Source organism: Schistocerca cancellata, chromosome 2, assembly GCF_023864275.1.
Source record: "Schistocerca cancellata isolate TAMUIC-IGC-003103 chromosome 2, iqSchCanc2.1, whole genome shotgun sequence".
NCBI lineage: Eukaryota > Metazoa > Arthropoda > Insecta > Orthoptera > Acrididae > Schistocerca > Schistocerca cancellata.
In genome coordinates this window covers 758743309-759320024 of record NC_064627.1, presented here as the reverse complement: position 1 = coordinate 759320024, position 576716 = coordinate 758743309, and the positions used below count along the sequence as shown (strand labels likewise).

At 42.7% G+C, this 576716-nt stretch overlaps 1 protein-coding gene across 4 annotated transcripts; it reads right to left on the bottom strand.

The window, feature by feature from the left end:
- Window positions 1–94691: 94691 nt before the first annotated feature.
- Window positions 94692–375429, bottom strand: LOC126162585 (probable multidrug resistance-associated protein lethal(2)03659). Of its 4 annotated transcripts, XM_049919181.1 has the most exons (28): window positions 375297–375429; window positions 296800–296863; window positions 202297–202393; window positions 201547–201657; window positions 201333–201467; window positions 185459–185536; window positions 184446–184650; window positions 151524–151746; window positions 151269–151425; window positions 151040–151178; window positions 145979–146089; window positions 145499–145837; window positions 143517–143803; window positions 142992–143175; window positions 139938–140090; window positions 139442–139641; window positions 130399–130670; window positions 130241–130320; window positions 127911–128061; window positions 126644–126750; window positions 126431–126554; window positions 126096–126266; window positions 122245–122372; window positions 119111–119356; window positions 116816–116988; window positions 110799–110928; window positions 109629–109739; window positions 94692–95109 (listed from the first exon to the last, which is right to left on the bottom strand). In XM_049919181.1, exons 3-28 carry the CDS (start codon window positions 202371–202373, stop codon window positions 95083–95085), a joined length of 4119 nt encoding a protein of 1372 aa, XP_049775138.1. In that variant the 5' UTR covers window positions 202374–202393; window positions 296800–296863; window positions 375297–375429; the 3' UTR covers window positions 94692–95082. The 4 variants fall into 4 exon arrangements, with proteins under 4 accessions (XP_049775138.1, XP_049775140.1, XP_049775141.1 ...); XM_049919183.1 differs by lacking the exon at window positions 185459–185536; XM_049919184.1 differs by lacking the exons at window positions 185459–185536; window positions 201547–201657; window positions 202297–202393; window positions 296800–296863; window positions 375297–375429 and having other exon boundaries at window positions 184446–184627; window positions 201333–201453.
- Between the last annotated feature and the right edge of the window lie 201287 nt (window positions 375430–576716).

Here is a 576716-nt window from a genome sequence, read left to right as displayed (position 1 = left end):
AGAGATCAAAAAATGGTTCAAATGGCTCTGAGCACTATGGGACTTAACTTATGAGGTCATCAGTCCCCTAAAACTTAGAACTACTTAAACCTAACTAACCTAAGGACATCACACACATCCATGCCCGAGGCAGGATTCGAACCTGCGACCGTAGCCGTCACGCGGTTCCAGACTGTAGCGCCTAGAACCGTTCGGCCACCAACGCCAGCGAGAGATCCAATTTACAGACCTTAATTTTGGACGGTGAGGTTTAAACGCTCCAGTTACTTGCAGCAGACCTTGTTCGTTGTAGGACTTCCTATCCAAGGTTAGTGAAGTGTCGAGTATCACTTGTTTCACAGGTCTCTATTTGACAGGTACACCGCCACATCTAAACAAGCATCTCTTATTTTGCCGTTTCGTGGTAAGTTGCGTGTAACTTCTTCGAGTAACTAGAAGCTGTAGTTTCAAACTTTCGTAACATTATATTCTTTTAGTAAATGAGGTTATGACTATTCCGCTGCCATTAGCCCGATATCTTCCACTTTAACAACTTACGACGAATAGGTAGCCGTTTTCGAGAGGCTAAGTGGGAAGTACCAGTAGAGCACACAACGCGAAGATAAAGGCTGTTGGCAATAGGAGTAGATGGAGTGACTCAATGGGGGCAGGAAACCACCAGAGCTGTATGAAACTTCGGACCGAACGGTACCTGATGCTCTAGTCTACATCACAGGCTGACACAGGCGAGCTGCGGCAGGACTCCGTCCTCTCCGAAACGAATCACAGCCTCTGGAAGACTGACGTAGATGAAACAGTCAACGTTTACTACGTTACGTCACGGCTTATGGTACCAATGCTGTTCAAGAATTTCGTCAGGGCTGTTATTTACATTCCAACAAATTAAAAACATCTACTCAAAAAACTTTGCAAATGTTCCGTAAGGAAGTAAAGCAAAAGAAAGATTAGCGTCAACGTCCCGAAGTCGCTTGAAACATTGCACCAGTGCGTATTGGGGAACTATAAAGAGGAAAATCAACCTGTCTTTTTCGAAGGGAACAATTTCGATTCCGCGTTAAACGATTTATGGACACTAGGAAAGATCTAAATCTATATGTGGAACGCGAATTTGAACTATGTCCTTTAGAATGCGAGCTTAGTATCTTACCAATGGGCTGCCTCTCTCGGTATTTTGCTTAAAGTTAGAATCTCTTTAATCGGCTGCAAGACACTCTAATCAAAATAAATATTTTCTGCACTTGTCGAGTGATGTAGCTTAATGAGAATTTTTTTCTACGCACATAATTCCAGTCTTGCAACTGCGATCAAAATGAGGTAAATGTCTACCTGTGCCAACCTTGTCGATAACAAAAATACCGCTGCTCGCTTTGTAATTATAGTGTCCTATCCAGTGCGACAGCTAGCTTTGAAGCGTATAAACCAGCATATCGGATGGAACTTAACAGCAGTAGTACCTCACTGGGGCAGCCACAGCGAGGTATGCCCTGGAGTCTCACTGGGGCTTCTAGGACATCACTGGCAGAAATATTGCTGCAGATTTTTTACTATACCTGGTCGACGTGATTGTAATTTGTATAAATGCGTCGTGCTGGGTCTAATAATCAGAAGTTCCGTAATCAAAGATAGAAACTCTAGACACTGAAAAATGAGCACGTGGCAACGTTAGTGGAATAATTTAAATGGGACAAGGAGATTGTATAGTATATTTCTAGGTAGAAGGGAAACTACAAATTCAATATGTCAGTCCGAGTAAGGACTTGGTTCACCTAATCGGAGGCCATACGCATCCTCGATATTTCTAGAAAATTAGGAAACTGCGCTCGACTGTGTCAGCTCGAGACTCTTGAATGCGTAGGCTACTGGTATGTCCATTGGCTGGAGATATTTGGCTGCGTTTGAAGAGATTAATATGACCTTGTAAGGAATCAGAAACTGCTGCTCTCTTTGAATAAGAAGGTTCACACAGAAGCTAGAAAACAGAGCTTCGTAAATTCATTGTATGACTACTTGCTTTGAGCCTGTAATTTCTATAACAAATACCCCACCTGGCAAAGAAAGAGCAGCACCCAAAATACATGGTCGGATGTCGATGTAACTTCGTACACGTACACACCATCGGTGTGCATGTAATTGACTGATGTGCGTATCACACTATGTACTGAGAACTATGAAGGACAACAGCTGTAGAACTATGAAGGGCAACAGCTGGAGTCCATGAGCATATGGGTTAAGTTCATGGTGGCTAGAAGACTTCTTAAGTAATAGAATGTCCTCGACGGCGAATGTTTATCAGGGACAAGGATATTGTCAGGAGTGCCCCAAGGAAGTGTGATAGGACCGCTGTATTTCTCTATATACACAATGGATTTGGCGGACAGAGTGAGCAGCACTCTGCTATTTTTTGGTGATGATGCTGTGGTGCAAGGCAAGGTATCGAAGTTGAGTGACTGTAGGAAGATACGACTAGTTCGAAATGTGAAAAACTGTAAGTTAACGCGGATGAGTAGGAAGAACAAACCTGTTATGTTCGGTTAGAATATTACATGTCCTGCTTGAAGCAGTCAAGTTGTTTAAATACCTGGACTTAACATTGCAAAGCTATATGTAATGGAACAGGCAAGTGAGGATGGTGGCAGGGAAGACGAGTTGCCGACTTCGGTTTATTGAGAAAATTTTAAGGGAAAAGTGGTTCACTTGTAAAGGAGAGCGCTTATAGGACACTGGTGTGATCTGCTCCTGAGTACTGCTCGAGTGTTTGGGATCCGCACCAAGTCGGACTGAAGGAAGACATCGCAACAATTCAGGGGCAGGCTGCTAGATTTGTTACCTGTAGGTCCGAACGAAACGTAAGAGTTACGGAGATGGTTTGGGAATCCTTGAAAGGAAGGTGACGCTCTTTTCGGGAAACACTATCGAGAACATTTAAAGAAGTGGCATTTGAAGCTGACTGCAGAACGATTCTACTGCCGCCAACATACGTTGCGCGTAAGAACCACAAAGATAAGATTCGAGAAATTAGGGTTCATACGGAGGCATATAGACTGTCGTTTTTCCCTCGCTCTATTTGCGAGTGGAACAGGAAAGGAAACGACTAGTAGTGGTACAGTGTACCCTCAGCCACGCACCGAACGGTGACTTGCGGAGTACGTAGGTAGATGTGGAACAGTCACCAGAGTGCATTAGTTTTGTTCGTGTTTAATGTTGTCATGAGGTGTCAGATGTTGAGTGGCCACTTTGAAGAAATGGATATGCCGTGTACTCATGTAAGACAGCTTTATCAGCTTCTGACTGGAAAGGGGCTCCTCATTGTGGGTCTCGATTTTCTGGCTGCTCGAATTGTGCAATATCCAGATTTGTGGGACATTCAGATGTGAGGGTGGCTCCATGTTGGACAGTAAGAGACCGTGAGGGCATGCATACTCATCGTCAAGGTTCATGCTGACTACGCCCGGCCACCACTGGAGGGATTTTCCCACTGTGCACCAACCCCTTCAGGTCAGCAGCTTTCATCCGAAACAAGCCTACGCATGGGGCAGTAATTCCCTCGTCCGGCTACCGTTAGTTTTCGACCAATAGTGCGGGATGACACAGAATGTTGTTGGGTAGTAAAATTCTGAACGCCGTTATATCCAAAACGACAGGTGTTGAAATATGAGTCCTAAAGCACAAGGTTTCGTGTCATCTGTGCTCCGACTGCTTTGATGCTGCCTGCAACTATTCCCTCTCCTATGCCTATCACTTTATCTCAGAGCAGCACTTAAACGCAACTTCCTAAAATACTTGTTATATGTATTCCAGTCCCCCTCTTCATCTACAGCTTTTGCACCTCCACCTGCTTAACGTAATTATGAGCTATTTTTAGAAAAGCGCAAGTACAGAGATTTTACGATGAACAGCTTGCCAATATTTCGGTTCATAAATTTTGGTTCTTAAATCACCACTGCTGAACGTCAGCCAGTTTGGGCTAGCATCTATTCTTAAGGTACGCCCACTGCGTCATATATACTTATCCGCACAAGTTGATGAGGAGCAGAGTACGTTACGAGCATCTGAAATGCTCTGTTGTCATTGCAGCACTCTTGTTTGCTTCGCTATCTGGGGATTTGTGCTGCGGCGCCGTCACCTTGCGACACTTGTGATTCGTCACACTCGTACTTCAGCATGATGCAAGAGTGCGCACTTTGGTAGAATAAAGAGCCGTACTAAAATTACTAGAAAATGTTTGCAATATATTCCCAGTAACGTTACTTTTCCAAATAAGTTTACATTGACGTGATGGAAGTCCTTCGATAGCGATACGCACATATTCAAATGACGGTAGTATCGCATATACAAGGTATAAAAGGCCAGTGCATTGGCGGAGCTGTCATTTGTACTCAGCTGATTCAGGTCAAAAGGTGACGACGGGAATTAACAGACTTTCAACGCGGAATAGTAGTTAATCTAGACGCATAGGACATTATGTTTTGGAAATCGTTAAGGAAATCAATATTCTGAGATCCAACGCGCCAAGAGTGGGCCGGGAATAACAAATGGCTCTGAGCACTATGGGACTTAACTGCTGTGGTCATCAGTCCCCTAGAACTTAGAACTACTTAAACCTAACTAACCTAAGGACATCACAAACACCCATGCCCGAGGCAGGATTCGAACCTGCGACCGCAGAGGCCGCGCGGCTCCAGACTGTAGCGCCTAGAACCGCTCGGCCATTCCGGCCGGCCCGGGAATAACAAATTTCGGGCAGTACCTCTCACCACGAACAACGCAGTAGCCAACGGACTCCACTTAACAACCAAGAGCAGCAGCATTTGCGTAGACATGTCAGTGCTAACAGACAAGCAACCATGCGTAAAATAACCGTAGAAATCAATGTGGGACGTACGATTATCGTACCCATTAGGACAAAGTGGCGAAATTTCGCATTAATGGGCTATGGCAGCAGGCGACCAACGCGACGCGTTTCCTGGGCTGGTGATCATATCGGTTGGCCGCTGGAAGACTGGAACAGCGTGGCCTGGTCAGATGACGGACGATTTCAGTTGGTAAGAGTGTAAGTAGGCTGTTTAGGTTCTTATATTGGTAACGCCGCCGCCACGTAGCGCTCTCTGTATGAAAATCACTGGCTGTGCTGTGTGCAGTCTGTGGCTAGTTTGCATTGTTGTCTGCCATTGTAGAGGGGCAGCTGGATGTTAACAGCGCGTAGCGTTGCGCAGTTGGAGGTGAGCCGCCAGCAGTGGTGGATGTGGGGAGAGAGATGGCGGAGTTTTGATAATTTGTAATACTGGATGTCAATTATGACTATTAAGGTAAATACATTGTTTGTTCTCTATTAATATCTTTCATTTGCTAACTATCCCTATCAGTAGTTAGTGCCTTCCGTAGTTTGAATCTTTTATTTAGCTGGCAGTAGTGGCGGTCGCTGTATTGCAGTAGTTCGAGTAATGAAGATTTTTGTGAGGTAAGTTATTTGTGAAAGGTATAGTTTAATGTTACTCAGGGCCATTCTTTTGTAGGGATCTTTGATAGTCAGATTGCGTTGCGCTAAATAATATTGTGTGTCAGGTTAAGCACAGTCTTGTATAAATTGTTCTAAGGGGACGTTACATAAGAGCTGATGGTAGGGTTCGAATAAGGCGCATACCCACGAAGCCATGGACCCAAGTTGTCAACAAGGGACTGTTCAATTTGGTGGTTGCTCCATAATGATGTGGGCTGTGTTTACGTGGAGTGGACTGGGAACCGATCATTGATTGAAAATGTTTATGTTCGGCTACTTGGAGATCACTTTCAGCCGTTCATAGACTCCATGTTCCCAAACGACGATGCGCCGTGTCACCGAGCCACAACTGTTCACGATTAGTTTCAAGAACATTCTTGACAATTCATGCGAATGACTTGGCCACCCATACTGCCCGACATGAATCCTATCGAGCATATATGAGATGTAATCGAGAGGTCAGTTCGTGCAAAAAATCATGCACCGGCAACACATTCGATATTAGACGCGGTGGATGGAGAGGGGAGGGGGGGGGGGGAGGTGGAAGGATGGCTCAATATTTTTGCAGGAACTTCCAACGACATATTCAGTCTACGCCACCTCGAACTGCTGCACTACTCCCGGCAACGGGAGGTCCGACATGATACTAGGAGGTATCACAAGACTTTCGTCTCATCAGGGTATTCTTAAGGAACGCCCAGGGTGTCACATGTGCCTATCTGCACAAATGGATGAGGAGTAGATTACATAGCGAGCATCTGAAATACTCTGTTGTCACTGCAACATTAATATTTGCTTCCATATCTGGGGATTTGTGCTGCGGCACCGTTAGCATACGACACTGTAATTCGTCACACTGCTGCTTCGGGATGATGCAAGGGTGCGCACTTTGGTGAGAATAACGAGCCGTACAAAAACTTATAGAAAAGATATATAAAAGGCATGTTTGGCCATGTAGTCGCTACATGTAGTAATTTGTAACTTTGAACAGTATCCGTGAAGATGGTCCATGACTGAAAAAGGTTGATATTTGGGTTTAAAATACACTGAAGCGCCAAAGAAACTGGTATAGGCATGCGTATTCAAATACAGAGATACGTAAACAGGTAGAACACGACGCTGCTGTAGGTAACCCCTATGTAAGACAACAAGGGTCTGTCGCAGTTATTAGATCCATTACTGCTGCTACAATGGAAGGTTATCAAGAATTAAGTAAGTTTGAACGTGGTGTTATAGTCAGCGCACGAGCGATGGGATACAGCATCACCGAGATAGCGATAGTGTGAGGATTTTCCCGTACCACCATTTCACGAGTGTTCCGTGAATATCAGGATTCTGATAAAACGTCATATCTCCAACATCGCTGCGGCCAGAAAATGATCCTGCAAGAACGAGATCAACGACAACTGAAGAGAATCGTTCACCGTGACAGAAGCGCAACCCTTCCACAAATTGCTGCATATTTCAATTCTGGGCCATCAACAAGTGACAGCGTGCAAACCAATCAACAAAACATCATCGATAAGGGCTTTCGGAGCCGAAGGCCCACTCGTGTAACCTTGATGACAGCACGACACAAAGTTTTACGCCTCGCCTGGGTCCATCAACGCCGATACTGGATTGTTGATGACTGAAAACATGTTGCCCGGTCGGATGAGTCTAGTTTCAAATTGTATCCGCCGGCCACTGTGACCGAGCGGTTCTAGGCGCTTCAGTCCGGAACCGCGCTGCTGCTATGGTCGCAGATTCGAATCCTGCCTTGTGATGTTCTTAGGTTACTTAAGTTTAAGTAGTTCCAAGTCTAGGGGACTGATGACCTCAGATGTTCAGTCCCATAGTGCTTAGAGCCATTTGAACCATTTTTGAAATTGTATCCAGTGGATGGACGTATACGGGTATGGAGACAACCTCCTTAATCCATGGACTCTGCATGTCAGCAGGAGGTTTTCAAGCTGGTAGAGGCTCTGTAAAGGTGTGGGGCGTGTTCATTGTTGTTCATTTTTGGAACACAACCTGCGACAAGTAGAGACAGCAGTGATGACACTTTCTGCAGGACCTGACCATAATTTTGCAGGACAATGCTCAAGAACGTACAGTGTAAGCTGTTATTGATTTGTTTGACTGATGGGGTTGCTAAGTGCTATACCACCTACTGCACTCCCCTGACTTAAGCCCCCGTGAGTTCAACTCGATTTCTAAACTGAAGGAAACACTTCACGGCATTCGCTTCAGAACTGCTACAAAAACGTCGGTCAATAGACCGCGTCGCTCGCACTGTCAACACAACTGGTACTGCTAAGAGTATCCTACGACTTCCACATCGTTGGCAACGGGTTATACACAATGTTGGTGACTGCTTTGAAGGTCGGTAAAACTCTGAAACACGTATCTATTTTGTACTAGCTGTAAATAAATAGTTACCACTATTTAAGTTCCTACGCTCATATATTCCAAACAAGCCAAGAAAATACGGTATAAAAATACTTGCAATCAGTGATACAAAACTCATTATTTTATGGGTGGATACATTTATGCTGGCAAACGAAGTGATAGTAATACTTTGTCAGAAGAAGAGAAAAAACTGTCAAAACCAACGCAGGCTGTCCTTAGGTTGACAAAATCAGTCCAAGGAACCAACCGCAATATCATAGCTCACAATTGGTTGTCATCCATTTCAGTTGTGAAGGAGTTGAGGAAAAGGGGCCTTATTTATGATGGGACTTTGAAGAAAAATAAAAAAGACATCCCAAAGGAATTTCTTCTCTCAAAATCAAAGAAATCAGGAACATCAGTTTTTGGCTTTGGGGAAAATATGACTTTAGTATCCCATGTCCCCAAACCAAGTACGGCAGTGGTTTTAGTTTCCTCGATTCATCACAGTGCTACTGTTAATGACGAAACTGGAAAGCCTGAAATAATATATTATTATAATGCCACACTCGAACGCTAACTCGGTTCTACTGTGGATCCTGAGAGCTGTCCGCGACGCATGCACGTTCACAGACATACAGAAAACAGAGCAGACTATCTGCAAATGTGGAATATGTGGGGTGGAGGCGACTGGATACAATCGAATACAGTGCTATACTATGCTTCCCGATCAGTGAATTTGCGCTGGGTGTTGGCAGCTGTACTACATTTACAAGCAATTTTAGAACACGGAACGAGACGTTATGTCATGATTGCGTAGGTAAAACTGAAATAAAAAAATAGGAAGAATTGCAGAAAATACGTGTAAATTGAGGGAATATACACCGAAGTGCTGGGAAATCGAGGAAGTACTTGCGTGTCTTCTGGTTGGCGCAGAACAATTTGTACATGGGAACAAGTATGTGACAGGAAGAGGAATCCGAGAAAACGTGGACATGGAGGCGAAGGAAACCAGGGAAAGAGTCACTTTTTTCCGTTGAGGCGGCATTCTATTGTATGTCTATTGAGGTAACAGTGATACACGCGAGTTGACTACTGTATTTGACGCTTTTCAGGAAGACAGAGAACCATCTGCCTCTAAAATTACTTCCATCTGCGTTAAAGGATGACGTAGAGCGGATGGAGTGGTCGGTTGAGATGGAGCTGTAACGAGGTAGGATTTAATGGTAGACTGATGATGCATTCTAGAGAGAGAGAGAGAGAGAGGGAGAAGTTGCTGCAGGTCATTTGACTATTTTTTCCTGATGTTCTGTCAGGATGCATCAGTTGTGTGACATAGCCTGTATTCGACTCGTATACAACAGCGTGTTCTGTGTGGGTCTTAGAACAGTGTCTACTTGCGGTCGTTAACAGTAAAGTTCTGAGTCATCAGAGGACTTCCATCTCATGTGTGATGAACCGTGACTCATTCCTCTAAAAGAACGAAGATTTATGTGCTGTACTCCATTTCCTGTCGCATCTTGGCTGAAAAATCGATACTTCAGTTTCATAACTAAGATAGCGATAGGTGTTTGTGAGACACTGCAATCCCCATGTATACATCTGCTTGACAAATGTGCTGCTTACGAAGCTAGTGGCGGCATGACTCGTAATTTCACATGTCGGACGCCGCTGTTATGCGTTTATTTGTTTCCTTGTAAGAGATATTCTTCGTTACTAAAGCTCATTTTATATAGGACTGATGTGGACATAGTATAATTTCTGAGCCATGATCGGTTGTGAACAGTGGACGCCATACATCTCTGGAAAGCTATATTGTGCATGTATCACACAGAGCCACTGTTTTAGGGAAGTAGTTTTTTTCGGTTTACAGTTTGTTACCACAGTTTATCGCAGAGAAACCTGCAAGAAAGATGTATGTCATGCGCTGGAAATATATTTCTTACATTTGAATATTAACAGCGCTGCATTCCACACGACTGATAGGTCGGAAACTCAAGCGATCTCACATTATAGGCTGCTTTAAGTGCAGAACCGTGTAGCCTTAGGAGTGCATGTGTTTATGTTCTGTTCTACCAATACCCTACTGGTACTGATACCAGACACTAGAACAATACTTTAAACTTGATAGCGTAGTTGATTTACATTAAATGCTTAGATTCCATCCGTCTGGAGCTTCATCATACATAAAAATCACCTGTTTCTTGTTCTTCTTAACCATCTGCTATAACATCACAACACTTTCAAATCTGTTCCTACACATCGATAAGGAGTGCTAACCTCCTCGATATGGGCGGTCATCTGGAGAAATCTTGTGCAGTTGGATGGGCGAGGACTCAACAAACTCCATTCGTTCACGATATGCGGAATGTAGCGGTCTACTCCTGGTCGGCTGCAGATTAAATTAGTAATGGTGCTGTAGGGCGGTTTGGCCAAAGACAGTGCGAGGGGGTCTTTCAGTCTCTAATTTTATCCTAAGACTGCAAGAATGCCATACTTCGATTTATAAAGCCAGTATAGCTTTTAACATGGATACTTGTGTGCACCTGCAGAACCAAGACCGATTGTGATAGTAATATGGTCGTTGCGATCGTGTTTTTTTAACATATGGTGGTTTGTAAGATGATTACGCCTCTCTTTCTAAGACACAGTGGTACCACTTGCAAGAAAAACTTACGAGACATGTCCACCCGACACTGATTTTCGGTCAGTATTATTTCATATCGCCAGCAGTCAGTTACTGGCCAAGTATTAAACTTAGTAGTACGGGACGCGTGCTAGGTTCGCCTTGAGCATCAGGCTTTTAAAGTATGTGTGTGTGTTCCGACATGTGCAAAGGAAATGACTATGTCCTGTTGTAAGGAAGGTATGGATTTGACATGGAATACTGTGACAGCAAAGAGAAGAATATGTCAAGTCATAATAATGGTACAGATATTTCTATTTCCAGAGCCACAGCCAACAGCAGGGCGTATTTCCGATACTTTGCTCGCTGTCGAATGTCGTCCAATTGAGACCGTGATCGTAATATTTAATTGTAAGTACAGTGATAAAATATATATGTGACCGGTTTCCTAGAATGATTCTCTGACTGGAGGTGTGTGATGCGAAGCGCCGGTGGCCTGTGGCGGGAATGATTCGCGTTTCTGGCTAACGGTAGGAGCTGTCCGATTGGAGAGACCTGTTTGGATGCAGTAATGTCGCTGACTTAACTGTGTCATCCTCTAAATGGCCGAATAGCGAACTAATACTTAGTATGTGTTGGACAGCTATCGTGATCGCGTGGAAGTTTGAGAAGATTCAGTATGGACGTGTGGTTGCACATTTCGCGCCTTTATTTAGTTGAGAGAATATCGGTTGTAGTGTGCGCATGTAGCAGGTGAAAGATGGGTGGAAGACACTTTTGCTGGTTCTCTAGACACCTTAGTTGACTTTGTAAATTATAGGCAGGATTTGAAATCTGTTACATCACCGACATCGGTATTCGCGAGTGGAGATATCAATTTCCCTTTTTTTCTGAGCTTTCACGGAAAGGTCTTCGCAGACGGGATAAGTTTCTAGTTACTCAGTGGTCTACAGCACATTCCACCTCGCTAAAGTTTTGGGTTTCGAGAGAAATAAGCTCCAGTCTGTATCTTCGGAATTATGTTGCGTGAGTGATACTGCTATGCAAGCGATATTGCTATAAGCTTAATATCGAGAATTAATTCTTAGTATGTGTTGGACAGCTTTTGTGATCATGTGGAAATTTGAGAAGTATTGACATGTGTTTGTGCTGGACCATTATTCCCTCCTATGTAAATTATCCAATTGACTGCTTCTTCACATTTCCCGTCTTTATTTAGTTGAGAGAACATCGATTGTGGTGTGCACATCTAGCAGGTGAAAAACAGGTGAAAGGCACGTTTGCTGGCTCTTTAGACATGAGAAACACATTAGTTGATTTTGTAAATTATAGGAATGATTTGGAACCTGTTACATCACCAACATCGATATTAGCGAGTGGAGATAGCAGTTTCCTCTATTTTTTTCGAGTTTTCACGTGAAGGTCTTCGCCGACGGGATACGTTTCTAGTTACTCAGAGGTTTACAGCACACTACACCTAATTAAAGTCTTGGGTTTCAAGAGAACTAATTTCCAGGCTATATCTTTGGAATTATGTTGTGTGAGCGATAATGCTATGCAAACGATATTGCCATGTGCTTTATATCGAGATATATGGCGTAAATGGTATAATGTGCTGGCAAACCATGTGAAAATACATGTGTTCTTGTAATCCCAGGCCGCCCGGGGTGGCCTAGCGGTTAAAGGCGCTACAGTCTGGAACCGCGTGACCACTACGGTCGCAGGTTCGAATCCTGCCTCAGGCATGGATGTGTGTGATGTCCTTAGGTTAGTTAGGTTTAAGTAGTTCTAAGTTCTAGGGGACTGATGACCTTAGAAGTTAAGTCCCATAGTGCTCAGAGCCATTTGAACCATTTGTAATCCCAGAGTCTATAGATTGGTGCAGAAACGAGCCCGCCATTGTACAAGAGTTCGGAGAGTGACTTCAGTCCACCTAGGATGCCCTGGTCATGCGTTGAAGTGGGTGACTTGTGACCATCAGCTGTGGGAAAATATCTAATGCTGTGACAAGTATATACAGTGCTGTCTGTCTTTGCAGTATATGTACGAGTGTCTGGCGGTCAATAGCTCTATGAATTAAGCAAAAGGGGCGATTCAGTATGGCGCAGGATACAAATTGTATGTTTACTACATCGAAATGGTACATGGTGATATATTGTCGGGTTGGGGATCAGTTTCACGCTCTAATATTCAAGTTTCTGTCCTCAGTGGCAAGGCAGTGTAATTGAGTAAGAGTCTTTCCGTATTTGGCGATCTGTATGCCATTTTTCCAAAGTTTAACTGTCAGTGCAATATGGCGATCTGTACAAAATAGTTCTGCCACTGAAAGTCTCGTCTGCAGAAAAAAATGGCTTACAGTGCTCCCACACTGGCAGCAGCAGCAGTTTGATGGGTAAATTCAGTGATGAACGGGCTGTCCCATTAGGCTTGCTAGGAAGAATGCAACCTTGTTATTCTGGGAAGTATTGCAACCAATTTCTATAGCACATCCATTGAACATTGAGAACATTTTGGCTGCTATGCAAATGAACCATGGACCTTGCCGTTGGTGGGGAGGCTTGCATGCCTCAGCAATACAGATAGCCGTACTGTAGGTACAACCACAACGGAGGGGTATCTGTTGAGAGGCCAGACAAACGTGTGGTTCCTGAAGAGGGGCAGCAGCCTTTTCAGTAGTTGCAAGGGCAACAGTCTGGATGATTGACTGATCTGGCCTTGTAACAATAACCAAAACGGCCTTGCTGTGCTGGTACTGCGAACGGCTGAAAGCAAGGGGAAACTACGGCCGTAATTTTTCCCGAGGGCATGCAGCTTTACTGTATGGTTAAATGATGATGGCGTCCTCTTGGGTAAAATATTCCGGAGGTAAAATAGTCCCCCATTCGGATCTCCGGGCGGGGACTACTCGAGAGGATGTCGTTATCAGGAGAAAGAAAACTGGCGTTCTACGGATCGGAGTGTGGAATGTCAGATCCCTTAATCGGGCAGGTAGGTTAGAAAATTTAAAAAGGGAAATGGATAGGTTAAAGTTAGATATAGTGGGAATTAGTGAAGTTCGGTGGCAGGAGGAACAAGACTTCTGGTCAGGCGAATACAGGGTTATAAATACAAAGTCAAATAGGGGTAATGCAGGAGTAGGTTTAATAATGAATAGGAAAATAGGAATGCGGGTAAGCTACTACAAACAGCATAGTGCACGCATTATTGTGGCTAAGATAGATACGAAGCCCACGCCTACTTCAGTAGTACAAGTTTATATGCCAACTAGCTCTGCAGATGACGAAGAAATTGAAGAAATGTATGATGAAATAAAAGAAATTATTCAGATAGTGAAGGGAGACGAAAATTTAATAGTCATGGGTGACTGGAATTAGAGTGTAGGAAAAGGGGGAGAAGGAAACGTAGTACGTGAATATGGATTGGGGCTAAGAAATGAAAGAGGAAGCCGCCTGATAGAATTTTGCACAGAGCACAACTTAATCATAGCTAACACTTGGTTTAAGAATCATGATAGAAGGTTGTATACATGGAAGAACCCTGGAGATACTAAAAGGTATCAGATAGATTATATAATGGTAAGACAGAGATTTAGGAACCAGGTTTTAAATTGTAAGACATTTCCAGGGGCATATGTGGACTCTGACCACAATCTATTGGTTATGACCTGTAGATTAAAACTGAAGAAACTGCAAAAAGGTGGGAATTTAAGGAGATGGGACCTGGATAAACTGAAAGAACCAGAGGTTGTACAGAGTTTCAGGGAGAGCATAAGGGAACAATTGACAGGAATGGGGGAAAGAAATACTGTAGAAGAAGAATGGGTAGCTTTGAGGGATGAAGTAGTGAAGGCATCAGAGGATCAAGTAGGTAAAAAGATGAGGGCTAGTAGAAATCCTTGGGTAACAGAAGAAATGTTGAATTTAATTGATGAAAGGAGAAAATATAAAAATGCAGTAAATGAAGTAGGCAAAAAGGAATACAAACGTCTCAAAAATGAGATCGACAGGAAGTGCAAAATGGCTAAGCAGGGATGTCTAGAGGACAAATGTAAGGATGTAGAGGCTTATCTCACTAGGGGTAAGATAGATACTGCCTACAGGAAAATTAAAGAGACCTTTGGAGATAAGAGAACCACTTGTATGAACATCAAGAGCTCAGATGGGATCCCCGTTCTAAGCAAAGAAGGGAAAGCAGAAAGGTGGAAGGAGTATATAGAGGGCCTACACAAGGGCGATGTACTTGAGGACAATATTATGGAAATGGAAGAGGGTGTAGATGAAGATGAAATGGGAGATACGATACTGCGTGAAGAGTTTGACAGAGCACTGAAAGACCTGAGTCGAAACAAGGCCCCTGGAGTAGACAACGTTCCATTGGAACTACTGACGGCCTTGGGAGAGCCAGTCCTAACAAAACTCTACCATCTGGTGAGCAAAATGTATGAAACAGGCGAAATACCCTCAGACTTCAAGAAGAATATAATAATTCCAATCCCAAAGAAATCAGGTGTTGACAGATGTGAAAATTACCGAACAATCAGTTTAATAAGCCACAGCTGCAAAATACTAACACGAATCCTTTACAGACGAATGGAAAAACGAGTAGAAGCCAACCTCGGGGAAGATCAGTTTGGATTCCGTAGAAATACTGGAACACGTGAGGCAATACTGACCTTACGACTTATCTTAGAAGAAAGATTAAGGAAAGGCAAACCTACGTTTCTAGCATTTGTAGACTTAGAGAAAGCTTTTGACAATGTTGACTGGAATACTCTCTTTCAAATTCTAAAGGTGGCAGGGGTAAAATACAGGGAGCGAAAGGCTATTTACAATTTGTACAGAAACCAGATGGCAGTTACAAGAGTCGAGGGACATGAAAGGGAAGCAGTGGTTGGGAAGGGAGTAAGACAGGGTTGTAGCCTCTCCCCGATGTTATTCAATCTGTATATTGAGCAAGCAGTAAAGGAAACAAAAGAAAAATTTGGAGTAGGTATTAAAATCCATGGAGAAGAAATAAAAACTTTGAGGTTCGCCGATGACATTGTAATTCTGTCAGAGACAGCAAAGGACTTGGAAGAGCAGTTGAACGGAATGGATGGTGTCTTGAAGGGAGGATATAAGATGAACATCAACAAAAGCAAAACGCGGATAATGGAATGTAGTCGAATTAAGTCAGGTGATGCTGAGGGTATTAGATTAGGAAATGAGACACTTAAAGTAGTAAAGGAGTTTTGCTATTTGGGGAGCAAAATAACTGATGATGGTCGAAGTAGAGAGGATATAAAATGTAGACTGGCAATGGCAAGGAAAGCGTTTCTGAAGAAGAGAAATTTGTTAACATCGAGTATAGATTTAAGTGTCAGGAAGTCATTTCTGAAAGTATTTGTATGGAGTGTAGCCATGTATGGAAGTGAAACATGGACGGTAAATAGTTTGGACAAGAAGAGAATAGAAGCTTTCGAAATGTGGTGCTACAGAAGAATGCTGAAGATTAGATGGGTAGATCACATAACTAATGAGGAAGTATTGAATAGGATTGGGGAGAAGAGAAGTTTGTGGCACAACTTGACCAGAAGAAGGGATCGATTAGTAGGACATGTTCTGAGGCATCAAGGGATCACCAATTTAGTATTGGAGGGCAGCGTGGAGGGTAAAAATCGTAGGGGGAGACCAAGAGATGAATACACTAAGCAGATTCAGAAGGATGTAGGTTGCAGTAGGTACTGGGAGATGAAGAAGCTTGCACAGGATAGAGTAGCATCGAGAGCTGCATCAAACCAGTCTCAGGACTGAAGACCACAACAACAACATGCAAACATTTCTCTCGGTGCTGGACCTGCACCACAACTATGTGTCATTGTGCCAGTATTGGTGGCTAGGTGGACATGTATTTCGACAGGAATTTCTCAGGTGTCAAGTATGAAAGAGATGCTGCCACCTCATGCTTGCTGTACCCGAACGGACACCTGTGCATGGCTCAGCAGCTGATGGCCTCACCCTGACTCCTGTGGGTGTTTGCGGAGTCGGCAGCGTCGGCATTGGGTGTCGGGCGGCGGGGTGTGTTTTTTATTAGAGATCCTTTGTTTAAACTACACTCCTGGAAATGGAAAAAAGAACACATTGACACCGGTGTGTCAGACCCACCATACTTGCTGCGAGAGAGCTGTACAAGCAATGATCACACGCACGACACAGCGGACACACCAGGAACCGCGGTGTTGGCCGTCGAATGGCGCTAGCTGCGCAGCATTTGTGCACCGCCGCCGTCAGTGTCAGCCAGTTTGCCGTGGCATACGGAGCTCCATCGCAGTCTTTAACACTGGTAGCATGCCGCGACAGTGTGGACGTGAACCGTATGTGCAGTTGACGGACTTTGAACGAGGGCGTATAGTGGGCATGCGGGAGGCCAGGTGGACGTACCGCCGAATTGCTCAACACGTGGGGCGTGAGGTCTCCACAGTACATCGATGTTGTCGCCAGTGGTCGGCAGAAGGTGCACGTGCCCGTCGACCTGGGACCGGACCGCAGCGACGCACGGATGCACGCCAAGACCGTAGGATCCTACGCAGTGCCGTAGGGGACCGCACCGCCACTTCCCAGCAAATTAGGGACACTGTTGCTCCTGGGGTATCGGCGAGGACCATTCGCAACCGTCTCCATGAAGCTGGGCTACGGTCCCGCACACCGTTAGGCCGCCTTCCGCTCACGCCCCAACATCGTGCAGCCCGCCTCCAGTGGTGTCGCGACAGGTGTGAATGGAGGGACGAATGGAGACGTGTCGTCTTCAGCGATGAGAGTCGCTTCTGCCTTGGTGCCAATGATGGTCGTATGCGTGTTTGGCGCCGTGCAGGTGAGCGCCACAATCAGGACTGCATACGACCGAGGCACACAGGGCCAACACCCGGCATCATGGTGTGGGGAGCGATCTCCTACACTGGCCGTACACCACTGGTGATCGTCGAGGGGACACTGAATAGTGCACGGTACATCCAAACCGTCATCGAACCCATCGTTCTACCATTCCTAGACCGGCAAGGGAACTTTCTGTTCCAACAGGACAATGCACGTCCGCATGTATCCCGTGCCACCCAACGTGCTCTAGAAGGTGTAAGTCAACTACCCTGGCCAGCAAGATCTCCGGATCTGTCCCCCATTGAGCATGTTTGGGACTGGATGAAGCGTCGTCTCACGCGGTCTGCACGTCCAGCACGAACGCTGGTCCAACTGAGGCGCCAGGTGGAAATGGCATGGCAAGCCGTTCCACAGGACTACATCCAGCATCTCTACGATCGTCTCCATGGGAGAATAGCAGCCTGCATTACTGCAAAAGGTGGATATACACTGTACTAGTGCCGACATTGTGCATGCTCTGTTGCCTATGTCTATGTGCCTGTGGTTCTGTCAGTGTGATCATGTGATGTATCTGACCCCAGGAATGTGTCAATAAAGTTTCCCCTTCCTGGGACAATGAATTCACGGTGTTCTTATTTCAATTTCCAGGAGTGTATATTCCATTGATTTCATCAACAAATAGGGTGCTACGAATTTAAAAAAAAAACTACCCCAGACATGTGAAGAATATCGATTTAATTAATTTGCATAATTTTTATATCAACATGGTGTTAGTGGTACAGTATTTAAGGGGAGGGTATGTGTGAGTGGGGTGACATGGAGCACAACAGCAGGTAATGTGCAGATCACTAGGTTAATATGCACAATTTTTATGTAAAATGCAGTACAATAGTTTAAGCGGGTGGATGAAAAAGAAGACTGCACCAGAAGTGGCGTTCAAAAGCATGTGAAATTTGAAAAGTGAACCAGAAAATGGTGTGAGGACATAACTAACTGCTTAATTTGGTATCAAAGGCGGTACAATAGTTTAAGGAAATGGGGGTGATGTGGAAAACCACTTAACAGAACAATAGGTTAAGTGCTGACAAAGGGCTGAACAGTAGGTTAAGATACCCAGAATACAGTGCTGAACATTAGTTTATGCAACATGTGTGCTCCACATATTTACTTCTTACAAGACCTATATGTTTCCAAAAAGCAGAGAATGATGAGCAAGAGAAATCCAACTCCCACAAACTGATTTTTTTATTAATAAATAATTTCCCTTGAATTTGCTGTTATAAGATCCTTCCTCTCCACCAAAGAGCCACCAATTTCCATATATACCATACAATGCCTTGAATCCCCTAAATTGTTTAAATAAACCATATTCCACACATTGTCTAAATTCTGTAAATAATATTCCATACGAAGCATCTGTCTTCCGGACAAATTCTTTAACTTAATAAATAAGCTATTTTCCATATACTGCCATAAATAATTCAATAATATTCTATTCATTGTCTAAAGTGTTTAAACTATATTCCACACATTGTAACCGAATTCCCTCCAAATCACCATCAACTGAGTCTTTTTCCTGACAATTTCTGGGAATGAGGGTGTGAGGGGAGGGTGTTTACCAGTTGGGGAGAGGTTAATTAATTGATCAATTTAATTATGTAGTCAATCAAATTGGTAAGAGTGATGGGGGCTATTCCAATAACTCAGACCTGAAATGTACCTGTAGCAGCGAGGGAGGGAGGTTTCTTAAGGGATGGGAGGGGGGTGGGAGAGGGAGGGGTCAGGGGAACAATAGGTTAAGGACCTGTCAATCAAAAGGAAGGATCCTTGTAGCAGAACAATAGGTTAAGTATCTGTCAATCAAAGGATACCAATAGGTTAAGTACCTGTCAATCAAAGGAGAACAATAAGTTTGCTCCTGAGTACATACCTGCCTCTGATGTAGGCAACCTGCACTAACAAAATGTGCTCGTACAAAGTTTGTCCCACTACTGACTCCACCTTATTGATTATGGAACAACTTACAGACCATACCAGTTATGGGTTAAAAAAGCAGAACTGTTGTTTTCTTTCCGAAATTAATTAGGCAAAATGGAAATTTTCATGAACTGTTCAGTGCATCTGTCGCTTTTAGTCTTTCATCCCCCACCAACTGTAAGGTGTCTGTTGTCAGCAACCTTTCATGCCACGTACTCACGCGCGCATCGATAGACAGTTGTCTGCCTCAAAGAATGTATAGTCACCTCTCTGTGTGCTGGAGTAATACGAGAGTAAACTGAAAAGTAACGCACACTTGCTTGTAGAACGTGGTAAATAACCATGAGAAACACGTTATTTGCCATGTGGAAGGTAACTTCCCCCCTGTATACGAATCCGCATTTGGAATCCGTTGCGCTGATCTAGTGTATTTTGAGTAGCAAAAGTATGGAGTGCTATGAAACCCGAGTTTAGCAGCGTGCTGTTATCGAATTTTTAACTGCTGAAAAAGTGGCTTCTAGTGGCATTCACCGTCGTTTAAAGGTTGTTTATCGTGACAAGGCTGTTGATAGGTGTACTGTAAATCGTTGGGTAATAAAATTTCGTGGTTGCAAGCGTAAAAATGCCATAATGGTTGATGAAAAACGCAGCGGACTTCCGTTCACTGCCACAGATGATAACATTGAAAACTCGACGACGACTTGATGCAAAATGACAGGCGAACCACTCAAAAGCGTATCACAAACAATATTGGAATATCGAAAGAACCTGTTGGCTTCATTGTCGAACAATTAGGATACCGTGGGTATCACGCCATCTCACAGACTGGAACAAACAACGTCGGTTGAGTTGCTGCGAGCAACTTTTGCAGCGAAACCATGTCAAACGAGACGACTTCCTTTTGAATATTGTGACGGGGGACGAGCCATGGGTCCATCATTTCGATATAGAAAAGACAGAGAGCTGAATATCGACATCCGTCTTCTCCTCAGGCGAAAATGTTAAAAACAGAACCATCCGAATAAAAGTTATTTCGACTGTGTTTTGGAGTGCTCACCAATTCATGTTATCGATTGTCTGGTACGAGGGGCAACGACACGTTCTTCTCAGTTCATGGAGACTATTACACATCTCCGACGTCTAGGTTGTCGTATTAGAAACAGCCGGGCGCCAATAATCTTGCAACGTGACAACGTTCGTCTACACACCTCGGGCGCAACTGAAGAAGTTGTGCGAAACCTGAAGTTGGAGCCGGTTCCACACCTCCTTACTTTCCGGATCTTGCGCCTTGCGATTTTTTTTTTTTTTTTTTTTTACCTGTGCTCAAGAGAGACCTCAAGGGTAATCCTTACACCTCGGACGATGTGGTGAAGGGAGCAGTCATGTCATGGATTCGAGGAAAGTCGGAAGAATTTTTCTGTGACGAAATGGAAATTTGGAAATTTGTGGTAAGGTCTTATGGGACCAAACTGCTGAGGTCGTCGGTCCCTAAGTTTATACACTATTTAATCTAACTTAAACTAACTTATGCTAAGGACGACACGCCCACCCATGCACGAGGGATGACTAGAGCCTCCGACGGGGATAGCCACGCGGACCGTGACAAGACGCCTGAGACCGCGCGGCTGCCCCGCGTGGCAGTGACGAAATGAAAAAAACTTGTTACGCATTAGGAGAAATGTGTTAGTCTTACGGTAACTGTGCTGAAAATTAAATACACGGTGTCCATAATTAACGTTCCAGTTACAAAAAGCTGCAGAAAGAGAACCAGTGCACAGAATGACGTTAAATTTGAATAGCATATAATTGGCGCAGGTGGAAACGTCATAGAACAAAAACAACTAACGAAAATTTTGCCAGTAGATGGCGCTGTAAGCGTCTTAACGTAAAGAGGTCGGCTACAAATGACGAATAAATCGCAATACGACGGCAATAGTTTGAGCTGCACATCATACCATCTGTACTATTCAATGTGTGTGATTGTACAAGTTCATCAGTCAACAGTTGTGGCACTGTTAGTTAATGTAAGCCTATGCACCAAGGCAAGGTCGTACCGCATCGTGTGGGAAAAATCGGTTTTTGACTGTCCTGAGGCCGAAAACAGCGTAAACGGCAAAATGACATAGGTTTTTAATTGTCATGAGACTGACACAAGACATATTCAGCATGCTCTTCAACATTCTTAGCCACAAGTTGAAATCTAGAAACAGCATGTTTCACAACAGACCGCAAACAATATGCGTTGTGCAATGCGTGCCTTCATTTCAGCTACGTCCGTATCTGGAGCACTGAAAGCAACATATTTCAGATAACCCCACAGCTAGGAGTCAGTCCGATTAAGATCAGATGATCCGGGGGGGGGGGGGGGGCAGGCTGTAGGGAAATGACACCTGATAATTCTAGCATTTCCGAAATGCCTCTGCAGCAGCTGTTTCACTGGCAGTGCAATTTGCGGAGGAGCGCCATCTTGCATAAAAATGATCCTACCCACACATTTCCGCTGTTGAAGGGTGGGAATGTAGTTGGTGTGAAAAAGGCTCTCATAACGTTCGCCAGTGACTGTACAGGTAATAGGAGCCGCAGAACTCATCTCCTCAAATCAAAAAAATATGGCCCTGCGATAAAGGATGCCGTCAACCAGCACCACACAATCACCTATTCAGAATGAAGTGGTACCGGTTTATGAGCGTGCGGATTTTCCGTTGCGCATATTCTGTAATTCTGCGTATTGGTATGCACTTGGAGACGTAAATGGGCTTCATCTGTCCACAGAATGTCCCATGGCCGTTCATTGTCCACTTTCACACGAGCAAGTAATTCCAGAGCGAACGTTTGTCTTGCTGACAGATAAGCAGCAAGCAACCCCTGAAAATGGGTGATATTGTACGGATAGCAAAGCAGGATGTTACGTAGGATTTTATGCACCGTGCTCGCAGGCATGTTCAACGTTCGGGCAATTCCCCGTGCGCAGCATATTTGCACACCACCGCTCGACCCCTCCTGTAATGCTGTGGCCTCATCGACAGACGTCACATCAAATGCTTTCGATAAGAATTTTGTAATCATCTTCTCCCTTAGCAAACATCAGATCAATGCCTTTTTTCATGGGAAACATTAGGTCTTTAGCACTTTTATTCAGTCATCCGAGCTATGAATATGCTTATCTCATTGCTCTTTCACTCATCAAATGATATTTCAGGCGTTAATGTTAATATGCGGTGAATTTCTTTATCTTTTTCATGTGGATTTCTATGTAAAAACACGTGGTCGGTTAAATGGGATTTATGTATAAAACTTTAGATTTTGAATTCAATTATTGAACAATATCTTAAGTGTGAAATAATTTGATATTCTTGAGAACTGACTTTCATTCCTCTTGTTTAAGTCAACCCTTCACGTGTTCCAATCGTCCCCATGTGTTCCCTTAAGAGCTACGTTCTCGAATAGGGAATAATCTGCCTTCAGCAGTGATCACATATTACTTAAATAAAATTTCCAGTTATGCAGGTTTTTCATATTGCTGTTGAACTTCAAGATGCGTGCTTGCAGAGACGGAGACTTCGAGATAAATTTATGCCAACGCACTAGCTCAGGTTTTTCACTTTACTATTTGTTGTGGGATACAGGCAGAAAAAAATTTCCATAGGTACTAGCTGTATGAGATCTATTGTAAGGATTGTAGTGTTGTTTTGACATATCACTTATTAAAGCCCTTCTTAATTATTTCGTTGCGCTTTGGGAAAGTTCTTAACATTGCGAAACATATAAACAAAGGTAGACAGATTTATTCACATATGGGTCAGCTTTTATGTAAAAGTGTAATGTGTCGCCGCATCTAAAGCTGGGTCATAGTCTCTTGTCAATTCACAGGTAAAAAGTAGTGCTTTCAAAATGTGGAATACGAATAGCATTCAGTATTTCGCGCACCTTGTCATGATATCGAAGTCAGTGTGAACGAAAAGAAAGGAGCGTTTTTAATAGCAAATGGATCAAACCAACTAAAGAACTGATATTTCCTGATCGAGAAAATACAGAATTTTTCTTTTTCATTACATTTCATCTTACATCGCAACTACATCCCCTAGAAAGCTAAATTGAAAGCTAAATTGAAGAGAAACTGTTAGGCGAGTAACACGTGCTGAGACCTCCTTGGATGACCTCTATAGAAGGTCTGCCTATCAAACAACTCTTACTTCGTTGAGTGCTCATCATCGGCCACACAGAGGGATAAAGGACTTCCAGAATTCCTCATACCTTCTGGTATTCAACGACATGAAACCTCGTTGCTCCTGCTTGCCATCGTCCCATATTCCTTAGGACGTCTCTTATATGTAGGAATCCCCATGAAGTTAATAATATACGGAAAGTTCTGGTTGAAAACTACGAATTATTTAGGAATAAAGGAGACGACTCAGCGAAAGGCAAAAGCGTTGCGCCGTCGATAGGCACACAAACAAACGGTACGGAGCTTGACTAGCTTTCGGAATGCAATTCCTTATTGTAACTATACTGCAGAAGACTTCTTTAGTCCTTCGACCATCCACTGCGCCTCAATACATGTGCTGTAACCCTCCATTTTCATTACAATCATCATTATGTCTTCCACTCTACAATGTTCCCTGCTCCATTTATTTATATTTCTGCGTTCCTAGTAATTCCAGAATCATAACTTTCTATTGCCCTGTGAGTAAACCGATTTTACTTACTTAGTCCAGTCTCACTGTCATAAGTCAGGATTCGTAAAATAACTTCCATAATTTCCATTTCCGACTCATCGGGAACTTGGAATGACAAAAATGCTGCCAGGGGGCAAAATTTCAGTACCGTTCTACAAGAAACAGAAGAACTGGAAAACCCCCTCTGGCCTGGATGCACGCGCTGGTTCGACTGTACCCTCCCCAGAGGAAAGCTGGCCTACAGTTGTTGTAAGCTATTTTGGAAATTTGTGGTAAGGTCTTACGGGACCAAACTGCTGAGGTCTTCGGTCCCTAAGCCTACACACTACTTAATCTAACTTAACCAACCCAACAACACACACACCCATGTCCGAGAGGGGGGGGGGGTGGCGGGGGGAGCCGCACAGACCGTGGCAAAGCGCTGCTGTAAGTGGTCTTTTATACCTTGTGTACTAGCACTAGGGCTGAGTTGATGTCCGAGCTTGAACCACATATTTTTTATCGGGGACAGGTCTAGTGATCTTACTGGTCACGAGAGTATCTATCTCAACATCCCGCAGACAGTTCATAGACATAAGTGCCATGTGTTGAAAATGCCACCACGATACTATTGCGTGAGAAGTAAAACGTGAAGACATGCCGTTGAGCCGTCAGAGTTCCTCAATTACTACCAGCCGTAATCATATCCGATGGTTCCCCAAACAATGAAGCCAGCAATGACACCACTGAGTCTCTCCAAAACACTGGTAGACTGGGATCTCTCCCCAGTCAGCTGCCGTATGTGCCAACGACGGTCATCCGGAGCAGTGCAGAACCGCGATTCGTCACTGAACACACTTTGACGCACTTGGTCAACAATACATGCCTCCCGGTGACGGAAACTCAGCCGTTTGTGTTATTGAGTTAACGGCTTCCTACGCATGGGAGTGTATCTCCCTAGTACAGCTGCTGCCAATATGGCGGGATGAAACAGAATGTGGCAGGGAGTCCATTACTCGGCGGGCGCAGATGAGAAGGGGTTATGATGCACTGCGACAGTGGTGTTCAACCCTAAGGGGTAAAATGAAATTTTCTGAGGGATAAAAACCAAACCATTCGATTCTGTTTTAGTCATGAAACCAAATTATTTTCAAAATATCATTACTGTTATCACAATTTTGTAAGGCTCTAATACTGATTACATAAGTAATCAACAATTACTTTTTCTTAGTTAGCAAAATTAATGTGGTGGAGGTTACAGATTCCACACATAGTCCACCCATTATACACATTTATTGCGCTTTGTCCCGTACATCGCTGTCGATTAAAGTAAGACATATAAGTTATAAATGCTAAGCATCTCAAGAAAATGTCTTCTCCAAGTTGTAGATAGTAGCTGCAGTAGTCCAGGAACTGCTTCGTTACTCGCTTCGAAACAGATAAATGAATTAATTGACAGCACAACATAGCAGTAACTACATAAGGGCTGCTATAGTGCTGTAGACAGTGCTATTATTATTATCATTATCATTATCAATATCAGAGTGGTTAGAGAGCATTAACAGCTTGAAGTCGTCCAATTTCTGACAGTTCAGAAGTAAGTAGTGCAGCAATCAAGTGATTTACAAACAATACGTATACCGCACACATCTGAATATGTTAGATTTTAAATGGGGTTTCAGTGTGCAGGTCAAGCAGGTGCCGCAATAGAGAGGAATAATGCAGGGGAAGTATGTTCTGTAACAAGTGTCTACCCTCTCTGTGGATAGCTAGCTTTCTTACCCACTCTGTCGATAGTTAGCTTTCTTATCTTAGAATGAGCTGTGGGTAGCACTTACTATAGGAGTTGCGGGTAGCACTTGCGATGCACTGGAAATTCCTTCATCATTCATTCTAAAACACAAACACACACACACATATACACACGCACACACGCACAAACTAATTATCATTCATCTTTCATCATTTTAAAAACTAAAAGTGTTCCAAGGAAAGTCTTTCATTTCACAGTTTAGTTAGGTACTAAAGTTCCTGATAATTTGGGGTAGCGGGGTTGGATAGGGGTACTAGCTAATGTCTGATTGCACTCAAAAAGGTTGGGAACCACTGTGCTAGGAGCACAATACGAGGATTCTCCCTTGTGATCAGATGTGGTCGGCCGAAACCTTGGCGTCACCTGCCCTCACATTCGGGCCACTGTCACATCCAGATCCACCACAAGTCCGAATGTTGCACCATTCGACCATCTGGCCAAATGAAGGACCCACGATGAGGCCCTTTCAAAATTCAGTGGGTGCTGATAACGCTGTCTCATACGAGTACGCGGTATCTCCGTATCCTTCACAGTGATCATTCAACATCTCGCGCTGTTCAAGCCCCTTTTATACCCTACCAGACCTGGTAAGAACAATGGATAAGACAAAACTAATCCACTCTGCTAGCTGTCCTACATGTCACAGTGAACTACAACTCTGATCTTTCACGTATTGGACGTTTATGAAGTTAAATTGACATCTCAACAAGCTCCCTTGGTTCTTGACCTTTTTTTATGAGACAGTGCATATTATCTCCTGTTCAAAAAATTTTTCCAGTATATGTTAGTAAGCATTTTTTAAGCAAACACACAGGAGGACTGTGCTCCAGCTGCGCAGGTAATACAAGCTTTTGTATTATCTGGCTTATCAACAGCATGCGAGGTGGGCTCAACTGCGTATTCCGTTAATTCCTGTTGCTCTTCGCTCCCCTGCTATCTGCTTTTTCAACCATTGCCCATTCTTCTCTTTCACAATCGAAATGAGAACGATGGACACGGTAAGCATTCCGTTTCTCAGTCCTCCCCAAAAGTCGTGCTCTCGAGTGTCAGAGGTGAAGCAACGCTGTGGCGGCGTCTCCTTGACGCCTTATCACTTATCACTCCAAAGCTCAGCATAACTAACAGTTTCCTAGACGACGTGAAACATTCTCGAGGACAAATGTGAGCACGTGACGCGACACCACAGTATTTGTGTGCGCCGCACTATCTCAGCGTGGGGGGGACCTCTGCAAATCTTGACACGGGGCAGGACTTTCTGTTGGATTTATTTGTGCGTCGTGCAGGCTCGTCTGATGAAATAAAACCACACACAGAGCTAAATCTACTATACTGCTATTAATAGACAAGGTTAGCACGTCTTCTTGGTTTTGAAATGGTGTGCTGAAACGTCCATTGAAACCAAACTCGCCTTGTGTGTGGTTTGCCGTTTGGTAATGTGTTGGTAAAGAGCTGTGGCAGATTTCTTGTTGCCTGCTCTTGAAATCATTGAAAGTCGCCGAGTTTATTTGCATATTCGTTCGCCAATCTCCCCGGAGTCTCTCCAAAATCACGTTGACCCAGTCTAGCTGAAACTTTGTATAGTAATTAAAATGACTAGAAAGAATAACATTTTTCTTCGAATCTCACTTAATTATTTCTTCCTTGAACACAACTTTTACTATCGATATGTAAGATGTAATATTCACAATTGTAAGTTCCCTTTGTCTTTATCAAAGCAAGAGCAAAATCGGAGTCACTAACATTCAACAAAAGAGATAATAAAAATCAGGGATAACGCAGTGATAATGTTCGCTTTTCTTATGCAAGCAGTAACGTCTTTCGTTCTTACACACAGCACAGTGTCTGACACAGTTATTTCCGTAATGAAATGTGATATTACACCACCTCGGCTGGTTTATAGACAATCGTTACTTCACGCCGCGACCAGTGTCAAATCCACGTTAATTACCAAGAGACAAAATACTTAATTTATGCAAATTACAATCCAAGATGGCTAACTGCTCAGTGTAAAAGTTGATATAAGCCGATACGATATAAATGATATGTATTTTAAAAGTGTACATGATAGTGCAGTACAAATATTTTAATTCACATGAAAAAAATGCGCTGACAGTTTGGGAGAACTTTGTTATTCATGTCAGTATCAAATAAAAAGAATAACACGGGATTGATTATATATAGATCTAAGTTGTTCACCTATTCCAAAACAATGTGCAGGCCATAGACAAAAGTCTATCGAATACAAAACAGTGGGGTACGACGTGTAGACAATTTCTTAGACGGTATACCCCAGGCAACGCGGCAAAGCGGCGAAAAGTCTACACAGCTACTACTAATCCCTTCCTGTCCACACGCAGGCAAACGGAGCAGGCAAGCGACTCTAACGAAGAGACTGAATGTATGTCATTTCAGCATAGAAGCCTATGAGAGGACGAAGGCTGAAATCCCAGAAAAGGAGTGAGCGTCATATTTCCACAAGAAACTCATCTGACTGAAGAAACTATCAATCGACTCAAAATACTAGCATTTACTAATGTGGGTTACGTTGGTCATGGCAAGCACAGTATGACCACCCTATTGAAGAACGAACTCCTAAAAAATTTAAACACAATAGTGATACCAGCAGAACATGCAATAGGTCTAAAACTGGGAGAGCTGACCTCCATCACAGAAATGGCCCAAGGATGGTTCACCCAAGGTTAACCACCCAGCAGTTTACGTCGGTGATTTTGACTCCCTGCACACCACAAGGGGCCATCGGTGATCCAGAGCTGAAGGCATCGGATTAAATGAGTAGACAGACAACCGGAACCTACAACTTCTGTTCCGCTCCAAGAATACAGCTACCTTCAAATCAAAGACATGCGTCACAACGTCGACATGTGATTTGACCTTAATCACGCGGAGCAATAGGCACACTTGTGCAAGCTACAGCAATGGTCCTCGAGACGTTACCACGGAGCTAGGACTACATAGTAATTGCAGAGATTAGAATATCAGTCTCAGTAATAAGAAGTCGCCCAATCCCACAATGGAAACTGAGGAAAGCTGAATGGATTCAGTAACGTCCTACAACGAAAACACAATAAAACAGATGTCGGGGAAATCTGAGAACTACAAAATATTCACAAACCTGGCGCACAAAGCGGCCCTAAATACTATTCCTCGCGGTGTCACGAAGGAATACACTCCTGTCTGCACGAAAGAATGTGAACCACTAATGAAGAAATTTAAGAAGAGCCGGGACGAAAAGACCGCGGAAAAACTGGTCAATACTATGAACGAGGAGCGCAGGAGCAGACGGAAGGAAGCAGTGGAAAATCTAGATTTTACCCATTGCAACAGGAAGGGCTGGGGTCTGCTGCGAAAATTAGGTGGTGCCATAGTGTCTCTCAGGCCGCCTCTTGGTTGTAGTCCATTTGAGACTGCGACTGTCCTGAAAGAGACCTGCAAAATCCAACTAAAGACAATGGAAAAGAGACTTTCAGAAATCTGAAAAATATATTACTTAATAATCCAGTCAACGTGGACCTTGCGAAAGAAGTGGAATCAGGAGATATTACCCAATCCTTGGGACTAATGAACACAAGAATAGCGGCTGGACATGACGAGAACCTGCCAGAGTTCTTGAAGGAACTAGGAATTTTGGTAAGAAGGACGTTGGCTAAACTCTGCACAAGATGCATCAGAACGTGCACACTCCCTAACATCTGGAAAGAAGCATAAGTCATCACTGTGCTGAAACCCGAAAAGTCTGGAGCTTACACAGTTCATTTCGGGCCAGTATCCCTGATATGTACCTCTTACAAACTATTCGAGGGAATATTACTGACTACATTAACTCCATACACTGAAGCTAACCTTCCTACACACCAAGCGGGTTTTCTAGCTGGTGGGAACTGTTTCGGTCAAGTGGTGTCCTTCTCAAACTATAATGAGGAAGGCTTCCAAAACAAGATGAGAACTGGGCTGGTTCACATAGACCTTAAAACAGCGTGGATTGATGAGCTACTGCTTAGGCTAACTAGAGTCATCAAATGCAAACGGCTTACACCTTACCCAAAACCATGTTAACAGACAGGAAAATGAGAGCTTCTCTTCATGGCATGAGCAACAAGAGCACGGCTCTGAATAATGACCTGCCGCTGGTTTCGGCACTAGCACCCATTCTTTTCAATCTATATTTTGCTGACATATCAGACACAAAATCACGTTAATTTGCATACTTGGACTACCTGGCCATCGCATACAAAAGTTTTAACAACCTCAACAAAGTGCTGAACGCAGGCCTGGAGGTACTGAACACCTATTACTCTAAGTGGCATCTGTATCAAACTCTGACAAAACTACCGCACCATAATGCACCTTAAAAATAGGGATACCAATAGAAAACTACAATACTCTGTGAATGGCTTACGCAACAGGCACGAGGTTAAGCTAAAGACTCGGAAGTGAAATTAGATCGCACTATAATGTATAACTCCCATCTAGAAGATACGAAACAGAAACTAAAATCCCGTAATGCTTTCCTGTTGAATCTATCCGTAACGAGGGGTTGTGGAGCAAGAACGCTGAAGACTTCAGAACTACCACTTGTCTACAGCGAAGCTGCATACTGTTCATCAGTCTGGATGAGAAGTGCACAAGTAGCTGAAGTGGACATCCAACTGAAGGAGACAATGCGGAAAATCTCTGGAACACACAGGGCCACACCATATGCCTTGCCCCTCCTCCTAATAAACATAGAGCCTCCTGAAATTAGCCTATCACAGTTAACCAAAAAAGTCTTGGAAAACTCAGATCTCCCTATACACCTAACACCTACAAACAGACTTAAATCACGTAACCTTTATGGAAAATCGACGAAGAACTGCAAGACTTCGACTCGCAGACAGCGTGGAAAGAACGAAAGGGTCTGGCTGGTCACAAGAACCGAAACGAGGTTCACGACTCCAGGAAGAAGATCGATGGATTCAACCTCCTGAGGAAATTTTCGACAACTCTGAACCGTGCCAGGAGGAATGTTGGTAGATGCAGGCAACTAATAAACAAATAGTGCCTATCAGAAAGTCATGACCGTGAGTGCGGGGACACCCAATCATTGGACCACTGTGAGGGTGATCTGAACAACATACAGAGACTCCGCAACTAAGCCATAGAGTAGCTCAAGATTGTTTGTTATGTTGTATAGTATTATAAGAATATACACTACTGGCCATTAAAATTGCTACACCAAGAATAATTGAAGATCATAAACGGGTATTCATTGGACAAATATATTATACTAGAACTGACATGTAATTACATTTTCACGCAATTTGGGTGCATAGATCCTGAGAAATCAGTAGCCAGAACAACTACCTCTCGCCGTAATAACGGCCTTCATACGCCTGGGCATTGAGTCAAACAGAGCTTGGATGGCGTGTACAAGTACAGCTGCCCTTGCAGCTTCCACACGATACCACAGTTCGTCAAGAGTAGTGACTGGCGTATTGTGGCGAACCAGTTGCTCGGCCACCATTGACCAGACGTTTTCAATTAGTGAGAGATCTGGAGAATGTGCTGGCCAGGGCAGCAGTCGAACATTTTCTGTATCCAGAAACACCCGTACAGGACCTGCAACGTGCGGTCACGCATTATCCTTCTGAAATGTAGGGTTTCGCTGGGATCGAATGAAGGGTAGAGCCACAGGTCGTAAAACATCTGAAATGTAACGTCCACTGTTCAAAGTGCCGTCAATGCGAACAAGAGGTGACCGAGACGTGTAACCAATCGCACCCCATACCATCATGCCGGGTGATACGCCAGTATGGCGATGACGAATACACGCTTCCAATGTGCGTTCACCGCGATGTCGCCAAACATGGATGCGACCATCATGATGCTGTAAGCAAAACCTGCACTCATCCGAAAAAATGACGTTTTTTCATTCGTGCACCCAGGTTCGTCGTTCAGTACACCATCGCAGGCGCTCCTGTCTGTGATGCATCGTCGAGGGTAACCGCAGCCATGGTCTCCGAGCTGATAGTCCATACTGCTGCAAACGTCGTCGAACTGTTAGTGCAGATGGTTATTGTCTTGCAAACGTCTCCATCTGTTGACTCAGGGATCGAGACGTGGCTGCACGATCCGTTACAGCTATGCGGATAAGATGCCTGTCATCTCGACTGCTAGTGATACGAGGCCGTTGGGATCCAGCACGGCGTTCCGTATTACCCTCCTGAACCCACCGATTCCATATTCTGCTAACAGTCATTGTATCTCGACCAACACGAGCAACAATGTCGCGATACGATAAGCCGCAATCGCGATAGGCTACAATCCGACCTTTATCAAAGTCGGAAACGTGATGATACGCATTTCTCCTCCTTACACGAGGCATCACAACAACATGTTACCAGGCAACGCCGGTCAACTGCTGTATGTGTATGAGAAATCGGTTGGAAACTTTCCTCATGTCAGCACGTTGTAGGTGTCGCCACCGGCGCCAACCTTGTGTGAATGCTCTGTAAAGCTAATCATTTGCATATCACAGCATCTTCTTCCTGTCGGTTAAATTTCGCGTCTATAGCACGTCATCTTCGTGGTGTAGCAATTTTAATGGCCAGTAGTGTATATAAAGTATGTAAAGAATATTGCAGCTCAGTGTAAAGCAATAGCAATATTTTGGTTCATACACTATGCCTTTGTAAATACCGAACGAGTATTATACGGGATGTATCTGGAATTAATGTAGAAAATGAGGGAGCTGGTAGAGTCGGTCGTAACAAGCATATTTCACATAGCAACCCATGTCCACATCCCTTAGCGTACGTGCTAGGCGTCGTTGAATAGCGTCGCGCGCCGCCAAGAGGGTAGGCACACAACATGACATCCGAGCCGTCATGATAGCAGGGCTGCAGGGAAACGTTTCCAATGTAATTGTGGCATCAAGGCAAATGAGGAATCGGTGTGAAATTTTATAACCTTTATTAGAAAACAGTTCAAATTACGCCTCCTGCTTGAATGCACGCCGTGCAACGACGCCGGAGTGACTGTCTCACTCGCAAACTTTCCTGGCAAACAGGAAATTGCGTCGGAGGCTGCCACAACGCGCGGTGTCGGCTCTTCATCAGTCTCATTGGGGCTTTCATAGAAATCACATTTCAGCTGCCCCGAGAAGAAAAAATCAATTGGCGTCAAGTCGGGGGAACGTGCAGCCACTTGCACATCGCGCCCTATCCAGTTCTCACCAAAAGTTTCATCCAAATCCATTTCCACAGTATGTCTGAAGTGCGCAAGTGCACTATCGTATTGGTACCAAATTTGCTGTCGCACGTTCGTGGAACATGTTCCAACTATTCTGGCAGAGTTTCTCGTAAAAAGATTAAGTATCTGGCTGCGTTCAGTACCTGGAGGACACGTATGGTGCGACCAGATTATCGCTTACCAAGCCAAGTAAAATGTTGACAGCGAAGCGACGAACAAAGGCAGCGTGCGGATATTCCCGTGCCCACACGTGCTGATTCTGGCTGTTGAACGTACCCTCTCGTGTTAAGTATGCCTCATCCGTAAAAATTACACGTTTCGGAAAGTCCGGTTGAATGGCACACCTTTGCAAAAGCTGCTGCTTCGAGGGCTTGAACCTTCCAAAGGCGGTAGCGGTGCAATTCATCTTCAAGCCACACACGCCAAATTGCTGAATAAGTTACATCCGTTTCCCGTACAACACACCGCGAGCTTGTTGAGGGTGTGCTTCTCGGTAGTGCTGACACTTCCTTTTCAAGCCCTGGTGTACGCACTGTGCGTTGACGACCGCATCCGTCAGCCCTTCGCACCTGTAACACAAAATGAATACAACTGGTTTTGAAGTAGGTCATAAATGCACATGTGACATTACGAGAACGAGCCAGTGGAAAACCTCAGGTGAACCTGTCTCTCGTAGGGACTTGTGGATGGCAGTAAATGTGCATGGATCTGACACTCGACGATCTTCGAGCAGCGTGGCCATTTCCATCCGCTGCCCCGTAAGCACAGTGTATGTTTGTCCTTTCCTCCCAAGAATAGCGCTCCATTTCCTGTTCTATCCATACAGTTACAGCGACAAAAGTGTCCTCGTTTGATGACAAACTGACGCAGGGCGAACCAGACTTCGTAGTGTGCACTGGTGGTGCCCTCTGTGCAAGACCTATCGAACAGGCACTAAGCACAGCCAAAAGCACCGCGTTCACGTCCCAGTGGGAGGTGGAAAACCCATAGTGCTGTCCTGCCTGGAATATCCGCAAATTGTCGACTACAGCGTTTGTAACGAAAGGTTATAAAACGCCTCTTTTACCTTGATGTGTTGCTTGGCGGATTTAAGATGTGAATCTTTATGTGCCGATATGCGCAGTGGCCTTTTGCGAGGTACCTGATTCCAAGCGTCCATTTCATGTACTTTCGTTCGCGATGTTCGCTCAGCAAGTGGTTGATAAGGACCTGAATTCGGCAGTTCCTGACGACTATGACCGACAGACTCATCTTTTGGCAAACAGCAACTATATTTATATTTAAGATAATTTTCATTTATTGTTCCATCTCATTAGCACATTTTTAATTAAATTACATGTTTCGATCACTCAGGATCATCTTCAGAACTACACCGAAGAGCCAAAGATTCTGGTACACGTGCCTAATGTCGTCTAGGGCCCCCGCGAGCACGCGGAAGTGCCGAAACACGACGTAGCATGGACTCCATAACGTTTGAAGTAGTGCTGGAGGGAATTGACACCATAAATCCTGCAGGGCTGTCCATAAATCCGTAAGAGTACGATGGGGTGGAGATCTCTTCTGAACAGCACGTTGCAAGGCATCCCACATATGCTCAATAATGTTCATGTCTGGCGAGTTTTGTGGCCAGCAGAAGTGTTTAAACGCAGAAGAGTGTTCCTGGAGCCACTCTGTAGCAATTCTGGACGTGTGGGGTGTCGCATTGTTCTGCTGGAATTGCCCAAGTGCGTCGGAATGCACAGTGGACATGAATGGATGCAACTGATACGACAGGATGCTTACGTACGTCTCACCTGTCAGAGTTGTATCTAAACGTATCAACGGTCCCATATCACTCCAGCTGCACACGCACCTCACCATTACAGAGCCTCCATCAGCTTGAGCACCTAACAGGCAGTGTCCATGGATTCATGAGGTTGTCTCCATACCCGTACACGTCCATCCGCTCGATACAAATAGAAACGAGACTCGTCCGACCAGGCAACATGTTTCCAGTCATCAACGATCCAATGTCGGTGCTAAGGGCCCAGGTGAGGCGTAAATCTTTGTGTCGTGCAGTCATCAAGGGTACATGAGTGGGCCTTCGGCTCCGAAAGCTCATACCGACAATGTTTCGTTGAATGGTTCGCACGTCGACACTTGTTGATGGTCCTGCATTGCAATCTGCAGCAATTTGCGGAAGGGTTGCACTTCTGTCACGCTGAACGATTCTCTTCAGTCGTAGCTAGTCCCGTTCTTGCAGGACCTCTTTTCGGTCGCAGCGATGTCGGAGATTTGATGTTTTACCGGATTCCTGATATTCACGGTACACTCTGGTCGTGCGGGAAAATCCCTACTTCATCGCTACCTCGGAGATGCTCTGTCCCATCGTTCGTGCGCCAAGTGTAACACCACGTTCAAACTCATTTAAATCTTGATAACCTGCCATTGTAGCAACAGCAACCGATCTAACATCTGCGCCAGACAGTTGTTGTCTTACACGTATATAGGCGTTGCCGACCGCAGCGCCGTATTCTGCCTGTTTACATATCTCTGTATTTGAATGCGCATGCCTATGCCAGTTTCTTTGGTGCTTCAGTGTAAGTAGTAGCGTTAGCGGTCCGTCTTCTCCACTCGATGATTGAGGGTCGAATGGCTCTGAGCACTATGGGACTCAACATCTTAGGTCATAAGCCCCCTAGAACTTAGAACTACTTAAACCTAACTAACCTAAGGACATCACACACACCCACGCCCGAGGCAGGATTCGAACCTGCGACCGTAGCAGTCCCGCGGTTCCGGACTGCAGCGCCAGAACCGCTAGACCACCGCGGCCGGCTGATTGAGGGTCGTACTTGCGTAGCTGCGTCAGCAACCCGTCTTGTCTACTAAGAACCACTTACCAGAGTGCACTCTGATATGTGATTCTGAGCGGACAAGACGGATTGCTAACGCAACTACTTAGACCTGGAGATGATCCTGAGTGATCGAAACATGTAATGTAAGCAAAAATCTGAAATGAGGAGGAACAATAAATGAGAACTATCTCAAATTCCTGATGAGTTTTAAACCATGTTTGTTTGACAAGCTGTGACGCTCTTCCCCGGTCCCTGTCAATTAGTATCTTTTTACTATCACTGTTCTTATGCCGTGTCAATATGACTATGAGTAGTGCACAACTCCTTGTAGACACGATGGACATTCCGTGATGATGCATCAACAAATGGGACAACTTCATTCGCGATGTGGTCATTAGCTAGTCAAATACGACATCTCCTTTCTGCTACTCTATCGCGTCGACACATCTTATTGCATACAATTAAGTGATACATACACACCAGGCATATCAGCACTGTAGTTCCGTACCATCCACAGCACTCTTTCAAATGAGTGCTGGGGGCTAAGGTTTCGTCTGAAGGGCTTATAGCACTACAAACGTTTGTACATATCGTACTAGTCCATTGACATTTTGCTTATCATAGTGTATGATCTTTTTTCCTGCGCATCACTGTAGTAAAATTCATAACTGAAAAATTTATAAAAGCCATAGGAGCTCGTATCTGCTTGTATTTTTCCGCTTGACATGTTTAAAGTATGGGCACTCGTACTGGAGTGTGCTGTTGTTTTGCATCATTCAGTTATCAAATGGTTCAAATGGCTCTGAGCACTATGGGACTTAACATCTGAGGTCATCAGTCCCCTAGAACTTAGAACTCCTTAAACCTAACTAACCTAAGGACATCACACACATCCATGCCCGAGGCAGGATTCGAACCTGCGACCGTGGAGGTCGTGCGGTTTCAGACTGAAGCGCCTAGAACCGCTCGGCCACAACGGCCGGCCATTGAGTTATCTTTGACCACCTTTTCTCAGTAGGTTTTGTATTCCGTTCGTTGACAGCTCGGACATGTAATATATCGAAGTGCTTTGCAAGTGTTTTCCTGATCATCTATATCGATTCTAATTTGCTTCAGTATTGTAAACATTCTGTCTTCTGCCGTGGACGGCCTTTTACCATATGAGACACAGCTTCTTGTGGCCACTGCCAAATATGACGTTTAGATCATTAATGACAGATGATATTGACAGATTGGATCTACTTATTTTTCATAGCTGATGTATGCTGTTCTTTTTCGTGTAAGTTAAAATGTTTGTAAGGAACTATTATGCCCAGTGCGTGTTCCTCTTGTTGTTTATATCTCATGCATTGTTTTACTTGTTGTTTGTGGAGCAATAACATATATTATTTTAATTTACTAGGAAACTTATTACTTGGTAATGAAACCAATCGTGAAGCGAAATAAAAACCATCTCTATACCAGCCGAGATTATTTTCACCATATGCGGTTTCTGTTCGACACGACTGTTTACCTGAAACTGAGAAATCGTAGAAGAGATCTGTACCATCATACCGGCTGCAACAGTACTTCTGGGATATATGGTGATATGTGTTCCATTAAATGAAGATTAGTCGTTCGTGCGGGCCGCTTTTGCCTTGCCCTCACCGAGCTGCCCTACTACCACACTGATGCAGGCTAATTCTAAAGAATGGAGGACATCTTCCTTACCTTTCGCTCGCCATACTATTGCCGATATTCACTGCATAGTAAATTTTGACTAGGAGTGAGATCTTTCCACGTGGTTTCTCCTGATGATGCGGCTTTAAGCAGCGAAACCGGTTGTGTTTTAATAAACAACAATTTTACCAGCTGTAAGCGAAGCTCTTCCTAACATTATGCCTTTCAACAGCCGTGGTTGCCCGAAATACAAAATAGATTGTCACTCGTACTTTAATTACTTGGGCTATGCACAGAACTGTTCAAAAAGAATAGCTCTATGCAGTCATAAGATCGAACCGCGCACGTCTGCTTTCATGCTCCGCAGCTAATTCGCTGCAAATAATAATCTGTAGCTGTTTTTGTGCAGACAGATGGTTTATGCAGTGGCTATAATTGCGAGTTAACACCCAGAAATACGACTTAAAAGTTAAATGAATAGTTTATTAACAAGTATTCTATTCTAAGGTCTGTAAATGATGTAGACTGCAGATAATTACGTTGAACGATGTTTATTCAAGAAAGGACATCTCAAATAAACGTGAAGAGGTCCTATGACGTTCAGTTAGAATACAGACAGAAAACACCCTTATCAAATGCAGTAAATTTATATTGAGAACATAACGAGAATGATAGCAAAATCTCCATAGTAAATTGTAATCAAAGATACGCGAACACTAAGCCAATTTCATAACCACAATACGGAAAATATTCACCAGCTGAAAACAGTTCAGAATTCAACATGATGATTTACAAATTGCACAAAGGATAGTAACTCGTACACTGTCTGCCCTCAGTCCTGTAATACAAGTAGAAAATGTCGAGTCTTCCTACGGGGCACATTCAGACCTCTCTAAATATGAAGTCCCTTCATAAGTTAAAGTATGGTAGCCATTCACCATCCTGAATGAAACACTTCCACGATAGAATACCATTAATTACCACAGACCGGTCTGCCTCCTTCCAGAACCCACTCTCCCTTGAGCTCCTCATTCGAAAAGTCCGAGTCTCCTCTTCACTTCCGTAGTGTTTCGTTGCTGTACGCTTTTGCATTGGCTGAAGGCCGTCCACCAAAAATACATCGTTCTTAAGTTCTACAGACTGGACCTGACTCAAGTTGATCACTTCCCAGACTAAACTAATATATTACAGCAATATCCAAACAAAGAAATGTTATACATATTCAGTCACACTCAGATCATTCACAATAATTACAAATGAAGTTTTGTTCATAAATAAAGAAGCTAGAATTTTTTTGCAAGTGCACTCACATTAAATAATAATGAATTGTCGTTAAATATTGTTTAAACATGTTCTTATCCCTTCTTGACAGAAGTATCTTTTGGTTTCTTTTCAGATGGAGTGTGCACTAACACATGTGACTGACCGCTTTTAAATTAGCACAGTTTCTTTAATATCACTTATTATAAACATTTAAATAAGGTTAGTGGCAAAGTAGTAAACCGTTCATTAAATAACTGCACAAGTATGTCAATATATAAGACATTCATGCGGCATTCATTTGCTAGTGTTTCATGCTGCATTCATTTGTTGTGTGTTTGTGGAGGATACGATGTCCTGACAAACATTCGCGTAATAAAATAGATATAAAAATGGAATAAATCCAGAAATCAAGTATATGCAGACACATGGTTTTCAGGGGTGATAGCTATACTACAATGCTATGATCTGAGATACTGTACGTTGACATTACATGAAGCTTAAATATTTTCAACATTTCGCGGCCCTGTCAGCAACTCTATAAATATTAATTTTAATAACCAACTGAGGCTGTTGGATATTAAAATTTAAATTACATGAAACATTTAAAAGTTTTCAGTTCAGAGGTAACTGAGAAAATTTTTATTCGCTATGAAATACTAACTTCGGTTGTTTTAAAAGTATTGAAAATATTGTTGTGTCATTGTATGAGCCTCATTTTTATGAGCTCGCTGATGCATTCAGATTTGCATCAATACTTGACTGTGAATTATAATAGATTATCGAAGTACTGTAAGAAACCGTCTTTCAGCTTGTCTGATACTCCGCCATTTCTTCGAGCGCTGTCTGTTCTCTTAAGCGGCAAAATTCCCTGTAGTGGGATTTTCCCCACATCCGGCCCTTTGCTGAGGCCCTTGCTCTTGACGCGTCTGTACCGGTTGCTGCAGCGTGCCCAGCAGCGACGCTTTGGCTGTGGCACCACCGCACACCCTGAGCCCCTGGCTCCCACAACCAAACTCACCTCACCTCCTACCAACTCAAGGCGGCCAAATTCCTCGCCTACACAGCCTAATGTTAAATCAGTTACGTGAGGAGCTTTCTGTAATTCAACAAAGTCGTAACATAATTGTAGAGCATACAATACAAGCATTTACTCTCAAATTTTCCAATTATGCTATATACGAGGGCTGTTCAGAAAGTAAGCTCCGATTGATCGCGAAATGGGAACCACAGTGAAAATTAGAAATGTTTTATTTTTAACAGTTAGCTACACCATCCAGCTACTTCTCTACGTAGTTGCCGTTCTGACTAAGACATTTGTCGTAGCGTTGTACCAACTTTCCAATACCCTCATCATAAAAGACAGCCGCCAGTGCTTTCCGCCAATTCTCTACGCTGGCCTACAGCTCGTTTTCTGTGCCAAAATGTTGTATTCATAGCCAGCGGTTCATGTGAGCAGAAATGAAACGCAGGGGGAGTCAATTACGGGCTGTATTGTGGGTAGTCAAACATTTCCAATTGAAAACGATGCAGGAGCATCTTCATTGCCCCTTCAGAATGCGGCTGAGAATATTGCCTTGTAGAAGAAACTGCACGACAGTTATGTAATGTTGGCTGTATAGCTTCAGGCGAAATTTCTCACTAGGTCCTCGTACTTGGCGGGAGACACTATTCTCTAGACAACTTTACGCGATCACTGTGAGCTCAGAAATGAGAGGAGTGACGTGATGCTATCTAGGGTCATACTAGAGACACTGCCCAACACATCTGTGCAAAGCTTTATCGGATTATCATAGTCGTTTCCATTTCGCGATCAATCGGAGCTTACTTTCTGAACAGCCCTCGTATAAAACGGGATAATTTCCAAGAATGTGTGCCTATCGAATCCGCGGGTTCCAAACAGTAGATAATGAACGTGCGGTTATAAATTGATCACGCGACTGTGGTGGCGAGCGTTATGAGCACGTTTATAGTGGTCACCACAGCAACGACAAAAGAAGAGCGTCACTAAAATAGTTGTAATTACAAAGTAAACGACTTACCTCACTCGTCGTCGACGTTGTCGTCATGAGGAAGTCCATTTGATGTTTATGCTATAGGAAGCATTCCCTTTTCGCAGTAACCTGGGTAGACTGCCAATGTCACGCAAAAGTGTCACATTTCTGACAAAAATTCAAGCTATTTTCTACATTGCATAAGCATGGAATTAGATTTTTCCACGTGAGGCAATCGACCGAAGAAACGTCTACAATACCTGATATCCCACTCACTACCGTCGTAAATCGTTTGGGTTTTCTAGTATCTCACAAATAATTTATCATAACGCCCGCCATCACACTCGCGAGATCGATTTAGAATATCACATTCGATATCTATCGCTTGAGCCCGCGGCATCAATAGGCAAACATTCTTGGAAATTACCGAAAACGGTGGCAAACTTAAATCTTAGGTACAACAAAAATCAATATCAAATGCAAATAGTACACAAGCTTTCTCGTGTTGGTATAAGAGGTATGAGGCAACGTACATTCATAGTAAATACTAGACTGCTAAATTCCAGATGTGGAAACGGTCCTTCCGTAAGCCATGAGGAACACAGGAGGAAGACAACTGTGGGTGATGTCTCATCTCAGTACCAAAGATGTATGTCGCTTTGGAATGGAAGAGATCCTCTCTGGTTTTGGGCAGCTAGCAGAAGTGGTAACGACTGCCAGTCTTGCTTGTGAGACGAAAGTGGAGCTCAGCATCTGTAGTATCGTCGACGGAACCGAACGTGGTCTTTTGGTGAAAAGCCGAGTGGAGGGACTGAATCAGAGACTCAGAGGGTTCTGCGATCGTGTGACCGTATAGGCTTCCGATTACTCGACTTGTGCCGTCGGGTGGCGGGTGTCCGGGTTCCGCTCAGTAGGTCAGAGGTCCATTACCCACAGGAAATGGCTACAAGGGTAATGGGAGCTCTGTGGACGGGACTGGGCGGATTTTTAGGTTAGAGGGTGTAATGTGACACCCTTTTCTAACACAACGTTTTTTTTCCCAGAAGTAGCCACTACCAGGATTAATCCCAAATCTGGCAGAGGTGAACATTCTTGGCTGTTTCATTGAAAAAAATTCATTTGATTTTGAATACGATGTATTAAATTTCAGACTAAAATGTATAAAAAGAAATTAATTTGTTACACTCTGTATGTTAAAATCAATCTTCTTTCAGAAATATTTGAAATTACGTAATTTCTGGCAGTCTTAAAATTCCTGTTATTAATTGCAGTCTAACGTTAATTATTAAATTAATTTCTGGATTCATTTATAAAATATTGTTATATCTTGGCGATGATTCTGCTTTTGTCAAGAAAGTTTGTAAACTCTTATCTTTGTAATCTCTTTGGAATAGTGTGAGTACCGCAGAATGTAAGTCGAAGCTTTCAAAACTTGTGCAGACACAAAGAATTTTAATGGAGATGTGTGGGAGGGTAAAATTACAAGAGTCTCGGGCCGGCCCGTGTGGCCGAGCCGTTCTAGGCACTTCAGTCTGGAACCGCGCAACTGCTACGGTCGCAGGTTCGAATCCTGCCTCAGACATGGATGTGTGTGATGTTCTTAGGTTAGTTAGTGTTAAGTAGTTCTAAGTCTAGGGGACTGATGACCTCAGATGTTTAGTCCCATAGTGCTCAGAGCCATTTGAACCATTTGAACAAGAGTCTCGGGAAACTACAGAAAGGGCGTCAGTACAAATGGGTGCAAGGCTAACACCGGAAGGTAGACCTAGCAACAATCGGTATTGTAGTTGTAAATTGTTGTATCTGTGTTGGGAAAGAACCAGAGCTCCAAGTGCTAATAGAATGCACTGAAGCACAAATCGTTATAGGTACTGAAAGCGGGCTAAAGCTGGAGATGAGCGCAGCCGAAATGTTTACAAAGGGCACAAGTGTGTTCAGGAACGATACATTAAATACAGTTGGTGGTGGTCTGTTTAATGCTGTCAGAAGGAGTTTACCTTGTAGTAAAATTGAAGTAGACACTTCCCGTGAGTTAGTATAGGTAGAAGTTATTCTTGACAAAAGGAATAAATTAGTAAGTGGTTTCTTTTACCGATCTCCCGACTCAGGTGATACAGTTGCCGAACAGTTCCAAAAAACGGATAAATCGACCATCGATATCTTGGCGAAACTACATGTTTAAAGTCAGTGGTAAGCATAAAACATCGTCCAAAATCGTACTAAATGGTTTCTCTGAAAATCACTTTGAACAATTAACTGTTCCGAAAACATACTCGGCCTCTTATCAACATTCGGAGCAAACATGGAGCACCATACGGATACATAGACTAGTGACCACAAGGTCGTTGTAGTAAGACTAAATACCTTAACATCCAAATGCACCAAAAATAAACGCAAAATTAACAAAGTAGATAAAAATTTGCTGTTCTAGGAGACAGCTTCCACTCCTTCTGATCTAACTGTGGAAGTGTAGACCAGATGCGGTTTAAATTCAAAGAAATAGTATCGACAGCGGTGAAGAGATTTACACCAAATAAATTAATAAAAAGTGGAACTGACCCCCTCCCGCCCCCCCTCCCCGCGAAACACGAAAGCAAATGGTCCAAATGGCTCGAAGCACTATGGGAAAACATCTGAAGTCATCAGTCCCCTAGACTTAGAACTACTTGAACCTAACTAACGTAAGGGCATCACACACATCCATGCCCGAGGCAGGATTCGAACCTGCGAACGCAGCAGCAGCTCGCTTCCGGACTGAAGCGCCTAGAACCGCTCGGGCACAACAGCCGGCAGCACGAAACATATCAGAAGCAAAACAGAGCAGAAGCAAAAGCATTCCAAATTTAAAAGAACTTAAAATTTCCAAGATTGGCGAGTTTTACAGCAGCTCGAAATTTAGTGCGAACTTCAACTCGAGACGCATTTAATAGTTTCCACGACGGAACTCAGACTCGTAATTCAGAGAGATTCTGGTCGTACGTGAAGTACACCAGCGGTAAGACACACTCAACGCCTTCATTGTGCGATAGCGATGACAGTACCATTAAAGCGGCGTTACTTAATACGGTTTTCCGAAATTCTTCCACAAAAGAAGACAAAGTAAATATTCCAGAATTAAAATCAAGAACTGCTGCCAATACGAAAAACTTAGAGCTAGATGTCCTCGGTGCACTGAAGCAGCTCAAATCACTTAATAGAGGCAAGTATTCCGGTTCAGATCGTATACCAATTAGACTGCCTGCAGGAAGTATGTTCGTATAATAGCTCCATATCTACGAGGTGCATTCAAGTTCTAAGGCCTCCGATTTTTTTTCTCCAGACTGGAAAGAGATAGAAACATGTGCATTGTTTTAAAATGTGGCCGCGTTCATTGTCAATACGTCCCAGAGATGGCAGCACCGTATGGCAGATGGAATTTTACTGCCAGCGGCGAGAATGAGAACTGTTTTAAATACTTAAAATGGCGACGTTTTCCTTTCTTGAACAGCGTGCAATCATTCGTTTTCTGAATTTGCTGGGTGTGAAACCAATTGAACTTCACCGACAGTTGAAGGAGACATGTGGTGATGGAGTTATGGATGTGTCGAAAGTGCGTTCATGGGTGCGACAGTTTAATGAAGGCAGAACATCGTGTGACAACAAACCGAAACAACCTCGGGCTTGCACAAGCCGGTCTGACGACATGATCGAGAAAGTGGAGAGAATTGTTTTGGGGATCGCCAAATGACTGTTGAACAGATCGCCTCCAGAGTTGGCATTTCTGTGGGTTCTGTGCACACAATCCTGCATGACGGCCTGAAAATGCGAAAAGTGTCATCCAGGTGGGTGCCACGAATGCCACATGGCTGCCCTTGTGGCATGTTGCCAAGCAATGTTGACGCGCAACGACAGCATGAATGGGACTTTCTTTTCATCGGTTGTGACAATGGATGAGACGTGGATGCCATTTTTCAATCCAGAAACAAAGCGCCAGTCAGCTCAATGGAAGCACACAGATTCACCGCCACCAAAAAAAATTCGTGTAACCGCCAGTGCTGAAAAAATGATGGTGTCCATGTTCTGGGACAGCGAGGGTGTAATCCTTACCCATTACGTTCCAAAGGGCACTACGGTAACAGGTGCATCCTACGAAAATGTTTTGAAGAACAAATTCCTTCCTGCACTGCAACAAAAACGTCCAGGAAGGGCTGCGCGTGTGCAGTTTCACCAAGACAATGCACCCGCACATCGAGCTAACGTTACGCAACAGTTTCTTCATGATAACAACTTTGAAGTGATTCCTCATGCTCCCTACTCACCTGACCTGGCTCCTAGTGACTTTTGGCTTTTTCCAACAATGAAAGACACTCTCCGTGGCCGCACATTCACCAGCCGTGCTGCTATTGCCTCAGCGATTTTCCAGTGGTCAAAACAGACTCCTAAAGAAGCCTTCGCCGCTGCCATGGAATCATGGCGTCAGCGTTGTGAAAAATGTGTACGTCTGCAGGGCGATTACGTCGAGAAGTAACGCCAGTTTCATCGATTTCGGGTGAATAGTTAATTAGAAAAAAAATCGGAGGCCTTAGAATTTGAATGCACCTCATAACAAACACATTCATGCGCTCGCTCGACGAAAGATCAGTACCCAAAGACTGGAAAGTTGTACAGGCCACACCAATAATCAAGAAAGGCAATTGCAGTAATCCCCTAAATTACAGGCTCATATAATTTAACGTCGATATGCAGCAAGATTTTTGAACATATAGTACGTGGAATATTGTCTCATTGGTGCGACTGGATTCTTGCTTTCCGGCCGACAAGGTCGCCATTCGTAGTAACTGATGCAAAGTCAGGGAGTAAAACAAAAGTGGTATCTGTTCCCCAAAGAAGTGTTACGAGCTCTCTGCTGTTCCTAATATATGAAAACGGTTTAGGAGACAATCTGTGCAGTTCTCTTAGATTGTCTGTGGATGATACTATCATTTACCGTCTAGTAAAGCTTTTTATAAAACCAAAACCAACTGCAAACTGATTTAGACATCTGTGTGCTGCAAAAAGGGAGCAATAATCAAAAGCGTAACGGAATCCACAGAAGAACTAAAGGAAATCCGCTAAATTTCGGTTACACGATACGTCACACAAACCTAAAGACTGAAATCAAGCGAATTCTTCAGGGTTAAAATTAAAAAAGAGTTAAATTGAAAAGATGACATAGAAATATTGTGTAGAAGGTGGGACAAAGACTGCATCTTATTGGCAGAATACTCAGAAGGTATAACGGATCTACTAAATAGACTGCCTATGCTACTCTTGTCTGTTGTATGTTAGAGCACTGCTGTGCAGTATGTGCGCCTTACCAGACAAGACTGGCGGAAGACATCGAAGAAGTTCAAAGAAAGGCAAGTCGTTTCGTATAATCTCGAAATAGGGGAGAAAGTGTCACAGATATGATACTCAAATTGTGGTGACAGTCATTAAAACAAAAGCGCTTTTCGTTACGGCGAGACCTTTTGAAGAAATTTCAAACCTTCCTCTCAGAGTACGAAAATATTTTGTTGGCACCCACCTACATAAGGATAAATTGTCATTGTAATAAAATAACAGAAATCAGAGCTCACATGGAAAAGTTTAAACGTTCGTTTAAGTGCTACAGTGGAGAAATAGGGTGAAAGTGAAACTTTCCTGGCAGATCGGGATTTTTTCGAGTTCGAGTCTCGGTCCGGCACACAGTTTTAATCTGCCAGGAAGTTTCATATCAGCGCACGCTCCGCTGCAGAGTGAAAATCTCATTCAGGGTGAAAGTGTTTCGATGAACCCTCTGGCACGCACTTAAGGGTGAATACTGCAAAGTAGTCATGTAGATGTAAATGAATAGTGTTGTATCATGTATTGACACCACCCCAGTGGCATCGTTAGGTTTGCAAGGTGGCGTACTATCAGGGCCTTGCACCGCAAGTGCAAGGTTCACATTATCCGCCCATTTGCATTTTTATTACTGAATGGAGGGTTGCCGTGACAACCAGCATAATGCGGATATCAAGTTAAGAGTTCCGCACATGTAGTTATAACTGTCACAGGTCTATTAAAACGCACAATCAACACGAGCTGCGTTGCAGTAAAAATCACGTACGAGGTGCATTCAAGTTCTAAGGCCTCCGATTTTTTTTTCTAATTAACTACTCACCCGAAATCGATGAAACTGGCGTTACCTCTCGACGTAATCGCCCTGCAGACGTACACATTTTTCACAACGCTGACGCCATGATTCCATGGCAGCGGCGAAGGCTTCTTTAGGAGTCTGTTTTGACCACTGGAAAATCGCTGAGGCAATAGCAGCACGGCTGGTGAATGTGCGGCCACGGAGAGTGTCTTTCATTGTTGGAAAAAGCCAAAAGTCATTAGGAGCCAGGTCAGGTGAGTAGGGAGCATGAGGAATCACTTCAAAGTTGTTATCACGAAGAAACTGTTGCGTAACGTTAGCTCTATGTGCGGGTGCGTTGTCTTGGTGAAACAGCACACGCGCAGCCCTTCCCGGACGTTTTTGTTCCAGTGCAGGAAGGAATTTGTTCTTCAAAACATTTTCGTAGGATGCACCTGTTACCGTAGTGCCCTTTGGAACGCAATGGGTAAGGATTACGCCCTCGCTGTCCCAGAAAATTGACACCATCATTTTTTCAGCACCGGCGGTTACCCGAAATTTTTTTGGTGGCGGTGAATCTGTGCGCTTCCATTGAGTTGACTGGCGCTTTGTTTCTGGATTGAAAAATGGCATCCACGTCTCATCCATTGTCACAACCGACGAAAAGAGAGTCCCATTCATGCTGTCGTTGCGCGTCAACATTGCTTGGCAACATGCCACACGGGCAGCCATGTGGTCGTCCGTCAGCATTCGTGGCACCCACCTGGATGACACTTTCTGCATTTTCAGGTCGTCATGCAGGATTGTGTGCACAGAACCCACAGAAATGCCAACTCTGGAGGCGATCTGTTCAACAGTCATTCGGTGATCCCCCAAAACAATTCTCTCCACTTTCTCGATCATGTCGTCAGACCGGCTTGTGCGAGCCCAGCGTTATTTCGGTTTGTTGTCACACGATGTTCTGCCTTCATTAAACTGTCGCACCCACGAACCACGGCTACCCGGCAATGGCAGCGGCATTGTCTGGTATGGGCATCTGGTCTGGGGTAAGATCAAAGGGTCGCTTCTTCTCAAAACGCCGACTTGGGAGGCCCTCTCCGTGGGTGTTATAAGATCTCCGCCCGTCTGCTCATCACCAAGCCGACTTACGGTAGTTTCTGGCAGAGAACCCTGCCACGGAAAATTCTTCATAACACGAGGCGCATTCAAGCTCTAAGGCCTCCTATTTTTTTCTCTGGACTGGAAAGAGATAGAAACATGCGCATTGTTTTAAAATGAGGCCGCGTTCATTGTCAATACGTCCCAGAGATGGCAGCACCGTACGGCACATGGAATTTTACCGCCAGTGGCGGGAATGAGAACTGTTTTTTTTTCTCCAGACTGGAAAGAGATAGAAACATGTGCATTGTTTTAAAATGTGGCCGCGTTCATTGTCAATACGTCCCAGAGATGGCAGCACTGTACGGCAGATGGAATTTTACTGCCAGCGGCGAGAATGAGAACTGTTTTAAATACTTAAAATGGCGACGTTTTCCTTACTTGAACAGTGTGCAATCATTCGTTTTCTGAATTTGCGTGGTGTGAAACCAATTTAAATTCACCGACAGTTGAAGGAGACATGTGGTGATGGAGTTATGGATGTGTCGAAAGTGCGTTCGTGGGTGCGACAATTTAATGAAGGCAGAACATCGTGTGACAACAAACCGAAACAACGCCGGGCTCGCACAAGCCGGTCTGACGAAATGATCGAGAAAGTGGAGAGAATTGTTTTGGGGGATCACTGAATGACTGTTGAACAGATCGCCTCCAGAGTTGGCATTTCTGTGGGTTCTGTGCACACAATCCTGCATGACGACCTGAAAATGCAGAAAGTGTCATCCAGGTGGGTGCCACGAATGCTGACGGACGACCACATGGCTGCCCGTGTGGCATGTTGCCGAGCAATGTTGACGCGCAACGACAGCATGAATGGGACTTTCTTTTCGTCGGTTGTGACAATGGATGAGACGTGGATGCCATTTTTCAATCCAGAAACAAAGCGCCAGTCAGCTCAATGGAAGCACACAGATTCACCGCCACCAAAAAAATTTCAGGTAACCGCCGGTGCTGAAAAAATGATGGTGTCCATTTTCTGGGACAGCGAGGGCGTAATCCTTACCCATTGCGTTCCAGAGGGCACTACGGTAACGGGTGCATCCTACGAAAATGTTTTGAAGAACAAATTCCTTCCTGCACTGGAACAAAAACGTCCGGGAAGGGCTGCGCGTGTGCTGTTTCACCAAGACAACGCACCTGCACATCGAGCTAACGTTACGCAACAGTTTCTTCGTGATAACAACTTTGAAGTGATTCTTCATGCTCCCTACTCACCTGACCTGGCTCCTAGTGACTTTTGGCTTTTTCCAACAATGAAAGACACTCTCCGTGGCCGCACATTCACCAGCCGTGCTGCTATTGCCTCAGCGATTTTCCAGTGGTCAAAACAGACTCCTAAAGAAGCCTTCGCCGCTGCCATGGAATCATGGCGTCAGCGTTGTGAAAAATGTGTACGTCTGCAGGGCCATTACGTCGAGAAGTAACGCCAGTTTCATCGATTTCGGGTGAGTAGTTAATTAGAAAATAAATCGGTAGCCTTAGAACTTGAATGCACAATCGTTTTATTATACACTCCTGGAAATTGAAATAAGAACACCGTGAATTCATTGTCCCAGGAAGGGGAAACTTTATTGACACATTCCTGGGGTCAGATACATCACATGATCACACTGACAGAACCACAGGCACATAGACACAGCCAACAGAGCATGCACAATGTCGGCACTAGTACAGTGTATATCCACCTTTCGCAGCAATGCAGGCTGCTATTCTCCCATGGAGACGATCGTAGAGATGCTGGATGTAGTCCTGTGGAACGGCTTGCCATGCCATTTCCACCTGGCGCCTCAGTTGGACCAGCGTTCGTGCTGGACGTGCAGACCGCGTGAGACGACGCTTCATCCAGTCCCAAACATGCTCAATGGGGGACAGATCCGGAGATCTTGCTGGCCAGGGTAGTTGACTTACACCTTCTAGAGCACGTTGGGTGGCACGGGATACATGCGGACGTGCATTGTCCTGTTGGAACAGCAAGTTCCCTTGCCGGTCTAGGAATGGTAGAACGATGGGTTCGATGACGGTTTGGATGTACCGTGCACTATTCAGTGTCCCCTCGACGATCACCAGTGGTGTATGGCCAGTGTAGGAGATCGCTCCCCACACCATGATGCCGGGTGTTGGCCCTGTGTACCTCGGTCGTATGCAGTCCTGATTGTGGCGCTCACATGCACGGCGCCAAACACGCATACGACCATCATTGGCACCAAGGCAGAAGCGACTCTCATCGCTGAAGACGACACGTCTCCATTCGTCCCTCCATTCACGCCTGTCGCGACACCACTGGAGGCGGGCTGCACGATATTGGGGCGTGAGCGGAAGACGGCCTAACGGTGTGCGGGACCATAGCCCAGCTTCATGGAGACGGTTGCGAATGGTCCTCGCCGATACCCCAGGAGCAACAGTGTCCCTAATTTGCTGGGAAGTGGCGGTGCGGTCCCCTACGGCACTGCGTAGGATCCTACGGTCTTGGCGTGCATCCGTGCGTCGCTGCGGTCCGGTCCCAGGTCGACGGGCACGTGCACCTTCCGCCGACCACTGGCGACAACATCGATGTACTGTGGAGACCTCACGCCCCACGTGTTGAGCAATTCGGCGGTACGTCCACCCGGCCTCCCGCGTGCCCACTATACGTCCTTGCTCAAAGACCGTCAACTGCACATACGGTTCAAGTCCACGCTGTCGCGGCATGCTACCAGTGTTGAGGACTGCGATGGAGCTCCGTATGCCACGGCAAACTGGCTGACACTGACGGCGGCGGTGCACAAATGCTGCGCAGCTAGCGCCATTCGACGGCCAACACCGCAGTTCCTGGTGTGTCCGCTGTGCCGTGCGTGTGATCATTGCTTGTACAGCCCTCTCGCAGTGTCCGGAGCAAGTATGGTGGGTCTGACACACCGGTGTCAATGTGTTCTTTTTTCCATTTCCAGGAGTGTATGTTAATATCAAGTATTAAAAATGGGAGTATATAAAAGCTTAAGCGATAAGTCGTTATTGTAATGGATAATAATATAGGCGTGGAGCATTGTAATTTTTTTAATAATGAACTATAAAAAGGAGAATATACACATTGCCAATCAGACATATGTTAGCTAAACTTCATTGTTTACTAGTAGTGAACGGTGGGCAAGGGAGACTAGAGTTACATTTGCAAAATTCTGTACTGTCGTCATACTAAAGTAACAGTGGCGTAATTTACTTAGACAGCTTAGTTCCTAACACCACGAAACATTGGTAAGGGACCGAAAAAATGGTGTGAAATCCAAGTGATACAAGGTAGTCAATAGTGTAAAAAACATACAAATCAATTTTAAAAATTCATTGTAATGAATAGTTTTTGGTTTGATTAGTATGTATTTTACACTATTGACTACCTTGTATCAACTGGATTTCACACCATTTTTTCGGTCCCTTACCATTGCTTCGTGGTGTTAGGAACTAAGCTGTCTAAGTAAATTACGCCACTGTTACTTTAGTATGACGACAGTACAGAATTTTGCAAATGTAACTCTAGTCTACCTTGCCCACCGTTCACTACTAGTAAACAATGAAGTTTAGCTAACATATGTCTGATTGGCAATGCGTATATTCTCCTTTTTATAGTTCATTATTAAAAAACTTACAATACTCCACGCCTATACTATTATCCATTATAATAACGACTTATCGCTTAAGCTTTTATATACTCCCATTTTTTAATACCTGATATTAGGCCTAACCTATAATAAAACGATTATGCATATACAGCTTCATTTGTATTAAGTATACTACATAAATGACTAATGTCCACAGTGATGGCATTTTAACGGAAATGCCCAAAAATATAATTAGTTTCATTAAAATTATCCATTATATAACATGGTTACAATAGAATTGTTTTGCATAATAACTCATAAATTACTGTTGTTGCATTGGTTGTTTATGTATGGTATGTTGTATTTAGGGGACTGATGACCATAGATGTTAAGTCCCATAGTGCTCAGAGCCATTTTGTTGTATTTAGGGCCTGAAGATGATGTTGTAACAACATCGAAACTAGTTGTAAATAAAACCAACACCTTAATACAGCTGGAGGAATTTCATCATTTTTTAACATGTATTATACTGGCTGACGTCCCAAGTCGTCCGTTTCAATTATGGATATACGAAGATTAATATGAAGCTATCCTGAAGATACTGACGATAAAAGCACAGATCTGTAAATACGGAAGTTCCCCAAAGAATACAATGTGGAGTTAATGGCGAAAACACAAAATACACAATTTAATATGTACGAAGCGTCAAGCTTTGATGTCCGAATCATCAAAGAAAAAACCTCCGAAATAGCTGGAACAAATTTGTCAGTTACGGAGTTTGGAAAGCGGTAAGGCTGCTGCAGAGAGAAATGAGAATTTCCACTTGCGAAAACAGGCGCAGCGTGATCTGCAGTTTCAGCTCCAGCGATAATGCTGCTAACTGTCAGTATCTTAATTCCTTAATGCGTCTTGAACTCTGTTAAGAAGATCCTTGAATTGTTCTGACGTCGTTCTAAGTTGGTTATAGTAGCTTCCAGAGTCTTTCTCAATAGCCTCTTTCAACAAGGTTACTGAGCAACACGGTTGGAGTCTTCTCTTTATCCAGTCACGAATCCAAATGTGTTTTCCAATAAACCAGGCCATGGAATATGACAGTGACACGCGGTTTCTTTCTTCCGGTCAAACTTTCCGGTCGCTTCGACTCATCGACACAGTGCAGCAAAGAGATGGTGGAACGGTTGGTAGCAATGCCAAGCCGAGAATAGCGGCGGCCGGCGGCGATTCAATCAGTGCGGCGTCACTTGTCGACTCTAATTGCTTTCTCCCCGTGCAGACGCTGCTGTTTACATAAACTTCCACGAGGGCGCGCCACGGTCTCTGCACGTGTTACCGGAATTAGACTGGCCTTGTCTTATGAGCCTTCTCTCACTCTCCAATAGCAATTTACCGGAGCAGACAGGAAGAAGGATTAACATTTGTTATCTATAACTGTTTCACAGTTAGGGTGACCAGATACAATTGTTTAAAAAGGAGGACAAACAGTTTCAAAAAGAAGGACAAAGGAAGAAAAAAGAGGACACATCAAACGGGTCAACTGCAGATGAGGATACCACCTGTCAGCTTTGGACAAGTCACGTGACTGCCGGGAATTACCGGTAAAACCAGTAGTTAATTGTTACTGGTGGTCAGGTGGTGATTCCCAGAGCAATATTTTCTTTATTTTAAATTAGAAACATTGATTATGGTGACAGCGTGGCATCAATTGTTTTTATATTTACGCATAGTTTTAAGATTTAACAAAGACGGCTGCCTAAACGCCACTCCTGATTGGCTACTTTCATTTGACTTGTCCAAAGCTGACGGGTGGTATCCTCATCTGTAGTATTCCCCATCAAACATACGCTCAATTTTAATAAATGAGTTTATTATTTATAGACATTACATACATTCCTTAACAATTATTGATACTTCTCGGAGGAAACAATTCTTTGCAGAAGTTTAGGCTTACTTAAAAGATAATTGTAAAATGACACACATGAAAATTCTTATCAATTATATTGGACCATGAACAGGCCTTTCACTGATTCAAGGTTTGATCTACACTCTTGGAAATTGAAATAAGAACACCGTGAATTCATTGTCCCAGGAAGGGGAAACTTTATTGACACATTCCTGGGGTCAGATACATCACATGATCACACTGACAGAACCACAGGCACATAGACACAGCCAACAGAGCATGCACAATGTCGGCACTAGTACAGTGTATATCCACCTTTCGCAGCAATGCAGGCTGCTATTCTCCCATGGAGACGATCGTAGAGATGCTGGATGTAGTCCTGTGGAACGGCTTGCCATGCCATTTCCACCTGGCGCCTCAGTTGGACCAGCGTTCGTGCTGGACGTGCAGACCGCGTGAGACGACGCTTCATCCAGTCCCAAACATGCTCAATGGGGGACAGATCCGGAGATCTTGCTGGCCAGGGTAGTTGACTTACACCTTCTAGAGCACGTTGGGTGGCACGGGATACATGCGGACGTGCATTGTCCTGTTGGAACAGCAAGTTCCCTTGCCGGTCTAGGAATGGTAGAACGATGGGTTCGATGACGGTTTGGATGTACCGTGCACTATTCAGTGTCCCCTCGACGATCACCAGTGGTGTACGGCCAGTGTAGGAGATCGCTCCCCACACCATGATGCCGGGTGTTGGCCCTGTGTGCTTCGGGCGTATGCAGTCCTGATTGTGGCGCTCACCTGCACGGCGCCAAACACGCATACGACCATCATTGGCACCAAGGCAGAAGCGACTCTCATCGCTGAAGACGACACGTCTCCATTCGTCCCTCCATTCACGCCTGTCGCGACACCACTGGAGGCGGGCTGCACGATGTTGGGGCGTGAGCGGAAGACGGCCTAACGGTGTGCGGGACCGTAGCCCAGCTTCATGGAGACGGTTGCGAATGGTCCTCGCCGATACCCCAGGAGCAACAATGTCCCTAATTTGCTGGCAAGTGGCGGTGCGGTCCCCTACGGAACTGCGTAGGATCCTACGGTCTTGGCGTGCATCCGTGCGTCGCTGCGGTCCGGTCCCAGGTCGACCACTGGCGACAACATCGATGTACTGTGGAGACCTCACGCCCCACGTGTTGAGCAATTCGGCGGTACGTCCACCCGGCCTCCCGCATGCCCACTATACGCCCTCGCTCAAAGACCGTCAACTGCACATACGGTTCACGTCCACGCTGTCGCGGCATGCTACCAGTGTTAAAGACTGCGATGGAGCTCCGTATGCCACGGCAAACTGGCTGACACTGACGGCGGCGGTGCACAAATGCTGCGCAGCTAGCGCCATTCGACGGCCAACACCGCGGTTCCTGGTGTGTCCGCTGTGCCGTGCGTGTGATCATTGCTTGTACAGCCCACTCGCAGTGTCCGGAGCAAGTATGGTGGGTCTGACACACCGGTGTCAATGTGTTCTTTTTTCCATTTCCAGGAGTGTATTACTCTCATCAGTCCACTGTGTGGTAATTAGAGAAAATATTCTCGATCCTGGTGCCCACGAAGGCTGTGCCAATAGTTAATTTAAGAAAAGAGCAATAGAACGGGACGAACTGTAAATTTAACTGTATTGCGCTCAACTCTGCGAAAAAACCGGACACTGTAAAAATCCGTCCAGACCCCGGACAAAGAGCTAAGAAGGAGGGCACGTCCGGATTAATCCGGACGTCTGGTCACCCTATTCATAGTCCCTTTCCATCTCCTCCTCATCATTTTCATGTTTTTTAGGCTCGAAATTTTTGTACCGTGCCTTCTGCACGTCGCTTCGCGAGGTCATTGCCCCTCTCCCTTCTCCCCCCCCTCTCTCTCTCTCTCTTTCTCTGTGTGTGTGTGTGTGTGTGTGTCGTATTAGGCAGATAATTCTTTTTACAATTTTAGTGTGGCTTCTATTGCAGGCGCTGATTTATGTCATTTTTTTCTGTACACCTATTACACGGTCCAGTGATCACCGCCCATGTCCGTCGTCAATGTACAATAACTAGTCACAGACGACAGGTGGCGGTACTACCATTGGAGGGTATGTAAAGTTTGTAGGGGGAAGAAGAAAACAATGCAGTCGTTGTCGTAATGCGGAAATGGAGCATTTATCTAACGTTCGAATAGCTGATCATTGGCTTTCGAGTCAAGGGTCGAACCATTTCCAAAACGGTTAAGTTTGTAAACTGTTCGCGTGCCGCCGAGGTTGCAGTACACCGTGCGTGGCAAAATGGGGCTATCCTAAACAGGCACCGAGGCAACTGCGATGCACCACGGGCCATGGACCACAGGGGTGAACGGCAACTGCGGAGTTGCGTACGGGCTAATAGACGTGCAACTGTTGAGCAGCTGGCCGCCCGGATGAATCAAGACGCTATCAACAGTGTCTTCTCAACGACCGTGAGAGGCATCCACATGCCTTGCTCATACCGTGGCATCAAGCAGTCAGGCCTGCAAGATGAGTGGTCTGCCAAGCGAGTGGATTTATTCTTATTTATCGAGTAACCTCAGTGACTGATTATGAGCTCTAGTACCCACAATAAAGCTACAAATTATTCTCCTGTCTGAATATTAGGCAACGGAAACTGATAACGCACATCTGACTATTAGTAACTCTGATTGTTCACTACGCTCTGGCAATACCACATTTTCTTTCTCACCCAACGGCTTTGATCAACACGTGGCCATCGCACTGAATATGAATAGCGCACACATTATAAATTCCGGATGTCATGACAACATACTATTCGAAGAACAAGGCCACCAATCTTTTTCTTTTCACTATCTTTTTTATTTGAGATAAATTCTATAACATAAACACACATTACATTTTATATAACAATTACACACGAGAAACTCCGCCCAGTGGGCATGGCTTTACATTGGTGATTCTCTATCTTATAGTCTCGTAACTATCTAACACTACAGTGCACTTTCTGGATAGGATAGTGGATCTTTTGCTGTATCTCACACTTCGATTCTCACACCCATCATCACGAAAATTTCCTCCAGACCGAGCGGTACAAAAAGGAACATGCGTAACCCACTGCCTCTGAACCTATCTTGCTGCTCTCCCATGCAAACCACACATACTTAAATTACATGAAATACATCACACTGGCAACATAGAATACAACACAAACAATAGTCACAACGTTAGAATCACATCACTTTCAGCTTTCCCACTTCAATTAGTATTCATCCCAGTTTCAGACGACACTGCCCCACTTCGTAACTTTTCTTTCCTACTACGGACTCTGGAGGATATATGCACGTCTTCCTGTGCAATGCAAGCCAAGTGGCGTTGCTGGGTAGACGGCTGACTCACCTTGCTTCTGTCTCAGAGTATTAGAGTTTGAATCAAGCGTCACACGGAAACATAACACGCAAAGTAATATTAAGATCATATTCGTCACACACGCAAGTCCTCAGCTGATACCTTGGGCGAGTACTTCTCTTTATCCTTTGTCTCATACACAGATTGAGACTCACACAGTACTCACCACGTGAAAGTGCTCGTCTCTAATTTCAAGTCCTGCACACGCCATTTCTTAAATATTTCCAACTTATAGTACACACGCCAGTAATTCAGCTTAACGTTAGCACTCGCAAGTATTTCAACATATTGCTACACGTGGTTTCATTGTGACCGTTGGTCACTTCCGAAGATTACTACGATCCCCTTAATATTACTTGCCTGTCATTTAATTCTCCCCCCAAAAGTTCCTGAAATAGAGAAATTATTATTCCAAGCTACTCTTAAGTATTTCACATGCATACCATGTCTCCACTCTTTTGTCTTTACGGAGCACGCCTAAGACAGGTCTTATCAACACAAGATCCAGCGCCAGAGTGCTGAAACATGGCCGTTCTTCAGGTCATCTCGCACCTCCGTCGAGGTGGGGGACCACCATGCTACCGTATTGGTCAGCCACATTTCAGGTGCTCAAAGCTCAGGTAAATTTCATCTCTTTGGTTCCACCAAAGGTGACCAAAGGACCGTCTCAAAGATGATCATATATTGCACATTCACTATCTGCAGTTTAGCAGATGACCATACAGTCATTCGTTTCACAGATCTCACCAAATTGGATGTAGGGATTTATTTTGTGGGAGTGCACTTGTGATCAATTAAATAAATAAATTGTCATTCTTTTCTACACTGGTATCCGGCTTCGGTGTATTAAGTGAACAAAGTAAGAGCATATGGACTATCAGACCAATTGTGTGATTGGATTGAGGAGTTCCTAGATAACAGAACGCAGCATGTCATTCTCAATGGAGAGAAGTCTTCCGAAGTAAGAGTGATTTCAGGTGTGCCGCAGGGGAGTGTCATAGGACCGTTGCTATTCACAATATACATAAATGACCTGGTGGATGACATCGGAAGTTCACTGAGGCTTTTTACAGACGATGCTGTGGTGTATCGAGAGGTTGTAAGAATGGAAAATTGTACTGAAATGCAGGAGGATCTGCAGCGAATTGACGCATGGTGCAGGGAAAGGCAATTGAATCTCAATGTAGACAAGTGTAATGTGCTGCGAATACATAGAAAGATAGATCCCTTATCATTTAGCTACAAAATAGCAGGTCAGCAACTGGAAGCAGTTAATTCCATAAATTATCTGGGAGTACGCATTACGAGTGATTTAAAATGGAATGATCATATAAAGTTGATCGTCGGTAAAGCAGATGCCAGACTGAGAGCCATTGGAAGAATCCTAAGGAAATGCAATCCGAAAACAAAGGAAGTAGATTACAGTACGCTTGTTCGCCCACTGCTTGAATACTGCTCAGCAGTGTGGGATCCGTACCAGATAGGGTTGATAGAAAAGATAGAGAAGATCCAACGGAGAGCAGCGCGCTTTGTTACAGGATCATTTAGTAATCGCGAAAGCGTTACGGAGATGATAGATAAACTCCAGTGGAAGACTCTGCAGGAGAGACGCTCAGTAGCTCGGTACTTGCTTTTGTCAAAGTTTCGAGAACATACCTTCACCGAAGATTCAAGCAGTATATTGCTCCCTCCTACGTATATCTCGCGAAGAGACCATGAGGATAAAATCAAATAGATTAGAGCCCACACAGAAGCATACTGACAATCCTTCTTTCCATGAACAATACGAGACTGAAATAGAAGGGAGAACCGATAGAGGTACTCATGGTACCCTCCGCCACACACCGTCATGTGGCTTGCGGAGTATGGACGTAGATGTAGATGTAGAAATTGAGTTATTATTACAAAAAATATGTCGTTCTGACAAGAATAACGAAGAATGTTGCACCTATTTTCAATGTCGGGCGGGACTGTACCCTTTCAACCGTTCAGCAAACTTTGCTGTGTGTGGGCCTCCACAGCAGTCTCCTGGTTCCAGCTCCCACGCTGACTGCTGTTAATCGGCGACGAAAGCTGGGCTTTGCCCACCAACGCGGCAACTGCACGTCCACTGAGTGGTGCCAGGTGGCCATTTCAGATGAGTCTCGTTTTATGCTCCGTCGGAGAGATGGCCGTTGGCGTGTACGGCATGACACGTCTGGAAGCAAACACTCTACAACAGTCGTCGAAATGGCCCAGGCCGAAGGCATTGCCTGGGTGACATCGTCATTCTGGAAGGCATACTGGATCGACACAAGTATGTATCTATCCTTGGGGATCATGTCCATCCGTACATGCAGTGCAACATGTCACACAGCTTGCAGTGCACGAGTATGGTTAATGGGCACAAGGATGAATTTACCGTACTCCCCTGGCCACCAAACTCCCCGGATTTAAACCCAATCTTGAACCTATGGGACCACCTTGATCGGGCTGTTAGCGCCATCGATCCTCAACGGAGAAACCTAGAGCAGCTGTCACAGCACTGGAGTCGGCATGGCTCAACATTCCTGTCGATATCTTCCAGAAACTAACTGACTCTCTTCCAGCACGTCTCGCACTGCAATTGGTAGTTATTCAAGGCTTTTGACAGGCAGTCACAGTAATGAGACTGGACAGTGTAGTTAACAGCTAATTTTGCAGATTGTATTTTTATGTGAGCCGCGCGGGATTAGCCGAGCGGTCTCGGGCGCTGCAGTCATGGACTGTGCGGCTGGTCCCGGCGGAGGTTCGAGTCCTCCCTCGGCCATGGGTGTGTGTGTTTGTCCTTAGGATAATTTAGGTTAAGTAGTGTGTAAGTTTAGGAACTGATGACCTCAGCAGTTAAGTCCCATAAGATTTCGCACATATTTGAACATTTTATTTTTACGTTCTGTGCACTATCCAATTTCACACACCTTGTATCAGCAGTATGCATGCATTTCTAAAAATTTTCACAGCATTCCAGTTACCACTGTAGCCCCTACCCTTTGGCAGAACACTGCTATGTTGTGGTCTTCAGTAAGTCAGATTTGATGCAGCTTTTCACGCTAGTGTGTTCAGTGTGAGCCCCATCGTCTGTGCGTAACTAGTGCAACCTACTTCCCTCTCAACATCTCCTTCTACAATTTTAACACCCCCCCTCCCCCCCCCACACACACACACACATGCGCGCGTACATACTTTCCTCCACTAACAAATCAACGATTCCTTAAGGCTTCAAGATATGTCCTATCAACCGATTCCGTTTTTTAATCAAGTTGCGGCATAAATTTCTTTTCTTCCCTGTTCGATTCAGTATCATCTCAATAGTTATTCGATCTACTCATCTAAACTCCAGCATTCTTATGTATTATTACATTTCTATTATTACATTTCAAAAGGTTTCAAAAGCTTCTGGTAGAAACTGGTTACCGTCCGCATTCCAATTTCGTACATGGCTACCTTCCTGACAAATACTCTCAGAAAAGATTTACTAACACATTTATAATCCATGCTAAAATACTCTTCTTCTTCAAATGGTTCAAATGGCTCTAAGCACTATGCGACTTAACATCTGAGGTCATCAGCCCCCTAGACTTAGGACTACTTAAACCTAACTAACCTAAGGACATCACACATATCCATGCCCGAGGCAAGATTAGAACCTGCGACCGTAGCAGCAGCGCGGTTCCGGACTGAAGCGCCTAGGATCGTTCGGCCACAACGGCCGGCTCTTCAGGAACGCCTTTTTTATTTTTTTATTTTTTTATTTTTATTTTTATTTATTTTTTTTATTTTATTTTTTTTTTATTTTTTTTTTTTTTGCTATTGTCAGTCTACATTTTATATCCCCTCCACATCGCCCATCGTATACAATATCATTCTACAAAAATGATAGTATATTTTTCTTATTTTTCCCCTTACTGCACTGTATTTATTTGTGAATGTTCTCTTTGCTTTCTGATTCTCTTCTTCACATGATTCGTTTCCCTTTTTTTACGACAAGCTCTACACCTCTACAGATGTTAATATCCCATAACTTCAGTGTTTCCATAGCATGCATTTCTGTTGCCCTCTTCTCACTATTGTCGTGGCTGTTTGTTCCCCTGTATCCAAATGCAGGCAAACAGGAAGTTTTATGAAAACTTACACAACGCTGTCTCTTATTCCAGCAGTCTGCAGTGACTTGATGACGATGGGATGTTAAACCGTGATCTTCCGCCTATCCTTTCCTGTCGTGAGTATTCGCTGAACACTTTTGCTTCGCCCTCCCTAAATAATTTATAAAAGATCGCATTAGTTTTCAATGATGCCTTGCATAATCTTGTTTGTTACTATCTTCTCTATGAACATTTAATGTGTCTAATATCTTATGTTTAGCCTAGTTTGACCCTGGATTTGAGGACAAAAGTGGTGACGATTTGAGGACAGCAGTGGTGACTACAAATAATTTGTATGACCTAGCGTAATCGTGTATCTGAAATGAGTGACTGTATGTATTGTGTTGCAAATTAATTGAGACCATTTGTCAACCATAAATCGCTAAAGACGAAAACCACGGTCAAGTTTATTACACAGGTTGTCGTGAAGTAAACATACAAAGTCTGAAACACATTTTTTAACCGTTTTATTGGAAAGTTACTTCCGTCCACGCCTAGGAGCTTCCGTGGCGTCGCCGGGTGACGCCCTCGTGGCCGCGGTCTAAATAAAAGCATCATTGTCGACGTGTGGGGCGGGAGACAAATTACGCGATGCACTGCTCCACGGGTTTAATCTGGAACGTTTACTGGCGGACCTGGATTAATTCTCTGCTGTGCTACACTATCAAGTCAGTCCAGACGCACTGACGGAAAAAATATTGCAACACCATCAAGGAGTTACGCGACATAAACGATAAATGGAAGGCGTCTTTCTACACCTGAAAGACGTTATCTATCCAAATTTCGCTCCAGCCGCATAAGAGTGGCGCTATTAGCTATGAGGATGCAAAACAGGTTTGCTTTAAATACACGCTGTAGCAGTCGTGAGCGTTAGTTACATTAGCCAATGGACGTGGTGACACTATCCATTCTGTTCAACTACTCTTCTAAGTACTTATAGCATCTCTAACAAAATTACAATGTCGACAGCATAATTCAATATTAGCACTATAATGTTCTGGCGCAGTCTAAAGTGTTGTATAGGTCCGCCAATTTTTCTGCATAAAAATGATGGGAAAAGCCGACGGCGTCATCTACATCTACATTTATACTCCGCAAGCCACCCAACGGTGTGTGGCGGAGGGCACTTTACGTGCCACTGTCATTACCTCCCTTTCCTGTTCCAGTCGCGTATGGTTCGCGGGAAGAACGACTGCCTGAAAACCTCCGTGCGCGCTCTAATCTCTCTAATTTTACATTCGTGATCTCCTCGGGAGGTATAAGTAGGGGGAAGCAATACATTCGATACCTCATCCAGAAACGCACCCTCTCGAAACCTGGCGAGCAAGCTACACCGCGATGCAGAGCGCCTCTCTTGTAGAGTCTGCCACTTGAGTTTGTTAAACATTTCCTTAACGCTATCACGGTTACCAAATAACCCTGTGACGAAACGCGCCGCTCTTCTTTGGATCTTCTCTATCTCCTCCGTCAACCCGATCTGGTACCAGTCCGGAACCGCGCGACTGCTACAGTCGCAGGTTCGAATCCTGCCTCGGGCATGGATGTGTGTGATGTCCTTAGGTTAGTTAGGTTTAAGTAGTTCTAAGTTCTAGGGGACTGATGACCACAGCTGTTAAGTCCCATAGTGCTCAGAGCCATTTGAACCGATCTGGTACGGATCCCACACTGATGAGCAATACTCAAGTATAGGTCGAACGAGTGTTTTGTAAGCCACCTCCTTTGTTGATGGACTGCATTTTCTAAGGACTCTCCCAATGAATCTCAACCTGGTATCCGCCTTACCAACAATTAATTTTATATGATCATTCCACTTCAAATCGTTCCGCACGCATACTCCCAGACATTTTACAGAAGTAACTGCTACCAGTGTTTGTTCCGCTATCATATAATCATACAATAAAGGATCCTTCTTTCTATGTATTCGCAATACATTACATTTGTCTATGTTAAGGGTCAGTTGCCACTCCCTGCACCAAGTGCCTATCCGCTGCAGATCTTCCTGCATTTCGCTACAATTTTCTAATGCTGCAACTTCTCTGTATACTACAGCATCATCCGCGAAAAGCCGCATGGAACTTCCGACACTATCTACTAGGTCGTTTATATATATTGTGAAAAACAATGGTCCCATAACACTCCCCTGTGGCACGCCAGAGGTTCCTTTAACGTCTGTAGACGTCTCTCCATTGATAACAACATGCTGTGTTCTGTTTGCTAAAAACTCTTCAATCCAGCCACACAGCTGGTCTGATATTCCGTAGGCTCTTACTTTGTTTATCAGGCGACAGTGCGGAATTGTATCGAACGCCTTCCGGAAGTCAAGAAAAATAGCATCTACCTGGGAGCCTGTATCTAATATTTTCTGGGTCTCATGAACAAATAAAGCGAGTTGGGTCTCACACGATCGCTGTTTCCGGAATCCATGTTGATTCCTACATAGTAGATTCCGGGTTTCCAAAAACGACATGATACTCAAGCAAAAAACATGTTCTAAAATTCTACAACAGATTGACGTCAGAGATATAGGTCTATAGTTTTGCGCATCTGCTCGACGACCCTTCTTGAAGACTGGGACTACCTGTGCTCTTTTCCAATCATTTGGAACCTTCCGTTCCTCTAGAGACTTGCGGTACACGGCTGTTAGAAGGGGGGCAAGTTCTTTCGCGTACTCTGTGTAGAATCGAATTGGTATCCCGTCAGGTCCAGTGGACTTTTCTCTGTTGAGTGATTCCAGTTGCTTTTCTATTCCTTGGACACTTATTTCGATGTCAGCCATTTTTTCGTTTGTGCGAGGATTTAGAGAAGGAACTGCAGTGCGGTCTTCCTCTGTGAAACAGCTTTGGAAAAAGGTGTTTAGTATTTCAGCTTTACGCGTGTCATCCTCTGTTTCAATGCGTTCATCATCCCGGAGTGTCTAGATATGCTGTTTCGAGCCACTTACTGATTTAACGTAAGACCAGAACTTCCTAGGATTTTCTGTCAAGTCGGTACATAGAATTTTACTTTCGAATTCACTGAACGCTTCAGGCATAGCCCTCCTTACGCTAACTTTGACATCGTTTAGCTTCTGTTTGTCTGAGAGGTTTTGGCTGTGTTTAAACTTGGAGTGAAGCTCTCTTTGCTTTCGCAGTAGTTTCCTAACTTTGTTGTTGTACCACGGTGGGTTTTTCCCGTCCCTCATAGTTTTACTCGGCACGTACCTCTCTAAAACGCATTTTACGATTGCCTTGAACTTTTTCCATAAACACTCAACATTGTAAGTGTCGGAACAGAAATTTTCGTTTTGATCTGTTAGGTTGTCTGAAATCTGCCTTCTATTACTCTTGCCAAACAGATAAACCTTCCTCCCTTTTTTTATATTCCTATTAACTTCCATATTCAGGGATGCTGCAACTGCCTTATGATCACTGATTCCCTGTTCTGCACATACAGAGTCGAAAAGTTCGGGTCTGTTTGTTATCAGTAGGTCCAAGATGTTATCTCCACGAGTCAGTTCTCTGTTTAATTGCTCGAGGTAATTTTCGGATGTGTACTCAGTATAATGTCACTCGATGCTCTGTCCCTACCACCCGTCCTAAACATCTGAGTGTCCCAGTCTATATCTGGTAAATTGAAATCTCCACCTAAGACTATAACATGCTGAGAATGTATTCCAAATTTTCTCTCAGTTTTTCTGCCACTAATGCTGCTGAGTCGGGAGGTCGGTAAAAGGAGCCAATTATTAACCTAGCTCGGTTGTTGAGTGTAACCTCCACCCATAATAATTCACAGGAACTATCCACTTCTACTTCACTACAGGATAAACTACTACTAACAGCGACGGACACTCCACCACCGGTTGCATGCAATCTATCCTTTCTAATCACCGTCTGTGCCTTTGTAAAAATTTCGGCAGAATTTATCTCTGGCTTGAGCCAGCTTTCTGTACCTATAACGATTTCAGCTTCGGTGCTTTCTATCAGCTCTTGAAGTTCTGGTACTTTACCAACGCAGCTTCGACAGTTTACAATTACAATACCGATTGCTGCTTGGTCCCCGCAGAACCGTCTCAGCCTCTGATTCAGACCCTCCACTCGGCTCTGTACCAAAGGTCCGCAGTCAGTCCTGTCGACGATTTTCGGAAACTAAGGTCCTATCGATAGCAGAATGAAAACCACGCTGAAAATCCGATGAAGTCTTTCCATAACTGTGTTGGCCAGTGTCTCTAACATGCTCGTCGATCGCGTCACGTCAGTCTTTTCAGTTCTGAGTGCACAGTGAGCACATAAAGGTACCTAGAAAACAGCGTCCACCGCCAAATAGGAGTGACTGCGAGAGATTTCGCCTGATTTCATGTAGCCCACACAACGTAACTGCCATGCCTTTCCTTTTTCATGACAATTCTCGGCCACACACTGCAGTGACAATGAGGACACTTCTGCAGCGTTTTCGATGGGAAGTGTTTGATCACCCATAATACAGCCCGGAATTGGCTCCCTCTAATTTTCATCTCTGCTCACATGAACTGCTGGTTATGAAGACTACAATTTGACACAGACAATACACTGCAGATCAGCGTAGAGAAGTGGCAGAAAGCGCAGCGGCTACCTTCTATGACAAGAGTACTGGAAAGTTGGTACAGTGCTACGATAAATATCTCAGTCAGAGCAGCGACTATGTAGAGAAGTAGTCGGAAGGTGTAGCAAACTGTTGCAAATAAACATCTTTCATTTTCACTGTGATTTCCGTTAGCAATCGAACGGATTTGACTTTCTGAATAGCCCTCGTATATGGCAGAGTTGAGGTAGAAAGAAAGAAAACAAGTGGCTAGAGTTTAACACAGAAGATTTATTTGTAATATGTTATTTCCTGAAAATAGGTTTTTACATTTTGGATAATTTTTTTCCAGAATATGTATGCTCCATAAGTTTGACCAATTCATACGCTTTACATTTCAAAACCTATGTCCCACAAGCTGGACTAGTTCACATAGGGGAGGAGGGGGTGATGCAGGAAACAGGTGGACAGAGAAAGGGGGGAGCAGGAGATGGAGAGACAGAGAGGGGGAAGTAGATGATCGGCAGAGAGGGGAGAGAGGAGGAAACAGACAGAGAGAGGGGGGGGGGAGAGAGAGAGAGAGAGAGAGGGAGAGAGCGGGGGGGGGGCGTGAGACCGACAGATAGAGGGAGAGGATGAGATGCACCAAGACTGTGGGAAGGAAGAGACTGACAGAGGGAGAGAGCAGGAGGCATGTTCTGTGGCTAGTATCAGCATGCTTTACTGGGGATACACGTGCAGATGGACACAGCTGAGCATAGAGAGAGAGAAGTGGAGGACATGGACAGGGAGAGAGAAGAATGAGGCGATGGACAGTGAAAGAAAGGGAGGAGGAGTAGACAGACAGTGAGGGGAAGAATATATGGCACAGCGAATGGTGAGGAGAGAAGGACAGAGAGATGGGGGAGAGGAGATGGGCAGAGAGATTGTGAAGGAGAGAGGGACAGAGAGAGTGGGGTGAGGGAAAGATGGACAGAGAGGAGGGAGGAGGAGATGGACAGAGATAGAGGGAGGAAGAGATGTGTAACACGCACACACAGGTGAAGCTTCAGGAATAAAGCAACTGTGTGTGTTTGTGTAAAATTAGGCGCTCAGTCATGATGTTCTAATTTCTAAATACACACACATTTTTTCGCTATAGATACAACTGATGCACATTTTCACTCCGTCATTCATCTGAATAGAGAGTGTACATTACAGTTCCAGTCCTGTCAGCACAGATGACCTTTTTATCATTATGCGGTGACAGGCCAATTCTTAGTTGTGGTACAGTATGTATCTCATGTTTTTGCAATTGAATATGTACTTGGCACACGGTATAAGAGGAAGAGGAGATAGAGTACCACTAACACTACCTGCAGGCACTTCAAATGATCATCAACTGCGAGAGCCATTGAGGCTGCATGCCATACATCCTAGCCTGTCTCTGAGGGCACCAGCCTCTGTATGGTATGCATACATTTTCGAGCAGAGGCCACAGACTCTACAATTTGCAACCAGTTCGTCTCAACTTCTATCAAGCCAAAAATCTTTTTGTTAGCTGGCTTTATGCAATAAGGATTAACAGGTTCATAAACACACGAGTTGAAGGCATTGTTATTATTTTATTACTTTATTAATTTATACATGGCGCAACCCTTCATACAGCAGATAAAGCTGTCCATATACATAAAATGTATCACTGCATCAGCAAAATGAGTTTTTGCAACATTGTAATTGAACTAGTACATGTGGGGTTTAGATAGGTATAATATACACACAGTGACATAAACAGGTTTTGTGAACTACTCTTCACCATCCCCACAGCGACGAATTCTTTGTTGACTGTGGTTCATTTAAAATTTTAAATGGTGATTTAATCTCTTGCATCATAACTTCCGTCCCGATGATCGACTAAGTGAATTTCGCAGTGGTTTCTAACAATTTCCATAGTTTTGCCGGAAATTGCATTGTTAATAAATTTATAAAAATATTCTCAAAATCACATGCCACAGAATCCCTTTCATCAATATTTACACTAACGTATTCCTTCAGAGCGGCGTGACGCAGTGGTTAGCACAATGGGCTTGAATTCGGAAGGACGATGGTTCAAGCACACTTCTGGCCATCCAGATTTAGATTTCACGTGACTTCCCTAAACCACAGGCAAGAGCCGGGATGGTTCCTTTGAAAGGGCACGTCCGATTTCCTTCCCCACCCTTGACACAATCCGAGCTTGTGCTCCATCTCTAATGACCTCGATGTGTATGGGACATTAAACCCAAACTTCCTCCTTCCTTCCTTCCTTCCTTCCTTCCTTCCTCCTATTCGTTCAACCAGGGATGCTGCTTGAAGGAAATAACCCCAGAGACTCTTTCTGGTTTCAAGCCAACTTGAGTCATTGCTGGAGGTTTTGATAACTTATAATTTACCTTGTTTTTCCCTCCAACGTTGTGAACAAATCAAAGTCTGAAGTGTTTCATAGAACTCAGTGCTCTGGACTTAGCTGCAAATTGCTGTACACATCATGCAAACTATAGGAACATGTTTAAGTGTACTTCCACAACATATCCTACATCATGATCTGCCAACATAGGTCATAAATTACCCAATCCGACGATTTCTTCGCTAGACAGCCATCAAAACCCTTCAACAGGTAGAGATTGTTGTATGCATATCCATATATATTGTTTACATCCAAATACATGATTTAACTTAACTCATCAGATGTTCTATTGAGGTGTTCAGCCACTCATGAATTATTTGACTTGGTATGCCTATGCACCCATTGACAAACCTTCTTCCCTGCCCCCTTATAAATGGCTCAAATGGCTCTGAGCACTATGGGACTTAACAGCTGTCGTCATCAGTCCCCTAGAACTTAGAACTACTTAAACCTAACTAACCTAAGGACATCACACACATCCATGCCCGAGGCAGGATTCGAACCTGCGACCGTAGCAGTCGCGCGGTTCCGGACTGCGCGCCTAGAACCGCGAGACCACCGTGGCCGGCCCCCCTTATGAATACTTCGCTCAAAAAACAGCAGCATGTCAACATTGGTTTGAGGTTCGATGCTGACATGGGTGAGTCTCAGTACGTCCCATGGAAGCCCAAGCACAATGTATAGAATGTAGGGCCCAGAGACGATGTTTCCATGCATACACTCCGCAATCATTCGAAAATGTCTGCAAGTAAGTATATATCTCTGTCCATATATGAACTTGCATACTCCCCCTAATGAGAGATGTTAAACTCCTGCCAAACACTCACTGCATGCACATATTCCCTGTCCATTCTGGAAGTGCCTCTGGAGTTTGTTGCAGAATGTGTTTATGTCGGGAAATATTGCTTCATTGAGTTTCTCCATCGACTCTAGATATTTGTATGGCAATATCCCTTTCTTAGTTACAAGCTGGAAATTAGCATCATTGGGATGTGGAGCCTGAGTGAGATGCAAATAGTCCTGATGCATGATTTCAGCAAGATTCTGATATGGTGCCTGCATAAATCTTAGCAAGTCCGGGAAGCACATCGTAATGTTCTTGGTAATCCTCTCTTAAAACGAAATATATTTCTCCTAGCTGTCAGAAATAATGCTAACTTGACCTTTGCACAGACCGAAATCAACCAAGTGCTCAATGAATAAATGGCCATTATATCTGCTTAAATTGGGAATGGGAACGAGTATGTGTCATGAGAGTTACAAAAAAAACTCAACTTGCGTGTCGTGTGCAGCACCACAGAATTTGCCAATTAGGTGTTACTGATTCCTGCCCCGTGTTTCAGGTTTATTAGCTTTTGGTTGCCCACAAGTACAGCAATCTAGTGCATTCTCATAGTGACGGATCTCCTGCATGTTTATCACAGGGAAGTTGGTGTGATAAACCATATCAGCTTTCCTTACAAGGCCTTCAAGCTCAGAGAACAACCATCTCACAGGATTTTATCTGGTGTATGGTCCAAAATGATTGTGAGTCGACTCATACACACATATAACTTGATACACTTCTGCAAAACGCATGCATTGTTCTTTGAGAGTAGTATGTGGCGCAGTGAGTAGCCCTCACAGCCGTCACAAGAGCGAGAGGGCACTCAAGTCGCCATATGCAGCAAAGGATACACGCCTCCTGTGATTTTGGGAGTCGATAGGATACTCGAAGTAGACTCTGGGGGCTCAAGGGTCTGAATAAACTTATTCATTTCCTTCAGACTGTCTACTACACTACAGGCTAAATCTAAATACTAGAAAAACAAAGGAAGCGACTGGTTGCACAGCAGAAGTCAGTGTCTGAGTCCCTAGGGTAAGATCTAGTAGAAGTAGCAATCACTAGCAGCATTGTAAAGTACAAATATTGGGAGCAGCACTCCAAATGAGAGAAACAGACATGTGAAAGCTTACAAGAGGCTGGCGACGAGCTGCACAGAACAGGTGTGTCAATTATCTGACTGAGAACTCTCTAAACATCAAAATCTTGGGTTTTTAAAGGATTGTGGCGGCGCTCTATTTCTCCCTATCTTCAGTCGGCCGCCAATCCACTGGCACTTTACAGGCATTGGCCAGTCTGACGTAGGGCTCTCCACCTCCTGGGCGCCTCTGCCCAACCACATTCAGATTCCTCCTCCTCTCCTACGCTGTAGATGGGGATGTTCCCCACTTTTACATAAAAAAAGCTCCATCTCCAGTAGGAACAGCGTCCAGCTGAAAGCTAAACGTCACTGCCCTCCCTATTACGATTAGCAACTAGTGTTTTAAGTCACTTGGCCGACCACTGAGCGCTCTTGTGAGAGGAGACCGCTATTCCCGCTCGGTATTACACATTTCCCATCTCACTTTAACCTGTGCAAATCCACTGACACTTCAGTTATCAGGACCTTGTTTCAAGCTGGTTGACAATGCTAATACATGACTGTTTGAGACCATCTTCTGCTGTGACACCTTACAACAGCATCTAGGCAGAGAATGCTGTTTGTTACCAGTCAATTCCATGAAGTGAAACTCCTATCCTGGGACAACTGCCCAGAGCATCTGCGAGTTCGCAGGCTTCTACTGTTACTGTTTATCTCTGGTAACATAAATGGAACTTTTGCCTACTCTCTGCGTTCTAAACCGGGCGAGGTGGCGCAATGGCTAGCACACTGGACTCGCATTCGGGAGGACTACGGTTCAATCCCGCGTCCGGCCATCCTGATTTAGGTTTTCCGTGATTTTCCTTAATCGCTCCGGGCAAATGCCGGGATGGTTCCTTAGAAAGGGCACGGCCGACTTCCTTCCCCGTCCTTCACTAATCCGATGAGACTGATGACCTCGCTGTCTGGTCTCCTTCCCCAAACAACCCCAACCCTCTCTGCGTTCTGTCTTATTTTCAATCTTGGAGCCCCTCATTGGCTTCCAGAGGTCTTACACTAAATGATGCACAAGTCAATAAGTCGTCAATACATGACAAACAAACTGACGGCTATCACGGCACAGAATGGCATATATTGCAACAACTATTTGTTCCCAGACTTACAGATGTATTGGACTTTTTTCTAGTTTTTACCAATATTATTTTCTATGAGATTATTGAGACTTTACAGTCCAATCATTAGCTTGGGTCAAAGTATATTCTTTACATACAGATTTACATCTATTACAGTGTATTGTTGTATTTATTATTCTTTCATAACATACATAAGTGACTTATAAACAAAATCACATTAATCACATAGTTCTGTTACACATAAGAACTGCCATTATTTATATACTATCAGATATGTTTAGAAAGTATTAATACATACAACAAAAAAAGTTTTGCATCACCTCGGTACCGAGAGTTCCGGAACCTCTACAGAAAATTGGAATAGAGATCATCATAAACATCATTTCCGCCCTTTTTATTGCTCATGAAAACCACACGTTGCATGTTGTACCACCATACAGCGATATCTTCAGAGGTGGTGGTCCAGGTTGCTGTACACACCAGTACCTCTAATAACCAGTAGCACGTCCTCTTGCATTGATGCATGCCTGTATTCGGCGTGGCATACTATCAACAAGTTTATCAAGGCACTGTCAGTCCAGATTGTCCCACTCCTTAACGGCGATTCGGCGTAGATCCCTCAGAGTGGATGGTGGGTCACGTCGTCCATAAACACCCCTTTTCAATGACGATGATGTTTGGTTTGTGGGGGCACTCAACTGTGTGGTTATCAGCGCCCGTACAAATACCCAACCTTTTGCTCAGTCCAATCGCTCCACTTCCATAAATGATGACGAAATCATGAGGACAACACAAACATCTAGTCATCTCGAGGCAGGTGAAAATCCCTGACCCCACCGGGAATCGAAACCGGGACCCCATACTCGGAAAGCGAGAATGTGACTGCGAGAACACGAGCTGCGGACATCCTTTTCAATCTAACCCAGGCATGCTCAATACGGTTCATATCTGGAGAACATGTTAGTCACTCTAGTCGAGCGATGTCGTTATACCGAAGGAAGTCATTCACAAGATGCGCACGATGGGGGCGCGAATTGTCGTCCATGAAGACGAATGCCTCGCCAATATGCTGCGAATAAGGTTGCACAGTTAGTCTGAAGATGGCATTCACGTATCGTACAGCCGTTACAGCGCCTTCAATGATCACCAACGGCGTATGTCGGCCCCACATAATGCCTCCCCAAGACAGCAGGGAACCTCCAACTTGCTGCACTCGCTGGACAGTGTGCCTAAGGCGTTCAGCCTGACCGGGTTGCCTCCCAACACATCTCTGACAATTGTCTGGTTGAATGCATATGTGACACTCATCGGTGAAGAGAATATGATGCCAATCCTGGGCGGTCCATTCGGCATGTTATCGGGCCCATCTGCACCGCGCTGCATTGTGTCGTGGTTGCAAAGATGGACGTCAGGAGTGAAGTTGCACATCACGCAGACTATTGCGCACAGTTTGGGTCGTAACACGACGCCCTGTGGCGTCACATCCACTCCTCAGCCTATGCTGCTGCAAATCCCGTTACACCAAATGACGCACATTGATTTTAGTCTTGGATAAAGGAAGTAAATGATTCACCTCTCTTTAACCTTGAATTATACAAAACAATTTTTATTTCAATACAAGGAAAGATTTCACTTTACTGACAAACTGATTTTACAACTGTTCTGTGTAGTATCAAATATAACAGTAAAAAATGTGTGCACTAAATATATTCAGTCACTTCATGTGCAGTTTCTCTTGCAATCACATACAGTTTCATAATGAGTTAAGGATGTAACTGAATCTTCTACAGGGTGTTACAAAAAGATACGGCCAAACCTTCAGGAAACATTCCCCACACACAAATAAAGAAAAGATGTTATGTGGACATGTGTCCAGAAACGCTTAATTTCCATGTTAGAGCTCATTTTAGTTTCGTTCTTCCACCTACGCTCAATGGAGCACGTTATCATGTTTTCATACGGGATACTCTACCTGTGCTGCTAGAATATGTGCCTTTACAAGTACGACACAACATGTGGTTCATGCACGATGGAGCTCCTGCACATTTCAGTCGAAGTGTTCGTACGCTTCTCAACAACAGATTCAGTGACCGATTGATTGGTAGAGGCGGACAAATTCCATGGCCTCCACGCTCTCCTGACCTCAACCCTCTTGACTTTCATTTGAAAACTCTTGTCTACGCAACCCAGGTACCAAATGTAGAGACTCTTCGTGCTCGTATTGTGGACGACTGTGATACAATACGTCATTCTCCAGGGCTGCATCAGCGCATCAGGGATTCCATGCGACAGAGGGTGGATGCATGTATCCTCGCTAACGGAGGACATTTTGAACATTTCCTGTAACAAAGTGTTTGAAGTCACGCTGGTACGTTCTGTTGCTGTGTGTTTCCATTCCATGATTAATGTGATTTGAAGAGAAGTAATAAAATTAGCTCTAACATGGAAAGTAAGTGTTTCCGGACACATGTCCACATAACATATTTTCTTTCTTTGTGTGTGAGGAATGTTTCCTGAAAGTTTGGCCGTACATTTTTGTAACACCCTGTATATACTCACACTAAAAAAAGTTTTGCATCACCCCAGTTCCCTGACTCCTGAAGATAGACGTTGACTGTCGATATTGTATCACAGACACAGTCCCTTTGACTGTTCAGAGATGCCACTAAACCCGCCCAAAGATGTAAACAACCATGCATGAGAAGTGTGCATTAGAGGGAATGGGTCAGACAGCCGATCAGTTCCAGTCAATCCACCAGGAAGGAGGTGCACGGCTCGTATTGTCTGTAGTTCAACCATGCCTAGACGGTCAGTACCGCGGTTCGATCGCGGCCGCATTGTTACTTTGTGCAAGGAAGGGCTCTCAACAGGGGAAGTGTCCAGGCGTCTCGGAGTGAACCAAAGCGATGTTATTCGGGCATGGAGGAGATACAGAGAGACAGGAACTGTCGATGTCATGCCTCGCTCAGGCCGACCAAGGACTACTACTGCAGTGTATGACCGCTACCTACGGATTATGGCTCGGAGGAACCCTGACAGCTACGTCACCACGTTGAATAATACTTTTCGTGCAGCCACAGGAAGTCGTGTTCCTACTCAGACTGTGCAACTTCACTCCCGACGTCCGTGGCGAGGTCCATCTCTGCAACCACGACACAATGCAGTGCGGTACAGATGGGCTCAACAACATGCCGAAAGGACCGCTCAGGATTGGCATCACATTCTCTTCAAAATGGCTAAATGGCTCTGAGAACCATGGGACTTAACATCTTAGGTCATCAGTCCCCTAGAACTTAGAACTACTTAAACCTAACTAACCTAAGGACATCACACACATCCATGCCCGAGGCAGGATTCGAACCTGCGACCATAACAGTCGCGCGGTTCCGGACTGCAGCGCCTAGAAACGACATTCTCTTCACCGATGAGTATCGCATATGCCTTCAACCAGACACTCGTCGGAGACGTGTTTCGAGTCAACCTGGTCAGGCTGAACGCCTTAGACACGCTGTCCAGCGATTGCAGCAAGGTGGAGGTTCCCTGCTGTTTTGGCTGGCATTATGTGGGGCCGACGTACGCCGCTGGTGGTCATGGAAGGCGCCGTAACAGCTGTACGATACGTGAATGCCATCCTCTGACTGACAGTGCAACCTTATTCGTAGTATATTGGCGAGGCATTCGTCTTCATGGACGACAATTCGCGCCCCCATAGTGCACATCTTGTGAATGACTTCCTTCCGTATAACGACATCACTCGATTAGAGTGGACAACATGTCCTCCAGACATGAACCCTATCAAACATGCCTGGGATAGATTGAAAAGGGCTGTTTATGGACGTCGTGAGCCACAAACCACTGAGAGATCTACGCCGAATCACCGTTGAAGAGTGGGATAATCTGAACCAACAGTACCTTGATGAACTTGTGGATAGTTTGCCATGACGAATAGAGGCATGTATCAATGCAACAGGACGTATTACTGGGTATCGGAGGTACCGGTGTGTACAGCAATCTGGACCACCACCTCTGAAGATCTCGCTGTATGGTGGTACAACATGCAATGTGTGGTTTTCATGAGCAATAAAAAGGGCGGAAATGATGTTTTGTTGATCTCTATTCCAATTTTCTGTACAGTTTCCAGAACTCTCGGAACCGAGGTGATGAAAAACTTTTTTTGATGTGTGTAATTTACACTTACCCTACAATTATAGAAAGTGTCTGGTGTATGGTATTATATATTCTGGTGGACACGGTCACTCTGAGGAACGTCTGCAATGTATAGTAAACGAACAAAACTTAACATGCCAAGATTGCTAAATAGTCATTTTATTGGTTGACTGGTTTCGACAGAGCTATCCTGTCATCATTGGATCTTCTGCTTTGATGGTACCTGAAGAAAACTTCAAAAGCCAAGATCGTTAATAAAGCATTATACTGCATCACCAGCTTCGATAGAAACAAAGCATAAGGTCCAATGATAACGGCACAGCTCTGCCGAAATCGGTCATCTAATAAAATGCTTTTTAACAATCTTGGCTTGAGACGTTTTCTTCAGTTACCAGCTATGCTATTGTCTGCAAACTTTGTTTTCTGCTATCAGATTACTCTGATGCACGCGTAGCTGTACGACTGCACTTTACCTGTGTCTTTTACAAAGCTGTGCATTCTTTTCTGGGGATGAGGTTGATGAAAATGGTTCAAATGGCTCTGAGCACTATGGGACTTAACATCTGAGGTCATCAGTCCCCTAGAACGTCTACTTAAACCTAACTAACCTAAGGACGTCACACACATCCATGCCCGAGGCAGGATTCGAACCTGCGACCATAACAGTCGCGCAATTCCGGACTGAAGCGCCTAGAACCGCTCAGTCACAGCTGCCGCCGAAGATATAAGAAGAAGAGCTAAGTAGACATCAGGCGAAGGTCCTCTCTAGGTCACCGCCCATCCCTCTGTGGCAACTGCATGCTTTTGTATCCGAAGTTAGGAAGTAACCCGATACCTGTCACGTGTTACGTTTGGGTATTTGGAGCTCGCACTTCTTTTAGTTTAATTTTTGGCCAAGCCCTGCATACACCATAAGTCTTGACGAAATCGGTAGTGGAGAGTAGGTGCAGTCCCCCCCTTGTATGAGGTGGTCATCCTCCCCCTCCCGATCCCCTCGCCAGTCTCTCTCAAGACCAATAGGAAGACATGATTGAAGTGCACCCCTCTCCCCTTTATTACTATTCCAAGTTCGGGAGTTTCATTATTCGAGGTCTGCATGCTGCAGTGGAAGGATCATCAGCAGCAGAATAATCCTACTTAAAAATGGTGGTCATTATTACCATAATTTATGAGGTACAACACTTCGACTTTGCAGTTTGTGATTAAGGCGTGGTTGAATTACTATAATTTAATGATTTTACGGAATATACTGCAAAATAGCAGGATATGTTAACATAATTTACGACGGAAGGTACAATGATGATGATGATGATGATGATGATTGGTTTGTGGGGCGCTCAACTGCACGGTTATCAGCGCCCGTACAAAGTCCGAGCCTTTGCTCAGCCCAGTCTCGCCACTTTCATGATGATGATGAAATGATGAAGACAACACAAACACCCATCTCGAGGCAGGTGAAAAGCCCTGATCCCGCCGGGACGGAAGATACATTGACATCTTAGTATGTAACTGGGGTACTACTGAATCACTATGTGTAAGCACTCCAGCCTATGAGCAACTCCCATTCCTATTTGCAATTCGTTACAATTTTACCAATTTTTCTCCCAGTATTCAAAAATAATCACGTTTGCATTTCAAAATATATCTAAATACATGATTTTAAATTTTTAACAATTACAATACTGAGACTTTTAACAAATTCACCGATATCCAATGTTCAACAATTAGCCCATTACACAAATACGTACTAAGTTTACGAGGAACTCTTCCCTGCATTATTAGTGTGTTAAAAAAATAGTGACATCACTATACGGGTGCATGAGAGGAGTAGGGCAGTTAGGGTTATAGCAGACTCGTAAATAATGACGGAAAAATTCGAATATATACAACTCACAACACAACTCTAAATTTCTGTTGTGAACGCCTACCACCACCACTGGCATTAGATAGGAATGGTATGCACTTTACTTTGCTTGATGGATACACACATCTCAACACGTCTGGGTTTGATCGCTTGCTCTCCACCTCAGTGCCTTGCAAAGATGATGTGACTTACCAAATGAAAGCGCTGGCACGTCGATAGACACACAAAAAAACGCAAACATACACACAAAATTCGAGCTTTCGAAACCCACGTCTGCTTCATCAGGAAAGAGGGAAGGAGAGGGAAAGATGAAAGGATGTGGGTTTTAAGGGAGAGGGTAAGGAGTCATTCCAATCCCGGGAGCGGAAAGACTTACCTTAGGGAATGGAATGACTCCTTATACCCTCTCCCTTAAAACCCACATCATTTCATCTTTCCCTCTCCTTCCCTCTTTCCTGATGAAGCAACCGTGGGTTGCGAAAGCTCGAATTTTGTGTGTATGTTTGCATTTGTTCGTGTGTCTATCGATGTGCCAGAGCTTTCGTTTGGTAAGTCACACCATCTTTGTTTTTAGATATATTTTTCCCACGTGGAATGTTTCCCTCTATTTTATATATATATATATATATATATATATATATATATATATATATATATATATATATATATATATATATATATATAAACAAAGATGATGTGACTTACCAAACGAAAGCGCTGGCACGTCGATAGACACAAACAAACACAAACATACACACAAAATTCTAGCTTTCGCAACCAGTGGTTGCTTCATCAGGAAAGAGGGAAGGACGAAAGGATGTGGGTTTTAAGGGAGAGGGTAAGGAGTCATTCCAATCCCAGGAGCGGAAAGACTTACCTTAGGGGGGAAAAAAGGACGGGTATACACTCGCGCGCGCGCGAAGCATCAAATATGTCTGCTTGTGTCTGTATATGTGTGGATGGATATGTGTGTGTGTGCGCGAGTGTATACCCGTCCTTTTTTCCCCCTGAGGTAAGTCTTTCCGCTCCCGGGACTGGAATGACTCCTTACCCTCTCCCTTAAAACCCACATCCTTTCGTCTTTCCCTCTCCTTCCCTCTTTCCTGATGAGGCAACAGTTTGTTGCGAAAGCTTGAATTTTGTGTGTATGTTTCTGTTCGTTTGTGTGTCTGTCGACCTGCCAGCATTTTCATTGGTAAGTCACATCATCTTTGTTTTTAGGTGTATATATATATATATATATATATATATATATATATATATATATATATATGCAGGTAACTGGTATATTTTGTGATATGTCAAAGGCATTTGACTGTGTAAATCACAATATCCTTGTAAGTACAGTAAATTAGAATATTATGGTGTAAGCAGTTGCAGGTGTAGACAGGGCACAACAAACTTTCAGCAGCAAATTGAAAAGTAAGAATGTAGGGAAATCAGAAAAGAGAAAGAAAGTGTTGTTGTTAGGTAGTTCCCATGGAAGAGGTGTTGGCCAACTCTTGCAGGATGAACTAGGATCAGAATACCAGGTCACCAATTTTTTTAAACCTAGTGCTGGTCTGGAGCAGGTGACAGAGGATTTAGGATCACTTTGCAAAGATTTCACTAAGGAAGACACCGTGGTTATAGAGGGTGGGGCAGGTAACAGTATTGACAGAGATCCTGGGTACAGTATAGAGTGTGACCTGGCAAAGATTGCATCAGCATCGAGGCATACTAGTGTTGAGTTTGTATCTGTTCTTGGGCGCCATGACCGACCTCATTTGAACTCTTCTGTCAGGAGAGTTAATTTGGAGCTGGAACGGCTGCTCATGTCGGATGCGGGGTCACACATTGGTGTGGTTCATGTTGATTCTCTCAGTAGGTGGGATTATACTAGGCATGGCCTTCACCTCAACAGGAAGGGGAAGGGTAAATTGGCTGGGGAAATAGCAGGAAAGTTAAAGGGGGGAGGCACTGTCATGAGTGGTAAAATACCAGTGGTTATAGGATTCAGAAAAGACCCTTTTTTAGGGTAGGGAGGACAGAAAGAAAGCAAATTTTAAGAGAGGTTAGAACTGAAACAAACCTTCAGTTTGAGAAAGAAATCAAAAAACATAATTCCAGTTTATTACATCAGCATAAACAGCCATTGGTTAAGAATTTTCAACTGTCAGCAGATATTTTAACTCCACCCAATTTTAACTCGGTCAATGTGAAATGTCAGCTATCTTTATTGCATCAAAATATTCGAGGACTGAGAAATAAAATTAATGAATTAACTATCTGCATAGATGAATTAGAGTCTTCAAACCCAGCTGACATAATCTGCCTCTCTGAACATCATGTGACCACTGGTATAGAACTTTTAAGTGTTACAGGGTTTAGGTTAGCATCTCACTTTTGTAGATCAGAAATGGAGAAAGGAGGAGTTGCCACTTTCATCAGGAACTGTCATAAATTTAAGAACATTGACATTCATAAATTTTGCCTAGAACAGCATATGGAAGCATGTGCAACAGAATTAGATTTTCACAAAAAATCTTTCATAATATTAAGTGTATATCGAGCACCTGCAGGTAACTTTAATCTGTTTGTAAACCACCTTGAAGCTGTACTGGCCCATTTAACAACCAAAAACAAAGAAATAGTGGTTGCTGGTGATTTCAATGTAGATTTCCTTAAAGACTCTCCCAATAAGAACTTATTTGAGTTAGTAACACTATCATTCAACTTAATTCCCACAGTAAAGTTCCCCACTAGGATAGCCACTTGCTCACAAACAGCCATTGATAATATCTTTATAGAAAAGTCCAATGAACAAAATTATATTACAAAACCAATAGTCAATGGCCTCTCAGACCATGACATGCAGTTCCTTCTGTTAAATGTTAATACTGAACAGGATATAAAATCTGTTAAATCTGAGCTCAAGAGGGTAATCAGTAAGCCAAAAATTGATTATTTTAGGACACTCCTCAGAGACATTCACTGGACTGATGTTTACAGTGCTCATGGCATGAATGAAAAATATAACATTTTTGCTAATAAAGTGCTTACCTTATTTGAACACTGCTTTCCCCCAAAACTTACCAAGGTTAGAGCAAAGTCTACAAAGAAGCCATGGATTACTCGAGGAATAGGGGTATCTTGTAAAACAAAAAGAAAACTCTATCTGTCAATCCGAAACATTTCCAATGTTGATGCTATAGCAAATTATAAGAAATACTGCAAAATATTAAAGACTGTAATACGGATGTCAAAGCAAATATATTACAAGGAAAAGATAGTCATATCAGATAACAAAATAAAGACAATATGGGATATAGTGAAGGAGGAGACCGGTAGAACCAGACATGAAGAGGAACAAATAGCATTAAGAGTAAATGATACATTGGTGACAGATGTGTATAGTGTTGCAGAACTTTTTAACAAACATTTTATAACTGTTACTGAAAAGATGGGGTTGTCAGGTTCGGTAGATGCTGCTATGGATTACCTTAGACCAGACATTTCAAGTAACTTCCATAATATGAATTTGACCCTCACTACCCCAACAGAAATAATGTCCATCATAAAATCTTTAAAATCAAAAACATCTAGTGGGTATGATGAAATATCAACAAAGTTAATTAAAGAATGTGATTCTGAGCTAAGTAACATATTAAGCTATCTGTGTAACCAATCGTTTATCAGTGGAATATTTCCTGAATGGCTGAAATATGCTGAAGTTAAGCCACTGTTTAAGAAGGGAGATAAAGAAATAGCATCAAATTTCCGTCCAATTTCACTGTTACCAGCATTCTCAAAAATTTTCGAAAAAGTAATGTACAGTCGTCTTTACAACCATCTTGTCTCAAATAACATACTGTCAAAGTCACAGTTTGGATTTCTAAAAGGTTCTGATATTGAGAAGGCTATCTTCACTTACAGTGAAAATGTGCTTAATTCATTAGACAAAAAATTGCAGGCAACTGGTATATTTTGTGATCTGTCAAAGGCATTTGACTGTGTAAATCACAATATCCTTTTAAGTAAACTAGAATATTATAGTGTAACAGGATATGCTGCAAAATGGTTCAAATCTTATATCTCTGGCAGGAAACAAAGGGTGTTATTAGGAAAGAGACATGTATCAAGCTATCAGGCATCATCCAACTGGGAACTAACTACTTGTGGGGTCCCACAAGGTTCCATTTTGGGGCCCTTACTTTTTCTTGTGTATATCAATGACCTTTCATCAGTAACATTACAAGATGCCAAGTTTGTTTTGTTTGCTGATGATACAAACATTGCAATAAATAGCAAATCAAGTGTAGTCTTAGAAAGATCAGCCAATAAAATATTTGTGGACATTAATCACTGGTTCCTAGCCAATTCTTTGTCACTAAACTTTGAAAAAACACACTACATGCAGTTCAGAACTTGTAAGGGGTGTCCCAAGAGTATATGTCTAACATACGATGACAAGAAGATAGAAGAAGTGGACAGTGTTAAATTCTTGGGATTACAGCTTGATAATAAATTCAACTGGAAGGAGCACACCACAGAACTGCTGAAGCGTCTTAACAAATCTCTGTTTGCAATGCGAATTTTGTCAGACATAGGGGATATAAAAATGAAAAAGCTGGCATACTATGCTTACTTTCATTCCATAATGTCATATGGGATTATTTTTTGGGGTAATTCATCAAGCCAAGCTAAAGTTTTCTGGGCACAAAAACGTGCAGTAAGAATTATATGTGGTGTGAACTCAAGAACATCCTGCAGAAGCCTGTTTAGGGAACTAGGGATACTAACAACTGCTTCCCAATATATTTATTCCTTAATGAAATTTGTCATTAAAAATATATCACTTTTTCAAACCAACAGCTCAATTCATGGAATCAATACTAGAAATAAGAATAATCTTCACAAGGATTTAAAGTCACTTAGTCTTGTACAAAAAGGTGTGCATTATTCAGGAACACACATTTTCAATAACTTGCCAGCAGCCATAAAAAGCTTAACAGCCAATGAAATTCAGTTTAAGAGAAGCCTAAAGGATTTATTGCTGGCCAACTCCTCCTACTCCATTGATGAATTTCTTAGTAAAACCAACTGATTTGTATATAAATACAACATAACTTCTGCACCATTTCAGCGCAGTAATGTGTTCATTGTAAATAAGTATTACAGTAGTTGTATTACATGTTTATTACCTTATAAATAAATAAAAACTTTTTTATTTTAAATTCAGTGCATTAGTATTTGTAAAATGACTCTTAGTGTTCATTAAAAAATGACGATCATTCCACTTGGGACCTGTGGAATGGTACATTAGCTTATTTGTTTTAGTTGTAAATATTTGTCATGTATTGTTGTTTTCCTGACATGTTCCACATCCTGGAGGACCTCCTCACTACGGATCAATTGGAATGAAAGTAAATCTAATCTAATCTAATCTAATCTAATCTAATCTAACAGGAAATGCTGCAAAATAGTTCAAATCTTATATCTTTGGCAGGAAACAAAGGGTGTTTTTAGGAAAGAGACATGTATTAAGCTATCAGGCATCATCCAACTGGGAACTAATTACATGTGGGGGTCCCACAAGGTTCCATTTTAGAGCCCTACTTTTTCTTGTGTATATCAGTGACCTTTCATCAGCAACATTATCAGATGCCAAGTTTGCTTTGTTTGCCAAAGATACAAACATTGCAATGAATAGTAAATCAAGTGTAGTCTTAGAAAGATCGGCTAACAAAATACTTGTGGACATTAATAATTGGTTCCTAGCCAATTCTTTGTCACTAAACTCTGAAAAAACACACTATATGTAGTTCAGAACTTGTAAGGGGTGTCCCACACGTATATGCCTAACATACAATGACAAGCAGATAGACGAAGTGGACAGTGTTAAATTCTTGGGATTACAGCTTGATAATAAATTCAACTGGGAGGAGCATACCTCAGAACTGCTGAAGCATATAACAAATCTTTATTTGCAATGCGAATTGTGTCAGACATAGGGGATATAAAAATGAAAAAGCTTGCATACCATGCTTACTTTCGTTCCATAATGTCATATGGGATTATTTTTTGGGATAATTCATCAAGCCAAGCTAAAGTTTTCCAGGCACAAAACCCAGTAAGAGTTATATGTGGTCTGAATTCAAGAATATCCTGCAGAAGCCTGTTTAGGGAACTAGGGATACTAACAACTGCTTCCCAATAAATTTATTCCTTAATGAAATTTGTCATTAAAAATATATCACTTTTTCAAACCAACAGCTCAATTCCTGGAATCAATACAAGAAATAAGAATAATCTTCACAAGGATTGAGTCACTTACTCTAGTACAAAAAGGTGTGCATTATTCAGGAACATACATTTTCAATAACTTGCCAGCAGGCACAAAAAGCTCAACAACCATTGAAATTCAGTTTAAGAGTAGCCTAAAGGATTTATTGGTGGCCAACTCCTACTCCATTGATGAATTTCTCCACCATTTCAGTGCAGTAATGAGTTCATTGTAAATGAGTATTGTATTAGTTCTACTACATGTTTATTACCTAAAAAACCCTTTTTTTATTTTTTAAATTCAGTGCATTAGTGTTTCTAAAATGATTCTTTCATACAGTGTTCATTAAAAAAAAAGACGAGCATTCCACTTGGGACCTGTGGAAGGTACATTAGCTTATTTGTTCAGTTGTAAATATTTGTCATGTATTATTGTTTTCTGACATGTTCCACATCCTGGAGGACCTCCTCACTATGGATCAACTGGAATGAAAGTAAATCTAATCTAATCTCATCTATTAAAATAATTACATCGCAGGAGGACAATCATCGATCAGTGTGCTGTTCCTTCGATATTTTCCTAAACCTCATTCCACAACTGTGAAATGGGCGAGTTCCTACAACTTCTGCACGACATCGAAGAACCACAAACAACCGTGATGTAATCATTAAATTTTCATTTGCATGCATATGCATCTACATCTACATCTACATGATTACTCCGCAATTCATATTTAAGTGCTTGGCAGAGGGTGCATCGAGCTACAATCATACTATCTCTCTACCATTCCACTACTGAACAGTGCGCCGGAAAAACGAACACCTAAACCTTTCTGTTCGAGCTCTGATTTCTCTTATTTTATTTTGATGATCATTCCTACCTATGCAGTGGTAAACTGTGATCGATGTGTCCAACGAGTTGTCTTGTGACAATGCCACTGATCGTATTTCACGTCACTGTACAAGACACAGCCACACATTTGTTTCTGCAAGGTATTGTCAAATATTGTTACATACGATAGTTCTTTATGAAGAAAAATGAAGGCTGGAATAAATAATAAATTTTTGTAGTCCTCCCTTAATGAACAAAATAACTTTAAAGCGGAGATTTATGCTGTCATGCGACAGTGGTCCCAGATTAGTCTAGTTAAAAAATCTAAGAATACCCAGCCACCAAACATAACAATCCGCTGATCTATCTGTCAGCTTCCCAGTTGGATCCTCTTTATACAGCACCCGCATACACGTATCCCTTATTTATATTCTTAGCATTTCTTAGTATAACGTCTCACAATGCTATTAGTTTGCATCTAGGCACCTACTAGTGGACATAAATATTTGGTGTCTCTTCCTAGCGTCTGTCTGTCACTGTACAAGGCGCATCCACACATTTGTTCCTACAGGGTGTTGTCAAATGATGTTACATACCATAGTTCTCTAAGAAGAAAAATGAAGGCTACCAGAAATAATACATTTTTGTAGTCCTCTCTTTATGAACAAAAGTGGTTTTCACATACGCATATGCAATCCCTGGATTGATTTCTCATCTACACAATAAAATAGATTTTATGGGAGAGTGATAACATAGTTCTTACGAAAAACTGCTCAGTAATTTTTGGCGTTTGAGGTAGCCTGCCCGATAGTTCTACCCCACCCATCGTACATCTCGCATAGAGGCCATGGGAATAAGATAAGAGAGATAGACAGGGCAAAAAGTAGATTTAATCATTCGAGATCTGCCTCACTTGATAACTTTATACACAGATCAGTGACATATGTAAAGATTTAACGTGTTGTTCTTTTTTCCCCACATGCTAATTGAGAATGGAATGGCCTCGATATTGAATTTAGGTTGGATTAGCAAATATCTCTTCTGCCTGCTGCAGTAAGCTCGAAGTAATTTCTTTAATGGGGACCTGTCCATGTGTGTTCGATACATCACCACATTTTTCTTAAGACCTATGGAATAACAAGATGCACATTTAGATACAATGTAACTATCCTCTTTAAGCATATCCAAATAAGTGCTTCATAATATTATTGTCAGTAAATCTATACCAACTACCCTCTGTCCTGTTGAACATATGCCAAATTGTGATGTAACAATTACAGAAATAGAATTCCTGGCAACAGTAAGGCAACAGCATTTCAGAATCAGGAACAAAATATTTGCTGTACACCTACATGAATACATTGTAATTCACACTAAAGTGTCTGGCAGAGAGTTCATCGAACGTCTTTCACACTACAGAGAGAGAGAGAGAGAGAGAGAGAGAGAGAGAGAGAGAGAGAGAGAGAGAGAGAGAGAGAGAGAGAGAGAGAGACAGAGAGAGAGAGGGGGGGGGGGGGGGAAGAGTTGTGCAAAACATTCACAAACTGATGTTCATAGAGGTAAGTTTAAGCTTTGGTGGCCCATGAATGAACGTGTGATCTTGCAGAGCAATTTCACCACGCATCTGGCAAGGATAGTAAACAGGGGAAACGTCGATACCAGTGCATAAAGTCTTTACGAATTTCATTCTGTGAACTCAGTTGTATAGTAACTGTGCCTCACAGACAAGTGCATGTACAATATTTGCAGATGTCAACAACCGAGAGAGGACGTGTAGTTGGGTTCAAAGTAGACAGTTTGAGTAGTCGGCGAATCCCTCGACATTTGAATAGGAGCGATGCCACTGTTCGATAACGTTGGCAGGAATGCGTAAACCATGGCAGTTCCCAGCATGAAGAAGAATGCACGCGACCTAGAGAAACGACAGACCATGAGGACCGTGGAGTCGTCAGAGAGGCACACACAACCTCAGATTCATCATTATCATAGTTCCGATGTGCAACTGGTGCTTCAGTGACCACAAGGTCCATTGATAGGCAGCTCACAAAAAGGGAGCTGAGCCCCTTGCGCCGACTGCTATTGACCTCTCAACCAACAAGCCCGTTGCAGTGGTGTCAGGCACATTCAGCCTGGAATCTCCTTGACTGGAGCAGAATTGTTTTCAGTGATGAGTCCCGCTTCGGATCGACACCGATGACCAGTGAAGACATATCTGGAGACGCCCCAGACAGCAGTGGGCCACTAGTCTGACAGTCACCAACCATATTGCCCGACAACAATAAGTTATGGTCTGGGAAGCAAATACATTTTGTAGCAGGACCCCTTTGGTTGTCATCCGTGACGTTCTTACAGCACAGTGGTACCTCGACGATATTCTATGCCCCATTTTGGTGCCCTTCGTGGTAAGCTATCCTGAGCTCACATTTTAGCAAGAGAACACTAGGGTGGACACGGACAGAGTTTCTGCTGCTTGTCTTGTACTTGCCAAACACTGCCTTGGCCAGCAAGCTCGCCAGATCTCTCCCCAATTGAGAACGTTTGGCTAATTATGGGCAGGGCTCTCCAACCAGCTGGGGATTTTGCCGCTCTAACCAGTTGGACAGAATTAGGCATGACACCATTCAGAAGAGGGTTCAACCACTTTATCAATCATTCCGAATAATAAATTTTAATCATTTGTTTGTCTTTTGACGTACATCACATCTGCCGAATTTCTTCCCACTCACATAACTTCTTCGTGGTGAATCATATTTTTATTTTGTAATACAAGGAACCCCTTGAGTGCAAGGTTGTAAAAGATCAGTGATTATGGCATTTGACACTCCACATATTGTCTACTATGCAACAACATTGGCTGCTAATGGCAACAGGGGCGAGACTGGAGGTGTCCAATGGGGAGCACCGCATGAGGCTAGGGAGCGTAGTTTAACTGCTTAGTCGACGAGTAACTCACCACAGTGCGTTTGTTGTTTATACAAAGCAGAGCAATGGCAATGATAAACAAGGTGAACAATGCATTACGGAGAATGGGGCTCCATGGTGATTGCATTTTTTGCGAAGTATTCACGCACAGACAGTGATGAATGTGCAGCTGCGTTATCGCAATACAATAGCCATAGCCATAAATTGTCTAGCCACATTTCGGCCATTTCCGTCTCACATTTTCTCGCAGGCTGAGTGATTGACTGTGTACAGCACACACAGCTCTGAAGGGCACTGAGAGAGTCGAAGCAAATGACACAATTCAAAAGCCTGTGTCGCCGGATGTACTGTATGGCCTAATACATGGCGAAGAGCTCCGCTATAAATACTGAGCATTGTTCTGGGAGCTGATACCGAAAATCATAGGTGCCAATAATGAAGGCACACCCGACACTGCGGTCAGTCCAAGAGCCATCAGTGTACACAAAGGTACTATCACAAAGTTCTGCGCAAAGGTTGAGAAACTTAACAGTGATACAGCAAGTCTGGAGTAGTGTCCTTAGGAAGTGAATGAAGCCCAAGGGTGAACACGGCCACTACACAAAGTCAAGGTGGTGAAGGGTGCACACCCATTGGGAAAGTGGCAGGTAGAGTGAAGTTAGGCTGCCGGAACAATAGCCAGAAGTGGACTCGAGAAGGTATCAGAGAGGGACTACACTGGTAGTGACTTGATGCTAAACATACACTTAGGAAAAACAGCTTTATTCAGAGGGATTAATCTGAATTTGTGGTAGAAGCTGTAAGACTTTATTGTAACCACTAGATATATGGGAGTGACAACTCCACATATATGTGCTTCCATGTGAAAAGGCGAGACAGACACATGGTATCAACATGAACCTGTCATTTCCCAACACGTGGACCATACTGCAGCAGAAATAAAAATGCATGTTCTAATGGATCAAGCTGGACTATTGCATGGGCTTCGTGTAGACAGTTGTAATCTTATGGATGTGGATATATAATGCAAGACTTTTCTAGGACTTTTTTTTTTTAATAAAATGGAGATACGTGACTACGTAACGTCATACCATAAATTCTGTATGCAAGTGGAAGACTGCCAGAGAGAGAGAGTGGCAAATTTAATTTAATTTTGCAGAAGTAGGAATGCTATGCATTCTTTATTGTTTTAACACTGAAGCATGATTTTAGTGAGCAAAGTAAGTAGTGGGTCTTGCTCAATTTTGTATTAAGGTATTCTATATGGTCACTCAATTTTGTAGCCTTTTGCAGCCATAGTCCCAAGGTTTTGGTTCCTATACTGTTACAAACTAGTTTATTTACAAAAAAAAAATGGGAAGGTCATATCCTTGGTTGGAGCATTGCAAAATTTTAATCTGAAATTTTTTTACTACTTGTTACTAGGTCATTCAATTACAGAAAAATATCATGAAAATGCTGGGAATCCTGAACCAGTTGCTGGAAAATAAGTTCCTATTGTCCCCAATAGCTTACTTACAATGTTTCAAGAATCCGTAGTAAGTAATGAATTCAGAATTCTGTAGTGTCCATGAAGACAAGATTAGACTAAATTACAGTGCACACAGAGGCATCTGAGAAGCCTCTTTCTCTGTGTGTTGTGCACAGCTGAAATGGGAAGAAACTAACATGCAGTACAATGTTAAATACCCTCTATCATGCACTTCACAGAGGTTTGCACAGTGTATATGTACATGCAAATTGCTAGCCTAGGTGTTATATGTCAGGATTATCAGTTACATACCAGTGTGTGCCCCCCGTGAACCATGGACCTTGCATGCCTCAGCAGTACAGATACCGTAGCAGGGTGTATACAGGGACAAGGAAAAAAAATTCCCGGATTATTCCCGGATTTCTCTCGGATATCCAGTTTAAAAAATATGCTTTTTCCCGGGCGACCTACTGTCACTTAGCACAGAAAAAGTTCCCTCGGAACTGTAAGACTTATCAATCCTTTGAATGGTTAACGTTTTATATAATCGCGTAGAACTTCCCGGAAAAAAAAGAAAAGCCGGAGCAGAGAAGTTTTGGAAAGACCTTTGATTTGCAGCAACATATACGCTGCATATTTTCGTATTACGAAAGTATAAATTCGAATTGCACCAAACACAGCTTGTTAGTTTCCGGAGCGTTGCAACCGAGGTTGTGATGTCCTTTTGTAAGCGAGTCATATCTCAAGCCACGAGATCTCGCCAGCCGATGACAGCAGCTATTCAGAGCGTAGGGCACGTGTTATAGTCAGCCACTAGCAAGATTACTGGTTACATAGCGCGAACACACAAGAGGAAAAGTTAACGGTTTACATTAATGTACACAGTACCGTATATCTACAAGAAAAGCTAAGCTTTCACGTGTAATATTGGTCTTTTTTTGGTGTGATATACTTTAAGATACATCACACAAATGTGCCAGTAAATTTAAAATTGTGACATAAATGCCTCGGCTCGAAATTCTTGAAGTGGCTGGTCCTCAAACTGTTCAGTTTCGAACGCTCTGTGATTTAGATATCCATCCCACTTTCACACACGTAACGTAATTCATCTTGCGTAAAAAGAAATTTACTTTGAAAGTAACGCTTTCCTAACCACCGTTCGCAATACTGTTAGTTATAGGTTCGATTTACCAGTTGCCAGAGAGCGCCAAAAACGAATTATTGTGCGTGTGCAACTGCAGTGGTGTAGGAAGCCCGCATGTTCGTGTGTATAAAGCACTAAGAGAGCTTACACTACACCATAAAAGAAACAGGGCATCAGAGGATACTCCAAAAGACATCAAAATTTCGTGGATCCTACTAAAATGCATAATTCGGCTTGAAGTGCACATTGGTTTTTTCCAGATTCACAATGAAGTAGGTCCCATCTGATATTAAGCTTTTCAGTGTGGTTTTTAGGATGTAAATTTTCTTGGAGTACCAGTACTCTACGATCTAATGTTTGGTTCTTTATTATGGCATAATGCAGAAGATGATAACGTGCACTTGAAATTCACCGAACAGTTGGAAGTACCCAAAATTGTTAAATGAAACACTTCGTTTCAAATAAAATGATTGCCTCAGCGGAATTTCTTTAGCAAACTTGCAAAAATAACTTCATTCTTCTGCAAGGCGATTAATGCTTGACTGCTACTAACTTGGAAAGAAAATAAAATCAGAAACTGAAATTAATAATATATTTTTGCCCTCTGTAATTATGTGAATGCATTTTAATTCACTTGATAGCTCCCGGCCACAGAAATCCGTTTTGTTTTCATTTGACGTGGGAGCTGTACACGAAGAGAAGCAGCGAAATCACTTTAACGTAAACACGGGTCAGGTGGAGACTAACCCCCTCCCCACTACAACTCAGACAACTCTGTGCAAGCGCGAATCTGGCAGCTAGGGCACGCGAGAAAAATATTTCTCGTTTGCATCTGGCTGCTTGCTGCTACTACCGATGCAGCTAACAGCCAACAAGAAGCGGGAAGCGAGAGAAGGTTCTGCTTATACGCGAGTCAAATGCGCATGCGCAACAGACCGCTGGCAACTGGTCAAACGAACCTAATGTGAACAGTTGTGACGTCATGCTCATAGCAAGCAGTTTATTGTTACGAAGAATTACAGTCTGCGCCCTACGGCCTTTAACATATTTTTGCTATCTGTAGACGCTTGTGCGTGCACGGTGTTTTGTTGTAAAATGCACATTTCCTTTGCCACTACAGTTTTATTTTTTTCCCTCTCGTTTATATTTTATTGCTGCAGTATCATTCTCCAGTAGCAGGATACAATAACATTCTTTGCTAGAGAATCAATTCTGCAGTCAAAACTACAAAAATGTAACTGAAAGCTAAAACAATGAAAAATTCCCGGGTTTTTCACGGTTTTCTCCCGGATGAAAAAATTCCCGGGTTTTTCCCGGAATTCCCGGTTGTCCCGGGTCGTATACACCCTGCGTAGGTGCAACCACAATGAAGGGGTATCTGTTGAGAGGCCAGACAAACATGTGGTTCCTGAAGAGGGGCAGCAGCCTTTTCAGTAGTTGCAGGGGCAACAGTCTGGATGATTGACTGATCTGGCCTTGTAACACTAACCAAAACGGCCTTCTTGTGCTGGTACTGCGAACGGCTGAAAGCAAGGGGAAACTACAGCCGTAATCTTTCCCTGAGGGCATACAGCTTTACTGTATGGTTAAATGATGATGGTGTCCTCTTCTGTAAAATATCCTGTAGGTAAAACAGTCCCCCATTTGGATCTCCTGGTGGGGACTACTTGGGAGATCGTCGTCGCCACTAGAAAGAAAACGCGTTCTACGGATCATGGCGTGGAATGTCACATCCCTTAATCATGCAGGTAGGTTAGAAAATTTAAAAAGGGAAATGGATACGTTAAAGTTAGATATAGCAGCAATTAGTGAAGCTCAGTGGCAGGAGGAACAAGACTTCTGGTCAGCTGAATACAGGATTATGAATAAAAAATCAAATAGGGGTAATGCAGGAGTAGGTTTAATGATGAATAAAAGAAATGTGGGTAAGCTACTACAAACAGCATAGTGAATGCATTATTGCATTATTGTGGTCAAGATAGATATGAAGCCCACACCTACCACAGTAGTAGAAGTTTATATGCCAACTAGCTCTGCAGATGAAGAGATTGATGAAATGTATTACAAGATGAAAAAAATTATTCAGGTAGTGAAGGGAGACGAAAATGTAATAGTCATGAGGTGACAAATTCGATAGTCAGAAAAGGAAGAGAAGGCAGTCAGAAAAGGAAGAGAAGGCAACGTAGTAGGTGAATACGGAATGGGGGTAAGGAATGAAAGAGGAAGCCGCCTGGTAGAGTTTTGCACAGAGCATAACTTAATCATAGCTAACACTTTGTTTAAGAATCATGAAAGAAGGTTGTATACATGAAAGAGGCCTGGAGATACTGGAAGGTTTCAGATAGATTATGTAATGGTAAGACAGATTTATGAACCAGGTTTTGAATTTTAAGACATTTCCAGGGGCTGATATGGACTCTGACCATAATCTATTGGTTATGAACTGTAGATTAAAACTGAAGAGACTGCAAAAAGGTGGGAATTTAAGGAGATGGGTCCTGGATAAACTAAAAGAACCAGAGGGTGTACAGAGTTCCAGAGAGAGCATTAGGGAATGATTGACAGGAACAGGGAAAGAAATACAGTAGGAGAAGAATGGTTAGCTTTGCGAGATGAAATAGTGAAGGCAGCAGACGATCAAGTAAGTAAAAAGATGAGGGCTAGTAGAAATCCTTGGGTAACAGAAGAGCTACTGAATTTGATTGATGAAAGGAGAAAATATAAAAATGCAGTAAATGAAGCAGGCAAAAAGGAATACAAACATCTCAAAAATGAGATTGACAGGAAGTACAAAATGGCTAAGCAGGGATGGCTAGAGGACTAACGTAAGGATGTAGAGGCATATATCACTAGGGGGGTAAGATAGTTACTGCTTACAAGAAAATCAGGGAGACCTTTGGAGAAAAGAGAACCACTTGTATGAATATCAAGAGCTCAGGTGGAAACCCAGTTCTAAGCAAAGAAGGGAAAGCAAAATCGTGGAAGGAATATATAGAGGGTCTATACAAGGGTGATGTACTTGAGGATAATATTACGGAAATGGGAGAGGATGTAGATGAAGATGAAATGGGAGATTGATACTGTGTGAAATATCTGACAGAGCACTGAAAGACCTACGTTGAAACAAGGCCCCGGGGGTAGACAACATTCCATTAGAACTACTGATAGCCTTGCGAGAGCTAGCCCTGACAAAACGCTACCTTCTGTGAGTAAAGTGTATGAGACAGGTGAAATACCCTCAGACTTCAAGAAAAATATAATAATTCCAATCCCAAAGAAAGCAGGTGTTGACAGATGTGAAAATTATCTAACTATCAGTTTAATAAGTCACTGCTGCAAAACACTAACATGAATTCTTTACAAAAGAATGGAAAAGATGGTAGAAGCCGACCTCGGGGAAGATCAGTTTGGATTCCGTAGAAATGTTGGAACACGTGAGGCAATACTGACCACCCTAGAACCCAGATTAAGGAAAGGCAAACCTACGTTTCTAGCACTTAGTGAAAGCTTTTGACAGTGTTGACTGGAATACTCTGTTTCAACTTCTGTAGGTGGTAGGGGTAAAATACAGGGAGCAAAAGGCTATTTAAATTTGTACAGAAACCAGATGGCAGTTATAAGAGTTGAGGGGTATGAAAGGGAAGCAGTGGTTAGGAAGGGAGTGAGACAGGGTTGTAGCCTATCCCCGATGTTATTCAATCTGTAAACTGAGCAAGCAGTAAAGGAAAAAAAAAAAAATTCTGTGAAGGAATTAAAATCCAAGGAGAAGAAAGAAAAACTTGGAGGTTTGCCAATGACATTGTAATTCTGTCAGTGACAGCAAAGGACTTGGAAGAGCAATTGAACAGAATGGACAGTGTCTTGAAAGGAGGCTATAGGAAATGAGACACTTAAAGTAGTAAATGAGTTCTGCTATTTGGAGAGCAAAATAACTGATAATGGTTGAAGTAGAGAGGATATAAAATATAGACTGGTAATGGCAAAGAAAGAGTTTCTGAAGAAGAGAAATTTGTTAACATCGAGTATAAGTGTCAGGAAGTCATTTCTGAAAGTATTTGTATGGAGTGTAGCTATGTATGGAAGTGAAACGTGGATGATAAATAGTTTAGACAAGAAGAGAATGGAAGCTTTTGAAATGTTGTGCTAAGAAGAATGCTGAAGATTAGATGGGTAGATCATGTAATGAATGAGGAGGAATTGAGTAGAATTGGGGAGAAGAGAAATTTGTGGCACAACTTTACTAGAAGGAATCGGTTGGTAGGACAAGTTCCGAGGCATCAAGTGATCACCAATTTAGTACTGGAGGGCAGTGTGGAGGGTAAAAATCATAGAGGGAGACCAAGAGATGAATACACTAAGCAGAGTCAGAAGGAAGAAGCTTGCACAGGATAGAGTAGCATGGAGAGCTACATCAAACCAGTCTCTGGACTGAAGACCACGACCACAACAACAACAACAACAACAACAACAACCAGTGTGTGATAAAGATTGACAAATTTACATCAAGTTTCAGTAGAATTAATTTCCGATTATGGTTTCTACTTCTACCTTAATGCTGGTTAATTTTACTATTTGTGCAATACTATACAATAGGGCTCCACCTGCCTACCTTTCATGTTTCCTCTCTGTAGCACACAGTTTTATGTTATTTTTTTTACAATGGGCGCAAGATATGATACAAACTAGTGATCATGGAACTATGTTTTCATGATGTGTGAACTGTTAATGCATTATGCAATGCGGAACGTGTTGTACAATGAATTACACAACAAAGGAAGATTGTACTGCCATAGTTCTGTAGTACCATACAAGATAATAGACTTCTGGGACTTAAAAGTGTTATTGGCTTTTAACTTACAGAATCAGAATTACAAGCATTAGGCCTTAAATACCACATGGTTAGGGAGAAGAAAAAGTCAATGAAGTATCAAAAAGTTGTTTATTTTGTGCAAGGTACTTTAAGTACAAGAGAGCATGACCACTCTTTATAAACATAATACATATTTACATACAATGAATCACACTTCACATATTCACATTATAAAATGTTTTTATAATTTATACATTACACATACAAAACATATACTGAGTTTTTCAGTTCTTATAAATACTGAAAATCCCTGAGATCTGTGGGACACGTAAGTAAACTGTCATAGTAAATTCACTTTGTTTTCCTTTCTATATGTATCTTGACTAGGAAGATTTCGACAGAACTTTGCTGGTTCTGTATTAAGTAAGGCCAATCAAACACGGCTTCAGATCACAACTGACGGAATGTAACAGCATCTATTCCATTATTAATACCAGTTAATATATTCAGCTTTTTCCTTGTGATCTGTAGCTCTGAAAAAAAAAACAACACATTTTTGTTAGGAACTTTCAGAAAAACCCCTATTCACCAGAATAGGGTGGGTCACCCCCCCCCCCCCCACACACACACACACACACACACACACACACACACACACTCACTCACTAACGAAGCAAGAATTTTTTCTTTGAAAAACTAACATATTTGTCTGCATTCTGTACCCTAAGTCACACTTATAGTTAAGATTACCAGTTTTAATTTCTGTGGCTGCTTTTGTGAAAGACACTAATTTCTCCTTTCTTCATTCTCAAATGATTTATCACAGCAAGGTATGCATGTTTTTGTTCGAAGACATTACCACAAAAAATACTGCAACAATGTCCTCTTTCTCAATATGTTGGCAGTGGAGGTCCACATTTGGCATTAAATAGATGTAACCCACCAAACATTGGATACTCCAAGAACAAAGAATATCTGCAGTCTGAAAAATGCTGTCCAAGTTCGTTTACAGTTTACAATTTTTTTATTGTGTCTTGACTCTTTACTAATAAGCAAACAAAATTTTTCGTATCAACCTTTGGTCAGATTCTGGTGCTATTGCTGTACTAAAACTTAAACAGAAAATGGTGCTGAAAAAGAAAGATATGAATCATGCCTGAAAATGTCTTCTGAAATAGTCACTGAAAAATCAATTATAAGTAATAATTACACACTGTAAGTGCAAAAACCAATCCACATGATTTGTCAGACACAGGAAGCTACAGTAAACAGTTCATATCTGCTATAGTTTTATACTGAATTCTGTTAGTAGTCAATAGAACAAGTGACAAGTCACAGGGGCACTTTTAATGAACAACTGTTTACTAAAAGTTAGTCTCAATAATTTATAAAAACAACGGAAACTCCTGGAAATACCATTACGTAAAATAAAGTAAATGAACTAACTCATCTTTAGCACATTGATGTGTGGTGCACAGACATATGTAACAGAGCACAGGGTTAACTGGTTTTTGAGCTCCGACTAACATAAGTATGATCATTCAAACATAACCCCACACACAACCTAACACATACTACCACAAGGACACTTACTATTAAGAACAGGAGTAGGATAAAGATCGGTTGTAATATCATCTGTATTTTACTGCAAATCTGGATTTCAGCTAACAGTGCAGCTATCATCAGTACATTATGGATAATAACGTAGACTCAGCACAGTTATAACACTTCTTACAATATAAATTTGCCACGCACAAACACCCATCAGGATTGATGATGACTGCCTTTGTATCGTAGGTTACATCATATTCAGGGGGCACCATAATTCCCATGGAAGGACATACCCGGTGTGAGAGACAAAAAGAGAATGTCTGCATGGGGGGAGTGGGAGGGGTAGGGGAAAGAAAGATTGGCATGCGAAGGCTGTACATTATCAAGCTTAACTCAGTGAATTGCTGTTTCAAATACTTCAAGTAGATAAATTTTCTTTCCTTTCTTAGCTACTTGTATCACCTCTAAATCCTTTGAGGGGGAAGGGGGGGGGGGATGGGCTATAGGATCAAGCATATTGGGTACAATAGCGGATATTTTTAATAACAATGTGGAAGAGAATGTTAGAAAATGTGAGCATTAATGGAAAGGGTAGCGACGTAAACACTATTTAGACAACATATTGTTGCTCATACATGGAACTCATAGGATGTAATAAAATAGTTGCTGCACACCAATTTATAAAGGAAGGCATTCTAATGAATGAAGGCATTAGTGTATCAATGAGTCCAGCAGATAGGTTAAATTAATTACTCTTTATAAAACAGATAGTAATAAATAACAACTACGATGTGAGTCAAACAAAGGAAAATACAGGATGGAATGTAACAATATTATGAAAAGGAAAGTTGCCACTCACCATATAGCAGAGATGCTGACTAGCATATGGCACAAAACAAAGACTGTCACAAATAAAGCTTTTGGTGCGCGTGCCATAAATGAACAACACGACGACATAAAACGTTCCGGAGATCGGCGACGGGAATCGATTGAATAGCTGGCCAAAGAAGAGAGACTGCAGCCTTGGCTGCAATATTGGCCGCCTCATTTCCACAGATACCAACGTGTCCCGGGAGCCAGAGGAACGCCACCAAGACGCGCCCCAGGTGGAGCAAGCGCAGACAGTCCTGAATCCGGTGGACCAGAGGGTGCACAGGGTAAAGAGCTTGGAGACTGAGGAGAGAGCTGAGAGAATCGGAGCAGATAACGTACTGTATCCGCTGATGGCGGCGGATGTAGTGGACAGCCCGGAGAACAGCGTAAAGCTCCGCAGTATAGACCGAACACTGGTCGGGAAGCCGAAAGTGATTTGGGGTGTCGCCAACAACATAGGCACTCCCTACACCTAATGATGTTTTCGAGCCATCGGTGTAAATAAATGTGGCTTCCGTCATTTGTGTACATAGAGCAGCAAATGCCCGACGATAAACAAGTGAAGGGGTACCATCCTTGGGAAATCGACAAAGGTCACGGAGCAGGCAGATCCGTGGACGGAGCCAAGGCGGTGCTGTACCCCAAGTTGTCAAGAAGGTTGTAGGAAAGCGGAAGGAAAGAGAATGGAGTAGTCGACGGAAGCAGACTCCCGGTGGTAGTAGGGAGGAGGGGCGGCCTGCATACCCTACATCAAAGGAGACGTCGAAAAATATGTCATGGGCTGGATTAGCAGGCATGGAAGACAGATGGCTGGCATAACGGCTCAGAAGGACTGTTCGCCAATTTGACAGCGGAGGTTCAGCAGTCTCAGCATAAAGGCTTTCCACAGGGCTGGTGTAAAAAGCTCCAGACACTAAACGTAATCCACGGTGGTGGATAGAGTCGAGACGCCGAAGAATAGACGGCCGAGCAGAGGAGTAGACTATGCTTCCATAGTCCAATTTCGAGCGCACTAAGGCGTGATAGAGGTGGAGAAGGACCACTCGGTCCGCTCCCCAGGAGGTACCATTCAGGACACGGAGGGTGTTGAGGGATCGCAGACAGTGAGCCGAAAGATACGAAATGTGGGAGGACCAGCATAGTTTTCTGTCAAACATAAGACCCAAGAATTTAGCGACGTCTGAAAACGGAAGGTTGACAGGTCCTAGATGTAAGGAGGGTGGAAGAAACTCCTTACGTCGCCAAAAATTAACACAAACGGTCTTACTGGGAGAAAAACGGAAGCCGGTTTCGATGCTCCAAGAGTGGAGGCGATCGAGACATCCTTGAAGACGTCGTTCAAGAAGGCTGGTCCGTTGAGAGCTGTAGTAGATTGCAAAATCGTCCACAAAGAGGGAGCCCGAGACATCAGGAAGGAGACAATCCATAATTGGATTGATGGCAATGGCAAACAGTACAACACTCGGCATGGAGCTCTGGGGTACCCCGTTTTCTTGGGAGAAAGTACGGGAGAGAGTAGTGTTCACCCGCACTCTAAATGTGCGCTCCGCCATAAATTCGCGAAGAAAAAGGGGCAGCCGACCTCGAAAGCCCCAAGAGAACAGTGTGTGGAGGATGTCTGTCCTTCAACAGGTATCGTGTGCTCTCTCCAGATCAAAAAATATTGCTACTGTTTGGCGTTTCCGGAGAAAATTTTTCATGATATAAGTGGAGAGAGCGACAAGATGGTCAACGGCAGAACGATGCTTTCGGAATCCGCATTGGACAGGTGTTAAAAGACTGCGGGACTCCAGCCACCACGCTAGACGGTAATTCACCATACGCTCCAAAACCTTACAGACACTACTCGTGAGAGAAATGGGGCAATAGCTAGAGGGGAGATGTTTGTCCTTTCCAGGTTTCGGAACGGGAACGACGATAGCTTCCCGCCATCGTCTGGGAAAAGTACTGTCGGTCCAAATTCGATTATAAAGGTGAAGGAGGTAATGCAGACTATGGGTTGATGAATGCAGCAACATTTGGACGTGGATACCATCCGGTCCTGGGGCAGAGGAGCGAGAAGAAGAGAGTGCATGTTGGAGTTCCCACATGGAGAAAACAGTATTATAGCTTTCGCGATTTTGAGAGGAGAAAGCTAGAGGTCGCACTTCCGCTGCACGTTTCTTCGGGAGAAACGCTGGCGGGTAATTGGAAGAGCTCGAAATCTCAGCAAAGTGCTGACCCAACGAGTTAGAAATTGCGATAGGGTCCACGAATGTATCATGCGCGACAGTGAGCCCAGAGACCGAGTCGTGGGTGTGAGTTGTGTTTGCGTGAACACACGTACGTGTGAGTGTGAGTGTGTTTTGCGCATTTCTGACCAAGCTTTATGTGAGACAGTTTTTTTGTTGTGCCTATATGTGAATCAGCATCTCTGCTCTAAGAAGAGTGGCAACTACTTTCCTTTTCATAATACAGGTATGATATAAGGATTGATGGCTATATTGATGGGTTTAAAGGGCCCACACTAAAAAGTCATCAGTCCCTTAATCCTTTGTGTGTTAAGCTGGGAATAGTCCCCAGAGAGGAGGGTCACAGAAGACATATCAATAATGGATCTGACTGTAACTGAGGAACAAGAAAGCCGAGAGAGAGAGAGAGAGAGAGAGAGAGAGAGAGAGAGAGAGAGAAAGAGAGAAAGAGAGAGAGAGAGGAGCAAACAGAAGTGAGAGAGAGAAGCAAACAGACAGAAGTGAGATAGGGGTAGAATGGTAAAATGGTAGAGTTGCTCAGTCCAGAAAGCAGCTGGAGACCCCTGGGACACATTACACACCTGAAGACACACCCTCTGCATCCGAGCAGTGCTTCCACACCCTCCATTATCATAAGAGAACTAGCTGACAATGAGTTCGTTTACCAACAACACATATAATTGAATACGACTGATGAGGCTAATGTGCCCTACATCACAGAGGAGTAAAAACCATTTAGATGGGTAAAACGTAAAACCAAAGCTGCTGATTTTGCACTGTCTGCCAGCAACAGAGGTGTCTTGTCAGCAATTTTAAAGTTTTGCTGGCCAAGTTCGGGTTGTCCAGAAGGATGTGGGCCACCATGAGATGGTCACCACACCAGTAGAGGGATGCTGTAGAGGAGAGGGTAGAGAAGACATGATTGTCAACTTTGTTATTTTAAGTGAAATGACATGTTGTATTATCTACTTTTTCGTAATACATTGGAAAATGCATGAAATTCTTTAAATACTGTTAGGTTCTCCTGTGAGACGTCAGATTATAATGTTAAAATGCCACAATATTTTGTCAATGCAACTAACTGATGTCTTCAGGTGCAGAGAACACACATCACAGGCTGTCACAGAAGCCTTCTATTTATCGCAGTAACTGAAGAACGTCACAGGCCTGAGAGAGCCAAATTTTTGTGCTCAATGGTGCAGATATGCAGATTGTTAGTGAGAGTGACAGCTGTGCCACCTTTCGGACAATGAACACCACCGCAGAGGCTGTCAGTCATACTTTGTGCTGCTGTCGGTTACCCCAGCACCCTCTGTCGGGAGCCACCTGCCAAAATGTGTGTCCGTGATAGTGTGAGCCTGTCATCATCACTGTCAACTGAATTTCTATGTCATCACTGCAGCATCCTCCCTTGTATGACCAACTGTTCTCCTTTGTGTTTGCTATGATTTTAACATGGCCAGCACTGTCTCCCATTCTGTTCCGAGTTGGAACCCTGTGTATCTGTGGAGCTAACTAGTCAAGTTGCTAGTTTCCACTGCTTCTTCAATAACACTGTCCCAGTACAAAGATGTTGACTATAGAATTTTGGTGTTTTTATATTCCATACAATGTCTTATACACTGAGGCAATGCTCTGCCACTGCAGATTTCTCTTGCTGATCCGGATGTGTGTTGTTGTTGTTGTTGTTGTTGTTGTGCAACACACGACATCTTGCAGCTACAGGGAATCTTACAGACACTAGGCCCTCTTAAACCACAAACATCTTTCACTGAGCCTGAAAGAGTTATGCATTTCATTCGCAGGCAATAGATGCATTTAACTTACTTTCTCCAATAATCTTCCTATTTTCAAGGAAACATGAGCAACATATAGCAAGACGACAATTCCTCTTTGTGTTTCACTTTCTTCCAGCTCCTCACTTTGCCTATCATACACCAGGCTGAAGGCATGGTGAATCTCCTGTTAAGAATATCCTTTCCTTAAAAATACAGTATGGAGGTGGCACAGTTCATCAGATAAGCTGTCTGCATTCAATATGGCTTATGCTCTGTGGACCAACATCGTAAGCACCCCACCTCTTTGTGCAGGACGGTGACAGCTTGTGGCCTGTAAGTGTACGTCTGTGTGCGTAGGTTTTTGGTGCACAGCATGATGGAGCCATCCTCTTTTCTCTGCACCATCACATCGAGGAACTGTAGTTCACCTTTTTTCTTCATCTCCATCATAAACTTTATGTCAGAATGAAAATAATTTAGTTGTTGCAAAAATGGATCAAGTGATGCAGTGCCATGAGGTCAGCTTACAAAGGTGTCATCCACATTTCTCCAAAAGCACTTCACTGACTAAACTGTTCTTTCCTCAAAATCTTCCCTAAAAAGATCTGCTACAATAGGTGACAAGGGACTACTCATTGTGACACTGTCAGTCTGTTAAAAGTATCGGTCATTGAATAAAAAGTAAGTCCAGGAGAGCATGTGCTTAAACAAATTAAGAAATTACCCTTCCACATTCTCACTAATGATCAACATTGATTCTGCAATGGCACTCCAGTGGAAAGTGAGACCACATCGAAAATAATGAGAATATCTGATGGTGCAAGTCACAAGTTCTTTGCCGATGGACTAAATCTTTTTAGTTGTGAATGTGATGCACACATTTTCCCACTAAAGTGCTCAACTGTGCTGCTAAATATTTAGCCAGATTGTATGTTGGCATCCCAATATTGCTAACTATTGATCACAAAGGCACAGTATCCTTGTGAATCTTAGGAGATCCATATAGTTGGGTGGGAAGGGTAGAGCGGGCGATCAGGTGTCCAAGTACAGAGCCTCTTAGTCATAACATCAACATCAAAGGCTGTGCTCTAGCTCTAAAGTTCTTAATTCTATTTTGGTTGTGAGGTCCTTGTTTACAAGACAATATGCATGGTTGTACAGTAACTGGTTCATTTTGCTTAAGTACATCTGTTTTGGAAGGATAACAGCTGCATTTTCTTTACCCACTGGTAACACTACAATGTTAGGAAACTCTCAAAGAGATTGAAACAATGACCTCTCTGCAGCCAAGATTATTTTTGGGCTATGGTGCCCATTTCAGGGCATGGCTCCAAGTTAACTGCCTAACTTCCTCAGCAGCTTTATTGGGCAGTTTAAAGATTCACTGTTCAACAGAGCTAATAATATTCAGAACTGGTTTGTCCTCTGAGTGGGCACAAAGCTCATCCCCTTCTCTACAACCAAAACCACCATGTCAGGTGGAGATTTGTCCATAGAACTGTACATGATCCACCTACAATCTTTGTCTGGTTTGGTTTTGGTTAGTGTACAAACTTTGTCATTTAACCTTTCTTTTTGCTGAAAATGGTCTCTAAAGAAATGAAAATTACCAATCTGACATGCGGTGTTGTGTTGTCAGTTCAAGTCCTAGAATGCTCACATGGTGCTCTCAACCCACCCACAAAAATCTTCTGAAAGTTTTGATGAAATATTCAGATGAAGGGCCAGTAGATCTCTGGATATGTAGTACAGTCCAACTAAGTTTGATGAACCCTCTCTCTCTTAACAGTATGTAGTTGGCTTTATTTTTTATTCTGTTGGGGGCTGCAGAGTCAAAGTGCATCACCTTCACGAAAGTTGGAATAATTTGAAAATTTCTTCAAAAGAACGTAAATGCACACATCAGTCTGATTTTCTTATTTCTAAGTTTATGAAACTTACTTCTTTCACCATCTCCTCCCCATAGAGGTATAGAATGTTTTGCTTGTGGTTTTCCCACTGGACTGGTAGTAAATATGGTTCACAGGTGAGATGCCTGATGATGTCGCGGAAATTCTAATGATGTTTCATGCCGCAAATACATTGCTCAGGCTGTGGCCAAAGTCTCCTATTTATGACAGTCAGAGAAGAAACTGCGCATGCGTGGATGCACGAAGTTTCAGTAACCAGTAACACAGATATGCAGATCAGTAGCAAGAGCAACAGCTACACCACCTGTCAGACGGCTGTCAATCATACTGTGTGCTGCCATCAGCCACCCCAGCACCCTCTGTTGGAAGGTGGTGGTTCTTGTTCGTTGTGATTTTAACATTGCCGACACTGAATCCCATGCCATGTTGAGTTGGTATCCTGTGTCACTTTCATGCAAATTAGTTTAGCTACAAATTTCTGCCACTTCCTTAATAACGCTTTCCCAGTACAGAGATGTCAACAATAGAATTTTGGTGCTTTCATACGCCATACAATGTCCTGAGGTAATGCTTGGCCACTGCAGATTTCTCTGGCAGTTCAGAAGTATGTGTCATAGATGTTCGACATATCTATCCACATCGGTGGGGCAAATTTGTCCATTGTATAACATCCAGCAGCTACAGTGAATATTATAGATGATTCTTAAACCAAGATCAAATTTCACTGTGCATAAAGGAGCTCCGAGTTTTGTTGGTAGGCAAACTATGCATTTAACTTTACATTTATCCAATAATCTTCTCATTTTCAAAGAAACACCACCAATGTGTGGCAAGACAACCATCCATCTTTGTTCTTAACTTTCTTTCAGCTCCTCACTTTGTCTAACATGGGCCAGGCATCGTAAGTCAGGACCAATCTCCTGTTCAGAATATCCATCCTCTGAGAGTATGGTAGAGACATGGCATAACTCATCAGATAAGCTATCTGCATCCCAAATGGCTCATGCTCCGAGGACAAATGTCCTAAGCACCCCACTTCATTGGGCAGGATGGTGGTAGCCTGCGGCCTGTAGGAATTTGGTTACGAATGGCAAGGACAGCACGGATATGTATTTCGGCAGGCGGCTAAAGGCAGAGTGTGCTGATGTGGCTGATGGCAGTGCTCAGTGTAACTGACAGCCTCTGCACAGATGTTCATTATCCGACAGGTGGCATAGCTGTCACTCTTGCTACTGGTCTGCACTATGGATTGCCGAAATTTGGCGTGTTCATGTCTGTGCAGTTTCTTCTCTGACTGTTATATAAGAGGCAGTGTGTTTGCTGCACCTGAAGATGTTTGTCAGTTGCACCAATGAAATGTTGTGGAATTTTCATGACATCTGAGGCCTCACCTGAGAACCACATTTACAACTAGTCCATTGAGAATGCTTCAAGGAACACATCCCGTACTTTCACAGGGAGAGATGGTGAAAAAAAGTGAGCCCGTTTGATAAACTTCGAAATGTGATGAGTAGGCTGCTGTAAGCACTTATGTCTTATTAAAATGTCAGTATCTTTGAATCATTGAGACTTTCGCAAAGGTTACTCATGCCTACTCATCATCACCAAATTCGTCCTAATTCACGGTACATGTAGGGCGTGGTGAGACATGAAAGCGCACCAAGTGGGAACTTCCGATGGCCAAGCGTTTAGGAAATAAAAGGAGTTTTGATACAGATCTATCACCATGTGAACCATATCAATTGTCCCTGTGACAGTGTATTTAGGAAGTGATGTTTGGCTCAAGGGTAAGAGATCGGATTCGCATGGAAAGGGTCGCAGGGTCGACTGCCCGGTGGCAAATATTTTTGTGCTCCTGAGCAATGCGTACACTACTGACATTACATTTACCTGCAACATCATAAATGTTATTTTATTAATTTATATATGCACAAAAAGTATAGGCATAGGAGGTAATCGATACTTCCATTCTTTTGCACTTTATCAATTACATGTACTGGGGTGATATTCATCAAAGAAACAGGGGAAGCAATAATTTTGACCACATCTTGTCCAAATAGATGTTTCATAAAATGGTTGACACAATGACTCTTGTTGATGGCCAAACTTTTAAATCTGCAATAATTTGCAGAAGGGTTGCACTTCTGTCACATTGAATGATTCTCTTCAGTCGTAATTGGTCCCGTTCTTGCAGGATCTTTTTCTGGGCAGCAGTGATGTCTGATATTTGATGTTTTACCGGGTTCCTGATATTCGCAGTACACTCATGAAATGGTCTTGTGGGGAAAATCCTCATTTCATCGCTACCTCTGAGATGCTGTGTCCCACCACTCATGCACAGACTGTAAAAGCACATTCAAACTCGCTTAAATCTTGGTAACCTACCATTGTAGCAGGACTAACCGATCTAACAACTGCACCAGACACTTGTTGTCATATATAGGTGCTGCCGATTTTGCAGGTTTACATATTTCTGTATTTGAATCTGTATGCCTGTACCAGTTTGTTTGGCACTTCAGTATAGATGTATGCATGGAGCCATCTGAGAGCTGGAGATCAAAGCCTAGAAAGGTGACTGGTTGTTGGGTTGTGAATTACCAGGTGTTGTCTGTTTGGGAGTAGGTGTTTACGTTATGGAGTAAAGAAAAAAGGCTATCCTTGCCAAAAGGATCATGAAAATGTCCTCAATGGATTGGAATCTCACCAACAGTTTTGAATGTTGACTGGATAAACACTATTCCCCCAGATCGCCCGTAAATAAGATAGCATAGAATAGTGCCATGCAAATACCCATTGCAGTACCATGGATTTGTTCATATATTTGGACTTCAAATGTAATTTAATTGTGGGTCATGATGTTTTTCGCCAGGAATATTAGGAAAGTGGTGGTGGATTTATCAGGATGACACTGGGAACAGGTATCGTTTTGTTCAATGGCTGCAAGGCCATCACCTTAGGGGTGTTGGTCTACGAGGACATCACTTTCAAAGTTACCAACCAAGACCCTACTGATAAAGTAAGACGCTTTGGAAAGATGGTGAAGGAACTGAACAGTGTCTTGGATGTGGAATGGCATGTAATGGATTCAGTCTACATAAGCAGCCACAATGGAATGATCAGTAGGTAGACCTGAGGTGGTTGGGTTTGTGCAATTTGGGAGTGGGTGAAAGGTAGGTTGCTGGTGTGAGGGGGAAGAATATTTCAGGTATCAGGTTTTGGAAGGGACCTAACACCTTGAGGAGATGCTGAAGGTCATATTGGACTTACGAGATCATGGTCCTAACGTTTGTAAGCAGATGTGTCAAAGTTGGCAGGGACCCTAAGCCAACATGACAATGATTCATGATCATAGTGTTGGAGCCTTTGACTATTTCCCATCATGCTCTGATAAGAGAAATATCCTACCCAAACCACCCAAAGAAACATTCCAACACATACCCAAACTACAGGATATCCTTGTCTATCTATTCCAGTCCTGCACACAATGAGTCATTCCCTTGAGGACTACCCAGGGGCAATAGAAGTCTCATAAATCCACTCACGAACTCATGCTGTGGTCAAGTCACAGGCATTTCTTACCAAATAAAAGGCAGGGACACATGTAAAAGTGGCCATATTATACATCAGCTATGCTGCAATTACTGTCCAGCAATCTATGTAGGTCTCTCCCCCACTCCCCACACAACTGTTTTAATCTTTCTGTGTAGCCTCCACGCCATCTGCCTTCGCAAGCCTGTGTTGCACTATCCTGCTACCTTCTCCGAGCCTCACACATCCTCCTCTATCCTCTCCCCTTTGATGTGGTGGTGTTGACCTATCTCCTCAAACGACCTGGAATAGGATCCACAGCTTTCTGGAGAAAGTTGTCTGGGATGTTGTTGAGAATTCCCAAATCCATGCTTCCAGTTCGTCCAATGTACAGGTTTTCACCCAGTACATCTCCTCTGTGAGCCCCATAAAAAAAGTGTCACAGGATGACAGGTCGGGCTTCTTGCAGGCCATTCAGGAGGTCCACGTCTCCACAGCCAACATCCTGGAAACTTCTCACCCAACCAGTTCCGCACGACACTTGCAAAATGAGGCAGTGCACCGTCTTGCTTGAAGATAATGTTGTTGGTATTTTCCCATCCAGATACCATGAGCCAAACATAATCCTGAAGCAGTTGAAGGCAGTGTTCCCCATTCATTGTGTAATTTAGCAGCTATGGACCGATGACATTTGAAGCAGTTGTTGCGGGAGTAGTTGTATTTACTTGATTGCAACATAAAAACACACCGTAACTCGTACAACTCCTTTACTAGAAAATTAAACAACAGAACAGCAAAAAACAAATGAGGAAACATAAGTAAGAGATGGTGCCAGAGATAATAATTACAAATGGCAATCACTCGCACACAGCATTACACTGCACATAACATTGCACTTCAGCACTTCCCCCTTAGTGTCAACAGTACTTTCTGTTGAAACGGACATGTCGTCCAGACCAGGTTACAACGGGTCATGCACAGGCTTCTGAGGGTGCTTTGAAGGTAGCCTCCGACATCCGTTGAGGCTGACCTGTGACGTGCAGTGGAGTGGCTGGAGCATAGGTCACGTTATTAGTGCAAGTAGATGTGTCCGTACCAGTGTAGCGAGAGCAGAAAGCTTGTTTGAGTCTGTCGACGGAGACTGTGATGGGTGTACCCATTACATCAACATTGACTGTCTTGTCCTCCCTACTGATGACACTATACGGTCTATCATAGAGTGGCTGCAGTGACTTGCATACTGCGTCATGCCATAAGAAGACATAATGGCATTCCCACAGCTCGTCAAACATAAATGAGCGACAGGTCTGCTGATACCTTGCTGTAGTTGCCAGATATGTGTATGCAGCTTTTGCACAAAATCTGAAGTGTCAATGCTGTTGTCTGGCACATTAGCAAAGAACTCGCCGAGAAGTCGTATCGGCTGGCCATAAACAAGTTCTGCAGTCGTGGCATTCACATCATCTTTCAGCGACACGCGGTGACCCAGGAGGATACTGAACAACGTCTCTGTCCTCCACTACAAGTCATGACACTGAAGCAACACTTTCAGTTGGCCGTGCATGCGTTCAAATAAACCATTTGCTGATGAGTGGTAAGCTGTAGTTCTAATGCGTCTTGTACCCAGTAGTATGAAGAGTGCTTTGAACAAATACGACTCAAACTGTCTTCCTTGGTCTGTTGTGGTTCGTAACGGCACTCTGAAGAATGCAGTCGCGACAGTTTCGGCGGTGACGTTGGCGATCGGGAACACCTCGGGCTAGCATGTAAAACAATTCCAATGGTGGAAGAGGTCCAACTAGGTCTAGATGGACATGATCAAATCTCTCAAAACAGTATTGCTTGCAATCTTTGTCCATGTGTAGCCAGACGAAAGCTCACTTCACCAAGTTGGTAGTGGCTCGTATACCATTGTGAGTTAGGGCGAAATGGAACATGGGAGATGCGCAACGCGGCTGATGCGGATGTTCATATTTAATGCGACACGTCACGATACAGAGCATCAGTGATGGTCGAATTTCACGTTAGTTACCGTCTGACATCACATCGGGGTCACCAATTTTGCAGGACTAGTTGTATTTACTTAAATGCAACATAAAAACACACCACAACTCATACGACTCCTTTCTAGAAAATTAAACAACAGAAAATCATAAAAACAAATGAGGAAACGTAAGTCAGAAGCTGTGCCGGAGATGATAATTACAAATGGCAATCACTCGCACACAGCATTACACTACACGTAACACTGCACTTCACAATTAACCACCTCCACAGTCACTTTTGGATGAGAATGCATCTTCTCCAGTGTAATTCCAGGATTCTGTGCTGTCCAGTAAAGGCAACTGTCCCAATTGACAAAACCTCCCATATGGAATATGGCCTAATCACTACAGAGGATGTTGTGAAGCAATTGAGGCCAATCTTTATGCCAACCCATCAACTTCCACATAGTCCATTCTTCAATCACAGTCTTCCGGTGTCAGTTGCTCCACTAAGTGAGATTTCCATGTTCGAAAGTTTAATTCTTTGTGCAACAGCATGCCGTGCGAGTTCACCCTCATGAGCTGCCAGATGTGTTTATTTCCCTGGGCTATGACTGAACATTTTTCTGCACAATTGTCACATTCTTAGGACAGCAAGATGCAGATGGACAACCTATTTTTACTGCATCCTTTACCAAACCTGTGGTCATTAGCTTCGTGAGACATTTCTTTGCTGGATGAATTGTGTCATTCCTCCCCTTCACCATATACCACTTTCCCTGTACAAGAACGTACTAATTTAGCACCCCATAGCATGAAGCAGCCTCTGCTCATTCTCAACTGTAAGGCAATCTGCCATCTTTGTTGTTGTTGTCGTCGAGTGAACAGTCTCTTGCCGCCACAATCTGCACTACGCAGGATGAAAAGTCACTTCACTATCATATTTAACGTTCTGTATGTTTGCACTATTTCCAATGTTATTCCATCAACATTGGAAACTGAACAGCCATTTAAAGCTCAAAAGCTGGTTAATGCTGCATTATGTTACATATGTCCATATGCACACAGTCTGCTGAAGGAGAGTGATTTCGTTTCCTCTCCTTTGTTTTTGTGTATGAGTCTCAGTGGTTTGGTATTTAAGGTTACTACAAAAATAGTAACATAAATGGTGATTAAGCTGCATGGCTATTTCTTACCTCTTCAGCAACTTTAATTAAGCTTTCCATCATGGACTTTCCAGTCTGTTCCACCATTTTATACAAATATCCATTCTTGTTTTGTAGTAACCTGTGTGGGTGATCATATTCCTGAAAAATAAGTATAAATCAAATTTAGTTGTTATTTGCAGCAAATAAAATTTTAAACAGTAGTTATTGCAAACTAAAATAATACCCTTTTTTCTATGTAACACAGAAGATAGTGCTCCTAGAAGTATTAAAGGAGAGTTACGATCATGTCAGACTTTTTTCTGCTTTAATTAGCAAAATTAATGACTGGTTTTTGTGTGTGTGAGAGTGGAGAGGAGTGGAGAGTGTTACTAAACATTTCCTTCAGTTTGTGGTGGAAAGATTTGCTAGTGTGCAGTAGACAGTGAAAGAGAGTGACTGTCTGGTTCAGCCAACAGTAACACTGGGCAAAACATCTAGGCAGTCAGTAAATTGATTAAATAAATTCTCTCTTCCCCCTCCCCTCCATCACCACCAGGCACTCCCTCTCATTCAATCCTATTCAAAAAGAAGGGTACCCAGAACAGTAAGAGATTGAAAACTCATGCTGGGCAATGTAATGAACCAAATGGATCACATTTTGAATAAATGGATAGTCAGTACTCAAACATTTGAAATTTTTTGTTGTTGTTGTTGTTTTTGACCAGGAACTTACAGACTGCATTGCATCTATTTCCGACACTATGACTTAACTGTTGTCACTCCTATAATGCTCTTCTGGTGAGATCCAGTTTTAACCTTATGCAAGCATAAAGTAAATAGGGAAAATCTTGACTGACAGTTTATCTCATTCCTAGAACTATTCAGAGGTCTAGCAGAGTCATTGGCACCATCTGGCATGCTGTGGTATTATTAAAAGGTTTGATCCAGTATTTGTGTCCAACAAACATTTGTTATCACTCAGCCTTAGCAGCACAAAAAGAAGTATTCAGCCTCAAATAATCTCTAACCACTTATCACATGAAACAAAAACAAAACTGAAGGGATCTTAATATTAATGTAAAGTCTTATACAGGATCAGCATGTTGCTATTTTATTACAGTACTTCATGAAGAAATTAAATGAGACAATTCAAAAACCAACTGTGTGTAAATTATCTTCACTTATAACAAAAAATTAAGGTTTAAAGATTTTTCTTACCACTACAATCCCTGCATCCATCACCAACACTTTGTCACTGTCCATTACTGTATGTAGCCTATGGGCAATTGTCAATACTGTGCAATCATTAAACTTCTGCCTTATGGTTTTCTGGATCAGAGTGTCGGTCCTACATAGTGTGTAAGAAAAAAGGAAACAAAATTAAAGACATACTGCTACTTTTTTTGTCAGATTATGTCAAAACCAAACATAAAATCTTAATAAATGTAAAAAAAACTAAGATTTCACTCAAGAAATAAATTACACATCAGATTAAGAAGAAACAGAGAGCTTTACTTAGAAAATAATTTTTCTTCATAATTTTTTTTAAAATTATGAACTTCATTTTGTGTGTCTCTTTATAGATACACAGATGAATGAAACTGCTTAGCACAAACTGATGGACAAGGAAACAAAATTTGACAGATCACTGAAAGGCTTACTGCAAATCTGACAGGCAAAATGCCATTTAAAGTAATATTTCATAAAAAGTACATTCTAAAATTTAATTCATGCCATAAATATAGCAGGAACTATATATTTAGAAGGTAAAGGAACTTCAGGGCTATCACCCTTCCTCTTTCTACCATCTAAAATCAATAGTTTTACTTCCCGGTACCTGAAGATACAGAGCTAATTCAGAAATGATCTGAGCTATCTATTTCAAGTACAGTATATCTTACACATGCAGAATGCACTAATTATATATGAAGCCACACCTTAAATTCCTACACTTATGGTTATCCCATGCACGTGACAAGAACAATGCACACATTACGTAACAGTGAGAAGAATTAGATGCCATCTTTAGTCGAATAGTTTTTTCGTACCTTGTCAATTCCTCGTTAAGTTCAACTGAAACATGTAGCAACAATTCTAGTTACAGAAGACCTACACAGTGAAAAAACTAGGAAGTCAATTTTCCTTTTCTAACTTATAAGAAGTTTTGAGGGGCGGGGGGGGGGGGGGGGGAGAGGGGGGGAGAGGGAGAGAGAGAGGGAGAGAGGGAGAGGGAGAGAGAGAGAGAGAGAGAGAGAGAGAGAGAGAGAGAGAGAGAGAGAGAGAGAGAGAGAGAGAGAGAGAGAGAGGTGGGGGGGGAGAGAGAGGGAGGGAGAGGGAGAGGGGAGAGAGAGAGAGAGAGAGAGAGGGAGAGAGAGAGAGAGAGAGAGAGGGAGAGAGAGAGAGGGAGAGGGAGAGAGAGAGAGAGAGAGGGAGAGAGAGGGAGAGAGAGAGAGGGAGAGAGAGAGGGGGGGGGAGGGAGAGGGAGAGGGAGAGAGAGAGGGAGAGGGAGAGAGAGAGGGAGAGGGAGAGAGGGAGGGAGAGAGAGGGGGGGAGAGGGGGAGGAGAGAGGGAGAGAGGGAGGGGGGAGAGAGAGGGGGGGGGAAGGAGGGGAGGGAGAGAGAGAGAGAGAGAGAGAGAGAGAGAGAGAGAGAGAGAGAGAGAGAGAGAGAGAGAGAACGAACTTAGTCTGTGCACATAACTCAGCATCACAATATAAAAAAGTTCATTTTAACGTATTTATGCTGGATTTTCAACAGAGGCTGAGTGAGAAAAATACGGACCCAAAATAAGGAGGAATTGTGTTCCACATGCAAGAAACTGTACACCTACTTTTGCTACCATATTCAACTGCATAAAAGCAGTGATTCTTAAGCTTCTACCGGCATTTGCCAACCACATGGGCAAAAGAGTAGACTTGTTCCTCTGAGCTTCTGCTACAGAATGGTCGCTACTGGTACTGTTTGTAGTAACAACCACAATATTTCAGAATGACAGGGTATAGTGAATCAATGAAGGATCCAATGTATGTCAACCAATCAAGTACTCATACTTTCCATCACATGACTGTGTGACTAAATGAGGGGGAAGGAGAGAGCCATGGTGGGGGTGGGGAGGCGGGTGTTTACAACTAGTAACACCATATGAATGGTTCTAATACAAATGGATGTCAGGAAAAAAATCCTGGAAAATCCAGGATAAAATATAACGATATAAAGAAAGGATAGCTGCTACTCTCTGTTTAGTGCAGATGCTGAGTCACAGAAAGGCGCAACAAGGAGACTATCAGAGTGTTAGCTTTTGGACAGTCTTTTTGTTGTGTCTTTCTGTGACTCTACACCAAAATCTGTTGTAGGAGACAAATTGGGTATGTGGCAGTCGGTTCCTGATTGCTCAGTACAGATGGTTTAGTATCTAAGACTGGGAAACAGTACACCATTTCATGTTCACATTTTTGTTGATGCATTTTAAATAATTACCACTCTAATGGGATACAACAATATGAGGTATGACAACAGCAGATTTTCACCTGTCTTTGGTAAGAGAACTTTTAGAAACTTATGCATCAGAATGAAGAGCTGGAATAGCAAGGTACACTCTTGCTGAGAATCCTCCACTAAATGCCAGTGTACAGTTTAAGAACTCTAAATTCGGTGAACTTCTAGGAAACCACAGTTGTTACTGAAAAGAGTACTGAGAGACAAAATACAAACACAAAATATGTATTGTGCCATTTTGTGTGGTACCTGTTCAACCTGTTCAGAGACTTATCTCACAAACAGTTGCTTACCAACAGGGACTGCACAGGAAAGATTAAATTAAACTGGCAATTCTTCTAGTACTCATTTGAAAATGTGTATAAAAATGAAAGAAACTTAGAATAAATTTTGAAATTGTCAGTATTGGGTTGCAGATCGAAGAAGAGAATGTGAAATTCATCCCCTCATTACCAGATTAGGTGTAAATAATTCAGTGATCAGTGTGTCATACAGTAAGTACACTAGTATAAGTAAGAGTGTTTGATAAAGAGAAGTTGGCTTTTTGTGAAAAATACAGTTGTCCTAAATGTTTTACCTTCCAGTGTTTACAAACAATGGAAAAATGTATTCAGAACTGTGATTATGGTTAGACTGCAGATGCACAATTTATAAGTGATGAATAAACCTGGATTTCCCACTTTACGAGAATGGTCGCCTTAACCTCTTTGGCTATCTGAGTGTGCTTCCAGGGCTGACACAAACTTCCACATGTCCCCAAATGTTCACATGTTGTTTTCCCACAGTTGATGTGCTTCCTGCACATGTAGAGACTTTATTATCATTATTGTTACACCCTGCTTAGGCTTGTAATAGTATTTTGCAATGCGTCATGCATGCAAGTCTGAAGGACACGGTGTAGAACATTGTAAAACACAGAAAATCCAAATAGTATTACATGCCTAGACAGGCCACAAAAATAATGACAAAGTCTCTCCCTGTGCGAGAATCACAACAACTGTGCAGGTGCAGGATGTGAACACTCAGTGACACGTGGACATTTGGATCAGTCCTGGAGGTGTGCGTGGCTAGCTGAAATGGTTACACCAACCATTGATGTCAAGCGGGAAATCCAGGTTTGGCACAAATTTTCATTTGTCACTTATAAACTCTGCAGCTACAGTCTGAACTTATTCACAATTCTGAATATATTTCTTTCATTTCATATAGCTGTAGAGTGTAGCAGTGTCCTGGTCCTTCAGACAGAATGCACTTTTAATTTAATTTTTTTCCTCTTGCTAAAAATGCAAAATCTTGAGCAACAGACATTGAACAACATCATAATAATGTAACAAAGATTTTTTAAACAGAGTAGCTATCTTATTGTGTACACTTCTTTTACCTGGTTAGTGACCTAGACTACTTGTAGAGTGCTTAAAATGTAAGATCATTGCAAAAATCTGGAATTGGCTCTTTTGAATTATCTTTCAGCAGAGATGGGACTTACCATGATTTACATATGTCAATTATATCAAGGATTTAATCAACTGAGCTTAATGATTTAGAGATGGGTTTTGAATTTAATAAAACTGCTACGTTTCTTATTAACAGGAAAAATCTTACCTCTTCCCCAGAATATTCTGACCACAAAAGCCACTATACCCATTTTCAAATACATGAAACATTTTAGATTGTTTTACATTCATATGTACAGTAATTCTTATTATGGTGGAAACGAGAGAGAGAGAGAGAGAGAGAGAGAGAGAGAGAGATAGTGTGTGGTTTTTTTTTTTTTTTTTTTAAGGATTGCTCTGAACACTAGCAAGTTTTCTTTCTTTTTGTGTGTGCTTATCGATAACTCAACACTTTCACTTACAGTTTCAGCTAGGAAGCACATGATAACACCCAATCATCTTGACCATGAATAGGGATTCCATTCTGGGTGATAGTCTGACAACTGAAGGAAATACTAGTTCATTTGTTTTTATTGTTGAATTTAACTGTTGATCAGAGTTGACAAACATAAAATCAAAAATAACTGACTACTTTGTCTCATATCTTAAGACTTCATTTTAACACCTGACTTCATATGATAAATGGAAATGTAGGTTTAATTTTGTTAGCTGCTGGTAAAGGCAGCATGTGTGACAAATAATATGATGGTCAAGCTTGGACTTGTTTCCTATGTAGCGTAAAATAGATTTATGCCTAATCTTAATTTTTGTGCTAGCAGAGGAACTGCATGGATGTAACAGCATGCTATTAACTTGACCTGAAACACTGTGTAATGTTCCTTTAGATATTCGGAAATACTGAGGTATGGTACAATTACTTTTTTCTCTGTACTATAAGGAGCAGTTGAATGAAAATGAGGCAAATCAAACAAAAAGAAGTAAACTGATTATTATTTCTCAAGTAATCATCATGAGTGTTAATACATTCATACCATCGTGATACAAGCAATCACAGCCTTCATGGAAAAATGTCATTGGTTGCCTACAGAAACCTGACTGTACCTAAGTGTGCACCTCTTCATTCAAAGCAAATCTACAGCAACAAATGTCTTTTTTGGGGGCTCCAAAAATATAAAACATGCATGAAGAGAGGTCAGGATTGTATGGGGGACATGCAAGGATTTCACAGTGAAACTTCAGCAGTGTAGTCTAAACAACCTTGAAAACATGTGGGTGGGCATTTTGTTGGCAGCGTGTTTCAATTACAGTGCAGAAGTTTCGCTGGAAAGATCTTACACATCCTCCACAAAGTTCCTGTCTCTCTCTCTCCTTGCAATTTCCATATTTTTGGAGCCTGGAAGAAAGATATTCATGGCTACTGATTTGCTTCAGATGATGAGGTGCATGACCTGTTATGGCACAATACTGATTCCATTGGCAACTGCAAACATTTTCCCAGGAAGGCATTGAAGGTCTTTTCTCGCAAAGGAATACACACTTTAACAGTTATGTCAATTACTTTTGAAATAATAAACAGTTTTTTTTTTCTTCATTTGTATCAGTTTCATTTGACTGTCCCCCTTATACATGTAAACAATAACTGCTTATTCTGTGTAATATTGTGTTTTTGTTACATGTGATTCTGGAAATGAAAGTAAGGGTGAACATGAATGCCAGCATGGAGACTATTACTGCCAAATAACTCAAAGAGAAGTTCAACAAGGTAAATGAATTGTCATCAACAATGCCTCATTCTCTCACTTTACAAAATATTGTGGAAATGTCAGGGATTTAATTCAGGGCATTGATATCTAGTCTGGTGTACAGGAGGGGTATGTCATCACCTGGTGTCCCTTTACCAAAGCAAACACAGGTAACTAAAAATGTCTTCCAACATCCTGACTCAACCAGCATGTAGGTCAAATGCAACTGCACTTTTGGGTAAAGCAAGCTCTGTCAAAAAAATTCATGCTACACTGATAACCTTAAATATTTATCTTGCATTTACTCTGCCATATCATTATTTTTTTTAATATGAGCAATCATGTAATCCAATAAGGTTTGTGCCCATGTAACATTGTGTCCTGAACTTTGCTACACTAGATTTGTTTAAGCTCCTGTCATATAGAATAGCCATTGGGGAAAATATTTTAAGTGATCTGTATACAACTGTATGTTATGTTGCTTTCACATCTGATCATTATGTTAAATGGGTTTACCATAATAATGGTAATGACATTCTGAATTGTAATTAACAGCAGAAACTTTAATATGATTCGCAGTTTGTGCACCAAGATTATGTACATACTTTGGGTCCACATTGGCCGTTGCTTCATCCATCACAAGGATTTTGTTCTTTCTTATAATGGCTCTTGCCAAACACACCAATTGTCGTTGTCCCACACTGAAATTTGTGCCCCCCTCGGACATTTTTGAATTTAAGCCAGCTGTCAAGTCCTCAACAGCTTCTTTCAGTTCCACCTGCAGAAAGTTTTAACTTGAGTTAAAATATAAATAATGCCATAAATAATAATTAAATGCAAAAATGTAACCCAACAGATTTGAAAATTTTTGCAAAAGAAAAAGTAGTAGTCCTGTGAAATTTAAAACTCTTCTGATACATACATTTCTCCATAAAATTTTGGTTGAATTGTCAGATGTTGATAATTTGTCACAATACTTGAATGTATAGTGTTCTAGCTGTCTTTAGGTGTTCACTGGCCAAAGTACACTTTGCTCTCCTATTTATGACCCTTCTAGTGCATGTATGGTGCACATAATTGTCACTGTTCATGTACTAATTGATCGCATGCTAAACGTCTGTGCGCTGCACTGCTATAAACGTCTGTGCACTGCTCCGAGCATCCTCCATGGGGAAAGCTTGGCTCATCAATTTTTGATCAACTCTCTTCACATGAAAAAACTGCATAATGATGCTGGCTGCACAGTATGCAAAGTTTTTCTGTGACAAGGTTCCATGCAGTATCTAACAGGAAACACCCAACCCGATTGATAAAGGCCCCATACAGTCTTATTTGCAATATTGATGACATTTGATTTATTTTAAATGATTCATGATACAGTCATTCCAAAAGTTTAGTAAGGGCCACGATTTCTGTTTCACTGTACTTCAATGAATGACTAGTAAAAATGCAGTGTTTAGCAACAGCAGATTTCCTGACCTGGAGGAAGCAAGCATGCTGCTGGTGTTCCATAATGCATTGCTGAACGTCTCACACTGTGTGCTCTTTATGAGATTTGCCACACTTGCGCAGAATCCTATAAACAACTGCCTTTTGCAGCTCCAAGTCAACTTTTATTGATGCCAGAAGCACAAAGGTTTTTGTTGGGAGATGAAAGATCACTTTAACCTTATGATTTCATAGTACTCTCTATTTTCACAGTTCCAATATATGGCATGTAAGCTATTATCTTGAAGGCCTCATCCTCTTCCTTGGCCACTGTTTATATATCTGGAGTACTCCGTATATGTTGAGATGAATATCCACTTTCCAGAAAAACAGTCTGGGGGCGTTCAAACTGTTCCTACTGGCTATTGACATTTGAGATGGTTTGGATTCACAGAATCTAGGTCTTCTGGACACCCATTGTGCCAGATGGTGATGACTAGTAGCTTGCAAATAAAGGTCTGTATGTTTTAGAACTTCATCATAATAAAACATTGGAAATTTATCAATTGATATGTCAGTTTCCAATTATGTACTGCATGAAAACCTGTAATAATAGAACTTCGTGATTTAGACATCTGACAGCTTCAGGGTTTTATCAAGTGAAAACAAGCAATCCAATATCAACGTCTTGAGATTACACCTCAGAGGTATTTGGAGCAATACACAAACCTTCAGCAGAAGTGCATGAGCTTAAACACACCACATGCACAGTGGCAACAGTGAGCATCACACTTGCACCAAGGGGGTCTGAAATAAGGAAGTTAGAGTACTTTCACCAATATAGACAAATCTGGCCACAAGAGTCTGCTCTGAAATATCATTGCAGTATGTTACTGACATCTGATTGTTTGATCTATTTTTCATCTTCAGAGTGAAGTATTCACTCTGCAGAAGACTGTGCACTGATATGAAACTTCCTGTCAGAAAACTGTATGCCAGACCAGTCTCATTTTGTGGGCAATGCTCTCTGAACTGATCTACCCAAGCACGACTCACAATCTGTCTCACAGCTTTACTTGGCAGAGCACTTGCCCATGAAAGGCAAAGGACCCGACTGAGTATGGTCTGCTGTGCAGTTTTAATATGCCAGGAAGTTTCATATTTTCCACCTAACTGATACAAGTAACAAGTAATTCTAATGATTAACAAAGTCACCAAAGTTATCAGAAGTAGTAATATGCTTGAGTGACATCAGAGGAGATAGTTAAGCCAGCACGACTTTTTGAACAGAAACAGTGTATGCCAATATATCAATTTTCAGTTTCACATCTTATAGAAACAAATATTTCTTGCTGCCCCCCTACACATCATGTTAATTATAATTCAAAAACACATTTCCGAAATATTTCATTTTCTGTCTGAGCACCTATCTAAAGCTTATAGATATCCTATCTACACAGCACTTCATTTACCTCTTCAAGAGCTTTCCACAATACATGATCAGGATGTTCATCAAATGGGTCCAAGTTTTTACGCATTGTTCCCGAGAAGAGAACTGGTTCTTGAGGAATAATAGAAACTTTGCTACGCAAATCATGCAATCCAATTGTAGCAGTGTCGATCTTATCTATAATAATAGATCCCTCAATATCAGCCAGCCTAAACAGTGATGCTATTAAAGACGACTTTCCTGCTCCAGTGCGGCCCACAATGCCCACCTGAAAACATACACAAAATTTGTCAGAAACTTAAATCATCAGTTTTCTATTTCAAAACAACTACAGAATATAAAAAACACAGCTGAAAACTCAGTTGAGAAACTTCAGGCTATAAAAGTCATTCAATCTATTTCTGTCATTTTTTAAAAAAGTATGTATTATATCCCTCTGGCAGGTGCATCTTAAATACTAAACTTATTATTTACGAGGCTACCATTCCTGGTACAATATTAAGAAAAGGATTTCATCTTTGCAGAATGGTCTGCCACATTTTATGAATACAGAAAGTAGTTCTTTTTAAATACATCAAAAAAAATTTTTTGCTTAAAATTTCTAACGGATGTTTTTTTTTTTTTAATTTTTTTTTTATTGTAACTTTCATCCCAAGCTCATCAGCAACTTCACTATCAAGTTACAAGATGATTGGTGAAAAAGTGTCTCCAAAACCGTTCACAGCTGGGAAAAAAATAGACAATATCGTGGCCAATGTGGCAGCAAGTAATTTCAACAACAGCCTTAGCAGGTATTATCGAAATTATGAATGTGCTCAAACTTGAGTTCCAACCAGCCTGTTACAACCTGTGTGCTTTAGCAGACAGAAAGTGCACCGATCAAACAAAGCAGTGGATGACAGAAGTAGCCAAACAGACCCACAGGGCCACCATGGCCACAAAGAAGATGGTGGAGGGCCTCCTTTTTGATCTGAAAGGATTGTTTTATAGTCCATGGATCATTAATTAAAGGTAGGTTTAAGGTAACTACAAAAAACTCTGTCCGAACAGGCCTTCGAAAGCCCAACAGTACTGACCGACAGCTGTCTCATCCTCTGCCAATAGGCGTCACTAGATACGGATACGGAGCAACATGTCATCAGCACACCACTCTCCTGACCGTTGTCAGTTTTCATGACCAGAGCCACTACTTCTCATTCAAGTAGCTCCTCAATTTGCCTCACAAAGGCTGAGTGTATCTCATTTGCCAGCAGTGCTCAGCAGATCAGATGGTCACCCATCCAAGTTCTTGCCAAGCATGACAGCACTTAACTTCGGTGATCTTATGGGAACTGGTATTACCATTGCGGCAAGGCTGTTGGGAACTACAAAAAATAAAACTCAAAACTTTGAACATGTTTTTCAGAAAATCATTTTTAAAATTGGCAGCAAAATAACTTCAGAGCACTACATACAATTTGGATTGTAATTTGATGCCAACATTCTAAATTGAATTCTCTGTCAGCATACACAGCCATTTTGCACATCTTCAAAATTCTATTTTCAGTTTGGTATTTTATCTATCCTCAGCAACTCTAACATACATAACAAAGTAATAAGCAACTACTTCCTTAGTGCTCTTCTCCAGAAGAGAGAGATATAACCTTCTGAAGAAGGGCACTAAGTGCATGAAACCAGTAAAGAAATTAAATTTCTTTGATGCAATCTTTTTTGGTGCACACTTTTGTGTATTTTTTTCTTTTTTTGGGGGGGGGGGGGGGGGGGCAAAAAATTTATGTTTTGTTCAACACATCACCATTCTGTTAGAGCTTAATATTTTTCAATCATTGCATGTTTGCTATAGAAGATATATTGAAAATGACATATAAAGTTATTTTGTTACAGGTCCAATAGGGGGGCTTCAGGAATTCCAGTTTTAAGTGGTCCTTCCACTTTGTGCTGAAGTTAAAGGGAGCACCCGATATTATTTTCCTTGAAAAAACATAATGAAAACCACTTTTTTTCATGTACTGAAAGAGGATTACTCCCCCCCCCCCCCCCAAATGATTAATATAGAATGTTTAAGGATGCTAATCATTATAATATTATTTCACACTACATAGAAAATGAAAGTAAAGGGGAAAAATGGTTGAAGTGACTGCTTAGAGTCTTTTTACTAACTATAGCACATATGACAGCTAGTTTGTTATTTGCATGTTCCACGAGTCATAACTGTGACAAAGTTCCTAGCATATTAAAACTGTAAGGCAGACTGGGACTTGAACCTGGGAACATTGCCTTTTGCTTGCAAGTGCTCTACTGACTGAGCTGTCCAAGCATGACTCACAACCCATTCTCACAGTGATCAACAATGTAAGCTTTCATGGTTGGTAGTGACATCACCTTAAATTCTGGGCTATTAAGCCATAGTTGATGTATTAAACTTTCTCCTAAGATTTCCTCTCAAACTGCATGAGACATCTTCAGAGGTTCACTATTTTACCTCAGAACGTGTCCCCCGCACATGGAGAGGAAATGTTAGGAGAAAGTTTTATACATCGACCATGGCCTAATAGCCCAAAAGTTTTAAATGGTGCCAACCTCACAGCTTTACTTCCCCCCAATACCCCATATATCCTACATTGCAGACTTCACAGAAGTTGTCTTGCATATTTTGCCAGGCTACCACTCCTGGAAGAAAGGATACTGTGGACACACACAACCACAGCCTAGTGGATTGTTTCCAGAATGAATTTTCACTCTGAATTTTGGAAGGTAGGAGATAAGAGGCTGGCAGAAATAAATTTGTGAGGATGGGTCTTCAGTTGTGCTTCGATACCTCAGTAAAGCACATTTCTACAAAAGGCAAAGTTCCCTGGTTCAAGTCCTGGTCACAGTACACAGTTTAAGTCCGCCAAGAAGTCTCAAATCAGTGCACAATCTGCTGATAATTTTGGATAATTATAACCTCCAACTATGATGAACAACAATCTGTTTAAAAAAAGTTTAGTACTATTTCTCAGCAAAAAAATTTGGAATATTTGTTACACAACTGTCGCAAGGATTGTTTCCCTTTTTTAAATTTATGCACATGAAAAAAAGAGGAGATCTGCTGTTCATTCAACACACAGTCCTGGAAAGAATGTCAGTTCCTTCTGCTTAGTTATTATTTTGTACCTTGTCTTTTGCTTGGACGACAAAGTTCAAATTCTTCAGCACTGGAGGCTCATCCTTAGCATACCTCAAATACATGTTCTTGAACACAATCTCTCCATTCTTTGGCCAGTTGGCAGGTGGCTTTTTACCTGAAAACAGATAAGAATCTATAATACTGATTTCTTCAAATAATTACACAATGATTTTCTGGATAACCCAGCACCACATGAACACAGAAATACGACAGTTATCAGAAATAATATGCACTGTTACCTCTAGGAGCATTACAGAATTTAATAGTAGGTAGTACATGGATAAATGCTTGAGTAGGGAACACGTTCATCTGTTCACAGTAAATGTATCAGCTACATCCGTGAAATGTTACTGCTGTTTTTATTGCATGTGCACTAACATCTTCCTCACTTATTGTCATAATCCTCTTTAGTAGTCTCGTATGTGATCTTCCTCTCCTCAAGCTACTCCTTTTTCCAAATAAATCAATTGGCAAATGACTCCCTCAGACAGATTAAAAATGTAAAGAATGAAGAAGAACAAAAAAAAATAACCAATGAGGAAAATGTAGTGTAATGTGTCACTTTGATGAAGTGTTGTGTTGCGCAATGTATACTGGACTGATGAATTGATGAATGATTGTCATCACAATGAGAGTCCTTGTTATTACTTTGTTATTCTAGAATAGCATACTGTTTAGAAGTTTATAATTGTTTGGATGGACACAAAGTATCTGCAAGTAAGTAGCAGCTTTTCTACACTTCATTATAGTTGCTGGCTTGGCAGTTTATCCCATGCCGCAGTGCCCTAGCTTGGAGATGTGATGTGCACCATGGAACAAAGTCTTCTGTGACAATGAGAGAGGCACTTTGGAAGAAAATAAGACGGACTATCTGTCAGATCAGAACTGATCTATTACAGATGGTTGTTATACAGCACACATGTAATGTCAGTACTCATCTATGAATTCACAGTCTTATTAAGTGTTCTCACTGTATTTGAAGCAGCAACATAATCATGTTTAATACAAGGTGCTTTGTATTAATTAGTAGAAAGTTAAAAATGGATGAGTTAAGATTCCCAGTGCAGATACAACTGCAGGGAAGAAGTAGTCCAAGACAGAAAGAATTGCCACAGTTATTCTGAACATTAAATAAAGAAGTAGCAGATCAGAATGGAAAACAATTTAAACACAGACTCATAGAAGGTAACACACTTCAAATACTTATTTTAATATAATTATATCTATCCAAAGTCTTAATCACTAATACTCCTGAATGTGGAAACTGCTCATACATTGAAATTCCAGCACAGGCCGAGATACGCAGGATGACCTCAATGTACAGTGCTCATCTGATGAAACAGTGATAAATGCATATAACATCTTTAACAGTAGGGCACATACATAGTTACAATGCTTTGGGGCTTCTTAAGTGATGATTGTGCCATGTTTGGAAGAAATGCTTTTAAGGTACGAGATATTTTACACTTTACGACACATGTGGGCAACTGGCTGTTTTCAGTCCAACCTGTGAAAGAAATTCATGGGAGAGAGAATGAAGTGCTCACATGTTGCTCTGCATGGGACGAGTTTCGGATATTTCTGCCAATGCTCAGTTTGCCTCAGTTTTGCAGCTCATGACACAGCTATAGTTAAACATTGTAAGTAAAGAAACAATGTTCACAATGCTTATGTAACATGACATGAACATAAAATAAATGTACTCCAAAAAATGCACATTTTGAGGCATAATTTGTTGGCTTGGCATAGCACGAAAGGGGTGCCACTGATATTGGTATATAACCCCATAAACATCATCATCGTAGATGCTGTAGTTTCCACTTTATGTGTGAGAAGTACTGCTGTCACAGCACGTAACGGAGTCAGCCCGTGAGTTTAAATAAGTTGGTGGATCAGGCCCACACGTCACCAAAGGCTGCCCTTTCCTGCTTTCAGGCAAAGAAGAGTAAGAAAGAAATATTTCATTTTTAACAGGCTGATTTATTTTTGTTTTTAACCTTTAACAGTCATGAAGAGGTAGAGCATATAATCCTCGACACACACAATATGAGAAAGAAAAATTGGTAAGTGGTTGCCCATAGTTGTCACAAGGACTCTTTAACAGTTTTTATAGTTCAGGTAAATTCTTTATACATGCAGCTATGAAGCAATGCTCTTTTACACCACCTGAAATGCTGCATTAATTATTGGACGATTATCAGGCTTATCCTTACAAGATTTTAGGCATAGCTCCATGGGATTTCACAGGTTCCCTCACAGAAATCAAGATGAAAACGAGGTAGCTTTTGAATAAAAACTTTGTTTTTGGCTTGGGATAAATTAATATTCTTAACCTCCAGACGAAACAAAGGGTTAATTTGACAACTTGTTTTGAAGGATGCAAAAGTAGTGTTTTCCATGAAAATTGATGTTGCAAAACTTTCTATGAATTTTTTTTTACACAGTTTCAAATGTGGTACCGCTTTCATGCATTTTGTGAATGTATGTGAATACTGTATCCAAAATTTCCGGATAAAAATATTTGTTACCATCAAAAATTAAATGTTAACAGAATAAATAAATAAAATTATCGAACTGATAGCACTGATTAGTGTATTATTATTCTCTTCAACACTATGGTTGGCATGCAACATGATGGTCTATCAGTAGCCTTCCTTGTAATGTCACAAACATTCCCATCTAGTGGTATGGTTCTCCTTCCTTTACAGCATTCATAGATTGGTCTCAGGGTCTTCATCTCTTTCTTTTTCGTTCAACTTCTCTTCAATAATATTGGGACACAACTGGAGTGCCACAGAACTTTAGAGCTGACTGTATGTCTCCTTTTATTTATTTTTCGTGCAAAGCTTTTCTCTCTATTCTTTCCGAAAGTTCTTGGTCATTGTTGGTCAGTGATATTCTCAGTGCTTGCCATCAGCACTATATTTCCAAAGTTTACAATTTAGTTATTTCCTTTTCCTCATGAACCATGCCTGTGAACAGTAGCTTGCTGCACTACTCAGAGACTTTTCTGAATCACTTCTTTATAAACACAGATGCCAAGTTTTAGTCAAGATAAAAGGGATGTTCCTTGGTGTTGAAAACATACTCCAACAGTTTTCACTTGCAGCACATGTCACATGTATATACATGCATCAGATGTGACAGATGCTGCAACTGAAAACAATTATGTAATTCACAGTAATGAATGTTTTTCATGTAGTTCGAAACTGATGAAAAAAAGAACCAAACACATTATAATAGTTGTTGGTTGTTCCATGATGATATACTTTATTTTGAAACGGTAGAACTCTGTTTATAGAAAATATTGTACAAATACTGCAATAAGTAGTACCTCACTATCAGCTTAAATATGTCAAAGTGCTGAAGACTGCAACATGCTTTCAAATCTGATTTAAATTTCATCTTTAAGTTATTCTTCAGTTTCACATGTCACAAATGAAAGATGTCTGTTATACGGCAGCCCTTCATTATCAATTACCACAGTGCTCTAAATCACACTATACATGTTATTATTACAAATGAACTGCACGCTTTAACTTCCTGATCAGTTCATGATAAAGTAGAAAAAAGGCATGATCAGGTTGTTGTTATTTTGTAAAAATGGATAGTGAGGTGCAGTCTTGTCTATAGTAATCCACAAAAATTCAGATTCACTAGTTTTTATACAATTTTTGAAATACATTTCATGTCCACCTTTTCCTTGCATACTTGGAAAATTTACATTAAATTTGTAATAGTACTTCTTTAAACAAAATCACAACTTTTTCAGTGATCACTCACCAGCAACAATGGACCAAGTATGTTACGGTGAGATTCTACTGAATGTAACACGCACCTTGTTCCGACTCCAGTGAAGGTTCCTTTTCCAGAGTAGTGTATTCCAAAACACGTTCCACTGAAGTCATTTGGTTTTCTAGTTCAGCTGACTGCCTCATGCCCCACTGAAACATTCCAGTCAGCCCAATTGATTGTGTGATGGCAAGGCCAACATTTCCTCCAAACCGTTCTGTTAATGAAATGACAAAGAAAACAGAATCAAAGATCTGAAGTTCTGTTCAATAACTCTTATGAAGTGAAAACTGGCCAAGATGGCAGAGCTCATGCAGGATCAAGAGTTATTTTCCAAATTATAGAAAGCAAATAAAAATACTAGAAACAATGCTTTGTCACCTCCTCCAATTACCAGGAAACTGAGTGTGACCAGTGCTATGTATACCAAACACACTACATCCAGCCAAAACCCAAATGCTCGACTTGAAGCAATGAAAATGAACCACGCTGAGGAATGTAAATCCTGAAAGGAAAACATTCAAATAAGAAAATATGTTTCATAATGTTTTCATTTACAGTAAATCACACTAATTTTGAGAAGTTTATTTTCACCTGATGGTTGTCAAATTCCTTCTCCAGCACTTCTTGGGCTCCAAAGGCTCTTATTGTTGTCAGACCCTGAAGTGAGGCATTCAAGTGAGCAAAAACTGGACTTCTAGCTGGAAAAGGGCAAAGATACACATAAATTTTCTTTTTTAGCACTAGAATGAGTCGTGAGTTAAACATTGACAAAGAAATTATTGTTGCTGGATGGTTAAGCAGACATTATTCAGCTCAAAAACCTTGCCCTTCAGTGTTAGAGGACTTACTTGTAATATGCGATTCATAACAGCATAGAATTATTTATTCAAACAATGCAGGAATTGTTGTGAAACTTTAAACAACACTGTGTATTTACATGCTTAGCTGGTATCTTTTCTTTTCCCCACTTTTTTTCCCTGCCATATACCATCCTATGTAGGATGTCACATGGTTAGTTCAAGTCTTTGGCAGCATCATTTCATGAACTGAATGTGAATTTTGCAGTTATACTTAAGGTAGTGTAGTAAAAGGATGTCACTGATGTGAGCTCATGTTGTGCAATTTTGCATACAGGAGATGCACAGCATGAGAATAGTCAGTATTACATAGAGATTTGTTTTCCAGTGGAGAATTACTTTTACCCTGATGAGATCTGTTGAAAGTGTGAAGTATCTTGAGTAATTTTGGAAAGGTGAGTCTTATTAAATTTATTTAAAATGTCATTGACACACTTTCATACAGTGGTAACAAACTTTATTTTTGAGCATGATTTTGAAAACTTACAAAAGAACTTTGTGGCTGCAAAAAAAATGTATGGTACCAAACTTTGTTTTAGTTCATCTGAATGAACTGCTAAATTCATAGCTCTAGTAATGAATCAATTTGTGTGAAAATTGACATTGTGATTTCCAAACGAAGTGTATATACCTTTCACATTTTTGAAAGTAGTAACTTCCAAAATTTCTCATTTTAAATCTTCCAATAATGAAGTACTTTCCTTGGGATTTAACCATGATAACATTTGTTTATGGCACAAGTAACACTGTTAGAAGTAATTCTAATGAAGTTATTAATTTGTTATTATTTTGACAGTTACTTGTGCAATTCGTAATTTGACAAACCCTAGTAGCCATTTGCCAGCGGAATTACAAACTGAGAATGACTACTCATACTAGAACCAACATTTTTTCTTCTGATACTAACATAGACAGAAATAAGAATAAGCCATTTATAGCCCCAAGTCCAGAAACATATCAATGGAGTATTTACTTTAAAAATGAGACATTTCATTACTCACTTATCCCTTCCAGTCTTTTGACACTCCGAGATGTGGACAGATAGAACAGGCGAAGTATATAGAATACAATCCCAATAACAGCAGTAGGTATCAGAAGTGAAACGTTAACAACTGCCACAACCACAATGATACCAAGAAGTGCTAGGCCAATCTGAAATAAAATTATAAAAATGAAACAGTGGTACACATTTCTTTTCCACAGCAATAGGAGGAACAGCAGCACTCTTATCAAAACAGCACAAACAAAAAAGGTTGAAACTGGTTACTTACTATAGAATGAAACAATGAAAAAGAGGTATGGTAATAAGATTTGTCAGTCATTTTCTGATGCCCTGCTCTAACAATCATAGTCAACAATGTTTTTATCATAAATACATTTTTTGGTGAGCTATACAGAGGAATGGAGCATCTGATTCAATGAGGGTGAGAAAATTTCAGAAAGTTAATTTTTCTGGGATGAAGGCACTATTCATGCTACAAAAACCTTTTTCATGTATCACGTGTCAGTGCATTATCCATGCAATCTCTAATTCACAACTGCAATGAACCAGGAGCTCTTTATTTCTAACTGAAGCACGACACTAAATTTTTGCTTATCAATGGAGTCATGTATACATTAAATTCAGTGTCGGTTTCCACAATTTCCTCCTTTTGCTACCCCTTACTCCCAAGTGTGTTCTGACTTGCCTGTGCATCTGGTTTCTAAGTATATTTTGAGATACACAAGAGACAGGTTGCTCAGTATCTGATTTTATAAAATCAAATTGTGTGATGGTTGCTGTATCTCCAGCAAGCTATGTCTTGATTTGTTGTATTTGGTTTATTCCCCTGCTTTCAGGGATTCATCAGCAATGCAAGTAATCTGATACTTTGGTCTGAAGCCACTCCAGCTCCATTTCTCAGAGCAGCCAAATTTGAAACTGTTCTTCATACCATATCTTTGTCCTTCAACTGAAAATTACACAATAATATCATGCTCAAGATATTTGTCAGCACATTTCACATAACCCTGGATTTAATATACAGTTCTAAATAAAAATCTATCAGACAAGCTTTTTCTTCCTAGCATATTGCCATTACACTGAACAAAACTGTTGTCTTCAAAGGCAGTAATAAATTTTCATATGGCCTTCCTAGTATTCTAGGGACCAAAACATAAGGTATTTGTACATTAAATTCACACATATAAATTTTAGACAAGTTTTCATCTTTAATCAGTCATGTTATCATCCTTATTATCAACAAATTTTCAGTGCTAGATTTATAAAAATCAACTGGTTTTTGAACCAAATATAAAATGCAGTAAATGAAGCAGGCATAGGGGAATACGAACAACTAAAATATTATGAATATCATAGAGGGAAACATTCCACGTGGGAAAAATATATTTAAAAAGAAAGATGATGAGACTTACCAAACAAAAGCGCTGGCAGGTCGATAGACACACAAACAAACACAAACATACACACAAAATTCAAGCTTTCGCAACAAACTGTTGCCTCATCAGGAAAGAGGGAAGGAGAGGGAAAGACGAAAGGATATAGGTTTTAAGGGAGAGGGTAAGGAGTCATTCCAATCCCGGGAGCGGAAAGACTTACCTTAGGGGGAAAAAAGGACAGGTATACACTCGCACACACACACATATCCATCCACACATACACAGACACAAGCAGACATTTGTAAAGGCCTGGATGGATATGTGTGTGTGTGCGCGCGCGAGTGTATACCTGTCCTTTTTTCCCCCTAAGGTAAGTCTTTCCGCTCCCGGGATTGGAATGACTCCTTACCCTCTCCCTTAAAACCTATATCCTTTCATCTTTCCCTCTCCTTCCCTCTTTCCTGATGAGGCAACAGTTTGTTGCGAAAGCTTGAATTTTGTGTGTATGTTTGTGTTTGTTTGTGTGTCTATCGACCTGCCAGCGCTTTTGTTTGGTAAGTCTCATCATCTTTCTTTTTAAATATATTTTTTCCAACTAAAATATTATATTGATGTGAAGAGCAAAATGGCAAAGCAGGAACGGCTAGATGAGAAATGAACAGCTGTAGTAACAGGAAGATGAGACACCTCCTTTAGAAAAACTAATGAGACCTTTGCAGAAAGGGGAAGTACTTGTATGGATCTTAATAGCTCTGATGAAAAGCCCATACAAAGTAAATAATGGAAGGCTGAAAAGTGGAATATCATCAAAACGATCTATAGATGGGAAACAAACCTGAACACAACATTATTGGAGGAGGAGAGGAAGCAAACTAAAGTTAGTAGGGGGGGTTGTAAATGACCAAATTCAAAACAAGTCTCCTATAATACACAAAAACATAAAATACTGCACCTGTAGTGTATCAATCATTGCTTGTGGCAGCATTTCATCAATACAGCCCATGTCCTTTGAAAATCTGTTCAATATTCGACCTGCAATAAAAGAACATCTAGAAAATTTTGTGGAATCTCATAATTTTATAATCATAAAGCAATGGAACAATGTCTTACCAGATGTATTTGTGTTGAAGAAGTACATTCTTGCTCTGGTAATGCATTCGAACATACGGTCATGCAAATTCATAGATGCTCGCATGCATACCATAAAGAAAAGAAATGAACGTGTCAAGGATACAATTATCACTGCAACAGATACAGCAGTAAAAACATAGATGCACATCTCCCTGCTCATAAGGGTACTGTCAGCAGGTATTTCCATGCTATCTTCACTGACAGAAGAATTAGTAATGTTGTTCTGCATACGAAGCTCCTCAACATTTGTCCTACAAAAACAGAAAAGTTACCAATAATATTAAAAAAACTTCATATATCTAATTCTGCTGCTGCTGCTTACTTGTTAAAGCTTTTATAAGATTAAATGCATTTCAGAACATTGATGGAAACTGATTTTGTGGTAATAAATGGCTATTTATGTCAAGTCTGATCCAGTAACTAATGAGAACCAACTACATGTATAAAAGGTAAGAAAGAAAGAAAAAGGCAAAAGTTTTCTTATGTATAAAATAAGAGGAGGAGGAGGAGGAAGTTAGTTTTTAACCAGGATATATACACAGACAAGGAGAAAAGAAATAGCCAAGCTTTCCTAGTTAAAAATACACTTTTTTCCAGGTGACAAGACACTTTTCACTTGTTAAGTGACAGTATACTTTCCCTCACAGCTGTAAAACTTATCAGTCCTCTGAATGATAATGGTTTTATACACCAGCACAGATCTTCAAGGAAAAAAGAAAAAAAATGTGTTTTGGAAAGATCTTTGATGCATAACAGCATGCACACTACATATTTTCTTATTATAAAAGTATAAATATGTATTCCACCAAATATAGAACATTAGTTTCTGAAGCACTGAAATCGATACTACGACGCACTTTTGTCAGCCAATCATAGCTCATGTCACACGATCTCGCCAGCCAACGTCAGCAGATATTCAGAGCATAGGACACGTGATGTATTCAGCCAATAGCAACATCACTGTTAAGTAGTTCAATACACAGACAGGAAAAGTTAATGGTTTAAATTAATATACATATAGTATGGTGACAAGCAAAGACAAGTTTTCACATGTAACATTGGTCCTTTTTGGGATATGTTACCCTTCAACTTATATCAAACTCAAATGTGCCAGTAAAATTTTAAATAATGTCAAACATGGCTTCTCTTCTGGGCCCAAAATTTGTCGAGGTGGTTGGTTCTCGAAGTGTTAAGTTGTAAATGAGAGTCAGATGATCTGTGATTTCAGAAATTCATCATCATACTTTCACAAATGTAACATAATTCCTCTTGCCTAAAAGGAAATTTTTCCAAGTAACCCTTCTCAAACCACCATTTGCAGTATTTTCCCGTGATCTGTTAGAAACAGGTTCATTTGTGCAGTTTGCAAAAAGCATACAAAACAGGCTTTACTGCATATGTGGAGCTTCGATGACAAAGGGAGCCCTTGCTCCCGCTCATATGTCTTTCCTCTCATTTCTGTTTGTAACTTCATGCACAAAGGGGCATCACGTGACCATGTGCAGCACTGCAGCATGTTGTTCAGGGAGGACATACGGAGTCACTGTACTTAGGTGAATTGTTTTATCATATCCTAAGCAGATAAGGAATGCAAAACAACAAAGCAGTCCTTGGCATAACAGTCATTTCAAAACTAGACACCACAATACACAGAACCCTTGTATTCTGCTTCATTCTCTCAAATACTGTTACCTAGCATTTCCAATCAGGATTTCATCCACAAGTTTCTCATGACTTTTCAAATGGTACAAAAAAATTAACGAGGTTATCTGTGAAGTCAAGAAACTGTATAACTAGCAGATTATTCTACTCCAGGAGCAAACACAAAGCCTTGTGAGAAACTACAATGGTAAAACACAGAATGCTTCCAATCTATGATTTATCAAAGAGCGGTATTCTGTAAATTTAAGATGTAAACAACACAAATTAAGAAACATCATCAAGCCTAGAGGAGGTACCAGGCAAGTGCTGAAACATGACTTGTGATTGAAATACACTGGGTTTAATGGAAGGCAGATTTGTAAAATTCTGCTAAAGCTGTCAATATATTTGAAACAAAACATTTTATTCAATACTATTGGCCACATATGCCAGTTTAATCATCTTCAAGTGAACATTTACCATATTTACTCGAATCTAAGCCGCACTTTTTTTCCGGTTTTTGTAATTCAAAAAACCGGCTGCGGCTTAGAATCGAGTGCAAAGCAAGCGGAAATTCTGAAAAATATTAGTAGGTGGCACAACAACTAACTTCTGCATCAAATATATGTAGCGCTACACAGGCACGCTTTGCAGGCACAAATCTCTGCGTCAGAAAAAAAATTTAAAAAAATAAAAAAACTGTGGAAGACGAGCTTTTTTTCTCCGCCCTGAGTTTCGACCACTGCATTTTCATACATTATCAAACAAAATAAATACAAATTCCATATTGTTCATCTTCGAATGTAGCAGCATTTCAATGTACTACGAAAATCCGGCTGGCAAGACTGTTTGGGATGTTTGTCAATATGGTCAACGCTACGTTCTGAATTTTTTCCTACCTGTGAGAAGAGATGTTTGCTAATAGGAACTTCAGTGAATTGTGAATCACATGCAGTATTCTCTTCACCATAAGAATAATACAAATATAAACATTTGGCCACATTTTCTTTTGAGTTTGCTGCTATCTCATTTAAATCCTGTCTGTCTAATAAACTACGAAACTAGAGTGAGACAACAGCAAACGCGAAAGAATATACATATCATGTCATGTCATGAAACTCATATTATTCTTATGCCTAATAGTGATACAGTCAGAAATGAAGCACGGCAATTGACTAGATTTTAAATCTAAGATGACTAATTTCTGTGCAGAATGTAATGTACTAAAGAGGCGTCTGCAAAGATTTTCAAACGGACAAAAATTTCCGCTAAGCTCTTGTTCAAAACATCTTCTATCATACGCAGTCTATTATTTGGTTCTTGTTGATCATTATCACAGAAGGCAGCAGTGTAAGTAATAACAAACAGCAGTCTCTTGCCATTGTTTCCCTAATGAGACAATTCCTCTCTCTCTCTCTCTCTCTCTCTCTCTCTCTCTCTCTCTCTCTCTCTCTCTCTCTCTCTCTTTTTATTGTAAGCGGCTGTAGCGTGCGCAAAAACAAGCCATGCCGCAAGCGGCGACAGGCCGTAAACACTCATTATCAGAATGCGACAAACAATGCATGACACAGTACAGTAATGCATTTTCAGCTTAAAGTGACGTAAACACCTATAACAAAGAGAACGGCACTTATCAGATCAAAGAAAAATAAGCAATCAATTCGAACCAGACGAAACACGTGAAAAGGAAGGATACCCGTATAAATACGGACGGAGTGCCTGACGCAAAGCAATGGATACCTGGTAAAGCTTAACTGCTAAGCTTACGACTCGAACCAAACTACTATAGCTGTATCGTCATTCATTCGACCTAATTTGTCTCTCATATTACAATGGACCAACTGTTTCGATTTGGAGGTGCGGCCTAAAACTTTTCTCTCCCCTTGAATTTCAAGTCTCAAATTTCAGGTGCGGCTTGGATTCGGGAAAACTTTTTTTCCTTTATTTCAAGTCTCATTTTTCAGGTGCGGCTTAGATTTGAGTAAATACGGTACATATATTCGTATGTATTAACAGCTCTTTTCTTATGTCATAAAAGAAACAGGACATCAGAATACTCCAAGAGAATCAAAATTTCGTAAACTATCCTAACATGCATAATTTGGCTTTAAGTGCACATTCGTATGTCCAGATTCACATTGAAGTAGGCCGCTATCTTGTGTTAAGCTTTTCAGTAAGCTTTTCGAGATGTCAATTTTCTTCAAGCACCAATACTGTATTGTCTCATGTTTGGTTCTTTATTGTGTCATTATGTCATACAGGCCAGAAGATGAAAATGTGCACTTTAAATTCAATGAATAGTTGAAACTAGTCAATAGTGCAGAATGAAACACTTCATTCCAAATAAATTGGTAGCCTCTGCAGAAAAATTAAAGGCCAAATTTCTTTAGCAAACCAACAAAAATAACTTCATTGTTCTGGAAGGCAGTTAATGCTTCATTGCCAGTAATGTGGAAATAAAATCATAAGACTGAAACTAACAACACATTTTAGTCTTCGCCCTTTTTCTGCTTTTTAGGTGCTGAAACAGGCAACTTCAAAAGACAAGTATCATCATTATTGGTCAACCATAAAAGATAAAGATCTGCTTTTCGTAACTTGTCTTTAGATCTCTGAGTTCTACAATCTGGTACTACGTAACCTGGTGTAGCTCTTATGCATTATGTAGCATATATCAGGAGAGAGAACTGATGGAAAACATTTTTACTTACTTTGGCAGAGGAAATTTAAATGGCTGAACTGACTTACATGGAACATAGCTAAGAACCACCCTGACTAAACAAGCTTTCAAATAAACAAAACTGTCTTAAAATTGGACCTACTGTTTGTGAGTGAGCCATGGTGGCTTTAATTTTGGCAGCATGGCACTCCCCTGGCGCCACTAACTACATGGGTTGCCGATATCGGTCTGATCGTGTGTCTGGAGCTACGGTCTGTTGAGGGTGTGTGTGTGTGTGGGGGGGGGGGGGGGGGGGGGGGGCGGGAGGGGGGGGGGGGTTGGCGGATCCTGATATGGACATTTCAGTGGAGGTCACATGGCTGAGAAGTTGTTGCTTTTGGGGACTCCACCAGTCTGGTACAGGTCTCAAGAAGCCACAAGTGATTAAATCAGTCAGAGGCAAGCCTCGCCAGCTCACTTCAGGATTGACAGTAACAAGTTGTGGGACGTCACATGCAATCTGGTCAGCAAGTTCCCAGCCTACTCTGCAAGCTTAAATTTTACAGCACCTCTAAGACTGCCTGTACAGATTGGAGGCAATAAAACCACAGCTTGGAATCCTGGAAGTCATGGCTCCTCCTCCCCTGATGCAGTTAAGCGCCTTTTTTTTTGTACTTGTTACTGTAAGGCCACAGACAGTACAGAACTAAGATTAACAGCATGGAACAAACCAAGGAATAAACAACATGTAGAAATCAGCAGCACATATAGAAAACACAGTGCATCTGGTAGCTGATGTGAAAGCTTGACATCTGCAATCATTTGATACTATTCACGTGTGACACTACCATGCCAGAAACACAAACATCACTTGTTGACACAAATCTTGATTGATGACTGCAATGTGCATAGTAGACACTACGTATTCAACCTGTGTTAGTTGTGAGTACAGTTACTGAAGCCTGCGATGCCTGAAAAAAGAAGTATCTGGAGGCGTTTACCAAGTAGTGAATTTCAGATAGTTGCTGCTGTTGATGATGATTATGATGAAGTATGTTTCCTTCCTTATGTACATTGTTTACATTTATTGTACTAATTCTGAGGAATGAATTATTACTTGGAGGAAAAGTACGTATTGTTAGCAAAAAAATTTTATCAGAAAATAAATATACTCTGCATCAGTAGCCAGCACACCCAATTTTAACAGGTTTCTACAATATACTCTGAACTTCATATTACAGCCTCTTCAACTCAAACATTTGGCCTGGTTTGAGGACTACCCCCCCCCCAAAAATGATCTAACATAATAGAGCAAAGCAGCATATCCTACTTATTCTTATTCTGTAGAACTCTCAATGCCAATATTATTTTCACTCTCCTTTACTGATCTCTTTGGATTCATGGTGCATATACAATAGTGACACAAAATAACTAATTTATTATATGACCTGTACCTTCTGATCATTATTTGTAGTACAGTTAACTGTTGATGTAACAGTATATTTTGTTTATATGGAAACATTTTATTTAAATAAATATTAAAAATTTATAATACCTGTAACTCATGAGCATGTCTAAATTCAACCTCTCTAAAAATTGTTTTGAGAGTGACAAAGTCTCTGTTTCCTTTGCCAAACAAATGTTTATTTTGACCAAAAACTTATTTCAAAAGTTTTTCATATTTATACTTTTGTATTGTAAAATATTACTATCTTATGATTTAATTCTTTCCAAAATCTGGAGCTGTTATTTTGTAGCCCCGTTTCTCTTTTTTTTCTGTTTGAAACATTTACACTTTTACTTAGCCAATGGGTTAGTTTGTTAATTACTCAAATTATGAAATGTAATTTTCTGGATTATTCTTAGTGAACTATGGGAAACCGCCAAGCATATTGAAACTTCCCTCTAATGAAATTATTTTTTGCCATTTTTTAAGCATACAATTTTTGGTTTAACAAAATTTATGTCCCTGTGTTTTGTCTTTGTATTTTGCACCTTTGTACCTTTTATGTCAATATCTAAAATGTAAAAGTGTCACATTTCAGCGTTTTGTAATTTCCATAATAAGTATTTCAATGGATAGGCACCACACACAAAACCCTCAGTCAGTTCACACAAAGTTGTCAACACATAAAGAACTAGGAGTAAATATATTTAGTTCTATTCAATACAGCGTGTTTAATTATGAAGGCATGTGTTAATGTTCACTAGGCTAATAAAAGCCTATCTATCTTATCTATTGAAGTAGTTCATGACAAACAAGATGATCCTCTGAAGTGTTTATGAACCATTATTATGAAGGAAGTGAAAGTTACTCTCATATGGGTTGTGTGCAATTGCTTTACAAAGTTCCTCCTCATAATCAAGAAGGGAGAGCAAAAAAATCAGAGAGAGAGAGAGAGAGAGAGAGAGAGAGAGAGAGAGAGAGAGAGAGAGAGAGAGCAGGTCGGTAAGTTACAACCATATGATGACATTAAAAATTATTCTATTATGCCAGTAATTTTATGAAAATAATTTTTGACATAATTTATCACTACAAACAACACTTCTGTTTGTCAGTAGAACCAGGAAGAGGCCACTGTAACTGTGGCCGAAATGCTTGTTTCCCCAGCACAGTATTTTTACGTTATGACATGGTAAAATACCCAGAACACTTTTATGTCAACAGACTCTGGCCACAGAAGCCTGCTAAACTGTAAATTTATTTAGGAGCTTCAGAAGTTTTGCAGTATACTACTCCAAATTTATTACCATACGTTATTGAATGAAGTCGATTTTGACAGACTCTAGATTGTGTAAGTACTCCTTTTATGCAAATTATGACAGGAAACCACCTCCAAGTTTTGAACTGCATATAGTGAATCCTTTGAAATCACAATGCAATTCATTTGCAACAAACCCATTTAATGATCCCCATGAAAATTTCATTAGTAGCCCTTTTTAAATCACATTTGACGTTTTGTTTATCGTAATATTTGTACCATCTGGAAAATTCTGGTACTTTTCTAAAAATTATAAAAAGGCTCATCAAAAATAAAATATCTTATACAATCATTATTCTGTTTCAGCAAATTTACAGGCAGCCTTTTTCTCACAAGAAGTCTCCAATAATATTCACTCAGCCCTGTGTTAAAATAAGTCTACTAGACCTATATCAGGAAGTTGCTCCATTGTTCACATACCAAATGGTAGTGATGCTTCTTAGCAATTTTCTGCAAATTGTATCATCAGGAAATTAAAGACAACTTTTAAGACTTAATACAAAAGTTGCAAATGAGGCTTGTCCAAAAGACTTTTCACCAATCTGGCGTCCTAGGCAATTAAAATAAATTGTCCTGAAGAACCAAGTACTATACATCCACAGTGCAAACTTGAGCAGAAGGCTCTATAACACAATAACTGCAACGAAACGTCTGCTATAATTAGTTATCTCAATTCTGTGGAAGTTCCATCACGAATAAAACACGTAACTGCCTCTTAATAAAAGAAAGTTATGATGTAGGAAAGAACTGACAATTTAAGAAGCAAATTTCTAGTTATTTTTCTCTTAAAATCTATAATTTGTTGTAATATGTTTCCCCCACAATTACTCCAAACACTACAGCACTAAAACAATTTATCACAGTAGACATCTTTGCTCAGTTTCATATTCACTCCTGTATCGAATTCCTTCTTATCTTTCTGCTTTGCCCAAGCTCATGGTGGATGCATCAAGTAAATTTACATATGATCAATTTTCTTCTTGTGAATCCACAAATGAAAAAACCAACTGCTCACTTGTACTGTTGTGCTGAGGGGAAAACACAATACATAAAGCTTAGTGTACAATGTTGATTAAATTGTGAAAGCTACACATTCACCAAAGACTTCAGAGAAGATAACAAAGAAACAATATCTCCCTACAGATTACACACTCAATGAATTTGTGCATATGGCAACATTTAGCCAAAATAATTCAATAATACGGTTTCTGTAACTTCATAAATGACTTTTCCTTCCTTTTACATAACACAAAATTAAATAATGATAATATTATGAAAAGTAAAGATTGCTACTCACCTTGTAGAGGATATGTTGAATCATGGGCAGGCACACTAAAAAGACTGCCAAACATGTGGCTTTCAAACAAAATGCCTTGTTCTAAACTGGTGATGGGGGTCAAACTGTGAGCATCTGCAGTTGATGTGGGTAAGGAGGAGGCTTCCCACCCCCACCTCCTTCCTTACCCCTCACTACCCAGATTGCTTCTCCCATCATGCAGAGCTACTCACAGCCTGGCCCCTGTAGCCAAAGACAGTGGTCCCTTGCATGCGTGATGTTTTTGTCTACTTCAGAAGAAGGCATTTTTGGCCAAAAGCTCACATCTTTAGCAGTCTTTTCAGTGAGCCTGTCTGCGACTCAACATATACTCTTTTATGGAGAGTAGAAATCTGTCATTTTTCGTAATCTTGTCATTTTTCTTTCCATTATCATTTTGCAAATAATTTTAATAATATTTTTGTATTAAAATTTCAGTTGACTTTCATTGCTTGTATAATGTTGTTCCCATGTAAAGGCACTTACATAGCTACTACAACAAAAGCCCTTTGTTGTGTTCATGGGTCATTTCTATTACATTACATATTTCAAATGAAACCAGAAAACAACAGATACTTCTCAGTTACATCCTCCAATATACATAAAGTACCACAGTAAATGGAAAATAGCAAGTGAAATCTTTACCAGTATGTAAGCCAATAATCTGCACCACTGGCTGCAAATTGTGCCAAGAAGAACATGAAAAACATTGTGAAGATGACACAGCAGTTGCCACCAGCACTGAAATATCCTTTGTAAACATGGCCTCCAACACGACCTGAAGTTCTCATTTCTGCCACTTCTACTGGCTCCTGTTGCTTAGTTTCATCAACTGAGTTCACACTCTGAAGGAGAAAAGAATCTTTGTTTCAGAAAATTAGGTTAACTGTGATAATTTGTACCTGTGAATATATATGAATGACTTTCAAGATGTAAAAATAAATTTGAATGAAACAGTGAACCTTTTTACTTAAATCTTCAAAAATCACCTACTCTCTGATAAAAGATATTTTCAGTAACTTATCTGGTTTGACTAAGACATCTGTCTTGAGCCTTTGTAAAGTTCAGAGTATCTTCGGACAAGTTTTTAGACAATTGACATTAATTTTAAAATCTAGATTCAACAACAACCCATACAAACCCCAAGAGATAGACGAGCAATACTCTTGAGAGATGAAATGTCATCAGATAACTGGTCTTCTTCAGGTTCATTCTCTGTTTCTTTCAGCAGAGAAGCAAAATCTAGGCCACTGGCTTGAAGTTCACTGTATGTACCCATTGCCTCTATTTGACCCTGTAATTCAAATGAAGTCATTATGTACAGTGTAGGATTCAGGAAAAGGGAGGGGGGGAGCGGGGGGTAAAAGAGGAAACAAGTACACACTTATTTACGTCATAAAAGTATACACAATGAAATTGTAAGCAGTAAACATAACATCTGGCATAACTATTTTCCTAACTCTACTGTTTGGTTAGAAGTTCACTAGTAACTGTCATCATATAGCAAGTATAATGATTAAATTCATCTCTGCTGACAGCACATTACACCATGTCATTCCTAAAAGCATGCACCAGGAAGGTCTAGTCAGAAAATTTAGTTGAAACTAATTTACAATCAAATTTAAGGTTTTTACTTGTAAGAGGAGGAGTACACTAAAACATACAAGTAAGAAGTTTTACTACTTTGTAGAACATGAGAGGCGACTTCATTAGGCACAAAGAAAGTTAAATGCTGAAGGCAAGTTCATATGATTTTAGTGACTTTGTAAGTCTTTAAAGGTGAAACACATCCAGGTGAATTATGTAATGCCCAGCTGGATATGACAGATGGATATTAACAGTAGACTGCCAGGAATAGATAATATTAACGGATAAACATAGCACAGATGTCAGGCGACAAGTCATAAACCAAGGATGGAGACTGAAAACATCCTAGAAGGGGAAGAACCAAAAAGGAGAGAAGAGACACATTATTAATAATGAGAACAGAGATAAAAAGGGAAATGTTCTAAAAGAGAGGATGGATAAGAATAAGCAGAGAATCAAAAGTTCAACAAAATGAGCCTACAATCTGGAGGGAGGGAGGGAGAGAGAGAGAGAGAGAGAGAGAGAGAGAGAGAGAGATTTTAGTGGTAAACAATTTTTAGTGGTAAGTAGCCTAAGTTTCATGTTCAGAGTGCTAAAGGGTTCTCACTGACAAAAAAATAGTCATTGAGAGTCAAATGGTAGAAAGAGATGGAATTCCTAGGGAAGAAATGCAATCCTTTAAGGTTCACTGAAATGCTTATTGGAATGCTAGAAAGTAACTAAGGGCTTGGTCAAAACTCAAATCTTAACAAACTGATTTCTGTGCGTGTTAGAAATTTACACAAAAAAGATCATGTACGATTTCTGAAGGGAAACAAATGGTTTAAACTTTTCAATATGTTGCAAATAATATTTTGCTAATTATTAATGTAAAAGTAACACACACTGATGAGTTAACAGAAGGTTTAGCTTGCAGTTCTTTAAATCATCATCAAAAATTTTGGAAAAAATTTTCCTTGAGGGTGGACTGTTGCTTTCAGTCATGTCTTCACAAAAATTTAAATGTTAAAAAGCAAAAAGTTACCTTTTTAAATTCCAGTTAATGGTGGTCAGTGTGAAAAAATACACTGACAGAAACAAAATTGCAACACCAAGGAGGAGTTTTGTGACAGATGAAAGTTTGTAGACATGTTTCTACATCTTGAAAATGTACATTCAAGTTTCATGCCAATCACATAACAGTAGTGCTAGTAGCACCTTAAGAATGCAAATCAGGTTTGCTTTAATACATGCTGTAATTGAGATTAGATGCGAGTTGATGTTGGTGAAGAATGCCTTTAAGGAGACGAAGATGCCATTATCAGTACCTCACTCAGTTTGGATGGGGTTGTGAATAGGGCTATGATAAGCTACATGTTCCTTCTGTGATACTGCAAAAAGACTTGACAGGAACTTAGCCGCTGCATATGATTGCTGGAAGCAATGGTCATGAGAATGTATGGTGCAGTACAACTTGGCTCTGGACGACCACATGGCACTACAGACAGGGTAGCGTGTGACTGTCACATTGTGCAGCACGCAACACAATTAACTGTTACAAATTGGTTACTCCAAGGACAGATCAGACCAGGCCCCTATAGCATGTATTCTACTGACCCTAAACCACCTCCATCTGTGACTTCAGTGATGTCAAGTGAGAGCTCACTGGAGGGCAGGGTAGAGCCTGTTGTGTTAACTGAAGAAAGCTGGTTCAGCCTCAGTGCCAGTGACGGTTGGGTGTTCATCATGAGGTGGCCAGCTGAGGACCTGCAACCAACCTGTCTGCATGCATGCTAGACACACTGGACCTACACCTGGAGTCTAGCGTGCGATTTCGTATGACAGCAGGAGTTCTCGTGGTCATCCCATGCACCCTGACTGCAAATTTGTGTCTCAATCTGTTGATTTGACCTGCTGTGCTGCCATTCATGAATAATCCCAGGGAGTATTTTCCAAAAGGATAACACTTGCCCACATACTGCTGTCATAACCCAACACACACTATAGAGTATTGACATGTTGCCTTGGCCAGCTAGATCACTGCGTGTGTCTCCAATTAAGCATATATGGGACACCATTGGACAACAACTACAGTGTCATCTACAAACAGTATTAACCATCCCCGTATTGACTGACCAAGTGCGACAAGCATGGAACTCCTTCCCACAATCTGACATCCGGCACCTGTGCTACACAAAGCTTGCATGTTTGCATGCATGTATTCAACATTCTGGCGGTTACACCGGTTATTAATGTACCAGCATGTCACATTTGCAATGGCTTATCTCACACTTATATTATACTGTGATCTTGCAGTGTTGATCACTTAAATATGTTACCTAGACAAATGTATTCTGGAAATTTTATTATTCTACAGTAAGTATTTTTTGGTGTTGCAATTTGTTTCCTGTCAGTGTGTTATTCTTTCTTACATATGGCACCTAGTTTTTGGCAGTCATTTTGCACTTTTAAGATGGCTATAAGAGGGTCATAGCATCTGCAAAGAAATTCAACAGAATGCCAGCATAAATAGTTTAAGGAACACAGATTATTTTTCACTGCACAAATAAACCATTAAAATAAAAATATCTAAAAATCATATTTTTGAGCAGCAACTACTGATAATTACATTATTCAGGATGACAATTTTATCAACATGTTTCAGGTACTGTAGCTGATGTGTTACAAGAATCCTGGCTTTGTCTTTGAGATGTTCTGTTATGCAATCTTCAAACAAATGTTTCCCAACGTGTGTGTCGACAGCTGATAAGGGATCATCTAGAAGATAAATGTCTGCATTTTTGTAAATGGCTCTGGAAAATAAAGAGATGCAAAATTATAAATTGCATTAATATCATGGCCATTTTACATTATCAACTACAAAACTAAGACTATAGCATGATCTTTCCCACAGACAACTAAAGGGTATTTCAGAGCAGTAGGAAGAACACTGTCAACCTAAATCAAATTTTGATTAACTTTAATGTTAATTTTCATGTTGTAATGGGTACACAATATGAAAGCGTACAAATAAAAATACGTCAAAACTCAAATTATTCTGCCTTCGTTCAGAACACAATTTATACTGCATAATGATACTAACTGCAGGCCACAATTCATTCATCAAGAATATTAATTTAATAACTAAACTTACCTTGCAAGATTGACACGTGCTCTCTGTCCACCACTGAGGGAAACTCCTCTTTCACCAACTATAGTTTTGTCCCCATAAGGAAGGAGCTGGAAATCACGCTTCAGTGCACAAACATTCACAACATGGTTGTATCTTTCACGAACATATGGCTGGCCAAAAAGAATATTTTGTCTCACAGAACCTGCAAACATCCAGGGTTCCTGTGATGCATAGGAAACACTCCCACTGACTTTAAGTGTACCACTTGACAGTTCCAGCTCTCTAAGAATTACGTGTAATAGTGAAGTCTGCAAGAGATGCAAATTGACAACAATTTAAATATGTTTTTAAAAAGTGAGGTAACTGAGTAATTTAAGTATTTGAGACAGACAATTTACATTAACTATACTGAGACGATGGCTAAAAGCAATCCTAAAGACTAAGTTAAGTTTTGTATTTTATTTGATTATGTATCACCTCTTCAGAGAATCTCGACAGCAATACAATATACTATAAATTCAGGAGCTCTGATACTACAAGAGAGAACGTAAGTTTTCCACTAGCATAGTAACCAACTGTTAACTGAATACAGTGTCTTGGCTTGCAGTCCATGACATTCAGCACAATTACAAAGAATGAAACTCTTATGTCTCAGTGCAGGGTGCAGACTTCTCAACAAGATCCAAATTTGTGAAGTACTGTACCGGGAGACATTTTTACACAGCTTGGGTTGACACGATATCACCATATATCAGATGTAAGATCAAGAGAAGCCGTATTAATCCAGTGACAAATCGTATAAATCATGACAGTAAATAGAAAGTGAAGCCGCTATCTCTGATAAATTCTGCTGTTACTAGGGATGCTGATTTTTACATTGTGTGTCAAGTAAACTATGGAACTGTGCAAGACTCAGTATTTGTTACACATTTCCAGGACCTATTTACTACTTAGTAGATACGCACACATGTATATTTATTTGCTTGATATGCCCGTAGCGCTAAATGTGCTGTATGTATGATGCTACAATGAATACTATCAGTTTAGTATTCTGAACAAAAACAGTAACTGGCAAAAGTGACAGCAGAGCAACACTGAAAACATTTTGTCATACAACCAGTCCCAACTGACTAGAGGAGGAGTCTTCAGAACAACTAAGTTAAAGAATTCCACAGTAAAGGAAACAGGAAATAACCAAAAATATTTGGTGGTGATTAAATAAAGCTATGTTATAAAAATGAGTACTATCTTTTTATTCATATCTTTTACATTTGAAAAGATGAACTACTGCAAATCTGCTAAGCCATGTGGACACAGAAGGTAAAAACCTGACTCTCAGGTTTTTTTGTTACTCTAAACAGCATAGAGTAGAATAGTAAAATACGATTGCCACCAAAGTAAAGGTCAGACCATAATTTAATTTTCTTAATTTACCTGAGTGTAAATACACTTATCAGCTCACTCAAGCTCGAACTACAATTTGGTTATGCTATAAAACTGTAGTTCAGACAATAAAAACACCCATCCATAAAATTTGGAGTGCTACAGAACCTCATGAAGCCAACATTTGGCACTTCTGGAACATATTAGTTAAAGAGAGCAGAGCTTGAAATCAAATTATCTCTAAGAATATACCTCTTTTGAATCCACTAAATTGATATAAATTCAGGTCACTAATATTTATGGGTTCCATAAAGTTTTATTAACTTGTCCTGTAATAATTCTTCCTTGACTCCCCCCCTCCAACCAACTACATTTTTTTCCAAACATTACAACAACACTCATATCAACCCTTTCCTCAGCTCTGTTGCCATTTTTCCATGATCTGTTGCAAGAAGAACCTTTATCTTCTATAAAATGGTATTAGGTTCCAGTAATTTAGAACAAAGAAGGAGGGTAAGAAAGCTACCCACTAGCAGTCGCCATCAAAAAGATGGTTCACGAGAAATGTTAAACAGTTTTAACTTAATAGAAAGTGGAAGCATATAGATGAGATAACTTACCTTTCCAGCCCCTACAGGACCTATTATCGCAATCAACTGGCCTGGATGCAGTGACAAAGATATGTCTGTCAATGTATTCTCATTAGCAGCTGAGGTCCACTTAGCTGTAGCTTTTTCCAGAATTATTCCACCAGATGGAGCAGAATTTACTTTTTCACAAGATTTGTCATTCATCTCATTCTGAGACTTAATACAGTCTAAAGCCACACCATTGCCTTCAACACCATCTGCTACCTGTTTTGTTTTAACTGGCAGAGTATCTTTATTATTTTCATCAGTTTTGACAGACATCCTCATCTTTGGCTGATGAATTGTTGTTTCCTCATACAGAAGAAATTTCTGTGAATAGAGGAAAGAATTTCACATAGAAATTTAATTCAGAGAGAGAAGGGAGGGTAAGGATCATTGCAGGGCAGAAAGCAACCTTACTTTAGAAACTAAATGTAAGAAAAAATATGCTGTGCTGAAGAAATACCATACCTGTAACCTTTTTATTGACACCATGCCTTCAGCCACTTGGGAGATTCCTTGTGGAAAGAAAACTGTCATTGTCTGTCTCAGGATGTTATAATATGATGTCATAACAAAAACCTGCAATATAAAATGTTTACTTTCACTGCACATACTTATCACAATCTGAGAAAATTACAAAACTGAAAATGTATGTTGTTTCCAAAAATGATGATAAATAATGTCTATTGCATCAGTTACCCTCCAATTTTTCCACTTCACATAAGTATGTCTTGTACATAATTGTTTCATTATGAACATATTTAGTGTTAACTTGCCCGATCAATGAAAAGACTAATTTTTTGAACTGTTCTGAGGTATTCAGCTGGATGGCATCATCCACCAGATGGTCTTGACAGTACCACTCGGCTGAATAGCTGAGAAGAGTTCAAAATAATCATACAGGGAAAATGAAAAATCAGTATTCTAGGTACTGAAGAGAGCTGAAATATAAGTGAAGTAGAATAATATATCTACCTACATTATGTTTATGGCATTGGAGAAGCCTAGTGATTATCTTTAAATAAATGATAAATTTTAAACTGAGTACTAAAATAGTGAACCACAAAGAAAACAACTCATGAAGAAGCAGGAAAAACACATACATGTTAACACTTATGAACTTATGTTTATTTTGTACAAAATAATCGCAGGTTTATAATACGTAAGTAACCAATTTCCTTCACTGGAATGTCATTTTTTCCAAAAAATGTGAATGCTTTCCACTTCATTAGATAAAGCTTAATGCTTCAATTACAAGGTCCTATGGTTCACTAAATAGCTCTGGAAAGGCTAACCATGACTGTCAGATCTATACCTTCCAAAATTTCAGAATACTAACAACAATTTTTGAGTCTATACAACTATGTATGTCAGAAATATTCTGAAAAACGCAGAGTTCTGAGTTGTTTTAGGGGAAGTATATGTTAAATCTGTTTAGATGTATCAGTAATTATGCAGATATTGTTTTTAATATGTAATGACCACAACTCACCCAAAAAAAATTCGAAGCATTAACTGTATACCCCCCTATGAACTAATCTGTTGTTTTTCATTGTGCATGAAGTAAAAATTTGAAGATGCAATTATTTTGTTGTGGAAATGATGTGTTTTCCACAATCTGTGAAAGCACACAACCAATTGTGAAACACACATTCTCTTCCCCAACTTGCAAACCCAGATGCTTCAGATAAAATGCGTATTCACATTACTGGAAATGTCTATTATGGATCAGTTCCTGAGGACAGGAACTTCTACTTCTTGACACATACACTTCACAAAAAGGAACCTCATTTCAACAGAACATTATTTATATTGTTTCAGTGTAAACTTTGTGACCTTCAAGGAAAGAACATACATTCACATTTCTGTTACTCATTGTCTTTCATATAAAACAATGGAAAGTCCAGGATGGAACAACAATAATATTGTGAAATGTAACAGGTAATTTTCCCTATTCCTAGCAATAACCCAGTCTCAAATACTGTTCTTGTGTTGTTGGCTCCCTCCTTCCAAATGCCAAGACCATGAAAATTACCTGTCTCCAGCTGCAACCCCTTCTTCCAGTCTGTCCGTCAGTCTGTCTGTTCATATTCTGTCAGCCCACAGCTGTCACCAAATTAGTCCTACAAAACCATATAAATTATGCCTTCATCTGCTTGTAATGCCTCCTCACCATCCATAAAATTCTCCTGCTCTGCAATTTCTGCATCTCATTTCCCAGACAAACTATTGTTCTCCAGGAACTAAAACAGTGTGCAAAGAGCCACATCAAAAAACTCCAACCTGTTCACCACCTACTCCTGCCTTGGACTATAACTACCCACAACTTCAGCAAGAGCCTCCATCAAACCTCCCCTAAGGTCACTCACAGCCAGAACTCCTTGCCTCACAGACTTAATACATTTACCGCACCCTAAGACACTCACTTCCACCATCAAACAGAATGCAGAACCTAAACAGACCTGAGGCACAGTCATGAGCCTGCTTCTAAGAACCTCAGTCCACAGAAATATCAGTCCTTTCCAAAGGCCCTACCTTTTTGCCCAGACCCAAATTACATCATGTTGTTGTTGTTGTTGTTGTTGTTGTTGTTGTTGTGGTCTTCAGTCCTGAGACTGGTTTGATGCAGCTCTCCATGATACTCTATCCTGTGCAAGCTTCTTCATCTCCCAGTACCTACTGCAACCTACATCCTTCTGAATCTGCTTCGTGTATTCATCTCTTGGTCTCCCTCTACGATTTTTACCCTCCATGCTGCCCTCCAATACTAAATTGGTGATCCCTTGATGCCTCAGAACATGTCCTACCAACCGATCCCTTCTTCTGGTCAAGTTGTGCCACAAACTTCTCTTCTCCCCAATCCTATTCAATACCTCCTCATTAGTTATGTGATCTACCCATCTAATCTTCAGCATTCTTCTGTAGCACCACATTTCGAAAGCTTCTATTCTCTTCTTGTCTAAACTATTTATCGTCCATGTTTCACTTCCATACATGGCTACACTCCATACAAATACTTTCAGAAACGACTTCCTGACACTTAAATCTATACTCGATGTTAACATCGTGTTGAACTTATTAAAAACTTTTGCGCTTTCTCACAGTCCTTACAGTGGAAAAACTTTCTTGTCACCAGCCCTACCAATCAGACTCAAGATTAAACCAATAGTGTACTCAACCCCCCACCCTCAAATCACCCCGTTAACTTTCCAGAATGTCCTAATCTCAAACCTTTCCTCAACACCATTCCACAAATACCTCAACATGTAAAACAACCTTAGATCCACAAAGAGAACTGAAATCCATGACCTAAAAATTGGTCCCAATCTTATAATCCCACTTACCAACAAAGGCTCCCAATACTTCCACATACAAACCCCACCACAGTGGCCCTTAGTCCCACGTCTGCACTCATCCCCACCACTCCCTGCACTACTACTTCTAAATGCTTACTAAAGTCCATACTACTCAACATGCACTATGCCTCAGTGTGGCCAATTACTGTGTCTCCACTGAGAGAATATCTACTCTCGTGAACCAGTACCTTCTCCCTAGTACCAATACCCTACCTTCCAATAAGAAAGCAATCAACCTTTCTCCACCAGTAACTTTCCACAGTTTCTGTTCCTTTACTACCCCATGCCCTGCTCATCACTGTTGATGCCACCTCATTCAGCACATCGCCCATGCCTCGGCACTACTGAACACTACCTTTCCCAATGCCTGACTGACCTTAAACATACAACCGTCTTCCTGGTCACTGTGACCAACTAAATCCCCACCCACACTTACTCATGGACTTCTAACTAACCACTTCTCTGGAGGCATCACCTACAAACAAATCTGTGGTGCAGCAGTGGACACCCACATGACACCATATTATGCCAACCTATTCATGTGCCACACAGAGGATCCTTCTTAACAAACCAGAATCCCAAACCCCTCACCTGGTTCAAACTCACTGATCACATCTTCATGTTCTGTAACAAGGATGAAGACACCCTATCCACAATCCTTCAGAACCTCAACACCTTCTCCCCAATTTGTTTCACCCAGGGGTCCTCAATATCCAACTGAAGGATAGTGACATCACTACATGGTTTCATCCACGTAACATCTACCAACCACTAACAATATTTCCACTGTGCCACCTGCCACCAATTCCATGCCAAGAAGCCGTTTCAACACAGTCAAGCCACCTGGGGTCACTGGATCTCTAGTGATGAGTAGTCCCTCTCCAAATATACCAAGGGCCTCACTGAGGCCTTCACAGATCGAAATTAGCCTCCAGTCTCGTTCAGGAAGAAATCTCCTATGCCTTGTCTTCCTAGTCACCTACCTACCATGTCCCACATACCCACTCTGGCCACAGAGGAGCACTCCGATTATGACTCGGTACCACCCAGGACTGGAGGAAGTGAACCACATTCTCTGCAAGGTTTTAAAATGACTCAACGTGTCCTGAAACGAGGAATATCCTACCCACTATCCTTCCCATCCCTCCCTCAATGGTATTTTGCCACAAAACAGATGTACGCAGTATCCTTGCCCAACCCTGCTCCCAACTCCTTGCCTTGTGGTTCATATCCCTGCAACAGGCCTAGATGCAAGATCTCTCCTGTATTATCATCATCCCACTACCGACTACTCCAGTCCTGTTACAGGTACTCCTATCCCATCAAAGAAAGGGCCCCTGTGAAAGCAGCCATGTGATCAACACACTAAGCTGCAACCATTGAGCTGCTTTCTACAAGGCCATGACAACTAACAATGTGTGTGTCTGCATGAATGGCCGCTACCAAGTTGTGTCCAAGAGACAGCTGAACCACCTAGTTGCCGAACATGTCACCCAACACTTTCGTGAATACTTCACAGCTAGCACAATCTGTATTCTTCTGACAAACACCAGCTTCTCTGTGTAGGTTGGAACTCTCCCTTGAACATATTCTTCGTTCCTGTTACCCCATTGGCCTCAACTTTTGCTAGTCCCTGTCCTTTGCCTACCTATCGCCTTCCCTGATCTCACTCTAGCACTACACACACCTATTCCATCAATGCATCTATAGTCTTCTCCCCTTTTCTCCTCTCCCCTTTCTTCTCTCCACCTGACTTCATTTTTTTTTCCAGCAGTCTTTTCACTGTGCTTGTTTGCAGCTCAACGCCTGCTATATGTGGTGAACGGAAGTCTACCAATTTCATTATATTATTGTTATTTTCATATGAGCTCAATAATCTAGATCAAACAGCTACACCCAACTTTTGACAAGCATTCTGGACTGAAGCTCTGGAAGCCTGATAAACTTTTAATCACATCTATCTGATTTATTCTTCTTCATAAGTATAAATTTTTATTGATTAACTCCTCAGATCTTTAAGATGCTGATACATCTATTACCAATACATAAAGTTACCGCATTCACATTTTTAATAAGCAAACTTCAATTAGATTTTTGCCATTTTGATGATAAATCATAAAAATAAATTTCATCAGACATAAGTATGTTTGCAATACACACACTCTTTTCTTACCTTTTCTGCTGTTATCTCATATCCTAACAAAACATATGCTAAGATAGTCAGAAATATTGATATTCTGGTGGTAAACATGATGAACGAAAGCAGTATACCACGAATGTACGATGTGACCCTTATGGATTTAATTTCATGCCTGAAAAGAAAACATGGGTTATAAAACACTTGTTTTCTACTTATTAAATAAAATTGGGAATAGTTGACAGTAAGGAACATGACAACCTACCTCCTGGCTTGAGACACAAGCTTTGAAAATGGTTTTTCCCATGTATACATCTTTATAACTTGAATTCCACTAATTATTTCATTCATTAGTCTGACACGTTCATCTGTCCTTATGGCTGTTTTTAATCTGTAGGTAGATGTTTTTTTCCCCAGGTATCCTACAAATAGGTCAATAATTTATACTTCAGTCATTAAAGCCCCATCTCGTATTCAAATATAGAAAAGTTTGGTTTAATCACTTATCATTAATTTTTACCTTGCAGTGGTATGAAGAGCAGCAGTGATGCCACACCTATTAGTGCTGATACTCCTACTATATTCCACAGAAAATATGCCACAATTACTGTTTCTACAGGTCCCAACCACAGATAATGGACAAATATTACAGCAACATCAAAACGATTAACATCATTTGAAAGTAGGTTCACAATTTGGCCTGCTGTTGTTTCACCTAGTGCTGTCTTGCTCAGTTTCAGTGCCTGAAAAACAACAACATCATTATCATCATCATCATCATCATCATCATCATCATCATCATCATTTCTCTTTCCTGTCTCAGACATTATGTCTGGCTGAAAATGGAAAGTGACGCAGACCTTGATCAAGCGTGACTTCCTTTTAACTGTACGGTATATGTTACATTGCATTTAGGAACTTTCTGGTAATTGAACATGTATCAATAATTACAGATGTCTGTAGTTGTATATATACGTTTGGATGTTGATGTACTGGTGGATATTGTGTGGTATGACTCCTGTAGTTGATAGTATAATTGATATAATGTCAACTTTATCCTGATGCCACATGTCCTTGACTTCCTCAGCCAGTTGGATGTATTTTTCAATTTTTTTCTCATTTTCTTCTGTATATTTGTTGTATTGGGTATGGATATTCCGATTAGTTGTGTTAATTTCTTCTTTTTATTGGTGAGTATGATGTCAGGTTTGTTATGTGGTGGTGTTTTATCTGTTATAATGGTTCTGTTCCAGTATAATTTGTATTCATCATTTTCCAGTACATTTTGTGGTGCATACTTGTATGTGGGAACGTGTTGTTTTATTAGTTTATGTTGTATGGCAAGTTGTTGATGTATTATTTTTGCTACATTGCCATGTCTTCTGGGATATTCTGTATTTGCTAGTATTGTACATCTGCTTGTGATGTGATCTACTGTTTCTATTTGTTGTTTGCAAAATCTGCATTTATCTGTTGTGGTATTGGGGTCTTTAATAATATGTTTGCTGTAATATCTGGTGTTTATTGTTTGATCCTGTATCGCAATCATGAATCCTTCCGTCTCACTGTATATATTGCCTTTTCTTAGCCATGTGTTGGATGTGTCTTGATCGATGTGTGGCTGTGTTAGATGATACGGGTGCTTGCCATGTAGTGTTTTCTTTTTCCAATTTACTTTCTTCGTATCTGTTGATGTTATGTGATCTAAAGGGTTGTAGAAGTGGTTATGAAATTGCAATGGTGTAGCAGATGTACTTATATGAGTGATTGCTTTGTGTATTTTGCTAGTTTCTGCTTGTTCTATAAAGAATTTTCTTGAATTGTCTACCTGTCCATAATGTAGGTTTCTTCTGTCAATAAATCCCCTTCCTCTTTCCTTTCTGCTTAATGTGAATCTTTCTGTTGCTGAATGTATGTGATGTATTCTATATTTGTGGCATTGTGATCGTGTAAGTGTATTGAGTGCTTCTAGGTCTGTGTTTCTCCATTTCACTACTCCAAATGAGTAGGTCAATATTGGTATAGCATAAAAATTTATAGCTTTTGTCTTGTTTCTTGCTGTCAATTCTGTTTTCAGTATTTTTGTTAGTCTTTGTCTATATTTTTCTTTTAATTGTTCTTTAATATTTGTATTATCTATTCCTATTTTTTGTCTGTATCCTAGATATTTACAGGCATCTGTTTTTTCCATCGCTTCTATGCAGTCACTGTGGTTATCCAATATGTAATCTTGTTTAGTGTGTTTTCCCTTGACTATGCTGTTTTTTACATTTGTCTGTTCCAAAAGCCATATTTATATCATTGCTGAATACTTCTGTTATCTTTAGTAATTGGTTGAGTTGTTGATTTGTTGCTGCCAGTAGTTTTAGATCATCCATGTATAGCAAATGTGTGATTTTGTGTTGGTATGTCCCAGTAATATTATATCCATAATTTAAATGATTAATGGAAAATCTCATATAGAGATGTGAAACAAATACTAACGAAGAGATAGAGGGGCTAACCAGTACTTACCTCAGCTCAGTACAGCCGATAGATACACACAAAACAAAACCGAAAATTTAAAATTTATGTTCCTAGCTTTCGGAACATAAATTTTAAATTTTCGGTTTTGTTTTGTGTGTATCTATCGGCTGTACTGAGCTGAGGTAAGTACTGGCCAGCCCCTCTATCTCTTTGTTAGTATTTATATCCATAATTTGTATTATTTAGCATGTTGGATAGTAGGTTCAGAGCAAGGCAGAACCAGAAAGGACTTAATGAGTCTCCTTGGTATATTCCACGCTTAATCAGTATTGGCTGTGATGTGATATTATTTGAATTTGTTTGGATATTAAGTGTGGTTTTCCAATTTTTCATTACTATGTTTAGGAACTGTATCAATTTAGGATCTACTTTGTATATTTCCAATATCTGTAGCAACCATGAGTGGGGTACACTATCAAAAGCTTTTTGGTAATCAATGTATGCGTAGTGTAGCGACCTTTGTTTAGTTTTAGCTTGATATGTCACCTCTGTATCTATTATCAGTTGCTCTTTACATCCTCGTGCTCCTTTGCAACAGCCTTTTTGTTCTTCATTTATAATTTTGTTCTGTGTTGTATGTGTCATTAATTTCTGTGTAATGACTGAAGTTAATATTTTGTATATTGTTGGTAGGCATGTTATGGGGCGATATTTTGCTGGGTTTGCTGTGTCTGCTTGATCTTTAGGTTTCAGATAAGTTACTCCTTGTGTAAGTGTATCAGGGACTGTGTATGGGTCTGCAATGTAATTGTTAAATAATTTAGTTAAATGTGAATGTGTTGAGGTGAACTACTTTAGCCATAAATTTGCTATTTTATCATTTCCAGGGGCTTTCCAATTGTGAGTAGAATTAATTGCTCGGGTGACTTCATGTTGCAAAATTATCACTTCAGGCATTTGTGGTATCATCTTGTATGCGTCTGTTTCTGCTTGTATCCACCGTGCATGCCTGTTATGCTGTACCGGGTTTGACCCTATGTTGCTCCACAAGTGTTCCATGTCTTATGTTTGGTGGGTTGTCTATTTTAATGTGTGTGTTATCCATTGTTTGGTAAAATCTCTTTTGGTTTGTGTTGAATGTTTGGTTTTGTTTCCTTCGATTTTCACTTTTTTTGTATCTTCTAAGTCATTTGGCCAATGTTTGCAATTTCTGCTTCTTTTCATCTAATTGCTCTATCGCTTCTTGTTGTGAGATTTTACCTAACCTTTTTTGTTTTTTGTCTGATATTTCATTTCTTATAAATTGTGTTAGCTGTCCAATGTCTTTTCTCAGTTTTTCTATTCTGATCTGTAGCCTGTGTTGCCATGCTGGTTTTGTGGGTTTCTTCTGTGTGTTGGTTGGTTCTGATCTCTGCCTAGTGCGTATATTTAGTGTAATGAGTGCTCCTATATAAACCAGTAGTTGTAACTCTTCCATAGATGTATTTTCATTTATTTTGTTGTGTATAATTGTGTTGATAGTAGTTGTTGTTGTTTCAACTTATGGGTTATTTGGTGGTCTATGGAAGAATGGTCTAATGTCTGTATTTGTGTCTTCGTATTCTATATATGTTAGCTGAAACTTTTCTTCTATATCTAACATGTGTGTCACTTCATGTTCTATTTGTGCTTGTTCTGGTGGCCATCTTAAGATTTCGTTTTCCTCTGATTGTTTCATTGATGCGTGTTGTTCTTTGTTTGTTTGCTCTGGGACATTTGAGTCAATTACTGTATTTTCTTCTTCTGATTGCACATTATTTTGTTCCAGTATTTGTTGTACTTGTTGTTTGATGTTTTCTAATTCTGACTGGGGTATCCTGTTATTTTTGATTATTACACGGATCTCATCAGCTAGTCGTTGTTCTGTTAAAAATTTTAATTCTGGGTATCTGGTAATAAATGTTGTGTATACTTGTGATCTGTATCCAGTTGTGTTGGTTCCTAGGTTTGTTGCTTGGTAATAACAGAACATGAGGTGTCGATTAACTTCATCTGACCATCTCATCCTCTGCCTTTGTTTTCCTTCTAGAGTGGTTGCAGAAAGCATATCCTGCAAAACACCTCTATTTGGATTTAAATCATTTGCTGTGTGGCTAGCAGTGTCGTTACATTGTGGACAGGCATAGGGTTCAAGCGTCGTCCCTGACCATGACAGCACTTTTCCGAGGCTTCATTAGATCTGTCCTGAACCAACTAATCGCACTAAAAGGTGGTTAGCCCTATTAGTGGTTTGCTCTTTTCGTCGCCTTTTACAACTGGCATAACATACCAGAGGCCTATTCTTTTCCCGGGCCTCCACGGGGTTTATTATTATTATTATTATTATTATTATTATTATTATTATTATTGTCGTCGTCGTCATCTCATCATGAATAGCAGCAGCAGCAATGTATTTTAGAGTTACTCATCTGTTCTATGAGTATCCAAGAGGCATTGATCTGAGTGGCAACACAAGGATTTTCAAATATAATAATAGAAGTGGCTCACATTATGGGACAGGCACAAAAGCTGGTATTGTGATGGAGGTGGTGGTGTTGGTGGTAGCAGTAGTCATTGTCAGTGTATTATTATATTAACACAACACTGAAAAGGCATATTCTGTCATCTCTCTCTCTCTCTCTCTCTCTCTCTCTCTCTCTCTCTCTCTCTCTCTCTCTCTCTCTCTCTCTCTCTCTCTCTGTGTGTGTGTGTGTGTGTGTGTGTGTGTGTGTGTGTGTGTGTGTGCCCTCTCTCTCTCTCTCTCTCTCTCTCTCTCTCTCTCTCTCTCTCTCTCTCTCTCTCTGTGTGTGTGTGTGTGTGTGTGTGTGTGTGTGTGTGTGTGTGTGTGTCCACCCGTGCATGCACTATGGGCAATGACTGTGCTGCCAGATGCTCCTGTAATTAAAGGCTGAACTAAATCTCAGTACCGCGTTGCTTCAAGTGATGAATCTGAAGTTCTTCTTTTCCCTGTTTTGATTTAATGGCAGCCAGTGCTGGATACCAGGATGCTCTTACTTGAAAACCTGCATCCCTGTTGATAAGATTGTATGCCGTATAAAATATGTATGGCCTCCTCAACAACCCAGACCCAGAAAGATGATGATGGGGATAAAACTTTCGTCTGTTCGTAAAGCATACCATGTCCCATATCCAGGCAATGCTCCACTACTGCCGAATTATCAGGTTGCCCCAGGCGTGTCATTGCCCCTACCACACGCATGGATGGCCTTTCCACAGCTCCCATCAGGGGGCACCAGGAGAGTCGCTTTCCTCCAGCTAAGCGCATCTTCCCGCACACACGAACTGCCTGCTCACAGCATGATAAATTTCGACATCGCCACGTGATTATCATTAGTCGCGCCTTGCAGCAGTGACAGCAGCAGCTAGGAGGAGATGGCCAATGACGTGAGTGAGTTTGACAAGTTACGTAATAAGAGAGGTAGACTGCTGCACACTATGGCGTTTTTATTGAGACGCCATGACAAGCAAACTGTCCCAACATTTGCTACATTTAACCACCATATTAAATCTGCGGCTGCTGTTACAAGTAAACGACGGACGAGTGCAGCCCTAGTGAGAGATAAGGCACACTACATAAGACGAGAACTGTACATGGTGTCCACAAAATTGCTATTGCTGTATCTGAAGGTCTCTGCAAAACTCTCAGCATTATCCTGGGATTGGGTAGACAGTGCTACCTGGGTGCTAGCTGACTGGTGAAAACAACAAGCCAAGGTCCACCAAATTTCAAAGTATTCTCGTCTCTAGGTCCAACAACAAGAAGGGAATGCACCATGTCAACGCGCCGTGTTTAATCTCGCAGATGGAGTTCTGGACAACGCAGCTGTTGCAGTGCTCGAGAAAGTTTTGAACTATGCACCAACACCACAGATAGTTCCAATCTGAGATGTCACAGCTGACATAGAACAGGCAATTTGGAGCTTCCCAGTGACGTTGCAGTAGAGATTAGGAGGGACACCTGCCGAATTTTAACATGAGCCCCACCGAGCAATTCAACATCAGCTCCGCAGAAAGGAAGGCTCTGCGAGACTTGAGAACGGACAAAGAACTCGTCATTTTACCTGCCAACAAGGGGAATGCCACTGTCCTCCTCTCACAAGTTGACTACAAGAGCAAGATGGAGGCACTGCTCGACGATCCTGCCTATCTCAAGCTAAGAGAGGATCCAACTGACAAAATGCACAGAAAAACATTATATCTTTCCAAGAATAGTTCCATTCCTTCTAAACTGACTAAAAGCCTATGCCAACAGGCTGCAGTTCCTCTAAGACTGTAAGGCCTACCTACGATACATAAGGATGAGACTCCTCTTCGCCCAATAGTGAGCAACATTGGAGCTCCTACTTACTTTCGGACCAAACATCTCACTACACTGTTGGGATCTCTCGTAGGCAAGTGTGATCACCATATCTAGAATTCAGAGGACTTCATAGGACACCTGAAGGCACTTCAGCTACAAGCATCGTATATTTTGGTTAGTTTTGATGTTATATCTTTGTGGCATTATCTAAACATGTGCTTACCTCAACTTATATCTGATTTGTGACCAGTATTTTGAACAAGTGGATGGTGTTGCCATGGTGGCCAACTATTATACAGAAGACTGAGGAAAAAGCACTGCAGTCGGCAAGCTTCAAACTTTCCTGTTTCTGGTGGTATTAGACAGTACTTTTGTGGTGTGGCCCCATGGAATAGAGACATTGCCTGTGTTTCTCTGCCATCTGAACTCACTCCATCCCAATATGCAGGTCACAATGGACATGGAAAAGGAGGGCGTCTTACCATTTCTGGATGTCATAGTCAGAAGAAAAGCTGACAGTACACTGGGACACAGTGTGTATTGCAAATCAACTCACACAGAGCTATATTTGCAGTCCACAAGTTGTCGTCATCCTGAGCAACACGGTAGTGTCCTATGCTCTTTGGTGCATACAGCACATGTACTCTAAGATGCCGACAGTCTACCTAGTGAGCTACAACACCTGAGAATGGTATTCCAACAGAATGCCTATTCTGACTGGCAGATAGGCCATGCATTCCATTCTAAGCAAACCCAAAGCATAGATGTAAATGAAGAAGCAGAGGCACCCACTGCAACAGCAGTCTTGCCCTATTTTGGCCGCATGTGCCCTATTTTGGCCGCATGTCTTCAAGAATAGAAAGGATCCACAAAAAGCACAACATCAAGTGTGTTTTTCAGACACCATAAAAATTGAGGAATTTATTGTGCTCGGTCAAAGATGACCTTGGTCTTAGGAAACGTGGCTTGTACAAAATCCCATGCCAATGTGGAAAATTTTGTATTGGACAGACATGCCAAACCATGCAAGAAGGTTGCATCTAGCACCGTCATCATACACACCTGGGGCAACCTGATATATCAGCGGTAGCGGAGCATTGCCTGGACACGGGACATTGTACGCTTTACGAGCAGTTGGAAATTTTATCCTCAGCGTCACCTTTCTGGGACTGTGTTGTTAAGGAGGCCATACACATCTGTGCGGTGGACAATCTTATCAACAGGGATGCAGGTTTTCAACTAAGCGCTGCCTGGAATCCAGCACTGGCTGCCATTAAATCAAAACGGGGGAAACAAAACCTTCAGATTCATCATGTGACGCAACGCGCTACTGAGATTTACTTCAGCCTTTAACTGCAGGATCATCTGGCACAGTGCATGCACCAATGGCATTTCCACAGCTCCCAGCAGGGGGCACCAGGAGTGCCACTTTCCTCCAACTACGAGCGTCTTCCCACGCACGTGTATTGCCTGCTACTGGTAAGATAAATTTCAACACCGCCATGCGATTATCATCAGTCACAACTTGCAACAGTGACAGCAGCAGCTACCACCACCTGATTATGTCTAGCAGTTGCATTAATTGAAATATTGTGAAAGTTACACAATGTGATCCAGTGGCAAACCTGAGAAGCTATCTGCAACAGATCCATCAGGAAAGCATGAAAAGTCACATATACTACACTCCTCCATCCCTTTATAGCTGCTTTTTGTTATGCAAACAACAGAACACCAGAAGCTATGGGGTGCATTAAAGAACTATGGTAATTGAAGAGAACTGTCTATAAACTGCATGAAAGTAAAAAGTGTGAACAAACAGTTTCATCAACACAGGGTGGAATAAGATATTACTTTTGACCAATAGCAAAAAAAGTGGTCCTGGAAGATCAGAGGAGGGCAGAACAAACAGTTAACAGAACAGGGCTTGCACACATAAAGGCGGGTCCAGACTGAGCGCGCAGCACCGCACCGTGCTGCTGCACCCCGTGCACAGCTGTAACAGAGAGGAGTGTGCCGTCCGCGCTCCGCCGCGCCGCTCCGAGGCGCGCACTGTGTTCCAGTTGGAGCGCGCGCACCGTCTGAACATGGAGCGAGCGAAGTCCCGTCTAAACTGAGCGCGCGCAAACGCGCCACTTCCTTTGATGTACCGGCAACAGCCGGAAAACTGCGTGGCGCGGCACGATGCGGCGCAGCGCGGTTAGCCGTCCACACTGAGCGCGCAGAGCCGCGCAAGGCCATTTTGCGCTGCGCAGCGCGGCGCGCTCAGTGTGGACCTGCCTTATCAAACTTCTTATCAAACTTCACTCAAGAATCACCGATCCCTTATCTAGTTGCCCAATGTGTGTGCGCATTTATCCTTGCTGGTAAACTGAGATGTTGAGTGGCCAGCAACCCACTGACAAGCACACAAAACAAAACATATGACACCCCACTCCCTCACCCTGACACTCAGTATGGGTTATATCTTTTAGAGCTACCAAATTGTGGTGATGTTGACTTTATGTTTCACCTGCAGAGTCACACAGCCTCAAACATGAGCAGCAGGATTAAAGCTGGGTGATTTAGCATGCCAGTCAAGGCATGATCTGGTTCTTGAGCATCCATCAAACCAGGAAAGCAAGCATGGAGCCCTCTAAACATGGCTGCTAAGGTCCTGGAAAGTAGCAGTGTCCACAGTAATATCATCATGAAGGAGAAGAAGAAGAAGAAGAAGAAGAAGAAGAAGAAGAAACCACACCTGGGCACCAACAATACTGAAAATAATCATGGTTGGCATTCACACTAAACGGAATGACTGGGCTCAAATTACAGTATGAAAAACATCACAGAACCACAACTGAACTAAACTACATCCTCCACACAACGCAGGCTAAATACCTTATTGGCTCAGCAGGCCACAAAAGACCTTGCATCATTAGAAAAAGAGGCAAAATCGCTGTTCATCAAACTACATTACATGCCTCCAGTCAGCTACTGCCTAGTACCTGTGTTCCTTGACCCACTCAAGACGTACAGCACTGTATGCCACTGTGATCAATGGCCTTTGGGAAGTACTCAACTCTAGAGGTCCATTTCATACAGTTTTCTTCATATTATCCTCAGAGAAACTGGTCAAGATGGCCCTGCATTTAGTGAGGGCAGAAATCCTTGTCAGGTTGATAGACACGTTGGACACTCTGGGTTGATACATTGATACATTAGGCAACTTCATATATTCTATTGTCATGGTAAGACAAAACACAATAGCTCTTCTGCTGCTCTATTGAGCCGACCTATCATACTGATTTTATGTGTCTGCCATGACCTATCTCAGTAAGAGAGGATTACAAGACTCATTGATACATTCCGTGTCATCTACAATGCTCCAAAGCGACCAGTGTGCTCTTTTAATGGGTGGCTAATAATCTATATGGTGAGCTTACATTTATGATGTCATCAAGGACAATTCCATCTGTCATTACAATGAGAGAAGGGGGCTCTCACCAGTCGTGTGAAGTTAGCACCCTTTTTTTCAGAAATATATATTTTTTTCAGAGTTCTTGATAGATATGAAATAGTTCTAGAGTTCTTTGTACAAAATTTCAATAGTTCTGCAGAATTTAGCGAAGAAAACAACAATACTCGAAAAAATTTTCGTACCCAAATCATTCTTTGTCAATTACCGCAAAATATAAATAAGTATGACAGTACTGAGCACAGTTCTGAATAGAGCTCCAAGAGTTCTATCGAAAATCCCAGTAACATTTTTTTGTGCAGCTAATAGTTTACGAGATAATTGCAATTAAGGAGAAAATCTTTTCACTTACTGTGAAGTTGGCACCCTTTTTTTCAGAAATTTATATTTTTTTCAGAGTTCTTGACAGATATGCCATAGTTCTAGAGTTCTTTGTACAAAATTTCAATAGTTCTGTAGAATTTAGCGAAGAAAACAACAATATTCGAAAACATTTTCGTATCGAAAACATTCATTGTCAATTTTCGCAAAAATTAAACTCGTACAACAGTTCTGAGGACGGTTCTGAACAGAATCCCAAAAGCTCTATCGAAAATGCCAATAACATTTTTCTATGGCTATAATAGTTTATGAGATAAATTGATTTAATGTGGGACACACTTTCTCTACAGAAAATATAAATATATTCGTACAACAGTTCTGATGACAGTTCTGGACACCACGTGAAGAGTTCTATCGAAAATCCTGGTAGTATTTTTTTGTGCAGGTAATAGTTTAAGAGGAAATTGCAACATAATTAAGAACTCTATAAGAGCTCCCACTGTGAAGCTGGCACCCTTTTTTACAGAAATATATATTTTTTTCAGAGTTCTTGATAGATAATCCATAGTTCTAGAGTTCTTTGTACAAAATTTCAATAGTTCTGCAGAATTTAGCGAAGAAAACAACAGTACTCCTAAATATTGTGGTATCGAAACGATTTTTTGTCGATTTTTGCAAAAAGTAAATTCGTACAACAGTTCTGAGGACAGTTCTCAACAGAGCCCCAATAGTTCTATCGAAAATACAAATAACATTTTTTTGTGCAGCTAATAGTTTGCGAGATAATTGCAATTTAAGGAGAAAGTCTTTTCACTTACTGTGAAGTTGGCACCCTTTTTTTCAAAAATGTACATTTTTTTCAGAGTTCTTGATAGAAATGCCATAGTTCTAGAGTTCTTTGTACAAAATTTGAATAGTCCTGCAGAATTTTGCGAAGAAAACAACAAAATTCGAATAAATTTTCGTATCGAAAACATTCTTTGTCAATTTTCGAAAAAAATAAATTCGTACAACAGTTCTGAACAGAACACTAAGAGCTCTATCGAAAATCCTAATAACATCTCTTTGTGGCGGTGATAGTTTATACGGTAACTGTTTTGATGGAAGACCTACTGTATCCACAGAAAAAAATTAAATCTTGCAACAGTTTTGATGAACAGTTCTGGATAACACCCCAAGACTTCTATCGATAATCATAATAACATTTTTTGTGGTCATAATAGTTTGTAAGATAATTGATTAATTGTGGGGCTCACTTACTCTAAAAAAAATTATGTCTATTCGTATGTTCTGATGACAGCTCTGGATAGCAATGTAAGAGTTCTATCAAAAATACTGGTAACATATTCTGTGCAAGTGTATTGATTACATAGTGTATTGTTTAGTGTATCCTGAAGAAGAGTTGTTGACGGACCTGTACATCACAGCCTGTAGTTTTTACTGGTACTTTGAAATTTAATAATGCAAGACTGTCAATAGATTCAGGAATGAAACTTTTATCAAAGAATTGGTATATTGTGAGCTCCAGGTGAAAAAAATTGTAAATCTCTGGAATACACTGTGCAGTGAATATTGATGTTTTCTTACATACTGAATTACACGTAAATGTTATTTTAGGTTCAATGTACTTAACGCTATTCCAAATAAAAGATAAAAAACAAATTTTATTCTTTGAATTATTACATTGTTGAAACAGCAAACCAGTAATATTTACGTTTCATGTTTTGATTATTTTTTAAAAAAATGTATTTTAAGAGTAAATTTTTTCTCCTAATGATTTAAGAACATAATATGAGATACTGCAGCTTAAAATACTTAATACATTGTTGAATAATGTGATTCAGTGTGTATGCAAGCACTATATTATTATTCATCCATAGCTTTGTTTATGTAGCTTTAATAGTGGATGAGATATCGGTAACAGTATCTCGGTATGCAAACACGTTGATTACAGAAAACTGAAACTAAAGATTTGTATCTTTTGTATCTTTGCCCTATCTGCTTATCACTAGGCCGCTAATTTAGTCTAGTACTGAGTGATAAAGGAGCTCAGAGTGTTTAAATGACATTGTTTCTCAAGTATTGTACATTAATATAGCGGTGTATTGGTGTCCATCAAGTAAGTTGCATAGTAACCACGCCAACCGCACTCCACCAGAGCTCATTGTACCTCTGGTGCGCTTCTCGACAGGTGTGACACCACCTGGTTAGTGGCGTGTGTGAATGTATCTGCCCTCTCAGCCATCTGTTTTGCACTGACGAGCCTTCTCTCTTTGAATCATCTAAGCGTGCACATCCCACGCTTCCACCTACAGTTACTACAATCAGTCTTAAGAAGGCGTACCGGCATTTGTACAGTGCTGAACATTTAGACTTTTTGTATTTAGTAGAATATATATCCGGATTTTCGGTTATCCGGATTACTTCCGGTCCCACATAGTCCGGATAAAAGAGCTTCTTGTGTACCGCACTGCACAAAGTAACATTGTTTATGTCTCACATAATTCCAAAATAAAGGTGAGAATTTACGATCCGTCCTCATAGCTGTACTTCTAGCAGTACCTCATCTCCTGCTTTCCCAATTTCGCAGAAGCTGTCCTACGAAAATTGCAGAAGTAGCACTCCTGGTAGAAAGGATATTGTGACGATGTTCCTTCGTCACAGCCTGGGGTTAGAGACCCGGCCCAGTACACAGTTTTTATCTGCCAGTAAGTTTTACATTGGCGCACACCCACTGCAGAGTGAACACACAATCTATTTCATAATCTATTGGCACCATAAAAATGTTATTAGGATTTTTAAAAGAACTCTTTCGGTGCTATCCAAAAAGGGTTGTGCCAATTTATTATAATGTAGACCAAGTGGATCTCTCGTAAATGATATTATCTCATTAATTGTTATCCCCACAAAAAATGTTATTACAGTTTTCGGTAGAACTCTTAGGGTCCTATTAAGAAATGCCATCAGACCTTTTTTACGAATTTATTACTTTTACATGACAAAAGTGAGTCTCACATTAATTATCTCATATAATGTCATCGTCACGAAAAATGTTGTTATAGTTTTTGGTAGAACTCTGTAGGTGCTATTTAGAACTGTCATCAGAACTATTCTACGAATTTTGTTTTCATAGAGAAAGTATGAGATTAAAACAATTATCGCCACAAAATTGTTTTTATCAGTTTCAATACAACTCTTCTGGTGCTATCGAGAAATGCCAATAGAACTGTTATACAAATTTATTTTTTCCAAACTGACAAATAATTTTTTACTATACCAAAATTTTGCCCAGTTATTGTTTTCTACCCGAAATTCTGCAGAACTTTTCGTGTTTTGAGCAGGGAAATCTAGAGCTATTGCATACATATAAAGAACTATTAAAAAATGTATATTTCTCGTAAAAGGGGTGCCAACTTCACGGGAAATGCTCATAAGCATTCCTTATTAAATGCAGTTACTACGTAAACAATACACTTGCACAGAATATGTTACCAGTATTTTCGATAGAACTCTTACATTGCTATCCAGAGCTGTCATCAAAACATACGAATAGACATAATTTTTTTTAGAGTAAGTGAGCCCCACAATTAATCAATTATCTTACAAACTATTATAACCACAAAAAATGTTATTATGATTATCGATAGATGTCTTGGGGTGTTACCCAGAACTGTTCATCAAAACTGTTGCAAGATTTAATTTTTTTCTGTGGATACAGTAGGTCTTCCATCAAAACAGTTACCGTATAAACTATCACCGCCACAAAGAGAATTTATTAGGATTTTCGATAGAGCTCTTAGTGTTCTGTTCAGAACTGTTGTACGAATTTATTTTTTTCGAAAATTGACAAAGAATGTTTTCGATACGAAAATTTATTCGAATTTTGTTGTTTTCTTCGCAAAATTCTGCAGGACTATTCAAATTTTGTACAGAGAACTCTAGAACTATGGCATTTCTATCAAGAACTCTGAAAAAAATGTACATTTCTGAAAAAAAGGGTGCCAACTTCACAGTAAGTGAAAAGACTTTCTCCTTAAATTGCAATTATCTCGCAAACTATTAGCTGCACAAAAAAATGTTATTTGTATTTTCGATAGAACTATTGGGGCTCTGTTGAGAACTGTCCTCAGAACTGTTGTACGAATTTACTTTTTGCAAAAATCGACAAAAAATCGTTTCGATACCACAATATTTAGGAGTACTGTTGTTTTCTTCGCTAAATTCTGCAGAACTATTGAAATTTTGTACAAAGAACTCTAGAACTATGGATTATCTATCAGGAACTCTGAAAAAAATATATATTTCTGTAAAAAAGGGTGCCAGCTTCACAGTGGGAGCTCTTATAGAGTTCTTAATTATGTTGCAATTTCCTCTTAAACTATTACCTGCACAAAAAAATACTACCAGGATTTTCGATAGAACTCTTCACGTGGTGTCCAGAACTGTCATCAGAACTGTTGTACGAATATATTTATATTTTCTGTAGAGAAAGTGTGTCCCACATTAAATCAATTTATCTCATAAACTATTATAGCCATAGAAAAATGTTATTGGCATTTTCGATAGAGCTTTTGGGATTCTGTTCAGAACCGTCCTCAGAATTGTTGTACGAGTTTAATTTTTGCGAAAATTGACAATGAATGTTTTCGATACGAAAATGTTTTCGAATATTGTTGTTTTCTTCGCTAAATTCTACAGAACTATTGAAATTTTGTACAAAGAACTCTAGAACTATGGCATATCTGTCAAGAACTCTGAAAAAAATATAAATTTCTGAAAAAAAGGGTGCCAACTTCACAGTAAGTGAAAAGATTTTCTCCTTAAATTGCAATTATCTCGTAAACTATTAGCTGCACAAAAAAATGTTACTGGGATTTTCGATAGAACTCTTGGAGCTCTATTCAGAACTGTGCTCAGAACTGTCGTACTTATTTACATTTTGCGGAAATTGACAAAAAATGATTTCGAAGCGAAAATTTTTTCGAGTATTGTTGTTTTCTTCGCTAAATTCTGCAGAACTATTGAAATTTTGTACAAAGAACTCTAGAACTATTTCATATCTATCAAGAACTCTGAAAAAAATATACATTTCTGAAAAAAAGGGTGCTAACTTCACACGACTGCTCTCACCTACTACCATGGTTGACAAATCACTTCTGGCATAACAAGTGTACCATCTACATCAACACATGCTACTGCGAGTAGATGCCAACATAAAACAATCAAAGTACATCTTCCACTCAGGTCAAGGTGTACCAATTCAAATACCAAAACTTTCCCTTAAACAACAGCACCATTTAATTAGTAATAATTAAAGGAAGGTAATCATGTAATTTAAATTTTCATATGCTAATTACTTTAGATTAATAAAAATTTTATGGGCAAATTTTTCATATTTAATTTCACTGGATTGAGCAAGGAGAGCTACCAATACCATCTCCATGAACAGAAGTCACTGTATTCAAAGTTTCAGTCTGATAGCATCATTCATTTATTCATTCATTTAATTAACATTCCCAAGATGGTGACTAATGAGAAGCTTCCACTGCTTGTTTGAACCCAGCTACTTCCTTGCAGCTTCCCTCCACAAGTACAGTGGGTGGCAACCACATTCTGTTCTAACAGTCCCTTCCAGAGTCGGCAGGTGGCAGTAGTTGCTGGCACCATTGGCGCTTAGTGGTTGGTGGTGTGCAGACCCCAGTCTCCTATGTTTTGGAATCCTTGATAATAAAACTGAGTACACCTCACCTCCTCCTCACTCTGTGCCCCCACTTTGTTCATATTATGTCTTTTTGGAGGTGAGTTGTCCTGTGTAGGACACAGGTGATCATTAACACAACAGCCTATAGCTACGGTGTCCATTTTGGTCTGGTTTTTTATGCAGACTGATACTCATGTTTAGCCACTGATGGCAAGCAGAGGAAATTGAGGATTCTTCTGCACATGATGTTATGTTTTAAGGAGCATCAATTTAACCAACCATGTTGTAATAATTTTAGTAACTCATCACCACTGTAGCTGCTGTGACACCAGATGCTACTGCCTTCTCACCAGACTTTGCAGCAAAGCCAGGTAAAAACCCAATTTCAGGATTTCAGTGCTCCATACCAGTTCTCATTCTTCCTATGTCTAGCCTTACTCTTTCCAACTCTTATCAATACTTTGGACTTGGGTACAGTCTTGCAGTGTATTCAAGTGTGTTCTCCATGTCAATGACAGGCTAATGTTAATTGCATTGATTGTTGTGCTAACTACCTTGCTTGTGATGTGGGCAGACCCTTTTTTCAATTTATAATTAAATTTCTGTTAACAATTCCCATCACTCTAAGATGCAGTACCTGTTTGTACAGTACACAGCACTCAACTTTCTCAGTGTTATCCTTTCTGCATAAATCTAATTGTTTGAAGAACAACCACCATGGAATTTTCCACAAGCCTGACTTCTTATTATGTTAGTTTGTTGTACCTGCTAATCCTGGCACTTTCTTATTTTCTGCTGTGTATTTATCCCAATCACGGTCATATTCTGGAATAAAACTCCCCTGCCTTTAAGTAATGGATCCAACTTCAATTGCTAGCAGTTTTAGCAAATAACCACAGTCACTGGTTATACTAGCACATATGTAATAATAGCATCATTCATCCAAACAAATGGTAACTCAACAACCTGTTGACAGTGACAGGACCTAAATTTGTTCCATTATCCACAGGAAATGCTTAGATGTTCCCAACATATTTTTTATTTGTTGCTACAACACATTTGCTTTTCAAAGAATGTGTGCTTTACTGTAAAACACGTAAAAGAACACACCAGACATCTTCCCTCACATTCAAGGAAAAAATATCACTAACAAGAAACTAAAACTTTACGGTGTTGGTTTTTTTCCACAAGCTACAGTGAACTGCAACCTATCTAACTCTCAAATACAAAGTAAGTTGATGACGGAGACTGAATCATTGGCAGTTCTTGCAAACATCCTGATTGAGAATAGAGAAGGAACAGCATGTGCAGAGGTTGCTGGTAATGCCACCTTGAACATCAGTGCTTCGTTCATCACATCACACGGAACACTGATAGCTGACAACATGCTGCCATGCATGGTGTCTACACTTGTGAGCAACGACAGGAGACCCCCCCACCTGCATCACCACCATCGACATCCACCTCTCCACCTCTCCAAGTTCAGCAAATCCAGAACAGGGAATTAACTTCAAATGCTTTACCTCTTTTTCCCTTCCAGCTGACAGACAGATTTCAGTTAATGTCACAATTATTAGAGAACCATATTTCTGCCATTAGGGCTGACCTAAGTAGTCCAAGTCAGTCAGACAATATAGCACGTAAGGCAGAACTGAGTCAGAGCAGAGCAGATAATTTTTTCCTTAAGGCTTATTTCTGCAGCAAATTTGAAGCTTCTAAATAACAAGATTTCAGTATCAAGAGTAAGCTCCATGGTCAGTTAGAAGTTAATGAGCTGAATTTAAAAGACTTGGGTAAGGATTTGATCAACACGAATGAAGGAGCAGATAAGGTTAGTGATAAGATAGGTAAAACAGGAGATTGTTCTCTCATCTCCAAGCATTCAGCTGGATGAAGTAGAAGGGCATGTAATCTCAGCTAAGACACAGCTTACAACTTCAGTAATTGAGAAGGGGAAATGGACCAACAAACTGCACAGTAAGGACTTTCAATGTAAAATCAATATAAGACTTGTGTGTGTGTACCACAGGAGAAAAGATTAATTCTCATTGCATTGGTGAGGTGAGCATGTGAGTTTGTGCACTTGGTGCTGACCCATCACAAGTGAGTGATCCCATTTCATATGCTGAAAGAGAGTCTGAAAGTTCCAGCAGAATTGAGCACTCCTCCCTAAAATTAGTATTGCAGATTTCTCAACAAAAGCATGAGGAGCAATCATGGATCAAGTACACCTTGTCAGTTTTAGACAGTGAGTGAGCAGCTGACCAGAGTAATTAGGGCATCTGCAGCTAAGCACAAGAATCAGCAAGAAGCAGAAATTTCCCCTCAGTGGGTTACCTGAGGTGTGGCAGACATCTGTTGTCAGTCTCTCACTGACTTGGACAAAGTAGGAGGTTCCAGGACCAATCCACTAGATTTTGTATGCAGTTTCAAAGAATGCTACAAAATTGTCCCTTTAACATAGAGATGGTGAATCAGTTGTTTAAGAGAAGATCTATTCTCTGATGATAAGCTCTGGTGGAACAAATGCTCTGAAATTTAGATTTCTGAAAGCACTAAAAATTTTAAAATGTCTTAGGGGTAAGAACTGGGGTAGGGGGGCAAGGATGGAGACAGACTGGTCCAGTACGCTCACATCCTACAAAACATTTATCCACATGCAACTTCATTAAGGCAGTTTAGTCAATGGATCAGCTAGACCTTCCTATTTAAAGATGTAGTGTTAGGAATGAGACTGGTACGGTAGGCTCCTGAATAGTGGACAGTTTCCAAGTGAGCCGCCTCTTATCATCCAATGAGAACTCATGGTGTGACGTGTACGGAGTGAGGTCCATTTCTGAACGTCCTATTGTCAGTATTGGGGCTGAACAAATGATAGAGTTAGGATTTCGTGACTGCTGGGCAACTAAGCCCTTTTTGTGTCCTTGTTAAGCAATATCTCTAGCAACTTAATGTCACAGATATACCAGCTTTTTAAGAAAGAGGGATCAAGCAAATACTCTCCCCGGATGATTTCCAGCCTCATACTTAACTTTAAAATGATGGCATCGAAAAAGAGCAACAATGCCCTTACAGGAATTGAAAAAGGTTTTTAAAGGCATTTTACCGGAGTATCATGAGCACAAAATGGTTTTCACCAACGTATCTAAGCAAGGGGACAATATTCTGTTGTTTTCACTCACTGTGCCATTCAAATCCAGCTACCGTACCACTTCTCAGAGTACCACACAGAGCTGTTAGCCATCAAGAAGGCAGATGTTTGTCTGTATGGACTCTTGGTACTCTGCACGCTATTCAGCAAATGTACCCAGCAGATAGGGTAGTTTAAAAGGTCTAGGATACTTCACAACTCCTGCAAAGGTAGAAGAAAGCTGGGTACCTACATCAACATCTATATTCAACAAATCATTTCTGATTTATGGCGGAGGGTATACATTGTATACCAAAGTCACTTCTCCCCCTTTCCGGTTCCAGTAAGAAATGGTTCACGGGAAGAACTGTTGGTGATAAGCTTCCTTGTGGGCTCAAATATCTCTAATTTTTCCCTGGTGGTCTTTTTTGCACGCTATATGTATGAGGAAATAATATATTTGTTGACTCTTCTAGGAACATATGTTCTGAGTACTAACAGTAAGCCACTCTGTGATGCACGACACTTTTCTTTCAACGTCTGCCACTGGAGACAGTTTATCATCTCCACGATGCTTTTGGGCTTACTACATGAACCTGTAATGAAACGTGCTCCTCTTCTTTGGATCTTCTTTATTTCCTCTATTAATCCTATACGACACACAATATTGAAGTATTGGCTGAACAAGGGTTTTGTAAGCTAACTCCTTTGTTGACCAACTATATTTTCTGACTATTCTTCCAATGAATCCGTCTCTCATCTGCCTTCCCTGTGATTAGTTTTATGTGGTCGTGCAACACTTTCATGCATTTTGTATGCATACTCTTAGATATTTTATGAGAGTAACTACTTCCAGTGATTGTTCTGCAATTGTGTAATCATAAAGTAATGGGTCTTTTGGTCTATGTACACACAGTATGTTACTTTGTTTATGTTTAAGGTCTGTTTCCACCCCCCTGCAATTAAGTGTTGATTTGCTGTAAAATTGAGGGGAATGAGGAAGCTGACAGAGCAATTAAAGTAGCAGGGAAACACCACAGTTCAGCATAACATGACCCCCACACATGCCACTGTGTCATAAATAATCAAGAGTGTGATGGCTGAGTGGGAGAGAGAGAATGGCTGGAAGTGACCACCGAAATATAGGGTGATTATAATTAAATTTTCGAACTGCTCTAGAAATAACACCACTGGTCAGAATAACGTCAAACTGCAAAGGAATATTATCAGAGAAGGGGGAAAACATGGCAGAAGAAAAATAAATAGTTACAGAATATAGCAATAGATGGTGCTGTAAGCACCATAATTTAATAGTGGTTGACTAAAAATGACAAATGAATCTTAAAACAATGCCTAAGGTGTACATTTGACATTAAACAACCTGTACTACTTAGTATGCATGGGTGTACAGGTGTGATACTGTTAGTTGCGTAAGCCCACCCACCATGGCAAGGTCATATCGCATTGGATGGGAAAAATCTGCTTTTAATTGTCCTGAGGCCAAATCTGCATAAAAAGCATCACTCACATCAGTTTTTAATTGTACTGAGGCCAAAAACTGCATAAAAAGTATCAATAAAAATCAATTTGGATTATTAATTTCTGTGTGACTGGCGCAAAATATGTTCAATATGCTGTTCACAGTTTTCTGCAACAAGTTGAAATCAAGAAACAGCATGTTCCACAACTGATTGAAGTGTTTCCGGGGTCACGTGCAGAATGTGTTCCGCAATGTGTGCCTTCAATGCAGTTAAGTTTGCAGTCTGAATGTTGAACACATCTTTCAGATAGCCCCAAAGCCAGAAGTCACATGGATTAAGATCAGATGATCGGGACGGCCATGTTGTAGGGAAACAGTGGCATAATTCTAGCATTTTCCGAAATGGCACTTCACTAGCTGCTTAAATGGATTTGCAATGTGCGGAGGTATGCTATCGTGCATTAAAGTGATCCCATCCACACATCCATACTGTTGGAGAGCTGGAATGACATGGTTGCGCAAAAGACACTCTTAGTGCTTACCAGTGACTGTACAGGTAACAGGAGCAGAAGCACCTGTCTCTTCACAAAAATATGACCCTATGGTAAATGATGCCTTAAACCCGCACCACACAGTGACCTTTTCAGGATGAAATGGTACTAGTTGTTTTGCATGCAGATTTTCCATAGCCCATATTCTGCAATTCTATGTACGAGGTGTGGCTAGAAAAAAACCGGACTAGTACTGGTGAAACAATAAAACGAATGCAATAAGGCTGAAAGTCGCATGGCCTGTCACATGACTCTCGCTCCGCCTACTGCTAGAGTTTCATCTGCCTCCTGCACTCAGTCTGCCCGTGGCGTCTGTTTTAAGTAGTTGACGTTTTCTCTGTGCGTCGGAAAATGTTGAGTGTACAGAAAGAACAGCGTGTTAACATCAAATTTTGTTTCAAACTAGGAAAATCTGCAAGTGAAACATTTGTAATGTCACAACAAGTGTACGGCGATGATTGTTTATCGTGAACACAAGTGTTTGAGTGGTTTAAACGATTTAAAGATGGCCGCGAAGACACCAGTGATGACACTCGCACTGGCAGACCTTTGTCAGCAAAAACTGATGCAAACATTGAAAAAATCGGTAAACTTGTTCAACAAGATCGCCGTTTAACAATCAGAGCAGTGTCTGAGTTAACAGGAGTTGACAAGGAAAGTGTTAGGCAGATTCTTCATGAAAGTTTCAACATGAACAAAGTGTGTTCAAAAATGGTTCCAAAGTGTCTCACAATTGAACAGAAGGAACGCCGAAGAATGATTTGTTCCGACATCCCGGAAAACAATGAAAGTGACCCCACCTTCTTACAAAATGTTACTACTTGCGATGAATCGTGGTTTTTTTACTTACGATCCCGAAACTAAACGCCAATCGATGCATTGGAAAACTCCTGGTTCTCCACGACAAAAAAAAGCATGAATGTCAAAATCGAAATTCAAGGCAATGATGATTGATGTAAAAAAAAAAAAAAAAAAAAACAAACAAAGGGATTGTGCACATTGATTGGGTACCAGAGGGACAAACAGTGAATCAGCATTACTACATTAGCGTCCTGGCTACCCTACGTGAGCGAGTATGGAGAAAACTGAACGATTTGTGGAGAAAAAAGTCATGGATCCTTCACCAAGACAATGCCCCAGCTCACAGTGCGTTGTCAGTGAAAACGTTTTTGGCAAAATACAACATTCCCATCTCAGATCATCCACCCTACTCACCTGATTTGGCCCCTTGTGACTTTTTTCTTTTCCCCAAAGTCAAGTCAGCTTTGAAAGGAACTAGATTTGAGACTGTTGAAGCAGTAAAAGAAAAAGTGACGGAAGTAATGTACGGACTTACCGAAAATGATCTGCAGCATTGCTATGAACACTGGAAAATTCGTATGGAGCGGTGTAGAGACCGAGGAGGAGAGTACATTGAAGGAGATAACATGAAATTGTAAATAATTGTAAATAAATGTTTTTTCCAGCGTCAGTCCGGTTTTTTTCTAGCCGCACCTCGTATTGACATATCCTGTCAGATGGAAGCGGGCTTTGCCTGTCCGCAAAATCTTCCACAGCCAATCATTGTCCACTTCCATACAAGCAAAAAATTCTAAAGCAAAGTTCTCTCTTGCTGGCAGGTCAACAGGAAGCAACTCGTGCACATGGGTTATTTTGAATGGATAGTGAAGAAGGATGTTTCTTAGGATTTTATGCACGGTAGTCACATGTGTCCAATGTGCAGGCAATTCTCCGTGCACTACACATTTGCACACCACCACTCATCTCCTCCTGCAATGCTGTATCCACAGCTTCCACTGATGCTGAATCAATTTGTTTCCTCCCTCTACCAGGTTGCACACCAAGAGAACCCGTCTTATTGAATTTTCGACCCACAGCAGTCATCAGACCAACACCTTTCTTCAAAACCTTCAGTGTCCGCAACTTCTGCAGAGTGACGTGTGCAGAGTCATCATTCTTGTAATATAGCTTTACAAGCAGAGCACGATCCTGCATCGCGACAGTCATGGTGAACATTGCAGATGCGAAAGGAGGAAAAGCCATGTACCCAGCATGTTTATACTAACTTCAATGGGTTATGCGCATGACAGGTGTTTTCATTTATGTATTCTGACACATGCAGTGCCAACTATTTATCAATTTTCACTTCTTTTTCTTCTGCCATACGTTTTCCCCCTTCTGCGATAACATTCAGTTGAAATTTGACGTCATTCTGGCCAGTGGTGTTTTTTCTACAGCATTTTGAAAGTTTATAATTAAAGTTAATCAACCTGTATACCATTCTATGCTTAATAGTATATTCAGTCACTGGCTGATCAGTCTTTCGTTTGGCAACACTTCCACAGATACCATTTGCCATTCATTCAGGTAGATAGCTAGTTCGTGTACAGGCTTATACAAAAATGCTGTGTAGTAGTTGCACTAAAGTTGGTATGAAAGCAATAGGCCAAAAACTTCTTTTGAACGAAGCATTTTCATGTTAATGCACACTTTTGAGTATGGCCTGACTGCCTAGTGGTAAAGCATGGGACATAAAATTATGGCTGTTGTGGGAATGTGATATCGCAGTTGGCTGCAGTCCACAAAAAGTTTGCAGCTCCTTTACAAACTTTCAACCGGCTTCATACGATGACTGAATTGCACTGATGGTGGGGTGGCAGTGCATTCTCCCGTGTTCACACTCACAGCGGAGCTCACCAGTTTGTACTAACGCCAACACTGCCTGCAAAAACTGACGGATACAAAAGGGATAAGGTGATAACAATTGGTGTGTTATGCCCAACCACACTATTCAACAAACACATTTGAGATGTAGCTTCTCACTGATTAGTCTTAGAGCCAGTGGACTTTTCTTCCCCTACTTGAGTAGTGTGTCCTTTGTCAAAGTCTGGACAACCACACAGGAGAAAGATGGGCGATGGTCGGAGGCAGCTCAAATGTAAATGCTTGAACGCGAAACAGTGTCACATAAAAGGAAAGAATGCATGTGTACTCTGTCTGTATTATAGGAGGAAACTGTCCTGTAGGAAAAGTAAGGGTGCAGGCACATAAATAGCTTAAGAACTACACTTCACATTCCTGTCATCTATCTATGAGAAGGCACTGTTCCTCTGATTATAAATGCTTGGTGATGTCAGTGTCATTTCGTCCTAGCAGCATCATAAAGGTGTGACTACTACCAAGCAAATATTGTAATATCCATGACTATATTTTATTCAGAACAATACTCATGAATTTGAGTGAACTTTCTCATGATAGTAGTAAAAAAGGACTGCATCGATACCAAAATAACAATTATTATTTTCAGCGACAATTTAATTTTCTGTGAAAGTCATATCTTAGACAATACTCATGGAAGAAGATAATTAAAACCTCCACCTTTTGTTATCTATGACTATTCTAGAATAATTTTTTTTCTCATTCAAACTGTTGTAATGATCGGACGTCATTGATGTCTCTTAACACAGAGATCTGTAAAAAACTGTATTATGTTGTTAATTAATATTTGAAAAACAGAGTTTCTGTGTTTCAAATGAATCTTCTTTGTTTAAACCTTAATTTTATTGAAATTCTCATCCTATATAAATGTTACCGTAAGTTTTCTGCTCAGCTACAAAGGAGTGCAGCCATCAGCACTATTGATCTACAGCACGGTTTATTGTTAAATGCTGAATAATAAGTGATTAACATTGAGAAATATTTTCAAATGTTAATACATATAGTGACGGTACAAAAAGATTTAATATATATTATTTGTTGGTAGTAAAACAGGGCCCGAAGCAGAATCAATAAGTGATTGTCTTATGTTAGCCACCATTTTAGTGAAATATTGCAAAGGCAGTTTTAAATTTATTTTCTATACGGACATAAATGCTGTTGGTCATAATTGCAATAATAATTGTGTATTGGTGGACCAGAATCCAATTTGAGGAAATAAATTTGACTTAGATTGTAAATAATCTTTAAATATAGTGCAAATAGCATCTTACGTAATATAAATTCTTTTCTACTGATTTATGAAGCCTGTTTATTTCATAACAACTTTTATGAAATATTTTGACAAGAAAAATACAATACTGTCGCACGTGTGTGTGTGTGTGTGTGTGTGTGTGTGTGTGTGTGTATAGTTGTAGTGTGTAGTAGTAGTAGTAGTAGTAGTAGTAGTAGTAGTATTGTGTGGCAAAAACTGTTCATTTTGCTTAAAGAACACCTCTAATTAAGTAGCATAAAATTCAATAATGATCTGCAACTTAGTGCCATTTAAACTGCTTGACAGACAAAATTGCTACATGTTCCCAGGTGGAGATTTCTTTAACAAAATAACTATTAGCTGGGAAAAGCATTGTTTAAATAAAACCTCGTGTAACTAGTTTTATTGTAATCTTGCTGAAATTGTACAACACGCAATCAAACCGCAATACTTCACACGTCACAATGTCTCATATGGTTTATATGTTAACATTGCACACCTGTCACCTACACAGCTCATTCCTGCTCAACAGCTGAATTTCTTTCTGGTACTTTTCTATGGTATTGTAGGATCTGAAAGGACAACGAGTGGGTGCTGAAGCAAATATGTTATTTCATAAGGCTTCCAATTCTTGCCAATATCTGACAGCTGATGATATATCAGGAGCTAATAAAATCTGTATCATTATAAATTATACTGAAACCATTGTACAGCAGTTGCCATAACTAATAAGATACAGAATTTGTTTTAGTTTCAGCTTTTTTAGAATGTTCATACAATACGTGATTTATTTACTACAATCATACATTAATTTTTTTGCATGCAATATTTGTTTTCAGTTAATACTGTTCATTTAAGTAATTTTTTTCAGTAATGTTCATTTTTATTACAATTACATGTGGAATTACAAAATTTACTAAATGTTTATTTGCAACATTGTTCCTAGATAAAGATCTGGTCTGAAATAAGTAAAGGATCTGAACTAGAGACTTCATGAATTTTGTGACAGGCTCAACTGACAGAAGTTTGGAGACTTTCAGAGGTGTTTTTTTTTTTTTTATTGCTCAAACACACCACACACTTTGGAAGCAGCTACTCAGGTGGCATGGGAAGAGTGAGAAACTTTTTTGACAAAGGAAAATGTCAATGTCTTTAGATGAAAATTATTAATTTGATTGGACAACACATACAGAACATGGACCAAAATCCGGGAATCAATAATGGCAATATTATGAAAAGGATAGATTGCTATGTACCATATACCAGAGAAAATATTTGGAGACATGCACACCAAAAATATTTCTACTCATTTGAGATTTTTGCCAAATATCTGCTGTCACCTTAGAGACTGTAACTTGTTGAAAATTTTACTATGGTACTTTCGACTTTATTTCATAACATGCACGGAATGAACACCAAACATACGCAAAACTACTCAGGAGGTAGAGTGTTTGCAGCGCAAAGAAATGGCAATAAGTCAAGTGAGGTCCAAACAATGACTGAATGCATTTGAATAATGATAACTGGCAGCAGTGGATTTAGTAATAGCCAGCCAAATTTGGTAGGTTAAATATACCATGGTCAAATGGTGGTGGTAGATCAGCTGTTATTTGCCCCATATCAACTGGAAAAGTTGTTGCAAACAGTCTCTATTACAACTTATAGAATCTTAAAGGTAATTGGTGCATCCATAAGAATGCTGTGCATGTAGCCCACCCTAATTTAGACAACAAAGTTCTAAAAAAACATTTGGAATTTCTTGCTCTATTTGAAGACAATTTATTCAAACCTTTACTATCATCTCTCAAATTAGCCTAAATTGAAACTGAAGTCAATAAATAGAAAATCAAAAAATTACATTCGGCATTTAAAAATATATGAGCCTACTACCAAAGAATGGATAAACAATTAATAGACTCGGAGAAAACTAAACACCAGACACTGACTGAATTCTTATTAGATTTTATTTCAAAAATGCACCGAGATAAACTCTCTTCTAGCACACATTTATAAAGAATCTCTCGACTAAAGTGAATAACATTACATGACTGGAAATGAGAATCTCTCAGTTGTTTATTAAAAGGGTAAAATAATAGTCATACAGTCTCAGTATCATAGAACATACTCCAATCCAGTGTTTGTCAAACTGACCCACAAGACACATGTGGCCGAAATCTAGCTTTATGTGGCCACAGTTCCTGCCATAATTTATAATAATATGAATCTAGCAACTAATGGCAAAATCCAAACCATCGAGCAACCTTGAGAGTTTCTTACGAGTGTAGTTTTCCTGTTCAGTGACAAACAAAAATAACTACAGGTACATTAATATTTTAAGGTGTGTGTAATTTTAATTGACATTGGTGTATTTGGCCACGAGATAAGTAAAGTTTGCTATTTAGCTCTGAGGCAGAATGGTAAGTAGTGCGGCCACTGTAGAATCTGGGTATGTGTTTGGGGGAATGTTTTATTGGTTTTCAGTACTGACAACCCACCGATGTGCACGACTTGTACCAGTCGGCTGTCATGGTATAAATATCAGGCATAAGCAAGATGGATTCATGAATGTGTATTATTGAGGTGTTCATCTTCAAATGCAGTACATATTTGTAGCAAATAATACGAGATTAAACTGTGACTGTTGCAATACAACACTAAGTGTAGAAGAAAAATGACATTCAAAACACTCAGTAACATTTATGATGGTGTCTCATATTGCATCATGCAAGTACGGTAGTTGTTATCGATCAGTTAACCATCCACTCACACAGACAATACAACAAGCCTTCATTAAGGACATTACGGTGTCACAACTTTGAGGTCACTGAGGAGGACAGCAATCTAGAGAATTGTTGACACAAACCATTCCAAATGATGCAGACTTTTGGGGATCAGTACTTGCTGGGACTGGCAGCCAATTTATCACACCCTTACAAAGTCTGTCGGGGCTCATGTGGACTAGTTGCCACCCAACAATGTCAGTATTGGCTCTTGAGCAAAACAGTTTGACGATAACTGCTCTAATCTCGGACAGAGTACTTATATCCTTAGATACAATCTTACAGAATATCTCCACAGATTTGGGACTGGCTAGCAGCATTTTTGTCTGACAGAACCCTATAAGCTAAACTATTAAGAAAATGATTGACTGATATAAGAGGTACAATAAGTGTGAGCCACTGAACCATTTTGTTGCATCCTAAGACTGCAACTATTCTTGGAATACAAAAATAGTTTTTGAGACAGCAGTATTGAAATTGTTTGTTGATATTACGGTCATCCACAGCAAATCATTCTTGTTGGATAATCCTAAGAAAATTCAGACTAACTGAGATGATGTGTCTGCTCAGAGAACTGGATGGAATCTCTTTAAATTTATGTGAATTCAAGGTAATAGGCACAGCAAACGGGAAGAAAATGATGCTATCTGATTACAGTGTTCAGTCACATTAATGTGACCACCTGTCAGAAGCCTGAATAAGCATATTTTGCTGTGAAGACTGCTGCAAGACATGTAGGAAAAGAGTCAATGAGGTTCTAGAAGGTACCGTCAGCGATGTGGAGCCATGCTAACTCCAGTGCCATGGCCAGTTACACTGAGTTTCTTGGTTGAGCATCAATGGCGCGAACAGCCTGAGTGAGGTGGTTCCACAGATTCTTGATTGGGTTTAAATACAGTGAGTTTTGTGGCCAGACGAGTATGGTAAATTCATCCTGGTGCTCTTCAAACCATGCGCATACTCATCGAGCTGTGTGACACTCCTGCTGGTAGATGCCATTGTGCTGAGGAAAATCAAACTGCAGGTAGGGGTGAATATGGTCACCAAGGCTGGATGCATACTTATGTTGACCCATTGTGCCTTCCATAATGATGACATCAACCACGGAATGCTGTGAAAACATTCCCCTGACTAATGTGCCTTTCTCCAGGTGGACAAAAGTAGTAATGTTCAATTAACAGTCTTTGAGGAGAGACTTTAGAGCCTCCTGGATGATCTGGCCAGTCAGTTGCTCAACAGTTGCATATCTATTCGTCCATATACATTTCTGCAGCAGTCAATCACCCCGTCATCTATGGCCCATGGGGCATCAGAGTTGCCTCAGCACCGGGTTTGGAATGTGCCATTTTGCCATGCACAGTGTACTTTAACCACAGTGGCACATGACAGTTCACAAACTTAGCCATTTTGGATATGCTTCTACCTTTGGCCTGAAAGACAATGGTCAAGCCCTTTTATACATAAAATAAATGGTTCTGTTTCTGCATTACAACAACAACTGCATTGTTTTCTGCATACCCTGACACTTTATGTAACCTCCACTGCTAGTTTCTGCCACCTGCTGTCTATGAATGTTTATTGCACAGTGCCATCTAGCACAGGCAGGGGTCACATTAATGTGTATGAAGTTCTGAATTTAGCTTCTGGAACATGATTTGTTCAAAGAGTTCTGCAAGAAAGCTGTGCAGCTGGCAAGAAAAATGCTTGCCAAAGAAATTGGTATAGGCATGTGTATCCAGTTACAGAGATAGGTAAACAGGCAGAATACGGGGCTGCAGTCCACAATGCCTAAACAAGGCAACAAGTGTCTGGTGCAGTTGTCTAATTGATTACTGCTGCTACAATGGCAGATTATCAAGTTCCGAGTTTGAACCTGGTGTTGCAGTCAGGACACTAGTGATGGGACACAGCATCTCTGAGGTAGCAATGAAGAAGTGATTTTCCCATACGGCCATTTCAAGTGTGTACCATGACTGTCAACCGATATGGGCTTCCAAGAGCTGAAGACCCACTCATGTACCCACGCTGACTGCACAACACAAAGCTTTATGCCTCGCCTGGGACCATCAACACTGGCACTGGAATGTTATTGACTGGAAACATGTTGCCTGGTCGGACGAGTCTTGTTTCAAATTGTATCGAGCAGATGGACGTGTACAGATACGGTTGGTTGGTTTAAAAGAGGGGGAAAGGGACCAAACTATGAGGTCTTTGGTCCGTTGTTCCTAATAAAACAATACCACAAGTGTGAGAATAAAATAGATTGACACATAACACAAAACAGAGAGAAAGGAAAGAACACAAGAATGAAGGAAAGGCAACAAACACTAAAAGGAACAACAGAGAGATGCAAGAAACAGAAGAGAGTAAAACAAGGAAGCAGATTACAGTGGCTAACCGACCATGAAACTAAAAAGGAAAAGCCAGCCACCCTGCAACACATTAAAACCTTCACCCTAAAAGCACTAGGGTGGAGGAATGACAAAGGACAGGTACCAAAACTCAGATTGAATGATAAAATCCACCCTCACGGAAAAACATAAAACCAAATCAGCCAATGAGGCGTTGTCTGCTAAAATCAATGATAACGAGTCTGACATCCGAAGATGAAGTTGCAGGGCGGCCAAAGAAGGACAAACGAGAATAATGTGGGCCACTGTCAACCGGGCGCCGCACCGACACTGAGGTGTGTCTTCACAATGCAGGAGGTAGCGGTGGGTTGCCCATGCATGGCCAATGCGGAGCCTGCAGAGAACCACAGAATCCCTGTGAGGCACCCTCATCGAGGACTTCCACACATTCGTGGTCCCCTTAATGGCTCGCCGCAGTATGTTGTGCATACTGAGATTGTGCCATTCCGTCTCCCAAAGCTGAAAAATCTTGTGGCGCAATAACGAACGCAGATCAGTTTCGGGAATACCCATCTCCAGAAGTGGTTTCCATACCCAAAATTTATCAGATTTCTTTTAGTACCCACGTGGATGACCTCGCACTTTTCTTTATTTAGTGAAAATTGCCACTTTTTGCACCATACAGAAATTCTCTCTAGATCATTTTGTAATTGAAAGTGATCGTCTGATGATTTTACTAGATAATAAATTACAGCGCCCTCTTCAAAGAATCTAAGGGGGCTGCTGAAATTATCACCTAGATTATGTATGTAAATCAAGAACAGCAGAGGGCCTATGACACTACCTTGTGGAATGCCAGATATCACTTCTGTTCCACTCGATGATTTACCGTCTATCACTACAAACTGTGACCTCTCTGAGATGAAATCATGAATCCAATCACACAACTGAGATGATACTCCAATGCACACAATTTCATTAATAGTCGCTTATGAGGAACGGTCTCAAAAGCCTTCTGGAAATATGGTATCGATCTGAGATCCCTTGTCCTGCAGCACTCATTACTTCATGGGAACAAAGAGCTATCTGTGTTGCGCAAGAACGATAGTTGCTCAAGCCGTGTTGGTTATGTATCAATAAGTCATTTTATTCAAGGTGATGCATAACGTTAGAGTACAGTATATGCTCCAAAATCCTACTGCAAATTCAAGTCAGTGATGTGGGTCTGTAATTCAATGGGTTATGCCTATTTCCTTTCTTGGATATTGGTGTGACCTGTGCTACTTTCCAGTCTTTAGGAACAGACCTTTCGTCAAGTGAATGGTTTTATATGATTAGTAAGTCCGCTTTAGTGGCACCATCATCGGTAACATTTCTATCGCTATCACGCAGTGACAGTATTGACTTTTTTTTGCCACTGGTGTACTTTACATATGACCAGAATCTCTTTGGGTTTTCTACCATATTTTGAGACAATGTTTCATTGTGGAAACTATTAAAAGCATCTCGCTTTGACGTCTCCACTAAATTTCGAGCTATTAAAAGCATCTCCGCATTGATGTCCGCACTAAATTTCGAGCTTCCGTGACACTTAGCCAGTCTTGGGGATTTTGTGTTGTTCTGAATTTGGCATGCTTTCTTTCATTGCTTCTGCAACAGTGTTCTGACGTATTGTGTGTACCATGGTGGATCAGTCCCGTCTCTTATTAACTTATGCAGTATGAATCTATCTATTGCTGTCAATACTCTATCTTTGAATTTGAGCCATATCTCGTCTACATTTACATAATTAGCTTGGAAGGAATGGAGACACACTTAGGAAGGCATCAAGCGAATTTTTATCTGCTGTTTTAAATAGATATATTTTGCGTTTATTTTTAGTGGTTTTGGTTGATATGGTTTTGAGCCTCACTACAATTACTTTGTGTTAACTCAGCCCTGTATCAATCATGACACTCTATTAGATCAGGCTTATTCATGGCTAAGAAGTCAAGTGTGTTTTCGCAACCATTTACAATTTGTGTGGGCTCGTAAACTAATTCTTCAAAGTAATTCTCAGAGGAAGCATTCAGTACAATTTCAGAAGATTTTTTCTGTCTACCATTGGCTTTGAACATGTATTTTCGCCAACAAATCGAGGGTAGATTGAAGTCTGTAGATTGAAGTCTCCACCAATTATAACTGTATGAGTGGGGTACTTATTTGTAATGAGATTCAAGTTTCTTTGAACCGTTCGGCTATTATATGATCTGAGTCAGGGGTCGGCAGAATAATAAAGCAGTACCCACAAGACAACTGTTGCCCAATGTTTAATCTGAAAGAAGTCTTTACAATGAAAGGCGGCTACTACAGACTGTTCAGTGGTTAACAATCTGGATATTGAACTTGATAAAAGGCTTATTAAATATGTTCTTTTCATTTTTATATCCTGCGTGGTATGAGTGCTTTCATCAGCAACAGGAGCATAACACTGCATATGAAATTTGAGCAGGAAGAGATAAAAACACAATAAAATGAAATATACATAATTACACAAGGCGAATTTAACTGCCATATCCAGCGTTGGTTTAAGCCCCCAAGCGACATAAGCTGCTGCTTGGGGTAGCGAGCTGAGAGGGGAATCAGAGACACCATGGTTAAGATTTCAATGCAGGACATATCATATTTAGTAGTGGCTACTTGGAATGGCATGCTGAGAGAAGCACCCAAGTGAAATATCTGTCTACAGTGTGTATCACACTTAGCAGTGAAAGCAAGACTGACAAGGGTGAGTGGGAACAGAAAAATGGGGAGAGGATGGGGGCAGTGGCAAATCTAAAGTCACTTGTGTGGAAAAATGTACTCAAACCGGACCAGGCTAAATCATTAAGAAACATCTGGAACTTCATATTTTACTTACCTTCCTGTATATAAGTGAACAGCATGCTACCCTTATTTTCATGCCCATATGGAGAATAGCCATCATATATGGATGAATAACAAATATGTTGAATGCTGAACATAAAATAACAGCAGCTGCATATCCATATGCCTCTTCTTCGGTAATGTCACTTCCAGGATTGAAAAAACGTATCAGTCGACCTAAGAACAAAGGTTGTGTAAGCCTGTGAAAAGAAGATGTAAATATTTTAAATCTTACATTTTCCTCACTGTGAAGTTGGCTCAAAGAGTCACTGGATTTCAATAATTCGACTCATACCAAGAGATTTGGGAATAAGAACAACTAACTTTCCCAGAGAAAACATTAAGTAATTCAGTTTTGCAAAATTAAGAGAGATTCTTTTCCAGAAGCTGAAAAGTGGAAAAAGTGATGTACTTGCAGTATTAAAAGTCTATCAATGAAAAGTATTTTGTCAGTTACTATGAATAAAATTATATAAAAATGATATTGGCTTCAATATATATGCACCAATGGGAAAGTGCAGACCAAAGCAGATTACTTCAATATTCGCTGCACTGTACTTCTGAAGTCAGTTTTATTTCAGTTAGACAGCCCATACAGGTGAAACATTTCTCACTATCACACTATAATGTTACACATACACAAAGAATCTGAACACATTAATATTCATGCTGCCCAGATCCAACTAAGTTACAAAAAATTAAGGAGAGCATAACTAAAGGGTATTTTTGAAGCATAATACTTTCATTTGCAATGTGTGCTTTGGAAAAAAAAGGAAAGGTCAACAACATAAAATTTAGTTACATTCTTCACTAGGGGTTTAAAGTTAAGCTCTAGAAACAGCCATCATGCAATTAAACTGGCTACATCTGAGTAAATTAGTACCTGTGAGGTTCAAAAATTTCTCAGTACTACATTCTTCTTTTCATTGTCATGTACATGATTTGATTTATTAGAATTCTCTCAAAGAGTGTCAATGTACAAACCAAACAAACATCAATACTATTTACTTTTCCTGCAGAATTTCCTTCTGGCTGTGTGAAGTGAAGTATCTTATCAGATAACCCAGGAAGACAGGTTGTTGGAGTCTGCACAGGAAACAGGATTGAGGTTGAAAACGCAGTACCAACTGATACTAAAATTAACACCACACACACACACACACACACACACACACACACACACACACACACACACAGTGACAATATTTGTTACTAATCCTTCTTTAAACATTGTGTTGCAACAGAAGTAACTGCTGTATTTCTTTCCAAAATTATACAGCATAACTGTTGTTAGCTCTGGGTTATTATTTATCATTTCTGTAATCGTTCCTTAGCACTCTTCATGCAATTTTGTAAACAGTGAGCCTCTATCTATAGTACTCTAAAAGCATGGCAGATTACATATGTAGTGTACCTTAATTATCAATCCCCCTCTCCCCCCACACCCCCATTGCTACTCCATCTCTGGATGGTGTATACAAATAAATATTGTCAGTTTGCCGTACAAGTATGGCTGCAATTCTTTTGTTGTGTATCTCACTCCACACTGATCAAACTCACAATGAATTGTGGAAATTGTCTTCAATCTTCTCAATTTCTTCCACCTCTATCTACATATAAACTCCACAGGGCACAGTATGGTGCATGGAGGATAGTACCTGGCAGCACTGTTAGTCATTTCCTTTCCTTTTTTCGTTCTCACAGAGCGAGGAAAAAATAACTGTTTGTATGCCTTCAAATAAGCTCTAATTTCTTGTATCTGATCTTCGTGGTCCTTACGCGAACTGTATGTTGGTAGTAGTAGAATCTATCTGCAGTCAGCTTCAAATGCCATTTCTCTACAACATCTCCACAGTGTTCCTTGGGCGAATCATCATCTTCCCTTCAGGAATTCTCATTTGAGTTCCCAAAGCATCTCCATAATACTTGCTTGTTGTTCAAACCTACCAGTGACAAATCTAGCAGCCCGCCTCTGAACTGCTTCAATGTCTTCCCTTAATTCCAGCTGGTGATAATCCCAAACACTCAAGCAATACTCAAGAATGGGTAGTACTAGCGTTCTAAACATGATCTCCTTTACGGATAACTCACACCTTCCTAAAATTCTCCCAATGAACCAAAGTTTACCATTTGCCTTCCCTGCCTATGCCTTACATGCTCATTTCATTTCATAGATCTTTGCCATGTTACATGTATATATTTAATTGATCAGACTGTGTCAACAGCACATTACTAATACTTTTAGGTGTCACTGATCACACCAACTAGAAATTTCGTCTGTCATCTTGTATCCTACACAGTCACTCAACTTCAACATTTTCCCACACACCACAGCATCAGCAGCAAATAACCTTAAACTGTCTGTCAGATTTATGTAAATAGAAAAATAATAACAGCAGTCCTATCACAGTTCCCTGGGGAACTCCTGACAATATCCTTGTGTATGTTTACTGCTCACTGTCAACACTGAGTTCTATTACTTAAGAAGTCTTCGAGCCAATAACATTTCTGGAAACTTACTCCGTACACTCATACCTTCATTAACAGTCTCCAGTGGAACACTGTCACACACTTTTCAGAAATTAGGAATACACGAGCGATGCCAATTCGTGGACAAAAGATTGTACACCTGAGGAAATTATTATATTCAAACTGAGAAGATGTTCAATAATTCTGCAGCAAACCAATGTTAAGGATATTGACCCGTAATTTTGCAAGTATGCTCTTTTACCCTTTTTATACACAGGAGTTACCTACACTTTTTTCCAAGTCCTTCTGACTTTGTGCTGGGTGATTCACAATTAATGCAACACATTTAAGAACCCAATGCCACAGAGTACTCGTGGACAAAAAAACTAAATCGGGATGCCACCTGGACTTAGTGACTGATCTGTCCTCAACTTTTTCAGTTGCTTCTCCATGACAGAGATGCTTATTACAGTGTTGTCCACACAGGTATATGTGCAATGGTGGAACAATAGTATGTTTTTGTGATATTCCTGTGTGAACAATTTCTTAACTGTGAAATCTGAAACTTTGGTTTTCCTCTTGCTATGTTTTATTGGTGCAGCAAATTGCTAAATCGGTATCTGAACAAAAGCCTTTGACCCACTCAGTGATTTTACTTAGAATTTTCTCCGATTCCATAAAAGTTTCTAAGTGATGGCTCCACACCAAAAAATGTCAAATTAGAGGAGTGACCTGCGCAACCTTCTATTATTCAGATACATCTTTTAGAAGAATATGCCTTCAATATGATGCACTTAGTGTGATCCTTCCACCTAAAATTCCTGCAAAGATATATTTGTAAGTGGTTAATGATTTTTACACATAATTTACAGCATAGCCAAAAGATATACAATCTTTTCATCCATTGACAGACTTATAGGGTGTTTCACAAATGGCGCAGGCACTGTCTCTGGCACTGCACTAGAAACATAGCTCCAAAGGTAGGTCCTTATTACAACATGATGATCCAGCCTGTTGCTCTTTCAGTATTGTTATTTCATGAAGGACAATTCAATAGTATTTGCCCCCAGCCTGTCTATGAAAACATTATGGGGTGTTTTCATTGATAGTATAGTCCTTATCACATAAGCCTGAAATGCCATATGGCACAATTTGCTTCGACTTCTGTCCAAAAATAACTTTGTTGGACTTCTGCTTAAGGCTGCTCTTAACTCTTAGTGTCTTTTTGATTAAAGCTAATATTCCACCAACTTCACCACCTGAGCAATGAGTCATGCAGTGATTGGTACCTGCCAATGGGGTATATACTCCCAAAAATCACCAGAGACATCAATTAGATACAACATGAAATGCTCTACATCACAGTATACACTGATGGAAAAGGAAAGCGCTACACCATGAATACTTTGGCCAAACAGTAATAAACATACCCCATAATTCACACGCCTGCGACATATGCTGAGTAAATTGTCACCCTTATGCAACCTTATTTGCAATACAGCAAGAAGCTGTTTTTACAGATGATGACTGATATGAGTACACAGTGTCTACTGAGTGCGAGTTATGTTACTGTAACTTTTGAAACTTTTCAAATAAGGATCCAACACACTATGGACAGAGGATGTACATGTGCAGCTTATTGCCATCTTCCAGACTTTGTGAGAGTTGTTTAACTATCAGCATAAGGGACATATGAGCATTACACAGACAGATCACAGAGAGAGTTGGCTGCAGTGCAATGACTGAAAAATGAGTGATAATGAGATAGATCCAGGACAACAGTGGCCAAGAAGAGTAGGCATGAGTTCTTCCAATAAAACTCACCACATGAGGATTGGAGGATACTCTGACTGACTCTGCCTTATAGACAGATGGCAACACTTGAAATCCAAGCAGACCTTACAGAGAGGGTACCACCATGAACTGTCAATAACAGATTATTGGAAACCAATTTGAGATCTAGAGTACTGTTTACTGCTGGCACCAAACCACAAACACTAAAGACTTGCATAGGGTAGAACCAGAGTCAGCTGGGATTGAGTAAAATTTTGTGGGGCTCAGGAATAAGTGTAACTTCCATCTGTGCTAGTCATATTGCCACAGATGTATCCACAGAGGATCTGATGAAAGGTCACAGGAAGCAGCGATTCTTGAGAACTACAGCTCTCGAATTCCTGGAGTCACAGCGTGGGGTGCAATAACATACAACAGGACTGATCTGGTAATTGCTGAAAGGAGTCTGAATACTTACCAGTATTTAGTAAGAAGTAAACCTGGTTTTCATATCCTTCACGATCAGCGTAGTAAATGACGTATTAAAACAATGCAAGATTCCATACTATAGTTTACACCACAAACGCCTCTGAGAATGTACAGAACCCTTCACTGGCCTGGTCAATCCCCAGATTTGTCACCAATGTAGTATTTAACAGTGGTCTAGGGTCAAGGAGAAGTTGTAAAGAGAGAAAGTGTATGAGGGTACTGAATGGGTGATCCAAAAATGTTAAGGTACAAGAAAATTACAAGAAAATCCTATGATTTTTGTGTGTGTGTGTGTGTGTGTGTGTGTGTGTGTGTGTGTGTGTGTGTGTGTGTGTGTGGATGGGGGGGGGGGGGTAGTTGGAACAGGGTTGTGGGAAAACAATAGAAAAAAGGATTACAAGTAAAAATGGGTTTGGTAGTACGAATGAGTGAAGAAAAAATAGACTGAGTTCTGCAATAAGGAATACCCCATTCAAAAATCACAAGAGGATGAGATATACATAGAAAAGATCTGGAGACAAAGGAAGATTCCAGCTGGATCACGTTATGGTCAAACAGAGATTTCAAAATCAGACAGTGGATTGTAATGTGTGCCCAGAATCAGACAGACTTACATCACAATTCAGTAGTGATGAAGAGTAGACTGAAGTTTGAGAGAATCAACTGGAAGAATCAGTTTGGAAGGAAATGGAGTACGTAAGTACTGAGGAGTGATGTGACACATTTGAAGTTTGCTAAGTTGAATTGAATTGAATTTTATTTGATCTTGTAAGATTACAGTTTGTACAGTAAATGTACGTGTAATATAGGACATGTCAAAGTATTAAAACATTCATCATCACTTATTTTTCTACACCTTTAGCTTACATTTTTACATCACTGATAATGAATAACAATATATACAAATTTAATGGCATAAGTATTCTTCAACACTGTAAAACTCTGTACTTCACAATGACTTTCCAAAGAAACTTAGACTATCTTGGAGGTTTTTGGGCAGACTTCTTAGTAGTCTGATACCAGAGTACTGGGTCCTTTTTCTAGCATTGCCAGTCTGTGGGGTATGCTCTGTACTTCATTCTTCCTTCTTGTATTGTGGGTGTGTACACCAGCATTTGTAATCCAGTCCTCACTACCTTTTGTGATGTACATTATTGTTTTGTATAAATACAACGATGAAAAAGTTAAAATACCTAAATTCTTGAAACCGTTTCTGCACGTTTCAGAGGTCTTTCTTCTTAAAATGGTCCTAATTGCTTTTTTTTGTGATGTGAACACTCGTTTTGTCTCTTGTTTGAGTTTCCCCACACAGTCACTCCATACTGTAAGTATGGTTTGAAAAGTCCATGATACACTGTACACAGAAGATTCTTGTCTGAATACTGTGATAGCTGCATCATTAAGAATATGACAGAGCTCAGTTTCTTACAGACATTATTAATATGTTTTTTCCATTTCAGTTCATTATCCACAAGAATACCTAAGAATCTAGCAGATTCTACTTCTTCCAGCCTTGTTCCATGAACATCTAAATCCATGTCTACAGCCTTTTCCTTGTTTTTAAACACTGGATACATTTTTTTAGATTTATAACCAGTTCATTTTCCAACAGCCATTGAGCTGTGACATTTGCAGATATGTATGCTCTTCTCTCAGGCTGTTCCATATTTTGGTCACTATTTAGTATTGTCATGTCATCAGCATACAATATTTTCTTTTCTTCCTCCTCAACACCCATATCATTAACAAACACATTTTAATAACAATGGCCCCATTACCGAACCCTGCAGCACTCCATATTTGATGGAGTTTGGTTTCTGATTGGTAAGAGTTTCCTAATGATACATACTGCTTACAGTTGCACAAGTATGATTTTATCCATTGACCTGGTTGCCCCTGAATGCCATAGTTGCTTAATTTTTATATCAGCATTTCATGGTCAATAGTGTCGAATGCCTTTGAAAGATCCAGAAACATTGCAGAGACAACCTTTTTCTCATCTAAGGACTGTAAAATGTACTCTGTTAGACTGGTAGTTGCTGATTCTGTAGATTTACCCTTTCTGAAACCATGTTGTGAGGGTATGAGAATGTTATGTTTGTCCAAATAGTTAACTAATCTGGTATACATAAGCATTTCTAGGATTTTTGAGAAACCTGACGTCAGTGAAACTGGTCTGTAGTTGTTGGGATCATCCTTATACCCTTTCTTGTACACTAGCACTACCGTCTAAATGGCTGCAAGAAAAGTGTGAAAAAAAATCAAAAAAAGAAATTATTATTGGATGGACTGATTCGGCATATAGAAAAGTCAAAACAACCTTCAGTGAAATTGGAAGCAAATTGGTAATACTAACAGTGCAATGGGAATCCACTATTAAACACAAAAGGGAGAATGGATAGGTGGAAAAGGTACATGAAAGGCCTTTATGAGGGTGAGAATTTGTCACAAATTTTGATAGAAGAAGAAACTGGAGTTGATATGGAAGATATCAGAGACAGAATCTGGAAGATCTGAGATCCAATTGGGTAGAAGCTATAGATGACATGCCACCATCAATTCCTAAAATCAGTGGAGCAAGTGGCAACCTATCAACTGTTCAAGTTGGTGTGCAGAATATTCAAGACAGGTGATGTACAATCATCCTTTCGGAAAAATACCAACCACACAATTTGGAAGATCCAAAGGACTGGTAAGTGTGAGAACTGTCTCACAATCGGCTTAACAGTTCATGCATCCAAGCTGTTGATGAGAGTAATACACAGAACAATGGAAAGGAAAATTTCGGATTTGTAAGGAGATGGTCAGTAAGCTTTAGGACAGGTATAGGCCCAGAGAGGCACTTAGGACATTGCACACAGGATCTATCAAAGCCAGAAAAACATTTGACAAAATAATATTGTTCAAGATGTTTGAAATTCTGAGAAAAAAAAGGAGTAAGCTATAAGGAAAGACAGGTAATATACAGTATGTACAAGAACCGAGAGGGAACAATGCAAGTGAATGACCAAGAACGAAGTGCTCAGATTAAAAGGGTTAAAGATGGGACGCAGTCTTGCATCCCTACTGTTCAGTCTATACCATGAAGAAACAATGACAGAAATAAAAAGAAATGTTCGAGTAGGAATAAAATTGAGACTGAAAAGATACCAATGATAGGATTCACTGATGATCTTGCTATACTCAGTGAAAGTTAAGAATAACTGCACAATCCTTTGAATCAAATGAATAGCCTGAGCACCAAATATGGACTGCGAGTAAAGTGGAAAGAGACTGAAGTAGTGAGATGCAACAAAATGAGAACAGCAAGAAACTTATCAAAACTGGTGATCATAATGTAGACATAGTTAAAGAATTCTGCTACCCTGGACACAAAGTAAACCATGATGGATGGTGAAGGACATAAAATGCAGAGTAGCACTGGCAAAAAAAGGGCATTCCTAGCCAAGAGAAGTTTACTGTTAGCAAATGTAGGATGTACATTTGGAGCACAACATTGTATGGGAGTGAAACATGAACTGTGGGCAAGACAGCACAGAAGAGAATTGAAGCTTTTGCAAGTGGTGCTACAGATGAATGTTGAAAATTAGGTGGATTTGTAAGGTAAAGAATGAGGAGGTTCTCCGCAGAATGGTGAGGAAAGAAATGTATGGAAAACACAGACAAAAAGTAGGGACAGGATGTAGTAGGGGAACACAGAGTCTGGAATACATTCAGCAAATAACTGAGTACTTAGGCTGCAAGTGCTACTCTGAGGTGAAGAGGATGGTGTAGGAGAAGAATTTGTGGTGGCTAGCAACCTTCAATACCTTATGCAGCGTGTATATCAGATGTGCAAAAATTCCTAAAAGTAACATCTGGATGTTGTTTGTTGCCATGCCACAAGAAATAAAAGATTTTATTCATCTGTGTTGGGGTAACACCTCATACAGATAATAATGGATATATAAGTTCCAAATGGAATGAAAGTTTTATCATTAATATCCCTTATATAATTAGTATCTTCACTACATTTGATGAATATCACTAGTTTTTCAAGCTATAACACTTTATATTCTGCCAATCTACAGTATTTGTTTGTATTGAGTGTCAGCTGGTAGTCTTTGCATGAATCACTGATCTATTAGTCTCCCTCCATTTCATAACAAATTTCAAATGATGAGCTCCACATAAATCTATAGAAGTGCATCATGTGCAAACGTCAAACAGCTTCACAAAGCTAAAAATGTTATTCACTATGTCATTAAAATATAGCATGAACATTTCTGTGAGGTATGCCTGACGCTACTTTCACTCCTTATGTGTCATTTTGTTTTATAAGGATGTGGCACATTCTGTTTAGTATGAAGTTACTTCAATAAAACATCTTATGTTGGGTAAGCATGTAGTTTTATTACTAGGTGACTGAAAAACCATATCAAACTCTTTCTGTTACAAAGAAATTGCCCTCCAAGCAGTTTAATAATGTCATTCCTATGAAATTATCACAAAGCCATGTTTCCTATTGATGAAACAAACTGAAAGTAATAAAATTAATTTGTCTCAAAGAAAGATAAGAACATCTGAAAGTTTACAGATCGTTGTACAATACCACCAACCATACGGAATTATAAATTACACCCTTCTAGCACTATGTACATCATGTACAAGTCAGTACATTTGACTCATTAGTAATGTCTCCTACTTCATTCTCCAAATCACATTTTTAAGAATGTAAGATGCCCTTAACCATCTGTAAATCCAAAGCATACATCTACTGAAGTTTCCTGTGTTCATATTCATTTTTCACTTAACTCCAAGACCTGATGCTGTGATTATTTTCAATTACTCTCCAAAAATATTCATTGCAGAAAAATTTCCTGAATGGCACTGTTTCCATACCAAATAAAATTTCTTCAAATCATGCTGCACAGATTTTATAAGTGCCATTTTGATGTAAAACCACACCAAGTTACTAAAAATTTTTATTGTTTCAGCAGTAAATCCACATAGGGCAGATTTTTAAAAAATATGTCATATCACATGTCTACAATTTTTAAGTATACAAATTAAAATTAAATGTTTAAACTATTTGCAGCATAATAAAAGTTTCTAGCAGCTTGTGGTGGTTTTACATCAAAGTATCTTAAGTGACACTCACCTAGTTCAATGGACATCTGCTTCTTCTTTTTTTTTTTTTTTTTTTTTTTTTTGTGGTTTTAGGGCGCAAAACTTCTATGGTCATTAGCGCCCAGCCCGTGACTTAAGACAGTAAAAAACCGAAATTGAAAACCAGCAGCAATGGGAACAAAGTCAGAAAATTGGAGAAACTAAAAATGGAAGAATGCTTAAAAATCTGCTACAGAAAGGGGGTGGTTGTCCCCAAAAAAAGCTTCAAATGACTGACGTCATTTCACTGTCACTAATAAACTGGAGAACGCGGTCGGCTGAGCGCGTGTCATCTGCCAAAATCGACGATAAATCAGGCGATAGCTGTAGACGGGAGCGTAACGGATTAAAATAGGGGCATTCAATTAAAAGGTGTCTTACCGTCCACAGCTGAGAGCAGTGGGGACAGAGTGGGGGAGGATCGCCGCTTAAAAGATGTCGATGGCTAAAACGACAGTGCCCTATCCGGAGTCTAGCTAAAATTACCTCCTCCCGACGACGCGTTCGGGAGGAAGAGGTCCAAGCGCAAGGAAGGGCTTTCACTTCCCGCAATTTATTACGGGGAAGTGCCGACCAATGCGCATGCCATAAATGAGCAACTTGGCGACATAAACCGCTCCGTATATCGGTGAAGGGAAGCGACTGAATAGCTGGCCGAGGAAGAGAGACTGCAGCCTTGGCCGCTATATCGGCCGCCTCATACCCACAGATACCAGCGTGTCCCGGGAGCCAGAGGAACGCCACCGAGACGCCCCTCAGGTGGAGCAAGCGCAGACAGTCCTGAATCCGGTGGACCAGAGGGTGCACAGGGTAAAGAGCTTGGAGACTGAGGAGAGAGCTGAGAGAATCTGAGCAGATAACGTACTGTATCCGCTGATGGCGGCGGATGTAGTGGACAGCCTGGAGAACAGCGTAAAGCTCCGCAGTATAAACCGAACATTGGTCGGGAAGCCGAAAGCGATTTGGGGTGTCGCCAACAATATAGGCACTCCCTACACCTAACGATGTTTTCGAGCCGTCGGTGTAAATAAATGTGGCGTCCGTCATTTGTGCACATAGAGCAGCAAATGCCCGACGATAAATAAGTGTAGGGGTACCATCCTTGGGAAATTGACAAAGGTCACGGAGCAGGCAGATCCGGGGACGGAGCCAAGGCGGTGCTGTACCCCAAGTTGTCAAGAAGGTTTTAGGAAAGCGGAAGGAAAGAGAATGGAGCAGTTGACGGAAGCGGACTCCCGGGGGTAGTAGGGAGGAGGAGCGGCCTGCATACCCTACATCAAAGGAGGCGTCGAAAAAAAGGTCGTGGGCTGGATTAGCAGGCATGGAAGACAGATGGCTAGCATAACGACTCAGGAGGACTGCTCGCCGATTGGACAGCGGAGGTTCAGCAGTCTCAGCATAAAGGCTTTCCACAGGGCTAGTGTAAAAAGCTCCAGACACTAAACGTAATCCACAGTGGTGGATAGAATCGAGACGCCGAAGAATAGACGGCCGAGCAGAGGAGTAGACTATGCTTCCGTAATCCAATTTTGAGCGCACTAAGGCGCGATAGAGGCGGAGAAGGACCACTCGGTCCGCTCCCCAGGAGGTACCATTCAGGACACGGAGGGTGTTAAGCGATCGCAGACAGCGAGCCGAAAGATAGGAAACGTGGGAGGACCAGCACAGTTTTCTGTCAAACATAAGACCCAAGAATTTAGCGACGTCTGAAAACGGAAGGTTGACAGGACCTAGATGTAAGGAGGGCGGAAGAAACTCCTTTCGTCGCCAAAAATTGACACAAACGGTCTTACTGGGTGAGAAACGGAAGCCAGTTTCGATGCTCCACGAGTGGAGGCGATCGAGACATCCTTGAAGACGACGTTCAAGAAGGCTGGTCCGTTGAGCGCTGTAGTAGATCGCAAAATCGTCCACAAAGAGGGAGCCCGAAACATCATGAGGGAGACAATCCATAATTGGATTTATGGCGATGGCAAACAGTACAACACTCAGCACGGAACCCTGGGGTACCCCGTTTTCTTGGGAGAAAGTACGGGAGAGAGTAGTGTTCACCCGCACCGTAAATGTGCGCTCTGCCATAAATTCGTGAAGAAAAAGGGGCAGCCGGCCTCGAAAGCCCCAAGAGAACAGTGTGCGGAGGATGCCTGTCCTCCAACAGGTATCGTATGCTCTCTCCAGATCAAAAAATATTGCTACCGTGTGGCGTTTCCGGAGAAAATTGTTCATGATGTAAGTGGAGAGAGCAACAAGATGGTCAACTGCAGAACGATGCTTCCGAAATCCGCATTGGGCAGGTGTTAAAAGACTGCGAGATTCCAGCCACCAAGCTAAACGGTAATTCACCATACGCTCCAAAACCTTACAGACACTACTCGTGAGAGAAATGGGACGATAGCTAGAGGGGAGATGTTTGTCCTTTCCAGGTTTCGGAACGGGAACGACAATAGCTTCCCGCCACCGTCTGGGGAAGGTACTGTCGGTCCAAATTCGATTATAAAGGCGAAGGAGGTAACGCAGACTATGGGTTGATAAATGCAGCAACATCTGGACATGGATTCCATCTGGTCCTGGGGCGGAGGAGCGAGAAGAAGAGAGGGCATGTTGGAGTTCCCGCATGGAGAAAACAGTATTGTAGCTTTCGTGATTTGGAGAGGAGAAAGCAAGATGTCGCACTTCTGCTGCACGTTTCTTCGGGAGAAACGCTGGCGGGTAATTTGAAGAGCTCGAAATCTCAGCAAAGTGCTGACCCAACGAGTTAGAAATTGCGACGGGGTCCACTAAGGTATCATGCGCGACAGTGAGCCCAGAGACCGGGGAGAAACTAGGCGCGCCTGAGAACCGTCGAAGCCGACTCCAAACTTCCGAGGAGGGAGTGAAGGTGTTAAATGAGCTAATAAAGAATTTCCAGCTTGCCTTCTTGCTATCGCGGATGACGCGACGGCATCGCGCACGGAGCTGCTTATAGCGGATACAGTTGGCCAAAGTAGGATGGTGACGGAAATTGCGTAGAGCACGTTGCCGCTCACGTAGTGCGTCACGGCATGCCTCGTTCCACCAAGGAACTGGGGGGCGCCGGGGCAATTCGGAGGTGCGTGGTATTGAACGTTCCGCAGCTGTAAGAATAACGTCGGTAATATGTGTGACCTCATCGTCGACGCTGGGAAAGCGACGGTCATCGAATGTCGCGAGAGACGAAAAAAGTGTCCAATCGGCTTGGGCAAATTTCCAGCGTCGCGAGCGCATATATGGCAGTGGAGACTGCAGTCTAAGGACACATGGAAAGTGGTCACTCGAGTGTGTATCATCAAGGGCGAACCATTCGAAGTGCCGAGCTAGCGGAACAGTACCGACCACAAGGTCCAAATGAGATAAATTTGTCGTGGAGGCAGACAAAAATGTGGGGACCCCAGTGTTGAGGCAAACTAGATCCGCTTGGTGGAAGACGTCTAGCAATAGAGAGCCACGTGGACAAGGATGAGGAGATCCCCAAAGCGGGTGGTGGGCATTGAAGTCCCCAACCAGCAAATAGGGGGGTGGAAGCTGACCAAGAAGATGAAGGAGATCAGCTCGTGCCATTGGTGTGGATGATGGAATGTATACAGTACAAAGAGAGAATGTGTATCCAGAAAGGGAAAGACGGACGGCGACAGCTTGGAAGGAACTGTTTAAGGGGATTGGGTGATAATGGAGAGTATCATGGAGAAGAATCATGAGTCCTCCATGGACTGGAGTGCCTTCAACAGAGGGGAGGTCATATCGGACGGACTGAAAGTGAGGGAGAACAAAGCGGTCATGGGGACGCAGCTTTGTTTCCTGAAGAGAGAAGATGACCGGCGAGTAGGAGCATAAGAGGACCGACAATTCATCCCGATTGGCTCGAATGCCGCGGATATTCCAGTGGATAATGGACATGGGGTGAAAAGAAAATGGAGGAATGTGACCAAAGTTGCTGTCAACTCAAAGACTGCTCGGAGCTAGCAACCGACAGCATGGAATGGCATTCAGCCGAAGGCAGAAGATCCTGATCCATAGGTTGGTCAGGAGCAGTCCCTGCCACCAGCGATCGGCCGGTTGACCGGCCACCAGCAGTGCGCCTCGGCGACACAGAAGATGGCCGAGGGCGATTTCCGCCAGGTGGTGCTGTAGAGGGGGCACGCCTTGGCGGAGAAGGAGAGGAACTGGGTTTCTTTGTAGCCTTCTTGGAAGAATGTTGTTTAGATGAAGGAGGAACCGATGGTTGTGAAGTTGCGGTACGTAAAAACTCTTCACGAGTATGCTCTTTTTTCGAAGACTTGGCGTCCGACTTTTGGGCTCGAGATGTAGCAGAACCCGACGAAGGGTGAGCCATAGAGTGGGCAGGCGAAAGTGGTGAGGTTGAACGAGCGATCTTTGCGCTGGCCGATCTGACGACCGTGGTGCTAAAGGTGAGGTCGCAAGTCTGCGTGGCCGCCTCCTTTGTTGGCCGAGGAGAAGCAAGGACAGTGCTGTATTTTCCTGTCTGAGGCACGGTGGGCTTGCGACTGGCGAATAATTTTCGAGCAGCAAAGGTCAACACCTTTTCCTTCACCCTTATTTCCTGGATGAGCTTCTCGTCCTTAAAAACGGGGCAATCTCGAGAGGAAGCTGCGTGGTCACCCATACAGTTGATGCAGCGAGGGGATGGAGGTGGACAAGCACCCTCATGGGCATCCTTGCCACACGTAACACATTTGGCTGGATTGGAACAGGACTGGCTGGTGTGATTGAACCGCTGACATCGATAGCAACGCGTAGGGTTTGGGACGTAAGGGCGAACGGAAATTATCTCATAGCCTGCTTTGATTTTCGATGGGAGTTGAACTGTGTCAAATGTCAAGAAGACAGTGCGGGTTGGAATGATGTTCGTGTCAACCCGTTTCATTACTCTATGAACTGCCGTTACACCCTGGTCAGACAGATAGTGCTGAATTTCTTCGTCAGACAATCCATCGAGGGAGCGTGTATAAACGACTCCACGCGAGGAATTTAAGGTACGGTGCGGTTCCACCCGGACAGGGAAGGTGTGGAGCAGAGAAGTACGCAGCAATTTTTGTGCCTGGAGGGCACTGTGTGTTTCTAACAACAGGGTGCCATTCCGTAATCTGGAACAAGACTTTACAGGACCTGCTATTGCGTCGACACCTTTCTGAATAATGAAAGGGTTGACCGTGGAGAAGTCGTGACCTTCATCAGACCGAGAAACAACAAGGAACTGTGGCAACGATGGAAGAATCGTCTGTGGCTGAGACTCAGTATACTTACGTTTGTGAGCAGACTTAGTGGAAGGTGAGGAAACCATTGTGGAAGAATCCCCCATGATTACCCGCGTCTCCGATGGCGCGCTCCTCCCTTGTGGGGGCCCTCTCTGAGGGCACTCCCGCCTTAGGTGATTGTTCACACCTCAGGTCACACCTCCCGACAAACGGACAGAGGGACCAATCGGCATTTTCGGAAGGTATCAGCTCGGGTAATCACCCCTCCCTGGGCCTGGCCGTTACCAGGGGGTACGTACGTGTCCTACCTGTCTACCCGGGGCGGGGAATTACGCGTTACCCCGTCACCGGCTACGCACGAAGGGCGTGGGTCGGCCTTCAGACACGCACAGGGAGGAAGAAAGAGAAAGGGAAAGGAAGGAAGAGAGGTCTCAAACGCCGCAGCGGAGAAAAGGGAAAGAGAAGAGGTAAGGAAAAGAGAAGGACAAAGGAAGGAAGAAGACAGAGAAGGACAAAGGAAGGAAGAAGACATAAAAGCAAGGAAGGCAAAGAATGCAGTACATTTACGAGCGTCCGTCTCCGGACGTAGGCACAAACCATACTCCCAGATGGGGAGAAAGGGAAGGAAAGAGCCAGAGGTGAGGGGAGGAGGGGCGAAGATAGGGATGGGGAAGGATGCGGAATGGGAAGGTATGCAGCCCGGAAAGGAAGGAAGGCCACATTAGCTCGGGGTCCCGTGCTCGCTACGCACGTATACACAAAAGAGTTGTGGACCCCCTGGGGGGGGGACATCTGCTTCGTTATCTGCTTTACATTTTAATATCACAATGTACTCAAAAATGTATCGAGTACCTGTACCTGAGAGACTACTTTTACTTTTCTTCCACTTCATTAGGTATGAAACCCCACACACACACACACACACACACACACACACACACACACACACACACACACACACACACTAAAATCACATGCTAACGTTATAACGTCACAGCGTTAACATTTTAGAAATCTGTTGTTCTACATATATGACAATATCACACGAATATTTCCCAATGGAGTAACCAGTTACAACCAGCCAGTGACATCTTCACACTGTCAATAAATAAAAAGAGGTGACAAGAAATTATAGAATCCATACAATGTATGAAGTAATTATCTACGTCATGACAAAAAACAATAAGCCAGCCTTTTGCAATCCATTTCTCCATGAACTGAGCTATCCAGGCACAACTCGTGACCTGCCTTCACTCACAGATTTACTCCTACCTTCCAAATTTCACAGAAGTGATAGTCCCACAATGCATACAGGAGAATTTCTGCAAAATTTAATAGCTAAAACTGTTATGTGAGAAAATTTTCTGTAGCTCTCTCTGTACGAGTGAGGAGGAGGATGTGCGTGGCATTTGATCTAGTATCCAGTACGGTCAGAAAAAGAGACAACACATAATATGAATAACATGTTGGGACCATCTTATAGATTAAAATTGCATACTAATTTATCTGATGATAAAACATAAATTGAAAGAAAGTATATAAAAGCTAGTAAAGTAATCCTATGAAATACTAAAGAGACTTTCTTGTTGTGCTTGAATTTACATGCCCGTAGCTACAAGAAACCTATCTACAGTAGAATGTCTTTTGATGTGCTGTTCTTCAGCAGTATCAGCTTCTCACACTAACGTATTAACTCTCCTTCCTCTCCCCCCCCCCCCCCAATTTGTTTTTAATATCTTGTTTATTTATAGAGATTTTTCCAAATACTTTACCTTAAAAATAATTCAGTTGCTGCAAGGACCAAGCCGTAAGCCATTATCTTCAGACCAAAGCATCTACAAAGCACACGTGTTAAACTTGGACATCTATTTGCTTGTTTGGCTCTTTTCAGCTCATCCTCCCATATCCTGGAAGTTAAGATTAAGATTTATACTGATATAAATTTGAGAGTATTTGGTTCATGATGGGTCACATTCGACTGTATACCTTTCAATCCTATCTCCAAGGAGATCAGATCTGTGCTCCTTAAGAGGAACAAATAAATCTTCTATTTCCAGATCTCTTTTGTAGCCTTTCTTGAATGTATCAAGTATCCACCTGCAAAGAAAGTGATTCATAATATAATGCCATTAGCATGAAGTTGAAAACAGTAGGCCTATTTAGTTCCGAAAGTTGTCTACATCTGTGGGTAACTATTGATATTGTGTGTTTTAAATTATTAACCGTATCTTGATATCCATCTGACAACAACTGAAAATTTTGAAAATATGAGTACAAAGTGTCAGTCTCAATGTTGTCACCTATATGCTGAATAGAAAGAAAATTACCCATCAAGGCTGATGTACCCAACCATTTGTTTTATTCCTGTGACCAAAGAACCTTTGTACATAAGTGCTCCATACACAGGAGTAAATTAAGTGACACAGAGATTTGGATTGGGTCAGATGGCATGCCTGGATGACCTAATGATAAGGCAACTATTTGCTACATGTAGCAAATTCTTATTCCCTGGCAGAAACTTTCAGCTATCACTTTATATGTACATCAATGCAGTTACTATGTTATGTAATGATTCTCATGTAAATTTCTGAGTCTGTGTTTTATATAATTATGCTGCCTTCTTTTCCCAGTTTTAAATGTTTGCATCAGAATTGTGCAAAACAACAACAGACTTGTTCATGCACCTTAAAGCTGTACACGGTAAAAGTGGCTGATGTAGCTGGCTACAATACTTACCAGTATGTTAAGGCTGAAAGTGGATTAGCTGATGCTCGTGGGTTAGGAGGCTTCTCATGTTTCTTACCGGCATCCATTATATTACTTCAGCTGCATTCTGGAACAAGAGAAGTGATCTTTATAGAAGGAAGTACCAAGTCCCACTGAACATCACACGAAGTTGTGCGTCAGTTTACAATAAATACAAATTACAGAAATTAATCAGTTTTTGCTCTGCAAAATTTCCGGAATTTCATTACACAATAACGACTCAATAAAATAGTTGCAACCTAATGTTCTTCACGAGTATGAAAACTCAAGTAGATAGTATTCCAGAGAAAATTACTGAAGTATGTTTGAACAATGCAGTTAGCATTAACAGCTGCAATGAACAGGCGCACCTTTGTGAAAAGTAAAAATATTATTGAATGCAAGATAGAGAAACTTACACTTACCACAGAGCAACAAAGATGGTTGTGGAAACATGCACCTTCAGAACCACAGGTTCTGTTATTTGCCACCACGGATCAGGAGAAGAGTGAAATGAGTGAGTGAGGTGAGTGAGTGAGTGAGTGAGTGTGTTATCTAAAATAAATGATTTGAACTTTTAAGACGGTTAAAATGTTTGCTGTGATGGACACATATAACAATAACTCTCCATTTCAAATTCAAATTGTGTAATGCATGTCCACTTAATTAGGCAACTGATGCATAATTTCGAATCCCCATATCCATATCCCTTGCCTTAACAGCTGTGACTTACACCATTTTTCCATAAGCCACTAAAAATCTTAGAGCGACATTACAGACCACCCAACTACTACTCCTTGAAGAATAGAACGAACCACAATACATCATTAAACAAAATAGTGGTTATTTATATCCAAAAAGTTGATATTCGAGCATTGTTCTCCATCCTTAATGCAACATATTCGGCTCCAAACACGATTTAAGTTAACTGCTTCATGCTCGTCTGATAGCTGTATTATATCAAGTATTCAGCTGATCCTCACACTGAATAAGGGGAAGGGTGCCAGCTGTGTCCTGTATGGTATGCAAAGCTTCTCTTCTTGTGAACTTTGTTTCAGGTGCCGCTGCAGGGATCGTAGTAACTTGTAAGCAACCAGTTGGTCACCAGCTTCATGCAAAGAAAAATACGACAGTCTGAAGTGCCTGCTAATTTATCCCACACAGCACATTGTAAGCAACTGAACTCAGCAGTTCTAATCTCCGTCTGACCTTGGGTTTCCTGAAATTACCCAAGTTAAATGTCAGAATATTTCTATGAAAATGGCATACCCAATTTCCTTAATGATATAACCAATTTCCTTCCTCATCCTTCCACAACATTAAATGTTTTCTATTCCTTCCACAGTATGCATTGCTTGCTTCATTGGGTCTTTCTTCCCATGACCATTATTTGGCTACTTCAAGCTATTTGAATCGTAAGATGCACTTCCGAAAATCAATTTTGGCTGTGTTGGTATAGGTTAAAGGAACAATTTATTTGTACCACTAAATGCTGCTATTCGGTGCCAGTGTGGAAAGAGTGTCAATCAGAACCAACACTGTCTTGGATAGTTCCATAGTTGCTTTACAACTGAGAGCCCATACCTTGTTGTGGTCTTCAGTCCAGAGACTGGTTGGATGTAGCTCTCCATGCTACTCCACCCTGTGCAAGCCTCTTCATCCCTGAGTAACACAATAACATATTCCCTCATTACTGCTTCAGTTAACCCAATGCTAAGTTGTCCTGTCACACATCCAAGTGAGCAGCAGTAGCATAAAATAACATGCGTGCTAGGAGAGAAAAAAATGTTCAATCAGTGCAAGAAAATAACCCAGATTTCTAGTTAGCTACAGAATTCCACAATGAGGCAGTTGTAGACAAGATAAATAGCAATTTAATAAGTAGTTGGCTGTGATACGATGCAAATGCACTTTTTAATGCTTCGACTGTGTCACTGTGAAGAAGGACTTGCATGCGGCATGAGAGTGCAATAATGAAACTTTATTTTATTATTTATTTTTTAAATAAACAGTGATTTAGCTAGTATAATTAAATCTATTTTATCATTGTTTAATTAAAACTAAGATTAAACTGCGATTTCGCTCATTCTTGTTTACCTTGGAAATATGAAGACAGTTATTCTTTAAATGTGTACAAAGTGCGCCGCGCGGCCGGTCATGTTACAAAAATCAGAGCGATCGTTTTAAGGGTATACAACAAAGACAGAAGTGAAAAGGAGAATGGAAAAAAAATAAGGCCTATCTGAGCCCTTCCCACGACACGATGGAAGTTGAAGTGGTAATACACAAGATGAATCAGAACTCTACAGACAAACTTTCTGATGATAGTGAGGATCGAAACAAAAAGAAATTTTTTTTGTAAACGTGAGCTCTAAAATGCATGCCTACTAGCTATGGGCACTTTTTTATCTTCGCTATTGCAAAAAACATTTATACTGAACAAGTTCACGTAGCTCATTAAGGTATGCATTTTCAAGGCAACGTTTACCGAACCTTTTTCTTGTTTCGGTTCATACTATCTCCTCTCAAAATGGAAAAAACAGAGCTTGCAGAAGAAGACACTAGTTTCATTCAAAGATGAAAAAGTGCACATAGCTCTTACGGCACGCATTTTAAAGCCCATGTTTACTGGACTTTTTTTTCTTGTTTAGGTCCGTATTACCATCTCTAAAAGTTTGTTGGTGGAGTTCCGGTGCACCCTCTATTTTACTGACGTTACTTTTTTGCCACAGTGTTCGCGGCTAATTCTGGCCTACCGATGCTCGCAACATGCTGCGAACACACACAAAAGAAGAGACCTATTGCTGTGTCGGTACAGAGCAAAGAAACAGTTTCTTTGTATGTTGCGTTGCATTTCGAAAAACGGAGTGGACCAAAAAAGAAAGTATTGGAACTTATCGTACTCTGAAATGTACGTTGCGTCCGTTATAAAATACTAAAAAAGAAGGACTCCACAGAAAATCGCTGCCGTGCTGGGTGATGTTCAGGAACCAAACTAAATAAGGAACACAATCGATGAAGAAAAACAAGATTATGCTTTCTTGCATTTATTTGTATTATGTGCTGTAATGTACTGTATAGCACTGTTTAACTGTAATTATTTTACCGTGCTGCAACTCCTGATTGGCTTACTAAGTAATTTGCAAAATCATCACAAATTTCTTGGTGTTTGAAGTTGTCTATCATCTTTTGCATATTGGAAGAACGATGTAATAGGAAAATCGATATTGTAAACACTACAATCCTATTCAAGAGGAAAGCCTAACACTACAATGCTATTCACTTTCTACTCCATTTCGAAGCGTGGTGGATGAGGCATATTGTCTGAGCAAAGCAGACAGTTTCGTGTTGCAGCTGAATATCCATTTATTAGATTACATCGACAAGAAATGTCGCGCACAAATGTGAAATAGCAAAGAAAAAGAATAGATTTTTATTTCCAGCGAAACTATTCACTTGCTCACACATTTTCAAGTTCTGTAGGCAAATCTGACAAATTGTAGATACTAAGAATGTGTCCATCCCTCAAACTTCAAGAAATTCCTCTCGCCAGACGAAAGTATAGGTACAGGGTGGCACAGGGGAACGGGATTTTGAACTTTACAGTTGGCAGCACTGTAGCGCCGGCAGGTGTTCGAAACTTTGCACAATTGATGTGAACGCATTGCCATTTAGGCATTTAGTAATCATGGAGAATTGGACTGGTGCGGAACGTTCGGTAGCTGTGAGAGCGTTTTACAAAAATGGTGATAGTGCGACTGCCGCGCAGAGAACATTTCGACAGCATTACCAGCTTGGACGTCACGGACGTCCCATCTGCGTATGCGATTACAACGTGGGTGCGTAATTTTGAAGAAACAGGATCTGCCTTGAAAAAGAAACCTCCAGGTGGTATTCCAACGGTACTTACCCCAGAGAACATCGCAGCTGCTAGAGCTGCAACCGAGAGAAGTCCTCGCCGCTCCGTTCGACAGCATGCATCTTCGTTATGGATTAAGCGACGAAGCTTACAAAGAATACTGCACGAATTAGACGTCCATCCCTATAAGTTGCAGATTGTGCAACACTTATATGAACGAGACCCAGCGTCACGTATGGAGTTTAGTAGCCAGATATTGGCTAAAATCAAGGAGGACGCGAATTTCCTTGGTATCTTATGGAGATCAGACTACACCCATTTCTACCTGAACGCATTCATGAACAAACAGAAATTTCGTTATTGGACACAGGACAATCCTTGTGAGTTTCACCAGCGGCCACTACCCAGCGCCAAGGTCACGATATCGTGTGCTGTATCATGTCATGGTGTTATCGGCCCTTATTTTTTTGAACGTGAGGATGGTAGTGCAGTGACAGTAGCATCCGCTCGATATGTTGAAATGCTTCAAACATTCTTTACACCGAGACTGTACGAGCTTAATCTTAACGTCGAAAACATGTGATTTCAGCAGGACGGAGCCACGTCACACACTGCTCGACAATCAATGGCAGCAGTTCGTCAATTGTTTGGAAGACGCATTATTTCACGTAACGGTGACATTGCATGGCCTGCGAGATCCCCTGATCTTTGCATCTTCTTCCTGTGGGGATATCTTAAAGGCGAGGTGTACCGTACACGTCCTGCAACAATCCATGAACTGAATGAGAACACTGAAAACGAAATCACTGCCATTCCCCAAGATTTGCTACAATGCGCATTCCAGAGTTTTCATAACAGGGTGTTAAGAGTGTGAACGCCGAATGGGAGCACATTTTTCCGATGTCATCTTTAAAATGTAAAGACACACTTTTGGACATTTTGATTGTAAGACATACTGAATAATGGCATACTGAATACATTCACTTTCGTTAATAAATTACTAGTTTTATGAATTTATTCATGGAAATGACGTTATTTCGAAATTTACTGTTTCCCTGCACCACCCTGTATAATAACAAGTTCACTGTTAAAAGGAAATACCAATTTATGAAACTCTGCTCAGAAATTTTGTAACCTTTATGAGCCTTTTAAAAAGGTCATTACATAACAAGCCAACAAGATACGCATTTCATGAAAAGGCCTATACCAGTGTTTATTATTCGCGCAAGGTTGGCACTCAACACGCTGGCTGATGGTGGGAGCGACTGTTAAATCGTAAATGCCTTTATAGTCGCTCCCATCAGTCACCGCGTCGAGTGTCAACTTTGCGCGTATAAGAGATGGCAACAAATGTTTAAAATGTGCACAGAGAGAGAGAGCGTGGGGGGGGGGGGGGGGGGGGGGGGAGACGCCCCGGTACATTGTTGGGACCATTACAAACCTTGTCTGGACATGACCCTACGTTGTTCCCATTTTGCAAAATGCTGTTACGAGCTCGGCTCAAGTAAGACTATCTGTTCATGCAACATATAAATGCAGCCTCCATTTCATCATGTCACCAAGTCGTTGATAATAAGGTCGTCTCACAATGGCGTTGCATGTTGCGTATCCTATATGGAAGATGCAAGCACCTCCTAAATCTAGCGTCATCATTCGAGAAAATACCAGACTTCTCCAGTAGTACGGTGAACTATTTACGCAGCGCAATGAAGAAGAATCGGGCAGTTCCCATGCAAAAAGTGATCTGGTAAGACGATTCTTTTGTAAACTTAATACGGACAATGAGTGGAAGTTAGTAATACCAGAAGTATTTACTGCAAATATATATCTCACACACACACCACAAAAGATGGCTGTCGTTAATGCCCACAGTTGACAGAATTCTTAAGCTTTGGATTTCATTAAATTAATTTTTTGACGCCGACAACAGGCCACCTAGAATAATTTCCGATTTTTTTTCAGCTGCCCGACCGGTGAAATTTACTTCAAGTTTCTGCAGTCAAATCTGGCAGCTACGTCATAACACCCCTTGTATCTCCCCAACCGTAACAGATACAAAGATGCCGTTTGAACAGTGAATTGCAGGGACAAGGGCTACTTGAATACATCAAATTTCATGTCTGTGCTTTTTTTTATTACAGAGATATGAGGCCATCTTTGGTTTTTTTTAAATGGAACCTTGTGTTAATATTAGTGTAACATGATGGGCTTAAAAACACGGTTTCAAATATGTGCATATCATAATATTTAGGCGAATAGTTTTTGAGACACAGATATGTTCTCGTATCGATTTCATCCGAAGTGGAGTTGTCCAATACGACCTTTCCTGTTGTGTAAAGTACATGGTAAATGTCGCGAGTCTGTCCTTACAAAAACACGCCCATTTACCTGACAATAGTAATACATACTGCGATATTTTGCGCAAAAATTAACTGATGATGCAGTGCGAATATTATTCAGTTATTTGACAACTGTGATACCAAAATAGTAGATAACATACAGTATTAAAATACTACAAGATGTTAATACATTTTAAGTAACAGAAATACAAATGTAAATGAGGAGGCCCCTATTGGTCACAATTATTTCGTACGTACTTTTTCTATTTGAAAATATTTACTATTGATCACAATATGAAGCAAATACACACAACGACGCAAAATACATACTGCAAATGAAACAAAACTTAAGCATGTGCTCAAAATGTTTCCCCTCTGCTGCAATGCATATCTGTAGTCGCCGTTCGAATGATTTCTGAATGGCTGCGGGGGTTTGATGTGAGATATCGGCGCACGCTTCGATGATACGTTGCTTCATATCGTCTGGCGTAGTTGGTATTTGGGTATACATTTTATGTCTGATTGTTCCCCACAGAAAAAAAATAAAAAGGGGTCAAATCAGGAGTCCGGGCTGGTCACTTCAGCACGTCGTCCTATCCGACAATTCGGGAACTTTTCATTTAACAGCTCTGTAGCCACACGGGAAGAGTGAGCAGGACAGCCGTCACTTTGGAACCACATGCACTGACGCGTAGTTAATGGTACCTCTTCCAGCAAAATTGGCAGAACGTTTCGCAGCAAGTGTGCATAGTTATTGCCATTCAGTATACCCGGAATGACGTACGGCCCCACAATGACATTCCCGACTATGCCGCACCACACGTTAACGCTCCACGGTTGCCGATGCAGTACCTGTTGAAACCAATGAGGGTACTCTATTGACCAGTAATGCATATTATGCAAATTCACATTACCGTGGTTGGTGAAAGTCGCTTCATCAGTAAAAAGCACCCGTTGAAAAAACGTTGGATCATCTTGTAGGCACTGCAGTGCGAACCGGCAAAATTCCTGGGGCCGTTCGAAAGCCACATTGGAGAGTGCCTGATGTAACGAGAGGTGAAACGGGTGAAATCTATGCCGGTGCGATGTGCGTAGAACACTTCTCCGACTTGTACCACATTGCGAGGCGATACGTCACGACGAAACAGTAGGGTCGTTATGCGCCAACGCTAGAACGCCCTTTTCATGTACCTCGCCAGTTGCAGTTGCCTTGTCTGTATGGCGTTCTATGATCCCGATTCAAGTAGTTTCTTGCAAATATGTGCAAAAAGCTGGCGCATAGGATGCTCACTATCAGGATACAGCTCTCCATATAGCTTTATTCTCCAACAGCACTTCTGCTTTCACCATTCACTAGAAGCGTATCTAACTTTTCTTCGTTGGTGTACAGGTCTGTCCTAGAAACTGACGGAAACGCCATCTCTCATTACCCTAGCGGCACATTTATACCTTTCTCTCCAGCTACCTCGTGCGTCACCTTGCGGCAATATCGAGAAGCAGGAAAACAACGCCTTCCCTGTTAAGTTCCTCAGTGTTCAGCAGGAAAGGTCGCATTGGACAACGCGTCGAAGGCGAACACGATATGAGAACATATCTGTGTCTCAAAAACTATTCGCCTAAATATTATGATATAGACATATTTGAAACAGTCTTTTTAAGCCAATCATGTTACGCTAAAATTTAACATCGGGTTCCATTTAAAAAACCAAAGATGCCCTCATATCTCTGTAATAAAAAATAGCACAAACATGAAATGTGATGTATTCAAGTAGCCTCTGTCCCAGCAATTCACTGTCCAAACGGCATCTTTGTATCTATTACGCTTGGGGAGATACAAGGGGTGTTATGACTTAGCTGCCTCACACTGTATACAGGGTGGTCCATTGATAGTGACCGGGCCAAATATCTCACGAAATAAGCATCAAACGAAGAAACTACAAACAACGAAACTCGTCTAGCTTGAAGGGGAAGACCAGATGGTGCTATGGTTGGCCCGCTAGATGGCACTGCCATTGGTCAAACCGATATGAACTGCGTGTTTTTAATAGGAACCCCCATTTTTATTACATATTCTTGTAGTACGAAAAGAAATATGAATGTTTAAGTTGGACCACTTTTTTCGCTTTGTGATAGATGGCGCTATAATAGTCACAAACGTGTAAGTACATGGTATCATGTAACATTCCGCCAGTGTGGACGGTATTTGCTTCGTGATACAATACCCGTGTTAAAATGGACCGTTTACCAATTGCGGAAAAGGTCGACATCGTGTTGATGTATGGCTATTGTGATCAAAATGCCCAACGGGCGAGTGCTATGTATGCTGCTCGGTATCCTGGACGACATCATGAAAGCGTCCGGACCGTTCGCCGGATAGTTACGTTATTTAAGGAAACAGGAAGTGTTCAGCCACATGTGAAACGTCAACCACGACCTACAACAAATGATGCCCAAGTAGGTGTTTTAGCAGCTGTCGCAGCTAATCCGCACATCAGTAGCAGACCAACTGCGCGAGAATCGGGAATCTCAAAAACCTCGGGTTCGAGAATGCTACATGAAAATCGATTGCACCCGTACCATATTTCTATGCACTAGGGATTGCATGGCGACGACTTTGAACGTGGTGTACAGTTCTGCCACTGGGCACAAGAAAAATTACGGGACGATGACATTTTTTGCACGCGTTCTATTTAGCGACGAAGCGTCATTCACTAACAGCGGTAACGTAAACCGGCATAATATGCGCTATTGGGCAACGGAAAATCCACGATGGCTGCGGCAAGTGGAACATCAGCGACCTTGGTGGGTTAATGTATGGTGCGCGGCATTACGGGAGGAAGGATAATTGGCCCCCCATTTTATCAATGGCAATCTAAATGGTGCAATGTATGCTGATTTCCTACGTAATGTTCTACCGATGTTACTAAAAGATGTTTCACTGCATGACAGAATGGCGATGTACTTCCAACATGATGGATGTCCGGCACATGGCTCGCGTTAGGTTGAAGCGGTATTTAAGAGCATATTTCATGACAGGTGGATTGATCGTCGAAGCGCCATACCATGGCCCGCAAGTTCACCGGATATGACGTCCCTGGATTTCTTTCTGTGGGGAAAGTTGAAGGATATTTGCTATCGTGATCCACCGACAACGCCTGACAACATGTGTCAGCGCATTATCAATGCATGTGCTAACATTACGGAAGGCGAACTACTCACTGTTGAGAGGGATGTCGTTACACGCATTGCCAAATGCATTGAGGTTGACGGACATTTTGAGCATTTATTGCATTAATGTGGTATTTACAGGTAATCACGGTGTAACAGAATGCGTTCTCAGAAATGATAAGTTCACTAAGGTACATGTATCACATTGGAACAACCGAAATAAAATGTTCAAACGTACCTACGTTCTGTATTTTAATTTAAAAAACATACCTGTTACCAACTGTTCATCTAAAATTGTGAGCCATATATTTGTTACAGCGCTATCTATCACAAAGCGAAAAAAATGGTCTAACTAAAACATTCATATTTCTTTACGTACTACACGAATATGTAATAAAAATGGGGGTTCCTATTTTTTTTAAAAAAACGCAGTCGATATCCGTTTCACCTATGGCAGCGCCATCTAGCGGCCAACCATACCTCCATCTGATTTCCCCCTTCAAGCTAGACAAGTTTCGTTCTTTGTAGTTTTTTCGTTTGACGCTTATTTCGTGAGATATTTGGCCCGGTCACGATCAGTGGACCACCCTGTATAGATAAACCGTGAAGAAGAATAAAGTCTCGATAACTGAAATAAGAAATATATTAATCGACACTCCGAGACGTCTGAATGAAAGACGTGGAAACCAAGATGAATTTAAACAAGTTTAAGAGTGAGAACCCTAACCAAGAAATAATTTGATTTCGAGAAAGAGACTGGCTTTCTATACCATAACATTTGATTACTTAGAGAAATAGGCTATTTCTTTTACCAAATATCAAGTATTTGATTGGATGACGTATCTGTAACCTCAGATTGGGTGATGATTGAAACACTATCATACACCTGACTAAAAATGGTGTGAAGGTTTCTGGCGACAACTGTTTTTCAGGAATACGTATATGCACCTGGAGAGCTTCTAAGAAACTAAGTGTGACCCGGAAGAACGGAAGTCTAAACACTCGTGGAAGAAAGGTGGATTCACTTTAAGGAAACTGGAAATCCTGATCGCAAGTGCCAAAAGCTAAAATTATGTGTGTGTTTCCCATTCTCACACAGAAGGCCACTGTGGAAAGAGTATTTTCGCTGACGTCGGTCCGGTGGACTAATGAGACACATTGACTGCTCCCAGGGACTCTGGCACCAATCTTACAGTGTCAGTTGAACTACACCCTGACTTGCATGGAGTTTCATAAATATGTAAAAGAGACGAAAGACTTGCTGAAAAAGGTGAAATCTTCCGAAAAAAAGTGTACCAACTGCTGCTACTGCAACAAGTTCCATGCAACTGTGTTCTACATAAAAAGTAATTGTTTTAAATAAATATTTTACTTCATTTCTACATCATCTCTCAGTGTTCCGACGTGGACCCAACTAAATACGGCAACCTTCCTTACAGCGCCAAACGCCTGTTGACTGTTCAGAACTGTTTTCAGATGGCCTTCATATGGCCTTTATATGGCAGTGGACTCTAAGACTTCAGTTTGTACTTTCTGTTTGGCTTATTTGATGTCAACATTCAACTAGCTACTTAAATACTTTTCCGCTAAAAAATAAATTGGACTTAAGAAGATGGATAAATTGGTCTCATATAAAATCGCTAACTTGTACATATGCTTCTCGCTGATTTCGCATCACGAAAAAGTCGATAACTGACGTAAAATGAATTCGTCGGACTAACAGTGATATGAAGTACACAAATCGGTAGACACGCTTTCTTAACCTTCATGGATCTTTGCACAGTTCACATCGCCTAGTTCTGAACGCTTTGGTGATCCTGGAAGCAGAAGTATAGCGAGTGCTACTGTCGCAGATAACTGCCAACACGTCACGGCTGTGAGTTTTAATCGAATTTTCCTCCAAACTCCGCCTTAGAAGAATTAATATCTGCTGGTATCAGGTTTTTGTCGATATCTCCAGTAAAAATGGGGCAATACGCTGCGAGGCATTTGGGCTGATAACTATTAATTAGCTACACGTCCGTCACAACTGCCCGTCAAATGTCTAGCTGCCGTCCGACGTAGGATGTTCGCTCTACAGCCAACTAAGTATGAACCCTCGTTACAGGCACTACGTTACGGCCCGAGATGGAGCTTGGGTACCAGAAGGCAGGTCTTACGGGCAGTTTGCAGAAAATCTCTTTGGTGTGGTCATTTAAAACGTGGATGGCAGAGAAAAAATGACCACGCCTAGTATGCATTGTGGGATTCGACCTCTGGCTTACTGACTTCGGGTGTTTATCCACTACATGACTGTGTACACACGATCATCTGTAACAGAAGTGTCGTCTTCGACGCAACATCGTTAACCCTTGTCATTTAAAGAAAGAAAAAATGCAAGCAAAGGAATCATATTCTATTATGCCATCAGTACACTTAGCTGCATGTTAGCAGACATTCCACGGTTTGAGAACGATAGTTTTTCCTATGATAGCTTTGCTGTTTGTCACTTACGTTTTGATGGCACATGTCAAGTAGTATTCACAAAAGTTAAACATGCAAAAAATATAAACTAAAGTATCTGGACAAATAATGATGTCATCGAAGCAAGAGGGAAAATAATATTTTCCTGTACGAAGTTAAATGTGACAAAACTCTCAAGCTGAAAGAAGCCCTCAGAACTATCATGAGTACTATAAAGATTTATTAACACAGGAAAGGGACAACTGTGTTTCAAGGAAACTCAAAGCTTCACAGAACGTTCCTGGTTGTATCTGGGCAGTAATAAACATTTTTACAACATGCAAAGACAAATACTGAATGGACTATTATTAGCCATGAACATGAAGGACCAAATTTAAAATACAATTCAATGAGAAACCCACATATAATTTTAAAGGAAATCCGTCTGAGCATAGCATATATCTAGTCTCCCAAATTGCAAGGGAATTATGATCATCATTAGCCCTTTAAAATCCTCCACTTCTGCTGAGCATGATGGCCTCACGTACTGAAAGTTTGTATACAAAATGTCTCCTTACTTCTGCCTGTAGCAGCAAACAATGTCACAATTAGGCACCTTCCCAAAGAGATTAAAAGTAGCACAGGTAGCACCGATCTTTAAAAAAGGTGACATACAAAACTGAAAATTACAGACCAGTTTTAACACTTGCTGTCTTCTCCAAAATACACTCCTGGAAATTGAAATAAGAACACCGTGAATTCATTGTCCCAGGAAGGGGAAACTCTATTGACACATTCCTGGGGTCAGATACATCACATGATCACACTGACAGAACCACAGGCACATAGACACAGGCAACAGAGCATGCACAATGTCGGCACTAGTACAGTGTATATCCACCTTTCGCAGCAATGCAGGCTGCTATTCTCCCATGGAGACGATCGTAGAGATGCTGGATGTAGTCCTGTGGAACGGCTTGCCATGCCATTTCCACCTGGCGCCTCAGTTGGACCAGCGTTCGTGCTGGACGTGCAGACCGCGTGAGACGACGCTTCATCCAGTCCCAAACATGCTCAATGGGGGACAGATCCGGAGATGTTGCTGGCCAGGGTAGTTGACTTACACCTTCTAGAGCACGTTGGGTGTCACGGGATACATGCGGACGTGCATTGTCCTGTTGGAACAGCAAGTTCCCTTGCCGGTCTAGGAATGGTAGAACGATGGGTTCGATGACGGTTTGGATGTACCGTGCACTATTCAGTGTCCCCTCGACGATCACCAGTGGTGTACGGCCAGTGTAGGAGATCGCTCCCCACACCATGATGCCGGGTGTTGGATCTGTGTGCCTCGGTCGTATGCAGTCCTGATTGTGGCGCTCACCTGCACGGCGCCAAACACGCATACGACCATCATTGGCACCAAGGCAGAAGCGACTCTCATCGCTGAAGACGACACGTCTCCATTCCTCCCTCCATTCACGCCTGTCGCGACACTACTGGAGGCGGGCTGCACGATGTTGGGGCGTGAGCGGAAGACGGCCTAACGGTGTGCGGGACCGTAGCCCAGCTTCATGGAGACGGTTGCGAATGGTCCTCGCCGATACCCCAGGAGCAACAGTGTCCCTAATTTGCTGGGAAGTGGCGGTGCGGTCCCCTACGGCACTGCGTAGGATCCTACGGTCTTGGCGTGCATCCGTGCGTCGCTGCGGTCCGGTCCCAGGTCGACGGGCACGTGCACCTTCCGCCGACCACTGGCGACAACATCGATGTACTGTGGAGACCTCACGCCCCACGTGTTGAGCAATTCGGCGGTACGTCCACCCGGCCTCCCGCATGCCCACTATACGCCCTCGCTCAAAGTCCGTCAACTGCACATACGGTTCACGTCCACGCTGTCGCGGCATGCTACCAGTGTTAAAGACTGCGATGGAGCTCCGTATGCCACGGCAAACTGGCTGACACTGACGGCGGCGGTGCACAAATGCTGCGCAGCTAGCGCCATTCGACGGCCAACACCGCGGTTCCTGGTGTGTCCGCTGTGCCGTGCGTGTGATCATTGCTTGTACAGCCCTCTCGCAGTGTCCGGAGCAAGTATGGTGGGTCTGACACACCGGTGTCAATGTGTTCTTTTTTTCCATTTCCAGGAGTGTAGTTGAAAAGTCATCTATAACAGAATTATAACGATTCCCAAGCAACACAGTTTAATGTATTAAAGTCAAAATGTATTACGTAACTGTAAATCAACTGGCATAGCAGTTGCTCAGTTAATTGACGAGGTGGTAAGTGGTATCAAGAACGAGGAACATGTTGCAGGTATCTACTCAGAAATGGCTCTGAGCACTATGGGACTTAACAGCTGAGGTCATCAGTCCTCTAGAACTTAGAACTACTTAAACCTAACTAACCTAAGGACATCACACACATCCATGCCCGAGGCAGGATTCGTACCTGCGACCGTAGCGGTCGCGCGGTTCCAGACTGCAGCGACTAGAACCGGCTATCTACTCAGATCTTGAGAAAGCTTCTTATTATGAGAACATTATTGTCCTATTAAACAAGCTATGGAACTTCAGCAGAAGAGGCACTGCTTATAAATATCAATTCCTACTTGAGTAACCAAAATCAGTTTGTACTACATGTGGTGTTCACGAATCTAAAATTCCTAATGAAAAACCATTGTGAGCCACAGGCCTCAGTCCTGAGACGTCCTGTGTTTTTCCTATATTCAATACTGCTCTCCAAGGTTCACAGTAGTTCTGTATGCAGATGATGCATTCATCAATTACAAAAAGGAATCATTTAATGAACTAGTGATCCAGTCCAATAATGTGGCAAACGAAATTGTTAAGCACTGAAATGAAGAACACCTAAAGATCAGCACCAGTTTCATGGAGGCTTACAACAGTAGACAGAATGGATGAAATTAAACTGTACATAGGAAGCAGTCTGAAATGGTATGTGCAAGTTGACATTTTAACATATAATTTATGTAAGTACGTATTTGCAATCAACACGATTAGCAAAGATACTGCTGTCGTAAAGAGTGCATACAATGCTTCGTTTTCCACACATCTGAACTACCGAACAGAATCTCGGGGAGCAACAACCGAAGAAAATATCTAAAATCTCAAATCATCAGAACAGGTATAAAAGATTCATTTCAGGAGCTAAGTACACTAAGAAAAAATACACAATGCACCACAAAGGAATTCACCGATTGAGTCGGAAATCGGTAGATGCGATGTGGACATGTACAGACAAACAAATAGTTACAAACCCATAAAAATTAGATGAGCCTCGCAAACTGAAGAAGTGTATAAGGCGTTGGTCCACCTTTGGCACTTATGCAAGCAGTTATTACGTTTGGCACTGACTGACAGTTGTTTGGTGTCCTCCTGAGGGTTATCGCGCCACATTCTGTCCGACTGGCGAGTTGGATAAAATCCCAAGCTGGTTGGAGGGCCCTGTCCATGATGCTCCATACATTCTCAGTTGCTGAGAGATTCGGCTACCTTGTGATTCCGTAGATTTTCCCGGCGTCTTACGGGGTGCTATCCAAAATTTTCGGGACTGGTGCTGACATCTGTTTAAAGCCTTACCTTTGGACTAATGGTCACCATCACCCTCGAAGTAGTTCCCATCCGCACGTACACACCAGTCCCAGTGCTTCTGCCACTGGTGAAAAGTTTTCTGAATGCCCTGTTCTTAGAGGGTGTTTATCACCGCCGGCGATGCTTCTTGAATCCTCTCTACAGTGTCGAACTGACGGCCTTTCAACTTGAGTTTCAGTTTTGGGAACAGTGCGAAGTCGCAAAGTGACAAATCTGGCGAGTACGGTGGGTGGGATACAACCGCCATGTTTTTTGCCAAAATGGTCCTGGTGAGCAAGAACGTAACAGGGCGAGTTATGGTGATGCAGCAGCCAGGTCCCTTGACGGCAAAGTTCCGCCCATCGTCGCCGCTCGTTTTCACGGAGCCGTCGCAAAACGTCCAAGTATTAGGGGGAATTCACTGTTTGGTTGGGTGGGACGAATTCTTTGTGCACAATTCCTTTGATATCTAAGAAAACGATGGTCATGCTCTTTTTTTGGGTCTTTGAGAGCCAGGGCTCTTCCACTGGGACGATTGTTGCATTGTCTCTGGTTCATAACCGTAAATCCAGTTCTCGTCACCGGTGATAATCCGTGACAAGAAGGTTGGATCATCAGACGCGGTCTGACGAAGGTCCATGCACACTTCACCACGCTGTGCCTTCTGATCCGCAGTCAAGATTCTTGGCGCAAATTTAGCGGCGACACGATGCATGCCCAATTCATCAGTCAACATTTGTTGACATGTTCCATAACCAATTTCCACTTCATCCGCAAGGTCTTGAATGGTTCGAAGCCGATCCGCACGAACCAATTGTTGAAGTTTCGCGACAATGTCTGGCGTTGTGCGGCTGAGGGGCCTTCCAGTGTGAGCATCATCTTCGACGTCCGTACGTCCGGCCCTGAACCGAGCATGCCACTCAAACACACGCGTACGGCTCATGCTCTGTCCCCCAAACACTTGTTTAATCATTTCAAGGGTCTTCGTAGCACTTTTCCCGAGATTCGCACAGAATATGATACACACGCGCTGTTCTGTTCCCGTACCCATCGTAAAATCGCCACACACCAGACTCAGAGTATTACGGAAATCACTGTGGACACGCAACACGTCCTCCCAGCTGAATGCCGCTCTGCACAGTGACTCAGCAGATATGCAGCTCTCGCCACCTAGCGGTGCCAAGATCTACTACTCCTACTTTCCAAATGGAAGCACCAGTCCCGAAAATTTTGGATGCTCTTCACGCGTATGCTGCCGGAACAATTCCGGTGTGATTGTGTACTCAGCGATCGCACCTGAAGATGGCGGCCAGATGAATCCCCGAAATATCATGTAGTGAAGACTATCATATCCGGCAGCATACTAGTGAAGAGCATAAACACTGATCTACCTTGATGGCCAAGGTAGGGTTTGGCAAACACAAGGACGAGCAGTAAAACTCGGCGTGAGTGGGCGGGCATTATCCTGCTGAAATGTAAGCCCAGAATGGCTTGCCATGAAACTCAACAAAACAGGGTGTAGAATATTGTTGACATACTAAGATGCTTTAAGGCGTTTTGCTATGGAAAGAGGAACCTCAGAACATAATTTCTGGTTTCGGGCCATATGGCGGGCGTTCGTCAGGCTGGTACCCCACTGCTGTCCACAGCATCTCCAATGGCCGTCTGTGGTGCCATTTCATTTCATTGGTTGTCATCCGCGGCACCCTTGCAGCACAGCGGCAGGTCGACGATATTCTACGTCCTGTTTCGTTGCCCTTCGTGGCAGGCCATCTGGGACTTACATATCAGCAAGATATTGCCCGTCTGCACACGGTGAGAGTTTCTACTGCTTGTCTTCATGCTTGCGAAACCCTACCTTGGCCAGCAAGGTAGCAGGATCTCTACCAAACAGAGAACGTTAGGAGCATTATGGGCAGGGCCCTCCAGCCATCTCGGGATTCTGATGACCTTAAGCGCCAGTTGGGCAGAATTTGCCACTATATCCCCTCACGAGGACATCCGACAACCCTTACAAGCAATGTGAAGCCGAGTAACTGCTTTTATTAGGTCCAGAGGTGGACCAGCACGTTATTGGCATGCTCAGCTTGTGAAGCCCTTTCTCTGGAATAAATCATACCATTTTTCTGATATTATCATCATTTGTTTGTCTGTATATATACATGTACATCACATCTACCCATTTCCATCCCATTCGGATAATTTCTTCATGACGCAACTTTTGTCTTAGAGTGCGTAAAGAATAAAGCTATGGACTGTTCCCAAATATTGATGTGCTGACCATAGACTTGTGTAATAATAGCTATGTTGATTGTCAGAAGACAGCATCCCAACATATTCTTATTTACATTAGTGCAATATTAAAAATAAATTTAAAAAATTCAATCAGTATGCACAGAATAGCACTACGAAAAGGGCCTGCAATATGTGGATTTGAAATCAGGAACTGCACTACCCATATAGTTATGAGTCTTCTCATAGTAAAGCTGAAGTTTGAGATTAATAAATTTTTCTGTATAGCCCTTTCCACACATTAAAGTGTATCATGGTTGCATTCAGAAAAAAGCGTTTTTGGGAAAAAAGTAAGTAGCAGCTTTGGCTGATGGGGTTAAGGTTGTGAACAGCAGGATCATCAGTCCCTCACTCAAGAGATATTTCATCTGGAATCAATGATGTGAGCAAGAAATTTGATCTAATTGTGACAGCATATAGGAGTGGTAAAATCTAGGCATTAGAATTAATATTGCTATCAGACCTAAGACATAATTTAATGAGAAGTCAAAGCGTATGGGTTGGGATAATGTGTAGGTCAGAGAGCAGACGAGGGGTTTCCCTGTGCTTAGCTGTGGCGAGAAAAACCCCATCCGCATCCGACCCTTAACAACCCTGTTAAGTGCGAAGACAGTTATATCTAACTCTCAATCATCTACTCGGCAGCCACCTTACGATGTATGGCGGAGGATATTTCGTGTGCCAGTATGACCTCCCTTTTTTGTCCTGTCACGAATAGTTCCAGGGAAGAACGATTGTTATGAAGCCTCTGTACGAGATCGAACCAGGAAATTAAACTTTCTAGTCTTTCCTCAAGATATACATAGGAGGAATCAATATATTTGTTGACTCTTCGAGAAACGTATGCTCTCTGGTCTTTAATACTAAACCACACACTGACACAAAAAGTGTGTCTGCAGCGTCTGCCACTAGAATTGGCTGAGTATCCACGTGACGCTCTCACGCTTACTAAATGAACCTGTAGCGAAACTTGCTGCTCTTCTTTGGGTCTCTACCAGTCCTGCCTGGTACGGATCCCATATTGACGAGCAATATTCAAGTAATGGTCGAACGAGGGTTTTGTAAGCCACCTATATTGCTGACGGACTACATTTCCTAAAGTTTCTCCCTATGAACTTCTGTCTAGCATCTGCCTTCCCTGCTATTAGTTTCATGTAGTCGTTCCACTGCAAATGCCTTCGTACACATACTCTTAGACATCACTCCAATTTTGTATTGTACGATAAAGGGTCGTTATGTATTCGCATTAAGTTGCGTTTGTTTATGGTGAGGGTAAGTCGCCATTCCCTTCACCAAGCGTCGATCCTCTACTAGGTCATTTATATGCATTGTGGAAAGTAATGATCCTATGAAACACCCTTGGTGTACGGGTGCAGTTACTTTTATATCTGAAGAATTCTCTCCCTTGAGAATTACATGCTGAGTTCTGCCTGCTTCACAAAGCTGATATGATATTCCGTAAGATGATATTTGATCGAGGAACAGTGCGGAGAAGTACATTCGCCTACTAGCCGAGGAGTTTGCAGTAATTAAAGTAAGAAGGGTATAAACATAATGAACATCAGATGGGCCGACAATAATCAAAACAAAACGAGAGAAATAATCAGGTCAACAGGCGGGTGTGGTCCGGTGAGCGTCCGCTGGTGCTCTGCTGCGGTGGGAGCCGTATAAAGGCCGGTTCCCACTAGAGCGCGGCAGCGCGGCGTGCGGCAGCGGCAGCGGTAAGCGTTTTCCGCGTTGACGCGGCGGCTCGCGGAATTGGCGTTCCCATCTGGAAGCGGCAGGCGTTAGCGGTAGCCAATGACGGACAGCCACTGAGGTACGGGGCAGGACCCACTGAAACGCGCGCTGCATTTGATTAACTATATCTTACACCTACATGAAGGAAAGACGAAGTTGGGTGAAGACATACCAATTTTTCATTTTCTGTACAATGTACTCTTTCACATATTTCATTATTCATGTTTTCTCATTTCACCATGAACAGATTTCATGAATACCGTTCACGATTGTTCACTATCTCCTAACACATTGAAACAATGTACGACAAAAGAAATCATTCAGATAGTTAAGCGAGACAAAAATTTAAAATGTGATACGGTAGCAGGTACACGAAACAGTAAGAACACAAAGGCTAGGTGGAAGGGATGAAAGTGGAAGCCACTTGATAGAACTTCGCACAGAGCATCATTTAATCATCGCCAGCACCTTGCTTAAGAATCACGAAAGAATAATATATATTTGGAACAGTTTTCGAAACCAGATTTTAAATTGTAAGGCATTTCCTGGTGCAGACGCAAACCTGACTGAAGACTGTCAATAGCAAGAAAAGCGTGCTGAAAAAGAAAATTTGTTCACGCCGAATATAAATTCTAATGGTTGGATACTATTTTACAAAGGTATTTGTGTGGAGTGCAGCCTTGTATGTAAGTGAAACGTGGATGATGAACAGTTCTGTCAAAAAGACAATAGACGCTTTCAAAACGTGGTGATTCATAAGAATGCTGAACATTAGATACGAGGATCGTGTGACTAAAGAAGAGGTACGGAATTAAATAGAGGAGGAAGAGGAAATTACAGCACAACTTTGACAACAATAGGGGTTAGTTGACAGGACATATTATGGGGCGTCAAAGAGTGAGGACAAAGGGGTTGGGTGATACTATTCTGATAATAATCATCTGTTGAAATACTATTCTACTATTTTATCTATTAATGTAAGTAGTGAATTTACTCTTCCATGCACTCCTCCACAAAACATTTAAACCAAAACTGAAATCAGCTGAACACCAAATCTTTCAACCACTGTCTGACAACTACTGGATTCACTTTCAACTTTCTATAACTATCACCGGCTAGCCACACACACATACAGATATAAGGAGAACGAAAATAAACAAACATTAGTTTTCAGCATATAATTCTGCAGTTTGGCAACATGTACATAAACAAACCAGACAGGAAGGGACATGAGGTGAACACACTGTAGTTACGACGTCAAATCAGAGTTTTCAGTAAAACGTCTACTGCTAGTGACAGAAGAAAAAAGAGCGATCATGAAAATGTGCTTATGTTCCATAATCTAAGTTTTAGTTCAACCTCCAGCACGTGACCAGGTGAGGGGAAACGTGTATGTCCGCCAAAAACTCGATTCACTGTAAGTAATCAGCTATGCATTTAAAACAAAACTGAATCATTCTAGATTCCACCGAAAATGCCTTAAAGTAAAAGGCGAAACGCGTCTTGAACCAATAAAGTACACTCGATAAAGAAAAAAAACGTTTGTTACTTACCAAAGGAAATAATCAATAGCTGTAGATACTTAGCAAATTACATCTTATGACATACCAGCAAATTAGTTTCTGTTTAACTTCTCATTCCACACGCTATTAAATGCTGTTTAAAAAAAATCATCTATCCCTTCTGAAAAACTGTAGTTTCTTTCATATCTCGGTAGATAAACAGATTTAGGATATTTATCATGCGACGAAATACATGACTTTTCACAAGTTATCGTTTGCAAAGAAACACGTTTCGATTTCTTGAAACGTTTACGAAATTTGCGGTTGATACAACCACATGGTTTACGACGAGCTGGACGAAGTATCGGTCGCGTCGCGAGCGAGCCGCGGTCGGTCACGGCACAGCCCGTCCGCCGACATATCATCCAATATCTCGAGAACGGTGATAGCTATCGATCTGCTCTCAGCTTTAAAAACAATTTCGATATGTTGACTAAATTTCATACGCAATAATGTATAACCTAAAATGAACTGTACGCAAAGTCCACGCAATGCGTTTTCACCTCTGCACACTCATTAAAATTTCGTGTAAAGGTTTACGTAAATGCGATACAGCAAGTAACTACGGCGAATAACGAAAAGAAATTCGGTCCTGTATCGAGAGAAGATATCAGGCTATAACATGCCCAAGAATCAAATTTTTCTACCGAATAGTTTCCTTGGAATCGGATGATATGTTTTTCATAGCTGCCGCCGCGTCCGCGCCAGCGCTTCGGCGGAAGTTCTAGTGGCCCGGGGTGCCGTACCTGACGTCACGCTCAGCGCGTTCTGTGATTGGCGGCGCGCACCTGGAGCGCGTCACGCGGCAGCGGAAGCGGTTCGACATGGGCAAACCGCGACGCAGAGCCCGCCGCGCCGTGCCGCTGACGCCGTTTCCATGGCAACCACGCCGCTGACGCGCGGTTTTGACGCGCGGCAGCCCTAGTGGGAACCGGCCTTAACTGTCACAGCAGTCCCAGCCGCCATCCGTTATACTGGAACTGCTGAGGAGGGGAGCAGCACCCACTATTCATCGGAGCGAGTGGAAGAGGGACGAACAAGACATCTGGCAAATGAGATGGGGTCTAGGGTGCTCCTGACCCAGCACGCAGCGCAAGACTGCCTAATCCCAACCCCGAAAGTAGTTTAAAACGTTGCAGGTGGAAATAAAACCCACTTTCACGGAGAAATAAAGGCCAAGGATTCGGAACCTCAACATCGAAAGCAAGAGGCTCGTTAAATAAAGCAGTTTATAGGTTAATATGGTAGCATCGATGCGGAGGCGACATTGGGCAGTGGGTTCCTTCCGGGATGAACGGGAAAAGGTGTGCCATGTGTGTCTTTGACAGTGCGAAGTTTCTTAGAGGGTGCAGTAAACCTCTCAGATCCTTCATCTGCAGGCCGTCGAAGTGAATGTTGGGCAAGCAATGGCTTCTCTAGCCAAACGGGCAACCAGTTGCGTATTGCTACCCCATTATTTTTGTCGCCTCAGTGTATAGAACCTTGGCATTACTTATTTATGCTTTAAAAAAACTAGTCAGTATTGTTACAATATTCTGACCTCACTCCCGTTAGACGCTTCGAGCGCGATATGAAGAACTGAGCAGCCACGAAGATTCAGCCTGTTGTGAATGGCACCACGGGACGGCGGGTAGAGTGCAGTGGTGAGGCCTCCGGCTGGGCCGGGCTGTCCGTGTCCACAGTCACACAGGATGGGTCTGTGCAGGGCGCCGCCCAGGCGCGTCTGCCTGCCATACGTACAAATCAATAGACAGCGCTGGCGACGCCCCTTCCGACACACACACACACACACACACACACACACACACACACACACACACACACGAGTCGTAGGCGGTGCCCTAATCTCATAGTGTGCACAATGGTCGACAACGAGGTAATCAGGAAACAATACCTACCACTACATCTATACTCTGCTGCAAACTACAGTGAAGTGCGTGGCTTAGGGTAGTTCCCCAACAATGTACCAGTTATTTGAATTTTTTTCCAGTGTTATTCACACATGGAACATGATTGTTTAAACACCTCTGTGCGCTCTCTAGTTTAAACTTGTCTTGGTGATCTCTGTGTGGGAGCAGTACGTAGGGGGTTTGTAATATATACCTATATGCGGCATTTAAAGTTGGTTCTAGAAACTTTGGAAGTAGGTTTTCACGAGGTAGTTCGCGTCTACACTGTCCTGTCACATTAATGCAACCGCCTGTCAAAAGCCTGAACAGCTATCTTTCGCAGCACGAAACATGCAGAGAGTAAGTTAATGAGGTTTCCCGGTTGAGGATCCACAGCGCGAACAGCCCCGTCATGGTGGCCACACAGATTCTCGAATGAACTTACATCCGGGGTGTACGGTAAACTAATCCTGGTGCTCTCAACACGCACAAGCTGTGAGACACTGCATTGACCTGTTGGTAGATGCCACCGACCCGAGGAGAAAAAAAAAAAAACTACGTATTGGAGAGGACTGATTCCCAAAGATTTTTTTGTTATGGTTTTAGGGCGCAAGACTGCTACGGTCATTAGCGCCCGGTCTGTGGCTTAGGGAAAGGTAAAAACTGGAAATCAGCAAAGGGAGCGAAACTCAAAAGTGGGGAAACTAAGAAACAGAAGGAAACTTAGAAAACCACTATAGAAGGAGGGGTTGTTTTCCCCAAAAAGAGCTTCAAATTACCGACGTCATCTCACTGACACCAATACTCGAGAACGCGATCGGCTGAGCGCGTGTCATCTGCTAAAATGGAAGATATATCAGGCGACAGCTGTAGACGGGCGCGTAACGGAGTAAAATAGAGGCACTCAAAGTAACACGTGACTCACCGTCCACAGTTGAGAGCAATCCGGACAAAGCGGGAGAGGATCGCCACTTCAAAGATGTCGATGGCTAAAAAGACAGTGCCCTATCCGGAGTCTAGTTAAAATTACCTCCCGACGACGAGTTCGGGAGGAAGAGATCCAAGCATAGGGAACAGCTTTCAGGTCCCGCAATTTATTATTGGGAAGTGTAGAGCAATGTGCGTGCCATAAAAGAGCAACACGACGACATAAAACACACTGTAGATCGGCGAAGGGCACCATGCGAACAGCAGGCTGAAGAAGAGAGACTGCAGCCTTGGCCGCTATATCGGCCGCCTCGTTTCCGCTGATACCAACGTGTCCTGGGATCCAGAGGAGCGCCACAGAGACCCCCCCCCCCCCCCCCAAGCGGAGCAAGTGGAGGCAGTCCTGAATACAGTGGACCAGAGGGTGGACAGGGTAAAGAGCTTGGAGACTGAGGAAAGAGCTGAGCGAATCTGAGCATGTAATGTACTGTACCCGCTGATGGCGACGGATGTATTGGACAACCTGGAGAACAGCGTAAAGCTCCGCAGTAAAAACCGAACACTGGTCGGGAAGCCGAAATCGATTAGGGGTGTCGCCAGCAATTAGGCACTGCCAACACCAAAAGTTTTTGAGTCGTCAGTATAAATAAATGTGGCATCCTTCATTTGCGCGCATAGAGCAGAAAATGCCCGACGATAAACGAGGGAAGGGGGAACCATCCTTGGGAAGCTGACAAAGATCACGGAGCAGGTAGGTCCGAGGGCGGAGCCAAGGCGGTGCTGTACCCCCAGTTGTCAAGAAATTTTTAGGAAAATTGAAGGAAAGAGAACGTAGCAGTTGACGGAAGCGGACTCCCAGTGGTATTAGAGAAGGGCGGCCTGCATACCCTAAACCCAAGGAGGCGTCGAAAAAAGGTCATGGGCCGGATTAGCAGGCATGGAAGATCCCCAAAGATGGCAGCATACTTTCGTTGATCCATTGAGCCTTCCATAATGAGCAGATCACCCAGGGAATGCCATGGAAACATTGCCCGGACCATAACTATCCCTCCTGGCTACAGGGCGTTTGCTTTCAGACCTTTCACGTTATACACGCCATCTCTCCGATGGAGCATAAAACGAGACTCGTCTGAAATGGCCACCTGTGGACGACCAGTTGCGGTACTGGTGTGCAAATTCCACCTTTCGTCGTCAGTGACCAGCTTGCTATGGAGGTCTGCATGCAGCAACGTCAGCTGAAAGGTTGTGGAAGAAACACTGTTTATAGCACCTTGGTTTATCTTGGCGGTCAGTTGCTCAACAGTTGGACATTATTCACCCGTACAGATCTCCGCAGCGTCGTTCATCCCTCTCGTGTATGGCCGAAGGTACACCACAGCTGCCTCAGCGCCAATTTTGGACAGCGCCATGTTGCCATGCGTGGTATACTTTAATCACTGCGGCACACGAACAGTTTCCAAACTACAGTTTCGGAAGTGCCTCCACTCTTGGCCGGAAAACGAATAATCATGCTCTTTTGGATGTCAGACAGATCGTTCCTTTTCTGCATTACAACGACTGCACTGTGTTTCTTGTCCCCCAAACACGCTTTGTATAACCTCCATTGCTACTTCGTGCTGCCTTTCTCTGTATCAGTTCAATATACGCCGTCAGTTCGATTTGGTACGGATCCCGCACATGGGCAATACTCTAGGATGGGCCATAGGAGTGATTTGTAGGCAGTTTGTTGACTGATTGCATTTCCCCAGTATTCTAGCAATGACTCGCAGTTTTTCACCTGCATTACTTACGACGGAGCCTAAGTGATCGTTACATTACATACTCTTACACCTCGTTGATATTGTAGGCATGGGATGTACGATTTTTCGTTTTGCGAAATGCACAGTTTTACGTTTCTTCATACTTTAAGTCAATTTGCAACGTTTGCACCACTTTGAAGTTGCATTACGACCTCACAATAATTGCGTAGCTCTTTATGAGCGAGTACTTCAACGAATATAACAGGTCCCATACTCCGCGGAGCGTAGGGGACGATGCGGGAGACTCGCACCCCTGTATTAGGCAAGGTCCTAGTGGAGGTGGTTTGCCATTGCCTTCCTCCGACAGTAATGGGGATGAATGATGATGACAACACCCAGTCATCTCGAGGCAGGAAAAATCCCTGACCCCGCCGGAAATCGAACCCGGGACCCCGTGCGCGGAAAGCGAGAACGCTACCGCAAGACCACGAGCTGCGGACACATCAATGAAGACAACAGCAAAATTTGTGAGAAGAGTGAGGTTACTATTTATATTAGCAGCGAGGTCATTAATATACAACATGAACAGCAAGGGTCCAAACACACTTCTCTCGTGCTTGCCTTACGTTACTTCTGTAAAGGCTACGCCAGCATCGGACGCGCTTCACTTGGCGCACACACACACACACACACACACACACACACACACACACACACACACACACACACTAAATTTGTTCCACTTGTCTACATTCAAAGTTCACCAACCTTTGGACCACAAGCGAAAAAACAAAATAAAAGAATTTGAAATACTGGGGCGAGACATACGCAGAAACTAAAATGATGATCTTTTACTCTTTTAGTGTTTGTTACCATATATGGCTCAAAATCCAACTTTGCAAAATCTAATACTGCGAAGCATGACTGAAAATTTTATTGCTGCGGAAGTTCAATAGGTTGGACATGTCATTTCCCTTTCGAAAACTGCCGTTATTACTGCTGTCATTCATAGCAGAGAAGAAACTAATAAAATTACGTAATCAGCAGCGTTAATCACTTAGTATAATCTTCGAAGCCACTTGGCGACAAGCCAGAAATAACCACGAGAGCCATTCTTCTAGCGACTAGCTCAGTCACGTAGGCGCCAAGCGAGACGCGTCCAGTGTGTCCGTAGCCTAAGTGACTCTGCATCACAAGGTAATGTGCCGTGTTTTCCCTACCAACAACTTCTCAATCGTGTCACATATATCGCATGATACCCCATATGATCGTACTTTCGACGACAAGCGTACTTGTGGTACAGAGCCAAATGTCTTTTGGAAATCAAGGAACAATGGTCTACCTGGCTGCCTTGATTCCTGCCTTTGAAAAAGTCGTGCGAGAAAAGCCCGGAATGGAAATTCACATGATCACTATTTCCAGCATCCATGCTCGCTGGCGTGGACGTGGTCATTCTGTTCGCGATACCTCATTACATTTGAGTTCAGAATATGTTGTAAGATTCTACAACAAATGGATGGCAAGGATACTAGACGATAGTTTTGTGGATGACTCCTGCTGCCATTCTCACGCGGACCTGTGCTTGCTTCCAACTACTAGGCACCGCTTCCTTTGTTAGAGGGATTTTCCGTGTATTATGGTTCAAGGAGGGGCAAACTCAGCCGAAAATTCGGTATAGAATTTGAAAAGGATTCCACCAGGCTCTGCAACTTAGTTCAGTTTTATCAATTGCAACTGCATTTTCTCTAAATTGCTTCAGGAAAATACTGTGATGGTTTCTTTGAAAGGCCACGTGCGATTTCCTTTTCCATCCTTCCCTAATCCGAGTTCGTGCTCCGTATCTAATGATGTAGTTATCGACCGGACGCTAAACATTTATGTCCTACCTCCACCTCAACTGTAATACACTACACGTAAGTGTTGTTTCATATTGGCCGAGACAGTGAAGTGAGCCAGGCACGGAATTTGGAAGTGAGAGTTTCACAATCCTACCACATCATCCAGATTCAGACTTTCAAGAATACTTTGTGGTAAATTAGGGCACAGCTCCTTAACCAAGACCATGGTCCGGCTGGTTCCCCATTCTCGCCCTATTAGATCTAGCAATCTGATGACTTTTTTGACTGACGCTGACTACACACGGCCTACACGTAGGTAGCGTACAGTGCTCCAAGACACCGTATATACAGGAAAGCAACCAGCCCAGGGCTCCGTTTATGGGCTTCTCCGAAAGCGCCATGTATTAACTGCACTTCGCTTACATTCCTGGCTTTATATTACTGAACGCAACATATATAAATATAGGATTATTTGTTGAAGTATTTAAGACCGTAAATATCGCTGAGGTCCTCTATCGCTTGTCTGTCTTGCGACTCAATGAGGATGGCTGGGCGATACGCGGCAGAAATATCAGTGGGAGAAATTTTATTTGCGCGGCCGAAATTTAATGGACTATTCGTTACAAAATGCACAAAACAATATTGTCTGTAGATTTTTGTGCACACTTAACCCAACAGACTCGCACAAATGAACAAAAAAAATGTACTCTCTGCATTACTTTCGAAACATAACGATTCACTTCTGCTTACGTTTCGGCAACTTCTCTCTTTCCCAGTGAACTTTGGGCGAGTCGACACAGTCATTCTCGCATTCCGTTTCCTACCTCTAAATCTATCTTCAGATGAACTCTGTCCGTTCTAGAACGGCACTTTTAAACTCCACTTATAATCACACTAATTTCATTCAGTCAAATCTTCAATGTCAGAACCGGAAGAAACTTCAGTCAACTATCAGTGCCACTGTGACTGTCCATGAGCGAACCGATAAATCGCCTGAATATCTTTAAACAATTTTTTCATGTTTTTCTTCCATCACATTTCTAATGAAAGTCGTGAGCTTATTGCAGTAACTTACTAGAAAAAGCAACTTTCCTTCAAGCTACAGTTGTGCTCTTCTTAGGGTATTCGGAACTGTAACTGGTTATATTCGTGGTAAACCCTATGACGACTACATTAAACACGTAGCGTATTACACGAGCGTAGTAGTTAGCAATAAACCTTGTCAATATATATTTTAACATCGCAGGGGAATTGCAACAACCTTGTCTCAGTTCCTCGTTAACCCGTACACTCTTCTAGCAAATAGTTGCTTTATTCGAGTTCTTTTATTATCCTTATAAAAGTGTTTCACTGCAAAGTGAGAAGAAAAATTTTCTCCAAGTGATACCATTATTGTTTCTCTCTGGTTTTTAACAGGCACGTTGTCGTAAGCCGCCTTCTAAACAATAGCACCTCCCTTTTAAACGCCATTATCCCATATCACGTAAGACAAGTGATCAATGCAAAGAGACAATATAGCTTATATTCATTAATAGCGTTCTTCTTAACGGCATTCACAAATTAATGAAACAATAGTACAGTAATGCACATTTGTACTTAGGGAAGTTAATACGAAATTCTGCAATGAGGTGAGTGGCGGCAGGCAGAAGAAGTTACTGAGAGAGTGAATGAATAGCACTAAATTCGTCAGCCTATGCTTGTCACGTTTGTCATATTCGTTTCGGTGACTAAGCGGTTAAATGCCAGACTACAAATACAAAGGTCCAAGTTTCGATTCCCACTCTGTCCAAGGAGTTTATGTCACTTATTGCTACGATCAGCCTAACTAAATTTTTTATGCTTAAAAAGCTAACTTACACCATGGTTCAGAGTCCACGTTAAACAGTAGCTCCACGGTAACTGGCAGAGTTCAAAAGTCGTGAAATGGCAATGGCACACCGCCTCCGCAAGACCACGCCTATAACAAAGTCGATCCCTGACAGCAGCTGTAGGCGCGGCGTGGCTTCTTCGCGAGTCTGCCTCAACCAATTAGGTAACGCGATTGTGTGTACGTCTCCAGCTTCTCAGACGACTATTGCTTTCGCCCAGCCGTTTGCACTTCGCAGTTGGCAACAGTGCTGCCAGGGAGCTTCCTTTACTTACAACACTAAAGAAATGCGGTGTTCACACTAGCAATCCAGTTGACGACAGCTTCAAAATTTTCTTTGTCAACTTGGTTTGGAATTTCCTTCGGAATCTCAGCCAGTTTTCAATCGATAACTAACGAGAAACTGAAGTGCCATAATCTTTGCAAAAAAGTATAAAAAGTTGGTTTTCACTCTTCTTCTTGAAACTGAAGTAATTGCACCCGTTCATGATTTTTTTTTTAACCGATACCAGGGAGGTGGAGAAGACTTTCCCACGCCACTGTTGACACAGACTTAGTTTCCAGCGTCGCTGTGAAGTCTGAAGAAGAAATTTAGCAGTGGAGTCAAATTCTCGTAAGCTGAACTACTCAGATACAATCTGCACAGAAAATCAAAGGTCAGATATGGGCGGATGTCACGTATCCGACAGCATCGCGTGGTCATCTGCTTGTGTCAAACACAGGCCTGCGTTGTGTCAAATACAGACGTGCCATTCAGCATAGACTGTGTAGTGAGGTGTAACCTGAAACTGTGCGTGTTCCTGTTACTACGCGTCTATACATGTTTTACTGCCACTCTTCCTACGATCAGTACTTCAGATGAGAATTTTCGAATGCGTTGCTCGCACGCTTGATTTCGCACTATCGTCTATCTACTTTACCTACATGTCACGAAATGAGTCGCTTCTTCAAATTCTGTTGAACCATATCGAAAATTTTGATTTCTGGTTTGACTGAAATTCCATAGTATATTATTAATCCGTATATTTTGTGACCGTTTCGAGGCAATCTGCATTCACCTTTGAAATACGTCTCAGTTATACCTCCGCAAAACCACATTTCTTTAATGACGCCATGAGGCTTTCTCGATGGCAATTTGTTAGTCATATCTGTCGTAATTTTTATTCCCATCGACTGTCCCTTCAATAGTAAATTCACGGTTGACGGCAACGGTAGGAAATGACCTACATGCCTACTGTGCCGGATAGTAACGCGCTTGTACTTACCCGTTCACTTAATTACCAAAACGACATCACGGAACTATCAACAGCCGCTTCAATGTGTATTGCACATTGGAACTTTATAGCACCGTTTACAGAAAATTATTTGTCCATCAGAGTGACAGGTTAAAGTAGTGTTTATAAGCGAGTGAGTAGTAAGCGGATGATTAAGAAGAAGGCTTCAAATCTCATTTGCCTGTGGTCCCACGAGTAGACAAAGATGTGTAAATGTTGAAGTACTATAACCTGGCTTCTATCCAGTGAAGCATGCAGAGCCGAAACTAAGATTAGCAAAGTACCGCAGATTATTATAAAATTAGTAACGCTTTTATTACCACTATGCTTATAATTTCTAGCTATGTCCTGGGTCATATCCTTCCTTAGTGGATACAAAGTACGACACACAGTTAACGAACATTGTTTGAGTATGTGGGGAAATTAATACTTCCTCTAAGGCCATTCTCAAAAAGGTTTACCGTAGGGAGCTAATAGACGGATACAGAAATTCCTAACTGTGATACTTGGAACCACTGGTGGTGTGCCAAAAGGCTATTTTAACTTTCAGTAACACCAGGAACGTAACAGAAACCCTATTTGCGAAAACTTAACATTTGAAGCATACGGAGACGATTTAAGGCTGTGCTCAATGGAGTGGTTCCATGTGCCACTTTGAAGGTCTCTGTCACTACCCGCTGAAGTACTTGTGCAAACACGGTAGCCGCTAAGAAGCATTTAGAATGGCGCCTTCGGAATGCTAGCACACACTGGCTAATCACAAAGCTACATAATAACTGTGTGCATCGACGCCAAATCTGGATGGTAAATAAAGGCCCCTAACTGTTTGCCTCTTGCTATGGTATCACCACTAGGTTAAGCGTCGAAAAGACGGAAAACTGGAGGTCGCTTCAGGGATACCATTCTGCTACGTCATGGTCTCCGTGTCCTGCTGCTTAATGTCTCTCTCTCTCTCTCTCTCTCTCTCTCTCTCTCTCTCTCTCTCTCTCTCTGTTAACTTTTTAATTGCATGTCAGTGCCATATAGCAAACACGTGATTACACAGGCCCCCTGTTTAATGGCCACGTGACACAGCAATATCTCGAAAGTCTCAGTTTAACTCCATGTAAATCAAACAATTCTGACGGAACGTATTGGTGTATCAAATCAGTTAATCCGACAGCACCTTAAGACACCTGGTACAGTAGACACTCGCTAATCCGGTACCATCGGGACCTCGTCTGTGCCAGACGATCGAAAATGCCGGATTACCGACCGTCATATAGAAACAACAGTGTACACGGTATTATGACACGCAAGGTTAACGACGGACGACTGGCCTTGGATCGTTTATTTTATAATACAGTACACACAGCAGTTCTATATCTTATTAACTAGAAATAAGACCAAAAGTTCTTTTGCTTTTGTGTCAGATTTTTTCTTAAAAAACTCATTACGTATAGTATGCAAATTTACAAGTTTCGCAGTGTTGCAGGATTTTCTACTTTCAGCAAATCTTATATAAATGGATCAACAGCGACAGCTGTTTCATTCCAGCCAGGTGGAGGTGTTGAGTTTGTTGCGTCAGTCCCTTCAGCATCGGTTGCGATATCTGGCGGTTCAAGTAATTGTTGTGGTCCTATCACGCTTTCTACTGCCAGTATGTCTGAAATTTCTTCGGCTACAGGTTCTTTATTGCCAACGTCTATCCAGTCGAAAACTTCATTTCGCAGCAAATTTCTTATTTTATTACGAGCAACATCTAACAGTTCAACAATAGCATCATTTTCGATTGGAACAGTGGTGTCAGTTTCTTCTTCGTACGCTTTTGGCCTGAATTTTCGCGTAAACTTCCGAAGAGCAGCAGGTTTATCTATATTCCAGGCCAAAGCAGTTCCAAAAATAGAATCTTTAATTTTTTAAATATTCACCCCTAAACAGTCTGAATGAATAAGCTTTTTAAGAAAAGATGCTCTCTAAAAACACTTGGAATTTTTAATTACTCCTTGGTCCATTAGCTGAATCAGGAAAGTAACGTTTGCTGGAAGATCAAAGGCGTTTATACTCCCTGAATTCAATTCAGACGCCGTAGGGTGAGTGTACAGTTTATATAGCAACATACAACCGTGCTCTGTTCAGGAAAACCAGGTGGTGTTAAACTGTCCATGACGAAATAACCAGTCCTTAAACAATCATGTAATCATCTATGCATTGAAATGAGCTCCATAAATTTCAGCAAAATTTAAAACGCCTGTAAAAGTTTGCCGTGAATCAGTGTCTTACTACAATTGTCTGTAAGGCAAACTTTTGAAGTTTAACCTAATTTTTTATATACCGTAGACTGCCGAAAAATAAAGTTTAAATTCGTCCATAATCTACTCTCACCTTTCTCAATCCGACAGATGACGTCTAGCTTTTTTTCTAGCTCAAGCATAACATGTATATGTTTCAATTCCACTTTGTTCTGAGAGGTGCTCGATTGTGAAAATATTCGAACGACGCGCAGGTGTAGGGGAAACGCGCAAGGTGAGGTTCGTGTATTGGCTAGAGTGTATTGGCTAGAGTGTATCGCTGGGTGTTTTTCCTATAACCTCTTCTATACAACAATAAATATTTGACCACTACCGACCGTAATCCCACGTACGTCAAGCTTCCGAATTCCATAGTCTACGTGGCAAACCAAACGCGTCCGAAATATTCAGTGTGTATGAAGTGATGCCTACGACTTACTTTAGAAAATGGATTAAGGAAAGGCAAACCTATGTTTCTAACGTGTGTAGACTTGGGGAAAACTGGAGAAAACTTTTGACAATATTGACAGGAATATTCTCTTTCAAATTCTGAATGTGGCAGGGCTAAAATAAGGGGAGCGAAAGGCTATTTACAAATTGTACAGAAACCAGATGGCTGTTACAAGAGTCGAGTTGCATCGAGGGGCATGAAAGTGAAGCAGTGGTTGAAAAGGGAGTGAGACAGGGTTGTAGCCTAACTCTGATGATATTCAATCTGTATATTAAGTAGGCAGTAAAAGAAACAAAAATATTTGGAGTAGGAATTAAAATCCATGGAGAAGAAATAAAAACTTTGAGGTTTGCTGATGACGTTGTAATTCTGTCAGACAGCAAAGACCTGGAAGAGCAGTTGAACAGAATGGACAGTCTTGAAAGGAGGATGTAAGATGAACATCAACAACAGAAAACGACGATAATGGAATATAGTCTAATTAAATCAGTTGATGCTGAGGGAATTATGTTATAAATGAGACGAAGTAGTAGATGAGTTTTGCTATATGGGGAGCGAAATAATTGATGACGGTCGAAGTAGAGAGGATAGAAAATTTAGATTGGTAAGGGCAAAGAAAGCGCTTCTGAAGAAGAGACATTTGTTAACATCGAGTATAGATTTAAGTGTCAGGAAGTCTTTTCTGGAAGTATTTGTATTGAGTGCAGCCATGTATAGAAGTGAAACAGACAATGAACAGTCCAGACAAGAAAAGAACAGAAGCTTTCGAAATGTGGTGCTTACTGAATAATGCTGAAGATCAGTTGGGTAGATCACGTAACTAATGAGAAGGTATTGAACAGAATTGGGGAGAAGTGGAATTTGTGGCACAACTTGACTAGAAGAAGGGATCGGTTGGTAGGACACGTTCTGAGGCAACAAGGGACCATCAATTTATTATTGGAGGGAAGCGCAGAGGGTGAAAATTGAAGAGGGAGACCAAGAGATGAATATACTAAACAGATTCACAAGGATGTAGGTTGCAGTAGTTACTTGGAGATGAAGCTTGCACAGGAAAAATTAGCACGGAGAGATGCATCAAACCAGTATCTGGACTGATGACCACAACAACATGAACCGATGCCGCATTACTGAACGTGCCGGACTGACTTGTTTTATTATATTCAGTTTGGTCTGGTTGATAATATGGTAAGTCTAACTGATACGATAATCACATATGATGTGGCCCTTTATACGTAATCGTTACCTTATGGTAATGGTTGATTAACGTGACTAGGGTATAAATGAATGGTGACTGACAATTTGTACCTATTTTAAGAATTTTTTTAACCACTTTTATGTTATGAACACCATGTATACTACGTTTATATTGTGAATGATGTTGGTTGTTACACACCTCATGGATTATCGGGCAGTAATTATGCTACTGTTGAGCATCCAGATATTGCAGAGATATGTGCCTTCTTGTTGTAGGACAGGTGTTTTTCTATATTTGTAATGGAAACTTCGTTTTTCATTTTGTTTACATGAGAAACTATGAAAGAAGTTCGCCTAAAATAACCTAGTTTCTGGCTGTCAGCAGTTAACTCATGATCGATATATTTTGTATCATATGATGGAAAGGTTTACTGAAGGTCTTTGAGCAACTATTCAGTGTTTGTACCATGACAGTAACTTTTTTTCTATAGCCTTCTCATTGGTGTATATGCTGTCTTTGTAACTAATGCCAATACCGAGTGCACTCTAGATCTGCAATTTATTACATATCAGAACACCTGGGATGTATCCAGTGTCCCTGACATGAGAGACGTATTTACTTCAACTGTTTTTAATCACAGAAGTATTTACGTTCGTTTTGTACCGCTTTACAATTTATTAACATTAACATTTCTGGGCACCATATTTATCTGTGTTTGTACCTTTGGATAGATATCCACAATGGTAGTCTAACAAGTAAGACCGAAACGTTGATGCTTGAGGTTTTCAATAAAACAGCTGATTGCCAAAATGGCTCAAATGGCTCTGAGCACTATGGGACTTAACATCTGAGGTCATAAGTTCCCTAGAACTTAGAACTACTTAAACCTAACTAACTTAAGGACATCACACAAATCCATGCCCGAAGCGGTCGCGCGGTTCCAGACTGAAGCGCCTAGAACTGCTCGGCCACACCGGCCGGCAGCTGATTGCCAAATATGCACGAGTTTCACAAAACGTTTTTTAAACACTGTGACTAGTTTTCATTTGGCAGCTGTACACGTTGTCGATGTAAACGTTATTCTTTGTCAGTGTTCAATGAGCCAAGTACGGGTAGGAAGCCAAAGACGAAGATAGCTCAGGTTGGCCACGGATGAGGAACTGGCCGTGGCCTCGTTTCAGGAGTCACGCTGCTGTCCGCTTTAACCAACTTCAGGCTTCGTTGGAACAAAGCAGGCAAACTGAAGGTCGCACCATCATCAACAAAATACACTATCAATCCTACATTCCGTCTTGCTGACAAGTACCTGTGCTTACACACATGTGTCTTTCACCAACCAAACATAACCAACGTTAGCTTACAGTTACCTTTTTACAATGATGCAAAGCATATAAAATGGAATTTAACAACTTTGAGATTCGTTCGTCCGCGCCACCGTGATTAAAACAGTTAATTTACTTGTGATGGAATAACTGTCTTACGTTACAAAATAAAACTACTGTGAGGAGTATTTCAATGGTTATGTCGCTTCCTTTCGGAAGAAGTAAAACTGCTTGAGAAATCCAGAGCTGTAACTTCGGACAGAACTAAAGGGCTATATGAATGTTCTGCTATAAAGGAAGTTCCTGCTGGAGAGTGATTCTAGAAGTATCTTCAGGAGGAGATGAGTGGCTTATAGCAAGATGGGGAGGTGGCAACCTTACGGAGTGGCGGTTCACCGCGCAATGTTAAGCGCTTGCATATTCTGTTACGAACCTAAAAACAACATTACTCCGACGCCAAGATTCACGAACAACAATTTCCTTCATAAACAGGACCGTAATTACTTTTTATCTGGAGTCAAATATTCTGAGTAATACAGTAACTACACAAAGTGTGATGAAATATTACCAATAGGGGGATGAGTTGTTTGTTAGTATGTTATTGCCAGAATACGTACAGTATCCGTCGACAGGTGTTGTATTCTAAAGCTGCTCCTCTTGGTTATTTACGTAGATTTGCTATCAGGTGTAAACTGAAAGGAACGCGGATCGTTCGTTAAACACCTTCGGGATCCATCTGAACTTCACAATGACATTATACAAAATCACTAAAATATCTAATTATTGTGGTAATATTTTTTTATATTAACAAATGAAATTTTACTTCTGTGAAAACTGCCCAGCAATAGTATCGATAGTTAACCATTTTATTTTTTTCACCTTTTCTCCACATCTGGGTTATCTGGCAGCTGTAAAATTCAGTTTCTCTTAACACGAGTCGAGCTGAAATCCCGACTGTAATACTGTTCCAGAACCAATGTTTTAGTTCAACAAACTCCCACTAACTCACTGCTGTCCTCTGGTAAGTCCGTGGGACTGGTTGCTGGTTCATAATAGCCAGCATACTCGAGTTGCACTCAACGTACAGATATAATAATGACATATGTTGCTTGAATGGTAGTCGCGTCTTAAGCTCACTAAGAGCTGCTGCGAGGGGTACAGAGCTGCATTGCACTACACGACGTACAAACCACTGTCTCGACCCTAGAACAGTCATGTTCGTGCACTGAATGTGGAGATACCATATTTTGCACCATTCCTCGTGGTGAGAAGGAAGCAGGCATTTCTGCCAGCATGAGGGATTAAATTTGCTCTGCAACCCAGAATCGGGTTGATCAATTTGGGTGGCACCCGCCTGTAATACGAAGTTCTAGCCAGGAGTTTGACTTTTCGCATACACGCATGAGCGCTGCGATGCCCACTGCCCGACGTAACACTGAATGCCGCCAAGTGGGGTAGCTGGCATGTCATGCAGGAAGGAAAGTACGTCCGTGTTCAGGTCCCGGGCCGGCAAAAATTTTCAACTTCCGCCATTACATTACCACAATTCGCTGTGCGGCTGGAAGTCACGAATTCCTATCCATCCCTTCACTCTAATTTCCCATCCCCTATCTACACTCTGTGATCAAAAGTATTTGGACACCTGGCTGAAAATGACTTAAAAGTTCGTGGCGCCCTCCATTGGTAATGCTGGAATTCACTATGGTGTTGGCCCACCCTTAGCCTTGATGACAGCTAGCGCACTCGCAGGCATACGTTCAATGACGTGCTGAAAGGTTTCTTGGGGAATGGCAGCCCATTCTTCACGGAGTGCTGCACTGAGGAGAGGTATCGAAGTCGATCGGCGAGTCTTGGCACGAAGACAGCGTTCCAAGACATCCGAAAGGAGTTCTATAGGATTGAGGTCAGGACTCTATGCAGATTAGTCCATTACAGGGATGTTATTGTCGTGTAACCACTCCGTCACAGGCCGTGCATTATGAACAGGTGCTATATCGTATTGAAAGATGCAATCTCCATCTCCGAATTGATCTTCAACAGTGGGAAGCAAGAAGACGCTTAAAACATCAATGTAGTCCTGTGCTGTGATAGTGCCACGCAAAACAACAAGGGCTGCAAGCCCCCCCTCCATGAAAAATACGACCACACCGTAACACCACCGCCTCCGAATTTTACTGTTGACACTACACACGCAGGCGGATGACGTTCACCGGGCATTCCCCATACCCACACCCTGTCATCGGATCGCCACATTGTGTACCGTGATTCGTCACTCCACACAAAATTTTTCCACTGTTCAGTCGTCCAAAGTTTACGCTCCTTGCACGAAGCGAAGCATCGTTTGGCATTTACAGGCGTGATGTGTGGGGTATCAGCAGCCGCTCGACCATGAAATCCAAGTTTTCTCACCTCCCGTCTAACTGTCATAGCACTTGCAGTGGATCCTGATGCAGTTTGGAATTCCTGTATGGTGTCTGCCTATTACACACTGCGAACCTCTTAACTGTCTGCGGTCTCTTGTCAGTCAACAGACGAGGTCGGCCTGTACGCTTTTGTGCTCTACGTGTCCCTTCACGTTTACACTTCACTATCACATCGGTAACAGTGGGCCTAGGGATGTTTAGAAGTGTGGAAATGTCGCAGACAGACGTGTGACAAGTGATTACGTTCGAAGTCTGCGAGTTCCGCGGATCGCCCCATTCTGCTCTCTCACGATGTCTAACGAGTACTGAGGTCGCTGATATCAGTACGTGGCAGTAGATGACAGCACAATGCCCATAATACGAAAAACTTATGTTTTTGGGGGTGTCCGGATACTTTTGATCACGTAGGGTATATAAATAAAAATCAGTGGCTGATGTATGAAAGATCATTAGTTGCGAACGTCTCGACCGAATTGGCTAAATCTTTTGTTGTTGTTGTGTTCGTAACTGCCTAGAGAAGGTTTGCATGAAAGAAAATTTTTTGAAAATCCACCAAAACGTCAGAATTCTGGATGGTATTTTTGTATGAAGATACCAATGAAAAATATGTGACATTCATTTTGACAGTTCTGGTACAGCACGTTTTCATAACAAGAACTTCTCTATTGAATATTGACATTTGCGAAAAATGATACAGTTAAAAGCGATATTTCAGAGTGTTCTCGATGGAGATTGTATCTTCGGTGTGTCGCAAAGACTGATTTGATGTCAGTTCATGGTAATTTGGTGTGCTGGATACGTTCAGTTGGTTTCAGTTAGTGGTTTTTCTTTGGAAAAAACGCCACCAGTGAGGGGCCGAAATATCGGTCTACGTATACCACCTACATAATTATCGAGCCAATACGACTGACAAAGAGCGTAGACAGCTTTTGGAGGCAAATCGAATAAGAATTATACAATAAACACTTACTGTTAAACAGCCTGTGAGAAAGAGCATTCTACGCTGCACTGCGAAAATCTGCGGTTTCGCTTTCCTTTCCGCAAATATTTTGAACGAGAAAGTTGTGTTCTTCGGCAACTTTATAATCCTGCCTGCTCGTAGATTAAAACCATGTCTAATACTGTCAGTAGGCAGTTACGAACACAACAACAACAACAACAAAAGATTTAGCCAACTCGGTCGAGCCGTTCGCAACTAATGATCTTTCATACATCAGCCACTGATTTTTATTTATATACCCTACGTGATCAAAAGTATCCGGACACCCCCAAAAACATAAGTTTTTCGTATTAGGGGCATTGTGCTGTCATCTACTGCCAGGTACTGACATCAGCGACCTATAGATACAGCAGCTGGAAAGGTCTCTCTCATACGTCGTGTACTAATAATGATTTCAACCGATTTACCCATTCGTTTTGCTTTCTATTCCCAACCAAGGTTCCTTTCTGGATAACAACCAATAAGGTCAGAGAGAGAGAGGGGGGGGGGGAAGAGATGGGCAGAGGAGATGGATGGAGAGTGTGTGGGATAAGAGCTGTACAGAGTGGTGGGAAGGTGATGGACAGAGATAGGGGTGGGGAGGAGGGATGGAGGGATAGAGGGACAGAGAGGGGGGGAGAAGAGGAGGAGAGGGACAGAGAGGGGGGAGAAGAGGAGGAGAGGGACAGAGAGGGGGGAGAAGAGGAGGAGAGGGACAGAGAGGGGGGGAGAAGAGGAGGAGAGGGACAGAGAGGGGGGAGAAGAGGAGGAGAGGGACAGAGAGGGGGGAGAAGAGGAGGAGAAGTTCTAGCCAGGAGTTTGACTTTTCGCATACACGCATGAGCGCTGCGATGCCCACTGCCCGACGTAACACTGAATGCCGCCAAGTGGGGTAGCTGGCATGTCATGCAGGAAGGAAAGTACGTCCGTGTTCAGGTCCCGGGCCGGCAAAAATTTTCAACTTCCGCCATTACATTACCACAATTCGCTGTGCGGCTGGAAGTCACGAATTCCTATCCATCCCTTCACTCTAATTTCCCATCCCCTATCTACACTCTGTGATCAAAAGTATTTGGACACCTGGCTGAAAATGACTTAAAAGTTCGTGGCGCCCTCCATTGGTAATGCTGGAATTCACTATGGTGTTGGCCCACCCTTAGCCTTGATGACAGCTAGCGCACTCGCAGGCATACGTTCAATGACGTGCTGAAAGGTTTCTTGGGGAATGGCAGCCCATTCTTCACGGAGTGCTGCACTGAGGAGAGGTATCGAAGTCGATCGGCGAGTCTTGGCACGAAGACGGCGTTCCAAGACATCCGAAAGGAGTTCTATAGGATTGAGGTCAGGACTCTATGCAGATTAGTCCATTACAGGGATGTTATTGTCGTGTAACCACTCCGTCACAGGCCGTGCATTATGAACAGGTGCTATATCGTATTGAAAGATGCAATCTCCATCTCCGAATTGATCTTCAACAGTGGGAAGCAAGAAGACGCTTAAAACATCAATGTAGTCCTGTGCTGTGATAGTGCCACGCAAAACAACAAGGGCTGCAAGCCCCCCCTCCATGAAAAATACGACCACACCGTAACACCACCGCCTCCGAATTTTACTGTTGACACTACACACGCAGGCGGATGACGTTCACCGGGCATTCCCCATACCCACACCCTGTCATCGGATCGCCACATTGTGTACCGTGATTCGTCACTCCACACAAAATTTTTCCACTGTTCAGTCGTCCAAAGTTTACGCTCCTTGCACGAAGCGAAGCATCGTTTGGCATTTACAGGCGTGATGTGTGGGGTATCAGCAGCCGCTCGACCATGAAATCCAAGTTTTCTCACCTCCCGTCTAACTGTCATAGCACTTGCAGTGGATCCTGATGCAGTTTGGAATTCCTGTATGGTGTCTGCCTATTACACACTGCGAACCTCTTAACTGTCTGCGGTCTCTTGTCAGTCAACAGACGAGGTCGGCCTGTACGCTTTTGTGCTCTACGTGTCCCTTCACGTTTACACTTCACTATCACATCGGTAACAGTGGGCCTAGGGATGTTTAGAAGTGTGGAAATGTCGCAGACAGACGTGTGACAAGTGATTACGTTCGAAGTCTGCGAGTTCCGCGGATCGCCCCATTCTGCTCTCTCACGATGTCTAACGAGTACTGAGGTCGCTGATATCAGTACGTGGCAGTAGATGACAGCACAATGCCCATAATACGAAAAACTTATGTTTTTGGGGGTGTCCGGATACTTTTGATCACGTAGGGTATATAAATAAAAATCAGTGGCTGATGTATGAAAGATCATTAGTTGCGAACGTCTCGACCGAATTGGCTAAATCTTTTGTTGTTGTTGTGTTCGTAACTGCCTAGAGAAGGTTTGCATGAAAGAAAATTTTTTGAAAATCCACCAAAACGTCAGAATTCTGGATGGTATTTTTGTATGAAGATACCAATGAAAAATATGTGACATTCATTTTGACAGTTCTGGTACAGCACGTTTTCATAACAAGAACTTCTCTATTGAATATTGACATTTGCGAAAAATGATACAGTTAAAAGCGATATTTCAGAGTGTTCTCGATGGAGATTGTATCTTCGGTGTGTCGCAAAGACTGATTTGATGTCAGTTCATGGTAATTTGGTGTGCTGGATACGTTCAGTTGGTTTCAGTTAGTGGTTTTTCTTTGGAAAAAACGCCACCAGTGAGGGGCCGAAATATCGGTCTACGTATACCACCTACATAATTATCGAGCCAATACGACTGACAAAGAGCGTAGACAGCTTTTGGAGGCAAATCGAATAAGAATTATACAATAAACACTTACTGTTAAACAGCCTGTGAGAAAGAGCATTCTACGCTGCACTGCGAAAATCTGCGGTTTCGCTTTCCTTTCCGCAAATATTTTGAACGAGAAAGTTGTGTTCTTCGGCAACTTTATAATCCTGCCTGCTCGTAGATTAAAACCATGTCTAATACTGTCAGTAGGCAGTTACGAACACAACAACAACAACAACAAAAGATTTAGCCAACTCGGTCGAGCCGTTCGCAACTAATGATCTTTCATACATCAGCCACTGATTTTTATTTATATACCCTACGTGATCAAAAGTATCCGGACACCCCCAAAAACATAAGTTTTTCGTATTAGGGGCATTGTGCTGTCATCTACTGCCAGGTACTGACATCAGCGACCTATAGATACAGCAGCTGGAAAGGTCTCTCTCATACGTCGTGTACTAATAATGATTTCAACCGATTTACCCATTCGTTTTGCTTTCTATTCCCAACCAAGGTTCCTTTCTGGATAACAACCAATAAGGTCAGAGAGAGAGAGGGGGGGGGGGGGGAAGAGATGGGCAGAGGAGATGGATGGAGAGTGTGTGGGATAAGAGCTGTACAGAGTGGTGGGAAGGTGATGGACAGAGATAGGGGTGGGGAGGAGGGATGGAGGGATAGAGGGACAGAGAGGGGGGAGAAGAGGAGGAGAGGGACAGAGAGGGGGGAGAAGAGGAGGAGAGGGACAGAGAGGGGGGAGAAGAGGAGGAGAGGGACAGAGAGGGGGCAGAAGAGGAGGAGAGGGACAGAGAGGGGGCAGAAGAGGAGGAGAGGGACAGAGAGGGGGCAGAAGAGGAGGAGAGGGACAGAGAGGGGGCAGAAGAGGAGGAGAGGGACAGAGAGGGGGCAGAAGAGGAGGAGAGGGACAGAGAGGGGGCAGAAGAGGAGGAGAGGGACAGAGAGGGGGCAGAAGAGGAGGAGAGGGACAGAGAGGGGGCAGAAGAGGAGGAGAGGGACAGAGAGGGGGCAGAAGAGGAGGAGAGGGACAGAGAGGGGGCAGAAGAGGAGGAGAGGGACAGAGAGGGGGGAGAAGAGGAGGAGAGGGACAGAGGGGGGGGAGAAGAGGAGGAGAGGGACAGAGAGTGGGGAGAAGAGGAGGAGAGGGGCAGAGAGGGGGGAGAAGAGGAGGAGAGGGACAGAGAGGGGGCAGAAGAGGAGGAGAGGGACAGAGAGGGGGCAGAAGAGGAGGAGAGGGACAGAGAGGGGGGAGAAGAGGAGGAGAGGGACAGAGAGGGGGGAGAAGAGGAGGAGAGGGACAGAGAGGGGGGAGAAGAGGAGGAGAGGGACAGAGAGTGGGGAGAAGAGGAGGAGAGGGACAGAGAGTGGGGAGAAGAGGAGGAGAGGGACAGAGAGTGGGGAGAAGAGGAGGAGAGGGACAGAGAGTGGGGAGAAGAGGAGGAGAGGGACAGAGAGTGGGGAGAAGAGGAGGAGAGGGACAGAGAGGGGGGCGAAGAGGAGGAGAGGGACAGAGAGGGGGGAGAAGAGGAGGAGAGGGACAGAGAGGGGGCAGAAGAGGAGGAGAGGGACAGAGAGGGGGCAGAAGAGGAGGAGAGGGACAGAGAGGGGGCAGAAGAGGAGTAGAGGGACAGAGAGGGGGCAGAAGAGGAGGAGAGGGACAGAGAGGGGGCAGAGGAGGAGAGGGACAGAGAGGGGGGCAGAAGAGGAGGAGAGGGACAGAGAGGGGGGAGAAGAGGAGGAGAGGGACAGAGGGGGGGGAGAACAGGAGGAGAGGGACAGAGAGGGGGGAGAAGAGGAGGAGAGGGGCAGAGAGGGGGGAGAAGAGGAGGAGAGGGGGGGAGAAGAGAAGGAGAGGGGCAGAGAGGGGGGAGGAGAGGGGCAGAGAGGGGGGAGAAGAGGAGGAGAGGGGCAGAGAGGGGGGAGAAGAGGAGGAGAGGGACAGAGAGGGGGGAGAAGAGGAGGAGAGGGACAGAGAGGGGGAGAAGAGGAGGAGAGGGACAGAGAGGGGGGAGAAGAGGAGGAGAGGGACAGAGAGGGGGGAGAAGAGGAGGAGAGGGACAGAGAGTGGGGAGAAGAGGAGGAGAGGGACAGAGAGTGGGGAGAAGAGGAGGAGAGGGACAGAGAGTGGGGAGAAGAGGAGGAGAGGGACAGATAGTGGGGAGAAGAGGAGGAGAGGGACAGAGAGTGGGGAGAAGAGGAGGAGAGGGACAGAGAGGGGGGCGAAGAGGAGGAGAGGGACAGAGAGGGGGGAGAAGAGGAGGAGAGGGACAGAGAGGGGGGAGAAGAGGAGGAGAGGGACAGAGAGGGGGGAGAAGAGGAGGAGAGGGACAGAGAGGGGGGAGAAGAGGAGGAGAGGGACAGAGAGTGGGGAGAAGAGGAGGAGAGGGACAGAGAGTGGGGAGAAGAGGAGGAGAGGGACAGAGAGTGGGGAGAAGAGGAGGAGAGGGACAGAGAGTGGGGAGAAGAGGAGGAGAGGGACAGAGAGGGGGGAGAAGAGGAGGAGAGGGACAGAGAGTGGGGAGAAGAGGAGGAGAGGGACAGAGAGTGGGGAGAAGAGGAGGAGAGGGACAGAGAGTGGGGAGAAGAGGAGGAGAGGGACAGAGAGTGGGGAGAAGAGGAGGAGAGGGACAGAGAGTGGGGAGAAGAGGAGGAGAGGGACAGAGAGGGGGGAGAAGAGGAGGAGAGGGACAGAGAGGGGGGAGAAGAGGAGGAGAGGGACAGAGAGTGGGGAGAAGAGGAGGAGAGGGACAGAGAGTGGGGAGAAGAGGAGGAGAGGGACAGAGAGGGGGGAGAAGAGGAGGAGAGGGACAGAGAGGGGGGAGAAGAGGAGGAGAGGGACAGAGAGGGGGGAGAAGAGGAGGAGAGGGACAGAGAGGGGGGAGAAGAGGAGGAGAGGGACAGAGAGGGGGGAGAAGAGGAGGAGAGGGACAGAGAGGGGGGAGAAGAGGAGGAGAGGGACAGAGAGGGGGGAATTGGGTATAAGCCCTATATTTAGCAACTGCAAAAAATTGACGGGTTCACTAGTTTCGTATAAATATACAGGGTGATTCAGCTGCCACTTCCGATGTTTTACACAAACCGTATTACGTGTATACCAGGAACGGTATCCAAGTTGTTGTTGTGTTGTCTTCAGTCCTGAGACTGGTTTGATGCAGCTCTCCATGCTACTCTATGCTGTGCAAGCTTCTTTATCTCCCAGTACTTACTGCAACCCACATCCTTCTGAATCTGCTTAGTATATTCATCTCTTGGTCTCCCTCTACGATTTTTACCCTCCACACTGTCCTCCAATGCTAAATTTGTGATCCCTTGATGCCTCAGAACATGTCCTACCAACTGGTCCCTTCTTGTCAAGTTGGGCCACAAACTCCTCTTCTCCCCTATTCTATTCCATACCTCCTCATTAGTTATGTGATCAACCCATCTAATCTTCAGCATTCTTCTGTAGCACCACATTTCGAAAGCTTCTATTCTCTTCTTGTCCAAACTATTTGTCAACGTTTCACTTCATACATGGCTACACTCCATACAAATACTTTCAGAAACGACTTCCTGACACTTAAATCTATACTCGATGTTAACAAATTTCTCTTCTTCAGAAACGCTTTCCTTGCCATTGCCAGTCTACATTTTATATCCTCTCTACTTCGACCATCATCAGTTATTTTGCTCCACAAATAGCAAAACTCCTTTACTACTTTAAGTGTCTCATTTCCTAATCTAATTCCCTCAGCATCACCCGACTTAATTCGACTACATTCCATTATCCTCGTTTTGCTTTTGTTGATGTTCATCTTATATCCTCCTTTCAAGACACTGTCCATTCCAGGCGACATTTTCTCTCCGAGCTTTGGGCGACTGATAAACGGAATCATACTGTAAAAAATACAAGTAAGGATTGCCATGAGTTACAAGGTATTTTTGAATCAAAATTTATCTTACTTCTGCCATAATTATCCAAGTGTCTTATCTTTCTTTGTGTAATTAGTGGTTTAGTCTTACAGGTTTTGGAAGTCTAAGTTTATTCCGCTTATAGCATTTAATCTTTCGTAAATGGTTTAACACATTGCTTTGTATCCCGCCTGGAAGGCGGCGCGTAGGTCTGCTCTGGTAAACTTAAAGGTTGGCCGAATGAAGGAAGTGAGTAGGAGCAGGAAAAGGTAAAACACGTCGGTACTGCTAGTCAAATTATATATGTTTACTATAGGCAAAAACAAGTTGATAAACGTTTACATAAGTTTGCAATGAGGTGCGAAGTGTCCCGGCCGTAATGCGCAGAATCTGGAGCGGAGCTCGTAGAGCTCTCCCGCTCCGGCTTGAGCGCGCTGTCGTCGATGTATGTCGTAGTGCCAACTTCAGAACTTTTATTTGCGCCGTGGCATCGTAGCTAGCGATACCACACATTGCCTTATACAGTACGTTTCATCATCAAAACCACGAAATTTACACTAGACAACATGAGAAGCGTGTAAATCACAACTCTCCCGAATACAACTCAATGAAAATATTATTAAATGGCTTCTCGTGTTAATTTGCTAAAGTAGTTTCATAAACAAAATTTTTACAATAGGTCTAAGATGTCTTCGTATACTTTACCACATATTCTGCAACATTTTGACAATATGCTTCATATTTCCAGAGTGAAGTGGGATACAGCTGCAAAAACGACGTCGTTACGAGCAGCTGAACCGCCCTGTATAAACTGTGCGGGGACAAAGACGCAATCATTCTTCCGGCGATGATACTTGGCGCAAATCGAGGAGTCAAATGATATAAGCAACTTGGACAAATTGCAGATTCTTTTGCCTCACCGCCTGTTAACTAGCATTTCAGAAACGGCTGTTGACGTGCTACTGTCGTGAGCTTCTACTGCGATGGGAGAACGATGTAAAGAAATGCTGGTACAGGTACACTAGTTTACGAACGCACCGACGAGCGCCCATTGTTGCTGTGCAGCGGACGATGTCTGCGCGTTTATAGATTGACTCAACGATATCGTCAGGTAAGATTGCAGTCGGTACGTGATGGTCAAGACTGGACCTTGGGAACATGTCGCCTTGTTGGTTGAATCACATTTCTTGTTACACCCGGTGGAATGTGGTGTCAGCATAAGCCGTCATCCAGCTGAACGATTGCTCTAAATATGCACCGCTCCACGGACGTGGCCGGTGGCAGCAGTATTAAGGCACGGGCGACATTCAACTAGGCTTCACCTGGACTGGGTGGTGGTCAAAGGGTACCATGAGAGCGGTGAACTATGAACGTTACTGCGTACCATTCGCATCCCTTCACGTTTAATGTCTTCCCGTCTTCCACCTCGGCGGTGGCATATTCCACACATTCCAGAAGGCCAGCATTGTGCTACAGTGCTTTGAGGGGCAGTGAACTCTTGTTGAAATTCGCCTAATCTGAACACAGCTGGCACGCTACCGGCCGCCAGCTCCGCGCCCAGTAACCATCGGTCCATAATTTGTAAGAATTGCGAGACACGTGCTTTGGTATCAGGTGCCCTATATCCTGGTAGTCAGACAAGTACTCGTCGAACCATGCCACGCAGAATCACTACTGTACGGAGCTACGAAGGTGTACCAAAGGAGATGGTGATACTGCTTTGGCTCACTGTGATTCTTGCCATGCATGTCTTTACACCAAAGTACGAGACACGTAATGTCACCAAGCTACAGCCCTGTCTCACAGCCACCTACATGTTTAATGACACGAAGACTTCCGTCTAATGCACAAACGTGTCTGGGTGCCCACACCACAAACAATAGTGGGATACAGGTGCAAAAACGACGTCGTTACGAGCAACTGAACCGTCCTGTATAAACCGTGCGGGGACAAAGACGCAATCATTCTTCCGGCGATGATACGTGGCGCAAATCGAGGAGTCATGTGTAGTTCTAGTTATGTGTAAAGCAAAGAAGTCGTCGACCCACAGTTTCTCTCACATACATTCATTTATGTTTCTTTCCCCAGCAATTCTACAGGTAATGCTACCATGTACTAGGTCGTTTATGTACTGTATGGATGTACTGTTTGTACTATATGTACTGTAACTACAGAACCATAGTTTTGGTATAGTGCAATCAACCACAACTCAAATGAGACATGCTTGAAACTTGCCCTCGCTGGAACTACATGGGGCACGGAAGTGCGGTAGGTGAACGACTGTCATAGACGTATTGTGTCTGCTAAAAAGCCGAAAGATTTTTTCTAGCAAGGAGAAACTAAACAGAATGAGATTTTCACGCTGCAGCGGAGTGGCGCTGATATGAAACTTCCTGGCAGATTATAACTGTGTGCCAGACTGAAACTGTGTGTCTTTCGCGCGCAAAAGCTCCACCGGAAGTTTCATATCAGCATACACTTCGCTGCAGAGTGAAAATCCCATTCTCGAAACATCCCCCAGACTTTGGCTAAGCCAGGTCTCCGCAACAGCCTTTCTTCCAGGATTGCTAGTTCTGCGGTTTCGCAGGAGAGCTTCTGTCAAGTATGGAAGGTGGGAGACGAGATACTGGCAGAAGTACAGCTGTGAGGACGGGGCGTGAGTCGTGCTTGTGTAGCTCAGACGGTAAAGCACTTGCCGGCGAAAGACCAAGGTCCGAGTTCGAATGTCGGTCTGAAACACAGTTTTAATATGCCAGGAAGTTTCAGAAACTGAACAGTTTCATAATCTTACAAGTACTCAAAGACAACCTCCATGAACGAAATGTTCACATCAGTGTGCACAAATTAATTTACCAGCCCCCTGTACTTGGAAGCAGTTGTGTACACGTTTCAATGTCAAGGCCAGTACACAAGTGCTGCGCAAATGACAACTGGCGTGCAGTGATAGTGTAATCGCCTGGTTTCCTATTCTCTTCCTGAACTCGTCCCTGCTGCGCATAAATTGCGATCTACCTACCAGCGAGTGCAGCAGCAAGGCCATCTCACACTTACCAGGCACGTGAGCGGCGCGCCTGGGGCCTATAGCTGCCAGCTCACGCCCACGAGTAGCCGCCAAAGATAGATGCAGTATGCATCGATGCAGAATCCAGCAGACCAACCAACAGACTCACGGCCGCCTGCGGCAACGATGGTGGAACATTCCAAGCCTCCTGCCACCGGCAATAAATTGTCACTAATTTGTCACTCAGCAATCGCTGCCATAATTCAGGGTCTCCTGAATAACACGTACAAAAACGTGAGGTAATACTTTGGGAAAAAATGAGACAGAAAATATTGTGTAATACGTTCAGTCATCAGCGCTTTCAGGTTGTTCACTGATGTTCTAGTGAAGTATCGGTGCTGAATGATTGTAATAACATACAGAACGACTTACTGTTTTCACAGCGTTCAGTAAATGGCAGCTCTTATAATTTAGATAGGTCCAACAAAATGCCCATAATTGAAATAAATAATGTTTAATAGCCCCTTCGAAATGCTTTGTTAGTGTCGAGAATGATTTCGAGCGCGAAGGTGTGCCAATCAACCGAAACGATCCCACTTTGAGCGACGTAAGCCTGCACGCTGTAGTTTAACACCCCAATCAAGTTAGATTTGCTATTAGTGTAATGCGGCAGCATTATCCATCTCAGCTTTACATGACAGTTCTTTCCGAGTCCTCATTTGATTGGACATCTTAGCCTAAGGTTTTTTAGGCGGTGCACTACCCATACAGGTGAATGAAGTGAAACACCGCCGTACATGGAACCATTACGAATCCCTTATCATTTAGCTACAATATAGCAGGTCAGCAACTGGAAGCAGTTAATTCCATAAATTATCTGGGAGTAGGCATTACGAGTGATTTAAAATGGAATGATCATATAAAGTTGATCGTCGGTAAAGCAGATGCCAGACAGATTCATTGGAAGAATCCTAAGGAAATGCAATCCGAAAACAAAGGAAGTAGGTTACAGTACGTTTGTTCGCCCACTGCTTGAATACTGCTCAGCAGTGTGGTATCCGTAGCAGATGGGTTGATAGAAGAGAGAGAGAAGATCCAACAGAGAGCAGCGCGCTTCGTTACAGGATCATTTAGTAATCGCGAAAGCATTACGGAGATGATAGATGAACTCCAGTGGAAGACTCTGCAGGAGAGACGCTCAGTAGCTCGGTACGAGCTTTTGTTGAAGTTTCGAGAACATACCTTCACCGAGGAGTCAAGCAGTCTATTGCTCCCTCCTACGTATATCTCGCGAAGAGATCATGAGGATAAAATCAGAGAGATTAGAGCCCACACAGAGGCATACCGACAATCTTTCTTTCCACGAACAATACGAGACTAGAATAGAAGGGAGCACCGATAGAGGTACTCAAGGTAACCTCCGCCACACACCGTCAGGTGGCTTGCGGGGTATGGATGTAGATGTAGATGTTAGCTGTCCAGTACCTAACCGGCAAATTTAATCAGCGTGTCTGCACATGGGTACGTTGCTGGAAACAACCAGTTGCACCCTTACTGACCACATTCGTTCTTTCATCTCGAAAATGCCCTCACTTAAAACCATTTCAGGTGTGTATTATCAACGATGGCTACTGACAACACTTTCCACCTTGAGAGAAAACTTTTGAAACCTTTATCTGAATGGTACCAATTTCCATACATTACGACCTGTAGAATAAGGTAAAAATACTGAAAAACTTCTCATGCTGACAGTTTGTTCAAAAGGCCATTAGAATGATCTTGTTAGTCGAAATAAAAACGACACATAAGATCCAACTGGCACTTCATGTTGCAGTCCAGACTAATGCAAGAAAGTTGTGTAGTTGGGTCACAGTCAAGGTGAAGAGAGATGATACTGTGTCACTTACACAGTCCAGTTTTTTAATCCCAATTTAGTATATGGTTTTATCTCTCAGAGCCTTGGTGTTTGTAGCTGTACTTCAAGAATACCCTGCACGAATTACTGGACAAAGGACTCCGTAGGTGATAGAACGAACGTAAAAATACACACTGTGAAATATTCATTACAACTGAGGAGTCTGTGATGACCTTTACACCACAGATTTGATACACACACGGATGGTAACAAACTTCCTGATAGATTGAAAGTGTGTGACAGACTAGGCCTCGAACGCGGGACCTTTGGCCTTCGCGGAAAAGTGCTAGACTAACTGAGCCAACCACGCACGACTCACGATCCGTCCTTTCTTTTAAGAGCGCTAGTCCTGCACGTTTCCGAGAGTAACTTCTGTGTAGTTTGGAAGGTAGTGGATTAGATACCGTTATGAGGTAAGTTGTGAGGACGGTTCGCGAGTCGTGCTTGGTTAGTTCCGTTTGTTAGTGCACTTTAACGCAAAAGGAAAATATTCTGTGTTCGAGTCCCAGTCCAACGCTTAGTTTTAATCTGTCAGGAAGTTTCATATCAGAGCACGATCCGTTGGAGAGAGAAAAATTCTGTCACAGATAGTGCTTGTTGTGGTCTACAGTCCGAAGACTGGTCTTGATTCAAATCTCCACGCTCGTCAATCCTGTATAAGCTTATACCTCTTTTCTACGTAACTATTGCAACCTACAACCATCTGAACCTGCTTACGTGGTAGAGCCTTTGAGTTCTTTCGTAATTTTCACCTAGCCCCTCCCTACGCCACACTCATTTCCCTCCTGATAGTTCTTTTATGTCTAATGTCTATCAACCGATTCCTTCTTGTAATCAAGTGTTACCATAACCTCTTTGGTTTTAAGAATGCAGTTCTTTTGGACATGTCCGAAAGAAGAGACACCACGCATTCTTATAACTGCTTAGCAACGACGAGCAATGAATCCAGCGCCTTCATTGCGGATGCACAATTACGTTCACCATCCTGCTGGATCTCCAAGTAGTGAGCAAGGAGGGCATGGATGAGCAGTCACGGTTATCACTGTGCCCGGATGGCAGAATGGTAAACTCAAGCAGATCATCCTGGGTTCGAGTCTCAGTCCGGCACACGTGAAACGTCGCCGCTGATTACGCATAAAGGTCCGGATGCGGCTGACATCAATAGTCCCTTCCCCTTCCCCACCTTCAATTTACATGATATTCTATTGTTATCCGATCTACCCACCTTACCTTCAGAATTCTCCTGTAGCACCACATTTCGAAAGCTATTCTCTTCTTGTGTGCACTGTTTATTGCCCGTGTTTCGCTTCCATACGTGGTTACACTCCAGACAAAGTAAAGAGTTTGTAATACAAAGTTATATTCGAAGTTTACAAATTTCTCTTCTTCACAAATGTTTTCTTGCTGTTGCCTGTCTGCATCTTATATGCTCCCTGAACATTAATCCCAATTTAAAATTTATCTTTGGTTTCCTTTACTGCTTGGATATGGTCCAGGGGACTCTTGCTTCACGCAGTTTGTTAGAGTCCACGAAACAACAAATTTTGCTACAGGACCATGACAAGGTGCCAACTAACCGTTTTCTGCTTAAGATGTGAAGTGCGATGCAAACGCATAGGCCAGAGAAAGAATGGTACTGGAGATTCATCGAAGAAGGCTTTTACATTCCTCAATAGAAATAACTCTGCATTATCCTACTGAAAAATGGGATATGGATTACATCTTGCAGCCATTGGTACCACAAAGCACCACTTTCTCTAACAATATCCTTAGTAATGTAGGCAGCCATAACTGCCGTTACCAGGGTATGGTCCAACACGTATATGGGCATCACTATAGAACAGGTTACTATGCGACTCTTGCAAAGAAACCTATGTTCTGTCACTCAACACGCCAACATCGTATGTTCTGTCACTCAACACGCCAACATCGTATGTTCTGTCACTCAACACGCCAACATCGTATGTTCTGTCACTCAACACGCCAACATCGTATGTTCTGTCACTCAACACGCCAACATCGTATGTTCTGTCACTCAACACGCCAACATCGTATGTTCTGTCACTCAACACGCCAACATCGTATGTTCTGTCACTCAACACGCCAACATCGTATGTTCTGTCACTCAACACGCCAACATCGTATGTTCTGTCACTCAACACGCCAACATCGTATGTTCTGTCACTCAACACGCCAACATCGGCACAGAAGGGCGAATTGCATTATGACGCGTTTCTCGTCTCTGAGCAATGATATCCGCTGTGAATGCGGTATACATGGATCAGACAGCTACTTTTTTTATAGGACAGCTATCGTAGCAGTAACCAATAGCAGTAACCAATCAGAGAATACGGTTGGTCGTGTATTCTGTTCTGTTCACAGCTGTCACATCGCCCTGCTACCTCAGGAGCCCGTTACCAGTCTGCTGCAGATGTCGCTCACGGGCCGAATTTAAACAGTCTTGCCCAGGAGTATCAAAGCAGTTATTACGGCCAGAGGTGGTTGTTCTGGGTATTGGTTTCTCAGGATCTATGCAGCCAAATTGCGTGAAAATGTAATCACATGTCAGTTCTAGTATAATATATTTGTCCAATGAATACCCGTTTATCATCTGCATTTCTTCTTGGTGTAGCAATTTTGAAGGCCAGTAGTGTACTTTGATCGAGGTACTGATAACCTATGTAGCCGGCAGCCGTTAGCTTTGAGCTGTTGACGTACGCAAGACTACGACATCCCAGCATGATACCAACACACTGGGTATTACAGTGTGGCCAGTTATGCTAATACCGGTAGTAGACTTACATCCCAAGGAGTTGTCACACAGCGTAGCAGGGCCCTGCTTAGTGGCGACGTATTCAATGTTGGACACGCTTCCTGCACTATTCCGCTCAAGCACTCCAGTTCTAATGCCGAGTACCACTGCCCCAGTCGGCCAGTGGCCTGGACACCGTCGTATGGAGGAGTACACATACCTTTGAATTGGCAGGTAAAGCACCATGATCAGTGTTTACTGCGACCAGCACCTCATTTACCACTTCCCATTCCTTGAAGAGTATGAAGTGGCAACAAAACTACAGCATCTGCAGGTTAATTGGCCTCCATCCAGAACCTCTGCAGATTAATTGGCCTCCGTCCAGAACTGTCTGCGCCGGCCGGTGTGGCCGAGCGGTTCTAGGCGCTTCAGTCTGGAACCGCGTGACCGCTACGGTCGCAGGTTCGAATCCTGCCTCGGGCATGGATGTGTGTGATGTTCTTAGGTTAGTTAGGTTTAAGTAGTTCTAAGTTATAGGGGACTCATGACCTCAGATGTTAAGTCCCATAGTGCTCAGAGCCATTTGAACCAGAACTGTCTGCCAAATAAGGTTTTTTCGGCGTCTCCGTGGCGGACTCCCGTGGGTCAAACAAACCTGTGAACATTCGTGCTCCCGTTCTTTGTATCTGTTCAATATGTGCCGTCAGTTCTATTTTTTACGGGTCCCACAGGCTTCAGCAATATTCTACGATGAGTCGCAAGAGTGTTTCGTATGCAGTATCCTTTGTAGAGAGATTGCATTTCCCTAGTATTCTACCAATAAACTGAAGTCTGCTATCTGCTTTACCTACGACTAAGCCAACAGGATTGTTCCATTTCATATCCCGACAAATTCATACACACACTTATTTGTATGAGCTGACCGATTCGAACTGATATTGTAGTCGTAGGATACTAAATTTTTGTTTTGTGCGGTGCATATATTTACATTACGTAATACAGGCTGTCACGGTTAAACATATAATACAAAATGTAATAAGTTGCGATGTATTTGAGATAATTGTTGGTGATTTGCTTCTAAAAGTATAGTAATTCAAAATGTCTTGTGTTTGATTGTTGCACTTGAAACCGCGTGGGCATGCGCAGAACTGTTTCGTTTACATACATGCCTCACTAGCAATGGGGACTCCAAAGCAGTTGTGTGCGCTTTCTCTCGCGGAGAGAGCCACAACTTCCTTCGCGACATGCTCTTTCAATACGATGGCGCACCATGCCATTTTGCGAACACTGTGTGAGATTTCTTGGATGATGAGTTCCCATATTGCTGAATTTTGAGGGAGGGAGGGAGGGAGGGAGGGAGTCACATTGCTTGCCCCCACCCCTGCTATGGGTTCATCAAGGATCCAGTACACCAGACACCAGTTCGTGATCTGAAAGATGTACGCCATCGCATTCGTGCAACTATCGCAAATGTTACGCCTGTAATGCTACAAAACACTTGGAGAGAAGTGGAACACAGATTCGATGACTGTAGTACCAATAGAAGTGCTCATATGGAGGAGTATCAAACATTTTAAGTTAGCGTACTTGTAGAAACTTACCATCATTAAAAATCCCAATTACTTCTCCAGTTATAATATTTTACATTATGTGTTTGACCTGAACGCCCTATATTTAAAGCAAGTTGCTAATCTTTGCACCATTTTGAAGTCTTATCAAGATGTGATTGAATTTTTGTTCTGTTTTTTTTTTTTTTCAGATACATCTACATTACAGATAATAGCATCACCTGAAAAAAAAATGAAAAAGTCTTGAGGTCACTATTAAAATTGTCAGCAGGGTCATTAATATACAGCATGAATAGCAATGGCGTAAAACCCTTTCCTGGAGCACGCCTGAAGTGCTAGTTCTATATCTGACGATGATTCATCCTACAACATGCTGCGCCCTCCCTTTCACGGAATCCTGTCACAAATTTCGTTTGGTATCCCTTATGATCACAGTTTCGTTAATAAGCGTTGGTGTTTAAGAGCCTCAGAGTTTCTATCCACTCAGCCCATTCTTCCAAGGATCTAAAGTGTTAAATACACATATTTTGTCAACCAGAACTTCACGAAACAACAGCTGTGCAGTGAGTGTTATATCTGTACTGCATTAGTGAAAAGGTGTATCAAATTTTGAGTTCAGTTTCTACTTCTTTTTCAGGCATTATTCAGGTGTAGTGATAGGTTTCAGCGCAACTTCAATGCCTCTGTCTTGTGTGTTACAACTGAAGTTGAGTTTCGTGACACAGACTCATCAGTCATCAAGTTTACATTTTTAGCCAATAACCTTACTTCCTAAAACCAAAATTGTCGGCTGTCATGGCACAAAAGTGCGACTGCTCACCGCCATCCTATCAGGCACCTGCGCTTTGCCGGACGGGCCAGATGAACATCCAAAGTGAATGGAGAGTTTATAGTGAGACAAGAATCAACTGCGGTCTCCGAATACAAAGATACTGAAACATTTTGTTGGTTAGGGTCTCCAGTGTGATCGATTCAAGTTTATTCAGTTTACTCAGCTGATGTTTCATTGAGAAACAACCAAGTTTCAGAAATTTCGTTAGGGGTATAAGTAAGTAAATTTCGAATTCGTGGTGGCCGTTGACCGAAATAATGTGGGCAGCAATCACGGTGAAAGGCAAATCTTTCACCTTCGCAAACCATTTTATATTCCAGGAAACCGCAACTGTTGAAAGTCGTGATTATTGGAAGGACTCCGCTTACAGCTGGTAAAATTGTTTATTGAAACACAATCGGTTCGCGGCCTTTAAGCTGCATCATCAAGTGCAGCCTGCATGGTAAAAAGCAAAGTACATTGTCACCACATTTTGTGGATATTAACACTAATAAAGGAATGTCTAAAATATAGTCACAAAGTTAAACGATCATAGGCATACCGATGGCTGCTAGTCCAAGTTTACTATTCAGAGAGTATCGTCAGTACTACGGCGGACGAATGGTGAAGAAAACTTACTCCATTCTTTACAATTTTCCTGTATCTAAAAAGAAGAAAAATATTTCATTGTGTTCGGACTCTGGAAGTTTTTAAGAAGTGGCCGGACTGGCGATAAAAAACTGTGGCTGCTAACATGATTATTGGCGATACTGTGCATATTACTTTGTGGAATGTATCAGGTTTCATTGTCTTAGCGGTGTGACAGCAGGTCAGCTCTGAGCAGAGTTAGGCGAAAGCGGCCCGCACGAACGACAAAGAGATACTAGCTGGTTGGCGGATCGGAAGCTATCTACGTGGATAGTGTGACGTCATATACTCATGACTAGGACCGCTGGATCCCTGCATGCACAAGCGAGAATCGTACGTACTTTTACTACGTACGGACACCTAATCTTACAAATAATCAAAATTAGCCAGAATGTGCTTTAATACAAGTCAGTTGTTATTCAATGCGAACTGTGCGTCTCGTTTTTGTGTCTAAAAATTTCCACTTCCCTGATGTATTCAAAACATGCCTTTCTCCTTTTTATGAAGTATTTTTAAATTTTCTGATGGACTTGTGATGCTGTGCCTCTCTTTTCGCGTAAGTGCGCAGTGAATGCAGATTTCGGGCTATTTAAATTAAGGTCTTCCTGAACTCTTATTCGAAATGACCCACCGGTTTGTCCTATATAATTCTTAGGGCGATCATTACATGCAATGCAGTATACATCCGCTTCATTATATTTATTCATCACAGCTTTTTCCTTCAGTCCGAGTTTTCTGCCTACATCTGAAAATGTAAAACACACGGGAATAAATTTTTTTAGACCTCATACGCCTGCCAATTTTTTTCGAATATTGCACACTGATATGGTATTCTACAAGAAACAGAGCGTTCCTTTGTCTGCTCGGCTGGTCTAAGCGTTACAAAATCTATCTCTGATCCGCTATGGGAAGGAAGATTTTTCTTTCTCCGTCTGCTTCTGTTAAATGCGTGAACAAATTCTGGATCTTAACAGTTTTGATAAAAGTGAAATTATAACGCAGAAACATTTTGGCTAATCTTGATTGTTTGTACAATTAAGTTTTCGTAGGTAATAAAATTCTGTATTATTCTCGCTTGTGAAGGTAAATACCCAGCGCTCCTACTCATGAGTATACGACTCTCACTATCCACATGCATAGCTTCCTTTCCACCAGCCACTTCCGGTTTGTCCTGCTCAGAGCTGGCCTGCTGTCACACCGGTAATACACTGTCACCTGGTACTTTCCACACAGTAATTTGCGTAGTGCCGCCACTAATCATGTTAGCAGTGACAATTCTCTATCGCCAGTACGGCCCTTTTTAAAAACTTTTTAGCGTTCTCTCACTATAAAATATTTTATTTTTTTCTTTAGATGTAGGAAAATTTTTAAGAATGGAACACATCTTCTTTACCTTCCACTGGCCGTGGGTATGCCTATGATCTTTTAACACTGTGAGAACAATTTAGATATTCTTTTGTTAATGTTAATATCAACAAAATGTGGTGACACTGTACTTCGCTTTTTACCGTGTAAGTTGCACATGGTGATGAGGCTTTGAGGCCGGTTGTGTTCATACAAACAACATTTTTACCAGCTGTATGCAGATTTCTTCCTTACATCATGCCTTTCACTCCCGGTTTGTAACATGTAACGACAGTGGTGCTGTAAGCAGTCCACCATCTGATTCTAAACAAACGCAAGCTATAGGTATTATTCAAAATGTCTCTCGTCAGAGGAGGCAGTACAATCAGTCAGGTGAAAGCGCTTTTGCCTACATGGAATATCGCTGCTGGATATAAATTAGTAAATCCATAGGCTTGGACTTATTTCCACTTCGTGTCGTGTATTACAGCGATAATTTTGTTAAAGACAGGGTAACGAGCATAAGCGGAAAGATGAGTATTTATTTCCGATTGCAGCACTAGTGATAAATCCTCGACCCCGATTTAACAGACGATGAGATGAAGTGGACGCGAACACACTTCAATTAACTGGCAGATATTTTGGGAAGACGTTGCGTGTCTTGAAACGACAGACGGAAAGGAGGGGGGGGGGGGGGGGAGGGGCAGTACAAGGCACAAACAACTCACATCGCAAACACTATTCTTAAGCGCAGCTGAAGTGTTTCAGGTCTTCATCAATCAAGCAGATGGAAGCTCTCTAAGTATAGTCACAAGTGCTGCTAAAACTGCGGGTCTACACGACAATGCTCAGATAACATCGACATGAATCGTCTGAGCAAAGGCGACGTTATTCCTTCGAAATGCTCTAGGACGAATTTAGGTAGCTAATGTTTCAGATAAATTGTAAGGCAGTAGTGAGAATTTAATATTTATGCGGGACTGGAATTCTATAGTAGGAACTGGAAGATAAGAGAAAGTAATAGGTGAATATGGAATGGGGTAAGGAATGAAAGAGGAAGCCACCTGGTAGAATTTTGCACAAGAGCATAACTTAATAGTTTGGTATAAGAATTAGTTTGGTATAAGAATCATGGAAGAAGGTTGTATACGTGGAAGAGGCCTAGAGACACGGGAAGGTTCAAATGGCTCTGAGCACTATGGGACTCAACTGCTGTGGTCATCAGTCCCCTAGAACTTAGAATTACTTAAACCTAACTAACCTAAGGACATCACATACACCCATGCCCGAGGCAGGATTCGAACCTGCGACCGTAGCAACAGCGCGGCTCCGGACTGGAGCGCCTAGAACCGCACGGCCACCGAGGCCGGCAACACGGGAAGGTTTCAGATAAATTATATAATGGTAAGACACATATTTAGGAACCAGGTTTTAAATTTTATGACATTTCTAAGAGCAGATGCGGACTCTGACCACAATCTGTTGGTATGAACTGTAGATTAAAACTGAAGAAACTGCGAAAAAGTGGGAATTTAAGGACATGGGACCTGGATAAATTGAAAGAACCAGAGGCTGTAGAGTGTTTCAGAGAGCATTAGGGAACGATTGAGAAGAGTGGGGGACACAAATATAGTAGAAGAAGAATGGGTAGCTTTGAGAGGAATTAGTGAAGGCAGCAGAGGATGAAGTAGGTAAATAGACGAGGGCTAGTGGAAATCCTTGGGTGACAAATGTGATATTGAATTAAACTTATGAAAAGAGAAAAATATAAAATGCAGTAAATACAACAAGAAGAAAGGAGTCTAAAAAATGAGTGACAGAAGTGCAAAATAGCTAAGCGGGGACGGCTGGATGAAAAAATTGAAGGATTTAGAGGAATATAGCACTAGGGTAAAATAGATACTGCCTACAGGAAAATGAGACCTTTGGAGAAACGGGAACCGCTTGTATGAATATCAAGAGCTCAGATGGAAAACCAGTTCTAAACGAAGGGAAGGTATAAAGGTGGAAGGAGTATATGGACGGTCTATAAAAGGGCAAAATACGAACACTAATTCTTGACAGGCGAATGGAAAAACTGATACAACCCGACCTCAGGGAAGACTAGTTTGGATTCCGTAGAAATGTTGGAACACGTGAGGCAATACTGACCACCCTAGAACCCAGATTGAGAAAAGGCAAACCTACGTTTCAAGCACTTAGAGAAAGCTTCTGACAATGTTGACTGGAATACTCTTTGAAATTCTGAAGGTGGCAGGGGTAAAAAATACAGGGAGCGAAAGGCTATCTACAAATTTACAGAAACCAGATGGCAGTTATAAAAGTTATGGGCCATGAAAGGGAAGCAGTGGTTGAGAAAGGAGTGAGACAGGGTTGTAGCCTATCCCTGATGGCCGGCCAGAGTGTCCGAGCGGTTCTAGGCGCTTCGGTTTGGAACCACCAGACCGCTACGGTCGCAGGTTCGAATCCTGCCTCGGGTATGGATGTGTGTGATGTCCGTAGGTTAGTTAGGTTTAAGTAGTTCTAAGTTCTATGGGATTGATGACCTCAGAACTTAAGTCCCATAGTGCTCAGAGCCATTTGAACCATTTTTTATCCCTGATGTTATTCAATCTGTATACTGAGCAAGCAGTGAAGGAAACAAAAACTTGGAGTAGGAAATAAAATCCATGGGGAAGAAATAAAAACTTTGAGGCTTGCTGATGACATTGTAATTCTGTCAGAGACAGCAAAGGACTATAAAGAGCAGTTGAACGGAATGGACGGCATCTTGAAAGGAGGCTATAAGATGAACATCAACAAAAGCAAATCGAGGATAATGGAATGTAGTTGAATTAAATCAGGCGATGCTGTAGGAATTAGATTAGGAAATGGGACGCTTAAAGTAGTAAATGACTATTGGTATTTGGGGAACAAAATAACTGATGATGGTCGAAGTAGAGGGGATATGAAATGTAGACTGGCCATGGTAAGGAAAGCGTTTTTTGGATAAGAGAAATTTGTTAACATCGGGAATATATTTTAGTGTTAAGAAGTCTTTTCTGAAAATGTTTGTATGGAGTGTAGCCATGTATGGAAGTGAAACATGGACGATAAATAGTTTAGACAAGAAGAGAATGGAAGCTTTCGAAATGTGGTGCTACAGAAGAATGCTGAAGATTAGATGGGTAGATCACATAACTAATGAGGAAGTATTGAATAGGATTGGGGAGAAGAGGAATATGTAGCAGAAGTTCACTAGAAGATGGGATCGGTTGGTAGGACACGTCCCGAGGCTTCAAGGCCTCACCAATTTGGTATTGGAGGGAAGCGTGGAGGATAAAAATCGTAGAGGGAGACCAAGAGATGAATAGAATAAGCAGATTCAGAAGGATGTTGGCTGCTTTAGTTCCTTGGATATGAAGAATCTTGCGCAGGATAGAGTAGCATGGAGAGCTGCATCCAACCAGTCTCTGGAATGAAGACCACAACAACAAGAACAACATCTTATATTAAATTACTTGCCTCAGAGTGATCTACTTAGCTTTCGTCTTTTTTTAACTTTTTAAGGATTAACCTGTATTATCACAGCCCTAATGATGATAGCGAACACAGTAAAATCTTGAAAAATTATGTATGAAGTCTTAGCAAATTCTGGAAACCAATAATGCACCTCTGTTGCGATGTATGCATCCATTAATATTAAGGACTGACTAATAGGAAGCATCACAACTTAATGCGAGTAAGTAGGATAGGCAGGTGACTGCTTTTCAACGACAGCATCGTTGAAGATGCAACCACCGATTTATTTTACTTAACGGTGTTATGTTTAATTGTTTCCAGTTGGTCGTTCTATACGGATGCAAACATTGCAACACAGGTGCATTTCTGGTTTCAGTCACTAGCATTATAGGGGGCTATGATATGTAAGTTACCAGATAGTGCTGTCTTTGGTAGTTTACAATTATGCGTTGTGAGAGTATTTGCGCCAAAATGAGATGTTCTGGGGAGTGTTTTATGTTTTATAATGCATGTTTGAGAGGTGGCATGAGCCCCCTCTCATATTTCTATCTTACTCTGAGTAATTCGATTTTCCTGTCTAACTGCATGCGGTGAAAAGTTGCTATTCCTTCACACACGGACTTCCCACGCCAGCGTCTCTCGTCACCCGGTTGGTCCGGTGACAGGCGGGTTCTGCTGATCTTGAAAGGGTTAAGCCGACTGCTGTGAGGGAGTCGAGTGGATGCTTTCCAGACGCCGACATTGTCATAAGAGCGGGGGCGACACGCCCACAGGGGTCTGACGGAGCAGCTGGGCTAGAGATTCCGTTACTTCGCAGAAACTTAGTGAAAATACTTTCTGGCAGGCTACCAGAGAGGCGTGGGAATGACTTGTGTTCCCAGGCAGTCTTGGCGGGCAAATTTCCGCGTTTTTTGCAAAATCATAACTGTGATTGGCTTGCTCAGTGGATAGCTCTGTGACGTAGCAAAATCGGCGCAGAAATTGGCGCCAAGTATCTCCATTGGTGGAACAGTAGTGCGTCAGCAATAGAGTGGAATTTTCCGCCGGTTTTCGAGTTTCTAATTGGAACGTTTAACCACGACCACTGTCGTGGTGGCGGGAATGTTCTGTGTTCGGCTTGTACGGGTGCTCTTGAGGGGTCGGCTCTCGTCTTTCGGTCGGAGTAGGTTACAAGACTGAGCTCTCGCTGCTCTGGACAGCCTGCCGTCCGTTGGATGTCTAATATACTTTCATTTAATTGTAACTGTTTGACGAAGTTGCTGAAGTTTCGACTTCAATGTAACTTTGCGAATACAGTTGGCAATTGAGCGTTCTGCGTACAAGCGGCCTATGTTGTCCGTCTTGAGCAGTTTTGGCTAAAGTTGACTGTATCGGAGTTACTGTGTGACTTTGCTTGTTAAAATCAATCACTGTACCGTGTTAGTGATTGTGTGGCGAGCCTTATCATCTCCCTCAGAGGCGCATTTGTATTGCTAGGAAATCTTTAGTCTGGAACAACCAGACTAGGATAATTTGTTTCGGGCTATACTCGCGACATTATCATCACCACGACTGGACGTCTAAGCAACCAGCCATCGCTTCTGGTATGCCAGATCCTGTCCTTGCAGTTAAGAAGACAGCTTGGTAATATATGTCCGCAGCACCGGCAGATTACGGAATTTTGCTTTGTGATAATCAGAGCTCAGCAGAGCGTGATGATGATGATTGGTTTGTGGGGCGCTCAACTGCGTGGTTATCAGCGCCCGTACAATTTCCCAACCTTTGCTCAGTCCAATTTCGCCACTTTCCTGGATGATGATGAAATTATGAGGACAACACAAACACCCAGTCATCTCGAGGCAGGTGAAAATCCCTGACCCCGCCGGGAATCAAACCCGGGACCCCGTGCTCGGGAAGCGAGAACGCTACCGCGAGACCACGAGCGGCGGACTCAGCAGAGCGTGCCTGTTCCCGTCTTTTCTTACGTGGTTGTCTTGGGTGTCCATTGAGTTCTCACTACTGTAACAGCAATTAATGTTGGGTTGTCTGGGTGTTTCTCTTAAGATTTGAGTTGCAAGGAATTGGCTCCAAATACCACTTGGTCATAAACGTCACAAGCTAGTTTACGGACAACTTCACCTTCACAGCATTTATTTGAGTATCCAATTTGACGTATTGTAAATGTTTCACGTGTTTTGTTTATTATTTTGAGTATAGTTATAATAAATCAAATTGTTATTTTGGACAGAACTTTCCTTCTGTACATCGGTAGAGCAACTCTCATTTCTCACCACGTTAATGAAACTTATTTATCTAATTAATTTCTATCAAATTATTGCAGGTGCCAAACTCTTTCCTACTCCACTTGCAGGGTCGATTAGAGTCAGTTCACGTTTCTTCTTAATCCATGTGCAGCAGCAGCAAAAGTCGGAGTTAGAAAGGGGGGGGGGGGGGGGGCTTAGAGCATCATTTCCATATGAAGATTCTAAAAGAATTTAGTGTTAAATACACTGCTAGCCCAGGCACCTCACGTTTGCTGCTGGCTTTTTTACTTTCGACGGTACCTAACAGCACAGCAGTTTTAGGTACATTGTAACACTGGAAGCCAACGGCTTTACCGCAGCGACAACAGCGGTTCCCGTCATATCACCGAAGTTAAGCGCTGTATGGCCTGGCTAGCACTTTAATGGGCCACTGTCCGGGTCTACCGAGCGCTGTTGGCAAGCAGGATGCACTCAGCCCTTGTGAGGCCAACTGAGGAGCTACGTGACTGTGAAAGAGGCGGCACCGGTCTCGAAAACTGATAATGGCTGGGAGAGCAGTGTGCTGACCACATGACCCTCCGTATCCGCAGCTGGTGACACGTAAGGGCTGAGGATGTCACGGCGACCGATCGGTACCGTTGGGCCTTCGAAGCCTGTTCAGACGGTGTGGTGTTTTTTTAATAACACAGTAAAATTCGGATGTTGACATGGTTGTCAGTAAGTGTTTTTTGTTGATTTGTCTTTCCCAAACAGGCTGCAGTAAATGTATCACAAATTTGACAACTGGTGCGTAACAATCTCATTATTGTTTCTAAAGACAGTAGTTGTATGATGGCTTCACAACGGACGAACTGTGAGGCAGTTGCAGTGCCTGCCTACAATGATGTAGTACAGAAGTTATGATTGTGCGAAGGTACGCATGACGGCATTTTTCGTTAGCTCCATGCCTGAATGGCACAAAAACAAGAAGAGGCATGTACAGCATGAAAGAAACACTTCGTACTATCGCTCAGATAAATTGAACCTGGCTGTCTATTTGTGACTTCCTAATAGGACTTAGAAACTTTTATAACCATAATCACAATGCATGCCTTCTGATACTCCTTTATTTTTGTTGGCTTTTAACATCTTTTCGACAACGAGGTCGTTATAAATGGATAACTAGCTCAGTTGGACAAGGACAGGGAAGGACAATGCCGTCCGCCTTAAATCATCCATGGAAACCGCAAGGCTCTATCAGTCGGATTACTGGCTGTGAAATAGATGATTGAAGTTTCATCTAGGTCAGGAATCAAATTTGTTTGCGCGACGCAGTCTTAAAGTGGTGGAGGAGAAGTAATCAGCAACAAAATTCCGACTATAAAGTATCTACGCTACGATGGAAATCGCAACACAGTAAAACGCCCCAGATGATCTACTGACAAGCTCGTGAGTAACCGTGGAAAACCCTGCATACAGAAATACCTACGTCAAATTCTAAATCTGTGCTTCGTAGGGCGATATATAGCCATCAGAATGCAACGCAGGTACATGCTTACGATTGTTTGCTCAATAGTGTAGCTTTGTGTTTATCAACTGTCTGGACAGTGCGAGAATTTTCCTCCATGTACCCTTCGGATTTTGTCTAACAATGAGTTTGTATAATAGTTTCAGCATCTGCAAAAATTTATGATTGTTCCGCGATTGATTTCTGCGTCCAAATGCAAGCCACCTGTATTGAGCCATGTGGGTATGAAGGGAGAAAATTTCACTTTATTTCCAATTAAAAAAAAACTATGTAGCAAACCGCTGTAGTATAAAAATCAATTCTGCAGAGGGTAATTCTTTTTACTTTTATTATAGAAGAAAAATAAACTTGCGGAAGGTGAATGTCTAGAAGGTGTGCATGGTTCACGGTAATTCAGACTCCGACGCCGTAAGTTTGCATCACTTAACTCACAAAACAATTGCATCAGTTATTCTGAGTATAGTACATTGCAAATTGCCAGTCTATTTAGGTCGATACAAGCCTAATGTGTATATCAAGTAGTAATGTATCTCTGTGCCAATCGCAAACAGCTGTTTGTTCCACGAATATGAATTCTTCATATATCGAGGGTAGTATATGGCACTCAGGTAGGAAAACAATTTGGCCACCTTGCTCCTGAAGGACTGGTTTAGGAATTATTTTTTTTATGCTAGTTATATAAACAGCTGTGCGGACGACGGTTCAAAGCTCTCTGAGTTAATCACATAAAGGTAGAGGCTTCTCTCGTTTGCGCCAGTATCTGTCACCATGTGGAACTTGAGTGTTCCCCAATTTTGGTGACGAGCCACTAGCAGGTATTTTCGATTTTCCTGTACGTTCCAGTTAATACAATCGTCTTACTTTTTGTAGGCATTCCAGCTCTATACACTTTTCGCGATCACGTTATAATCACGATCCGCACATGACGAGACATCGAATTTGCTATCTTACAGAAATCAATAATTAACGTGAACATACATGATAATACTGGAAAAATTCGCTTTCGCCTTCCTCCGATTGGCGAAGACGTTGACTCATCTAGTAATGTGAGAACGGTATGGTCTACTGTTAAAGTTCCGAGAGCGTATGTTCCAAGAAGAGTCAATCTGTATACTGCTTCCTCCGACGTATGTCTCACAAGACCACCATGCGGGCAAGATTAGAGATTAGAGCTCGCACAGAGGATTGCCAACAATCGCTCTTCCCGCGAACTATACGCAACTCTAGCACCGAAAGAGGGAAGTGACAGTAGCCACAAATTACCGTCCACCACATACCGTAACGTGGCTTGCGGATTATAGATGTAGAATTTATCTGCAGTATTTAAGAGCTTAAAGAGATCTAACAATGTCCACGGACTGTGGAAACTGTGGATTCTTCCTCAAGCCTAAGGGATTACGACTCTGCCGATGAATCAGCATAAAAACAACTTTCTGTCAAGCACTTTGAATCCTGGGGCGGTTATGACATGTAAAGATTAAAGTAATACTGAGGCAGCACCATTTTCAAGTGCACAAAAGTCATTGCAATTTTAAGCAAATTGCAGGAAGGGTACAGAAACTTGCTTGAGTCTAACAATCAACTAGTGATATATTCGAGTTGATCCAATAATCGCTAGGCGCATTTCTGGTATCAGCTTCGCAGATTTCCCTGTTGCGTTTTAATTATTCTGATGAAATACGAGCAAGGTGCTCATAATGGAAGACAAACATTTTCGTAAGCGTATGTTTATGTCTAAATCTTCGGGGGGAGAGAGAGAGAGAGAGAGAGAGAGAGAGAGAGAGAGAGAGAGAGAACCACAAATTACGGTATGCAGGCGCGAACGCTACGTTTAAAACTGAGTGAAAACTGGAATAAAGAGGAGAATGACAATTCTCCGTCAAATAGATACGCTGTGGAGTGCATTTTACTGAATGTATCTAAGAAACTTTACCAGTCAGTCTTAATAACTATCCCCAAGAGTGTACTGAACACTTCGCTAACCGTAGTTTGCCCTGACAATGAACTCATGCAATCTACTGTTCACACACTCCAAAATCGTATTTTATACCGCTTGTAAATACTAACAACTGGAATGTCGAGGTGAGGTCAGTTCATTTACCAATAGCCAATCAAAAAAAGTAAGCAACTTTCATTGAGCAATTTTTAACAGGTCCTTTATATTTTCCGACATTCAGTATTTTGCCTTTGCACAGACCGCGAGTTTAACTGAATTTGGACAAAACTTGTTAGACGCTCTCTCTTAACAATTTTTGAGAAAAATATGTCCATAAATGGCCGGCAACTTTTTGCTATGCGGCAAGTCATTTCAGAACTAATTTCTGTTGAAGTTTCTGAGTCTACCAGGTCTCCTGAACACTGCTTCTTGACATGTCAATTTTCGTTTCAAGGAAAACATTTTCTGTTTACCTAGCTGTTCAGGCAATTCAGAAAATGCTGAATGCAGACTTTCGTGTATTCCTTTGGGACGGCTACAATACTTTTGCAAATGAGTCAAATGAAATTACTCAGCGAATATCCGAAATATATTTTTTGGTGCAGATGTCCTGAAACTATCTCTTCTCTTCCTGTAAGCTGGCCTTCCTACTTGGTCCTGCTTAGTCCATTTTAGGATTAATTTCTGACATTTTCCAAGTGGGAACAGTGAATCTTCACAAACAACGTCTACAACAAAAACAAAAATGTCCGTACGAAAAAAATGACTACTACTTAAAATTTTCCTGTATTATTATTATTATTATTATTATTATTATTATTATTATTATTATTGACCGAATACCATGAAGTAAATGCTTACAGATTCACAGAAATGTTAAACTGTTGCTTACCTTCGTCTCAAAAATTTCACGCCTTAGAAATGAGGCTGATGAAGCTCACTGGCGCATGGTGAGCATAAACCACTGACCACCAAACAATGACATCCCCTGTACGCCCACGTGCAACTCTTGTTGCCGCTATTGCATTGTTGCGCAAGTGCGCAAATTCAAAAATAATTTACCGTGAAACACGTTATACTTACGAATTGGGATCCCCCTGCCCTAATGCCAGCTGGCGTTGCTCGAAAAAAAATAAAGTGCTACAAGAACCCACCTCTCCTTTCCGGGAAGGAATGGTAGACGAGTAAATAAATTGCAAACACTAATAGTGAGATGCGGGTCGCCATCACATCAGTGGGCCGCGGTCCCTCTCGCTGAAAGATTACTGTGTACGCAGATGGTTATTCAAAGGCGACCACCATCTATGAATGCGGCATACGGACGAGTGTGCCAGCATCCCCACAGAAATACTGAATTCCTTTTACGTTATATGACTGATATGGTAGACAAATGCTGAGATTCGTGCTAAGCGTATTACCTGACTGTCAAAATATCTCGGGGCCTTTTTTAGATGGCTACAAATATCCTTTGGTATTAATGCTGGTGTGGGGGAGGGCGACCAGAAAGTATGTAGAGCGATTTCACGTCTTTGTAGCCAGTGAGCCCAAGAAACTTTGAATAAGCTGTTTCCTTCACAGCAAGTAACTAGCCCAAATATTCGCCCGTTTTCGTCCCGTTTTGTTATTTATGTCACGAACGTTAGGACCCTGCTTTGCATTCGGCCGTAGCAGCAGCTCTAAAGATAAAACAAGACGTCATACGATACTACATGGTACACACGGCCGTTTCGGAAAGTCATCTAATATGCGGACACACTGAAAATTTGGGATTTCAAGCTTTGCGTGTAAATAACTAATTTTCCCATTTCGCTGAAACCATACGTCGACAATCACAGAAATGAAAGCAGAAGCAGTAACGTAGATAGGGGTGCAGACAGCTTAACCCTTCTATGGTCCTCTATGAGATTCTCCTCGAAGAACAGAGAGCAACGGCATTTCAGAATTTAATCGGAACAGAATCGCAGCAATACTAAAAAAAGGAGAAAAATTCAGGGAGTAAAATCCTAAGCTACTAAAATATTGCAAAACTTTCAACTGAAAATAATCCTACAAAGAAGGTAGAACCAGAGTGAAATGCAAATAACGGATGAAATAAATAGAAGAAAATTCAGAGCAAAAATAAGAAGTTTCAGGGGCTTCCAGGAATAAACAATGAAAACGATACGTGCGCTGTGGACAGAAAGAAAGAAGATAAAAACATGCGGAAAGAATGAAAAACTGCTGGAAGGAAATGAGAAAAGGAAGGAGATGTATTTTGTGTCATGCGGTCCTCAGTAAGCCAAACCAAAAAAAAAAAAAAAAAAAAAAAAAAATTCAGCACTTCGGGCAATACGGCCACACAAATGAATAATCTTACAAGTAGCTTCATTATCTCTTAAAATCTGTAATCCCGGGGTCATATTACTGTAACAAGTGCTTATTTGACCCTATTTCTAGTGAAATGAAGTCCAGAAGAGACCACTGGCTACATCCAGAAACAAAAATGTAATGTAACCCGCTGACCCATATGAAGATTTTGGTGTAGCCCTCGAGACACGTATCGTTACAAAATATAAGTGATGGACATATTTGTTTGAATTCATCCCCTATGTCAAACTGTCGCAATTGATCACAGACAGACTAATGGGGCCGTCATACAGGATGAACCAGAACACCGACATTCTATCAGAGATGGTAGAAAGGACCAAAGAAAACAAATGTCCAGTAAACATGAGCTCTAAATTTCGTATCTTAGGAGCTATGAACACTTGCTCGTCTTCGCTACTTTGAAACATCTCTTCTGCTGCTTATGTCCTCGTAGCTCTTAGGGTATGCATTTTTCAGCCCATGGTTAGATTTTTTTTCTTGTTCTGATTCGTGCTAGCACCTCAAAGTCTGCCCATTGAGTTCTGGTTCACCCTGTACATTAATGATCACGTGGACAGCGTTGGAGGCATCGTTAAGCTATTCGCCGACGATGCTGTTGCGTGTAGGAAGGTTGCAGCCCCAGTGTAGTATTAGTTCCTCCCAGAGAGCATAAACATAAGTAATAATAATAAACAGAACGTAATAAACATTAGTTAGTAGAAGTTCAGAGAAATTAGAACTCATACGGAGGTTCACCGCCACGTATATTTCGCGAATGAAACGGGCGGGGGGGGGGGGGGGAGGGGCGGCGAGGGGTAAGGGAAACAGTGATGCTATGGGGCTGCACCACACACTCGTCTTCTCGGGAAGCAATCTTGTCTCAAGAAGTGTCTTTTTTCACTACTCCGCTGAATTTGTGATTAGGTACAGTCGGCGAAGATTGTTAGCTGTTTTCGAGACGGCAGACGTTCATTTACAGTCGTTCGCAAGCAGACCGAGGTGGGACGAATCCATTCGTCGACGAGATCTTGCTCGTGAGACTGTGGGACGTGATGCCTGGTTCAGCACTCGGCAGCCGCCCGCCCACTCTCCGTATAAGCTGTGTTAAATTTGTAATTTAATATTATACGTCTTAATGAGTAGATTATGACACTATTTAAATTTTTGAATTCGGTTAGTAGTTATATGAATTATTAGGTTGTCCCCACAATACGTTGGATAAACTATCTGCGACGGGGACTGTATTCCCGCAAGCGGGTTTCAACGCATAGTAACAGATTTGCTTTGGTTGTAAATGAAGTGTTCTCAGACGCCAAGGTACTTTTTATACCAATTATGAATGAACGGCAGAGGATGCAGTTTATGTAAAACATTATAAAAAAGATAGAAACTGTGATTTAAACACAGGTGACAAATGTAGTACGACGACTGTGCGCGGGGCTCATGCTCGCGTATAGAGTGTCTTCGTAGCTATGACACTGTGGACAACAAGCCAAGTCTATCAAGATGGCGTAGACGTTACGGCATTATTCAAATTCCTGTGCAGTCTTCTGTATTTTGCGTGTCAAGATTTTTCTAAATCCATGAAAGCGAATTGTAGGGCTGTTCCTTCGTGAAGGGCGAGGTCGATTTACTTCATTCGCGTTTGTCCAATTCTATCTTTTGCCTAGTCTCTGATGAGCTCTTAATCGTGGAAGTGTTAAATTGTAATCCTCTCCTCTAACGCTCCCCTTCCATCCCCTCCCCCTTCCGTCGCAAAAATTACATAATAAGTGAGTACGTCATTAAAAAACAGTTCTCGGCTATTTTCTCCCCTCTTCTGTTCACGATTAATACATATAGTAAAACTTGATCAAAGCGGAACGCGGGTAATTCGGAAATCTGCCTAAATCGTACAAGTATTTCAGTCCCGAAGCATTCATTACACGCTAATATGTATAATGCGGAACGTGCCTACCGTGTAAACGGAATGTAAATTTTAAGACTAACTAATAATTCGTTGCATAATGCGTAAAAGAACTTATACAGCACTACTGTATTGGAGTATACATTTGCCATTCACGACTCTTAAAGGATGCTACTTTTAACACAAAGACTGTACAGGCGTGACAATGCTGTTGAACAGTGCAAAACCAAGGAAAGTGTTTTCGGCGCTGTGCGGCGTTGTGGTTGTGGGCAGCGAACCGTGCCGCTCTGTGCAACAACAAACTAGTTTTGAGCAGTGTCGGAACACCAAAGGAAATGGTTCGCTCGTTTGACGGATTTTCTCGTTTTCCATTATTACTGATGCGCGCTGGAGCACACCGTAACGTTGTTGCGCACTTAACGAACCGCAGTAGTATGCGCAGTGAAAACGTGGGTGGTGTTCGGTTAAACAATAGTTTTACCCAGCACGGTCAACCATCGCAAATACAGGGTGTTTCAAAAATGACCGGTATATCTGAAACGGCAATAAAAACTAAACGAGCAGCGATAGAAATACACCGTTTGTTGCAATATGCTTGGGACAACAGTACATTTTCAGGCAGACAAACTTTCGAAATTACAGTAGTTACAATTTTCAACAACAGATGGCGCTGCGGTCTGGGAAACTCTATAGTACGATATTTTCCACATATCCACCATGCGTAGCAATAATATGGCGTAGTCTCTGAATGAAATTACCCGAAACCTTTGACAACGTGTCTGGCGGAATGGCTTCACATGCAGATGAGATGTACTGCTTCAGCTGTTCAATTGTTTCTGGATTCTGGCGGTACACCTGGTCTTTCACGTGTCCCCACAGAAAGAAGTCACAGGGGTTCATGTCTAGCGAATAGGGAGGCCAATCCACGCCGCCTCCTGTATGTTTAGGATAGCCCAAAGCAATCACACGATCATCGAAATATTCATTCAGGAAATTAAAGACGTCGGCCGTGCGATGTGGCCGGGCACCATCTTGCATAAACCACGAGGCGTTCGCAGTGTCGTCTAAGGCAGTTTGTACCGCCACAAATTCACGAAGAATGTCCAGATAGCGTGATGCAGTAATCGTTTCGGATCTGAAAAATGGGCCAATGATTCCTTTGGAAGAAATGGCGGCCCAGACCAGTACTTTTTGAGGATGCAGGGACGATGGGACTGCAACATGGGGCTTTTCGGTTTCCCATATGCGCCAGTTCTGTTTATTGACGAAGCCGTCCAGGTAAAAATAAGCTTCGTCAGTAAACCAAATGCTGCCCACATGCATATCGCCGTCATCAATCCTGTGCACTATATCGTTAGCGAATGTCTCTCGTGCAGCAATGGTAGCAGCGCTGAGGGGTTGCCGCGTTTGAATTTTGTATGGATAGAGGTGTAAACTCTGGCGCATGAGACGATACGTGGACGTTGGCGTCATTTGGACCGCAGCTGCAACACGGCGAACGGAAACCTGAGGCCGCTGTTGGATCACCCTGCTGCACTAGCTGCGCGTTGCCCTCTGTGGTTGCCGTACGCGGTCACCCTACCTTTCCAGCACGTTCATCTGTCACGTTCCCAGTCCGTTGAAATTTTTCAAACAGATCCTTTATTGTATCGCTTTTCGGTCCTTTGCTTACATTAAACCTCCGTTGAAAACTTCGTCTTGTTGCAATAACACTGTGTTCTAGGCGGTGGAATTCCAACACCAGAAAAATCCTCTTTTCTAAGGAATAAACCATGTTGTCTACAGCACACTTGCACGTTGTGAACAGCACACGCTTACAGCAGAAAGACGACGTACAGAATGGCGCACCCACAGACTGCGTTGTCTTCTATATCTTTCACATCACTTGCAGCGCCATCTGTTGTTGAAAATTGTAACTACTGTAATTTCGAAAGTTTGTCCGCCTGAAAATGTACTGTTGTCCCAAGCATATTGCAACAAACGGTGTATTTCTATCGCTGCTCGTTTAGTTTTTATTGCCGTTTCAAATATACCAGTCATTTTTTAAACACCCTGTAAATGCACTGTGTGCATTATCATCTGTCAGTTTCAGTTCACTAGAAACACTTTAGATACTGGTAACATGATGTCGAACAAATAGTACGTCTCGGTAACATTTAACGAAAAGATGGTAATCGAGGAGTGTTAGTAAGAAACTTACTCTGTGCGCAATGATGGAACGTTTGGAATACGGTAAAACACAAATTTATGATACCTTAAGAAACAGGGTTAGGAGGTTCTGCAAGTCTCTAAAGAGCTTGGAAATAGGGGATATGACATCCACAAGACGGCTTCACAGTTTCACAGTTAATCACCAAATCGTGTGACATGAAGTGTGTGAGGAAGTTAAGAACGTGCTGGAAAGAGAAGTAACACAATGGAAGACAATACTGTACAACCTAGTAACGAATTAAGTAAATGGCGAAACATTCCATGTAGAAAGGAAGAGGAGCAAAATGATGTTCCTAGAAAAATTCACGCGCCTGAAGAAGGTATCTAACGATGTTGTGCAATTTGCAGCACACACAAATCCTGCCAAGCTGTTGGAACCATTGTATAATGCAAAAATTACATAGAACAAACGTATTTGAACAGGAAGAAAGTGCAAAAAAAAGTGAAATGTAAGGCAAATAAACTCGAGGATAATGTTACGTACATATAACAATAAACGAATTTAAAGTTAGTGAAACAATACAGAAATGCCGTGTTATTTATCAATTTCGGTAAAGTCTAGTGTTGTGTTGTACAATATACAGTAGCTACACATCTACTATGCTGGGATGAAGGTATTTAAATACGTGCATAATTACAAATTTATACTTTTGTTCATGACAGTTGCTAACTGTTATGTAACTTAATGAGTTTTGTGTAATCCGGAATTTGTCCAATTCGGAAAAGTGTTTCAGTCCAATGCGTTTCCATTTTGAACAAGTTTTACTGTACAACATCGGAGTCTCCCAGGCAATGTAACTCCAACAATATGAGCTTGTTAATGTTGGCGTTTCATTCGTCTGACTTCCTTTCGTATTTCCATACACATTCTAACACTGCGAAGTTCTCTGCATGACACAGCAGCTAACAGAGTTCCCGTGGTTACAGCTACATAAGAAACAGGGAATTGCATGACATGTGTCGTAGGAGAAGGGTGCCATTACAGAGAGTGTCCTGTGAGAACTTCTGTGACGTAGATTTACTTATATAAGCGTTTGGTGAGAAATCATAACTAACAGCGCTTAGGCTCTATCACACTAACTTCCTCTTTCAGATCTCGCCTCTGAGGCATCCAACAGAAAACGTAGGAATTTCCATGTGTCTATTAGAAATCAAGAAACCTCTAGTTCTTATAAATGCGTGAATAATATGCATGAGAATGAAACCGTAGGAGTGCTAACAAAGATGCTAAACTGTATCCAGAGAAGATACCTGTGGAATTGATAGCTTTGGTTAATTCTTGTCTTTTTGGTTTATTGTAAGAAGACAGTACTGCCCACTATATGTAAAATGCTACTTTTAACAAAAGGAAAGCTTTCTGTAACACCGACACCTCTTCTACATAAGAAACAGGGAATTGTATGACATGTGTCGTGGGAGAAGGGTGCCATTACAAAGAGTGTCCTGTGAGAACTTCTGTGACGTAGATTTACTTATATAAACAGGGTTAGTGTGGATGAAAGTGAACGGGCAAATGGAAGAAGACAGGAAATAAAGAATTTAACGAAATAGTGTGGGACTGGTTCGTAAGCGCGCGAGCAAGTGCCCACCGGAATTTACGGGGCAGCAGTCAGCTGACAACGTGCACATTTGCTGCGACGAGTTATTGGCTGATTTTAATTTTAAATTGAATTTTTGGATCTGAAAATCGTCTATACTGCGTGCAACAAGTCATCGGAAATAGATAAAATTGTGATGTCGATTGTGTTATTAGATAAGTGTTCAAGAACACTTGTGTCCCCGCGATAGCATAATGGTTTTAGTAAACTGCATTGTAGTTAATTACTAGGGAAGTAACTCTCTGCTTTCCGGTTACTTCCGCCTAACTGAACAACTGGCGTAATCAGCCCTTAATCTCTTCGCACTAACGAGCTCTGCAGGTTCGCTCCTCCCACTCACCACAGTCTGTTAACACCGACTACTGAGAGAAACAGTAGCTGCCCACGTCCCTGCTTTGTACTACTGCCTCACAATGAAGCCTGCCTCTATATTACCAGTTTTGGAGTCGAGCTAGCAACATTTACAGGGAAGAGGACTCATTCGACCGTTTTCCGCTAATGAAAGCCCAAATACCCATTTTTCTCCCAACGGAAACGAGGGAAAACTGTGACGCCAAAGTTAGAACGGGCGTGCTCAGATACGCTGGGCATCGGATATTTTGCTGTGCTCTGACTCATACAAGTCATTTCAGTGTCCATTATGTATGTGCTTTATGAAATTTTAACGTACTATACACAACAGCTTCACATTAACGATGAAAACTACATAACTTAGCTTAACACTTTACTCTGAAGCCAAACCAGTCCCACAAATTCAAAAAAATATTCAGTAAATTGATTTATGTAAACGTTGTCGGAGTTTGTTATTTAGAGACAACACTGCCCATTTTAAAGAAGTATCTGTACTTTATTTTGGTAGTGGCTGTTCAAACCACGACATCTACCATTCTATTGCCACGTACGAATTCCTTGTTCGCAGATTGGTATAATTTTGAAAACAGTATCGACTCAAAAAATAAATGGCCGTTTTCATTTTCTGTCCACATAAGTTTTTTTTTAACATATGTGCTCATCCAATATATTTCTGAGCTTTTCCATTCTTGTATCCAGTATGCTTCTCCACATACAGATCATCTTGAGCTATACTGCATGTATACGGGAGCGGAACAAACTATGAAGAAACAGTCTTTTGCTGACAGTCTCGATTTGAAGCGCTTACAGAGTTGATATAAAGTTCTTGGTAAACCTGCACCACCACCCCTCCACCACCAGTTTGACATCCAACAGGAGGTCGCCTCCAGACTTCCCCACGCATCACTGTGTGAGGCAAAAGAGCCCTTGGAGCTGCTGCATGTTCTCTAATGCTGAGTATGGACCCTGTATCACGACTTTGTGTCTTTTCTTTAAAAAAATCCCTTTTTCGTACTGTTCACGTTATATTAATCTCACAATAGGTACTAATCCTGTGCACGTACGTTTTCCTAGTGTATTGCACTATCGTCATGCCGTAGTGCTTTATTGTAGTCAATAACACCACCAGAACACGGCTCTACAGACATTTACATTCACTAACCATGAGGGCGACCGGGAGGTAGCGAGCTGCAATGTAGGTGATAGAAGAAATAATCATCAATTATATTTTATGGCAATTGAAGGACGTATAGTTCCTGTTAATCTAACTGTCTGTGAATTCTGAAGATACGCGAATTGAATAAATAAATCAGCGGCCATTACTTACGATTTCCCCGTTGGCAGGTGAAAGAATTCCTACCTACAGATCCTCTACATAGGACTCGTTTTTGTATTGCAGCTATTTCTGTTACGGAATAAATGTTGATTAAAAGGGATAGAGGAGAAGCTACAAGTAACAGTCAAGTTGTTAAGGAAATCAATGTAATTAACCTTTAAGGACAGACTAAATGAGAGGCAGCCTTGTGACACTATGAAACGACATCGGACAACAACTTTGGCTTACTCGTCGCCAAGACGCTCTTACGCTCTTCTGTAGGAAAACTTAACAACATCTGAAACTACTAATGAACTCTCAAATTGCGATTATTGTTCTGCATCAGCTGTCAAATATTGCAGAACAAATGAAAATCTGTGCCAGACCGTGATTTGAACCCGTATGTCGCGAACGGTCGCCTTAATCGTTCGGCTGGCCGAGCTCACTTCTAGGCGCAACCCAAATCTCAAAATGGCTCTGAACACTATGCAACTTAACTTCTGAGGTCATCAGTCGCCTAGAACTTATTAAACCTAACGAACCTCAGGACGTGGGTTGCAGTAAGTACTGGGAGATGAAGAAGCTTGCACAGGATAGGGTAGCATGGAGAGCTGCATCAAACCAGTCTCAGGACTGAAGACCACAACAACAATAACATCAACAACAACCTAAGGACATCACACACATCCATGCCCGAGGCAGGATTCGAACCTGCGACCGTATCGGTCGCTCGGCTCCAGACTGTAGCGCCTAGAACCGCACGGCCACTCCGGCCCGCCCCCAAATCTCAGTTAGGCATAAGAAAAGCTATAGAACAATGGATAATGGATGGTGAAGTCCCTAGAGTGTTTTATTCAGTTCTACAAAATGATTGGGAGTAACTAACGACAATGATCGAGTTTCGCCATAAGAAGTACAGGATACGGACATAGAGGACATGTGCGATAGTTCCTGCCACATCAGCAAAGACTAATGCGTGATACCGGCGGCTCACGACCCAAACCGCGTACTCGCGTAATAAAGGCGGGCGATCTAGGAACGAATATAGTATCGCAGCGCGACTTTGGAAATTTGTGGTAAGTTCCTATGGGACTAAACTACTAAGATCATCGGTCCCTAGGCTTACACACTACTTTAACTTAATCTAACTTACGGTAAGGACAACACACACAGCCATGCCCAAGGGAGTACTCTAACCTCCGACGCGGGGAGTCCTGTAGCGCGACTTAGCTGCCATTGATCTGAATTTACTCAAGACTTGTTCCAAGGTGATGGTAGCAAAGTTTATCTCACGTAAATATGATGGCAACTTAAGATCTGCAACGAAGTGACACCGTCTCAGGTCTGCAATGGAATAGGCTCGGAGAGCGTGTCTCTGTGGGTTTTATGGCACAGTACTGTGCCTGCTCCGAATGAATCTAATTCCTATAGCAAACTTAACAGAGGGAGGTGAGAGGGGGGCGGGGGGCAGGTGGTTGTAAGGGATTCACCACCCTGCCGGAGCAAATGTAATCTCTCTGTATTGCTCACTTCCTAGAAAGAAAATTCACAGGCGCTGCCTGAGACACATTATATCTTTGCCCCTGTCAAAAGAGAGCTGCAATAGAGTCGCAGGTCAGAGCAGTCTGCCGCAGTTATAATCGCTCGCTGCTACAGTGTAGTTTTAGTCTGTCGCTGGTACAGCGCAGTTTATAAAAGTCACAGTGCAGAACAAACTGTAAAATTTTATTATATGGAACTGAACAATAATTGTGATCAGTCGCAGAGCTAAATGATACCATGAAATGAGATGATGAACAAATGAATAATTGTTAATATAATGAAAAATCAACAGTGTAATTAAGTTAATCATCTACTGTAAGGTAAATTTTATTATTTTTTGGCATGTGCGTAGTTAAGTCACTTGTCTGAGATGTTGGTATAAATTTGTTTCAATCTTTTATGTTGTGATTCGTCAGCACCGGTTGACCCAGATTTGTAATATATTCAATTTTCCCGTTTAATGAATTGTAGATCTTTATCAATAACGTAAAAAATTTTAAGAATATAATTTTTTTATACCAGTCAACTATAAAAGTATAATTCCCCCGTAAGTCATTGCCAGTCCCGATCATTTATCTAAATTAAAAGAATCCAGATTTTTTGTCAGATCATAGTCATGAGCTCTTTAGTAATCGGACGACCAGCTGTGCAGCTGTATCACTAAGTTAAGTCAGTTTTTCTAGTAATTCAGATCTCAGACAAATGTTATCCAGTATTAGTAGATTAAGCCAGCATTGCACTAAGCTGTGCCATTTACGAGCAGATATATTGACAACGTTATCCGGCGACACCATCACGAGGCAAGAATTTTTCAGTTTATTTCTCACGGACAGATTCAGATTGATTTCACAGGGCCATGGCGTAGCGCTGCTTACGTCAAAATTGATCAGTTTTTCATGAGGTAAGATTTATCAGTTTTCATACATCAGAATTTAATTATCCAAATTTATTTTTATTTTCTGTTCGGGAAGGTTACACATAATTATTCTGTATTTTCTTATTTATACGGGAAGGTTACATGGTGGCTGTGGACATTGGTCAGGAGCTGTTCCGTCTAGTGGTGCACGTGTTTCTGCACAGTCCAGTCACATAAATGTGACCAACGCGATAGTCCATATCAATGTGCAATAACCACTCACAGGCGCCAGGTGGCAGCACTAGCAGAGGAGGGTGTATAAAGGGTGTCGACCGGGTCCCCTCGTGACGGGACGTATCCGCACCACGAAAAATCCGTATCCCTTCACCCCCCCCAGACAGGCCAAAGCCACCCCTTCCTCAGCAGCCCTACGGCCCAGTTAGGCATAATTCGGCCCTACGTGCTCTGGTCTCGAGGAAGGATTTGAATCATCAATAAACACCCCGTCTTCACGCCCTCCGACTGGGAACACATCTTTGTGGTCTCACCCGGGGAATGGTCAGTGGGGGCGTTCCTCTCGGGTCGGTGCGAAACTCCTCCGCCCGACCCACCCCAAATCCCCTGGTTCAGACCTACTCAACGAGGGTAGGTGTGTATTCCTCCGTCAGTCACCTATCTTAAAAGACCTAGACGAATTGCGTCTATCAGGACATTCCTATCAGTAAGGTTCCCCCACTATCAGTCAGAACTATCAGGCAAAGCACAATAAATGCTAATACGGCACCCACACGTGCCTGAGCATGGCACTTCATGTTAGCGACAGCGGGGGAGGAATGCGGAAACTGAGCGATTTATCCAGCGTCCTAAGGCGCATGATTATTGACTTTGTGGAAGTATTGAAGTTTGTAACCCGTCCACATGCCGCCGCGGTTGAAGTATACCACGCACGTCGAAACGGCGCTATCCAGAACTGGCGCCGAGGCAACCGCGGTGCACCACGCGCCATAGGTGACTGGGGCAAACGACAGCTGCGGAGATGTGTACGGGAGAAATTGACGCGCAACTGCTACAACTGACCATCCAAATGAACCAATGGGCTACCAGCAGTGCCTCCTCAACAATCATTCAGCGAACGTTGCTGCGTGTGGGCCTACGCGGCAGGTGCCTGGTTCATGCACCAATGCTGACTGCTGTTCATCGGCGCCGAAGACTGGAATCTACTCGCCAGTACCGCAACTGGACGCCCACTGAGTGGCGACACGAGGCCTTTTCGGATGAATCACGTTTTATGCTCCATCGGGCAGATGGCCGTTGACGTGCATAGCGTTAAACGTCTGAAAGCATCCACTCTGCAACCAGGTGGGGGTGTTATGGTCTGGGGAATGTTTTCGTGGCATTGTGCAGGTGATATTCTGGAAGGGATCAACAGAAGTACGCATCCATCCCTACTTGCTGTTTTTCGTTGGTACGATGGCATCTACCAGCAGGACAATGCAACGTGTCACACAGCTCGCAGTGTACGTGCGTGTTTCGAAGAGCCCCAGGATGAGTTTACCGTACTCCCCTTATCACCACAGTTCCCAGATTTAAGCCCAATCGAGAATGTGTCATAGGCCACAGCGATTGGGCTGTTTGCGCTATGGTTCCTCATCCAAGAAACCTAGTGCAGCTGGGCACGCCACTGGAATCGGCATTATAAGAACCTAATTGAAACTTCCTGCACGTCCGCGCTGCAAAAGTTGTTTGTTCAGGCTCCTGACAGGTGATCAGTGACGGCAACTTCAGCATCGATGAAGGTGAGATGAAGTGATTATATCCCACAAACACTCAGTCCCCGAGCGAATAAGATCTCCTACCCGGCCGGGAATTGAACCCGCGACCGTACGATTTAAAGACAGCGATGCTAACCTCTTAAGACCACAAGTTTTCTACGGTGGTGGCAGTGAAGACGTTTACTACGGATTTTGGTTCGCAAGGCGTTGAGACCTCCCGCGTTAAGGTTTGGCAAGCTGTCGCAGCGCCAGGAGAATGACCACGAGGAAGTAGCGTCTACATTCGCGGTGGCTATCCTGAAGCCCAAGTTTGAGGGTAACGCGTCTCCCCTTACGAATTTACGCCATATTGTAGCTTTCTTAATTTCACTCTTCGGCAGATATTATAAAAATGATCCGCCCGGCCATCCGATGGTCTTTTACCTAAATTAAGATTATTTAGAGTCATTTCCTCTCCTGCTGCAGCGCTTGTGATAAAACTCGTCAGTGAGCAACTAACACTACGGTGTCCTGACAGCATAATTTATCCGACTTACGTTTTGCATTATAGTGTGTGAGATACCTCACAGAAAAGTCCCATATTTACACAGTGCTATGGCTATATTCTCAAAACGTTTAGAGTAACCCGTCGGTCGGATGGAAATCATACTCCGTGGCAGCTTCGGTGAGAAATATGCCTGTATTGTGACCAGGATTGCTTGAAATTCCACGCCTATGAAAATAAGTAAAACTAGAAATCACACATCACGCTGTCTAATTGTTCATTACAGTCTCTCTCACTGTACAGGTACACATTTCACAACGAGTCAGATGAAGGAAACGGTCAAATACCTTTCACTACCGTTAGAAATCGGAAAGTAAGCAGAAGTTCAAGGCGCTGAAGCACTAAGGACCAAGTATGGGACTGACAAACATCTCGATGAAATCCCAGCAGCATACAGTACTAAAATCCAGCATTGCTCAAGTATTCATTTTGACGATTTTCTGCACGTATTGGAAATGAAAACAAGAAATGTGGGTTTTTAGTGTATATAAAAAAATTAAGTTTCCACGTATTAGTGAAAACACGTTTGGAATTATGAAACACGCGGACAAATATCCTGGACAGTTTCTGTACGCTAGGCGCAGCTGCTTCGCGTGTCTAAAAGGCTATTTTGTAGACATGGCTAAAGCAACGCGTATCCAAAGGTCTACAGACGGCTCTTCTGTCAAAAGCGCTGCCACGTGTCGGGGATTTCCTTAAGTGGACTCGACTGTACTGATGTCTTAGTAGTAAAGAATGATTATATTAAAACTTCATCCATTATATGGCACCTTTTTACGCATATGAGTTTATGACATCTCTCTTGAACTGTGTGTCGTACATTCAGCGGTATATGTGGATACTGTTTACGAAATATGTTGCGAATACAGCTAGTAGCAAAGAATTAACAAATTTAAACGCTATGAATGATACGTCAGTTTTTCACGCGTCTCAGCTTTTAATGACGTCACAACTTCTGATCCAATGCCCACAGGAAAGACAGGCCATGGCGGATACTTCATAGCACGTGACACTGCAGGTTTTACAAGACCCAGCAGCAGTGTCCGGCGGAGAGCGAGAAACTATTTCATACGAGTTTAATAATTCTTGACTGAGCGATTAAACGAATGCAAGCTCTCGATCGCACACGACAAAATTAAGACCTTTAGTGGGCACCTTTTCAATAACATACTTATTTCCTGTGGGTCCTGCAAGGAGCCGAGGGTTCGCAAAGTGTGGAGGAAGCGGACTAGTGTAACGTCACAAGCTCGTCGCGGACCCTGTATTTCTCGTGGGCACTGTCCTCATCCATGTGTCATATAATGATATAATTTCGGGTACATTCAGCGGCATTTGTGGATGCAGTCTGCGAAATTTATTGCAACGCGTGTTAGTAGCACAGAACTAATAAATCTGTTCGTCATGCATGATGCGGTAGTTTTTCGGGCATTCTTTTTTTTCTGACGTATCCCGCGGGCAACGAGAAAAAGTGGACGCGCCATGTACTCTGACAGATAGGTAATTCTTACTCCCTCGCCGATTTTTTACTGACAGTAAGTGACGTGTGTACCAAGTTTCGTTGAAAACGGTCCAGTAGTTTGGAGGAGATGTGGAAAAAACACACATTTTTATAGTACGTGTGCGTTTGCTTGGCGGGGGAAAGTAGCGATATGGAAAAGGAGTGGGCTGAAGTAGCGTGAAATTGTAGCATTCAAGGAAGAAGTAAGGAGAAAATTTAATGGTCAACGAGGAAGTGAAACTTCACGCGTTCATTCACACTGCAGAATCCAGTGTCACGTACGGTGGCGGAGTGTTAGGAGCAGCGAAATTTCTCAGAGACTGCAGCCAGCCTTGGCTTTCAGATCTCCTTCACTCCCATGACCCCTAGTCGCAGCTCTTTCCCAGGACCCGTGAGAGCAGACTAGGCGCCGAAGGCTAGCGGTTGGACAACGGCATTCGCCCATCTTATCGCGTTTACCATCAACGCTACCATGGTGCAGTGCAGTGCAGTGCAGTGCAGTGCAGGTCAGGTCAGGTCAGCGAGCCTTTATTCGGCACGTCAGCCTCACAGGCGGAAAGTTTCTAGGCCGATATCACGAAGACATCTAGCTCACGACGTCTTAGAAAATCTGGTATGTTTCCTGCTTGCGGAAAATATAGTTGCCGTCACCTAGGACTAAACTCAGCCATGTTGATTTCACATTCTGTTAATTCGTGAACCAAAGAAGTCTGTTGTAAAAAAAATAAAGAAGACATTGTATTTGAAGCGTAGGCAAATAGCAGTTTATTGCTAACAGAACGGATTCAAAGAAGAACTAAATCGAATTTATCCACATTTTGCTACCCCAGAATACGGAAGGTATTTGGATATACAGTTCGGAGGCAGAGCGGAAACAATAAAAAAACACCAAAAATCTGTATACGCTTGGAAGCTAAAGACCACACACCGCATTATAGAAGTCATAGAAGTTGGTCAGAACAAATTGAGGGGAAAAAATAGTGAACACTAATACAACTGCTTCGAGATGTTGAAGAGCTCTTTATTGGAAGTAATTTTGTAATGAATTTTGATGACGAGTTAAAACATTAAAGGGAAAAAACCATTCAGGACACTAAACAGTGATTGCATCTCGCAGGTGCGTGTGCGTGTGCGTGTGCGTGTGTGTGTGTGTGTGTGTGTGTGGTGAAAAGCACAGTAATTGCAGAAAATAATTACAGTGCCTGCAGCTATTTGTTAACGGGAACACGCAATTAGAGAATAGCTTAGTCACACCGTCTCCTTTGTGTTATATCGCTCTGCTACTTGAAGTAGCTGTTACCACTCAGTAGCGGCCAACTGTGGTAGGTAACGTCACTGCTGATTAGTTGCCATTGTGTGCTTCGTGTCTTTGTAAGGTGTGTGTATTGACACCGAAGAATATCAAGACATAGCAGCGAAAATGCACAGGAAAGTTACACGGCAGTATTCGCCAAAGGGTATTCAGTAGCGTACGTTTACGGCCAACGTATGAAATGCTTGATGTAGGATTGCGTAGTAATTGCTGCTACAACTACAAAGCAGGTGCAGGTAAATGCGAATCGACAGATGACGTCCCCTTCAAGGCTCAAGTGGTTTCGACAGTCACTCAGTTGTCCTGATTCAAGCATAACTCTGAATCCCGGATCTTTTTATTTAAGGTTTGCGCTTACACATGGGGTAAGAGCGGATGGAATGAATTCACTTTGCTCTTCGTTAAGTCACTTGCTACTTCTTGTTCCACTGCTGCGCTGCGCAATGGCTGTCTTCACTCCGTTGCCTCGCTTCGGATAAGTGTTTGGAGACTTACTCGACAGAGTAAGTCGAAGTGACTGACGTACATACTTTCACTTACTAGTCGTGATGGGAGGTAGTTTTATGCCCGTTTAGACCATACGAGGCAATACGGCGGAACTGTTGTTACGTCGTCACTACCTTCATTACGCTCTCGAGCCACATTAGTAAATGAACCCTCAACGCGCTGCTGTTCTTTGGTTCGTTTCCAGCTCTATTGATCTTCCTCATTAGGACCCCAGTACTCAAATCGGTCGCCGATCTGTTTAGCAAGCTATTTCTTTCGTAAAATAAATAGCTTTTCCTCAGGATGCTGCCAATGAGTCTCGGATTGGTATCATTTTTTTTAGTAAGTTTTACTTTGTCATTCCACATTGGTCGTTCCAGACGGTTGCTCCCAGATATTTAACACTCGTTACTCTTTTCAACGGTTTGTTAATAATATGATCCCATGGTAATCTTTCTTTCCGACTATTTGCAATATGTTACATTTATTTACGACAGTGGTCAACTTCCTACCCCTGAAGCTTCAATCTTCCGCAGGTCAGGAATTTCACAGTATCTTGTATGATCCAGATGTCTCCCTGATGAGGAATTTCGGTTTTTGCATTCTCGGTCACATATTTCAATATCTGCAATTTCGGTGTCCTTCAAACGATTGAATAAAGTAACTATTACAATCTTCCGCAGTAAAACCATTTCGGGAGGCCAACTACATTATCTCGGCGTTGTGGTTCCAGTCCCAGTACAATTGTTCAGCTATTGAAACACGTTTTTAGTCAGTTTACTGTCTACATGTGACTGAATCTTATTAGGATTTTCTGTAAGGTCGATCGGTAAATTTTACTTTCTACTTCAATGAACGGTTAATCTCCTTTAACTGGTTTTGGCTCTGTCCAGCTTTTGTTTATTCTTTGTCACATCCAGAAGACAAAACGAAATATTACAGGACTGTATATGCCTTTCGAGACCGGGACTCCAACCTGTCATTCTAGTTAGACCATTCTCCATACGAAGTCCTCCGCGCTCGAGATATATTCCCTACGCGCCTCTTACAATCGTTCTTGTATCATTTCTTTAACAGGATACATGACCTTTTTAACAAGTCATGTCTTGTATCTCATTTCGGCAGAGAAGTCGTCTGCTAATGACTTCCCCAAACCTAGAAAAACTGGTGGGAAGCTTTCCCAGTGTAAGAGCGAAACAAGATGCTCCGTAATGGAATACATGTTGAAGCTCCGCACTTGCCACGAAAGTGGGGAATTTCGTGTGAACAGACGAGATAGTGTTCTGAAAGCACGATGTCTATATTATTTCCGGGTACATTAATGAGTTGGCCACTACGAAAATGTGAACACAATATTGCAGTTCACACGACATTAACTATCCGCGTAATGTAACAAGTCCGACCGTCAGCTACTTCCAGTCAAATCTTAACAGCAATAAAAGCAGTGACTGGAACAAGGCACAGAGGCAAACGCGCGGAGTTGCGGATCGTTCCAGCTACCACACGAGATAATACAGAATTCTCTACATACAGCATAATGCGGGACAGCGCATACCATAGAAACTCATCCAGTACCTAGTCAGCATGCCTTAACGCCTCGCCGCTTCGATTGATGCCCATTTCTGGACAACAGTTCTCTGCAATTGTGGCAGCGGACAGAACTGGCAGATTACGGAGCATGTACATACAACACCAAGTCCATAGGTCAGAATCTTCTTCCGGCTGTAACTCAGTTCGACTGTCTGTCATCATACTACCAACGTCTGATGATCACACTGATCATAATGAGTACTTCGGGGAAGGGCCTTTTGTATCCTCTCCCCCCCCCCTCAAAGGTGATTTAAGACCTCCCCCATTTAAATGTGACGCCTTTTGGGCAATTCTCTGTCACCTAAGGCCACTGTCTATGTGACAGTTTCCTTTCCTCTCTGCCCGTTACATGTTAGCTCTGATTCAACTACGCGCTTCTTACCTGCTGGGAATAAACTAAAGCTAGCCACCCGATTGTCACTGAGTCGAAAAAAATTCATATGCGTTAATGTTCTACGTTACACACATTAATACCCGGCTATTTATGCAGATACGTCAACTTGACGAAAAGTTTTCGACACTTATTAGTGGACATTAATGCAGCGTGTGTTTACCCTTCATCTCTATGAGGACTTTATTTGTGCTGGGGACACTTTCAATGAGGTGTCTGAATGTCTGTGGTGGAATGGCAGCCCATTCTTTCTAGACAGCCGAAACCAGAAACGGTAGTTGTGTTTGACGCTAGTGTCTGGAGCGAAGTCTATGCCCGCACACCCACCATCGTTGCCGCGACTGCACAGATATCGCTTCGCCGTCTCCCCCGGCAGCGGAGCTGTTCTCAAAAGTGTGTGTGTGTATATATTGTCCCGGCTAATTAAGAACCATTATCTACCGAGTGGGTAGGTAATCACGATGTCAATCTAATTGTGTGAACTAGCAGTTGAAAATTGATCTTGTTTTCTATTTCCAGAGATATTTCATTCACTTTCAACCACGACAGATGCAAAGACAGTGATTTTATTACTCGGGAATAACATAGCAATCGGGTTCCAGTCTATTTTTCTAATTTTTGTTTCCCAAATAATTTGATTTATTTACCTTCGTAGTCGATATGCCTTCGTTAAATCTTATTACCTGTTTGTGACAGGTTCATAAGCTTTTCACAATAACCCTTGAATAATCACAGATGTAGTTGTCTATCTACTAACTGATTTTTGAGATTTAGAAAACACGGAGAAAGTCTCGTATGTATTCTGATTTATTGACACAATTCACTTTTTAAATTAATGAGAGATGGCACAGGGGAATTAATGAAGGAGTTGATCCTGGTGTGTATCGTTCCGGTATAGTAAGTCAGTCCGTACCACATTCCTTCGCATTCCTGTCACCAAAGATATGATTTCCCATGAAACTTTCCTTTGCCATTAATATCTGATAAATCAAATGTCTCTGGCTTTACAATATCTAAGCTTCTTAATTCTCACGACACGATATTAATTATAAATTCGAGTTCTTTCAATGTCTGTTCAGCATAAATTTAGCCTTTTCACGAGCACTATATATCTCACGTCTCTTATTAGCAGAATCGCCTTGACAGTGATCGGCAAAGCTATTAGTATGATAAGGTCCAACTATTTTCTGTCCAAATATCTCAAAATAATCTATTATCCACCACTCCAATGTCTAACCCAATTATCAGAATGATATTTAATTAGGCTTATAATCCCTAAATTCCGATTACCACGGAAGACTGCGAACATACACCACTGAAAACAGACTCAACAGAGCTGACAATGCTGCGCATTGGTTTATGTATTATATTCAAAACAAAACGCAGCTCTGTTATGTCTTCCTTGGGTTCCCCTTTTTGTACTACTTTGCGTTACTCTATTTCAAATATTTAACCTTTGTAAAATTTTAACCATTACTTTGAAGTACAACTACCGTTTTTTTGGCTCTTGGGTCATTTCGTATTATTACACATTCCAGCTGTTCAATTGGGTTCAGGTCCGGGACTCTTGGCAGGGCAGTCCATTTCAACGTTATTGCCCAGAAACCATTGCCTCACAGACATTTCTTTATGGAAAGGTGCATTGTAATGGTCTCCGAATTGCTCCCCTACTGTACGCATACGCAATGCTGTAAAATGTATTCATATCCTTCAGTATTTAGTGTTTTTCTTAAGCGCAACAAGAATACTTTGGAACTTCAAACCTCTGCACCCAGAGAGAGGGAACACCAAGGAGTACAGAGCTAAAATGAACACCGCAGTAACACAAAATAGAGGACACTTAAAAGGAACAGAGTAAATAGTTGACTAGAGTAAAACAGACTACAGTGGTTGACGGATCAGGTAAAAGGTCAACTACAAACGAATAACCTCCACCTGGAAAGCGTTGATAGAGGTACCAACACAACTTGTTACCATAAAAGACACTATTTTGGTATCCACCTCACAATTAAGAGTCGCTGGAGTGGGTGTAGCCTGAGAAATCATGCGAGAGCGCTCACATTAGAATGAGTGATTAAACACAGCTGCACGGATAGAACATGAAACGGAGTCAGCTATAGAGGCATCGTCACCTAGAATTAAAGGAAGTGCAGCTGGTAAATTAAAGGACTGCCGCAAGGGGGCTAAAAGGGGGCAGTCCATCAGCAGATGGACCACTGTCAGCCCGGCATCACAGCGACACGGGCGGGTTCTCACGACGAAGGAGATAGCTGTGGGTCAACCGCGTTTGTCCAATTCGGAGACGGCAGACAACAACTGAGTCCCTACGCGTGCCCCTCACGGATGAGTTTCATACCGCCGTGGACGACGTGACCATGCGCAGCTTATTTGGCGTGTTCAAGACAGACATTTAGGGAACAACTTCCTATTAACATAGTCGGATGTCCGGATACTTTTAATGAGATCCACACCACCTCCTAAACTACTGGAACGATTTTAACCAAACGTGTAACTTACTGTCAAGTAACAACCGCTGTGAGGATGGGAACCATCTATCTATCAAACGGATGGCGTTGGAGGAGAAATAGAAGCATAGCCCGCGACACGTAAATTCCTGATCTTTATTCACACAGTATTTGAGAATGGAAGAACTTAAGCGACTTGCAACGAGCTATACAAATAATTTCAAACCTTTACGAAACTTTTCCTCGCTGATAACTCCTACAAAATAAAAGGAAGAAAGTTTATCACTTATTACTTTTCCGCTGTCATGCTATAAGATTACTGCATGAAGTATGACGTTAGAATTTATTTCTTCTTTACTACTAACTGTATTAGCAATACATTAGGCAGACGGTATGTAACTGTAGGCAAGTGTAGCAGTAAATGTAACTGCAGAATTATACCGTTGTAGGATACCTGGTTCAGGAAATATCATAAACATGAAGCACAAGGCTATACGCTGCGTGGTACGGGTGTGGAAGCACACCTGCAGGGTGTACAGAAATTCCAGTCACAAACTTCTAGACCTCGTAGAGGGGAGTGATTACACAATATTTGTAATGGGAAACCATGTCCGAAAACTTACCGTTTCTGCGCTACAGCAGTTTGTAAACATGTTTGCTAGGTAAGTTCGCAAGAGGGTAGTCATTTGGGGGGGGGGGCTGCTTACATCGGATTGGCTAAAGTTATTTGACATCTATCCTACCTCTGTCTCAACTGGCGTGGTTAGAGCCTCATTCACGTGTATGAGTTGGAAGAGGTGTGGAGAGTTAAGAGGCGGTATGGATGTAATAGTTTGTCATCCACAACATACCAGACGGTGCTGGGAGCAACATCCATTGCACGCGCAATAGCTCGTGTTCTCGTTGACGGGATCTCTTCAACATGATGCAGTACGGTCTCTTCTAATTCGGGTGTACGGCGTCTCCTTGGAGTACCACAGTGACGCCTGCTGACGGTAGAGGTGTCCCTCCTCGAACCCGTACGTTAATTGTTGCGAAAAGGTTATGCGTTGGAGTCTGACGTTGTGCATAACGGTCTTGATAAAGGCGACGAGCAGTTCTGCCGCTACCGTGAGCTTAGCCGTACAGAAGGAGCATTCAGTATATTCTGCGGAAGTGTTCTCTAATATGTTGCTGTAACACACACAGACAGGTCCATGTCAGAGAGGTTGGACCGACGTCAAACGACTGTCAGCCAGTCTGACGTAAGAGACCCATGACTGCCCTGTTGCAAAACCTACCTAGCAAATATGTTTTCAAACGGCTGTAGCACAGAAACGGTACATTTCCGGACATGGTTTCGTATTCAGGATATTATGTACGTGTCCCCTCGACAAGTCCTAGACGTTTGTAGCGGGAATTTCCGAAAACCTTGTGTAAATAAAACTACTGGGAGGGACCGCACGTGTTGCGCTAGGCACTGTGGAGCGTGCCCAGCGTTTGGTTGTAGGGCTCCGGACTGAGCGGGCGCGTCCGCCTGGTGACCTCGGCGGCAGCGCTGGGGGCGCCGTTTTTGCGGGCCGCTCCTCTCTTCTCTTCTCTTCTCTTCTCCTTTCCTTCTTTTGTGTCTCGCGTGCCTTGAGCCGAGCTCACACAAGTCGCCGCCTCACACGCCGGTCGCCGCCACAAGCACAATTTACAAACGCTGTCACTCCAACAGTGGCCACCTCAACAGTTGTCTCAGCGAAACCAGTCCTTTCTGGTGAACCTGACAAGCTCAACAGAAGAGTCTTCTTAGGATGTGCACGTGACATCCAACACGAATGTACATATATACAATTCTACGCATTTACAGCTGGATCAGAAAAAAGTGACTAACAGCCGGTTCTGTACAGGACATCCACCACCGTAGCAACAACCAATCAGAGCACGAATTTGGTCACACGTGGTGTCACGTACACTATTATCATATCGCTTTGTTATCTCGGCTGCCGGCCTATAACATAATTATTGTAATTTGTTCTTATGTGCAATGCCCCGTTTACGGAGTGACAAACTACGAAACTGCTTAGGAAAGTGTGCTGACTTTAGGCGTCGCATGCAATAGGTAAGGGGGCACTTAATCCCTCTAAGAGTTTGAAACTATAGACTAAATTATACTAAAAAATTTTCGCCCATTTCTAGCACCGATAATCTGAGATCCTATTAAATTGCAGATACAGCACTGCCAAGCGCTATAAGAAATACTGTGGTTCTCTAGTTTAATTCCGGTTCTCCAGTATGAACCATGCGCCTGCTGGGAAGACCCGTACGCAGCAACGTTCCGTAGTAGGTCTGTCGATACATCGGTATCTTTTCCTAGAATTATCGTTATTTATCGGCGATTTTCTTTTCCATGATATATCGGTATCTAAATGGTTATATCGAGAACTAGTATTTTTATTTTTATTATATTTTTCCGCAGTTTTCGGTAAATGTTTGAAATTCTTCCTTTGAAATAGAAGAGCAAAATTGTGACGAAACCGAACGTCGTTTAGTAAAGCGGTTATCATTGTTAGTAAAGCGGTTGTCATTGTTAGCAAAGCGGTTGTCGCTAAGTGTGAACATACATCGTTGTCCTTTCAGTTCTTGCTCCAAGGGGGATAGATAGGCTGCTAGTTTGTTGATGTAAAGAATAATTAATAAATCAGTACTTGAACATACAACTCTTAAACCAGCTGATATTTTTATAGGCCGGAGTGTCGATACATTTTCTAACCGTTTATCAATACTTCTCGATATATCGAGAGCTGGCAATGACAACTATCGACACATCGGAATCCAAAATTTTTATAGATATCAACAGCTGCCGGCCGGAGTGGCCGAACAGTTCTAGGCGCTACAGTCTGGAACAGTGCGAACGCTATGGTCGCAGGTTCGAACCCTGCTTTGGGAATGGATGTGTGTGATATCCTTAGGTTAGTTAGGTTTAAGTAGTTCTAAGTTCTAGGGGACTGATGACCTCAGAAGTTAAGTCCCATAGTGCTCAAAGCCAATTGAACCATTTTTTTGATCAACAGCTCTAGTAGGTAGCCACTTAATTCATCTGGGCCGGTAGTTGCCCAACAGTTGCACGTCTGTTCCCCCATAAACAGCTCAGTCGGTGATTTTCGCCGCTCGGGGACTGGACTGGATGCTGTGCTAGCTGTCATCATCGTTTCATCCTCATCATCGTTTCATCCTCATCATCATTTCATCCTCATCATCATTTCATCCTCATCATCATTTCATCCTCATCATCATTTCATCCTCATCATCATTTCATCCTCATCATCATTTCATCCTCATCATCATTTCATCCTCATCATCATTTCATCCTCATCATCATTTCATCCTCATCATCATTTCATCCTCATCATCATTTCATCCTCATCATCATTTCATCCTCATCATCATTTCATCCTCATCATCATTTCATCCTCATCATCATTTCATCCTCATCATCATTTCATCCTCATCATCATTTCATCCTCATCATCATTTCATCCTCATCATCATTTCATCCTCATCATCATTTCATCCTCATCATCATTTCATCCTCATCATCATTTCATCCTCATCATCATTTCATCCTCATCATCATTTCATCCTCATCATCATTTCATCCTCATCATCATTTCATCCTCATCATCATTTCATCCTCATCATCATTTCATCCTCATCATCATTTCATCCTCATCATCATTTCATCCTCATCATCATTTCATCCTCATCATCATTTCATCCTCATCATCATTTCATCCTCATCATCATTTCATCCTCATTGACGAGCAACTTGTCGACGTGCCATCAACTAAAAAGACTTTCACCAGGCGGACGGGGGATCGGGCGGGTGGGGCGCAGCCTCGAACATCATCATTGTCTACTACGGCAGCATCCGAACAGCTTACAAACTTAGACGTTTCGTAAATGCTTTTCCACTCTCGGCACGAAAGCCAATGAACATACCTGTTTGGATGCGAGATAAATGGCTCCGCTTCCGCATTGCGACAAAGACTGCACTGTTGTCCGCGTCCCCCGATATGCTTTGCATACTCTTCACTGCCAGTGCAGCCGCCTGCCGTCTGTTGAGTGGTTACTGCACATTTACGTCGAGCGTAGATGTGGTCACATCAGTATGACTGCTCTGAGTATTATACGGCAATGTTACAGCTGCTATTTGCAGTCTGTGGAAAACGTAACAAAAAATTATCCAGAAGAGGAATGGAAGTTGGGGTTGATGCTTGGACTGGGTGCGCAGCTGTATTATCGAATTTTTTAGAGGAAAATTAATCACTGAACAATTACATTTTTTGCTCAACTTCAATCGCAGAGAGATTCTGAAATTTATATTTCCTTTATCAATACTGTATGATGCGTCAGGATGACTGTCACGTAGAAGAACCATTGCTGTTATTTCCTGATGAAATCTGCTCCGTGCTGTGGTCTGTGCTCACCCATGAAGTGAATGCAATGTAGCACAGTTTAAATGACACATATTCGCTATCGGCTATTCTACTAATTATAATTTCCAGATTGCAATTTCAACCTAAGTCAATCTCAAAGCTTAACCTGCCATAAACTAAAAGACGTTCTAGTGACACAAAGCAAATGCTTGCTCATTTCACAGTACATCTACGAATAATGTAGATTGAAAATTACTCATGTTGAAAATACTGCAGTTGTCAACATTAACACTAGAAATAATAAGTAAAATGGATGCGAGACAATTCTGCGGTTAACCGCGGGGAGGGGGTGTAAGCGAGAGCGATATGACATACGATATAAAATCTACATGCATGTTTTGGCTTTAAATTTCCAGATTGACTAATTTAAACAATAGAAAAAACTATGCCTGTACTTCAGGTACGTTTATAACGCCTAAACGAAGATGTTCAGGTGACCGAAAGTTCACCAACATTCTTCGTAACTAATTCTCACAAAGTTGCTGAAATGTCCCGGTGGCGTGAGTGAAAAATGTCTGGTCATATATTGTGAGAACTGATTAACACAGTTGGTGAACTTGTCAGCTGACGATATTCAAGAACGAAACCGGTTGTTGCATAATGTACCTGAAATTCAGCTGTGATGGTTTTTATTAACATTTACAATGCTCAACTGTGGAACACGAAATGGTCAAGATTATTTTCAAAGGAACTACCCCCCCCCTCCCCCCGCACATCCTCTCTGCGCACACTAGTACACATATTCAAATTTTGCGTACTTACCACTGCTGTGTACTTTGACTCCTTGCCACCAAGACTTTCGATCGTGTTCACTGTGGTCTGGTTCCTGAAAAGAACAAAGAGAAAAGCTTGGTATAACATACAACAGTACATTAAGATGCAACCTTCATATATGCAGAATGAGACGACAATTTCTAAGCACAAGCGGTAATTTTCTTGCTATCGTGCGCTCTACAAGATCCGGTTTGTTGCGTAAGTCAAAGCTTATGTAACATGGGATGATCACGAAAACGGAAACCGCTTCGCAACGGATTCTCCTCAAGCATATATGGAGTGCCAGCGGCGCGCTGGCTGCCGTAATAAACTGCGGACAAAATTGCGTTAACAAGTCTACAAGCACAGACAGTTTTCAACAGTCTGCTACGCAGCTAAGCTTCAAAACTTATGACGCGCAATTTGGACGTACTGCCACACTCCGAAGATACTAAAGCGATGGTTGTCTACTTATTATTTAACCGACTAATAACTGAAATGCTTAATAGTGGAGGGAACAGTTTTTAATAAGAATAGCTGAATGCAAGGAGCTTAACATCTTCGCATTTCCCTAACAAAAATCGTCACTCATGTTTACAAGGAATTGTTGCGTGCAGCATTGATGATTAAATTTTCCTCCATATCCTTCCGTTGATGTTCTCTGCAGCGTACATAACCCTCCTCTACATGAACTCCTCTTCATACGCTGTTGGTACCACATTTTCCTCCTCTGCTACATCGACGTCATACTGGCCGGCAAATGAACAGAAGCGATAGAAATGCTAAATTATCCCCCCCCCCCCTTCCCAAAGTGAAGTCGTAAGGCTGCTAACTGTTCTCAATTCACACAATTTACCGGATACGGTCGGCTGCACACACAGGTTGTTCACCGTCGATGCTTTTTCTATTTTACAGAAAATATCTGTGCTTGATACAGGGTAAGAAAGAAAACTAGTTAAAAATTCCTCTTCCTGTAATGAATGACGATAAATACGAGGCAGTGCCATAGGCGGAAATCTGCTGAAAGGATTCGACTATAAGTAGTAAGCCCTACTTCTTTATAGATTTAACTCCCTGTATAAGAAAGTTTTAAACATTACAAAATAGTGTGATAAGTTCTTGACGTTAAGCATGTAAGTTTAGAAAAGCTTTATGCTTGAAGTTCGTTAGAAGTTAAGCCCTCTCATTATGAAGCACTGGGTGAATATAGTCCGGGTGATTTTCGCTCCATTTTAAGCAAAACCAAGTGTTTATTACGCCATATCCTCAGAAATGTCATATAATGATAGAATTTTGCAGCAAAAATTAGGTGAGCGATAAACTTTTTTTCTTTTCATCATTTTGTAGCGTAGCGTTAAAAAGTGCAGGTGTTGCTATTTGAGAACTAAATCAAAGATAGCCATTTAACAGTCACAATGACAAATCGGTTTTGTCAGAGTTTCGTAGCAATAGAAACTGATCATTTTTACATTTATTTTTCAGTGGGCCTAATATAAGTTTATAAAATCATTTCTGTTACAGTTACTATGCAAACTAACCATTAGTATGACAAAATAGACACCATATATAAATGCGATTCTGTGTGCAGGAATATCATTTGAGATGAGAGAAAGCAGTACCAGGCGTAAGACTAGCGTTGTAACTATAGAACCACTTATCTGATGTCTTTTTTTATACTTTGTAAACGAAATTAAATTAAACCCGTTGGAACTCTGTCGTTATGCGAAGACTGGCATTTAGGAGGGCCATGAAACTTTTTATAGTGTTTAGATTTAGACATGAGCAATGGGGGTAACACATACAAATTTGATTAAAGAAAACCAAAAAAATCTGAGCGTACAATCTATGGGAGCTAAGCAAGTTATGTATAAAAATTGTTGGAAGTAACTTAAGTGCTCTCATTCCCAAGTACTGGATAAATAAAGTCAGAGTATTAGCGCGCCGTCAGTTACGCTTCCTAAAGACAAACACGTTTGTAAACTTAATACTTGTCTTTAACTTCTAACGTACTACCGCACCTCTTAATGAGTCGATTATGACAGCTTTAAAAGTTTTTAATTCGGTCAATTACGCGAAATATTTAAAATCAAATTTTTGTTGCCCCTAGCAGCCGCGAAATAGGCAACCTGGAACTTTTTTTGGTTCTGTGTTACTCGCTTAGTAACAGATTGTTAACTTTCCGAGATTGTCATAAGGTTTCGGTATTTATGGGTATTTGAGGTGTGACATCACGTAAGAGGCATGCGACTATTTTATAGATATAGAGCTTTTTTATGTACTGCTGTTATGGCTGCTGTAGAAAAATTTAATTGATTTCCAGCGCGACCAACTCAGGTGAACTGCTCCAGTACTTTGATTCTTTACCGAAGAGAGAAGAACTCTTTACTTCCGAGACGCAGCTGGAGTGACAGAGACACGATATCCAGCAAAGGCGACGACCTCACGAAAAGCTATTAGGTAAATTTACAGAATCAGTATTTGAGGAGCGCCTCTCAACAATTCTGATGCATGCATCAAAAAAAAGTCAAGAGTAATTTTATTTCGTTTGATTTCTTTCACCCATTTGCTTTTGTGTAAGTATTGCACTGAAAGTAACTGCGCAACAGTGCAAATTTGTTTTACTTGGCCTTCAGAGTTTGTACTCTATTTAGCCACAGAGAACACGTTACATAGTGTACATAACTGTAAGAAGAAAAAAATGCATATTTACAGAACTGAAAGCGCAAGCCATCAACCTATACCACAACATATGTTCAACAAACAGAATGATAAACTAGGCACGTTTATGTAATCAATTCAAGCTAGTACTTAATAAGTGATACATATAAATGAAAATGAGTCCGAGATTTTTCCCTATTAATAAAACTGGCAATCACTTTGTGCAGACAAGTTTCTTTAGAAACCAACATTCAAGCCAACGTGACACGCGAGTAGAATGACAGCCTAAAAGAGGACGTAACTGACAGTTCCACATTATTGTATGAACGTCCTGTGCTTTGTACCCAAGTTGGGAGAGAACACCTAAAGCGTTAAAACCACTATCTTAGTTTATTTGCATTTTTTATTAATCCAGTCACGGAGTTCTTGGTCTGATGTTGCGCTGCGTGTTTACAACCTAGTAAGAGTATTGACTGAGACTAAATTCTCCCGGCGTAAAGCCTGTTCCATAAAATTTCAGAACTGCAGGATGTCAAACTTGCAGCCACGATATTTCGACGCAGAGTCTTCTGGTCATCCACAGATGAATACTGACAGGAAAGGCCCTGAGCTCCCGTATTTGACACCCCGTATTTGACACCCCGTATTTATGACCGTGCGAACGCAGCAAATCTTACATGGAACAAACGACGCAGACAGTGCAGGAACAAGTCGTGTAGAATCAGCGTCATACCAGTCTCCTCCAAGCCAACAAGTCGTACCTAACTTCTGGAAAACGAATAGTGTTAAATCCGTACCTGGGGGAATTGGCTGAAAGATATTCAGATTTGTTAATTATTGAGAACTTGAAGGAATGAGACAGCTGCAGGGCATGCGAGTAGCGATAAGCTTATTCCGTCTAGATATTTGTATACTTTTTTTGTAGCATTAGAGTACGCTTTCGAAGATACGGCGAGCTGTACAGCAGGCTGTCCTGGCATTTATATACACTGAAGCGCCGAAGGAACTGGTGTAGGCATGCGTATTCAAATACAGAGATATGTAAACAGGCAGAATACGGTGCTGCGGTCGACAACGCCTATATAAGACAACAAGTGTCTGGCGCAGTTGTTCGATCGGTTACTGCTGCTACAATGGCTTCCTATATAGATTTGAGCGAGTCTGAACGTGGTGTTATAGTCAGCGCACGAGCGATGGGAGGCAGCATCCCTGAGGTAGCGATGAGGGAGGCAGCATCCCTGAGGTAGCGATGAAGTGGGGATTTTCCCGTACAACCATTTGACGAGTGTACCCTGAATATCAGGAATCCGGTAGAACATGGAATCTCTGACGTCACTGCAACTTAGAAAAAATACTGCAAGAACGGCACCAACGAAGACTGAAGAGAATCGTTCAACGTGACAGAAGTGCAACCCTTCTGCAAATTGCTGCAGATTTCAGTATGGGCAATCAATACGTGTCAGCGTGCGAAACATTCAACGAAACATCGAGATGGGCTTTTGAAGCCGAAGACCCACTCGTGTACCCTGATGACTGCACGACACAAAGCTTTACGCCTCGCCTGGGCCAATCAACACCGACATTGGACTACTGATGACTGGAAACGTGCTGCCTTGTCGGACGAGTCCCGTTTCAAATTTTATCGAGCGGATGGACGACGTGTACGGGCATTGAGACAACCTGCATGGCAGCAGGGGACTGTTCACTCTGGTGGAGGCTCTGTAATGGTTTGGGGCGTGTGCAACTGGAGTCATATGAGACCTCTGATACGTCTAGATACGACTCTGACCGGTGACTCTTAAGCAACCTGTCTGATCACCTGCATCCATTCATGTCCATTGTGCATTTTGACCGACTATCTAAATTCCAGCAGGACAATGAGACACCCAACACGTCCAGAATTGCTACAAAGTAGCTCCAGGAACACTCTTCTCAGTTTAAAACTTCCACTGACCACCAAGCTCCCCTGACATGAACGTTATTGAGCATATCTGGGATGCCTTGCAACGAACTGTTCAGAAGGTATCTCCACCCCCTCTAACTTTTGCGGATTTATGGACTGTCCTGCATGGTTCATGGTGTCAGTTCCCTCCAGCACTACTTCAGACATTAGTCGAGTCCATGCCACGTGGAGTTGCGGCACTTCTGTGTGCTCGAGGGGCCCCTACACGATATTAGGTAGGTGTACCAGTTTCTTTGGCTCTTCAGTGTAGCACGGAAAGCTTTACTAGACAGGAGTGACACGCAGAAAATCCGCTGTCTCATTGGTTGGTACTAGCCCATTCGCCAGTGCCATCTCTCCATCTTCCGGAATGATAGTGTCGGTGGTGTACGATGGCGGACTTACTAGTTCCTTATAAAACTGATACCCTCCGTACTTAATCGCTTGTGTCACAGTGACAAGGAGAGTGGCGCTAGATGTGTTAACCTTCGATTGCACGAGCACTAGAGTTCCTCCAACTGTGCATGCGCTGAAAGCAGAGTGACAACCCAGATGCGTACAAGGAAAACTTTTTTTGCTGTGTCTCACAGAAACCCTGAGGAGTCTAGCACTGGCAGGGAGCAGCGCAAGCGAAGGTCCGTAACTGTGCAGGCTAGCTGGTCCGCTTGCAGCACGCCAGCCGGCATTTCCCACCGACGTGGCGGAGGAGGTAGTCTGGGAATCGTGACTTGCAGAATTGCTTCCACTCCGTCCAGGGAACTCGAGACAAGCGTCGGGCGACAGGCAGACGAGATCCGCGAGCGAGGGGGCGGGTATAGCTCGCGCCTCCGACCGACGTGAAAGCTGCTTTGCATGCTGAGCAGCCCCATGCAGAAAGTACAAGCGTCGACGCTGGCTTGTGCTAACGGTTTTCACTCAATGTTGTCGATGTACTGATACAGCAGCATGGTTTTTTCATATATCATAAAACGCTATCGCTCAAAACCACTGACGGAGCCGGCCGATGTGGCCGAGTGGTTCTAGGCGCTTCAGTCTGGAACCGCGCGACCGCTATGGTCGCAGGTTCGAATACTGCCTCGGGCATGGATGTGTGTGATGTCCTTAGGTTAGTTAGGTTTAAGTAGTTCTAAGTCTAGGGGACTGATGACCTCAGTCCCCTAGCGCTCAAAGCCATTTGGACCATTTTGGACCACTAACGGAAATAGAAAGTGTTACACTATTAACAACTTGACCGAATGGAGCCAAATTGGTATGCAATGTCGAACGCAGCCTGACTGGTATACCATTGCCTATTGTTGCCAGGTGTCCCGAGTTTCGCGGGATGTTTGATTTTCAGGGGTCTGTTGACACGTCCTGATTCACCCTCGATCGGGACGCCGAATATCCCGATTTTGGGTCAATCGATAATTTCTAAGTTCCAAAGCTAAATCAATGGTGCAATGCGAACGTTTCACTGTCTCATTATTTTACAGCCATTGTCGTGCACGCGCTGTGCTCCGTTCCACATTTCACTTACTCAAACAGGCACTAAGTTGTGTTCGTTTTGTACGCCTTCCAGTTTTTTATTCAGAAAAAGTTGTACCCATGCAGCACGTTTATATATCTTTGAGGAGTTGTATTGTTGCCGTCAATATACCTTCAAAAGCTCTGTTATGCTTTTACTTTTACATTTAATGTTGTCCATTGCAAGCAGAACACCCAATTTTATGAAAAAAAGGGAAGGAAAAGCATACACGGGACACTCCTGTAATTGTGTATGGTGTTGAGGACAACTGACTGAGGGTGCCGGTTGAGGTGAAATAAATAAATAAATAAATTAATTAATTTATGAATATGTATGTTGTGATTCGATGCGATGTCTTGAAAAACATACTAGTTAGTTGTTAGTTGTGGTCTTCAGTCCTGAGACTGGTTTGATGCAACTCTCCATGCTACTCTATCCTGTGCAAGCTTCTTGATCTCCCAGTACTTACTGCAACCCACATCCTTCTGAATCTGCTTAGTATATTCATATCTTAGTCTCCCTCAACGATTTTTACCCTCCACACTTCCCTCCAATGCTAAACTGGTGATCCCTTGATGCCTCAGAACATGTCCTACCAACCGGTTCCTTCTTCTAGTCAAGTTGTGCCACAAACTCCTTTTCTCCCCAATTCTGTTCAATACCTCCTCATTAGTTACGTGATCTACCCATCTAATCTTCAGAATTCTTCTGTAGCATCACATTTCGAAAGCTTCTATTCTCTTCTTGTCCAAACTATTTATCGTTCACGTTTCACTTACATACATGGCTACGCTCCATACAAATACTTTCAGAAACGACTTCCTGACACTTAAATCTATACTCGATGTTAACAAATTTCTCTTCAGAAACGCTTTCCTTGCCATTGCCAGTCTACATTTTATTTCCTCTCTACTTCGACCATCATCAGTTATTTTGCTCCCCAAATAGCAAAACTCCTTTACTACTTTAAATGTCTCATTTCCTAATCTAATTCCCTCAGTTTTTTTTTTTTTTTTTTTTTTTTTTTTTTTTTTTGCAAAAACAGACAATGTCTTATGGGATAACAGCAATCAGTGATTTTATAAAGTTACTTAAAATCCGTCTTGATTGCAATTTTTTTTTATATATTCATATGACCAGTTTCGGTTCATTCAGAACTATCTTCAGATCTGATATTTCAGTTACAGGAGTAACCCGTCCAAATCCAGCAACTTTCACATGCTACGTCATGACCGAAACCGGTCATATAAAAAAAAATAAATAAATAAATAAAAAAAATGCAATGAAGACGGATTTTAAGTAACTTTACTAATTCCCTCAGCATCACTCGACTTAATTCGACTACATTCCATTATTCTCGTTTTGCTTTTGTTGATGTTCATCTTATATCCTCCTTTCAAGACACTATGCATTCAGTTCAACTGCTTTTCCAAGTCCTTTGCTGTCTCTGACAGAATTACAATGTCATCGGCGAACCTCAAAGTTTTTATTTATTCTCCATGGATTTTAATACCTACTCCGAATTTTCCTTTTGTTTCCTTTACTGCTTGCTCGATATACAGATTGAATAACATCGGGGAGAGGCTACAACCCTGTCTCACTCCTTTCCCAACCACTGCTTCCCTTTCACGTCCCTCGACTCTTATAATTGCCATCTGGGTCCTGTACAACTTTTAAATAGCTTTTCGCTCCCTGTATTTTACCCCTGCCACCTTCAGAATTTGAAAGAGTATTCCAATCAACATTGTCAAAAGCTTTCTCTAAGTCTACAAATGCTAGAAACGTAGGTTTGCCCTTCCTTAATCTAGCTTCTAAGATAAGTCGTAGGGTCAGTATTGCCTCACGTGTTCCAATATTTCTACGGAATCCAAACTGATCTTCCCCGAGGTCGGCTTCTACTAGTTTTTCCATTCGTCTGTAAAGAGTTCGAGTTAGTATTTTACAGCTGTGACTTATTGAAATGATAGTTCGGTAATTTTCACGTCTGTCAACACCTGCTTTCTTTGGGATTGGAATTATTATATTCTTGTTGAAGTCTGAGGGTATTTCGCCTGTCTCATACATCTTGCTCACCAGATGGTAGAGTTTTGTCAGGACTGGCTATCCCAAGGCTATCAGTAATTCTAATGGAATGTTGTCTACTCCCGGAGCTTTGTTGCGACTCAGGTCTTTCAGTGCTCTGTCAAACTCTTCACGTAGTATCATATCTCCCATTTAAAATTATATCTACATCCTCTTCCATTTCCATAATGTTGTCCTCAAGAACATCGCCCTTGTATCGACCCGATATGTACTCCTTCCACCTTCCTGCTTTCCCTTCTTTGCTTAGAACTGGGTTTCCATCTGAGCTCTTGATATTCATACAAGTGGTTCTGTTTTCTCCAAAGGTCTCTTTAACTTTCCTGTAGGCAGTATCTATCTTACCCCTAGTGAGATAAGCCTCTACATCCTTACATTTGTAATCTAGCCATCCCTGCTTAGCCATTTTGCACTTCCTGTCGATCTCATTTTTGAGACGTTTGTATTCCTTTTTGCCTGCTTCATTTACTGCATTTTTATATTTTCTCCTTTCATCAATTAAATTCAATATTTCTTCTGTTACCCAAGGATTTCTACTAGCCCTCGTCTTTTTACCTACTTGATCCTCTGCTGCCTTCACCACTTCATCCCTTAAAGCTACCCATTCTTCTTCTACTGTATTTCTTTCCCCCATTCTTGCCAATTGTTCCCTTATGCTCTCCCTGAAACTCTGTACAACCTCTGGTTTAGTCAGCTTATCAAGGCCCCATCTCCTTAAATTCCCACCCTTTTGCGGTTCCTTCAGTTTTAATCTACAGTTCATAACCAATAGATTGTGGTCAGAGTCCACGTCTGCCCCTGGAAATGTCTTACAATTTAAAACCTGGTTCCTAAATCTCTGTCTTACCATTATATAATCTATCTGATACCTTTTAGTGTCTCCAGGGTTATTCCATGTATACAATCTTCTTTTATGATTCTTGTACCAAGTGTTAGCTATATTAAAAACGTACTAGGCCTATAGAAAAATTGTGTTGACTTTGTTATGTTTGATAACTCCTTTTCTTGAAAGTGTATTTGTGAAAATATTTTAAATTATTTATAGCACTGTCATTTTTTCCGTTTTCTTACGTCCGATTTGAAAAGGTGTTTTATTTAAAAAATGATTAGCTTTCAATGGGATCACCCCAATATCAGGAACATTGGCAAACATATTCTTCAACCACATAGGAAATAATCTTCAATCAAACCATCACAGGGAATAGATACAAAATTGTTTATTGGTAGAGGTATGTGGATGACACCTGTATGGTAGTTGAACCAAGAAATAAAGTAGTTTATCTTCATACAGGCTAACAATATACATACAAATATTTCTATTCATCAGGGAAAAAAAAACACAAAAGCAACTAAATTTCTTGGATATAACAAAGAGAGACCGTAATAAGCACACATGACACCTTCAGAAAGCCAACAGCCATAGTTACAATGAGACATGCTTCATCCAAACACCCACAAAATAAAAAATTAGCAGCCCTTTGATAGAGTTACACAGACTAAATAACATCGCAGTCAGCTAGGAAAACTACGAAAAAGAATTAAAAGCAGTACAGCTCAAAGCCACATATACTACAAAGACTCAACCAAAAAATCAAAATAAAACTGAAGAAGAATGAAAATAAGCAGAGAACACAAACAACAATTAACCACTAAGCACATATGGAAACACAAAACAGTAACCTCATGACATGACTAACAGAAAGAAATGGTGCACTTTAACATACATACAAAAATCAACACACATGATAGCAAATATATTAAAAAAACAGGGATTACACATTGCTTACAGAACACTAAGCAGACTCCAGTCGCATCTACGCACAAACCAAATAAATACCAAGGAGCAGGTATAGGCCAATTAGAATGCCAAAAATGTGACTTAGTACACGTGACGATGACAGGCAGGAATTTCAAAAGTAGGTATGAAGAACGTAAGAAGGTGGAAGTATGGAAATAGTCATTCTACTTTTGCTGTACACCTGAAAAAACAAGGACATGAACCATCCAAGATGGAGCAAGAGAAGAAAATTATTAGAGTGAACAATCACAATAAAAAAAACTCCTGGCATTACAAGAAAACTTTCACATACAAAGAGTCCTTGCAATGAGAAAGAAATTTTGACCAAATCAATATATCCAGTAACTCACTGATCATGTTAGTCACTAAAACAATAAACAGAAATCATAACGAGAGTAAATAAGTAATGAATCTCCCCTGCCTCTAACCCCCCCACCACCACACACAAAACAAACAAAAGACGAAAGATAAACAGCAACAGTTCGCAACATTCCATATTGTAACACACATATGTTTGTCACAAAGTGATAAATCCAAGTGATGTGTGTGACAAATGTGGGTGAAGAAACGCCGGAAATCTGCAACTTGGAGCATGGGAACCGAATGAACACATCTCCAGAACCACACATATGGATTAACAACAATGGAAATCTTAAGTAACACCAAACAATAATTTAACCTCACGAAATTTGTGCTACAAAAGTTTTTTTAAATCTGAAAAACAAGAGAAAAACTATGACAAGATGTAACATAGTAACATATTGTAATTTTTACACAGTAAGTTTGTTACACGTATAAAAATAAATTGTATATTACAGGCCACTGAAGATGCTTCATAAATAAAAGAGGCGGAACGCGTATGGCAAAAAAACCGAACTTCCTTCCATTTAGTTGCATAGACGGAATATATCTATATATCTCTCCATGAATTAGTCGTAGCAATTTAATAGTTAGCAGTTTTTGTGCTGAGTAAAGTATGTCGGCGTTCATTACAAAATAAATAGTATCTGTTTTACTACCGTAACTTAATTGTCACTGATTAATGACAAAAAAATATTCGTTTATAAAAACTTGTTTTAATTGTCCCGATTTGAGAAGCAGAATCACGATTTTTGTAACCCATTATCCCAATAATTAATATACTGGACCTGGCAACACTCACCATGCCTGTAGGATATAGTCATCCTTAAAGGAGCTTACTCTCAGTATTTTTTTGTTGCAGAAAAAAAGCAAGTCCTGAAGATTAAGAATGGTGTGAGCTAATGGGTGTGCAACATTACTGGATCTTTTCAGACGGAGTTCGCAAGAAAGCATGTCCAGGGGACGACCACGTGAAGCTTACTGGCATCTTTCGGACTTTGAGAAAGGTCGAATCATTGGCACGAGGGACATGTAAGCATTAACAGGCAGATCGCCCAGACAGATGGTTCTAGTGCAATGACTAGTGAACGGATGGTTGGTGACAGAGGCTCACGGCAATAGTGTGGCAAGTAGAGTAGGCAAGGGTCCTTCCAGAAGGACTGTACCACGAGACGACCTTAGTACTGTTCGTCTGGTTCTGCCGAACAGGTCGGTGACAATAGAGGAAATCCGGACAGAGAAAAGAAGTAAATGTCACAGTGCACAATCGGGAACAGATTACTCGAAACAGCCTTGAGATTTCGAGCTGTGATGAGTCGTTTACTCCTGACGCCGTACCACATACAACGGAGGCTGGCACGATGATAAAAGAGCCTGTCAACGACACAGTTTTGTCAAGACAGTAACGTACACTTAAAATCACTTATGAGAGACATAAACACAGCACAATTCTTATTTGCGAGTTTATTAATTTCGTTTCACAATCCGATCTGAAATATTTCAAAGTCTGCGCCACTGTTCTGTAAATCGTCACCAAGAACGCCGTCTGTTAGCAGTGTAAGGATTGCGTAAATATTGTCATTTCTGTTATATCCGCGGATTATATTATTTGTGTACTCAGATATTTCAAAAGTTAAACTATACTGAGAAGTAGAATATATGTTAGAAAGAAAGTATGTAAAAAATTTATTGTCCCTGTACGCGAAACTTCAGTAATTAGGCAGATACTTTCCTATTGTAACAACTTTGAGAGTAGCAGTCTGTGGCAGTTTGTTCGTGTGGCAAAGGTTTAAGCTCTGTGTGCAACCGCGAGAGTTCTCTAATGATCGATGAAATACATATGGAGGAATATTTATAACGTAGGTTTGTATGGAGGTACTACATGAATAGATGTGCCAGTATTTAATATCTACTTACTTGTAACGTGCAGTTATTCACTAACAGTTTGTGTGCACATTCTAAACTAAAGAATTAAACACAGTGTAAATAACTGATTTTATTTATCACTACTTACACTAGTTATTTTGGCACTCAGATGTAATGCTTTATTACGAGTGAGCTGTCTCGGCCGTTGAGTAACCTATTCAGTTTAGTAGCCTCACTATTTTGGATCTGTATGAGTAGCTATTCTGACCAGTCAATGATTATTAATATTTACTATTAAAAACAGTCTTGATCACTGTTTATTTACTACGGTGACCGGTTTCGACCACTACTGTGGTCATCTTCAGACCAATGAGTAAAAACCACCACCTGCTAGAGAATAGTAGTGATTCTCTAGCAGAAGGAGATTTTACTCATTGGTCTGAAGATGACCACAGTAGTGGTCGAAACCGGTCACCGAACTAAATAAACTGAATTTGTAACATATTGATCACTGTCACTCCCGTAATGTATTCAAAAGCAATGATTATTACTTTAATGTTAATACGTAATACAGTAAATCATAGTAGTAATTACGTTACGAGATTATTACGTAATTCAGTGATGTTACCTACTCGATTTCAACTTCCCATTCGCCCCTGCACATAAAAGTAAGGTTACCGTGCGTACTGAAATTTAGTTTCAGCTCTGCGTCGCGTAGTCCGATGTCTTCACGGTCAGATGTCTCGATGGGTCCACAGCTCGTGGTCTAGTGGCTAGCGTTGCTGCCTCTGGATCACGGGATCCTGGACTCTATTCCCGGCCGGGTTGGGGCATATTCTCTGCCCGGGGTGTGTGTCCATCATCATCATCATCATCATCATCATCATCATCATCCGTGATTGGAGTGAAAATTGGGCTGCGTAAAAATTGGGACACTGTAGAGGTGCTGAAGACCGTGCAGTTGAGTGTCCCACAAACCAAACATCGTCGACATCGTCGTCGTCGTCTTTTCTCGACCTCCTCGTTATATGCGAGAGCCAACTAGGGCATTCTATTGCGTTCAGTGGTGAGTCGTCTCCTGTTTGTGACGGTCCGATCGACGCCAACGTGTCCGTAGACATTCTGGCGAAATGCTGTAAGGAGCAGCGGATGGAGACGCGCAGCTTTGACTCCTGGTGTGGAGAGCTATTATGCATGACGCAGAACTCATTTGGTAATATAACTGAAGTGAGACTGAATGTTGGCCAGTAAGTGGCAAGAATGGAAACGCTGCCTCCATAGCCCTAATGACGAAGGTACCGAGAGAGACCTTTCAACAGAATAGCAGAAGCCTCACACTGCAGTTCACAGCACAACGAATGTACAGAATCTTGACTGTCCTTCTTTGTGGCCCTACCTGTGACCCGTGGAGCACGAATGCACTACAATAGGAAAACATTCTTTTATACTAACCCACAACCAGCATTCTTCATCAAATGACACAGCCTGTGTTTCAAAAAAATGGTTCAAATGGCTCTGAGCACTATGGGACTTAACATCTGAGGTCATCAGTCCCCTAGAACTTAGAACTACTTAAACCTAGCTAACCTAAGGACATCACACACATCCATGCCCGAGGCAAGATTCGAACCTGCGACCGTAGCGGTCGCGCTGTTCCAGACTGAAGCGCCTAGAACCGCTCGGCCACCAGCGGCCGGCGCCTGTGTTTCAGGCACGGCAAAAAATTCTTCAAGATGACATACATGCACGTCAGCAATAATTTTCAGTGTGTGCAGTTAATCGTCGGTTGTATCTAACCAGGACAAAGATGCATGTCTGATACTTAAAATGGAGACTCAGAGATTCGATTTTCATTGTTTTCTAGGTACTCCACCACAGGTGTATGGAGCTACTTTTAACGGTTCGAAAAGGAAGTTGCTCTATTTAAATTAAACAAATTGTAAAATATAATGAATAGGTTCTTGACGTTTGCTATTAAACAGTTAAGATAAACGTGAGAGATTCACTCAGTCTTTACCTCCTGATGTATGTACCACACACTCCGCCGCAAAAATTCATTCTGGAAATAATTCTCCAGCCCAGCTATCGGCAAGTGGCAGACCGCGGCCCATGTCCGGATCAAAAACCGGTCCGACAAAAATATTTTGAAAATATAAATTACGCACTCAGATTCTTAAAAAAATATTTTTCTGGAGATAACAGTTCGTTAGAGCGTCATACTTATAAATTTTTCTAGTAGTGTACAATTAACTGCTGAATAATTAGAATTCTTTATGGTTAGTTACAGGCAGATTAAATACACAGTTGCTCTGAAGAGCAGGGGGCGGGAAGCGCGAGCTTGCCGGCCGGCGCAGCTTGTTGTGTGTATCTACATAGAAGCTCTGTACACACGAACGCAACACAAAAAATTTATTTTATGAACACGGAAATTCATTTTTTTGAGCTTAGCTTAGAAACTTGGGGCGAGTTCACTTAGCGTCGGCGATCTTTGACAACGAAGCGCCTCCTTTGCGGCGCGGCTCCTTTGATGTGCTGCAGCATACACTTTGACAGGGAAGTGTCCCCTCTGCGGTGCGGCGGCAAGTGCTTTGTGTCAGGCTCCGGTATTTTTATACAGAACGAATCATGATGTACACAAATTTTATCCCTACTTCGTCAGTAGTCGTTGCGATCTTGTACGAAGAGTTCGTTATTATCGACACTTATAACGTTTCTTTTGCACTGATATGTACGTTAAAAAGCTAACAGAGATCGAATGGACCAAACAATATTGTTTTCGCTGCGTGTTACGCCTGGAGCTCTTCCAGTTTGCCTCATATGCAACAGAATTGTCGCTCTTGTGAAAAGCGCCAATTTAATGTGGCGCTACGAAACAACTCCTCAGCAGTTCCATAAAAATTTTCCTCTGGGTAGTGCAGCTTTTAAAGAAAAACTCCAGGCATATTTAGCTTCTTACAGAACAGCACGGCCTCCCTAGTTCGCTCTATGAACGAGCAAGAAAAATCTGCAGAAGCAGCGATGCGTGGGAGTTGTACGCTTAAGAAACATGGAAAGTCTTTCAGGCTCTGAGGTAGTAAAAAAAATCGTGTTGGTATTGGCCGTCTTACTTTTTGAAGAGTAAAAGGGTGTTCTTGCAGCAGTGTAAGGTATTCCATTGTCGACAAGAAGTAATACAAGGAGAACCGAAGTTTTGACTGCTGACAGTAGTCTGCTCGAACTTCTGCAGAGGGCGCCTTTTTACGCCATTGCTCCAGAACAGACGTCCATTTTCGTGCGATTTTTTTATATTGAAAGTGAAGAATGTAGGGAAGAATTGCCAGCAATACTGCCGTTGAAAGGAATGACCTGCAGAGAAGATTTATAGAAGTCTTAATAGATGCATGACTAAAACATTAGTTATAATAAAATGGCGTCTCTTTTAACTGACAGGGGACCAGCGATGATCGGCAAAGAGAAAGGAATAATAAAGAGAACCAGAGACTAGAATGCTGGGCTACTATATTATCAGTGCATAACTCACCAACAGCCTTTCGTGGACAATTAAGCGTGGCTCTGAAACAAGTAATGGACAGGTTGATCAAGTTGACTTATTTGATGACGTCTCACCTGCTCTTCAGAACAAATAGTTCAAAGAATTACTTTCTCAGTGTGATTCGGCGCATTCTGACTTACTTTAGTACAACAATGTTCGTTGGCTAATTAAAGGTCAAGTGATTGGACTGTTTGACAAATAAAAGAAGTGCTAATCCGTCTCAGAAACTTTTATTCATAAGAATAAAAAAAACCAGAGTTGCAAGTCAATTTTTTCAACAATTTTTTAATACAAAAACGATTCTGAAATGGACGGTTCACCATTCACAAATGTGATGTCAGATCTTAAGAAGGAATTTGCAGGAAGATTCCCAGAATTTTCAGAGAGAGAAGCTGTCGCTACTATTAAAGTGGCCTTTTGAAGTTTTTCCACCAGCAGAAACGACGGATTTTGTTGCGAAGTTGTTCTGCCTTTCAAAGCTTTTACTCTAAATGGAAGCAGACTTTTCCTTGCAAACGTATAAAACTGCATCCGCTGAAGAATTTTGGAGTAAACATTTCCCAGAAAAAAATAATCTGCAAAAATTTAGGCATATACCTGGCTACTATGTTTGGCTACACGTATTTGCGAAACTTCCGTTTCAAAAATGAATTTTTTTAAGAACACGTATCGCTCAAGATTAACGGCCGCCCATCTTGAACACACTATTCACATAAGCTGCTACCCACGTAAACCTAACTTCAAGAAACTGACTCAAGATCGCAAATACCATTTCTCCCACTGATTTTTTAATAGAAACATACCTATCTATTGTATTTTATATTTTGCGAGTGAAAATTAAAATAAAAAATAGTACTGAATATACTTTTTTCTGGATTTTTCAATATAAAAATGCCTGTCTATTGTATTAAACAGTAGTTTGAAAATGAAAATTAAAAGATCATTAACGAATATGAATTTTTGCTGGATTTTTAAATACAAATATGCCTGTCTACTCATAATTTAGTGAAACTCAAAATAAAAAATTAATAAGGAATAGGTTTTTCTTTCGGACCTCGATAAAAACTTTCAGAATCTAAAATTACTTGTCGACCCCTGCCCTTAACAGTGTCTAAGCTAGTTTCCCGCAATATCCTTTCTTCCAGAAGCGATAGTCCCACAATATGTGCAAGAGAACTTCTGTCGAGTGTGAATGGTGGAAGTAAAGTGGAGGGCCGGTCGTTAATTGTGCTTGGATAACTTGTTACAGCACTTGCCCGCAGAAGGCAAAGGTCCTAGGTTCGAGTCTCGAGTGACACACACTTTTATTCCGCCAGGGAGTTTCGGATCGGCGCACACGCCGCTGTAGAGTCAAAATTCATTCAGGTAGATAATTTTCTATGTCTGGGTAGTTTCCTGTCGAAGCATATATACCTTGAAAAGACGTGATGGAGATGATTTTTTACAGCCTGTGGAAAACTGATGTGTCGAGTCTTCAGCAGTAAACATACGGCTGCATACACAAAACTCTTGACGAATGAGGATATTGTCATTTCATTGACATTATACAACTGTGAAATTTGAACACACTACAGACGAAACATCAAAAAGCTTGAGCTCTTCTGTCAGCAGAAACTTCAGATTCACTGTGAAGATCAGTTGTGAGGAGAATGTTACCAGCCCTGGACAGTGTATACATCAACAATACTTAAGCCACTGTTACTGGATATCAGTTGATATGGTTCGGACATGTCTGGCTGATTTGCCCCGAATTGTGCAGAGGTTAGGAGCTTATGAAGCTCCTATGACAAATTTCATGGGTCAGATTAAACACACAATAAAAATGGCAATATCAAACCGCACACACGAGAAGAACTACAAAATTGTAATCAATGGTGAGAAGTAGTGTTCATAACACTGCTCGTAATTTTTCAAAGAAACTCCATACACGAGATTAACATGGGAGCTCGACCTAAATCCTCCCCCCTTGCCCCGTCCTCGGCGCACCACTGAGTGCGCTGAACGTCGCCCCCTAGTTTCAAGCCATCATCCCAATTCATCACCATGCAAGACATGCACACAATCCAAATTATTGGAAGGGTATGAAACGTGCATATGTGGTATCTTACGTTTGTGATCAAATAACAGCACTGTCCTACCGAGGGCTTCTGTCATTCTCATGCGAAGTTGAAAACTAGGCTCAAGGTAAGTTTGTGACTCGGCAGAAAATTTTCTAGAGCTCCGCGTGTAAATTCGCTAAGATTGTCTGCATTCTTCACTAAGTGTTTATTATCGTGCTAGTGGACTATTTTAATGGCTGCTTTGTAAACGCATTATTCATTATGGCAATGACGAGGAATACAACAAACAGAAAAAGGGTAAGTGAAGGCGACAGCGTTCCGGGTGTTGTTCAGCATAGGATCCCATGCAGAAACTTAACTGTCTCACATGTACGTAGAATGCACAAAGCATTGTCATGAATGTCTAACATCTGGAGCACGTGAGTGTGGGACAGAAACAAAACAGTATTCAACACTGAAGCGCCGACCAAACTGGTATAGGCATGCTTATTCAAGAAAATGGCTCTGAGCACTATGGGACTTCTGAGGTCATCAGTCCCCTAGAACTTAGAACTACCTAACTACCCTAAGGACATCACACACATCCATGCTCGAGGCAGGATTCGAACCTGCGACCGTAGCGGTCGCGCGGTTCCAGACTGAAGCGCCTAGCCGGCCCCGGTGGCCGTGCGGTTCCAGGCGCTGCAGTCCGGAACCGCAGGACTGATACGGTCGCAGGTTCGAATCCTGCCTCGGGCATGGATGTGTGTGATGTCCTTAGGTTAGTTAGGTTTAAGTAGTTTTAAGTTCTAGGGGACTGATGACCTAAGATGTTAAGTCCCATAGTGCTCAGAGCCATTTGAACTATTTTTTGAAGCGCCTAGAACCGCTCGGCCACACCGGCCGGCATGCTTACTCAAATACAGATATATGTAAACAGGCAGAATATGGCGCTGCGCTCGGCAACGCCTATTTAAGACAACAAGTGTTTGCCGCAGTTGTTAGATGGATAACTGCTGCTACAATGGCAGGTTATCAAGATTTAACAGTTTGAACGTGGTGTTATAGTCGGCGCACGAACAATAGGTAACAGCACCCCCGAGGTAGCGATGAAGGGATTTTCTCCCACGACCATTTCACGAGCGTTCCGTGAATATAAGGAATCCGGGGAAACATCAAATCTCAGACATCACTGCGGCTGATAAAAAGATACTGCACGAGAGGGACCAACGGCGACTGGAGACAATCGTTCAACGTGACAGAAGTGCTACCCTTCCGCAAACAGCTGGATATTTCAATGCTGGGTAATCGAGAAGTGTCAGCGTTCGATCCATTCAACGAAACATCATCGATATGGGCTTTCGCAGCCGAAGTCCTATTCGTGTACCGTTTGACTGCGTGACAGAACTTTACCCCTCGCCTGGGCCCTTAGCTACCGACCCTGGACTGTTTATGACTGAAAAAATGTTGCCTGCCGAAAGAGTCTCGTTTGAAATTGTGTCGAGCGGATGGACGTGTACAGGTATGGAAACAACTTCATGAGTGCATGGACCCTGCATGTCAGCAGGGGACTATTCAAGCTGGTGGAGGCTCTTTAACGGTGTGGGTCGTGTACAGTGGAGTGATATGGGACCCCTGATACGTCTAGACACGATTGACAGGTGACACGTACGTAAGCATCCTGCCTCATCACCTGCATCCAGCCACGTCCGTTGTGTTTTCCGGATGGACTTGGGAATTCCAGCAGGACAATGCAACACCCCACACGTCCAGAATTGCTACAGATTAGCTCCAGGAACACTGTTCTGAGTTTAAACACTTCCGCTGGCCACCAAACTCCCTAGACATGAACATTATTGAGCATATTTGGGATGCCTTCCAATGAGCTGTTCAGATGAGATCTCCTCCCCTCATACTCTTTCGCAGTGATGGACAGCCCAGTAGGATTCATGGTGTCAATTCCCTCCAGCACGACTTCAGACATTAGTCTAGTCCATGCCACATCATGTTGCGGCACTTCTGCGTGCTCGCAGAGGTCCTACACGATATTAGGTAGGTGTACCAGTTTCTTTGGCTCTTCCGTGTAGTGTGTCTAAGCGTATTCGCCTTCGTAAGTGCACTATCGTTAAGGGGAGTCCATGAAAACTTCAGTTGTGAGTGTAATTACCTGCTGTAAGAGTCGAAAGGTAAGAGTCGAAAGGTAAGAGGTAATTGAGACGTGAAGCAGAATTGTAGTCTCTCCCCCATTTTATTCAACATGCACATTGAGCAAGAAATAAAGAAGGAAACTAAGGAGAAATTTGAAAACGAAATTAAATTTCAGGGTCAAGAACAAGTAACTTTGATGTTTGGCGTAGATACAGTAATTCTGTCGAACATCGCAAACGACTTGGAAAGTCGGTTCAACGGAAAGAATAATGGTTTGGAAAGAGATTCTAAGATTGACATAGACAAAAGTGGAACAAAGATAATGAAACTTAGTTAAATTAAAATTAAGAGATGCTGAGGGAATTAGATTAGGAAATGTGGCACTAAAGCTGGCACACGAGTTGTTATTTGAGTACCAAAGTAACTGAAGATGGCAGAAGTAGAGGAGACGGAAAAACGCTGTCAGAAGCAAAGAGTCGCCGAAACCGAAATTTGTTGACATCAACGTCTTTTCAGAACGTATCTGTCTATTGTATAACCATGTACGGAAATGAAATGTGACCAAAAGAAGTGTGCAGGCAAGAAGAGATCAGAATATTTTGAAATGTGGGGCAGTAGGTAAATGCTCTGAATTAGATAGATCGAAGTAGTAATGTAGAGGCTCTGAACCTAACTGGGGAGAAAAATTTAGGGCACAACTTTAGTAAAACAAGATCAGTTGATATGGCATGCTGAGACGTCAAGGACTCTTCAGTTTTGGCAGTGGAGGGAGGGGGATAGTGGGGAGGGGGGGGGGAGGGAAGTAAAAATTTTCGACGGAAAAAAGGTTTCACTAAGGTAAGCACGTTGAAATGGATGTAAGGTGCAGTAGTTATTCAGAGATTAAACTTGCGCAGGACAAACTTTATCTGTATCGAATCTGTCTTCCCACTGAAGGCACAACGACAAAAAGTTGTTTTGGCGAGTTAACAGATTAAGTGGTTCTTCCCCGCTTGTGTTTCCGTTCCTTCAAATTATCGGCTACAAAGCGAGTACGTCACGTATAAAGCGTTGCCTGCTGGTGAGAGCCGGAAGGTACAACGCTACCGTAAACGGTATGCTGACGGCGCGCGATAAGAATATGAAGTGCGAGAATTTCTGGGTATAACGACTCTAACCTCGCACCAGTGAAGCCGCCGTCGTCGCACGGGAGAACTTAGCTAAAACTATGATTTTTGTGACGTCACTTCCTGCTGTTGCACACTGAGGAGCCACGTGAAACAAAATAAGTTCCGCGCTATTTCGGCAACGAGCTACGTGAAGTAGAACCAGTTGGAAGCAAGAACGCTCCCTACGTCACAAGAAAAAGCGAGACGCCATATATTTGTCGTGTTCAGTAGAACCCCATATTCGGCGTATTTTATGTTATATCTATAAAAATATGCTATATCTGAGCAACAGCACATTAAATGTCTCAAGAACTAATAGTTATTGTTAAGATGTGCTGTAATGAAACTACGTGAAACGTCATATTGGTGGTTACAGAATACTGGTATTGGTTATTTTCACGTTATATTCGCGTGTTATGAAAGTAAGTAGCTTTAAAGCAATGGCACGTTGAAGATTCATGAGAAACGTGTCGCATTTGTTAGGTTTTGTTATAAAAGAGCAGCTTAGTGTGGTTAATAGCCGCACCACGTTACGGCTCTGAGCATAGACCGGTGAAAGATTGAAGTTCCGCTGTTCCCAATTTCTTTATTTTTCGCCTTTGCGTATTCTAAAAAGTTTTGTGACTTTCTTATGGAATCAATAGAAATAATTTCTTTAACATTTGATGTTATGCAAATGTAAGTGCGCTCTCTGTCAGTATTACTGACTGGCTGGGCATGTTTAAGTTTTATTTTGTATACGATAAATAGAACAACATGGCTAGCGTATGAACAATGGAGGAAGTGTGCGTTTTAAAAGAGCTGCAGTAGGAATTTTACGTGCGTCCATTTTCGTGAACAAACTATGTTTTGTGACCCGAAAAAAAGCCGACAGCTGCTGCTGGACAGTACTGAGAGCGCGAAATCACGTTAACCAGCACGTCTCGTGATACTGGATATCCCGTCTGCGTACCTCGTCCCGTGTGACGACAGCTGACCTGCACGTTTAGGGAGTATTTCCCAGCAGAAAATCCGTAGGGTGTCTCCCTCGTGGTATCCTTTTCAGTTGCTGCGTGAGAAGGAATGCCCCCTGCTTGTAGCAGCCGTCCTCCTAACGCGAACAATGGCCAAGGCAGGTACAACCTGTCCACGAGGGCGTGAAACGCGGGTCACCCGCACAGGCAGGCAGACACAAGGAAACCTGTTTTGCAACCGCCGAGGCCGGCAGGGCAGATGCACAACTCGCCAACCGTCTGGCCGTGTGACAGCAGGGGGCCGCCACATTCTTACTGTTTTATGCACAGTCTCTTCAAAGAAGCCGTTTTACATCACATGCACAAAAAAATCAAAGAACCCGTTTTATATGACATGCATAGGCACTTCACTTCAAAGAAGTATCTTCTTTCGCTCCAACAACTCAAAGCTACGTGTGGAGAAAGCTGTGGTCGGCGGCTGCAATCTGGCACATCTAGAACGAGCCCGGATGTAATTAGAAAAGCCAACTTTGTCTTCAACGCGCAGTTGTATATAAGGTTTAAGAATTGTCACCTGATGTTTTTTAACATAGTAGGTCGGCTATCAAGAATTCCTGAACTTACACCTGCCCAGCACACAAACTCCACACATTTGCCCAGAAGTTACCTCGCCACAAACACACGACCTTCGCGACATGCTGCAGACTTACAATTTTTCGTTTGCCACTCCCCACATCACTTAAGCATGCTGTATAGTAGGAATGTACTATTATATTATCATTACAAAACCAAACGAAAGGTTAATTATCTTCACCACCCTGTCAGAAGAGCCAAAGAAACCGGTACACTTGCCTAATATCGTGTAACGCACCCGCGAGCACACAAAAGTGACGCAAAACGACGTGGCATGGACTCGACTAATGTCTGAAGTAGTGCTGGAGGAAACGGTCACCATGAATCTTGCAGCGCTGTCCATAAATCCATAAGAGTACGATGGGGTGGAGATCTCTTCTGAACAGCATGTTGCCAGGAATCCCAGATGTGCTCAATAATGTTAACGTTTGGGGAGTTTGGTGGCCAATGGAACTGTTTAAACTCCGAAGAATGTTCTGGAACGACTCTGTAGGAATTCTAGAGGTGTTGGGTGCCTCACTGTCCTGCTGGAATTGCCCAAGTCCGTCGGAATGCACAATGGACATGGATGGATGCAGGTGATCAGACAGGATGCTTACGGATCACGTCGTATCTAGACGTATCAGGAGGTCCCATATCAATCCAATTGCACACGCCACACACCATTATAGGGCCTCCACCAGACTCAACAGTCCCCTGCTGACATGCACGGTCTATGGATTCATGAGGTTCCTCCATACCTGTACAAGTCCATCCACTCGATACAATTTGAAATGAGAATCGTCGGACCAGGCAACATATTTCCAGTCATCAACAGTCCAATGTCCTTGTTACCGGGCCCAGGTGAGGCGTTAAGCTTTGTGTCGTGCAGTCATCAATGGTACATGAGTGGACCTTTGGCTCCGAAATCCCGTATCGATGATGTTTCGTTGAATTGTTCGCACGCCGACAGGCGTTGATGGCTCAGCATTCAAATCTGCAGCAGTGTGCTGGAGCGTTGCGCTTCTGTCACGCTGAACGATTTTCTTCAGTCGTCGTCGGTCCTGTTCTTGCAGGATTTTTTTTTTTTTTTTTATCGGTCGCAGCGATGTCTAAGATTTGATGCTTTATCTGGTTCCTGATATTCACGGTACACTCGTGAAATGGTCGTACGGGAAAATCCCTACTTCGTCGCTACTTCGGACATGCTGTGTCCCATCGCTCGTGCGCCGACTGTAACACCGCGTTCAAACTCACTTAAATCTTGATAACCCGCCATTGTAGCAGCAGTAACCGATCTATCAACTGCGCCAGACGCTTGTCATATAGGCATTGCCGACCGTAGCGCCATCTTCTGCCTGTTTACCTTTCTCTGTATTTGAACACGCTTGCCTGTAACAGTTTCTTTGGCGCTTCAGTGCATATATTAAAGAGGTTCAGTTTTAAGTACTTTCACTCAGAAGCTAACGATAGAATTAAAGCTTTGCACGAAACACACTATAGTAAGTGAAAACTGCCTATTTTAACATTTTGCCATTAAACGGTTTGGTAGCAGATGAATAGGTGTGTTGATTTTTTTTTGTCAGTTTTGCTACAGGGCCAACATTATTTCACAGAATGTGTGTCTGATCCCTATTCATAAAAATATAGTGTGCTACAGTGAGCTAATTGAAACGGAGAGTTAAAATGAGAATAAAAACTCGCTCTCCAGAATCCAGGTCAATACATAGGCGGTCTACTACCTAAAAAGCAAGTAGCGTAATTTGCATGGGGGTTAGTTGACCCTTTCTCAGTATTTTTCGAGTCGCAGAGTTCGTTTATGTGTGTGCTAGCTTCACACTTTGATTTGTGCTGATATCTGAAGTAATCTTCTCAAATGCTTCAACATGTTTTTTTATTTTCCATTGTCACTTATGCTTTTGTGAAGCGAAGTTGTTCGTGGTTCTCAAGAATGTTCACACAGCATGCTATATTTTTTTTCAAATCAGGTGTTGATCAAAAATCAAACGCATGCACCTGCTGCAAATAATCGTTAAATAGTCAATTATCGTATCACTCTAGCTAATCTAGCTAAGACAATGGCTTTACCCGTCCTTTCTTCAGGAGGGAGTGTTATGCATACATGACAAGCCAGAACAAGGTTTCTGAAGCACAATGCCACCATTCCACTTAAAGAATTGCCAGAAAGCAAATCACGTGGAAGGTGGCCAAATTTTAAGTCAACTCTCTATAGGCACAATTTCTCAGAAGCATAGAGTACAATGGTAGGATTACAGTCTGGTAGGCTAGTTTGGTGTTGAGACGTACGCCAAGGAAACGTCAGTACTCTGCGGCAGTGACAATGCGGATGTGGGTAGGGGATTCAGTTTTCATTCGATTTTCGCGGCGAACCACGCGTCCGAGATATCGAGAGACGCCACGTCTTCCAGCAGATGTTCCGCTAATTTTAAAGTGCGCATCAATCAAAGGTAATTCTCCTGACTTATCTTGGTAGAGCACTTGCCGCGAAAGGCAAAGGTCCCGAATTCGAGTCTCGATCCGGCACACAGTTTTAATCTGCCAGGAAAGTTTCACAACTGCGCACACTCCGCTGCAGAGTGAAAATGTCATTCTGGATCTTGATCATAATCTCTGTATCCTCCTGAAGACTGTCTAAGCACTGACTTTCGACACACTTCTCACCAGGCATTATTTTGGGTTGGAGATGATCTTTTTGAACATCCATGACTTTCACTTCGCAAACTGACTGGAAGACATTTTTTTCGTAAGTACTTAATTTTCTTTTTTCTTTTTAAATAACCTATACATATTTCAGAGCGAGTGTCGATCTTCAGGGTTCAGAAGTTTAACTGATGCTTTCGTCATGTCTTAGCAAAACAATCATATTTGCAAAAATCAGCTTCTGTGTTCGTTCAAGGCGAATTCCCACTACAGTAGAATGAAATGTCTCTTTGCACTGGAACGGGGGCTCTGATATGTAATTTACTAGCAGAGGGAAACTGTGCGTCGGACTGGGACTCGAACCTACTACGACGTTTGAATTTCGCAGACTGAGCTATCCAAATAAAACTCAAGCGCCGCCCTTCCAAGCTTTATTTCCGCCAGTACCTTTGTCCATGCAGTTTTCGTCTGCCAGGAAGTTTGCTCTATAATGATTTATATGAAACAGTTGAACAGATCTTCGCAAAATTCAGATGCAGTTGCTTCACCGGACAACGATGAAATGAGTGAAACATTTGGGATAGAGGTTTCGCTGTTAAAAACGTAAATGTTGATAAAAAACCCGACAGGTGACAGACTTTTTCACAAAAAATGCGAAAATTTAGTTTACGTATACAGGGCGAGTCACTTTAGACTTAACACACCCCTTCTACTTCGTGAACGGGTACACACAAAGAAACGCAGTTTTTTGGAGAATGTGAGAGCGACCAGAGGCACGTATGTTTTTGCTTGGTTAATGTTTTTTGCGCTGGTATCAACTGAGATGACTGTAGACTGGCAATGGTAAGGACAGTGTTTCTCAATAAGAGAAATCTATTAACATCGAGCATAGATTTGAGTGTAGCCATGTATGGACACGAAACATGAACGATAAATAGTTTAGGCAAGAAGAGAATAGAAGCCTTCGAAATGTGATGCTACAGAAGAATGCTGAGGATTAGATTGGTTGATTACGTAACTAATGAGGTGGTACTGAATGGATTTGGGGAGAAGAGGAATTTGTGGCACTACCTGACTAGAAGAAGCGATCGGTTGGTAGGACATGTTTTGAGGCGTCAAGGGATCACCAATTTAGGATTGGAGGTTAGCGAGGAGGGTAAAAATCGTAGAGGGAATGGGCAAGAGATGAATACACTGAGCAAATTCAGAAGGATGTAGGTTGCAGTAGTTACTCAGAGATGAAGCTTGCACAGGACAGAGCTGCATGGAGAGCTGCATCAAACCAGTCTCTGGACTGAAGACAACATCAGCCGAGATATAGAAGTACGTACGCCTGTTTTTAAAAATGGAAAGGTATTCTTTTTATACATGCATTCGATAGCTCGAAAAGACAATTACATTGATATAGCGTTTGTTAACGTTGACGTTGAGACCTATCGTAAAAAAATTCGAGAAATGTCTTAGTATCTGAGAGCACAGGGACCGCCAAGCAGGCGTCGCCAACCAGGCTGCATAGTTCTATACAGTAAAGTAGGCTTGCGCTAGGAGAATAAAGCTTTGTTTTCCCTACGAACTTGTATATGTAAATACGACTTAGGCTAGAATCTAGCCTATCACAAAAGACTTAGGGAAACTACCTCACCTTTCTGTATCCGCCCAGATTTACGTGATATGAAACAGAGAAATCAACTGTTCATTCTTCAAAAATAAAGTCCAGTACGCAGCAAAAAGCAACTAAGTAGTAAGTATCTAAACGTTAGAAGGAAGATTTGACCTCTTTTTCCTGTACGTAGCTGTGTGCTTCTTAGAGGTAAAATACAGAGTCATAAAACTGACTACTTACACTGCTCTAATTTAAATCAAATGGGAGGCATTCGTTAAATCAAACGTTTTATTAAAAATACATTGTTGGCCACCTGTATGCCGCAAAATGAATATTCTTCTTAACGAAACGTCGTTTCATGCTGAGAGTAAATGCGTAATGACAGTGTTACCAGCTACGTGCAATACACGCTGTCAACTTATTTGATATTGCAATGCAATTTCGTACACACGTAAATGAAATAAACAATTTACTAACAATAATTTAGTAGCTACATAACAAATTTTGTCTCAAAAAAAATTTAACTTTATCGTCTATTTAACCATGTGTCCTAACTGTTGACCTTGGACTGAAAGACACATTTGCAGTCGGCGTTCGAAAGAACAATGGACAGATGTAATAACAGTGGATGATATGTTAGAGCATGCACTGGCGATTCGACGATTCATCGTCTGGCGTAGTTGGGGCTTCGTTACAGACTCCAACTTTGAGTGCCCTAAAGAAAGGAATCAAGAGGAGTCTGACGGGGCACCTCGTAGGCCATTTGAAAACCAAATTTCGTCCTGTCCAACGTTCAGGAAAGTTCTCATTCGGTATTTGCGTTTCAACACTGGACGAGTGAGCTGGACAACCGTCGTCTTGCAGCCCTACTGTCGAATGTCCAGTGGTACTCTAGAAGAACCGACAAAATGTTTGTCAGAAAACATGCGTACGAATGTCTATTTAGAACGCCTGAGATGAAGTAAGGACCTACAAAGTAATTTCCTATGATGCCGCATCATACGTTTACGTTCCACGCCCATTCATGTTGCACCTAACGAAGCCAATGTGTATTTTCGCCTGCCCAGTAGTGCATTTTATGCGAATTTATATAAGCGTGCTTAGTAAACGATGCTTCATCGGTAAAGAGCACGCGTTGGAAAAACATAGGTTCATCTCTCAGTTGCTGAGAGCAAACTGACAAAACTCTGTACGACATTAGAGATCACAGCTGTCGAGAGTGTGATGTGGTGACATATCATAGATTCATTCGTCTGGCTGATTCCACATTCCTTAGCCATGTGTCTCGTACCACTGTGCGAATTCATTAGCGTCGTAGACAGAACAGTTTCTTCGTGTTCTGTCACTTTCAGTCTTCTTTTTTGACTTCTCTACAGCCCATCCGCACTAGCGTCTTAATAATTCGTGCAACTGCCTGGAGCTTTGGACATTGGCGGTCCCAGATACCATTTCCTTTACATTCACCATATAAGAGTAGTATACCCAATTTCTCTTCACTCGCGTATATGTCTGCACGTTCAAATGGTTCAAATGGCTCTGAGCACTATGGGACTTAACTTCTGTGGTCATCAGTCCCCTAGAACTTAGAACTACTTAAACCTAACTAACCTAAGGACATCACACACATCCATGCCCGAGGCAGGATTCGAACCTGCGACCGTAGCAGTCCCGCAGGTCCGGACTGAGCGCCTTAACCGCGAGACCACCGCGGCCGGCTATGTCTGCACGCAACGAATGTTAAAGCACAAATGAGCGGCCTGTAGTGCAGACAAGTAAACAGGAAAATGAGTTGCCATTCTCACAGAGGGTAGCACAAGAGATTTGCTTGGCGGTGTCTGCACCGCTAATGCCGATTCCCGCCACCGTATCCTCAAATTTACATTTCTCGATTTTTTTTTTCAACGAGCTTCAACGTCAACATCACCAAACGCTATATCCGCAATTGCCTTCTCAAGAGCTATCGAATGCAATTATGAAAGTTATACGGTTCCATTTTAAAAAAGTAACTGCTTTAATATCTCCGTTGATACCAGCGCTAAAAACATTAACCATAAAAGGAAATACTTTCCCCTCGAGGCTCTAACATTTGCCGAAAACCTCATTTCGATATGTGTAACCATTCACGAAATAAAAGGTGACACATCTAACGTGACACACACTGTATAACAATGGGGATTTTGCCATGAGGCAGACACCTTAAGTTTTGCCTTTGACACTAAATCGCGAAATGTGTAAGACTCGCTGTCAGATCTAATATTCAAGACAAACTGGCAATTACATTCTTGAACGTATCGTTCGTAACAGCAGAAAAGTAAATGGCTAAAACCGTCCTTGTTGGACGCCACTTACCGAGGTGAGTGGTCTGTGGGACTGTTACACTACACGCGGACAGTTCATTGTGATACTGATACTGCCAGTTAACGAGATACTCGGGTCATCCGGCCTTGTCCAAAACAAGCCACAGGATAGCCCTCGCAAGGCTTTCTACTATTGTCTCTAATTCCACGAATGAAATGTAGAGGTCCCATTTTTTACAAGATATTCACTAGCCTAGCTACAAAAATACGGCCTGTGCCCCTGTTAATCGGAAACCACACTATATTCTGAGACTTGTTTGTTTCGCTAGAAATTTATCTATTATTGAGGAGGGTAGATCGTTTAGAAGTGCACATAATACAAGCCTTACTGCATAGAGAAGAAAGCCAGAAAGTTGTTTCTCAAATTTAAGAATCTATATCAGTAGTGTCAGACAGATTCCTGTACGGACAGAGGCATATCCCGACACTGTTCGTACCGATTATACATCCAGACAGGACTCTCAACCCATACGGGAATCAGGAGGGATGAGACGTAGTTGAGTGAAGTTGTGAGGAGCAAAAATAGTTCAAATGGCTCTGAGCACTATGAGAACTACTTAAACCTAACTAACCTAAGGACATCACACACATCCATGCCCGAGGCAGGATTCGAACCTGCGACCGTAGCAGTCCCGCGGTTCCGGACTGCAGCGCCTAGAACCGCACGGCCACCGCGGCCGGCGTGAGGAGCAACGAGAAATATTCAGGGGAGCCGATTTGAAGAGCGTTGTCCGCGAACAGCGGTGCCCAGATACAGGGTCAAGCTACCACATTTCATGAAAGCATACCTACATGCGGTTGCATAATGAGTCATTGTGGAAACAAACCATGGATTTGTTGCTAGGAGTGCTCCACATTATCTTTCCCTCACCAGTATTCAGAAGAACCTGCATGGAATTTAAAGAGCACGTCTGAAGTACTCTGACACTTAAGCTGAGAGGGAGATAGGAGGCCTGCCTCATCAGTTGAGTTACGAAGAGCATTGACCGTGAGAGGCATGGGTTTGCTACCAAATCCCAGGTCGGAACGCAGTTTCAATTTGTTGACTTCTGTGTGTAAAAATTAAATATTATTCAAAAAATCAGATCCTTGGGAAATATAGTGCCCGTGTGACTTCGGCCAGTTATAATAACTGCTTATGATTTTTGTTGTTCTCAGACCGAATACAGGTTTGGTGTAGTCTCCACGCTATTCTGTCGTGCAAATCTCTATCTCTTCATGATTGCAGCAACCTACTACACCTGTGTACCGTATTCAAGCTTTAGACCCCCCCCCCCCCTACAGGTTTTGCCCACTAAGTGTTTCCTCCATTACCAAAAGGCCTCACTATGAGGCCTTCAAATCCGTCCCTACTTTTAGTCAAGGTGTGCCACAAATTACTTCTCTCTTTCTTCATAATATAATCATATTTACCTAACTGATCTTCAGCATTCTCCTGTAGCACCACATCTTTTATTCTCTTCTTATCATCTGTTTCATTTCCGTAGAGGGCTAAAGTCCAGACCAATACCTTCAGAACAGTCTTCCTAACCTATGTCCTATGAGTCTTTCGCGGCGGCATACAATAAAAGACCGAAAAGATTCCATTCCGACTTCCACAAATTTTAAATGTAATGGTAACAAATTTCTATTACTCAGAAAAGCCTTTCTTGCTATTTCATTACATTTTATGTCATCTCTTCCTCGGATATCTTCAGTTATTTTGCTGTCCAGACATCAATACTCGGCTACTACTTTTAATGCCTCATATCCTAATCTCACTCATTCAACATCGCCTTATTTGCTTTGACTAAGTTTCAGTACCCTTGTTTTCTTTTCGTTCTAGTTAACCTTTCTTACTTTGTAGATGTTATCCGTCTCATTCAACTAAATTTCCAAGTACTTTGCAGTCTGGCAGAATCATTTTACCCTCGGCATTTGCATGCTTCTTCCTGAACTATAATTCTGTTTCCAAAATTATCCTGACTGCTGGTTCAAAGTACAAACCGAACAACATAGAGGATAACCTACAACCCTGTTCCGCGTTTCTCAACTACTGATACCCCTTCGTGGCTTTCGACTGTTGTAATTGCCGTCTGGTTTCTGTACAAGTTTTAGATAATGTTTATCTTTCTTTTATCCCCGCTACCTTCAGAATTTCCAAGTTATGATAACTTCAAATGTCATCTATCACCTACGTAAAAGGTATTGTCCTGAGTGACTGACTCATCATCCCCAGGCCAAACAGTTAAGAACAAAAACTTTAAATTTTGAAAGGGTGTACATCTTACACTACAGGCGTCGTTTAAGAAGGGATTTTCGAAATTTCTTCCCTTAATAGGGTCAAATAGAGGATGAAAGGTATTTTGAAAATATATTGCTGTTAACGCAATTTTGAAGCTAGACCTACGAAACTTGCTTTTTGGTTTCTCGGTGACAAAAAAATACCTGTTTCAGCATTTTTGTAAATTTAGTCCGTATGGGGATGAAATAGCGGTTGAAAACTTTTTTTAAAATAATTACTAAAGAACTGCTTAAGTATTTTTAGAGCTGCATGTATGAAAACTGGATTTGACTTCTCAGGTACAAATAAAAAAATGAGTTTCACTGTTTTCAGAAATTCAACAATTATGGGAGTGAATACGGGATGAAAATTTTTAAGAAAATATTTCGATCTATAAAAAACCATGTAAAGCTAAACCTATAAAAACTTTTTTCGCTTCTCAGTTGTATACAGGGTGAGTCAGGAGGAAAGGTACATACTTTGACAGGTGATACTACTAGTGATTCCGAACAAAAACTAACAAACATATGCCCTTTTCTTAACAGTCTGCGGGTAAACCCACGAAAACAGCTAGGAACCGGAAAGGTGCAGGTGACGGTAAATTAAGATACTGTTATGTTATGGTATGTTTAATTGAGTACGTTTCCTCACAGAAGATGTTCAAACTGTCCACCGTTAACTTCAGTGCAGGTTGCTGCTCTTGTAGACAGGTGTGTCGCCGATCGGAGCTCAGTTTTGCATTCCTTTACCTGGGCACAAGCATGTGAAATACGAGTGAGAAGTTCCTCTCTTGTGTCCACTCTGCGCTTATTAGACTCGCTCCTCAGCCATCCCCACAAACAGTAATCCAATGTGGTAAGATCGGGTGACCTCGGTGGCCAAGGAATAACTCCCCGACGGCCGATCTAACGACCAGGACACTGTGTTGAGATACTATGTCACTGGCCCTACGACATGTGTACGAGCTGTCATGCTGAAAGTACATACGAGCTCGTGTTGCCAAAGGGATATCCTCCACGTATTCTGGCAACACATTTTGAGGAAACTCAAGATACCGTGTCCCAGTAAGACGGTTATCTAAAACAACTGGACCGATGGGTTGGTCATCAATAATACCGCACCACACGTTGACTGAGAAACGTCGTTGAAAATTCGTTTCCACAGTAACGTGCCCATTTTCATTTGCCCATGCATGAGAGTTACGCTTGTTGTTGATTCCGTTGCGGGTAAATGTTGACTCATCAGTGAAAAGAATAGGTGGAATTTATCGCTCATTGGCAATGATCCATTGACAGAATTCTTTCCGGGCGGCAGCATCTCCTTCAAGCAGATGATGTGCACACAGCCGATGAAAGGGGGTACAGATTGTGCTCGTGTACTGTGCGCATTCTCGTATCTGTGGAATATCAAGTTTGGCAGCAATTCTTCTAGAGCTAGTAGTAGAGTTGCGTTCCACTACTTGAAGAATGTTCTCAACTTTAGTAAGAGTTTGTTGTACGGGACTTTCAGAGTGAACATTTACGCTGGGAAGCGTACCACGCTCACACAATCCTTGAAAACACCCTGCTGCGATTCGGAAATCGTTGTCGGTATTCTCGCACAGCGCTCTGGAATTTCCATTGGACAAACCATAGACAAACACCATGTCAGCATACTCTGCATGTCTGAAGATCCGTGGCATTTTCACTAGAGAAAACTATATTCGTTGTTCACGTAACAACACTGTAGTACCGTGCACTACGACAAGCACTGTCGGAGTGAGACTTGAGGTAGACAACTGGACCATGCGCAAGTGAGCTGCGTACTAATACGGTTAGTAGGGACGACGCTGTGTTTTTAGGAGTTTTTTTTATTCAGAATCACCACTAGTATCACCCCTCAAAGTAGGTACCTTTCCTCCCGACTCGCTCTGTTTATAAAAGTATGTGCTACGAGATGAATGTTTCATGGAAATATCATAAGGAGAACACGAAATGCAAACCTTCGACACCAGCTACCAGTATCTATTTTTGCTCAGAAGTACATTCAGAGCAGATTATGTTTCTATGGCCTTAATTATCGTGAGAAGTTTAGAATGTGTTACAATTTGTGAGAAACCTAAAAATTCGATTACAGAAAAACGAAGAAATATCTGTACAGACCGTACAGCCGGCCGGTGTGGCCGTGCGGTTCTAGGCGCTTCAGTCTGGAACCGTGTGACCGCAACGGTCGCAGGTTCGAATCCTGCCGCGGGCATGGATGTGTGTGATGTCTTTAGGTTAGTTAGGTTTAAGTAGTTCTAAGTTCTAGGGGACTGATGACCACAGATGTTAAGTCCCACAGTGCTAAGAGCCATTTGTACCATTTTTACAGACCGTACAGTCTACGCTAGCGAAGCAGAGGGCGCGCTAAGATAATATGTAATAAATAATGAACGCCGCTTTGAAGCACTCTGCAACTGCGGCGCCGCCACCTTGATGTCACTGCGCTTAGTATACCTAAGCGTTCCTGTGAGCTGGGTATGACCACCCCTACGCCGAAAGCGACAGAGGACTGACGCGTGATGCCCGAGCTGAGCACCAAGTAAGTCTCATACAGACAGATCGCGGCCGCTGATTTATTCCGCAATCGCTCTGTTGCGTTACAGCATAAGCGTCGCTGACGCAGCCTTGCGCAACGCGATTTCCAGGAGGCGGCTACCGGCCGTGACAGCTCGCTAGGGCCGCTGCTGCTTCGTCTGCTTCCTTCGATTCACTCCGCGACGCAACTTGACTCTGGGCCGAGTTCGCGACCTCCGCTGTTCTATCGACGAGGCCGAATTTAGAATTCCGCGCGTTCCAACACAAGTGCTCCCAACAGATCAACGCGCCACAGCATTTTGATTTCAGTCTTTCGGCTTGTTTGAAGCGGCTCGCCACGAATTCCTCTCCTGTGCCAACCTCTTCATGTCGGAGAAGCACCTGCAACCCACGCCTTCAATTATTTGCTGGATGCATTCCAATCTGTCTTCCTCTCAAATGTTTACCCTCTACAGCACCCTCTAGTACAATGGAAGTCATTCCCTAATGTTTTAACTGATATACTACCGTCCTCTCCCTCCTCCTTGTCAGTGTGTTTCATAAATTCCTTTCCTCCCCGATTCTGATGAGAACCTCATTTCTTACCTTTCCAGTTCACCTAATTTCCAACATTCTTCTGTAGCACCACATCTCTAAAGCTTCGACTCTCCTTTTTCGGTTTTCCCGGAGTCCATGTTTCACTACCACACAATGCTATGCTCCAAACGTACATTCTCAGAAATATCCTCAAATTAAGGTCTATGTTTCATACTAGTCGACTTCTCTTCACCAGGAATGCACTTTCTGCCAGTACTAGTCTGCTTTTTATGTCGTCCTTGCTCCTTCTGCCATGAACCATTTTGCTGCATAGGTGGCAGAATTACTTTACTTCATCTACTTCGTGATCACCAGTCCTGCTTTTAGTTTCTCAATTCATTCATTTCTGCTACTTCTCATTACTTTCGTCTTTCTTCAATTTACTAACAATCCATTTACCAACATTCCAGCAAGCAGATCCTGTAAGTCGTCTTGATTTTCACTGAGGGTAACAATGTCTGCGAATCTTTTCATAGTCTTTCACCTTGAATTTTAATTCCTCTCTCGGACCTTTCTTTTACGTCCCTCATTCCTTCTTCGATGTATAGATTGAACAGTAGGGGCGAAAGACTACATCCCTGTCTCTCATAATTTTTAATCCTAGCACTTCGTACTTGGTCTTCCACTCTTATTACTCCCTCTTGGTTTTTGTACATATTGTGTATCACCCGCTTCTACCTATAGCTTATTCCTATTTTTCTCAGAAGTTCTAACGTCTTTCACCATTTTACATTGTCGAACGCTTTTTCCAGGTCGACAAATCCTATGAACCTGTCTATTTTTCTTTAACCTTGCTTACATTACCAACCTCAAGTAAGAATTGCCTCTCTGGCACCTTCACCTTTAAAAGCCAAACCGATCGTCATCTAACGCATCCATAATTAACTGTTCCATTCTTTTGTATATTATTCTTTCCAGTAACCTGAATTCATGACCTGTTAAGCTGATTGTGTTATAATTCTCGCACTTGTCAGCTCTTGCAGTCTTTGGAATATTTTTCCGAGTCAGATGACATATCGCCAGACTCATACAGTCTAGATACCAACGTGAATAGTCGTTTTGTTGCCACTTCCGCTAATGATTTTAGAAATTCTGATGGAGTGCCATCTATACCTTCTGCCTAATTTGATTTTAATTTTTCCAGAGTTGTTTTAAATTTGGTTCTAATATTGGAACCCTATCTCTTCTACATCAGTTGCTGTTTCTTCTTTTACCACGTCATCAGACCAGTTCTCCCCGTCACAGAACCTTCAATATATTCTTTCCACCAATCCGATCTCTCCTCTGCATTTAACAAAAGCGTTCCCATTGCACTTTGTTATATGCTGAGGCAGTCGTTCCGGCAAACGTTTCGTTCTAGATTTCTTCACATTTATCATACAGCCATTTCGTTTTAGGTTTTCCCTGCACTTCTATTTGTTTCCTTCCTAAGCGACTTTTATTTCTGTATTCCTTTTCTGTATTCCTGAATTTCCTTTAACATTTTTTTTACTTCTTTCTCTCATCGATCAACCGAAGTATTCCTTCTGTTATCCATGGTTTCTTTGCAGTTACCTTCTTTATACCGACGGTTTCCTTTTTAACTTCTGTGACTACCATTTTTAGACACGCCCATTCCTCTTCAACTGAACTGCCTATTGAGCTATTCCTTATCGCAGAAATTCAAGTGTTCGTCTTCATTCTGATTCTTCCTGGCTAGTCTCAAACTTCGACATACTCTTCATCAATACTACTAAATTGTGATCTGAGTCCAGATATGTTCCAGTGTACGCCTTACAATGCAGTATCTGATTCAGTATCTGATTTTGGAATCTCTGCCGGACCATGATGTAATCTAACTGAAATCTTCCCGTATCTCCCAGCCTTTTCCAGGTATACCTCCTCCTCTTGTGATTCTTGAAAACAGTATTCACTATTACTTGCTGAAATTTATTGCAGAACTCAATCTGTCTCCGCTCTCATTTCTACCAGAAGTCCATCTTCTTCCCTCAACCTTTCTTCTACTTCTTCCCCTACAACCACATTCCAATCCTCCATGACTATTAGATTTTCCTCCTACATACTGAATTACCCATTCAGTATCCTCATATGCTTTCTCTCTTCATATTCGGCGTGCGACGTTGGCATACATACCTGAACCATCGTTAAGAGTGTTCGTTTGTTGTCGATTCTGATGAGAACTACCCTGTCACTCAACTGTTCACAGTAACAAACACACTGCCCTACCTTCCTATTCATAAGGAATCCTACTCCATTTATTCCATTTTCTGCCGCTGTACTCATCTGCCCAGAAATCCTTGTCTTCTTTCCACTTCACTTCACTGATCACTATATCTAGATTGCGCCTTAGCATTTCTCTTACCAGATTTTCAAGCTTCCCTATGGTCAAGCTTCTTACATTCCACGCTCCGATTCGTAGAACGTTGGCGTTTGGTTGATTATTCAATCTGTCTCTCATGGTCACCTCCCCGTGGCTGTACCCTCCCTGAGAACCTAATAGGAGACTGGTCCAGAATATTTTGCCAATGGAGAGATTTTTTCAATTACAGGCCACATATCATATGGATACACATTGTGTGTCTTTAATGCAGTGGTTTCCATTGCCTTTTGCATCCTCACGCCGGTGATCATTGCTGATTCTTCCACCTTTAGGGGCAGTTTCCCACCCGATGGGCAAGAGAGTGCCCTGAAGGTCTGTCCGCTCCTCCGCCCTCCTTGACAAGGCCGTTGGAAGAATGATGGGTGACTTATTATGCCGGAAGTCTTCGGCCGCCACTGCTGATTCTTTTTACTCAGAATTTAAGCGGTGGCGGGTTTCGAACCCGGGAGCTAGGCCGTTTGATTACTGATCAAAGACGCTACCCATAGACCGCGGTAGCTTATTATTTTTAATTTTTAGGGTTCCGTGCCTCATTCGCTAAGAACAGAACCGTTATGGGATCACTTTGTTGTCTGTCAGTCCGAATGCTAAAAACGCTTTCTCTCAGTAAAAGATAGACGTACGAGTTGAAATTTATGTCATACTTTGCCTGCAGTCCCCTGGGGTTAAAATAAATGTGAGCTTGTAATGGCGTTGCAGTAAGTGTAAGCTTGTCATTCAATGCAGTCAAAAAATACGACCATTACCCTTATGTGGTACTTCCCGTTGAACTAGAAACATTAACTTTGTCAAGAGACGAGGTTTTACGGTGAAAGTAAAGGAAAAAGTATCAGAAAATTGTTAATTTTTAATTACATCATATGAAAAAATATTTTTGTCATTTGTTATACGACTTCAGACTTAAAACATTCTCGAAAGTCTTGGAATTCCCGAGACCGATACCTTGCCAGTATCAGGCAAAAATCGTCGGGATTCTAGATTCCCCCAATGGATGAACTTTCTATACACATAATTAAGGTTACACAGAACCCGCAGCGCGCGACTCCTACTCCGACTCGCCAACTTGTTTTATCTCAATAATGACCAACTAGGATCTCTTAACAGTCAGAGTTCTGTCCCTGTAGTTTCCTTTTTCCTGTGTAACAGCTTCTCACTATATATTGTGTTTGCGTTTCTTCCGTCCACGATGTTGCTGATTTATTTGTTCTGCCTTGAAAGAAAGTGTTGTAGATTTAGTATTCTATTTTTAAGAAGTTTGTTTCTTATCTCCTGATATAGTTTCTTCCTGGTTCTTATTACTATAATCCGTGGAAGCGTTGATTCCTTTTTCTAGAATTACAGCAACATCTGTTCCATACCTTACATGTACTCACAATTGAGAATATGGACAACCATCTGCTGTATGAGGGAATGACAGATCTGGCTATCCGTGCACGGCTCACGACCAGAGCCAAACTTCCATACGTCGTTGTGTCATACACCTGCACTCTTGAACACATTATCTAACTTCCGTACTGGAGGACACTTTAATTGAAAGTCCCTGCTTGGTATCACCGGCTAAATACAATATAGCAGTGCCTGTGTTACAGAAAGCGAAGCAATGTTTCTTCGGACATGCATGCGCTTCCAAAAGGCGATGGATGCAGTTCCGCACTCCTGCCTAAAAAGCAAAATACGAGCGTCTGGGATATATTATCTGTGAGATTAGATTGAAGAGTTTTTTGCACGTAAAACACGGCATGCCATTCTTACTGGAGAGGTGTCTTTAGATGCACGGTAAGTGTTACAGGACTAGTACCGATCACAACATATATTACCTGAATCCACTTTTTTATTCGACTCTGACACCTAGCAGTGATCTTACTGAACTTTCTTGGCTATCTCGTCCATTCTTTTATCTGCTTTAAATGTCTTAATGTTTGTACACAACTCAAAGCCTTGTACACATTGTTTTATATACGCATTCAAATCGCCAGAATCTTATGAGCCAGGAGGTGTTTCGGATGCACCGTGAGGCTGTTCGCAGTTTATGCTGTTATGTATACACCCAACGTGCACTCTAGAGCATTATAGGTAACATATGAAGAAGTTGCACTTTAGAACATCATAACTAATACATAAACACCTACTAAGGATCGTCGTTTGGTGCATGGATGTACAGTTAGCATGAACAGGCGGAATGACCCGTTATTGTATTATTACACGGTTGCCGGACATTCACTGGAAGAAGTCACATATATTAAATCTGGGAGTATGCCTTTTGGCCTGTTCTGCCTGAGAATTATTCACCGTCTTTGCAAAGGCTGTCCAATGTTTTGTCTTTCTTATTGAGTTAAATAGTACTGCAGCTTTAGTTAACGTATTATTAGGTGCACGTTCGCCAAGATATTTTCATTTCAGTCTGTATTTTGCAATTATAACTGTAATGGGTTCAACACCTACTTCTTGTCTAATATAGGCGTTTCTTCTGTGGTCGAGTAATGAATATCCAGTTAGGAAGGGGATTATAGTAATAAGCTGATTCGATTCGTCGTAACTGATCAGATGTTAAGACAATATTCGCTACCATACAGCAGCAAAGACAAAGTTCGTAAAGTTTAATTAATGTTCGTTTCTTTCCGTACATTACATATTAACGTATTTGCACGATTCCACAGAAATGTCTGAATCTGGCAAATTTTAAGTCTACGTCACTAGACTTGGTAAATTCACAACTGCAGCCTGTCCGCAGCTCGTGGTCCAGAGGCTAGCGTTGCTGCCTCTGGATCACGGGGTCCCAGGGTCGATTCCCGGCCGCGCCGGGGATTTTCTCCGCCTGGGGACTGGGTGTTTGTGTTGTCCTCATCATTTCTTCTCCGTGACAGTGGTAAATTGGATTGAATAAAAATTGGACTTGAAAAAATTGGGACTTTGTACAAGCAGTTGAGGGCCCCACAAAACCAAATATCATCATCAAAATTGCAGCCTAGATACTTAGTCGTTCAATTATTCGTGCATCAATAATTTTGGCTCCTAAGAGCTGACATTCTTGGGACTATGCACATGGAATGATTTAAACTGGAACGACCACTTGTCAGTAATCTTAGGAAAGGCAGATGCCAGCCAGATTCATTGGAAGAATTCCCTGGAAGTGCAGTGCAATCATGGACCAGTGTACAAAACCTAGGTTCGCCTGGAGGAGCTGACTAGTACCTGCTATGGTGCTTTATCATCCTCTAACTATGAATATTAGACAGCGAAAGAGGTTTCTCGAGAAGCTGGATTCATAATATAATAATGGGAGGAGGTGGGGAGATCTCGTTTGCTACTGGTCTAGCCATCCCATTGATCCAGGGGGAGAGAGGGGGTTTGGGGAGGAGTGGCCATGAAGTGACGCCCAAGTGTGTGACCTGACGCTGTACGTCCTTATCAGTGACCTTGAGATAAGATCGTTGTCTGTGCCAGAAATGGCACTGCTAACCTACTTATGCCTGTCACGTGACCAACTTTTAGTTCGTTGTTACTTCGTTTGATCATATTCCTGATTTCGGTGACTGAAAACTGAGCAGTATTCTGATCAAATAAGGAAGTTTCTTTAAATTTTATATACAAACAGCACAACCGTCTTTCTGAGATTCGGCGTCGTAGTCACTCTAACAATCAAGCGGTATTTTGTCATGATCAAGTTAATGAATGAGTTGCTGAAAACAATACTTTTCATTGAAAGTACCGTACTGATATACTGGTATTAAGAAAGTACGTCACACAGAGCTGGTTAAAATGGAAGGAGAGCTGAGAAACTCTCCAAAGCTAATCTGGTTTAAAAGAAATGTTTTTCTGGGAACGTAGATTAATTTCGTATTCTTTAATAATTTTGTACATGTTTATCTGACAGCATTAATAGCGTGTCCCTGGTCAACCCGACCACAGAACTCACCGACTACACATAATTTTTCATCATAACCATGATATACTTAACTAGACTTACAATTAGGTATCGCTCCATACTTTCCCTGTGTGATTACCAGCAATATGGTAAAATAGACTTATAGTGTGTTCTTCAAGCTCAAACTAGGCCCGTAGCAAAGCGTATTTACTCTACGACAGTCATTAGGGCCGTCAAACCAAAATCCCAAATGGCGAACAGTAATAATGTACGAATCTGTACAGTACATCACCAAGACGTCGCCCTATTGTGTAACATTCCGGACTGGAAATCTTGTCTCCACAAACGTTTAAACTTTGTGTTCCTGTAAAACGAGCACTATCGTGGCAGTTACCTCACACACGCAGTAGAGTATGCAACATATTAAAAATAAGAAATACAAAGTTGAATGTTCCGTCGACAACTTTATCATTAGCGATGGGACACCAAATCTGATAGGGAAAGTGATTATCCCAGAAATCGTCCTAGTATTTGCCGTACGGATTCATGGAAACCACAGAAAACGGAAACCTAGGTAGCTGGATAGGGATTCGAGCCGCCATCCTTCAGAGTAAATAAGGCGACACTCAGACGAACAAATTCAGCCATTCCAAGAAAATCTTTAGCAAGAGGCAAAATACGGTTTTCCCATTAACTGGATGCGTCATGAACCTCATCATTTTCGTTCTCGGAATAGGAAAAAGAGTAAGGTGCATACTCACTGTAGTAAAGAAGATGAGAGGGCGTTTTTGTCCGTGCGTCACTACTTCCCCAGAGCGGGTTACAGCATCGGCAAGACACGGTCCGCCAATGTCAGAACGTGTCAACATAACACAATGGCCCGTGGCCAAGTGTTGCTCGCGTCCCGGGCATTCCCGTTAGCTTTGAAAGCCGTGGTAGTTTTTTCCTGGACGGTTCTGAGCAGCCAACGTCACCAATCACGTGTAGCTCGTGACGTAACCGTTGTCGTGTGAGATTCTGTACCTGTCTCGTCATACTTAGATTCCTAATCCATCTCCAAGTTTCAGTTCACTAACAGGCCTAGCCAATACGAAAATTCTAGAACTCAACCAGGTGATACGACACTTTCCGCACTCTCGCGTAAGGCAGCTAAGACGGGAGTCGACAAATTAATAATTATTGGGATACTGTTGTTGTGCTTTAGCCGTTGGTTTTGGCATAGAATTCCGTGTACTTCAATCTGAGAAGGTCTGGAAATGGAAAGGACTGTTGGCACATAGTTCCTTCCGCCCCGCCCATGTAACGTAAGACTATTGTGTTAGCGTCATGTCACTCCATTAGGAAATTACGCCACCTAAGGCAGCGTATCACATCACGGAACATTAGCCACCTGTCGTTACTGGGGCACTGAAGATATGAAATGCTATAAGCAAAGATGGTACTTTACATGGCACCATTTTCAGTAATGTGCTCATTCTTTGATTAAAATGTGATGCTTCTTTTTGGGTATCATCCTGAAACTAAGTAGATTGATTAGCTCTTGCCTCGTCGTGGCCTAACATTTTTGGCGATCTGTAGAATACGCTGCCATATTTCCTGTGGTAATAATACCTGTGCTATTAGGAGGACAGTCAATTATTCATCTCTCTGAAAGGTAATCTAAGCCGCCTATAGCTATGTCAATGAATGAAACACGTGAAAATTTACTCATATATGTTCGCTGTTTAGCCTCTGATTCTGCTATCTACACTATGTGATCAAAAGTATCCGGACACCCCCAAAAACAAACGATTTTCATCTGAGGTGCAGTGTGCTGCCACCTACTGCCAAGTACTCCGTATCAGCGACCTCTGTAGTCTTAAGACATTGTGAGAGCAGAATGTGCCGCTCCGCTGTACTCACGGACTTCGAATGTGGTCAGGTGATTGGGTGTCACTTGTGTCATACGTGTGTATGTGAGATTTCCACACTCCTAAACATCCCTAGGTGCACGGTTTCCGATGTGATAGTGAAGTGGAAACTTGAAGGGACACTTACAGCACAGAAGCGTACAGGCTGTCTGTTGACTGACAGAGGCCGCTGACTGTTGAAGGGTCGTAATGCGTAATAGGGACACATCTAACCAGACCATCAGACTGGAATTCCAAACTGCATCATGATCCACTGCAAGTATTATGACAGTTAGGCGGGAGGTGAGAAAACTTTGATTTCATGGTCGAGCGGCTGCTCATAAGCCACACATCACGCCTGTAAATGACAAACTATGCCTCGCTTGGTGTAAGGAGCGTAAACATTGGACGATTGAACAGTGGAGTGACGAATCACGATACACAATGTGGCGATCCGATGGCAGGGTATGGGTATGGCGAATGCCCGGTGAACGTCACTTGGCAGCGTGTGTACTGCCAACAGTAAAATTCGGAGGCGGTGGTGTTATGGTGTGGTGATGTTTTTTATGGAGGGGGTTTGCACACGTTGTTCTGTGTGGCACTATCACAGCACATACCTACAACGATGTTTTTAAGCACCTTCTTGCTTCCTACTGTTGAAGAGCAATTCGGGGATGGCGATTGCATCTTTCAACACGATCGAGCACCTGTTCATAATGCACGGTCTGTGTCGGAGTGGTTACATGACAATAACATCCCTGTAATGGACTGGCCTGAACAAAGTCCTTACCTGAATCCTACAGAACACCTTTGGGATGTTTTGGAACACAGACTTCGTCCCAGGCCTCTCTGACCGACATCGATACCTCTTTTCAGTGCAGCACTCCGTGAGGGATGGGCTGCCATTCCCCAAGAAACCTAGCACCTTATTGGATGTATGCCTGCGAGAGTGGAAGCTGTTATCAAGGCTATGGGTGGGCCAACACCATATTGAATTCCAGCATTACCGATGGAAAGCGTCACGAACTTAAGTAATTTTCAGCCAGGTGTCCAGATACTTTTGATCACATAGTGTACTTGCCTTCCAGTGCTTCAGAATTACGGTTAAATAGTCAGTTTTTATTAATTTGTACAGATATACACTGTCCAGTCACAATGTCACCACCTGTCAAAAGCCTGAATAACCATCTTTTGTGGTGCGGGCCGTTGCGGGACATGCAGGAAGAGTCAGTGAGGTTCTGGAAGGCACCGACAGGGATATGAAGTCACGTCGACTTCAGTGCCGTAGCTAGCTAGGTTTCTCTGTTGGAGATCCGTCGTGCGAGCAGCGCAATTGAGGTGGTCCCACAGAATCTCAATTGGGTTTAAATCCGGAGAGCTTGGTAGCGAGGGTACTACCCTACGCTGGTGTTCTTCGAATCGTGCACGTTCAATGTGAGCAGCGTGGCACGCTGCATTGTGCTGCGGGTAGATGCCATCGTACCGACGAAAAACGAACTGCATGTAGGGTTGGTTGGATGGTTCGGGTTGAAGGGACCAAACAGCAAGGTCATCAGTCCTTTGTTTCAAATGTGGTCCATTCCGACAGTGTGACATCGCAAAAAAGTCAGAACGATAAAAGGGAAAAGGCTAAAAAATGTAAAAGGGCAGTCATGTTGTCAATAGTAAAAACAAAATGAGGTAAGTCAGCAAGAGAGCGAACCCAATGCTATGCTAGAGGCAGGAAATATCCCACCTCTGAAGCAGCAGAGGCAAGACCACCTGCGACTTAAAAGGTGCAACCGCTAGAATGTAGAAGTGCGTATGGGAAAAGGAGACTAACCAATCCCAAAAAAATGAGAAAAGGGGAAGAAAAGAGGATCTCGGCCAGGGAGGGGAGTCGGGAATCTCCAAACACGGCTTACAGAGGGAGATATCCCAACACTCACCGTCCTGCCCCAACACCAGAGAGATTAAAAACCTAAAAACTGAGAATAAAAACCACTTTCCCGGAGGAAACCGAGAACCAGGTCTACCATCCGGGAATCGTCAGCCAACATCAAAGGTAAAGTGCGGGGGAGTCTGTACTGAGCACGCAGAGCGAAAAGAAGGGGGCATTCAACCAAAATGTGGGCTACTGACTGGAAGGCTCCACAACCACAAAGTGGGGGTGGCTCATCACGCAAAAGAAAACCATGGGTCAGCCTGGTATGGCCAAAGCGGAGACGACACAGTGTGGTAGAGTCCTTTCGGGAGAGGCGAAAGGAATAACGCCACGGGCCTCGTGTCACCTTAATCGCACGAAGTTTATTCGACAGGGAAGTAGCCTCCCAAGGGTTGGCCCATGATTGTTCGAAGTGCGATTTGATGTGAAGCCGTAAATCCGCTGCAGGAGAGGTTACAGAAAACGGGAGGTAAGTGACTGCTCCCCCAGCCAAACGATCAGAGAGCCGGGATACCCACATGGCCAGGGACCCAAAGGAAGTTAACGGAACAAGCAGAACGGTGAATATCAGCGAGATGGTTATGGATGGCAGAGACCAGGAGATGGCGCGAAAAACACCTGTCAATAGCCGGCATGTAGGGGTGGTCATGGCTCCAAAGGAAAGATGCCTACTTACACTGATCCATCGTGCCTTCCCGAATGACGGGGTCTCCTAGCCAATGCCCTACAGCCTGGACTCTTCCGACAACTGATGCCGGGTGTTTGCTTTTCACGCCGTACATGCGGCCATTTGTCCGATGGAGCATAATACGTGATTCATCTGAAAAGGCCACCTGTCGCCACTCACTGGACGTCCTGTTGCGGTGGTACTGGTGCGCAAACTGCAGCCTTCGTCACCGATGAACGGCAGTGAGCTTTAGTGCGTGAACCAGGCACGTGCTGCAGAGGCTAATATGCAGCAACGTACGCTAAACGGTCGTTGAGGGGACACTGTTCATAGCCTCTTGGTTCCTCTGGGCGGTCACTTATTCAACAGCTGCACGTCTATTCGCCGTCCACATCTCCGAAGCCTTAAGTCACCCCTGTCACCTATGCTCCGTGGCGCACCACAATTGCCTTGGCACCAGTTTTCGATAGCACCGTTTAGTCATGCACGGCGTACTTTAACCGCGGCGGCACGCGAACAGTTTACAAACTTAGCCGGTTCGGTAATGCTTTCACCTTCGGCCTGAAAGCCAATGATCATGTCCGTTTAAAGACAGATAAATTGCTCCGTTTCAGCCTTACAACTGTACTGTTTTCGACACGCTTTAAATACCCTTCACTGCTAGTGCTTCCACCTCCCGTCTTTGAGTGGTTATTGCATGTCGACGTGTAACACTGGCATTTAACTTGATCGGACCTTCTAACATTCACGTTCACACGAATAATCACGTGTAGGCGACAAGGTGTTGGACATCCGTACGTCGCACAGATAGTAGAGGGTAGCGATGATAGGGCTCGAACTGTAGCAGATGACCCCTCTGCGTTTTTGTATGTTTACCTAAGACATCGTTAATCACCTCTGCAGCGCGTAGGGGATCATCTAGACTCAACGACTGATCAATTGGCACGTTTACCCTGGTCGGATCAATCACGTTTCTTCTTACACCAGGTCGATGGTCTTCTGCCGTCATCCAAGCATGTGGCTGCTCGAAACACAGACCGCGCCACGGACGCAGAATGGTGGGAAAGCTGTGGACTACATGAATATTATTGCCACCAGCATCCCTTCAAGCTTTATGCTTTCCTCGACGGCGATTGACTCGCCAAGCAGGAAAACTGTTCGTGTCAAGGCCATAGTCGTGCTGCAGTGGTTTAAGGAACAAAATGGCTCTGAGCATTATGCGACTTAACTACTGTGGTCATCAGTCCCCTAGAACTTAGAACTATTAAACCTAACTAACCTACGGACATCACACACATCCATGCCCGAGGCAGGATTCGAATCTGCGACCGTAGCGGTCACGCGGTTCCAGACTGTAGCGCCTATAACCGCACGGCCACTCCGGCCGGCTTTTGAGGAACATGGCAGTAAATTCACGTTGGATTCTTTGCCACCAAATTAGTCTGATCCGAGCCTACAAACCACAGACTCGTAATTTAGGGGAACTGCGTGATCTATGCGTAGACATCTGGTGTTACAGCTCCGGAAATATACCAAGGGCTTGTGTGATATATGTCACGCAGAACCGCTGATGTATTGCGTTCCACTCTGTCAATAAATTTTAAATTAAACATCTATGACACATCCGACCAGTTGTTCTATATGAATGTGGTCTCTGGAGTGCCACAGAAGCAATACCTGAATAGACTGTTGGTGTTTTAAAGAAACGTCCTTTGTGGAAGCTATGGACCCGTTGTTGAGGCAGAAACTGGAGAATGGATAATCCGTCCCAACATTAAACTCTACACTATGTACTTTGAGCAGAATATCGTGTGTGTAATGAAAATACATCATCCGTGGTGGGTAGGTAACGTTTTTCGTACGCCAGAAAGCCTGTGGCCAAACATATCGTTAAATGCCAAAACGACTAAAATCAATCTGTGGGAAGATCCTGGGCACAGATAGACTGTATTTTGAAAGATGTAACTTACAGAAAGTAAGCCTACTAAAAGGATGTCAAGAAAGAGCAGCGGACAGAGTTGTATGTGACCCCTCACAGAAGTATGTCGTCAACTGTGCCTGCTCACAGCAAGTAACCAATTTTTATTTTCTATTTTCACTACTGATCTTTTTAGAACACACTGAAAAATTTGGTGCCATCTGCAGAGAACTAACAACAATAGTTCACACACAGTTCTATCTGTGGCAGTGCGGTAGCGACAGGGATTGGTAAGTAACTTAACATGAACAAATGTGTAACTGCGGATACATAGACAGAATGAACCTTTATTATAAGATTACACAATTGTAGAAAAACAACTGCAAGCAACTACTTCCATAAAATATCTAGGAGTATGTGCACGGGGCGATCTGAAACGGAACGATTACATAAAATTAATCGCGAGTAAGGCAGATGCCAGACAGATTCACTGGAAGAACCTTCAGGACATTTAGTTCATCAACAAAGGAAGTAGCTTACGAAACAATCGTTCGACCAATGCTTACATACTGCTTGCCAATATGGGATACATACCAGGTAAGACTGACAGAGAAAACAGAGAAGATCCAGAGAAGAGTAGCGCGTTTCGTTACAGGTCCACTTAGTAAATGCGGTGTGTCACGGAGACGCTGTAAGAGTAGCGTTCTGCATCACGGCGTGGTCTACTGTAAAGAGTTCGAGGAGCTTACGTTCCTAGAAAATCAACCAATAAATTGCTTTCTCCTACGTATATTCGCGGAAAGACCGTCAGGATAAAATTAGAGAGAATGGAGCCCACACGGAGGTTTACCAGTAACCGTCGTTATAACGGACCGCACGCGACTCCAACGAGAAAAGGGCAAAAGTGGTACACAACGTTGTCAGTGAAGCTAAAACAGCTTTAAAGGGAGAGAGATTCTAGTTTGCTAAATATGGCCTTTATTCCAGGAAGAATTTAGACACACACTATGGTCTTAAGTTTTTCAATTGTGTTGATCTTTATCGTACCGCCGGTTCCATCGCATTTCTCAACAATAAAGAAAAATTTAAATAAATTTACTTTGTGCAGTGGGTTAATTCGTAGCGTGCTAGTCAACAGCCACGCATTTTCTATTAATGCTTTAATTGAACTTTTTTTCTAGATCGCGAGTTCATGAACTGATATTACCGTTTCCAAAGTGACAAAGAACATGCCGTAAAATATTGTTACAAAATTTAACGTGACACATATCGTACATTCTGGTAGTGAGGCATAAAACTACTAGGTGTTTCGTGATGCTGCTATTTAATAAACAGAGACTTGCATTTGCAAGGGGGGTGCCACTGTACGCATAATTACGTAGAAAAAAATTATCGTATTTAAACGTAGTTACACAATATGCAGTAAAATGTTGGCAAATTATCTTATGGTAGTATGAGAGTTCAACATCTGAAAATAATAAAATGTGCGGGGTGTATAAAAGCAGATAAAAAAATTCTAATGAGCAGGCTGTACTCTGATAATTGAAGGTACTTCATAGTAAATTACGAAGTAATTTAAAAAATAGAATGTAAGATACGAAAGATCAGTGCTGTATCATGAGAAAGCTCATTTCACGTCAGTAATTTACGTGATGATGTAACAGAGACGTAAAATGCAGAATGGCCAAGGGGGCACGTTATGCCATCGATGAGTTCATTGCAGCTACCAGGACCAGGGGTCTCTCTGTGACTTGTCAGTCGCCACCGTACAGCGGGCGAGTGTAGAACGGCCCTTCTGCATAACATTTTATCACATTTTACCACATTTGGTTTTAATTTTATAAATTTTATTATGTAATTGCGTATACGGTGGTGCCCTCTTGCAAATGTACGCCTCTTTGCAAGTTAAATAGCAGCATCAAGAACACACTGTGGTTCTATAACTCAGAACTTAAATGTACAATATATGACTTGTTACGCTTTGTAATGATATTTTACGGCATGTTCTATATCACTATCTTTTCTTCTCGTGTTGCACTTATTGTAAGTAGATATAACTTTTTATAAGCTATACTTTTTTGCCTCTATTTTGCATCTGATGAATGCTAGCACATTCGAAACATATTTTATAATTCCACAATCTAGATAAATAAAAATATATTAAAAATTAAGATCGCTGGTCCACATTCTTGATCATGTCAAGCCTGACAAATCAAAATCCAAAGAATTGTCAGGAAACACACCTGATCAAGTACATCTGAAAACCCTATCGGTTACACACACATCGCATTCGAAATAAGTTTGCCGAGACGCCAAACCCTCTTAATCTCTATAACTTTTATGTCTACTTCGATGAAATTGATCATCAGGAAATCCTACAGTGACTTTCTCCGTTTTAATACATCGGCCTGCTGCAGGTTTTCATTTTCTCCGAGGGATGTGTCCCTGCTTAGATATTCAGACTCATTGCCCACTGCTTTCTAATCTACGGCGGAGAGTAACATGAAGAACCGTAAAATTTCCCGTTCTGATAGCGTTCTTTTGTTATACAGTTGAATCCGTAGCTCTTGTACAGAATTTTCTGTGTTTCAGCTTGCTTCGCAACGGAGAGCATTTCCAGTACCTTATTTGGAAACTTGACACTCCCCCCCCGCCAGTTGTGTGGCTCAGCCGTTTCATTCCTGCATAATCCACTTTACAAGAAAAGTTCTGAGTAGGATTTCAGAGTTTTTGTGGTGTTATAAAAACTTAGTACTGTTGAGCAGCGCAGTCTTTTAGCCATCCGAGAAACTCACGATTTCTTATCAGATATGTCAGAAACGATCCTTTGTCCTGAGGTATTGCAGCTCAAAAATGCGATGGTTCTATAAAAACTCGAAAGTTTGTGACAAAAACAGCATTTGTAATTTGACAAGGGCTATTTTTGTGTGAAAGCAGGTAACAATGCATCCTGTGTGTTCGTTATCGCCTTTGTAATACTTGTTGGATTGTTTCAGTCTACTTTTTGTCAAGTGACAGTTCAGTGTCTGTGGTTCTGTGATGGATTCCTAAGACAGTGTTCAGAGGCCTAAAAAGCGGAAACTTCAAAAAAGAAACAAAAATGTACTGACGAAGAAGCTGATGGGCGAGCAACACATGAATTACGTAGGCAAAACTCTTCCCGCCAGATGGCATAACGAAGTGACTTCTTTATTGTTTATCAAAATTTCTCCCTAAGTTCATGTACGAAACAGAATCGGTTCATTCAAGTACATGATGACTGGGAGACAGTCATTCTCTCTCCTCGAGAACGTCCAACACCTTTCCTCATCTCCCAAGCACACCAGTCAACGATATCCAACATTTAAGAAGCTGCTGACCACTACTTAAAAAAACAGTAAAATTGAAAGGGTAAGGAAGTATAAAATTGAGGGAATATGTTTACTAGACCTCGACGTACGGTTGCACTTCGAAACAACGTGAAGCTTCCACGTGAGTTAACTTTCAGCCAGATGTACAACAATGTACTCAAGATTAAGAAGTCACAAGCTGAACACCTCAAGGCGCATTTTCCTTATTTGATGAGTGACCGCCAAAACATGTTCTCCCTTTGGAGAGGAAAAAGATGAGCTTAACTTGGATATGACTGAATCTGACGAGTGGTGGAGGGGACCAGTGAACATTTGTTTGATCAGTTCCGTGTATCTTTAATATAACAAACATTTGTTCTGTAAAAATTGGTCTATTATGAGGTTATAAAGTATAGTTATTGCACCTGTGGAGTCAGTCTACACTCCAGGTACATTTCCGACAAAAACACCCTATATTAATGACGATAATTTGAAAAAATAAAAATCTTGTTACACTGAAATGTAAGTTGGTACAATGTCATAAAATTTAGACATTTCTAAGAAGCCACATCAAAATGTAGTTGACAATTAATTGTAATTTTTTTTTAAGGGGGGTCGGGGTTAGGATGTCAAACCGGCCGACTGGGAATAGATGAGTAGGCGTGGCACTGCATTTTGGCACACTTAAGACCAAATAATGCGTTTTACATTTCCTCGAACATACACGTTTTAAATATCAAATTCTTCAAAAAGATGTCCGCTACAAACATTTTTGGTAATTCGACTTTTTAAAATTTAAAATTTTTAAAATGGAAGGGGAGCGAGTGAGCGCTGAGTATCAAGTTTTTGGCCCGGTTCGGAAATACCGTAGATCCGGGGCCTGCACTGCCTTAGAGTTTAAAAAAAATAGATTCACAGCTCGTACAAGGGCATATAAGCCCCATTCGTGAATGGAATGGGAAGAAATCACAGTGCATGCCAAAATTAAAAAAATATCCTTCGTCACACTCTGGACAAAGACGCACATAATACAGACGCAGAGGAAAATACGAGTAGAAAAATGTGGTAGTACGCCCAATAGCACAACGCAGACTGAAATGTTACGTTAAAGTATGTCCACTTTTTCTCTTAAAGAGCAGCGTCAGCCACGTTGCTGCAAGTTGTGCAGCTCAGCTCGCATGGAGGCGCAACAGGTTTCTGACCAGCGAAGAGACTTAAACACACGCTAAAGCTTGACAGCTGGCGTCGCAACGTTCCACAGGCCAGCCATTTGTGTTACTCAGGGCTGCATAGGGCGTAATGAGTATCCACAGCCAGTACTACATAGCCACCCCCTTTTCCATTCACAAATGCAAAGCCTTTACATTAGTGTCAGGCGTACGAATCTGTTCGATTCATCCCTGTGACAGTTCCGAGAAGTATGTGTGGGAGAGACTAACACGCTCTACAAATCGGCTACGAAGATAGTTCTGAGTTTGAAAAATGTCTGCTTCTTTCGAGAATACATCTTTTAGATTTTTAAATTTTCGCTAGTTAAAACACCAATGAAAATTAAGGAAACTTAATGAGCAGTATTATAATGCGTTATATGTTTATAACTAATACACTTAAAATATCATGATTACAGATCCGATTTATTGACTTTTGAGTTTCGTGCAATGCACACGGAAGCCCAAAATACGCGCCGAGCGACTGACCTTCAGACCTTGGTACTCCGTCGCCGGCGCGAAATTAGTAGGGCAGTTTACACGCAAGGTATGGTACTCGGTAACAATGATTGTTCGCTCGTTCGTCGCGCATATTTGTTCTTAGACTACGCATGCTATTAAACTGTTGCCTGCAAGACAAAAACCGTTTCCCTAGGCCGAAATGGACAAAAAAATGGCTCTGAGCACTATGGGACTTAACATCTGAGATCATCAGTCCCCTAGAACTTAGAACAACTTAAACCTAACTAACCTAAGGACATCACACACATCCATGCCCGAGGCAGGATTCGAACCTGCGACCGTAGTGGTCACGCGGTTCCAGACTGAAGCGCCTGTAACCGCACGGCCACACCGGCCGGCCCGAAATGGACAGATTCCGTACGTATAGTCGAAGTGGCCTGAGGAACGACTTGCCGCTGAGTCTGTAGTTCCTCTCAAATAAGGGTCAACTACGAAGTTCTAAACTTCTCTGCATGTTCAAAGAACTTTTTATGCTATATTTTCTCATCTGCGGAGCGACTTCAAAGAATATTAAGTAAGATATGCACTTTTTGAAGTGAAGTCAAATGGCAACCCAGGGTCCGTCCTGGCTCTCATCGTTCTGTATAAATAGCTATACAAAGCCTAAAAAGACCTAGGGAACTATAATAATTTGCATCAAGTTTTGAACGATTCTTGTGAACACCTGCAAAACAATATTGTCATAATACGGAATATAAGCTAGACGAAAACCTGTGTATTAATGTTTCACAAAACATTTTTTACCTTTCAAACTACAATGAAGCGCCGAAGAAACTGGTACAGGCAAGCGTATTCAAATACAGAGAGATGTAACACAGGCAGAATACGGCGCTGTTGTCGGCAACGCAACAGGTGTCTGGCGCAGTTGTTACATCGGTTACTGCTGCAACAATGGCAGGTTATCAGACTGAACTGAATTTCAACGTGGTGTTATAGCCGGCGCACGAGCGATAGCGCAGTTGAGCGCCCCACGAACCAAACCAACCAACGAGCGATACGACATCTCCGAAGTAGCGATGAAACGAGGATTTTTCCGTACGATCATTTGATGAGTGTAACATCGCTGCGGCCGGGAAAAGATCCAGCAAGAACCGAACCAACGACGACTGAAGAGAATCGCTCAACATGACAAAGTGCAACCCTTGCGCAAATTGCTGCAGATTTCAGTTCTGGGCCATCAACAAGTTTCAGCGTGCAAACCATTCAACGAAACATGGACGTTCGCAGCCGAAGGGCATCTGGTCTACCCTTCATGACTGCACGACACAAAGCTTTACGCCTCGCCTGAGCCCGTCAACACCGACATGGACTGTTGATGACAAAACATGTTGCCTGTTCGGACGAGTCTCGTTTTTAAACTGTATCGAGCGGATGGACGTGTACGGGTATGGAAAGAACCTCATGAATCCATGGACCCTGCATGTCAGCAGGAGACTGTTAAAGCTGGTGGAGACTCTGTAATGGTGTGGGGCGTGTGCAGTTGGAGTGATATGGGAACCCTGATACGCCTAGATACGACTCTAACATGTGACACTTAAACAACCTGTCTCATCACCTGTATCCATTCATGTCCACTGTGCATTCAGACGTAGTTGGGCAATTCCAGCAATACAATGCGACGCCCCACACGTCCAGAGTTGCTAGAGTGGCTCCAGGGACACTATTCTGGTTTTAAACACTATCGCTGGCCACCAAACTCCCCAGGCATGAACATTACTGAGCACATCTGGGATGACTTGCAGCGTGCTGTTAAGAAGGATCTTCACCCCTTCGTACTCTTACGGATTTATGGACAGCCCTGCAGGATCCATGATGTCAATTCCGTCCAGCACTACTGCAGACCTTAGTCCAGCCCATGCCACGTCGTGTTGCGGCACTTTTGTGTGCTGGCGGGGTTGGTTGGTTGGTTTGGGGGGGATTAAAGGGACCAGACTGCGACGGTCATCGGTCCCTTTTTCCAAAAAAAAGGAAAACCACCCAAAGAGAATAAAAAAAAAACGAACAACAGGAAAGACGTCAGACGACACAGGACAAGAAATACTCCTACAGAGAGCAGACGAAACAAATTAAAATCACACAGAGTGTGACAGTGGTTGGCCGACCATAGAGATAAAAAGGAAAAGCCAACCACCGAGAACACATTAAAACTCAGCGTAAAATCGTAGGCCAATGGCCAGAATCAACACAAAAGAACAGAACAAACACTCAGAGTAAATAATAAAAAACCCCTGCCCGAATAAAACGGAAAACTAAGTCAGCCATACCAGGGTCATCACATAAGAGGGCAGGGAGCGTATCAGGCAGCGCAAATGTCTGCCTGACCACAGCTAAAAGGGGGCAGGCCAACAAAATGTGGGCCACTGTCAAAGCCGCCCCGCAGCGACATACAGGAGGGTCCTCCCGGCGCAGTAAATAACTGTGTGTCAGGTGGGAGTGGCCAATGCGGAGCCGACAAAGGACGACAGAGTCCCTGTGGTTGGCTCGCAGGGATGACCGCCACACAGTCGTCGTCTCCTTGATGGCACGGAGTTTATTGGGCATGATCCGATTGCGCCATTCAGCGTCCCAAAGCGCAAAAACTTTTCGGCGGAGGACTGCCCGCAAATCAGTCTCTGGGAGGCCAACGTCCAGAGACTGTTTACTCGTGGCCTCTTTCGCCAGGCGGTCAACATGTTCATTGCCCGGGATACCGACATGACCGGGGGTCCACACAAAGACCACAGAGCGGCCGCAACGCGCAAGAGTATGCAGGGACTCATGGATAGCCATCACCAGACGAGAATGAGGAAAACACTGGTCGAGAGCTCGTAAACCGCTCAGGGAATCGCTACAGATAACGAAGGACTCACCTGAGCAGGAGCGGATATACTCTAGGGCACGAAAGATGGCGACTAGCTCAGCAGTGTAAACGCTGCAGCCAGCCGCCAATGACCGTTGTTCGGAATGGTCCCCTAGAGTTAGCGCATACCCGACACGACCAGCAACCATCGAACCGTCGGTGTAAACAATTCCAGAGCCCTGATACGTGGCCAGGATGGAATAAAAGCGGCGGCGGAAGGCCTCTGGAGGGACCGAGTCCTTCGAGCCCTGTGCCAAGTCGAGCCGAACGCAAGGGCGAGGAACACACCACGGAGGTGTACGCCCGGAAAGGAGGTGGAACTGGGAAAAACCCAAGCCCGCAGAGAAGCTCCTTGATGCGTACGGCGATCGGACAACCCGACCGGGGCCGACGGTCTGGCAGATGGACGACTGACTGCGGGAACAGGACACGATAATTTGGATGCCCGGGCAAGCTAAAAACATGGGCAGCATAAGCGGCCAGCAAACGTTGGCGTCGGAACCGCAGTGGAGGTACACCTGCCTCCACTAGGACGCTGTCCACAGGGCTGGTGCGGAAAGCACCAGTGGCAAGGTGTATCCCGCTGTGGAGAATTGGGTCCAGCACCCGCAACGCAGATGGAGATGCTGAACCATAAGCTAGGCACCCATAATCCAGGCGAGACTGGATTAACGCCTGGTAGAGCCGCAACAGGGTAGATCGGTCGGCGCCCCAGCGGGTGTGGCTCAAACAACGCAGGGCGTTGAGATGCCGCCAACACGCTTGTTTAAGCTGCCGGATATGAGGCAGCCAAGTCAACCGGGCATCAAAAAGGACACCCAAAAACCTGTGGGTCTCCACCACAGCAAGAAGTTCGTCGGCAAGATAAAGCCGCGGCTCAGGATGGACCGTTCGGCGCCGGCAGAAATGCATAACGCGGGTCTTGGCAGCCGAAAACTGAAAACCACGCGCTACAGCCCAAGACTGCGCCTTGCGGATTGCGCCCTGTAGCTGACGTTCAGCTGCTGCAATGCTAATAGAACTATAGTAAAGACAGAAGTCGTCAGCATACAGGGAAGCGGAGACAGAATTTCCTACTGCCGCAGCGAGACCGTTTATTGCAATTAAAAACAGGCAGACACTGAGGTCAGAGCCCTGGGGTACCCCGTTCTCCTGGACGAGGGAGGAACTATACGAGGCCGCGACTTGCACGCGGAAGGTACGATACGACAGAAAATTTCTGATAAAGATCAGCAGAGGGCCCCGAAGACCCCATCCATGAAGCGTAGAAAGGATGTGATGACGCCATGTCGTATCGTACGCCTTCCGCATGTCGAAAAAGACAGCGACCAGGTGCTGACGGCGGGCAAAGGCTGTACGGATGGCCGACTCAAGGCTCACCAGATTGTCGGTGGCGGAGCGGCCTTTACGGAACCCACCCTGAGACGGAGCCAGAAGGCCCCGAGACTCCAGCACCCAATTTAAGCGCCGGCTCACCATCCGTTCAAGCAACTTGCAAAGAACGTTGGTGAGACTAATGGGACGGTAGCTGTCCACCTCCAGAGGGTTCTTTCCAGGTTTCAAAATGGGGATGACAATACTTTCCCGCCATTGCGACGGAAACTCACCCTCGACCCAGAGACGGTTGTAAAGGTCGAGGAGGCGTCGCTTGCAGTCCACTGAAAGGTGTTTCAGCATCTGACAGTGGATGCGATCTGGCCCGGGAGCGGTATCAGGGCAAGCGGCAAGGGCACTCTGAAATTCCCACTCACTGAATGGAGCGTTGTAGGGTTCAGAAGCGTTGGTGCGAAAAGAAAGGCTCCGACGTTCCATCCGCTCTTTAATGGAGCGGAAGGCCTGGGGGTAATTCGCAGAAGCGGAACTCATAGCAAAATGCTCTGCTAAGCGGTTTGCAATGACGTCGGAGTCAGTACAAACTGCTCCATTCAGTGAGAGCGCAGGGACGCTGGCAGGGGTCCGATAGCCGAAGACCCGTCGAATCTTGGCCCAGACCTGCGATGGAGTGACATGGAGTCCAATGGTGGACACATACCGCTCCCAGCACTCCTTCTTGCCTTGGCGGATAAGGAGGCGGGCCCGCGCACGCAGCCGTTTGAAGGCGATAAGGTGGTCCATGGAGGGATGTCGCTTGTGACGCTGGAGCGCCCGCCGGCGATCTTTAATCGCTTCAGCGATCTCAGGCGACCACCAAGGCACAGCCCTCCGCCGAGGGGACCCAGAAGAACGGGGAATGGCAGACTCGGCGGCAGTGACGATGCCGGCGGTGACCGATGTAACCACCGCATCAATGGCATCAGTTGAGAGAGGCTCAATAGCGGCAGTGGAGGAGAACAAGTCCCAGTCAGCCTTATTCATAGCCCATCTGCTAGGGCGCCCAGAAGAGTGACGCTGTGGTAGTGACAGAAAAATCGGGAAGTGGTCACTACCACACAGGTCGTCATGCACACTCCAGTGGACAGATGGTAAGAGGCTAGGGCTACAGATTGAAAGGTCAATGGCGGAGTAGGTGCCATGCGCCACACTGAAGTGTGTGGAGGCACCATCATTCAAAATCGAGAGATCGAGCTGCGACAATAAATGCTCAACGGTGGCGCCTCGACCTGTTGCCACTGACCCACCCCACAGAGGGTTATGGGCGTTAAAGTCGCCCAGTAATAAGAAAGGTGGCGGCAATTGGGCTATCAGCGCAGCCAGGACATGCTGCGCGACATCACCCTCCGGTGGAAGGTAAAGACTGCAGACGGTAAGAGCCTGCGGCGTCCACACCCTAACAGCGACAGCCTCTAAAGCTGTTTGTAGAGGGACAGACTCGCTGTGAAGAGAGTTAAGGACATAGATGCAGACGCCACCAGACACCCTTTCATAAGCTGCTCGGTTCTTATAATAACCCCGATAGCCACGGAGGGCGGGGGTGCGCATTGCTGGAAACCAAGTTTCCTGCAGAGCAATGCAGAGGAAAGGGTGAAGGCTGATAAGTTGGCGGAGCTCAGCTAGATGGTGGAAGAAACCGCTGCAGTTCCACTGGAGGATGGTTTTGTCCATGGCTGAGAAAGGCGTGCCGGGACTGGGACGGCAGATTACGCCGCTGGGTCACCTGCTGCCTCCGATTGAGCACCCGTGCTAGTGCTATTGCTATTCACGGCGTCTGAGGGACCGGCGAGATCGAGGTCCTCAGCGGACGCCAGAATCTCCACCTCGTCCCCAGACGCAGAGCTAGAAGGTTGCGATGGGGTGGCTACCACCGTGCGTTCCTTGGGCTTAGAGCTGCTCTTCTTTGATTTCTCACGCTGCTCCTTGGGTTTAACTGGCTGGGAGGGCTTCACCGATTCAGTCTCCGGGACTGAGGAGGATCGGGAAGCCCTTCGACCTGCAGATTGTGGGCACTTACGCCACTGTCGATCGTCAGCCTTCCCGCCGGTGGAAACCTGGGAAGGGAGGGACCCAAGGGACCCCTTGCGAGCGTGAGAAGCCGAAGAAGTTGGACACTTCTCCGGCTTAGAAGCGGGGACCGACGTCCCCGATGGGGGGGATGGTGTTGCTCCTGAGGTAGGTGGCACAGGAGCAACCCGGTGGGTAGAGCCCCCCACTGGCAAGGGGGCAGGAGGAGTTGTACCACTCGTCGATCCGGCCGGAAGGCGCGAAACTGATGGGGCTAGCACAGGTGTTGTAGCAGCGGCGTAGGAAGTTGTCATTCGCACTGGATGTAATCGGTCGTATTTCCGTTTGGCCTCAGTATAAGTCAGTCGGTCCAGGGTCTTATATTCCATGATTTTGCGCTCTTTCTGGAATATTCTGCAGTCTGGCGAGCAAGGTGAATGGTGCTCCCCGCAGTTGACGCAGATGGGAGGCGGGGCACATGGAGTATCGGGATGAGATGGGCGTCCGCAATCTCGACATGTGAGGCTGGAAGTGCAGCGGGAAGACATATGGCCGAACTTCCAGCACTAGAAGCACCGCATCGGGGGAGGGATATAGGGCTTGACGTCACATCGGTAGACCATCACCTTGACCTTTTCCGGTAACGTATCACCCTCGAAGGCCAAGATGAAGGCACCGGTAGCAACCTGATTGTCCCTCGGACCCCGATGAACGCGCCGGACGAAATGAACACCTCTACGTTCTAAGTTGGCGCGCAGCTCGTCATCAGACTGCAAAAGGAGGTCCCTATGGAAAATAACACCCTGGACCATATTTAAACTCTTATGTGGAGTAATAGTAACGTTAACATCCCCCAACTTGTCACAAGCAAGTAACCTGCGTGACTGGGCGGAGGATGCCGTTTGTATCAGTACTGAGCCAGAGCGCATTTTAGACAAGCCCTCCACCTCCCCAAACTTGTCCTCTAAATGCTCGACGAAGAACTGAGGCTTTGTGGAGAGAAAAGACTCCCCATCAGCTCTCGTGCAAACTAAGAATCGGGGCGAATAACTGTTACCTCCATCCTGGGACTTACGCTCTTCCCACGGCGTGGCCAGGGAGGGGAACGTTTTCGGATCGTACTTCTGAGCATTAAATTGAGCCCGAGAACGCTTAGAGACTGCTGGCGGCTGGCCGCCAGCGAGAGATGATGTACCACGCTTCATTGCGGGTCATCCGCCCTGATGCCACCTACTCCGACCAAGGGCCCTCCCCACGGGCGCCACCCAGCCACAGCAAAGGCCACCTGGCAGGATGGCCGTTGCCGGGAGTCCTGATACCCCAGGAGGATAGGCATCTACTCCTTGGCATACGTGGGGAGTTAACGGCGCAGGCATCAGTAGAGCGATCCCTGTGTTGTCAGGGGGCTACAACCAAGAGGGTACATGGCGGCCCCACCACAACGGACTGGCTACCGTGCTGGATCTTAGGTGCAAAAATGGCCAAGGTCGTCGTCGCAGTTAAAAGAAACACTGCAGAGTGCAGTGTGGTAATCGCCCAAGAGATCGAAAACGAGCGGGACACCATTGCAACGACGAGAAAGACGGCTAAAGGTCTAATTGCACGACGGATACAGTGCACCATGTAAGGCGCCCTTCCCCAATTGGCTCGCTCTTCGGAATAATTTAGAAAGATGGAGGTCAAACCCGAGAGGGGACCATCACATAAGGCCAAAACATGTGAGACTCCTTTTAGTCGCCTCTTACGACAGGCAGGAATACCGCGGGCCTATTCTAACCCCCGAACCCGCAGGGGGGTGCTGGCGGGGGCCATACACGATATTAGGTGGGTATACCAGTTTCTTTGGCTCTTCAGTGTATAACATGTACAGTTTTCGTGAAAAGGCAGCAATTTCCCGTGAACAGCGCTATGTAGCGATTGCTGATGCCGCCGTATTTTTCGCTGTGATAGTCCACTTTATGCCACCCACACTACCCTTCCCAGTGCCAGAAAACTAAGAGTGAAATGAAATTAATCGAGGAAATCTGATAAGATTCACGACGCTGACGAGATGAGTTTATTGGTACTGAGCAAGGACCCATAAACTGTGCGTTTAAAAACCTCACTAATTAGATCAGCTAATATGAACGTCAAAAGTTCCTCCAATCAACACACGACCGACATCAGGCCAAGAAAAGCGTGCTATCGGGTGGAAAGCGTTAAATATTTTTCCCGTTCACCATTCAATTAATATTAAAATAGTTCAAAATAGCGAATTTTCTCGAAGTCCGAGCCGTTACTCTCAAACCTAGCCAGAGCGCACGCTAGCGCGCAGGGACACCAATTGTGCGAGAGTTGGAACTGGCGTCTAAACAGGCCCTGTAACCTAAACTTCCAAACGGCCGAGCGACTCCACCGGTCTGAGGCCACTATAGCTGTTACCGCCTCCACCCCAAGTTTTGCTGGCATGGGGCACCCTGCGGAAACATACTATATGGTGGTGGCCGAAGTAACAGAAGCATACACAACTGATCTCCGGGCCTCAGTTATATGCATTCGCGTAAGACACGTCGCTTCGTGAGTACCCGCAACGTGTAAGTAACGCCATCTCTCTCCATCACCTTGGATGGAATGTAAGATTTGCGCTCTATCAAAACCACGGTTCGATGGTTGTGTTGCACCACATAAATGACGTTGTAAATGGTAGGCTTACCAGTAGTACTAGTAAGACAAGAAGGGGAAGACTGGATGAGTAAGAAAAACTTGGAGCCGACGACCTCACTTTCTCGTTTGGTTGTTTCTTTTTTATATAATTAGAACCACATATCATTCAGTATTAGTCTAATGCGTATTTTATATTCTTAAAGAAAATAAATTGCATTTTATAAGTATTAAAAATTATTTCATCGCGTAGCGTCTCCGCTTTTACGTAACTAAAGCAATTACTTTTGATGCAAGTACAGTTTACATGCAAAAACATAAATAGGTAATTATTTCGTACTCAACAGAACGTTCTCCTTCAAAATCAAATCCAAGACTTCCCTTTTGTTGGTTGGTTGTTTCGTGGAAGGAGACCAGACAGCGAGGTCATCGGTCTCATCGGATTAGGGAAGGACGGGGAAGGAAGTCGGCCGTGCCCTTTGAAAGGAACCATCCCGGCATTTGCCTGGAGCGATTTAGGGAAATCACGGAAAACCTAAATCAGGATGGCCGGACGCGGGATTGAACCGTCGTCCTCCCGAATGCGAGTCCAGTGTCTAACCACTGCGCCACCTCGCTCGGTGCACTGCCCTTTTGAAACGTCCCCTTAGAAAAATTGTACACGACTGTGCTTAAACTGACACACAATATTTTTAGCGCAACGCAATCTGACTTTCAATAATCCCTACAAAAGAATGGCCCTCACTAACATTAACCTATGCGTTTCACAAATCGCTTACCTCACAAAAATCTTGGTTACCTGAACTATTGCAATACAGCGAGCGCCACTACTGCCAGCTAAATAAAAGATTCAAACTACTGAAGGCACTAATTACTGATAGGCATAGTTAGCAAATGAAAGATTTTTAAAGAGAACAAACAATGTATTTACCTTAATAGTGTTGAAAAATCATAATATACATAGCAGTTCATGCCATCCAGTATTACAAATTTCAAAACTCCGCCATCTCTCTCCCCACATCCACCACTGCTGGCGGCTCACCTCCAACTGCGCAACGCTACGCGCTGTTCATGTCCAGCTGCCCAACACTACAATGGCAGACAACAATGCAAACTGGCCACAGACTGCACACAGCACAGCCAGTGATTTTCATACAGAGCGCTACGTAACGTTGCCAATAAGAAAACAAACAGCCTACTTACACTTTTACTACTGATAAATGCGAAAGCTGTTTCTGAATAATAAACAAGTTTTATATAAGTTCGACGAAGTACTGAGGCGAGATTTGATATAATTTTGTTTTGGTTTTCTTTTGTTTTACTTTTTTGTCGAATAAATTGCGCTCTCTAGCGCTGTATGATAAGTATGTAGGTTGGAACTTAGTGGCAACACTGCTGTGGAGACACTATGCAATGGAATTACTTTTGTCGCTGATAGACGTTTTTGACATACCTACATTACCTCCGATCAAATGGACTCGCCCGTCCTACGTCACCGCCAAAGACCTGTCACCGCCGTGCGCACCATAGAGGGAAACGCTATCACTTATGAGCGAGCGGTCTAACGTAATGGCGTCATTATGTTCTCGAAACAGGAACAACGAAGTTGGATCAAGATTAAATGTGCCAGAGGTCGTACAGCACGACAGTGTCATCAAGGTCTTCCAAGATACAAGAAAGAAACGGCGACACTTTCTGCGCAACCCACCCATCATTTTGCACGACAATGCGCGGGCACATACAGTGCAAGCTGTGGCTGCTCTGTTCGGTCGATGGGACTGGGAAGCACTGTACCATCCACCATACTTCCCTGACTTACGTCCTTGTGACTTCGATTTGATACCGAAGATGAAGGAATCACTTCGTGGCATTCGCTTCAGAACTGTTCCAAAGATTCGACAGGTAGTAGAGCGCTCCATTCGCACCGTCAACAGAACAGTCTCTGTTAACGGTATACTGCGCCTTCCACATCGCTGGCAACGGGTTCTACACAACGCTGGTGACTACTTTGAAGGACAGTAACAGGTGCAAATATGTAACTCTTTTGTATCGGTTGTGAATAAATAGTTACCACTATTTAAATTCCAGCCCTCTTATGTATTGTTTTCTTTATCTTTAACGCCCCTCTGTTTCATGTTCCAAATGAACAGTTTTCGAATAAAACCTGAATTAAACATTGACATTTGCTGTAAATACTGTTAACTTTTATTTAACAGACTGGGGGATAACTCTGTAGGTTACCTAACGCCCGAAAGTTATGCAACATGGCTAACGTACAGGTGACGCGGTACGACCTTAACTGACCAAAGCCACTACGCTTACTTATGACACACTACGGTTGCGTACGATACTTTTACAACCCTATAATGCAGCAACATGTACGGGGTAGACAGCAGTCAACTAACACGACAGGAGGTCGGGAACGTGCAGCAGCCATGGTTGCTGCACTCGTGCAGTCATACGAATCCCTCGCTTGCATGCGCCACTCCCAGTCCGTCAACAGTAATGCAATAAGCTTCAAAGGGCCGCCCTCCCCCTCCCTCCCTGTTTCTCTAACGTATATCGATTCCCGTAGATTCCATTTATCATGTTCGAGGTTCAGCTCTCGCCATTATTTCTCGCTCTCTACTTACTGGTTTTCGGTTTCATTTTTACTGACTACCTTAATGCCTTTGTGTAACACCTTGCGAACAGCAGGAAGACAGCTCGCCAAATCGTTTGTAACTGTGTGCAAACAACTAATTGTGTGACAGAACTGCCTCAATTTGTTTCCTCTGGTTTACAATATAATTTCATGTTTAACTTCACTGGCTGTAGTTATCCCTTGTCCATTTTTTTTATTAATGGTATCATCGGCTATACAACAAACCTCTGCGAGTATGCGCCAAAAACCCGTTTTACACGAAGTCTTCCTGGTCAAAATATATTACTGGGAGTGCGTGTGCCTTTCGTGCATGCGTGTGAATCAGCAACCAACCACGAGGCGACTGTGTCTGTGACGTCAATGATCTGTGGACTGTGCCGAACGTGGAGTTCTAAATATCCGAGTATACTGCACACTGTGCATGCGCATAGAGAAGGGAGTCGAGCGACGTCCGCTAACATTGGAAGTTATAACCTATTGTTGTCGAGCTCACTCCTATTATGGAAATTTATTTTATGGTCCGTGTCTTCTTAATCTTTACTGTGTTTTTCCTTTGTTTTCGTGGCACACTGAAAAGTTACATAAGGTTCCGATATTTTTATCCTACTAATGTTCTCCTACAAGAAACGAAATACCTGAAAGCACAAAGTATTTATGATTTACAGAGAAAAAAACCTATATTATGCAGAAATAAAAATATAAACAGATAAATGTGTTTTAATGAAAATTAATTCAACAGCGAAAAAGTGAGATTTACTGAATAAGAAAAATTATTTTCAGTGTTATTTGGCACTTAGCAGGAAAACAAGATACAAAGTATAAAGCAAAAAGGCACTATTTACTGCGTTCTCCATATTGTCGGATGTGTTTGCAAGTACGTATCTTCTCAAGCAAATACACGTGTACTGTATGTCCAGAAATGTTTGGAGGACACTTTTCCTTTTCTTTCAGTTCTCGTGAGTGAAGAGAATTTACCACATGACCGTTAACAAGAACTTGGACTACGAATTCTACTTTGGTCATTAATGAACTCTTATTGTCATTGCTTGTACCTACGTTTTGTCACTATATCCATTTTTCTGTAAAAAGGCTAGTCCCTCATAACATCACTTTCACCATCCAGATGCTGAACTGCTCAGCAGACAGCTCTCAGGACACCGGAAATTTTTGCGCTGACGTGTAAACGAAAATGAGCACTCAAAACAGACAAGTCTTAAGTAGAGAATAGAACGTCAGGGGCGCTGCAGTAGACGCACTTACCTGGAGCATTCGACCGAGACAGTCGATCGTGTAAAAGGGGCTGAAGACGCCTACAGGGTCAAGGAACAGATTATCAGCCGTTTGATACGGAAAGGGTGCCAAGTCATCCTTCATTCTTTTATTATTAGTAACCACTGTCATGATGACAGCCGCATTCACTGCAACTCGCCGTTGCGACCAAGCGGTAAAACCACTAGTTGCAAATGACTGGTTTTTGCAAAAAGGCTTTGCTGCATTTGGAACGAGCACACTTACTGTGTACCGCGATCGCTTTCTTCGGGGACAAATCCCACCATCTGCCACGTGAACCTCAATAGTCTGCATACGTCGGATCTTTACCCAACTACAGCAGGTACGGGGAATTGACAGAGAAAAGAATCTTTGTTTTGCGAAGGTTCTTATCTGCCTTGAGTCAGGTCAGCACAACAACACAACTGCGCCGAAGGAAACTGCGCAATTTCCCTTGAACAGTGTTATGTAGCGATTGCTGAAACCGCCGTATTTTTCACTGTGACCGTCCGCTTTATGCTAGAATCGTCTAAACCAGGGGTCGCCAAGCTATGGGCCGCAGTCTCTTTGTCCGGCCCGCCGACTGTTCTTGAATATGCCTCATAAAACATCTGAAACACGGCACTTTGTGACACAATTTACATTTAAATTTTATGTTTTAAAAACCGGGAGACCCTCGCTTGTGTGGGGGGCTTTCTGACTGCTCTGTGGCTTAAATTTAGCATGGTCAGTTTTTTAAATTGTGTCTTGATACTGTACGGCTATGATGAAGCCCGTGCTCGTCATTTTGTCAGTTGATAGCCCACTGGTAAAAAAGTATGGTGACCTTAGGTCTAAGCTGCTGTTTAACAGAATCATGAACGATTTCTGGAAGTGTATGAGAATGCAGAAATGAAAATAAACTCTGTAATGATGGGAACAACCGAATGAAAACAATTGACTTAATCTGTTGTAATTTTGCGTATTGATTTGACCATTCATTTTTTGAGCGAAACCAGCCTGTGAAAGCAATCTGATGAGAATAGTTGACGCAGTCGCCTGATTCCTGGCGCGTTCAGTTCCGAGAGCTATGTTATCACCTGTCGTCATTGTTATTTTCGTTCCGCTATTTGGTTTTTATTGGGTGCCAATAAATAGCTTTTATTTCAGTTTTTCGTCCGTTATTATGAATAGGTTTTTACTTACTGTAATAGCGAACTCTGTCTGGACAGTGGTTAGCACACTGGACTCCCACTCGGGAGGACTACGGTTCAAACCCGCGTCAGGCCACCCTGATTCAGGTTTTACGTGATTTCCCTAAATCGCTTGAGGCAAATGCCGGGATGGTTCCTTTGAAAAGGGCACGGCTGATTTCCTTCCCTACTCCAAACTTGTGCTCCGTCTCTAATGACCTCGCTGTCGACGGCACGATAAAAACTGATCTCCTCCTCCTCCTCCTCCTCTATCTGGATCTGAATACCGGAACGCTCAGTGGCATGCAAATGGAAGAAATATGACTGGATAGAAAGTGATCCTCAGGAAAAGTTCAGTGCTATTTATGGTATCCACAAGGACGATTCACGTTGTGAAACTACATTAAAGAAATTTTTAAAAAATGCGAATTAATGGTATTTCTCGGGAAAATAATACTTCCGAGATGAGACAGTTTGTCTGAAAAGCAAGTGATTAAGTCACCAAACAAATAAAAAATTGTATCTTTTTTGCTTCCCATGCACGGCAGTAGTATTTACCGAATAAGAATTGTCAATAACGGGTGCAAATCAGCACGAAGAGATGCAGTTTCAGTAATTTAAATAAAAAAGCAATAGTTCATTTATTTAAACAAAATTATAATGTAGCACAAGTTATTAACCTTTTAAAGCAGCCAAAAATTCATATTAATGCCAGAACTACGAAACAAGTTTTATTTAAGTGAATAAATACATAAATTTTGAAAACACTGTTTTTAAGAGTTACGTTTTATTTGTTTCTCCTTGAAATAAGATGCGTTATTTGTGCCTTAAAAAAGCTAGCGACTTTAGTCATGACTCGTGTACGAGGGGCCTTCAATAAATAATGCAACACTTTTTTTTCGGCCAATTTCGAGTGACATTTGTTGTGGAACATCGTGGAATATTCCCGCTTCAGCCTACATAGTTTCATGTAGTTCCGATGTAAGTGAAGGCGCTACACATAGCCTGCAAAATGGTGTCTGTAACGAAGGTGCGTTAGAAGCAGAGAGCTGTCATTTAGTTTCTTTTGGCGGTTCAAATGCTTCACATGGCTCTAAGCATTATGGGCCTTAACATCTGAGGTCATTAGTCCCCTAGACGTGTAACTACTTAAACCCAACTAACCTAAGGAGATCACACACATCCATGCCCGGGGCAGGATTCGAACCTGCGACCGTCGCAGCACCACAGTTCCGGACTGAAGCGCCTAGAACCGCTCGGCCACAACGGCCTCTTGACGGACAACCGCAGTATCGCAGATCTTCATAGGCGCTTGCAGAATACTACGGAGACCTCGCAGCTCCCGTGCGCCGGCCGGCCGCACACAGCTGTGACTCGTAAAAGTTGGAACGTGCGGACACACTCAGTCGAGTTGATCGATCGATCAGGATCAAATAATTCGTTGCACAGCTGGATGTGTGTGTTGGTACTGCTGACAGTCTTCCACCAGTTACGCCACTCCAAGAGCACCGGAGGATCAGCTACGCGGTATTGCTTGCATGTTACGAGGGAGGTTACTCATGCAGCAAGACGTGGGCTCCGACCATACTACAGCGACCAGTAACGTGACGTAAGGCCGTTGCACTGAATGGAGCTTATGTTGAAAAATAGGTTTTTATAGCCGGAAGAGTGGGGAATAATATCGTGTATTGGAATCCTGAATAAAACAATTATGCTTCCAGAAAAGAGATTTGTTGCAGTACTTATTGAACGCCCCCACATACAGGGTGGTCCTTTGATAGTGACCGGGACAAATATGTCACAAAATAAGCATCAAACGAAAAACTACAAAGAGCGAAACTCGTCTAGCTTGAAGGCGGAAACCAGATGGCGCTATGGTTGGCCCGCTAGATGGCTCTGCCGTAGGTCAAACGGATATCAACTGCGTTTTTTTTTTTGTTTTTTGTTTAAATAGGAACCCCCAATTTTTATTACACAGATGGCGCTGCAACCGTCACGAATGTATAAGTACGTGGTATCACGTAACATTCCGCCAGCGCGGACGGTATTTGCTTCGTGATACATTACCCGTGTTAAAATGGACCGTTTACCAATTGCGGAAAAGGTCGATATCGTGTTGATGTGTGGCTATTGTGATCAAAATGCCCAACGGGCGTGTGCTATGTATGCTGCTCGGTATCCTGGGCGACATCACCCAAGTGTCCGGACAGTCCGCCGGATAGTTACGCTATTTGAGGAAACAGGAAGTGTTCAGCAACATGTGAAAAGTCAGCCACGACTTGCAACAAATGATGATGCCCAAGTAGGTGTTTTAGTTGCTGTCGCGGCTAATCCGCACATCAGTAGCAGACCAACTGCGCGAGAATCGGGAATCTCAAAAATGTCTGTGTTGAGAATGCTGCATCAACATCGATTGCACCCGCACCATATTTCTATGCACCAGGAATTGCATGGCGACGACTTTGAACGTCGTGTACAGATCTGCCACTGGGTACAAGAGAAATTACGGGACGATGACAGATTTTTTGCACGCGTTCTATTTAGCGTTGAAGGGTCATTCACCAACAGCGGTAACGTAAACCGGCATTAATATGCACTATTGGGCAAGACAAAATCCACGATGGCTGCGACAAGTGGAACATCAGCGACCTTGGCGGGTTAATTTATCGTGCGGCATTATGGAGGAAGGATAACTGGCCCCCATTTTATCGATGGCAATCTAAATGGTGCAATGTATGCTGATTTCCTACGTAATGTTCTACCGATGTTACTACAAGATGTTTCACTGCATGACAGAATGGCGATATACTTCCAACATGATGGATGTCCGGCACATAGCTCGCGTGCGGTTGAAGCGGTATTGAATAACATATTTCATGACAGGTGGATTGGCCCGCACGTTCACCGGATCTCACGTCCCCGGATTTCTCTCTGTGGGGAAAGTTGAAGGATGTTTGCTATCGTGATCCACCGACAACGCCTGAGAACATGCGACAGCGCATTGTCAATGCATGTGCGAACATTACGGAAGGCGAACTACTCGCTGTTGAGAGGAATGTCTTTACACGTATTGCCAAATGCATTGAGGTTGACGGCCATCATTTTGAGCATTTATTGTATTAATGTGGTATTTACAGGCAATAACGCTGTAACAGTATGTGTTCTCAGAAATAAGTTCACAAAGGCACATGTATCACATTGGAACAACCGAAATAAAATGTTCAAACGTACCTACGTTTTGTATTTCAATTTAAAAAGCTACCTGTTACCAACTGTTCGTCTAAAATTGTGAGCCTTATGTTTGTGACTATTACAGCGCCATCTATCACAAAGCGAAAAAAGTAGTCCAACTGAAACAGTCATATTTCTTTACGTACTACACGAATGTGTAACAAAAAATGAGGGTTCCTAGTTAAAAAACGCAGTTGATATCCGTTTGACCTATGGCAGCGCCATCTAGCGGGCCAACCATAGCGCCATCTGGTTTCCCCCGTCAAGCTAGACAAGTTTCGTTCTTTTTAGTTTTTTCGTTTGACGCTTATTTCGTGAGATATTTGGCCCGGTCACTATCAATGGACCACCCTGTATAACTGAAGAAGTATGAAGTGCAATCACTCAAACCAGGAGATTGAAAGCATTCATATAACTGATTTAATCGTAAGTCTTGTGTATCTGTTGACATATTGAATGAAACCACTTAAACCCGAAGAGTTATTGGAAAACATTCATACAGTTGCATTCGGTTGTTTCATTCCACTGAAAAACAGACTGAACGAGAAAACGATCGTCTGGCCAGTCGGCCTCTCGTGCTCTTCCGCTTGCTGACACCCATGGCCGTTTGTTGAAAACGGACGGTCCGTCACTTACATCGCTCAGTATCGAGGAGTGCGACGTGACTGTTCAGTTGCCGCGTGACTCGGCTTCCTATTCTCAGCACTTCTACGCATGCGCAGTTCTCGTCGCAAGCCCCGCGCAGCGGTTATAGCTCAGGGCAGCAGCTGATAACTGCCACCGCTCCTGGTCACAATCGTGTCACCTACCGTCACCTTCGTGAAGCTCCTGTCGCTTTCCCCTCCACTCTCGCCAGGCTCTACAATGTAGTCCTGTCCACCGATTACTACCCCAACCTGTGGAAAACCTCCCGCATCCTGATGTTCCTTAAACCTGGCAAACCGCCGTCCGCTGTCTCCTCCTACCGTCCCATCAGCCTTACCTCGGTCTTCAGCAAGGTCCTGGAATCTATCCTCACCTGAAACATCCACCAGCATCTCCGCCAGCACCGCCTCCTTCCCGTTACCCAGTGTGGCTTTCGGCCGTCCTCTTCCGACGACCTTCTCCTTCACCTCACTCATCTCCTTTCCGACCAGCTTAATTCCCGTCGCTCCGCAATCTTCCTCTCCCTGGACCTCGAACGTGCTTATGACCGCGTCTGGCATTCCGGTCTCGTCTTCAAACTCCAAACCTTCGCCCTTCCCATTAACTACGTCCGTCTGATCGGCTCCTTTCTCTCCCAACGTCCTTCCTACGTCACCATCCATAACACGGATTCCTACACCTTTTTCCCCTCCGCCGATGTGCCCCAAGGCTCCGTCCTCTCCCCCCTTCTGTACCTTTTGTATACGGCGGACTTGCCACCGCCGTCACCCCCCGTCCACCTTCTCCAGTTTGCCGATGACCCCGCCTTCCTTACCATTGCCCCCACCCTGCAGCGCTCCCAACACCTTCTCCAATCCCATCTTGACCGGTTCACCGCTTGGTGCAACCAGTGGTTGCTCAAGACCAATCCCTCCAAAACCCAGGCGATCATTGTAGGCAAAACCACCCCTTCCTTCCGCCTCCTTGATTTCTATCTTACCATCTATGGCCGTCCTATCGCCCTCACTCCCACCCTTAAGTACCTTGGCGTCACCCTCGACCGTCGCCTCTCCTGGACCCCCATCTCCGGACAATCCAAGCCAAGGCACACTCCCGACTCCGTCTCCTCAAGCTCCTTTCCGGCCGTACGTGGGGTCTGGACCCCTCCACCATCCTCCACACCTATAAATCCCTCGTCCGCCCTATCCTTTGTTACGCCCATCCGGCCTGGAACTGCGCCCCCCCCCCCTACCTTTTATAAATCCCTTCAAATCCTTGAACGCCATGCTCTCCGCCTCGCCTATTGCATCCGTCTCCCCTCCCCCACGCAGATCCTGTACGATCTCATTCCATTCCCCCACCTCCTCCTTTTCCTTGAAAGGATACGGATCCTGTACATCTCCCGCAGACTCGATCCTCCTCACCCGCTTGTCTCGCCTATCCTCTCCTACCCCCGCCCGCTGCCGCGCCTGTATAGCCACGTCCCACCCGGCCTCCATCTCTCCACCCTCCTTACCCTCTCCCAAGGTGGCTTCCGCCAGCTCCCCCTCCCTGATGATGTCCTCCTCCCCTCCATCTACCCCTCCTATCAACTTTGATCCTGCCCCCCCCCCACTTCCGGTGTGCTTTCCTTTAGGCTCCCTCCCTCCCTTCTCACTCCTTTTCCCCCCATCCCTCTTCCTCCATCCCTCTTCCCCCAGGCTTCCCCTCCCCCTTCCTCCTATCTCCTCTGCCCATGGCATCTCTGCTCTCCCCTCTCCCTCTCCCACCCCCCCTCCTCCTTCCTTGGCAGGTCACCGGACTCGCACACGCTACGTGGACTTTCGCGCGCCGGAGATCATCGCCCTCAGTGTCTCGTGTGTGCCGTCGTGTTTAGTGTTCACCGTCGCACTCCTTCGTTCACCTGTGCCATCGCCATCTTCTGTATTTGTGCGTCGTTTCAAAAGTTTGCCGTGTGGATTATCGTCGAGTGTGAACGGCTCCATGTTTGTCTTTATGTGCCTACTGTTTTATTGCCCTCCGTTCTGGAACTTATGTGTATTCTTCCCGTTTTTTTTTCTCATTGTGTATTCTATGGCTGAAGAGCAGCGCAGCATGCTGCTGACAGCCTGCCTGTTGTACAGGTTTTAAAATAACAATAAAGTAAAAAAAAAAACAACTGACAACTGCAGCTGTGTGCGCGAGGCCGCTCAAATCCATGGGATGCAGAAGCATTCACGCCAATGCAACGAGATACTTTGTAGTCAAAATACGGGATTGAATCTAATTTCTGCGGAAGAAAACAACGAAGTGTCCTCTCGCCCAGCTAGCACACCTTGGGAACGTGAGCAGACAGCTCGTCGTGGCGCCGGCACGCGCGGCTGCCTGCAGACGTTCCTTTGTTCCCTCCTCTCCTCTCCTCTCTCTCCCTGCCTGCTCACGCGGTCACGGCCGGCCGAAGCGCCTACTTGAAAGCAGTTCCGCCAACAGCTGCGTTCGCGGAAACCGAGTCAGCTCGCTAGTCTCCCCAACGCCAACACACTCACTCGTCAGCGGTATGTCCTTAAAGGTCCAACTACCTGGGAGGTTACTGCTATTTACAACACTAATTTCACGTGGGGTTCTGTTTCACGCTAATATCTCTTTCCATCGAACCAAGTTACCTGCTATTTCAAGCTACAGTTTCTCATTTTAAAAAAAATTGTTCAAATGGCTCTGAGCACTATGGGACTCAACATCTTCGGTCATAAGTCCCCTAGAACTTAGAACTACTTAAACCTAACTAACCCAAGGACATCACACACACCCATGCCCGAGGCAGGATTCGAACCTGCGACCGTAGCAGTCCCGCGGTTCCAGACTGCAGCGCCAGAACCGCTAGACCACCGCGGCCGGCTTTCTCATTTAACAAATAGATTTTTTTTTCCTTTGGTCTTTAGGACAAGTGCGTTCCAAACGATTACGCAGTAACTGCAGCACTATCACAAAGGATGTTTCTGTTAACCTTGTTAAAGGCGATTTAAAGCTGTATTGACTTAACCGACGGCGACTGTTTCAAACATACGAAAATGCTTTTTGGAGGTCACTAGGAAATAAAAGCTTTCTTGTCTTACATTACTTATTGAAGTAACATGTTTTGAGGTATAAACGTCTTCAGTACACAATGGCAACACAAAAACATTCAACAAAAGCACACATCTACGAGTATAAAAGTTGTTCTGTATAATCTTTGCATGTCATGCTGTTATTCTGCGGTGAAAGAAGGAAAACCTAATGTGAGGCAATATTCACGTCGTTTGCTGGTCTGCTATTCAACACAAAGAATTTTAAAAGCTCACTTCTTGTATTAAATGGCTATCTTGCTGCAGTATATTCAGTTTAAAGATGGGAAAAACCGACTGGTTAAAACTGATACCGGTACTTTAGTTCTGAATAACCCATATTTTTCGGTATTTGTTAGGTCAGGTGTTTTTTGGTAATTACCGGGTAAAAAACTATTTTTAAAGAACGGGTAGCTTTTATTAGTAAAATGTACAATGCTTTGAAATATTGCATTATAGGAAATGGGAAAAGCAACCAGTGCTGTCTTAATGACATTGACGACACAAACGGGCAACAAACAAATGGCGTAAGGTTTGGTACAGCACTCCTCAGACTGTAATGTACCATGGGGCGTGGTTCACTGGATGGTACGCGTGTTCATGCAGTGTGCAGGACTTTCATCTAGTATGTATGGCAGTTTCTCATTGCCGTCGTCAAACATCCGCTGTATTACAGAATGGCACCATCCCTAATCTGGAAGTATTTTACGAAGTGCAGTATCAGCGATGTACAATGCTCTATTTGCCTTTAAAGATTAAAAACGAGAGTAGCCACAACAAACCTGCGATATAATATAAGGCCTGTCTACACAACATGCGTTATCTGCTTTTGGCCCTTGAAAACGAACAAACTAACACGCAAAATAGTCTTTAAACCTCAGTTTTCACCCTTTAGCATTGACTATTTATTATGGCCAAATAGTAGTATCATCCCCAATTACAACATTATTTTTTGAGCAGAGTTTCAGGAAATTAGAATCAATAGCAGAATACTGGTGATTTTTTTGTAGTAGTCAAGCACTCATCACTTTTCGAGAAAAGCAGCCAATGGTGGACAGTTTTTTATTTGCCTATTTAATTTAATATTTTTGATTGTATGTATCTTGAAATTGTTGGAGTCAAAATTTTTCAACCTTTGTTCGATTTCTACGTTTATAACAGTATGTAACAGAAATAAAAAACCTAAAATTGGTTATTTCAGAAACCGTTTATCTTGGGCGGCATTAACAGCCCATTCGAACCGCTGTTTAAAAAAAAAGATATAATCGAAAATCTTTTATATCATCGATAACCGCCATCCAAATTCAGTCTTCTGCATTGCTATGGCTCCTTGGTATTGTTTATAAACAGTGGTTAACAAGCTCAAGTAGAAATAGCATCACAAGAAGCATGCTCCCAGATATCGTACGAAAACGTAAGTATTAATTTTCTTCAATAGCGGACCAACAAACGAAGTGAATATTCCTTCATATTACGTTTTCTTTCACTTGCTCTGCCAACACTGTAGAGAACAACTTTAATATCTGTAAGTACTTTTGTTAAATGCTTTTGCATTACCATCATAGCCTGAAGATTAGGTTTACACATCCAAACGTGCTGCAACAAATCTTTTAGCTGGTAACGGTCTCTATGAAAGAAACCTTTTCGTACTGTTAATGGCTACTGAGCTCCGAAGCTAAAGTATCAGTTACTTAAAGAAGTATCGCAACCACCCTCTGTTTATGTAGCTTCATTTACGTCAAAAAGTTTATCGGCCTTTCACCAATAGTCAGTGTAGAGTTTTTAACGACTGCATTCCGAATACTACAATTGTTTATTCTTTAACTTTTAGCTCCTCGTTTCCCGACGACTCAAACGCATGGCGCACACACTTTTTGCGTATACTGGTGCCGTCATGGCGAATGCTGCGCTGCGTCCCTGGATCCAAAAGTGTGCCGCCTATGTACATAAATGTGAAAAAAAAAAAAACGAGCAACTAGTTACAGAATGACCAGCAGTTCAAGCGTCCAAAACGCAGTCGACAAAAACAATGTTGTGTGAGGATACAAGTGTATTACGCGAACTTAAGATGGGTGAAAGCCCACAATGTGTATTGACGTAAATAAAGCTTTCAAACATGCCTGGTTGCTGTATTTCTTCAAGTATGAGCATCTTACTTCACTACCCCAGAAGGTAAAGCTGTAGCTAGAATGTGGATGGTATAAATCAGAGCTTTGTCGATTTCAGTTGGACAGCTGCAGCTTCATTTTATCTACTAACTAGTGATCAGTCCCTTAAAAATCCAAATCTGGACTGGACTATCAGAACTTTTATCTTAATAGCTTAGTATCGACATTAACTGCACTTTCACTATCTGCATAGTTAAATTTAACGTATACCATTAATCAGTTTTGGTCCGATCCAGGAATAATACTTTGTACGCTTTCCTGAGTAAGAATATGATTTCCGTGTCTCCTAGAATCAACTTTCGTCGCCCATTTAGCCATCGTCAGTGGGTTTTTATTCTAGAATCATGAACTGAAATAATACAGAGAACTTTTTTTTTTCAATGTGATACGCTATTCTCTTAATATTTACATGTCGACTTTAACCATGGTGGGAGGAGGACAGGGTAATAACCCTTCTAAAATTGCAGGTCATCCACTTAATCAGTACCTGTAGGTCGCTGGAGCAACAAGTACGAAAGAAATCTAAAACAAGTCTAGGCAAAATACGCACGATGCTTCAAGTAAAGTAGAAATCGTTAAAAGTAGTCACTTCACTACCACAAAGAAACAGTTATCGACAGGATACTTTCATATCAAGACCACATGCAAGAGCAAAATACGTGAAGAGTCGCGCAACGAAAATAATTTGGTAAAAGTCAGAGCTGCAAGGAACTCAGTGTCGTCTATTTGACAAACGACGTGAGAGAGAGAACTGCACTTTCTACAGGAAAAGCTAGTCAGCCACGGCGGCTACTGAAATAGCATTTCATATGTAGATACAGTATCTGCATTTCGTACCACGTGCTTCATGTTACACAACTGAGGTCATAAATATAGTACAAGTTGCATGCATCTGCTGCATGAAATACTGAAGTAAACGAAGTTGTGATTTAAGAGCTTGCACATCTTGTTCCTAATATACTGTGTTCTGCGAACCTCAGTCCGCTAACAGACGTGGAGGTGCTTTCTACTGTCTAAGACCGGTTTAGCAGGCTTCAGATCAGTTCCCAAGTGTGTTACTCTCGGCGACGATTGAAGGTTTCATTACATTTCACTGATTGTACAGGGGCTCCCAAACTTAACTCTGAAGGAACATTTTGAGCGTCCTGGTACTTTGATGGGAGGTTAATAAAATTTATTAAATATGATAAAAGCTTGTTTTATTTCATTATTACTTCAGTTTTATCATTAATAATACAGAAATCAAAAAAATTAAAAAAATATTTTCATCAAAATGTCGGACTGAGGTTCGCAGGGCACAGTATATTAGGAACAAGATGTGCAAGCTCTAAAATCACAACTTCGTTTACTTCAGTATTTCATGCAGCAGATGCATGCAACTTTTACTATATTTATGACCTCAGTTGTGTAACACGAAGCACGTGGTACGAAATGCAGATACTGTATCGGAACGCCATTGTTACTGCAGAATAGTTTGGGGAACCCTGTATTGCACAGGAAGATACTCTCCTGAGCTTCAGCTAGGAATGTACGTGTGTCAGTCGGTGCAATATATTTTCATCACAGGATGACACTAACATAGTAACTGTTCGCAGACAGGAACTGTTTTTATTCCGTTTCCTCGGCAAATACCACAGCGCTCAGAATTAAATGACCAACGTCAAGCTTACTTGATAGTGTAGACAAAGCTATTTTTCAGTACGTTAACGGCGGAACTAACACAGTAACTCGTGCAAGACAGTGGGAGTGTGCGTACGTGTGCGCGCGCAGTCACTTTCTTCCTGGTGCACGTTTTGTTGAAACAGAACCACACACAGTTTAATTCACTTGTTGCTGAAAATAGTTTACTGGTCAGTCTGGGAGTTAACTCCCAAGATAGTGACTGCTGTCGGTTTGGACTTTCGACGGATCGCCAGATGTGTGAAATCATCTTACGGACAATATTAAAAGTCTTCTTTAAGTTGTGCTCCGCACGTTTCATTAATGACCGCGTCATGTCCAACCTCGATGAAGCTTCTAAAATCTTTGTCGTTTTGCAGCTAGTTTCGACAGCGTGTCGTCACCTAGCCTACTTCAATATTACTGTCGTGGGGCATGTGGAATACAGTATTTTAAAATTGTACGTCTATTTGGTGATGTGGAGGGTAAGAGGAACTGGGATATGGAAAATCACATAGCCCAGAACATAACTATGGACTAGATTATGTGCCACGCTCTGGGCCAACTTATCAGAGCACTATATGGATATGAGACATTTTAAATGTCTAGACATCTGGTATACATCATTTCAAAATTCTAAAAACTGCCGAATGGTAGACAAAAGTAGCGGCATAACAAAGATTTTAGAGGTTTTATCGTGGTTATACATAACGCTGGCTACATATTTACTTACGTAACAAACACGTCGACTACTTCATGAGCGATTCACAGTAACATTTCTAATAATTGCTATTGGTATACTATGCACTTCTCGTTTGACGTTGCCAGCCGTGTAGGGGTTTCACATTTCAGCCACCGACCGCAAGCCTCGTGCAACAGATTACTCCTTTTATTAGCAAACCGGTTCTTCGCCTGCTACGGCCACATGACACCAAGCAGAAGTGCAGTACTGTGGCAAACCCACGAATACGTGTTCTAATACGCCCGTTTAACTAAGGAGTACCTGTTCCATGTATGTATAAGCATACGAACTATGTTAGGTATATCTGGCTGAGGTAATGCATTTATTAAAACACGTGTCTTGGGAGAATCAAGGCTCGTGCTCTGTCTAGGCATCCTGTTTCAGGCTTTCCCTGGTTTTACTAAACCACTTCGGGTAAATGCTGGGATGTGTCCTTCAACCGACCACCTTTCCTGTCCTGCTGTCTTACACACGTGTGCTTTGCAAATGTATCACATTTTCCTTATACTGAGTTGACAAACAATGCATCACCGTAAACTGATCTTTGGGCGAATGAATCACTAAAAGTGTCGGGGACATGTCGCTGCAAATGATACCGTAGTCTAGGGCTGTCTTAAAACAAGATTTTCGGCCGGAGGTTGACACTGTCCACTTGTACGAATTGCGCATTTTCGCGTCACAAACAATCGCTGCCGCCATACCTTTCGGATTCCGTCGTCGACGACACAGCAGCTGGTGCACAGGTATCCACAGAGACACGCGGAGCTTCGTCCCTAGTAAGACGCCACGTACGCTAACTCGGCACTTGCACGGCGACCTCCCTGCACGGCAGCCGCGCACAGACTGTCGGCGAGTCTAGTCGGGTCGGCACGGCACGGGTTGCTCCCGGCAGGGACACACACACACACACCCACAGGCACCGCCGCACGCACAGCTATCGACCGCCGCGTGACGTCACGAATGCTGGCGAACTACCAGGCGCCGGCAATCAGGTGGAGGCCGGCCGACCACCCCCGCCGCGGGGTGTCGCAGGTCGTCTCCGCCGTTACCGACATGCACGAGCACACTTTTCAAGAAACTGAAAAACTCTGGAAATAATGAAACAAACTCTTACAAACATAGGATCTGAAGTTAAGTTTGTTCGAACAACTAGTCCAGTAGTTCCTCGCTTTTTGAGACCATTACCCCCCACTGCAACCAGATATTAGCTAGTAACCCTCGCCCCCCGCTCCTCCCAACATCATCAACATTACCGCCTAACTTTAGAATGGAAACGAATTTTCTTTTAACACTTTAATTTTTAAAATGACAGAAAATAAATTATGTTTAGTATTTATAGGCGCTTTATTAAAACAAGAATTAATGATTCAGTGACACAGTTGTTGCTGTTTGTTTCTAAGAACTCTTTTTTTAAAAGAATGATGAAGCAATCATCACGAATGTTACCTGCAACTCCTTCTCAGAAAAGAAAACTAACTGCCGCGCGGGATTATCCGAGCGGTCTACCGGCGCGGTAACTAAGCGTGTTCGGTCAGAGTGTTGGCTGCCCTCTGTAATAAAATAAACTGAGTTAATGGATCACCGACGAACTGAAACGGGAGTCTTGCAACGTCCGCCACAAGCAGATGCAACGAACGAAAACGAATAAAAAAAAAAGAAAGAAAAACCGCGGCGTCGTGGTTAAGTAGTCATGGAGTTAGACTGTGAAGCTGACGAGCCTTGTTCATAACTCCCTCATGACTTTTTTTGCCAACACGGTAGCTCAGCGTGTTCGGTCAGAGGGTTAGCTGAACTCTGTAACAGAAAAACTGTGTTAATGGATCAACGACGAACTGAAACGGGTGTCTTGCGACGACCGCCACGAGCAGATGCAACGAACGAAAACGAACAAAATGAAATTACAATAAAAAAATAATAAAAAAGCGGTCTAAGGCGCTGCAGTCATGGACTGTGCGGCTGATCTTGGCATGTGTGTGTGTGTTTGTCCTTAGGATAATTTAGGTTAAGTAATGTGTAAGCTTAGGGACTGATGACCTTAGCAGTTAAGTCCCATAAGAGTTCACACACATTTGAACATTTTTTTGAGAAAACTAACTGGACTGACACTTGGCACAAAACATACTTGCTCTGCACCACTCCCTCTTCCTAGCGACACTTGCTTGGCCTATTCTCTTCGCTCTCATTTAAAAACAAACAAAGTAAAATGTGTGCACTATACTTAGGGCTGCTGTTTGCACATTACTTAATTGCTGGACTCCTTACTTCCGAACTGGCAGAAATTGGAAGGCGTCATGCTCCCATGCTTTGTGCCTCAGCGCTGTAGTTACTGTTGTCCTGAGCTGCCTATTGGTTCGTTTACTTTTACGAAGGGGATAAAGAAGCAATTTATAGTCCACTGCGGGAACTACTCACAACTCGGACAAGGTATTTTTATTAGATATCGAAGCATATGTGACCTATAGTCTCAATTTTACTGTCATAGATGCAAGGCACAAAGTGTGTATCTAGTGGGTGATCTGTGTGAAGAAGATGTTGTTCATACTTTCGTTTCGCAAGCTGTAACATATATCACATTGTGTTACACATTAATACTAGTATTCGAAAAAAAATCAGTTATTGGCAACTTATGTTATCAGTATTATGAAATAGTGATAATATTGATTTTTAAAATTATTTAGCGCCATTACCGAAATGCAATTCAACCATATTGTTTTTACCCTCAGAAAATTACATTTTACCCCTCAAGGGGTCATTACCCCCAGATTGGGAACCACTGTTCTATAATCCGTTCATCTTAAGAATAAACCTGATGCGAACAAACACATACGCAATGACTGGTCAGAAGCCGTAGCACACTTGCACTAGTGTTGTTACGCTCTTGAAAGTAGGTCCTACTCACGTATTAGATATGTTATTACGAAGTTACGTTAAATGAAACTTTAAGATATTCAAATGTATTAACAGCCCTCAACGTCTTTCTTAATCACGCTTTAACTACGTAGTTTTTATTTCAAAAATCGTGTACAGTCACACAGCCTCTGCAGCGTTGTGTTCTGATTGTCGCACTGTTATTGTGGAGTATCAAAAAGGCTGAGGCTGCTTTCTGTTCCGTAGTGAAACACGCACGTGGAACACGGTTAAAAAGCGCCGAGAAGTAGGCTGTTCGTAATGTTATTCATAAATGAACGGAGATAATCGGCTTTGAAGTTTTCCCAGTGTTGTATACAATGCAGTTGAGAATAATTTCGTACAGAACGTTTAGTGCAGCTGGTAGCGTAATGGACTGGACACCACATGCCGCTACTGGTGCGTTAGATCAAATATCTCCTGTATCATTTTTTGTCTCGTTCAATTTGAAATACCTACATCTCGTAATTATAAACCTCATCACCATTTTTTATGAATAATGCACGTCTTCTTGTTTCTAATTAACATATTGGACGCGAAATTCCTGTTTCCATTCGATGTTTTATGAAAGACAGTTCATAAAAATTGTTTAAATTAAGAAAACTTAGAAATTTAATTTTTTAAGGCAAAAATGAAAAACCAAATCCACTTTATTTGGACTATGTCCATCGTTTTATACCACAGAAGTAGATAAGTATCGTAGAAACGTGGAAAACAATCATTTTCACAGCATCGAGCACGTCATACAAATGCTGCATTTTTACATTTGCTGCTGTACCATTACAATATGAACACAACAGAACTGATGTGGAGCCAAGTTGCGGGATTTGGCCCGAGAAGTACAATACTGTTAAGCTGCCATACGTACTGGAACTAACGCACGCAGCTTTTTCACACGTCACTGCCGAACGCTGGCGGGATATAGAACGGCTCGTCATAAAAGAAGAGGAGAAAATGCTGCGCCCGGTTGGCTTCGTGGATTCTGTTGTTGATAGGCTCGTTATCAACGTTGCAGGTGACACTTTCAGAACTGAAATGTATTTTTTTTAGATCTTATAATTATATTTTTCTCTGAGACAAACGTATTTCTCGGATTCGGATAAGGAAGGAGCTAAGAGATTACTAGACGACTGGCGGTAAGTAATACCTTCAGTGGCTTCAATATTTAACTATACGGTGAAATCCTTCAATACTCTCTTACGTTGCACACAGCTTACGCAGAAAAATTACCCCGTCGTTAAATCAGGAATTTTCATCATTTTTGTTTTTAATTACAATAATAAGTTAGCTAAAAAGATAACGTGTTGCGGTTTTCGTCTAGTCGTCTAAGGAGCGTATTGTGGGAGATTTCCAGTGTATTATTTCATTCTGCTTAAAAATTAAATGACATTCGAAGCGGTATTGCTCCTCTGCTCGTCTCAATTTACGTGTGAACTGCGCTGGCCAAGTCACTGCAGGCTAGCTGTACGAGCTGACGGGCCAGTAATCTCCAAGTTAAATGCGCCGGTAAAGCTGTTGTCCCTTATTATCAGCTAAGTCGCACAGCACAAAACGTACCCTTATTATCGTACGTGACAGTACTCGAGACAGCTTGGTTGCAGTCCCACGTGAAACGGAAATCCAATGAAGTTCCAACAAACGCGGAAGAATACATGGTGCAATGTGCACATCAGATTTATTCTTATGATTAAGGGATCATAGTTCCTTCCAAATTGTATGAGGAGTCAGACAAGAAGAGAACCTGTCGCCACTATTATTGAACTTTGTTCTGGAAAAAGTTGTAAGAGAGTAGAAAACAGAGGAAGAAAAGTAAGCTGGTAGATCGAAAGAAGCAGCAAATTGTTGGGCCTTTGCTGCCTATCTGGTGCTAGTAGACACACCCTTAGGGAATGCAAATAAAAAGCTGAATTTCTCAAGCTTGAAAACACAGAGTATGACCAATGAAAGCAAGAGATTTAATAACCAGGTATGGCAACACCAAGAAAAGATATAGATTTAAAGATCGACAATGGCCGTGCCGATTGGATACACCGTTTCCCGTCAGATTACCGAAGTTAAGCACCGCCGGTCGTGGCCAGTACTTGGATGGGTGACCGTCTGGGTGCGTTGCGCTCTGTTGATCATTTTGCGTTTGGCTTTGTAGCACAGGGGACGGGAGGGGTGATGGCATACAGTCCCTGATCACCATTATTTGCCTTAATGTCCTGGATTAAATTCCAAACTTCTCCGAGGCGTCTTATAACGTGAGGGTATGTGGCACTGTTGACGGTGATCCGTCCGTCGGATGGGGACGTGAAGTGCTGTTGAATAGACTATGTGCCAGCACCGTGTTTCACCCTTTCCCCTCTTTCATCATTTCCGACACGAACATGACGCTATCCTGCCATTAATGTTACCTACACTTAGAATATGCGGTTATACAGACAGCTCTCATATTTCGTGAGGGAAAGGTGCCTGCGAGCGCGAAGTACGGGGATAATCTTTCCAATTAGGGGACTGAACCTGCCCTTCGGTATCCCCCAGCCATTCATGCGAAACTGCCTTAGTTTATTTCTTACTTTAAATACCTATGTGAAAATATAAACATAAAAGCCTGAAAAGAAGCAGTTAAAAACCACAATTCAAAACATAAGAAGAGCATACATGAATGTGAGAATTCGGTATAGTAAAAAATGTTTTTCTACATATGTTAAACTGAAGTATTATAAAACCTGAGGATCGGAAACACTACTTTTATCTGGATGTAAAATGACATTACAAGATTTGGAAAACAAAGAAAGAAGAATCTTGCGAAAAATGTTAGGTCCAATCGAGAAAGACGATGAGAATTTGACGATTGGCTTCTGAGGCCAAATAAGGAAATATGCTCATTGTACCCTAAGATAATGACATCAGGAAAAGACGTGTTATACTCTTTGCAGATGTAGAGACAATGAAAGAAGACAGGTTAACAAAGAGGTTTCACATATTTTTCCGAAACAGGAAAACAGACAAAGAAAATTAGTGCGGAGGCAAGACAAGGAAGCACTTGGAAGAAATTCAGAGTGAAAAGGAGACCTTACGCAACAAAGAAATATTCAGATTACAAGTAAAAAAAAATCAGTGATTTTCAGGAAGATAAAACAAAGAGAAAAACAACTGGAGTCAAATAATCAGATGAGAGAAAAAATCTCTCTCTGAGAAAATGACAGAAGTTTGGAGAAAGAAGAAGGAAAAGAGAAATAGTTATCTTGATGTGGCACCTAATTGGCCTGAAACGAAATATGCTGCGCGAGGGGATTCTGCGTTCAGCACAACTGGGCTCGCACTCGGGAGGACGACGGTTCAAATCTCCGTACGAGTATCCAGTTTCAGGTTTTCCATGATTTCCCAAAATCGCTTAAGGCAAATGCCGGGATGGTTCCTTTCAAAGGACACGGCCAATCTGCTTCCTCGTCCTTCCCTATCTGAGCTCGTGCACCGTCTCTAATGACCTCATTGTCGACTCCTGAAACGAAATAAAAAAAAAAAGCTTTTATGTACCACGGTCGAGAACCAGTCTGCAGTTTGCCCCTACAAAGACTTCAAAACGTTCAGAAACAGAAATCTAGAGAACTGAATTGCCTTACAGAAGCTGACTGTGGGACTATAAGTTCGCGTTCCATACATTACACGAATGCGAAGAAGCGTTACTGACCCTATAACTTGCTTTAGCAGATAAGTCGAAGAAAGGTTTAAGAAAAGCAAATCCTAATACTGTATACGGCATGTACAGATTCAGAAAAAATCCTTTGACAATGTTGACTGACATACAGTCTTTGAAATTCAGAAGTTATAAGGAATAAAACACATGAGCGAAGGGCTACAGGAAAAAATCCACTCCTTATTTGCTTTCTCGGTTGCGGAGCTGGCTGAAGTAATATTTTTTTTCCAAACAGAGCCAGCGGTGATGCTAATATTTTTTTAACAGAGCCAGAGGTAAAAAACTTGTTGTAATAATTTTCGGATGTGCGGTCGGATCTCGTCAACATTCTGCCACGGTATTTCGGCCCAGAGACGCCTGGCCTTCTTCAGGTAAGTGCACTACAACAGAGTAACATCTCGTCCGCTGAAAGAGAATATACGCACATCAAAAAACGTTTTGCTTCACCTCGGTTCTGGGAGTTCCGGAACCTGTAAAGAAAATTGGAATAAAGTTCAACATAAACATCATTTCTGCCCTTTCTATTGCTCATGAAAACCACATATCGCATGTTTACCACCATACAGCGAGACCTTCGGATGTGGTGGTTCAGATTGCTGTACACGCCGGTACCTCTAATACACCGTAGCACGTCCTTTTGCATTGATACATGCCTGTATTCGTCGTGTCATACTGTGCACAAGTTCATCAAGGCACTGTTGGTCCAGATTGTCCCACTCCGCAACGGCGATTCGGCGTAGATCCCTCAGAGTAGTTGGTGGGTCACATTGTCCAAAACAGCCCTTTTCAATCTATCCTAGACATGTTCGATAGGGTTCATGTCTGGAGACAATGCTGGCCACTCTAGTCGACAGATGTCGTTATCCTGAAGGAAGTCATTCATAAGATGTGCACGATGGGGACGCGAATTGTCGTCCATGGAGACATATACCTCGCCAATATGCAGCAGATACGGCTAGACTATTGGTCGGAGGATGGCATTCACGTATCGTATAGCCGTTACAGTGCCTTCCATGACCACCAGCGGCGTACTTCGGCTCCACATAATGCCACCCCAAAACATCAGGGAACCTCCACCTTGCTGCACTCGCTGGACAGTGTGTCTAAGGCGTTCAGCCTGACCGGGTTGTCTCCAAACGCGTCCCCGACGACTGTCTGGTTGAAGGCATATGCGACACTCATAAGTGAAGAGAACATGATGCCAATCTTGAGCGGTCCATTCGGCATGTTGTTGGGCCCATCTGCACTGCGCAGCATGGTGTCATGGTTGCAAAGATGGATCTCGCCATGGACGTCGGGAATGAAGTTGCGCATCATGCGGCATATTTTGCACAGTTTGAGCCGTAATACGACGTCCTGTGGCTGCACGAAAAGCATTATTCAACATGGTGGCGTTGCCGTCAAGGTTCCTCCGAGTCATAATCCGTAGGTAGCGGTCATCCAGTGCAGTAGTACCCCTTGGGCGGCCTGAGCGAGGCATGTCATCGACAGTTCCTGTCTCTCTGTATCTCCTCCACGTCCGAACAACATCGCTTTGGTTCACACCGAGACGCCTGGACACTTCCCTTTGTTGAGAGCCCTTCCTAGCACAAAGTAACAACGCGGACGAGGTCGAACCACGGTATTGACCGTCTAGGCACGATTGAACTACAGACAACACGAGCCGTGTACCGCCGCCCGGTGTGGCCGTGCGGTTCTAGGCGCTACAGTCTGGAACCGAGCGACCGCTAAGGTCGCAGGTTCGAATCCTGCCTCGGGCATGGATGTGTGTGATGTCCTTAGGTTAGTTAGGTTTAATTAGTTCTAAGTTCTAGGCGACTGATGACCTCAGAAGTTAAGTCGCATAGTGCTCAGAGCCATTTGAACCATTTTTCGAGCCGTGTACCTCCTTCCTGGTGGAATGACTGGAACTGATCGGCTGTCGGACCCCCTCCGTCTAATAGGCGCTGCTCCTGCATGGTTGCTTACATCTTTGGGCGGGTTTAGTGACCCCTCTGAACAGTCAAAGGGACTTTGTGTGTGATACAATACCCACAGTCAACGTCTATCTCCAGGAGCTCTGAGGACGTTTTTTTGATGTGCGTACTAGCCTCCGAGAAGATATAGCACAGTCGTAGTCCCTGCAGATAAGGCTAATGTCACGGTTATTTCGACAAGGAAAGCTTACAACGAGAAGATATACAGTCAACCAAGTGATTCCATGTACCGCAAAATCGAGAAGGGCGCTACTAGCCGCATTATCAAGAAAAACTGCTCCTCTTCTGAGTGATAGTTCTCTACGTAAACAAGTTATCAAGAGTCTGAGGCCACACAGTGCAGTACCACTAAGACTATGTGGTCTTCCCAAGATTCACATGGATGGTGTCCAGCTACGATTAATAGTGAGTGATACTGGTGCCTCGACTTATTCTACTGCAAAACATTTGCCCTCTCTACTAATGCCGTATGTGGTGTTGTTACCATGTACGTAATTCTGTGGATCTTGTCAATCGCTTGAAGACATATAAGCTTAGCAGCTCGGATGTACTAGTTAGCTTTGATGTGGTGCAACATTTTACCAAAGTGCCTTTAATGGACTCGTTACATCTGATTGGTAATTTATTCGATGGTGACCTGACGGCCTTGTATGAACATACTATCTCCTCAACCTACTTCTTATTTAATGGAGGACTTTGAGGCGAAAGCACTTAAGTCTGCTGTTGCCTGGCGTTGTCTGGCGCTGTTGTATGGCCTCAATGGCAGACAAGAACTGGAGAAATTCCTTTGTCACTTAAACTCATTACATGAGAGCATCATGAGAAAGATGGGACTTTACCCTTTCTAGACGTGCTAGTACGTTGTAAGGATGGTGGGTCATTGGGACATTCTGTGTACAGAACACTCACACACACAGACCTTCAGGCATCTAGCTGCAATTGTAAGTAGGCTGTTTATGTTTTCTTAGTGGCAAAGTTACGTAGCGCTCTGTATGAAAATAACTGGCTGCGGTGTGTGCAGTCTTTGGCTAGTTTGCATTGTTGTCTGCCATTGTAGTGTTGGGCAGCTGGACGTGAACAGCGCGTAGCGTTGCGCAGTTGGAGGTGAGCCGCCAGCAGTGGTGGATGTGGGGAGAGAGATGGCGGAGTTTTGAAATTTGTAAGACTGGATGTCATGAACTGCTATGTATATTATGATTTTTCAACACTATTAAGGTAAATACATTGTTTGTTCTCGATTAAAATCTTTCATTTGCTAACTATGCCTATCAGTAGTTAGTGCCTTCCGTAGTTTGAATCTTTTATTTAGCTGGCAGTAGTGGCGCTCGCTGTATTGCAGTAGTTCGAGTAACGAAGATTTTTGTGAGGTAAGTGATTTGTGAAAGGTATAGGTTAATTTTAGCCAGGCCCATTCTTTTGTAGGGATTTTTGAAAGTCAGATTGCGTTGCGCTAAAAATATTGCGTGTCACTTTAGTGAATGTTTGAGTACGTTCAGTTTTGCTCAGCTGTTTGAAAAGCAAATAGTGTAAGAGGTTTATCAGCACAGTAATTCAGAAATGTTTCTAAGGGGACGTTACACAATCACTCCGCAGAAACCGTCGGTGTTCTTAGTATCTTAAAAAGCGCGCGTACGTAATATCGGAAGATGAAAACCTCCACGCAGAATTAGAACATCTGGAGAAGGTTTTTAAAGAGAATGGCTACACTTCGCGCCAAATAAGAAAGGCCATGCACAGCTATAATAACAAGAAGCAACGCACTGACGACGACTATAAATCAACTGGGTTCCTTCCATAAGCCTCGGATGTGTATTATAAAATAGGCAGATTACTCAGGAAAAATAAAATCAAGGTTATCTTCCGTCCACCAGCTTGGCCCTGGTTGGATCCGTTAAAGACGAGTTACAACTGAAAAATGCGGGCGTTTACAGAATTCCCTATGAGTGTGGTGCTGCAAATATAGACCAGACAACGCGAACTACCCAGGAGCGTTGTACAGAACACGAAAGATACACTCGTCGTTAGCAGTCGTTAAAATCAGCAGAACAGAACACTGTATTTCCATAGGACACTCAATAGAATTCAACAGAACAAAAAATTTTGCTCCAGTTTCCAGATTTTGGGATTCTGTAATCAAAGAATCGGTGGAAATACGTCTTTCCGATAATCTTAAAAAGAGTGACAACGGCTTTCAACTGGACATGAATTGGAATCCTACAATTAAAATTATCCAGTCACAGTGGAATCGACGGGGTCATTCGATCTTAGTGATTAGATCATCTCTCATTTCCACCACCGAGGACAGCACTCGGTTGTCCTGCGCATATAACTGAGGCGTGCGCCGAAAGACGCCAGCACATTTCGCATGCGCGGGATTCGACGTTAGTACCGCAATTGCACCTGGGCTCTTCAGTAGTTGTCCGCTTTCATGAAGTTGGCGGGACTTTCTCTGGCCGAAATATCGTGGCGGAATGTTGACAAAATCCGGCAGCACGCCCCAAAAATATTAGAAGAAGAAATACGCCGGGAAATTTTCATAAGGTAATCTCGAAGTAACGTAGGCATCGCAAATATTTTAAGAACTCAGCATGTACTGATCGAACGCTTTACAATTACGAACGCATTTATTAATCTGCGTCTGACAGACAAGACTGTCACTACCGAGGGAGGGTGCGCAGCGGTCAGCATATTGGGCTAGCGTTCGGGAGGAAGATGGTTAAAATTCGCAGCTGACGTTCCAGATTTAGGTTTTAAGTGATTATCCTAAATCGCTCCAGGCACATGCCGGGATGCTTCCTTTGAATAGGCACGGCCGATTTCCTTTCCTATCCTTGATAGAATCCGAGCTTGTGCTCCGTCTCTGATGACCTCGTTGTCGACGGGACGTTAAACACTAATCTACCTTGTGACCACTGCCGCTAGACAAGGGAGCGATCTACACTGTTTAGTCGTTATGTGACAAGTGAAAAAGACTCGGCAGCAGGAATATACTTTGCTCAAGTAGGCGACTAATCGATTGAAAATGAGATGAACAAAAAAGTACCAGTAAAAATAACGCTACTGTTACAATCACGTAACCAAACGAATTGTATTATGTTGCAGTGTGGAGATGTATTAAAAAGGAAGGTGGTAACTGAAAAGAGTGTGAGACAGAGCTAGAGAGCAGCCTGTGCAACAAGCAGTAAAGGCAATCCGGGAAAAATTATGCAAAGCGATTGAAGTCCGGAGTGAAAAAACAAAGTGTTTACGGATGATACTATAATATTGTGAGAGAAAGAAGAGGACTCGGGAGATCAGTTAAACGGAATGTAGAGTGTCTTGAAAGGCAAGTTGTAAGATGGATGTAAAAAAAAGTAAAATAAAGGTTATCGAATCCAGATGAATGCTGACATTACGGAATGATACTAAAACAAGTAGAAGAGTTTCGCTTTTTGGGCAGCAAAATAACTGACGATGGCCGAAGTGGACAGCATGTAAAATACAAGTTGGCAACAGCAAGGAAAGCTCTCCTGGAAAAAAAGAAATAAGTTAACATCTAACGTAAATTTAAGAGTTAGGAAGGCTTTTTTGAAAGTATATGTTTGGAGTGTAGTACGAAAGTGAAACGGAGAAGATAAACGGTGCAGGCTAGAAAAGAAAGGAAGCTTTTGACGTGTGATGCTACAGAAGAATGCATAAGATCAGATGGGCAGATACAATAACTAATGAGAAGGTACTGAATCAAATTGAGCAAAAAAGTTATGGCGTAACTTGACTAAAACAAGGGATCGGTTGGTAGGACACATCCTGAAGCATCAAAAAAATGTCAACTTGACACTGGAAGTAAGAGTGGTAGGGGTAAAAAAAAAAATGTTGGAATGTGTGTGAAATCTTATGGGACTTAACTGCTAAGGTCATCAGTCCCTAAGCTTACACACTACTTAACCTAAATCATCCTAAGGATAAACACACACACCCATGTCCGAGGGAGGACTCGAACCTCCGCCGGGACCAGCCGCACAGTCCATGACTGCAGCGCCTCAGACCACTCGGCTAATGGGGGTAAAACTTGTAGAGGGAGAGCAAGGCTTGGATACAGTGAGCAGCTTCAAAAGCATGTAGGTTGCAGCAATTGTGCAGAGATTGAGACTTGCACTGGAAAATAAGTGTAGAGAGTCGCATCAAACTACTTTTCGCACCAAAGACCACAACAGCAGCTTACAGAAGTGGATTCTTTTGAATGCTGACACGAAGTTCCAGGAAAATTATGTTGTGCCAAGATCAGTATGATTATACATGCTGCAGGTGCTCCAACTGAAATACGACTGGGCTCATGTTCGTGAGGTGCTGTGTTCAAACCCCCGTCCGACCATCAAGATTTAGGATTTGCGCAGTTTTCCTACGTTACTTTCGCCGAATGCTGGGTTAGTTGTTGCAAGAAGCTCACGGTCGATTCCTTCTGTCCATCCTTGTCCATTTCTTACTAACGAGTTTGGTGTCGGACTGGACTAAGTCTAATATGTCTTCTTCTTTCTGTCTCAAGTCAGTATCTGCCTAAATGGGTCATGATCATTTCTGACCCACTCTCCCCGACATATAACTTCAGAAAGACAACAATGTGTTCGTTCCACCTATTTAAGCGAAAACACTGTGCTCCGAAAAAGGAAAAAAAGAAGCTCAAACTCTAGAAACGGGTCGTAATGAACTGGTATCTCGAGTTAAAGAAGAAATTGACTTCTGGTGGCATGTTTCTCAAGCTATTCATTCTTCTTTAGCATTTGTCCCGCCTGGTGGCAGGGCTGGCTCTGAGCACTATGGGACTCAACATCTTAGGTCATAAGTCCCCTAGAACTTAAAACTACGTAAACCTAACTAACCTAAGGACATCACACACACCCATGCCCGAGGCAGGATTCGAACCTGCGACCGTAGCAGTCCCGCGGTTCCGGACTGCAGCGCCAGAACCGCTAGACCACCGCGGCCGGCCTGGTGGCAGGGTCCGCTGTGTAGATTCGATAGTGGGCCATGCGTGGAAGATGATTTACAACATTCAGGTCGTTGTGCACTGTGTCGGCCTACCGCTGTACTGGTCGTCTCTAGGGTCTCTTCCCCACGACTTCCATGTGTATGCTGCCTTTACAGTAGTATCGTCCTCTGCGTGCAGCACATGTCCAAACCACTGCAGACGGCCTTTTCGCGATTTTTCCTGGATCAGTGCGACCCTGAAACGCTGTTCGAATCGTGATCCAAGCATCTTAGTCTCTATGACCCCCAATCGTCGTTCTGCCTCTTTTGTAGCTGGCCAACGCTCGGTGCCGCAAAGGACAACAGGACGGACTAAAGGCCTATAGATCCTTTACTTCACATGACCCGTAAACCGACGATCGTAGGTGACGCCTGTTGTCGTTCAGCACTTCATCCAGACTGCCTACATCCTTGACCTCGTCTGTAAGCTGGCCATCGCTAGAAATTGTAGAACCGACATAATTTCGATACTCTGTAGATCTTTTCCGCAAGCGCTGATAGTCCCAACTTCTCACGGATCTGCTGTCACGAATTCGTTTATCGCCCGAGTCGGTCGTTTCACTCTTGTGTTTGGGGCTGGAGATCAAACTTGTTCTCCGCAGCTAATTTGACATCAGCATGGAAACGTGCCCATGGTAATTGCATGCGCAGGTCTGATGTGACAGTATCCGCCGCGAGAATAAACAGAAATTGTGATACGGCAGAGGGGGTTGGGTTGTTTGGGGGAAGAGACCAAACAGCAAGGTCATCGGTCTCATCGGATAAGGGAAGGATGGGGAAGGAAGTCGGCCGTGCACTTTCAAAGGAACCATCCCAGCATTTGCCTGGATGAGGCTCCCGCAGTTGCTTGGACATAGCTCCTCGGTTCTACATATAGAACCCGTACCCAGTTGACAAGGTGCTCTGGAATGCCATGGTCTTCAAGTTCATGCGGTATTGGATCGAAAGCATTTTCGAGTTCTAGAAAAGCAAGGTGCAGTAGCTTGTTCTTTTTGTGGCATTTTTCAATCAGCAGCCGCTCGGCATGGATTGCGTTAGTTGTGCCATATTTTTCGCAAATCCGACTTGATTATTTGTGATTTGAGCATTTCGTGAATCCTTTTGTCCAGAATGCGTTCAAGGATCCGCAGTCTGATCGGACAGTAGTTAGAACACTCATAAAGGCTTCCTTTCTCTTTGAAGATTGGTACAGTGATGCTGCACTGCCAGTCTGTCGTTATTCTACCTGCTCTAATAAAGTGGTTGAAAAGATCTGTTAGCCAACCTGCCGCATTCCGCTGTTGAGAACACCATTACTCTGCTGGGAGGTCATCGCGGTCAGTGGCTTTCCCTCTCTTCATCTCCTTCAGAACTGCCTCGACTTCGATAATGTTAATTTCCTTGACTGGTCCTTCAACAGCTGACATAGTTGACATGGACCAATTTTTTTAAACAGCCGTTAAAAGAAAAACGTTCTTAGATGCTTCGGGTTCGATGTTTCTTTTGCACTTGTGCGAAGTTTCGTACAACTCTGACAGACGGCAGAGCCTTAGTGCACCATCAAAACGGCGGTTACTGCGTTACAGTCAAAGAGCTGTACATGACTTTTTGGTTGTGCGAAAAGAAACCAAGGTGAACGTCCACAAACGTTTGTGTGCAGTGTTTGGTAATTATGGAATTTTTCGCAGCATTATTCAGCGATGAGCAAAGAGAGTTCAAGTGTCAAGAAGTACAGAAACTGAGCTCCGTGATAGACCAAGATCTGGATATACTGTCATGGCCACCTCTTCAGACGTGATGAATCGCTCGATCGTGGATGCAGACCGGCACGTCACAACTCGACAATTGGCACTACGACTATCGGTGAGCACCAGAAGTGCGCGGACAATGATTGGCATTCTTGGGTATTCAAAGGTGTGTTCAAGATGTGTTCCATGGTTGCTCATAACAGACCGCACGATTCAAAGAAAAACCATTTCACCTGAACTCTTAGAGCAGTTTGAGACTAATGGAGAGGTATCTCTGTTACAGATCGTTAAAGAACGGAATCTGGCTGTGTTACTTTAAACCGCTTACGTAAAGGAAGTCACTGGAGTGGTACTTCTCGCAGACACCAAAAGAGAAGTTCAAGACAGGTCATGATGACAGTCATTTTGGACAGTGATGGTCTCATCCTTGCTGATGTGTTGCCAAATGGATCAACCATTAATTCAGAGGCGTATGGGAAGACTCTAAACAAAATGAAGAACCGTTTCCAGCGTGTTAGGCCCGAGAAGAATTCAAAATTAATCTTGCTCCAACATGACAGTGCACGCTCAAACACCTCTCTGAACCCCAGAACCCATCGCGAAATTGGATTTGACATCATCCTCCCAGTAGCCCAGACCTGGTGCCCTCGAACTTCCATCTCTTTGGGTCACTTTGAGATTCTCTGCGTGGGACACGCTTTGAAAGTTATGAATGTAAATCTTCTTCTCTTCAGGTATTTGGTAAAATTGCCTGTAACGGTACCCGTCTTTCCTGAGGTCTTCCTATATCTCTTCTTCCTTGGCACTTATAATTTCTAGTAATTAAGGGAGTCCCTCACATTTCATTACTTCTATGATTTTATTCCATTGTCTTCTATAATCTAGAATTTTATCATTTAGGCTAAGAAACTTTTAGTTCTTCTCTAATATCTTGATCCCTTAGTTGTCTTCTACTGCGCAACGATATTCCCGGCAAAATATGCTATACGCGCTTTTTTTTTCTTCTCAGAAATTTCATTTCTTGTGCCTGAGTACGTCTTTCTTGCTTTTCTTTTGATCACCCAGGTCTTGCTTCCATAGATCAGTGTGGCGACTGCAAAAGTTTTAGAATTTGAGTATCTTTCCTAGATTTGTTTGTAAAGTTTCTGTTAACTGTTCCACATACCCTGCTAAATTTGCTAAGCTTAACTTCTATACCATCGCTGAAGCCGTATGTCATCTCGTGTTCTAGGTAACTGAAGTGGCTTGCCTGTCATGAAATCTTACGATCTATTTTGATTCTGAAGTGTCCTCTCCTAATGGAAAAACATTGTCTTATGTTTTCTGTTTAGATTTCTATGCCGAATTTCGCAGTTGTTTGTTTCAATAAGGTAATTCCTTTACCAAGGCTCTTTTTTTTCTTTATCTGCTAGGAGCACTGCATCGTCAGCATATGGTAAGTTGTTTTCCAGTCTAGGTATACACCTTTTTGAAATTGTGTTTCCCAGATATGCGTTATCTCATGTATGTAAATGTTGAACGAAATTGGGGAGATGCAGAGCCTTGTCCAACTCCTTGGTTAGCGTAATTCATGTAGGGAAAACATGACTATGAGCATGGGACAAGATTTTTTACCAAAAGGGAATACATACTTACACAACACTGATGTAAGGTCATAGAACGTGATGGAGACTATGTAGGAAAAAGCCATGTAAAAAAACTAATATTGTCGCCAAATTCTTATTCGTGACAGTAAATATGGTCTGAGAAAAAAAGCGGGGTGTTATTTATTGAACGACTCTCGTACAAGTAACTTCAAAGAAGGATTTCGAAATTTCAACGTTGTTATTGATTCTTCTACATATATTTCGTCCTTTCAACTACAATTATACAGTTTATGCACACTTTGACTCTTCTTTTTATCTGTTAGTGTGATTCACAGCTCCTCGGATACCTTCTTCGCTGTAGAATGGGTGATCGTAGTCTAAATATTAAGCGACAACATTTTGTGAGGGAACCTTACATGAAGTTTCACCTGTGCGAAGCAAAAAAGAAACACGGAAACGACGCTTTAATGTAGACATCGGTTTTACTTTACTCCCCACAGACTTCTACGTGATTTGCGGTTAGACTTAGGATTCATCTAACCCACTTTTATTTTTTTCCAGTAAGTTACTGCCGGATTTCAAGTTGTAATTGCGAAAGAGTAAATTACAACATCCGCAAAGTCATTTCAATGCAAGCGCATTGTGCGTTGTCTTAGCAATGAATATCAATACGACTAAGATATTTAACTCTCCTCTGCGGTTTACACATACTCGTCGAGACTGTCGCTCATTAAAACATGTATTTTATGGTTGCTTCTGTTACATCCGCGTTATCACTCACGCGAAACTCTGTATCGGATCCCCAACACCCAAATTACTGTACACTAAGCGAGGCAGAGACGAAATTATCGCTAATAAGCTGTAGTTTTTGAGGGAATGCTGAAACTGGTTGTCTCCGTAGGGATTGAGATGACATCTGAAATCAGTTAAAGTAATAAAGTAATTTTTTCCATGTCCAGATTTCTCTTTGAGTCTCTAAAAAAAAATCAGTTTCATTTCGCACACCTCTGTGGGCAGCAGAATGGACACGAAATGATGTAGACCTCTTTATCTGAAAAGTTTTCGTCAGAAGATATTTAGTGTGGTACTCGGCGAAACGTCGTGGATTTTCAACACTGCCTAGTATTGAAACGTCCCCTTAGAAAAATTATACATGACTGTACTTAAACTGACACACAACATTTTTTTTAGCGCAACGCAATCTGACTTTCAATAATCCCTACAAAAGAATGGCCCTGACTAACATTAACCTATACCTTTCACAAATCACTTACCTCACCAAAAATCTTCGTTACTCGAACTACTGCAATACAGCGAGCGCCACTACTGCCAGCTAAATAAAAGATTCAAACTACTGAAGGCACTAACTACTAATAGGCATAGTTAGCAAATGAAAGATTTTGATAGAGAACAAACAATGTATTTACCTCAATAGTGTTCAAAAGTCATAATGTATATAGCAGTTCATGACATCCAGTCTTACAAATTTCAAAACTCCGCCGTCTCTCTCCCCACATCCACCACTGCTGGCGGCTCACCTCCAACTGCGCAACGCTACGCGCTGTTCACATCCAGCTGCCCAACACTACAATGGCAGACAACAATGCAAACTAGCCACAGACTGCACACAGCGCAGCCAGTGATTTTCATACAGAGCGCTACGTAACGTTGCCACTAAGAAAACATAACAGCCTACTTACACTATGCTAACAGAGAGCTCTGTACCGATTGTGTGTGCCGATAAAGTTTACATTCATAATATGGGATGTTTAGCAAAAGAAGATACACTAAAAAATAGCATGCTTGGACAAATGAGACCAAAATCTGACATATTTCATGGTCTGCTACTTATAGGAAGCTGAAGACAATTTTATAGCCTACTACTCCCCAAGATCTCTAAGAGTTCAGGTGTTATAAAGTTAATAGAAAAAAACGTGGCCTCCTGTGGCTTCCGTGTCAGATTTTAAGTCCACAGACAAATTATGATGTGCCTTCTCAACTTCAAACGAAGTACACTCCGAAACTACTTGGCATACTAAAACTATGTGCTGGATCAAGGTTCGAGTTCGGAGAATGCCTTTCACGGGGAATGGAAAGAGCATTGTCCGCGAAAGACGAGTTCCGTCTCAGAGTTTCAAACCAGCGCACATTCCGCTGAAGAGCGAAAAATTCATGATGTACATCTAATCTACATGATTACTTTGCAATTCACAATTATATGCCTCACAGAGGGGTCATCGAACCAACTTTAAGCTGTTTCTCTACCGTTCCACTCTCTCACAGCGCGCGGAAAGAACGAACACTTAAAACTTTCCATGCGAGCTCTTATTTCTCTTATTTTATTCTGATGATCATTCCTCCCTACCTAGGTGGGCGCCAATAAAATATTTTTGCATTCGGGGGAGAAAGTTGGTGATTGACATTTAATGAGAAGGTTCAAGCAGCAACGAAAAACGCCTTTGTTTTGTGTCTGCTAACCCAATTCGCGTATCACATCCGTGGCGCTCTCTCCCCTATTTCGCGATAATACAAAACGAGCTGCCGTTCTTTGTACTTTTTCGATGTCATCCGTCAGTACCACCTCATGCGGATCCCACACCGCACAGCAATACTCCAGAATAGGGCGGATAAACTTGCAGTAAGCAGTCTATAAGACGGTAAATGACTGCGACATCTGCAAACAACTTAAGAGAGCTGCTCAGATTGCTCCTAAATCGCTTATGTAGATCAGAAACAACAGAGGGCCTATGACACTTCCTTGGGGAATGCCGGATATCACTCGTGTTTTACTCGACATTGTCCCTTAGATTACTAAGTACTGTGACTTTTGACAGAAATCACGAATCCAGTCGCACAACTGAGACGATACTCCATAGGTACGCATCTTGTTTAGAAGTCGCCTGTGAGGAACAGTGACAAAAGCCTTCTGGAAATCTAAAAATATGGAATCAATTTGACATCTGCGTTCGATAACACTCATTACTTCGTGATAATAAAGAGCTAATTGTGTTTCTCAAGAACGATATTTTCTGAATCCGTGTTGGGTTTCTGTTAATATATCGTTTTCTTCGAGGTTGATCATAATGTTCGAATACAGTATATGTTCTAAAATCCTACTGCAAATCAAAGGTGGCGATAAGGACTTTAATCCAGCGGATTTCTCCTATTTCGTCCCCTGGGTATTGGTGTGCATCCTTCAACTTTTCAGTCTTTAGGTACGGATCTTTCAACGAACGACGGTTGTATATGATTGCTAACTATGGAGCTATTGTATCAGCATACTCGCTTTGATTGAGGCCTGGACCGGAGGCCCTGCCTCCATTAAGTGATTTAAGTTCCTTCGCTACGTCGAGGATATCAACTTCTAAGTTACTCATGTTGCAGGTGTTCTAGATTTGAGTTCTGGAGTATTTACTTCTTTTGTGAATGAATTTCAGAAAACCATTTTTAGTAACTGTGCTTTAACGGCACTGTCATCCGTGACATCACCATTGTTGTCACGCAGTGAAGGTACTGATAGTGTCTATTCGCTGGTGTACTTTACACACGACCAGACACTATTTGGATTTTCTGCCACATTCCGAGAAAAAGTTTTGCTGTGGGAACTGTTAAAAGCATCCCACAGTGAAGTTCGTGCTAAATTTCGAGCTTCTGTAAAGCGCCGCCAATCGTAGTGGTTTTGCGTTGTTTTAAATTTGGCATCCTTTTTTTCATTGCTTCTGCATCAAGTGTGCTGACCTGTTCTGCGTACGAAAGAGATCAGTGCCGTTCCCGGTAGCTGAGTGGTCAGCGTGACGGAATGTCAATCCCAAGGTCCCGGGTTCGATTCCCGGCTGGGTTGAAGATTTTCTCCGCTCAGGGACTGGGTGTTGTGTTGTCCTAATCATCATCATTTCATCTCCATCGACGCGCAGGTCGCCGAAGTGCCGTCAAATCGAAAGACCTGCACTAGGCGAACGGTCTACCCGACGGGGGGCCTTAGCCACACGACATTTCATTTCAGTGCCAATTCTCATTAGTATATTTGGTGCATATACTGATTTCACGCAACGAAGCTCTGCACTGCTCAGCATCTACCGTTACAGGTCTTTCGAAGAAACTGAGAGATGACAGGTGGGCGCTGCTAGACACAAGTTGGTTAGACAGGTGACGCTGCTTGATGTAGCGCGGGTCCCGACACAGACCAGCACTGTTTGTCGCGAGGAGATGGCGTGTGGAGTTCACATCCAACACCTGCTATTATTGGCAGCATATGAGGGCCACCAAGTAAGCAGACTGTCATTAGGGCAGCAGCTAGTCTGAAGGGGCTATGTTGTTTCCGGCCGTGGTGTTCGCTTTTTGTAGGTGCGGCGGGTACCGTGGGAATCCCGACCAAGCAGTTTTGCACTGCTGGTATTACGACAGAGCCTTGCTGGCCGCGGTGGCCGAGCGGTTCTAAGCCCTTCAGTCCGGAACCGCGCGACTGCTAAGGTCGCAGGTTCGAATCCTGCCTCGGGTATGGATGTGTGTGATGTCCTTAGTTTAGTTACGTTTAAGCAGTTCTAAGTTCTAGGGGACTGATGACCTCAGATGTTAAGTCCGATAGTGCTCAGAGCCATTTGAACCATTTTGACAGAGCCTCCCCCACAGCTGATTTACGCGTCTTTTACCGGCAGCGGATGTGTTGTCACCGTCAATCAGGCAATACACGCATCGACAAACTTCGTTGCCGTGTAGTTTCGTAGGCTCAAGCTGCTTGAGTTCTATACACTATGAGCGATCGAAATAATTACAGTGAAGAAAGGGAAGCCTTGTCTTCTCAAGGACGGTCATCGCTACCGGGTGCACAGAAAATTTGATGAGCATACGAACTGGATATGCGTGATTTCCGAATGCGGTAAATGCCGAGGCCATTTAAATATTTCAGATGGCAGAATCGCGGCTGAACCGCAACATTCTTGCCCGCCTGAAGAAGTTTAAGAAAACGAACCATAACTGCAGAGAAACAGCCCAAGAAAACAGTGCCTGTTTTTCTCCAAATTTTTAAAGAGGAATTTCAAGACTTGAAAGATAATGATTTACATGTCGTCGCAAATACGTCAAATTATGAGAAACTGAAGACTGCATTGTGTGCCTCGAAGCTGTTGGGATGGCCCAGAAACCTAGCACTAGTTCGGAGACAGCTTAGCAAAGACATTTTGAAACTAACTGAAGGTAATAATTCTTTGCAAACTGAGGATGGGTCGAGAAAAGAATCCTGGTATTCCGTTGTGAAAAATCAGTCTGAAAATTGAACTGTTCTTATGGACAGGACATTTGACAGTTGTTCGACACAGTTCTTACACGTGCACATTATTCAGATTGACATCGGAAGCACAGAGAAGGAGAAAAAGATAGTTCTTGTTTTATTTGCTTTGCTCCCAGACAAAAGTCAAATTATATATGAAAGGCTTTTTCCTGGATTGGAAAATGAGGTACCTGTGTAATCAACGAAAAGTGCAGTGCTAGCCTTTGAAATGGCTACCGTTAAAACTACGAAAACAGTGTCCCTTTTCGGTTGCAATTTTCGCTTGAACTAGTGCTTGTGGAAGAAAATACGAGTGGGATTCACGGAGGAATACAGGGATACAGAATACGTCTTATAGGCTTTCTGCTTGCGTGCTGTAGTGGCATGTCTTCCATCAAATGGTGTAAATGAAGCATCGATGGTATTAATGGAGGAGGAAATGCCGAGTGGAGAGAGCGGCATAGTACCACGAATGCTGTCGAAGGTTGGTATACGTAACCAAACACCCCAATACATCAGAAACATCCGAACGTATAATTTCTGATAAAGAAGGTGAAGGAGGGATGCTATATTTGAAATTAAGAGTGTCCGTTGGCCTGCCTCTTCAGAAACGAAGAAAAAGATATACAGATCTCGACAAAAAGTTAAAAGACAAAAGAAATATTTGACAACTCGGCGGATTTACGAAGGCATTTAAAATCTCTGGCTTTGTTATAAAAAAATGAGTGAGAGATTGAAATTCATAATCATTTGATGCAGTAATGTTATGGAAGGAAAAAAGGTAAAAAATAAAAAGGTTTAAAATACTTTTAAACATCCCTATGTACTATATGCTTAGCCGTTCCCAAGCTTGGATAAATTATGAGGGGATGTCCTGTTACAAAACGGTCAGCAAGCCTCCCTCACTGTTGCGGCTTCCTTTACCGACCGGTCAGAAAACCCACGGTTAAAATATTTGTGGTCTGAAACACCACGCTTACGTCACGGGTCACAAAGCCCTCGGACGGAAGCCCATGACACCGTCCAAGCGGTTTATGCGAGTGGTTCTCCTCTCATGAGTGACCATTGTAAGACCGCGCGCGGTGTGAAGATTCGCCATGTCACTAATTCAGAACCCGCCGCCTAAGTAAAATAAACGGTCTTAAAGATAGAGAATAAGCATTGGAAAAGGAACGAGACGAGGAAGTACGTCAAAACATCCACTCGGTGGATACAACAGTACTTTAGATACTGACGAAGAAAGACACGTGGGTAAGTCAAAAATTATCCGGACTGTCTTAAGAAAACACGTTTGCAGTACTCGTAATGCTTTTCGCGAATATATGCTTACAGTTGGTACTGCTGTGGTGACGTGCGCCTCACTTGAGCTTTATGGCAACAGAAGTGAGCCGGCAGTGGCAGAGTAAACATGTCCGCTTCGCTACTAGTTTAGATGAAGAAGAACAGAGGGTAATGACAAGATTTATTTGATCAGAAGGAGTGAAAGGGGCTGAAATTCATAGTAGACTGCTAGCTAGCACTGTACCAGGACAGTGCATTGCTGCGGTCAAGTGATTTCGAGTAGATCGTTGCTCAGAAGTGGTCGGATAAATATGACGCACAAACGGAAAGCCCATCAACGTTCACAACCGTCGACGAAACGGAGCTAGCTCAATCGATGATTTGACGAACAGACGGTTTACTATCGATGGCGTAGCGGCTGCGTTGAACATCAGTCATATACCATGAACTTAGCTTCCGTGACGTTTGTTAGCGATGGGTGCTCACGACAACTTACTGAAGAACACAAACTCAAAGGTTACACGCGACCGTTACAACAGAGAAGGTGAATCATTTTTGGAAAGAATAGTGACCTGTGACGAAACATAGACTCATAACTATGAGCCAAAATCGAAACGCCAGAGTATGGAATGGCAGCACGCCGAATCACCTGTGATTCTGTCTGTTGCTTCGCCAGAAATATTATGCTAACTATGTTTTAGTGTGCTGAAGGTCCTGTACTGGAAGATTACTTGTAGAGGGGAAAAACCATCAACAAAGACTAGTACTGTACATTGTTGACTAACAAATTTTACCAGCAATTTGCAGGAAAGGAAGAGCTTTTTCGTCACAGAAAGAGTTGCTGTGGCCCGATAACGCTCATCCGCACAGGGCTCGCCTCACCCTTGAAACTATCCAGTAACTGGGTTTCAAGCCGCTGGAATATCCGCCGTAGAGTCCAGATCTTTCTCCGTCAGACCTTCATTTGTTTGGGCCGCTGAAACACGTTCTACGGGGTCATCGATTTTCCTCAGGCGCACAGGTAGAAGCAGTGTATCGGTGGCTTTGCAACCAACCGAAAACCTTCTTTTCGGCAGGAATACACAACCTTGTGGAGCACTCGACCAAGTACATTTTAAAGAGGCGAGACTACATTGAACAACAATGCATAAATCAAACAGTATTTTTGATGTAGATCAAGTGTTTTACGAAAAGTCCGTTAATATTTGACTAACCCTCATATAAATGTACCTATTACCTTCAAAAATAACTTCTAAAAACTTGAAGCAATATTGAAGAACAAAATGTCTACAGATATCGTCCGAGCTGCACATCTAAAACAGAATTTCTACTAAAAACCGAATTTAAGTGCAAAATAAATTGCAGTGCAATAAATGTAGCGGCAGCATTACATTTAATATAGGTAATAGTAAACAATGCTAATGTTGAATGTCTCACTGAGTAAGATGAAAATAACCCAAAACGAAGGACCATACAAAAAACTAATGTCAGCACGGAAAATCTAGTGGCATTCTAACCCTGAATAATGTATAAAATATGTAATACTTATGATAGCGATAAGTTTAGTTTAATTTTATTTTTTGTAAGGTTTATGTGCAACCATCGAAAGGTATTACGCCAGATTTTCTGATAAAAAAGACAATGATACTGACACTTTTAACAGATCAAATGAAAGCAGGCCGCAAATGCGAAGCAAGTGAGTGTTTATATATGTAGTTTTTGTAGTAATGTGTACAACATGTATAATTTTGTGGTTTTCACAACAACAGATAGTCCACACAGGGTGAATCACGAGAAAGGTGCACACTTTGAGGGATGACACTATTAATGACTCTGAACAAAAAATTTCACATGGACGTATTCCGAATGGTTTCTGAGATAGCACACATGTAATATCACTTTTATACGTTATTCCTGAGTAACTCGAAACCACGCCCTCCAGTGAAAACGTGTCACAGTACAACCTGAAACTACATTAACTTTCCTACAAAAAGAGTCCTATTGTGCGTCCCTGGTCACTCAGGGATTATTGGTAATGAGCAAGCGATAGGGTTGGCCAGGATAGGGGCGACACCATTTATTGGACCTGAAATGTCCTGACAATCATCAAGGCAATGATCAAAATAAAACTACGAGACTGGACAAGGAGATAGCATGTAGAATATTGGGCTACGATGCAAAAGCAAAAATATAGCAAGGTATTGATGCTAAAGCCATGTTCTAAGAAAAGTCTCTCAGTCCTGGGCTTGGAGAGAAATGAAACCTCATGGTTGGACAATTGACAGGCAATGGAAACATAAAAAAACACCTACATATAACGGGAATAATGGAAGAAATCCACAAATGTAAGATGTGTGGTGTGGGCGAGGAAACCTGCATCACATTTGATCTTCGAATGGGAGGTATTGGAGATTAAGAGACACAGAATATTGGGATCAACCAGACCTGAAGAAATTGTCTAGCAAAGCACTGCTAAAGGATCTCCTTGCACTGTGCAACGGTGTTGGTTGGCTTTACTAGAGACATAGGGAATGAAACCGCACAATGAACAATAAACTCTGTTTCCGAGCGCGCAGCAGCGGGCTTGACCAAAGTTGTTTTTGCTTTCCTGATAAAATCAAATCAAATCGAATCACTGTGTTCTTGCGCTCATGGTATTAAGCAAGGGTTGAATAAACATTTCCATTACTAAACGATACCCAGCTTGTGTTAAGGACATTTATTCATTTCACAAACCATGATCCTGCCCGCAGTTTAACCAAATTACAGAAAGTTTACAGAATAAAAGGGTAGTGCGATAGATGTCTGGCCGTCCCCTAGACACAAACATAGCCATCGAACTTTAGAAATCGATTATGCACTTAGTGAACCCCCTGTGACACAGAGACAGTGTGAGGAAGGTCGCAGTTCTTTATCAGTAAAGTCTGTTACGTTTACCTCTGTTATCAGCAACATTTTTTGGAAATCTGAATTCCTAGTGATAGTACATGACGTACATTCGTTTTTCGGCTTCTTCATACAAAGTTTTCGGCTTGTAGATTCATCTAACTCACTAACCGAACCCATAACTAAAACAATTACCACCCAAAAGTTCTTGGCGTATAATGCTTGCTAACAACTATTCTTTGTTTGCTTATCATCTCCAGGACAGTTTCTTTCCCCATTCCCCTTCATTGTGGATACAAACTTATCTTCCTCTGGGATTTCATCCGTCTCCTTTCAGCAAGCTTTTTTATTCTATATGTGGACAAAGATACATGGCCTTCTCAGACTCTCTCGTTAATGTATCTAAGCGCCAAAGAAACTGGTGTAAGCGTGCGTATTCAAATACAATGGCTAAAAATGGCTCTTAGCACTATGGGACTTAACTTCTGAGGTCATCAGTCCCCTAGAACTTAGATCCTCTTAAACCTAACTAACCTAAGGACATCACACACATCCATGTCCGAGGCAGGATTCGAACCTGCGTCCGTAGCGGTCGCGCGGTTCCAGGCTGTAGCGCCGCGTACCGCTCGGCCACCCCGGCAGGCATATTCAAATACAGATATATGTAAACAGCCCGAATACGGCACTCCGGTCGGCAACGCCTGTGTAAGACAACAAGTGTCTGGCACAGTTGTTATGTCGGTTACTGCTGCTACAATGGCAGGCTATCAAGATTTAAGAGAGTTTGAACGTAGTGTTATAGTCAGCGCACGAGCGATGGGACACAGCATCTTCGAGGTAGCGGAAAAAGTTCAAATGTGTGTGAATTCTAAGGGGCCAAAATGCTTAGGTCATTGGTCCCTAGACTTACACACTACTTAAACTAACTTATACTAAGAACAACGCATGCACCCATGCCCGAGGGAGGACTCGCATCTCTGGCGCGAGTACTGATTTTAAGGACAGAAAATCAGCACAATACGATTAATTGATGACACAGCAGTGGCAGCCGAAAGTGAACAGGAATTGCGTTTTGTGCTAAATGTAATGGGGCATGCGGTAGCTGTAGTTTGAGGCATGTACATAAATAAGAAGAAAGCGTCATAGGTGGACATGTTTGAGGCCTAAATGTTACAGCCCGGAAAGAGAATGTCGAAGATACATAATTGTAGATTTTAATATCTGGGAAACAGAACAGATAAACACGATAGGTACATGCAAGGCATAGAGTTAAGAAGAAGTAGCAGCCAATCTCCAAGAGTGTGTAAAAATTGTACCTAGTTTTGAATCTATGAAATGAGTCTTGTATCTTCAAAGATAATCGTGAAACGAACTACAATCGGCGCTGAGCATAAGAAAGTGCTTGCTAGGCACGCAGATAAACTTGCATTCAGTTGCTTTTGAACTGAAGACATCGACATCGGGCTACAATTCAGTTCTCGTCTTCAAGGATTTTGGATGATACGATTACAACTCTATTACTGTGAACCGAATAAATTACATTACAATGAGGTTTTATTATTATACTAGCAGAATACACGGCGTTTCCCTGGACGTCAGCCAGGTAGTGGGGTGGTGCACCATCTTGCATGAAGTAAAAATTTTGTTCTTTGTCATCCTCACAGATCTGTGGTATCAAAAATTCTTGTAACATATCCAGGTACACTATCCCGTTAACGGTTCTCACGAAAAAAAGGGACTGTACACTTTGTTCTTGCTCAATGCACAAAAGAACGTTCAGTTTAGGGCTATCACGAACATGCTGCAATGTTGGACGTGGATTTTCACTGCCCCAAACCCCACAGTTATGTGTGTTAACCTTGCCACTTAAGTGAAAAGTCGATTCGTCGGGAAAGTTGATTTTGTCCAAGAGATGTTCATCCTCATGTAATCGATTTAATATAGTGGCACAGAAGTTCTTGCGAGCAATTTTATCAGTGTCTTTTATTGCTTGTACGATCGTCAATCTATACGGTTTCAGATGCAAACGGTTTCTCAACAAACGTCAAACAGTCGCATGTGGGATTTTCAGTTCGCCAGAAACACGCCGGGTCGATTTCGTTGAGAAAACGTTGTCTCCCTCTCTCAACCACGTCGTCAGATGTGCTTGGACGACCTGATGATTTACCAATGTCTTACCGAGCACCCTGTTTCTACAAAACATTTATGCCCACTAGGCCTACTAGGAGTATCTTTAGCGTACTTGGTACCGAAATTACGCTGAATTGTTGTCGCAGACTTCGATTCTTCAAACCAAAACACACAGCTAGCACGCTCAGGTCCAGTGAAGGCAGCTATCTTTAACGCAACTGCCGCTGGCGCTCCTTACGGTGCGATTGAGCACTAGCGAACTACAACGAGACATAACTTGATGTATGTCCCTGCAAGTTGACATTACAATCACCTCTGTAGGTACTATGAATTAATTTATATGAATTTTTCGAAGTTGTAAAGTGCTTTTTGAAACACCCTGCAGTGTAGAAGTATAGATTAAAGACAATGAAAATTGTATAAGCATTTTGTTCATTATTTTAAATCTAATCACGTAGCACGTATCAACCAAGAAAAGCATTTTCACAAATATGGTAACATACAATAGTCAAATAGTAAATAGCTTTTTCAAAGAATAAATATTTTTTCGCCTATGTTCATCAGGGGTTCAAGCTATCTTCTTACCAAATTTAATCGAAAGAGGTTCAGTAGGTGAGTAATAATAAATTTAAATGTCATGCATGATGCTGCAGTTTTTCACGTATTTGAACTATGTGTCGCACAATGATATAATTTTGCAGCTAAATTCAGTCGTATATGTGAACACTGTCTGCAAAATGTGTCACCAATACAGTTAGTAGTAAAGAAGTAATAAATAATATGAAGAAGAAAATCGATAAACTTTTTTCCAGGCGTCATTTTGTGAGGGACTCTGCGAGAAAAAGTTTAATAAAGGTTTGAAATTATGTGTAAAGTTTGTTGCAAGTCACTAAGTGCTCCCGTTCTTAAATACTGGATGAGTAAAATCTGGGTATTTGCGCTTCGTGGTCTACACTTCTGCTCCACCTCCACCCGTACCCCTTATAGATACGTAGTTATTACCCACACAGCATTTCTTTCCAGACAGTAAGTGATGTGTGTACCAGGTTTGACTGAAATCGGTCCAGTTGTTTCGGAGGTGATACGGATACACATGTACATTTTTATAAAATGTTTGAAAGTCTTTTTTCCGTAACCCGATTTTGATGAAACATAGCCTTTACGGTGCCCCTAGATATGCTGTCATTACCAGTGAAAACAGCGTCCAGTAGTTTTGGAGATTAATATGTTCAGACAGACAAGAGTATTTTAGTGAAATTTTAAATCATGATATCTTGTTTCTCCGTTATCATATTTTGATGGACTAAAGCCTATACAGTGCCTCAAACTATACTCAAGTTACCTGCGGAAACCATATAAAATTCGCCTGATAGTTTTGGAGATTAGTGTGTTCAAAGACGAACAGACGGACACGACGGTTTTACTCGTACAGACATACTTTTGGAAAATATGAATATAGGTGTTTACATTAAAAGGAGACACCATATTACTTTAACCGCATTTTCGTGTTCGTATTAGAAAAAATCAAGCCACGTTTAGTGACCAGGAAATATGTAAGTAACAGCATTAAAAATAAGTTCTCAGTTTATATCATGCCATTCTTCTGTTACTACATGCTAGCCGCTTGGAACGTTAGCATCGTTTCAAATGTCAGAAGGTTGCCTTTTCTTTTGCCCTATAGAGTTTCGCGACTGTTTGTCGTATACTGTGGAAACATTGTCTAGTACCCACACAACAGTTCGTCCTATACCGAAGACAGAAGCCCTGCAGTAGTTACAGAAACAGTTGCAGCATCTGCGTAGTCACGGTTTCATGTCAACAAATGCTATAGGTTTTAGTTGTAAAGCTGACAATACACTACAAATTCACTCAATAAACGACTGACAGGAAAGGAATGTCCTTTGTCTGATGCTAAATAGTTTCAGGGCTTTGCACCGAAGGTCTCTTAGGATGTCTCGCCGTTCTATTAACTCCGTACCGGTAGTTGGTTAACTCGTTCGGTTTACGCAAGACGAGTCGTAATAAGTTTGTTATGTAGTGTTTCACCGGATTCAGTTACTCAGAGGACAACATTAAGGAAACTTTGACGACAAGGTAGACGCGAGCGTAAGGAGAAAACGTTGCGTATGGCGCAAACGGGCTGACGTGTTCCCTTGCGGAAGATCACCTCCGGCTTGCTACTATCAGAGGAAATTGTGGCGGCGACCCCCGTTAGTGCATGTTCTCAGACTCCATCGAGTCAAAAATTACGGGACTGAGAGACCAGCGAAAAACTGAAAAACAAAAGTTCGACGGTAACGCAAACTAATCCAGAACTTTTACCAAATTGAGCGTTAAAGTCACGAATACGGCAACGTGTCAATTAGAACAGAGGTGTTTCTCTGTATGAATAAATGTTACGATGTCTTGAAGTTATCTCACTCGTTGTTGGTAACGAGCTTTTGTGTTAGCGTAGTCATGAAATCCGCTTGTAACAATAATCGAAATAGTTAGTATACATAGGGTGACCAGATGTAGTTGTTTAAAAAGGAGGACAAACAGCTTCAAAAAGGAGGACAAAGGAAGAAAAAAAGAGGACACATCAAACGGGTCAACTGCAGATGCGGATACCACCCGCCAGCTTTGGACAAGTCACGTGACCGCCGGGAATTACCGGTAAAACTACTAGTTAATTGTTACTGGTGGTCAGGTGGTGATTCCCAGACCAACATTTTTTTTTTATTTTAAATTAAAAACATTGGTTGTGGTGACAGTGTGGAATCAACTGTTTTTATATTTACGCGTAGTTTTAAGATATAGCAAAGACGGCTACTTAAACGCCACTCCTGATTGATTAATTCCATGTGACTTGTCCAAAGCTGACGGCTGGTATCCTCATCTGTAGTATTCCCCATCAAACATACGTTCAATTTTAATAAATGAGTTTATTATTTATAGACATAACATACATACATTCCTTAACAATTATTGATACTTCTCGGAGGAGCCAATTTTTTGCAGAAGTTTAGGCTTACTTAACAGTTGATTGTAAAATGACACACATGAAAATTCTTTTAAATTATATTGGACCATCAACAGACCTTTCATTGATTCAAAGTTTAATCTATTCCTCTCATTAGTCCACTGTGTGGTAATTAGAGAAAATATTCTTTCAGCATTATGCCCTGAAATACTGAAAAAGTATTCAGCAAGTTTCAGCAAATCTGAGTGACAGTCAACTGACTTACTGTCACATAAAAACTTCACCCATTTTTTTACTACAAGATAAAGTCCTAAAGTCTGGATCATCATTATTCCTTTTTAGAAATTGCAAAACTGATCAAAACATTTTGCATCTTCAATTTCAAAGGCTTTACATTTCTCCTGCAAATATACAAGGCTTTTCTCAACATCACGGTAGCAAAAATCATTTTTAAGTGACATCCATCTAAAACATGAGAAGCCCTCAAAAATACAGAGCCACCGTTTCAAATATTCATGGCATGACTGATAAAGTAAAATAGCTTCCTCCGTAAAAAGTTTGACTTCTTTCTCGAAGCCTTCCTCTGTTGCAATTTTCAAGATCTGCTTGACCTTAAGGCAAATGAATTTTTCACTTAATCGGTCTTCAAGCACCTTACATACTGACTCTAAAATTTCAATGACGTCAACGACAGAGTTGTCCTCCTTTTCTAATTCCAGAATACTTGTACTGAACAAAGACATCAATGAATGCAAATGCCATAAGTAAGCTTCACTCAACCTGTTCTCAAAAGATTGAAACAAAACCTTTGGTGGTTTTCTTTCAGAGAGAAAGTAAGTTTTAAGAGCAGGATACCTTTCCAGTATCCTTTCAATGGCTGGAAAAAGAGACAGCCAAGCCACCTAGTCTTCACATGAGACAGGACTTGATTGTAATTAACTTCAACAAATTCAGTAACTGTATTACGCTCAACTTTGTGAAAAAGCCGGACACTGTAAAAATCCGCCCGGACCCCGGACAAAGAGCTAAAAAGGAGGACACGTCCGGATTAATCCGGACGTCTGGTCACCCTAAGTATACACCATTTGGCCCAGGAACTATGGCGGCGTGTAAGTGGAAGACTGGAAGAAGGGAAAAGGGAGGCCAAAATTGCAAAAAAAGATCGGTGTTCGTTCTTCAGCAAAGCAGTTAAAGAAGCTTAGTACTATCGGTATATCTGTCGGGTACACAGCACAAACCCACAGCATGTGGTACGGATCACTGCTGACCGATACACTCAGAGTGCGCTCCAGTTAACATGGGCACCGCAGCGCAGTCGCAGCTGCTGTACAGAAATCTGTACTTACAAATAACGATTTCAGTGGCTCTGAGCAATTAACAGAACCATTACGGCATTAACGGGGTTATCTGGAGGTCGAAAATACAGTGTGACAAAATTGGTAACACGGCAGTTTAACGTCCCGTAGACGACAATTTTATTAGGTACGGAGCAAACGCTTGGAATAGCAAAGATGGGGAAAGAAATCGGCTTTGTACTCTGGATAAAGACCAACCGTCATTTGCCTTACGCGATTCAAGAAATCCACGGATTACCTAGATCGGAGTGATCAGACGGGGATTGCAAACGTCCACCTTCTTCCTGAATTAAGTGAGTCCAGGGTCATACGGCAAACATACTGGAGAGGAAGAAAAAAAGGTGACCGGGCAATGGTTGATGGCCCAGAGAAGTTTTTGCCGAATTGCAAGAGCTAATAATAGAAAGAGACAACGAGGTCGCAAAATCACATCAGAAAACATTTTAAAGGCCTCGGAAGGCCGTGAATATCTGGAGACTGTAGTGTATGCAAAGGTCTGGACGAGGCATATGCGTCAAATAGCCGTCGACGGTGAACTAATAGTCTAATTAAATAGTGATAATAAAGATTGTTTTAAAAATAGTGTATGAAGGTTAGGCATTTTGGAGTGTCCAGAAAAAGACTTAAACAATCTTTTAGTGGGAAGGAAGATCTTTGGTCCAGTACAGTATGAAATTAACGGGGAATAGAGAATCCGGCATAATTGTGAATGGATGAGATTTGCAACATATCAAATACTGTAGGCGTGATGACAACCAAACGGCTCGTATGGGCTAGTCATGTCGGCTTGGATGGACTAACATCGATGACCTTTGACATCCATCAGTTTTACTCCCCGCGGAAGAAGACCATTAGGTAGGCCTGTTCCTGTCAATCGTTCCCTAATGCTGTCTCTGAAACTCTCCACAGCCTCTGGTTCTTTCAGTTTATCCAGGTCCCATCTCCTTAAATTCCCACCTCTTTGCAGTTTCTTCAGTTTTAATCTACAGTTCATAACCAATAAACTGTGGTCAGAGTCCACTTCTGCCCCTTTAAATGTGTTGTAATTTAAAACCTGGTTCTTAAATCTCTGTCTTACCATTATATAATCTGTCTGAAGCCTTCCATTGTCGCCAGGCCTCTTCCACGTATACAACTTTCTTTCATGATTCTTAAACGAAGTGTTAGCGATGATTAAGTTATGTTCGGTGCAAAATTCTTCCAGGCGGCTTCCTCCTTCTTTCCTTACCCCCATTCCACCTACTACTCTTCCTTCTCTTCCATCCATCGAATTCCAATCCCCCATGACTATGAAATATTCGTCTCCCTTCACTATCTGAATAATTTCTTTTATCGTATCATATATTTCTTCAATCTCTTCATCGTCTGCGGAGCTAGTTGGCATATAAACTTCTACCACTGTGGTAGTTGTAGGTTTCGAGTCTATCTTGGCGACAATAATGCGTTCACTAAGCTATTCGTAGTACCTTATTCGCACTCTTGATTTTTTTTATTCATTATTAAACCTACTCCAGCATTACCCCTATTTTATTTTGTATTTATAACCCTGTATTCATCTGACCAGAAGTCTTGTTCCTCCTGCCACCGAACTTCACTAATTCTCACTATATCTAATTTTAATCTATCCATTTCCTATTTTAAATTTTCTTATGTACCTGCCCTATCGAGGGATCTGACATTCCACGCTCCGATCCACATAACGCCAGTTTTCTTTCTCCTGATAACGACGTCCTCCTGACTAGACCCCGCCCGGAGATCCCAATAGGGGACTATTTTACCTCCGGAATATTTTATCCGAGTGCATGCCATCATCATTTAACCATACAGTAAAGCTGCATGCCCTCGGGGAAAAATTACGGGTGTAGTTCCCCCTGCTTTCAGCCGTTCGCAGTACCAGCACAGCAAGGGCGTTTTGTTTGATGTTCCAAGGCCACATCAGTCAATCATCCAGACTTTTGCCCCTGAAACTACTTAAAAGGCTGCTGCCCCTCTTCAGGGAACCACACGTTTGTCTGGCCTCTCAACAGATAACCCCGCTGTTGTGGTTGCAACTACGGTACGGCTATCTGTATCGCTGAGGCACGGAAGCCTCCCCACCAATGGCAAGATCTATGGTTCATGGGGGTGGGGGGAGGGGGCTATTGATTCTAATTTTTTGAAACCTTGATCATAAATCATGTTGTAATAGGGGATCATACCACTATTTGAGCATTACGAATTGTCAGTGCTGAAGGGTGCAAACTGTGGCTGAAGAACTCTATTTTTCGAGTTAATGTGACCGTTTTCAGGGGCTACAAGCAGATAAAGGCATATTGTGTAGGCAAAGGCACCAGATAAGCTAGTTAAGGTTTAAAATATTACCTGCACAGGTCTAAATAAAAGAAGAAATGACAATTGACTCCACGGAGATTCGAACGCTCGTCCTCGTAAACCGTCAGACCATTTTTTTTTAATCTCGTTTTCGATATTGTTCGTTGCATTTGTTCGGGACGGTCGTCCCATGACACCCGTTCAAGTGCGTCGTTGACCCAATTACAGAGGGCGGCTAACATTGTGACCGAACACGCTGAGCTACCGTGCCGAGGTCCACTCACCCACTGAAACAGATGTGTGACGATCGTCGTAGCAATTCTACCGTCGTGCGGTTTTATATTTCAACCGTTTCTACGTGCTTGAATAATGATTTTCAAAAGAAATGATACGATGAGTTGAATTGGTATGAATCTCGGCATTTACTGTATCCTAATTATTATACAGGGTTATTACAAATGATTGAAGCGATTTCACAGCTCTACAATAACTTTATTATTTGAGATATTTTCACAATGCTTTGCACACACATACAAAAACTCAAAAAGTTTTTTTAGGCATTCCCAAATGTTCGATATGTGCCCCTTTAGTGATTCGGCAGACATCAAGCCGATAATCAAGTTCCTCCCACACTCGGCGCAGCATGTCCCCATCAATGAGTTCGAAAGCATCGTTGATGCGAGCTCGCAGTTCTGGCACGTTTCTTGGTAGAGAAGGTTTAAACACTGAATCTTTCACATAACCCCACAGAAAGAAATCGCATGGGGTTAAGTCGGGAGAGTGTGGAGGCCATGACATGAATTGCTGATCATGTTCACCACGACCGATCCATCGGTTTTCCAATCTCCTGTTTAAGAACTGCGGAACATCATGATGGAAGTGCGGTGGAGCACCATCCTGTTGAATGATGAAGTCGGTGCTGTCGGTCTCCAGTTGTGTCATGAGCCAATTTTCCAGCATGTCCAGATACACGTGTTCAACCGTTTCTTCGCTCACTGCAGGCCGACCCGTTGATTTCCCCTTACAGAGGCATCCAGAAGCTTTAAACTGCGCATACAATCGCCGAATGGAGTTAGCAGTTGGTGGATCTTTGTTGAACTTCGTCCTGAAGTGTCGTTGCACTGTTATGACTAACTGATGTGAGTGCATTTCAAGCATGACATACGCTTTCTCGGCTCCTGTCGCCATTTTGTCTCACTGCGCTCTCGAGCGCTCTGGCAGCAGAAACCTGAAGTGCGACTTCAGCCGAACAAAACTTTATGAATTTTTCTACGTATCTGTAGTGTGTCGTGACCATATGTCAGTGAATGGAGCTACAGTAAATTTATGAAATTGCTTCAATCATTTGTAATAGCCCTGTATTGCTTCTATTTGACGATGTAAACATCAAGCTGAAGCTCCACAGACCGTCAGGGTTGTTAGCCCTGGCACTTCTGAACTTTGGATATGCGCAAACACAGGACGTGGAGGCGTTGTAATGTTTTGTCTCGATTTGTGTTGCTGCGCAGTGGGTTGCAATGCTGGCGAGCGTTTTGCGCCATTCATATTCGTAAAACGTATGCGCACACACAATATTATATATCAGAGCTCTGTCTTCATCTCAGTTACGAGCGCTGTATGATGTCGACAGATGAAAAGACTTTACGATATAAAGCTTATAAGTTATATCCTTGGTGTGCACTATCTTTGCTACGTGCACAGGTAGTATTTTTAGTAAATATGTTTTCGCGCCAACAGACTTAGCTCCACATGTTGTCAGTCATGAGCTATTATTTGTGATAGATTATCAGAACGATGGTAACATTGAGAATACAGCACGCATTTAATATTTTACGATGTAATAAGTGTCGTACTCATCGGATCTTGTCGATTCTCGCAGTCAAAAGGTTGCATTTTGACGACGACATATACTAATGTCAGATAGTCTTATATTCTGACAGAATGTAAGTGATGTACATTTCTCACCAATTTTTATAATTACTCTACTATCTTAATGAAATGTTTGTTTAATTATGTATATACACCCTGTGCTTCATTTTTGTATTTTTTGTGTTTAGGTAACTTTTACAGAGTTACTTGAAAACGGCCCTAAGGCCGAAATTGCAATCGTAATAATAAATATTTCATACAGTCAACGGCGACTATGATTTCTTTTAAGAAATATTATATGACTGTCAATCCCGACCATGAGAAGTTAATCAAAGAAAAAACTATTCGCGTGACTTCATTTTTTCGACCTGATAGTTAAAATTTTATAACTAGCTCTTGTACAATCGTGAATACACTATGGTCGAACCCTTTCTGTTTTTACCGTTCAGAAAATTTCATTGAGCCCTAAACGGATTGTGAACCACTGTTTTACTGCTGGGCAGCGGTTGCTGTTGTCCTGAATTGAACTGAAAAACTTTTTACTGCATTCTCTCTTCTCTGTCCGCTCGTACAATCCGCGGCATGTGACGGCGACGCCTATCATAAACACGTTTATGAACACCTCTGTTCATTGTGACTTCGGCGGTTTTCCAGGAATCGAGGTGTTCACGGTACATTTGTTGCTCAGTGGCACATGAATAGTTTACAGTGCCCGCATAATGTCCGATAAAATGTGTCCCACGTGACGGGTAATATACGACAGTCATCAAATTCACTGATATCACACGTTATGTCCATTGTGCGTTCGACTGTAAAGTCGACGTCCAGTAAAACGTCTGGCGATATACTAGCCACATGACACATCTTATTATTCCATTTGGTATGGCGATACGATAACTCTCTATCTATCCATCAATCTCTGTCTAACACAACAGCTGCCTCTAATTCAATTTCTACTATGTGCTGTACTAATGACCACTAGTCTCTGTAATTTTGAGTTACTTCCGCAATGGCTGATGGTTTCTCGACTGGAAACGCAGTGTCAGTGGAAACAGATATAGTCAGGTCACAAGGAAAGTGTGAAAGACTGCTGTTTTTCATGTAGTACATAAATGTCCAGGCATATAACTTTAGCCGGAACCTCTGATTTCTTACAATTGACGCAGAATCCGTGGGTGAAGGTTTGCGTAACAAAACAGAGCAAATAGCAGACCGGACATCGACATTTTAACGAGATACAACGAGTGGTATCAGACGATGATGAAATGGATAAGGCTTACGCGACTTGCTTGGCTCGTAAAAGCGTAGTGGCAAGTACTTGACTTCGGGATTAACGAGCCACAACTGGAACAATTTACGTCATACGGGTAGCAACCGGCAGGACCAGTCTAATTCGTAGGACAGGACAACTAAAATAAGGATGGATGTAAAATTCTTGCCCGATCCACACTGAATCTTACGTTTATACCATACGTGTCAGCTCGGCGTGGAAAGGAACAGTCAAAAGTGTGCAGACAAACTGTCATACTTAGTCACGAAGCTTTACTTATCACCTCGAAAAAATCTCAGTTGGTCATGTAACTTACTAAAGCTGTTACTTCTTCTCTAAATATATATCCTTCAATGCGACACGTTTTTCCAACGTTACGAGGGCTGACTGGAAAGTAATGCCTCCACCTTCGTAACTCTTCAACAGTTGGCAGCGTTGGCATGCGGCAGGTACTGGCTTGTTCCGTAGCCTCTTCTCTACAGGTCCAGTTGGCAGAAAGCATTGGACGGTTGTGTTGTCACAGTGTAAAGTATGGAACCCTGGTCGGTCAATGCGATTTGAACAGCGTGCAGTCATTGAATTCTTGACAGCTGGAGGTGTCGCCCCAAAGGAGATTCATCAGAGAATGAAAGCAGTTTATGGTGAGTGTGTTGATGTGAGTACTGTGCGCCGTTGGGCGAGTAACCTTTAAAGATGTTGAGGCGGGAACAAACAAAGGGTTGGACGTTCTGTGACAAAAACCACCGAGTTTCACAAACAAAATGTTGACAGATTGATTCAGGATGAGTCCGTATTACTCAGCGAGAAACTGCAAGCAAAATCGGCGTTTCACAAGAACGTGTGGGTAACAATATTGGTTTGCTTGGCTATCGCAAGACCTGTGCACGATGGGTACGCCGAATGCTGACTTCTGAAATGAAAGTGCACAGACTTGAAATTTGAAAGGAACTCCTCTCGCGTTACGAAAATGAAGGTGACGTCTTTCTCCATTCAATTGTGACAGGAGACGATCTGAGGGGCCATCATTATGCTTCTGATGAAGACGTTGAGAGAACTGTGAGACTGTGGTTGCAGAAACAGAGTGTCGACTTCTTCCGTGACGGCTTCTGAAAACTTGTTCATCGTTGGCAGAAATGTATCCAATTGGCTGGTGATTATGTGCAAAAGTGAATACTGGTAGTTAAAGATCACATTCTAAGGATTATTTCTGCGTTTGATTTATTAAAATATCCCCATCCAAACCCAATTAACGAAGATGGGGGCATTACTTTTCATTCAATCCTTGTAGATTACTTGGTAAAGACCTTGAAAGCCTGAATTTTCACTGTCAAGTTAACTTTCCACCCTGAAAGTTGGTTGGTTGTTTTGAGGAAGGGGACCACACAGCGAGGTCATCGGTCCCATCCGATTAGGGGAAGGAAGTCGGCCGTGCCCTTTCAAAGGTATCATCCTGGTATTTTCCTGGAGCGATTTAGGGAAATCACGGAAAACCTAAAACTGGATAGCTGGACGCGGCTTTTAACCGCCATCCTCCCGAATGCGCCAGAGAGTCATCTCGACCTTACTCCAGAAATGCCTGCTGTGTGACGAGGAAAGAGAAAGCAGTCACTGGGTAACATATCAAAGTGCAGCGTGTGATGTAGAATTTAAAGGTACACGGAAATGGTAGTTGCGGCTGTGTCACACACAGACTGAGCTGGGACGTTTTGGAGCAAATTGCGTCATAGGACAGCTTGCGGCGACGTTTCGTCTTGTTAGCCTCCAGAACGTCGTCGGGGGATTCCAGCAGAAGCACCTGTGATGGTTTGAGCCTTGCGAGCAGTCTGTTCGTAACACACCCAGTCAGTCCCAAAAAACACCCCCTACCACTTGCCGATGACAGTTAGGGCCCACCTTTTTCAGCAGCGATGAATCCACATGTTTTGACTGTTCGCTTTGCTCCTTTGACTCGAGCTCTTTGTCACGTACGCAACACTGTTTATGATGATTCAGCGGTTACGACTAAAGAAGCTATCTAGATTGGCCTGCCACAACCGCAACATTTCCGCTGTTGTCTTGGTTCGGCGGCTTTATCGAATGGGTAACACTCATTTCACAAGAGAGTCCGCAAAAGTAACATTATTTTGACGTAACGCGCAACATCGTTAACCGCAGGAACTGATATCGACTTTGTAACGTGAAAGAATGTGGATGTTATTGCTCCTCGTTTCACTCCCAGCAATTTTAGATGTCCTCGTAGGTTCCACCGTAACCATACGCTCGGAAATCTTCAAATATTTATCTCATCTTTCGTTCTCTGATCAGACGGAAATGTAAATGTATACTTGTGTGACATTCATAAGAGTCCCAGAGTATGTTAATAACGCCTAGACGAAAAAAATGTACACACAGCGGTATGGGAATCTACATGCTTCGACTCCATAAACCACGACATTATTCATTACGTTCGCACTTCGGTATGTGACACTAGTCTCTTGTCTAGGTTATCGTAGCACACTCAAGAGACAAAAGTCTTGGGATACTCCTGATATCATGTCGGACCACGTTTTGCCCGGTTTAGTGCAGCAACACGACGTCGCTTGGTCTCAACAAATCGTTGAGAGTCCCCTGCAGAAATACCGAGCTGTGCCGCCTCTGTAGGCGTACATACACTCCTGGAATTTGAAATAAGAACACCGTGAATTCATTGTCCCAGGAAGGGGAAACTTTATTGACACATTCCTGGGGTCAGATACATCACATGATCACACTGACAGAACCACAGGCACATAGACACAGGCAACAGAGCATGCACAATGTCGGCACTAGTACAGTGTATATCCACCTTTCGCAGCAATGCAGGCTGCTATTCTCCCATGGAGACGATCGTAGAGATGCTGAATGTAGTCCTGTGGAACGGCTTGCCATGCCATTTCCACCTGGCGCCTCAGTTGGACCAGCGTTCGTGCTGGACGTGCAGACCGCGTGAGACGACGCTTCATCCAGTCCCAAACATGCTCAATGGGGGACAGATCCGGAGATCTTGCTGGCCAGGGTAGTTGACTTACACCTTCTAGAGCACGTTGGGTGGCACGGGATACATGCGGACGTGCATTGTCCTGTTGGAACAGCAAGTTCCCTTGCCGGTCTAGGAATGGTAGAACGATGGGTTCGATGACGGTTTGGATGTACCGTGCACTATTCAGTGTCCCCTCGACGATCACCAGTGGTGTACGGCCAGTGTAGGAGATCGCTCCCCACACCATGATGCCGGGTGTTGGCCCTGTGTGCCTCGGTCGTATGCAGTCCTGATTGTGGCGCTCACCTGCACGGCGCCAAACACGCATACGAGCATCATTGGCAACAAGGCAGAAGCGACTCTCATCGCTGAAGACGACACGTCTCCATTCGTCCCTTCATTCACGTCTGTCGCGACACCACTGGAGGCGGGCTGCACGATGTTGGGGCGTGAGCGGAAGACGGCCTAACAGCGTGCGGGACCGTAGCCCAGCTTCATGGAGACGGTTGCGAATGGTCCTCGCCGATACCCCAGGAGCAACAGTGTCCCTAATTTGCTGCGAAGTGGCGGTGCGGTCCCCTACGGCACTGCGTAGGATCCTACGGTCTTGGCGTGCATCCGTGCGTCGCTGCTGTCCGGTCCCAGGTCGACGGGCACGTGCACCTTCCGCCGACCACTGGCGACAACATCGATGTACTGTGGAGACCTCACGCCCCACGTGTTGAGCAATTCGGCGGTACGTCCACCCGGCCTCCCGCATGCCCACTATACGCCCTCGCTCAAAGTCCGTCAACTGCACATACGGTTCACGTCCACGCTGTCGCGGCATGCTACCAGTGTTAAAGACTGCGATGGAGCTCCGTATGCCACGGCAAACTGGCTGACACTGACGGCGGCGGTGCACAAATGCTGCGCAGCTAGCGCCATTCGACGGCCAACACCGCGGTTCCTGGTGTGTCCGCTGTGCCGTGCGTGTGATCATTGCTTGTACAGCCCTCTCGCAGTGTCCGGAGCAAGTATGGTGGGTCTGACACACCGGTGTCAATGTGTTCTTTTTTCCATTTCCAGGAGTGTAATTGCGAAAGCGTTGCCGTAGCAGGATTTTGAGCACGAACTGACCTCTCGATTATTTCCCATAAATGTTCGCTGGGACTAGTGTCGGGCGATCTGGGTGGCCAAATCATTCGCTCGAAGTGTCCGGAATCGCGAACAGTGAGACGGCGCACTGTCATCCATAAAAATCCCATTGTTGTTCGGGAACACGGGGTCCATGAACGGCTGCCCAAGTAGCCAAACATAATCATTTCCGGTCAATGACAAGTTCGTTCCATGTAACCACTGCCCACACCATTATAGAGCTACCACCAGCTTGCACAGTACCTTGTTGACAACCTGCGTGCATGGCTTCGTGGGGTCTGCACCACGCTCGGCTCCTACCATTAGCTTTTACCAACTGAATTCGGGACTCATCTGATCAGTCCGCGGTTTTCTAGTTGCCTATTATCCAACCGATACCGTCACGAGCCCAGGAGAGGCGCTGCAGGTGATGTGGTGCTGGTAGCAAAGGCACTCGCGTCGTTCGTCTGGTGTCGTAGCCCATTAACGCCAGATTTCGGCGCATTTTCCTAACGGATACATTCTCCGCATGTACCACATTTATTTCTGCGGTTATTTCACGCGGTCGTGCTCGTCTGTTGCCACTGACAACTCTACGCAATCGTAGCTACTCTCGGGCGAAAAGTGAAGGCCGTCGGCCACTGCGTTGTCTGTGGCGAGAGGTAATGCCTGAAATGTGGTTTGTCGGCTCGCTCTTGTCACCGTGGATCGCGGAATATTGAATTCCTCACCAATTTCCGAAATAATGTTTAATGCGTCTATCTCCGCGTTCAAAGTCTTTTTAATTCCCGTCGTGCACCCATAATCACGTCCGATACCTTTTCAGATGAATCACCAGAGTGCAAATAACAGCTCCGCTAATGCATTGCCTTTTTATCGTTGTGTACGCGATACTACCGCCGTCTGTATATTCCATGACTTTGTCACCTCAATGTATGTTTTGAAGACTTATATTATTGAAGCATTGTTAACTGGCATTTAATGAGTGTGGTGACATGTTTGTGATAAATCTTCAATGCGCCATTCCTTGAAACAGCACACTGCAAGCTATAATACAAGTGTGCATAAAAAGTTCTTGATTTACTTGCCGCGTCATTTTTGGATAAAATCCCTTGAAAGATAATCTCGGCTTGAGAGTACCGAGAATTTACAGCATTCCTTGCGAGTGTGTCAAAAAATATGTGGGCCAGTCTATAAGAACTGTTGCCGATCGTTGTGTGGAACATCAGCGTCACCTGAAATACAGGTATCTAGAAAAATCAGCGCAGGCTGAGCACAGTTTGTTAAATAAACATAAGATTTTATTCGCTGAAACAAGAATACTTATGTGAAAATAATTTCAACAGAGACTCCGGATATGCACTCAGCATTGCATGGAAGCGCGCAGTGGGTAAAGAAAGAGCGCAGATGGAGTCTTCTTACATTCCTCGCAGTTCTCCGTTTGTTGCGATGGATGGCGCTGCAAACAACACTGGATAAAGCTTGCAAACAGAATCAATGGACATAGAGGCCGCCACCACCGTACGCGCCGTTTTCACCGTGACGTCAGCCAGCCAATGAGAAGCCGTCCACTGCTTATAAAAGCGGAAGCCTCACTGGTCCAACCTCCTTCACCTTCTCTCCCTCCAGCTTAACTCCCGTCGCTCCGCCATTTTTCTTTCCCTCGACATCAAAAATGCCTATGACCGTGTATGGCATCCCGGTCCCCTCTTTAAACTCCAAACCTACGTCCTGTCTACCAATTTTGTCCGTCTGGTCGCTTCCTTCCTCCCGCGCCGTCCTTCCTATGTCACTCTCCACAACACCAACTCCCATATCTTTTATCCCGCTGCTGGCGTCCCACAGGGCTCTGTCCTCTCGCCTCTCCTTTATCTCTTGTATACGGCTGATATGCCCAAGCCACCCCCACCTATCCACCTTCTTCAGTATGCTGATGACACCGCCTTCCTGGATCTCTATCCTACCCTTCAATGGTCCCAATGCACCCTTCCAAAACCCAGGCAATCATCATAGGCTGCACCGCCCACTCCTTCCATCTCCATGATTTCTACCTCACCCTCTATGGTCGTCCCATCCAACTCACCCCCACCCTGAGATTCCTTGGCCTCACCCTCGACTGTCACCTCACCTGGACCCCTCACCTCCAGACCATCCAACAGAAAGCCCATTCCCACCACTGCCTGCTGAAACTCCTGCTGGCCAGACATGGGGACTGCATCTTTCCACCATCCTCCACACCTACAAATCCCTCATCCATCCTGTCCTCTGTTATGCCAGCGTTGCCTGGATCTCGGTGCTTTTACAAGGCCCTCCAAATCCTCAAACGACATACACTTCACCTTGCCTTCCATATCCGCCTTCCTTCCCCCACACGGCTCCTGTATGAACTCATCCCCTTCCCACACCTCTGCCTGTTCCTCCAAAATCTCCGCATCCTTTACATTGTCCGCAGGCTTGATATCCCCCACTGCCTGGTTTCCTCCTTCCTCTCCATCCCCCCTTTGCCGCCCCTCTATTGCTGTATCCCTCCCTCTCTCCACCTCCACACCCTCCATCTTCTTCATCGGGGCAATTTCCAGCGCCTCCCCCCCTCCGGATGATGAACTTTGCTGTGACATACACTCTTCCTTCCAACTATAACCTGGCCTTGTTCCCCCTCTCTCCAGGGCCCCCATTTTTCTCTCCCCTCCTTCCTCTCCCCCCTGAGACCCTGCACCCCATCCTCGCCTCTCTCCCTCCCACATCCCACCCTACCTGGCCCTCTTCGGCGCGCCCCCTGCCCATCACCCCCCCATCCCCTCCCTCCCTTCTTCCCTTTCCCCTCATCTCCTTGCACCTGGCAGATCCTCTGTTTTGATCATCATCAGTGTGCCACATCAGTATTGTGTTTAGTGCTGTTCTCCTGTGCGTCAAGATGTGTGATTTTAATTGTGTGCTGGCCTTGTACTTAGTGTTAGTGTCAGTGACTGTTATGTGCTATGCCATCCGTCGATACTATTATGCTGCAGTCATCCTGCGCCTTGTGTTCTTTTAATTGTCCCAGTGTGTGGTTTATTGTGTGTTCTACTTTTTTACAGTTTTTATCTCCATTTTACAGTCGCCCCTTTTTTTCTATTGTCTTCCATAATGTTCCCCCTTTTTTATATCCATGTACACCATGCTTTCTCCTTTATGTTATTTTTAAATGTCTTCTATTGTTTGTTTTGTGTCTTTCGGCTGAAGAGCAGCGCATATGCTGCTGCCAGCTCGCCCCGATGGGGAACTGAAATACAATAAAAAAAAAAGACCAATCCACGACTTCTTAACACGGCGGACATGCCTCCACCTTCATCTCCCTTACACCTTCTCCAGTACGCCGATGACACTGCCTACTTTGCCCTTGCCCCCACTCTGCAGCGCTCCCAACACCTTCTCCAATCCCATCTTGACCGGTTCACCACTTGGTGTAACCAGTGGCTGCTGAAGGTCAATCCTTCCAAGACCCAGGCGATCATTGTAGGCAAAACCACCCCTTCCTTCTGTCTCCTCGATTTCTATCTCACTATCTACAGCCGTCCTATCAAGCTCACCCCCACCCTCAAGTAACTTGGTGTCACCCTTGAACATCGCCTCTCCTGGACCCCCCATCTGCGGACAATCCAAGCCAAGGTACGCTCCCGACTCCGCCTCCTCAAACTCCTTTCTGGCTGCACATGCGGTCTGGACCCCTCCACACCTATAAATCCCTCATCCGCCCTATCCTCTGCTATGTCCATTCTGCCTGGATTGCCGCTCCTCCTACCTTCTACAAATCCCTTGGAATACCTTGCACTCCGCCTCACCTATCGCATCTGCCTCCCCTCCCCCATGTGGATCCTCTATGACTTAATTCTGTTCCCATACTTCCTCCTTTTCCTCGAACAGATACAGATCCTTTACACCTCCCGCAAAGTTGATCCCCCTCACCCGCTTGTCTCTCCCATCCTTTCCCACCCACGTCCACTGCCGTGCCTGTACTCCCACATCCCACCCGCTCTTCATCTCTCCACACTTCATACCCTTGCCCAAGGTGGCTCCCGCCAACTACCCCTACCTGATGATGCCCTCATCCCCTCCTTCCACCCTTCCTACCAACTTTGATCCTCCCCTTCCTCCCCCTGTGTTTTTCCCCCAGGGCACCCTCTCTCTCTTCTCTCCCTCCTCTCTTCCTCTCTCCCTCCCTTCCCTCCATGCTTCCACTACCCCTCTACCTTCTCCTCTCCCCCACCCGTCTCCTTTCCCACTGGCATCAACACCCTCCCCCTCTTCCTCCTACCTGCAGTGTGCATGAACAGTGCATCTTCGTGCACTGGAGGTCGTCGCCAGTGCTCGTGTGTGTCTTTGCGTCAGTGCTTCAGTGTGTCTCCGTTTGTGCTCCTCCATTCATGTGTGTAAACTCGTTCTTTCCTGTTGTGTACAGTGGTGTACGTTTTTTATCCAATCAGTGCACCCGTGAATGGCTTCATTTATTTTTAATATGTCTGTCTCCCGTTTTTGTCCACCATGTTTGTTTTTCTGTCTTTCTGTTTCTTATATGTGTTCACTGTGGCCGAAGAGCGGCGTACATAGGCCGCTGCCAGTCTACCTTTATTGTAAAGGTATTCAAATGACAATAAAGAAAAAAAGAAAAACGGTCTACGACAGTCAGTTTTACCCCTGACGAAGATGATAGAGGTAGTCATCGAAAGCTCGAGATTTTACCCAAATTTGACGCGGAAAGTAAACCGAGAACTTTTTATGCAAGGACTCCGTCGCGCAATACTTCGTAGTCATATAATACAAGTGTGTTTGTTACCTAATTTGTAAATTATTGACGGTGGCAACTTACTCCTGAGAGACCACTGTTATATGAAAGCATTAACCGCCGATAAATCATTATTTGACGTTTAATTATAACAATAATTACAATTAATCGTACCAAGAACGGCGTGTTTTTATAAATCTCCCAATTCACGTGCATGAAATCTTGTAAGATGCCCGAATCGAACGCTAACGGAAGTCGATAGTACTGGGTGATCAAAAAGTCAGTATAAATTAGAAAACTCAATAAATCACGGAATAATGTAGATAGAGAGGTACAAATTGACACACATGCTTGGAATGACATGGGGTTTTATTAGAACCGAAAAATACAAACGTTCAAAAAATGTCCAACAGATGGCGCTTCATCTGATCAGAATAGCAGTAACTAGCATAACAAAGTAAGACAAAGCAAAGATGATGTTCTTTGCAGGAAATGCTCAATATGTCCACCATCATTCCTCAACAATAGCTGTAGTCGAGGAATAATGTTGTGAACAGCACTGTAAAGCATGTCCGGAGTTATGGTGAGGCATTGGCGTCGGATGTTGTCTTTCAGCATCCCTAGAGATGTCGGTCGATCACGATACACTTGCGACTTCAGGTAACCCCAAAACCAATAATCGCACGGACTGAGGTCTGGGGACCTGGGAAGCCAAGCATGACGAAAGTGGCGACTGAGCACACGACCATCACCAAACAACGCGAGCTAGAGATCTTTCACGCGTCTAGCAATACTTTTTTTTTGTTCTAATAAAACCCCATGTCATTCCAAGCATGTGTGTCAATTTTTACCTCTCTATCTACATTATTCAGTGGTTTATTAAGTTTTGAAATTTATACTGACTTTTTGATCACCCGGTAGTTCCTGTGGTTGTCGATATTGCTCTGGCGTCAATGTGACGTGACGTTTGCAGAAAGTCTTGTGAAATGAGTGTTGCCGTTTATGAAGGGATGTGAGCAGTCGAGGAACCCAGCAGGTGGCTGCCTTAATCGTGTTCAAAATGTCGTGCAAGATCTTGAAAATGGATGCTTGACTGGTCTTCACATTTTCACTACCACCTCGACAAGGATACGCCGGCTTTCTAGCACCGGGGACTCAACTTCTCTTGCGATTCCCCGTCCACCAAAAACGCATGGTCTACCGCTTCGTTCTTCGTCATTCAGAGTTATTTCAACACACTGGAATCATCTGACACACATAAACCGATAGTGCATTGTTGCCGTACATTTCCACTGTGTTAGAATGGATTGTTCCAGCGGTTGTTCCCCCTCACATTCGGAATTAGATTTGTGTGTGTGTGTGTGTGTGTGTGTGTGTGTGTGCGCGCGCGTGCGTGTATGTGTGTGTGTGTGTGTGTGTGTGTCTGTGTGTCTGGAGCTTATGGGCGCTCAACGGTGAGGTTACCAGCGCCCTTACACTCGTTAAACAGACGAATGTGGGTATAATTGCTGAACTTACTGCACGCAGTGAGGAGTAAATCTACAAAATGACCATCATTCACTCATTCCCACCTCACTCTCCTGCATCCACACAATCACACTCTCTCACATGCCTGAAGATGACTGAGAAAGAGCGGAAGGTTCTGCACCTAGGGTTAAAACAGATCTAAAACCATAAAAGAGCTAAAAGAAAAAGCACAGGGAAATGTGTCTGGCTGACCACTTACAAAAAACATGGGTGAGCCATTCACCCTGTTAACTTACACTACTGGCCATTAAAATTGCTACACCAAGAAGAAATACAGATGATAAACGGGTATTCATTGGACAAATATGTTATACTAGAACTGACATGTGATTACATTTTCACGCAATTTGGGTCAAAAGATCCTGACAAATCAGTACCCAGAACAACCACCTCTGGCCGTAATAACGACCTTCATACGCCTGGGCATTGAGTCAAACAGAGCTTGCTTGGATGGCGTGTACAGATACAGCTGCCCATGCACCTTCAACGCGATACCACAGTTCATCAAGAGTGGTGACTGGAGTATTGTGACGAGCCAGTTGCTCGGCCACCATTGACCAGACGTTGGTGAGAGATCTGGAGAATGTGCTGGCCAAGACAGAACAAGTCGAACATTTTCTGTATCCAGAAAGGCCCGTACAGGACCTGCAACATGCGGTCGTGCATTATCCTGCTGAAATGTAGGGTTTCGCAGGTATCGAATCAAGGGTAGAGCCACGGGTCGTAACACATCTAAAATGTAACGTCCTCTGTTCAAAGTGCCGTCAATGCGAACAAGCGGTGACCGAGACGTGTAACCAGTGGCACCCCATATCATCACGCCGGGTGATACGCCAGTATGGCGATGACGAATACACGCTTTCAATGTGCGTTCACCGCGATGTCACCAAACAGGAATGTGACCATCATGATGCTGTAAACAGAACCCGGATTCATCTGAAAAAATGACGTTTCGCCATTCGTGCACCCAGGTTCGTCGTTGAGTGCACCATCGCAGGCGCTCCTGTCTGTGATGCAGCGTCAAGGGTAACCGCAGCCATGGTCTCCGAGCTGATAGTCATGCTGCTGGAAACGTCGTCGAACTGTTCGTGCAGATGGTTGTTGTCTTGCAAACGTCCCCGTCTGTTGACTCAGGGATCGAGATGTGGCTGCACGATCCGTTACAGCCATGCGGATAAGATGCTTGTCATCTCGACTGCTAGTGATACGAGGCCGTTGGGATCCAGTACGGCGTTCCGTATTACCCTCCTGAACCCACCGATTCCATATTCTGCTAACAGTCATTGGATCTCGACCAACGCGAGCAGCAAGTCGCGATACGATAAACCGCAATCGCGATAGGCTACAATCCGACCTTTATCAAAGTCGGAAACGTGATGGTATGCATTTCTCCTCCTTACACGAGGTATCACAACAACGTTTCACCAGGCAACGCCGGTTGACTGCTGTTTGTGTATGAGAAATCGGTTGGAAACTTTCCTCATGTCAGCACGTTGTAGGTGTCGCCACCGGCGCCAACCTTGTGTGAATGCTCTGGAAAGCTAATCATTTGCATATCACAGCATCTTCTTCCTGTCGGTTAAATTTCGCGTCTGTAACACGTCATCTTCGCGGTGTATTAAAATATTGTACCTAAAATTTTTGGAAACAAATTGGAAACATCAGTCAAGTACAATGTGGCGAATAGATATCTGTACGCCGCAAGCACAGAATTCGTATTATCGGATGATACTTCACTTTATCGATAGGCTGAGCAACGTCATTTTGGCTCCTCTAGCGGCCTGATGCGGTGTTCTGGCGCGGGGATTCATGTGTACCAAGACCGCAAACATGTACTATGTACAAACATACAAAAAATAAATTACTTTTTTTATTTTTTCAAAGTGAGAAAGCAACATTAGTACACTTCGTAGATTCCAGGTTCTAGATCATTGTTCAGTTCTGTGTCTACTGAGAATAATCAGCCTCCCTCCATTCTCTTTGACGGGACAGACATCACCTATAATGAGTGCTGCAACAACAAGATAGCCGAATATTTATTTCGTGAGTCACTGGTTAGATACGACCCGCCACGAATTCCTCTCCTGTGCCAATCTCTTCATCTCAGACTAGCTCTTTCACCTTACGACCTCAGTTATCTGTTGAATGTGTTCCAATATCTGTCTTCTCCGACAGTGCTGACCGCCTACAGCTCCCTCCAGTACTATGGAGGTTATTCCTTGACGTCTTAGCAGATCCTATCATCCTGTCCTTTTTGACACTATTTTCCGTATGTTCCGTTCTTCACCGATTCTGCGGAGAACCTCATTTCTTACGTTTCCGTCCACCTAGTTGTCAACACTTCGATTTTCTTCTGTTCCGGTTTGCCCACTGTCCATGTTTCACTTCCAAGCAATGCTGTGCTCGAAACGTACACTCTCAAAAATTAAATCTCAAAGTAAGGCCTTTGTTTGATACCAGTATACTTCTCTTGACCAGGAATGCCCTCTATGCCCGCGCAGATCTACTTTTATGTCATATTTGCTTCGACCATCATTGGTTATTTTGCCTCCAAGGTAGCAGAATTAGAGGTGTTTTATCTACACACCCTGTTTTTCGACGTAATCTTCATCCCGTTCTATGGTCTTCCTCCAGCGCGAAACAAGGATATACATGCCCTGTCAGGTACCAATCCTTGTCCTGGTGGCGGAGCCAGTGCTTCACTGTGTGAACCACCTCCTCATCGCCCTCAAAATGTCTTCCATGAATGTCATCCTCCAAACAAGTGGAAGCCCGAGAGGGCTAGGTCAGGGCTGTAGGGTGGATGGGGTAACACTGTCCAACACTATTTCGTGATGTGTCCACCAGTCCTCAGACTCGTGTGGGACCGAGCGTTATCGTGTTGCAACAAAATATCTCCTGAGTTGTTGTAGCGCCGAAAGCGCGTCTTGAGTTTAATGTGTTGACATATGCTTCTGAATTAATGGTACCACCTCTTGGCATCACATCAATGAAAATCACATCTTCACAGTCCCAGAAAATGGTGATCATGACCTTACCGGAGGACGAAGTTGCTTTGAATTTTTTCTTCTGTGGGGAGTGGGAATGGCGCCATTCCGTCGACTGACGTTTTGTTTTGGGCTCAAAAGAGTGAACTCAGGTTTCATCACCTGTCAGAATCCGGGACAAGAAGGGCCTCCCCCTCAGCTTCAAAACTTTGCATGAAGACAAATATTTTTTTCTGTGCGATTTGTGATCCGCCGTTATACACCGAGGGACCCATTCTTGCACACACTTTTGAATGCCCAAGAGTGCGGATAATTGCATCCACACTTCCTTTGCAGATTGACAGATGCAGCATCAACTGCCTAGTCGTAATGCGTCTGTTCTCGCGAATGACATCAGCTCGCTGCAACATCTCATGTGTTACAGCCGTGGATGGTCTCTCCGACCGCTGCAAATCGTGGAGCTCCGCCGAACCGCCTTCTGATGGCCTCACTCTCCGTGCCCAGCGACTAACCGTACTTATGTCAACAGCAGATGCACCATAGACTTTGCACAAGCGTTTGTGAATATTCCCCACAGTTTCTTTCTTTGCGGTGAGAAATTCAATAACGGCACGTTGCTTGTAACGTATGTAAGTAGCCTGTTTGTATGTTGGCAGCGCTATAGACGGTGTTAATATCGCTGACAGCACCCTCCGCAAGAGATTCTGTGGTTGGACGGACTAGCAGTTAGCGGACAGAGAAGTGTATGGACATATTTTTATCTTAGTGGAACTCTGTGTTGGTAAGACATGCATTGTAAAGTGGGACGCAAGAAAATGAGGATGGATGTTGTTGGTAATGTTTGAGTTGTGGAATTATTGACAACTACATAATTTTTGGAACTAGATGTCACATGAATAACGTAATATTTTCTAAATACATTGTTTGCTCTTCAACAAAATCTTTCTTTTGCTAACCATATGCCTCCTATTAGAGTCTATAGTACACTACTGGCCATTAAAATTTCTACACTAAGAAAAAATGCAGATAATAAACGGGTATTCATTGGGCAAATACATTATACTAAAACTGACATGTGATTACATTTTCACGCAATTTGGGTGCATAGATCCTGAGAAATCAGTACCCAGAACAGCCACCTCTGGCGGTAAAAACGGCCTTGATACGCCTGGGCATTGAGTCAAACAGAGCTTGGATGGCGTGTACAGGTACAGCTGCCCATGCAGCTTCAACACGATACCACAGTTCATCAAGAGTAGTGACTGGTGTATTGTGACAAGCCAGTTGTTCGGCCATCATTGAGCAGACATTTTCAATAGGTGAGAGATCTGGAGAATGTGCTGGCCAGGGCATCAGTCGAACATTTTCTGTACCCAGAAAGGCCCGTACACGATCTGCAACATGCGGTCGTGCGTTATCCTGATGAAATGTAGGGTTTCGCAGGGATCGAATCGAGGGTAGAGCCACGGGTCGTAACACATCTGAAATGTAGCGTCCACTGTTCAAAGTGCCGTCAATGCGAACAAGCGGTGACCGAGACGTATAACCAATGACACCCCAGTATGGCGATGACGAATACACTCTTCCAATGTGCGTTCACCGCAATGTCGCCAAACACGGATGCGACCATGATGATGCTGTAAACAGAACCTGGATTCATCCGAAAAAAAATGACGTTTTGCCATTCGTGCACCCAGGTTCGTCGTTGAGTACACCATCGCAGGCGCTCCTGTCTGTGATGCAGCGTCAAGGGTAACCGCAGCCATGGTCTCCGAGCTGATAGTCATGCTGCTGGAAACGTCGTCGAACTGTTCGTGCAGATGTTTGTTGTCTTGCAAATGTCCCCATCTGTTGACTCAGGGATCGAGACGTGGCTGCACGATCCGTTACAGCCATGCGGATAAGATGCCTGTCATCTCGACTGTTTGTGAGACGAGGCCGTTGGGATCGAGCACGGCGTTCCGTATTACCCTCCTGAACCCACCGATTCCATATTCTGCTAGCAGTCATTGGAACTCGACCAACGCGAGCGGCAATGTCGCGATAGGGTAAACCGCAATCGCAATAGGCTACAATCCGACCTTTATCAAAGTCGGAAACGTGATGGTACGCATTTCTACTCCTTACACGAGGCATCACAACAACGTTTCGCCAGGCTTCGCCGGTCAACTGCTGTTTGTGTATGAGAAATCGGTTGGAAACTTTCCTCGTGTCAGCACGTTGTAGGTGTCACCACCGGCGCCAACCTTGGGTGAATGCTTTGAAAGGCTGATCATTTGCATATCACAGCATCTTCTTCCTGTCGGTTAAATTTCGCGTCTGTAGCACGTCATCTTCGTGGTGTAGCAATTTTAATGTCCAGTAGTGTAGTTGGAATCCTTTTATATACCTGACCGTTGTTGCTACTTGCTGTAATTGCTGTAGTTCGTGCTATGAAGATTTCCTGTGAGGTAGGTGACTTATAAAAAAATTGGGGTTCGTGATTGAAAGAGTTTAGGCAATTTACAGAGATGGAGGTAGTTCCATATTTCTTTAATTTCATATTTTTTTGATTTTTGTTATTGCTAGAATTTCTTGCAATTCAGAGCTATTCTTTTGTGTTAATTATTGGAAGTCATGTTGTCACTGTTTAGCACTCAGATTGCGTTGGGCTTGTAATTGTGGGTAATAAATGAATAGGTTAAGTTGGAGTTGTCTTTGTCAGGGAAAATTCTATAGGTCAGTGTTTAAATGACAAAATAATTAAAGACGTAGTTTCACATACAACACCTACAGAAGCCATTTTGAAACTGTCCTGTAACTACGCTATCAGTCAGAAGCGACGGAAACTTGGCGCGCTCACTCAGGAGACTTCAAATGATACATACGTAGCGTTTCGCATTCGTAGCATTGTTTTCGGCTGAGAAAAAAAATGCGGTGCATTACTTAATGGACAACCCTCGTATCACTGATATCTTTTCACCCTTAATTTTATCCCTCTCGTGAACCTTTCTTTTATTTGCGTCATTGATTGAATAATACGAGCCAAAGATGGTATCTCTGTCTTACACTTTTTTTGATCTGAGCTCTTCGTTCTTGGACTTCTAGTCTTGTTGTTCCCTATTGTTTCTCGTATATGTTGTGTACCAGAATGAAAAATGCTCCTATCACAGCACAAAAAAAAAGTCGAATATGTTCTGGGCAGAGTTAGGGACGTAAAACAAAGAAACTAACATTTCCGGTTATCTGGCAGCTTTGAAGACATTTAAACCAAAACATCTTGACATATTCTCGCCTTTTTACTTGCTGGTATTAGTATTGTTGCCATGTAGTATAACGCATATACGTGATGTCATCTCCCCCAGGAACAAATCTATCCCCTGGAAATTTATCTCTCCAGGAGAACTTTATAGCTATTAGATGTACAGTGATAAGCCAAAACATTATGACCACTGCCCACCGTGACGTTGCATGCCGTCTGATGGCGTTGCGGACACGTGACGAGGTAACAGAAATATGTAAGCAGAGCACACACAGACGAAGTTTACCCTAGCGAAAATGTGGGCTGCAAAAGGGAAAATCCATTGAGATAAGCGACTTTGACAATGGGCAGAGTATTATTAAGCAGAGCCTTTGAACGAGTATCTCGAAAACGACATAGCTGGTCGAATGTTCACATGCTACTGTTGTGAGCATCTACGGAAAGAGGTAGAAGGACAGTGAAACTACAACTAGGCGCTAAATGGTTGAACGTCCACGACTCTTCACAGAAAGTGGGGTTCGGAGACCTGTCTGCTCTGTAAAGTAGGGTAGATGGTGATCTGCGGCACCTGTGTCGGAACAGCACAGTGCTGGTGCACGCACAAGTGTTTCGGAGCACTCGGTTCACAATAACATGAAGCTCCGCAGCAGACTAACCCAACGTGTCCACATGTTGACTCAACGACGTCATCAATTACGATCGCAGTGCGTGCGGAACCATGGGGATTCGATCGTCGATCAATGGAAACGTGTCGTCTCTTCAGGTGAATCACATTTTTGCTACACTAGGTAGCTGGTCGTTTCCACAGACACTCGTCGTCGAGGTGAACGGCAGCTCGAAACGTGAAATGCGCCGCGGAGGCAGGTTCGTGGAAGCAGTATTAATGCTATGGGAGACATTCGATTGCGCTTGCATGGGACCTGTGATAGTAGTCGAATACACGCTGACAGTTGCAGACCACCTGCATCCCTTTAAGCTTGATGTCTTCCCCGACGGCGATGTCATCTTTCAGCAGTGTAACTGTCTGTGTCTCGGAGCCAGAACCGTGCTACAGTGGTTTGAAGAGCATTATAGTGAACTCACGTTGGTGTCTCGGTGACCAAATTCGCCTGATGCAAGTCTATGGAACCAATCTGGGTCACTACCGGGCGTCACCACCGTATACGCATATCAGCGACCCGTTGTTTACGCGTATTAGATGACTTGTGCTTTTGGTTCATCGGTGTATGCTCTGCAGACAGATGATAATACACAATGTTTACTATGACTGGCGAATCTTCTGGATTTTGGGCGGAGTATCAGGGACTTACCCTATATATTGCAAAATACAAGTGTGCCAATACCTTGGAGCTAAGAGTGCTCACTGCGCTGGGGAAGTAGGGTTAAATCGTAAAAAAAACTCCAGTATGTCAAGAAGTTTTCCTTTAAATGTCTTCGAAGCTGCCCCATTAGCCGAAGAACTAGTTCCCTTCTTTAATACATCCCTCAGTCTACCGAGAACATATTAAACTATTTTATGCTATGATAGCAGCATTTTTCATTCCGGTTCCCAGCTTTTACTCTACCATAAATTTGACATTAGACCGCCACAGCTTGGCAACCGATTAGATTTTTCTTGACTGAGGCGAGGACTGTTCCGGTGTAGTTTTTTTTTTATTGTCTTTCGAACCATGTTGCTTATATCGTGGCAACGGATAAAGCTTTCACAAAACAGAACGACCAGTAATTATATGTACTTATCTACCTTCTTACAAAATTTGAACATATAACAGCGCGCGTAAAAAAACTCACAGAAATGCGCTTTTGCACCTAAAATCCGAATAAACCTATAGTTTTGAAAGCGAGTTTTCAATTTTATCATAAGAATACATTTTAATTAGGCTGGTTTCATTGTCCTACTTTTTATTACTTTTATCAGGTGTAAAAATAACCCCTAAAATCTTTATCATCAATCTCAGTGCCTGCAATATGTGAGCAACTATCGGAACAGTTAAAATTGTCGTCAGAGGTTGAGAGTTGAGAAATGCGAGTACTGCTGGTCAAAGAGGAAGGTGTTTAGCCCTCGGTACTGAAAAACTCTCTAAGATGTAATACTTGCAGCGAAGGTTTTTATAGTATCGTTTAACCTCCGGCATAACGCCCAGTTAGGGATTCCGTTAAAAGTGATTATAACGGTTAAATAAACGTATATGCGGGCGTCCTTACCAGCTTCAATGAAACAGGAAAAAACTCGACGAAAGCTTGCAAAGAAATGTAGCCTAAACCACGCATTTCACAATCTGCGAAGTGTACTGTAAGAGCAGGAAATGACGACAAATCGTAATAAAAACTCTGTTGATCATGATGACATCAAGGTAAACTAGCTGCAGATGGCATTCCAACGCGTCATTACCAACCGGCATTGCGTGCAACCTTGCGCGTGAGTTTTTTTTTTTTTTTTTTTTTTTTTTTTGTACTTGTAAGAGAGTTACTTCCTGAGAATGGTAATTCTGAATGCACCGTCCAGTACTGTCCGAGCACTTTATGTTCTTCTCGTGAGTCGATGGAAAGTCAACAACTCTACTGCAGATTGAAATTTTGGACGATTAAGATTGCCTTTACAGTCAATAACGCACATTTTAATTGTTTTAGTGTATATTAAAAATTGGCCACGTTTCGATGATGTGCACTGCACAGGCTAAGTAACGGAATCTCTGAGAGGAAGTTGCGAAGCCGTCTCTGAAACGAAAAGGAAAGCTCTCTCCTCCTCCCAATGAAAACGTTTTGTATGTTAATTAGCGGCTACTGAGCGGAACGCTCTTCTCGAATACCAATGTCTTAATCACTGCGCCATGTCATGCATTTCGCACACCACCTTTCGGCGACTTCTGTAATTGGTAGAAAGAAGTATGGCTTTTTTGTCTGATGAACACAGGTCGCGTATGAGGAACGGAGTTCTCTTGCAACACAAAAAGAAATAAGATTGGGCTGCGATTATCTCAAAAACAGAAGATGTACAGACAGTGCACCATGCTGGCAGTACACATTGAGGCGACAAAAGTCATAGGATAACGATATGCAAATACACAGATGGCGCTAGTATCGTGTTCTCAAGGTATAAGAGGGCAATCCATTGTCGTATATGTCATTTGTACTCAGGTGATTTATGTGAAAATGTTTTCGACATGATAATGGCCCGCTACGGTCGCAGGTTCGAGTCCTGCCTCGGGCATGGATGTGTGTGATGTCCTTAGGTTAGTTAGGTTTAAGTAGTTCTAAGTTGTAGGGGACTGATGACCTCAGAAGTTATTCGCATGGTGCTCAGAGCCATTTGAACCATTTGATAGTGGGCGGCCGACGGGAATAACAGACTCTGAACGCGGAGACGCATGGAACATTCCATTTCGGAAATCATTAGGGAATTCAGTATTACTCGATCTACAGTGACAAGAGTGTGCCGAGAATAACACATTTGAGGCACTACCCTTCGGCATGGACTACTTAACGACCGAGAGCAGCTGCATTTGCTCAGAGTTGTCAGTGCTAACAGACAAGCACACTGCGTGAAATAAACGCAGAAAAAAATCTTTGTGGGTCGTATGACGAACGTATCGGTTAGGACAGTGAGGCAATTTGGAGATAATGGGCTATGGCAGCAGGCGATCGTCGCGAGTACATTTGCTAACAGCCTGCAGCGCCTTTCTTGGGCTCGTGACAATATCAGTTGGGCGCTAGACGACTGGAAAACCGTGGCCTGGTTAGATGAATCCAGATTTCAATTGGTAAGAAAGCTTTTGACAATGTTGACTGGAATACTCTCTTTCAAATTCTAAAGGAGGCATGGGTAAAATACAGGGAGCGAAAGGCTATTTACAATTTGTACAGAAACCGGATGGCAGTTATAAGAATCGAGGGGCATGAAAGGGAAGCAGTGGTTGGGAAGGGAGTGAGACAGGGTTGTAGCCTCTCCCCGATGTTATTCAATCTGTATATTGAGCAAGCAGTGCAGGAAACAAAAGAAAAGTTCGGAGTAGGTATTAAAATCCACGGAGAAGAAATAAAAACTTTAAGGTTCGCCAATGACATTGTAATTCTGTCAGAGACAGCAAAGGACTTGGAAGAGCAGTTGAACGGAATGGACAGTGTCTTGAAAGGAGGATATAAGATGAACATCGAGGATAATGGAATGTAGTCGAATTATGTCGGGTGATGCTGAGGGAATTAGATTAGGAAATGAGACACTTAGAGTAGTAAAGGAGTTTTGCTATTTGGGGAGCAAAATAACTTATGATGGTCGAAGTAGAGAGGATGTAAAATGTAGACTGGCAATGGCAAGGAAAGCGTTTCTGAAGAAGACTAACTTGTAACATCGAGTATAGATTTAAGTGTCAGGAAGTCATTTCTGAAAGTATTTGTATGGAGTGTAGCCATGTATGGAAGTGAAACATGGACGATAAATAGTTTGGACAAGAAGAGAATGGAAGCTTTCGAAATGTGGTGCAACAGAAGAATGCTGAAGATTAGATGGGCAGATCACATAACTAACGAGGAGGTATTGAATAGAAATGGGGAGAAGAGAAGTTTGTGGCACAACTTGACCAGAAGAAGGGATCGGTTGGTAGGACATGTTCTGAGGCATCAAGGGATCACCAGTTTAGTATTGGAGGGCAGCGTGGAGGCTAAAAATCGTAGAGGGAGACCAAGAGATGAATTCACTAAACAGATTCAGAAGGATGTAGGTGACAATAGGTACTGGGAGATGAAGAAGCTTGCACAGGATAGAGTAGCATGGAGAGCTGCATCAAACCAGTCTCAGGACTGAAGACCACAACAACAACAGCCGACTTGTAACACTCAGTATACACTGAGGCGAGCTTCAGTAACCTCAGTATTTGCTCAAGTTGACGTTTCACATCCATCCGAAAATTTCTGAGTATTTTCCAGCCAGTTGAAATGCTCGTCCAAAGTGACATACAAACTCTTGACCGTTTAGTGATATGTTGTTGGAATATCGTCGAGAAAAATATAAGCAACTGTTCGCGTAATTTGATTTCTGGTGGGAAACTAAGATTACTTGGGACTTTTTCACATTTACTTTAAGTTCCAGGTTTTGCTCCCATTTTACCAATGAAGACAAATCACCATTCATCTGGACGATCATAATTGACATCTTCAGGTCTGACACTTGCATAAAGATAGGGTTCGTCAACATAGAAATGATATTTAAAGGACAGCGCACAATCCGGAAATTTTTTCTGTCCCACTTCTCTGAGCAGTGTGCCAAAGTTGGCAGTGTCAAACACTTTGCCGAAGTCTAGTAGTGTCAATATTGTGACCTCAAGGTTGGCATATTTCGGACCATCACATAATTTATTTAATTATGAGATGGTGTTTTTATGATAGCCGGACTGATATTTGTCACATAAGTTGAATTTGTGTAAGTGTACGGTAATTTGGTAGTGTGAACATTAAATTTCAGGGGTTTGCATGCAGTGGGTAATGTCCTGACTGGTCTGTAATCACAAAGTGATTGTGGGTTTTCGACCCTAGGGATAGGCCGAGCTATGCTTCTTTTCCACAGAGTGGGATATGTTTTATTCGCAAGAGAAAAATTATATATGTTTGGTAGGGCAGGTACTTAAATATTGTTCTAGTTACTACATATGTGCTTCAAATGAAATTTTTTTGATTAGGTCTCCATCTACACTCATGTTCATAAATTAAGGATAATTGCAGAATGTGGTGCCACACAACGTGGCACTACACAGAACTGGCGCCAATAGCATAGCCACATAGGGAACACACACGACACAGATCTGTAAGTCCACGGTATTGGTGATAAGTTGAGAAAACCGTCCCGAAAAACATGTGCTACAAAACGGCACTGTTTCCTGCTCCTGTACCCCGACATCAATATGGGATATGATCACCATCCACACGTACGCAGGCCGCACAACGGGTTGGCATACTCTGAAATAGGTGGTCGAACCGATGCTGGGGTATAGCCTCCCATTCCTACACCAGTGCCTGTCGGAGCTCCTGAAGTGTCCTAGGGGTTTGAAGACGTGCAGCGATACGTCGACAGAGAGCATCCCAGACGTGCTCGATGGAGTTTGGGTCTGGAGAACAGGCAGGCCACTCCATTCACCTGATATCTTCTGTTTCATGGTATTTCTCCACGATGGCAGCTCGGTGGGGCCGTGCGTTATTATTCATCAGGAGGAAGGTGGGACCCACTGCACCCCTGAAAAGGCGCACATACTGGTGCTAAATAACGTTCCGGTACACCTGGCCTATTACAGTTCCTCTGTCAAAGACATGCAGGGGTGTACGTGCTCCAATTATAATCCCACCCCACACCATCAAACCACGACCTCCATACAGGTCCCTTTCAAGGACATTAAGGGGTTGGTATCTGGTTCCTGGTTCACGTCAGATGAAAACCAGGCGATAATCACTGTTCAGACTACACCTGAACTCGTCCGTGAACATAACCTGGGACCACTGTTCCAATGACCATGTACTGTGTTCTTGACACCAGGCTTTACTGGCTCTCCTGTGACCATGGGTCAGTGGAATGCGTCTTGCAGGTCTCTGGGTGAATAAACCATGTCTGTTCAGTTGTCTGTAGACTGTGAGTCTGGAGACAACTGTTCCAGTGGCGGCGGTAAGGTCCCGAGCAAGGCTACCTGCAGTGTTCTGTGGCCGTCTGCAGGCACTGATGGTGAGATATCGGTCTTCTTGTGGTGTTGTACACTGTGGACGTCCCGTACTGTAGCACCTGGACACATTTCCTATCTGCTGGAATCGTTGCCATAGTCTCGAGATCAAAGTTTGTGGCACACAGAGGGCCTGTGCTTCGACCTGCTGTGTTTGACCAGCCTCCAGTCTCCCCAGTACTCTACCCCTCATAACATCAATATGTATTCTTTGAGACATTTTCAACATACAGTCACCATTAGCACGTCTGAAAACGTCTGCACACTAACTCGCTGCACCGTACTCTGTCATGCACTAACACACTTCTCTGTATGTGGACTGCTGCCAGCGCCACCGTGCGGCGACTGCAAATGCAGCGCACGGTCATACCCTGAGGTGATTTAAACCCGCAAACCGCCCACTGGAGTGTTGTTTCACCATGTATCACCATTATCCTTAATTTATGAGCATGAGTGTATATGAGTTCACATTTCACCCTTGCCCTATCTTAAGAATAAATATAATATTACTTCAGCATATCCAACGTTACAATTTGCTGTACAGTCGGACCTGTTTACACAGGCGTTCAACATGTCGTCCACGGATTTGAATGAAATACTGCTCTCGTGTTTCAAACAGCACCTGTTCGACATCTACATCCACAAGAGGAAAATTATATATGTCTGGTAAGGCAGGTACTTAAAATACTGTCCTAGTTACTACAATTGTGCTTGTCTCCGAAAGCCCTGTACTTCCACTTGTCATTTCCCTTCCTGTTCCATTCACAAATAGGCCGAGGAAATAACGACTGTCTATGTGCCACCGTATTGAAACGTCCCCTTTGAAAAATTATGAAATAACTGTGCTGATAAACCTCTTACGTTATCTGATTTTCAAAAAGCTGAGCAAAATTGAACGTACTCAGACATTTCTTTCTTTACTTATTCTGATCATCACTAAACTGACACACAATATTTTTTTTTAGCGCAATGCAGTCTGACTTTCAATAATCTCGACAAAAGAATGGCCTTGACTAACAATAACCTATACCTTTCATGAATCACTTACTTCACAAAAATCTTCGTTCCTCGAACTACTGCAATACAGCGAGCGCCAATACTGCCAGCTAAATAAAAGATTCTAACTACTGAAGGCACTAACTACTGATAGGCATAGTTAGCAAATGAAAGATTTTGATAGAGAACAAACAATGTATTTACTTTAATAGTGTTCAAAAGTCATTATATATATATATATATATATATATATATCAGTTCATGACATCCAGTCTTACAAACTTCCTTTTTCTGACGGACACACGTCCAGATCATCCGCTCTCAAAACTCCGCCATCTCTCCCCACATCCACCACTGCTGGCGGCTCACCTTCAATTGCGCAACGCTACGCTGTTCACATCCAACTGCCCAACACTACAATAGAGAATATTCCCACAATGCCAACCAGCCACAGACTGCACACAGCACTGTGAGTGATTTTCATACAGAGCGCTACGTAGCGCTGCCAACATAAAAACCTAAACAGCCTACTTACAGTATGAGCCCTGATTTCTCTTATCTTCACGGTCCTTCTGGGAAATGTATCTTGGCGGCAGTAGAATCGTTCTACAGTCAGCTTCAAATGCCGATTATCTTTCTCAATAGTGTTACTGTGAAAGAAAGTCGCCTTCCCTTCAGGGAGTCTTCGATCATCTTGGTAATACTTGCATGTCGTTCGAACCTGTCAGTAACCCATCCAGCAGCCCGCCTCTGAATTGCTTCAACGTCTTCCTTTAATCCTACCTGGTACGGATCCCAAGCACTCGAGCAATAACCCTTAGCTAATATGGTCATTCACAGGCCCAGCTTTCCCCGCCATGGAGAAACAGTAGCATGCAATAAAAACGCGGCACGCCAACACTATGGTACGTCTGTGAGACCTCTCAAGGCTAATAATTACGATACAAAGAGCAGCAACAATGCAAGAATGCTGGCACGTGTAGCTTGACAGCCAACACGAAGGTACACGGAAGAGTCCATTTGGCTTTGCAGGCGTGTGAGAAGTATCTCGACACAAAAATTAGTAGCGGTCTGAAAGACGGTCGATAGTAGTTGAGGGATAATCAAGAACAGGTCGCACTAGCGTCCTATATGCAGTCTCCTTTACAAATGAACCACACTTTCTCAGAATTCTCCCATGTCGACCATTTACCTTCCTTATCATAATCTTCGCAGGCTCGTTCCATTTCATTTTTAAATGACTTGATTTTATCAAGCAGGGCACTACTAATGCTGTATCCGAATATTACGGGTTTGTTTTTCCTGTTCATGTTTATTAACTTGCCTTTTTCTACATTTAGAACTAGCTGTCATTCATCAGATGAAATAGAAATTTGATCCAAGCCATCTTGTATCCTCCAACGGTCACTCACGGTCGACATCTGAGTGTACTCAGAAACATAATCAGCGCACAACCAGAGATTGCTGCGCACACTGCTTGCCAGATCATTTATATACAAGATAAACATTAATAGAACCGACAAAATGCAGGGAAAGATTCCTCATTGGAAATGGAGAAAAAAAAGATCCTGTGAACATATGTCTGGGAATGGACGGTGTGTGTGCGACAGCAAAAAATCGTCCCAGGACAGAGTTCAGAGCTGCATCGCACCCACATCACAACAGGTGTTCAGCTCGTTGCAGGTGATCGGGGAGTAGTAGCGGTTGTCATGCTAGATTCACATGATCGTACTTTGGTTTACACCATGTTGATGGGCCACTTGCCTGGAGCTTGTGCTAGAGGTCGTCTCAATATCCTCTAGAACCTGATCCTTCAAACCTGTTGTGCGCACAGGCCGCCGCCTCCCTGCTCGTTCGTTTGTCTGAAAGGACCCATGATCACACAAACGCCAAGAAAGGACTTGAAGTGTTGTACGATGTGGTTGGTGTCTGTGGAGGTACTTGTTTTGGTGCAGCCATGCTGTCTTTCGAGCGTTTCCATCTGCTTGGCCGTACACAAACACCATCTTGGCTTGTTCCCGGTATGAATACCGGACCACTCGGCTGCATACAGTATGCTGCGTCAATCACACGGCCTGCAGCACACAAGAAACACACGGCACCTGGTCAGAGGAACATTCATTCCTCAGTACCATCCACTGTGGCAACGATGCAGTTATTGACACATGTTCGTAGGACTTTTTTTTCTTCCATTGCCAATCAGGAATCCGTTCCTGCAGTTTGTCGGTTTTATTGATGTTCACCCTGTATAGAGGAAAAAGTGGTCCTATCACATTTTTCTCGGGCGCTCTTGACCATACTATAGTCTGTGATGAACACTTCAAATGGTTCAAATGGCTCTGAGCACTATGGGACTTAACTTCTAAGGTCATTAGTCCCCTAGAACTTAGAACTGGTTAAACCTAACTAACCTAAGGACATCACAAACATCCATGCCCGAGGTAGGATTCGAACCTGCGACCGTAGCGGTTGCGCGGTTCCAGACTGTAGCGCCTAGAACTGCTCGGCCACCCCGGCCGACTGTGATGAGCACTCCCCATCATGGACAACATACTGGTTTCTATTACTCAACAAATCTTTGAGCCGTTGACATATCTGGGAACCTATTCCATATGCTCGTACCTTCGTTTGTTGTAGGGCAGCATGTCAAAGGTTTTCGGAAAACTGGGAATATGGAATCTGCCTGTTGCCCTTCATTCATAGTTAACAGCATCATAAGCGATGCTTGCTAAAACCGTGCTGATTCATGAACATAAGCTCTTTGGTCTTTAGGAAATTTATTATATTCGAACTCAGAATATGTTCTACAGCAAACTGATGTTAAGGACCATCTCTTAAATCTTCAACCATAACGATGGGTGTGAATTTCACTTCACTTTTGAGATGACCCCAGACACAAAACTCTGGAGTATTGATGTGAGTTGATCTTGGAGGGCAATGGACAGTCCCTGCTCGACCTATCCACCTTGGACCACACTGGCACTTCAGTTATTATCTTACAGCAGCATCTAACACATTCCCCAGACATGGGTCATGAAACTTTAACTTGAAAAGTCGTTATTTGAAATACATGTGTAATAACTAGAACAGTATTTCATACTGCAGTCAATGGCAGCTTATAGTCAGGTTGCAGGACAGTTTTTCCCAAACTGCTCTGTAAATTTATTAATAAACCATTATTCAGATGAGGACACCCAATCCATTTCAATTATCAAAGATACATGAAAGTATGTACCCTATTGAATCTCATATCTATGATTGTAGATATAACTAGCAATCTTTTCTCAAATTCTGTGTGGTGATGGGTTCTGTAGTGTTTCACTATAAACTTGGACAGCCATCTGATTAACGTAGCAGACAAGAGCTCCAAGGAGGAACAAGCGAGCAGACAATAAAAATGGTTTTGCTGAAAGCCAGGAGTCAGCCTGGTATGGACTGCGTGGGCTGGCAACATAGCACTGTCTTTTTTTGGGAGATGCAAAAACACCAGGAGGTTGCCAAATGGGCAACAAGATGAGAGAGTGTCCAGCAGGTTGTAAACTTTCAGAAAGTGAGGAGCTTTAAGAACGCCCTTAGAAAAGGTAAAATCTGCTACAGCAGGAGGAAAACAGCTGTGGGAAACAGCTGTTGTACACTGAAGAAGGTCTCAGGTGTTCATATTTAAATTTTGTAAGGCCGACCGCTATTGGCTCATAGCAGTTATTTTGGTAGCAGCTATGAGAACTCGTGAATACTTATGTGCAGGCGTTTCTATTGGAGGAAAGACCGAGACATCCACATAGTGGGAGCGAATTTGTGTCCACTACCCCAGTCTAAGACAGAACTGAGCAGAGTTGGTTAACCATGACAGTTTCGTTAAGAGAAAGGGAAGTGTGTTATTTGTGGTAAACTTTTCATTGGTTGGAACTTGGAAAATATTCTGCAGTTGGCTACCGAGAATCCGGCGCTGGCAAACCTACCCAAATGTTGTGGAGGAGAAGAGAAACACACTCCATGTTAGGGTGTGGATGCAGGGTGTCATGGAGAGAACGTAGATGTTTTCGCTCTAGAGCTGATCACAGATACCGGAGCTTAACTTAGAATTCTCAACCGCTACTGCAGCCATCCTTCGCACCAGAGTATCACCAGAGTGGTAAGCATGAGCCGGATTTCCGTACGCCGTGTAAGGGGACTGTGAAATTAGATGTTTCAAGTCAAAATTTCGTTCTTCTGAATTAATTCATAGCCACATAGCTGCACTCAATATAGGCTTAGGCAGAGAACTGGTGCTTGTGCATGCTATTCAGCGTCTTTTCGTTAGCGATATTATTCAGCAATCACTGGCGATTTTCATGGACTCAGTTTTTGTATCACTCTGTCTCGAATCCACCCACCTGAGCCAATGACTTTCATACACGTTTGGATCTTTCTCCCCTTTAATACTTGATTTTAATGTTTATTCAGTAACAAGAATTACGTTAATGTATCTAGCAATAAATCAAATTGTTGTAGTGACCTTTAATTTCATGCAGTAGCTTGATGGAAATCCTTATCAAAATCCCTATGCGAATTGTGGTACCCGTATTTCATGTTCAGTTGGGCCAACCGTGTTTAATTCAGATGGCCAAATAGTTATCCGTTGCGCGACTTTGCTATTTATTTCACATAATCTCATGGGGAGTGATTACTGAATAGGTCAAAGGGCTCCGATCTCGTAGCGTCTCAGGAGTATGGTAAATGCTCGACTGAGACCTCACACTAAACATAAGCCGTTGTCTTACAATGGGCTCGTTTGCGGACCTATGTTTACTTGCTTCTATTATCGGGCATTTTCACACGTATCAGTTTTTGCTATTAATTCGGTATTGTGTAATGTTTCACCTCTGAGAAGAAATGACTACTACGACTGAACGGGCAGTCCAAGAAATAAACGAATAACAGTGGTTTCTATATCTTTTGACAGACAAAACTATTTTCGAAACGAAGTTTCAGTTTGTCAGTTCACATTCAGTTGGAATTACCAGTTTTGCTTAATGACAGTGATTTTCAATGCGAAAACATTTCAAAAAAGCGAAAAGTTGCTCATTGAGCAGTATAGAGAAGGATGATACAAGTCATCAGGAGGCATGAGAAAATAAATGGATCAGGAAAGAGACTGTGTCGAAGGTGTAATTAGGACTCTAACGAAAATGAAATGACGATATGTGAGGCATGTCACCATGGAAATCGACAGCATATGGATAAAGGAAGTTCCTTTCTGGGTTTAGAGAGATAAGAAAAGATTGAGATGACTTCTGACGACATTAGAAAACTTGCGGAAGCAACACGTAAGTGGGTAACGGAGTGCAGCGACGCATGGAAAAGTCTAGAAAAGAATTATATCCACAGTGGATTTCAAATGGTTGCGGATGATGTAGAGTGCTGGCCATTAGAATTACACCAGGAAGAACAACACATAACAAAATTTTACTTGTTGTGTGTATACAGTACAGTGGCAAGAATAAGAAAGTATCAAAACCCAATCTTAATTGCTGTTGTGGGCTACGGTTCGAGTGTGTGGGCTCACAGATCCAGGAAGGTGAAGGCAGCGTAGGCTCTTCGGCGAGCACAGAGAAGCGTACTTCCGCACCCAGCAGGTGCATATAGAACATCAGGTACTTTTAGAAAGTGCTGGTGATACTAGGATCACTACCGGTGGATTTAGCAATAAGGAAGAGAGATGCACAATATTTGCGGACTAAGAGCGAATATGATAAGGTAAAGGATATACTAGACGCAAGAGCCACATCGAATAAGGAAATAAAGAGATGCATTTATAGAAAATGGCAAGAAATCTGGGACAGAAACAGGGAGGAGAACCTAGACTTCCTTCATAAAATAAAAGAAAGATGAAGAATGTTATACTTCCTTCCTACTAAGGGAGCTATGCGTAATCTGTCGGGACATGGTCCATATCCCAGCTGCTTACTGAAAATACGACAATGCACCGCAGTTACTTGTAAATATGGAGCAATTGGCACCCCGACCTGAATTGTCTGGGAGTGTGCCACAAGACAGGATGTTGCAGACTAGGATAGAAACGTCTTTGGCAGTCCACCTGTCTGTAACAATAAGGAATGATGAGCTTTGGCACTGAAACTGCTGACAGCCGAAATATCAGCTAACGAGCTGCAAGCCTACATAGCTGAGAGACAATCAAGAAGAGGCCATACGTCATGACTATAAATGCAGTACGGCAGAGCATTCACCTACAACAACCTTCTGTAACAGCCAGGAGATGAATCTGTGACGACCAGGAAGAATGTACTGAGACCCTGACAGCCATCTCCTAATTTCTTCAGCAGTGCAACCCCTGTGAATCTTGAGGCCAGCACACCAGGAATAACTATCCAGAAAAATAGGGAAATCCAGTTTCATTCTGATACCAAGTACGGAAGTGTAGTGAAAGTAGTGCTGTGTGGTACAGTGTTCTGTAGTATAGTGTAGTCTTAGAATTATAAGCTACAAAATTTGTGATGTATCATTGTAGTATGGTACAGAAGACCAGAAAGAAGTACCTTCTGGATTCTGGATGAACATAAATCTGAGTGCCAGATGCCCAAAGGGTAGTATGTAGATTTTAAAATTTATTTATATTTTAAGTAGGTATTTTACGTATTTTTTAAACCTTAAACATCATAATGCTTAGTTATACTGACTCATGTTTAACCATGCTAAAAATTATGTCTTATGTTAGTATAATAATACATGTGCAACATATGTTCTAGTCTAGCATCTAGATAACAGCCTAATAGTAAACAGTACTGCCTCTCCAGCAGCAACAGTGGCCCTAATCCGGGTGGGCGTCAAATATAAATTAGCTTGGATGACATATACGGGAACATCGTTCCCATCTACTTCAACACTATGCCGGGTTCATCAATTGTAGTGGCTTGCTAGAGGTGGCACGCTAGTCTCCTGGCAGCTCGTGGCCCGATGTTTTCAGTGGGTGAGGGACCTAGAGCCCACAGTCGGCAGGAAAAGAGTGGAATACACTCTGTATTGAGGCAGGTCAGAACAGCATGGCCAACATATGGTCTTACATTGTCTTGTTCGCCGGCCGCTGTGGCCGAGCGGTTCTAGGCGCTTCAGTCCGGAACCACGCGGCTGCTACGATCGCAGGTTCGAATCCCGCCTCGGGCATGGATGTGTGTGATGTCCTTAGGTTAGTTAGGTTTAAGTAGTTCTAAGTCTAGGGGACTGATGACGTCAGATTTTAAGTCCCATAGTGCTTAGAGCCATTATCCTGTTCAAAGATAACGTCACACAGACCTTAAAAACACGGCTAAGGCACCAGTCTTAACACGACAGTGAAAAGAAACACTTGCTGTCCAAACTGATGGCTATGCGAAAATCACGCCAGATGCTGGGCCAATATGGCAATGATTAATCTGATCTAGTGACGTGTGTTCATCTGTGAGGCACCATGATATGTACATTGTGATGCTGTAGACACAGCTGGACACTGTGTCCAGTGATGTCACTGTAGTGACAGTCCATAGTGATCAAGACGTTGTTGCATTGTTTGTGTGAATACTTGTCCTCCTGCAAAGAAGCCTATTTCTTGACTGCAGGGTTGGTCCTGCACATGCAAGAAAACAATATGTTGGGCCTCTCAAGTGCTAGTCACATGGGGTCATAGAGATTTTGCAAGACATTCACTATGGCTCTCCCAAACGGATAGCATCCACATTGCATGACATTCATGGGGTCTGACCAACTGTAGCAGCAATACCATGAAACGAGAAACTGCTGTGCCGATAGGGTATGATCCTGGTGCTGTCGGATTCTAAGATGTGCTGGTAGGTGCTCCTTCGTTTTACAAGAGGCATAAAATGATCTACTCGCAAAGAGACAACATTAAAAGACGATTCCTGAATGAGAAACCCACTGTATAATCTCTCTATATATACAGAATACAAATTGCGTTCCTTCTACCTTATTCATGCTGTTGCACTGAAATGTTATTGCATATCCGAGTATGTAGTACGCATGCCCCATGCCAGTTTGACGTTTTTTGCATGCTGCCTTCATGGTGTTCCAACTCTTGCACACAAGCAGTGTAATAATTACACTCTCTGACAGAAAAAGTGAAACACACAGAAAACACAGTCAGATGTCTATGTAACTTCGCACATGTACACACCAGCAGCCTAAATGATTATAGCTGCAATTCTCTGTGACATATAGAACGGCCACCAGAGTGCACTGAAGTAGTGTTGTTCATGTTTAGTATTATTACCACGCTTTGTGGCGTGTATGAGGGGCTTGAACAATGACAGATATTGAGCAATCTCTGTGAAGGACACAGAGATGTTACATACTCATCTGAGACAGCATTATCAGCACCTGATAGCGTTTCATACAAGGTCTCATTATGGGTGTTCATTCGACCACGGGTCGAATCATCCAGTATCCAGATTTATGGGGCATCTGGATGTAGCAGTTGTCTGATATTGGACTATACGGGAATGTGAGAGCAGGCATACTCAAGATTCCAGTCAACCATACTCAACCATAACAAGGGACGATCACAATGTTGTGAACCAAGCACATCACAAATCCCCGACTTCCGCATCCACTGTTATTGTACTGAACTACTTGCAACATTCTTTCTCATCCCACATGATTATTCAGAGGCTATCAGTAGCTGGACTACTGAATTACAATCTCACGTGTTGGCTGCCATTAAAACCACAAGCAATTGGAGTGTCGCTGTGACGAGGAAGCATGGAGCTACATTGTGTTTAGCAATGAATCGTTATCTTGGATGACCATCGTCAACAACTTTGGTGACGACCTTGGGAGAGGTCCTATTTTTCCGTAGTTTTGGAGAGACACAGCGGTGTTAGTCCTGGAGTCATGGTGAGAGAGGCCTGAATGAATTCTGACGGCACAATGGTACGTCTTGGATATCCTACATCCTCATATTTTAGCTCTCATGCGGATGTACCGTGGTGGACTTTTCCAACAGCACAATGCTCATCTAGTCTTAACATGTATCCCTATGAACTGCCTACGTAATGCTGAGATACTCCTGTGGTCAGCAAGCTCTCCAGATGTCGGTGTGTCAAACCAGCTGGGTCGTTGACTTCGTCCTAGTGAGGGAATCCAGGTTATAAACGAAAAGTTACATCTTGCCTCAGGTGAGGATACAACGATCTTGACACCCTTCCCAACCGAATCAGTACATGCGTTCATGCCATAGTGGGTACAATGTCATATTGATAAGTGGGTTCATACTGTCAAGTTTCTAGTAGATTTGACTCGATTTTTTAAACAGTGGTATAATATCGCATACCCTCTCAACCAGAGAAGATTAGTTTCCTCTTACTTTCGGGGTACTTCACTTTTTGTCAGGCAGTCTATGGAAGTCATAATACACTAACGGGAAAAAAATGCAACACCAAGAAGCAAGTAATGTAGAGTAATGATATTTAGGGAATACATTTGTGTAGCTGACACACTTAAGTGATGAATGTCGCAAGATCACAGATTAATATAAGCGCGAGAAAAGCCATTGCAAATTTACACTGAAGAGCCAAAGAAACTGGTACTCCTGCCTAATATCGTGTAGGGCCCTCGCAATCACGCAGAAGCGCCACAAACACTACGTGGCATGGACTCGACTAAGGTCTGAAACAGTGCTGGAGGGAACTGACACCGTGAGTCCTACAGGGCTGTCCATAAATCCGTAAGAGTACGACGGGGTGGGGATCTCTTCTCAACAGCACGTTGCATGGCATCCTAGATAGGCTCAATAGTGTTCATGTCAGGGGAGTTCGGTCGCCAGCGGAAGTGTTTAAACTGAGAAGAGTGTTCCTGGAGCCACTCTATAGCAGTTCTGGACGTGTGGGGCGTCGCACTGTCCAGCTGGAATTGCCGAAGTCCGTCGGAATGCACAATGGACGTCAATGGATGCAGATGATCAGACAGGACGCTTACGTACTTGTCACCTTTCAGTTGTATCTAGACGTATTAGGGGTCCCATATCACTCCAACTGCACACGCCCCATACCATTACAGAGCTTCCGCCAGCTTCTACAGTCCCCTGCTGACATGCAGCGTCCATCGTTTCATGACGTTGCCTCCATACCCGTACACGTCCATCCTCTCGATACAATTTGAAACTCTCGTCCGACCAGGCAACATGTTTCCAGTCATGAACAGCTCATGTGTGTGTTGACGAGCCCAGGCGATGTGTAAAGTCTTATGACGTGCAGTCATAAAGGATACACGAGTGAACCTTCGACTCCGAAAGCCCATATCGATGATGTTTCGTTGAATCGTTCGCACGCTAACACTTGTTGATGGTCCAGCATTTAAATCGGCAGCAATTTGCGGAAAGGTTGCACTTCTGTCACGCTGAACGATTGTCTTCAGTCGTCGTCGGTCCTGTTCAAAAAATGGTTCAAATGGCTCTGAGCACTATGGGACTTAACTTCTGAGGTCATCAGTCCCCTAGAACTTAGAACTACTTAAACCTAACTAACCTAAGGACATCACACACATCCATGCCCCAGGCAGGATTCGAACCTGCGACCGTAGCAGTCACGCGGTTCCAGACTGTAGCGCCTAGAACCGCTACCGCTCGGCCACTCCGGCCGGCTCGGTCCCGTTCTTACAGGATCTTCTTCCGGCCGCAGCGATGTCGGAGATTTTATGTTTTACCGGATTCCTGATATTCACAGTACAGTCACCAAGTGGTCGTACGGAAAAATCCTCACTTCAACGCTACCTCGGAGATGCTGTGTCCTATCCCTCGTGCGGCGACTATGACACCACGTTCCAACTGACTTAACTCTTCGTAACCTGCCGTTGCAGCAGCAGTAACCGACATAAAAACTGCGCCACACACTTGTTGTCTTATACAGGCGTTGCCGACGTCAGCGCCGTATTCCGTCTGTTTATGTATCTCTGTATTTGAATACGCATGCCTAGCCCAGTTTCTTTGGGGCTTCAGTGTAAACTAGTGGTACGTTAATAACCTGTGTAACTGCCAAAACGTTGAATTCAAGCATGCATTTGTGTTGTACAGGTGCCGGACGTAAGGTTTGTGGGGTGGAATTCCAACTTGTTGCACTTGGTCGATCAATAGAACTATGGTAAGGTATGGTTAACGTTGGTTGTGGACGACTCTCGAGTCGTCGTCCGATGACGCTGCATACATGCTTAATTGCAAACATATCTGGTGACTGGGCAGACCAAGGTAACACGACGTCACTCTGAGGACATGTTGGATTACAACAACGGTACGTAAGAGAGCTGTTATCCCGTTGCAAAACAGTCCCCGGAATGCTGTTAATGAATGACAGCATAGTAGATCGAATCACTATACTGACGTACAAATTTGCAGTCATGTTGCTCCTCTGTCATATGAAATCGCATCCCCGACCACAACTCAAGCTGTGGGTCCAGTGTGCCTAGACCGCAAGCAGGTTGCAGGCTCAACTAGCCTCTTTCTGACCAGCACGTGGCCATCTGTGGTAACGAGGCAGAACCGACTTTCATCAGAAATCGCAACAGATCTCCACTGTACCCTCCAATGAGCTCTCACTTGACACAACTGAAGCGATAGGATCAGTGGGTTGCACATCTGTCAAGTCTTTGTGCAATTTCATTGAAGGAACATCCAGCTTCTCGCCCTATTACGCGACCTAGTTCAAACTCAAAGGTGTTGATAACGGCGCCTTTGTCGTCTTTAAGGCAGTCTTAACTAACATCAACTCACCAGTTCCAATCTCAAGGGTAACTTATACTCACAACCGTTACAGCTCCTATTTAAAGACCGTCTGATTTGCATCTTTATTGTGGCACTACTAGCAACATTCTTATGCGACAGTCTCCAATAAACGTCATCTTTCGGATGAAGAAACACGCCTAGCAACTTTCGTTTACGTCGCACAACTCCTTCTTGGTGTTGCGATTTTTTTCCGTCAGGCTAGACGTAAAATTTTGAAATAACGCATAATTCTGGCAAAACCATAATCGAACGTATTTTATTTTTAACCCTCAGAAAATCTTTGTCGCCATTCCTCCCCCTTCCCTCTACCCCAGCCGTAATTATCCCCACGAGGCCCGAAGCTGCTGGTCTAGAGAGACAGCCACGAGTGCCCACGAGCAGTGTAGACGGTGACGGCTGTTGGCGTGGCGCAGCTGCGGGCCCGATTTTAGAAGTTGCACTTGGCCTCCAGTTACGCAACGGCATGCCGTGGCGGCGCGCGGTCAGAAATAAGCCGTCCCGGACCTCGCCCCAGTACCTGCCGCTGCTGCTACGTCAACGTGGCAGGTAACACTGTCGCTCAGCAGAGGCAGCGCGGAAGGAAAATAACGGACCGCATTGTTGTTTCACGGCGTACAAGGGCTACTCGTATTTATTTACTTATCCTCTCGAAAAAATAAAGTTACGTAATAAAATTTTGTTTATTTACATGTCTGAAATACACATTGGTATCGCCACGCTGAAGTATCGTAGGAACCAGAACGAAATGATGCAGCCCATTTTTTAAGTGCATATGGGCTGCGTCATTCGTTTTTCGCTCTTCTAGAGATGTGACACGGTACTGTAGCGTGGAGACAGCAATATGTACTGCCTCCACATATGTATGTCAGCGATGTAGCTGATTTTGGTACTAAGTGATTCTGGGGTTTCATTGACAGTCAAAATGTTCAAATGCGTGTGAATTCCTAAGGGACCAAACTGCTTAGGTCATTGGTCCCTAGACTTACACACTACTTAAAGTAACCTATGCTAAGAACAACCCACATACCCATGCCCGAGGGAGGACTCGAACCTCCTGCGGGAGGGGCCGCGCCATTGACAGTCGATCCCCTTCACAAGGAACAGATGTGAGCTGGCGTCGACTCATGGACTGAAATCCTACCCGATAGATATTCTAATACAGTATAAAGAATTCACGTGCTTTCCGCTCGACTCGAACCCGGGATCTCCCGCTTACATGGCAGACACTATAACCATCTGAGCCATCAGGGCGGCCCGTGTTACCGAGCGGTTCTAGGCGCTTCAGTCTGGAACCGCGCGATCGCTACGGTCGCAGGTTCGAATCCTGCCTCGGGCATGGACGTGTGTGATGTCCTTAGGTTAGTTAGGTTTAAGTAGTTCTAAGTTCTAGCGCACTGATGACCTCAGATGTTAAGTCCCATAGTGCCCAGAGCCATTTGAACCATTTTTTGAGCCACCGAGGGCACCGATGAATAGCCCGACTGCAGGGATTTATCCCTTGTACGCTTCCAGTGAGACCCACATTCCCAACTGTCCACAATCTACATACGTAATGTTCCCAATAGATACTTTGCCCATCCACTCATTACTTGTGCCCACTAACGTGACGATTCCCGTAAGAGTTCGGGCAACCTGTGCGCATTCGCACAGACGAAGGTCAATGGCCGGTTAGCCGTTTATCTATATATGAAGATAGTACTGTTCTCGAAAGAACAGATACCATTGATGACCGTACAGCTTGTCTAGATTGTAGACAGTTGGGAATGTGGGTCTCACGGGAAGCGTGCAAGGGATAAGTCCCTGCAGTCGCACTGTTTATCTGTGTCCTCGGTGGCTCAGATGGACGCCGGCACGGTAACTCAGCGTGTTCGGTCAGACGGTTAGCTATCCTCTGTAATAAAAAACTGAGTGTACAGATCAACGAAGAACCTGAACGGTGTCATCGGCCGTCCGCCCAGAACGAATTCAGCGAACAGTATAGAACAAAATGAGACCAACAAAAGAATAAAAATAAAAAAATGATGGATAGAGAGTCTGCCATGTAAGCAGGAGATCCCGGGTTCGAGTCCCGGTCGGGGCACACATTTTCAGCTGTCCCCATCGAGGTATGTCAACAACACCTGTCGGCAGCTGAGGGTTTCAATTAATTATCATTTACTCTAGAGAAGCTGAACGGTCATCAATGGTATCTGTTCTTTCGAGAACAGTACTATCTTTATATAGAGTTTTGACAATGGCAGGAGTAGTTACAGAATTAGTGACGACAAGATTGTTTAATAGAACGAGGAAGGAGAAGAAATGGGGACATCACGCGAATTATATGGGAGAATATGATGATCCCAAATTTATGGCTCAAATGGCTCTGAGCACTATGGAACTCAACTGCTGAGGTCATTAGTCCCCTAGAACTTAGAACTAGTTAAACCTAACTAACCTAAGGACATCACAAACACCCATGCCCGAGGCAGGATTCGAACCTGCGACCGTAGCGGTCTTGCGGTTCCAGACTGCAGCGCCTTTAACCGCACGGCCACTTCGGCCGGCCCCAAATTTATGTAAACATTTTATACCACTACTACTTTTCGATCTCGTGCTTGAGAAATTAGAGCATACTATTGAAATGTGAAACTATTTCCTAACATGAAACTTTTTGCTTGTACACTCATGCTCATAAATTAAGGATAATGGTGATACATGGTGAAACAACGCTCTGGTGGGCAGTTTGCGGGTTTAAATGACCTCGAGGTATGACCATGCGGTGTATTTGACCTGCGGTCGTCGCACGGTGGTGCTGGCAGCAGTCCACATACGCAGAGGTGTGTTGGTCCATGTCAGAGTACGGTGCAGCGGGTAAGTGTGCAGACGTGCTAATGGTGACTGTGTGTTGAAAATGGCTCAAAGAACACATATTCAAGACGTTGTGAGGGGTAGAATACTAGGGCGACTAGAGGCTGGTCAAACACAGCAGTTCGTAGCGCGGGCCGTCCATGCGCCACAAAGTGTGATCTCAAGACTATGGCAATGATTCCAGCAGACAGGAAACGTGTCCAAGTGCCACAGTACGGGACATCCACAGTGTACAACATCACAAGAAGACCGATATCTCACCATCAGTACCCGCAGACGGCAACGGAGTACTGCAGGTAGCCTTGCTTAGGACCTCACCGCAACCACTGGAGCAGTTGTCTCCAGACACACAGTCTACAGACAACTGGACAGACGTGGTTTATTCGCCCGCAGACCTGCAAGGTGCATTCCACTGATCCCTTATCACAGGAGAGCCCGTAAAGCCTGGTGTCAAGAACACAGTACATGGTCATTGGAGCAGTGGTCCCAGGTTATGTTCGCGGACGAGTCCAGGTATAGTCTGAACAGTGATTCATCTGGCGTGAACCAGGAACCAGATACCAACCCCTTAATGTCCTAGAAAGGGATCTGTATGGAGGTAGTGGTTCGATGGTGTGGGATGAGATTATGATTGGTGCACGTACACCCCTGCATGTCTTTGACAGAGGAACTGTAACAGATCAGGTGTGTCGGGACGTCATTTTGCACCAGGATGTCCGCCTTTTCAGGGGTGCAGTGGGTCCCACCTTCCTCCGTTCTTGTGGATGGGAGTTCGCGTTTCTCGTCTGTAGAACACAGAGAGGAGAAGACAGTATTAGATTATACTAGTCAGCGGACCGTCTTATGCCGTCCTAGTGTTTGAATTAGTTTTTTTTATATTTTGTGGCTGGAGTTCTTCCGTCATCGCAGACGTGTACGAGAACCATCACTCCGACGTACCGGGCGCAGTATTTATGGTGATATTGCTAATTGCTTCGGCTTATTAGGGCTATAAAGCAAAACAGCTGTGACCACGTAAATTTTATTTCCGCTGAGATCAACTTTGAAAGTTGTGTTTTCTAGTGTTTGTTACGTAGTTGATGTAAGTCGCCTCACGTTAATTATATTAGCCATAAAAAGGGGCAGATTTGGGCAATTGATCAATAATATTAGGTAGGAAATTCATTTGTATCTCTTTATGTCCATTGGACATTGGATAAACAGTTGTAATATAAAGGGGTTTTAATCTACAACAAATATATATGCAGAAAACAGCATTTATCATTTTATAGTTACTAGCTCCCTTAATCATCCATTTATGTTTATGTTGTAATTTATATCTTAAACAGCAGGAAGAAGGAGATATCATCATTAAGAGACCCTAAGCCTGCTTCAACGGGTAGTCAGACAGGGCCAAATCTTCATTTTAGCGTTCAGTATTTTCTGTTGCGCACATTCATTTCACACCCGCCTGGAGTAGCACCTTGGAAGTGCAGTCCCTTTAGGGAAAAGGAATATAAGAAGATGTATTGATATTTGGTGATGGCAGACTATCACTTGAATTAAACAGTTAGAATGTTGACACCCAGTTGACCTTGCTCCGTTCGAAAATTGTAATTATTTCAACTTGTTTTGTGGATAGGAGAGGGGAAATGATAGTTGTAGAAACCTTTTTTGCCAAATTGTTACTTACCTGGATTACAGGAGTTGACCTCTGACCGCTATTGGTACCAAAGCCAGTAAAAAATAAGGAGACGTCTGCCGGAAAGCACGACGTCGTAATTCCCAAGGTAAGGCCACTACGTCGCTTAGCGCCAGAATGGCTGTTTAAAATTCATTTCCCGAGGCCTAACGCCACTGCGTAGAAACTGGCCGACAAGCCTGCCTCACTGACAACTCTGGAGCTCATAATACATCTCGGAGCTTATCTGTATAGTGACGTCTCTACAAAATAAGCGTTAATAATAAATACGAGAGGTGCTGAAAAGTAATATCTCTGATTTTGGTGTGTGAAAACTCTTAAAGATTTTTAAATAAAACAAACGTTACTAATACTCTGCATCTTTATCCTTCAAGTCTAAATATTTATTTCTCAACTCATTCACCCTGGTGGCAAACACGTTTCTCTCAACGAGAGAGCAATTCGTTGATACCGTTACTGTAGAATGTTTGACTTTGTTTACGGAGCCACAGCCTCACCTATGTTTGCACCGCTTCATCACTCACAAAGTGAAGTACTCGAAGGCGTTAAGTTTTGGAAACAGATGAACATCGGGTGGGGCCAATTCGGGACTGTATAGGCTTTGATGGTTGACAGTGAAACCAAGGCATCGAGTTTTTTTTCAGATATTGCGGCCCTTCGCGTGGTCTGACATTGTCATGCTGAAGGACAGGTTGATCCATGTGTAGGCGAACTCTTCAAATTCGAAACCAGTTACAGCACTCTGTCACGCACAGACATAGTTATGTTACACACCGCAAAGCTACGCGCTATAGTTCGGAGCCGCCTAGCAGCAGAGGGCTGGAAATATGTAGACATGCAGAATAAAGATATTAGTTTTATTAAAAAAGCTTTAAGAGATTTCATGTAGTAGATTAGGAGGCACTGCTTTCTAGTACACCCTCGTACATACCTGAGAATCATCTTCTAGTCAACGGAAATACATGGGGAAAACGGTATTTACAGTATACATGCAAAGAGACGCTTATCCCTTGAGTAACAGCAAGACATTATGACACATCCGGGAGAATGATAGGTCATTTTTTGCCTGTTGATTCAAATTAAGGAAGAAGACCAGAGAAGCAAGTGAACGCAACGTAGGCCACACTTTTACGCCGTCAGTGGTGTGTGTTTGCGTGTATGTGTGTGTGTGTGTGTGTGTGTGTGTGTGTGTGTGAGAGAGAGAGAGAGAGAGAGAGAGAGAGAGAGAGAGAGAGAGAAAGAGAGACTGGGGGGGAGCGGGCCGGCCGGAGTGGCCGAGCGGTTCTAGGCGCTACAGTCTGCAACCGCGCGACCGCTACAGTCGCAGGTTCGAATCTTGCCTCGGGCATGGATGTGTGTGATGTCCTTAGGTTAGTTAGGTTTAAGTAGTTCTAAGTTCTAGGGGACTGATGACCTCAGAAGTTAAGTCCCATAGTGCTCAGAGCCATTTGAACCATTTTTTTTAGGGTGGGGGTGGGGGGGGGGGAGCGTGGAGAGAGGGAGGGAGAGGGAATATGGAAGTGAGGGAGGATACAGGAGCGTGCGAGAGATGGGTTAGTTGGCACTTTGGAGTGCACCCTATTCATAATTAAAAGTCATTTTATTTATGTAATATTTTCCTTTATTATTAAGCTTGCCGAATAAAATATTACTCACCCCGTTACAGGAGCACACTGGTCGTTAATGGACCCTGTAGAAGGTCCAGAACTGGTACCAGGAGGTCATGCGGCCACCAATATTGGGGTTAGCCACGGCAGTGAAGTGGTGTATATATGCCAGTCGGCTGTACGAAATCAGCACAGGTAAGATGGGTCAACATCGAGACATGAAACATTGGCAAAAAAATTAACTATCGTGTTTGGGCATGCTCTTGACCACACCATGAATCGAAATTCCCTATTTGTTGGTTTATGAACACAGACTTTCTACGAGAAATAGTGCACAAGTCGCAGCTATGTAATGTGGTCTAAGCACAGTGGTCGTAAAACGATCCTAATATGCACGGACTAGATACGAGTCTCTGGGCTGGGCTAGCACTTGGATAGGTGACCATCCGGTCTGCCGAGCACTGTTGGCAAGCGGGGTGCACTCAGACCTTGTGAGGCAAACTGAGGAGCTACTTGATTGAGAGATAGTGGCTCCGGTCTCGGAAATTGACATACGGCCGGGAGAGCAGTGTGCTGACCACATGCCCCTCCATATCCGCATCCAGTGAAGCCTACGAGCTGAGGATGACACGGCGGCCGGTCAGTACCGTAGGGCCTTCATGGCCAGTTCGGGAGGAGTTTAGTTTTTTTTAGACACGAGTGTCACGTCTTGTCAATCAAAATAGATTTCAAATCCGATAGGAATTGTTGCTGTCAGTGCGATGTATGTCCAACTCAGTTTCCGACAAAAGAATGCAAAAGTAACCGTATGAAATGACCATTTGCCTTAGAGTACCTCGCCAAAGGCCATTGCTCACAGAAAAAAAATAAAGCTGCTCCTCTACAACAGGCAAAGAAACGCAGAAACTGGACACTAGTTGACTGGAGACGTGTGGTATGTTCAGATGAGCTTCGATTTTGCGCGTTTTTAAGCGATTCAAGGCTTCAGCTGCACCAATAGCCCAGTGAGGTGTCAAAACCACAATTTGTGAAAGATGTGGTTCAGGCCAGAGCTGCTTTTGTGATGGGGCTGTTTTTAGTACCTCGACTTGAATCCACTCATTCAGATTGCTGTGCCTATGGCACAGGGCGTTTATTTCAACATTCTCGGTGACCATCTATTTGTAGGGTATATAGTAATTATGTATAATAACTATGTGTTATTTATGGTTGTGTATAATAATTATGGCCGGCCGAGGTGGCCAAGCGGTTCTAGGCGCTACAGTTTGCAACCGCGCGACCGCTACGGTCGCAGGTTCGAATCCCGCCTCGGGCATGGATGTGTGTGATGTCCTTAGGTTAGTTAGGTTTAAGTAGTTCTAAGTTCTAGGGGACTGATGACCTCAGAAGTTAAGTCCCATACTGCTCAGAGCTATTTGAACCATTTTTTATAATAATTATGTGTTATTTATGGATGTTCAGATCAGAGATCCGGCAGAAAAATGCAATGCGGAGAAGGACGACAGGGCAACGCCCGATCGCGCCAGCATAGGGGTAAAACAAGGAAAGTCGGAGCATATGTCGACATTCGTCACGTTTCTGCCCAACGTGAGAAGCATAAACCAACGATAGAAGAGGCAGTCACTGGCCTAGAAACTTCGCGACATTGTCGAGAACACCGAATAAATACCTCCAATAAACGGGCTTGAGGTGGTCCTTTGAGGGGAGAAAGAAGAGAAAAGAAGAGACGAAGAAACGTCGCTTGGACAGACAGACCGATGGTGAATCAGCAAATGTCATACTTCACTGCAACGACATCGCCGCTACGCTGCTAGACAGAATATGTTGGTACTGCGCCAATAGGTCATTGCAGAAGATGTCATCCAAGATTTACCACAAAGAATTTCGTATGATACTTACCCAGGTGGCTGGTGAGGACAAAGGGACAGTGGCCTCATTAAATGGGTCACCTGTGAACCTAGAGTTTGGTGACCTCCGCCAGAAGACACCGAACCTGAGGGTCGCCGGTTCGATTTCAGGACAGAGCACTCCGCACCACAACGTAGCCGCTTGTTAATAACGCAACGAGGGAATTCACAAGGAGAAGATCGTGACGCCGCAGTGGGTCACAGGTACGGTACTGAACAGAAGAATACGCCGCCTGGTGCTCCGCTGCAACACGAGCCGTCGCCGCATCAGCGGTCACTGGCATCTCCACGCCACGACTCTACGCCACACCGCTGCCATGAGGAATTGAGCGAGTTAAAGCACAATGTATCACTCTGTTTGTTTACGGGTCTTATGTGTCAATAAGTGACTGATAGTGGCACAACCAATATTTCACTCACACCTCACCCACTGACCCAAGGGCAGAACCCATTCCATCACTCACAAAGTGTCACTTTCCCTTTTAACGTCTCGTTTGGCCTCGGCTCGATGGTGATGGTTGTCCCAGTCGAGATGACGTGGAACGGCGTCCGTCGATCACGACAACGCCAATCTGTCACTATAATAAAAACAAACTCCTCGCGCGGTTTGGTTATTTTTCATATACTGTCTCTCAAAACTGATATCAACGTCTCGATGGAGCAGCACGCCGGAGTATGTGCACCGTTCTTGCTGGTACTTAAACAGTGGTGTTCGATGTCTATCGATCTTCTCCCCTTATAAGTATAGCGACTGCACCCCTCAATAACGCGATGAATCCCTTGATCTGACATCGCGCGACTGCTACGGTCGCAGGTTCGAATCCTGCCTCGGGCATGGATGTGTGTGATGTCCTTAGGTTAGTTAGGTTTAAGTAGTTCTAAGTTCTAGGGGACTGATGACCACAAATGTTAAGTCCCATAGTGCTCAGAGCCATTTGAACCTTGATCTGAAATGATAACCAAAAGTCCTTTGGGTGTCCGCGACAGACTTTTCAGTTTACTCGAACTTGCTGACTGCAGTTCTTATGCCCGGTTTGAGAATGGGTATTCAGAAGTTGAAAATATAACGTCTTGAATCATAAATCCATCACGCAAGCCGATGTCACATCATGATTTTTGCGAGGATATTGAGTTGTTAATTATTATTCCGTCGTCAAGGCGTCGCTACGTCGCGTATTCAACATCCACATGACGTAATTTCAGAGATAGCGTACCCTTGAGCAATGTTCAGAATGCGTCGTATTTCGGTGTAAACTTATTGCTGTTACTGTTAAATTGTCACTAAATCACTTCTCACTTTTATGTTATCCGAAGAATCAGTTAATTCCACAAATACACTTTAAATGTCCATTAAATGATGTATGCGACACGAAGAATTAAAGTTGAATCAAAGTTTATTGTTCTTCGTAATTATTGGTCCCTACACTGAGCACACACACCGATTTTTCATTCAGGGTATTGCGTCTGTTAGCATCAGCAATTCTGACTTTGACGATAGCTTCTGACAACACGGCGCAATTGTACGTTCTTCGTGATTCTGTTTATCTGTTGCCTACTCAAGTCTAATAATTGAGTTTAGGTCGGCGATCAGTCTCTTTCTGTGTCCTTTGATGTTCGTGACTATTAAGTATCACGAAGGCTAAGTCCCATCACAAATCAGCAGTCACAAGAGTTATTTTTCTGTCACATGTATCAACTATATCAACTATGCCTTTATCTGTCTAAACGGTAAAGATGATTTTACTTCAGTCCGACTTCTGACTAATACTTCCAACCGTAAAACTTTTAAACTTCAGTTCGGTTTTAAAACAATGTAGTAGCGCTTAACATGCGTACTACTACTGATAGAGTACAAGAGAGGAGTGAAGTTAATATCTACATTGCCGAGTTACATTGCAGCTCGATGCGGCTACAACTCTCGTCTGGGATAAATGTTTTCTTCGCTCAGTTTATGGTCTGGGCTTTAACCTTCGTAAATAATAATTTTTTGGATTCTTTCTTTAAAGTTTCTGTTTCGTATTATATGGTATTCTTTCATTCAGTCCTTTATTTATGATAAGCGTTAGTATTTACATAACATTCTTGTTAATGAAACTGTCAAGAGTGTAAATTTTGATGTCAGTAGCTGTCATCACTTCAGGATGACTGATTTTTCTATTTCTTTTTGCAACAAAAGGGTGTTAATTATGGGTTCTATAATTGGGGTGTTAACACCCTCCCGCCATCCATAACAAAATGATGACCTTTGCTCCCCTCTGTCACTGACTCAATCTCTAGTGTCACAAAACCCCGAACCGCTACAGTTTTACACTTCAAGATGAGTATGCTGTGGATGAGACTGTCTTCCAAGATGACAACACACATGTTCACAGGCTGCAGCACACGTTCCTTGTTTGACGAACACTCAGGCAACCTGTCGTACTTCAAAGGGCTCTCTGAATCACCTGATCTTAATCCCACAGAATGTATGTGAGACTATGTAAAACAGCTGGTGACACGTAGAAATCAATATCCCTGTAAGTTGGAAGTTCTGTGAGATCTGATCATCAATGATTGACTTGTGTGACAACGGCATATGGGAAGAAACTTGTGGACTCTCTTCTTCACAGAGCTGAAGTCATCATTGAGGCTAAGGGTAGTGTTTCACAGAACTAGATTAAGTGCATACTGAGACACATACAGCACATGTGAAGTGACACGTCATTACAATGCGACAGAAACATTCTGCAGTTGCCGTACGGGTCCTGCGCATATTGAGACACTTAGAAACTCTTTACCCACATCAGCTGGCGATACACTGCGCCAACAGAATCGAAGCATGCACCATGTAATCTTCCTCATACAATTTTACAGAAACTATTCGGTAAAAAAATTAGATTTTTTCCTTACTTGTAACTTCATATGTCACCTTCATTGTGTAGTTCCATCTTCTCGCTAGCAGTCATACTTGTTGTAATATTCATATTTAAGTAAGACATTGCGCGAAATTCTAAAAGTTTGCTATGAATAGTTGAGGGTCACTATGATTTTGCGTTTCCTGCATATTACGCCATTTGTTGCTGAATATTAAATTTAGTTAACATATTGAATTTTCTTTAGGGATCGGACGAGATCTCAGTTTGTCTCCATTCTCAAGAAAATGGTTTTCATTTATATGTTCACTTCCGATCGCAGGAATTTGAGAATGAAATAGTCATAACATCCCTCATACCTTCTAAACCGGTTGAGATATCGAATAGACATGTCGGCAGATGATAGCACGCAAGGAGATGAGTGTTTTGCGAAATGCTTAACATATGGAACTTTTCTTATCTACGCCGCTATAGCAGAAGCCGTAAGTCTTTGATCACATGATTTTATAACATTCCTTACTACTCCACTACCCTCAAGATGTATCGTCTGTCTCTTCTTGAGATCTGAGGGCATTGTGGAGACAGAAGATATAATCACACTTGCTAATGGCTCACCAGTCGTTGAATTGTGCATTGTTCTTAACAAAAGAAAAATAATAACGAAACAAAATAGCAAAACTAAAATAATAATAACTGAAAATACAATGCACTAATGAAAAAAGATTGAGAAACACTACCCAATGACGGTTAAAGTTCAGCAGCAAGGCAATATTTTTCGGATGGTCAATACTAACACTGCCCACATGAACGCTGCCGAAGGGAGCATATGGGACGACTACTGTCGCTCTCCCTGCGTCATCTTTCCCACAGTGGTGAGAGAAGTGGTGCCAAACCCACAACGCCATGCGACCTGGTGCAGGCGCGTGTTGCATTGCCATCGTGTCACGTCTCGGTCTGCCCGGTCCCACCTGAACCCGTTAATTTACAAAAATGCGCCCTACCTTGCCTCGCACCACACTCGCTATGCGCGTCTCAGTTTGCGGCTACCTTAGCGTGATGTCTCCTGGAGTGCATAATGTTTTATCCGGTCTGCTTGTATTGAGGATTTTGCCTACAGTTACTGCAGAACCACGTTTAGTACAAGAGGTAAAGCAACGCAGCCTGTCCACAGAAATTGTCTCAAAAACTCGCCATTCTGTCAAATTGGACACGGACGGCAGTTCATAACAACTAGTGCTCCATCTAATGACTTCGTCGCCGACGTTGTGTTAAAACTTAATATTTCTTCCATCCTTTGCTAATGATTTCAAGCCTTCATTTTCTTGGTACAAAAGGTTATGTGTCAGTAGAACTCTACCATCTGGCTGAATGAAGTGGCCTCTTGCATTGCTCTGTAAGTTCCTTGCGTCACAGTCGTCATCATAAAGCTTTCTGCACTTTGAAGGTCCCTGACAGTGTCGCTGAGTCGGTCCGATGCTCTGTTCCAGGCCAACCGCTTTGTGGTCTGATATCTCTCTCTTCTCACTTCAACCAGCATTTTTATTCTTCCCCTTCCTATTCTCTTCTTTCCTCACACTGTACCCTCTGTGGCTGTTCTCAGAATTCCTGTTCCTTGCAGTATACTTGTACGTCCCACATAGTCCACCTTCCTTTCCTCAAACGGGCTTAAGAGATTTCTTTACTCCTTTACTCTTTCAGGCATTTCACTGTTCTTCATTTTATCCACTCATTTTATTTTCTCCGTTCTTCTTCAAACCCACCTCTCGAATCTTCAAATTTATCTCTTTCACTCTTCTTCAATGTCCAGTTGTACGAAAAACACCCCACAGAAAGCATGTAACTAACCTTTTTCGTAGCCTCAATCCCAGATTCTGCATAAGCAGCGTTTTTTTTTTTCTATGGAAAGCATGCTTTGCTACAGCAGTTATTGATCTTTTGTTTTTCACTCGTGTAATTATCAGTTAGCGTACTTGCCAAATATTTTTACTGTGCTACCTGTTCAATTTGATCTTCTGCTGTGTCCACTTTCACATTTTCTTCGTCAGGTACTCTCATTACATTAGTTCTTTGTGCCGATTTTCATTCCGTACTCTTGCAATCCTCCTTCAAGTCTGAATAGTGTTTTTTGAAGAGGTATTGTTTTATCTGCAAACACTAGCATGCCATCAGCAAATCTGATGCAGCTGATCTTCTGGCCTCTTATGCTTGCTCCATCCTTCTCCAGTTCTAGCTTCTTCGTTATCAAGTATTCGACTTCTATGGTAAAGAGTGTTGGTGAAATAGAACAGCCCTGTCTCACTTCTCTCCCCCGTTTCAAATCAGTCTGTCATACCATAGGTTCAACCTTCCTTTCTATTTTGAGTACAACTCCTTAAATTGTCTCCTTCCAGTTCACCTTCTTCAATTTTAGAATTCCCTAACTTCGTTGCCCGCCGGTGTGTCCGAGCGGTTCTAAGCGCTTCAGTCTGAAACCGCGCGACCGCTATGGTCGCAAGTTCGAATCCTGCCTCAGGCATGGATGTGTGTGATGTACTTAGGTTAGTTAGGTTTAAGTTGTTCTAAGTTCTAGGGGACTGATGACCTCAGATATTAAGTCCCATAGTGCTCAGAGTCATTTGAACCATAACTTTGTTCCACCTCATTCGATGAAACTCGTTTTCCAGATCTGTGAAGCGTAAAATCATTCCTTTTCCTCTTTCTAAACACCTTTCACCAATTTTTCTAACCAGTCCAACAACATCTCTTATAACTCTTCTTTTTCTGAAACCAAGTTGCTCTTTTTCTACATTCTCTTCCATTGTACATATCAATCTAATATTCAAAACCCTGAACATAATTTTGGCAGCATGACAATTTATGCTTATTGTTCTGTATTTTGTTCATTTCTTGATACCGAATTTTTTTTGAGGATTAGTATCATCACTGTCTTGACAGTCTTTTTACCACGTACTACTTTCGTATATTGCAGTGCTCAAAGCTGTCGTTTCTGTTACATCCCTTCTATATGTTGAAGTAATTCTATAGGAAGATCTTCCTGTCCAGTAGATTTACCTGTCTTCATTTCCTTTATTTTTTTCTACTTCAGAGTTCAGAACTGCAGATCTTTTTTTCTCTCCTTCTGTCTCATTTCCATTTCACTGGTCAGACCTGGTTCCTCCTGTGCTATGGGAGTGTTCCTCATACCATTCCTACTGTTTCTTAGCTCTTCTTCCTTATACAGTACCTTACTACTTTAATCCTCAATTTTTCTTTCCCTGCTGTTCACTTTCCTCACCTTCCTATAAAGTGTGTGTTATTACCCTTTCCTCTCCACCGCTCCCTCGCTTTTCCTGTCTCCCTTCTTAACTGATTGTTTAGTTCTCGTCCCCTTTGTTTTTATATGTTATTCTCTGTCCCACTGTCTTTATCTCTGTTGTTACCAGTCGTTTCTTTGCTCTGTTTTCTTGGAAGTATCCTGTTTCTTCTTCCTCTGTTTTGCTTATAACAGTTTTGTTTTCTTACCATCTTTCCTCTACTTCTTCTTTTCTCCTTTTACATTCTTTTAAGTTTTAGACTACCTTCTCTCCCAGTCCTTAAATTTCTTTCTTATTCTTTCTTTGTTCCATGTTTCACTTCGTGTGCTGTTTTCATTTTTTCGATGTTATCGACATCTGCTTCATGATTAACACGTGTTCGCTATTAACGTCAGCTTACGGTAGTCCGTGAGAGTTGTTCACAACGCTCTTCTATCTATTATTCACCAAAATTTAATCTGTTTCGTATCTAGTTCAATCTCCTGGTGATATACAGGGTGTTACAAAAAGGTACGGCCAAACTTTCAGGAAACATTCCCCACACACAAAGAAAGAAAATATGTTATGTGGACATGTGTCCGGAAACGCTTACTTTCCATGTTAGAGCTCATTTTATTACTTCTCTTCAAATCACATTAATCATGGAATGGAAACACACAGCAACAGAACGTACCAGCATGACTTCGAACACTTTGTTATAGGAAATGTTCAAAATGTCCTCCGTTAGCGAGGATACATGCATCCACCCTCCGTCGCATGGAATCCCAGATGCGCTGATGCAGCCCTGGAGAATGGCGTGTTGTATCACAGCCGTCCACAATACGAGCACGAAGAGTCTCTACATTTGGTACCGGGGTTGCGTAGACAAGAGCTTTCAAATGCCCCCATAAATGAAAGTCAAGAGGGTTGAGGTCAGGAGAGCGTGGAGGCCATGTAATTGGTCAACCTATGCCAATCCATCGGTCACCGAATCTGTTGTTAGAAGCGTACCAACACTTCGACTGAAATGTGCAGGAGCTCCATCGTGCGTGAACCACATGTTGTGTCGTACTTGTAAAGGCACATGTTCTAGCAGCACAGGTAGAGTATCCAGTACGAAATCGTGATAACGTGCTCCATTGAGCGTAGGTGGTAGAACATTGGGCCCAATCAAGACATCACCAACAATGCCTGCCAAACGTTCACAGATGTCAACACAAGCACCGAAGTCAACATTACCTTCCTTCAATTGGGCCAACTGGCGGTGAATCGACGAAGTACAGTACATACTGACGAAACTAAAATGAGCTCTAACATGGAAATTAAGCGTTTCCGGACACATGTCCACATAACATCTTTTCTTTATTTGTGTGTGATGAATGTTTTCTGAAAGTTTGGCCGTACCTTTTTGTAACACCCTCTATATAGTGCGGTCTTTTCTGGTGTTTAAATCATTTCCCAGTCCATATTTTCCCACACTACTTGCTTCACTGCCTTTCTCTATCACAGCATTCCAATCACCCATTACAATCTTGCAGCAGTCTTTCTCCAATAGAGCTTCAATACGTGCTTCCATTTCCTCTGTTACTTCTTCTTGATAAAAAGATGTTGGCATGTACATGAAGTATTGACAGATATTTCGATATAATTCCAATTCTGAAAGGATGAGTCTATTTTCCCATATCATTCTCTGCAATCTCATATCGTACTGTGACGCCAGTCCCAATGCTACCTCTTTCTCTCTGTGAGTAATAGATTGCCACACCTTCACTCATCATTTTACCATTTTCTTCCTTTGTAATTTCACTTAAACCCATCTTCATTCATCTTCATTCGTGTCTTCTGGTTTTCCAGCTTTTCAGGTTGTAGCGAAGTCCGAAAAAGCAAGTCCGAATACGCAATGATGTATTTCCTACAGGGCGATTCTTCTCTTGCTGTTTCGCCCGGAGATCCGATTGGGAAACTATTTTACCTCCTGAATGTTTAACAAAAGCAGACAGCATCACGATGTCCTTTGCATGCAATGTCTATTGGATACTTACTGCATTGGTTTTCCGTTGCCTTCTGCACCGCAGTGCCATTGACAAAATCGCGTCTTTACATCCTTCTTTAAGGGTGATTTTTCACCCCATGAACAATAGTGTCCTGTATTTTCACTCGCTCATCCACCCTCCGAAGAGGCCGTTGACACTTGGTGGAGAGGGACCGCTTATACCGGCGCTCACTCGGCCGGATGCAGTTTTGCGTTATGCCCGTGACAGAAATCGACGTTAACTCAGTTTTATATTTCATCGTAACTCAGTTTTGTTCTTACATTGTCGAGAGAATCTTTATCGTGCGACACTATAATGATCTTATTATTTTCCTGGGCAGCACAATCTCTAGATGCCTCACAGCTTTGTTATAGAATAGATATCATTGTTTATGTCATATAGAGATAATATATCACATTATACTTGCGTAATATCACTTAGAGAAAGGCCTGTAACTTCCTACAGAACCACTCAAATTTGCATATTTGAGGCTTTATCTCGGATCCGACACAAGGCCAGAGAGGCCAAGCGATTCCTGTTAAGTGGAAAAAAACTTCAAACAACGCACTGAAACTTGTGGGCTCGGAATTCTGAAAGAGTGGATCGTGAATATTGCAAGAACAGAGATGAACGAACGCAACTCCATTCTTGTTTTGCGGAGCCGGCTCTTCCTGTCCCTGACGAGTGCCGGAACAGTCATCGTGACGTGCGGTTTCTGCGGCGTCTCCACAGCTGTGTCGGGATACGGACTTTGTAACAGCCAGTGACGCCATGCTCTTGGCTAGTGATTCATTGAGCAACTGCAGATTACAAAAAAGATGCTCTTGTACTTCGGACTCCCAGAGGCGAGCGGAAGAAAAAGTTCCGCTCCAATATAAGCTGCACAAAGAGACACTGTTTTTTTTAACGTTTTAACGAAGCGCCGTGTTCCCCTACAGATTTACAGTCCCGATATCTCTGCCACGAAAGATGTTCTTTGATCCGCAGTGCGTCTGTGTGACATTTCAAGTGAGTGTGGCGACGAAGACGCTCCACCACTGTCATTTGTTTTCGGCATTAATGAATTAATACAGAATAGTGTTATCTCTCGTCAACAGACCGTTTGCTCACTGTATAGAAGTACAGAAAACACTTTCACTACAATACAGTACAGCTTGAGCTGAATGTCTTAGTCGTTGGCTATTACCCATTAGCCTGGCGAGATAGTGCACTGAGTACGAATGCACTATATGGCTGGGAGTACCACTTTGATTTATCTTTGCCGTGGTTTGTCTAAATCAGTTCAAATGAGCACTGAAATTCAGTATCTTCTATTTACAAGAACCTTTGCTTTACAGTTTGTAAGACGTGTATATTTCTATTGTTTATTGTCAAATCACAATTCATGAAAGATGTCTATGTTTTATTAATAGTATTAAGTAGGAATAATTAATATTTGTCATGTTGGAAATAATTGTGGTAGCAGGGAATGTCTGCACCAAAGTATTGTTGACAAGAGAGACTGCAAATTGATACATTTTAAGAAAAGAGCGGGGAAGACCGCGCATTGATACATTTTGTAACGGTAGCAGGGACTGTCTGCACCAGAAAGCATTGTTGGCAGGAGAAACGGCACTTTAGCCGGCGTTCGTGGGATGTCAGTAGTAAGCGAGAGGTTAAGCGAGTTGGTAGCAGGTCTGAAGCGAGAGGTTGAGAGGAGCGGTGTGCCTGCCAGCCACTAGCTATGATTTACAGGAGATTATAAACGGATGTACAGAGACATCAGCTAACTATTATAATAAGAGGAACTAATATTATGGAATTAATTTTTTTGAGAAACTCAAGACTACTGAAGGTATGTTTACACATTGCTAGTTGTAAGATTATTGTAAAAAGTAAGTCTCATTTGAACGTTTGTAAAATCATTTCATTCAGAATACAATTAACTTTTGCCAGCAATATTGCATTTCTAATTATAATCCATCCCAAAAACCATCAACGTAAAACATTGCAAAATTTTTATTGTTGTCAAGAAAAGTTTGACTACGAATTACGTAACTTAAGTCAAATTAATTAAAGAATAACGTCAGCTTTGCTATTAAAGAATAACGTCAGCTTGATTTCCCCCCCCTGTTTATTGATTGTATAGCCACTGAATTGCTATTTATTTATTTAATGGGATAATAATAATTATTAAAAGGTGGCAATTTTATTTAAGCATTGATTTTACTCTTTCGATTGTTGCGAGTCAGCGATAGTGCAATGTCGCTCGCTTTGGAAAATACACATTTTATAAGAATTATTTGGTCCAGGAAACACTTTTGCGATCACGGTTGCGATTTTGACGGTATTCGCGTAATTGTACTGATTAAAAGTTATCGTTTCCGAAAGACGCAGGTTCGATTAAAGCTGTGTGCACTTTTGCGGGTATAATGAAAATATTCATAGCACGTCGCGTAACAAAAGAAACATGCGAATCACAACCGTGATCAAACGAAGGAAATATATGATAACATAAATGTTCTTCGCTGTTATTCAGGACAGGCTCAGATTAGACCTTGCAATTTTTAGTTATAGGAAATGACAAGACGTTACAATTGGGAGATATTTGTTTTGAATAAATTGTATTTACCTTCTCTCTCTCTCCTTTTTACAGCCTTTATACTTTCATATTGATTAAGGAACTTTTCCTTCTCTACCGACCAGTACGAGAATAAAATTCAGACTCGACAAAATGTCTTACATCGAATTATTACGTGCTTAACACTTAAAAATCATATATAGTTTCGTAGTACAAACAATGCTAATTTATTCCGTGCACTAGAAAGTCTTTGATACACTGAGCACAAAAATGAAAATAATAAAATTATAATCACATTTTTAATATCATGAATACTTCTTTAAATCATGAAAATAGGTTTTGACATCGTCGTAATATTAATTTTCATCGTTGTAGCACTACATTGCCCCCTTTGAATGTACAGTCACACTTGTCTGACTGGACATCCAAGCAGGCTTATTTTCCTTGTCTGTTCTGTTTAAAGTTCACTGTGTTCTTTCACTTGGAAGCATGTGTTTTGTTTACTTTTAAGTCTCAGGGATTTTGAGTTACGCTCTCCCATTCGGGCAAAGGCCAATGGGAAGAACCCCGGAAAAAAACCGCGGCGGAGCGAGCACATCTTCCACACACTCTTTGTTAATTTTCAACATTTGAATATTCACTTCGTATGACATTTAATAATGGTATAATTTCGTGATAGTGCTGCTGGTGACGACGGCTGGCGACTTGGTGTACTGCAACACCGATGTCTCGCCCCATCAGGTAAGTCTGCGACGGACTGCGATGACGTGGCAGTGTGCGGCAAGGGATGACGGATGATTTCGCTGCAGTATGCTGCCCTCACCGACACGTGTGCTCAGCATCCCAGCATACAGTCACATGAAATTCAAACAGCAGTATCAGTTCCTTAAATTAACATCTAAATTACAGCATATTTCACGCACTCTTTCACTCAACAAGAAGAATGTGTTTTTTTTGTGAGGTGTTCAACTGTTTGTGAGTTTCTTTATCATGATGCAAGTCCATTCGTCCTTCCGACGTAACTATCTGCAATTAAAGGTTCATGTAATTACGTTCCAACATTGATACAGTTCTGCAACGGGTTTAATGATATAGTCAGTAGCAGTTCCAAACACTGTTACGACTCACAACTGTTGCTGACTGATCGATAAAAACACTTGCTCTTGAGTTTTAGTTTGCCTGGAATGTTACGTCCACCCATGTGGTCCCAATAACACTCTGAATATTTGTCATTACTAAACACTCGTGGCACAAAATTTGAAAACGAAATCATGGTAACACAAGGCACTCATTGAGCGTCCACTTTTTTGTTAAATTCCACTCTTTCGCTAGTGAAATAAAGTTCGTACGCGTAGAGGATAATGTTCACAGGAAGTCTTTGTTCATAGGTCATCTGTGACATGTTCACTCGACCACGTAGTCACTTGATCACAGTTATCTAGTCTGACAAGGTAAAGTCCTTGTGCTACCCATAAGAATGTCTTTACACAGTCTAGTTATATAATGATAAATAACTGAATGATTGTACATATCAAATGAAGTACATAATTGTAGTCATTTACAATATAAAAGCAAATCCTAAGTCATATATTTTCTCGAAAAGGTGCTCTGGACTTACAAAGAATTGTGCAGTGATAAACACAAGTCTGTATATGTTTGTCTGTGTAATGATCTGTTCAGTCATGGACAACATCTTGTTCGACCTGGTTTATAGCTCATGCAAGTCCGAGCACTAACTTACGGTGGAAAATTTGTTAAACCTATACGTAACTCGCGTAAACTTTACATGTTGTAAGTGTATCCTGTACACAGTCTGAAAGAAAAAAAAAACATAACCTGCTCACTCTAGTGAGTTCAAAATAGTTAACACAAAATGAATCGTTTATTTTCTAAAGTCACTATATCCTACTGTTGTGTGAAATATGCAGTTCTGTTCACTGTTCGTATTTTCACACGCATAAGTTCCTGAAAGTTTACTAAATCTCAACAAGTTTGTATTATGTTTGATTAAGTGTCTTAGGGTGGAATCATCTTGAAGCAATTCTTCTTCTCCTTGCTGCAGCTCGGCGTCCTTTTCTCCGTCGAACTGGAGCTGAAATTTTCTTACAACTAATTGGTATTCTGTTACTGCTTCCCTTTTCGCGCTGGGTATTGAGTACGTTTGATGACAGTAAATTTCATGGGGAAACACTTGCTTGTCGTACACGTAACCTTTAATTAGTCCAGATTTTTTCAAAAATACTTTACGATAATTAGTAAGTGTGTCTAATAATTGCTTTTGTTGCAGACTGTCAAGACCAGAGGCTTCTTGTACTTTTTCTACTATTTCAGAGAGGTGGATATTCTCCTCGTCCTTCACATCTTCCATTACCGGGAATATACGGTAATTGAAACTATCTTGAAGGCGCCATAAATGTGCGCGAGTCGGTTCTATCTTTAAAATTTGACAATATTTGCCATGCAATTCTTTGGTCTTTACCAAGTCTAACCTGACTCTCGTGTCACCGAAACACATGCTGCATTCACCCTTTTCGAGATCGATTATAGTTTCCGTCTCTCGCAAAATATCTAATCCGAGGAGACAGTTCACGGCTAAATTCTTTACAATAAGGAAGGTGCACTCTTTGGCTCCCATTCCAAAATTAATAAAAACCCGTGTCTGTTCCCCAACTAGTTGGGCTTTCTGACTAATGGCTCCTGTAACGCGACAATTAGTGGAAAAACCGGAATCTTTCTAATCTTCTTTAAGTGAAGAAAGAACGATTCATTCAGCACAGAAACAGATGCTCAAGTATCTAAACTCACCGTAGTTTGAATACCATAAATATCACAAACTATAGCTGCTTGTACAACTTCCCGTTCAAACAAATTACACTTCTTCCGAAAATCTTGACATAATTCCTCTCGTATATCGACTCCGTCATTATATCTTAACATCTGCATAGTTGAACTACGTTGCTGAGCAACATCAACAGAATAATTCCTACTCACTGCATCTTTTGCGTCGTTCGACCCGATCGCTGCTGATTCTACGCGACACACATTCTCATTGTTACTACAGCTGGTTGTCTGCACGTTTGGTTGCTCGTTATTACTAACATCATTCATGCAAGTGCCCCCTAGACACCCTGCGACTGACACACGGGAGCAGAATGTCGTCACATCTAGTTTGACTGACTGGTACTGGTTGATGGTTGCGGTTCACTTACCTCAATGATCTTGATATTTCGATTCGGTGGTTGCCATGGCTGCGCATTCATATGCTGCTACATGTTATTTGACATATTTGTATTGTACGCGGGTTGTACATGATTGTTGTGATATTGAGGTGGCCTAGGCTGCTGCCATTGCTGTTGTGCATAATTCTGTGTTGACCAGTTATGTGGTGGTTGCATGTTTTGCTGATTATTTGAAAAATTACCGTTATTGTAATTGGCGTTAGCTCTAAAATCTCGTTTCCGTTTCTTTGAAAAGTTTCCGTTATTGTTTTGTCCGCTATTGTTCTGTGGATGATAATTGTGATTCGGTACATTACCGTACTGTCCATTTGTGTTCATATTGTGGTTCTGCCATCCTGAATAATTCGGACTATTCCAATGATTTTGATTCCCATAGTAGATGTTTCTGTTACTATTGTTCTTGTGGTTTCGCCCATTGCCATTACCATTACCATTATTGGACGAATTATTCCCAAAATGGTGTCTGTCCTCTTCGTTAACCAAATCTAAAGAGTCCAGTACAGATAGAAAATGTTCCACGTTATCTTCAGGAATGTGAAATAATTTCTCCTTTAGATCACGCGGTAACTTCTCCTTTAAATCTTTAAAACATCACACTCAGGAATTGGTGTGGATAAATATTTCACTTTGTCCAGATACTTTTCGAAATATTTCCGCAAAGTACCGCCTTTTCTATTAAATGGCTCAGGACTATAAACTTCTTTTCTTAATCGTTCTTGTACCCCACGCGACCAATACTTGTTTAGAAAAGCTTGTTCAAATTCATCGAAGGAGCTGCGTTGTTCAGCTTTCTGTGTCGCGAACAACGCTGGCTCACCTTGAATATGGGTAACGGTAAAGACAATTTTCTCCCTTTCGTTTCAACTTTTTGGCATTATTCCGCGGATCCTTTTGATAAACACAATTGGATGGGGTCCGTTCTTATCATTGGTAAACTTCTGAAAATGTGAATTCTTCACTAAAGCATCCTGAGTCACCAATGATTGTGTATGGTCCTGATAAACGGATGTTACGCCACGTGTTGGATTGAAATTATTGCCCGTCTGCCCCCTACTTTCAGTTAAAGGCGTTTCATAATGATCAGGGTGTGTTTCTGTGATACTAACACACTCCGGTGAACTGTTATGAGATGTTTGCATACGTGTTTCATTAAGCACTTTCTGCACGTTTTGTAATTCAGTCTGGAGTTCATGAATCTTTGGGGTTGTTTTCATGTATCAGTTATGTTCCTGCTCGTTGTAACATCACAGGTAGTTCCTTCTGTATAACAGTACTAATTTGTTTGTCTTTGTCATTTAGCCATGTGTTAAATGTGGTCACAACTTCGACCATAAATGTAATAGACTGGCCCTGACGTCATTTTCGTGGCCCCAACATCTCTGGGCTGAAGTCACGTGAATGTTGGCAAAACATGGTTGTTTCGTGTTGCGCTTAAGGCTGTACTCAGCGTTTTGTCGGGTAAATGGCATTACATTTCACGTGTAAGTGTGTCTAAGGTAGTGCAGATGCGTTTATTGAAATCTGCTGAAGTGACTTTTGTATGTTTTTTACACTTGAAATAGAGTATCACGTAAATTAAAGTGTTGAAAGCGATGCCTGTAAAGTCAGACTCATGTTACATTTTGGAAAGTATCTGTGATAATTCGGTTACAGAAGTAAGTATAATCGTTTCTCGTTCCTACTCATAGGTTCCGTAAGGATGAAAACCGAAGGCAGCTTTGGATACAGCCCTGAAACGGAAAAACTTTAAGCCGTTTGCACATACGCACCTTTGCTCGAAGCACTTCGCGGAGAAGTGTTTTGATAGGTTAGTTATTATTTACAATGTATATCTATAATTTGTATTTAGTGTCTGTCATTTTTAAACCTAGGCTCCAAAATTATTTTCTGAAACTGCAAAGTCTCACCTTTCATCTAAAATATCTTTTTTTTTTAACTGATAGTTTAAACTTTTGTAAAAATAGTTGGAACTGAACCTTTGAAGTGTACCTAAAATTGATACTCTAAAATGGACCTGCTCCTAAAGTAAACAATTTTGACACCTATAGTTGACGTAATTTCCATAGCCCATTTTCTTTTATAAGTGACTAAAGCTCGAAACGTGGCGAATACAGTGTTTAAAGTTTTGACACGAGAATTTTAACGACATTTTACTATAATTGATAGTTTATAGTAATTTCGTCCCGCTGCCCACCAGAGTGGCGTTCGATGTATTTGTTAGATTTTATAAATGGTACTTTGAACAAATCCAGGTCAAATGTAGTTCTGGCATAATTTTTCACAAATAAAAAAAGTAGTTTTTGTTGGAAGCATTTGGCAGTCAATTGAGAAATGTGGGGAAAATCCGATACAAACATAGGATGGCAGACCGCTGATTTGAAATCCCGCCACGTTTTGCCAACAGTCACGTGGTTTATGTTGGAGCCACACTAGCCCCATAGCTTCTGCACAGCAAGGCCAGTCTACTAGTATCTATGGTCGAAGGGTCACAACGCGTTCTTCTTGTTCTTTGCATTTTTGTTCTATTACGTTTTGATTATCAACCGTAAGGTTTTCTATACGTGTACTTATGTTGCGTATTTCTGCTTCCAAAGAAGTGTGTGTTTGTTGTAATTTGTCCACATCCTGGGTTACTTGCTTTACATTCTGTGGTAAGTCATGGTATGTTTGTTGCATACTTGAAATGTTGTTCTGTATAGCAGGCAACTGGGCATCTATTTGCTGTCGCAGCTGGCGATCGTGTTCTTTTAACCGGTTTTCAAGCTTTTGATCTATCTCTTTTGAGAACTGTGAAAAGCTTAACTGCCTACGCTCGTCTAATTGGCTGATGCGTTCATCCAAGGTCCTAATCCGTTCATCTACTCTGTTAATAGGTTTATCTAAATTATTATTAATCTCAGTTGCAAGCTGTTTAGCAGTTTCTTGTTCTCGCTGTATCTGTGATTGTTCCTGTATTTTAAACATTTGTTCCTGTGCTTGTTCCTGTATTTTAAACATTTGTTCCATTTTCATCATTAAGAGAGAAAATGGATCCATTACTGTTTGTACTGGCTCTACCGGTGGTAAATCGACTGTAACTTTGTTCCATTTTCATCATTAAGAGAGAAAATGGATCCATTACTGTTTGTGCTGGCTCTACCGGTGGTAAATCGACTGTAACTGATGTTTCGTGTGGTTCTGCTTCAGTATGCACTTGAACTACCGTCTGTATTCTGCCTGAGTGTTCTACAGCAGATGGATCACTGACTTTAATATTAGTGTCCTGTTCTATATCCTATGTCTGATCTGAAAAAAATATTATCAATTTCTACATCACTTGTTATTCCTTCCTCCTCTGAATGCGATTTAGACGGAATTCGCGTAATTGTTTAAAAGTTATCGTTTCCGAAAGACGCAGGTTCGATTAAAGCTGTGTGCACTTTTGCGCGTATAATGAAAATATTCATAACACGTCGCGTAACAAAAGAAACATGCGAATCACAACCGTGATCAAACGAAGAAAATATATGATAACATAAACGTTCTTCGCTGTTATTCAGGACAGGCTCAGATTAGACCTTGCAATTTTTAGTTATAGGAAATGACAAGACGTTACACTTGGGAGATACTTGTTTTGAATAAATTGTATTTACCTTCTCTCTCTCTCTCCTTTTTACAGCCTTTATACCTTCACATCGATTAAGGAACTTTTCCTTCTCTACCGACCAGTACGAGAACAAAATTCAGACTCGACAAAATGTCTTACATCGAATTATTACATGCTTAACCCTTAACAATCATATATAGTTTCGTAGTACAAACAATGCTAATTTATTCCTTGCACTAGAAAGTCTTTGATACACTGAGCACAAAAATGAAAATAATAAAATTATAATTACATTTTTAATATCATGAATACTTCTTTAAATCATGAAAATAAGGTTCGACATCGTCGTAATATTAATTTTCATTGTTGTAGCACTACAAGCTTTGATAATAAATACAGCCACTTATTGCGAAAGTCCACCAGTAGCTAATAGAGTATAGTAAAACAGAGTAAGTATATTCATGTCGCAGTTCGATGTAGCAGTCAGATGGCGATCCAGTAACAGTAAAAAAGGCAAGGAACACTTTTGGGTTATTGCAGATAACGACTGAGTGCCACGATGACGACACATTCTATGTTTCGTCGAAATAATCAGAAAATCACTTTTAATAAGCAGCAATTAAATTTGTATGCGAAGATAGAAAAAGAGAATAAATTTCAAAGGGAAGATTTCATTTGTTATTATTAAGCAAGAGATAGAAATCCTAAGGGAAGGTTTCATAGTTTATTGTAAAAGGGAATGTTATCATTAACAAAAGAGATATAGAGGAGACGACGGGAAGGTTTCACTTGGCGACCCTGAAAATACAAATGATTTCTCTTAAATAACAATGACAATGTGTGTTACACAACTCAAACATAATATATAGCGACTGACGATATGACTTGTAACTGACGAACACATTACCGAACATACTGAAGTCACAGAAAGTGACATAGTTTGTCAAAATGTGCTTTCATATTTCAAAAATTGTGAATTCACAACCTGTGAAGTAATATAACAGTGTCTTTATGTAATTTTTTATATGGGCACCCGATTATGATTTATTTAGAGTCACAGAAAGTGACATAGTTTGTATAAAAGTACTTGTCTATTTTATTTAAAAATGTTGATGCCTAAATGTACTACGAAATTCCACTTACAGAAATATTTGTTTATGTTACTGACTGTCACGTAATGTAATATGTATTGTATTTTACAGTCACACAAGGTGACATATTTTGTCCTTTTAAACGTAAAATAAGAATACGGTAAAGATAATTTTATGAGCACAGAGGAAAGAGATGATGTAAAATTTGGTAATAACCGTATCAACCATATCTTTTGACAAAATGCTTACACCCGTACCTTAATTCCTGTGCACCCCCATGGTTATGGAGCGCAAACAAAGTGAATAGTGACCCACGTTACTTCAATCTACGATGTTTTCTATGAGGTGTCGGCATACCAAGATGCACACCACAGTCATGATGTACGTCAATAGGTGCTTGCATACCAAGATGCACACCATCACTACTAATGGAAAATTGGAGTTGGAACTTGTACCTGATGTAGCTGCGGCAACTCAGGCAATTCGATGGTTAACTTAGTGTTTGGTTACACTAAAACTATGGATCAACGAGACGACGGAATCACATGGCGAATCCTGGTGTTGTGCTATGTGAGAGAAAGAAACGGACTTTTGAGTGCATTCACAGACAGTTGCCAGTGCTTTGACCATGCTATCCATTTCACCGGTGATACAGAATTACGTGAGCTCGACTTCCAGCGACCATCAGGCAGAAAGCTGAAAATTACGACTGCGCAGTAAATACTTTGATCACGACAATTCAGACGACCGAGAAAACGCCGAACAATGAGGCTAATACGCAACACCGTGAGCGATCCTCATTGTAAGCAGAAAGTGGCACGACCCAGTAAGATTCCACTGTCTTCCATAGCAAGATAGTCTGACAGGTCTACGGCCGATAAAAATAGCCGTGCCTCAGGTTAATAGCACCGTCAACTGCTCCAACTATGAGTTCATACGTGTAACACCATAGTGTTATCAAAACTGAGAAGGCGTCAGTTTCAATTATTGCAAGTGCTGAATCTAGAATTACTAATAGTAACATCTACAGCTTCATCTACGCTTCTGCAGTCATAACAAACTGTAACAGGAGGTATACACTTATCAGGTAATACTCCTTATGCTGTAGAGTAAAAAGATTGTGTCTCGAACTGCTAGTGAAATCGCGCACAGCAGTAAATTAGATTATCTTCTGGGGAAACATGCAACCGATGATGTCATCCGCGTTTGCGTCCATTGTATACCATTGTATTTTAATGCCTTGTCAATGATAAAGTTTTATACTTCTGTCTACTATAACGAGTTTTTTTACCTGTGTGTCGAGATCGCCTCTACAGGTGAGTGGCCAATGCGTTTTACTTGCACTAGGCGAACTTAGTTTCGATCTACAGAGTGTCCATAAATTATCTCGACAACGTAAGACTTTAAAACCTTTAAAACTATACTAGATATTAACGAATGGTTTTCAAAATATCATAAGACAACTCATAAAATTTTGTTTCCTCGTTCATACACACCAGTGTGTGCACACTTAGTGGCACGGATAATACCTAGTCAGAATTCCATTTCTCCTTAGGTACTACTCGGGACCTCTACGGTAACATCATATACATTACAAATGCGTACCTTCAAGTCCTGTAGGTCTCTAACTATTGATTCGGTGCTCCAGACCTCTTTACAAAATCCAAGAGGAAGAAGTCTAGTCCTGTAATGTCGGGGAATCGTGGCGGCCATCGAATTCGACCACTCAGCTTTCTCCTGTGTCGTCCACATTATATCTCGTTTTCAAGTTCAGTTTTCGTCAAAAATTGCGTCACCTGGAAGGTAAAAAAAAAACTTCATGCGTTATCTTATCACGTGTTGAAAACCGTTTGTTAATATCTAGTATAGTTTTAAAGTTATTGAAGTATTAAGTTGTAAAGATAATTTACTGACGCTGTATTGCAGCATCTAGAATTTTTACTTAGTGAGACTAAAAACTGGTCGAAACAGCCATGTCACAACAGCTGGAAAGCTACTGGAAGGAGAAGTAGCGCCCAGGAAAAGCACGAAGCAGCGATCCATCAGCACCTCTCTTTCCATGGGCCTAGATCTTGTTCGGCTCTTCATGATGTTTGGTGCTTCTGTTCAATATATTCTTATATTTTCTTTCCTTTCTATATTACATTTATTCTTAATTCATGATAGTTTCATTTATGTCGACTGGCAAGGTTATTCGCTGCAAACAAGTCTCCCGTGTCACAGGATTCGCTCAGATTACTGCAGACCAACAAGTGTTCAGGGTCCTGCCTTGCCCCGCATTCAAAATGATCATAATCACTGGTACCCCACTTCTTCAAATTGGTCTTGCAATTTGTCAATCTCGCTCTCAACTTGTCGAGGATTTTCCAGGTCCCGTATTGAAGATGGCGGGCTGAAGATAGCTTATCTTCTGCTGTCCATAATCTTCCAGGAGAAAATGTTCAAATGTGTGTGAAATCTTATGGGACTTAACTGCTAAGGTCATCAGTCCGTAAGCTTACACACTACTTAACCTAAATTATCCTAAGGACAAACACACACAACCATGCCCGAGGGAGGACTCGAATCTCCGCTGGGACCAGCCGCACAGTCCATGACTGCAGCGCCTTAGACCGCATGGCTAATCCCGCGCGGCCCTCCAGGAGACATTGTTCTCCACAACTCAGTTAGGCGGGCTTTTGATAAACTTTGACTGTACGGAAAAAAAAGCAGCATGTATCACAACGCACTGTGCAGAATGAGATGGAGCGCTGTCGTGGAGCAAAAACACTTCATTGGCTTCCCGCGACGGTTCATCTTAGAAGCCTCCCATAACCTCGTCAAGAGATGTCGTTAGTACGCACCTGTGATGGTTTACCTCTTGCAAGCGTAATCTGTTAGCACCACACTAGGGCAGTCCTAGAATCATTCAGCATCACCATGCGCGATGACAGATGATAGGGTCTGTTCATATTTTCGCCATTGGATAATCCCCATGCTTCCACTGCTTGTGTAAAGTATAATGAGGATTTAATGCGTCCAATTAAAACTAACCGCTATTAGAAGATATTTTTCCCCACACAAGCAGCGCCAAGTGTGACGTATCCATGAGGGTACGTCAGGTGTAATTCCCAAAAGATGCAAATTGTTACGCTCTAGTAGTACACAGTTGAATTTAACACTTCCCACGAAGATGATGTACCAGGATTAAGAAACACAGTGGATTTCAATAAATAATGCCCGCGCTCACTATCCCTAGCATAACTGGAGGCAACTTGCTGCCGTACCGATTGGTTTCTTATCTGCTAGCTACAGGCTCTGACGTGCATGCTGTAAACGGTGCGTAACGAAGTGGCAAATGGAAAAGAACTCAGTGCTATTAAAATTGACATTAGGGAGTATTGGGAGGCCAACGGGTTGTATTTCTGTTTATGGAAGCCAAAAAATCAAGAAAAAGTTTCTTAGGGCCAGTCTATTCATGACGAAATTTCCAGCCATTAATCATTAGCTTCCGAGCACCTCAAAAGTCACACCAATACTTCACACGATCTTACAAGGGAGGCCACGACATATTGATCACGGATTTACTTCAGACTTTCTACACCTTTAGTAGGCCATTAAAGCGACATAATGTGGAAGTAATAATATGCTCTATTTTGGCAATTCCGAGAAAATCGCAAGAGAAGTTTCACGTTCTATTATGTAGCTGATGTATCTATGCGAAATGGCCGGCCATATAAAGTCGTTGTCAAATTGTTAAAGTTCGCGCTTCGCAATAGGTTCGTAAACGAGACGACGGTCTAAATCCGGCAAGGCTTTTTTTTTAATCTATATTTTTTCATCAATGGTCACACTATTCGATTTATATGACATTTAAGAAGTAATACAGTGAAAGAAACCCACGTGCCTTTTCAGGAAGTAGCAGCGAATTTCATATGTTATTTGATTATTTACTATTTGTAATTAAATTTTCAACTACCGTGGCCAGGCTTTGAAAGCCCAATTCAAACCTCGATAAATAATGATGGGAATGACGTTATTCACAATCAGTATTATAGGAAGTCACAATGTGCGAGACCACAAGAGTAATGTACAGTTATTCGTCGGATGTGCTCTCGACATCACACGTTGTAGGATGGTATTTGTCATAGAGACATGGAAAACGTAAATTGAAACTTAATGCAAATCCAAGTATTTTTTTCATTATATCACCATTCGAATGTCATAGGCTTTAAATAATAAAAAAGTTTGAGCGGGAGTCGAACCATCGTCTCATACACGTCCGTCTGACGTAGCTCGAAAGCTAATCACTTTTTTTTTTTGTTCGGTATTGTTCGTTGCGTTTGGTCTGGGCGGACGTCACAAGACGTCCGTTCAAGTTGATCGTTGATTCCCTTACGCAGTTTTTTTTTATTACAGAGGGCTGCTCGCCCTCTGACCCAACACGCTGAGCTACCGTGCAGGCCATCACCTGACCACCATGAACTCTAATATTGGGCACCTGCCCACAGATACATAAGCCACATAATAGGAGCGCAAAACTACTCTTGCGATTTTCACGAAATTGCCAGAGTGGTGCGTCTTACTACTTGCAAATTATGTTGTTTTAATGGCCTGCCAAAGATGTACAAATTGTGAAGTAAATCTGTGGCTTCCCCTAGTTAGAACCAACGTGAGATCGCAAAATAACTTTTCCGAGGCAAAATTAACAATTAATTCCGTCTTTACGCGAAGTTGCGCTTCACGCACTAGTTCGTATGTTGCCATCACGAGAACCAATGGCAGGCTGACATAGTTCGTGTAACGTATTACTATCTTTACGACGTTTGTCATCGAGCCATATACAATATCTCGCATTCGTAGCTGCTTCTCTCACACAAATAACGATAAAAATTCAGAAATTCAGGGTCGCCACCAGCCCAAGCCCTTCCTAACCATTTAGAAAAAAACGGAGCTGGAAAATCATTAGTTTAATTACTGTAATAATTTAATTACAAGTATACAAATTTCTTTAAGTAGCCAGATAAATAGCACTCCATGTCGTGCATGAAGCAACTTGATTAATTCGGGATTGGAAATAGGAGTAAGTGGGTAAGATCAACACCACAGAATTTATCTTTCACGTGGATTATTTATTGTATCCAAGTATTTGGTTACATATTCTAACTACACATCACTGGTGCCTGACTAAAAATATTTATGTAAGAACTACGTGAGAACGTAACAGAGCACAATTTAACTACAGCAAGAAGAAACACAGAAAACGGGGGTGGTATACAATGATACCATCATCTCCTTTGCATTCATACCACAAAAATAGTGAGATTCGCATTACGATTCTACGCATGCGCTATTCTGGACAGAGGTTTAACCAATGCACGAGGTTGCGTCTGCTGCTTGCAAATGGCTGAACTAAAGAACATGGTGCATTCCGAATCAAACTGTTGTGCTGCTTTGTAGAAAGGGCACGAAAGAACAGACATTCTTCCAGAAATTATAGCTCATTAAGGAAGCAAACTATTAAAATAAGACTGATGACCTCAGTAGTTAAGTCCCATAGTGCTCAGAGCCATTTGAACCATTTTGTTAATATAAAGCCTATTGAGGTGCCGTGGTGAACCAGAAGGGTCATTGATTACCAAACACGTGGCACAAAATCGACACACACAGACAAAAACAACTTCCACAAAGTATAAGATTAAAAATCATACTCGCTTCAACACAGTATTACACTCTCGTACGGTTGAAGTGATCCTAACCAGATTTTCCTAATCAGATTTACCGTTTGAAATCGTATTTCATTGTTGTTCAAAACGAACAAAGTAACTACCACGCTTTTAACTCAAACACCCAAAAATCGCCTATTTAAAGCAATATAATAATGGCACATTCGGAAAACAACTCGCTTCACACTCTTCAGTTAAGCTGAAGTATTTCAACAGTTAAACACAACGAAGTCCTAACTCAACCTGCTTCCTATCACCTGAACCCCCTCCCCCCCCCCCTTAAGAGCTACGATCCGTACTCACCATCCGTTCACCGAAGAGTGCCGCTTTCCCTTTCGAGATTACCTAGCTCCCCGTGCAGCGGAAGCTACCAGAAGGGTAGCCCTCCGTCACCAACCTCACACACAAAAACAGCGTTCGACACAGCCTTCGACTAAGATGGGTAAACCTCTCTGTTCAGGTACTGGAAACCTAAGTTGGTCATCCTGTGCTCTCCTTCGAACGAGAAGCAACATCATCTGCTCCCAGCAAACGATGACCAACTCAGCGGTTCCCACAAAACAAAACCGAAACCCCATATTAAAACTCACATATAACATTCAATGGGCCTTATTTGAGTGCTCAGTCTTTCTGGTAGAGTTCATGAATTGAGCTAAAATCAGGTAGTAAAGTGAATAAGTAGTACCGAATTCGACAAGCGTCTTATGAAACGACTTCTCAGAGACGTTTCATGTGTTTAAAATTACTTGAAAGTTGACGTCTGTCAGTTGCCGCTACGGTGCTGCCATATCGGCCGCCGCTCGGTTGTAGGTAAGACACAAACACGGCAAGTCACTCACAAACGCTGTTCACGTGTACCGTGGAGCAGTGTTGGAAGTGGCCGCAAGGTATGTCGGAGATGCGAGATGCTATGCCGACAGCTGATTTTAAGTGAGCAATGACTCAACTGCGGCGGGAGACGCGTTTTGTAGCCCTGAATGTAAACTAATATCCTGCGCTAACCACAGCCTCGTGATGTGTAACGTATCCGAGAAAGCGGCGGTCGACAATCTGCGACAGAACTAAAAACACGATCGCTTTGTTCACTGCGATTAAAGCTAACCTCTACGAGCAAACTCAAGACAGAAAAAGTTCAGTCTCAGCGCTAAAAGCTAACTGTAATTTCTTGTTATCATTCGTTACCTGAAACTACCCTCCCTCTGGCTACACGACGTGCTGCGTTACCAACCGATGAGCAGTCCTCGCTGGCACTTCAGACTACAGACGTCACAGGCAGATTCTAGGTGAAAAGAAAGTTGTTGTTGTTGTGGTCTTCAGTCCCGAGACTGGTTTGATGCAGCTCTCCATGCTACTCTATCCTGTGCAAGCTTCTTCATCTCCCAGTACCTACTGCAACCTACATCCTTCTGAATCTGCTTAGTATATTCATCTCTTGGTCCCCCCTACGATTTTTACCCTCCACGCTGCCCTCCAATACTAAATTGGTGATCCCTTGATGCCTCAGAACATGTCCTACCAACCGATCCCTTCTTCTGGTCAAGTTGTGCCACAAACTTCTCTTCTCCCCAATCCTATTCAATACTTCCTCATTAGTTATGTGATCTACCCATCTAATCTTCAGCATTCTTCTGTAGCACCACATTTCGAAAGCTTCTATTCTCTTCTTGTCCAAACTATTTACCGTCCAAGTTTCACTTCCATACATGGCTACACTCCATACAAATACTTTCAGAAATGACTTCCTGACACTTAAATCTATACTCGATGTTAACAAATTTCTCTTCTTGAGAAACGCTTTCCTTGCCATTGCCAGTCTACATTTTATATCCTCTCTACTTCGACCATCATCAGTTATTTTGCTCCCCAAATAGCAAAACTCCTTTACTACTTTAAGTGTCTCATTTCCTAATCTAATACCCTCAACATCACCCGACTTAATTCGACTACATTCCATTATCCTCGTTTTGCTTTTGTTGATGTTCATCTTATATCCTCCCTTCAAGACACCATCCATTCCGTTCAACTGCTCTTCCAAGTCCTTTGCTGTCTCTGACAGAATTACAATGTCATCGGCGAACCTCAAAGTTTTTATTTCTTCTCCATGGATTTTAATACCTACACCGAATTTTTCTTTTGTTTCCTTTACTGCTTGCTCAATATACAGATTGAATAACATCGGGAAGAGGCTACAACCCTGTCTTACTCCCTTCCCAACCACTGCTTCCCTTTCATGTCCCTCGACTCTTATAACTGCCATCTGGTTTCTGTACAAATTGTAAATAGCCTTTCGCTCCCTGTATTTTACCCCTGCCACTTTTAGAATTTGAAAGAGAGTATTCCAGTCAACGTTGTCAAAAGCTTTCTCTAAGTCTACAAATGCTAGAAATGTAGGTTTACCTTTTCTTAATCTTTCTTCTAAGATAAGTGGTAAGGTCAGTATTGCCTCACGTGTTCCAGTATTTCTACGGAATCCAAACTGATCTTCCCCGAGGTCGGCTTACTAGTTTTCCCATTCGTCTGTAAAGAAAAGAGAGTAACAGGTAGAAAAATAAGAGCTAATAAAAAAGTCGATCCGATGACAAAAATGACGTTAGCAAAATTTCGATACAACTAAATTTCGATTACGCGATAAGTCACACAAATCTGAAGGCTGTAAATTGAGCTAAGTTCTTAGGGATTACAATTACAAATAACCTACATTGGAATGATCACATAGATAATATTGTGCATAGAGCAAACCAGAGACTGCGATTCATTCGCAGAACACTTAGAAGGTGCAACAGGTCTACTAAAGAGACTGCTTGCACCACGCTTGTCCGCCCTATTCTGGAGTATTGCTGTGCGGTGTGGGATCCGCATCAGCTGGGACTGACGGATGACATCGAAAAAATGCAAAGAAGGGCAGCTTGTTTTGTATTATCGCGAAAGAGGGGAGATAGTGTCACAGACATGATACGTGAATTGGAGTAGCAGTCATTAGAACAAAGGTGTTTTTCGTTGCGACGGGATCTTCTCATGAAATTTCAATCAGCAGTTTTCTCATCCGATTGCGAAAACATTCTGTTGGCACCCACCTACATAGGGAGAAATGATCATCACGATAAAATAAGAGAAATCAGGGCACGCACAGAAAAATTTAAGTGCTCGTTTATCCCGCGTGCCGTTCGAGAGTGGGACGGTAGAGAGATAGCTTGAAGGTGGTTCATTGAACACTCTGCCAGGCACTTTATTGTGAATAGCAGAGTAATCACGTAGATGAAAACTTAGAAATAAAAAAAATATGGTTAAAGCAGTTTTTAAACCAAGTAATTGAATAAAAATGATACTCAAACTCTTAATTAGATGAAGAAATAAAAAGCATTGACTAAAGTCGAACTAACGACCTTGAACATGAAAGGCTAATATACTAACCATTGCGCTAAAGTACAACACTGAGTCAAATTGTTATATTTTTGACTATGATCACCTAGTCGTAATGACGAATCTCAGCCTCCAAGCTGAGTTGCTTCACGCAATGTCGTGCGAAGCTTACCTAATTTAAGCCGGTCTCTGTGATTATGATAATCGCATATGCGACCCTGAATCACGTCTTGTGTGGAAGTATCCAGTAGTGCTTAGATAGTGCTGTTTATGAAACTGTATTGCATTCGGATTGTCATGTGTGTGTTTGTGGTGTGGTTATCATGTGTGATGAAATAGAAAGTAAAAGTGCCACACCCGTGATTCGGGATCCAAACACATCAAGACAGAATGCCGGACAGGGAATAGAAAGTGAACTGACCAGTTGTTGTGGCGATCTGGCAACAGCGAACGGTTCGGAGGCGACGTTGAGCGCTCTGATTGGAGGAAACCAGCTCCAACGGCGTTAACTGTCAACAATTTAGTAATTTTGATCAGACTATAGTGAGTTTTCTTAACAGTCTGGCGCCTGCCATTTCAGAGCACATTTGTGATTGGTCCATCCTGTCCATCAATAAGCACTGGCTGTAACTGAAATTTGTAATTAGCATTTCCTAATAAATTGAGTGATACTGAAATTATTATTAATAAGTTCTCCGTGTAAGTAACGTAATCAGCACGGTCGGAGCCGTATCTTAATATTTAAACAGTAAATATAAATGTAAAAGCAAATGTTCGATGAGTCTGCCTTGTAATCTTACTTATTCGCTAGTCTCCCGTAGCAAAATCTTCCTATACTGTGCACTGAAACATAGCAACAAAAATGTAATAAACGTGGGCAGTGACGTGACATAAACGCCACGCTTGCTTCGCTCCTTCGTCTCGTGATTATAGTGATACATCCAGCACTCGCCAATAGTGATCAGGAGGCTAAGGAACTCATCTGGACTGGCCTGACATAGCTGCGATGTTTCCGCTGCTGCCTAGTTGCGCGGGTTTTTTGAACGTGTGTGTGTGCAGTCGTGGAATCCTGCTGGCGGCGACATTTATCGTCTTCAAAAAGTCATTAAAGATGTTAAAAACTGGTCTGTGTCATATGATGACGCATTGTTGCCATACGCAGCATGGACTGTAGCAGTGTCGGCCACAATGAAGCAAACGAATTACTGCACGATACTACACATTATCAATGGGCTACGCCGTTTTGTTTTGGCTCTTCCAGCGGCGTGCTGCGGAACTGTGGCGCTGGGTTTCCAGTGTCTTCCTGCACTGATGACAAGCATCTACAAACATACCAAAGTTTAATTCAAATCAAATGGCTCCAAGCACTATGGGACTTAACATCTGAGGTCATCAGTCCCCTAGGCTTAGAACTACGCAAACCTAACTAAGCTGAGGGCATCACACACATCCATGTCCGACGCTGGATTCGAACCTGCGATCGCAGCAGCAGCGCAGTTCCGGACTGAAGCGCCTAGAACCGCTCGTCCACAGCTGCCGACCCTTCCTTTTTGATCGTAACAAATAATGTACTCTGATAAGTTATTGAGTACGTAGAAATGCTTCATTGTTTGCTCAATAATCGAGAAAGTTTTCTCGTAACAAGGAGCACTGAGAAGCATAACTCAATAGAGCTGTTATGCAGATTTTGATTGATCGTATACGTTTACCTTTGTCAATATCGGACATGGATGTGTGTGATGCCCTCAGGTGAGTTAGGTTTGCGTAGTTCTAAGCCTAGGGGACTGATGACCTCAGATGTTAAGTCCCATAGTTCTTAGAGCGTTTACCGTCCCGTCGACAGTGCGGTTTATTAGAGATGGAGCACAGGCTCGGATTGTGTCAAGAAAAGGGAAGAGAAGCGGCCGAGTCCTTTCGAGGGAATCATCCCTGCAAGCGCTATGGAGATATTTAGGAAACCCACGGAAAACATAAATCTGGATGGTCGGACGCGGATTCGAACCGTCGTCCTCTCGAATGTGTTAGAATCAAGAATACTGTGAAAGTAACTCGTGTGATGTTGTAATACACAGAAATACACGTGAAGTCTCGACTTACGCATTCAGCCAACTTTAGCTTATAGCACATGTCCAAAAGAAGCCCCCTGAGACTCAGCAAGGTTTATAGAGGTAGTTTTACAAACACATGCACAAATAAAAAAATGGTTCAAATGGCTCTGAGCACTATGGGACTCAACTTCTAAGGTCATTAGTCCCCTAGAACTTAGAACTAGTTAAACCTAACTAACCTAAGGACATCACACACATCCATGCCCGAGGCAGGATTCCAACCTGCGACCGTAGCGGTCTCGCGGTTCCAGGCTGCAGCGCCTAGAACCGCACGGCCACTTCGGCCGGCCATGCACAAACAACTGTAAGAACTTGCACAAGTCTAAATGCGAGTACATCGAGCGGGAGTTATGCGAAAAGGAAACTATAAAATTTCAAGGACAAGCGTCGTACGCTCAATAAGCAGTTAGAAAGAAACGAGGGGACACTTTGCTGGTTCAAGAGGCAAGCTCTGACGTACGAACGACGGTTAATAAGATAAGAAAAAACAAGTACCTAACAAACACTCAACTCGAAGGAAAGCATATCCTAAATGTAAATGATCATGTGAATTATTCACAGTTGAATCCAGGAACGCGGGTAACATTTCTTGCAGACATCCGAATAGTGCCGATTGCATAAGGTCAGGAGGAATTTTGAATTTATTCTTGATGGAACAATCTACAGGGTGAAAAGTATTTAAACCAACGAACTCTGGGAGGTTGCAGGGGACATAAAAACAAATAATATTCCCTGATGTCATTTTTTCCTATGAGGATTATTTAAACCGGTGGAGGCCGTATTACGCTCTTCAGTTGTTAGAGGCCGTTTTACGATCTTCAGTTGTTAGAGGGCGTATTACGCTCTTCAGTTGTAACCAACTGCTGTCCACCAGTGTAGTAGTGCATTGTCTCTGTTTACTAATGGAGCGATACATCTGGAGTGAGTACACTAATATGGTTGGTGCATACTACGTAGCGCACCGCAACGGACGAGCTGCACAGCCGGTTTATCGACAACAATATCCTAATCGCCGTAACCCGCATCATACGACCTTTTCTGCTGTATACCAACGTCTGCGTGAGACCGGGTCATTTAGCAGATTACCTGGACAGGGACACCGTCGCACGGTAAGAACGCTGCAATTTGAGGAAGCCGTCTTGCAGCATGTGGAGCGGGATTCTCCAATCGGCACTCGTGCAAGTGCACGAAACATGGGGACGAATCAGACGAATGTAAGAACAGTCTTTCGAGAGCAATTGTTACCTCCATTTCACTTACAGCGTGTCCACAATCTGGAACCAGTTGATTATCCACTCAGAGCACAGTTTTCGCAGTGGTACCTGGAAGAGTGTGAAATGCATCCTATATTTCCATCCTCTATGTTGTTTACCGACGAAGCAACGTTCGGGCGTGATGGAGTCTTCAACATGGACAATTCGCATGTTTGGAGTGAGGATAACCCACATGCCACAGTTACTAGCGTTCATCAAATGCGGTTCTTCGTTAATGTGTGGGTCGGTGTTGTTGGGGACCGTTTCATTGGGCCGCATCTGCTACCTAGGCCATTAAATGGCAGGCACTATTACAATTTTCTTGCCAGAGCATTGATAGAATTGCTGGAAGACGTCGCGCTCCCTACAAGACAACGTATGTGGTTCCACCATGTCGGGGCGCCGGCACATTTCAGTCGTCGTGTGCGTCGATTCCTGGACCGACGGTTCTCAGAAGCGTGGATTGGCAGAAGTTGTCCTGTACCATGGTCTGTTCGATCCCCAGATATGTCCCCTCTGGACTTTTTTGTGTGGGGAGAGATGCGCAACCTTGTTTGCGCAACTCCTGTTGCATCAGAAGAGGATCTGGTTGTCCGGATAGTAGCAGCAGCAGGAACAATTCAGCATACTCCTAGGGTTTTTGCCTGTGTCAGACAGAACATGGTCCGACGGTGTAGCCTTTGTTTACGTGTCAAAGGAGGCATTTTTGAAAATCTGCTGTAATTGAAATTGGGTCGTGTCAATGTGTTGTCTCTTTGTCATAAAAAAAAAATGTAAAAGTGTTTGTTGGTTCAATTAATTAGCCGCCAGAGAAATCTTCCTCTACCGGTTTAAATACTCCTCATAGTACATAAGGAAAAAATTACATAAGGAAAAAATATTTGTTTTGATGTCCCCTACAACCTCCCAGAGTTTGTCGGTTTAAGTAGTTTTCACCCCGTATATATTCATCACCTTACTGCCCACGAGACCTTGTTTCTTAGCGTTATGCGTCATTCGCAGCACCCGCCACCGTGAACACACCAGGCCCGGCTATTTCCTGCCGGGTTACAACTTCTTGCACGCAGCTGCTATTCTGGAAATACCTAGAACCATGTGAACGGCACTTCAACGACAGCCAGTGCTGTGAAATATTTTCCGACACATCGTCAAACCTTTGGTGTCTTATGGAACATTTTACGTGTACTACAAAGACTGCTTATTTTCTAACCTTCTATACACAGCGAAATTACCGCTGAACAAGCGTAGATTTTAATAGATTCTTTCAAGGTAGCCCCGGCGCGCTTACAGAGAAACCGGTATGACTTGTTACTAAACTACCTAGGTGCATATTTCATAGAATAAGTCTCCGCTCCTCTAAGGAAGGATATCGCCATACGTTGTTGGTATTTTGGCGATGTAGTTTAGGAAAATAAGGAAAACATAAATCACTATGAAATGGTTAGTGCATGCAATATTATCATTGCCAAATTCAGTTTTTCACTAACGAGTTCTTCCAACAAGACTCAAAACGCTGTGGCCAGATATCAGATATCGCAAATGAATTTGTTGTGCGCCACGTTACGCTATGCATTCTAGAATATACTGAAACGTGTCCATAAGTACCGTTTCATTCTGATTGCACGCTTTGATGCACATTGCATACCTATCACGCTGATTTTCTTGGCCGGTCGGAGTGGCCGAGCGGTTCTAGGCGCTACAGTCAGGACCCGCGCGACCGCTACGGCCGCAGGTTCGAATCCTGCCTCGGGCATGGATGTGTGTGATGTTCTTAGGTTAGTTAGGTTTAGGTAGTTCTAAGTTCTAGGGGACTGATGACCTAAGAAGTTAAGTCCCATAGTGCTCAGAGCCATTTTTTTTTAAATTTTCTTGTGGCTTATTTAATTATTCTGCAGACTACTAGCCTCTGAAGAAGAAATGGGCTGACTTGTTCATGTATTTATTGGTTCACACCCTTTAAGGTTCTCGAGTTCCCCTTCTATGCTCATGAATGAATGAAAATGAGTGTATTGTAAGTTCGAATGCTTAAGCGAACAACCACAGAATCATGGGTAGTGTAGATCCGTTGCCAGCCTAACTTCATGAACAAGTTTACTAAAGATCGAAGACAAGGAGATGAGTCGAAAATACACAGGATGGTTATAATTAAACTTTCGCTTCTTGAGAGGGACTCCATGCGAAACGAGCGATCGTAGGACAATGAAATTTTGTGGAAACATTGTAAAGACATGCGCAAGAGAAATAAGAATAAACCACTGGGAGGTACGCATTTCAATTTCTACATGAGAGAGCAGTATTTATTTGGGTTCCGGAGGAATGCACGAACACACAGTACCAGGATATACTGGCCCCACTACTTACCTTAGAAGATAGGTTGAAGAAAGGCAAACCTACATTTATAGTATTTGCAGATTTAAAGCAAGTTTTTACATTGTTGACAGCAATACACTCTTTGAAATTCTGAAGGTGGTAACGATAGTGTAAAAGGAAGTAAAAGTTAGCGTACAACTTGTACAGAAAGTAGAACGCCGAGTCGGAGCACACGAAACAGTTTGTGGCTTATCCTCGACGTTATTAAATCTGTACGTTGAGCAATCTGTGAGGGAAAACAAGGAGAAATTTGGTAGAGAAATATGACGTTCAGAGAGAAGAAACTAAAACTTTGACGTTTGCTGACGACACTGTGTTTGTGTCAGAGACGGCAAAAGACTTGCAAGAGCAGTTGAACGGAATGGATAGTGTCTTGCAAAGAGGATAGTTTAGATTTTTGCGTGGCCTGTGGGTCATATTGGCAACAACTCACCACGATGTGGAACTTGCCAGTAGATATACAAATAAGATACATTTTATCTTTGAAAACAATGCTACACTACTGGCCATTAAAATTGCTACACCAAGAAGAAATAGAGATGATAAACGGGTATTCATTGTACAAATATATTATACTATAACTGACATGTGATCACATTTTCACGCAGTTTGGGAGCATAGATCCTGAGAAATCAGTACTCAGAAATGGCTCTGAGCACTATGGGACTTAACATCTATGGTCATCAGTCCCCTAGAACTTAGAACTACTTAAACCTAACTAACCTAAGGACAGCACACAACACCCAGCCATCACGAGGCAGAGAAAATCCGTGACCCCGCCGGGAATCGAACCCGGGAACCCGGGCGTGGGAAGCGAGAACGCTACCGCACGACCACGAGATGCGGGCGAAGTACTCAGAACAACCACCTCTAGCCGTAATAACGGCCTTGATACGCCTGGGCGTGGAGTCAGACAGAGCTTGGATGGCGTGTATAGGTACAGCTGCCCGTGCAGCTTCAACACGATACCACAGTTCATCAAGAGTAGTGACTGGCATATTGTGACGAGCCAGTTGCTCGGCCACCATTGACCAGACGTTTTCAATTGGTGAGAGATCTGGAGAATGTGCTGGCCAGGGCAGCAGTCGAACATTTTCTGTATCCAGAAAGGCCCGTACAGGAGTTGCAACATACGGTCGTGCATTATCCTGCTCAAATGTAGGATTTCGCAGGGATCGAATGAAGGGTAGAGCTACAGGTCGTAACACATCTGAAATGTAACGTCCACTGTTCAAAGTGCCGTCAATGAGAACAAGAGGTGACCGAGACGTGTAACCAGTGGCATCCCATACCATCACGCTGGGTGATACACCAGTATGGCGATGACGAATACACGCTTCCAATGTGCGTTCACCGCGATGTCGCCAAACACGTATGCGACCAACATCATGCTGTAAACAGAATCTGGATTCATCCGAAAAAATGACGTTTTGCCATTCGTGCACCCAGGTTCGTTGTTGAGTACACCATCGCAGGCACTCCTGTCTCTGATGCAGCGTCAAGGGTAACCTCAGGCATGGTATCCAAGCTGATAGTCCATGCTGCTACAAACGTCGTCGAACTGTTCGTGCAGATGGTTGTTGTCTTGCAAACGTCCCCATCTGTTGACTCAGGGATCGAGTCGTGGGTGCACGATCCGTTACGGCCATGCGGATAAGATGCCTGTCATCTCGACTGCTAGTGATACGAGGTCGTTGGGATCCAGCATGGCATTCTGTATTACCCTCCTGAACCCACCGATTCCATATTCTGCTAGCAGATATTGGATCTCGACTAACGCGAGCAGCAATGTCGCGATACGATAAACCGCAATCGCGATAGGCTACAATCCGACCTTTATCAAAGTCGGAAACGTGGTGGTACGCATTTCTCCTCCTTACACGAGGCATCACAGCAACGTTTTACCAGGCAACGCCTGTCAACTGCCGTTTGTGCATGAGAAATCGGTTGGAAACGTTCCTCATGTCAGCACGTTGTAGGTGTCGCCACCAGCGCCAACCTTGTGCGAAAGCTCGGAAAAGCTAATCATTTGCATATACAAACATCTTCTTCCTGTCGGTTAAATTTCACGTCTGTAGCACGTCATCTTCGTGGTGTAGCAATTTTAATGGCCAGTAGTGGCTCAAATGGCTCTGAGCACTATGGGACTTAACATCTGAGGTCATCAGTCCCCTAGAACTTAGAACTACTTAAACCTAACTAACCTAAGGACATCACACACATCCATGCCCGAGGCAGGATTCGAACCTGCGACCGTAGCAGCAGCGCGGATCTAGACTGTAGCGCCTAGAACCGCTCGGCCACACTGGCCAGCGCCAGTAGTGTACATGCTGGCTTTTTACATAAGAGGGAGCATGACTTCACATGTAGATGCTCAGATATAGTTTTCTGCACAAAAACTATTTGTGCCTAGTTTTGCATTTGTCATAGGATAGTTACTAACATAAGCAGAATAACAGTAATAGAGTGTAAACGTTTATATCCAGGTGATGTTGATATAATTAGATTAGGAAATTAGACACTAATAATAGCAGATGAGTTATACTATTTGGACAGCAAATTAACTGAGGATGACCGAAGTAGAGAGAATGGCAAGAAAAAGTGAGGTTATCGGAGAAAAAGATGTCCGTTAACATCGAAAATTAATTTAAGTGTTAGAAAATCTTTTTCTGAAAGTATATATTTGGAATGTAGTCTTATATGAAAGTGAAACATAGACGATGAATCATCTTGTTAATGATTGTCACGGCTATTTTTTAGGTTTCATATTGCTATGTGCACTATTTTGTGATTGCGCTGTTTATGTGACTGTGTACCGCTTATGTAACTTGCATTTTGTGCTGTAGTCAGATTGTGCTCATTACTTAATCACATGGGTCATAACTTTATCCATAATAGGGCGTTGTTTGTCTAAATTGGGACATGTTAGGATTCACTTGCATTAGTAAACCAACCTTTTGTGGACGAAATGCATAAGGAGTGTTCTGTGTAGTTTGGTAATTTAATCATTTTCCTGTTGTGTTTGTGAGGTGGTGATTCGAAACTAACGTGGCATTTGCCTGTATGTGTATGTGAAAGCCTTTAAGCACATCGGGACGTGCCGATACACCAGAAAAACTGGCACTAATGCGATGTGGATTCGTCACAGGTATGACACATCTCGCTGGCTTGCAAGCAAACATTACGTGTTACAATACACTAGCAAGTCTCCGTTTGGTGGTGGTCGTGGGTAGTTTATTATAGTAGGAACAAAGAACTGAGCTGACGCAATGCAACATAAAGTACAATGGCGGGCGACTCAAGGCTGACATAAACGTACTGTAAAGCAGGACATCTATAGGCAGAACCTAGAGAGCGAAGCCGAGTGTAACAAGAACCAAATGAACGATTTTCAAGCAGTGGACAGTAATATCGTCTACTCTTTAAATTTTGTCAGTTAGCTAAATACTGAATCGCGGCAACGCTTCGCTTTCAAAGTGACCTGGTAATTCTGTCGTTCATATCACGTTTCTTTTGCGTGGAGATGGAGGAAAACTGGAGCTTGCATTTTCCAGTAGAAGAGAAGGAGTTAGCCACAGAGTCCTCCCAACCATTACATCATCTAGCTTTGGACGAATTTCATGGCGAACTCATATTCAGAAGATGAAAGATACAAATCCCTGCACGGCCATCTATATCTTTGGTCTGTGGCTTCCTTATATTACTCCACATGATTTCCAGGATGGATTCTTTAACGAGACCGTCGCCGACTCCTCACCTGATCTTTGCCCGACTTCGCCAATGTCTGACCATAAAATTCTAGATTTTAGTGGGATGTTAAATTCTTATCTACCTTCCTCAGATCTTAATCCAGGTCTTTGACTTGGCTAACGGAGCACTGCGTCCAAATCGTCGGTCAGTCTTGTACTACTTCCATCTTTGAATATATGATATACATACAATTCGCTGACCGCAGGCTTTACCAAAGGTCTTCATTTTGTAGTACTGTCATGACTGGCTCCTAGCTTGTCTGCCCCTAAAAGCTAAAAACTGTGTAGATAGTCATTAAAGTTATCCGATGTATGATTCCAATATGGTGGTATTAATCATTATTCTTGATTGACAGCATTGACAGTTTTATGTCTTGTTCTTCACTACTCGTGAACGAGCTGTATAAACCCATCGTAGATTAATATACAGGAACTTTGGGAAAATAACTGCAGTTCATTCTGTACAGAGAGAAAGTGAAGCGCAAAAGTGGATCGTATTTAGTCGTCAACAGTGGAACGGAATATGTGGAGAAGTGGAGACTCGCATAAACAGATAAAACCACTTGACGACCGTAGTTCCTTTAAAAAGAACTCCTGGAACGTCTATCTGGACCGATAGTCATTCTTTCAATAGCCAGGAGAGAAAGGAATTGGGCTTGTACATGTTGAGAAAAATCCCCAAAATGAGAAATTGATTATGTTTCGTACTCAAGACACGAGAGTGAATCCGACAGAATACACGTTTCTTCGCGTATGTAAACATTTCGTATTGGGCTTCTGAAGCAGAAGTACGACAGACAGAATCACTTCAGTGAATTCACTGACAACAGAGTCTACCTGTATGTTGTGTACACACATCAACAAAAGTGTCGCATCACAATGTTATGCCGTAGAGGTGTGTTGCTATTGTGACGGTTCCTGTACTGATCGGAAGGTCACCCCCGACGTTGTTCGTAAACATATATTGTACTCAAGATACCCCTGGCGGAGGTTCGAGTCCTCCCTCGGGCATGGGTGTGTGTGTTTGCCGATAGGATAAATTAGGTTAAGTAGTGTGTAAGCTTAGGGACTGATGACCTTAGCAGTTAAGTCCCATAAGATTTCACACACATTTGAACATTTTTGAACTCAAGATACGAGAGTGAATCTGACAGAATACAGGGTGTTGCAAAAAGGTACGGCCAAACTTTCAGGAAACATTCCTCACACACAAATAAAGAAAATATGTTATGTCGACATGTGTCCGGAAACGCTTAATTTCCATGTTAGAGCTCATTTTAGTTTCGTCAGTATGTACTGTACTTCCTCGATTCACCGCCAGTCGGCCCAATTGAAGGAAGGTAATGTTGACTTCGGTGCTTGTGTTGACATGCGTCTCATTGCTCTACAGTACTAGCAACAAGCACATCAGTACGTAGCATCAACAGGTTAATGTTCATCACGAACGTGGTTTTGCAGTCAGTGCAATGTTTACAAATGCGGAGTCGGCAGATGCCCATTTGATGTGTGGATTAGCACGGGGCAATAGCCGTGGCGTGGTACGTTTGTATCGAGGCAGATTTCCAGAACGAAGGTGTCCCGACAGGAAGACGTTCGAAGCAATTGATCGGCGTCTTAGGGAGCACGGAATATTCCAGCCTATGACTCGCGACTGGGGAAGACCTAGAACGACGAGGACATCTGCAATGGACAAGGCAATTCTTCGTGCAGTTGACGATAACCCTAATGTCAGCGTCAGAGAAGTTGCTGCTGTACAAGGTAACGTTGACCACGTCACTGTATGGAGAGTGCTACGGGAGAAGTTGTTTCCGTACCATGTACAGCGTGTGCAGGCACTATCAGCAGCTGATTGGCCTCCACAGGTACACTTCTGCGAATGGTTCATCCAACAATGCGTCAATCCTCATTTCAGTGCAGATGTTCTCTTTACGGATGAGGCTTCATTCCAGCGTGATCAAATTGTAAATTTTCACAATCAACATGTGTGGGCTGACGAGAATCCGCACGCAATTGTGCAATCACGTCATCAACACAGATTTTCTGTGAACGTTTGGGCAGGCATTGTTGGTGATGTCTTGATTGGGCCCCATGTTCTTCCACCTACGCTCAATGAAGCACGTTATCATGATTTCATACGGGATACTCTACCCGTGCTGCTAGAACATGTGCCTTTACAAGTACGACACAACATGTGGTTCATGCACGATGGAGCTCCTGCACATTTCAGTCGAAGTGTTCGTACGCTTCTCAACAACAGATTCGGTGACTGATGGATTGGTAGAGGCGGACCAATTCCATGGCCTCCACGCTCTCCTGACCTCAACCCTCTCGACTTTCATTTATGGGGGCATTTGAAAGCTCTTGTCTACGCAACCGCGGTACCAAATATAGAGACTCTTCGTGCTCGTATTGTGGACGGCTGTGATACAATACGCCATTCTCCAGGGCTGCATCAGCGCATCAGGGATTCCATGCGACGGAGGGTGGATGCATGTTTCCTCGCTAACGGAGGACATTTTGAACATTTCCTGTAACAAAATGTTTGAAGTCATGCTGGTACGTTCTGTTGCTGTGTGTTTCCATTCCATGATTAATGTGATTTGAAGAGAAGTAATAAAATGAGATCTAACATGGAAAGTAAGCGTTTCCGGATACATGTCCACATAACATATTTTCTTTCTTTGTGTGTGAGGAATGTTTCCTGAAAGTTTGGCGGTACCTTTTTGTAACATCCTGTATACGTGTCTACGCGTATATAAACATTTCTTATCGGACTTCGGAAGCAGAAGAAGGATAGAATTACTTCAGTGAACTCAATGACAACTGAGTCTACGTATATGCTGTGTACACACATCAACAAAAGTGTTGCATCACCACGATATGCCGTGCAAGTGTGTTGCTATTGTGGCTGTTCCTGTACCGATAGGAAGGTCACCCCTGAAGTTGTTTGTAAACATACACGCAGTTACCTTGAGCGCTACCTACGGACAGAACGCCGCACTCGAATGGATTCCAGAATTTCAGTTGAAAGTAAAGCACCTGTTTGGTCGCATTAGAACGTCTATGGAGCAGTAGAGTGAACATCCATCATACTACAAACGATTGTCGCGACCAGTGGTCGTGTGCGCATCATCACGTTACGTGCAGAACGCTTGTCAACAAGGAAGTTGCTAGATGTGTGCACCGGAGTCAAAGTGTTACGTTATGGACTCGGGATCTGTTCGAATTGACAGGTAGTGTTGAGGACTTACACAGCACAGGCCATCCACGTTCGACAGGTGCACAGGATGATCGGTATCTACGACTTTTGAGTCAAAATAATCGTGCACTGAGTGCTACAGAACTGAATTCGGCGTTCTAAAATGCCGCAGGACGCCCTGTACCACATCAGACTGTTAGGAGACGATTGAATAGGCGAATACCTATTCCCGACGTCCATGGCGAGCACCACGTCATACACTGCCGCACCATGGACTTCATTATACAGGGTTATTACAAATGATTGAAGCGATTTCACAGCTCTACAATAACTTTATTATTTGAGATATTTTCACAATGCTTTGCACACACATACAAAAACTCAAAAAGTTTTTTTAGGCATTCACAAATGTTCGATATGTGCCCCTTTAGAGATTCGGCAGACATCAAGCCGATAATCAAGTTCCTCTCACACTCGGCGCAGCATTTCCCCATCAATGAGTTCGAAAGCATCGTTGATGCGAGCTCGCAGTTCTGGCACGTTTCTTGGTAGAGGAGGTTTAAACACTGAATCTTTCACATAACCCCACAGAAAGAAATCGCATGGGGTTAAGTCGTGAGAGCGTGGAGGCCATGACATGAATTGCTGATCATGATCTCCACCACGACCGATCCATCGGTTTTCCAATCTCCTGTTTAAGAAATGCCGAACAACATGATGGAAGTGCGATGGAGCACCATCCTGTTGAAAGATGAAAGATTACGTCGGCGCTGTCGGTCTCCAGTTGTGGCATGAGCCAATTTTCCAGCATGTCCAGATACACGTGTCCTGTAACGTTTTTTTCGCAGAAGAAAAAGGGGCCGTAAACTTTAAACCGTGAGATTGCACAAAACACGTTAACTTTTGGTGAATTGCGAATTTGCTGCACGAATGCGTGAGGATTCTCTACCGCCCAGATTCGCACATTGTGTCTGTTCACTTCACCATTAAGACAAAATGTTGCTTCATGACTGAAAACAAGTTTCGCACTGAACGCTTCCTCTTCCATGAGCTGTTGCAACCGCGCCGAAAATTCAAAGCATTTGACTTTGTCATCGGGTGTCAGGGCTTGTAGCAATTGTAAACGGTAAGGCTTCTGCTTTAGCCTTTTCCGTAAGATTTTCCAAACCGTCGGCTGTGGTACGTTTAGCTCCCTGCTTGCTTTATGCGTCGACTTCCGCGGGCTACGCGTGAAACTTGCCCGCACGCGTTCAACCGTTTCTTCGCGCACTGCAGGCCGACCCGTTGATTTCCCCTTACAGAGGCATCCAGAAGCTTTAAACTGCGCATACCATCGCCGAATGGAGTTATCAGTTGGTGGATCTTTGTTGAACTTCGTCCTGAAGTGTCGTTGCACTGTTATGACTGACTGATGTGAGTGCATTTCAAGCACGACATACGCTTTCTCGGCTCCTGTCGCCATTTTGTCTCACTGCGCTCTCGAGCGCTCTGGCGGCAGAAACCTAAAGTGCGGCTTCAGCCGAGCAAAACTTTATGAGTTTTTCTACGTATCTGTAGTGTGTCGTGACCATATGTCAATGAATGGAGCTGCAGTGAATTTACGAAATCGCTTCAATCATTTGTAATAGCCCTGTAGATGGCCAAGAAATCGTACAGAATGAACGCCGCAGAATAGGCATGGGACGTTATCTATGGCCGAAACTTGGTGGATCTGTTTGTAGGTCGATAATCGCATGCGACATGTTTGGAGACAACCCAGTAATACTGAATGCCTCCAATTCTGTGTCCCATACGTGCAACAAGGTGGTGGTGGGGTGATATTCTGGAAAGGCGTCACATGGGGCCATCGAACATGTCTCGTGACTGTTGAGGGGAATTTCACTGCTCTAGAGTACATCATAATGATGTTTTTTACACAAACTGGTGGTAAGAAGTTCCCCACATGAAAGTTAGAAGTACGTTGCAGATTTTGCTGCAGTATACGAGATTGAAGCAAAGAATTTGAAAATTTCTCGTTTTGTAATCATACACAACTTGGTTTTCTTCTCCTCATTATGGCGCTGCTTCCTACGTACTGCCCCACGGTATGATTTCAGAAACATCGCTTACTTTCAGGGCCACGGGCATGCAAAAAAATTCTTTACACATATAATCTTCACCTCTGAGTATTCACAGAGATATAGATGACCAATAAACAATTAACGTTAAGAAGAAAAAGAGTAAATTCACACTACCTCGACGTATTTTTAATGAAGGCTCTTCGTTGTGGAAACACAATGGTCTTTTACGGGAGCAAATCCTTCAGTGCAGTGCCAGAAGAGAGTACTTTCTTACATTAACTCTCTGGAAACGTTACACAGACGGTCATAGCTGGAACACAGTTCAAAAATGGTTCAAATGGCTCTGAGCACTATGGGACTTAACAGCTGTGGTCATCAGCCCCTTGAACTTAGAACTACTTAAACCTAACTAACCTAAGGACACCACACACATCCATGCCCGAGGCAGGTTTCGAACCTGCGACCGTAGCGGTCACGCGGTTCCAGACTGAAGCGCCTAGAACCGCACGGCCACACCGGCTGGCGGGAGCACAGTTACTGTGCATTTCGAGGCTCGCTACATCATAAACACAGAACTTTTCTGTATTACTATTTTTAGAAAGAGAGAACAGCGTAAGGGAAACTGCAGCAGATTTAACATTATCGACAGAGGTACTCAATGAAGACTGTAAAGTTGGACAATAACGGCACACTAAAGTTTCCAATTGGCATATGATTAATCAACAAAACATACTGAAAATCTAGTGTACATATTTCCCTGGGTTAAATATCAGTTGCCAGTCTATACAGAAGACATAGTGTGTCAATATCAAACTAGGTTTCGCTTTAATTTTTATAAAATGTAGCTTACTCATAGGTAACCATATCATTTGCGAAAGATCTGAAATGCTAACATACACAACGAGATTTTTTTTAAATCTTCGACTGGTTGAAAAATTAAAACAACACTGAAAACCTGATGAAGCTATGTGGAAACGTGTTAGGCAATGTTTCTAGTATGACCATTCCACTTACAAAGACACAATGAACTCATAAACATACTTAGGAAGTAATCTCCCACCAAGTGTAAAGTACCTTCTGAAGAATTTCTCCTGATTTCATGCAGCCCGCATAACGTACCTACCATGTCTTTCCTTCATGGACAACGCTCGGCCATACAACGTTGGGCAATGTTTCTAGTATGACCACTCCAGTTACAAGCACACAATGAACACGTAAAGATGCTTAGGAAGTAGTCTCCCGCCAAGTGTATAGTACCAGCTGAGGGGTTTCTCCTGATTTCATCCAGCCTGCGTAACGTAACTACCATGTCTTCCCTTCGTGGACAACGCTCGGCCATACAGTGTTGGGCAATGTTTCTAGTATGACCATTCAAGTTACAAGCACACAATGAACCCATAAAGATGCTTAGGAAGTAGTCTCCCGCCAAGCGTAAAGTACCTGCTGAAGGATTTCTCCTGATTTCATGTAGCCCGCATAACGTAACTACCATGTCTTTCTTTCATGGACAACGCTCGGCCATACAATGTTAGGCAATGTTTCTAGTTTGACCATGTCAGTTACAAGCACACAATGAACACACAAAGATGCTTAGGAAGTAGTCTCCCGCCAAGTGTAAAGTACTTGCTGAGGGGTTTCTCCTGATTTCATGCAGCCCACATAACGTAACTACCATGTCTTTCCTTCATGGATAACGCTCGGCCATACAATGTTAGGCAATGTTTCTAGTATGACCATTCCGGCTATGAGCGCACAATGAACACATAAAGACGCTTAGGAAGTAGTCTCCCGCCAAGTGTAAAGTACCTGCTGAGGGGTTTCTCCTGATTTCAATGCAGCCTGCATAACGTAACTACTATGTCTTTCCTTCATGGACAACGCTCGGCCATACAATGTTAGGGAATGTTTCTAGTATGACCATTCCAGCTATGAGCGCAAAATGAACACATAAAGACGCTTAGGAAGTACCCTCCTGCCACGTGTAAAGTACCTGCTGAGGGGTTTGTCCTGTTTTCATGCAGCCCGCATACCGTTGAAACGTCCCCTTAGAACAATTTATACAAGACTGTGCTTAACCTGACACACAATATTATTTAGCGCAACGCAATCTGACTTTCAAAAATCCCTACAAAAGAATGGCCCTGACTAACATTAACCTATACCTTTCACAAATCACTTACCTCACAAAAATCTTCATTACTGGAACTACTGCAATACAGCGAGCGCCACTACTGCCAGCTAAATAAAAGATTCAAACTACTGAAGGCACTAACTACTGATAGGGATAGTTAGCAAATGAAAGATATTAATAGAGAACAAACACTGTATTTACCTTAATAATCATAATATATATATAGCAGTTCAATTTCAAAACTTCCGCCATCTCTCTCCCCACATCCACCACTGCTGGCGGCTCACCTCCAACTGCGCAATACTACGCGCTGTTCACATCCACCTGCCGCTGCGCAACACTACAATGGCAGACAACAATGCAAATTAGCCACATACTGCACACAGCACAGCCAGTGATTTTCATACAGAGCGCTACGTAACGTTGCCAATAAGAAAACATAAACAGCCTACTTACAACGTATCTACCATGTCTTTCCTTCATGGATAACGCTCGGCCATAGAATGTTAGGCAATGTTTGTAGTATGACCATTCCAGCTATGAGCGCAAAATGAACACATAAAGATGCTTAGGAAGTAGTCTCCCGCCAAGTCTAAAGCATATGCTGAGGGGTTTCTCCAGATTTCATGGAGCCCGCATAACATAACTACCATGTCTTTCCTTCATGGACAACGCTCGGCCATACAATGTGAGGCACTGTTTCTAGTATGACCATTCCAGTTATGAGCGCAGAATGAACACATAAAGTCGCTTAGGAAGTAGTCTCCCGCCTAGTGTAAAGTACCTGCTGAGGGTTTTCTCCTAATTTCATGCTGCCCGCATAACATAACTACCATGTCTTTACCTCATGGACAACGCTCGGCCATACAATGTTATTCAATGTTTCTAGTATGACCATTCCAGCTATGAGCGCACAATGAACACATAAAGACGCTTAGGAAGTAGTCTCCCGCCACGTGTAAAGTACCTGCTGAGTGGTTTCTCCTGATTTCATACAGCCCGCATAACGTACCTACCATGTCTTTCGGCTATGGACAAGGCTCGTCCATATAATGTTAGGCAATGTTTCTAGTATGACCATTCCAGTTACAAGCACACAATGTACACATAAAGATGCTTAGGAAGTAGTCTCCTGCCAAGTGTAAAGTACCTGTTGAGGGGATTTCTCCTGATTTCATGCAGCCCGCATAACGTAACTACCATGTCTTTCCTTCATGGACAACGCTCGTCCATACAATGGTAGGCAATGTTTCTAGTACGACCATTCCAGCTATGAGCGGACAATGAACACATAAAGACGCTTAGGAAGTAGTCTCCTGCCTAGTGCAAAGTACCTGCTGAGGGTTTTCTCCTAATTTCATGCTGCCCGCATAACATAACTACCATGTCTTTACCTCATGGACAACGCTCGGCCATACAATGTTATTCAATGTTTCTAGTATGACCATTCCAGCTATGAGCGCACAATGAACACATAAAGACGCTTAGGAAGTAGTCTCCCGCCAAGTGTAAAGTACCTGCTGAGGGGTTTCTCGTGATTTCATGCAGCCTGCATAACGTAACTACGTTGTCTTTCCTTCATGGACAATGCTCGGCCATACAACGTTAGGCAATATTTCTAGTATGACCATTCCAGTTACAAGCACACAATGAAACACATAATGATGCTTAGGAAGTAGTCTCTCGCCAAGTGTAAGGTACCTGCTGAGGGATTTCTCCTGATTTCATGCAGCCCGCATAACGTACGTATTTACCATGTCTTTCCTTCACGGACAACGGTCGGCCGTACAATGTTAGGCCATGTTTCTAGTATGACCATTCCAGTTACAAGCGCACAATGAACATATAAAGACGCTTAGGAAGTAGCCTCCCGCCAAGTGTAAAGTACCTGCTGAGGGGTTTCTCCTGATTTCATGTAACCTGCATAACGTAATTACCATGCCTTTCCTTCATGGACAACCTTCGGCCACACTCTGCAGGCGCAACGATGCTCCTTCTGCGTTTTCGATGGGAAGTGTTTGGTCACTCACCATGCAGCCCGGACATGGCTACTTCTGATTTTCATCTCTTCACTGACATGAACCGCTAACTATGAGGACATCATTTTGGGGCAGATAACGAGCTGCAGACCAGCGTAGGGATTTTCCGGAGCCACAGGCTGCTACCTATTAAGATGAGGGTACTGGAAAATTGGTACCACACTACGACAAAAGTCTATGGAGAGAAGTAGCTGGAAGATATAGCTAAATGTTTCATTTTCACTGTCGTTTCCATTCCGCGACCGATCGGAGGTTGAAAAAAATGAAGCTGCTTTATTATGAGTTAGGTCAACAGTGTACAATATGAACAGTAGTTGTGCTTGGGTCACGTCACGGATATTTTGTGTCTGTAAATGACTCGCCATTTGGAACCATTTTTTAATTTCTTCTATGACGAGGTTTGAAAAACAATCGCAAACATGATTATACATCGCTTCTGAAAGTCTTTTGCTTAGTAGGTATTAGTGCGCTTGTAAGTAGGCTGTTTAGGTTATTGTGTTGATAACGCCACGTAGCGCTCTGCATGAAAGTCGCTGAATGCGCTGTGGGCAGTCTGTGGCTGGTTGGATTCTATTAGACATGGCTGTCTTTCCTGTAACATTTTTTCTGCTTGAGCTTTGTCATGTTTAGGTATAAGTTATTGCATTTGCTGCTGTTGTTTGCCAGGCATATTCCTACTTAATTTCACTTTGTATTACTCTGCTAAGCCAGTTTTACTACTGATTAATCTTTCTTGTTGCTGCACATTGGCTCATATTAGTTGTAATGTTGCATTTGCGTTGCTAACTTATATTTATTGCAGCTTGCTTTGCCACTTTGCATTTTTTTCGTTTGTGCTTGTGTTAACGTTTGTGTTGCGGCATTGCCTCGTCCCTTAGTTTATGTATCTGAGCTCAGTAGACTTAAGTTAGCTTAAGAAAGGGTATACTATATAAGAAACTAACCATGAAGAATAGGGAAACAATGGATTGAGAAGTTACATGAAAAAAGTTTGGCCAAAAAGTAGTGTACAATGAAGAATAATTATTTTTAAAGGGGATATGAACAAAAAAGTAGGGTTTAGGGACAACAGGTTTAGGTAAGATTTTCATGGAAACAAATGATGAGGTAAGATAATGGAAAATACAGAAAGTATGCTGTAAGGTGTCAGGCAAATCCAACACCTTCCATGAAAACCCTGACATGATAAGCAAATCCAGTAGTATGTCACATAGCTCCGAATAAATCGTGACATTAAATTAACCTAAGTAATACGAGTAACGAGTGAGCAAATGGAATACCACAGACTAACACAAAAATGCCTAAATGCATGTCATACCTTCCCACCGTGAGACAGATGCAGTTCCGAGGGGAGAAACGAGAACAGAAGCCGAGAGCAGAACCGTGTTAAGATAGAAGGCCCTACGATAACGGACGGACACCCACGTCGCCACCTAACCACCAGGACCACCCACCAGCCCATGTTAAATGCTAGAGCCCTCCAGAAGAACAGTATAGACCTTACAATAACACTAAAAGGGCCACACCAGCCGCAAGTTTTGGCGTGAGACTTTTCCGCGTCTCTGTTACGTTGCAAACGTTATAAACATTGCCCCACCACGAAAAGTAACCGCCAGGACCACCCCCCAGGCCATGTTAAAAGATAGAGCTCTCCAGAAGAACAGTATACATCTTACGATAACACTAAAAGGGCCACACCAGCTGCAAGTTTTAGCGTGAGACTTTATCGCGTCTCTGTTACATTGCACTCTTTAAAAACATTGCCCCACCACGAAAAGTATAACGTTTCTCATTGGATAGACAGAATTTTTGTATGCGGAGCTTAAGGTTAACATTGAGACCCTGATTGGTCAGATGAAAACACAGCCAGATAGTTTTTTTTAAACCAACTTCGGTAAATTGTAGTAAGGAGAAGTTAGGAGAGAGTTGCTTGCGAGACGGCGAGCTGTATGGAGCTGCGCCGCCCGCCGCCCCCCCCCCCCCACCCCCCTCCACGACGCTGCCTAATCAACGACAAGGTAATGAACGCACGCGATGCCGCATAACAGCGCATAAAGCTTCACTCAGAACTGCAGAAGTCTCATCTGTTACACCCCCTTTTTGCGTAATACTAGTGTCGATCGTCAATTAAAGCTCATGGTATTCACATTTGCTACGTAAGCTAAAATCTGAAACGCGATGATTTTTCTGTTATATAATTATTGAGAAGCCACATCAGCCACTGTAATTTACGACAAGTTAGATAAGTAATTAAAGATAATTTAGGGTCACTGTAGACCATTTTGATAGTTTTCTCTCTTGTGAAACTTAATTTAAACCTAGATTATAGCTGTGATATGGCGTAGGTTATCCTTCGATCCATTGTAGAACTTGGAAACCCACTCAGGGAATATTCGTTCACATTTTTGCTGAACGCAGTTGGTTTTTATCATCCTGTATTAAAATATTTCCTTTTATCAATAGTGCAATTTATAAACAATGTTTTGTGAGTAGAATAAAATTTCCAATGGTAAACTTAACTGCTTTTTCGACGTTATTTTTACCAGCTAACTAAAAATAGGAAAGCCTTGAACCCCTTCCACTAAATTTAGTTAGTATTAAGATTCTTTTACAGGGAGTGCAGTGAAGCTGACGCTGAAATCATTAAGTATTTGGTTATATCATCGCTAGTCTCACTGAACTCTTCTGAACTCTACATGTCATGTGTGGTCTGGCGTCTCCTTACCAGCAACAGGTCCCAGGTTCAAACTAGTCAATTTCCTAAGAAACACGCTCAGAGCGTCGTTGCACAAATGTGGTAGGGAGACACGACTTAGAACAAACAGACACCACGCAGAATGTTAGAATGCTTAGATAGGACCTTTTTGGGGGAAAAATGTTGAAATAAGAGGAAAGATCTATGGAATGAAGTTTTGGGTTGGACTGCAGTACCAAATGTCACACTGAAAACACACCCTGTCCTTTCCTTTGGTGTTATTCCGCTGGTTGGACTCATTTTTGGAATATTCGCTAGTGTTGGGCTTTTGGATGTGAACAGCGCATAGTATTGGGCAGTTGGAGGTGAACCGCCAGCAGTGGTGGAAGTGGGGAGAGAGATGCCAGAGTTTCGAGCGGACGATCTGGACGTGTGTCCGTCAGAAAAAGGACATTTGTTTAATTGGATGTCACAAAATTTTATATATATTATGACTTTTGAACGCTCTTAAGGTAAATACATTGTTTGTTCTCTATCAAATTTCTTTCATTTGTTAACTATGCCTATAAGTAGTTAGTGCCTTCAGTAGTTAGAATCTTTTATTTAGCTGGCAATATTGGCGCTCACTGTATTGCAGTAGTTCGAGTAACAAAGATTTTAGTGAGGTAAGTGATTCATGAAAGGTATAGGTTATTGTTAATCAGGGACATTCTTTCGTAGGGATTATTGAAAGTCAGATTGCGTTGCGCTACAAATATTGTGTGTCAGTTTAGCGATGATCAGAATAAGTAAAGAGAAAACTGTCTGGTTACGTTGAGTTTTGCTCAGCTGTTTGAAAATCAAATAACATAAGAGTTTTTCCAGCACTGTCATTCTTTTAAATTCAAAGGAGAAGTTTCGCGCTAATGAATCAGAATTGTTTCTAATGTACAGAACACTGAAACAAGATGACAAATAGCACACATGATTTCTGTGACACTGCATGATTTTATAATGGAGTATCAGAAATATGTTTAGGCCATATGTGATTTGTTTTAAAGATTTATTTCATATACTATCTTTGTATCACAAGGAGGTATGTGGATTCGTGTAATGGTGAGTTTAAAAAATTAAAAAATTCGGAAAGCGGGCTGTTGCAAACCAAAAGGTTGCAGGATCGAATCCCAGTTAGACCACGAGATGTTTAATCTACCTTTATCCTAGTTTTGACCTCTCAGTGTTGTAAAGATTCGACGGGAACGACACGTGGTTCGGATTCCGCGTTGCACTGTAGGTCCTCTTTCCTCAGTGTGGTTACTGGGATGGGTTATGGGACATGCAAGTGGCCGAAACGGCGTCCAATTGAATGACTTGCTCCAGGCCGTTGAGCCATACGCATTTGTTACTATTAAATCAAATGTTTTACATACACCGGCTGACGGAAAGAAAGAAATAGACATGTAGTATAAGATATCTGAATGCAGATTATTTTACTATTCTGTATACATTATATGGATTTAAGTCGCACGTGTATTTGATTTTATGTTGGCAATCCAAGATTCATAAATATAATCCAGTTTAAATTATTTAGCGTATGAATTACAATACTTTAGTCAGAACTCGGCCACCCTACATGTGATCAGGACAAAAATATAATGGCTTATCAACACTTTATGGAAACCACTTAGTCAAAGAGCTAGGAGCTGTCAAAGACTGATGACATCGGAACTGCAGTGTTATTGGTGCATGACCGTGAAGGGCAGGAGACACACTGACCAACTGTTGTATGGTTAGTAACTAGAACGATTCCGTCTCAACAGACAACGTCCCGTCGCTGATAATTTGGTCACTGGATGCTTCTGTTATTCAATTTCAGAAATTCCTCCATTTCTCTGAGAATATTCGTAGATATTCGTAAAGTCGCACATGCTCCATCAAACGACTGCGCTTTCTACAATGAGCACAAGTCTGCCGATGGATTGTGCTGTACAGTCCTGATGAATGGGCTGCCAGAATCGTAGATTTGAATCTGCAGAATTATTTTGTGTGGAGATGGACACAATTTAAGATTTATAGCTTCCAGTAATGTCAGTATAAGTGGATGCCTGCAACGAAATAAGAATATTGCTCTGTGAATATGATACAGCTGATCAATCCTGTTACTGCTTGTAGATCGAATTTTTAGGCCATCTTTTAAAATTTCTTTCTAATATTACCAATTTTACACGTTAGACTCACGTTCTTCTGATATTCTGCGATCCGAAGTTCACCTACGTATTCCCAGTTATACAGTAACAAGGTATTTGATGATCAGTGGTGCCAGTGTTTTCTGTCGTATTTATGAGACCAGCAATTGCAGTACAATACCGAAGATTAAGATAAATGTCTGAGAAAATATCTGCACTTCAGGACAGTCCAACGAAATATTTACAAGTTTTGGGCGTTTGTTGCTCCTACATCGTCCGTCAGTAACTAAATGTTCTAATCGCTTACGACAGGACTTCTGAACGCTGATCTTCCACTATTTGATGAATTCGAGTGTAAGGAGACTTCCCTCACTACATGGATAGTGGCATAGATACTGAAGTGACACAAGTTATGGGACACCTCTTAATATCGTGTCGGATCTCCTTTAGCCCGGCGTAGTGCAGCAACTTGACGTGGCATGGACTCAACAAGCCTTTGGAAGTTCCCTGCAGAAATATCTACATCTACATCCATACTCCGCAAGCCACCTGACGGTGTGTGGCGGAGGGTACCTTGAGTACCTCTATCGGTTCTCCCTTCTATTCCAGTCTCGTATTGTTCGTGGAAAGAAGGATTGTCGGTATGCCTCTGTGTGGGCTCTAATCTCTCTGATTTTATCCTCATGGTCTCTTCGCGAGATACACGTAGGAGGGAGCAATATACTGCTTGACTCCTCGGTGAAGGTATGTTCTCGAAACTTCAACAAAAGCCCGTACCAAGCTACTGAGCGTCTCTCCTGCAGAGTCTTCCACTGGAGTTTATCTATCATCTCCGTAACGCTTTCGCGATTACTAAATGATCCTGTAACGAAGCGCGCTGCTCTACGTTGGATCTTCTCTATCTCGATCAACCGTATCTGGTACGGACCCCACCCTGCTGAGCAGTATTCAAGCAGTGGGCGAACAAGCGTACTGTAACCTACTTCATTTGTTTTTGGGTTGCATTTCCTTAGGAGTCTTCCAATGACTCTCAGTCTGGCATCTGCTTTACCGACGATCAACTTTATATGATCATTCCATTTTAAATCACTCCTAATGCGTACTCCCAGATAATTTATGGAATTAACTGCTTCCAGTTGCTGACCTGCTATATTGTAGCTAAATGATAAGGGATCTTTCTTTCTATGTATTCGCAGCACATTACACTTGTCTACATTGAGATTCAATTGCCTTTCCCTGCACCATGCGTCAATTCGCTGCAGATCCTCCTGCATTTCAGTACAATTTTCCATTCTTACAACCTCTCGATATACCACAGCATCATCCGCAAAAAGCCTCAGTGAACTTCCGATGTCATCCACAAGGTCATTTATATATATATTGTGAATAGCAACGGTCCTACGACACTCCCCTGCGGCACGCCTGAAATCACTCTTACTTCGGAAGACTTCTCTCCATTGAGAATGACATGCTGCCTTCTGTTATCTAGGAACTCTTCAATCCAATCACACAATTGGTCTGATAGTCCATATGCTCTTACTTTGTTCATTAATTGACTGTGGGCAACTATATCAGACGCCTTGCGAAAGTCAAGAAACACGGCATCTACCTGGGGACCCGTGTCTATGGCCCTGCTGCCCTGCTGCCTCTATAGCCGTCCGTAACTCCAAACGCGTTGCCAGTGCAGGATTTTGTGCACAAACTGACCTCTTCATTACATCCAACAAAAATGTTCGATGGGATCATGTCGGGTGGTCTGGCTGTCCAACACCATTCGCTCGAATTGTCCAGAATGTTCTTCAAAACAATAGCGAACAACTGTGGCCGACAGACATGGAGCACTGTTATCCATAAAAATTCCATCGTTTTTTGGAAACATGAAGTTCATGCATGGCCGCAAATGTTCTCCAAGCTGCCGAATGTAACCATTTCCGTTCAATGATCGGTTCATTCCATATAAACGCAGCCCACGTTATTATGGTACCACCATCAGCTTGCACAGCGTCTTGTTGACGACCTGGGTCCATGGCTTCGTGCGATCTGTTGCACGCTCGAACCCTACCATCAGCTCCTACCAACTGAAATCGGGACTCGTCTCACCAGTCTACGATTTTCCAGTCGTCTAGGGACCCAATTGATATGTTCACGAGGCACTCGCGTCGATCGTATGCTGCCATAGCCCATTAACGCCAGATTTTGCCTCACTGTCCTAACCGTTCGTCGTACGTCCAAAATTAATTTCTGCGGTTATTTCACCTGGTGTTGTGTGTCTGTTAGTACTGACAACTCTACACAAACGGCCGCTACTCTCGGTCGTTAAGTGAAGACCATCGGCCACTGTGTTGTCCATCGTGAGAGGTGAGCGGACGATTTGGATGGGATTCGGTTAATGAAAAGGGACATACAATTCAAGGTTTATTTCCCCAAAACAATTAATTAATTGTAATAAATTACTGTGACGCAAACAAATCAAGCTTCTTGCAATATGAGGTAATAAAATGTTATATACAACAGGTAAACAGAGAAACTTCAAAACTGTTTACAATTTGATACATTAACAAATAATCATTGTGCATTAAGCTACATACTTTCAACTAATACAGTTAAATTTTTAGATGTGAAGCACAAATGTATAATTTACAATTAAATTTTCAGTTGAAGTTACCCCTTCCTATACCTTCTTTAAAAGAGTGATAAAATTTCCGACAGGAATCTCAATTAAAAATCCTTAACACAGCAGCACGTACATGACTAAATATATGTACGGTAAAGCTCAACATCAACAGCGCAAAACACATTCAAACTCTTGCCAACATGGGCCGCTTGGCGGCCAAAACATGTTACGACTACAGCAGCGGGCAAACTTACATAGGTAATAACACAGGCCACCTAGCAAGCTTGCCAAAATCAGGAGGAAAGAGGGGTGGGAAACACAATTAATACCATACGCAAGTGCACTTGCCAAACCTACTACTAAAAATACAGTATAAAAGGCTCTCAATTAATGACAAATCCGGGATAGGCCAGGCAATATTGCACCTGAGCGCTAGTAGCCAAAATAAGGTTGACAGATACCAAGGTCTGACATCATCTTAGGGCTAACTGGCACAACAAATAAATACGAGTAAAAGAACAAGCAAATGCCAATGCCCAAGAATTTAAATAGGATTAAGTACACACGAGGCTAAAATCAATTGCTAGCACCTTGGACACCGTCTTGGGCTTAATTGACACTACAAATAAATAAAGCTAAAAGAACAGACAAATGACAATGCCCAGCAATTTAAATAAAATAAGTAAGCACAAGGCTAAAAGCAATTGTTAGCAACTTAACAAGCACAAATAAAAATATCAGACTGCTGCCACATCACAAACTGAACAGGCGCGCGGGCAGTCCCCAGCAAGCCAGAAAACCAATAACACACACTCCAGCAACAGAGCCAGCCTGACCACAGTAATTTCCACTCAGAACCAGGGCCACGCAAAACACACAGTGCCAAATAATTCCCACCAACAGATACGGCTGTCCCCCGGACTGGAAAACAGGGGCGACGGCCGGGTACACACCAGCAGAAAACTCGACACCTAGACTCCGGCCAAAACGGAATCACGCAGAGAACATAAACAACAGCTACAATGAGGCGAAACGAACCCCACCACGCAGGCCGGACAGAGTAAACACACAGAAAGCCTGCCCCGCAGTCCTTACAACTCCTGGGTGCGGAAACCCAAGCGATATCGTGGCACCCTTTTCAGAGGCGGAGAAGCTCGAGCGATCGCATGCGGGGATCCATCAGTTCTCCACTATAGCACGTCACAAACACGCCACACCGCCCAACGGCCAAATCAACGAGGCCCGCCTACAACGAGACCACACCTCCGTGCCGGGGCGGAAGGAAAAATACCGCCAGCTCGGTGCGAATCTAACTGCCGAGCCGAGCGCGCGCGGCCCCCCGCGAAAAACGCTCCAGAGGGCAGCAGCCGCCTCAGCGCCTGCGCAGGCCGAACCAGACGGAAACAGAAATACTAGTCGCTATCGATAGTGCCGGATACGCAACGCGCCAGAGAAATGCTTCAAGAGGTTATGCTTGAAATGTGTTTTTTTCGTCTCACTCCAGGTGGTGTGGACCTCGGAAAATTGAATTCCTCAACGGCTTCCGAAATGGAATGTTCCATGCTTCTTGCTCCAACTACCATTCCTCGGCCACAGTCATGTCGGAAACCTTTTCACATGACTCACCTGAGTACAAATGACAGCTCCGTCAATGCACTCCCCTTTTATACCTTGTGTAGCGATAGTGTTTATGTACATATCCCTAACTCAGGGCAGAAATATGTGTTTGATGGCATTTGCAAAAAGGATTCTTAGCGACACTTTTCAGTTAGTTTCGTCTCTGAAAAAAAAGTAGGTTTCAGAAATGCAATGACTGTAATGTAACGGAATCGCTGATAGTACAGCATTATTATACGGTACGGGAATGAAAAGTGGACTTCGTGCACTTTCTGCCACAAAAACCAGCAACAAGAAATTTAAAAAGGATTTCTCTGTTATCAGTGAGATTTTGAAGCGGTTAGAGAAACTTTCGATGTTGGACAGACTAAACTACAGATACAATTTGTAGTTTCAACAAAAGATCAGCTGAATTAATGCATAGAGTCCGGTGCGCAACTCACCCGCAGAAATGAGGGAAAAGTAATAAATTCTGCTTGCTGCCGTAAATATAGACAAATTATCAGTAATTGATTGCGTTTCTCCATTAGCGATATTGTAGAACACAGTGACTGTATATTATTGAATGTGGATACAGATAGCTGCGACTAGTCACTTAGGAAACATTTCTTTGCTTGCATTAAATTATTTTCATACGTTTTTGGCCATCAGTTAGTTGTAAACGATTATAGGAAGATAAAGTTCTTTAAGTAACGACTATTATATCTACACTACTGGCCATTAAAATTGCTACACCAAGAAGAAATGCAGATGATAAACGAGTATTCATTGTACAAATATATTATACTAGAACTGACATGTGATTACATTTTCACGCCGTTTGGGTGCATAGATCCTGAGAAATCAGTACCCAGAACAATCACCTCTGGCGTAATAACGGCCTTGATACGCCTGGGCATTGAGTCAAACACAGCTTGGATGGCGTGTACAGGTACAGCTGCCCATGCAGCTGCAATAGTCATTGGATCTCGACCAACACGAGCAGCAGTGTCGCGATACGATGAACCGCAATCGCGATAGGCTACAATCTGACCTTTATCAAAGTCGGAAACGTGATGGTACGCATTTCTGCTCCTTACACGAGGCATCATAACAACGTTTCACCAGGTAACGCCGGTCAACTGCTGTTTGTGTATGAGAAATCGCTTGGAAACTTTCCTCATGTCAGCACGTTGTAGGTGTCGCCACCGCCGCCAACCTTGTGTGAATGCTCCGAAAAGCTAATCATTTGCATATCACAGCCTCTTCTTCCTGTCGGTTAAATTTCGCGTCTGTAGCACGTCATCTTCGTGGTGTAGCAATTTCAATGGCCAGTAGTGTATTTCATAGCATTATGGAGTCATGAAACAATTGAATTAGGGACAACTTCCTACTAGCGTGCAGCTCCTATTTTTCCGTACTGACAGTAACGATGTAATATGGCGTGGGCCACACGAAACGCTGACAGCGCTTGGGAGCCACCCTGATCTGTGACAGCCCCCGACAATTCATACAAGTTGATCGGAACGGAGCCCAGGGCGAACACGCGTCACTTGATGGGATCGCAGAGTGGAGCGCTCCTCAAGTCATTCTCGGAATTCGGAAGAGGTGGCATGTAGTATTGTCTCGTTGAATGTGCAGGTCGCCTGTGCGATGAGTTGTTGTAAGAGAGCAAACTGATGCATGCATTCAAGCAATAGGCTTCGTCATCTTTCAGTGTTCAAGAACGATTTAGTAGGGACTGCATTTCATTCCATGCAAACATCCCCCACATTACAATACCTATGCTGCAAGGTGCGTTTGAATCTTGGTAATGGCTCCATATGTTAAAAACCGCTCTGGTTAGGATGAGGCACTTGCGTATGCTCATTCAGGCACATGTCAACAAGCGCTCCCTCTCGTACAGATCATCGAAGTGAAGCAGTGGTGCACACTGTGACCAAACTGATGGAGTCAATGCGAAAACTCGTGCCATTGCAAAAGGGAGAGAAAAATAGGGCAACGACTAACACGAAGATATGCTTCAAATTAGGGAAAACGGTGATGGAAACTTGTGGAATGTTAGTGTCAGCGTATCGCATTGAGGTAATGAGCAACAAGTGTCTGTGAGTCGTTTAAACGCTTTAGGGACGGAAAGGAAGGTGTCGAGGATGAGCCATGTTCGCGTCGACCGTCAACTTGCACAATTCCGGCCAACATCAAAGTGCGAAGGATGCTTGCTGAACGACTAGCACAAGCAAGCTCGGATGGAAACGTCTGGAGATTTTATCGACATCTCTGACCGGAATCCGCAGTTTTTGGAAACTATCGTTGCTTGATATCAGACCCGACGTTGCCAATGGGACCTGGAGGCCAAGCGACAGTCAATGGTATGGTGTTCATCGTCTTTCCCGCCTCCCAAAAAAGTCGAAAATACTAGATTAAGGCGGTGTTGATCGCCTTTTTCAGTGGCAAAGGTTTGATACACCCTGAATGGCTTACGCTTCGCAGCGTTGAAGATAAGCCGACCGCTGTGACCGAGCGGCTCTAGGCCCTTCAGTCCGGATCCACGCGGCTGCTACGGTCGCGGGTTCGAATACTGCCTCGGGCATGGATGTCTGATATCCTTAGGTTAGTTAGGTTTAAGTAGTTCCAAGTCTCGGGTACTGATGACCTCAGATGTTAAGTCCCATAGTGCTCAGAGCTATTTGAACCATTTGAACGTTGCAGATATCCGGCAATGGATGACCAGGGGCTGCATGCGATTTCGAAAGAAGCATTCGCTACCAGTTTCCAAGAGCTTTACATCCGATGTCAGCAGTGTGTTGTAGCTAATGCTGATTATTTTGAAGGCCAGTAATTTTGTTTGTAACTTGTGTTTCCTTTATTTTCTGAGACAAACGGTGACCTGAAGCTTCAACTCAAGCAGATATCGTTGTATCGTGTCCTGTTTCTAGGCTGTATCAGTGTGCACCACGGCTACTCTTTAGCCCATGTTCCAAGTGTCCAACGACAGAATGCCTGCTCCCATTGCAGTATCTGGGCCCTGTGAAGTACAGTGAGCAAAGTACGTGTGTGTGTGTGTGTGTGTGTGTGTGTGTGTGTTGCTTCGGTCTTCCCCTAATCGAGATGCTGACAGTACATTCTAGATTCCGTGGATCATAAACCACTAGTGCCTGCATCAGCCCTTAGTTGGAGTGTCTCATGCGTCGAGTAACCACGGCCAGTTGGAGACCTAATGTGCTGATATCATACTTGCTCCTCATTCTGCAGTCAACTCATGCCTTCGGGCAAAGGTAGATCTGTCACCTGACAGAACTATTCCATTCCGAGCGTCTACAACACACTGACCGATGTGGCGCATTGGTAAAGCACTGTTGCTTTCAGGAGAAACACAGTACAGTAATCCACCCATCCTGATTTAGGTTTTCTTTGGTTTCCCTACAGCAACTAAAGCGAATATCGAGACGCTTCATTAAAAAGTACAAAGGAATGACCGATTCTATTCCCTATGATTGTCATATTCGAGCTTGTGACAGGCACACGTCCAGGAAATGGGTTCGATTCTGAGTGAGGGGGAGGAGCATAATGTTTGTTACAGTCCCTCTCCTCCCTTCCCGACCCCAAAAGTATAATTTGCTGTCATACTCACTTTTAACGTGTCAGATGTACCTACGATAATAATAATAAAAATAATAATAATAATACCATGTAAAAATTTTAATAACAATATTAACAGATTAAACTTATTTGTCATGAATGTTTAAGAATCCGTAACTGTTTATGCAATATAAATACAGAAAATTGCAACCATTCACTTTCTTGAAATGTTTTTTATTCCATGAACTCTTTTTCTAAAGTTTTTAGGCTCATCTTCAGATGGTGCACAGGAGGTTACATATCTGTTTCAAAGTGTAATGCTGGGTACTGGCTCTGTGACCAGAAGATGAATGTGACTTAATGCATCACCATGGTATTGTTTATATGCCGATTTGGATCCATAATATAATTTTGTTCTTACTGCGACAGTATGTTGTTGTTAATACCCATCTGTCTGCTTCCATTGTGATGGACAGTTGGTATCACATCACTCACTTTCACAGAATATGTATGTATATAGAGTGGTCCATTGATAGTGAACAGGCCAAATATCTCACGAAATACGCAACACGCAACAAAAGAAAAAACTACAAAGAACGAAACTCGTCTAGCTTGAAGGGAGAAACCAGATGGCGCTATGGTTGGCCCGCTCGATGGCGCTGCCATAGGTCAAACGGATATCAACTGCGTTTTTTTTTAAATAGGAACCCCCATTTTTTATTACATATTCGTGTAGTACGTAAAGAAATATGAATGTTTTAGTTGGACTACTTTTTTCGCTTTGTGATAGATGGCGCTGTAATAGTCACAAACGTATAAGTACGTGGTATAACGTAACATTACTCCAGTGCGGACGGTATTTGCTTCGTGATACTTTACCCGTTTGACGCTTATTTCGTGAGATATTTGGCCCGGTCACGATCAATGGACCACTCTGTATAAGAATAGAAATAAGACACTAGTTCATTTGAAGTTTGTTCTTATAGGAATTTTCAATTTTTTTATTTACTGTATTTTATTTTTGGCATTCATGTTTCCGCCAGTTTTGATTAAAGTAATTGGCTCTGAGCACTATGGGACTCAACAACTTAGGTCATAAGTCCCCTAGAACTTAAAACTACTTAAACCTAACTAACCTAAGGACATCACACACACCCATGCCCGAGGCAGGATTCGAACCTGCGACCGTAGCAGTCCCGCGGTTCCGGACTGCAGCGCCAGAACCGCTAGACCACCGCGGCCGGCGATTAAAGTAATTCACAATACACCGACTCCAGTACATAAAAAAAAACAACAAATAATATCTCTGAGCAAAGTAGGGCTATGCTATATCTTCGTATGAAGATCTGTGTAAGAGTTATACAGCACATACTAGATATGCAATAAATTACAGATATGTGAGTGGCTCGAAGACTTCTTAAGTAACAGAACCCAGTATGTTGTCCTCGACGGCGAGTGTTCATCAGAGACAAAGGTATCGTCAGGAGTGCCCAAGGGAAGTGTGACAGGACCGCTGTTGTCCTCTGTATACATAAATGATTTGGCGGACGGGGTAGGCAGTAATCTGATGTTGTTTGCTGATGATGCTGTGGTGTACGGTAAGGCGTCGAAGTTGAGTGACTGTAGGAAGATACAATAAGACTTAGACAAAATTGTTAGTTGGTTTAATGAATCCAGCTAGCTCTAAATGTGGAAAAATGTAAGTTAATGCGGACGAAAAGGAAGAACAAACCTGTAATTTTCGGATACAGTATTACTAGTGTCCTCCTTTACATAGCCAAGTCGTTTAAACATCTGGGCGTAACGTTGCAAAGCGATGTGGAATGGGACGAGCTTGTGACAACTGTAGCAGGGAAGGCGAATGGTCGACAGTTTATTGGGTGAATTTTAGGAAAGAGTGGTTCGCCTGTAAAGGAGACCTCATATAGGACACTGGTGCGACCTATTCTTAAGTACTGTTCGAGTGTTAGGGAATCGTACTAAGTCGGATTGAAGGAAGACATCGAAACAATTCAGAGTAGAGCTGCTAAATTTGTTACTGGTAGGTTCTATCAACATGCAAGTGTTGCGCAGATGCTTCGGGAGCCCTGGAAGAAAATTTAGAGAACCGGCATTTGGAGCGGACTGCCGAACGATTCTACTGCCGTCAAAATACACTGCGCGTTAGACCAAGAAGGTAAGATATGAGAAGTTAAGGCTCATATAGAGGCATGTGAACAGCCGTTTTTCCCTGGCTATTTTGCGAATGGAACAGGGAAGGAAATGACTAGTAGTGGTACAGGAGACCCTCCGCCAAGCACCGTACGATGGCTTGCGGAGTGTGTATGTAGATGCAGATGTAGATGTAGATGTAGATGTAGATGTAGACGCAGTTGTTGGCAAAGTTTGCTCACCGTACGTTACAGGACCTAGAGGTCTAGAAGTAATAATTTGTTTACGCAGTGTTTAGTAAAGAGCTTTAGCATGACATCCAATAAAGTGCGATTGGAAGAAATATATTTGAAAATCATTCATCCTAAATTTCGATAGATTGATTTGTGCTCCACATTATTTAAGACGTGTAACTGTCCTGACCTGAGTGCGAAAACCCAAACAAATGATGATTCCAACATAGTGCTGTAGCAAACACTTTACTTCTAATACAGAAAGGAGTGGAACTAAATGTAAACGTCGTGTGACTAGGGCCTCTCGTCGGGTAGACCGTTCGCCGGATGCAAGTCTTTCGATTTGACGCCACTTCGGCGACTTGCGCGTTGATGGGGATGAAATGACGATGATTAGGACAACACAACACCCAGTCCCTGAGCGGAGAAAACCTCCGACCCAGCCGGGAATTGAACCTGGGCCCTTAGGGTTGACATTCTGTCGCTCTGACCACTCAGCTACCAGGGGCGGACGTAGTGGAACTAATTCACAGTAAAATGTCAATGGGGACGCTAGTCCATGTACGCCTAAACGACACACGCAGTACTATTTTCCCGAATAAGCTGTCACAAGAAAATGAGCCAGTGAGATAGTTTGTTTGTTGCAATGAACAACACTTAAGCTATTCTAAAACCCAGTTTGACGTTGTCTCTGAAGGCCATTGCTTGACCCAAGCGCAAAATCTAATTTAACCAGCGTGCACCACTCCAAAAGCACAGTGTCCATTGAGGCTGTAGTCTGTGGAGGCGATGGCTCTGGCAGCAGCTGCAGGCTGCCTGTTGTGTTGTTGGTCCTGTGGATCTTCCGTGGTTGATGCTGAGGTTGGAACTTGAGGTTCCGATAAGTAGACCCCGCTGTAGCTCCCCGAATAGAACTACTGCGCTAGTTGCCGGATGGCGCCTCGAGTACACGCCCGGCAGACGGGTATCTTCTCCGTGGTTGGTGTCCACACTATTCTCGCGATGGCGATGCGAGCACCGCGGTTGCTGAGGCTGGCGTCACACGTTCCTGTAGCGGACACCGTAAACACCTTGGTCGGTCGGTGTGTTTTAGTGGCCCACAATACAGGGCGTATCAAAAAAAACCATCTGATATAAAAAAAATCATAACTTACGTTATTTGAGATACGTGCGTCAACACTGTACTGTTGGAAAGAGCAAACTCTCGAGTTTTACATGCTTCCCACTAGGAAGCAGCAGTGTGCGCTCAATTCAGTTCTAGTAAAAAAGCTGTCGGGACAACAGAAAGCATTTTGTGTTCTACGTTTTGCACAGTGCGAGTCAGTAATATCTGTTCGTCGAGGTAGGTATGGTGTGATCCTCCTACAGCACAGAGCATTAGACGATGGCATGAACAAGTCCGAAAAACAGGTTGTTTGTGTAAAGGAAAATTGCTGGGCCGTCCCCGAGTGTCTGACGCCGACGTTGAAAGCATCCGCCATAGTTTCGCAAACAGTCCGCAGAAATCCGTTCGCCGTGCAGCTTGACAGCTCAACATTCCCCCGATGTCCGTCTGCCGTGTGTTGCGTAGACGTTTTCACATGAAGCCATACAAAATTAAGCTACTGCAAGCTCTTCGTGAAGGAATTCTGTAATTTCGTTCTTGGCAAGATGGAGGATGACAGTTTTCTTTCACGGTTAGTGTTTAGTGACGAGGCAACTTTCCATTTAAATGGAAAGGTGAACCGTCATAATGTGAGAATATGGGGTACGGAACAACGACATGAAGTTGTACAACATGAGAGGCACTCTTCAAAATTTAATGTGTTTTGTGCAGTTTCACGGGAAAAGGTGTATAGGCCATTCTTCTTTGCCAAGAGCACTGTTACGGGAAGCACATATCTCGATATGCTTGAGAACTTTCTTTTCCCACAGTTGGAGACTGATTCGGACTACTTCATTTACCAACAGAATGGGACACCGGCACACTGCCATCTGGAAGTGTGGGAATTTTTAAATCAAAGGAGTACTGAACGATGGATCGGTCGCACTGGGCCTAATGATTCAGCCTTACATTACTGGCCTCCAAGGTCACCAGACCTAACAGTATATGATTATTTCTTGTGGGAGTTTTTTTAAAGAACTCTGTTTATTTTCCTCCGTTACCAACAAGTATGAATGAACTGAGACATCGTACAACATTAGCTGTGGAAGCTGTAACTCATACATTCTCGCTGCTGTGTGGGAACAATCTGAATACCGCATTGATATATGACGTGCATCTCATGGGGGGCGGGTGGAGGGGGGGCGGCATACTGAACATCTATGAAAAGGTATGAAAAAAACTTTTTGAGTTTCCCATTCATCAAAAAGCAAAATTCATTGTATATGTTTATTAGTTTCAGGAATATAGACGTCCCAAATAGGATGATTGTTTTTGATACACCCTGTATTATTGCACCTGTGACTGCGGGCTCTTCTGGCGGCTTATTGTGAGTCAGCGTTAATCAGGATTGATTGTATAGGCACTAGTGACCTGGAAGCATCCACAGTGTTATGTGCTTTCCTGAGCCTTCTTTACTGTTGCGTCACCACGTGTTTGCGATAACGGCCAAGTACAATAATGTCGTGGTTGAGTAGTGTACACTGAACGTTGCATTTATTTACTTTAAGGGCACGCCAGTCAGTGTTGTGATTGACAAGCTGTGCGTGCCAGATCACATGATGGAGCCTCGGTTCTGTAGTTTGGCAGCCTGCCGGTCGCGGCTATATGGACGAGAAGGTGTAATCATAGGCGACGTCGTGGGGATACAGCAATAATGTCTCACAACTTTGAATACAACAAAATTTTCACGACATAAAATCGAAGTGAACATTCACCAGCACGAGTATTTAACTTAGTCCTGTGATTGTTATTGCTAGTCTGGTCACTATGGCTATGTGAGCTTGTAAACGAGGGAATCCTATTTCTTTCAGTCATTTTCTCGAGAACTCAGTATTGCTGTTTTCTGTGGACTATCGAACCGAGTCGCATTTGTTGTCTGTAGCAGATAGGGCGAGGTAGTGATTGGGAGCCTTGCTGGAATGTTCTCCCTTGTCAGTCGGGCTGTAAATCCGTCCATGTGAGCTGTGAACAGAGAAATATCTTGTATGAAACATATTTGTAATTTTGAAGAATTCCTTTTTTTTAAGACGCTTAGTTTTCATGCTATTTTATTCTCCGAAACCTAGCTGAAAAATTTTTAAACTGATACACTGATGGAAAAAATTTCCTAGCACCAAGAAATAATTAACATAGACTAATGTAATGTCGGGAATAGATTTGTCTGGGTAAGATATTTAAGTGATCAACATTGCAAGATCACAAGTTACTGAAAGCACGAGAAAAGTCATTACAAATGTGAAATGCTGTGCCACATAGGTGCCGCATGGCAGTTTTTAGTATGGAGTTCCATAGCTGTTGCATTTGGTCGGTCAATACAGTGACGATTAAAGCTGTCTGTCGATCACGCTGAAATTGTCGTCAGACGATGTCCCATATGTGCTCAATTGGAGACCTATCTGGTGCTCCAGCAGGCCAAAGCAGTACGTTGACTCGCTGTAGAGCATGTTGGACGAGAACAGCGAAATGTCCGCGAGGGTTATGCTGTTGGAAAACATCCCCTGGAATACTGTTCATGAATCGCAGCACCAGACTGACATACAAATTTGCAGTCTGGGTGCGTCGATAAGCACGAGAGTGCTCCTGCTGTGATACGAAACCGCACCCCAGATCATAAGTCGAGATGTAGGTCCAGTGTGTAGTACGCAGACAGGTTGGTTACGGGCCCTCAACTGATCTCCTTCCAACTAACACACTGCCATCATTGGCACAAGGCTGAACCATCTTTTGCAAGCTTACTATTAAAGATTTCACTTCTCTTTGCGTATTATTCCAGGAAACGCGAAAGTAACTAAAGTAGGGTTACGATCGTATTCTTGCATATATTTTAGCGCAGTAAAACTTATAGAATCTCATTCAATTGTTCTGTTCCGTTCCAGCAAGTTAAGAAAAGCGTATCCCTTTGTTGTTTAACACTTATTTTGCGAAACACAGCGTAAATTTTAAGTCCGGTAGCTGGAAACTTTGCACATACGGTAGTAGCTTCGTTTACATACAGTTGCGACTAGGCTTAACTTTTGTAAACGTGTTTTTCTTCTTTTTTCGGTAATATAACTTATGGTCACTAAAGTAAGTTTGTTTACATACGGTTGAGACTAGACCTAATCCTTCGTAAACGTGTTTTCTTGTTTTTCAGTAATTTAAATTGTTCAAATGGCTCTGAGCACTATGGGACTTAACTTCTGAGGTCATCAGGCCCCTAGAACTTAGAACTATTTAAACCTAACTAACCTAAGAACATCATACACATCCATGCCAGAGGCAGGATTCGAACCTGCAACCGTGTCGATCGCGCGGCTCCAGACTGTAGCGCCTAGAACCACTCGGCCACTCCGACCGGCTCAGTAATTTAATTTGACTTATTCTCGCTAAAGTCAGATTTTTACCATGAGTGAAAAGTGCCTGACGTATCGTAGAATTGTTAGCTCCGGGGTTTGGTGTGATGGCTGCAGTAGTTTTTACCATTGGGGTGACTGTAGAGGCGTGGGATATGGGGAAGTGGATCAGACTCTTCAGTCGTTCTGTAGGATATGCAGTAGCACTCACTCCGTCTTCAGGCCACGAGTGGCCTACCGGGACCATACAATCCCCGTGTCATCCTCATTGGAGAATGCGAATAGGAGGGGCGTTGAGTCAGCACACCACTCTCCCGGTCGTTATGATGGTATTCTTGACCGAAGCCGCTGCTATTCAGTCGAGTGGCTCCTTAATTGGCATCACGAGGCTGAGTGCACCCCGAAAAAAGGCAACAGTCTATGGCGGCCAGGATGGTCACTCATCTAAGTGGCGACCATGCCCGACAGCGCTTAACTTAGGTGATCTCACAGGAACCGGTGTAGCCACAAGATATGCAGTAGAGACAGGAAAATAGTGGAACAGGAGGGGAAAATTGCTGCTCTTCAGGCACAGTTAGAGCAGGCTAGGGAAGATCTGAACAGATTAAGTAGGGAGAAGGGTAAAGAGAGGTGGGAAGTGGCAACAGGAAACAGGTGGAACAGACCTAGAACTTTGTCAGACACCTTTTTGGTGAATGTGAAGATTAAGTTTGACTTGTTGCTTCAGTTAGAAACTGACGAGCCTCAGACAGAGATAGGTGTAGAGGGCACAACAAACTTTCAGTAGAAAATTGACTAAGAATGTAGGGAAGTCAGCAAAGAGAAAGAAAGTTTTGTTGTTAGCTAGTTCACATGCCAGAGGTGTAGGCCAACTTTTGCAGGACCAGTTAGGATCAGAATACCAGGTCACAATTGTTTTTAAACCTAGTGCTGGTCTGGGTCATGTGAGGATTTAGGTTCACTCTGTAAAGATTTTACCAAGGAAGACACCGTGGTTTTTGTGGGTGGGCTGGGCAATAGATTTGAGAGAGATCCTGGATACAATATAGAGTGTGATCTGGCAAAGATTGCATCAGCAACGAGACATACTAGTGTTGAGTTTGTGTCTGTTCTGAGACGCCATGACCGACCTCATTTAAACTCTTCTGCCGGGAGAGTTAATTTGGAATTGGAACAGCTACTTGGGTCGGGTGCGGGGTCACATATTGGTTTGGTTCCTGTTGATTCTCTCAGTACGTGGGATTATACTAGACATGGCCTACACCTCAACACAAAAGGGAGGGGTAAACTGGCTGGGCTAATAGCAGGAAATGTAGGGGGGTGGGAGGCACTGCCATGAGTGGTAATATACCAGTAGTCACAGGTGTTGGAGCAGCACCTTTTTTAGGATAGGTAGGACAGAACGAAGTCAAGTTCTGAGAGAAGTAAAGATTGAAACAAACCTTCAGTTTGAGAAAGACATCAAACAGTATAATCCTGTCACAGTGGATCAGCGAACACAGCTGTTGGTTAAAAACTTACAGCAATTAGCAGAAATTTTATTTCCACCCGATTTCATCTTGGTAAATGTGAAATGCCAACTATCTTTAGTGCAGCAAAATATTCGAGGGCTTAGAAGTAAAATTAATGAACTACTTATGTGCATTGATGAATTAGAGTCATCGAACGCAGTTGATATTCGTATAATCTGCCTCTCTGAACATCATGTGACCACTGGTACAGATATGTTAAACCTTACAGAATTTAAGTTAGCCTCTTACTTCTGTAGACAAAATATGGAGAAAGGACGAGTAGCCACATTTGTTAAAAACAGTTTTAAATTTAAGGACATTAATAAATTTTGCTTAGAGCAGCACTTAGAAGCATGTGCAACAGAGATAGAATTTCATAATAGGTCCTTTATAATATTAGCCATATACAGAGCATCTTCAGGAAATTTCAACCTGTTTATAAACGGTCTTGAAGATGTATTATCTCATCTAAAATTAAAAAAAAACAAAGAATTACTGGTTGCTGATGATTTTAATATAGATGTCCTGAAAAACACTTTCAGTGAACAGTTACTGAAATCAGTTATATTGTCATCCAGTTTAATTTCTACTGTAAATTTCCCAACCAGGGTATACAAATCTTCTAAGACTGCCATTGATAATATCTTTATAGACAATTATAGGTACCTAAGCCACATTATAAAACCAGTAGTAAATGGGCTGTCTGACCATGACATGCAACACCTAACATCAAATTTCGAAAATTGTCAGTGTAAAACATCTATCAGAACTGAGTACAGAAGGCTAACAAAACAGTCAAAAACAGAGAAATTTAGAGGATTGCTCAAAGAAATTAATTGGATGGATGTTTATAGCATCCAGGACACAAATGCAAAATACAAAATATTCATTAATAAAGTTAGCACCTTATTTGAAAATTGTTTTCCCCTGAAGGTAACTCAAATTAAGCAGAAGTCTAATAAGAAACCATGGATCACACAAGGGATAAAGATATCACGTGAGAGAAAAAGGAAACTCTATCTGATATGTAGAGACACCTTTGATACTAGAATTATAGCTCATTACAAAAATTACTGCGAAATATTGAAGAAGGTTATCCAGAAATCTAAACACCTGCATTATGAGAAGAAGATAAATACACTCCTGGAAATTGAAATAAGAACACCGTGAATTCATTGTCCCAGGAAGGGGAAACTTTATTGACACATTCCTGGGGTCAGATACATCACATGATCACACTGACAGAACCACAGGCACATAGACACAGGCAACACAGCATGCACAATGTCGGCACTAGTACAGTGTATATCCACCTTTCGCAGCAATGCAGGCTGCTATTCTCCCATGGAGACGATCGTAGAGATGCTGGATGTAGTCCTGTGGAACGGCTTGCCATGCCATTTCCACCTGGCGCCTCAGTTGGACCAGCGTTCGTGCTGGACGTGCAGACCGCGTGAGACGACGCTTCATCCAGTCCCAAACATGCTCAATGGGGGACAGATCCGGAGATCTTGCTGGCCAGGGTAGTTGACTTACACCTTCTAGAGCACGTTGGGTGGCACGGGATACACGCGGACGTGCATTGTCCTGTTGGAACAGCAAGTTCCCTTGCCGGTCTAGGAATGGTAGAACGATGGGTTCGATGACGGTTTGGATGTACCGTGCACTATTCAGTGTCCCCTCGACGATCACCAGTGGTGTACGGCCAGTGTAGGAGATCGCTCCCCACACCATGATGCCGGGTGTTGGCCCTGTGTGCCTCGGTCGTATGCAGTCCTGATTGTGGCGCTCACCTGCACGGCGCCAAACACGCATACGACCATCATTGGCACCAAGGCAGAAGCGACTCTCATCGCTGAAGACGACACGTCTCCATTCGTCCCTCCATTCACGCCTGTCGCGACACCACTGGAGGCGGGCTGCACGATGTTGGGGCGTGAGCGGAAGACGGCCTAACGGTGTGCGGGACCGTAGCCCAGCTTCATGGAGACGGTTGCGAATGGTCCTCGCCGATACCCCAGGAGCAACAGTGCCCTAATTTTCTGGGAAATGGCGGTGCGGTCCCCTACGGCACTGCGTAGGATCCTACGGTCTTGGCGTGCATCCGTGCGTCGCTGCGGTCCGGTCCCAGGTCGACGGGCACGTGCACCTTCCTCCGACCACTGGCGACAACATCGATGTACTGTGGAGACCTCACGCCCCACTTGTTGAGCAATTCGGCGGTACGTCCACCCGGCCTCCCGCATGCCCACTATACGCCCTCGCTCAAAGTCCGTCAACTGCACATACGGTTCACGTCCACGCTGTCGCGGCATGCTACCAGTGTTAAAGACTGCGATGGAGCTCCGTATGCCACGGCAAACTGGCTGACACTGATGGCGGCGGTGCACAAATGCTGCGCAGCTAGCGCCATTCGACGGCCAACACCGCGGTTCCTGGTGTGTCCGCTGTGCCGTGCGTGTGGTCATTGCTTGTACAGCCCTCTCGCAGTGTCCGGAGCAAGTGTGGTGGGTCTGACACACTGGTGTCAATGTGTTCTTTTTTCCGTTTCCAGGAGTGTACATCCAGCAATAAAATAAAAACAATATGGGATATAGTTAAGTCAGAGACAGGTAGGACCAGAAATGAGAAGGAACAAATAGCTCTAAAAATAAATGAAACCCTGGTGACAAAAGCATGTTGCGTTACAAACCATTTAAACAAGTATTTTGTGTTTGTTACTGATAGCATAGGGTTGTCAGGTTCAGTAAATAATTCAACGGAATATCTGAGACAAGTGCACACAAGCAATCTCAGTAAAATGGAATTGACACTTACTTCACCCAAAGAAATAGAATCCATCATTAAGTCCTGGAAATCAAAGCATTCTAGTGGTTATGATAACATATCAACAAAGTTAAGAAAAGAGTGTTCATGTGAGTTTAGTCATATTTTGTTTGTATAGTCAATCACTTATCCTAGGAACATTCCCAGACTGGCTTAAATATGCTGTAGTTACACCTCTACACAAGAAAGGGGACAAAGAAATGCCGCCAAATTACCGATCGATCTCACTTTCGCCAGCTTTTTGAAAAATATTTGAAAATGTTGTGTTCAAGCGTCTACTTAAGCACCTTAGTGAAAATAACATACTGTCAAAGTCATAGTTTGGTTTCTTAAGGGTTCTGATATTGGGAAGGCTATTTACACTTACAGTGAAAATGTCCTTAATTCATTATACAACAAATTAGAGGCAACTGGCATATTCTGTGACCTGCCAAAGGCTTTTGACTGTGTGAATCACAGCATTCTTTTAAGTAAATTAAAGTATTATGACATCACTGGTAGTGCTGCAAAGAGGCTTCAGTCATATCTGACTAATAGAAAACGAAGGGTGTCATTATGAAACACTCCAGCAGTAGGCAATCAGACATCATCTGACTGGGAAGAAATTACATATGGTGTTCCCCAAGGTTCCATACTGGGTCCACTACTTTTTATTGTGTATGTTAATGACCTGTCATCTGTTACATTACCAGATGCCAAGTTTGTCTCATTTGCAGATGAAACAAACATTGCAATAAATAGTAAATCAAATATAAATTTAGAAGGGGCAGGTAATCAAATTTTTACTGACATTAATAAGTGGTTCATAGCCAATTCACTGTCATTAAACTTTGAAGGACCCGCTGTAAGCAGTTCAGAACTTCCAAGAAATTTCCTTCTAGTGTGTGCATAAAATATGATGACATGGAAATAGGAGAAGTTGAGAGTGTAAAATTCTTGGGATTACAACTTGATAATAAATTCAGTTGGGAGCAACATACTAACGAACTGCTAAAGCGCCTAATCAAGTCTGTGTTTGCAATGCGAATCATGTCAGACATAGGAGATATAAATATAAAAAAACTGGCATATTTTACTTACTTTCACTCCATTATATCATATGGTATCATATTTTTGGATAACTCCGCAAACTGAGAAAAACGTTTTAGAGTACAGAAGCATATAATAAGAGTAATGTGTGGTGTGAATCTAAGAACGTCATGTCGAAACCTATTCAAAGAATTGGGCATACTAACCACAGGTTCTCAGTATATTTATTCCTTAATGAAGTTTGTTGTAAATAATGCATCTCTTTTTCCAACTAACTACTTAGTACACAGTATCAATACTAGGAATAAGAACAATATACATAAAGATTTAAAATCACTTACTCTTGCCGAGAAAAGAGTCCAGTATTCAGCAACACATATTTTCAATAAGTTATCAGCAACCATTAAGAGTTTAGGTTCAGAGAAGGCACAATTTAAACATAATTTAAAAGAATTTTTGGTGGCCAACTCCTTCTATTCCATCCATGAGTTTCTCAACAAGTGCAGTAGATAATTTTAATGAACATTTATTATACTTTAATTTTTGAAAATACTTGGTTGTAACAGCCAAGTAACTACCTACTGTGTGGATGATGAAAGAATGGAAAGCAGATGTAAGTCTTAAGTCTGTAAATAGTGAAAGTTTAATTTTAAATCTTGTACATAATTTGACTGTTCTTAACTGAGGATAATTGAAATGAATAATTTACTTTAATTTTTGACAATACTTGGTTGTAATAGCCAAGTAACTGGATACTGTGTGAATGATGGATTTAATGAAAGCAGATGTAAGTATTAAACCTGTAAATATTAGAAGTTTAATTTTAATTCATTTACATAATTTTACTGCTTATTGACTGAGGATCATTACAATTAATGAAACTCAAGTTTTTCTAATAACATTTTTGTAATGTGTTTATCTGACATGTTCCACACCCAGGAGGATCCCCTCTTTTGTGGGTCTATGGAGTGAATAATTAATCTAATCTAATCTAACCTAGTCATCAAAAAACATAACAGATCTTTACCCTGCCTTCCAATGAGATCTCGCTTGACTCCACTGAAGTCACAAATTGCGGAAGTTTGGAGTCAATGAAGTGCACATGACAGGGCGTCTGGCTCGAAGCTGTCGTTGAAGTCACTAACCAATATGCACCAGTTCGTTGTGTCACTGTGGTGCCAACTGCTGCTCAAATTCCTCCTGCAGACGCAGTACGATGCGCCACAGCAATACGCCAAACAAGATGGTCTTCCCTCTCGGTAGTGCCACGTGGCCGCCAGGGGCCCGGTCTTCTTGCGTCCGTACCTACTCGTTACCACCGTCGCCAGCAATCATGTACAGTGGCTACATTCCTGCCAAGTTTTTCTCCAATATCGCAGAAGGAATATCCAGCTTCTCATAGTCCTATTATACATCCTCATGACCTGTTGATGTCTTCATCGTCTTAAAGGCACTCTTGACTAGCATCAACTCACTGCGTCCGATCTCGACTGTAACTAACACTCATGACCCTTACAGTGCGTATTTTTCATGCCATCATAATCGCAACACGAGGCCACTCGTATTTGGTATCCTAACTGTGCCCACTCACAAAACAAAAACTTTTGCAAACTCCTTCTCAGTTGCCGCTGTCCGCCTCTGGAACAAACTGCCTCTTACCTTGTGCAAAATTCAATCCCCTGCTGTTTTTAAGAAGAAGTTGTCCGCCTCTATAGCTGACTGGTCAGCGCGACGGAATGCCATGCAAAGGGGCCCGGGTTCGATTCCCGGCTGGGTTGGAGATTTTCTCCGCCCAGGGACTGGGTGTTGTGTTGTCCTAATCATCATCATATCATCCTCATCGATACGCAAGTCGCCGAAGTGGCGTCAACTAAAAAGACTTGCACCAAGCGACCGGTCTACCCGACGGGAGGCCCTAGCCACACGGCATTTCATTTCATTTTTAAGAAGAAGTTGAAGCATTTCCTACTCTCATTCTCATAACGTTTCCCACAAAATTAATGTACAAGGCCAATCCTCTCCTCTGTCAAATATCAAAGCTAGTGTCTCCTATCTTGCTCCTTTCTCTTCATCCTCTTCATCTATCTCTATTAACAACGCAATCTTCTTTTCCTTTATATTTCCTTAATTATGTTACGTCATGTCTCTATTCTTCTCCTCCCTTCATCATCAGTCTTCCTCATACTCCCTGCTGCTAGCACTCCTATCTAAAATCTCTCTCTTTCATAATGTCTAATTATAACAGTACTTATCTTCTACGAATATAAACTCTATATGTATGTATTTCTCCAAGTGTACCTTAGTAATTGTTTATTTCACTTTTTGTACTAATGGTTCAAATGGCTCTGAGCACTATGGGACTTAACATCTGTGGTCATCAGTCCCCTAGAGCTTAGAACTACTTAAACCTAACTAACCTAAGGACATCACACACATCCATGCCCGAGGCAGGATTCGAACCTGCGACCGTAGCAGTCGCGCGGTTCCGTACTGAGCCCCTAGAACCGCTAGACCACCGCGGCCGGCTTTTTGTACTAGATGTAGTTTAACATGCCTACTAAAACATATGAATGTAAAATAAGTAGAATGCCTGGTTAGATGTAAGAGAGGGCCTGATGGCTCTAATCTTTCCAGGTTAAATAAATCAATAAATAAATAAACATTTAAAGCAAACTTTAACCGCGCGTGACACCGACAAGGACGCTAACTCTCATTCCATCTCCTCCATTTATGTTTGTGTGTTTTCCGTAAAATGTCAGATAGTAAAGCTCTATTGTATAGCTCCGGTAGTAGATGAAAATCAGCTGATGGAATAAGCATTTACAAGGCAGATTTTGGTGAGTGGGCGAGCAGTAAATAAAACCAAGGAGAAATTTGAAAGGGAATTAAAATTCAGAGGAAGAAATAAAGACTTTGAGGTTTTTCGATGACACTATAATAATAAACATAAGAACATTCACCGGTATACTTGGGAAGACAGGGGAACCAGATCTGTCATTGACTATATAATAACAGATCAGGAATTCAGGAAGGCTGTGAGGGACACACGTGTATTCAGGGGATTCTTTGATGACACTGATCATTATTTAATCTGCAGTGAAATTGGGATTGTGAGGCCGAAAGTGCAGGAGGTCAGGTCCATATGTAGGAGGATAAGAGTGGAGAAACTTCAGGATAAGGAAATCAGGCACAAGTACATAACAGCGATCTCAGAAAGGTACCAGGTAGTTGAATGTAGTCAATTACAGTCATTGGAAAAGGAATCGACAAGGTACAGGGACACAGTACTAGAAGTGGCTAAAGAATGTCTTGGAACAGTAGTGTGTAAAAGTAGGATAAAGCAAACAGCTTGGTGGAATGATACAGTCAAGGCAGCCTGTAAAAGGAAAAAGAAGGCGTATCAAAAATGGCTACATACCAGAACCCAGGTAGACAGAGAAAGTTATGTTGAAGAAAGAAACAAAGCCAAACAGATAATTGCAGCATCCAAGAAGAAATCGTGGGAAGACTTTGGAAACAGGTTGGAGACTATGGGTCAAGCTGCTGGAAAACCATTCTGGAGTGTAATTAGCAGTCTTAGAAAGGGAGGTAAGAAGGAAATGACAAGTATTTTGGACAGGTCAGGAAAACTGCTGGTGAATCCTGTGGATGCCTTGGGCAGATGGAGGGAATATTTTGAAGAGTTGCTCAATGTAGGTGAAAATGCGATCAGTAATGTTTCAGATTTCGAGGTAGAATGGGATAGGAATGATGATGGAAATAGGATCACATTTGAGGAAGTGGAAAAAATGGTCAATAGATTGCAGTGCAATAAAGCGGCTGGGTTGGATGAAATTAAGTCGGAACTCATCAAATACAGTGGAATGTCAGGTCTTAAATGGCTACACAGGATAACTGAAATGGCCTGGGAGTTGGGACAGGTTCCATCAGATTGGACAAAAGCAGTAATCACACCAATCTTTAAACATGGAAACAGAAAAGATTGTAACAACTACAGAGGTATCTCTTTAATCAGCGTTGTGGGTAAAATCTTCTCAGGTATTGTTGAAAGGAAAGTGCGAGTATTAGTTGAGGACCAATTGGATGAAAATCAGTGTGGGTTTAGGCCTCTTAGAGGTTGTCAGGTCCAGATCTTTAGCTTACGGCAAATAATGGAGAAGTGTTATGAGTGGAACAGGGAATTGTATCTATGCTTTATAGATCTAGAAAAGGCATATGACCGGGTTCCTAGGAGGAAGTTATTGTCTGTTCTACAAGATTATGGAATAGGAGGCAAACTTTTGCAAACAATTAAAGGTCTTTACATGGCTAGTCAGGCAGCAGTTAGAGTTGACGGTAAATTGAGTTTATGGTTCACAGTAGTTTCAGGGGTAAGACAAGGCTGCAACCTGTCTCCATTGTTGTTCATATTATTTATGGATCATATGTTAAAAACAATAGACTGGCTGGGTGAGATTAAGATATGTGAACACAAAATAAGCAGTCTTGCATATGCGGATGACTTAGTTGTGATGGCAGATTCGATTGAAAGTTTGCAAAGTAATATTTCAGAGCTAGATCAGAAATGTAAGGACTATGGTATGAAGATTAGCATCTCCAAAACGAAAGTAATGTCAGTGGGAAAGAAATATAAACGGATTGAGTGCCAAATAGGAGGACCAAAGTTAGAACAGGTGGACAGTTTCAAGTACTTAGGATGCATATTCTCACAGGATGGCAACATAGTGAAAGAACTGGAAGCGAGGTGTAGCAAAGCTAATGCAGTGAGCGTTCAGCTACGATCTACTCTCTTCTGCAAGAAGGAAGTCAAAACCAAGACTAAGTTATCTGTGCACCGTTCAATCTTTCGACCAACTTTGTTGTATGGGAACGAAAGCTGGGTGGATGCAGGTTACCTTATCAACAAGGTTGAGGTTACGGATATGAAAGTAGCTAGGATGATTGCAGGTACTAGTAGATGGGAACAATGGCAGGAGGGTATCCACAATGAGGAAATCAAAGAAAAACTGGGAATGAACTCTATAGATGTAGCAGTCAGGGCGAACAGGCTTAGATGGTGGGGTCATGTTACACGCATGGGAGAAGCAAGGTTACCCAAGAGACTCATGGATTCAGCAGTAGAGGGTAGGAGGAGTCGGGGCAGACCGAGGAGAAGGTACCTGGATTCGGTTAAGAATGATTTTGAAGTAATAGGTTTAACATCAGAAGAGGCACTAATGTTAGCACTGAATAGGGGATCATGGAGGAACTGTATAAGGGGGGCTATGCTCCAGACTGAACGCTGAAAGGCATAATCAGTCTTAAATGATGATGAGGTTGATGACTATAATTCTGTCAGAGACAGCAAAGGTTTCTGAAGAGCAGATGAACGAGATGGATAGCGCCTTGAAAGGTGGCTCAAGATGAACATCAGTAGAACTAAACAATTGTAATGGAATCTAGTCGAATTAAATTAAGGCAGTAATGATAGAATTACACTAGGAAACGAGTCACTCAAAGAAATCTGAGTTTTGCTGTTTCGACATGAAAAGAACGTGTTGAGGTAGAGAGATTATAAAGTGCAGACTAGCAAAAGCGACAAGGAATTTCTGAAACGGAAAAATTCGTTAACACCCAATATAAATTTAAGTGTCAGAAAGTCTTTTCTAAAGAAATTTGTAACGAGTGTAGCATTCTACGGAGTGCAACGTGGACGATAAGCGGTTCAGATAAGAATAGAATAGAAGCTCTTCAAATGTGGAGCAACAGAATAATATTGAAAATTAAATGTTTAGATCGAATAACTAACGAGGAAGTACTGAATCGAATTAAGGAAAAAAGGGATTTATGGCATAACTTCACTACAAGAAGGAATCAGTTGGTAGGACACAACCTTTGCATCATGGAAGCGTCGCTTTGGTAATGGACGTGAGCGCCAGCGTAAAAATTGTAGACAGTAACCAAGGCCTGAATGCAGTACGAAAATTCACATGGATATGGGATGCAGATTCATGTAGAGATGAAGAGGTCTGCACAGTATAAAGTAGTGTGAAGAGCTACATCAAATCAATATTCAGAATGAAGACCACAACACCTACAATACTAGTAGGTTGTTGTTGTATTCTTGACATGCCGTTCTTCGCATGCACAAGAAGTGAAGGATGAAGTGGCTTGAGAGGACTGATGAAGAAAGGAATGTTAAAGTTTAATATCCCACCAACGATGAGCTCACTGTAAACAGAACACAAGCTCGGACAGGGGAGGAATGCGAAAGAAAAACAGTTGTGTCTTCTTATTTACAAAGGAATCACACTGGCATTCACTTTAAGTGCTTTAAGCAAAACTTAAATGAGGCTGATCGGAGAATAGTGTGGCAACCACTGCGTGTAAGTGTGTAGACCGTTAGACATTAAATATGTTTCATATGAGTAATTCTATAACAACAATATTGCTGCTGTGTGAGGTAGCGGGGAAAAAACAAACTTTTACACTCATGAGCATTTGGCACTGCTCCTAAGACATTTAAGTAAAAGCATTTATATTTTTACATATACACGAACGGAAAAAAATCACAACACCAAGGAGTTGTGCGAGATAAACGAAAGTTGGTAAGCATGTTTGTTTGTACAGCTGATAGACGACGTCTATTCAGATTTCGCAGCAGTCGCGTAACAGTGGCGTTAGTTAGCACCACTTGAGATAGAACATTCCGTCAACGACGAGGTCACTAGAAACGTAGCAAAATGTCGGATTGGGCCTGGGCAGGCTGGTGGGCGAAGGACTATGGACGTGCGTTTTTCAAATGAACCGTCCCGGGATTAACCTTAATAGATTTTGTCAAACGACACAAAAAAACAATTGAAGGTAGCGAGATATGCATTTGAATTTTGTTCCATTCCAAATGCGAGTTCAGTGTGCTAGCGACTACGCCGTCTCATCCGGTAACTGTTTTGCGCAAAATCTCTCTCAATACGTTGCGAAGTTTTCGTAGTCTAGGATGGTGGGCACGACAACACATTCATCAATACCAAGTAAGATAAAAATGAAAAGGACCTTTTTAGTTGAACAGTCAAATGACATAATTATACCACAAAATAGAGCAAAATATTAGAAAAGGACGATACATTCAACAATATTGCAATATTCTAGGAATCCGCTCAAAATTGTAAAATTTCACACTTGTCTAGTTATCGTCAGATTATGGAAGAAAATTGAACATTTCTTCAAAACACGTTAGACGGATGTTACATGCCATTCTAGACTGTGCATGATATTTGGTATTACTGATGTGGTGTGCCTAAACATGGGCCGGCCTGAAGACAAGGAAAAACGGCAACTCACCAGTCACTGACGACCCAGGCGTACATCACTAAGTGGCACTATCGTAAAGGTAGTGACCCCTTGCCTGTTCTGTATCTCGGATCGACCGGATGGTTATAACTAAAGTGCAGCTACTCATAGAGGTCCAGTGTGGGCAATAAAAATTAGTTCCAATTTTGGCCACCAGATGCAAGTCAGGCGCTATGAATGCAAGAAAGACATATCGAAATGTTTCCATATGTAAAGGACTGGGAACGGCGCGTGGGCATAAAAGGTCAAGCAAATGAGAAAGGCATAATGCTGCTTTTATTATTAACAGCCGCTTACACAGTTTGTTCAATATGAGCGCCGGAGACGTCGACGAGATGCTGTCTCCATAAAACGACGAGATCAACAGCGCCAGATTTGCACCTGGTGGCCAAAACTGAAGCTAAATTTTTTACAGCTTAAATCCGTTCCACATTAACGCATTAGCATATCTACGAAGTTTCGCCGCTATATGATAATTACAACCCACACTGGACTTCCGTGAGTAGCTGCATTTTAATTAAAACCACCCTGTAAAGTAGTGGATGATCGGTGAGTTGAGGATCAGATGATTTGCTATCCAACGGAAACAGAGTTAGCAGATTGTCAGAGACATATCGATGTTACTCTCGAACGTGAACGTCTTTTAGCGTGGAAAAGGAGTGCGCTACTGGAGAGCAACGAGGGTTGCCAACAAATAGCCAGGTGTGATCTAGCGAGCCAAGCTGAGTGGCGATTGGTGGTGTTTTTCTGTCGGCTAATCCCAAACCAACACGTCAGCGTTGCTGTTTCTAAATGCAGCTCCCGCTCGCTTGCAGACTGCTTATACCGGGTGTCGACAGTCTGCTGTGGTTATTTGCCTCGTCATCCACCGATTTTCGACGCCTTCACTTTACAACTCGCTTCATTTCTGATCTGAGGCCTTCATATCGTCGGCAAAACAATGGCACTGCTAGTTCCTAATGTGCTAAATTGACTCTGTCCCTCTCTCCACAGGCACTGTCAGTAAGAGGATCTTCTAGGCGTAGACAAGTACGACTAAAATGTATCACCTGTTTAGACATGACGGAAAACTGAGAGGCCAAATAAGGATGACGCATTGAAAGTAACATGGTAGAGGAAGATGACCATAAAGGACTCGTCAAATAGGCGTAAAGTACACGCTACATGCACGAGACAGTGACGAAAACAAAATGTTCATTATCAGACACATACACACCTCCACCTGCTGAAATCACAGATCCATGTCGCCAACTGCTGAGAGAAACGGAGGCTGTATACTGTCACCATAAAGTGCGATAATACTTTTTCTCTAATGAGAAAAATATTATGTTTTAATAAGACGTTAATAGTCAGGTTGTTCCCGCCAGATTACTGATTTCTGGAAGAGTGTTATGCTTCGTTTGTCGAGTGATTCAGTGACATTTGTTTTTAACCTGCGACGGCACAGCTAATGTGTTGTGCTCTGAAAACCTAGACTTTTCAGCCAAGAAGTGGTGTGGCTTGACCCTACAAAGTGAAGACCCAATGCTTTTTGAAGTTTCCCAAACTTAATGTTAACTGGTGGCAGTATCAGCTATCGAAGTGGGCTAGGTCGAACATGACTGCCGAGAACTATTTCGAAATATTTAATGCGCTTGCACTGGGGTGACAAAGTCATGGTGTAGCGATTTGCACGTATACAGATGACGCTAGTATCGCGTGCACAAGGTATAAAAAAGCAGTGCATTGGCGGAGCTGTCACTTTACTCGGTGATTCATGTGATAAGCTTTCCGACGTGATTATGGCCGCACGACGGGAATTAACAGACTTTGAACGCGGAATGGTAGTTGTAGCTAGACGCATGGACATCCCATTTCGGAAATCGCTAGAACTGAGTATTCCGAGATAAACAGTGTCTGCAGAGAATACCAAATTACATGTCACGTCGAGTTTCTGCACTGCGCCGAGCAAAAGGAGATCCGACACGAAATTAGGAGGTATCCCATGACTTTCGTAACTTCAGTGCAATGTCATCCGTAAAATCTATTAAACATACGGCAGAAAAAAGCTATGCGTGAATAAAAACGTCGTAATTATGACAACAAAATTATAATGTATGTATGTTTTATCATCCCGCCTTCTTAGTCGAGGTTGCTAATGCACGCCTGCCTCCTGGCGCTCGACTCGGACGGAGGTCAGCCTGTTAGAGATCTGGTGATGGAAGAAATTTGGCCGGCAGGAGGACGAGAGGTGGTGGCGTGAAGTCAGTGATCACCACACTTTGCGGCAATGTCCTGCATTAAATTCCAAACCTCTGTGCAGTGTCTCATGAACTGAGGGCATGCGACACTGTCGATGATGATCTGTACGTCGGATGGGTACTTAACCTCGGCGGCCTCCTTGAGGCTATTAGAAAGAAGTAAGCTATGTGCCGGCACCGGGTTTCAACCTTTTCCTTCCTTTCAGCCATAACAACACAAACACAACACTACACTCTACAAACATTCATCACAGCCATCCACACGACGCAGATATACACTGAAGACTGCTGTTACTGCTTGTTTACTGACAACAAAATGCTCACTGACTCCTTTTATATTGCAGGGTCTGCCTCTCGTGACATCTGATGGTCAACCGCATATTACACGGGAGTGTCCGGATACTTCTGGTCACATAGTGTGTTTTTGACGCTGCGACATTCCAGTTCATAAGTTGGACGAAAGACAGATATCATAACTTTAAAAAGCTGTGTAAATAAAACGATTCCACAGATATAGCTCACACTTTGTTCACTGTATGACTTTGTAACATACATTATCGATTGCACTTGTGTTCTTGTCCGTTCGCTATTGTGGATGCCAGAGCCTGGTCCAGTATCCGAGAGGAGGGGACGTTCTGCCGAGGTGATGGGTCGCACTTTACCTAATCCTCCCAAATGGGTTGTGGTCGACGCTTGCAGGGCTGATTTCAAGGGCGGGTAATTTCTCCAGGATTGCCGTTGTTTTCCAGCACCCGTTGGAAATGAACTTCGAGAATCCCTCTTTTTGCTGGATACTGTTACTGGGAGCAACAAATGGTGAATGTAAACATACCTGCATTCCACTCCTGAAGCTGATTGGCTGAAAGACCTGAATGTTAAACAAATTTCGTGGTGCAGTTGGGAGCTCGCGGAACCGAGGAGTCGACCGGCAGCTCGACAAGGTGTTAAAAAAAAGTATTCCATATCTTGCAGTTTTAAACTTGGCTGCTTTTGAGAGGTAATGATATGGACGGGAACCTGGCAAAAATGTGCTGTAAACATGGGCACTAAAATGCATACGCTAAGAGCCATTATGACCACTTGTTCATCTTCACTGCTGTGAGACACATCTCTTCAACTGCAAACTCTTCGCTTTTTCGAAGGACCTTACATACTAATAAAGACCGTGATTGGTGCGAGGTACTTACAGTTTCTATCAAACGACTTGTCCGCCGTTCTAGGGGAGGTACCATTGCACCAACGGCTGGAGAAGTGGAGCATGCGTTATGAAGCACCAGAGAGTTTTCTCCGAAACGTCCGGGAACATCTCACACAGGCAATTTAATGGGCAGTGGATTAGTCGCGGAGGTCCAGTACGTTGGTCAACTCTTTCCCCTGAACTTAATCCCTTGGGTTTTTGGTTGAGGGGACACTTGGAATCTTTGGTGAATGCAAGCTCCTTTAATGTTGTACAGACACTACAGGAAAGCATCTTCAGTTCCTGCCAGTGCATCCGTGAAGAACCTGGAGTTTTTCAGAGAGAGTGTGATTCCTTAAGACGTCGGTCAAAAGCATGCCTCACTATGAATAGACATCATATTGATCACCTTCTTTAGCGGTGGCTCACAAGTGTAGGCCATATGTAACAGCAAGGAGAATACATTAGAAGCTCTGTTGTCATTGGTTTACTCATTTGTTAACTGTTTTCCGCATTTGATACTAATAGCAAAGAGCTTGCAGTAGAAGAGGCGTGTTTCACAGTAGCGAAGATGAACAAGTGCTCATAGCTCGTACATCTACATCAACATTTATACTCCGCAAGCCACCCAACGGTGTGTGGCGGAGGGCACTTTACGTGCCACTGTCATTACCTCCCTTTCCTGTTCCAGTCGCGTATGGTTCGCGGGAAGAACGACTGCCGGAAAGCCTCCGTGCGCGCTCGACTCTCTCTAATTTTGCATTCGTGATCTCCTCGGGAGGTATAAGTAGGGAGAAGCAATATATTCGATACCTCATCCAGAAACGCACCCTCTCGAAACCTGGACAGCAAGCTACACCGCGATGCAGAGCGCCTCTCTTGCAGAGCCTGCCACTTGAGTTTGCTAAACATCTCCGTAACGCTATCACGCTTACCAAATAACCCTGTAACGAAACGCGCCGCTCTTTTTTGGATCTTCTCTATCTCCTGTGTCAACCCGACCTGGTACGGATCCCACCCTGATGAGCAATACTCAAGTATAGGTCGAACGAGTGTTTTGTAAGCCACCTCCTTTGTTGATGGACTACATTTTCTAAGGAATCTCCCAATGAATCTCAACCTGGCACCCGCCTTACCAACAATTAATTTTATATGATCATTCCACTTCAAATCGTTCCGCACGCATACTCCCAGATAATTTACAGAAGTAACTGTTACCAGTGTTTGTTCCGCTATCATATAATCATACAATAAAGGATCCTTCTTTCTATGTATTCGCAATACATAACATATGTCTATGCTAGGGGTCAGTTGCCACTCCCTGCACCAAGTGCCTATCCGCTGCAGATCTTCCTGCATTTCGATGCAATTTTCTAATGCTGCAACTTCTCTCGTAACGTAAGCGTTTTATGGCTCATGTTTACTGGACGTCTTTTCCTTGTTTTGGTCCATAAATACGCAATAATACTTTTTAACACCTTATACAGTACATGAATCGGAAGTGCGTTCACATTCCTGGTTTTTTAACCGATTATTGCGGTTCAGTTAGCGTGGCCATGCTAACAGTAAGTCGGCAGAAGCTTTAGATTGCGAATCTATTAACTGAGGGGGAGTTTCAACATGAGCGTAGTGGACTTTGCGAGGTTTAATTGAAGCCATTAAATCACATTTGTTTCCGTGGAAATTTGACTGTGCTATTTTTGCGTGACTTTTCCTCTATTCACTTTAAGCTGTTATCCTGCTTTTTTTTTTTTTTTTTTTTTTGTACATTTCCCCCTACCGTGGACGTATCTCGCAAACTTTCAGTCAGTAGTTACATATCTGCAGTACTTTTAATTATTGACGTTGGGATAGAGAGCAGCGAGGGGCATTAAAACGAGGCTGGTGACTCTTTATTAGCAGTGCAGAAGATTGATCTGGGCCCGTGAATAAACGTTTGCTAGTTAATCAGCGGAGCAATACGTCACATAATTTGCCTCGCGCGCCTTACATTGCAAAGGTTATGTGGATTCTGGCTGCAGCAGCTCCTGAGATTTCGCAACGTAGACTCCGAAAACAGACGAAAGAAATGTTTCAGTATGACAACATTCTTTCATTGGTAACAACGTCATATCTTGACGGCAGTGGTTCCCAACCTCTCGCAGACCATTAAACCTGAGTGCAATGAGACATTAGCTAGTACCCCCGCTCTCGTCCCTCCCCCCTGCCATCTGTTGCCCCCTCCCCACATTATCATCAACTTTCGCACCGAAGTAAACAGTAGAATGAAGTCTTTTCTTGAAACACTATTATTTTTGAAATGATGAAAGATGAATGATATTTAGTTTGTGAGTGTCAGTTGTGTGAGTGTTAAGAAAGAGTGACGAAGGAATTCGTGGTGCATCACAAGTGATACCCACAACTCCTTCTCAGAAAAGATAGCTAACTATCAAGAGTGAGGTAGACACTTGTTACAGAACATGCTTCCCCTGCATTACTCCTCTCCATTGCGGCACTTGCTCGACCTGCACAATGCAAACCCCATTAAAAATTAAACAAGTTCAGATATGTGAACTATAATTACTGTTCGTAAATCACTTCATTGCTGAAATCCTTACTTCTGAACTGGCAGAAACTGGACGATTTAATGGTTCAAATGGCTCTGGGCACTATGAGACTTAACTTCTTTGGTCATCAGTCCCCTACAACTTAGAACTACGTAAACCTAACTAACCTAAGGACATCACACACATCCATGCCCGAGGCAGGATTCGAACCTGCGACCGTAGCGGTCGCGCGGTTCCAGACTGTAGCGCCTAGAGCCGCTCGGCCATCCGGCCCACGACGATTTAATGCTGTCAGTACTTTGCGTCTAAACATTCTAATAAAAATAAAACTTTGTAGAGTTCTATAGTAGCCCGTATATAACTGCTGCTGTGTCGTGCTGTCAGTTAATCCATTTATCTGTTTCGAAGCGATGGTTGGTTGGTTGATTTGGAAAAGGGGACCAAACAGCGAGGTCATCGGTCGCATCGGATTAGGGATGGAAGTCGGCCGTGCCCTTTCAAAGGAACCATCCCAGCATCTGCCTCAAGCGACTGAAGGAAATCATGGAAAACCTAAATCAGGATGGGCGGACCCGGGTTTGAACCCGTCGTCCTATCGAATACGAGTCCAGAGTACTAACCATTGCGCCACGTCGCTCGGTTGTTTCCAAGCGAGTAATGAAGCAATTTCTGGACTACTGCAGGCACTATCTACAACTTGGAGAAGACATTTTCGTGAGATATTTAGCATTTGTTACGTATGTGTCTCACTTTTATCATCAGTGATGTAAGGGACAAAGCACGGAACCTGTGAGCTCCATCGCATTAATGCTACTAATCGAGAAAAACTAATTATTGATAACTTATATAACAAATATAAGAGTCTTACAAAATTGTGATAATAGTAATAATCTTTTGATAATAATTTAGTTTCGTGACTGAAACAGAATCGAATTGTTTAGTTTTTACCCCTCAGAAAATTTCATTTTACCCCTCAGGAGGTTAATTACGCCCTGGTTGGGAACCGCTGCTTTAAGGTCTGCATCGTCTGCCCTACAAACTTAATATGTTGATTTCGGCGTAGCCTTGTTCTTATGACACATCACGCCAGACATAAACGCAGGGGTGCTAACTGCTGCAGAAGTTGCTGTGTGGTCTGACTATGCCGCACTTGCTGGGGACGTGCCCTCTCCTTGCCTTGCTGCGGTCGTCCCGTTACACACGCGAGCAACGCTATACGACAGAGCGTCTCCGGTTATGCCGCGCATGCGTCCAGGGAGGGCTAGATAGCGCGGCACGGGCGCGGCGGATTCCTGCGGCGTCTGTCGGCACAGGAAGCCGCCAAGGACCCGCACACACTGCCAATGCCCTACCCGCTTCCTCCAGGCGTTAACGGTTCCCCACACACGCGGACACGCTCCAGCAGTGTTATGCACGTAACTATCAACTGAAATTTTATGAGTCAGCGCGTTTCCGGGCCTTGCAAATACTCGTATCTCCTTCGTCCGTTGCTGTCGCCCAGGTGGTCTAAGCGAAGCGCAATGAAAGCAGTTTCTCTAGGCGACGTAATTACACCACATTCGGCGAAGGCGGGACCAACTCGAGTTCATTCCTCCACATCACCATTGTCATATTAGCGCCGCTACTCGTTTCCCGTTGTCAACTTCCTCTGATCATAACAGTCTCCTTCTTGTAGTCTTCTGGCACGCATCGCGACCCGGACTTCTCGACCCTAGCTTCTCCTACGTCTTCCACGCTTCCTTCTTTCCTCTGGAGTCCACAGTCGCACTGTCTTTGGCTATCGGCTATCCTTCATCCTTTTTAGACGTCCATACCATCTTCTAAGCAAAGAAGGGAAAACAGAAAGATGGAAGGAGTATATAGAGGGTCTATACAAGACCGATGTGCTTGAGGACAATATTATGGAAATGGAAGAGGATGTATATATGAAGATGAAATGGGAGATATGATACTGCGTGAAGAGTTTGACAGAGCACTGAAAGACCTGAGTCGAAACAAGGCCCCGGGAGTAGACAACATTCCTCTAGAACTACTGACGACCTTGGGAGAGCCAGTCCTGACAAAACTCTACCATCTGGTGAGCAAGATGTATGAGACAGGCGAAATACCCTCTGACTTCAAGAAGAATATAATAATTCCAATCCCAAAGAAAGCAGGTGTTGACAGATGTGAAAATTACCGAACTATCAGTTTAATAAGTCACGGCTGCAAAATACTAACGCGAATTCTTTACAGACGAATGAAAAAAACTAGTAGAAGCCGACCTCGGGGAAGATCAGTTTGGATTCCGTAGAAATATCGGAACACGTGAGGCAATACTGACCCTGCGACTTATCTTAGAAGCTAGATTAAGGAAAGGCAAACCTACGTTTCTAGCATTTGTAGACTTAGAGAAAGCTTTTGACAATGTTGACTGGAATACTCTCTTTCAAATTCTGAAGGTGGCAGGGGTAAAATATAGGGAGCGAAAGGCTATTTACAATTTGTATAGAAGCCAGATGGCAGTTATAAGAGTCGAGGGACATGAAAGGGAAGCAGTGGTTGGGAAGGGAGTGAGACAGGGTTGTAGCCTCTCCCCGATGTTATTCAACCTGTATATTGAGCAAGCAGTAAAGGAAACAAAAGAAAAATTCGGAGTAGGTATTAAAACCCATGGAGAAGAAATAAAAGCTTTGAGGTTCGCCGATGACATTGTAATTCTATCAGAGACAGCAAAGGACTTGGAAGAGCAGTTGAATGCAATGGATAGTGTCTTGAAAGGAGGGTATAAGATGAACATCAACAAAAGCAAAACGAGGATAATGGAATGTAGTCGAATTAAGTCGGGTGATGCTGAGGGAATTAGATTAGGAAATGAGACACTTAAAGTAGTAAAGGAGTTTTGCTATTTGGGGAGCAAAATAACTGATGATGGTCGAAGTAGAGAGGATATAAAATGTAGACTGGCAATGGCAAGGAAAGCGTTTCTGAAGAAGAGAAATTTGTTAACATTGAGTATAGATTTAAGTGTCAGTAAGTCATTTCTGAAAGCATTTGTATGGAGTGTAGCCATGTATGGAAGTGAAACATGGACGATAACTAGTTTGGACAAGAAGAGAATAGAAGCTTTCGAAATGTGGTGCTACAGAAGAATGCTGAAGATTAGATGGGTAGATCACATAACTAATGAGGAGGTATTGAATATAATTAGGGGAAGAGGAGTATGTGGCACAACTTGACAAAAAGAAGAGACCGGTTAGTAGGACATGTTCTGAGGCATCAAGGGATCACAAATTTAGCATTGGAGGGCAGCGTGGAGGGTAAAAATCGTGGAGGGAGACCAAGAGATGAATACACTAAGCAAATTCAGAAAGATGTGGGTTGCAGTAAGTAGTGGGAGATGAAGAAGCTTACACAGGATAGGGTAGCACGGAGAGCTGCATCAAACCAGTCTCAGGACTGAAGACCACAACAACAACAACAACAACATCTTCAGAAGTCGTGATACCATTATTTTGTGTACATGCACATACACTCGTTTATTCATTATGACTGTAGGCCCGTATGGTTTCTATCACTTTCTCTTAAGCCTTACGGTCCCCATCGCCTCCTGATTGCATACACCTTCTTGAAAAACAGGAAGCACCTAGAAGCTTTCAACTCGAAGCACAGACACACGAGCTGACTTCACCTTCAATATTATTTTCATCCCTCTCTTCATAACCAGTAGTTTCGTTGTTTATACACTACTGGCCATTAAAATTGCTACACCAAGAAGACATGCAGATAATAAACGGGTATTCATTGGAAAAATATATTATACTAGAACTGACATGCGATTACATTTGCACGCAATTTGGGTGTATAGATGCTGAGAAATCAGTACCCAGAACAACCACCTCTGGCCGTAATAACGGCCTTGACACGCCTGGGCATTGAGTCAAACAGAGCTTGGATGGCGTGAACAGGTACAGCTGCTCATGCAGCTTCAACACAATACCACAGATCATCAAGAGCAGTGACTGGCGTATTGTGACGAGCCAGTTGCTCTGCCACCATTGACAGACGTTTTCAATTGGTGAGATATCTGGAAAATGTGCTGGCCAGGGCAGCAGTCGAACATTTTCTGTATCCAGAAAGGCCCGTACAGGGCCTGCAACATGTGGTCGTGCATTATCCTGCTGAAATGTAGGGTTTTGCAGGGATCGAATGAAGGGTAGAGTCACGAGTCGTAACACATCTGAAATGTGACGTCCACTGTTCAAAGTGCGGTCAATGCGAACAAGAGGTGACCGAGACGTGTAACCAATGGCACCCCATACCATCACGCCGGTTGATACGCCAGTATGGCGATGACGAATACACGCTTCCAATGTGCGTTCCCCGCTTTGTCGCCAAACACAGATATGACCATCACGAAGCTGTAAACAGAACCTGGATTCATCCGAAAAATGTCGTTTTGCCATTCATGCACCCAGGTTCGTCGTTGAGTACACCATCCCAGGCACTCTTGTTTGTGATGCAGCGTCAAGGGTAACCGCAGCCACGGTCTCCGAGCTGATAGTCCACGCTGCTGCAAACGTCGTCGAACTGTTCGTGCAGATGGTTGTTGCCTTGCAAACGTAACCCATCTGTTGACTCATGGATCGAGACGTGGCTGCACGATTCGTTACAGCTATGCGGATAAGATGCCTGTCATCTCGACTGCTACTGATACGAGGCCGTTGGGATCCAGCACGGCGTTCCGTATTACCCTCCTGAACCCACCGATTCCATATTCTGCTAACAGTCATTGGATCTCGACCAACGCGAGCAGCAATGTCGCGATGCGATAAACCGTAATCGCGATAGGCTACAATCCGACCTTTATCAAAGTCGGAAACGTGATGGTACGCATTTCTCCTCCTTACACGAGGCATCACAACAACGTTTTACCAGGCAACGCCGGTCAACTGCTGTTTGTGTATGAGAAATCGGTTGGAAACTTTCCTCATGTCAGCACGTTGTAGGTGTCGCCACCGGCGCCAACCTTGTGTGAATGCTCTGAAAAGCTAATCATTTGCATATCACAGCAACTTCTTCCTGTCGGTTAAATGTCGCGTCTGTAGCACGTCATCTTCGTGGTGTAGCAATTTTATTTCCTTGAAACCTGGTCTTGTGCCCAAGTTCTATATTCTACCCATTCTGAACTGTTCACAAAAGCACACTAGAACATTACATTTCTATCAACACGAAAGAAACAACAATCGAAGACTTGGCAAACGACAGTCAATAGTGTAGACAAGCTGATAAACATCGAATCAATTCCCTCTTACAGCCGTAATATAAGTATGTGTGAAACACAGACAATTGCTGTGAAGTAGTCAATGCTTGACAAGACAGAGCAAAAATGGGTATGGCACTTAGAGACCACGTGTCACGAAAAAATTAATAACTCAGGATCTAACCGACTATTTTGAATGAAAAAAATGGCATTTTGTAGCCTAATATTAAAGTATTAAACAAGACTAAAAACAAAATTGAATTTTTAAATTCTGTTCGCGACTGCGTTCCCTTAGCTAGTAGCATTGCCTCTGTTCGCCCACCCGCAGCAGTGAGTGTGTCGTGAGTGTGTCGCGGCTTATCTTATCGACAGCTGCACTCCCGCAGCCCGTATGGCGCACCCTACGACACCAAGGCACCAATCAACCACAACAGGTTGCACGTACTCCACAGCTGCAAACCTGATAAGAAAAGCTCTACCAGTGAACTTATCGCAGGAGACTGTTGAAAGAGGGACATATTCAAAACCCGTACAAAGGGGTCTCACATGGGCTACAAGAATATTGCAATCTGTACAATTCCTTCATCACGTCAGTCATCGAATTATCCACCTTCTACGGCATATGTTCATAATAACTAATTAAAATGGCAAAACAATAAAGTAAATTAAGAAGCCCCTTTTATTGCCATTTTTCTACAGTTGATGGATACCTCTGTAGCTGCTTGGTACGAAAATTTCATGACTGTCTCTGAAAACAAGGAATTAATCTTCTACAGCATTAATTTATTTTGTGTAGGATTCCGACTCAAGGCACCTTACACTCAATTCCACAAGAAAACATAATTGTAGTAATTAACACGTCTCTAATATAGGAAGAAAACATTTGCCGTGTGAGTAATGAGAATAGCCACAAAATGCATAATTTAAATATCGGTTCAAGTACGTACAACTTTAACAATCGTATTTTACATTTTAAACATCTTTTGAACAATTACCTGACAAAACCAGGATTTGTTCAAAAATGGCCCTGAGCACTATGGGACTGAGGTCATCAGTCCCCTAGAACTTAGAACTACTTAAACCTAACTAACCTAAGGACATCACACACATCCATGCCCGAGACAGGATTCGAGCCTGCGACCGTAGCGGTCGCGCGGTTCCAGACTGAAGCGCCTAGAACCGCTCGGCCACACCGACCGGCCCAGGATTTGTCCAGGTATTCAGTTTGCGAATTTTCTATTATAAACGAAGACAAAAAATGAAATGGGTTTGTAGTATAATATTCCTGACAGTTTCTTTACACTGGGCGCAGTTGCTTCGCGTGTCTATAACGCGATTTTGTAAACGTCTCTATGGCAACATCTCTTCATAGCTCTATAAACGGTGATTGTTTTCGCCTACAGCAACTTGTCTTTCGCAGTTTAAAGCTGCCAAACGCGCTATCAGATATCAGGGATTTCCTGAAGATGACTCGAATGTAGGAATGGCGTAGTGATGGAGAATAATATGTATCAAAACTTCATAATAAGATGTGGCACTTTTTCACGCAACTTATTCTGACGTCATATCCCTTGAAGTATGTGTCACTTCAATGATATAATTTTGTAGGTACGTTCAGCGGCATATGTGGATATTCTCTGCAAAATGCGTTGCGAATAGAGTTTCTAGCAAAGAAGTAATAAATACAACCGTCATACACAATGCGCCAATTTTTCACGCATCTCTTTGTTTATGACGCCATCTCTCCTGAACTATGATAGACAGGTGGTTCTTATCCCGGCAGCGATTGTTGCCTGGCAGTAAGGGATGTGTGTACCAGGTTTGGTTGAAATCGGTCCAGTGGTTTAGGAGGAGATGTGGAACACACACACACACACACACACACACACACACACGCGCGCGCACGCGCGCGCGCGCGCGCATATATATACAAGTCGTAAGACGTTGTGTATATAATATGTGTGCATACAGTACGTCTCATCATAGTGATAACAACATTATGTACAACGTCTTACGACTTGTGTACATACACGAATATAGCAAAGAAGCTGAGGTGACAGAAGTCATAGGACACTTCTTAATTTCGTATCGGATGTCATTTTGGCCGGCGTAGAAGAGCAACTCGACGAGGCATGGACTCAACAAGTCTTTGGAAGTTCCTTGCAGAAATAATGAGCCCTGCTGTCTCTGTAGCCGTCTATAATTGCGAAAATGTTGCCGATGGAGGCTTTTGTGCACGAACTGACCTCTCGTTTATGTCCGATGGGGTTCAAGTCAGGCGATCTGAGTGACCATACTATTAGCTCGAATTTTCCAGAATATTCTTCAAACTAGTCACGAACAACTGTGGCCAGGTGACATGGAGCACTGCCATCCGTAAAAATTCCGTCGTTGTCTGGGAAGATGAAGTCCATGGATGAATGTAAATGTTCTCCAAGTAGCCGAATATAACCATTTCCAGTCAACGATCGTTTCAATTGGACCAGAGTACCCAGTTCATTAGAAGTAATGGGTAAGAGTGTCGCAGAATGGTAAAGGGCACAAGCAGAGGATGAGGAGTGCCAGGGTTTTAGAACTCAACCACATTTCATTGTGGAGGGAAATCTGTTGTGAACAGTTACCAGGTGTGGACCACGGGTAGTGGTACCAAAGAAATTGAGAGAGGAAGTCTTAAAGCAGGATCATGATCATGTGCCTTCAGGGCATGGGGCTCGTTGAGCAACGGAAAGACAAGTAGCAGAACGATTTTGGTGGCGCACTCGGAGAAGGGATGTGGAACAATACGTAGCAAAATGTGTACCGTGCACAGCGAGTGGATATGACGCGCTCAAGAATCCCACTGTAACGGTTACCAGAGGCTTCGAAACCTTTCGAGTTTATCAGGCTAGATATTTGTGGGCCATACAACAAAACACCGGAAGGGAATCGTTACGTCTTAACTATAATTGATCACTTTTCGCGGTTTCTAGCCTTGTTCGCAATACCAGACCAACAGGCAAGTACGGTAGCACAAGCTTTAGTCAATAACTGGTTAGTGACGTTTGGGGGTGCCTGATACCATAATTACGGATCAGGGAACGAACTTCATGTCCGAATTAATGACACAGTTGTGTCGGTTATTTCATCTGCAGGCGATGGGAGAATGGAGCGAGTACATAAGACAGTTTCAGAAATGCAAAGTTATTATGTGAATGGAAACCATGATAACTGGGACGTTTATCTTCCGTACGTGGTATCGAGTTATAACACCAAAATACATTCGGGGGTCGGAATGTCACCGTTCGAGGTGGTCTATGGAAGGAAGATGCCATCACCATTTGACGTTCTATGTCCGAAATCGGGAGCTAAAGGAGACGCATTGAGGAAATTTGCACGGACAATACGGGATGTCTGGAAGAGGGTACAAAAGGCCAATACGAAAGTGTTGGAAAGGCAGGAAGAACAGAATAATCTGTTGGGACCTTTACCACAGTACAGAGTATACACCTAAGGGAAAGACGAAAAAATTCTTGACTAAGTACCACGGACCATACCAGGTCGTGGAGATGACCAACAAAAACATCCGTTATCCACATAAGTAGGGTAAAGCCTTTTAAACGAATGGTGGAGGCATTACCTCAATGACGAGGAAGTGACCGAATTGAGAGACTAGGCAAAGCAAACGGAAGAAGAAGGTCGCGGTGGAGGGACAAAAGTCACCACCGACTTGAACAGTGCCTTGTTGATAGTTTTGGGCAGGCCAGAGTGGCCGAGCGGTTATAGGCGCTACAGTCTGGAACCGCGTGACCGCTACGATCGCAGGTTCGAATCCTGCCTCGGGCGTGGATGTGTGTGATGTCCTTAGGTTAGGTTTCAGTAGTTCTAAGTTCTAGGGGACTGATGACCTCAGATGTTAAGTCCCATAGTGCTCAGAGCCATTTTTTGATAGTTTTGGTCCATAGCTTCATGGCGTCTGCGCTGCACTCGTTAACATTGTAATTCTGTCAGAGGTGGCAAAGGATTTGGATGGTCATTTGAACAAAATCGGTAGTATGTTAAAAAGAGGTTGTAAGACGAACATTAAGAAATGTAAAACAAGTGAAATGGAATGTAGTCGAATTAAATTAGGACGGATGTTGAGGGTATCAAATTAGGAAATGAGACACTAATACTAGCAGAAGTGTTTTGGTATTTGCGAAGCAAAATAACTGAGGATAGCAGAAGTAAAGTGTACATAAAATCCAAATTGGCAATACCAATAAAAGTTTTTCTGAGAAAATAATCCATTACGTCGGATTTAAGTTTAATTGTTAGAAAGTGTTTTCTGAGAGCATTCGTCCAGTATGTAGCCTTATATGCAAGTGAAACGTGAATGACGAACAGTACAGACAAAAAGAGAAGTTTTTAAAATGCGGTGGTATAGAAGAATTCTGAAGACTGGGTGGAAGAACAGGTAACTAATGAAGATGTACTGAATCGAATTGGGAAGAAAATAATAACGGTACAACGTGACACAAGAAGTTCAGTTGACAGAACAAATCTTAAGGCACCAAGGAGTTGTCAGTTTCGTAACGGATGGAGGGAGACCAAGGGTTCACTTCAGTAAACAGGGTCAAGTGGATGTAGGTTACAGTAGTTAACGCACAGAAGAGTCTTGGACATGATAGTCTAGAGTGGAGAGCTACATTAAACAAGCGTCGGAATAAGGCGACACCAAAACATATGTGGCTACTTCACGAATTTGTGTATTGATCGACTAAGGTGGTTTACTGTAAAAGCTCTCAGTTATTGAATTAATCACTTCTGGAACTCAATTAATTTTTGCATCTTTATGAATTCTTATATTTCTCAAGAACTTTAGAGCATTTAATATTATTTGCAAAACTTATTCTGGACATTCAAGAGTTTGTTCTCAGCCCATTCAGAGTCTGTCACATATGGATTGTTCAGTTTCGTCTTACCAACGAGAAACCGTGGCTCTCAGTTCTTTCTGGAAGCATTCCTTTGCTGTCTGTCAAAATTCAAGATAGGGTTTGTAATTACCTCTTCGTTTCTGCATATTCAATGACTTGAGCCCAGACCGGACGTTTGTCATTATTTTCAAGTGAGATGCATTAGAAGGCATATTCACATAGTGAGATATAAAGCTTTAACTTAGCTGATTATTGCTGATTGTTAGATTCGTTGTCTTCTTTAGGAACCGCGCTGCTGCTTCGGTCGCAGGTTCGAATCCTGCCTCGGTCATGGATGTGTGTGATGTCCTTAAGTTAGTTAGGTTTAAGTAGTTCTAAGTCTAGGGGACTGATGACCTCAGATGTTAAGTCCCATAGTGCTCAGAGCCATTTGAACCATTTTTGACTGCTGTCTATCGGCGACAGCCTGCAATTTACACACCATTACAGCAACTGGACGTCTGCTGTGTGGCTGCAGGCGGCCTTTTTCAGATGAATCATGTTTCATGATCCATTAGACCGATGGCTTTTAGCATTTACGGCGAGAAACATCTGAAAGCAAACATCCTTCATGCTTTATGGTCTTTCGAACGTTTTCATGGCATTCCTTGGGTGACCTCGTCATTCTGGAAGATACAATGGATCAACACTAATATATACTATTCTTGGGGAGCTTGTCCAACCCTACATGCAGTTTGTTCTTCCTCGATATGATGACATCTACCAGCAGGAAAATGCAATGTTTCACACAGCTTGTAGTCTATGTATATGCTCGGAAGAGCACGAGAATAAGTTTATTTACGCTGCTGGCCACCAGACTACCCGTATTTAAACCGAATCGAGAATCTGTGGGACCACTTCGAATGGGGTGTTGGCGCTATGGATCCCCCACCGAGAAACCTAGCGCAGCTGGCCACAACATTGGAGTCGACATAGCTCTAGATCACTGTCGGTGGGTTCCAGAACCTCATTTAATCCCTTTCTGCACTTCTCAAAGCACTCCGCGGTGCAAAAATCGTTTATTCAAGCTTTTGACAGGTGGTCACATTAATGTGACTGGACGGTAGAAGGACTTAGTTAGCAAGACACATGCAGTGAGTGAAAGTAGTATACCATGCGACCACTTGGTGCGTAGTTCAAGTTTCTACCATTAATCGGTCCAGCTGGCAGTGGTGGGAAATTAAAAAATCCAAGATGACAAGCCATGCTACCGTTACCTATGACATCATTCATAGTCTAAGAAGTCTAACCCCACTTCCTGGAATGACGGTGGTCATTAAAACGGAAGATACAATTACATCCCTGCACTTTACAGGCCACTGAAACAGCCAGTCACCATAGAGCAACCACATTGGCCGTGCTCAAGAGTACCCGAACTATCTGAAATTTTTGCCCCGTGTTCAAAAGTATTTATCCATAAAATTACCTAAGGGGTATATGTTGGAGTACTTCCATATCTAAATTACGTCATACCATTAACTTACGTGTAAAGTAACGTTTGGGAACATCTAAAGTAGGGTTATTATACCAAGCTCGGGACAGGTCACAGCGGAAACTCAAACTGAATGTTTTCCGTATATTAGTTGTTCTGTGATGCTCGTCAAGTGTAACAATGTTCTTTCCTCATCTAAAATGCCTACAAAATACATCAGCAACTCAAAAAATGCAATGTTTATGTCAGGTGTCACAAAGTTATTTCCATACACACACACACACACACACACAATAGAATTTCTTCCTAAAACCTGATTATGAAGTCTCAAACAAATGAACCCGATACAATTTTCATGCCTAAATAATTATAAAACACATGTAGCTAAAAATAACATGCTAAAGAGACAGCTGACACTTCATGTTAGGGCTAAACGAGGCGATATAGCAAAACTAACTTAAACAAACTTACAACTGCAGAGCATACATGTTGGCTAAAATGCTAAGGTAAGCAGGCACGCACATAGTCAGATAGGCAGTCTGAATTATTGCCAGCTACTGAAAGAATGTACTTATTTCCATTTTTAGGCCAACAAAATGAACCCCTAAATTAAAAATATTTTCACATCTAAGTAGTTCTAAGAAGTTTTTCAAGTGTTGCAGTAGTATCTCTATATCTAAAATACATAAAGGGTTTCATCATTTCATTCTGAGGCTATGATACTGGTGCTTCATAGAACGAACTGTCATTATCTCATTTTTTACAAGTTTTTCGGCAAAGTTGCACCGTAGCAAACAACATTTTCTAGCATAGAACACGTTCTATGCTAGTAAAATGTTATTGATTACAACCACTGGCACTTACAGCTTTTTGTTACAAATGACTCAGGCTTACTCATGGTCCGGTAATGCATCGTGTTCTACGCTAGAAAAATGTTATTGATTGTACTAATTGGCACTTGTAGCTTTTTATTCAAGTGACTCAGGCCTACTCATGGTTATGAACAAAAACAAATATCGAGGAAGGCTGCAATATTTACCAATTGGAACTATAATACCTTGGCTGTCTAAAACGTTTACGGAATGTATTTTCCAAAATCAGCTACTAAATAATACCAAAAATCTAACTGTATTGCTCCAAAATAGGACGTGTAAAAAACACACAACATTGACATTGCTCAGTTCATGAAACTGTAACAAGTGGCACTGCATGTTCTAGCAAAACTGTAACAAGTCACACATTTTACAATATTTTCGAGTGTAACTTTTCCAGTGTAATTATTGTCCAGTATAACCATTTTTCAGTATAATCTTTGTCTAGAATAGCCATTTTCTAGTGTAACAGTTTTCTGGTGCAACTATTATCCAGTTCTGTTTTCCAGTGTAGCCATTTTCGAGCGTGGTCATTGTCCAGAGTAATCATTGTCCAGTGTAACTGTTTTACACAATATTGGGTGGGGAAATGATGATTAGTTGACATAGTGACTATCATTACACGTGCACTTACTTTGACTCCACAAAGAGTAAACCTTCTCCAGTGAAACTGTTTTGTAATGTAAATATTTTCTAGGGTAATTGTTTCTTGGTATAACTGTTTTACAGTGTTATCATTTTCCAGTGCAACTATGTTAGATAGTAATGACAGTCAGTTGACATGGTAACTGTCATTACCATTAAAGTACATTTAACTCGACTTGATGTAACATGAAATATTTGGAGACTGCAGTTGGTGCATGTGCGGACTTCAGCAGGTCTAATGATGTTGTTGACAAAGCAAGCTGAGATATGTTCTGACACACCCGTTACTGTAAAAATTGCTACTCCTTGTTACAGCAAAACTGTAATAAGTTGGCTCAGATTACAATATTTGGAAGTGTTACCATTTTACAGCGTAACCATTTTCCAGCGTAATCATTTTCCAACGTAACTGTTTTCCAGTGTAACTTCTTTCCAGTGTAACCATTTTCCAGTGTAACCATTTGCCAATGTAACCATTTTACATAAAGTTGGCTGGGACAATGTTGGTCAGTTGATATACTGACTGTCATTACTTTGCACATGCATTTATTTTGAATCGGCAAAATATGACATAGTCAAAGACTGTTGCAAGTTGGAAATGTGTGGGAAGTTCCTATGGGACCAAACTGCTGAGGTCATTGGTCCCTCGGCTTATACACTACTTAATCTAACTTAAACTGACTTACGCTAAGGACAACACACACACTCAAGCCCGAGGGAGGACTCGAAGCTCCGACGGGGGGGCGGAGGGGGGGGGGGAGCCACGGGAACCATGGCAATGCGCCTAGACCGCGTGGCTACCCCGCGCAGCGTTGAAGACTTGTGTTCGTACATACGTGCAGAACATCAGCAAGTCTAATCCCAGTCTCATCTAAGCTAGTTGAGACTTGTTCTGGCAAGTGACTTGTTTCAATAAGCAAAAGCGATTAGTGAGCAAATTGAGTGTTATCAACAGTATTCAATTATCAGAAGCTAACAGTGTGTATGTGCAGTGGGAGTGTCAGTGAACGAGAGTTCCATCTGCTGGAACTGTCAGCTACTGGGGGAGGGGGGGCTGTGAACTAAGCGATCTTAAACTCAGAACCTGACACCTTCTAGTAGCGCACACCCAAATACTAACACCCTCCCAGTAGTTGACACTCACTGCGCAAACACGCTGTCAGTTAATGGTGCTACAGTACAGTTTTTCTGATTCAGTAGCTGACAAATGCTGAAAATTATGACACATACACTTTCAAGTTATGGTATGTACACTGTCACTTTCTGGTTTTAGAATATTGTTGCAGTTCTCAACACCTTTCTATCTGAGTTGACTACAACAGTTTTTGTTGCTTAACATTGCCAGTAGCATCACCTAGGGTCACTATAATGTTTGGCTGACTTTGGTATTGGTTTTAGAGACGAGGATTTGGCAAATTTAGACATGAGAATAACATTGTTTACTTAAGAAATTCTCGTCAACAAGTGCACTTGAAGCTGTAAGTTAGATCAGCAGTAGAGCTCATAGAATCAATTTTTTTGTCGTTTGATGAATTTATAGTGTGGTAAGGAGAACGAACTACACTTGTCTGATAATCCATAATTTACTTCAGAAGTACCAGTAAGCAAGCCTCGTGTGTTTTAATACGTAATGCATATAATTTAGATGTAGATGTATTTAATTTGAAGCTTCATTGTGCTTGCAAAGTGTGGTACAACAATCTATCTTGGTCGTCAATAGGCACTGCTTGCTTAACTTGCACTAATTATAAGTGACGGCATTATGCTAGCTTACAGAACAGTTACAGAACAGTTAAGTTAGGACAGTAGTGGCAAGTGTGTTTTGTATCCAGAATGTTAGACGTATTGAGAAACAATACAGTTTTATTTTTGTACAAAGTTCGAATTTTAATTCACAGCCTGTGTGTCGTGTTTGTGTCTGCGTGTATTATTTTTTACTCGAAATAATTGCTTATTATGATAAATAATATTACTTCGTTTGGTAACTCTTGAATTTTTGAGATATAGAACTTTCATCTCTCTCCTGTTTCACCACAGTCTTTGGTCATGTTGTGTAGTATGTAAACATTTCGTACACGCCAATGAGAAACATTCACTGCCAACATCGAACAGCATGATCCACTACAATCTATAAAATTGATCACCATTTGCATAATAAAGTTACAGATTAGATATCTGGCCTAAATTAAAGAACATTTTTTTCCAGTTCTTTAGAGACAAAACACAATCTTGTACATATAAAAGCATAGGCATAATTAATCAAACATGATCTGACACATACGTGTTTACAATAAATGATAAAGAATACGTGTTAAAACATATGAAATACAAGATTGCTCAACTGATGCGTCTTTTCATGCCCAAGATGTGTCCAGGACATCTTCGCCTTTTTTATGCTATGATAGTAGCATTTTTCATTCTTGTAGGTATATGAATCAAATTTACCTTCTTTTCCAATGAATATTGTGGATGTTTTATCCTTACGTTGTGTCACAAATGTGTTGTGTCTCCTTGCTTTTTAATTTTTTAAGGCAAATGGAGCATTGTACTACATTGCTACCGCACTTCGTTAAGTTCCTTCCTAACTGGGTCATTCTGCAGTATATCTGAGTCTGAGGACGACAGCGAGAAACTACCCTACCCTGTAGACCAGAACTGCGTACTGCCTAACAGGCGAAGCCACACGGCGACATTATTTTCTCTATTATGCTGAAGCGTTTCTTATGTCATGCGTTTGTTGCTAGTTTCTAACAGTAGACATTTTTTAAAAATAGTACTGATTGCTTTTCTCAATTTCCATAATAATTCAATATTTCAAAGCAATGGAAGTTTTACGAATAAACATTATTTGTTTTTTTTTTAATGGTTATTTAGAAACCAAGAGTTTTAGCAGGGTTGCTATGTCAAACGGATATGTCGGTTCTTTTACCTGGTTATTAGCAAAAAATGAAAAAAACCTGTTATAACCGGGATCAAACAAATACCGAAAACTACCGGTAATTCAGAGCTAAAGTGCCGGTATCGGTCTTATTGTGACCTGATCCCTAGCTGGAGTTTCGCCGCTTGCTACCTAAGAATGGGAAGACGCTTCACTATTGGCCGCTGCTGGCCGTTCCTTTGACGACGTACGTGGCCCGCCCGGAAAGCCACTGCAGCCAGACGTCACTCTCATTATACATTTTAAAACTTCTATCTGGCTGATTTCTCGAGCATATGCGTCATGTCACAATGTTCTTTCTCATTATTGATGGAACAGCATAAGCAGATTTGGCTGTCTTGATTTTACTTGCTTGTAAAGATGACTTCGAAGCTGGATTTGACAAAAGGGAGCAGAGGAACGAACGTGTAATGTTGGTTAAAACTGCTTTTGTTGAACTCTTGGTATTGCTTGTTAATGACATGGATAATTCAGCAGTCGAATGGGCTGAAACACGACACAACGAATGCGCTGATAAAATTGTATCTTATCTATGAAAACTCGATTTCAGTCCTCAGCAGTCCGCCCCCGGTAGCTGCGTGGTCAGCGCGATAGAATGTCAGTCCTAAGGGTCCGTGTTCGATTCCCAGCTGGGTCGGAGATTTTCTCCGCCCAGGGACTCGGTGTTGTTTTGTCCTAATCATCATCATTACATCCCCATCGACGGTGTAGTGACACATTCCGACGCAGAGAGATACAATACTTTAAAGTCTGCGCAAAAGATTACATTGAGAGGAATGTAGAATATAATCTTTGTAATGTTCATATTGGATTCTCTTTTCTTTCGTACTCCAAGAAGGAGTAAGATACCCTCTCGATTGTTATCTTGTAGAGTATGGACGTAATTTTTGGTGTGTGCTGAAAGGCAGCCATCTTGTTAGTCATTATGGTTTGTGCGACGAGCAGAGCAAGTCTTATTGTCTTGTGAATAAAAAATAGTGGATAGTATCTAACTTTTTTACGAGAATTGTTTAAAGCGACGTAGCATTGTATTCTTTTGTTTCCACCGTCTTCGTGAACGAAAACGATGCCGACTTAGGAAGATACAAACGGTCAACAAAGAGAAGAACATCGATGGCGACTAATGAATTAATATTGTGGCAGAAGGACTAATTCTACGTTTAAGGTGAGAACTCTGAATAAATCAACAATGACGCAGAATTCAAAAATATTGCTAATCGGAATTGTAAATTATATTACATGAAAATTTCACGCAGCACTGAATTTGTCCGCACTCAAGCCGGTCAGTAGAGTCCGTAAAATAGCCTTTCAAAAATTCTTAAGTTCCATCATCATCATCATCATTTAAGACTGATTATGCCATTCAGCGTTCAGTCTGGAGCATAGCCCCCCTTATACAGTTCCTCCATGATCCCCTATTCAGTGCTAACATTGGTGCCTCTTCTGATGTTATACCTATTACTTCAAAATCATTCTTAACCGAATCCAGGTACCTTCTCCTCGCTCTGCCCCGACTCCTCCTACCCTCTACTGCTGAATCCATGAGTCTCTTGGGTAACCTTGCTTCTCCCATGCGTGTAACATGACCCCACCATCGAAGCCTGTTCGCCCTGACTGCTACATCTATAGAATTCATTCCCAGTTTTTCTTTGATTTCCTCATTGTGGACACCCTCCTGCCATTGTTCCCATCTACTAGTACCTGCAATCATCCTAGCTACTTTCATATCCGTAACCTCAACCTTGTTGATAAGGTAACCTGAATCCACCCAGCTTTCGCTCCCATACAACAAAGTTGGTCGAAAGATTGAACGGTGCACAGATAACTTTGTCTTGGTACTGACTTCCTTCTTGCAGAAGAGAGTAGATCGTAGCTGAGCGCTCACTGCATTAGCTTTGCTACACCTCGCTTCCAGTTTTTTCACTATGTTGCCATCCTGTGAGAATATGCATCCTAAGTACTTGAAACCGTCCACCTGTTCTAACTTTGTTCCTCCTATTTGGCACTCAATCCGTTTATATTTCTTTCCCACTGACATTACTTTCGTTTTGGAGATGCTAATCTTCATACCATAGTCCTTACATTTCTGATCTAGCTCTGAAATATTACTTTGCAAACTTTCAATCGAATCTGCCATCACAACTAAGTCATCCGCATATGCAAGACTGCTTATTTTGTGTTCACATATCTTAATCTCACTCAGCCAGTCTATTGTTTTTAACATATGATCCATAAATAATATGAACAACAATGGAGACAGGTTGCAGTCTTGTCTTACCCCTGAAACTACTCTGAACCCTGAACTCAATTTACCGTCAACTCTAACTGCTGCCTGACTATCCATGTAAAGACATTTAATTGCTTGCAAAAGTTTGCCTCCTATTCCATAATCTTGTAGAACAGACAATAACTTCCTCCTAGGAACCCGGCCATATGCCTTTTCTAGATCTATAAAGCATAGATACAATTCCCTGTTCCATTCATAACACTTCACCATTATTTGCCGTAAGCTAAAGATCTGGTCCTGACAACCTCTAAGAGGCCTAAACCCACACTGATTTTCATCCAATTGGTCCTCAACTAATACTCGCACTTTCCTTTCAACAATACCTGAGAAGATTTTACCCACAACGCTGATTACAGAGATACCTCTGTAGTTGTTACAATCTTTTCTGTTTCCATGTTTAAAGATTGGTGTGATTACTGCTTTTGTCCAGTCTGATGGAACCTGTCCCGACTCCCAGGCCATTTCAATTATCCTGTGTAGCCATTTAAGACCTGACATTCCACTGTATTTGATGAGTTCCGACTTAATTTCATCCAACCCAGCCGCTTTATTGCACTGCAATCTATTGACCATTTTTTCCACTTCCTCAAATGTGATCCTGTTTCCATCATCATTCCTATCCCATTCTACCTCGAAATCTGAAACATTACTGATCGTATTTTCACCTACATTGAGCAACTCTTCAAAATATTCCCTCCATCTGCCCAAGGCATCCACAGGATTCATCAGCAGTTTTCCTGACCTGTCCAAAATACTTGTCATTTCCTTCTTACCTCCCTTTCTAAGACTGCTAATTACACTCCAGAATGGTTTTCCAGCAGCTTGACCCATAGTCTCCAACCTGTTTCCAAAGTCTTCCCACGATTTCTTCTTCGATGCTGCAATTATCTGTTTGGCTTTGTTTCTTTCTTCAACATAACTTTCTCTGTCTACCTGGGTTCTGGTATGTAGCCATTTTTGATACGCCTTCTTTTTCCTTTTACAGGCTGCCTTGACTGTATCATTCCACCAAGCTGTTTGCTTCATCATACTTTTACACACTACTGTTCCAAGACATTCTTGAGCCACTTCTAGTACTGTGTCCCTGTACCTTGTCCATTCCTTTTCCAATGACTGTAATTGACTACATTCAACTACCTGGTACCTTTCTGAGATCGCTGTTATGTACTTGTGCCTGATTTCCTTATCCTGAAGTTTCTCCACTCTTATCCTCCTACATATGGACCTGACCTCCGCACTTTCGGCCTCACAATCCCAATTTCACTGCAGATTAAATAATGATCAGTGTCATCAAAGAATTCCCTGAATACACGTGTGTCCCTCACAGCCTTCCTGAATTCCTGATCTGTTATTGTATAGTCAATGACAGATCTGGTTCCCCTGCCTTCCCAAGTATACCGGTGAATGTTCTTATGTTTAAAAAAGGAGTTTGTGATTACTAAGCCCACACTGACACAGAAATCCAAGAGTTGTTTCCCGTTCCTGTTGGCCTCCATATCCTCTCCAAATTTACCCATAACCTTTTCATACCCTTCTGTTCGATTTCCAATCCTGGCGTTAAAATCACCCATGAGCAGAACACTATCCTTGTCCTTTACTCTAACAACTACATTACTGAGTGCATCATAAAAACTATCCATCTTATCTTGATCTGTCCCTTCACAATGCGAATATACTGACACAATCCTAATTTTCTTGCTAGACACTGTCAAATCTATCGACATCAGTCGTTCGTTTACATACCTTATTGCAACTACGCTGGGTTCCATTTCTTTCCTGATGTAAAGCCCTACACCCCATTGTGCTATTCCTGCTTTGACTCCTGACAGGTAGACCTTGTATTCTCCCACTTCCTCTTCTTTCTCACCCCTTACCCGAATGTCACTAACAGCTAAAACGTCCAGCCCCATCTTACTTGCAGCCTCTGCCAGCTCTACCTTCTTCCCAGAGTAGCCCCCATTGATATTAATAGCTCCCCATCTCATTACCATTTGTTTGCCAAGTCGTATCTTAGGAGTCCCTGGTTTGTCAGTTAGAGGTGGGACTCCGTCACCTCCAAAGGTCCGAGGCATTTTGCTCTGATTTTTGCCAGCATCATATTTAAAGTACCAGGGAAGCAGGTTGCTAGCCTTACTTGCCCTGAGTCCCATTGGGTTTTACCCTAACGGCTGAGGGACTAACCGGTGGATTTGGCAGTCTTTGCCGTATGAGCACAAAGGTGACCACGACTCAGAATATGTCCGAGATGCCCAGCCTTATTCCAAAGTAACTGGTATCCCGACTGTCGGGACCACTTACTTGGCCACTCATACATTGCCCGTGGTTCATGAATTAGGACATGACTACAGGAACCCACATCATGAACCACTTAAAGTTCCATATCCATAATTTTTTTCTCTTTTCAAAAAATCAATAAATTTATTATTTTTTTAAATTTATTTCGCCACAACGCGGAAGTCGCCGAAGTGGCGTCAAATCGAAAGACTTGCACCCGGCGAACGGTCTGCCCGACGGGAGGCCCTAGTCACACGGCATTTACACTTTTAGTCCTCAGAAGCACCTCACAACATTCATGCTTTGTTCAGGTTACGTATGAAGAATCGGCTACATGAAGAAATCTCATCGTAGTACAGAGATGACGCGTGTACACTATTCACTGAAAAGGTGCTGTCACTCAGTCTCAAAAGGGGTAGACACTGTAGTTGACAAATGTAAAGATATAGGAATGGTTATTATGAAGAAAATTGAAGCACGCATGCTTTCTCCTACAAGCTAGTCGTGCACGTTACACAACAGATTTCTGCATATTTGTGTGGATGTTGGAATGTGTACATGTATGTGTAAGTGTTGTGTTGTTTAAATAGATAGTTTTTTGCGACAGTTTAGTTGAACGGAAAGGAATATTGCAGCAGGGAAATATTAGTGTCCTATTTCAATGAGCACTTGACAGCAGTATTTCTATTTTTTCTATTCTTCCGTGAAACTGATGCTTTCATGTTCAGTACATACATTCGTCGCTGTAACCAACAGGCTGTCTCCCACTGAAAATCTAAACGAGCCAATGCGATAAACCTCACCTATACCAGACACACTCACACGTTGTAACATTTATCACATCTCATAAAAAAGAATATTATGTATACAAAACCATAAGAAGTTTTAGTCGGTCCTTCTCATCCATAAGAGCCATTGTTCTAGGGCTTAGCCTGAGGAAATGAAAAAGGAAGCAAAGTGAGGCAGAGACAGAGAGGGAGAAAGAGACAGAGAAAAAGAAAAAAAAAGTGTGGGGGGTAATGGCTTGGGAAACTCGAACCAGAACCGACGGAGACAGGATACAGCTAAATAGACATGAGGGAGATAAGGGCGTTGAAAAGAAAAACTGACTTATCAACACGTAAACGACAATATCTCACTACAGATTCGATACGGTCTTCCCAAATGTTGCGCTTAACTACATTCTCAGCACTATTGTCAAATCTGTGAAATTCCGAATCTGAAACGAGAGACTGAAAGAGTGACTGACTGCAGCAGAATCAGAAACCAGGCGGATATCGACGCAGCGCGGGGGACGTTTACGCCGTGGCATTTTGGCCTTTCAGCAGTGTGGAAAACAGTTCTACGAAAGCATGACACGCACGTAAGCGGCCCTGTTTGCATAAGGCTAAGCACACATGGCGTTTCTTCCGCACTGGCTCTCTAACGGTTGCCCAGTTGACAGCTGCTGTCCCCATTTTCAGGCCAGCCTTCGATGTCAATGAATCTAAAGCGCGGCATTACCGCTGAAAATCTGCACATTTCCCTATTACTTAGTATTATGGTAAGATCATGATAAAAATTCCAGTCCCCAGAAAAAGCTCCAGCCATGTGATTTCAATAGCTGTGGCTCATCGAGATCGTTCGCCCAACGACTACACTGGACAATTATTGCTATCCATAGCTTCGTGTATTATATGCCATATAGTCAGCGGCTCATCACAGAACAGCTGATACCATGAGTGAATGATTATGTAATAACGACTCATTTGACGAGCTTAACGATTTTAAACGACATTGCAGGACCTGACCATAATATTGCTGTGGACGATACTGCATTATCCTGTGCAGTACCTTCAATTCAATAGTCAGTGTAGTGTTAAAGTTAGACCGTGGACGATGGGATGTACCTGTCAAATTAACCTTTTAATCGCTGGGCAAGCACAAATCACTTCCGTTTTAAAAGCCGGTAAATCAGCGATCTTATCACAACTAGTCGCATCAGTCTGCACGTGAGATACACTCGCGTTCAAAAAAATTTTTATGACACATTTGGCGGTGGACTGCTGCTGTATACATTCCTTCGTTCAGAAAGAAGCTGTGACACAATCAGCGCGCGTCTTTGCTTCCTAAGTGCCGCGAGGGATTTCCCCGTACGTCAAGTTTGAGAGAGGGAACTACTTTGCTAAACGCCTTACTGTCTTGTGAAACTTTCTACAACCCTTCTATGTAACCATTACTGTCGTCGTTTGCTCTTTCCTCAAAAAACAACAATACTGACAACGTAGTCTCTATTGTGTTTGTATAGTGGCTGGTGTTGATTGCATTCTAAACTGCAACATTTAATGATGATTAAGTCCAATATAAAGGGTGCTCTTTCCAAAACGAATAAGGCCGGATGGAAAAATGACGCAATCTGACTGTACTCAGCTATGGTTCATCCAACCCTCATACTTAAACAGCGCAAGGGTATATTTATTTAATACCTGAAATGCCGTCCGATGTGGCCGAGCGGTTCTAGGCGCTTCAGTCTGGAACCGCACGAACGCTACGGTCGCAGGTTCGAATCCTGCCTCGGGCTTGGATGTGTGTGATGTCCTTAGGTTAGTTAGGTTTAAGTAGTTCTAAGTTCTATGGGACTGATGACCTCAGATGTCAAATCCCATAGTGCTCAGAGCCATTTGATTTTTAATACCTGAAATATGTTTGTGTGCCTATTTACTTAAATCAGTGTGAATCCTCCTAACAATTTTAGTATTTGCCTGATTAGCAAGATATAAATGCAGACTTGTGCTTTCATATATGATGTGATTAACTTCATTGTGGCCATCTTGTAGTACCACAGTAGCACAATGCATGTAAAGAGAATGACAAGCAGCTGCTCTCTTGAAGATCTAGAGGCAAATGACCTAGAGTGAGATGAAAATTATTTACTGACGCAAAGAGTGATTCGTTTATGAACATCTACTACGAGCAAAAATGGTTTTGATTGAAAAAGTGTGTTTCGTTCGATTCTGAGATACTACTCCGATACAGCTGGAAGGCCACTGCAATGCCTTTCGAGCTTAGTGGAAACACCAAGTGGGCTGAGGCATGAATCGGCATTTGGACTGAGGAGGTAGGAGTGCTGAGGTATTCCGTGCAAGTTGTGCAGACCTACTGTGCCAGGATGGCATAGTGGTTAGCGCATCTGTCTAGTGAGCAGGAGACTTAGGTTCTAATCCTAGACTTGATACAAATTTTCAGTCGTTGCATCAGTCTGCATATATACATCATAGGTGCTTGAGACTTGAAGGTCTCCGGAACCGCATACTTTCATTTCGTTAAAGTACCTTTGCCTTGGTTTCAGGCAGGATCCTCCTCACGTTCGATGCTGACTGGGAATTTGGTTTGAAGTGGGAGGTGTGCAAGGGTATTCTTTTTCAGTTGTGCGAAGTCACTGTGCCAGGGTGGAGGTTAGCGGATCTGTCTAGTGAATAAGGGACTCAGGCTAGAATCCTAGCCTTGCCACAGATTTTCATTTGTCCCTTCAGTCCACAAATATACATCATAGTTATTTGAGAGTTGGAAAAGATTCTGGAACCATATAGTTTCAGAATTCAAATTTAGGTAAAATACGTCTACGTAAGGCATTTGTGCTAGGCCTCAGGGTTGTGCACTTGTGTTACATTACAAAATAGGAACTCCATTTAATTAAAATTATAAAAGATGCGAATCTGAAATAAAGACTTCCATTAACTTCATAATTATTATTGGATCTCAAGAATACAAAAGTTTTAGGTTCATATACTGCAGTACGCTAACGATATATTCTTATACTTGTCTGGTTCTACAGGGGATTCTGCAATCGACAAACTGATAGAAGGATTAACAGAAGTGGATGGATGGTTACGTGCAAATGACCTTGAAATTTCTTCTTCGAAGTCTTCAGTTATTATTTTTTTAAGAGACGCGTGCGTCATACTGTAATTCACGCACAAAATTGTTCATTCCAAGTCAAACTATCATCCAAGCTCTTGGGAATGTGGTTCGAATCCAAACTCAGTTTGATTTCTCAAATCAAGTCCATAATTAATGCTTGTCTCCCTCCTAATTTTGAACATCATAAGACATTAACCAGAGTTAGGTGGAGTGCGAGTCTCACTGTTCTGTTGACAATATACAAGGCTTTAATTAGTATGATCTGCTATGGTTGCACAGTATAAGGGAATGCCAGTATCGAGTATATCCGTTAATTAGATATTTTACGATATAGCTGAATTCGGACTTGTCTTGGGACAATGAGAGCAATTCCTACTGATGCACTCTTAGCAAAAACAGTGGAAACGCCTCTTCATTTTAGGCGACAATGAGTCACCAGCAAATATATATATACTGGAAAGGATAGCGCTAACGAATAATTAAGAATTATGAGCTGCTACACACTCTCTTGGATTACAGAATTTATATCGAGCTCCAGATTGTTTTAGAAGTTTTTGTAGTTCAAACATTTATCCAAAAGTATTGTAACAACAAGAAGACTTCCTGTGTAAGAATGGCATTTTCATCTCTACACGTCCTCCACTCGAGTGCTTTACTTGGAGTGTAGTGAATGCACTGGCAATAACATTAATGTGATAGGGTGTAGAAAGAGATCCGCTACCAGTCACAATGAAAGGTTATTTATTTGTCACCCGACCGGTTTCCGGCTTGCACCCATCCTCAGGTGTTTATACATTCATGGACATGTTTGTACTGCTGGAGATCACTGTATAAATACGAAATTATATTTATACAGTGATCTCCAGCGGTATAAACATGTACATGAATGTATAAACACCTGAGGAAGGGTGCAAGCCCGAAACCGGTCGTGTGACAAATAAATAACCTTTTATTATACAAAATTATATTTATACAGTGCTCTCCAGCATTATAAATATGTACATGAATGTATAAACACCTGAGAATGGGCGCAAGTCCGAATCCGGTCGGGTGACATATAGATAAACTTTTATTGTGACTGGTAGCGGATATTCTTCTACAGCCTATAAAGGAACAGTAACGGAGTTCGACAGCATCCACTATGGATAAAATTCAATTAATGTGATAGCCACCACAAGTTTCCGTGAAAAATGGACCGAAGCTCTCCATATTTACACGAATGGATCAAGAATAGTCAGAAGATAATAGCATATGCTATTAAATGTCCATGAATGGGTCACTTTGAACAATGTAAGCTCCTTACATCAGCCTCTTCTTAGACGGCGGTGACAGTAGTAATCATGAAGGCCATTAAGTACTCCTTAACCTGGAATGACGAAATGATTTTAATTTTTTTTTTATTCTAAAAGCATTCGTAGTGCCATAGAGAAGAAGAATTGGGATAAGCACAGCAGTAAACTTGTTATAGACGTAGTTCATGAAATAATGGAACAATATCGAAGAAATAAATGTATTTATCTACACTGAACTAAAGCTCATGCAGGCATTTTGTAGCACGAAGCTAGAGACCAGCTGGCCAAGGAAGCTGCTTTATCTGCAGCCTTCTTAGATATCTACGCTGACTTCATACACCAAGTTAAAATGTAAGTCAGTCCCAGTGAGAAGAAGAACGGGTAAAATAAGCTGCAAATAAAGAAAAAAAATATTATAGTTGGATTCAATCCCGCATACAAAGCTTACCGTGGTTTTATAGCATGTCTGTCCACAGCAGAGCTATTTGTACAATCAAGAAGATGAGATTTAATCACAGCAGTTTTTCTTTTCATTTACTTTGTCTATAAGTTAGGAATTCTGATACCGATGACTATGCAACCCAGATTTAGGGGACATTAATTATTTAATCTTCGCTTGCCCAAAGTGCTATCAACATAAAGAACATTCCTCTCAGAACTTAGCAAGCTTAGCGTTCCATTCCCAACAAGCATTTTAAGTCTTCTAATAGAAAAGGACAGAGCAGTGATTTGAAGTCTGACAAGATTTATTTTAGTGAAAATTTTAAAATTTGGCCACAGAACTGTAGGAGAGGTGCAATCATCATTTTACTTAACAAATCGCTTAGAACACAAACCTAACAGGTTTTTCTTTTTTTCCTTCAGCGCTCAGAAATTAAGCTTGTCTTTCTTTACCGAGTTGTGAAGAAGCAATGTTCAGTTGTTTTAATGAAATATGGCCGGCCGGGGTGGCCGAGCGTTCCTAGGCGCTACAGTCTGGAACCGTGCGACCGCTACGGTCGCAGGTTCGAATCCTGCGTCGGGTATGGATGTGTGTGATGTCCTTAGGTTAGTTAGGTTTAAGTAGTTCTAAGTTCTAGGGGACTGATGACCTTAGACATTAAGTCCCATAGTGCTCAGAGCCATTTGAACCATTTTTGAATGAAATATGCCCATGTCTAAGTTAAGGAAATTCCTATTTTTCTTTTAACTGTTAATGGCTAAATAGTGTACTCATGCTGTTTCGCTTAAGGCAAAAAAAAGTAGATGAAATTCAAAGTGGAGTATTGTTTCTCCAGAATCACTTCATAACAGTGCTTAAGATCAACATTTTGAGCACTCGATACAAAAGCTGTAATGATGAACACATCACCCTCACATTTAGTATAACAGGGTAAATGTTTGTTCAGTCTCCTCTGCTGACGACGGCACAATGGTCTTTCGGCTCTGTTATCTTGATACCACAAAAAATTTATAGTTCCATTTGAGAGAAGAAACAAAGTCGGTGTTGTAACTCGGCGACTGTAAATCACAAAAATTACTCACGATTATCAATAAATACACCATATTGTCCGCTATAGCTTGGCGAAAATCGTACCTGGATATATTTATTCATTCTGGATATATTTGGGGCGGGTCCCCTTAGCCGCTTTACCCTGTGTATTCAGTACCACACCATTTCACGCCACAAGAAATTAAAGCTTTACTTCCTTTTAACTGCTAGTAGCTAAATAGTAGCTGTACTTTTCTGCCACAGCCACGGACATATTACAAAGAAGACACATACTATGTTCGCCTCCGAAACTTGTAAAGCATGCCCTACCGTCTGTGAGCCTTCGCCCCTTTTTGGCTTAAGCACCTTTGTGTAACGTTTCGGTTTACATTGACGACTTTGTTCACTTACTTATTTTTTTCTGACAAGCACTTTATCGAATCGAGGATACATGGTTCTGGAAGTGTATGAAATAAAAATAAAAAAAAAGTGAGGAAGAAAGGATGGACCGAAAGTTATGCGTACCGTCGACGACAAGGTCATCAGGTATGAGGGGCTATCTTAGGTTGGGCAATGGTGGTGTAAGAAATTGGGCCTGACCTTTTGGAAGTAACCATCTTGACATTCGATACAATCGATTTCAGGAAACCGTGGATAACCTAAACCTGGATGGCCAGACAGGAATTCTAACTTCGCCCCTTATGTGTACAAGTACAATACCTTGACCTCTGCGGTAGTTCGACCGACTTCGGTAAAGTTACACAGTCAGCACATACATTCAGAAACTTTATGTGCGTGGTACTCATTGAAGTACCACGCAGGTTATATCCATAAACAGAGCTTTCCCAAGGCCAAATAAACCATGCTAAAAAATGTGAGTGCTGCATGGCATTGTTCACTGGGATATCCTAAGTGATGAATCCAGCCGCCTTTGTTCTACCTCTGCGTACACTGGACCTTTCCTTGTTGATATATGAGAATTCTGTCGTATGTGTATTTGCGGAGTGTACGTGAGTGTAATGAATGCATGTATAGTGTAGTGTTATGATTGTATTGTTTGATGATAGAGAAGGGAGAGGGTGAAACACGGTGCGGGCACATAGCCTGCTCCTTTCGAATACCACCAAAGGGGACCGCCGGGCTTACCGTCCCCTTCTCACAGACGGATCACTATCAACAGTGCCACATGCCCCCACTTCATCAGGCACTGTGGAGAGGTTTGAAACTGAATCCAGGACGTTTGGCGTGAAGAGCGGTGGTCAGGGACTTCACGCCACTACCTCCCCATCCATGCCGGCAGTTAAAGGATTCCACTTCTAGGAAATGGCTTAGCTCCTAATCGATCAGTACTGCAAACGAGTGTGTTAGTGACATTTCTTTTCCTCGCGTAAAAAATGTTACAAAATGCCATAAAATCGGAAAATTATATCAAGGTAATCAGGTATGCACTCTCGCAGTAAATGAAAATAACTGACGTGTAGCACTACGGGAAATGAAAAGAACATCTGAATCTCCAACTCTAAAACAGAGAAGGTCCAGTCGGCTTCTCAGGTTCCACAATCCGTAAGGGTCGTTGGTGTATCCAATCGGAACTATGCAGTAAAACTTCTCACAACAGAGAGACCCCTACTGTTCGGAGGGTCCATGAAGAGTCTTAAGAAATCGACATGACGTGTTCGATATTTCGTTCGGCACTGTATCTCCTCGCGTTGTTCGTGTAAGTGCGACCAAAACTGCAGCATGTCCATTTCATAGTTATCATACACGCATCTCACCGCCGTCCCTGCGATCCAGTTGATAGCACTGGTGTTTTGTCTGATGAAGTACGTCACACCCGGGTAAAGAATTACCCCCGGTTGATCCCTGTGCAAGTGGTACGACTAAGAAAGGCTACGATACGACGCGTCAGAGTCCACACATCAATCGCCTTTCCACACACTACACGGTGTTCCTCCGTGTCCATCAGCCCCCAACATGTGCAAAAGGGCGAATTAATCTTGTTTTTTACGTACAGTCTGGTCCGTGTCAGATACTCGTGATTTACTAGAACATACCCTGAGGGTCGAACCGCAGAGTTCAAGTACTCGGGGTGCACAGAACACCAGATGGTGGGCCAGGCTCGCATCGGGTATCGCCGTTCCTTCACACTCTTCTCATTAGGAGACGATAAATACGTCGCATCGCCATTTCTCTGTACGACGGCAGCTCATTGTCAGCGTAGTTGTAATCTACAGGAAACGTTGTAATGTGATCTAGTAACTTCGAGGTGTAGCTGATTAGAACAGGTGGCACGTAAGAGCATGACTTTAGTTCGTGTCAGTGCCGACGTTACTATATGCGTCCGATGATGTCATATTCTGAACATCGCCCGCATGAACGGGGACGAAGCTTTAAGGAGGACCTTCCTAAGGCCAAGGCCACCGTCCCACGTGACGCAGGTTAGAGTGACATAACAAATCTTGAGTACCATCCCGTGGCTGACAAAATATCCGAAGGCCGCTAACAGGCAATCAGCGGAAATATCTGCGCAATATGTGGGAACCCCGAAAGACCTCGGCTGCAGAGGCGACTAACACAGTGGTGACTGGCGGAGAAATATTGCCTTTACCCTAAATTCGTCTGAAGCACGCTAGTAAGAAATTCAGATTCCTGGATGAAATGCATAAAAAAAGTAATTGCTGAAAACAGTTTTTATTACTTTGCAGGAGAAACTTGAGAGAAGAATAGTGCAAAAACTGCACAGTATCCATTATACATCTCCTTCATGTAAGTTTTACTATTTTTCAAGTGGTCAGTTGTTTATGGATAAATGCTATCTTTACTGATATCATCATCATTATCATCATCAACCATTCGACATCCATTTTCTTTCCATATTTTTCACGTATTTTGAGCATCAGCTGTACACATCCAGTCGAGTTCCGTGGGTTAGTCGTCAGCGTGTGTGGCTGCTATGTGGAGCTACCTCATGCCCCTCCATACCACAACCGGAAGACGCCATTGGCACAAAAGGATGACATGGTGGGCCGTAGGTGCATCTACAATCACTGATTCGCCTAACAACGTGTCCTGCCAACCTGCATTTCACATTTATTACGATCATGATTACGTCTTCCGTTCCAAGATCCATCTCTCACAGTAATTATCAGTACGTAACTTTCCAATACTCGCTAAGGAATTGTCGGTTTTTGAATGGTTTTAACGTCAAAACTCTTTGTCTCAAAGCCAGAACACAAAAATGTCAATAAACACTGATTGCAAACATACAATTTAAGCCGTATCGAGAGCTTAGTTTTTCAAAAGCACTCAGGGCTTCTAATTATTTTTGTCTGCTGCCTATACAGTCGTCTTTGGCTGGAGAAAATAAAAAGCTATTAGTTCCTTTTTGATATATCAGTTATACAATTTGTAGTCTTATTACAATGAATTCTAAGCTACTTCGAAACTTGCACTATTATGTTCTTCTATTATCTGATTACGTTTATCTGCACTAGAGGCAAACAACACAACTTCATGAACATTTTGCCATTTAAGATATCTGAAGATAACAGGGCTGCTGGAATATGCTTGCTTGATTCTTTCCTCAGTTCCAAATGTCTCACTGTCCTCATGAAGTCTTCTAAAGCTGTTGCAGTGACGCTTGTGTTTTTCATAGCGCTAACAGAGGTTGATTCAGTGCCTCATATTTCAAGGACTGCTAATACAAATTGTGTTAAGACTAAGTTTAAGGCTTTCTCAAGATCTGTGAATATCAAAACAGTAATTCAGATTCACTGTTCCATAGTGTAGTTTCCTTCGCGACTTGCAAATGGTCGAGTATGCTGCATTCACTTCTAAACACATCTTGTTCGTATGCTTTACATCGTCGTTGACGAGCCGTTAAATTCTAATCTTCCTCCTTCCTCCCTTTTTTCGTTAGTTTGCCTGCTTGAATTTTTTACGCTTGAGACAATGAAACTCAAGCTGCCATCAAATCGAAGGCTGGTTTGAACATTACAGTGATTCACTAGGCATGATCCTATCAGAACCCGTATGCCATGCCTTCCTTCGACCTTTAAACTGACCTATCTAGCCAGTTATAGAGGGAACATACACTTTAATTAAGACTCCGAAGCACGATGCACTTAGCATTCTTCACAGTAACATGCATTCCCAGAGGTGAAAGAAATTGTAAGTGACACATAAAAATCGTAGGACTGACTGGGTTTCGAACCCGAGATTTGTAGTCCGAAACTTTACCACTCATCCTCCGAGACTCAAAAATAAAGATACTTTCCAAACTACTACTGAGATTTTTACTGAGTCCATAACGTGGAAAAACTGTGAAGACGGCGGTAACTTGATTGTAAAGCTTACTAGACGAGTCAGTTTCGAGAGCCATCCATTTTTATTCACAGAAGTGCATTTCTGTCTTGGCACTATTTATGTTATGGTATCTGAATCACGTTTCACGTGTATCAGAGTAACAGTGAACATGTTTTTATTTTACAGAGAGGCTATGGCAGGCACTGGAGTCAGCGTGTTATGTGCGGAGTTGGACAACGCGCTAGAAATACAGTACCTGTCTCCTCGTAAAGAGTGATGCAGCGGAGCTCCAAGTAGGCCGCAGTGGCCAGCTGCAGCAGAAGAAGCTGCGCCGCGCACTCTGGTCGCCACACTAACTCTCCGTTGCCGCAACTGCCGCTGCCCATACTTCATGAAATGTTTGTTCCCGCTTAGCCGACGTGCAACGTACTCACCACCTTTCCAACAATAACTGTGATGCAACTACAGTACATAACGAGGCTCCCAGAATCATAAGGGCCCAAAGCACAAAAACAAAGTTATGAGAAATATACACTACTGGCCATTAAAATTACTACACCAAGAAGAAATCCAGATGATAAACGGGTATTTATTGGACAAATATATTATACTAGAACTGACATGTGATTACATTTTCACGCAATTTAGGGGTATAGATCCTGAGAAATCAGTACCCAGAAAAACCACCTCTGGCCGTAATAACGGCTTTGATACGACGGGGCATTGAGTCAAACAGAGCTTGCATGGTGTGTACAGGTACAGCTGCCCATGCAGCTTCAACACGATACCACAGTTCATCAAGAGTAGTGACTGGCGTATTGTGACGAGCCAATTGCTCGGCCACCATTGACAGACGTTTTCAATTGGTGAGAGATCTGGAGAATGTGCTGGCCAGGGCAGCAGTCGAACTTTTTCTGTATCCAGAAAGGCCCGTACAGGACCTGCAACATGCGGTCGTGCATTATCCTGCTGAAATGTAGAGTTTCGGAGGGATCGAATGACGGGTAGAACCACGGGTCGTAACACGTCTGAAATCTAACGTCCACTGTTCAAAGTGCCGTCAATACGAACAAGAGGTGACCGAGACGTGTAACCAATGGCACCCCATACTATCACGCCGGGTGATACGCCAGTATGGCGATGACGAATACATGTTTCGAATGTGCGTTCACCGCGATGTCGCCAAACACGGATGCGACCATCACGATGCTGTAAACAGAACCTGGATTTATCCGAAAAAAAATGACGTTTTGCCATTCGTGCACCCAAGTTCGTGTTGAGTACACCATCGCAGGCGCTCCTGTGTGTGATGCGCCGTCAAGAGTAACCGCAGCCATGGTGTCCGAGCTGATAGTCCATGCTGCTGCAAACGTCGTCGAACTGTTCGTGCAGATGGTTGTTGTCTTGCAAACGTCCCCATCTGTTGACTCAGGGATCGAGACGTGTCTGTACGATCCGTTACAGCCATGCGGATAAGATGCCTGTCATCTCGGCTGCTAGTGATCCGAGGCCGTTGAGATCCAGCACGGCGTTCCGTATTTCCCTCCTGAACCCACCGAGTCCATATTCTGATAACAGTCATTGGATCTCGACCAACGCGAGCAGCAATGTCGCGATACGATAAACCGCAATCGCGTTAGGCTACAATCCGACCTTTATCAAACTCGGAAACGTGATGGTACGCATTTCTCCTCCTTACACGCGGCATCACAACAACGTTTCACCAGGCAACGTCGGTCAACTGCTGTTTGTGTATGAGAAATCGGTTGGAAACTTTCCTCACGTCTGCACGTTGTAGGTGTCGTCACCGGCGCCAACCTTGTGTGAATGCTCTGAAAAGCTAATCATTTGCATATCACAGCATCTTCTTCTTGTCGGTTAAATTTCGCGTCTTTAGCACGTCATCTTCGTGGTGTAGCAATTTTAATGGCCAGTAGTGTATTAATGTTTATCTATAAAACTTTCACGGACAGGTTAGTGGCAACAGCGTCTTTTTGACTGTCGTGCAGTTTGCAGTTAATGTTGAACTAGAATCAGAACATAAAGAACAGATACTAAATGTACCATTCACACAATTACGACCTATACGAACACTTCATGATCCTCGTTATTTTCTGAAGCACATTCTTTGGCTTGAGATTCAGATAAAACTGTCCGTTCACTTTAGGCATGAAACCTAGCAATTCTGTTAACTCTATGTGTCTCAAGTTTGTTCTAGTTTTTTGTTAATTCTTTGTGTGCAAAGGTTCGTATTTGCTTTCCACCTAGGTATCTGGGCACTAGATTTAGCAAGGCATCTACAAACTGTGAAAATGGCAAATTGTAGTCACCCTCGATGTGACTCGAAGAAAATGGTAGCTTCCCACGACTCCTGTGAAGAATATGTTACTTTAAAGGACAATTCATGGTTACCTGTCGAAAACTGCATCTTTGTAAAATTTCTGAAATTTGCGTTGTTACCACGAACATCAACTTTTGGTCTAACAGTGACGTCGGCAACAGTCTTAAAAGTTCTAAAATCCTCAGTGTCCATTTTAGGAACTTATACCCTGCCATGTGATTTAATGTAAGGATTTAATAATTGTCACCTTTGTTTGTTTGCTAGTTCTGCGGTCCTGTTACGTACTGACATCCTGGCGTCACCGTGCCGGAGCACGCCACTGGAGGAGCCGAAACTGAGATATGTAACAGGAGTGCGGACGTGCACCTGCAAACAAACCAAAAATTGTCTCGAACGTGTGACGCTGAGCAGTTTTCGGGTATTGAAAATGTGTATCTTTGACGTAAGCGACCAATAGCGAAAGCTTTCATGTATTTGTTGCTGGACTAGTACCAAGCGCACGTGCCCATCATCAGAAACAGCTTATATACACTGGTATCTTGGCGCATGTCAGAGTCGTATGCCGATAACGATGACAGTTTTAATCAACGTGTTAATTTTTTTGTGTAATTGTCAATGGTGATTTACTGTATACTCAGAGACAATGATCGAGTTGAAACTTCCTGGCAGATTAAAACTGTGTGCCGGACCGAGACTCGAACTCGGGACCTTTGCCTTTCACGGGGAAATGCTCTACCAATTGGAGCTGTAAGGACAGGTCGTGGGTGGTGGTTGGCTAGCTCTGTTGGTAGAGCACTTGCCCGCCAAAGACAAAGGTCCCAAGTTCGGGTCTCGGTCCGGCACAGAGTTTTAATCTGCCAGGAAGTTTCATATCAGCGCACACTCCGCTGTAGAGTGAAAATCTCATTCTGGAATGATTGAGTTGTTTTTATCATGAATCTGTCAGTTAATAAATGAAGATTTTCTCTTTTGGTTAATAATGTAACTTCATTTTTACAAGATGATTATTAATACCCTTTGTAATAGTAAATAAACTGAGAGCAATAATGTAGGGATGTCGGATATCTCTGAAACAATC

Excerpts from the sequence above, each read along its gene's own strand:
- LOC126162585 (XM_049919181.1), bottom strand. The coding sequence starts at position 202,373 with ATGGATGCCGGTAAGAAACATGAGAAGCCTCCTAACCCACGAGCATCA. Across the intron at positions 143,176-143,516 it reads GCACGTGTCAATCTTGCAAG|AGCCATTTACAAAAATGCAG; the intron begins GTAAGTTTAGTT and ends TTTATTTTCCAG. Across the intron at positions 130,321-130,398 it reads CTTCAACACAAATACATCTG|GTCGAATATTGAACAGATTT; the intron begins GTAAGACATTGT and ends CTTTTATTGCAG.